The sequence below is a fragment of the Pelodiscus sinensis genome, chromosome 7 (assembly GCF_052426305.1).
Source record: "Pelodiscus sinensis isolate ZL-2025 chromosome 7, ASM5242630v1, whole genome shotgun sequence".
In the NCBI taxonomy this organism is placed as follows: domain Eukaryota; kingdom Metazoa; phylum Chordata; order Testudines; family Trionychidae; genus Pelodiscus; species Pelodiscus sinensis.
The window spans coordinates 55,646,053-56,188,447 of NC_143058.1; the positions used below are offsets into that span (position 1 = coordinate 55,646,053).

The 542,395-nt window shown below is 42.5% G+C and overlaps 2 protein-coding genes across 2 annotated transcripts; one reads left to right on the top strand and one right to left on the bottom strand.

Annotated features, from left to right (window-relative positions):
• The first annotated feature begins 61,005 nt into the window (after positions 1–61,005).
• Positions 61,006–135,423, top strand: COL3A1 (collagen type III alpha 1 chain). Its single transcript, XM_075933792.2, has 51 exons — positions 61,006–61,217; positions 81,165–81,367; positions 83,497–83,547; positions 84,165–84,269; positions 87,093–87,167; positions 92,985–93,047; positions 93,943–93,996; positions 95,337–95,390; positions 96,492–96,545; positions 96,702–96,755; positions 97,423–97,476; positions 98,028–98,072; positions 98,335–98,388; positions 100,928–100,972; positions 104,067–104,120; positions 105,010–105,108; positions 105,269–105,313; positions 105,434–105,532; positions 106,375–106,428; positions 106,584–106,691; positions 107,952–108,005; positions 108,106–108,204; positions 109,573–109,626; positions 110,028–110,126; positions 110,333–110,386; positions 110,503–110,556; positions 112,114–112,167; positions 112,620–112,673; positions 113,419–113,463; positions 113,582–113,680; positions 113,783–113,890; positions 114,380–114,433; positions 115,435–115,488; positions 115,601–115,654; positions 116,381–116,434; positions 116,918–117,025; positions 117,172–117,225; positions 118,185–118,238; positions 120,474–120,635; positions 120,773–120,880; positions 123,067–123,174; positions 123,995–124,048; positions 124,241–124,348; positions 125,863–125,916; positions 126,012–126,119; positions 127,955–128,008; positions 128,225–128,332; positions 131,064–131,355; positions 132,026–132,213; positions 132,363–132,605; positions 134,311–135,423. Exons 1-51 carry the CDS (start codon positions 61,139–61,141, stop codon positions 134,455–134,457), a joined length of 4,389 nt encoding a protein of 1,462 aa, XP_075789907.2. The 5' UTR covers positions 61,006–61,138; the 3' UTR covers positions 134,458–135,423.
• Positions 135,424–147,824: 12,401 nt separating this feature from the next.
• On the bottom strand, positions 147,825–350,783 carry COL5A2 (collagen type V alpha 2 chain). Its single transcript, XM_006115382.5, has 54 exons — positions 350,467–350,783; positions 242,901–243,128; positions 240,608–240,621; positions 238,586–238,618; positions 237,535–237,567; positions 235,703–235,756; positions 227,962–228,072; positions 224,778–224,855; positions 222,163–222,207; positions 220,870–220,923; positions 219,261–219,314; positions 217,447–217,500; positions 210,776–210,829; positions 210,012–210,065; positions 207,553–207,597; positions 206,076–206,129; positions 205,094–205,138; positions 200,413–200,466; positions 196,325–196,423; positions 195,821–195,865; positions 195,620–195,718; positions 194,107–194,160; positions 192,065–192,172; positions 191,637–191,690; positions 190,849–190,947; positions 189,361–189,414; positions 186,328–186,426; positions 186,192–186,245; positions 186,039–186,092; positions 184,166–184,219; positions 183,573–183,626; positions 183,140–183,184; positions 182,579–182,677; positions 181,122–181,229; positions 180,954–181,007; positions 175,897–175,950; positions 175,715–175,768; positions 174,561–174,614; positions 172,879–172,986; positions 172,721–172,774; positions 172,449–172,502; positions 170,617–170,778; positions 170,093–170,200; positions 168,293–168,400; positions 168,071–168,124; positions 167,198–167,305; positions 167,004–167,057; positions 165,745–165,852; positions 164,558–164,611; positions 163,439–163,546; positions 159,335–159,626; positions 157,978–158,165; positions 153,656–153,895; positions 147,825–149,503 (listed from the first exon to the last, which is right to left on the bottom strand). The coding sequence occupies exons 1-54, from the start codon at positions 350,573–350,575 to the stop codon at positions 149,357–149,359; spliced, it is 4,515 nt and encodes a 1,504-aa protein (XP_006115444.2). The 5' UTR covers positions 350,576–350,783; the 3' UTR covers positions 147,825–149,356.
• Between the last annotated feature and the right edge of the window lie 191,612 nt (positions 350,784–542,395).

Genomic DNA, 542,395 nt, shown 5'->3' on the forward strand with positions numbered 1-542,395 from the left:
AGGAGACACCTAGGTAAACTCCTCCCAGCCAGTGCCTTCCTCTGGCACCCCAACCCCTCCTGCACCCCAACTCCCTTCCCCATGTCACCATGCAAACCCTCTTCACCCCCCGGACCCAGGTCACAACTCCCTCCCAGACCTGTACCCCCTCCAAAACCCTTCCCCTAGGCCAGAATCCTCTCCTGCACCCACACTCCCTCCCTGACCCTACATCCCAATTCCCTGACCCTGTCACAACCCCTTCCTCCACCCAAACACCCCCTCAGACCCCACACCATCTCCTGAACCATGGTCCCGTGCCCCATGGGCCCTTCTGCACCCAACCTTGACCCCGCACTCCCTCCACAGAAAAGTGCATCCCTTGGCCACTTACCAAATCTTGGAGAGGCCCCCACATCAAAAATTATTGCCCACTCTGGTTTATAAGGTGCCACAGGATTTCTTGTTGTTTATCCTGTTTTAAAGTGTCCGCAGCTCTATTCAGATTGTGCACTGAGGGATAGATTCACATTCTGGGTTGCTGCAAACTAAATGAGGACAAATCCTTAATTGACATATTAGTCAGCTCTCTATAATATAATCAAATATTGTAAACTTGTAAGTAAGCTTTCCAAGTAACATGCTTGATTTACTGCTTTTTTGATAACACAGGAAGAAGTAGAAAGATTAGGATTTGTTTCTTGAATCCTATTACATAGAGATGAAGACTAGGGACAAAAATAGTCTTAATTAATTGAAGTTCATTTTCTCCTTCCAACATCTTTTGATTCTGAATCTGAGTTTATTTCAGTGTGTGTGTGTGCAGTAATTTTAATATTTTAGTAATATGTGCAGGCATTGGATAACACCATCAGTCTCATATCACCATATATCAAGGGAAATGTATGAGTCACTGGAAAAAAAACTTTGAGGCCCAAGTGTTGAAGTTTTATGTTCCAAACTTTAATAGACTCTCAGATGAGTAAGTCAAACCAGATGTTGGTTAGACACAAACTTTTTATTCATCACAGAAGCTGGAGAGAGATCTATTTCTATGGATTCCTATATGTCCCATTCTACTGATATCAGTGGGACTTACCAGGGTGGACACAAGGCTCCATCGAAGCCCTGGGAGCCATGCAAGATTCCCTCATTTTTCTAGAGAAACTGGTTTAAGATGGCTGTTTACCTCCTGTAACTTTTGCATTACATTGTTTAATCCTTCAACTGCAGACTGTTCACAATCCCACAGATGGCACTGTGACTGGACTAACTCATGCACTTCTTTGTCTGTGCTAAAGACCTCAAATCCTAGATTGGGTGATGGGTAAAAATGAGTTTGTTCATCTTATCCTGGTTTCCATCAGTGTTTCGTCCTCACACCACCACACAGTTTAGTGAAGCTCTGCATAGTTTCTTATCTCCCCTTAGGAGAGGTCTAGCACTCCCATAACTGTGTGGTTTAGCCAGGTTGAGACTGAGCTGTGTTGACAAAGCCACATGAGGACAGCTTCACATCATTTAACCTTCCCATAGGGTATCTGGCACAAACCATTGCTATTAGACTCTCATTTTCATAAGTCCTCGATTCACTCATACATTGTATACATTATTAAAAAGGTGTTTACTACCCAAGATGGGATCTTTATATAGTCCATACTCACTTGTTCACTACATGAGAAGTAATGTGTGTGGTGTTATTCCACAATGTCATTATTCCAAGGAAGTAGAGAACTCTATCTTTGTAAGTATTTTTCCTTCTCTTCTCTTATTATTCTCTTCTCTATTGCTCTCTTGGTGCCTGACCCTACACTCACACTGTGTAGTAACTGGTTGTCTCCGTTTCTCTCTTCCCCCCCCCCCCCCCCGACAACTACTCTTAAATATGTTTGAAGGCGAGAGGAGCTTGTGAAGTGTTCACACTTCCCTTACACCTTCTTTGGCTCTCTTGTCATTAATGCTTTTTTTCTTTAGATTTTTTCCAACCTCTAAAATCTCTGCCTTTCTAAATGTGGAGAGGATCAATTCTGAGGCTAAGTCTACAGTCCCATTTTAATGTGCAATTTTGAGGCTCATGGATGTGGGAAAATACCCCCTACATGTAGCAAGTTTCAGTGCTGTAAAGTACCAGGAGAAAGGCATGTCATCACTAGGAAATAATTTCAAAATAACTAAATTCGACTTATTAACTCCCAATTTTAGCGTGTCCCCGCTATGGGGAAGCCTTGAAATTAGTCTGAGGCAGGTTCCCTTAATGTGGACACACTACCTCGACTTAGGGCCACAGGAAGCACTGGGGAGTAATTCATTTGAATTACTCTGGGGAGTAGTTATTTTGAAATAGTGGCGCCAGAGCGTCCATACTACCGCTGTTTTGAAATAACTATTTCGAAACTAGCATTATTCCCTGAGGAAAGCAGGAATACAGAATTCAAAATAAGTGGCCTGTTATTTCAAAATAACAAGCTTGGTAGTATGAATGCTTATAAATTCAATCTAAGGGGGGGGGGGGTTATTGAAATAATGCCCTAGTGTAGACCAGGGCTCAATGGGCTCCCAGCACTATTAGGGTATGTCTACACTACAGCGCTAATTCGAACTAACTTAGTTCGAATTAGTTAATTCGAACTAAGCTAATTTGAACTAACGCGTCTAGAACTAAAAACTAGTTCGAATTAGCGTTTTGCTAATTCGAACTAGCATGTCCACATTAAGTGGACCCTGAACAGGGCTTAAGGATGGCCGGAAGCAGTGCCGGCAGGGCATCAGAGGAGGACTTAGAGCGTGGAGATGCTGTCTCAGGCTAGCCGAGGGCTGTGCTTAAAGAGTCCCGACCCCCACCCCAGACAGACAGTTCTAAGGGGTGCCCCGCTTGCAAAGCAGTCCTGGCTTGGAGTGCCCGGAGTGCCCACACTGGGCACATCACACCACTTGGCCATCAGCCCGGCTGCACTTGCCGCAGGCTGCCATCTGGGGAGAGGGGGTAATTGGGGGGCTGCAGGAGAGCTTCCACACCCAGAAGCCCGCAGAGCCAGCCCAGTCCTCCCCATCGGGGGCTCGTGCCCCATTCCTCCCTCACCTCCTTCCACTTACCCTTCCCTAGCCCCTTTTCTTGATGTACAAAATAAAGGACAAGTGTGTTCAAAAATGGAATCTGTCTTTATTGAACAAAACTGTGGGAGACTGGGAAAAGGAGGTGGGAGAGGGGAAGAGAGAGGCTGGGAGAGGGGAGGGCAACTAAAATGATCAGGGGTTGGGAACAGGTCCCATATGAAGAGAGGCTAAAGAGACTGGGACTTCTCAGCTTAGAAAAGAGGAGACGGAGGGGGGACAGGATAGAGGTCTCTAAAAGCAGGAGTTGGGTGGAGAGGGTGCATACAGAAAAGTTCTTCATTAGTTCCCATAAAGAAGGACTAGAGGACACCAAAGGAAAGGAATGGGTAGCAGGCTTCAAACTAGTAACAAAAAGTTGTTCTTCACAAAGCAAAGAGTCAACCTGTGGAACTCCTTGCTGCAGGAGGCTGTGAAGGCTAAAACTAGAATAGAGTTTAAAGAGAAGTGAGATAAAGTGATGGAGGTTGGGTCCATGGAATGGTATTAGCCAGGGGGTAGGAGTGATGTCCCTGCCCAAAGTTTGTGGAAGGCTGGAGAGGGATGGCACGAGACAAATGGCTTGGTCACTGTCTTCGGTCCATCCCCTCCAGGGTCCCTAGGGTTGGCCGCTGTCGGCAGACAGGCTACTGGGCTAGATGGACCTTTGGTCTGACCCAGTACGGCCATTGTAAGCTCAGGGCTCAGGGTCGGGGGTCTCAGTGGACCCCCTTGATTTTCATGCACTCCTGCTCCTGGGTGGCCAGGCTGGCAGCTCTCCTGCCCTAGACGGCCACCTTCCTGTGCCTAGTGCGGAGATCGTGGACAAGGTCCACGATGTCCGCACTAGCCCAGGCGGGTGCCCACCTCTTGCGGTCCCGGGCAAGCTCCCGGGAGCCGCCAGCCTGGTCCTGGGAAGAGGGGGAGGGCTGGGGGGCATCGGGTGGCTGGCTCGATCCGTGCCAGGTTCAGGGTCTGCTGGCTGGGTGCTGGCAGGCTTGCACCTGGCACGGGCACCGTAGCCAGCCCGTGCCCCTTTAAAGGGTCCGGGGCCGGGAGGGGGCATAGAGTTTCCCTGGTGTTGGCCAGAGTGGCCACCAGGGAAACCTGGGAAGCCTTAGCCTCCCACTAGTTCGAATTAAGGGTCTACACAGCCCTTAATTCGAACTAGCTAGTTCGAACTAGGCTTAATCCTCGTAAAATGAGGTTTACCTAGTTCGAACTAAGCGCTCCGCTAGTTCGAATTAAATTCGAACTAGCGGAGCGCTAGTGTAGCGCCTATTAAAGTTAGTTCGAACTAACGTCTGTTAGTTCGAACTAACTCTGTAGTGTAGACATACCCTTAATTATTCCCCTCATGGAGGTGCTTTACATAGAGAGCTGAGAGAGCTCTCTTCCAGTGCTCCTATCATGGCTACACTTTCACTTTAAAATGTTTCCATGGCTGAGCTTTAATTTAGAAGTGCAGACAAGGCCTGTGGCTAATACTTAAAAGAATAAATATCAGACTTTGCCTGCACTAAGTTACAGCATTCTTTATAGGGTTCTTTATCCTGGATAAAAGCAACAGGAGGAGAAGGCAGATTTCCAACACTCATCCTTTTCAAAGGAGTGACAAGGCGGGTGAGGTAATATCTCTTATTGGGTCAACTCCTTTTGGTGAGAGAGACAAGCTTGTGAGCTTCTACAGAGCTCATTTCAGGTCCAGGAAAGGTACAGAGAGTGTCAAAGCCTACTACAAGATGGAACAGGTTGTTTAGTGTAAGTACAGGTTGGACCTGCCTGATCTGGCACCCTCTGGACCTGAGTGGTCCTGGACCGGAGGAGGTCAAATCTCTCCAGCTAGCAGTCAGCCCTGCTGTGGGCTCTGCCCCTGTCTGGCAGAGCTAAAAAGCTGCTGGCTCCCACTCTCATCACTGGGGTTGCAGCTTCCCACCTATCTGGGGCTCCCGGCTGAAGCTTCCCAGCCCTGGCTCCCCAGCCGCTGTCCTGACCAAGGCTCCCCTGCAGCTGATTCGTACAGGGTCTTCCTTGCTGCTGCTGCCCTCTCCGTAGCTTGCTCAGCTTGAGCCAACCCCTCTACAGCCAGTCTGATCAAAGGCTTCCTGTCTGCCCCAGACCCTCTGAAGTCAGCTCGGCCTGGGGCTTCCTGGCTGGCCTTGGCATTGGCCCCGCTGCAGCAGACCCATCTGCCCTCCTGCTGCTAGGCTCAGCTCCTGGGACTCTCTGGCTAGCAACATCTGTGGTCCTTGAAGGATCACGGATGTTGCTGGACCAGAGAGTCCCAGATTTTTCAGGTGCAACTTGTAGTTAATGTATATCAAAGGATGATTCAAGGTAAAGTGATTCAGTGCTAGGGAAGAAATTAAAGCAGGGAGAAAGACCACATGGGATAGTTGTGAGTGGACAGAGATTGGTTGTAGTAAGTCATTAAACCAGTGTCTCAGTTCAGTCCATGATTTTTAATGTCTACACAGTTTTTAATTTAAGCTCTCAGGCTCAGCTTTGAAAGTGCTCTGCAGCTTGAAAGTGTGTCTGCATCACCAACAATGCCCCACTGCTATATATATTGAACAAACTGGACAATCTCTGCAGGAAAGAATCAATGGACACAAATCAGATATACGTAAAGGTAACAGAGAAAATTCTGTGGGGGAACATTTCAATCTTCCTAATTACGGTTTAAAAGATCTTCAAGTGGCCATCTTGTCACAAACCAATTCTACTAGCCTGATATACAGAGAAGCATTGGAATTAGAGTTCATTCGCAAATTCAATTTGCATGCTAATGTACTCAATGGTGATGAAGGATGGTCCCCTCATTTCAACAAATACAAAGTATTCCTGGAGATCAAACCATCAGCACAAATAGCTCAGCTGGATAAACTAAACCTGAGGGTGGGTTTTTTATAGCGCTAGTAGAGAGAACTGAGCATTTCTTAACATTGAATGCTCAAAGAGAGAGGTGCTTAATATTCTGAAATTCATTATTTTTTTTATTTATTCATGATAGTATTTACACATCTGAACACTGTGAAATAGTCAGCCAGGTATATCAATTCTTCATAAAAAAATAATTTACATCATTTTATAGTATTACTGAATCTATAGCTATATCTTATGTCTGCAAAACTAGTGAGAGAGATTTTGTAGAGTAGAAATGTATCGCTCGTTCCAGGAATAAGTCTCTAGACTGATTATAACTGAGCAGACCTGAAAATCTGCAAGACCTGCATTTAGCTGAGGGTCTGGAAATTTTTAGTATTTTTCCAAAAACTTATAGTGGCTGCTTTAAGGTAATGAACTTGCATATTTTTTCTTTTTTATTGTCTTGTCTATAATTTCCTGTCTGCACTATATGGCTTTTCCACTCCTCATCCTTTTGATTTCAGAGTCTTTCAAGTAAATTCAGCCTTTGGGATTTATACCAAAAATTTGGGACCCTCCTTTCTTTGATCTATATAGTTTCCTAATAATAATAATATGTTCTAAATGACTGGTGACAGTAAATATGCCTGTGAGTTCATGGAATTCTTGCAGTTAGGTAGGGTCTTGTGTGTGTGAAGGTTTTTGCAGCAGTGAAAAATGTTATCAGGGTTGGGCTGATTTGATTGCTCAGTCTGGGTTTCTGTGAAAACTTCGGAGGAGCATTCTACAAATATTTCTAATTTTGAGTTGAGCTGGGATCTGTCAGATGATGGAAGCCACAAGATATCTCTGATAGTCCCGTAATTAGTTGATCTCATGTGCTTGAGAGTCTATGAAAGCCTTTTTGATCCATGCCCTAAGGAAGTGTCTGTTCTCTGCATGATGTTTTCAAACGAGTGCAGGAAAATAAATAAATAAATAAAAATCCCAGGCTTTTGAGCCTTGGTGTTTTCCTCAAAGTCACTAGGATGGATTTCTGCAGGACGTCTCAATCTCACATCCCTAGCTGCTGATTCATACTGCACCAGCACTTCTCACTATGGCAGTGCAGTTAGGAGATCTGCTTCCCCTTTAAGGCCAAGCCTGCCATCCTCTAAGATGTCAGTCATCCTGCTCTGTCACCATTTGCATAATTCATTGTTCTTACTGCCCTACCCCTGCAAAAAGATACAACCAGGTAAGAATAAGAGAGGGCCTGCAAAGGGAAAGTGATTTTATAAAGTAAAAGGAAGTTGAGGAAGCTCAAAGAGATTTTGACATGGTTGACTATTTCACCCATATATTAAGATATTTAGCTAAGCTCACCTGTTACACCCTTCCCCCTTCAATGTAGTTTCACTGTAATATGGTTGGTTTACTCTTGTATGGTGAAGGTGGATTTTGTTTTATGAACAATGCGAACCTTCTTCCCTTCACAATGTAGATGGGCACAATTAAGCCCTATGTCGGTTCTTGCACCAAAAATTCTTAAGGGGAGCTTCAGGAATACCCGCTCTCAGTTCTTTCCCAAAGTCTTTAAGAAATAACGTGAAGGAAAATCTATAGCGCTTATGTAACTGAAAAAACAAAAACAAAAAACCCTCCAGTAACTCAAAATGAATTTTGCACCTAATTTCATCTGGAAAATGCCAGTCCCTGCTGCATGCTTTTAAGCACCATTGTGTCTTTGCCTTTTCAAAGTGTTCCTAGAAAGCAGTAGACTGGGCAAAAGGAGACATAGGATCTATTTTGGTTTCTGCCAATGATTTCCTGTTTTACCTCGCACCAGTCACTTACATTTGTCTGAGCCTTTTTCTCATCTGTAAAATGGCATAATAGGGCCCTCTCTGACTGACAGAGCTATTGAGATTTTGCTCATTGACATTTGTAAAGCATTTTGAGATCCTGAAATAGATGGTGCCATAGAAAGGCAAAGTATGATCATTATGAGGTCTGAGCTCTCACAATTGTATAGTTTGGTTTTTACAGCGTGTTGGGGGGCCTCCCGTCCCTTGGGGCAGGCCACCCACCTCCGGGGCATAGTTCAGACTTCTCCAGTCTAGTTTCAAAGTACGCTGCTCCTCTAATAGAGGAACTATGGCCCACTGGCCTAGTCTGGAAGTATGAAAGCCCTGAGGCCTATTCCTTTAGGCAAACTCCTTCTTGCCAGGGTCCAGGGCAGGAGGGGTAGGGGGCCCCTGACTCAGGGCCCTATCAGTGGCGGGGGCTCCCACCACTGGCTCGACAGGGGTTCCTCCCTGCAACACGCTGAGCCCTCCGGGGCCTTTCCAGCTCCCTGCCCTGGGTCCCTTCCTACCCCTTCCCCCAGCCTGTCCCACCTGCTGGCACTAGCCTAACGTCTGTAGCACCTTCCGACTCGGCATCTGGGGTTGCAGAGGCAGGGCCGGCGCCTGGGTCCCATGTGGCTGGCGGCTCCGACGTTGGGGCCGAGCCTGGCTTGGGCCTTGCAGCAGCGGGCCTGGTGACTCCCTCTCAGGCTGACGGGTCGGCGACTCTGGAGGTTGGGCCCTAGCTCCTGCTCCATCGGCTGTCCGCCCCAACTGACTAGGACTGCTGTCCTTTATACCTGCGTGGGCACATCCCTCTCCGCCCCCTGAGCCAGGTGGTTTCCTGGGGCCAGAGAGCAGGGCGGGGCCGCCCCGTCACACAGCACAAAGAACTAAATATAGCGTTCCAATTTTTATTACATTATTCAATAAAAACTATTTACTGTTGAGATTTTCATTTGTTTCCTAGGTTTTCAATGGGTGGAAGTCATATGAAGTAGTGGGGGAGAGAGGTGTATAGGCCAATATCTTCTTGATGACTACCATCTTGATGACTAGAACATTCCATCTCTAATAAAAAGCCTTACAGTTCTGTTTGAAGAAACCCATAATGGGCTCCTTACTTTTCCACTATATACTGAATGGTTTTATTCAGTAAAAAAAAAAAAAAAAAAAAAAAAGATTTCTCTGGTTTTGGCCATATCTTTTTCCCTGGCTCAGCTATTGCAAAGCAGAATGCTAATGTAGGACACACAAGTTCCTGGATACAGCTACCACAGAACTGCAGTTCACAATTTTGGCAAACCTATCCCAACCCCTGCAGAGCCAAAATGTATGGAAGGTAGCCATACAGATGAAACTGGGTTGATTTAATAGTGTGTGGTCACAGGAAGCAGAGCAACACTATGTACAGAGAGAAGAGGGCTTTCAGAAGAGAACATCTACCTTTTAGATTAGTGAGCTTAAAATGGACTCCTTGCTGGTCGCTGTTAACAACAATCCTGGTGTTTACAAAACACATTTCCAATAAAACTTGGACTATGAGCACAAGAAAGATAACTTGCCTGATGCAGTCAAATGTTTTACTCCTACATGCTCATCACTAATCCTTGTTCAGAGCAAGCCAGATTTAAATTAATCTTCATTTTTATCCTTTGCTGCAATTTTTGCAAAGCCTACAAGTACTTAACAAGCTGAGGGAGTGTTATTTTATTCCATTAATAAAAAAACCCTTCAAAAACCTAATGTCACTTTATGCACCATCCTTCACTGAGTTACTATATTGATAATTGCCCCTTTACTACTTCCCACAATACTCTCATTATTCTGTTATTTTACTCATAATATAGTTTGTCTGTTATGAGCCTGTGAGGGTATGTCTACACTACCACCCTAGTTCGAACTAGCAGGGTAATGTAGGCATACCGCACTTGCAAATGAAGCCCGGGATTTGAATTTCCCGGGCTTCATTTGCATAAGCCGGCCGGCGCCATTTTTAAATGCCGGCTTGTTCGAACCCCGTGCCGCGCGGCTACACGCGGCACGGGCTAGATAGTTCGAACTAGCAAGCCATTCCGCACTATCTGTACACCTTGTTCCACAAGGCGTACAGATAGTGCGGAATGGCTTGCTAGTTCGAACTATCTAGCCCGTGCCGCGTGTAGCCGCGCGGCACGGGGTTCGAACAAGCCGGCATTTAAAAATGGCGCCGGCCGGCTTATGCAAATGAAGCCCGGGAAATTCAAATCCCGGGCTTCATTTGCAAGTGCGGTATGCCTACATTACCCTGCTAGTTCGAACTAGCGGGGTAGTGTAGACATACCCTAAGCTCTTTGAGGCCAGGATCATAGTCTTTCATCTGTTTTAAGAGGCACTTAAAGTATTTGCCCCAATAGTAAATAAATAATGGTAATGTGAAAGGATACTGTTTACTGCTCGGATTATGTCCTTACATTATGCTTATTGTCTGGGTGATACTGTAGGAACAACTGTTGGATAAACACCAGAATATTGCCTGTCAAGGAACTGCATACACCACAGTTAGCAATACATTCCTTTGGATAGAGCCCTGCATGGATACAAAAATATGGATCTGCATCCTATCTGCAACCTTTAGGCTCAACTGCTCATCCAACCTGTAATCCGCGATCTGGATTTTACTTGCATCAGCACAACAAATCAGGAGGGGAGGGTTGAGGGAGCACAGATGAGGAGTGGGGAGAGGGAGGGCAGGGTTATGTAGAGAAGAGGCAGGCACCAGGAACTGGAGGTAAGAGGTAGCAGGGACTCAGGGCCGAGGCTCCATAGCTCAGTGCTCATCAGACAGGGGAATAGAGGGATCAGGAAAGGTTGGCAATTGGCCCCTTCTACAGGGAGATTTAGGACACAGCTTCTTGCATCCTTTCCCTGCTGATAGTGCAAGCTCCCTTTCCCCCACCCTTCTGGCCAGGCGGTGCAGTGGGGTGAGGAGCCCTGCGTGGGTAGCCATTCCACTATCCATGAACATGAAGCAGATATCCATAGATATGCAGGACTCTACCTATGCGCCAAGGTGTTGTCATCAGATGCAGTATGTCACAGGCATTTTTTCTCAAAAAGTTTAATCATAAATATTTGATTCTGTAAGAAATCAAATTGTATTTGTAACACGCTGTAAATGTATTAATGAAAACCCAGTATGCTCAAGAAAATCTAACTAGAGTAGCACAATGATGGTGGAATCTCATGTCGATATCACCAAAAAAGGATTCAGCAGTATAATGTCCTAAGCAGGTTAGGTGGCAATTGAAAAAGTAGACTATTTCGGCTGTGTTCTAAGAAAGCATGTAAGCTGCCCCATCGCTACCCCAATGGGATAACTTATGTTTAAAGTTAAGTATGTGCTTAAAGGCTTTTCTGGCTTTAGTGGGAAAAATACCTTTCTTCTTGCTTGTAAATATTTAACACTATGTAACAACACTGAACCAAGATATTATGTAAATGCACTTGATTGAATTTTAAGTAAATATGCATGAACTTTGAAATTAGATATAATATTCTTACACAAAATAACTCCAAACAAATTTTACTCAACTGTATATAAATATTTGTAAAATTATAAGTATAACAAAAAAGAGAAAAGGGATGAGAGTGTATGAGAAATATGGGGAAATATGAGTACAGTCTTTTTTTAGCAGGTGAGAGGAATAAAGAGAGGTTTAGAGTTTATTTAGATCAGGAGAATTTTCCCAATCACTCGTATATATTAACAGAACACTGGGGTCTGCCATTAAAAATGAAGGGCAGGTTTAAGTTTCTCTGAGGAGTTCTGGTGTTGTGGTCTCCTGAAAGGCACTACACTGTTACATATACTATTTCTGAATCTCTCGATTAAAAATGGACTGCGTAATTTGTTCCCTGCTGCAGCATGCTTTTGACTCTGAATCACAATTAGGGCCCAAGACTTCTCGGGGACCTATACATCTTTTATTTACAATCTCAGATGCCCAGGTCCTGCAATGCAGCAGACTCCCATAGCATCATCTTTTTATCTGAGATACATATAACCATCTATTTTATTCTTCAGTTATTATAACGACAAGGATAGTTTTCTTATTTATCATGAATAATTTCCAATTCAGAGGCTAGTGCACTGGCCCATATAAACAACTTTGTACCTTTGTCAGTCTTGGGAGAACAACTAATCATGCTACTCATGTTCATGTTTCATAGGGTATGTCTACACTAGCTCATTAATTTGAGCTAGGCAGGCAAATCAGGCAACCGGAGTTGCAAATGAAGCCCGGGGTTTATTTGCATGTTCCCATCTGGCCACCATTTTTAAATCCCCCTTAGTTCGAACTTAGCCTTGTTTCGAATTAACTTTAAACTTTCGCGTGTAGCCGCAGGCAGTTCGTTCGAACTAAGGGGGATTTAAAAATCGCGGCCAGACAGGACCATGCAAATAAAGACCAGGATATTTAAATCCTGGGCTTCATTTGCAACTCTGGTTGCCTGATTTGCCTACCTAACTCGAATTAACAAGCTAGTGTAGACATACCCTTAGACATTTTACATGTATGTTTAAAATCCTATGGATGAGCAAGTACCTGCGCCTGCTAGCCAGTCATGTATTTGGAAGTACTGACACTTTCTGAACTTGTTTTTCATTTTCATCTGACAGACAGAATAATGTTATTATCTATGGCAAAGATGACTGCCTAGTAACCTTTGGGCATGAAGAGAGATTAAAAAGACTTAGAAAAGAGGAGACTAAGGGGGGATATGATAGAGGTCTATAAAATCATGACTGGTATGGAAAAAGGGAATAAGAAAAAGTTAGGGTATGTCTACACTACAGCACTAATTCGAACTAACTTAATTCGAATTAGTTAATTTGAACTAAGCTAATTTGAATTAGCGCATCTAGACCAAAAAACTCATTCGAATTAGCGTTTTGCTAATTCGAACTAGCACATCCACACTGATTGGACGCTGGGTCGCATTTAAGGGCAGCTGGAACCGGTTCCGGCAGGGCATCAGGTCAGTGTCCGGCAGGGCATCAGGTCAGGTTTGTGTGGCTGCTGTCTGAGGCTCTCTTTATTGTACATAACTGGGGTGGGGGAGGGAGAAGGGAGGGTGGGAGAGTGGAGGGGGAAACCTGGGAGGAGGGAGCTGGAAGGAGGTGGAAGGGGAGGAAGGGAAGGGAAGGGAAAGCTCAGGGTTGGGGGTCCTGCTGGCTCTCCTGTCTCGCAGCACTGTGGGTGCAGGCAGGGGCAGATGATGACTGTTTTGTGGGGCCCCGGGTAGTGTAACTCCGCGGGGCCCCCCCTTTGCCATGGCGCATGTGTGGGGCTTTTTTAAGCACAGGGCCCGGGGCGGCCTGCCCTATATCCACCCCTGAGTGCGGGGGCATCAGGAGGAAGTGGGTGTGGAGGGTGGGGCAGGAGGGATAGGGGGTGTGGAGGAAGTGGGAGGGGGAACAGGGCAGGAGGGGTAGGGGGAGTGAGAGTTGGGGCGGCCACAGGGGCTGGAGCAGGAGGAGGCAGGAACCTGTACCCAAGGGTCTGGAGGTGATCTCTGAGGGCACGGCTCTGCTCCTCCAGCACCTCCAAGCTCCGCTGCCGCAGCCTCAGGTCCTCCCGGACCCAGTGCTCCTGGATGCGGATCTGGTGCTCCAGTAGTCGCAGGTGCCGCCGGTGGTAGTCCTCCAGGTTCCTGGTGCTCCTGCTGGCCCGGGTGCAGGTGGCTGTTGCAGGCAGGGTGGTGCACCCTAAAGTCCCAGGTGCTGTGGCTGTGGTGAAACAAGAGCAGTGATCAGTTCTCCCTGGGGACACGGTGGGTGAAACCCAGCCCCCCTCTGCAAGGCAAGGTCGGCGTGTGGGGAACGGGCCAGGGCCCCTGCATGACACCCAGCTGCTGCTCCATGGTGGGCAAGGCCCAGGCGCACGGTCCCTGGGCTCCCTCTCCCCCCACACCCCTCATACACATAAGGGGAGCATGATGGCACTCACATGTGGAGCCCTTCCCGGCCTCTGACGACGCAGCTGATGTGCTCTGTGGGGTGCCTCAGGGGTCCTGGGTTCTGGGCAGGCTTCCTGCAGGCTCCTGGCTCTCGGCGTCCTCCTCCTCCATGTCCGGGACAGGTTCCTCTGCCCCAGGGTCGATCACCACCCGGGGGACATGCACTGCATGAGCCCCCAGGATGCGGTCCAGGGCCTCATAATGGGGGCATGCCTCCAGGTCGGCCCCTGGCTGGGAGGCCCTGGAGTAGGCCTGCCACAGGTCCTTAATTTTGCAGCGGACCTGCTCCCGGGTCCGCATGTGGCCTCTGGTGGCCAGGCTGGCAGCTATCCTGCCCTAGACGGCCACATTCCTGTGCCTAGTGAGGAGATCGTGGACGTTGGAGGACTCCCCCCAAGCCTCGATGAGGTCCACGATCTCCGCACTAGACCAGGCGGGCGCCTGCCTCTTGCAGCCCCGGGCAGGCTCCTGGGAGCCACCAGGCTGGTCCTGGGAAGAGGCGGAGGGCTGGGTGGCAGTGGGTGGCTGGCTAATCCCGTGCCAGGTGCTGGGTCTGCTGGCTGGGTGCTGGCAGGCTTGCCCCTTTAAGGGCCCTGGGGCCGGGAGGGGGGCAGAAGAGTTTCCCTGGTTGTGCCCAGAGTGGCTACCAGGGCAAGCTGGGAAGGGCTAGCCTCCAACTCGTTCGAATTAAGTGGCTACACAGCCCTTAATTCAAACTACTTAATTCAAACTGGGCATTAGTCCTCGTAGAATGAGGTTTACCTAGTTCGACTTAAGCGCTCCGCTAGTTCGAATTAAGTTTGAACTAGCGGTTTGCATGTATAGACACTATGAAAGTTAATTCGAACTAACGGCCGTTAGTTCGAATTAACTTTGTAGTGTAGACATACCCTTATTTACTTAGTCTCACAATATAAGAACTAGGGGTCACTACGTGAAATTAATAGGCAGCAGGTTTAAAACAAACAAAAGGAAGTTTTTCTTTACTCAGTGCACAGTCAACCTGTGGAACTCCTTGCCAGAGGATGTGGTAAAGGCTAGAACTTTAACTGGGTTCAAAAAAGAGCTAGATAGATTCATGGAAGCTATTAGCCAGGATGGGTAGGAATGGTGTTCCTAACCTCTTTTTCTCTGGAGGTGGGTGACTGGGGAGGGATAATGTGAGGATTACCTGTTGTGATCCCTCCCTCTGGGGCATCTGGTATTGGCCACTGTCGGCAGACAGGATACTGGGCTGGATGGACCTTTGGTCTGACCCAATATGGCCATTCTTATTTTCTTATGTTTTTATGTTTTGCAGCCTGTGGTGATCTCGCCTTTCTGTAACACCTGTGCTTGTCACTCTTTTGCATCGGTGCTATGCTTTGGTATCACACTCCCCTGCAAGTCTGGAATGCAGCACAGTCTGGAATGCAGCACTAGGACAGAATTCGTGGGACTGGGATTTGAAATGTTCTATTGTAAACCCAGGACTTCAAAGTGGAGGTGCACACATATCCGACATGGCTATTTAGAACATAGACACAGGACCGAATCCAAAGCCCATTAAGTCATGACTGAAAAAAGGCTCTCTGACAAAAGGGGCAGTTGCCCTGGGGCCCAGCAATTCAAAGGAGCCCAGAGCTCCTGGCCACCTTTGCTGCTGCAGTATCAAAGGCAGCAACTAGGAGCCCTGAGCCCCTTTAAATTGCCACCGGAGAGCTGAGCTGAATACATCACGCAGCTCTGAGGGCTGGGGCTGGGGTCCAGTGACACGCTCTGGGTAGCGTTGAGGGCTGGATGCCCTGCCCCGCCCCTTTTGGGCTATGGAGCCAGAGACTCCTCCCATAGCTTGTCCGGGGGTCCATGGATGCTGTTGACTCCCATGGCTGAAAGCAGCCATGGACAAAGACAAAGAAAGGGCAGTTTCAAACCATTGATGGGAACCCTAGAAAAAGGAGAATGCGCTAATGTACCCTTGAACGCTGGGCGCTCAGTTTAGAATCTCTTGAAAAACTAATTTTAAAAAACCCATGAAAGATGGTAAATATGCTCTGGAGCTGTATAAGCTGCTCTGCCCCTCCTTTCTCAGAGCAAATCCATCAAGATAAGAAATACAAAAGAGAAGAGTGGTTGCCCTTACATTTATTCCAGGTATCCAAGATAACTAATTTAAGTATTTGCGATTATTCCACATCAGTATCTGTAGTATCCAAGATATTTCCTAAAAGGACCATCCTCAGCATAAAAGTAGTAAAAAGGAATTGTAGAGACAGGACTGAACTAATGGCTATTAAACCTTTGGATTAAACCCTTGGGAAAGTAGCCATATCTATTTATCTTAGATTTTAAAAGCATATCCAATTTTAGCTATCGTCCAATTGCCTTCCACATTTTGTAATGTGAAATCTGGAACATTTGGAGCATTACAGTATTTTTTTTTATATTCCTTTTAGATTTTTTATAACTGTCAGCTCTCCTCATACTTCCTCAGCAAGAACAAACCACAAGTTGTTGGAAGATAGTGAGTTTTGTATTATTTTATGTCTTGATGTCTTTGGACTCTGTGTCAGGTGTTCCCTTTTCAGATCAATTATTTTTGACAGCTTATAACCAAAAGAGCTGACTTTTGCAAGAATGTTTTCTCATGCATTACGGTTTCCAGTAGCAATTGTCTATAATTATAGTACATGCTCACACTGTTTATTAAAGTTCTGAAACTTTTGTGCAGTTAATATACATGAAAAATACAGGCTTGTCTTTTCGGTTGCAAGGCTCATTTCTGTCCCAACTTGTGCTGAATTGATCTTGTTTGTTCAAATGAGTTGAAAGATCTTTTTATGAAAGTCATAAAATGATGTTTATTCCATTCATGATACAAGATAATTGATTTTAGTCCTGGGCGCAGTCTCTGCCTCCAGAATGGAAACCATAAAGAATGACAGTCGTGGGGTATGTCTACATTTCAGAGTTTTTTTCAGAAAAACAGTTGTTTTTCAGAAAAAATGTCACTTTCGTGCACATTGCAATTGCATTATTTCAGAAAAAAATTGAAAGAACAGAGTGTTTTTTCGGAAAAAGGTATGTGTGGAGTATGTGGGAAGAGGGAGTTCTTTTGAAAGAAGAGGAAAGAGGAAAAAGCACAGGTGCTCTGGTGGCCACTCTGTTCATAGTAATCACAGCTTACATGCAAGATAGTGTCCATTCAGTTTGGAAGCTATCTTTTGAAAAAGCAGATCACTTTTTCGATGTGCTTTTGCTGTGTAGACGTACTCTTTCAGAAGAAGTTTTTTCGGAAGATCTCTTCCAGAAAAGTTTCTTCCAAAAGAAGCCTGCAGTCTAGATGTAGCCTCAGTTGTGTTGGAAGAAGAGTCAGGAGAGTTGCTCTTCTACTGTTTGGGCCTTTTCTGCCAGATCACAGCAGTAACATTACCCTCCTCTCTCTCCCTTGCTGTGTGTAATAATACTGCTATGTGATATGGTGGCTTTTTAGACTGACTTTTTAGACCATGTATCAAAATCACTAAATTGCAAAAATAAACTTGGGGGAGAGAGTGATAAAATTCAATTTTAAAGCAACTGAATATAACTACTTATACCACACACACCACATTTTGACAAGCTGTAGAGAATTGTCATGATACTGAATGCTAGCTAGTCTTGTAAAATGAACATAGCTTTCTGAATTAGTGGTTTTAATTCTGACACTATTTTACAGAACAAACATCTTATCCAGGAAATAAAAGTGTTAATTTGTCTTACTTGTGACCATATGCATTCCCTGCCTTGTTTGTGTTTCACTGTGGTACTTAAAGTCTCACGTGTCATTCTTTATCTGCTTGTATTATAGAGCTGGAATATTTCTCTCTTAGGTGATTTCTGTTTTAGATCCCAAACATTTACAATTTATTGTCCGTCTCAGAAAAAGAATGCAAATGTTAATAAATTCATCTCTGTCAGGCTTTTGGACCATGTGGCGGGGTCCTCCCTGCCCCGTTCCCTTCTCCCCGAGATTTAAGCAGTTACAACAGGCCTAGCCTGCAGTCACAACAGGCCCAGAGGCCTATGCCGCAGTCTGAGGGGTTGGGGTAGGGGGGTCCGGGCCCTCCCTCTCCATCGGAGGGTCCGAGCCCTCCCTCTCCACCGGATCCCAACCCAGGGCCCTATTAGTGGTGGAAAGTTCCCACCACTGGCTCAGCGGGGGTTCCTCCCCGAAACGCGCCGAGCCCACTGGGAGGGTCCCTGCCTCTTGCCCTGGGTTGCTTCCTACCCCAGCCTTGCAGCCAGCGGCGGTCCCACCTGTCGATGCCGGGCTGGCAGCGGCAACGTCAGCCAGTCCCGTCTCTGGGGCAGCAGCGCAAGGGTTGTCCACTGTAGTGGGGTGGGCTGTCCCCCGGAGTCAGTTTTGGGGCCGTGCTCGGCCCAGGGATGGTAGCAGCCGTAGCGGCGGTCCCCCCGGCTCTAAATCTGGCGGCAGGTCCGGCTGCGGGCCTGTAGCTGGGACCAGAGCTCCTTTCTCCCTACTGGTCTGCCCCAACTGAGCAGCCCGGCAGCCTTTTATAGTGAGGCTGCACTTCGAGCATGCCCAGTAGGGCTGTGGGGGAGGGGCGTACTCTACCCAATAAACGGGCTCCTCTCCCTCCTGCTCAGTGCAGGGCAGGTTAGCCCCGTCACAGACCGCTTTACTATGGAATTCACAAACAATACCATTTTACCTCTAGAAATCTCAATATCTGATTGTATTTGATTGGTTTTTCATGCCCATAATATGCTCATAACTACCATTGATGTCAAAATACTCATTATACATGCAAGGTAAAGGAACTGATATGATCCATGGTTATTCAATCTCTAGCAATCCAAAGATCTCATCAATCCTGGGAGTCATTCAGCTCTGGTTTCCTAACTGTGTGATGTTGCCAAATATTTTGGTAAACATATGTCAAAGAATGGTTGGTTTTGTCTTTGGTCAGAAGCAAAAATCAAACATTTTAAAATGTCAACATATTTGAGTGGATTGGTCATTGTATATGAAATCATAAAGAATTTACAATAATTCATTGCTAACACCTATAGTAGATTTCCAGAATAACTGTAAGGATGGTTATTAATTAAAACTGTGTGTTAATTAAAAGATTAAATTTAATAAGAACAGTTCATTATTTAAGAAGTTGGGTTGCATGATGCCCCGAGATATGATATGATAATCACTTAGCATGTTCTTTTTTGCTGGGAACATATTCCATGAATGCATTTGTTAGCGATTATTTAACGGAAATCAGGTTTTAAAAGAATTCATCTGAACGGGGAAAAGCGCCTTTGTTTAACACAACTTAACTGTAACTTGGTTCTCTAAACAACTTATTTTGCATGTTTTCATTGTTGTATTTCCCAGAGTAAGAAGACCTAATAGGTATAACTGATCTAACAAGATATTGCAGAGTTATATATAAGCACTGTTAATTTCTTTTTACTGATTAGAAAGAAAACGCACTTATGTGTAGCTTTGTTCTGTATTGAAACATGTTGAAATTACATATGGAAGAGCTTGAACTTACTGTGAGCATTTGAATAATTATATCTCTACAAGGAATGTTTCTGTCATCTTAAAGTTTTTTTTAAATTTTATGTAAAAACAAAAAGCAAAGCTCATGTATGAGAGACAAAGGGAAGGGTGTGGATACAATTTCATCATTTCTTTCACAAAACTGTCATACAATCTTCTGATTTTAGGGATCAAATTATACAATTTCACTGTGAAAGGGCATTGAACATTCCTAAAATGACAAAATTTCATCCTTTGAATATGTTTGGGAAAGGACTCGATAATATCGATTTTCACCCTCCTCCAAGCTGGAGAAAAGCTTGGTGTTTGCAAGAGCATTCATAAGAACATAAGAACATAAGAACGGCTGTACTGGGTCAGACCAAAGGTCCATCTAGCCCAGTATCCTGTCTACCGACAGTGGCCAGCACCAGGTGCCCCAGAGAGGGTGGACCGAAGATGATGATCAAGCGATTTGTCTCCTGCCATCCCTCTCCAGCCTCTGACAAACAGAGGCCAAGGACACCATTTTATCCCCTGGCTAATAGCCTTTTATGGACCTAACCTCCATGAATTTATCCAGCTTCTCTTTAAACTCTATTATAGTCCTAGCCTTCACAGCCTCCTCTGGCAAGGAGTTCCACAGGTTGACTACACGCTGTGTGAAGAAGAACTTTCTTTTATTCGTTTTAAACCTGCTACCCATTAATTTCATTTAGTGTTCTCTAGTTCTTCTATTATGGGAACTAATAAATAACTTTTCTTTATCAGCCCTCTCCACACCACTCATGATTTTATAGACCTCTATCATATCCCCCCCCTCAGTCTCCTCTTTTCTAAACTGAAAAGTCCCAGTCGCTTTAACCTCTCCTCATATGGGACCCGTTCCAAACCCCTAATCATTTTAGTTGCCCTTTTCTGAACCCTTTCCAAGGCCAAAATATCTTTTTTGAGGTGAGGAGACCACATCTGTACACAGTATTCAAGATGTGGGCGTACCATAGTTTTATACAGGGGCAGTAAGATATTCTGGGTCTTATTTTCTATCCCTTTCCTAATAATTCCTAGCATCCTATTTGCCTTTTTGACCACCGATGCACTCTGTGTGGAAGTTTTCAGAGAACTGTCCATGATAACTCCAAGATCTCTTTCCTGATTTGTCGTAGCCAAATTAGCCCCATCATATTGTACATATAGTTGGGGTTATTTTTCCCGATGTGCATTACTTTACACTTATCTACATTAAATTTCATTTGCCATTTTGTTGCCCAATCACTCAGTTTGGTGAGATCTTCTTGGAGTCCCTCACAGTCTGCTTCTGTCTTGACTATCCTAAACAATTTGGTATCATCTGCAAACTTTACTACCTCACTGCTTACCCCTTTCTCCAGATCATTTATGAATAAGTTGAAAAGGATTGCTCCCAGGACTGACCCTTGGGGTACACCACTAGTTACCCCTCTCCAATCTGAAAATTTACAATTTATTCCTACCCTTTGTTTCCTGTCTTTTAACCAGTTCTCAATCCAAGAAACGACCTTCCCTCTTATCCCATGATCATGTAATTTACACAAGAGCCTTTGGTGAGGGACCTTGTTAAAGGCTTTCTGAAAATCCAAGTATACTATATCTACTGGATCCCCCTTGTCCGCATGTTTGTTAACCCCTTCAAAGAACTTTAAGGGTATGTCTACACTACAGCGCTAGTTCGAACTAACTTAGTTCGAATTAGTTAATTCGAACTAAGCTAATTCGAACTAACGCGTCTAGAACTAGAAACTAGTTCGAATTAGCGTTTTGCTAATTCGAACTAGCAAGTCCACATTGAGTGGACCCTGAACAGGGCTTAAGGATGGCCGGAAGCAGTGCCGGCAGGGCATCAGAGGAGGACTTAGAGCGTGGAGATGCTGTCTCAGGCTAGCCGAGGACTGTGCTTAAAGGGTCCCGACCCCCACCCCGGACAGACAGTTCTAAGGGGTGCCCCGCTTGCAAAGCAGTCCTGGCTTGGATTGCCCGGAGTGCCCACACTGGGCGCATCACACCACTCGGCCATCAGCCCGGCTGCACTTGCCGCAGGCTGCCATCTGGGGAGAGGGGGCCAATCGGGGGGCTGCAGGAGAGCTTCCACCCCCAGAAGCCCGCAGAGCCAGCCCAGTCCTCCCCATCGGGGGCTCGTACCCCATTCCTCCCTCACCTCCTTCCACTTACCCTTCCCTAGCCCCCCTTCTTATTGATGTACAAAATAAAGATAATGTTTCTTCCAACATTGACTCTGTCTTTATTGAACAAAACTGGGGGAGACTGGGAAAAGGAGGTGGGAGAGGGGAAGAGAAAGGCTGGGAGATGAGAGGGCAACTAACATGATCAGGGGTTGGGAACAGGTCCCATATGAAGAGAGGCTACAGAGACCGGGACTGTTCAGCTTAGAAAAGAGGAGATGGAGCGGGGACAGGATAGAGGTCTCTAAAAGCAGGGGTTGGGTGGAGAGGGTGCATTCAGAAAAGTTCTTCATGAGTTCCCATAAAGAAGGACTAGAGGACACCAAAGGAAAGGAATGGGTAGCAGGCTTCAAACTAGTAAGAGAAAGTTGTTCTTCACAAAGCAAATAGTTAACCTATGGAACTCCTTGCTATAGGAGGCTGTTAAGGCTACAACTAGAACAGAGTTTAAAGGGAAGTGAGATCAAGTCATGGAGGTTGGGTCCATGGAGTAGTCTTAGCCAGGGGGTAGGAGTGGTGTCCCTACCCAAAGTTTGTGGAAGGCTGGAGAGGGATGGCACGAGACAAATGGCTTGGTCACTGTCTTCGGTCCATCCCCTCCAGGGTCCCTAGGGTTGGCCGCTGTTGGCAGACAGGCTACTGGGCTAGATGGACCTTTGGTCTGACCCAGGACGGCCGTTGTAAGCTCAGGGCTCAGGGTCGGGGGTCTCAGTGGACCCCCTTGATTTTCATGCACACCTGCTCCTGGGTGGCCAGGCTGGCAGATCTCCTGCCCTAGACGGCCTCTTTCCTGTGCCTAGTGCGGAGATCGTGGACGAGGTCCACGATGTCCGCACTAGCCCAGGAAGGTGCCCGCCTCTTGCGGTCCAGGGCAAGCTCCCGGGAGCTGCCAGCCTGGTCCCGGGAAGAGGGGGTGGGCTGGGGGACATCGGGTGGGTGGCTCGATCCGTGCCAGGTGCACGGTCTGCTGGCTGGGTGCTGGCAGGCTTGCACCTGGCACGGGCACCGTAGCCAGCCCGTGCCCCTTTAAGGGGTCCGGGGCCGGGAGGGGGGCATAGAGTTTCCCTGGTGTTGGCCAGAGTGGCCACCAGGGAAAGCTGGGGAGGGTTAGCCTCCCACTAGTTCGAATTAAGGGGCTACACACCCCTTAATTTGAACTAGCTAGTTCGAACTAGGCTTAATCCTCGTAAAATGACGATTACCTAGTTCGAACTAAGCGCTCCGCTAGTTCGATTCAAATTCGAACTAGCGGAGCGCTAGTGTAGCGGCTATGAATGTTAGTTCGAACTAACGTCCGTTAGTTCGAACTAACATTGTTGTGTGGACATACCCTCATAGTATTCAAACATTTCAGAATCTCAGAAAAGTGTGACACAGGATTGATTCTACAAATGATTTGATTGTTTTACCTAAAGTGGTTCACTGTTGAAAACTGCTGCATTACTTCTGGGTGTTTCTGTGTAGCCCCTAAGAGTCTCAGCACATAAGTTCACTTAGTCTGCTAAATAATCCTTTTGTAATTTAACTGATTAAGTGTCCAGTTGTACCTCTCATGTGATGGATGGAATCAGAACTATTCATCTCTATAACATAGGTCCTATCATAGAATCATAGAATCATAGAATAATAGGACTGGAAGGGACCTCAAGAGGTCATCAAGTCCAGCCCCCCGCCCTCAAGGCAGGACCAAGCTCCGTCTACACCATCCCTGTCAGATGTCTATCTAACCTGTTCTTAAATATCTCGAGAGAGGGAGATTCTACCACCTCCCTTGGCAATTTATTCCAATATTTGACCACCCTGACAGTTAGGAATTTTTTTAATGTCCAATCTAAACCTCCCTTGCTGCACTTTAAGCCCATTACTCCTTGTCCTGTCCTCAGAAACCAAGAGGAACAAATTTTCTCCTTCCTCCTTGTGACACCCTTTTAGATATTTGAAAACCGCTATCATGTCCCCCCTTAATCTTCTTTCTTCCAAACTAAACAAGCCCAGTTCATGAAGCCTGGCTTCATAGGTCATGTTCTCTAAACCTTTAATCATTCTTTTCGCTCTTCTCTGTATACCCTTTCCAATTTCTCCACATCTTTCTTGAAATGTGGCGCCCAGAACTGGACACAGTACTCCAGCTGAGGCCTAACTAGTGCAGAGTAGAGCGGCAGAATGACTTCACGAGTTTTGCTTACAACACACCTGTTCATACAACCTAGAATCATATTTGCTTTTTTTGCAACAGCATCACACTGTTGACTCATATTCAACTTGTGGTCCACTATGACCCCTAGATCCCTTTCCGCTATGCTCCTTCCTAGACAGTCGCTTCTCATCTTGTATGTATGGAACTGATTGTTCCTTCCTAAGTGGAGCACTTTGCATTTCTCTTTATTAAACTTCATCCTGTTTACCTCTGACCATTTCTCTAACTTGCTAAGGTCATTTTGAATTATGTCCCTATCCTCCAAAGAAGTTGCAACCCCACCCAGTTTGGTATCATCTGCAAACTTAATAAGCGTACTCTCTATCCCAATATCTTCATCATTGATGAAGATATTGAACAGTACGGGTCCCAAAACAGACCCTTGAGGAACTCCACTTGTTATCCCTTTCCAGCAGGATTTAGAACCGTTAACAACAACTCTCTGACTACGGTTATCCAGCCAATTATGCACCCACCTTATCGTGGCCCTATCTAAGTTATATTTGCCTAGTTTATCAATAAGAATATCATGTGAGACCTATCATCATATTGCTCTCTGATAATGGAAATGGAGTAAAATCCCAGTCCTATAGATGTGCAGGTGTGTTTTGTCATTTTTGCCAAAGGGACCCGAATTTCACCTAACATTCTTTAGTTCCAATGGCTTGTGTTTTGGAGGAGGGTCTTAAATATAGCCCTCCAGCTGTTAGACTTGAGTTGCAATAATGACATAAATATAGCCTTATTTGGCTCAAGATAATGAATAACTGTGCTCTGTTGCTAAGGTGTGAAATAGCTTGACATCCCACTAATGTTTTCCACGTCTATGTTTATGAGAGATTAGAGTATAAGTGGAAGATCTAAAACTAGTAGCAAAAAGATGAGAGCAGTGCCAATAGGTAAATGCTGTTTCATATTCCTTTACATCATTGGCTTAGGAAGCAAATAAGCAATTTGTCTCAAAGAAGCCAATAATCAATGAGATTTAGAATGTTTTATGAAATGAGCTGAACAATAACATCCTACAATACAATGCTCGCCAGTGGAGCAATCTTCAGTGAAGCAGCCCAGGCAGATATGTACAATAGATTGTGATTCATCTGAGAGGATATGAATGGAAGATTAGTTTGTTATTTCAGCTGGGTCTGAAGATTGTTAGGAACTATCCTTCTGGACCCAATTTTCTTTGTTATGTTTAAATGTGAAGTGCTAACAAGAGTTTGTTGCATTCGGCTTGCCTCCTAGGGTCTATCTACACAGCAGCGCTGGTTTGAAATAAGCTAGACAGCACCAGCTTTCAAAATAGACCACTATTCAGACAAGTCCCTTAATCCTCGTGGAACAAGGTTTACTGGGATGTTGGAAAGCAAGCTAATTATTTCAATTGCATTTTGAAATAATGGGTGTGCTGTTAAGACGCAAATTACATGAAAATGCAATTTCATGATACTGAACCTAACCTGAAATAGCGCCTCTGTGTAGAGTACCCTTAAAGTCAGGTGAAAGGGTCTGCACCTGAGAATATAGGAGAGTTCAGAGTTAGAATTCAATAGCTTGCCTTTTCCACAGTAGTCTATTGCAGTGCCAGAACAACTAACAGTGAGGTTACACGCACAGCTTTTCTCTCCTTAAAAATGCCCTAATGTGGTTAGTTCATGAACATTCTTCCTGTGGGCAACTGCTTGATAAGCTATATATTTTACACTTTGAACAGAGTTATTCTTTCTTTCAGTGTCTGACAAGCTTTACACTGGAGACACTACCTTCTGCATTGGCTTTCTCTTCTATATGGACATGTGGTTAAAATGGTTTAAATCATCCACGATTAAACAAGCATCCTAAATAACCAAAACTGAACACAGGAGTGAGATGATAGCTACTTTTTTAGAGGGAGAGTGTCAAAGACATTACATAAGTTTTATGACGATATGAATTTAACGTAACTGGAGTATTGAATCATAGAATCCTAGGGCTGGAAGAGACCCCAGGAGGTCATCAAGTCCAGCCCCCTGCCCAAGGCAGGACCAATCCCAACTAAATCATCCCAGCCAGGGCTTTGTCAGGCCGAGACTTAAAAACCTCTAGACATGGAGATTCCACTGCCTCCCTATGTAACCCATTCCAGTACTTTACCACCCTCCTAGGGAAATAGTTTTTCCTAATATCCAACATAGACCTCTCCCACTGTAACTTAAGACCATTGTTCCTTGTTCTGCCATCCATCACTACTGAGAACAGCCTCTCTCCATCTTCTTTGGAACCTCCCTTCAGGAAGTTGAAGGCTGCTATCAAATCCCCCCTCACTCTTCTCTTCTGCAGACTAAACAAGTCCAAATCCCTCAGCCTCTCTTCATAGGTCATGTGCTTCAGAACCCTAATAATTTTGGTTGCCCTCCGCTGGACCCTCTCCAATGCGTCCACATCCTTTCTATAGTGGGGGGCCCAGAACTGGACACAATACTCCAGATGTGGTCTCAACAGAACGGAAAAAGGGGAATAATCACTTCTCTAGATCTGCTGGCAATGCTCCTCCTAATAAAACCTAATATTCCATTAGCCTTGTTGGCTACAAGGGCACACTGTTGACTCATATCCAGCTTCTCATCCACTGTAATCCCCAGGTCCTTTTCTACTGAATTGCTACTTAGTCAGTCGGTCTCCAGCCTGTAACAATGCTTGGGATTCTTCTGTCCCAAGTGCAGGACTCTACACTTGTCCTTCTTGAACCTCATCAGATTTCTTTTGGCCCAATCCTCTAATCTGTCTAGGTCACTCTGGACCTTATCCCTGCCCTCCACCGTATCTACCTCTCCCTTTAGCTTAGTGTCATTCGCAATATGCTTTATGCAAAACGTCTCATTTAATTGTGTCATGTAAAGTATCTTTGTAAAGCTTGTAATCTACTGAATATGGTTATTCTATTTGTATGCATATGATGACTGTTCTTGTATTTGAAGTTAGAAATATGGAATATAAATCTCTGTTATAATCTAGTTAAGCTAGGTGAGGGCCATTAATGGCACTTCAGGGTCTTGATGGCCCATTGGCAATGAAATGTAAATGGACTTGTTTTTCCTGTAAACTTGGGAGGAGGGCTATGATTGGCCCTACCAAGACACATGGTCATATCACCTGATGCTACGACCCATTTTCAGTGCTGTATTTTTCTATTGGCAGTGAGAAAAAGTTTAAACTGAGCACAAGAGATTCCCACCTTTGACAAAATCTATATAAAGATGGGGAGCCAAACAATGGGGGCTACTGCCAGTCATCAGGACACTGCTGCTAACTACCCCAAGATGACTAGAAACATGTAAGACTGAAAGCAGATGGGGGTTGACTAAGCCAAGATTGGAAGGCTTTCTGCTTATCAGAATAACTCTCAGGGTGAGAGGTTACATGTATCTAGTTTCTTAGGTTATGTCTACACAGCGAAATTATTTCGGAAGAATGGCCATTATTCCAAAATAACTATGCGAGTGTCTACACAGCCATTCCGTTATTTTGAAATAGGTTCAAATAATGGGCGGCATATTCTGAAATCTGTAAACCTCATTCTATGAAGAATAATGCCCAATCCAAAATAGCTATTTTGAAATAAGGTGTGTGTAGAGACTCCACTTTCACTATTTTGAAATAGCCCCTCACAAGTGCAATTCTAAGTTATTCTTTCCTTGTGCCTCCTGTGGCTCTAAATTGAGATAGCACATCTACATTAGGGAAACCTGCCTTGGACTAATTTTGAGGCTTCCCTGCAGTGTAGGGAAATAAACTATTTTGGAATAACTATTCCAATAGAACTTATTGTGAAATAAATATGCAGCGTAGTTGTAGCCTTAGTGTATTAAGCTTAGCTTGTGTATTCTGTTTTATTTTGTTTAGTAAACAACATTGTTCTGTCTGCTATCTCTTATGAGCACTTAAATCCAACCTCTTATACTTAATACAAACACTTTTGTTTATTAATAAATCCAGTGTAAGTTGCTGTCAGTGGTGATGTGTGACAGGTACTTTGGGGGTACACATGCAAAACCAGAGCAGAAGTGGGAGCGCCAGCAGGCCGTACCCTCCCTCCCTACTTCACTCACTGGTGGGTAAGGTGCAGGCCGGGTGGCTTCAGGATGCATGACACTGCTTCTCACTGCTTTGGAGAATGCTGGGAAAAGGCGAGTGGACAGGGGTGGAGCAAGGGCGAGCAGAGGGAAGAGAAAGGGAGCAAGGAGAAATGGAGCCTGTGCCCCCTCTCCATCCTGGCCCATGCATTGCCACTGTTAATTAAGGTGCATCTCTCTTAGGAAGATGACAAACAGGCAAACAACATGAGCTTAACTGGTATAAAACTTTGTACAGAGTAAGATGGATTTACCTAAGGTCATTGAGACTATTAATTTAGGTGCTGAGGCAAGTCCCAGAGTTGATCTGATCTCATTCTCTGTATTATACTCCAAAGGGCTGTAATCCCTCCTCTGTGTCTATGCTGGAGGAGTCTGGAGCGCGGCTCAGCAGGCTAGAGTTGAGGAGCACTCAGGAGGGCAAGAAAGTAGACCCAGTGATATTTCAGTGACAATTACAAGGGGGTCTCTGTGACCGAAACCCAGGGGCGGATGTGAGTTTTGCAGGGCCCAGGGTGCGGGGCCTATTGAAGTGCAGGGCCCGGGGCAGCACTATTTCGTGCATGCACCATGGCGACAGATGACAGGTAGTAGCGTGTGCATGGGGCCTTTTGAAGTGCGGGGCCTGGGGCAGCTGGCCCGCTCACTCTGCCCTATATCCGCTGCTGACTGAACCTATCACAGAGAGGTTCTTGAAGAATCAACTGCTTTCTACTATATAATTTCCCTTCTGTCATCCTCAAGCCCTTTATCACTGCAACCCTCACTCTGAAGATTGTCTCCCCTCAGAAATAATCAGCTTTTACTTCAATATTGTGAGGGACCAGGACTCAGAAGGAACACAAGGTTCTTCTGCCATCACCTGCCATACTCTGCATCCTGAATCACAGTGTAGGGCTTTTGCAGTGCTCCCCATTATCCAAGTAATACACTTTTGACTACATAATTGTGTAGCTCTCCTTTGAATACCTGTGGTTCTGTTTGCTCATTTAATTACTAAATATTGAGATGGGATCTGCCATACAAGTTGTATTTATGAAAGCATTGTGGCTTAAATATTTTCATACTTTACAGAGAATCACTAACTAACAAAAAACATCAGCCAGGTAGATCCAATACTATCCAGTGACATTCACTAAGATTTGAACCAAATATGTGTGTAATTAGATTATCTACAAATAAAATGGTATGGAAGCTTCAAGAGAAAGTCCAGTGCTACCCACACTATCAGGAAATATATTTTTCATTTAGGTGCCATCTCAGATGTACTGAGACTGCATGTGGGAGGAGTCACAATCCTTTAGGAATATTTCATAATCCTTTAAATTCATGAAGGGCAAACTTAAGTTAACCACTTCTCTTGATGGTTGTAATATACTGCAGCTTTTTCAGAAAACAGTTACTGAAACCTTTCAGTCTTGAAGTCTAGAACATCTTTTAAAGTTGCAGAATATCCACAAAAAGAATTGTGATATGTTTAATAACAAGCTCATGATGACTTAATGACCCTTCTGATTGTATCCTTATGGCCCGCAAACTTACAAGTTATGCGTAAAAGCTTCCAATTCCCTTTGACGTAGGTGCCAGACAGTACATCCGTAGGTTTAGCCAGGCCATATCTTGAACTTAGTGGTAGACACTATTTGTGAATCAGAATACAAGCAAAGTTTGAATATATTTCCTTCCGAGAACAACTTCAAAATCCCTTTTTTCAAACAAAAATAATTATATGTTACTTATTCACAATGTGTGTCCAGGAAAATTATCCAAACTAAACAAAAGCCAAGATTCCAGTTCTAACAAAAAACATTACCAAAAAACCCTCAAACACCTTTCCTTTTTGGGGCAGAATATATGCTAATGTGTATATATATGCTAACGCAAAAAAAACCCAATGACTTTACTTCCATATTATACTGATTTAAATGTAAACTAGTCAATTAGCAGAACAGTGACTACATGAACCAAGCACTGATTCAGAATTGTACATGACTGGTTAAGATTATCAATGAAACAAAAATTGAATTTCCTCTAACTTTAGTCCATTCATACCCTATCTTGAAAGTTATTCAGTAAACCTTCTTAAGGGAGTGTTTCTGAGACATGAATCTTCTTCATTTTCTTAAGGTTGTGTTTTTAAAAGCCTGAGAGTTAGCTAACTAGGAAGAAAATAAAAATAGACCTTTAAATAGACTGGACTCCATTTTCAGACCAGTTGTTCCTCAACTCTGGCTAGTATAGTATACTGAAAGCCTAGTTTTGAAGATGGTGTCACCAGGAGGACTTTGGCTTGATTGACCACAGGATGCTGTTTCAGAAAGGACTACTAAGCAGAGATTTGGATACAGACTGGTTAACCTAGTGAGTAGGGATTTAAACTAGATTTGATGGGGGAAGAAGTTGAAATGCTAGTAAATAAACAGAACTATAATATAGTTGGTATCACTCAGACTTGTTGTGGTTATACACTGATTGGAATAGAAGGATACAGCTTGTTTCAGGAAGGATAGGCAGGGAAAAAAAGGAAAGAAGTTTTGCCTTATATATGAAAAATGTATATATCTGAACTGAGAGTAAGATGGAAATACGAGACAGACTTTCTGAGAGTCACTGGGTAAGGATAAAAGAAGAAAAAAACAGGGTGATATCATGGAAGGGATCTACTACGGACCACTGAACTAGGAAGAAGAGGTGGAGGAGGCTTTTTTAAACAACTAACTAAAGCATCCAAAGTACAGGAATTGGTGGTTATGGGGGAATTCATCTATCCAGACATCTGTTGGGAAACTTACATAGCAGGGCACAGATTATCAAACAAGTAATTGTAATGCATTGGAGACATTTTTTAATTTCAGAAGGTGAAGAAAGCTGCTGGGGGGAAGCCTGTTCTAGATTTGATTTTAACAAATAGGAACTGATTGGGAGTGTGAAAGCTTGGGTGAAAGTGAACATGAAATCATAGAGTTCATGATTCCAAGGAATGGTAGAAGGGAGAACAGCAAAATAAACACAATGGATTTCAAGAAGGGAGACTTCACCAAACTCAGGGATCTGGTAGGTGAAGTTCCATAGGAAATACTGCTAAGGGTTCATCTACACCGCTGCGTTATTTTGGAATAACGGCCATTATTCTAGAATAAAAATGTGAGTGTCTGCGCGGCAATTCTGTTATTTTGAAATAAAATCAAAATAATGGATGGCTTATTCCAACTTCTGTATACCTCATTCCACAAGGAATAACGCCTATTCCAAAATAACTATTTCAAAATAGCTGTAGTGTAGACACTATTTCAGAATAGCTCTTCCTCAGGGCCTCCTGGAGCTCTAAATCAATATAGCATATCTACATTAAGGAAGCCTGCCTTGGACTAATTTTGAGGTTTCCCTGCAGTGTAGATTCACTATTTCAAAATAAGCTATTTTGGAGTATTTCTTCTTGATAACTTATGCCAAAGTGAGGCTGGGTCTAGAATACACTTCTCTATCGACAGAGAGATGTAGACCACATTTTTTGAGGAATACAGGATCTGTCGAAAAAGGGTTTATTTTTCGACAGATCCCCGTCTAGACTGCCGGGTTTTTTTTCGAAAAATCTCCATGTTGAATAAAAGCAGCGGCCATGTTTATGCTAATGAAGCGTGGGATATTTAAATCCCTGCTTCATTAGCAATTTTGACGTGCCTAATCTACATCTCTGTGTCAACAGAGAGGTGTAGCCTAGACGTACCCTAAGTGTGCAGTGTAGACGTACCCTACGAGGAAAAACAATTGAAGATAGCTGGAAGTTTTCCAAAGGAACGTTATTAAGGGTGCAAGAGGAAACTATTCCACTGTAGGAAAGATATGTCCTGGCTTAACCAAGAGACCATGAATGATCTAAAAATAAAAATTCAGTCCTATATAAAGTGGAAACTAGGTCAAAGTACAAAGGATGAATATAAACAAATAACACAAGAATGTAGGGGCAAAATTAGAAAGCACAAGGCACAAAATGAGCTCAATCTAGGTAAAGACATAAAAGGGAACAAGAAAGCATTCTATAAATATATTAGGAGCAAGCAGAAGACCAAGGGCAGAGTAGGCCCATTGCTCAATGAAGAGAGAGAAACAGTAACAGGAAATGTGGAAATGCCAGGGGTGCTTAACAACATCTTTGTTTCACTAAGACGTTTGGTGACTGGATGCTTAACACAGTGAATGTTAGCAAGAATGGGGTAGTTTCAGAAATTAAAATAGAAAAAGAAGTTAAAATTACTTAGAAAAGTTAGATATCTTTGAGTCACTAAGGCCTGATGAAATGCATCCTAGAATACTCAAAGAGCTGATTGAGGAGGTATCTGAGCCATTAGCGATCATCTTTGAAAAGTAATGGAAAATGAGAGAGATTCCAGAAGACTGGAAAAGAGCAAATAAATTGATGATCTATAAGGACAATCCAGTCAACTTAACTTCATCTGCTAACATCTGGAATATAATAAGGTGATAAGAAAAAATTATGTCAAACCAATCTGATAGCTTTCTTTTATCGGATAACAGGATTTGTGGATAAGGGGGAACCAGAAGATGTGCTATACCTAGACTTTGGTAAAGCTTTTGATATGGTCTTGCATGACCTACTTATCAATAATCTAAGGAAATACAACCTAGATGGGGCTATTATAAGGTGGGTGCATAATTGGTTGGATAAACATTCTCAGAGAGCAGTTGTCAGTGGTTCACAGGCATGCTGGAAGGGCATAACAAGTGCGGTTCTGCAGAGGTCTGTTTTGGGACCGGTTCTGTTCAGTATCTTCATCAACTATTTAGATATTGGCATAGAGCATATGCTTATTAAGATGATAATAAGATATCAAGCTCAGAGGAATTGCAAGTTCTTTGGAGGATAAGGTCATAATTTAATATGACCTGGACAAACTGGAGACATTTCTGAGGTAAATGGGATGAAGTTTAATAAGGACAAATGCAAAATACTCCTCTTAGGGAGGAACAATCAGTTCCACACATAGGAAATGGGGAGCGACTGTGTATGAATGAGTACTGCAGAAAGGGATGTAGGGATTATAGTGGACCACAAGCTAAATATGAGTAAATAGTTTGACACTGTTGCAAAAAAACCCACCACCAACAACAATTATTCTGGGAGCAAGACAAATAAAGTAATTGTTCCACTCTACTCTGCACTAATTAGGCCCAAACTGGAGTATTGTGTCCAGTTCTGGGCACCACATTTCAGGAAAGATGTGGAGAAATTGGAGAAGGTCCAGAGAAGAGCAACAAAAATGATTAAAGGTCTAGAAAACATGATCTGTGAAGGAAGACTGAAAGAACTGGGTTTTTTTAATTTGGAAAAGAGAATAGTGAGAGGGGACATGATATCTGCTTTTAAGTACCTGAAAGCGTGTTACAAGGAGAAGGGGGAGGGGAGATATTCTCCTTAACATCTGATAATAGGACAAGAAGGAATGGGCAGCAAGGGAGGTTTAGGTAGGACATTAGGAAAAACTTCCTAATCATCAAGATGGTTAAGCATTGGAATAAATGCCAAGGGAGGTTATGGAATCTCCATCATTGGGATATTCAGCAAATTAGATATACATCTGTTTATCTCGATGGATGATCTCGGTGATGCTTGGTCCTTCCATGAGAGCAGGGAACTGAACTTGATGGCCTCTTGAGATGTCTTCCAGTTCTAGTATTTTATGATTCTATGATTCAATAACTAGTTTATAATGTACGCTAGTTATTCTTAATGGAACCACGTAATTTTGGGGACCATTTTAGGTCAAATGAGAATGGAAACTTCACTAAAAAGATTAACCAACATTTTTAAGAAGATTGAAAAAGTTTGGTAAATGAAAAAAATCAATAAGAAGTTCTACTAACCCAAAAGACCCTTTTCCTCCAGAACCTCCTCTTTCTATCACCTGCAAATAGGGAAGGATTCTCTACCAAGTTTGCCAAATGTTATTGTCCACAAAACTCTCTGGGATGCTCTACCCAAAGAAATTACTTCTCACAGCTCCAGGAACTCCTATGTCAACATTTTGTACGTTGGACTGAATAAAATGGGTAGTTGTCCAACACACATTTCACATGGCTTACATTTACAATTATAACTCCCTGAAGTATAATCATGTAATCATGGAAACTGCAGTTGAAAAGGACCTGTTATGTCATCCAGTTCACTCTCTGTCAGTGTGTGATTGTTCTCTATAGTATGTTTTTTAGTATTTTGGACAATCTAGATTTAAATATCCTGTGAGATGCTCCTTGTATCGCTTTAGCAATCCCTGCTAACAAGTCTGTTTCACATGTGCCTTCTTTTGACTCTGGCTTGTTTGTCAAAGGGAAAGTATTTGGAAGGGTTCTTTTGAAATTCATAATATATCCAATATCTTTGGGATAAAGCATGATTAAAACTGTTTAACTCCTGAAAGATCTGGTTCATGTGGCTCTCATGAACTAGGCCCAGAGTGGCTTGGTCTTAGGGCTGGTAATAGAATAACCTTTGCAGAATCATTTAGAGAGTCTAAGAAATGTATAGACTCCCTATATTTTCTTATGCAGTCAGCCCTGCCCTTCTGAACATAACAGTGTCTTCAGGGGGTGGTAAAAGCTGGGGAAGGAGAGTAACATTTAGTGAAGAAACTCTGCTCTGATATCAAAATGCTTACACCAGGCCTGGTGTTTATCACTTACAAGAGAACCTAACATTAATGACATTCTATCCCTGATTTGGACTTGATTTAGTGTATGGCCATCACCAGTCTCATCAGATATTAGACAAGTAAGAATTCTTGGAAGAGACTTATGTCATTGAAGGGTATGCTTGTGTTCATTTTAAACAAAATGTGATTTAAAAGGTATGTATGTATAAAGAAGAATGCTGTGGCTCACCACTCTAGGAACAGTCTAGAAAAGGCCAAGGGGAGGAGGGTGAACTCAACATGTGGAGTGGAGAAGTACAAACATGTGACAAACATATCCATATATGGAAAGGTTAAATCTGATTGGTTTAGAGGTTTGTGTTACGTAACCTGTTGTGTAACTGCCATGTGCTATAAAAAAGCAAGGGGAGGGACTCCTCGCTCGAGGGGCTTTGGCTGATTTTTGTACCAGGGGCTCTCCCTTTGTGCACACTGAATAAAGTCTTGTTGAATTGAATTGAATTGAATTGAATTGAATTGAAGTATTGAAGTATTGAAGACCCTTGATTCTGCCCAGCATCTGACTCATTTGTTTGGGAACCACAAAATCCCAACAGTCACCAAGATCCCAACAGTCACCAAAATCCCAACAGTAGGCAGTTTGCTTTCCTATTCTCTTTTCTCTGGGGAATAATCTTCTTGAACAGGAGGATATGGCTGTAGCCCTTCCAGGCTGGGTGCACACAGTCAGTGCAAATTGGGAGTTGTTATTAAAGGTGTCACACCGCTACGTTACAGAAAATAGATGGCAGAAAACTAAAGATCTTGCTCACTGGCTTTGCCTCCAATGCAGAGGAGTGTCTATTCCACCTTGTGGATATGGGAGGTGTCAAATATTCCCTATTTAGGTAGTTGTCTATTGGTTCCTTGTGAATTGCTGGGTAGAGACCCAGAAAAACCAGTCTAGGTGTCTATCATTGACCTTTCCATGGAGCTTGAAATGGGAGAAGACCCTCACATTAAGCTATGTCAAAAGTTTGTGTGTATGATCAAATGGAAAAAAAAGTCAAGACTGAATAATAACAAGTAGGTGTTCCTTTTAGTTTTTCAAGAAGTCTGAATGGCACATTCACCTTCAGAGTCAGATAGGGTATGTCTACACTACTCCACTAGTTCGAACTAGCGGGGTAATGTAGGCATACCGCACTTGCAAATGAAGCCCGGGATTTGAATTTCCCGGGCTTCATTTGCATAAGACGGGTGCCGCCATTTTTAAATCCTGGCTGGTTCGAATCCCGTGCCGCGCGGCTACATGCGGCACGAACTAGGTAGTTTGAACTAGGAAGCCTAGTGCCGCGCGGATACACGTGGCACGAACTAGGTAGTTCGAACTAGGCTTCCTAGTTCGAACTACCGTTACTCATCGTAACAGTAATCCACGAGTAGCCTAGTTCGAACTACCTAGTTCGTGCCACGTATAGCCGCGCGGCACGGGATTCAAACCAGCTGGGATTTAAAAATGGCGGCACCCGGCTTATGCAAATGAAGCCCGGGAAATTCAAATCCCGGGCTTCATTTGCAAGTGCGGTATGCCTACATTACCCCGCTAGTTCGAACTAGCGGGGTAGTGTAGACATACCCATGCTGACAGGAAAGCTAATTCTGAAGGAAACACGAACTTCTCCATGTGGCTTTACATCATTCAATGTCAGATGAAGAATCATAACTTTCTTGAACCTTCAGGAAGTAGCCGAGTTAGTCTATTCAGGAAAAAACAGCAAATGGTCTGGTAGCACTTTATAGTCTAACAAAACATGTAGATGGTATCATGACCTTTCGTGGGCACAGCCCACTTCTTCAGATGACCAGAGTTTTGAGTTTAGGATGTGCAGACCCAAATTAAATAGGGAGGGGGGAAATGAAGAGGGTGGGAGACAGGGAGCAGAGTGTATGGAAAATCAAAGGGGAAAACAGGAAGGTAGAGCTGGGAATCAGTAAGTATCTGAAGACTGGGTAGTTAAAATGAAGCAGATAAGAATCAAAGTCAATAGATGGTATCCTTCCTAACATAGGAATCTACACAAAGAACTGTTTGCACCTTCATTGAATGTTAGGTTGATAAAGTCCCAACCATCCTTCATCACGATTGAGTCAATTAGCATGAGAATTGAATTTACAGATTAATTTTAATTCCTATGCTTCTCTGTGTATCTGGCTAGTAGAATTGGTTTGTGACAAGACAGCCACTTAAAGATCTTTTAAACAGTGATTAGGAAGATTAAAGTGTTCCCCCGCAGGTTTCTTTATGTTCCCTTTACATATATCTGATTTGTATCCATTGATTCTTTCCTGCAGAGACTGTCCAGTTTGTTCAATATACATAACAGTGGGGCACTGCTGGCATTTGATGGCATTGATCAAATTACTGGATGTGCAGTCAAATGACCTTTTGATTTGATAGCTTATGTTGTTGGCTCCAGTGAGGAATTCGCTAGTATAGATATGTGGGCAGAGTTGGCATAATGTTTGGTTGCAGGACTGGGTTCCTGGATGCTTATGATGTAGTTGTGTGGCATGGTTACCAGAAAGAACTCGTTTCAGGTTGGGGGGTTGTCTGTAAGCAAAAATGAGCTTTTTTCCCACAGCCTCGGAGAGTGAGGGATCATTTTCCAAGATGGGTTGTAGATTCTTATCTGCTTCAGTTTAACGACCCAATCTTCAGATACTTACTGATTCCTTGCTCTACCTTCCTGTTTTTCCCTTTGATTTTCTATACACTCTGCTACCTGTCTCCCACCCCTCTGCTTTTTTTCCTCCTCCCACCCCTTCTCTCCTATTTATTTTGGGTCTGCACATCCTAAACTCAAAACTCTGGTCATCTGAAGAAGTGTGCTGTGCCCACGAAAGCTCATGATACCATCTACATGTTTTGTTAGTCTATAAAATGCTACCAGACCATTTTCTGTAACTTTCTTAAGATAGACTCTTAGGGTATGTCTACACTCACTCGTTAATTTGAGCTAGATAGGCAAATCAGGCAACCGGAGTTGCAAATGAAGCCCGGGATTTAAATATCCTGGGCTTTATTTGCATGTTTCCATCCAGCCGCCATTTTAAAATCCCCCTTAGTTCGAACGAACTGCCCACGGCTACACGCGGCAGTTTAAAGTTAATCCAAAGTTCTTAGTTTGGATTAACTGTTATTCCTCGTGGAAGACTTCAACCTTTGGGTATGAGGAGTTCTATGACTCTCATCCAGTGTTACTCTGATGCCAGAATATATACGTGACTAACAGTAGAAGAATGTGACATTATTTCTACAGTGTGTAAAAATATTGTTGAGAAAGGGTTCAGTCTCAAGCTTTCAGAGCAATAAGAGGAAGTTCTCCATTTATATCATAGCTGTTAACAAATAAGGTCATGTAAATGTCTTTGGAATTTGCTGTTTAAAATATTTTTATTTCAATAGAGCTTATTTAACTCTCTCTGAGTTTGACCCTGCTGAGAGATGGAACTTCTCAGGAATTTCTTGACAGAATACTTTTTGCTGATTCATCAAAGCAAAACATTTTTGCAGAAACTTCAGTTTCGATTAAACTTTGGTCAGGAATGTTACCGAGGTCTGGGATAGAACTGCTGGTTTGGGAGGAGGGGACACAGGAGAAAGAGACATTTATGCCAGAACAGTAGATAGTTCACGGCACTGAAGTGGGATACCCAGGTTCAAGTCCCTGTTGTGCCTATATTGGATCAGGGATTTGAAACTGAATCTCCTACTTTGCAGGTTAGTACCCTGACCAGCTGGCTGTATTGGGTATTTTGGGGTGGGTTTCTTTCTCTCTTTTTTTTTCCTATGAAAATTTTAAGAAACTCTTGATTTGTGCACAATACCATAATCTCAACATAGTTTGCAGAACAGAATTTCTGTTTTCTGCTAGTTTTATTGAGTGGCTTCAATGGCCACTATACATTCCTATCTGTCTTTCTCCCCCACAAATAAGGAATCCCATCAATATATGGGATGAAAGAACAAGCTTACTATATAATTTTTGAAATCTTTATCTCCTGCATGCATTTTAAATATATGGTTATTTCTCATTTCAATGTAGAATATAATTACAAATATAAGGAATTTGCGATAGTAAGCAGTAATCTTCCCCCTCAACCCCCCCCCCCCCACCCCCAGGTTTTTTCAAAACATTCTGCTATCTAATGTCCACAAATATATTATGAACATAGACTGACACAGCCCAAACTTCCAAACCCTAAAATCAACTAGCCATAACACTAAAGATTCAAGTTTCTTTCTACATAAATCTTCTGAGCCTCATTCACAGAAAAGCATCCATACATGCCATTTTCCTTTGGACTTTATACATTTTAAATTGTTTTATTCAATTAAGTTTGAAATTTCTCTGGGTAAAATGGAATCTTGAAGAGTGTCACATGTTTCCAAGCAACCAACATTCAACAAAGGTCAGATTTTTTTAGAAACAACAATGAAATGTGGAACAAAGTACAAGGGGAAGGGGACAAATAGACATTTTTCTTTTGCTGCAAGAAGAAAAGTTTATGGAAATTGCACGGAAGTGGGAATACAAACTTTTTGATCTGTGCCAACAATATTTTTGTAATTTTTTCTTTTACTCTGATAGGACTTGAATATTTCATGTGAATAATTGAGAATATTTTTGTAGATATTTCGGTAAGATTTTCTAAACATGATTTTTCATTTCATTTGGTAGAGTCTAAGAAAAATAAGCATGGAAGAGCTTTTTAATGGACTGCCCAGGATTTATTATTAAGCCTTTTGGGATTTAACAGTTTGGAGGAAGGAGATTAATAGATTGGTAGCAAAAATTTGCTAATGTCAAGTTTATTTAGTTTAGCCAAGACTGTGTAGGAAATTTGGCAAAACAATCAGTGATGACCAGTGTTGAGAACACCAAAATAAGAAGAAACAATGAGAAGAAACAATTTAAACCACTCACACATACTAATCGGGTGTGAATTCATTGTATCCTTTCTGAACAAAGAGATGGACATCTCAGTCAATGATAGGGCTCTAATAAATATTAGAAAGTAAGTTTGAAAAAAAGTAATTGTTCACCTAACTGCCTATATTCATATGCAAATATAGATTTTGCAAGTCTAACAGATACACAAACTAATCTGGTTTTTAAAATTAGTCCAGAAATCTCAGAAGATCATAGTCCATTTTGAACAGAAAAATGCTACCGCATATTTTCATTTTACATCATCACAGGAAATGTGTTTGTGACGGCGCGTTGGGGGTCCCCTGTCTACTGCACTGAAATGACATGAACCGACTCTGCCAGCCAGTAGAATAGAGGTGGTTTATTGCTTCTCCAGTATATAGCACAGCACAGATGTCATCAGGTTACAGGGCAGGATGCCTCAGCCCCCCTTGATATGGGGCAGGGGTCTCGGCTTCTAAACCCCCAGCCTGTTGCTGAGGCTGCTTCCTCCATGCTCCCAGACAGAAACTAACTCAACTCTCCTCCAGCCCTGCCCCCCAGCCAGGGCAGCATTCACCTTCCTTTATTCCTCTCCATGGGGGTTAGCTGGTCGGACCGGTTGAGAGGGCCTCTTTGCATAATAACCCAATCCCTGGCAGCCAGTGGGGTTACCACAGACCCATAGAAACCAGCAAGTTCCCCCCCACTACGTCACAGTGTTCTATCAGGATTTTTGTATAAAGTAATCTGGGGATGTTCTGTGCTTGTGATATTTGAATAGAAAATGTAAAATAGGAGTCTCAAAGGAATTGAAGAGAAAAAGAGGGGAAAGCTGAAAAGAGATGTGCTGCCTGGATTTTCACAAGGTGGAAAGAATAGACATGGCCAGGGGCTGAATAATGCATCCTAGATTCCTCAAGGAACTGACTAAGGTAATATCTGAGCCATTAGTGATCATCTTTGAAAAGTCATGGAAGATGTGGAGATTCCAGAAGTCTGGAAAAGGGCAAATCTAGTGCCCATCTATATATATATATAAAAAGGACAAGTCAAGGAAATACAGATGAGTCAGTTTAACTTCTGTACCCAGTAGGGTAATGGATCACATACTTAAGGAATAAATTTGCAAACATCTAGAAAGATAAAAAGGTGATAAATAATAGTCAGCATGGATTTGTGAAGAACAATTCATGTCAAAGCTATCAGGTTGTCTTGACAGAGTATGAAGCATTGTGGATACTGGAGAGGCAATATATGTGGTATATCTAGACATTAGTAAGGTGTTTGATGCAGTCTTACACGACCTTCTTATTAACAAAGTAGGGAAATACAACCAAGATGGAGTTACTATAAGGTGGGTGCATAATTTGTTCAATAACTATTCCAGAGAATAGTCAGCAATGGTTCACAGTCATGCTAGAAGGACATTACAAGTGGGGTTCCACTGGTACCAGTTCTCGGTCCAATTCTGTTCAAATAACTTCATCAGTTATTTAGATAATGGCATAGGGTAGTGTAGCGGGGTGGAATGGCCACCCACTGAGCCGGAGGCGGAGGAACCCCTCTGGTGGCCATTTTGGGCCCGGCCTAGCCCCGCCCCCTCACCTGACCGGAAGTCAAGGGGTGGGACTAGGACTATAAGAAGGCTGCCTGGGAGCTCAGTCAGGGCCCAGCCTCCAAAGGAGGCTGGGGCTACAGGTACTGGGGAAGGGGGGGGGGGAGACGAGAAGTGGCCCAGGGGGTAGCAGGGGCTGAGAACAGCCCTAGGCCAGCACGTTGCGGGCTGGAGCCCCTGCTGAGCCCGTAGCAGCTGAACGGCTGCATCCAGGGCCCCTGGGCCGGGGCGCAGTGGAGTGGGTGGGCCTGCGCCCCCTGCCACCCACCAACTGGGTGGCAGTCTCCCACCCCCTTGCCACTGCTGCAGCTGCACTGCCTGCCCCGCTCTTGAACTAGGAGCTCCTACAGACCTGTGGGTTTGTTTGCGGCCCGCCTTGCGTTGGGGCCTGGCCGCCAGTTGCTGCCCTGCCCTGCTCGAGGGCCTGGGCGTCCGTATGAGGGGTTTGGCACCCAGCCACGATCCGGATCGGACCTTTAAAGGGCCAGGACTCGGACTACTTTAAGGCCCAGTAGGGCCATAGGACGGACTAGCCATCCACTGTACCAGGGCGGAGGATCCGCCTCCTAAAGGCCTGCCGGCCTACAACGAACCATCCCCCGGAAGGGGACAGCTTAGAGGCTATGGTTGTCACTGCTGGAGGGCAGTGACCAAAAGGGCGACGAGAGCCACACGCTACAGGTAGTGTTTCTGAAAGTGTTCTGCGGAATCACTTTGAGAAATGCATTAACTGGCCACCCCGGTTTGTTTATTTACAGGCACCACAGCCACAGAGCCTCGTGGCTCCCATTGGCTCTGTTTCACTCTTTGCAGCCAAGCAGAGCAGCAGGAAGCAAGGGGAAAGTGCACTTTGCTGCATTCTTCACTCTGGATGGGGAGTGCTGGAGGCAGATGAACCTAGACATCCCCTAGCCAGGGGACATGGCTCCCTCCCCTTGCTGTGCATACTGAAGCAGCAGTGGCCATGGAGACACACTTCTCACTTGGCTCCAAGCTGCCACAGTGAGAAAGAGCTGAGGGTACTCCTCTCTCCTGAGGCCAGCCTGTATACTAAACTCTTCATCTCCAGCCCCACCCCAGAGCAATAATTTAAAGCACGTACATTTTCTTTTTATTTTCCAAAAAAAACAAAAATAAATTGAGCTAAGGACTCGAGCGATGCCAGCTAAATTTAGTCTACTGTATATTTTAGAGCAGGGGTAACTCTCGACCAGGGCTTCTTAACATGTGGATTGCAGGCCGCAAACATTATGCATCTCATTTGCTTGCGGCCCACGGTGCAGTTTGATTTTACAGCTCAACACGTGGGAGCTAAAACAAAAATGTTGCCAATATATTAGTCTTCTGTTGATATGCATTTTAGTAGTTAAATTACTGGACTGTTATTGTTCATTAAAAGTGCTGTCATATGGGTGGAGATCAAGTAAATATTGCATTTTAATAATATCAGCAGAATGGACTTAAATGGGACCTGCATGTAGTGTAGTCTTGCCTTAGTCTTTGTATTCATGCTTGTGAGTGTGAAAAATATTTGCATATATTTGCATGTACATGCAACCACACTTAACTTGCAGCCCTTGGCAAGTGATGTGAGTATTATTGTGGCCCCCAGAACTTCCAACGTTAAGTAGTCCTGCTCTAGACCAAACAATGTAGTAAACAACATAATTTCTCCATGGGAGGGGTAAAAAGACCAAAACTAGGTCCCTAATTTTAAAACAAATACAAATATTGTATGGTATTAGGAGTGAAAGCACTAAGAAACTCCATTTTATGCTCATTATTGAATATTGACGAGGGTAGCATGTTTTCCTGAGAGGCACTGGTATCTGATCTCAAGATAGAGTTAACAAGGTTTACATTTTGTGTAGTTTTTGCTGGAACAAACTATGTGTGTGTAAACAATGCCACTGGAATGCACAGTAGCAGCTGATGGCTTTCTCAGGGCAATAGAACTCAGGCTATGTAGCTACTGCTGGAAAATAAAATAATGTGACAGACTGGAAATGTACATGTTGTAAAACTATTAGAATTACAGAAATATACTAGAGTCTCTTGGCAACGGTCGTGTCTGGAATAGCTGTATGGAAGGGACAGGGAAAGGGTTTATAATAAGTGACCTGAGAGGAAAATTATAATATCTTAAGTATATCATAAGTGGAGAACAGTTTTGCCCCAGATTTTGCTTTGTGACAGGTTCAATAAGAATTGAGTTGGAAATAGTTTCAGAACATATATTCACACCATGTAAGTGAATTTCTAAAATTCAGCATCCTTTATTGAACTTTGTTGGTATTTTGCACATTTTCCATGAAATTTAATTATCATTCATTCATATCAAAGTCATGCATTTGTGGAGTTTCTTTTATAGGAACAATTGTGTGTCTTGTTAATTCTTAGCTTCCCACCTTTCTTAGTAGACTGTTTTTTCTTTATGTTTCCCTTGATTTTCTTAATTATTTTATTTCCTTATTTTCGTTCAGTTGCTTTTGGAAGGGCAGGTGAGCCCCTTTATCTCCTTCTGTCCACTACTACTCCAGGTTAAGCTGCAAACCCCGTGCAATAAGCCTTGCCAGACCAGATACATGTCTTTTCCCCATTCAAGCAAGCTCTCATACCTTGAGAAAACCTATTTTCTGTCTACATGTAAGGCCTGTATGGGACCTAAAGTCAGAGAGCTACATAGAAGCTTCTTCTCATGCAGTGTTCACTAGCACCAGTAGAGTCTGCTTTCCCCGCATAACCTTGTACATCAGCCTCTAAATCCTATGCCACCTGGGTGATGGTAGCATCTTTGCCAACTAGGGCATCTGAAAAGAAGCGCCTCGTCCCTTTTAGAGAATTTAAGAGAAGCAGGTTACCACTAAATCTCACTCTGACAAGATCTCATGTCCCTCAAGGGGTACAGTTGAGGCTCTATTTGAGCACAATATAAATCCATAAGTACCACACAAAAAGCAGCAGGTGGGGTAGACAAGTCTAGTACACAGCACAGGGAGCAGTCTACCTGGGTACCAACTGACACTTTCAGGCACTGAGGTACACACAGGTTTCCTGTGCATTCTGTAGTCCCGTGATCTACCGGTAGATCTCAGGGGCTCTAAGAGTAGCTCTTGAGCCCTCTCTGAACTGTGCACCTGCGCAGTACATTTACATTAGATTTCCTCATGTAATGTAGGCGGGGCTTCAAGGAAGGGGCGGGGCAGTAGATCTTCACCTGTTCTGAGACTTAAAAAGTGATCTTGGGTGTAAAAAGGTTGGAGACCACTGCTGTAGTCCTTCCTTACACCAAGGCTACAAGATTCACTGGTACCATGCTCACCATCTTAGCAACACGAGGCCCCAGTACCAGCTCAATCTTCTGGATACCATAGCTTCCCAGCATTGTCTAGATTTCTGACTTCCGAGGACCTGTTTATACTGAACTCTCTCCTGCGGTGGTCGTCTTTCCCAGTACTGCTCAGGAAGATTGAACTCCTCTCAGATTGAACTCCAGACTTTGGCACTTGCAGGCCCCCTTCAGTCCTGATTCTTCTCCAGACTTTGAGCAGTGCTGGACCGAGCCATACTTGTGCCCCAGGTAGCGTGCGTGCGGTACATGCATGGCCCTGCCCCCTGGCGCACGGTGCCTGATTGACATACGGGGCGCCACACCACCCGGTGTTCAGCGCATGCGCGGCCCCACCCCAAGGCGCCAACCTATGGGGGGTGCCTGATTGAAGTGGTAAGGGGTGCCACGTGCCCGGGTGAGCAGCGTATGCGCGGCCCGTCCCCAGGCGCACAGCGCCCCTTGCCATTTCAATCAGGCGCCCCCCCCATAGATTGGCACCCTGGGCAGCTGCCCAGCTAGCCCCCTCCACCCTTAAGCTGGCCCTGACTTTGAGGACTCTATACAGGGATTTTTCTGGCACCTTACCATTGCATTCTGCTTAGCCAGTATTCTCTAGAAGCTCTTTTTGATTGAAGCAGATGCCCTTAGATCCAGGGGATATTACTATTTATGGGACTTTTTCCCAATTCTCCCCCTCAAAGGTCCCCATAAGAGACATTTCATTTCCTGGATGGGGCTTCACTTCCAAAGGGCCACAGCTCAGGGCAAGTAGTCCATGCAAGAGCTCATATTCCATATAAATGTTCTGGAGTTGAGAACAGTTTGTTATATTTGACAATACTTCCTTCACACCATATATGGCAGCTCTATAAGGGTAATGCTGAAGAACAGGCCAATATTGATATATCAATTGACAGGGAAGAGCAAAGATCCCAGTCCTTATTTCTAGAGCCAGTAAGGCTGTGGAATTGACGTATTTCCAATCAGATAGAAATCTCGGCTATATATCTTCCAGGACTTCAGATGGCAACTACAGACTCCCTGAGAAAACACGTCCTTCAGGATCATGAATGGGAGCTGAGTGATTATTTCATAGGTGCTGACTCCAGGGGTGCTCTGAGCACCCACGGCAGAATATTAGTAGGTGCTGAGCACCACTGGCACCACTTCCCTTCATGCCTTTCACATGCCAGCAGCCCCATGCTTACCAATTCCTTCCCCTTCCTCCTAGAACTTCCAGAGCGCTGCAAACAGCTGATTCATAGCGTTCAAACTCCAGGAAGGAGGGAAAGAAGAGAGGATGGGGCACGTTTGGGGAAGAAAGCGGGGAAGAGGCAGGGCAGGAGTGCAGCAGGAGTGGGAAGAGGTGAGGTGGGACTTTGGGGGAAGAGATGGAGAGGGGGTGGGAACAGATTGGCAAGGGGGAGTTTATTTTTATGAAACTCCCCCCCAAAAAGTGAAATCCTTTTCTGCTCCAAGGGAGAATAGAATCAAAACTTGTTGGGAGGTGACTCATAATAGCACGTACCATGGAGCATGCTTACCTGCCTTTACATCTAATCCTCAAGGCCTTCCTGAAACTGAATCAGAAAAGAGTGAGTGCTATCCTCCAAGCATGATTCTGGCCAACATGAAAGTGGTGCTTGAAACTTCTCCAGCTCTCTGTGGTGTGTTACCCTAGAAAAGGGGGCTGTATTATAGTTTAGTTCAGTGGGCTCCATTTTGAAAGAGACAGTTTCTTTTCTCTACATGATGGAGGTCTTTCCCGCTCAGACTGTTGATTTGCACACGGTACTACCTTGTGCACCCCTCTCAAGCAGGCTGTGCACCCGTTACTATCTGGTGCACTCAGCTCCAAAACCACTGCACACAGCCCCTAGGAAGCTGCACTCAACCCCTGAGTTCATTGGCATACTTACCTAAGTTCATTAGCATATTTTTCCTGCCTCTGGGCCAATAAGAGCCCTGAGGTATCAGGGGCTTGGGTCCTTGGATATTCCCCAGCCTTGGATTTTTTGTTGTTGTTGTTGTTGTTGCTCCTTGTACTGTTTGCCTGAAGCTTGGATACCATCTATGTAATCAGAGGCCTGGACTTTTGAACTGTGCAATCCTTGTGTGGTAAATACCCACAAGGTTTTCCTGTCTGCACTGGTCACTGGAACTGGGACTCTCTTTTCCTGTCATCTTTATTGGATTACTCACCTACTGGAGCAGACGGTGTTGTCGAAGGACAGATCAGACTGTGTCCAGAGGGAATTCCTTTCCAGATCGAGGATCCATATCGGGGTCGTCTCTTCACAGAGGACTCACTACCGTGGGATCTCCCTGCTTGTCCTCCCCAGAGGCTTACAAATAGCCCGAGGGTTGAAGGTCGCAGGCATCGATCACCTCAGGCTTTGTATATACCTTATGTATCTAGGGAACTGTCCTATCTCCTTTCTTCGGGTTAGGGAGGGTTGGTTTGTTGAAAATTACTGTTAACTGTATATCTGTTCCATTATTTACTCAAAAATACATGGTTTTGCCCTAAATTGTGTATGCCTGATTTGTGGCTAAAGATCCACCGGTGATTAGATATGGCTCTCAGGACGGATCTTTCTTCTGTGTAGGGACTCCTTCTCCCCGTTTTATATCCACTCCGTCGGCCATTTTGATTTAATTGTTTGTCCACGTCCCTAGGGCAACAGGTGATACCTTTCCAAGTTTCCCTCAGAAAGGATCTTCTGTAAGGGTATGTCTACCCTAGCCCCCTAGTTCGAACTAGGGAGGCTAATGAGGGCGACAGAAATTGCAAATGAAGTCTGGGATTTAAGTATCCCGTGCTTCATTAGCATGTTCCCGGCCGGTCGCCATTTTGGAAATTGACTAGCCCGGAAGAAGTGCCCGTGTCTACACGCGGCAGAGAAGGGCGATTCTGGAATAAACCCCTTACTTTGAATTACCAGTTAAACCAAAATGGCGACCGGCCGGGAACATGCTAATGAAGCACGGGATATTTAAATCCCACGCTTCATTTGCAATTTCGGTCGCCCTCATTATCCTCCCTAGTTCGAACAAGGGGGCTCGTGTAGACATACCCTAAGAGATCTCTGAGATTCTGACCTCCAACAGTTGAACCTCCTTGTTGAACCAGAAAGCAATGTCCCTAGTTGGTTCTCAAGCACAGAACTATCCTGTTCAGATGAGATCCAGTCAGTTCTCATATCTAGAAAGAAACCTCACAAAACTTACTTCTAAAGTGGAAACACAAGATCTATCTAAGATCTAGTTGAGAGTTTAGTCAGAATACATTTGATCACTATAACTGCCTCATCAAAAGATTTGCAGCCTTTGCACATCCTTCTACAACTAGATTCCTGAAGAGTTTATACAATTTATTTCCTCCAAATGGCCACCCAGTGGAATCTCAGTTTGATTCCTATTGCCCCAAGGATACATACATTTGAACCTATGGCTACCTGTTCTCTACTCTTCCTCTTCCTAAAGATCTTTTTCCTCACAACCCTGACCTCTGCTAGACAAATGGGAGAGTTCATTATTCTCATGCCTGGCCTGCCATAAATAGATATAAAACAAGGTTACATTGTGGCCCTATCTTTGCTTCTTCCCAAAGGAAATCCTTGGAAAATCCACAATGCTCTGCCCAAAACCTTGTGCATCTAAAGAGGGAGACCAGCCTACATACATTAGGTATAAGAAGAGCCCTCGCCTTATAAGTTGACAGGACTAACACTTTCCTAGGTTGTTTGTGTAATTTTATTGGAAGATGAAGGGTCAACCTATTTCCACTCAAAAACTCAAAATGGGCTTCAGGTTACATCTTAACCTGCTATGAAACTGCTGTGAAATAGCTCCTCTCACAGAGTGATAGCACATTCTGCTATAGTTCAGTCCACAGCTATAGTTCTACTGAAGGATGTTACAAATACCACAGTTTTCTAGGGCTGCATCTTGGTTTATCATTCATAGTGTGACCAAGTGTGTATGGCCCTACAGCAGTAATTAGAAGGTCCAACTTCTGTTTACAGTTTTGCTGGGTTCTTGGAAAATATCTTCATTTCTCTGATTTAGTTTCCTGTCTTGCCCTCCTTGTAAAGCGCTTTGAGCTCTAGGGGTGACATATGTAATACTATGTCTTTGAATTCTCAGAGTGATGGATTATATGAAAGAGGGCTGGAAAATAACACCACAAAGTGGGTTTATTCACAATGACAAAACACACAAAATCTCATCAGCTTATGGGAAAAATACAGTCCACTGCAATAACAATACTGCCCGTCTGACTTTCACAACTAGGAAGTGCCTGTAATAGCACCAAAAGCTCTGGGAATGAGAACAAACTGAATTATCTATTATGCAAGAAGCCCATGGTTTCTCATAACAATGGTCAAATCTTCAGCCCTGTCTGTATTTTTCTGTGAAATTCTTAAGTTCCAGACAGCTGTACACTCCCCTGATGGATCTTGAGGGAAAGGATGAGCCAGAGCAATTGGAGGTTGCAATAGAATGTGGTTACAGATCTGCAGCTATCCCATCACTATAATGTGTGAAGCTGCTCATATTGTGGAGGACTGGGGCTCTGCAAATCAGAGAATTCCCCATCCTTTTGGAATCCCTTTGCAATCCAGCTACTTTTGCCTTCTCCTTTAGGACCACAGAGGTAACTCTAGACCAGAGATGGCCAACCCATTTAACAAAGAGAGCCAAAACAGTAGCTGAAAAAATGTGAAGAGCCATGCCAGAATTGTCAAACGAAAAAAAAATATTTTTTTTAAAAGGAGGCTGCCGCTTTAAGACAGCCACCACCTTGGATGACATTTTTAAAACCCTGCAGCTCCGACCTGGTAAACTCCTCTTCTGAAAGAGGAGATTTTTCCAAAATTTGGCCCCATGACTCTTCCAACAGAAAAGTGGAAAAAGATACAAGTGCAATTTGGGTATCTTTTTCAAACTTTTCTTTGCAGTCTAGGCATATCCATTGTCTTCTCATTATTGTATATTGGTGAGGGTGTCCTTCTGACAGTCACTGGCATCTGACTGATCTCAAGATAGGGCTAACAAACTTTACATTTTGTGTGGTTGTTTTTGCTGGAACAAAATCTGTGTGTGCAGCCAATTCCACCAGAATTAACAGCAGTGTGATTCTGAAAGCAGTAGAGAATACCCTCTGTTCTCAGTAAAATCACTGGGGAAAGGATGAGACCATAAAGAGTATCTAAAAGAGCAAGTTGGAACTCAGAAATCAAGAATAAAAACTAAACACTCTTGAATGCATCAGGATGATAATGATTGATAAAAGTCTGGGGGACATTCATAGTATGCAACATTTGCAGGCACCCAGATTGTAGTTTTCCCAAGTCATTGAAGCTAAGGCCAGGTCTATAATACACCTGGAAGGATGGCTTAAGATACTCAACTCCAGCTACATTAATAACGTAGCTGGAGTCAATGTACCTTATGCCGAGCTTGGCACCATCTCCATGGGGAGAGGTTCATGGGAGCAAATGCTCTCAATGACTTCCCTTACCCCCTCATGAATCAAGAAGTACTGGTGTTGACTGGGAGTGCTCTCAGTGTTCGATTTAGCAGGTCCTTACTAGACTCTCTAAATCGAATGCTAAAGATCAATCTACAATGCAATAATTGTAGACGTGGCCTAACCCCAGCCATTACTGCAATTAACAAGATCAGCATTTGCCAACAGTTAGCAAACTGTTACCCTTATGTAGAATCTGGTAATAATATGGTATCAGTTGGCAAATGCCTCCTTTTTGTGGTATCTGTGGAACTCTTGTGAAAGTGATGCTATGGCTTATGGGTAATAAAGGTACAAGACTTGTCAGGAGCAGGTGTACGACTTCATTCTTTATCTGGATCATGTGACCTATGGAGATGTGTTAGGGTGAGAAGTACAGACTGTGCAGAGTGAAGAGATTGTGACCAGCAGAAATGCCCCACTCAGATGATGTCATGAGGGTCTCTTTACTCATTCCTCCAACTACAATAATAGCAGCAAGGCTCACTGGGTTGATGTTGGTGTTTGTTTTGGGATAGCACCTGTGCCCTGTATCTCCTCTATGATTGCAAATGCCATGTGTCAATCTCACACCAAGAAAGAGTTACATTGCTGAGAAAATGTCATACTTTCCAGGAATCAGTGGCTAGTAAGAGTCTCAGAGGGGTAGCTGGATTATTCTGTATCTGCAGAAACAACAAGGAGTCTTGTGGCACCTTAAGGCATGTTTACACTAGGAAATTATTTCAAAATTGAAATAATAACATCAGTTATTCTGAAATACACTGCAATGTAGATATACTCTTAGAGTCCCAGGAAGCCCCAGGGAATAATTACTTTGAATGACTCCAGGGACTAGATATTTAGAAATAGCAGCAGTGGAGCATCCACACTACTGCTATTTCGAAATAACTATTTCAAAATAAGCGTTATTCCTAGTGGAAATCAGAAGTTATTATTTCAGAATAACCAGACCCTTATTTTGAAATAACGGTAGTGGTAGTGTGGATTTTCCGCTTGTTATTTCAATATAAGGGGAGTTATTTCAAAATAACTCTCTAGTGTAGACCATGGCTTAGAGACTGAGGATATGTCTACACAGCGGGGCTATTTTAGGATACTGGAAGTATTCTGAAATAGCTACTCTGCGTCTTTTGAACCTGTCCACTATTTTGAGATAGGTCTCGAAATAGTAGATGCGCTATTTCAGCATCCCTGTAACCCTCATTCCCCAAGGGATAAGGGATGTCTTGAAAAAGCGCATTATTTCAAAATTTGATGCTGTGTAGGCATGCCAAATTTTGAAATACGCTATTTTGAAATTCAATCAAAATAAGATACACAATTAGCACCCATTGTGTGTATTATTTTAAGTTTAGTGTGCTGTGGTAGACTTACCCTAAGACTGTGTCTAGACTGGCCAGTTTTTCCGGAAAAGCAGATGCTTTTCCGGAAAAACTTGCCAGCTGTCAACACTGGCTGCTTGAATTTCCACAAAAGCACTGACGGTCTCATGTAAGATTGTCAGTCCTTTTGCGGAAATACTATGCTGCTCCCGTTCGGGCAAAAGTCTTTTTCCGAAAAACTTTTGTGCAAAAGGGCCAGTGTAGACAGCAGAGATTTGTTTTCCTCAAAAAAGCCCCGATCGCGAAAATGGTGATCAGGGCTTTTTTGCGGAAAAGCGTGTCTAGATTGGCCACGGACACTTTTCCGCAAAAAGTGCTTTTGAGGAAAAGCGTCCTGCCAATCTAGACGCGCTTTTCCGAAAATGCTTTTAACGGAAAACTTTTCTGTTAAAAACATTTCCGGAAAATCATGCCAGTGTAGACATAGCCTAACAGATTTTTTTGAGTTTAAGCTTTCATGGGTAAAACTCTCTTCATCTGATGAATTGGCGCAGAAGTTACAGAAGCAGTATGTATATAAGGAAGAAGTTGCTTGTGTTAATGAAGCTAATCAAGACATGGTGTAAATGGGTCATTCACACAAGTTGGTGTGGAGGTGTGAGCCATTTAAAAGATTTTAAAATCTCAGAGCATAGAAAAACATTAATCAATACTCTCTTTAAGGCCCGCTTTTCATACATCACTTTTTAGTCATACAGCATTGTTAAGTCAATTTGGTGATTATGAAAAGTGTTTGCTTGGTAATTCTCAAAGCTATTTATGCCTCTTAGGATCAAGTCTTCGGGTATGTCTACACTACCACACTAGTTCGAACTAGGGTGGTAATGTAGGCATACCGCACTTGCAAATGAAGCCCGGGATTTGAATTTCCCGAGCTTCATTTGCATAAGCCGGCCGGCACCATTTTTAAATGCCGGCTTGTTCGAACCCCGTGCCGCGCGGCTACACGCGGCACGGGCTAGATAGTTCGAACTAGCAAGCCATTCCGAACTATCTGTACGTCTCGTGGAATGAGGTGTACAGATAGTTCAGAATGGCTTACTAGTTCGAACTATCTAGCCCGTGCCGCGTGTAGCCGCGCGGCACGGGGTTCGAACAAGCTGGCATTTAAAAATGGCGCCGGCCGGCTTATGCAAATGAAGCCCGGGAAATTCAAATCCCAGGCTTCATTTGCAAGTGCGGTATGCCTACATTACCCCGCTAGTTCGAACTAGCAGGGTAGTATAGACATACCCTTCTATATTACAGCACTAGCTGCTGCTCCTGCTTGCCCCAACCCATGCTGCCAGCCCATTCCCAAAAGTGGCCAGTGTGGTCCCATTGCTCCATGTATGGAGAGGGGCAGTGTGCTGCTGCTTCCTATAAGCACTGTCCCCTGAAGCTCCCATTGGCTGAGCTGGGGAACTGTGGCCAATGGGAGCTGAGAGGGTGGTGCTGGCAGTGTGTAGAGACACATACCCCTAACCCCACATCCCTGGTGACACAGGGGCATATTGGCCCCTTCTGGGAGCAGTATTGGCCTGGGGCAGGCAGAGAGCCCACCTGAACCTCAATGTGTCACCAACTGGGGATTACCTGCAATAAGTGCTGCCTGGCATGAGGTTGCATTCCCAACACTCATCATCTGTTGTAGCCAGCACCCCAACCTCCTCATGAACATCCTACCCCAAACCCTGATCCTCTCCCACAGCCAATACCCCATGACCCCTTCTGCAACTGGAACCCCTTCCTCTACCCCAAGCTCCTGGCCCAGCCCTGACCCCCCCCTTTCAGAGACCGCACCCCACACCCTCTCCTGCACCTAAATTTCTTCCCAGAGTTTATAAATATCATCCCCTCCTGTACCCCAAACTCCTGCCACAGACTCAGCCCACAGCCCTTCTCCCATACTGCGAACCACTCAGCCCCAATGCAGAGCCCACACCCCCTTCTAAACTCCAAACCCCTGCCCAGCTCAATGACAGTGAGTGAGGTTCAGAGAGAGGAGTGTGGGAAAGAGGTGGATGGAGTGAACAGGGTGGGGCTTCAGGGAAAGGGCAGGGTAGATCTTGGATTGCCCTTAATTTCAGAAAGTGATCTTGGACATTAAAAGATTGGAGACCACTGCTTTCGTCCCTGTGCTCATTTAATTTCTAGCTGCTCTGCTGAGGTTGCCATCAAGGAAGCTAATGGTAGTGGTGTTTTGGCTTCTTTTTTGTTTGCTTTTGGGGGATTTGGTCACTACTAATTGGGCTGAAGCAACCAATTACTGAATCTTGTTTTATTAGAATCATGTATTTCCCCAGTCTCCTTTGGACATCCACATATCCATTACCAGATTTAGAGAGCTAAAACTTTTATGAAACAACCATTCCACAAACATTCCTATGTCCCAGCAATTTTCTAATAATTGGGAAAGTATATGACACTCCATACAGATTTGTAAAATGTTTTCATAGTGATTCTTTTGGAAAAGCTTTCTTCCCTATGGATAGAATGAAAATCCATGAAAATATATCTAAACACATCTGGTTTATAAGAGAGAGATCAAATAATAGAAAGCATATCTTGTAAGGCAAAGCCAACTCCTCAATTAAAGAGAAAATCGTCCCCTTGTAAATATCTTCAGAAACAATTTGGACCGGTGTTCCAAATTACCCGACTCATCATTGGCTAGCACTGTCAGTGAATGTATGTTCCAAAAAACCCACCCAACATACAGATCTCCAATTCCCCAGGATCAGGTACACCCAAAGTTCACTGAAGTCATTTGGACTGCGTTTGCAATGTTATGCAGAGAAAATTCTGTGGGTGCTTTTTCCTTAACCCATATACAGGCATTCTGTTGGCTCTGGTTTTAGAGCTGTTGCAGCTGTGCTGGACACCACAGCAAGTTCCCAACATGACTCAGATGAAGCATTGCTTTTAATCTTATCTAACACTACATTTTATGCTGAAACTGAAGTTTCAGTTATGGGAACCACTGCGTTTATTTAGACTTTAATGTAGAGTTCTTATGATCAAAATGACACACATCAGAAATACATTTCCCTAATGAATAACTACAAGTTGAAAGGAAAATTGACAGACAAGTTGAACAACTTAATTTTGGTCAGCACATTAATTCTCTGAATCTGTTCTTTGAAGTAAATCTCTACTGCTTGCATAGTAACTGTCTTGTAATATACCCTGTGCTCCGATCATAATTGCTAAAATTGTAATGCATGCAATAACATAATACTTATAGACTACGTTTCCATTGCAGGCTTCTTGCTCAAGAAGCCTTTAGCGCAAGAGTTTTAGTGCAAAACTTCTTGCACAAGAGCACGTCCACACCTCAAAGCGCATCGCAAAAGCAATGTGCTTTTGCACAAGAGAGCATCCACACTGCATGGGCGCTCTTGTACAAGAAAGCTCTGATGGCCATTCATAGAAGGAGAGCACCTGTACTTTTTCCCATACAGGTTTCTTGCACAAGAAACTCCTCTGGAGCTTCCATACTTGTCTTTTTGCACAATAGCTGTAGCGCAAAAGAGAGTTATGCCTCGTAGAAGGAGGTTTACCTACACCGGCAAAAGCCCTCTGTTCTGCCATTTTACTGCTGATTTCCTTGTGCAAAAGCACATTTGAGGTGTGGATGCACTGCAGGTTTTTGCGCAAAAACCTTACAGTGTAGACATAGCCATAGCGCTTTCCATTTTAAGAATGTTAGACACATTATATAATTAAAATTGATTGAAATAAATTCAAGAAATTGCATATAGACAAAAAAAATTTCCATAGCACCAAGGGAGTTTCTTCAGCATAGTGAAGAATTTGCAACTATTGTCCTAATCCTGTGACTTTTATTTACAACACATATTCCTGATTCACAGAAGTCAATCAGACTATTCACATAAATGTCGGCATGCCATTGAGCGCTATCTTGTAATATATTGCATAATAATAATTTGAACCACCAGGAAAACTGAAGAAGATGAATATTGGGGTATCTAATTGTATATTAACTAAAAATTGGAATGATGTTTTTCTTCTCATGACTTTTTGATGACCACAGAACTTTGATCTGGTGGGTTTAAATAGACAATCTCCATTCTCAAATTACAAGACCAAAGAAGACCTAAATATTTTCCTTTCATCCTCAAAACCCTTTTGGCTGCATGATTACAATTTATTTATTTATCCTAGATGATGTAAGGAAGGTTTTTCCCCATATGTAGCACCTCATCCCACTGTCCATGAAGTCAAAAGATAGACTGCTAGGTCATTTCATGGTCATTTCAGGAGGTTCATGGTCCATAGAAATGTTATAGATACAGGCACACAGAGATGTCATGGACATCCGAATGTGAGGTGAGGGGTTTTTGCAAAGGCAAATGGGAAGGAGAACACTTCAGAGCCCCCCTTGCCTGCTGTACTGCCAACTTGCAGAAGTGATTAAGTGACTCTGAAAACACTTTCAGGTATTGCAGTCAAAATGCCTTTGCATTGTTGTACTCCCATTGGAATTCTGAAAATGTTCCTAGAACAACCATTATTTGGAGACTTCTGGGCCTTTAAAAGCACAGCTGATTATTATTATTTGTAGTGTGTCATCTCTCTGTCTTGGTTCTCTACAGAACTTAGTGTTAGCCAGAAACCGTGTCTTCTTTTCATAAATGGGAAATATCTATAGGCAGATAGTCATATTTTTCTACTTAAAAACCTAAACAAAATCCAAGTGCTAGTATTGGAACATCTATATAAAACCTGGATATCACGCGAAGAAAACCTACCCCTAACTCAAGATAACAAGTTGAGATGGGACTTAAGACTGGATGAAGTCAGAGATGTTATTCATGTGAATAACTGCTCACCAATGTGTGTGTGGGGGGGGGGGGAGGGCACGTGTTGTACTCGGGGCCTTGATTAACATTATTTCATATTGACATATTGCTTGTCTTATACCCAACTTTGCTTTACCTTTTTTTGTCAATATGGAATTTGCTCCCATGTAGAGTGCTTGACCATGACTCCATGTGCTACTTAGGGTTCACTGAAGACCTCAACATAGGTCTTCAATGGAGCTTGAGTTGTGCATAGATCCATATATACCCCTCTGCACCAGGATAAATTTTACCTATCACACACAGGCCTGGATCTTTCAAGAGAAATGTACCATATTGATTTATCAGTATTAACAAGATGTAATGTATTTTAAATTGTATTTTACAGCTAGTCAAAAAAATTTTAATTGTGATTTCTGAGCTGTAAAATAACCATAACAATTGGAAAAAACTTTAGGGTTAAGAATTTGTGCTTTATTTTAATGTGGTTTTTCTAGCTTTAGCTTCCTGCCATTGGATTTGCAAATCTTTACCTGAAGAAAATCTCTGTAATATTAGTTTCTTCCTTCAGTGTAGGTCCTTTTAGATCATAACCCCATATACTTCTCTAAGATTAGCCAAATAGAATAAGATTTATAGTGTTAAACATAGATCTGAGTCGTCACATGTGGAACTGAACCACTGAAAGCTAAGAAGGGTTTGGATCACATCAGTCTTAAAGAATCTTGGATCCAAGCTTACACAGAATTCAATCTAGTAGCCTGATCTAGCACCATATATAAAAAGGATAAGAAATATACAAAAATGATAGTAATTAACTGATATTGGTTCTGTTACACCATGTTCTCCAAGAGGCAGAAATAATAACTGACTGTATTTTTATTCGATCTCAATCTCTGTATACAGTGTCTTCAACTGTATTTGCAGAGAGCTGACATTCACTCATTTATTAAGTTAATCACAGTTATGTTGTTTTATAGCTATAACAAGTCTTGTTTCCTACCCATTGAAGGGATCCGAATCCTTAACAGATGTCAGACATTGCTATACTTTTGCACATTTCTATTTCTTGCCCAAGAAGAGCCCGATAAATCAATACAGCAGTTAGTGCAAGAGTTCTTGTTCTGATGAAGTTCCTGTGTTCAATTTTGAAAGGACAATGGGATCTTGTGCATGTGGATAATGACAGATATCTGAGTCATTTTCTGTTGAAAATTCAATGGAACTGATAGATGTGCATGTTCTATTGTAACTAGTTTCAATGAACAAATCAAATAACCTAGTGTGGGTCAAAATATGCAATTTAGAAACTGGTAACGTAATCCTAAAATGGTATGAAAACTCAATACATTTTGTGTCATTTTAATGCACTATGGATAAATAGGAAAGATTAGGAGTACACAATTCATGCAAAAATCAGTCATGAAATTGATCTACCAACATCCACTGCATATTATTTAATATACTACAATTTCCTCCATGCAGCATCACACATTGTCTCTCAGAATGTATTGAAAGTGAATCCACTCTGCTACATCAAAAAGTTCAAGGGAATTTCATTGCTTGCTTTCACCTACATCGCCCTATTGGATATAGTCAGCTGAGGAACTTCTGCTTTAAGCGAAAATGCATTTCACGTGCTCAGGAAATCATGATCCAACACTGTGTATGAGCTGAAGAGATAATAGCAGACATTTGATTACTTTTGTATACATGCACACCAAGGTTCCCTCTGTTTTTCCATTCTTAGGCAAAATAAATTTTGTTATGTGTACTGAGGAATGTGCAGATGTGCACCACCATGCACACATGCTGTCCACTGTGAGCAGCTGTGGGCACTGTGCTAATCAGATGGGCAGCACCTGAATCTCTGCTGGGCAGTTGCCTAAGTGTTCAGCTTACAAGGAACACTGATGCACACACAAAAATCTTTTTAAGTTTGCCCTTTTCCTAGGTTAACTCTCTGTACTCTGACATGAACACCCTATTGATATGAATGATGCTCCTGCTGTATTTGTAAATGAGTCCGTCCATTCCATACTCTCCACATACACAACATGGGTCCAAATTCATCTGTTTAAATTAATTCGGTTTCAGCAGAAATCGTAGAACCATAGAAATGTAAGGCTGAACAAGACTTCAAGAAATCATCAAGTCCAGCCCTCTGTTGAGGCAGAACCAAGGAAACCTAGACCATTCCTTCCCACTCCTATCTACACTATTCTTAAAATATTCCAGGGATAGAAATTGTACAACCTCCTTATGAAGCCTGTTCTAGTTCTTAAATAGCCTTGCAGTTAGAGTTTCCTAATATCTAAGCTAAAGCTCTGTTGCTGCAGATTAAGCCCATTATTTGTTATCCTTCCTTCACTGGACATGGAGAGCAATTGATTACCATCTTTCTTACAACAGCCCTTACCATATCCCAAGACTGTTATAAGGGTCCCCTCCCCCAAGTTATCTTTCTTTGAGCCTATACATGCTCAGTTTTTTTAACCTTTCTTCATAGGTCTGGTTTTCTAAACCTTTGATCGTTGTTGCTGCTTTCCTCTGGTGTCTTTCCAACTTGTCCATCCTTCCTAAAGCGCAGCATTCAGAATTAGACACAGTCCTCCAAGTAAGGCTTCACCATTGTACAGTTTACCAGTTACCCCTCATGTCTTACTAAAAAACAACAAACGGTTTAGTAGCACTTTATAGACTAACAAAACATGTAGATGGTATCATGAGCTTTCGTGGGCACAGCCCACTTCTTCAGATGACCAGAGTTATGAGTTTAGGATGTGCAGACCTAAAATAAATAGGAGAGAAGGGGGGGTGGAGAGGAAATAAGGAGTAGAGGGAATGAAAATATCAAAGGGAAAAACAAGTAGGCAGAGCCGGTGCCTATTAGCACCTGAAGATTGGATAGTTAAAAAGAAGCAGATAAGGCTCAAAGGCAACTAACACTCCTGTTAATGAACTCCACAATTATTTTAGCCTTTTGTACAACTGCATAACATGGACTCATCTTTGTATCAGTTTGTAATATACTATAACCGCCACTTCCTTTTCAGCAGTACACTGCTTAGCCAGTTATTTACCATTCTGTAGTTGTACATTTGATTTTAATTTCCTAAGTGCAATGCTTTGCACTTGCCTTTTATGAATTTCATTTTGTTGATTTCAGACCAATTCTCCAATATGTTTAATCCTGTCTTCCAAGTACTTGAACTCCCATCCCTCTCAGCATAGTGTTAGCCACAAATTTTATAAACATATTCTTCACTCCATTAGCCAAGTCATTAATGAAAATACTGCATGATACCAGACTCAGGGACTGACCGGTGAGGAACTCCACTTGATGTGCCTTGCTTTTCAGAGTGGACTATCAATAGTTACCCTTTGAGCTTGTTCTTTCAGCCAGTCTTGCATCCACTGCTTAAGCATTTCATGTAGATCATATTTCTCTAGTTTGCTTATGAGAATGGCACACAGGACCAGGTCTACTGATCAGGGTGGGGAAGGAATAAAGGAACAACTGCCTCAGTGCCTGGTGATACAAAAGGGCCCTGAGCTTCCAGGCTCTTTGGATTGATGTCGGATCACTGTGTGGTCTGCTCCATGCAGCATGCGCAACATTCCCTGGATGGTGCTGAGGGCTGTCTAGTCTCAGCCCTGCCCCTTCTGCACAAGGTCCTGCACCTTCTGGGGGTACAAAGCAGCTGCTTTGCTCCCCTGCCTTACCTAGTGGCCCAGCGAGACTGTCAGCGCCACTGCATGACTGTGTCAAAAGCCTTACTAAAATCAAGATATATTATGACCACTACTTGTCCCTATCCACTATGCCACTAACCCTGTCAAAGGAGAAAATTAATTTTGTTCATACCTTTATTTGACCAATGATAGAATGATTTCCTCAAGCCTATAAGCTTTCCACACTACTCTCTACATTAATTTTGGAATCTCCCAAATCCTAAAATGAAGGTCACATATATAGCAAATTTTCTTTATGAAGCAATAGTCTCTCAGGTGATCTGATTTTGAATGCAATATACCTGCTTGAACCTTTGATGCTCAATAAAGCAATATGTAATGAGACATACGAAGGAATTTGAGTTACCATGATGTGAATGCAACAGACTCCGGCTTTTTTCTGAGAGGAAGTAATGTCTTGGTGGGGCGGGTGGACTGAAGCAAAGGTAGCTGTTCTGCATTCCTTTTGTCTAGTGAAATTAAGGTGAACTCTTTGAAAAGTTTTAGTCCTAGGCCATTGCCCATTTTTGGAATATATTGTTTCTATCATGAAATCTTCCATGTGTTATTACTACTTAGAGCAGTACAAAACTGCATCCATCACAAGAAGATGGCAGAATGGCACCGTACCAGCTCTGAAATTTAGTTGCCATATTCAGGGCCCCACTTTCATTTAGTCTCACTTGTACCCCTAAGGATGAAACGTGCACTTTTTTAACTTCAAGAACTTCTTTGTTTTCTGTGGTCTATTTATTTCCATTATATTGTTGCAGCATTGCTCTTTACTGAAGCATCAAGTATTATACATCTTGGCTGAATCATAATTAACAGGGAAAAATGCTTTACCACATAGAAACCCACTATAACTTCTTTCCCACATCACATACATTCAGTACAAACACATACACACTCTGTGCATACATTATGTAGTCTAGTATACATTTGTGTGTGGGTGTGTATGTGCAACATACACATACAAAAGTTCTAGATGTGCTATTTATCTAGTTTAGTAGTCTGTTTCTTCTGCAAAGCCAAAAAAATTAAATAATTTCTTTTACTGTTAAGGGGATTGGTCTTACTCTCATATTTCAGAAAGGGGCTGGAAAGGAAAGGAAGCCAAACTTTTTTCCTATTTAAGGCCATAGCAAAGGAATGTCTGTGGCTCAGTTCTGTGCAGGGCCCGGTGCTGAAAGGGCAGGGAACAATTGATGGTGCTATTTTGAATTGATTTTTCTTTTCCCCCCATTTTTATTTTTGCACATAGAGTCTCATGTCTAATATTTAGACATGATGAGCTTTGTGCAAAAAGTAACTTGGCTCATTCTTGCCGTGTTTCAACCCTCAATTATTTTGGCACAACAAGATGGTGAGTAATTCAAACTTCTTAAAAGTTTTTTTTAATTTCATCAATTCATCTTAATAACACATAAGAAAACAATATTCACAAATCTCTCCAGGATACTTTTCCTTCACTAAGTCAGCATTACCAGATAGATAGCTAATGTTTTTAGCTGGATACTGGAATATGTGTATTACTAACCAAGAGGTTCCTAAATGTAAGAAATGTTTTGCTTTTCCTGTGTACATTTTTCTCTCTTTAAGTTATATTTGTTCTTTCTGGTGTTCATATTATAGTCTCTGGAAAGTTATGAGGGTTTTTTAAATGTTTTTGTAGTCTGGAAGTTATTTGTCTCATGTAATAAGCCTATGTTTCCAGCTGTTTGCTACATTGCTGTTCTGAATCATAGAGTAAGTGCTCCTTTGACATTATAAGAATATATTTTAAAGATTTTAGCCAATAGGCAAAACTTTAAATTTTAACCAAGGTTGCTGATACCATTTTTCTAAAACCGTGCAAGGAAATGAATCTGTCAGCTTGAAGAGCTTTAATTTTTCACCCAAATCAAATGGGTGAATGCAGTCATTCTGCTAAAAACTTCTTTATCTCCCATATGCAGGCTACTCCAAACTTTTAGAAAATCAGTTAACAGCCAACTGATTTTCTAAGAGGGACTTACAGCGCAACAGATCACTTGCAGAAAATGAACTTGGAATATAGTGAAAAATTACACTCACATTCAATTTAGAGTGAAGTTAATCATGATAGTTAACAGATGAGATTCCATAAGAACTTTGGGGATCTGTACTGTTTCCTAGAGATTTTAACCAATGTATTTCAGAACCTTTTACTCTTCAGGTATGAAATACTACTTATGTCCTCTCAATATGAAAGAGATATGTTCATGCATGAAAGAAACTAATAAAGTAATTGGATAAATGGCATCAAATAAATATAAAATGTAGAGCAGTCAATTACAGCCAAACTTTTTAAACCCACATCCAGCCCCAAAAAGGAAACTATTAGAAATTATTACTTTACCAAATTGATGGCCAGCCTGTCTGTGAAAGTATAGCTAGACAGCAACCTGTGTATCAGGGTTTACTATGTTTCTAACAGGATGTTTGAGCAATGGAACAATTGGTTCATAGGGTGAATGTTCATTTTATGAGCAAATCGGGTGCAAATCTGCACCAAAGAAGTGCCCAAATGAGTGCCAAATGGCAATGTTCCTCGCATCAAAAAATAGGTAGAGGTTTACATTTCTGAATATCTTTTAAAATATGGATTGCAGGAGATCCGTTCCACATTTTCATGTATTTAAGTTATGTTTGCTGTGACTTGTCATTTTAAATCTATGCTTTCTCAGTTCACCCTACAGTTGTTTCACTTAAAAGCATGTTGCGAAGCCAGAGGAAATGTATGCAGTGGGGGCTCTTATCTGCTTTCGAAACAATATAAATTAACATGTTTTTCACTGTAGATAATGGAGTCCTTAGCCACCAGCCACCCACAGTGAAAATCACTCTCAGTTTGATCTCCCTTTTCAACAAAGCCTTCCTGCACGTCATCCCCTGACAAGACCCTTCCCCTCCCTTTGGTTGTCCCCAGACTATACTGTGTTATAAAACACATTTATTCTAGTAATGGTCAATTTTGGGCATAGAAAGGAACAGTTATGTTGAAGAAGTGTGAGGGAGGACTCTTAAGTACTCATTTGTTTGGCACATTCAAGGTGCATGGTATGACAACATTTCCTTATTGGGCTAGTTTCCATATGGGTTAGAGAGAGAGATGGTTAGCTTGATGGCATTGGTAAAACATCAGTCAATCAATTTTTAAATGCTACTGAAATTGAATATTACTTTTTGGTTTGCCCAGAATACAGAATACTTACAATGGAAAGTTCTATTCCACAAAATTCAAAAATATTTTCTCTCCTTTGAAGCTGCTTTTCTTACTTCTCTCATTCCCACTCCCATCTCAATGGACATACTCAGAAAATGACTACTAGAAAGATAATTCAGAGAATTCACTGTGAATATCGTTAATAAATCTACAACACATTGAGGAGTATGAGAGCTAATGTTTCCATGTCCAAAAAGAGAATTTCCAGACATGCTAAATTGCTCTCTCAAGAAAAATGTTTATATGGTTTGTATCAAAAGTTAAGTCAATATAAAATTTTCCTTGGAAAGTCTTGTCAGCAGACAAGCCTTGGCAAGATATTAATGAAGCTGCTGAGTATATAGAATGTTCAGAATAGTCAGATGTAGCTCTGGGCCATGAGTTCCTTAGTTTTTCTGTAATAACTAGAAAGGGAATTTTAAATACAGTCTTACACATAACCTCTGTTCAGATCACATTACAAATATTTTGGAATATGAAATGTTCACTCACTGCCACTAATCCAGGCTATAAAATGTCTTGGTAATCTAGCTAGAGTTCTTTATCTTGTGGGGAAATTTAGTTAACTTGAGATGGCCTGAACTTAGATTTTCAGGTGTGTGTTAAATTTTCATCAGTTTAAGGCATTTGGGCAAACCTTTTCATAATGAAGTGCCACCTAGTGGCTGGTAGTTCTGCTTCACCTGTGACAAATGAAGATTCAGAGTCAAGAAATAAATATTTAATACTCACCTGTATCACATGATTGAATCAATGATTTGGAAACTATTAAATTATTCAAGGGCAAGTTCTGCCACCTTTCTATTGGGTAACATTTACTAGCTCTTAAATGATATTAATACATTATTTTTGTTTGTTTGTTTTATTTTTATAAAACAGAAGTGTTGCTTTCTGGCCCACTCTCCCAGGGTATGTCTACACTACCCTGCTAGTTCGAACTAGCGGGGTAATGTATGCATACCGAACTTGCTAATGAAGCCCAGGATTTGAATTTCCCGGGCTTCATTAGCATAAAGCCGGCGCCGCCATTTTTAAAAGCCGGCTAGTGCGAACCCCGTGCCGCGCGGCTACACGCGGCACGGGCTAGATAGTTCGAACTACGTAGCCATTCTGAACTATCTGTACTCCTCGTTCCACGCGGGATTCAATCATGCGATACAGGTGAGTATCCTACTTTGAAGTAGGAATAAGAGATCCTCCGGAATAGGGCTTTATTCCGGAGGATCAAGCCAGTCTAGACGCTCTTTTCCGGCTTTTCTACAAGCCGGAAAAAAGCGGCGGACATCTTTATTTAAATTCCACGGGGGATATTTAAATCCCCCGCAGATTTCCCTATTACGAAGTTTAAAATTAGCATGCCCCTTTCGGGAAAGGGGCCAGTGTAGACGTAGCCAGAGTGTGTCTACATAGCAACATTATTTTGAAATAACTAGCGTTATTTCAAAATAACAGCTTGCATCTACACAGCAGGAAGTTACTTCAAAATAATGTCAAAATACTGTCAAGCTGAAGGACATTTTACTCTGACTCCTGTAACCCTCATTATACCCTCCATAAGGGACAATGGAGGAAGAGTGCTCTTTTTCGGAATAAGTGCTGTGTAGACGCTCCCAATTTTTAAATAAGCTATTTTGAAATAAGCTACACAAATGATGTAGATCACTTTGCATAGCTTATTTCTAGTTAAGGCCTGCTGTGTAGATGCACCCCTATAAACCTTGTTGTTAGAACAGAAGTAACACACACATGGTATGGCAGTGAGTAAGAATGTTTTTCTCTGTGTTCCTATAATGAAACCTGTTTTAAGAAACTGCAGCTAACATACTGGACTACATCTATATGAAGGCTCCTTTATACTGCCAGAATGGTGTAAAAGGTCTTTCTGTCTTTAAGAATCAGGGTCAAGAAGTGAATACAGTTCTGCTTCACTGTTATTAGACCTTGTGCAGTAAAGTACTATTGATTGCTATCATTCCTCTGAGTGGTTCCTTAAGTTGGATTGGCTGTTACCATAAGTGCACAGCCACAGATTTCTGTACTATATACAGTGGCATATTTGGTATTCAAATGCTACAGTACAGGTGTTTAGTAGCCAAAGAAAATATACTAAAAATAGCTTATCCAATGTGCAGAGAACTTGAAAGAAATGATCACCAAAACATACCAAAAAGGAAAGAAAAGTGCAAGTAAGAGTCTGGTTTCTTTACTTAGCTGGGCAAGTGAAAGAGAAGGCCAATAGTATGTAAGAAAATTAGTCTAGTGATCTTCATTAAGTAGCAATAACATTCTGCCTTGTGGGACACAATCAATCTGAGCATACTACAAAGCCACCCTTCATCCATTACCTAGTTTACATGCTATTTTGGTTCTGTTAACTAATGTCTCAACTAGATCCAGCTCCCAAAACATTGTGGATAAAGAAAAAGGCACCTTGACATGCTGCAGAGTGTGCTGAGTAGAACACATAGTAACATGCATCTGGCACCTGGATGTTCGAGACTGTGCTTATTGGCTACCCAATTTTAAATTAATGCATGGTTAAAACGTAGGGTTTGAAATTAAGGTTTAGCAATGTGTGCCTCTCAGACGGTGTTTTGGAAAAGCAACATATGACCTTCTATGTTGGGAAAATCAGAGCTTACATTAAAGTTGGGGTATCCAGCCCTTCAGCCAAGTGTGCATGTTTTTGCAAATGTGACAGATTTCATAAACACCATGTAAATCACACAGATATTAGCCGTAAGGGAGAGAAAACATTTGGTCTCTCATAATTTTCCCTGTTTTGTTTTTGAGTTGAAACCAAGGCTAAGCAGACTGATTTTTTTTTTTTTTTTTTTTTTTTTTGTAAAGGCAGCAGAGTTGGCAACATTCATTGCTTCATTACAAAGGGTGGAGGCAGAGGTGCAGGATGTCCATTGGCAGAGAATATTGTTAGCAGATTCAGTACTTGAGTAAGAGCTATTAAAGCCACCCTTCTCACAGAGTTCCAAATCACATGCAGCTCCTCTGTTATTTTCCAGTTGTGGTGAAGTTTTGGGTCTTGAATCAGATAAATGTTACCACCTCTTGCCAGACATTAGTTGTTGCCAGCCTTACTCAGTTCTTGGCTATTGTCTTTAAACAGTTTGCTTGGTGGAGGAGGGAAAAAAAGCAAGAACTAGCATCCTTTTTTTCCCTCCTGTGCTATGCTGACATGGCTACCTTACCTCATGTTAACATAGGATCAAAGTTTGCTATGGCTCACTATTTAATCACAAATACAATAAATAACTTGGAACACATCTGTTTTAATAATCTGGAGAACATGCTATGTAATCACAGTTGGAGGGTGATGTAGATTGTAACTAGCATTGTGGTATCACCTACTAATGCGTGCTTTTGAACACTTTAGTTCTTTCTATCTCTAACACTGCATTGTGGTTTAACAGCATCTACTCAGAGAAGACCGAGGCTCAGGCTGCCACTAGTGGTATCTAAAAGTGTGGCATGTTTTCACAGGCTGTTAGGAAACATGAACACTGTTGTTCTTGGATCTCACCTTATGATTGAGCATTAACCTACTGACACAACAACTGTAGCAGCCAATGAAATGATTGCATCCCAACACCCCCCTCCCCAAATCAGCTTGGGAAAATTACTCTTCCAACCTTATGATGAATAGATGTGTCCATATGACCACATAGACCAATATACTCAAACCTAGGGGCTGTTCCAGACTTTAAACATAGGAAAGGGAAGACATGGGTGACTAGAAGTTCAATGGCAATGCTGAATTGTCAGATAGGTTGTGGCGGTACTTGAGGTAACTCGACTGAATTTCCACAATTAACTCAGAATCGAATGTGATATAGCCAAGTAAAATGTGTCATCAGTGGTCCCTAGAAACTGCAAATGGATTTTAAAGATGTGAAGACCTCACAGAGTAACATCAATGTTTGTCCTGTCCGGTCTGAAACTTGCTCCATGGCATCTCTGTGGCCCTGACCTCATTACCATTCATTATCCTTCTGGTGGTGGCTTACTAAATTATATCTTACAAGATGTTAGGTGACTGAGGCTTCAATCAAGAACCTGGTCTCAGCTAAGAGGATTATTAAACATAATCTAATGCCTACTTATCCAAAGCTTCTATGAAAGTTTATAAACCTATAATCTGACAAGCATCTAAATGGATACCACATTCAAATGAAAAACATATTTAGTTCTGTCATATTCAAAAGCACTTCAATTCTAGCTGGCAAAATGTTCTGTTTGACAGCGTCTATTTCTTAAGTAGTGCCTTAAAAGAGCATTTAAAAACTGATTCTGGTCTTCCTGATTTTGATCTTTGGCAGCTAACATGATTTAGGTAACCTAGTTTATTTTTTTAAAATGCAAGATTTTTAATGACAATATTTACCTTAAACTAGTTGCAAAAGGACTACATCAATCTATCCCTCATTCCCGACATTCATCATCATAATATGTCTTCTATTCCTGACAATCAGATATGCAGTTGAATTATACAGTTTGTACAGGGCCATTGCGGAGTGGGGTGGGGAAAAGAGGCAGCTTCCCTGGGGCCTGGTGATTTAAAAGGGCTTGGGGCTCCGGGCTGCTGCTGCTGCTACCATGGCCAGAACTTCAGACGCTTTTCAGTCACTGCTGGAGCACCTGTCGCGTGTTTCAGGCATCACAGAACGGCTGGTAGGGTTAGGTTAGCTCCCAGCCCATCCCTTGGTCCCAAGGCATGCATCTTTCTGGGAGGGCCCAGAACCAGCCCCCTCACCTTTTCAATGGGCTTGGCATTTCTGTTCTCAGCCCAATGATTGTATCATCCATATAATCCCTTCCATTGACACAAATGAAGAGGGCTTAACATACGTGAAATCCTTTTCAGAGAGTGGAGGAGATACTATTTCTCTGATATTGTGCCCATTCCCAGAACTACACTGAAATACTTAGGTTGGCTCTTTGTGCAAGAGTTCTAAAGAGTTTAGTGTGCAAGATTATTGTAAGGCAAGGGGACCACTGTCATTCTTCGCTACTCTGTTCCATGCTTAACTCAGGATTTCCACCCACAATTCGCACTGGAATTAATGCTACTTAAGACCTCAATAATCCCCAGGGTTTCTTCTCTCTATCCTGCTACAGAGCAGTCCCAAGGTAACAGACCACACCTCTCCTTCAGGAACTGTGCTAGTAGGGGGGATAGGAGCAAGGCAGAATAGGGATGGGTCAGCTGTCCCTGCAAAACAGCATCTTCTCCAGTGATGTTGTATTTCTCTTCCCCTGCCTATGGATTTTTTTTTAATCTGTAGTGTTTGGAGATCTCCCTTTTTTCCCTCTCCACATAGAGCTCCTGTAAACACTTGTAAACTGCTGTAAACTGCTTTCCTGTAAACACTGAGGGGGGATCTTCACAGAGTTTTCTAACTGACTCTTCCTGTGTTCCCGGATCTGAAACTGCATAGTTTAGGAGTGGGAGTTTTTAATTATTTTTCCCTTGGTACATGTCTCATTTGGGTCACTGATGTTATAAAGGGAATGGAAGTTGTTCCCAGAAGAGCTAATAGTTACTCCTTGATCTGCATCATCTTGGCTGCTGGATGATGCATAGGGGGAGACTGCTGCAAGAACATAAATTAGAGCAGTCCTTAGGCTACAGTACATGAGACTAAACATTAATTTATCTTTTAGAACAAATATTATTTTCCCATAGTGTTTCATAAGAGCAGCTATCTTCACTTCATAATTCTTCTCACTTAAAACAAAATCCAACCTCTTTCTTTCCCATCCACCCTCATGTTCTTTTTCTACTTCAGTACTAATCCTGCTGGCTCTAAGTTTCCAGAGGTGGAAACTTTGCCAGTTTCATGTCAAAATGACAATGGAAAACATGATATAATGAGTGAAACAACAATCATTTGTTAAGTTTAGTTAGGGTAAACTTCACACACTGGAGACTTCTGGCTGTGTTTAGTGAAAATACATCAGAGGAGATTCTTTTCAGATTAGCTAAGAAACCACTTCCATTTTCCATGATTTTTCTCAAGCACTGTAGTTTTGTAAAAGAAATAGAAGAATGAGACTAAAAACAACATGCAATGTAATACCAGCTGCATTTTCTCTTTCTTTCACACATAAATACTCTATAAAGAGAGGTTTTCCAGTAAATGAATCACACGTGAGTCCTTAAAAAATCTCAGCATATCACCTGAAGGTAATTATGTTTATTTTAAGGTAAAATTCACCCTCTTTCTGCACTGTGGCCTAAATCCTTAGTTATTTCCAAAGGGGCACAGAAAAGTGGGCTGCTAATGTAGCTTTACGGCCTGAGTAGGCTGTGTGCCAGGATGGTCTCCAAGCATACATTAGAGCAAGTTAAGGGCTACTCTCATTTGCATCCAGCTGCCAGCAGCCCAAAGAAGCCTGTCCTGCAGTTGGAAACCACCTGCCATGCTGCCGTTCCCCATCAGTGTCCCCTATATCAGCAACTGGAGGATGTTGTTGATGCTTTGACTCTCAGAGGAGTCTGTCTTCCTTAAAGTGATATTTCCATGGCCAGCTAATCCAGGTTTAGATACTGTGCTATGTGGTATCACAGGGGACAATGTATGCCTCTTTTCACCAATAGATATTAAGGGCTGATCTGTGGCTGGAAGCCATGTTCTCTGGTAATGTACTGTTGCTCCTAGCAACACAGGGCTTTTAGCTTCCACTCTGGGACATAATTTGTTCCCACTGAGTCAAAGTCTCATTGACAAGAGGGTGCATTATTGGTCCTTCTCTTGTGACTATCTCTTGATTTTCCTCTTCCATTTTTTTTCTGACGTTTTCTCTTTGATAGAAATGTGAACAAAATTGTGGCTCTTTGTTCAAAAAAACATAGGAACAGTTGTTCACATGCACACAGTTAATTAGAAAAATGGGAGGGATGCCTATTTGTTATTTTGCTGTTTGGCGTAGCTATTACATTGAACATCAAAGAAACAATGAATCACTCCACCAGTGTTTTCCTTGAACTATATGCATGTGAACTCAGCAGTTATGCCCTGGGGAGATCATGTTGATGTTAATGAGAGGTTCTCTTTAACTGTTTGTCTAGTGATCTGTGTTAGGATGTCCTGCTTGGTTCTGTACTGCCTCAATGTGATTTCAGTTGTTTCATGGAAGGATACTCACCTGAAAGGCAACAAGAAGATTATTATTTTAGGCATTACCGATCTTTGAGCATAGTAATTGCAATTAGCTCACATGTTTGTAAAATCTATGCACAGTACTTTAACCAACCTGTCCTTTTGATGCTGCCAGTTTGGTCCTCTGCATATTAACCTCCTCTTTAGGAAGAATCAAATAATCAATACCAACAAATTCAAATCCAGCTGTATCATTTTATGTTAGATTGGCTAAAGAAAGCAAAGTTGCTATAGGCTTGTTTCTATGCCAATCTTCACTTATCCAGTTTTCACTAGTCTAGCCTTTGAATTCACATTTTTCTAACATCCTTAATTGTAGAGGAACTGAAGTCAGCAGCAATGCTTATGTCCTCTCAGAACTTACTAGGAATACCAGGCTTTCTGCAAAGTACTCTTTTAGTAGTATTAGGACAAGTATTAGTTAAGAAAAATAATTTGAATTACTTAGAAGACAGCAGCTGAAATACAATGTTGCAAATGAATAGTTAACTGATGGTCCCAAACTTGGAAATGTCTTTGCCAACTATAATAAACAGCAACAATGGTCTGTTCACTTAATCATTTTGGCATGATAGTGTTGTGAACCAAAACATAGTTTTATGGCTAGCTATTTAATTCTGACTAAAAAAGATTCAAGAGAAAATTTTAAACACTGCCATACATATTCACTAAGACTGTAAAATATGCATAGCGGCAGGTTAATGAACACAAATTGTTATACAAATGAGGATAGAATGACACTGTCCTATGTGTGCAGAATCACATCTTTGACTAACCTTCTGACATTTCTGAAGACTTACAAATACTTGCAATATATTCGCAATCACGGATTTCATTTCTTTCTATAGATAGTGTGCTGGATCTCTTTTGAATACATCATTTGAATATAAAGTATGAGGGCCAAATTGTCAACTGACTTACAACCCTTGAAAATTCATTGAATCCAATGAAATGGTACAGATAATTATGTTTAATTATTATCTGTACCATTATCTGTACCTTCTAATTTATTCATCTCCGACATACTTCACTGAAGTTGGTAGAATTATACTATGACTGAATTTGCCCATTGTAGCTGAAATTGTAAATTGTGTTACCATATGTACAATGCAGCACTGGAACATTTCCCACTTGCTGACATCTCCAGAGAGAAGCATTAAACCAAGCTAGGTTCTTCCAGGCAGAGCTTAGCTACAGACACTAAATAAAATATTTAGTCCTGTTATTTGGTGAGAAAAAGTATTTTTTATGTCTGAGTTGGGATTTTAATTATCTTATAGAAATTGCTTAATTACAACCAGCAAAACTAATCAACAAAAAAGGAAGCAATATTTCTCTTTCACAAGTTCAGTTTTAAGCTTTTAAACCTCTCCATCTCGCAGAACAAGGAGTACTGGACATTGACAGGGGCTACCCTCAGGTTTCGATTTAGAGCTCTACATTAGACCTGCTAAATCGAAAGCTAGAAGATCCATCTCTGGAGGGTTGATTTTCTCTGTAGTGTAGACATGCCCTTAGTATGCCTTGAAATTAGAGGGAACTAAGGCTCTCTCTCTCCAATTCACAAGAAAAATGTCCTGTTGTAAAATCTTTCCAGAATTTCCTACTTCTTGACAGGTCAGAAAAATACAAGAACAGACGTCCTTGCAGTATTAGGGCCTATCCATTTCTGGCATCATAATAAAATACATTTTTAAAGTTACTGGAGCTTTTTTAAATGTCCCAGATGGGTAGTTTTGATTTTGAAGATAATATTTTTTTTTTTGGATGGGTGAAATTCTGATCAAGTTTAATTATTCTTAGTAACTATGTGCACCTTCCCATTGTTCATCAATATAAAGGCTTTCTACTAGACTAATACATATTAAGAGGTAAAACTGAGGATTATTTTAGGGCCTGTTTTGTTAAGGACTCTGAATGTTTACTTTCATTAACTTTAAAGTTCAGTGCATGGAGAAGATACATAAGAGGGATGGTATGGAAAAATGGATTTTGGAAACTGATGGTAGGTAATCTAGTAGTCCTCACTCGCAAAACTTCCATTCAAGTGTTCAGGATTTGGCCAACAATTAATATCAAATCTGCATATATGTACTATAAGCAGGACTCTAGAATGATCTTTCTAGTAGCAGAGTGAAAAGAAGATTAGTATATTTCCTCCTTCCTTTTTGCCATCCCTCATATTACATATTACAATAATAAAAAATCCTTCACCGGACTACGAAAGTGTATTGTCACTATTAGCATAATCTTGTTTTTAACTAGCACTGTATAGTAGGCCAAACACTGATCTATAAAATCAGTTGCCATCACATCAGTTTTAGGCCTGACCTTTAGATCAATCCCAATATTCACACCAGTCCCTTGGTGAATGATGTTCCATTCTGGGGGTTATATAAAGGATAAGAAATTAGGGGATATATGTAGTGCTTGTCTGGAATCTGGCCTATTGCTGCTATAAAGACAGGAACATTACTATTAATACCTGTCCTAAATCCATTCAGACAGGAATCTGAAGAAGAAAGCTCTACAAAATCACCCTTGGTTAGCTCCTCCAGAACACCTTCCACGCCTTCTCCCCAGTAACAGCCAGGCGTTAGAAGTATCACTTTTTAGCTCTTAATGATGATCAGAGAGAGTCATTAGCATATCTTATGATAAAGTCCAGCAAATCCCTGTGTCCATTAATTAATTTCATCACATTGGATTAGGGAATTCAGAAGAATGGATAAAATAATTCTGTGAGCAACCTAGTAAAAATTGATTTGCTGCATGCAACCAGTATAAAAATCAGTAGCTTTTTATTAAATAAGTTTTTGCTTGAAATGCTCACTTTGTGAATTAAGGCATAATATGGTCATTTCTCTGTGATTACCCCATAATCAGATGAGAAGTGAGTGGAATATTTGAAACTAGTGAGAGGGTTGTGTTAAAATGACAGGCAGAATGTGGTCCTTTCTTCAAAATGATGTCTTGCCTCGCATACATAGCTGAGTGAGCATCAGAAGTTTTATTATGAACATCATCCATGGATGTTAAAATGCAAGAAAGACTGGAACAGGTGATGGCATTAAAAAGTCTAGATTAAATATAATGATATGAACACAATTGTTTTAGACCACATTACCAGTGAGTCAAGTGATATCATTAGTCTAGTTAATATAAAGAACAAGATTTATTGTTCTTAATCCAAGGACTACTGAAAAGGGTAATGAAAGTGCCAATAATCTGAGAGTAGGAATGAAGGCGTTCTAAAACTTTACTGAGCAACAAATTGCAATCTGGTGATTATAACACATATCTTGAATTTCTAACAAACAAAAGGAGGACCACAGCCCTTTGAGACCCATCAGCAAAGAGAAAAGAGAATAGCTTTAATTGACAACATTTCCATGGTTAAGGGCCTGATTCTTCCATCAAGTCATGTGAAAGGGAGGAAAGACAGATGGGAGGGAACTGAACATAAGGGAGAACTGTAGCTCCATGAAATGCAATTCTTCCCACGGAAGAAATAGATGCCCTTTAGTCTCAACTGTGCATGGGCATAGAAGTGGGATGCTATGTACCTGTTTTCACTGGCCTGTGGTCCTGTCTCCAACTCATGCGGGTATAGCAGCATTATTAGCACTATTTTGCACCATTCCCCCTCTTCACTTTGCATATATGTGTGAGGTGAGAGACTAGGACAGCACATGGTAGGGTATCCGTCAACAAAGGTCTACACTGAACTATTTTGGAAGATCCACAAGAGTAATAAGAAGGCACTGGCCCTCCATCCAAAAGTCCAGTCTTTGTGTCAGTGCTCTAAGATACTCCCCCTCCTCCAAACCCATGAGTCTCAAGACAACTGTATGCTTACAAGTTTAGCCTCCTTCCCACTCTGTGGAGCGGCTAACACCCTCCCTCCTATTCCAATCGGATTCTCTAAGGAAAGAACACAGTATAAGCCTCATTGACTTTCCTGGTGGGTGTGTTTGAGGTTCTCCCATATGCGGATGACCTGGCCCTAAATCAACTAATAATGTTGACTAGTAAGTTGCACTAAAGAGGACATCAGAACATATTGCTCTGGAAATGATGATTATGTTGTAAAAAGATTATTATTTCTTTAGATGTGGAATAATGGTCAGGCACAGATGGACTCTAGTCATCAAACAGATGTCTTTTTGATGTAATTACTCTTAGTAGCTGAGAGAAAGGGAGGAAAAATACCAGTTGTAGGCCTAGTCCTGTAGTCTTCCTACAGGCTAGATGTTCATAGGATCACTATTAAGAGAATTGGTTATAAATAGCAACTTTCAATATTGTGGAGGTTGGGTTTTTCACTATATACTATTCTAGCTCATTATTAATCTAGGACCAGATTCTGCCTCTCTTACTCTTATTAAGTTGTACCTTACTCTATGAAAACTCCAACTGCAATAAGCAGCACTGCTTACAGAATTATGATGTTGCTCAGGTTGTAAGAGGGTGGAAGAGTCTGATCCCAAATTACTGAGGAACTGGTACAGTATGGAGACAATGGAAACATTATTATTAATATCATCTACTTAGATCAGTTTTCTGAAAACATCTGTTTTGCACTCTCAGAAATTGTTCCTCTAATTTAACTGTCTTACAATTTTAAGCACTTTGCTATCTAAAAGACTGAAAGTGGCCTAAACCTGGACCTCACTGGTAGGAAGAATCTTCCTTGGTCAGTAGGAAGGAGGGAAAAAGCTGTCAAGTAAGCAAACATATTTTTGCTCTTCTCCAATCCCAACCTTCTGTCTCACCTGTTTCTCTGTGCTGGAATAGTGTATTGAAGGATAAAAAAATATATAACTTCTACTCACAGGGTACATCTAGACTGCAGGGTTTTCTCAGGATACTAGAGAAAACTTTTCCATGTCCAAGAAACACGTTTGCGCTTCCATTTTTTTTACAGAAGAGCAGACACACTTTTTCGGAAGCCCTGTCTTCCTCATTCCTCAAGGAAGAAGGGATCTTCCAAAAATGGGTTTTTTTCCCAAAATTTGGCCCACAGTAGATGGCCAAATTTCATAAAAGCCTCTTCCAAAAAAAAAAAAAAAGCGGAAACAAGGTGCAATCAAGGTGCCCACATGACTTAGTCAGGGATATATGCTGTCTCCTGTCTATAGATGGTTTGCAGATTTTCTTCTTATTCTTCCCTACTGGGATGATTCCCTTTAGGGCTGCTTAATGGACTGAATAGGCAATTTAAGCAATATGCTTGGACTTACTTGCAAAGGATTAAGCGTTCCATTCTTTGTTCTTCTCACAACAAAAACTGATTTATGTGAACTCTGTTATGTGAACTCTCAGAAGGTCTATATTTACTATTGCAGATATAAAAATGTATCTATGTGCTACACATCCTACAGAATTGAAAGACATGCTAACATCTTAGATGCTTCAAAATTCCAGCCCAAATTGCTCCAGGTCACACAGTTTGTGGCAGAATCTACAATGCCTAATTCCCAAGACTATGCTTTAAACATTTCCCCTCTATGAAGTCAGTCCCCACTGCAACTGTATAATTGGGAGAAATATGGCTTATGCAAAATGGATTAAATTAATTACAGAAGACCAGTTGAAATAATGTCTGTAGGTCTTTTTTAAAAATCCCATCAGTTAAAACATCTCACCTTATTTCTCCATCTGTAGTTATAAGCCCTGCAACGCAGAAAGTATTTCAAACACTTCACACTTATCTAATTCCACAAAGTTCAGAACAGCTAAAAAAAAACAGCACACAAGCCAATGACTTCATTATGAAAGCCCATTTGTTTCCATTACTGATCTTAGTATGGAATGAGCATGTTTGCTTTTCTTATAAACATGATCATCATCACAGTCAAAGAGCCCATACCATTTGCTGCAAGGTAGGCATTTTGGCATTCTGCTTTTTTAATTCAGTAAGAGGAAAGAAATGTTGTTTCAAAAGCTAGGATGGTAAACCTTATTAATGTTCCCATAAATCTGTTCCAGAACCCGGAGGAGCTACACAATCTTTCCTCTATATTAAACCACTTCTATCCTTTCTACTTTATCCACATTTCCAATCAACATTGGATTACATTGATTAAAAACCTAATACATAGAGTATTTTAAAAGAATAAAAGAACTCTTAGAATAAGCTACTTTATGTAGTGTGTACATTTAATCATAATGTGTAGATTTTAGGGTAAGTGTCACCAAATAGGCAAGAAATAAGAAAAGAGAGATTACACTCAAAGAGATATTTCAGAAGCACCACAGGGCCCTGATGCAAAATCCATTGAAGTCATTGGAGAGATTATCTTTAATTTCTGTGTGGTTTGGATCAGACTCAGGGAATTTTGGAGCAAAAAGTCCCATTGAAATCAAAGGGGCTTGTACTCCTAAATCCTTGAGGTGCTATGTAAATCTTCCCTCACTCACTTAATGGGTTCTGTCTCTCCCCGTAAGGCACTAGGAAAGGCTTCTGTTGATTTCTGGGAGCTTTGGCTAACAGAATAGACTTTTTACATTTAGTTTCCCCACCCCCATTGAAATCCCTTATGTAAGGTAATGGCTTTGTGTACATAGGTGATTGGCCTCCACAGGTATGTGTTCACTACCAAAAAAAAAAAAAATGTGTCCCCGTATCTGGGGTTTGCTGATCCTCCTTAAATAACTCAGATTAAAACAGCTGCGGTTATACAGCGACTCAGCTTTTCACTCAGGTCAGCGCTTGTGTTAAAGAGTATAGGGGAACCTGGGGTTGAACTTTACCTGTTAATCCGAGATGCTGGGTAATTGTGGTCCTTTAAAACCAAGTTGAGTAGGTGCTGACTTCCCCTCTAGTTGGAGAGAGCTCAGCCCCTCCCCCTGCTTTGCTACAGGGCCTGTCCTCACTCCATCCCTTCCCCCAAGTCTCTGCCCCCATCTGTACCCCGCCCAACCTTTTTCTCCCTCTCTTCCACCCCCACCTGGACCTCATTCAGTTTCTTCTCAGCCTCCTTCCATCTTCTCCCTGAACACAACCCTTCCCCACTCCTCCCTCTCACTCCTTGAGCCTTTTGCACATCACAAAATAGCTGTTTGTGGTGCATGGGTGCTACTGGGAAGGACAGGGTAGAATTGATCAGCAGGGATGCTGGTGAGCAAAAGGAACTGGGAGAAGTGAGGGGCACTTGGCTGCTGGTGGGTGCTGAAAACCTGCTACTTTTTCTGCATGGATGCTCAGGCCCCAGAGCACCCACAGAGCAGGTGCCTATGCCAAATTGCCTAAAGCATAGATCAGATAACCCATGTTTAGAACATGCTGTGTTTTTTGCATTGAAGATGGATGGAATCACACCTGCTCAGTTTTTCCAGATTTACTCACCCTCTACTAACTTATCTACTTGAAAACAAGTAGAAAACCCCACTAGTAATGCAGTTACTGTAGATTTCACTTATCCAAAGAGGAGGAAGTCCATGCTTTTGAAGACTAAATGTAGATTTTTCCCCTCTTTCATATATATATATATATATGTGTGTGTGTGTAACCCAGAGGCACTGACAAGAGATAGTGAGTCTGCTCTAAAGTCTTAGCTAAGTGCTAGTCAGCTTTTAGCTCATGTGATAGAGGCTCATGGCTTTAGCCCTGAAGATTTCCAGTTCAATCCCCCCTGCCGACAACCCAGGTCTGCAGGTTAACATGTGGTTAGCTAATGATCATGGTGTCTGAACACACATAAAGCCAAAAATAACAATATGGCAGGCCAGTTCTGAGGCTGTTGAATTCAATAGCAGAATTCCCCATTCCCCTCAGTGAAATCAGGATTACATCCCATGTCACAGCTCTCCTTTCACAATGGGATGTCCATGTTATACTTTCCCAGTGCGGTTGTCCGAACACATCCATATATCATCCACATTGAGTCTTTCAGAGACACATGAAATATTTCCTGTCAACACTGTCTGTTCTGCCTGAACCCTACTGCTAAACTGGTTAGCCAATAGGAATTTTGGACTCCAACTCAGAACCAATGCATGAGACAGGAAAACATGTTGTTTGGTTTCAGTTCTGGGAGAAATCCTACCTACTGCAAAGTATAGAAATTGTTAAGATCCAAACATATAGGAAATATTGTACAAAAACTCTAAAGGTACATACATTTTCAAGCAGAAAACCATTTATATTTTGTAAAGTGTCTTGCAGATGTTCAATGACTTATTATTTATTTACACAATTGCTGGCAAGCCATCACAGTCATTCTCAAAGAACACAAGATGTTTAAAGCTGTTACAACTAGTGCTTTGAAAACTGAGATCATGTTTGATACTGGCTATTCATTCCCAATACTTAATAAAATCTTAGTCTTATATGGACAAGTAGGAGCCAGCAAGAATATCTGGTTAAGGCAAATACTTATTTTAGCCACAAGCTTAGAACTAAATGAGTCAGCCTTTTTTATATCCCTATTATTTGTGTGCATCACTTGTAAATGTTTTAATACAGTTCAGCTTTCCAGAGTATCTGGAGCTGTCTTTTAGTCTTTATGTATATGGGTGATGCATTATGTCATAACATGCTGACACACAGATCTACATCTGAGTATCGAGGGGGTGTCTTGAACAGGCTAAATCAACCCAGATGTAATTTTCCCCTGGAAAACCTATTTAATGCTTTCATTCTGCCAAAAGCCTCAAAGATTTGTTCTGCAGGTCTTTCAGCTTATTTCTTAACTGGTTTAATGAAATTCAGAATGTTAGACTCAAGTATTAAAGTCCTTCTAGCCAGATGTCAGTGTATTTTCTTCTTCTTTCTGTTAAATTATGCCATCTACTGTAAAATAAAAGAATGGCAGTGCTACAAGACTGTTTAGTGAAATCAGGTGTATTTATTGCCATGTAGCAATGTCGGTCATTTTATAAGACAATTGGAATTTCTTTCATTTTCATGGATGCAATTTAATTTTATGTTGGAACAAATGAAAGCCGTGTTTTAATAATTATGAAAAATAGTGTTTTGAGACAAGGCCCTATTTTGTAACAGCTGTTGAGAATAATTGACTTGAAAAATGGACTTGTCCCACAAGCAGTGGTAGGACATGCTTGCTACATTTCATGAGGCATACGGAGAGGTCGACAAAGGCTTCCCTTGTCAACCACAGCAAATCTAGACTGCGTCGGATCAGCTGAACGTCGGCACAGTGTGGCGGCCATTTTTATTTTAATGAAGTGGGCATTATTTAAATCCCCGCTTCTTTGACTGTGCCAAATAAACTATTTTACATGGCTCCGTTGACAGAGCCATGTAGTCTAGACATAGCCAAAGAGACTAGGGGTGTGTCTACACTACATGCCTCCTTCGACGGAGGCATGTAGATTAGCCAGATCGGAAGAGGGAAATGAAGCCGCGATTAAAATAATCGCGGCTTCATTTAAATTTAAATGGCTGCCCCGATCTGCCGATCAGCTGTTTGTCGGCAGATCGGGGGAGTCTGGACGCGATGCGCCGACAAAGAAGCCTTTCTTCATCGGCACAGGTAAGCCTCGTGAAACCAGGTTTACCTGTGCCGATGAAGAAAGGCTTCTTTGTCGGCGCATCGCGTCCAGACTCCCCCGATCTGCCGACAAACAGCTGATCGGCAGATCGGGGCAGCCATTTAAATTTAAATGAAGCCGCGATTATTTTAATCGCGGCTTCATTTCCCTCTTCCGATCTGGCTAATCTACATGCCTCCGTCGAAGGAGGCATGTAGTCTAGACACACCCTAGGAGCTCCTACTCAACCACAAGGCAGTGCTCTTCTACTGGGCACAGGAGCACCACTAATGCTCTGACTGAAAAATTTGCCAGGCACATAAGGCAGGATTCAGGTGATAGCTCCCCATTCAACAAGCCCAGAAGATTTTGGTTCCCACCTATACACCCCATCCTGTGAAGTTAGCAGCACAGCCTGTAAGTGACATTGTGTACCTGAAAAACAGTGTACTCACTCCTTTGGGTATTAGAGCCGACAAGATGGAAGCAAGAGGAGAGGAACTTCATGGCTGACAGAAATGAGAGATCAGGACAGAAGTAAGGAAGAACAAGGGAGTGAACTCTAGCAAAGTTATATGTACACACACATCTTATTTTATAGATGAAAATTTAAAATGGTAATGTGGGGTTAGTTTGGATTTATGAAAATTGGAGGGATAAGTTAGTATGGAAAAATGTTATTGAAAATAGGGATTCCAAGATGGATAGTTAATTTATTTTTGTATCTGTGAAATATTTAGGAGCAAATTGCTTGTTGTGTTGAAATTACACCTTATTTGAAATTATTCAGTGAATACTTTTCCATATGCAAATTTTCCTGGAACTAAATAAATTTTCACTTATTTGCTGCAGTAGACATGGATATTCATTTTAAAAACTATCCTGAACCAAGTGAGTTAAACCAGTCTGTGTAATTTTTATCATGCATGAAGACTTGTTTTTTTTTTTCTTTTTACTGTAAATCTTTGTGTATGCATCTGTACATGCAGGCCTTACAGTGACTAGCTTAACACATTGGATACATTCTCCTATCAATGGTACTGTGGACTTCTATAGCAGTTTACACAGTTCTGCCTGTGGGACCTGATCCAATGTCTACTGAAATCAATAGACTCTGAATGATTTCAGGTGTCTTTGGATTGGCTCCAGAGAGCTTCCTCTGATACCAGTGGGACTATCACCTAGATATCCAGTTCAGACATTACAGTTCCCAAGCAGAATTTTATGGTGGCCGAAGATGAGAATTTTGTCCCTTGTCATCAATGAGACATGTTTGAAATAAAGCCTTCAGTTTTCAGTTTCATTTTTAACATCTCATTTTAATTTTTTTTTACTGAGCATTGGGCTGATGAGTGCTACATATCTTCAATTTTTTTCATTTCTTTTCCAGTTTTAGGATGTACACATCTTGGGCAAATGTACGCTGACAGGGATGTTTGGAAACCAGAGCCATGCCAAATCTGTGTATGTGACTCAGGGGCTGTGCTCTGTGATGACATCATCTGTGATGGTGAGGATTTAGAGTGTCCCAACCCAGAGATTCCGTTTGGAGAATGTTGCCCTATTTGTCCACAGACAGCACCTACTGTCAAAGTAAGTGTGAACGGTTTCTTTGTAAACACAAATTGTCCTTGATCCACATTTCCCCAAATCATTTGTCCATCCATACAATTGTTTGTTAACTACTCTTGATTCAATTTAAAAGCCTTTCATATCTGATAAGTGTTAAGGGGGAGGTAGCAAGCTACTTTGAATGAAATCAGAACTAAGCTGAACCTTTGTTAAAATTTAACCAACCTTTTAATGAAGTTCAAAAAAAAATCCTTTCTCCCTGTTACTTTTCATTTTCTTATATTTTTGTACTTCCTGATTTAGCAGAGGATTAGAACCAGAAATAATGATAAACTACCGTGGAAATATATGTTCTTTCCATATATTCATCTGATGAAAGCAAGACATCTCAGTTACCTCATAAGAAAGGCTTTTTTCATGAGAATATTTTGTTTAATTTTATAAATGTAGGAGATTCTGCTCAAAAAAGCAATGAGCAGTCAGTACTCATAAATCATAGCTCAAAATCACAGACTTTGGGCTGTAACTGTCCCAAAGCTCAGTGTTGCTGGGATCCAGAATTCAGCTTCAACACTTGCCAGATATAAAGTTCAGGTGCAGATTTCGATCCAGACTGAAATCTTCAGAGCATGTGGTGGTAATCAGATGCATAGCAGTGATTCAGGTCCATTTCTTTATCATTAGTGTTTACTCAAATCAAACAGGACTTCAGATTCTTTTGAGAGCACAGATGTTTTCCAAAAATTCATTTCTGACATAACGTGCAGTTTACATGCATGAAATCAAACACAGCCTACATTTTCAAGCTAACTAAGCCAAGCCTGTTTAAAGCACCATATAAATATTATATGCCTAATTTGCGTCACATGCCAATTTTATACCATTGTACAGCTTTCTCATTTTCTTTAGAGCTGCTGTCACTGATTTACTGGTGCAAATGAGAGGTGAATCAGGGCTTACCTATTCAATTTATCAATAATTCATACTTAGAAGATAATATTATAACCTACACAGTTTCTGTCTCAAAAAAAATTCTTGCTGAATGCAATCAAGTGTTTCCTGAGTAGGAATTAAAGCAACCTGCCCTTATGTTAGTAAAATGAATTATTGAGGGTTCATTATACATAACATTTGGATGATCATTATAGATTAGTGAGTTTAGATTAAATTAGGGAGATTAAAATATTTTAATATCTAGGGACATATTGTGTCTTTGGTCACAACTCATGTAACTCAATGAAAATAAGTGGGTTTGCTCAAGGGTGAGGAAAGAAAATGTCTAATGCAAAAATGTCATTGAACTTTATCATGAGATTTCAAACTGCCTCTAAACTTGGGCCCTCTTAAAAAGTCTAAAGAATGCCTGGCTCCAGCAATTGCACATCTTTCCATTTTCTTACCATGAGTTCTTTCTAGGCTCCAATAGTGGAAACTTGCAGTTTTGCGGTAACGCTCCTAAGTTTGTACCCTATTTGATTAGCTCCATTGCTTCAGACCATCAGGGATCTATATTGGCAGATCCCATTAGCCCTCTTTCTGTGCTATGCATAAGTCTAGCCAGAAGAATGGGAACCAGACTACTGTGGGTCAAGTTGAGGCATAATGAAATTTCTCTCGTAATGTCTAAGATTTATCTCAACATCCATAATACAATTAGCAGTAGTACTACCAGAGAGACCTAGTCTACAATCTTTAATCACCATTGGAGGATATTGAGGGTCATTGATAATTATGTGTTGAAAATCAAATAAGTAACTTTTTAAAGAGAAATGAGACTCAAAAGATTTGCCTCAGTCATTAATATTTTTAATTTAATGGATTGGAAAAGAAATAAGAATTGTATTCCCTCTGCATCTCACAGTGAAAGCACACAGGATGAAATCCTGGCCCTGCTGCAGTCAATATATTATTGACTTCAATAGGTCAGTATTTCACCCAAAGCTCTTGTGTCAAGAATGACCACTGGGAATGCTTCATGGCAGTGCAACTCAGTGTTTTTATTTGGTAGTTGATTTGTAAATGCTCAATTTAGCACAATACTGCCATAATTCCACTGTTGTTTAAACATTTCTTCCTTCTTGTCAAATATGCTGAACTTTATTGCTACTTTTGGTTTGATTCCTTAGTGATTTTTTGTTTCGTTATTCTAGCCCACTTCTAATTCCAATGGACTTACCAGCCAAGGTCCCAAAGGCGATCCTGTAAGTACTATCAGATTCTTAAAAAAAAAATTAAAATTACAAAAGGGCCTAGTCCTGCCAAGTGCTGAATGTCACAGGCAAGCTGGCGAGGAACCTCAACTCACTTTGATGTCTTCATAATGCAGGATTGGGCTTAATGTTTATTGGACTCTGTTGTTCAAAATCTGCTGATAATGTAAAATCAGGATAATCCCATTAGATTCAGTGGATTTCTGTATATACATTTGCAATCTTTTTGAAAAAGTTTCTGCACCGTAGGAAGAATTCATCTGTACCTTAATAACTGTGTTACTTTTTATACTGAGCTGTCGATCTAATTTTGAATATTAGAAGCATGCACACACCAAAGTGACATACAGTCAGGTTTGACAGACAACGATTTTTATCCTTGTATGTATTTTAGTACTTCATCTTCTCTTCCTACTAATTTGAATTGAATTTGTTTAAATGTCATAGAAAAAATCACTTTTACATTGTGAAGTATCTATTCATGTACCCATCCAGACTTTACACCTGTTAACTTCAGCAAGGGCATGATTTGGTCCATAGTGTGCCAGAGAGTAACACATTGAATGACAAATACCATTGTTAACTATTGTTTATTTTGAACTTCATAGGGGCCTCCTGGCAGAAATGGTTCACCTGGTCCCCCTGGACAACCAGGCAGTCCTGGCTCTCCTGGCCTGCCAGGGATCTGTCAGTCCTGTCCCTCTTCTGAAGGAGTAAGTCATAATTATTCCATCTAACTCTGAAAGTGTTGTGTATACTCATTGAGGGTGAAATTTTCACACACTGAACATGTCCTTACATGTCCACACAGGTAGGGAAATATACTTATTAAACTGTGCACCCTCCCTGTATCATGGGTCACTGAACAGCAGGAAGGATAGCTCTGGGTAGGCTGATACTTCTACTCAGACATAGATAGGCTGTACAGATGGTGGGGATGGGAGTGGAAAAATCTTGATGCTTCCTCCCACCCTCAAAACACCAGCCAACATAATGCAACTGGCACAGCCTGAAAAGCAATCTGCTACTCAGAAAGACTCACTCTAGAGGTGAAATTCTGGCCCCAGTGCAGCCAATAGCAAAACTTCTATTGTCTTTAGTAATTTCATCCCAGGATTTGATTATTTAACTTGGGATTGGGAAGGAGGGCGAACCAGGATCCATATAGCGGCACTCTGAACCTCAGTACTGTTCCACTTCAACTATTTGCTGACCCTCACTTGGAGAACATTATAAGATCTTTCCTTAAAATAACAATAGTTCCTAAATAATATAAATACGGATGAGGATTTGAACCCCTGACTGCCATTTGTGTCTTTCAAAATCACCACCCTCGTTCACTGCTTTTGTTCATGAAGTAGTATGGAAGTGTAACTAAAACAAGTGAGCTTAGAAGCCTGTCCCCTAAAATGTAGTCTTTAGTTACAATCAGCTCTACCAGATATGATTAGCCAGATATGATTAGCATGATAATTGAATAAAGCCTCCAAAGAGAGCTATTTCACAGAGTTTATTAATTTACCCACATTATTGTCGTGTTTTTCACCTACAGTACTATTTTCTGACATAGCAGAAATGGTTTGTTCATATTGTATCATAGAAGGATTTATCTAAAAGGTTTGCACAGCCAATTTTGTTGCAGAAGTTGAAGTAAAGTAAAAAAAAATATAGAAAGGTTATATTCAATCTTTTCATGAAATTTGGCATATCCAGATTTACAAAGATTGCTATATATTAGTTTTATTAGTAGTAAAATATTCAAAACTGTGTTATATAACAATAGTAGCCTTTGAATTGCCTGCCCAGCTTTTCGAAGGCAACTCCGTACACGTTACTCCTTTTCAGGCAAACCAAAGATCAGAGAAGGCACCTTAGCTTTAATTAGCTTTTAAAGGAACTGCTTTGATAAGTCAGAATTTCTGAGACATGCATCAATTTTATCAATTTTAGTAGACACTATGGCTACCGCTAAACTGTAGTGCTATTTCGGGATACCTCTGATATCCCAAAATAGCTATTTTGCATCTTTTGAGCACACCCATTATTTTGAAATATAACAGGCCGATGTCTCTGTAAACCTTATTCTGCAAGCAGTAAGGGATGTTTTGGAATAGCGATTTATTTCAAAATGAGTGTTGTGTAGACAGTACCAAATTTTGAAATAAGGTATGCAATTTGAAGCTACAAGTGCAGTGTAGACTCACTATGACATTACAGTCTATTAAAAAATGCTACCTTCAGTGCTGAAATGTCCACATATAAGTTAACAATATAGGTAGGATTTGTCATCCAGTCATCTAGTAAATAGATCCATAAGAGTTGACTCTTGTGCTCACATTAAAAATATCAGTTGCACTGATCCAAATGCACGATCTGGGTCTGGGCTGTGCTGGATTGTCAATTACTGGATGCACCCACCTCTTGCAAACTTTTCCTTTTGATCACAAGTAAAAATATTTACTCTGCATTCATTCTGAGTTAATCAAGCCATTTTACTAAATATCTTCAGAAGTTGCATTAAGAGGTTTCTGGAAAGCTGAATGTAATGTTGAATCCAGGGTATTTACGTTAACCCAGAGCCTATGGGCCATGTTCTAGCCTTCTGCTTCTTCAGAATTTCCACTCATGTCAATGTTAGTGTGTCCCAAACATGTTAATATTATTTCCCTGGCTCAAAACTGATGAATATATTTGAGTGGTGTAGCATTATATGCTTAAAACGGAACCAGAGGGACGGAGAATAGCAATATACCAGTGTAACCGCCTGCAGGTGGGACTGAGCATGGCATCTTTAGAGCTTAGGGTAGGAGCTGCTACAGCTGGCACTATAGAGCCAGCTGGCTAGCAGCTTAGGCTGTAAAGCTCAGTAATTCTCATCTCTCACTGTAAGTGGTCTAAGTGCCACTACATGGTATTGTGGACTACATGCCCTGACTGTGTGGGTTACACCAGTTGTCATATTTATGACCCATTTTATGAGAATTACCAATTCCTGGTTTTGAGGTGTGTGAAAACCTTTCATTTTACAATTGTGTGGTGTTCGAAGAGATGAAAGAAAGGACAAGGATATTTTCCAGTTCATATTACTCTGAAATGTGTGGATTAGTAACAGCTAAACACTAATATGCAGCAAGTTGAATGCATGGGACCTATTGGTTCCAGGAGAAAACCCAGGAAGAAACTCAAAAGGAGTGACCCATGTTCCTGGTAAGATGTTACCTGATAACTCATCTGAGGATAAGAGCAGAGAGGATAAAGAAGGGCAGTTAGTTTACTCACATCAGGCAGATCTATATTACAGTATAGGATCAGCTGTACAGCCAGTTATAGTTATTCTGACCAACAGGCTGGGTGCAAAAACTAATGCTATTTAAGCTTTCATTTGAGATAACTTTTGAAACATGTACAGAATTGTATGTTTTAGAACATTGCTAAACAGCTTCCCTAAATGAGCAGTTTCTCTTACAGCATGCCATATGAAGTGTATGTGTTGCCTGATGTCATTTATAATGGAGTTTCTCACTTTGATCTCCCAGATACCGAATTATTCTCCTCAGTATGAAGCCTATGATTCCAAGGCTGGTGGCATATCACAACCGTATCCAATTTCTGTAAGAAAGCAATCTTTTCTTTTTTCCTTTTTTAAGAGCACTTTTTTCCTTTTGTAGAGTGTATCTTGGATATTTATACCTTTCCCATTGAACAAATATGAGTGTTTATCAAATTACTGATAGCGTTTATACTGGAAATATCATTCTAGGTTGACTCCCTGCACCTGTTGTTTCATTCTATACTAACGAGGTCTTGTGGATCAGGGAGCCATCTCTTTGGGAATGTGTCATGGTACCTGTTCTAGATGGGATTACACCCCCCTGAAAGAACAGATATGCAGCTTGGGATTCCTCCTGGACCCTTTTTTAACATTTAAGAATCAAATTTCTTCTGTGGCCAGGAATGCTTTTGGGCAGCTTTGGCTGATTCGCTAGTTGAGACCCTTCCTGAATTAGCATGATTTGGCCACAGTGTTCCATGCTCTTGTTACATCCCAGTTGGATTATTGCAATGCACTTTCTGTGGGGCTGCCTCTGCAGAGCATTCAGAAACTTCAACTGGTCCAGAAGATGGCTGCTTGAGTTTTAACTAACACTCGATATATGGAGCACTTTATACCTGTGCTCCAGCAGCTGCACTGGCTTTCGGTATGTTTTGAGCACGATTTAAGGTTTTGGTTATGACCTAAAAGCCCTAAACAGATTGGATCTGGAGTAGCTGAAGGACCATCTTCTCCCATATGAACCTGCCTGGGGATTGAGGTCAGCTGGGGAGGCTCTGCTCCATTTTCCTCCTTTTGTGGAGATAAAATTAATATTCATGCAGAGCATGGCCTTGTCAGCTTTTGCTCCTAGGCTGTGGAATTCTCTCCCCCGGGATATTTGCCTGGTGCCAACATTGGCTTAAAGCCACCCTTTTACTTGTGCTTTTATTGGTGTTTGAGTATGCACGCGTGTGTATGTGTGTGCGCACACACGCATGTGTATGCACATGCGTGTCCTTCCTCTCTAGATGTCTTATCTGGTTTTATGTCCCCCTGGGGTCTCGTATTTTAATTTTTAATATATATTTATATTGTGTTTTAAAAATCTTGTAAGCCGCCTCGAATATTTTAAAGAGAGAGGCAGGGTAAAAAATATTTTAAATAAATAAATAACGTGTCTCTTCATCGCTGTCCTATTTCTGCATCTTCATTCTTTCTTCCTTCCAACTGATGCTCACACACACAATATCTCTTTCCTTACTTTCAGCTCTTTTCACCTTTGCTCCCTGCCTCTTTCAATCTCTATCTTTTATTCTTCTTCTACCAACTGCTTTTCTGTCTTCCACCCTGTCACAGGATTCAACCAACCACCTCAGCACCTCCTGCCAACCATGCTGGGAATTAACTCTATCAACACCCTCTGCTACCTGTGTCCTGCCATCATCATTTCTATGCCACTCCCTGTCCAGACCCACATTGTTCCCAGTTCATGGTATCCACTTTGGGGCATATCCCTCAGCCTGAGCTCCAGTGCCATTGGGACTCCCTCGTCCTGGGGGTCCAGCAACTCACTGTCTTCTCACTCATCTTAGAGGCCCACTGCAGTCCTCAGTCTGCCCTCTCACTCCGGAAGAAAACTACAATGTATCCTGGCCACCCTCACCTCTGGCGAATGTAGGGGGTGAAGTGGGGAGGGGAGAGGAGCCCAGCCCAGCCCACTGCCCTGGGCCCCAACCCAGGGATACTTTAGCAGCAGCATCTCACTGTCTCTCTACTCGCTACTCTCAACTCTAACAACACCTGCTTCCCTGGGTCACTTTCTCACAGCCACAGCACCTTTGGTTCCCTCCCCAAGCTCTCTACTCCCTGGACGTAGAGACTGCCTGATCTATCAAGGCCATTCCTAGTGTTAGATGTGCAGTCCTCTAAGAAGCCAGCCTTCCCCCTCAGATTCCTTACAACGGACTCCCCCTCCCTGAACAGCGGCTTCCTTTTTATCAGGGTCAGCTGTGCTCTAATTATCTGAGTGGCTGCCTATCATCAACCTTCCTAGAATGATTTTTATCCTTGTAGGGCCACTGTATGGCAAACGCCTTGTCACACACTCCTAAATAATTTTCTCTCTCCCTTCATTTCTTCCTCTCCCTTCTTCTTTCTGACAGAATTCAAGACCACTGATGCTCACAAAAAATCCTCTATCCCAGTTTGTCACAGTTCAAATATTTTTCTATGGCAAATCAATATAATCCTTTCATTGTCTTCCTGCCATCCCTGAAGTAGCCAAAGCATCCCATACATTCTTTGTTACACACAGCTCTTCAGACAGAGGATTCTAAATATGCTGACTAGGCCTGGCACAAATTTTCTAATTTTTTACATACTTTGGATGGAAGACACACATGCATGCGTTACTTCTTCCTTAAAGGTTATCTAAAAAAATCTGCTTAATTTTCTCTAGATGCCCTAGGTTTGTAAGGTCATTCATCACAGCTAACATGGAGTGTCCTTGCAATAGTGATATTCCATTGATAGGTACGAATGTCTCTTGACAAAGCCATGGAATACCGTACATTGTGAAGTATTATTTCATCATTATTTCTTAGTCCACATGAAAGGATTATGTGTCACATTCCATATGTACACAGCCCCAAACAAACATATTATTTCTCTGTGTTCCATCAGATTATCATGTTGAATGAATGGCAAACTTCTGTTTGTTAAACTGTAGTTCATTATTTTCTCAGTTTTGTTTTCTTTCATTTGTTTCTACCTCTCTCATTTGTTAATAAGTTCATTCATTCATTTTCAGTCCTTATAGTTTTTACTCACAATTTGTCATATCATCTACATTTTGCTGCTTGGCTTCCTAACATGAGTAGTTACCCTAACCATAGAGATAACAGAGATACCCTTCAGATCAGCAAACGTGGTTGCTACACTATATTTTTGCATTTATATGAAAGACATTTAGATTTCTTATACATGGTTCTTTGGATAAGTTCATTTTAACTTGTCTGAATAGCATAAAACAGGTTGTGTTTTTGCTATATTGTGTCCTGTCACAAATAATTTACATAGCATCATAAAATAAACCGATATGATTTAAAAAACAGAAACGCCTAGATGTGCTACTCTGATATATTATGAATCTCAACAGCATTTAATTTTTGTTTGATTAAATTCTTGCAATTAATTCAGATAAATACCTAATCCAAACATTTGGAAAAAGTAATGGACTTACCTTTAGGTCAAATACATTTTCTTTACAGGTGGCTAACCATGACTGGTATTTCATTATCTCCACATCTCTCCACTGTTGTTATTGTGTTCTTGCACTGCATGTTTGTTGATCTTTTAACTTTACATGTTAATTTCTCCTCCTTGGCTTTCATTTCCTTTACATAATAACCCTTCTCTTGCTGTTTCTCCCAAGCAACCATACTTTACAACTAAACAATTTCCATTTATTCACAGGTTGGAGACAATGCTAATAAACAAATGTCATTTCCTCACCGTGTATTTTGAAAAATAACACGTTTTGTTCAGTTTATAGCCACACATGGATACATCATCAGTCCAATTTCCTTTCATGTTAAATTAGTTCTACTAATCACACCTATGATGATACAAGAAAGTAGCCTGACATAGATCTAAGCTGCTATGCCAGTTGGTATACTTTCTGTCTGAGACACAGCTATTACTGTGATTTTCTTTATTAAATCTGGACAAATGCATGAAATAAATTAATGGGATTAATCTAGAGTAGTGAAACGAAATCGATGTAAACTATATTTCCTGTGTTGTAAATTATGTAATATTAACTGTTCTATGAAATATATTATCTATATTCGTAAGTCATGGAACATATTTCCTCTGCTATATAATATAGAATATATTTCCTATGTTGTGGAATATATTACTTCTGCTGTAACTCAGATACATCTACTGTATTGAGTCTACAATGAAATGATCAATGAAAGCTTACTTGAAGACATTTTGTATTTTAAACAACTGACTGCAGCTCTAACAAATCATAAGCAAAACTTGTAGTTTTTCCTTGAAGCAATTGTTATATTGCTTCATGTTTCCCTCCTTGTTCTTACTTAACTTATAAGTATTTAACATGTACTATTGACATGACAGTAAATCATACAATTTTCTGGGACACATTTTGCTGCCACCTGCACCAGTTTAAATCTGGAATATCTTCACTGAGTTCCCAAAAATGAGCAGAATGTCATCCACTATGTTCTTTGATTTGTCCAGATATCATAGAATTGCATGGTATAGTGTTCTACCACTTTAGAAAATCAATGCATTTTCTAATATTTGTGAGACCCTGCCAAGTACCAGAAATATAAAATGAAACAAATAGAAGTCCTAAGAGTTATACAGGGGAAAAACCTTTTCATAGCATGAAGATTATGTTGCCAATGCACATTGTGTCCATACCCTTCAGATCAGCAAACGTGGTTGCTACACTATATTTTGGCATTTATATGAAAGTCATTTAGATTTCTTATACATGTGCATGTGCATGTAACACTAAGCATATATAGTGAAGAAAATAGCATCTAATACTTGCTGAATTTACTCTCAAATTAATTATAGAAATCCAACAATGGTGCAGATAAAGTAACCTCCAGGTCTATTGCCACCATTTGGCTCCACCATACTGGAGATCTGGATTTAGGTACAATCTTGGACATAACTCTTCAACACAGAATACATTTGTATTGAGGAGATGAGGTGCTTGGGTCCATTTAGAAGTTGATGGTCTTTTACCCTAGAAATATTCCTGGTAGCAGATTTATGAAATGTCCTTGGTATTTGCCTTAGTGCAAGTGTCTATTTTTCATATTAGCTGGACAAAAGGCAATAGAACAATATCCTTTGGGGTTTGAATGTTTAGAGGTAACAAATATTAACTGGGAGTAAAGGGATAGAATCAAAACAACCCCCCTCTGAATCAGTTCAGTCAGAGCTTGTATGACTGCAGTCTGCTACTGCAAAACCCTGCACCAATTTGACTCCAACCAATTTGACTCCAGTCTCTCCTGGAGAGATTGTAAATACAGTAGATTGAGCCATCATATATATATATATATATATTAGAAGCAAGAGGAAGACCAAGGACAGGGTAAGCCCATTGCTCAGTGAGGAGGGGGAAACAGAAACAGGAAAATTGGAAGTGGCAGAGAAATTGGAGAGGGTCCAGAGAAGAGCAACAAGAATGATTAAAGGTCTAGAGAACATGACCTATGAAAAAAGACTGAAAGAATTGGGCTTGTTTAGTTTGCAAAAGAGAAGATTGAGAGGGGACATGATAGGAGTTTTCAGGTATCTAAAAGGGTGTCACAAGGAGGAGGGAGAAAACTTGTTCTTCCTGGCCTCTGAGGATAGAACAAGAAGCAATGGGCTTAAACTTCAGTAAAGGAAGTTTAGGTTGGACATTAGGAAAAAATTCCTAATTGTCAGGGTGGTTTAACACTGGAATAAATTGCCTAGGGTGGTTGTTGAGTCTCCATCTCTGGAGATATTTAAGCATAGGTTAGATAAATGTCTATCAGGGATGGTCTAGATAATGCTGGGTCCTGCCATGAGGGCAGGGGACTGGACTCAATGACCTCTCGAGGTCCCTTCCAGTCCTAGTATTTGTGATTCTCTTTGTGCTGGGTTTCTCTATGATACTAAGGTTTATTTGTTACATTTCTCTCATTATTGATAAGATATTTTCTACACTCTCTACCATATTTAATTGCAGACTTCTGTTCTACAGCAATAGGCAACCATATTGAACTGTCTTTGCTGTCATTCCAGTCCCTGGTTCTGATCCTAATGAGGGTTTTAAATACATTTTGATGTAGTGACTATTTTTATATCAACACTTTAGGGCGGTATGGGAGCTCCTGGCCCACCTGGTGCTCCTGGCCCCATTGGTCAACCAGGCCCACCTGTAAGTAACATTCCTTCTTGTTATGTATCTATTATCCTCTGCACTATACATTCTGTTCTCTCTCCTTGAATTTGGGAATGTTTTCAATCAACAAATCTAGATGTTTTGAATTTTATTAATACATTGTGTTCTTTTATTGGTCTGTATTATTACCTGGGGAGCAAATAAGTCAATATCAGATTCTGCCCTTATTTAGATGCCATGCATTTCCACAGGAGTGGAATTATATGGTATGTAAGCTGACATAGACTATCACCCTTAAAGATGCTTAAATTCTGATTTTAGGGTGTGTCTAAACAGCACTGTAGCTCGAAATAAGATACACAATTTGAGCTATGCAAATTGCGTGTCTTATTTCGATGCTATTTCAAAATTGCTTTTTTTGTCATTTAGTGCTATCTACACAGCGCCAAATTTTGAACTAAAGTGGTATTCCAAAATGTCCTGTACTCCTCGTAGAATGAGGTTTACAAGGACGTTAGAATAGTGAGCCCAAAATAACAGGCTTGCTATGAATACTCAGGATGGCTATTTTGGGATACTCTGGAATCCCAAAATAGCATTGCAGTGTAGACATACCATTACATATTATCCCCAGACTTTTGATTCATACATAAATACAATAGTCCTCCAAAATGAATCTGGAAATTCCAATGCATATATAGCAATATGTTATGGGCTTTGGGTTTTTTAATGTAAATCTCTATGTAATGAAGTAGTTTCAATCAATATTGCACAGGGGCTTATTTTAATTAATTTTTATCATATTTTCTTCTCTCTGATTATTCAGCAATTGTTGTGGGTAGTTATTTATCATGATTGTCAGAGTATTGCAATAAGTAGCAACCTCTTGGGGAAAATAGTGTTTGTTCAACTGTCTTCTTCTACATGTTAGGGTTCTCATGGATATCAAGGTTCCCCTGGTGAGCCTGGACAGCCTGGCCCTGCTGTAAGTATCACTTTATATTACTATACACTTAAAATCATCTTATTGCAGGCTTTCCAGAGGTATATGACCACCCTGCCTGATGAAGGATGTTAGGATTGATGCCTTAAAAAATAAATTGGTACAAGGAATATAGTGCATCTTTATTAGTAAAGTCTGTACAACTCTATTTGTTCAATCTTTTTAAAAAAGAAACAAGTCACATCAGACTTCTCAGGAGAATGGTAATAATCCATAACAAATACATGCAGAAAAAACACTTTGTTTCTGATCCAAATCCATTGAAGCCAATGAGAATCCTTCTATTGACTTCAATAGGTTTTGGATCAGGCTTTGTGAAAAGAAGACCCACAGAGAAACAATTTTTCTGCAAATATTCAGTATGGACCAAACTCAGTTATTTGATGCATTAATCATTAGGGATGAGCAGTATGTCATGCAAATAGTTTTTGTTCATAAAAATAGAGAAAATTTTGGAAACAGAAAAATTGAATCCATTGCAGATTCCCCTTTTCATTGCTGATGAAATCTCTCCCCTATTTACCTGAGGTTTATCTGTTAATTCACACATTCAGATACAAATCAACATGTGGCCTTTAACTGGTTACTGCATTTCATAGGCCTATCACAAATAATAATGGGAAGAACTTATCTAAGATGGATTTAACATTTATGTAATAGTTGAAACCCCGTCAGCTGAATACTAGATAAGACAAACACATAGGTGGGATTGAACAGAAGTATGAAAACAATGATTTCATACAGGGTGGTACTGGTAAATGGCCCTCTCGCTGTGTTGAGTCCCGTGGAAATATTTACACTTAAGGATCTGGCCCAATAATATTTTTAATTCTCAAAAGTGAAATCCAGTTCCAGTGAGATTAGATATTAAGCATTAAACTATTTGAAGGTTTAGAGTGGAAATGCCCCAATATCTCTAGGTTGCCTGTGTAGCTGCAATGCATTTCCTCCTTGGCTACTGTTCCAACTCATGGGCAGCAAGTTTCTGGTTCCTGGATCAACATAGTTACAAATGTACGGCCTTTTAAGTACAATTCTATGGACTATGACCCTCTAGTCCTGCTTTTAAACCTTCTGACTAATTTGGAGCCAAGGAAAGGTGCAGTCCAAAGAGTGCAGTTTAGTGCAAATGCCCCCTTGACCAATACAGTCATGAGATGCAGCATGCCTTGGGCCAGACCTCTATACTAGGTGGATTTAACCCTAAATGACTACCCACTGTATTTACCAAGCCTATGTATTCAGCAGTGTGACTATTTCAATTTTAATACAATATTTGTTTGTAAAGGATGGAAGGAAATTCATCTGTATTTTGGTTTCAGGGACCTCCCGGACCTTCAGGATTAGTAGGCCCAGCTGGTCCCCCAGGAAAAGATGTAAGTTTAGTATTACAGTATGTGATGAGGGAGGATCAAAATTACTGCACAGTTTTATTAAAGCACTGTCCATTAGTAACATTCTAGTTAATTCTTTCAGGCTATCACCAGTAAAGTCTGAATTTTTCATGCAAAAATTTGCTCTCTTAAGACTCAATGTGATATGTCTCTGTTCCAAAGGAATTGTAATAATCTCAGGCTCCTTATACATCACAAAAAAGTGAGGCCAGGGCTGAGTTGCTGACTTGACAGTTGTTCTGAATTTCTTTGCATTCGCCAGTTTTACTTGTGAACTGTAGATCCTTTTATCATTTGTGTGTTAACAGTTCAGAGCATCTGTCCTTCAATTATAGTTCCAAAAATATGTGTTTGTTTGGGGGTTGATCATTTCCCTCTGAGAATGCTAATGAGATAAATTATGTTGTTTTTCTAGATCCTAGAAGGAAGTGTTTCATATTTGTCACCTCTATTTTATTTATAGATCTTACCAACTTGGCACCTGGTGCCGAACTCATTAAGCCCAGTGCAGTCAATTGAAGACTCCCATTAAGTTTAATAGGTTTTGGATCAAGTCATAAATAGGCTCAAGTGATAAATATAAGATGGAGCTTACTTTTGATATGTAGCTAATATCTTGTTCTGAGCCACATTCAATTTGAATCTTTGGGTCCTATGGTCATGAATGACCAAATACTGGCTCATAAAACTCAATAGGCTATTGTACAGAGAGTCACATTCAGTCAATACAATTTTGGGGCCTTTGACTGTTTCTCCATGTTTAGTAAATATTAAAGACATCATGATGCTTTTGTGATGCTCCCATTTGCTCCAAGATTAGCCTGGCTAATGCTGGAAGTTACTCTATGTTCACCAAAACATTTGATGAGAATGGATCAGGAGCTGTGAAGTGCTTCTAATGTTAAGACAAATGTGTGCTGTGAGAAAATGTTCACTCTGGCATAAACTGATGTGACCCCCTCTACCTATTGACTTCAATAAGAGTTGCACTAGCTTAGTCCAAGGTCTGTTTAGTCCTGTATTGCTAGCTCTTTGCCATGAACTGAAGCAGCAACAGAGCAAAACCATATATTCTATCCACAGGGAGAATCTGGAAGACCAGGCAGACCTGGTGAGCGTGGATTACCTGGGGCACAGGTAAGACAGATCTCTTCTTGAATGAAAAACAAACTTGTTATTGATTTTGCATTTTGTTAACTATACCACTAGACTGACTATGCTATTTAATGTATATTAGATTATGTGCTTCATTATGTTTGTAATTTACATATTATTTTATGCTTACATGTTTAGGGCCTCAAAGGACCCCCTGGTATGCCTGGATTCAATGGAATGAAAGGTCACAGAGTAAGTATTGTTGTAAGAGTATTTTGGGGTGAATTTCTCTGACTCATTATACAATTGGCACAAGCAATCTGCTTTGCAGAACTGAATGTCACAATTGGCTCTTATCTCAGTAATGGGCCTTTTGAGAAGCTAAGCTCCTGGCCATAAACATCCTGCATTCTGGGAAAGTTCTGATCTCAATTCAAAATGTGTCCCTTTGTCCCAACTCTACTTTTCTCTGTTTGTTTCACCATTGAATTACCACTAATCCCGACAAAAAGAAATAACCTGGAATTTATTCTTAGCTAAGAGCCAAATTTTGATCCCAATATTTACCTTGTTGAGCGGTTACCCTCATGAACAGATCTGCTGAAATCAATAGGCCCGCTCATGGCACTAAACTCTCACCAGTGTGATAAGGAGTTCACCATCTCTTCCTAAGTAGGCACTGATCATCTTACACAGTATTATGTTTCTGTAATATCTTAAAACAGGATTTGTTAATGCTATTTTGATTTTCTATTGTATCATTATTTGAACAAATATAAGCCATGACCATATAATGTAAGATATGATATGAGCTTTTCAGGTTATTAAAAAAAGGATGCACTTGAAGTTTAATAATGATCAAAGCTAATCAGGTTTTCAAGAGTGCAAATGAGATGTATGTTATTTTTGTATTCCCTAGGGCTTCGATGGACGAGATGGTGCCAAAGGTGATGCTGGTGCTCCTGGTCCAAAGGTAAAGTAACTTTGTTGAAGTCTCTATAAAATATGTAATTTTATTCTGAATCCATTGTATAACTGTATGTTGTGTATTTACTTCTATTAAACCACTTAAACTCTTTGATTCCTAGATGATCATGTCCTTATAAGTAATCAGTTACTCTTGGCAAGTTTGTTGTTTGCAATTGCAGCACATTTCTTCTGATTTTATAACAGTAACTGACAGAAAAGATGGAAAGTCCCATGACTGAAGACTGTGTGCAACTTTATTACTTTAAAAAGATGCCGTAGTGATACACTTCAGACCTAATTCACCTCTGTGTTATCCTCTTTAATGCCAGAATAACTCAGTTGATTTTAATGAAATGACAGCCATGTAAAACTGAACACAATAATAGATCTGGCCCAAGTCTTTCTGTTTTAATATTTTGTGTCTGAAATTCTTAATATTTCTCAGTCCCCATTGGCTTAAGTAGGAGTCCAAGACATTCAGTACCTAACAGGTGTTTAGCAGTTCAAAGGCCACTAATGCACTAATCAAAATCTGATACTCTCTTTATATCACAGGGTGAAAATGGTCTTCCTGGGGAAAATGGAACACCCGGGGCAATGGTAATTGTTTACTATCATTTAATTACAAGTTACTATAATTGATACTTTTTCTGCTTAGTATTTCCGACTATCTTAAGCTGCCTTCTGACTTTATTCTCTAAGAGTTTGATTCTACCACTCTTCACACATATGTTGCATACTACTTACCCATGCAGAGAGTCCCACTGAAACATTTCTAAGCAAAATAGTTTTTCTTCTTGTTGTTTGTTACATGGTGTCTTTGCAAGTTCATCTCCCAAATTAATAATACTTTTTTCTTTAGGGTCCAAGAGGTCCATCAGGTGAAAGAGGGAGACCTGGATCTCCGGGTACTTCTGTAAGTAATTGGTACAAAATTACACAATTGTTACTGTATCTGTTGCATGATACAGCAGGCATTCATCATGCTTTGTAGAAAAGCTCGCTGAGCTTATGGTGTAAGTTCACAGCAAATAGTGCATAGGAAGATATGGCAAAATATAGAGTGTTTGCAAATTCATGAAAATTTAGTAGCCAAAGACCAAAGATTGTACTAAAGGTCATATAGATTCATTACATACTATTTGTCCTTGATGTGTCCTTTATTCTATATGCTAATATATTAAACTTTGGGGGCATAAGTTCATGTACTGCATGACATCAACTGCTGTCTTAGGGTATGTCTATACTACAAAGTTAGTTGGAACTAACGGACGTTAGTTCGAACTAACTTTCATAGGCGCTACACTAGCGCTCCATTAGTTCGAATTTAATTCGAACTAACGGAGCGCTTAGTTCGAACTAGGTAATCCTCATTCCAAAAGGATTAAGCCTAGTTCGAACTAGCTAGTTCAAATTAAGGGGTGTGTAGCCCCCTAATTCGAACTAGTGGGAGGCTAGCCCTCCCCAGGTTTCCCTGGTGGCCACTCTGGCCAACACCAGGGAAACTCTATGCCTCCCTCCCGGCCCCGGACCCCTTAAAGGGGCACGGGCTGGCTACGGTGCCCGTGCCAGGTGCAAGCCTGCCAGCACCCAGCCAGCAGACCCTGCACCTGGCACAGATCGAGCCACCCACCCGATGCCCCCCAGCCCTCCCCCTCTTCCCGGGACCAGGCTGGCGGCTCCCGGGAGCTTGCCCGGGACCACAAGAGGCGGGCACCTGCCTGGGCTAGTGTGGAGATCGTGGACCTTGTCCACGATCTCCGCACTAGGCACAGGAAAGCTGCCAGCCTGGCCACCCAGGAGCAGGTGTGCAAGAGAATCAAGGGGGTCCACTGAGACCCCCGACCCTGAGCCCTGAGCTTACAACGGCCGTCCTGGGTCAGACCAAAGGTCCATCTAGCCCAGTAGCCTGTCTGCCGACAGCGGCCAACCCTAGGGACCCTGGAGGGGATGGACCGAAGACAGTGACCAAGCCATTTGTCTCGTGCCATCCCTCTCCAGCCTTCCACAAACCTTGGGCAGGGACACCACTCCTATCCCCTGGCTAATAGCACTCCATGGACCCAACCTCCATGACTTGATCTCACTTCCCTTTAAACTCTGTTCCAGTTCTAGCCTTCACAGCCTCCTGCAGCAAGGAGTTCCACAGGTTGACTCTTTGCTTTGTGAAGAACAACTTTCTGTTACTAGTTTGAAGCCTGCTACCCATTCCTTTCCTTTGGTGTCCTCTAGTCCTTCTTTATGGGAACTAATGAAGAACTTTTCTGTATGCACCGTCTCCACCCAACTCCTGCTTTTAGAGGCCTCTATCCTGTCCCCCCTCTGTCTCCTCTTTTCTAAGCTGAAAAGTCCCAGTCTCTTTAGCCTCTCTTCATATGGGACCTGTTCCCAACCCCTGATCATTTTAGTTGCCCTCCCCTCTCCCAGCCTCTCTCTTCCCCTCTCCCACATCCTTTTCCCAGTCTTCCCCAGTTTTGTTCAATAAAGACAGATTCCATTTTGGAAGACATGTTCTCTTTATTTTGTACATCAGGAAGGGGGGCTAGGGAAGGGTAAGTGGAAGGAGGTGAGGGAGGAATGGGTCACAAGCCCCCGATGGGGAGGACTGGGCTGGCTCTGCGGGCTTCTGGGGGTGGAACCTCTCCTGCAGCCCCCCAATTGCCCCTCTCCCCAGATGGCAGCCTGCGGCAAATGCAGCCGTGCTGATGGCCGAGTTCTGTGATGTGCCCAGTGTAGGCACTTAGGGCACTCCAAGCCAGGACTGCTTTGCAAACGGGGCACCCATGAGAACTGTCTGTCCGGGGTGAGGGTCGGGACCCTTTAAGCACAGCCCTCGGCTAGCCTGAGACAGCATCTCCACGCTCTAAGTCCTCCTCTGATGCCCTGCCGGCACTGCTTCCGGCCATCCTTAAGCCCGGTTCAGGGTCCACTTAATGTGGACATGCTAGTTCGAATTAGCAAAACGCTAATTCAAACTAGTTTTTAGTTCTAGACGCGTTAGTTCGAATTAGCTTAGTTCGAATTAACTAATTCGAACTAAGTTAGTTTGAATTAGCGATGTAGTGTAGACATACCCTAATTTATTTAATCCGAAGTACAGATCACATACATTATGTAGTGCTTTATTAAGCATGATTACTATGCATTAAAGCATTGTTGGTGTCTTTTATATACCACTATCTTTATCATTACAGTAGAGTGCATGCATAATTGATAGACACCTTTTGAATATTATATAAATTCACTGAGATCCATTATATAAATCCATATATATATATATATATATATAGGCATCCATAGTTGAGAAATTGTCTGTGTCTTAATGAAATATATTGGAATGTATAGTGACACAGAAAAATGGTTTGAAATCATTACCATTGTCCAGAATCAAAGTGCTTGGCTTTTCAGTCTCAAAGAGAATATTTGGTATGTGATATGTTGTATTCTTTTGGTAGGGTGCCCGTGGTAATGATGGTACTCCGGGAACAGCTGGACAACCTGTAAGAAACTTAATTATTGTTTTCCTTTGGCTATTGTGTTGCTTAACTATTTTTCTTTTGCCCACATGCCTGATGTACTACAACACCCATTAATTGGACTAGAGATGTTAAATTTAGGTTAATCAACTAATAGACCCCAGGAGCTAACCCCACTACAGCTCTGCCTTTTAAATGTATTAAGAACCTGCTGGCTCTTAATACACTGCACCATTTTTTCAAGATAATTAATATTATTTCAAATTACAAGATGAGCATCTACATAGTCATTCCACTATTTTGAAATAATTTTAAAATAACAGTTGGCTTATTCCAAAATCTGTAAACCTCATTCTACGAGGAATAATGCCTATTCCAAAATAACTACTTTGAAATAAGGTGTGTGTAGACACTCCATTGCTGCTATTTCAAAATAGGCTCTCACCAAGGCCATTTTAAATTATTCCTCCCCAGTGCCTCCTGGGGATCTAAATTGAGATAGCACGTCTACATTCAGGAAGCCTGCCTCAGGCTAATTTTGAGGCTTCCCTGCGGTATAGATGTGCTATTTTGAAATAAGCTATTTCAGAATAATTATTCCAGAATAGTTTATTTTGAAATAAGTGTGCAGTTTAGACATACCCTAAAAAGGCTGGGGCACTGCGGGTGAAACCCAGCATGAGCCAGGAATCAGCTGTCCCAGGTCGCGTGCTAGGTCTCCCTCCCTCCCACCCCGCACTACACTTCTCCTTTTTAAATGTATTAAGAGCTGGCAGGCTCTTAATAAATTTTAAAAGCAGACGTGCAGCAACTGGTACCGGGCGCGAGCCAGGAATCACTGATTCCCAGTTCGTGCCCGATCCCCACTACTCCCCTGACTCCCCTGCTTCCCGCAGAGATGGTGCTGGGGGGAACCAGCTTTAAAGATGGCTCCCCCCATCACCTGCTCTTTCTCCCCTCCTTTGCTGCCTCTGTTATAGACAGCAAGGAGGGAGGAAGTGACCAGTCAAGGGGCTAGTCAATTAGTCAGCTACATTCCTAAATTGGACATGGTTTTTTTTACAAGTTGGTGTTTTATGCAGTTACACTTTTCAATAACTTTGTGCTAGTTGTTATGATTGAAACATAAAACACTTATTTTGATGAAGAATAAAAAGAAAATAAGAGAAACCGTGGTCCTGTGAATCCAAAGGGTGTGTATTTTCAAACTTTTCTCTAATTATTTACACATGAAGACAATGGAAACTCTTTATATAGGTCAGATATTTAATGATTTCATCATATAAGTCACTCAGCTATAGGGCTAGACCTTGATGTCAAGCTGTCTAGAGTTGCTCATGAGTAAGCATGCCAACGTTAGGACTATCGAGGTACAGGCACAAATCCCAAACTGACTGTGTGTTCTATAATTAGATTTCATCACCCAAGTAACAAGTGTGAACTCTGCTCTATCTTGCCTTTGTAATAAATTATCCTGACACCAAAAATCACAACAATATTCAGGTTACTTCCAGTCCCAAAGGATCAATCACTTACTTCAGGTCAATTGTACCTCAGATCTCAAACCAAAGACAATGCTTGTAGCCTATAATACTAACTAAAGAGTTATTCACTAAGAAAAGAAATCAGATCATTATTTACAAGGTTAAAGCAGGTAAACTGACACACACAAATGAGATAGAGTCATAGGGTATGTCTAGACTACCGGGTTTTGTCGACAGAAGTTTTGTCGACAGTATCTGCCGACAAAGGGTGTGTCTAGACTACTGAGTTTTGTCGACAAAAGTCCACTTTTGTCGACAAAACTATACCAGCGTCTACACTACCGCTGAGTTCTGTCGACATAACGTCGACAGAACTCAGCAGTTTTGTCGACACTGGTATACCTCATTTTACGAGGCATAACACCATCTGTCGACAGAGTTCTGTCAACAGAAGGTGTTATTGCCTGTAGGGTTGCGTCTAGACTACAGGGTTCTGTCGACAAAGCAGCTTGCTTTGTCAACAGAACTCAATGTGTCTGGACGCTCTTTGTCGACAGAAGTTTTGTCGACAGATACTGTCGACAAAACTTCTGTCGACAAAACCCGGTAGTCTAGACGTACCCAAAGAGCATCCAGACACATTGAGTTCTGTCGACAAAGCAAGCTGCTTTGTCGACAGAACCCTGTAGTCTAGACGCAACCCTACAGGCAATAACCCCTTCTGTCGACAGAACTCTGTCGACAGAAGGTGTTATGCCTCGTAAAATGAGGTATACCAGTGTCGACAAAACTTCTGAGTTCTGTCGACGTTATGTAGACAGAACTCAGCGGTAGTGTAGACGCTGGTATAGTTTTGTCGACAAAAGTCCATTTTTGTCGACAAAACTCAGTAGTCTAGACACACCCATAGATTCCAAAAGATAATAGTGGCTACTAAAACATGCAAGCTTTGCGTGTCCTTTAGGGCTAGCCCAAGTCAAGCAGTTGGGGATCCCTCACTTATGCTTAGAAATATTGCCTTCTCCAAATTCCAGCTAGCATCATGATATAGTTCTTTCTTGTCAAGCATTTTTATTCCCTTCCCCTCAAGATGATAGGATGAATTCACATGCAAGCCCCTTTTCATCAATGAGGGGGAGAGCAATCAACGAAGTCTTTGTCCTTTCCTGTTTCCCAATGGATTCTTTTTTTTCAATGGGGCAAATAAACTATGAGGTTGCCCAAGTCATAAAAATGATAAGGTAGCCCAACATTTTTATTTTTCTACTTAGAAATTGTAGTAGTCCTCTTTTCCCTCTCACGTGCTTTCATTCAGTCATCTGTTAAAATATTTTATGCTATTTCATCTCCATAGTCATATTTTTCAAATTGATTTTTTTCAGTTACAAAAACATCCACATCGGATTGACTCTGTACATTGAACAGGGATGGCTAAAGTATAGGTGTGATATTATAAAAGCAGCCATGTTCCATCTTCTAGAGTCTGACTCATATGTCTTGATATTTTGCCAGATGTTTCTTTGTTCTCAACAGGGAAAAAAAAACCCTCTTACAGTCGGGTTTATTTTCAAATTAAGATTTATTCCATATGGCCTTCACCTTTTGTAATAATAACTTTGCCTTCTTTATTTAAGGGTCCCCCTGGCCCTCCCGGAACTGCAGGATTTCCAGGCTCTCCAGGTGCTAAGGTATCTATTTGAAGATCTATTTTACCATATAACATATGCCAACATAAAAACCTAAGATATACTGATGTATGTTTTTCAATAAATGATTTCTCACTGTCTGGCTGCTGTCCCATTTTCATACACAGAATTAGGCAAATCATGCTCAGGTCACTCTCCCAAGCACTCCCATTGCAACCAGTGCATGGGAAAGCAGTGAGGATTTGGCGTAAGGCCTGTAATAACTCTCACTTCTGCATAGGTTTTGGAAGTTTCTCCGCGATGACTCCTCCTTAAGTTTCATGGCAGATTGTCATCCAGCAGCACTACTTAATTTGTGTGTCACTCACTGTAACTTGAAGCCCACACCTGTGCATGCCATTGTTCTTGTTTGTTTACCCTTCTCCTTTTTCATTTGGCTCTCCTTCTCAGCACTGTCTCTCTGCTCTTCCATGTCAGATATGACAATTGGGTGGTCTTTGTTTATTTCCTTTCCTACATTAAAAGGATTAAATTTCAGTCTTGTTCCTGTAAGGAACAGTGTAAGGTGCAGGACAATGGGGCTTTGGCAGCTTGGTAAAGGGACTCTGAGGCATTCTGCTTGCACAGGAAAAAGGCAGACACAATGCCTTATAGAGCATGAGGAGGAATGTATTTCCTGGTATTCTTTGTATTGTCTAGTATATCAGCATGTGCTCCCCAGCACATATTGCGAAGCCCTAGTTAGCTGTGTTCCCCTGCGTCAGTGACCTGCCCCCTTTTTTGCTCAGGATATGCTAGTGTCAGCATTCTGGCTGGGTCCAGCAATGGTTCACTGACTGAGGAAGAGATAATAAGGCTAAAATATTAATATTATCCATTGAGAGAAATACTCAAATGCATTCAATTTGCTCTTATTCTGTCATCTTTATAGGGTGAAGCAGGTGCTTCTGGTTCCCCAGGCTCTGATGGTACCCCTGGACAAAGAGGAGAACCTGGTCCAGCAGGTCATGCTGGTGCAGCTGGTACTCCTGTAAGTAAGCAACACCATATAAGTCCTTGGAAATAGTGTGCTGGTTTATACAAAAATATTGTTATTACTACTGCCATACAAACTGATGTTTGCACAGTGCTATGGAAATTTTGGATTTAAGGGCCTGTACTAGCACAGATTAATCATTTATTCTTTTCAGGGCAATCCTGGAAGAGATGGAAACCCAGGAAGTAAAGGTGAAACGGTAAGAATCCCACTAAATTGGCATTTTTTCCTATGTTACTGATTGGGGTGACAGTTCAGATTATGCAGCGTTCAGCAATAACATATTTTGTTCATATTAGTGTCCTTCCATCCCAAACAGGGCCCTTCTGGCATTCCTGGTGCTCCTGGATTGAGTGGAGCCCGTGGCCCTCCTGGTCCCCCAGGGACTAATGGAATTCCTGGACAAAGAGGCGGATCAGTGAGTCACCAACATTATTCTTTTTATTACTACAAGCAAACAAGGGAATACATTTCCCCTGTCACCAGTACAAATGCTTTAACACCTGTGGGGTTGCAAAGGTATATATAATAGAAAAATATGGCTATGGGGGTTCTCTTAGAAACCTTCAGATGTTTCCTATGTATTTCCCTATGCTATTGTCTATTATAATTAGCCAACCAAAAATATGAAAAAGCACACCAAAGCAAACATTTTGGTAATAGTATAATACTGCAAAGCCATGACCCATACTAAAATAGCAGGTTTTGTCTACCAGAAATATTCCAAGTATTGAAACTTATTGACCTAGTTATTTCTCATTTTGGGTTGTAGGAGGATGTGTCTAGATGGTAGCTTGAATTTGGAGTCACACCGTTCATCCATTTCTAAGTGTTACAGATCAACATTTTCATCTTTTTTTTTAATTTCTAAATTACCTTGGGCCTGCTTCTTTGAAACCCATCAATGTATCTGGTAGAATTACTCCATAATTCTTTAAACATTAATCAGGGGAAATCCCATTGACATCAATCAAACTGACATTAAATTTGTGGAGTTCCAAAAACAGAATATAACCTAAGAGCTGTCCTAAGGGAAGCACCCATTGGAATAAGGGTGTACAGGGTCATGTCTTGTCTCTTTTATAGGACCAGCTCCAGCAGCAGACTGCAACCTCTGTTTGATGCCTCTAAACAGATAAACCATCAAAATGAGCTGATAACTGAAATACTGATAGATACATTTTTTATTATTATGTAATAAACTCTACTGCAATATTCTGTTGTTATGTGGAAGTGGTAATGGAAGTGTGTTCTGTTTAGGGTGAACCTGGTAAGAATGGTGCAAAGGGAGAGCCAGGCCCACGAGGAGAACGTGTAAGTGATTTTCTAAATATTCTAATTTCTTTAATGTATCGTCATGTTTTATAAGATTATTAATAACAGGCCAAATGCCGTCCTCATCCCAGGCAAAACCGATCCACTGAGCATAATACACAATATGTTTTGACTTGTTCCTGCTTTGTCACTAGGGTGAAAATGGAACTCCGGGTGCTGCTGGACCTCCTGGTGAAGAAGGCAAAAAGGGTGCTAATGGTGAGCCAGGCACAAATGGTGTCCCTGGAACACCAGGAGAAAGGGTGAGCCTCTCCAAGACACTACACTGGATCATTCAGACACATTTTGCATACCATTTACCAAACCCTGGGATTCAAACTTTAAGAGAAGATTGAATTTAAAAGATATAGAATCAAACTTGCAGTATGTGAACATCCCACATACTAGAAAAATTTAGACCCAGATCCTAATCTAGATCTGCTATGCACGGCTTGGGTCTTTCTTTACTTTAAAATACATTCATGCTATTCTCCTTTTGAGAACTAAAGAGTTATTAATCTTGAAAAACTGATGTTCTTACCAAGATTTTGAATGGAATAAGAACACAAGATAACAGAAAAGTATAATATATATTAATGACTCCAAATACAATCCATCTGCAACTTGTGAAATGATATTCCATCAGTTAAATTGATGTCCAGGGGATCAAATGATCATGACAAAGTTTCAGTTCTTTAAAAGTGAAATTAAAGCTAATTCATCCATATTCAGGATAATTAGCTAAGTCTTCTGTCAACAGTCTTTTAACAATTAGATGCTACTGCTTTGCATAGAGTTTTATCATGGATTAATTATTGAAATAAATTGTTCCAGCATAATCAACAATAACAGCCTGCTGTTAATTTTAATTTCCTGTTCTTGCCTAAAACAAATTAGAATTGAGATTGATTCAATTCAGAATCACTTTAGAAAATTGTGATGAAACCAAAGATGCACAGTAAACAAAATAGGATGATGTTGAATGCATGAGTGAACTGCAAATGGAAAGTTTCTTAAAACAATGCAGATAATAGTAACTAATGTCATCAAAACATTGCAATCTTGCGGTTGTTTTAATGATACAGAGGAAAATAATTTTTCAAAGCTGAAAATATGTTAGATAATTTTTAACATGAATTTAAGAAAATCCTAGAAAATAGGGCCCAAATCAATATCTTGTGAAGTCATTTGAAGAACTCCCTTTGACTTCGGTGGACATTGGATGAGACCCAAAGTGTGCTCTGCTTATAGAAAAAAGATATTGAATCTGTAGAGTCAGAATGTAATGTCATGTCCATGGATCTCCTTCCCCAAATATCACTAAAATATGGGTAAATGTGACTGGTTGCGTAGCATCAAAGTTCATTGTTACAACATTTTAAAATATTTGGATCTATTTCTGTGAACAAAATGTTGCATGTGTTCTTTCAAAAAAACAGCAGATGTTTTTGAGAGCCTCTGTTACATAAGTAGACTTGTTATTTGACCCACAGGACTAAAATGTCTACTCTCTTGGTTGGCAGGGTCTGCCAGGTTTCCGTGGCCCAGCTGGCAGTAATGGACTTCCAGGAGAAAAGGTACATGTTTTCCTAATGTCATAAAATGCATTATAATAATGATAATTGTTATAGCTGTATTTACTTATTTTGAATTTTCAATGCCCTTTAAAAAATTAAGGGTGTTCCAGGGGAACGTGGTGGTCCAGGCATTTCAGGTCCAAGAGGAGCTCCGGGAGAACCTGGACGTGATGGTGGCCCTGGTCTTCCAGGAATGAGAGTAAGAGAATTATTTTCATGTGGTATTAAGATAATTTGACTTGAGAGTACAGGTGACTGAGCTGGTTTGATACAGCAACCAGAGCCAAGGTTCCAATAAGACCATACCTTTATGGAGCTTTTCAATCCATGTCAATATATATTTTATGTATTTCATTAATTATATTTAATTTTACATCCTGTGTGCTTTGTGGCTGAGGTAAAAAAAAATAGAACTTTACTAGACGTGCAAAATTATTTTAAGGAAGCTCCTTTCTGTGGGATTTCAATGCCAAGTGTTCAAGTCCAAGAGAATTAAACTGACTGAATCAGTTTTGGATCACTATTCAGACTTCCGCATGCTTAGCTAACCGTTTGACTCTTCAACTGTTTGTCCACCATATCTGAATTTCTATTAGCTCAAAATTGTATCAGTGCATTTTGGTGATTTTCAAAGCAACGAGTCAAAACCTCTACTCAGTGCATTAGGGAGGGTCTGAAGCTCTATATTACATACTTAGGGTTGTAGTAGCCTCCAAAGTTGTTGTGGAGCCCTTCCACAGAAGTATATTTGATCAGTGGAACATATAATACCATATCAGCCAGCACTGACCACCCCCATTCACACAACATATCTCCATAGTTGGGAGCAGGAATACTATACAAAGCTATACTGTGTATGATTGTGGAGGTACCAAGTGCTCAGGTTCTACCATGGTTTTTATAGGATTTGGCTCTATATAAACTTTTTCCATTGGATAATTTTATTTTAATTTTATATAAAATACATAATTTGAAAATTTTTTCTATTATGAAGCCTTAGCATTTGAGGGTGGGAGCAAATGTGCTATTTGGCATTGAGCATATAATATTTGATGCCTGTAAACTCAAAGAGAAGCTGTAATAAATTAGGCTTAAAATGCAGAAAAGTGTAAGTTCTATACTGAGAATTAGTGGGTAAAGTCAGCAACCACTTATGCATTATTACATTTTACGCACAGGAAAGTAGTTTTTATTGGAAATCAATGTGGCTTTCAGACAAACAATGTGACAAACACATGTCATATTTTCTGGTAGCTTAAATGAAGAGCAAAGCCCAAGTTCCTAAGAAGGCACTATTAAATGTAGTTATTTGTAAACAATTGGGGACTTAATGAAAATGCTTATATTACCTACTTTAGAGTATAATCATTTGCTTTCTGGTGCCTTCCTTCCCATTATTGAATCCCACAGAATGAGCTGAATCCTTATTAAATGGATTATTGATCAGCTTGTCCCTTGTAAATCCAATGGATTTCTTTAGTAAGCCTGAAATGGGTTTGTAAAACTAACCATAGATAATGGTGCTGCTAGACAATAAAAATTGACTCATCTTTTTCTGCATATCCAGGGTTTGACAGGAAGTCCAGGAAGTCCAGGAAATGACGGAAAACCCGGCCCTTCAGTATGTACATTGCACAAATATTATATGAGGGAACATGCCCTGGACTGGGCTTTGATCTCGTTTTAACATTGTTCTCACTCCATGGGAGTTCTGGTGTGAAATGTAGATGAGATCAGAAACAAGCTGCATTCTGGGCAGATTATTTCATATGTTTTTCATTGTAATAGCACTGTCCAAATCTTGTTATTTAATATTACTATAAACACAGACTCTTCTTCTACAGGAGTTTAAGCGCATTTAAAAAAAAATAAAAGTATATTTCTAATGAAAAGTCAGCCAAAATAATATTGTCTTTATTCACCTTTTAACTTGGCCATTTGATTTTTTTTCAACATGTCTCTGTTGTTTACATAATCATTTGTTTCTTCTAATGGCTGATATCTTTCTCCTGCCTATATCAGGGTAATCAGGGAGAATCCGGCCGACCTGGTCCTCCAGGCCAAACAGGTCCAAGAGGTCAGCCAGGTGTGATGGGTTTCCCTGGTCCTAAGGGTAATGAGGTTAGTGACATTTCTTGACTTAAAATATGTAATACTTAATGGGACAGATTCTCTGTAGTTATAGATCAGTTTAGTTCCATTGACTCTGATGGTGTTGCTTTGATCTAATTCTGCAGAAGATCGTGTCCTGTACATATGAACATTTTAGCTAGAGGTTGCATTAGAAACTTATATTTTAAATATATCTGGTCTTTTCCTTTTTAAAGGGTGCACCAGGAAAGAATGGAGAAAGAGGTGCCCCTGGACCACCTGGCGCACAGGTCAGTTTTATTTATCAGCTTCTCTTTGGTAATATTTCACAGTGTTCTCCAATTTTTTTAATCCTTCTAAAAATTGTACTGATGGATAATAACTGTAAAATGTTGTCATTTGATAGGGTCTTCCTGGAAAGAGTGGTGACGTTGGTGCCCCGGGTCCTTCAGGGGCTGCTGTAAGTGCAGTGTCTCAAAAAAGAAAAATCTTGGAAAAACTGATATATTTTCTGTAAAAAAATCAAACCCTCACATCGAATTAATGTTTCCCAAACACTCTTCAGCTTCTTCGTTCTCCTGGTCAGCAAAGAGCATGTGAATCTTGAGAGAACATTTTCTTATCTGATGGAGAGAGAAATTTCCTATTGGCTTTGAGGATAGAGACACCCATGCTGGACTCAGTTGTCTTTGTTCAGTTTGTTAATATGAACTCAGTAGATCTCTAAAGATAACCAAAAGTTCTACTGATACAAACTAAGGTGACTAGAGCTTTGCCAATGTAAACCAACTCAGGATTACTGGAGAAATTTACAATTTTCTTTGGTACTTCACTGGTGAAAGAGCTAAGTTACGTGGGTGCTGTATCAGGCATGTATACTAAGGTGGTATTTCTATGGAAATTTTAGCCCATGATAACAATGAGGAAAGAGGGAGGCAATCTTAGCATGAGCTCCCAGAGTTACAGGCCTCTAGAATTCACAATGCCTCCTTGAGCACAACAAGATGAGCAAGGATTACCTTGACAAGATTACTTCCCTCTGTAAAAGTGGGACACAGTACCTACCTGCTCCTTCTGTGGAAGAGCTAGCCAAGAGCAAAAATGTGATGTAGGAGAGCACAAGGAGTGCCATTATATGATCTGTTCCTCCATCTCCCAGTGCAATTATTCACATAGGCTGTGTCTACACTGCACCCCTTTTCCGGAAAAGGGATGCAGATTAGACACTTTGGAATAGCAAAATCCACGGGAGATTTAAATATCCCCCGTGGTATTTGCATTAACATGGCTGCCGCTTTTTTCCGGCTTGGGTTGAGTCTAAACGTGATTCTCCGGAAAATAAGCCCTTTTCCGGAGGATCTTTTATTCCTACTTCAAAGTCTAGACTGACGCTTTATTCAAAGTAGGAATAAAAGATCCTCCAGAAAAAGGCTTATTTTCCGGAGAATCACGTCTAGACTGGCGCTTTTCTCTGGCTTATCCCCAAGCTGGAAAAAAGCGGCAGCCATGTTAATGCAAATACCGCGGGGGATATTTAAATCCCCCGTGGATTTTGCTATTCCAAGTGTCTAATCTGCATCCCTTTTCCAGAAAAGGGGTGCAGTGTAGACACAGCCACCGTGCTTGGCACTGTTGAGTCCTTTGTGTATTGGAAAGACACCCATAAAGCAATTTGTGAATGGTGGGTGTCTTGAGAAGTGTTAATATTTTTTATTTTATAACATTTTCACAGTAGGCTTAATGCTGCATCTCTTATTCACCGTAAAAAAACAAACCCAAACCCTTGACTTTAATACTTCTATGTGAGTACAGTCAGCAGGATCAGAAGAGCATAATAGTCACAAGACAAAAACTCAGTGATGCTAATGGTTCACTGTTGGGGGGAGGGGTATGTTTCATCTAATTTGAAGGCTTAGAATATTGGTGGAATTTTAACAACAATAGGCATGTGTTAAGTATTCTTTTATATGTTAGAATGATGTTGTTGAATTTTGTGTTGCTTTTTGTTTCCTTCCAGGGTCCTCCAGGTGAAAAAGGAGAGGCGGGAGCTCCAGGTCCATCTGGCTTCCAGGTGCTGTTTATTTCTATTTTATTGCTTCCAATGAATTTAAAAAAAAAACTAAAAAGAACAACACAAATATTTCAGTTAGGGCTTGTCTTATCATGTGTTGCAATGAGAAAGGTCATCCAAGATCTTCATTTAAGTTAGCTGGTCTGACTACAGAGAATAGTGGAGGATCAGGTGGTTATTTATAACTTAATCTCTGGCTTTCGAGTTAAACTGTCCTCTTTTGCAAAGTATTAGATAAGATTATGAAATTGTTTTCACTGAATTACTTCTGTGTCAAAGTTTTCTGTGACTTTGGAGAATGTATAGTTTAGGTTGTAGAACATAGTTTTTCAGACACTTTTTCAGATTTTGCTTTTCTCTAAATCACCATGAAATAGCAATTGTATACATCTCTTTCTATCTAAGTAGATATAAAATTTGTATTTACTAAATGGTATTTTCAATTTAAACAGGGATTACCTGGTACTTCAGGACCACCTGGAGAGAGTGGAAAGCCCGGAGAACCCGTAAGTTGTCCTTTCTTTTTTGGAAATCGAGAAATCAAAAGACAATTATAAAAATTGCAATCCCTATTAGACCTCATTTTCAGATGCAGAATTCCTCATACATAGAGGAATTCACTTTCTTGTGTCTTGGGAAACTATGATGAATGCCAGGGTCTTTGCGCATCAGCACAGAAGGCATTACTGAAGATGGGTGGGGGAAGCCAGGAGAGAAATCGGAAATTGATCTGTATATCCATAATAGCAGATCTAATGGCCAGAGTACTCCTCCAGAGTACAAAAGGAAAGGAGCAGATACTCAAGTCTTGATGATCTGGTGGACAATCATTTTGTTCTGAAGGCTTTTCCTTTCCAAGTACCAGAAAGTGATAAGTGATCCTAACTTTTACATCAGTCTTAGTGTGGGCAAATGAGGGCTAATGGTGCTGATCCAATTGCCTCATCTCCCTATTCATCTCCCTATTCCCAGAGATCGGAGATGCCACTTAAAAACATACCCATAGTCAGCACTCTTCAACTTGAGGAGGCTACTATTTTTTTAATATCCATCTCTAGAAGTATCCTCCTCTTGAAAATGGTATTTGCAAAACTAGATCATAAAAGGATCCAAATAGAAGTTGTTTACATTATCCCAGTCATGGATAAAATGTGAAGGAAATGAGATGCCACACATCAGTATTTTTGAGAGACAGTTACTGTGTAAAACGTTAAGTGTATGGGTTAGTAACATATTTTCCATTGTAAACAGGGACAAAGAGGTGAAAATGGAGCCCCTGGAGCCCCAGGCAATAAGGTACGCATTGCAATAATATTTCTGTGATTAAATATGAGAAGGAGAGGAGGTAAATAAATGTGAAACCATGATACCAGCCTTGGAAACAACAAAAAGCTATTGCACTTTTTTATGGCAGGGTGAAAATGGCCTTCCAGGTGAACGTGGTGGACAAGGTCCTCCAGGTCCTACAGGAGCAAGAGGTGGAACAGGTCCCCCTGGCCCAGAAGGTGGCAAGGTATCTGCTTAATCCCCAAACCATTCCCTATATTATGTGCTTTTTTCAGGTTCATTCAGCTTCACCTTCAATGTTTATCACATTTCCCTATTATACCTGTAGGGTCCTGCTGGTGCACCTGGTTCCCCTGGTGGTGCAGGGCCACCTGGTTTGCAAGGAATGCCAGGAGAGAGAGGAGGTAATGGAAATCCTGGACCCAAAGGAGAAAAGGTAACAACTCCTTTTATCCTACAATTTTTGTGAAATTACTATTTTAGCTTCATGAAAAAGAGCAGGGTTTTCAAGTGTTCACTTCTGGCCTGATTTCAAAGGTGCTGAGTACCTGCTGTCTCTACTGACTTCAGTGAGAGCTAAAGGTTCACAGAATGTATGCAAATCAGAACATATATTTATAAAAGACTACGGTATATGAAAATGCTGTGGGAGATTCTCAGCTCATGTAAATTTGCTCCATTGAAGCCAATGAAGTGATGCCAATTCACATCAAAGGAGAATCTGGCCCATTCTGTCTACCCCTTTGCGGGTAAATGGATTTTGAGTTTTATAACTGAGTTCCATGCCTGCTTGTGTATGCTGAGGCAGAATGTTATACTGAATATGAGATTTGCATTCCCACAGTCGAACAATCCAGTTATCACAATACCCTTGTGACACTTTCCTCAGTAATTTTGTAAATGTCTTTTGATTTGTGTTTGACAGGGAGAACCTGGTGGCAGAGGTAGTGATGGCTTCCCTGGTAAAGATGGACCAAGGGTAAGTATTAACCTTTCATACTTTATGAGCTTTCTAATTACATATGACTCAACTTCAAAAGCTATTGAAGAGTCATTTAAAATGTAAGTGAGGTTCTAAAAAATGACCACCATTGTGATATGAACAGCAGACCTGATTTTGGCCATGGAAAAAGGTTTTGTTAGTGCAAGTCTACATTTATAAATCAAATTAGTTTTAATGCTTGTTTTCATAACTTAAGTTTTTAATTGGACAGGAAGCTTTTATTAACTTGATGTGTACAGATAAATGGGTTTAGTTATATGGGGGATACATCACAATGAAAATAGGAAGGGAAGCTGCTCGCTTTTCCAGTTAGCTATATAAAGAGGACAAGACTGAAGTGTGAGAGAGAGAAGTATATGAAGACTTTCATGAAAAATACTTCTAAACAATGTTATCTATGGTATGAAACCAACACATGAAACCACTTATGGTGCATCAACATAATGAGTCACAATAAATATAAAAAAACTACTTTATGTGAAAGTTATAGTTGCAAAAGTAGGTTAGATTTTCAGTTTTAATAATGTAGTTATTTGATTGTTCCTTTCTTACTTGGTGCCTCATCATATGCTCACTGAACTCAATTTCTACCCTCCTACTGACTTCAGTGGTGTAGAACTAGTCCTCTACCAAGAGTATAAAAATGGATCAGGTACTATGGAATCAAGAGAAATTTAGTAAATTGTCTGGAGATAAAGGTAGGAGAACAGATGACTTCCAGTGAGTACCAATGGAAAGATTCACATTAATTGCAATGGGCATTGAATCAGACCATATTCTAGTGAAATAAATTCAAAATGTGTAAACAATCCCTCAAAGTGCTCATGTAATATAGAAGTAGATTTTCTGCTATTAAAGTAACTAAAAAGTCATATATATAATGAGGGTGAGATTCAAATTTTCAATGATGACAATACATGAAAATAAATCTGTTTGTATTTCTGTACTAAGTACACATTGTTTTCTAATTGTTGTAGGGTTCTGCAGGTCCCATTGGGCCCCCAGGTCCAGCTGGCCCACATGGAGATAAGGTACTTTATAACTTTTATAACCTTGTGTTGAAATGAGGGTTTATGTACATATGTCTGAGATGTTCTCCTTAGCTGGAGGTATATTTCTTAAAACAACTTTCTGTCTTTTCAGGGAGAACCTGGTGCAGCTGGCCCTCCTGGTCCAGTAGGAGCCCGTGGTGGTCCTGTAAGTGACTATTCTTTTTGTTCAGTTGTAAGGCTACTGTAGATTCCATTGCTTGGGACAGATTCAGCCCTACAATTAAGTGATGTCTTTGGGAATAGATAGGGCCTGATTTCAAAAGTTGTTGAACATCTGCAGCTCCCACTGACTTCAGAGAAATTTGTTGAAACTCAGAACTTTTAAAAAACAAACCAACTATTTTTTTTAAAAGCGATGATACACACCAGAGAGATGCCAGAGAAATGGGGGTAAGTCTGAGATGCACAGTTTCCTGGTATTTAAATCTCTGGTAGAAGTTATCGTTCAACAAACAAATTAAGATTAAATTTTCAAAATTCTATTAGTTTGTTAAATGGCCTAATTTGCATTTTATAGTTTTCCGTACTAAAGTAAACTTTTCAGAATTCACTTGTTTTTGGTGTTCCTTTTCGTTTTGATAAAATGGGCCAGATTTTGATTTCCGATACCACAGGCTGAAACTAGAGTAACACCACTGAGGACTTACATGGATGTTACTGAAAACAAGATTTGGCACAATGGTGATCATTATCAAGGGACAATTTAAGCAGTTTGAAAGTATAAAGTTTAGTAACCGTAACCACATTTAAATTGTATTTCAGGTAGTGATGGTAGACTAATATGAACCCTGTTCACCAAAGAATTCTCACATATGAGGTTTGAAAAATATTTTTCTCATTTTTACACCTATGATCTGTTTCCTTTCTACAGGGTGAGAGAGGTGAACAAGGTCCCCCTGGGCCTGCTGGCTTCCCTGGTGCTCCTGTAAGTATAAATACCAAACAAATTTGATACTCAATTTATATTGTTAATTCATGTTAAGTAATAACTGACCATATTCCTGTCCATCGTAGAATGATCTACCAAGCTCAGCATAATAAACTTATGACCTCTGTATTCCATTCGGACAATTAATATGTATTTTTTGTTTATTCCCCTTTGTTTACTTATTCAGCCATACTTCAAGATACCCATCCCCCTAGCCTATCACATTCACTTTAGTGAGATATCGAGAAAGCAACACGTAACAATACAAACTGCAAACAGAGTTCAGATTCCAAATTGTGTTTCGGCTCCTTAGTTGAGAGTATCTGGTTCTTGGATCTGATATCACATTGGATTTATCTTGTCTTCAGTGGATTTATAACTTATAGACATGTATTCTTACTTAACAAGTAGATACATCTAAGGAAAGTCATCATAACCAGTTTAACAAAACAGAATTTATAAGAATTTCTTTGAATACAGGGACAAAATGGAGAACCTGGTGGAAAAGGGGAGAGAGGCCCTGGTGGTGAAAGAGGTGAGACTGGTCCCCCAGGAGCTGCAGGTCCTCAAGGAGGCCCTGGCGCACCAGTAAGTATTCATTTTTACCCAAATTCAAATTTCTCTCCGTTATGAGATCACTCTGAGCTGTTTGAAATGCATAATGCGTCGACACCATCTTATAATCTTGTCTGTTGGCTGTTTTTCATGCCAAGTTGCATTTTTTTTCACTATAGGGTCCAGCTGGTCCCCAAGGAGGAAAAGGAGAGCGTGGTGCTCCAGGCGGCCCTGTGAGTATTATCCTTTTCTATCAGTGGGTAGACAACACCACTGATTTTTACTGGGACAATAATTCCAGCATAATCTCCAACAAACTCAGGGCACTGAGAGTTCTGGACTGTCTTTAATGTAATAAACTTCTCTGGAACACTAGTAAGGTGCAGTAACTAAGCCAAACCATCTATGACCTACTGCAGATCACCTGCTATTTTGATCTAAAAAAATCTCATTGGCAATTTTTTCTTCGACCATAAGTTAGATATTGAGAGATAGCTGAGATCTTCCAGTGCCAAAAGTTAACATTGGGACTGTATATTTAGTTGTTGTGGAAATGTATTCTGCCCTAGTACAAAATGGCAATATATCTGTTCTTTCCATAACACCTTTGCCATAATTTTGAAACCATTGCAGAGGTGTATTATGTTAGGAAAGTTAGGTACCAGTCAAACTTTGGATAGTCCCTCATCCTTTCTCATGGGCTACGTCTACACTGGCCCCTTTTCCTAAAGAGGCATGCTAATTTGACAGGTCGTAATAGGGAAATCCGCGGGGGATTTAAATATCCCCCGCGGCATTTAAATAAAAATGTCCGCCGCTTTTTTCCGGCTTTTAGAAAAGCCAGAAAAGAGCGTCTACACTGGCCCCGACCCTCCGGAAAAAAGCCCTTTTCCGGAGGATCTCTTATTCCTACTTTGAAGTAGGAATAAGAGATCCTCCGGAAAAGGGCTTTTTTCCGGAGGATCGGGGCCAGTGTAGACGCTCTTTTCCGGCTTTTCCCCAAGCCGGAAAAAAAGTGGCGGACATTTTTATTTAAATGCCGCGGGGGATATTTAAATCCCCCGCGGATTTCCCTATTACGACCTGTGAAATTAACATGCCCCTTTCGGAAAAGGGGCCAGTGTAGACGAGCCCTTCATGTTTTGTTACCACTGTTTTAAAATTGATCACTAAACTTATTAATACATTCCAGGGTTCATCTGGTTTCCCTGGCGCAAGAGGCCTGCCTGGTCCTCCTGGTAATAATGTAAGTGTATACTTACCTTGCTGTTTTATCTAAGTCTTATCACTATTTACAGTACATGAATATAAATAATACACAAGGAGAAGTATACTGAAATTAAAGTTTCATTTTTTGCTTCATTTTAACTTCACAGAAGTGGGCTTATCTCCCTCTCACTATGTTTCATTTATTGTATTGATAACCGTCATCTTTCGGTGTTTGCTTCCCCCAAATCCTACTAAACTCAATGAGTCTCCATTAACAACAGTGGGGGTATTTCTATACTACATCCCTCCATCACCAGAGGGATGTAAATTAGACATACCGACATTGCAAATGAAGCGGGAATTTAAATCTCCCACGCTTCATTTGAATAAAAATGGCCACCGCATTTTGCCAAGTCAGCAGTATGTCGACAAATAGCAGCTGTCAAGACAGGGATTGGGTGACAAAGAAAGCCTTTGTCGCCCGATACCCATCTTGACAGCAGCTTTTTTCCGACAAATTGCTGACTCCGCAAAATGAAGCAGCCATTTTTATTCAAATGAAGCGTGGGAGATTTAAATTCCTGCTTCATTTGCAATGTCGGTATGTCTAATTTACATCCCTCTGACAACAGAGGGATGTAGTCTAGACATACTCTGGGATCTGGATTATTTATCTGTTTATGGTGGTCATAAATGTCCTATTCACTGTTGATCTTTATGATGTAAGAAGTGTACAGTTTAGGATTTTGACTAATAGGCTGTGTCTAGACTGGCAAGTTTTTCCGCAAAATCATCTGCTTTTGCGGAAAAACTTGCCAGCTATCTACACTAGCCGCTTGAATTTCCAGAAAAGCACTGTCGATCTCATGTAAAATCATCAGTGCTTTTCCGGAAAAACTTCGCTGCTCCCGTTCGGGCAAAAGTGTTTTTCCGAAAAACTTTTGCGCAAAAGGGCCAGTGTAGACAGCATAGTACTGTTTTCCGCACAAAAAAGCCCAGATTGTGAAAAAGGAGATCGGAGCTTTTTTGCGGAAAACCGCATCTAGATTGGCCATGGACACTTTTCCGCAAAAAGTGCTTTTGCGGAAAAGCATCCTGCCAATCTAGACACGCTTTTCCGAAAATGCTTTTAACGGAAAACTTTTCCGTTAAAAGCATTTTTGGAAATTCATGCCAGTGTAGATGTAGCCGTAGTGTATTCATTTCATTCAAAGTCTTCTTTATTTCTATCAGCGATTTTACGTTGTGCTCCATAGTTCAAAGTAGATCCTTTGGGCCTTTTTTTAGTTGCCTGCAAAATGAAGTAATTTTAAAGCAAGATGGTCCATGGGAGCATCATTCCCCTACAGAGTTGGCCCATAGTATGCAGATCAAATGACTGCAAATCTATACTATTCCATTATCATCTCTATTTTCTGCTTAATTTTCTCAAATTTTTGTACATCATTTCTGCCCAAGAAAAGCTATTCTATATTACACTTGGTCACACCATATGTGCTTTCTTTCTTGCTTCTACCATAAATACTAGACTATGACTTTGAATTCTTTTCTTTTACAAGTTAGAAAAAATGGTCATGGCAAAAATTGTATGAATAAACTAAATTCCATTTTAAAAATTAGCATTTTCCCACAGTTATCATATACTTTTAAGTGAGAAATGACAAGAAAATTCCCTGCTTCCAGTCAGACTGTGATTTTTAAAAATAGATTTTTATGTCTTTTCAATATCCCTTAGTTTCAGCCAGACTTATATCAGAGTTCGGCTTCACAGTTAGAAAATCATGACCATGAGAAGAATATATATGTAATCAATCCCCAGTAAATACTGGATGGTAGAATTTAACATTTTTGGCCTGATCTAAAGTCCTGTAAAGTCCACAGGAGTATTTCCATGAATTTCAGTGGGGTTTGGATCTGACTTTTTACTGAAAAGATTTTATAGCATACATGTCCAGTCTCTTTGCTATCAGGCACCTCATCCCACAGCTATGATAGTAGAATATTTTCTGGGTGATTCCCGAAATCAACCAGTACCATCAGTATGCAAGCCAGCCTTTTGAAATGCAGCTGCCTACAGTTAAGCATCTAAGCCAACATTTAGCCACCAAAGCAAGTGATTTAATTTGCATTGCTATGAGCTCTCACAGCTCCCATTTCCTTTAATGGCAAATGGTCTCTCAAACTGATCATGATAAAATAGTACATAATGTTGACTCATCTGTCATATCTTATACTGTATTTGAATCTTCTCTCTGTAAACGTTCATTCATAGGGCAATCCAGGACCACCTGGTAATTCTGGAGCTCCAGGAAAGGATGGCCTACCTGGTCCAGCAGGTAACACTGGTCCAGCTGGCAGTCCTGGAGGTGCTGGTCCTAAAGGTGAGCCTGGCCAACCAGGTGAAAAAGGTTCACCAGGTGCACGAGGAGAAATGGTAAGTAAATTATTTGTCAGTGTTCATTATACCTGTGAATAGAATTTCATAAGAGAGACTGAATATAAAAGATAATGATTCAAAGCCATGTTTTAACTGAGTACTTATCATTTATTTATTTGCAATATTGTTGACAGGGTTCACCAGGTAGTCCAGGTCCCTCAGGTCTAGTTGGTGCACGCGGTATTGTGGGACCACCAGGCCTTTCTGGCAGACCAGGTGCTCCTGGCTTATCTGGTCCAAAGGTAAATGCAGGTTTATTGATGTAATTTACCTTCAATCATATCATGAAGTAAATCTCTAACAGAGTTTCAGGATTTTAAAGAATAATAGAAATATAGAGCCAGAAGGAACCTTGAGATATCTTCAACTCCATTCCTCTGTTCTGAGGCGGGACCACGTAAACCTAGACCATTCCTAACAAGTGTTTGTCTAACCTGTTCTTAAAACCTTCACATACATTTTTGGAAGCCTATTTCAGAGCATAACTACCTTTTCAATAAAAAGGGTTTTTTTCTAATAGCTGAGCCAGTGGTTCCCAACTTTTTTTATACCATGGACCGGCAAACCCATTCACAAACTTTTGTCACTCTGGTAACGTTTTATTTGCATATTCATTATGTGAATATTGTCATCAGTCTGCCAAAAGTTTGTGAATGGGTTTGCCAGTCTGTTGTATAAAAATCCCGGCCTTCAGAGTCCTCCCCTGCACAGGGCCAGACCTAACCCTTAGAACACCCCACCCCTCCACTACTACCCAGTGCCAGCCACTGACCCCAGCATCCCCTGCACTCAAACCCCTAGTGCCAGCCTTCTGCCCTCAGAGTCCCCCATGCCAGCCCCCCAATCCAAATGCCTCAATGCCAGCACCCCGCTCCTTACAGCTCCCCATCACCAGACCTCGTGTTTGCAGTGCCAGCCTCCTGTTTGCAGAGCCCACTGCACCAACCACCCAGGACTCCCCCCAGATTCTCCCAGTTCCCAATATTAGTCCCATCCCCAGTGCCAGCCCTGCCCCCATGGTCCTCTCACTACTAGCCCTACCCCCAGAGCTTGCTCCCCACACTGGATGCCCCAATGTCCCCTAGGGTCAGCCTCTTAGAGCCCCTCGCCCCTTGGAGCTCCCCAGTAGTAGCCCTACCCCCAGACTCCCCCAGTGCCAGCCCCCCACTTCTTAGAGCCCCTACTATCCCCAGAAGTCCCCAGCACTAGCCCTGCCCCTTGAGCACCCTGTGCCTGCCCCCCCCCTCCCCTTCACCTAGCCCTGTGCTGCCTCCCAGTCACCAGCTGCGCCCTGCTGCCCAGGTCATGGCAACTTTAAGGCTGCATGCAAGGCTCTGTGTGGCCCTCCTACAGTGCAGCAAAATGCTTTTCTGCAGCTGGTAGGAGACCCCTCTCCTGCCTGGCGCTGGGTGATGCAGCCGAGGCCTGGCCCCCAGAGCTGCCATGGCCCAGCAGCCAGCCATTTGCAGCTTGGTGCTAGTCCATGGCCTGGTGGTTGTGAATCATTGATCTAACCTACATTTCGCTGGTTAAAGATTAAGCACATTACTTTTTGTCCTACTTCCAGGGACATAGAGAACATTGATCACAGTCTTCTTTATAAGAGACTGTAACACATCTGAACACTGTTGTAAGGTCCCCCATCAGTCTTCTTTTTTCCAAACTAAAGATGCCAGTTATTTTTAAACTTTACACTTTTCTTCATAGGTCATTTAAACTTTTCTAAACATTTTAATTTTTTTGTGGCTATTATCTGGAATCTCATCAGTTTGTCCACATCTCTCGGAATGAGTGACCCCAGAATTAGAATGAGACACAAAATGTAATGACAATCCTGAATTTCACATGTAATGACTGCGACATACTTTCTTGATAATAGATTCAATGATGAAGTTCTTATGTAGTTTGTACTCAGGCAAATTCAAGTGATGTCAAAGCTAAGTGAAAACTAAGTAGGGACTTTGTGCCATTCTCTACCTACGGGAGCAAATCTAGAACTATAAAGTTAGAATGCAGAGTAAACTTTCCCTATGTGGAGTGGGACTTGAATCCGGGGTTGTCTTTGATTCTCTATTACTATTATTTTTTGATTGTTCTGAGGATTACCAAAAAGTATACAAACAAACTCACACACTTGAAAAAACAGAATAATTCAATCATTAAATACATCAAAACTTCTGATACATCATGTCTTCAGTTGTACCATACATCTTTCTTCTCTTCACATCATTAGAATAGAAAGGTTCATGCAGTTTATGAGTGTTAATGTCACCCGTTACCAGCTATTCATTTGCTTAATTCTCATTATTCATCTTGCTCAAAAAATATAAAACAAACAGAATAGAACAAAAGAGAGTCCAACAACTTCATAATTTTATGACATTACAAAAACCAGCGTGTAATGAACCCATTTCATTTTTTTATGCAGGGTGAAGATGGCAAACCAGGCAGCAATGGCAACCCAGGAGAACGAGGTGCTCCAGGTCTACAAGGTCCTCCCGGTCTAAGTGGCTCACCTGGAGAATCTGGCAGAGATGTAAGAAGATGTTTCCAATTTTAATGCGAGACTGTGAACTATATACGGGCCTATCTAAGGGGGAAGTATCATAGAATTAGACTCCCTTCCTGAGAAACCTGGTGCATAGAGAAACTATGTCAATACCATTCTCATTTAGAAGGATGCATCCCATTGTCCCTAGTTCAGCCTACTGTCTGCATGCCATTGTCCTGTCCTAAGTAATGTTGATCAAAGGAACACTCCCTTCATTGTTACAAGTTCTGGGACTACAGGTGTACACATGGGAACAATATGAATCTCCTGACCTGCTGTCTTTCTGAAAACCTGCAGAATGGCTACCTACAATCTGGTCCTCTATGTCGGTATATCTAGACCACAGGTTTTTTTTCCGAAAGGAGATATGCAAATTTGGTGCTAATTTGTATATCTTCTTCCAATCACTTTTTCTAAAGAGAAAGTAGTCTGGATGCAGTTTTTTCAGGAAAAAAATTTTGTTTTGAAAAAAGGCGTAAACCTCCTTTTTTTTAAGAGGAGCGGGTTTTTTTAAAAAAGGTGTGTGTGTGGGGGGGGGGGGAGAGTTTCAAAAAATCCCGCATCCAGTCTACTTTGACTTTCGAAAAATCTGCTTTCGGAAAAAGCAATCGGAAGAAGATATGCAACTTAGCACCAAATTTGCATATCTCCTTTCAAAAAGAAAACGTAGTCTACACATGCCATGTGAGAGTTACATTCAAACCATCTCTGTCTCTTTTCAAGGAACAGTATCTTGATTAATTAAAAAATGTTGTCTAAGCCATAATCCTGCAAATATTTCAACGTTTACCTCTGTGTTTTTCAGGGCAGCCCTGGATCAGATGGCTTGCCAGGTCGTGATGGATCCCCAGGACCAAAGGTAGGAGACGTTAAGTATCTAAATCTATCCATGCCATGTATAAATTGCCAATTCCTGAGGTACCTAGGCACTGATCTTTAGTGTTCCTGCTATTTCTCAGCATCGGGGGGGGGGGGGGTATTGATTACATATGCACTATATTGTAGCAAATAGATATGTTCTTAATGCTAACTGTTGTGAATATCACTGCAGGGCGATCGTGGTGAAAATGGTGGTCCAGGTGCTCCTGGTGCCCCTGGTCATCCTGGACCCGCAGGGAACATTGGTCCAGCTGGAAAGGCAGGTGAAAGAGGAAGTCCGGTAAGTGCAAATGCCACAGAAAGCAACTAGTGCTCATTTTGTGTTGTTTTACCAGTTACAAGCTGTGTTATATACTGAAAACAGGAATATGGAAGAGTCAAACTGCAGATTTCTTGGCCTATTATTATTGGCCTAGTATTATTGCACTGGGACATCATTACAGGTCTACCAAGGAGAAAAAGGGTGGATGGTTGGATGAATGTGGCAGTGAAAGGCTCTGCCTGGGGAGAGGCAGTGTGGAAAGGCTTCAAGAGTGGGGAGCTGCCAGAGCCTTTTCCTACTGCTTGAGTGTGTCACTGCAGTAGGAAAAGGTTCCAGAAGCACAACACAAAATATCATAATAGACAAGGGGAAGCATTGCTTGGACATACAGAGAGAGCCAGCTAGAGAATATATCCCAGGCATCGGGGTTCAAGGGCACTCTGTTCCCTTAAGCACTGCCTCACTGTCTATGCTTTTGTTTATACCTGGGGGCTACGTCTACATTGGCCCCTTCTCCGGAAGAGGCATGTTAATTTCCAACTTCAGAATAGGGAAATCCGCGGGGGATTTAAATATCCCCCGCGGGATTTAAATAAACATGGCCGCCGCTTTTTTTCCGGCTTGGGGAAAAGCCGGAAAAAAGCGTCTAGACTGGCGCGATCCTCCGGAATAAAGACCTTTTCCAGAGGATCTCTTATTCCTACTTCGAAGTAGGAATAAGAGATCCTCCGGAAAAGGTCTTTATTCCGGAGGATCGCGCCAGTCTAGACGCTTTTTTCCGGCTTTTCCCCAAGCCGGAAAAAAAGCGGCGGCCATGTTTATTTAAATCCCGCGGGGGATATTTAAATCCCCCGCGGATTTCCCTATTCTGAAGTTGGAAATTAACATGCCTCTTCCGGAGAAGGGGCCAATGTAGACGTAGCCGGGGTGTGCAGTGTTCTCTACACAATGCTGACACCCACCTAAATCATAAATAGCTATGCATTACTTATGCTCAATCCCGTACAGTGCTTTTCGATTCTGCAAAGTAAATAACCCAACCAGGCTGTCTTCATTTACAAGAACAACGAGAAGTCCTGTGGCACCTTATAGACTAACAGATATATTGGAGCATAAGCTTTCGTGGGCAAAGACCCACTTTTTGTCAGATGCATGTCGTTTATAAGCTATTCTGTGCCTGTACAGCACTAGCAATGTGATAATAGCTGAGGAAGTTGGGTGCTTTGGAAAAGCCCAACGCTAACCTCTCAGTAAATGTTGAGTCTAATCCTAAGAGGAGCCACATTCACTTTGACTCAACACTTCACACATGAGGATTGTTCAAGTGGAGGTGGCTGTCAAGTAGATTTTGGAGTCTTTGACACTTAATCAGTTGAAATGTATCATTGAAAAGCTAAGCTGAATGACTAAGTTTATGGACTTTCCCCCCTCGTTTGTGACCTGCACTACTCTTTGCACATACTGTCTGTCTAGAGAAAAGATGGTGGTAATTGCATCTTATCATGAACTCTCTCATTTCTATTTTCCCCCAGGGTCCTTCTGGTCCTGTTGGCCCTGCTGGTCCTGCTGGTACTCGTGGAGCTACAGTAAGTCCCCGCTTTAAAGCACTCGGAATATCATCTCTGCCGTTTTCTGGTTTTGACAATTACTCCTACTTATTATCACTTGTCTATTTCTAAAGGGTCCCCAAGGTCCTCGTGGTGACAAAGGTGAAACTGGCGAGCGTGGCACCAATGGCATTAAGGGTCATAGAGGATTTCCTGGTCTCCCAGGTCCCTCTGGACCTCCTGTAAGTATCATGCTGAATTTTACATTAAAGCTATACTTCAGTTTTCAATTACAGTGATTACAGATTAAAAAAAGATATCAGCTTTATGTATTTTGCTAAAGAACTGTTTTAAAAGTTAAATTCAATCAGTAGTCTTGATCAATGTTCCCTCTAACCCTTTCTGTGCATGTATGGATTTTTTCCATCTATGTGTGGCATAAATGTTTATGTGCACCATGGCATGTGCAAATGTGCACCACCAGTAATAACAAAACCTAGCTATGGGTGCTCTGCTAATCAGATGGGTGGCATTTGAATCCCTTCTGAATGGCTGCACAAGCGTGTAGCTTGCAAGGAACATTGGTCTTTATTCCCATGCTACACCAGGTGGGGACAAGGATGAATAAAGATCCCCATGGAGTCATGAGGTTCCTAGGTCACAAAAGCTGGTTTGAGACAACTTCTTTGAATGAGACCCCTTGTTTTGTTTAGGATAAATACATTTTCACATTTAGGGCATGTCTGCACTAGGACATTATTTCAAAATAACTAAATTCAAAATAATAGCTCCTGAAATAACAAAATCAAAATAGCAGGTCACCACTAAAAGGGAGCCTCGAAATTAGGAAATTAGTCCAGGGCAGGCTCCCTTGATGTGGATGTACTACCTCAACTTAGAGCACCAGGAAGCACTGGGGAGAAATTACTTCGAATTACTCTGGGGAGTAGTTATTTTGAAATAGCAGCACCAGAGCATCCACACTACCTCTATTATTCCCCAAAGAAAGCAGGAGTACAGATTTCAGAATAATGGTCTTGGTAGTGAGGACACTCAGCTTATTATTTTGAAATAAGAGGGTTTATTTTGAAATAATGCCCTAGTGTAGCCCTAGTGTAGACCGTGACTTTGAAAATCTCAAGAACAAAACACTAGGATTCTGACAAAGAGGCCTGTGGAATTTGACTACCCAGTTTTAGTGAGAAATTAATGGTAACTGGATAGCCAAATCCTTAATTTGTCTTTGAAAAATACCACCTTTAGAGTCTGAAGGTTGAATTGTTTGTTTCTGTGTAGTCATTTATACTAGGCAAAGTGAGTATTTTACATAACTGTGCACTCATGTTGTATAGATATTAATAACTATACACAGCAAAAATAATCCAAGCTTAAATATTTATAATGATCTTCATGTCAGTCACATAACTTTGCATGAGAAAGATTTATATTTGAAGGAATTTTAAGTCTACAACTTCCACTGCCTCTAATGAGGATCTAAGCACCAAATCCCATGCAATGCTCTAAAAGCTAATAGTTGTATAATGTCCTATCAATGCCACAACAGTAGTGCAGATATGTAAAATCTAAATGTATACAGGCCATAATTAAAAAGCCATTTTCCAAAATCTTGACAGAGTTCCCATTACTTACATTTTTCAATAGGAAGCAATTAGCCCCATGTGGTTTATTCCTTGGCATTTCCTCAGTAAGTAATGGTCACTTACTCTTAGTTTAGTTAAAATAAGTGATGTTTGCAGAATCCTTAAAAGAAACCTTGCAAATGCCATCATCAGCTCTGCAGTGATATGAATCTATAGCTGTGTATTCGAAAGGAATTAGGGTATTATGCAAAGCCAAAATAAGTCAGTGTGAAGATTCCCATCAACATTCTTGGCCACTGGACGAGGCCTTATACTTTTCTGCTTAGAGAATGACATAGCTGAGCTTGAAAAATCTTTTTTCAATTACTTGCTTTATATATTTGTTAAAGTTATCTATTAAAATGATTATACAAGGAGTACCACAGAGATCCCTGCTGCTGCCAGGAGAATATTGCTAACCCATCTTCTTTCGACAGGGTGCTATGGGTCCACAAGGTGCAAATGGAAGTCCAGGAAGTATGGGTGCAAGAGTAAGTAACTTTTCCTGAATAAGCAGATCTATCTGTGTTAGAAAGAATGTTTTTAACTAGAAATATGGCAGCTGCCAAATGGCAAACACTAAAGGATCAAGAAGCGCATGATCATTCATAAGAATGAAATGCTTTAAAATACTTTCTAACGTTTGACATAATTTGCAAATAACATACATGATTTTTGACATTTAATCATGCTTGTCATTGCACTAGGGTCCCCCTGGCCCATCCGGTCCTCCCGGAAAGGATGGTTCGAGTGGTTACCCAGGTCCGATAGGTCCTCCAGGTCCTCGTGGTAATCGAGGTGAAACTGGGTCTGAGGTAAGTGGACAGCAAGTACAACTTTACTTAAACGAATGACTCTTTATTGATACATCTAGCATTAAAAGATGAACTTTTCTAACGCTGTGCATGCTGCAACTACAGTTAATGAGGAATGTATCTAGCCACTTAGGGCTGCTTGCGGTGTACCAGGGGCTTGATCTCAATGGAGACATTGCATTCATGAGGCTTTGACTCAGGTCCCAGATATGCACCACCATTTTCTATTTAATGTGGGAAAGCAAAATCTCCTCTTCTCTTTCTCTTGACAACTCTGCTGGCTAGTATGAACCAGTGACAGGATTACAGCGTGCTTTCCCCATCATCTGGGCAATAGCTGAGGGTATGTCTACACTACAGCACTAATTCGAACTAACATAATTCGAATTAGTTAATTCGAACTAAGCTAATTCGAACTAGTGCATCTAGACCTCAAATCTAATTCGAATTAGCATTTTGGTAATTTGAACTAGCATGTCCACATTGAGTGGACCCTGATCCGAGGTTAAGGCTGGCCGGAAGCAGTGCCAGCAGGGCATCAGGTTAGGACTTAGACCGTGGAGCTGCTGTCTCAGGTTAGCCGAGGGCTGTGTTTAAAGGGACCCCCACCCCTGACAGACAGTTCTCAGGGTTCCCCGCTTACTTGTCTACCTCGATGAGGGACAGCAAAGCAGTCCTGGCTTGGAGTGCCCTGAATGCTGACACTCGGCACATCACAGCACTCGGCCATCAGCCCGGCGGCACTTGCCACAGGCTGCCATCCGGGGGGGGGGGGCAATCGGGGGGCTGCAGGAGAGCTTCCACCCCAAGGAGCCCGCAGAGCCACCCCAGTCCTCTCCATTGGGGGCTCGTATGCCATTCCTCCCTCACCTCCTTCCACTTACCCCTTCCTGACATAAAAAATAAAGGACACGTGTGTTCAAAAATAGAAACTCTCTGTATTGAACAAAACTCGGGGTGGGGGGGGGATTAACCTCTGGGGAGACTGGGAAAAGGAAGTGGGAGAGGTTGGGAAAGGGGAGGGGAAACCTGGGAGGAGGGAGCTGGAAGGGAGAAGCCAAGGGGAAGAAGGAGGAGGGGAAGTATCAAACTATGGTAAGCCATATCTTCAGTACTGTGTACAGATGTGATCTCCTTGCCCCAGAAAAGATATTTTGGCCTTGGAAAGGGTTCAGAAAAGGGCAACTAAAATGATCAGGGGTTTGGAACAGGTCCCATATGAAGAGAGGCTAAAGAGACTGGGACTTTTCAGCTTAGAAAAGAGGAAACTGAGGGGGGATATGATAGAGGTCTATAAAATCATGAGTGGCGTGGAGAGGGTGCATAAAGAAAAGTTCTTCATTAGTTCCCTTAATAGAAGTACTAGAGGACACCAAATGAAATGAATGGGTAGCAGGCTTCAGACTAGTAACAGAAAGTTCTTCTTCACAAAGCAAATAGTCAACCTGTGGAACTCCTTGCTGCAGGAGGCTGTGAAGGCTAGAACTATAAAGAGTTTAAAGAGAAGTTAGATAAAGTCATGGAGGTTGGGTCCATGGAGTAGTATTAGCTAGGGGGTAGAAATGGTGTCCCTGGCCTCTGTTTGTGGAAGGCTGGAGATGGATGGCACGAGACAAATGGCTTGGTCATTGTCTTCGGTCCATCCCCTCCAGGTACCTAGTGTGGGCCATTGTCAGCAGACAGGCTAATGGGCTAGATGGACCTTTGGTCTGACCCAGTATGGCAATTCTTATGTTCTTATGTTCTAAGCTCAGGGCTCAGGGTCGGGGTCTCACTGGACCACCTTGATTTTCATGCAAACCTGCTCCTGGGTTTACATGTGGCCTTTGGTGGCCAGGTTGGCAGCTATCCTGCCCTAGACAGCCACTTTCCTGTGCCTAGTGCGGCAGTCGTGGACGTTGGAGGCTTCCCCCCAAACCTCGATGAGGTCCACGAACTCCGCACTAGACCAGGCAGGCGCCCGCCTCTTGCGGCCCCGAGCAGGCTCTTGGGAGCCGCCAGCCTGGTCCCTGGAAGAGGCGAAGGGCTGGGTGGCAGCGGGTGGCTGGCTCGTGTCATGCCAGATGCAGGGTCTGCTGGCTGGGTGCTGGTGGCTTGCACCTGGCACGGGCACCCTAGCCAGACCGTACCCCTTTAAGGGCTCCGGGGCCGGGAAGGGGGCAGATGAGTTTCCCTGGTGGTGCCCAGAGTGGCCACCAGGGCAAGCTGGGAAGGGCTAGCCTCCCACTAGTTCGAATTAAGTGGCTACACAGCCCTTAATTCGAACTACTTAATTCGAACTAGGCATTAGTCCTCGTAGAATGAGGTTTACCTAGTTCGAATTAAGTGCTCCGCTAGTTCGAATTAAGTTCAAACTAGCGGTTTGCCTGTGTAGCGCCTATGAAAGTTAATTCGAACTAACGGCTGTTAGTTCGAATTAACTTTGTAGTGTAGACATACCCTTAGTTCTTTGGTCATATTGTAGCTGCTCCATGTACTTGAATGCAAGGGCTCCCAGCATCTTCTTCAGCTTGACAACTCAACTTGAGAAAGGGTTCCCACAATTTGACACAGAAGAAGATGGGCCAAACCAGTCCCAGAAAGGCTAGCAGTTGAGCTAAGTGAAAACAATGAAGTTTTTTTCTGGAACTAGCATTTTCCTGATCTTTATATTTATGGTCCTTACTGTACTTGTACGGACATAAGTCTGAGCCTGCAACCCTTATTCATCCTTTTGTTCTTTATTTCTTAGGGTTCTCCTGGCCACCCAGGTTCTCCAGGTCCCCCTGGTCCTCCTGGTGCTCCTGGTCCATGCTGTGGGGGAGGTGACTACTCTGGGGGGGTAGGTACTCTAACTGGTGAAAAAGGACCATCGTTCTATGGAGACCAGCCATCTGAAAACAAGGTCAATATGAATGACATCTTATCTTCAATGAAATCGATTAACAGCCAAATAGAAAACATCATTAGCCCTGATGGGTCCCGCAAGAACCCAGCTCGTAACTGCAGAGACCTGAAATTCTGCCACCCCGAACTTAAGAGCGGTATGTTCCATTTTTTGTTTGCCATGTTGGTAACTCCACCAGGCTCTTCTGTTGTTCTTTTGCAATGTGATTGTACTCTGAATGTACTCTGTACATTGTCATGGCTGGGCTTCTCCTATGTCAATAAAAGACTGGCTTTCTAATGGCCAGCACCACAAAGCAAAGCTGAAATCTGAACATCCATCCTGGTTCTCTTTCTTGTACATCATCATTAGTAACTAAGGGCCTCAGAAATCTGTGGAAAGATTCCTATTGGTTTCAGTGGAATTTGCTCAGGCCCAAAGCCACAGCAGGGCAAATCAGGCCCTGAATGAGAACAAAGTAATTAGTATAAATCTAATATTTAAATAAGTCCATTGACTTCAAGGAGACTTCTCAGATGCTTAAATATCTGTTTAAACCTTTTGCTGGCTGTGGACCATAAATAACACACTTTAAAGAAAGCTAGGAGTTGTCTAGCTTATTTCTCTCCTCATTTTAGAGCATTTGAATGAAATCAGTCTCTCTTTGTGCCATATTAATTCTTCTTCTGGCTTGTCTTAATTCAAAATTCTATACCTTTTTCTCAATGCCAGTATTTGAGACTCACATGAGCTGTAGAACATATGGGTAAAATAATCAAACTCCTCTCCTGATCCTCTGGCCCTTCTGCTATTTTATGTTCCTTTAGGAGAGTACTGGATTGATCCTAACCAAGGTTGCAAGATGGATGCTGTAAAAGTATACTGTAATATGGAAAGTGGTGAGACGTGCATCAATGCTAATCCCAGGAGTGTGCCACATAAAAATTGGTGGACAAGTTCAGGAGATGAAAAGAAACACATCTGGTTTGGAGAATCTATGAATGGTGGCTTCCAGGTAAGACAAATTAGATCTTCTCAATGAATAGCCTAGAAAGAAATTATTATATTTCATTCACATCAGCAGATTAAATCAGTTCCATATATTACTTAATTAATAAATATATCAGCAGTTAAAAAAAGATTGTTTTATGTGTTGTACTACAGTTCAGCTATGGAGATCCAGAGCTCCCGGAAGATGTTTCAGATGTGCAGATGGCATTCCTTAGAATGCTCTCTAGCCGGGCCTCTCAGAATATCACTTATCACTGCAAGAACAGCATTGCTTACATGGATCAGGCCAGTGGCAATGTTAAGAAGGCTCTGAAACTGATGAGCTCCACTGAGACTGAGTTCAAGGCTGAAGGAAATAGCAAATTCACATATGCCGTTCTGGAAGATGGTTGTACGGTAAGTGAACAGAACCAGATGGGATCCTAGCCATGCAGGACACAGGAACGGGGCAAGAGTCCCTCACCCATTGCAAGGGATGGACACAGTTGCAGCTCTGATGCTCAGATATCTCAGACAATGCATTCCAGAACCTTGAGTGCAATTGAGCAGAAAGCGAGTGAGGTTGGACGAGGAACAGATGGAACGTGTGCTGGTGCATAGGTATAGGAAGAGCTAATTGAGTTAATTCATTTGTTCAGCCTCTCACAGGTATAACATACGCTTTGCCAGAACAACTAAGGAATAGGCACTATGCCACCTTCTCGGACAGTGCCCTCTGCACTGCCCCAGGCTACAGGCCACCTGCTAAAAACTGCTTTACAGCAGGACTGTTTGTGGAGTAATTGTGCTATTACAAATTGTGCTTTACAAAGGTCTTCCTTTAGAGGCTCCCTTTTTGGAACCTACATCAAAGGCAGGGTGCTGAAATTCTGAGCTCAGCCCATACTTAATTCTATTCAATCTGAAGTGGAGCTGTTGGTGAATTAAGAATTGAATATTAAGGTAGATTGTCACAACCATGCAAAAATTCACATAGAAGGAAAGCTACACACTGAAGTGCACTAAGATAGTGATGATCTATAGACCATTTCACCTCCCTTTTTGGCCTAAGTTTCTAGGTAGCACTTTTCTATCACCCCCATATAGCTGGAGGACACTGAGGCCATGAAGTCTACTCACTGACGGCTTCACTTGAGGCAGGACTGACATCATTCAGTATAATGTCACAATGAAGGGAATCCCACTATCTTTTGGCAGGATGCTCAGTGCTGGCAGGTCCTAGGATAGCAACATTCAGGCACCTGGTGACAGCAAGTGGTGAATGGCAGCTATGATCAAGCATGCCAGCTCATGTGAAATAACACAAGTGTGTTTAGACAGCAGAAACTAATGCACATCATCTTACACCGGAGAAGGACCACCTAGGCTAGTGAATGGGCTGCATGAATGGCCCTCCTTCATCTCAGTGTGCTGCAAGATTGTCCTAACCAAAACATTCTCCCAGGATAGGGTTGTTTTGCTAACTGCTTGCTTACGGATACGGAAGGAGCACATGGTTCTCCCAGTTAGTTTTGTGTGCAATTAGTCTGCACCTCACTTCACATGCTCTTGCTTTACATGCGTGTCAGTATTGTAATACCAGTGGGAAAAAACTATGTGGATGGAAACCAGCAGAATCTGACAATTCTTTACATGGGCCACTATCAACAAAATGTCTCGAGGGCCACACTAGAACCCCAATGGGCTGCATGGTAGCCCTCAGACTGCAGGTTGCCCACCACTGTGCTAATTAGGCAAAGCTGGGGAGCATTTCTCACTGCTAATCTGGTGCACTGCAGTGGCCCTGACTGCTCTATGCTACACAGACATCAAGTGTGCCAGAGACATGGTGTGAGTATCAGGGAGCTGTAACCATCTCCTGATTTCCCCCTCCATGGCCTACCAGAAAATCTAGGCCAGAATTTGAACACCAATTAAGAGCTATTGTAAACATACACTTTTCCAAGAAGAGACTGATTAGGGAAATGCAGGGTTTTGAATAGTGCAGGTATGGAACATGGACATGAGGAACAACAGATGTGAAATTAAGTAAAATAATCTCCTTTTATATTAACTCTATCCTAGATTGTGCTAAATGAATTTTTGTCTTTCATTTTTGCAGAGTCACACTGGAGAATGGGGTAAAACAGTCTTTGAATACAGAACACGCAAGCCAATGCGGTTGCCTGTGGTGGATATCGCTCCCATGGATATTGGTGGCCCTGATCAGGAATTTGGTGTGGACATTGGCCCAGTCTGTTTCTTGTAAAAATCAAGGATACTGCTTTTTCTAAACTCCCAGCAAGTAAATCCACACTCTCCTCTTGTTTTAACCTTGTCAACTGGTATAGGTGATCAACTGTATCCCAGTTATTTATTTCCAAAATTTCTGGAGGGAAAAAATGCAATTTGACCAAGGGTTAATAGTTTCTAATTGCACAAAGTACAATAAAAATGCTTTTTGCTTTTTAAACCAAATTCCATCTTCTAAACATGGTTCTGTGGTGCTATAATAAAACTTCAACACTCAACAAAACAATACTGTCTTCCATTAGTTGAATAAAAGTCAATTTACACGGCACTGATTGCTCCCAGCATCAAGGTTTACCCTAAGACGCAGTCCATAAAGCTAGAAAGACTTCCCCGTTTCAACTACCTCAACATGGACAGAAACTGGGATGAGTTTAATGAGTCATAGCAAAAAGTTTAAAAAAAAAACCAAAACACCAGCCAAACCAAAATACATTGGAACCATTAATTAAATAAAGGGAATTATTAGGTATACAATTGTCTTTCTCTGTACTGATTAGCTTGAACACCCTACTGTTACAATCCAACAATAAAATTATGGTATTCTGTTTTCAAGCGTACTTCTATAATTTCCTGTCATTGCTGGTCGAGACCACTACAATTAGGGAAGTGTAAAAGACTAATGTGATGGTGCTAATGTATTTTTCACATCTAAATCTGCAAGCCAGGTTTATTGACTTGCTTTAAATGATTAAAAACAATTGTAAATGTCTCCTGTCAGAGATTAGGATGGGCACACTATTTTTGAGGTCATTCTCCCTTCACTCTGTAAAAGTCAATAAAGATGCAGAATTGAGAGCCTCTATCAAACACATTTGTAGTGTTGAAGGTTAACCATCTTTGTAAGCTTTTATCTGGTTGTTGGTCTTTTCCTTACAGAGACACATAATAAATATCTTAATAAAACTCCTCATTTTTCCAAAAATTTGCTTTTTCTCCTATTTTACTATTCTTATCTTTCCCCCCCAACTTTAACAACAGGGAAGCAATGTTGTAACTCAGCATTTTGTCACAGTAATCATTTTTCAATCAAAATTCTCATGGAAGATTGTAGGATTTCACACAGAATTTAGTACTAAGAAATGCTACTTCCTGCACTAAGGGTGTTTGTTTGTTTTTTACATAGCTTTAACTTTAAACTTCTGTCTCTGATCAGCTCTCATTCCATGGGGTCAGCACTTAAAATCTGTAGACAGACAGTAGTGTCCTGTACTGTGGAAAATGATTTCTTTGTGTCATAAATCCCTCAAGCGTACTTCTACTGTGAAATTTCCCACAGTAGAAGAGTGGAGGAAGGGCTTAAATGAATGCAGAAAGCAACTGTAGCGGTGGTAATATAGATGACTGACACTACAATTTTGACTTTCTATCACACATCTTAGTAGAGTCAGCAATGATGATCATTTGAATATAGCACATGCTAGCAAAATGACTGTCAATCTGATGCATCGTAGGCTACGTCTAGACTGCAAGCCTCTTTCGAAAGTATCTTTCGAAAAAGCCTCTTTAGAAAAAGAGCGTCTAGAATACAACCAGTACTTTTGAAAAAGCAAGTTGCTTTTTCGAAAGAGAGCACCCAGGCAGCCTCTCAGTTTGCATTACATACCGCCTTTTTTCAAAAGAGCACTTTCGAAAAAAGACATTCTTCCTTGTAAAACGAGGTTTTCTGCGGTCGAAAAATCTGCCACGTTCTTTCGATTTCCTTTTGAAAGAATGCAACAGCAGACTAGACGCAGGGGAAGTTTTTTCAAAAAAAGGCCACTTTTTTGGGAAAAACCCTGTAGTCGAGACATACCCAAAGTAATTTGTGCTATTGAAGATAACTAACACTTGCTAGTAATCTGGCAAGAGGACATGTCTGCAGCCCATTTCTTTTCTGTGTATTCTTACACAAACAAGGGGGAGGGGTAGTTCAGTGGTTTGAGCATTGGCCTGCTAAACCCCTGGTGGTGAGTTCAGTCCTTGAGGGGGGGAGGGCATTTGGGGCTCTGGGGCAAATCTGTCAAGGATGGTACTTGAAGGCAGGGAACTGGACTTGATGACCTCTCAAGGTCCCTTCCAGCTCCATGAGATAGATATATTGATTTTTTTAACTATTCATATTAATATGTTAATTATCATGCCTTTAACCTACAGCATTAAAATAAAAAATAAATGGTCAGCTAGACTGTGACTTGATTAGGTGCCCCTGCAAGGGAATTAAGAACAGCTTAGAAGCTGCTACTCTTAGGGCCAAGTGTAAGTGAGGTACTCACCTGCTTATAGCTTCTATGGAGCAAGTGCTAGGGTGACTCCACCTTCTCCCAGGCAGAAGAACTGAACCAGAACAGACTGGGTGGTAATACGGTTTCTGGTATAGGTCAGCAGCAGTAAGTTACTTCAGTAAAACTTCAATAGTCTGGCATTCCCGCTAGTCCGGCATCAAAATGGCAAGAGCCTAGTGAGTGAGGTGTGGCAAAAAATGAGTCACAAGGCAGCAGCGGCAGCAACTGAACCAAGCAAAAAGGGTAAAAAAGGGTTAAAAAACTAAAACATTACAGTATACTATATACAGTATGTACAATAAAAGGGTTAAAACACTTTATATACAGACTATACTGTATATATAACCAGTTTATAGTACCTCCTGATAGTCCTGCATATCCGATAATCCGACACCATTACGTCACAAAGATTCTGGATTATCGGAAGCCTAGTGTACTCTCCTTCACTAGTAAAAGAGAAAGCAAAGGAGGAAATGTGACATACAACTAGGTCTCTGCAGCACCATAGTGCTTGGCACTGCTACTGGGAAGAGGTAACACCCTTTGCTCATGGCTGTGCCCAAAGGCTCAAATCCATACAGGGTGGACTTTTTGCATGTTGCACATGAGCCCCCTATAGTGGGCACAGAACTGAGGCAATGCTGGGTGCTTGTGAAATGCCCATATTATAGGGTATTTGTATCGTTTCCTGAAAAGGGAGCCAACTTCTGCTCTGGGAAATTACATCAGAGGGGTTCTACTGATATAACTGAGGGCAGTACTTGGAATATTACTATTAATAATTAGTTTGCCACTATGAAATGACCAATTCCATTTAAAAGGACAGCTGATTTTGAATTAAATGAATGAGACACTTCAAAGGTGTATATTTTATCATTTTAAAATATTTGCATGACTAGTCCAAGTATCTATTATTCGCTACTAAATTCATTTAGGCTTCTAACACTGCCTGGCTCCTTCAAGCAAAATGCAGGACAATGTAGCACTTTAAAGACTAACAAGATGGTTTATTAGATGATGAGCTTTCATGGGCCAGACCCACTTCCTCAGATCAAATAGTGGAAGAAAGTAGTCACAACCGTATATACCAAAGGATACAATTAAAAAAAATGAACAAATATGAAAAGGACAAATCACATTGCAGAACAGAAGGGGGATGCGGGGGGGTGGGAAGGGGGAGGAAGGAAGGTAAGTGTCTGTGAATTGCTGATATTAAAGGTAGGGAGAGTGGGATGTTTGTGAGTTAATGGTATTACAGGTGATAATTGGGGAAACTGTCTTGGTAATGGGTGAGAAAGTTCAAAGTCTTGTTAAGTCCTCCCCCTTCCCACCCCCCCGCATCCCCCTTCTGTTCTGCAATGTGATTTGTCCTTTTCATATTTGTTCATTTTTTTTAATTGTATCCTTTGGTATATATGGTTGTGACTACTTTCTTCCACTATTTGATCTGAGGAAGTGGGTCTGGCCCACGAAAGCTCATCATCTAATAAACCATCTTGTTAGTCTTTAAAGTGCTACATTGTCCTGCATTTTGCTTCAACTACCCCAGACTAACACGGCTACATTTCTGGCTCCTTCAAGGCAGCCGTCCAGCATTCGTGTAACCCTATGTAGGGTTGGCACAACACCAGGAAGGGCAAACCCTAAAAAACAAGACTAGCAGTACCGTGAGTAACAGCAAATATAGGACTCTCGGGAAAGCTGTATTGATTTAGATTTGCCATTTGTGAAACTTAAAAGGCTCCATCACATTTGTTATACCATTAGCTTGGCCTAAAACACTAGTGTGCTAAGTCTAGTCATGTTAGCTTACTGCTGTGGATCTCAACTGGTGGTCCAGGGTGACTTTTTCAGTGGTCCACAGGAACATTGTCCAAAGTCACACGGCGTGGGCAGGCACCAAAAATCTGTTAGTAAGAAATAAATTTCAAACCAAAATGTTCCTTGTCTGCTCTTTAGTATCATGGCTCAAAAAGGCGGTGGTCCATGAAAAATTTTTGATTGGTCTGGTGGTCCGTGGACTGAAACGAGTTGAGAACCACTGGATTATTGGAAAGGAACATAGCGTTGCTGTGCTGGAATCTTGTGAAGCTGGCTGGCAAGCATATTGCCAGTAGGCCCGTGGCCTTCATCGTCACTGCAGCCTGGCTTTATTTAGCTGGTTGCTGTGCCTATATTGACTGTTAGTATGGCTCTAAGAAGACAGAATCAGTTAGAAGAATTAAGCAGCACAGTGAATCAAAATATAAAGTGGGACGGGGGAAAAGGCTAGTCCCTTGCTAGGGTGAAAACTCTGTTGTTGTTGTTGTTTTAATTGAAGTTGTATGGCTCAATCCTGGCCTCTGCTAAGGACTCTGTGCATGGGGGGAGCCTCTTGCTGTGTGCTATCAATCTCACGGTCCCCAACACGGGGGCTCAGCTTGTAGGGGACAGGATTCACATGCATTCTTTGATAACCTGGGACCAGCCTTTTGGGTATGCACACATGTATAACCCACTCACCTGGGGTGTGTCTAGACTACATGCCTCCTTCGACGGAGGCATGTAGATTAGCCAGATCGGAAGAGGGAAATGAAGCCGCGATTAAAATAATCGCGACTTCATTTAAATTTAAATAGCTGCCCCGATCTGCCGATCAGCTGTTTGTCAGCAGATCGGGGGAGTCTGGACGCGATGCCCCGACAAAGAAGCCTTTCTTCATCGACACAGGTAAGCCTCGTGAAACCAGGTTTACCTGTGTCGATGAAGAAAGGCTTCTTTGTCGGGGCATCGCGTCCAGACTCCCCCGATCTGCCGACAAACAGCTGATCGGCAGATCGGGGCAGCCATTTAAATTTAAATGAAGCCGCGATTATTTTAATCGCGGCTTCATTTCCCTCTTCCGATCTGGCTAATCTACATGCCTCCGTCGAAGGAGGCATGTAGTCTAGACACACCCCTGGTGGGTGTGGTTCACTGTCCCATGCAATGGCACTAAGACCTTGTATAGCAAGCGATAAGAACAAGTGAGCGCTACAGCTGAAGCTATACAGTAATGCCTTGCTTAACACGTGCCCACTTAACACGTTTTCGCAATAGCATGATTTTTTTTAAGGGAACATTTTTTGAACAACTCGACCCATCACCGCAAAAACACAGCTTCCCCTTACAGCCAGCAGGTTGCCGGCAGCTGTGGGGGCTTCCCCTGCCTCCTGAAAAACGGCAGAAGTTCGCTGCTCACCATGCCATTCCCCGGTGACCTCCTCTGGCCGGATGCTTTGCTCCCTCTCCTCCACCCCCCTCTTGCAGCCAGCAGCTGGGTTTCCCCAGCTGGCTGGTCATCAGCAGCTGCGCGGGGCTTCCCCCTGCCTCCGGAGGTTTGCCACTTGCCACACCATTCCCTGGTGACCCCCTCTGGGGATGCTTCATGTCCTCTCCTCTGCCCGCCCCCCCCCCCACTTGCAGCCAGTGGCTGGGTTTCCCCAGCTGGCCGGTCACCTGCCTCCCTGCAAAGCAGCAGAGGTTCGCCGCTCGCCACGCCATTCCCTGGTGACCCCCTCTGGCCAGATGCCTCACGTCCGGTGAGGAGGGGTTGCCGGAGAATGGCGCGGTGAGCGGTGAACCTCTGCCGCTTTGTAAGGAGGCAGGAAAAGCCCCCGCAGCTGCCGGCAACTGACCAGCTAGGGAAACCCAGCCGCCGTCTACAAGGCCCCTCCCCCTGTCCTTCCCTTCCCTTCTCCAGAGACAAACACCTCCCCTCCCTGCTATAACCCAGTCCCCATTCTCCCCCAACCTTATGTCCTGGTCCCAGCTGCTAACAAGTGCAGTCTGGAGCTGCAAGCACAAGTGGGCTTGAAACGCAACTCCCACATTTTCTATTATTTTCAATGGGAAAATTAACCCCACATAACATGTTTTCACTTAGCACAATCATTTTCCAAAACCAATCTACCATGTTAAATGAGGAATTACTGTACACCAGCTAGCTTTATAGCTTAAGCTGTATAGAGGCTCCTCCATAGTGCTTCAGAAGTCCCGGGGTCAAATCTGCTTGGTTGCAGTTACACATGCACACACACAGAAACTTCTAGAACTAATAAATTTCAGGCAGCATCAAGGCTGAGTGAAAAACTGGCAACAAACACATATTTGCATGAACTGAAAATTGTAGCTGTGTGCCTATTTGTGCATGTGATTTAAAAAAAATTCCACCAGCACTTGTGCCAGCAAAACTAGATTATTAAAGTCCCTGGAGGGACACAAAAGAGGGATCAGATTGTTGGAAAGTACTTCGTTTTTTTTTAAAAAAGTGTTTGCAGATGTTTACCTAGCTCTGGTAGACCAGTTTTTCCTTTTGGTGAGTGTGTGGTTTACAGAAAGGCCTTCAAAATTGGAAATAATAATATAATTATGCAGCCACCGCCTGGGCTAGATTTAACCCTGTCCATGGTATTTTCTGGTGATTTAATGCTCAGTTCTGAGCCCAATTAATAGATTAATGCGCAAGGGTCAGAGCATTATCATAGGTCAGCACCCTCACGTTACCATTTGTCAGTGCTTTGTGGATGTGGGTTGGTTTGGTTTTGGGCTCCTAGATGCAAATTACAGCATAAAAATAATGATGCTTCCTGAGAACATTATAGCAACTGTATGCTGGGTTAAAATTCCAAAGCTAAGGATATCCTCTTTACTTATTCTACGGTAGATCAAAAACCCTGGAGACCAGAGCCGCAGCGCATGGAACTTCAACAGCTTTGTATCAGCTGATGATCTTGGCATTTAATATATACCCTGGCCAAAAAAAATAACAAAAAACACACCAAAAATCCACCACCACCACCTTGGAAATAAGGTTGAAAGGCCTGAGCCTTTGTGTCACCTAAATACCATTTTAGCCAACAATGTAATTTCCTCCCTCTTTATGGCCTCACACAATGAACCCTAGAATTACCATGTGCATTGTCTTGTGAATAGCCACAATTCTATGACAGCCTAATGACAAAATATGCTTGAAAAACTTTCTACTCTGTGAGAATTCTGATATTTCAAAAGTGGGGGAGAGGTTGGCTCTGTTTTTAATTTAGAAATTTCCCCTAGACTGAAAAACCCAAAATAATTTTGTTCCTGAATCAAAGCATTTTGTGTTGGTATTATTAAACAATTAAAGATAACCTATTGGCTAAGAGATGTATTACTAAACATGACAAATCCAATTGTACAAATGAAAAAAGGAACACAAAATTTTGGCCATTTCCATACCATACAATGCCAAGAAAGTAGACATACCAAGTAGCACAGCTATATCCAACTGCAAAAAAACCAAAGCAAGAGCAAGACTTCAAACAAATTCTGAAATGAAACCCATTGGATGTATGCAGTTCACTCCTGGGAGAATTCTGTGCCACTGCACATGCACAGATTTCATGTACTTCCACAGAAAACGACAGGGAAGCCATTGGGATGGGGAACTGGAATGGGCATGCCCATGGGCATGGTTTGGGGGAGGCATTGCCCTCCCAGAGGTGAGGTGTGGAGTGAGCATGTGGAAGTCACATGCCACTGATCTGTCCCTCTCTCCCCCCCCTCATTTTTGCACAAACAGAGCTACCCAGCTAGAGGAGCGTGCCTCTCAGATATCACCTTCTGCATGCCCGGAGCCATCTGGTTTTCTGTTCACTCATATGTAACCACAGTGGGACAGGGCAATGAAGAAAGTGGGAGGGAAGAGGCAGTGGGAATAGAGCCCTGTGTGGATACAAAATGTGTATAGGCATCCCCTCAACATCAGCTGAGACAACCCTGATGAACAGGGGCATTGACTGCCCACTCCGATTAACCCTCTCCCCCGCCCAGTCTGGGCCACACCAATGAACCCCTGCATCTGGACACCCACCCCACATAATACCACTCCCCCCAGCATGCAAACCCCACCACTGAGCTCCTTGCACCTAGACCTCCCCACCAAATCCCATCCCCCAAACCCAGACTCCTCCTGCTGAGGGTCACCCATCTGGAGCCCTCTGATGAGTCCCATTGTCCCTTGACCCAGAACACCCGCCATGAGCCTCTGTGCATCCAGATCCCCCATTGAGCTGCCTATATCCAGATTGCCCCCACACCACCATCTTATTCCACAGCTGGAGCTCACAAACTGAGCCCCTTTACTCTTGGATCTTGTTGTGCTGAGCCTGCCTATGCCTACAGTGCCTGGCCCAAAGAAGGAAAGTGGCAGGGGTGTTTCTGAGGCAGGTCCACCCCTTGCATTGGGTCAGGCCGAGAGCAGCCTCATCTCCTAATCCTGGGGGTGGAGGGGTGAGGGAGAGAGTGCAGGATGATTGCTCCCCATGTTGTAGCCAGTAGCCTGTGATCCTCACTGCCATGGTAGAGTCTCCACATTTATTTACTGCAACATTTGAAGAATTTTAAAAACATTACACTCAGCATGTTTAATTTTGTTGGCACCGGTTTCCCTCAGCAGGAGGCATGTGAGCAAAGGCCTTGGCAGTGTTAGCTGCAGATGAGTCTTTGTAGTAGAACCAATCTGAGCCAGTGCGACTCAACCTTGGCTTTCTTAAGCCACTAAGGTGAAGACCTTTACCTCTAGTTGAACAACTCAGCTAACTGACACTAGTTAAAGTCAGACCCATTAGAACTCAGTCCGGCGAGGTACAAAGCAGTCTGTGATTGACAGCTGAGAAACTAAATATGTGCACTAGCTGAATGCTGCAACACTGATCCCTTGTATCTATTGAAATGGGTTCCAGCCCATCAGCCCTTATACCCTAAGAAATGGCCTTTGAGGTACCACAGGACTCCTCATTGTTTTTGCTGAAACAGACTAACATGGCTATCCCTCTGACACTAATCTCTAGCTTTCTGGATGCTACTTCCCCAGTTGCTCTCACTTCTAATACATGGCCAAGCTTGTACCTCAAAGCTGAGCCAGTGTGGGGGTGGAGGTTGCATCTCATGGATACGAAGGGCTGGAAGGGTGCCCAAGAGGACTATTCCCTCCACCACATGCTGAGGCAGGATGAAATAAACCTGTACACACAGCACCATTTTCCATGAACTGCATCATCATGAAGGTTTTTGTTGTTGTTTTGCTTTAGGTGTTGGTCTGTATTTCTGTAAGCCCTAAGGGTGTGTCTAGACTACATGCCTCTGTCGGCAGAGGCATGTAGATTAGACAGATAGGCAAAGGCAAATGAAGCCACGATTTAAATGATCGCGGCTTCATTTACATTTACATGGCTGCCGCGCTGAGCCGACAAACAGCTGATCAGCTGTTGTTGGCTCGCGCACTAGTCTAGACGTTCCCCCTGTCGACATCAAAGCCCTTTGTCCGCAGCCCCATTATTCCTCGTGGAATGAGGTTTACCGGGGCTGCCGACAAAGGGCTTTGATGTTGACAGGGGGAACGTCCAGACTAGCGCGCGAGCCGACAAACAGCTGACCAGCTGTTTGTCGGCTCAGCGTGGCAGCCATGTAAATGTAAATGAAATCGCGGCTTCATTTGCCTTTGCTGAACAAACAAATCTACATGCCTCTGCCGACAGAGGCATGTAGTTTAGACGTACCCTCAGTGTCTCTGACATCAGGATGCAACACAGGCAGTCTCAGTGTCACGTGAGTGAAGTGTCATCAAGTGACAGTGCAAGCTGGTCTCATTCTGCAGTTTAACAGTGCTAACTATAGCCCAGAGCTTGACTCCCTTTGGCAAATTCTAAAGCGATGTCAAGGGTTAATTCTAGGCCTTGCAGTAGTATTTCAGCTTTATCTCAGATCCCACTCTGGATCAGATCTCCTATCAAGAACTGAGTGACCTCTGCCAAGGTAAAAGATTGGCTTCACTTTCCTTTTTTGATTCCAGTTTCAAGCAACTCTCCTCCATGTGTCAATTTCAGGTGGGGTGCAGTACTTCTCATATTTCTGACCTACCATTTCATAGGCTCTTCTGCTGGTCTCAGCTAAAAAGCTAACATACACCAAGGCTACATCTAGACTGGCCCCTATTACGAAATAGCCATGCTAATTTCCAACTTTGGAATAGGGAAATCTGCAGGGGATTTAAATATCCCCTGCGGGATTTAAATAAACATGTCCGCCGCTTTTTTTCCAGCTTGGGGAAAAGCCGGAAAAAAGCGTCTAGACTGGCATGATCCTCCGGAATAAAGCCCTTTTCCGGAGGATCTCTTATTCCTACTTTCAAGTGTTGGTCTGTATTTCTGTAAGCCCTCAGGAATCAAGTAGGAATAAGAGATCCTCCGGAAAAGGGCTTTATTCCGGAGGATTGCGCCAGTCTAGATGCTTTTTTCCGGCTTTTCCCCAAGCCAGAAAAAAAGCGGCGGACATGTTTATTTAAATCCCGCGGGGGATATTTAAATCCCCCACGGATTTCCCTATTCCAAAGTTGGAAATTAGCATGGCTATTTCATAATAGGGGCCAGTCTAGACGTAGCCCAAATGCTTCACAGCTAGCTGTTGCCAGAAATAAAGCTACTATGTGAAGGTCTTGCTTTTGTTGGAACCCATTCATCGCAGATAAGGAGTGAAATGCTACTTCACTCTTTGCCTCTTGTCTTCCACACTGCCAGAGTATTTCAACCCTGGTGGGGCTTTAATTACTCCATTCAAGTTGCATTCTCAGTTCTTTTAGTGCTGGTGACATTGGCTGGGGGGTGGGAGAGTCTCAGCAATCATGCACTACTTAAGATCTTTATCCAGAGTCTCATTTCTAACTCTGCTATGTTCCATAACATAAGATCCAACTCCAAAGTGACTCCTGGTGGAGTGTTAGAAATGTACAGCTCCCCACAGCAGAACAAATGCCAGGAATGTGGCAGTAGTTACACACTTGCTTCCTCCCCCGGCCAGCTAGAATGCATGTCCAAAGCGCTGCAAATCTGCGGATATTGGATTGATATCCGTGGATATCCGCAGATGTGGATGCAGATATCTGTGGCTCATTTTTGCAGATACCAACGCGGATACAAATTTTGTATCTGCACAGGGCTCTACTCGTGTTGGTACTCCAAAGGCTGAGCTAGTGCCATGCAGGCCTTTAACTCAGGAAAACAAGCGTTGCTGTGACTGCTTACTTACCTCCCCATGCAGCTTGCAGGGTACGGCATCCGCTTGTACCTGGGCTCCTGGCACATATTGTTGAAAGTCCCTTTGCTTTAATGTAGAGCCAGGGTTGTGGGGGGAGGGGAGAGGGAGGACAGGAGAGAGACCCCACTGTCTTTTAGTCACTGAGCCCTTTTCCTGGCAGGGCCAGGGTCTGTGGGTTGAAAACTAAACACAACTGCCCTCCCCACGTCACTGTTGCTAGAGTCAGCAGACCCAGCTAGGCCTCACTCCTCACAGGCCCTGCAAGGCTGCACTCACTCCTTAACCAGCTTCTCTGCCTGCAAGGGAGGGGAAGGGCACGGAGCTTGAACTGACACAGCAGGTTTGCTCATTAAAATTCAGTTAGCTGCCTAGGAAGGGACTTGCTTTTGTCTTTGCAAGATGAAGCCCTTAGGGGATTGGGAGGTTCTTCTGGCTTTGGGAATGCCTAGGCTCTTGGATGGGCATCCCGCTCCCACAGCCAAGTCACGGCCTCAAGTGGGGTTTGAGGGCCTGCATGCCTGTGTGACTCTCAGCCCAGCCCTTGGCAGACCGCAGGGATTGGAAACTTGTGTTGGCAAAGTACAGCTCGCCCTCTCAGGCCCATGCCCGGCAGCATCTGAGGCCAGTGGTTTGTGTGGTCATTAGGCACAGCTCGTCCTCTAAAACTCCATGCTCTGGCAAAGCTCACGGGGCAGATGGACTCTGATTCTGCAGTTGGATCCAGACCCTTGCACTTGTACAGAGCCCCATATCTGGGTAGAAGAGGGAGACATAGGTTGGACCTATATTATCAGCCTTTTATGTATATATGTTTAATTGGGTATATATCAGTATCTTCAGACCAGATTTAAAAGATTCATCCTTAGTTTACTTTCTCTTTATTTTAAGTCTCTGCCTGTAGTATATAAGAAATTATTACAGATAGCAGTATCTGCATTTGTGATAAAGCATTATGTACTAACCACTCTTGATCACAGTCATTCTGCTGTGATTAGATTGCCCATCCACCTGGAAGAATCCAATTCTGTAGACCTTACTCTAACCAGAGGAAGTGGGTCTGGACCACGAAAGCTCATCACCTAATAAGCCATCTTGTTAGTCTTTAAAGTGCTGCATAGTCCTGTCTTTTGTTTTGGATTTTAATAGTTTTCCCTAGTGAAAATCAGAGAACTGAGCTTCTGTCATGTAAGCAGAATAGACTATCCCCATGGCTACGTCTATATGACAAGTTCTTGGCAAAAAAATGCTCCTTTTTTGAGGCATAAGGATCTTGCAGAAAAAGGGGTTCTTGTGCAAAAAGAAAACATTCACACTGCTTGTTTTTGTGCAAAAACCCCAGCGCAAAAACGGATTGGCAGAAAATATGCTAATGAGATCATGACTCGTGCATATTTTTTTGCTGAGAAAACTTGTAGTGTAGAGGTAGCCCATGTGAAGCTCTGAACATTGTTGGGATTCACTGCATATATCTATTGTACAGAGATGTGCACATACAAACTTAAAATTTACAGCACTAAAACTATTACAGTTTTGAAATGACTGATTATTTGAACAATATTTTTGATTATTTTGATCTTTGCAAACAGAATTTGTAAATGGTCTAGGAATTACATTTTGTATCATCAGAGATCATGTAAACTGACATACTGATTTGATCATTATATTTTATTCAGTCATAAATAAAAATTCTGATATCCTGGCATTCCAAAGAGTATTAGCTGGGCAACTTTAGTAGGCTAGGTGAGGAAAATCTGGTGCAATTTGACTTCCACCTTGTGAAATTTGCAACAAAAAAGATGTCACACAAAATTTCTTCTATAATCCACTATAAAATATTTTAGGCACACATTCTACAAACACATAAGTCATTTAAAACAGTAATAAAAATTATAAAATAGTTCTTTTTTCCCCCAGCAATGAACTGATCATATAGGATACAGTGAAAGGAATTCTACAAAAAGGAAACTGCTGGCATAATAAGAAGCATGTATTTAATAAATGCTTTGCAAAGATACATGAATAAAGCTATGTGCATGGCTTTTCTTTTGGAATATCCTCAGCTGTTTATTTTTTATTTAAGGAGACAAACAAAACATTAGAGAGCACAAATGCAACAAAGAAACAGAAAAAAACCCTCAAATTACGTTTGTACCCACATGCTTTAGGTAATAAAACATGGTGGCATAACAAAACATTCCATATAGTGTATGACCAACAGATAAAATGCAAGGTAACATTGTTCTTTCAAACACTGGAAATCTAACAGCTTTACACTTCAAAACAAAGTTGATGGTATCTTTATTTTGTCAGGCTTTTACAGAAGTCATTTTAGCACCATTACTTAAAAAAATATTATTTTTGCCCTGCCTATCTCCATACTTGGAATAATAACAGAAGCATATAGCACCTTTTAGTATCTAAAATAAAAACAAAAATATTAAATGCATCCCAGCTTTTAGAGATGAGGTAGCTCATGCTAAGAAATGGTGGATCATTTTTTTTGTCCTGAAAATTCAGGGCCAATAGGTCAAAATTACTGGGGATACATGACTGGTTGTTGACTAAAAAGTCATCTCTGCAACAGTGAGTCTCCGAACCCTTGTACTGGTACACATGCAAGTGACTGACGACACACATAAGCTGACAACAAACATATGACATTGTCTATAAAATGTTATAGGTAATGGCTTATTAGATTACACAAGTACTAAAAGAAATCAATTGTGTTTAGACATTTTTCAGGGTGCATGCTCCTCCAAGTGAAAACCTCATTAATAGCAATGGAGTTATTGTCAGGAGGGAGAAGGACAGACCCTTAAAATTCAAATGTAGACCTGAAACATGTACTCCTGAATTTTCTTATTTCATAAAGGTTTATGATGCTGAAGGGATTTCTTCTAAGTCACATAAAATGCAAGGCCAGTCTCTTCTGTGTAGACTATTACATTTACACAGATAGGTTACACATTTCACTAAGGACAATGCCAAATAAGATGACCTCACTTTAAAAAAGTGTGATTATTATTATTATTATTTTGTGACTGATTGGGGAAAGAAACACATTGGTTTCATTTAAACAGGTTGATGAGAAAGCATATTTGGTTGCAAATGTTATAAACAAGAGTTCACAAAAGTGCTCTACTTTTCTGTTATTCAATCTACATCCAAGCAAAAGTATATAAACTACCTATAAATTTTGAATTACTCTCAAAGAAGGGGAGCAAAAAAGCCCTACAATTATCACACAGATATTTTTTTTAAAAGGGTAATCATTGGTCCTTTTGAAATTGTACTGCTGCACTGAATAGGTGGTTTCAATCTTTTAAAACTGAAGATGTTGTAAGTAAAATAAATATTCTGAAGGAGGCCAGGCATTTAAAAAGAACTCTATATACAATGCTGATCCAGTATCAGCCATTACTTCAAGAGTCTCAGGATTAACTTCCATCAGTCTAAGTTCTTGGGTTTAGTTGGTGGTGGTGGTGTTAATATATTGCTCTTTTACACAAAACAAACAGGCCCAATCTCAACGCCAAATTCTTGATCTGTAGTACCAATGTCCACCGGGGCGATATCTATGATAGGTAAGCGCGCCACATTCTGTGTTCTGTATTCAAAGACAGTCTTGCCCACATTCCCATTACGTTTCTGAAAAACAAGTGAGGGAAATGTTATGTCATCATTTAAGCTCATTTGAAAATTACCTCGAGTGCCAGTAGGTACACTATTAGAGTCAGTCATGATGGAGCCTACTAGACCACACGTTGCTTATCCTCTTATATTGCACATAGCTTATTGACGCTTTTTCATGAAAAAAAAATTGCCCACTTGAGTCATCAGCTTCAATCTTGAATCTTAAATAGCAATATTGCTGCCATAAAATTAGATTACTTTTGAAAATATAATATTATAATAATTAATCATGTACTGCTATATGTAATAAACACTCAGGCTAAGCTTCTGTACAAAAACAAATGGAAGGTGAAGTTGGACATGGTGGGGAGGTGTATTGTCATTCATTCCAAAATAAAAACCCATTTATATTACAAAAAATTATATAGAATTCCAGGTTTTGGGCACATAGGCTGAAAAGATTATGGTACAGGGGAAATTTAGAGCAGTACAAATATGGTTCTAAGGAAAGGAAGGAATGAGAACAGAAGAATAAGGACAATGAAGGTCAAAAATGCACACAAACACAGAAAACTGGCAGGTAAGGGTTCAAAGGAAGAAAATTTAAAGGGAAAAAATCAATTCAGAAGAGATGGTAGTTTCTCAAGAAAATAATATTAAAGACACAACTGTAAATTAACCCAGTGAGAAGGAAAGATAGAAAGATTAGTAAAAGCCTCATATAGCTCCCTCTGAAAAACAAAAAGAAATCCTACAAAAAGTGAAAACAAAGTCAATTGCTCAAAAGGAATACCAAAAACAAACAAACAAACAACCAAAAAACCAACCAGCCCAAGCATATAGGGACAAAATCAAAAAGACTGAGGCACGTAAGGAGTTACACCCAGCAATGGACCTAAAAGGCAGTAAAATGAGTTTCTTTAAATGCATTAGAAGCAAGAGAAAGAGGAAGGAAAGTGCAGGTCTCATGGGAATTGAGAGCTAGTAATTAATAACATCTGAAGACTGAGGTGTTTAATGCCAATTTTGTTTCATTTTTCACAAAAAAAATTAGCTCCTCAATACTATTGACACCAAAGGGGAAATGAATGTATGCTGAAATAGAGAAAGAATATCTTGATAAATTGATAGGACCTGATTAAATTCCTCCTAGAATATTAAGAAAATCCAAAGCCCAAGATTTGGTGGTGATGGGGGACTTCAACTATCCAGACATATGTTGGGAAACTAACACAGCGAGGCACAGGCTATCCAATAAGTTTCTGGACTGCATTGGAGACAACTTGCTGTTTCAGAAGGTTGAAAAAGCTACCAGAGGAGAAGCTGTTCTGGATTTGGTTTTAACAAATAGGGAGGAACTAGTTGAGAACTTGAAAGTGGAAGACAGTATAGGGGACAGTGATCACGAAATAATAGAATTCATGATCTTAAGGAAAGGTAGAAGGGAGACCAGCACAATTGAGGTAATGGATTTCAGGAAGGCAGATTTTGATAAGCTCAGAGAACTTGTAGGTAAGGTCCCATGGGAAGCAAGACTGAAGGGAAAAACAACTGAGGAGAGTTGGAAGTATTTCAAAGAGACGTTGTTAAGGGCCCAAAAGCAAACAATTCCGCTGTGTAGGAAAGATAGAAAATATGGCAAAAGACCAGCTTGGCTTAACAAGGAGATCTTGCACGATCTCAAAATAAAAAAGGAGTCATATAAAAAATGGAAACTAGGACAACTAACAAAGGATAAATATAGGCAAGCAACACGGGAATGCAGGGGCAAGATTAGAAAGGCAAAGGCACAAAATGAGATCAAACTAGCTACAGGCATAAAGGGAAACAAGAAGACTTTTTATAAATACATTAAAAGCAAGAGGAAGACCAAGGACAGGGTAGGCCCACTGCTTAGTGAGGAGGGAGAAGCAGTAACAGGAAACTTGGAAATGGCGGAGATTCTCAATGACTTCTTTGTTTCGGTCTTCACCGAGAAGTCTGGAGGTGTGCCTAACGTAGTGAATACAAGCAGAGAGAGGGTAAGTTTAGAAGATAGGATACACAAAGAACAAGTTAAAAATCACTTAGGAAAGTTAGATGTCAGCAAGTCACCAGGTCCTGATGAAATGCATCCCAGGATACTCAAGGAGCTGATAGAGGAGGTATCTGAGCCTTTAGCTATGATCTTTGAAAAATCATGGCAGACAGGGGAGATTCCAGAAGACTGGAAAAGGGCAAATATTGTGCCCATCTATAAAAAGGGGAATAAGAACAACCCAGGAAACTATACACCGGTCAGTTTAACGTCTGTCCCAGGGAAGATAATGGAGCAGGTAATTAAGGAAATCCTATGCAAACACTTGGAAGGTAATAAAGTGATAGGGAATAGCCAGCATGGGTTTGTGAAGAACAAGTCATGCCAAACTAATCTGATAGCTTTGTGGATAACGAGCCTTGTGGATAAGGGAGAAGCGGTGGATGTCATATACCTAGACTTTAGTAAGGCATTTGATACGGTCTCGCATGATATTCTTATTGATAAACTAGGCAAATATAACTTAGATAGGGCCACGATAAGGTGGGTGCATAATTGGCTGGATAACCGTAGTCAGAGAGTTGTTGTTAACGGTTCTAAATCCTGCTGGAAAGGGATAACAAGTGGAGTTCCTCAAGGGTCTGTTTTGGGACCCGTACTGTTCAATATCTTCATCAATGACGTAGATATTGGGATAGAGAGTACGCTTATTAAGTTTGCAGATGATACCAAACTGGGTGGGGTTGCAACTTCTTTGGAGGATAGGGACATAATTCAAAATGACCTTAGCAAGTTAGAGAAATGGTCAGAGGTAAACAGGATGAGGTTTAATAAAGAGAAATGCAAAGTGCTCCACTTAGGAAGGAACAATCAGTTCCATACATACAAGATGGGAAGCGACTGTCTAGGAAGGAGCATGGCGGAAAGGGATCTAGGGGTCATAGTGGACCACAAGTTGAATATGAGTCAACAGTGTGATACTGTTGCAAAAAAAGCAAATATGATTCTAGGTTGTATCAACAGGTGTGTTGTAAGCAAAACTCGTGAAGTCATTCTGCCGCTCTACTCTGCACTAGTTAGGCCTCAGCTGGAGTACTGTGTCCAGTTCTGGGCGCCACATTTCAAGAAAGATGTGGAGAAATTGGAAAGGGTACAGAGAAGAGCAACAAGAATGATTAAAGGTTTAGAGAACATGACCTATGAAGCCAGGCTTCATTAACTGGGCTTGTTTAGTTTGGAAAAAAGAAGATTAAGGGGGGACATGATAGCGGTTTTCAAATATCTAAAAGGGTGTCACAAGGAGGAAGGAGAAAATTTGTTCCTCTTGGTTTCTGAGGACAGGACAAGGAGTAATGGGCTTAAAGTACAGCAGGGGAGGTTTAGATTGGACATTAGGAAAAAATTCCTAACTGTCAGGGTGGTCAAATATTGGAATAAATTGCCAAGGGAGGTGGTGGAATCTCCCTCTCTGGAGATATTTAAGAACAGGTTAGCTAGACATCTGTCAGGGATGGTGTAGACGGAGCTTGGTCCTGCCTTGAGGGCGGGGGGCTGGACTCGATGACCTCTCGAGGTCCCTTCCAGTCCTATTATTCTATGATTCTATGATTCTATGAAACTAGCTGATAATCTCAGAACTTTCTAGCCCTAAATGTCTATGTTCTATGCTATTTCTTATATGTTCCACGCACTTTCTCTCTAGCAGATCCCTCCTTGTCTACTGAATCTAAGTAGAGGTACCAAGCAAATGTACACAGTATCTATGATCCTACTTAACAGAAACATTTGATTTTGGACTTATCTATATTTTTTGAGTGTTCACACACAGAAGCATACAGGGATGGAGAGTACAAGGAGGGAAGAAGAGACAGAGACCAAATAATAATATCTAGTAATTAATAATTCCTCTAAATTTTACAGAGTTCAATTGTGTGCATCCAGGGCTGAAAATCTAGAACAAAATGCCTTTTCCAATTGTAAATCCCATTATTCTTACACCTGGGAAGAATTTTGGAAGTATGATTACATTAGAAATGTCAACTTCTATGGATTTTTTCCAACTTCTGAAAGACCTGAAAATACTAAAGAACAAAAAAAATTTTTTTCTCCATAACACATGATGAAATTAGTGTTGAAAAGTTAGAACTTACAGAGCAGCTGTCTTGAAGAACAGTATATCTAAATCGGTTGTTTCCTTCTGCTTTGATCTCAAGGTCATTAGCCCCTTTAAGAATTACGGCTTTCTTCAGGTTCTTAGACTGGTCATCCATATATCCTATACTGTTCTTACAATGATATGTGATATTCTGAGAGGCTTCCTTTGACAAAAGGCGCAAGAAGGTCATTTGGGTGATAGCTGTATTGGGTGACTCACTGTCTCCATAGGCAAACTGCAAAGACATGAGATGGATTATAGGAGTTCATATAAAGTCCATGGGATGTCGGTAATATTCATAGTTTCCAGCCACATCAAGTCCAAGAATCAGAATTCTTTAGTAATTTGCTACAAGCTGGGCATCTACACCACTCTGGAAAATGTTGGCCATAATGCATAGTACAGGTTGAACCTCTGTGGTTGAACTGCTGGACCACATATGTTGCTGGACCAGAGAGCTCCAGCCACTGAGATTGCCAGCAGCTAGGAACTCAGCCAGTCTCTGAGCCTTGCTGGTCGGGGCAGGGGGCCACTGCTGCCGGGAGCACGGAGCCGCTGCTGGTTAGGAATGTAGAGCTGCCAGTGGCCGAAGGCAGGAAGCCCTGACAGCCCGAGTGGAAGGCGACTCTGACTGAAGCCCCGCCAATGGGCCAGCAGCAGCACATTGGCTGGGCCAGAGGCCCGGAGGGGAGCCCAGGGAGGCCTAAGGGGAGCCCAGGGAGGCCTAAGGCCTGACCTCCCCTGGTTTGGCAAATTCCTTCCTTCAGGGCCACTCAGGTCTCGAGGGTGCTGGACTAGGGACATCCAACCTGCACCTTTTTAGCTAAGATCCTGATCCTGCACTGAGAATCACATGCACATTCCAATAGATTCCTATCAAAATTAACAGGATTCTGAATGGGCACAAAAGGTCCAACAGGGGAAACTCAAAGCAGGGTCAGTGCCTCAAGTATTAAATGTAATAGCTCACTGCAGCCATCAAAAATTGCATAATAAATGTCAACCACTGAACATATTTTTAAAACGTAACTGTTTTTTATAAGTTACATAAATTTTATTCAGTAATGTAGTAATTTGAATATATTAAACTAACTACATGTTTTATCAGTGCAAATTACTTCAGCTGGAGCTAGAATGAATGCTTCTGTCTGATGACCTTTAGTATTTGCACTTTTCGCTATGAATAATCAGAAATGAAATCATACATTTTGCTAGTATTCTGCATTTTTCCCATTCCTATATCTTTTTTGTTTTATTCATATCATTTGTGGGGCTAAACTGTATAAAATATAATGTAGTATTGGCTGGAAAATGTATACTATTTACAAACCAGAATATGAGGAAAATCTTCTCTATCTGTAGTGTCTTTTTATAACATATGTTAACTATTGTCAAACAAGTCTGGGAATTTCTTTTCAGCTACTAGCCTCTAGAGCACGCTTGGGCAAAAAAACCTCTGCAGGCCAGATTTGGCCCACCAAGCCACCAGATCCAGCCCATGGACACAGTGGGGAGCCTCAGGCCGACTGCCTGCCTGGCCCCTGCACGCTGCTGAGAGAAGCTTCTGCCAGGTTCTGTCTGAACAGCTGTGAGCTTTCACACACTGCTCCCATCCCCAGCACAATCCCATTGGCCCATCTTCATCCAATGGGAGTTGCCTGTTGTCAACAGACAGCTCACAAAGCACCCTCCCACCTCCTCTCAGGCTCCTAGCTGTTCAAAAACCATATGGTCCATGCAGCCAGTGTGATGATGGGGCAGGCAGGCAGGCAGTCTGTCCATCTGCTTGAGAAGGTTGCTAGCTGAAAGTCAAGCAGGTAAGGCTTCCAGCCAGAGCCTGCCTCTGGCACCCAAACCCTTGCACTCCTAACCCACATAAATCAAACTCTCTGCCCCCATCCCCCTCCCAGATCCTCTATCCCAATACCCTGCCCCAGGTCACTAACCAAATCCTCTGCCCCCTCTCTTGCTCCCATATCCCCTCCTATATCCTGAACCCTAATCCTCTGCCCCAGGTCACAACCCAAAGCCCTGCACCCCAGTCTCCTGCCCTAAGTCACAACCCCCTCCCTGCCCTAGGTCACAGCCCAAACCCCTCCACCCTCTCCTTCACCTTAGTCCCCTGCCTCAGATCACAACCCCCTCTTGTCCAAGGTCACAACCCAAACCTGTGCACCCTAGTCCCCTAACCCAGGTCACAACAGCCTCCTTCATCCAAACTCCCTCCTAGACCCTACACTCTCTCCTACACTCAAATCATTTACTGTAAGTTTCCTTCTGCACTCAACCTCCATCCCAGACCCCACACCCACTCCACTGATATGGAAAAGTGCAGACCTTAACCACTTTCCAAATTCTTGGAGTGATCCTCCCATCAAAAATTATTGCCCATCCCTGCTCTAGAATCTGCAAGTGAATATTGTGAAGGTTATATTGGGTACCTAGCAGGTTTGACTATATCATCAACATATTAAATACTCATAATTTTTCTTGGAGGTGAAATTTACCTCACCTCCAGCATCAAATCATAGATTAAATATTCTCAAGTCTGAGATGCTAGTAAATGCTGCCTTTAATGCCCCTCCCCACCCCCAGAAATACCTCAGCATGATCCAGAGTGGCCTAGAAGTAAGACTTCTGAAGCTCATCCTGGAAGCCTGGTATTTTGCATGGCAATGTTATGTTAACATAATCGTCAGGAGTTTTGTCTGCAGAGGGACTGCATGATTAGGCATTTTTACTTCAATATTTTGTTTGTGAAGCCAGATTTGTGGGAAATAAGTTAGGGATACAGAAGGAAGTTTTATATTTGAGAAGAGTGAACAATATTGTTGAATCAGGTAAGTAAGAACTTGAATGTCAGCCAGTCTATCAGTAGCTCTGCGTAGTAGGCACTATTCACAAACAGAGAGAATCTGGTGAAAACCTCTCTCACAGGGCAGATTTATTTAAATAAAAGTAATTTCAGGCAGCAAGCAGGAAACTTTTACTTAAATAATCAATTTTTCTCAAAATTTGCTGGTAAACACTAAAACACATTAATTTGCAACTCAACATACCCTTCACACTGAATTTGGTGCTGCTTTTTGCTAATAACCAGAGGGACATGCTATCTGTACACATTCATTTAAGCAAGTGTGTAGTTTAATTTACATTTATATTCTTAATTTTTACATTTTATTTTGTTAGAAAGTGGTGAATGATACACATATTTATTGTATGGTGATTGTTTTTTTCACTTGTGATTTATGGATGGAAATGAAATTAAATTGCACAAAACCAGATGTGAAGCATACTGTAAAAGAAAAGTTTATCAAAACGTTAATCAGAATATGTTTTGCATTAAAAGCTAACTGGTTTATTACACAAAGCAAGTATCTATAGTTAGTGAATTAAATTGGTTGGTTTGGGTCATTATGTCCTATAAGATTTAAAACTAATAGGTAGATCTCGTCTTTTCACACCTAGTTTTTAATTAATATGCTTTTTCGACTACCAGTTTTTTAACTCTGAATGAATAAGTCATTGAAGTGTTATAGCTGAATAAGCTTAAAAATATATATTCTCTGCATCTACAGAGAGGCTACTGCTATCAAAACCTGGTTTAGCACTTGAATAAACTGTTTCCAGGTGCTTAGCCAGTGACTTCCACCAGCTCAGTGCTTTCACTTCCTTTAAAACAGGGGTGGGGAAACTAAGCCCTGGGAGCCGGATGCCTAGGTCTTGGCCATGAGGCACAGGACTTCCCCCCCAGCATTGGGGAGCCCAGGCTGGTGCTCCAGCCTGCCCCATTGCTGCTCCACCACAGGGCTAGAGAACACAAAATCTACTAGCTCTAGGCTCTGGTGAGAGGGGAATGTGGACAATGCTTCTCCCTTCTGTGCAGCCCCCAAATGATTTTTCTGTGCGTCAGTGGCTCCTGACACAAAAAAGGTTCCCTGCTCCTGCTTTAGAACTTGGCAGGAAGTAGATACGACATACTATTTGCTGTAGTTAATTTAAATAATGTTAATTTATTATCATACATTTTGGCTTTAACACAGTCTTTCAATTTCAAATTTAATTTTAAATACTTGTTTTAAAATCATGTATTTAATTTAAATAAAAGTATCTTACTTACATTTTTTTAAATCTATTTTTTTAAATGAAACAAAAGACAGGATTATGCAGCACTTTAAAGACTAACAAAATGTCTTTAAAGTGCTGCATAGTCCTGTCTTTTGTTTCAGCTAGACCACACTAACATGGCTGCATCTCTAGCACTATTTTTAAAAATGTTATCACTTGTTTTTATCCAAATTAAATATATTTAATTACCTGTGAACCCCTGTTCATGTCCAGGCCATACCATACTGGTTTGAAGTCAGGTGATCTACTAGTCCACCATGTTTTGCGTGGTATGCCAGATGGGTTTGCAGAAATACAAGTCTCTCCAGTTTCCATATTGCAGTAGACTTTTACAGCATCTTCAACACAACCCTGGTTAGGGTCAATCCAATATTCTCCTGCAAACAAAAGATGTAATCTCTTATATAAATCATGAGATTCCTAAATTAATCAGAGAGTTACAGTTAAGAATCTCTCTAGATATTACAAAACACAAGATCAGCATTTACCTAATGTATTTTTTTTGACATCTCAATGGCTAATCAGTTTGGCTTGTCAACAAACAACTAGTGTAAATATATTGGATATGATGTAACAACCTTCTACTTGTTTTAATATACCCCTAGACAGAAATTCAAGCACAGTAATTGCAAAGTATTTTAAGTACTTCAAAATTGTGGGTAGTTAGATTGGAATTTTGCTTAAGACCAGTTCTTAATTTGTAATGAAAGAAGTGCTCAGGCTTAAGCAATTTTTAAAAAAATTTTCATAACTGACCCACCAAGCCTAGAGCCCTGGCAAGACGTGACACAAATTAAGCACTGGTTGATCCCATAATATAGCCTCTTGACACTATTCTGGTGAAACAAAGCCTAGCAAAGGAAATAAACTGGGCAGCCTCTCTTCCCAGCTGATCCTTAGCTGCCAAACAATTCTTATGGGATTCTGGAAGCAAGCATCAGTTAGAATAATTCCAACCCACTTCTCAAAGGACAATGAGGTATACAAAATCATGCTGGGTCAAACACACCCAGGTTTGTTTTAGCAACTAAATGTGTTATGCGTGCAAGGGCAGCCTTTAGCAGGAAATACTTAATTATTATTAGCTCATGCATGCAATGTACCAGCTTGTTACTGCGATCATACATGCAGGAGTGGCACTCCAGTGTGTTCACATTTATAGGGATTGCACTCCAGTGAAGTATGCAAGTGACCTACACAATAAAATACTTAAGAAGAAACAACATTTTTGCAAGAGATATTTGAGCTCAAGTCAAAAGATTGCAATAGACCTGGTATGAACTACAACTGTTATCACAGCAAACTCTCTCAGGGGTATTCAGAGTTGGGTCACAGGCCTGCCCGAGTAAGCTGCTGGCAGGCTGAGAGATGCTTTTTTATCTAAGCATCCATAGGCACGGAAACTCACAGCTCCATTTGGCGGCAGTTCTGTTTCCAGCCCAGGGGAGCTGTGGTTTTCCCAGATATCCTAAGAACAGAATGGCAATACACCCAGGCCATGCTGTGTGTAGATACTGCATTATTAATTGCTGCATTTCATACACACCGCTTTTCTTGGATGGATGACAGAGTTTTAGATCATCACATGTGCGTGCTGGGTGTTTCTTGGAGCCATCAGGGCTGCGCATGGTTTCAATCTGGCTACTCAGTGACTTCAGTGTGGCATGGACTCCTGGATCCGTTTTATTGTTGCCATCGGGGGCTGCTTCATCTTCAGTGAACTCTGGCAGTGGATCTGACATACTGTCATCAAAGTGGCCCATAATGTCACCAATGGCAGCTGTGAGGTGGCCTGGGGGGCCAGGGGGACCTGGAGGACCAGGATCACCTGGAGGACCCTAAAAGTAGAAGCAGTAATGGAGATACATGAGTTCCTTTTACTAGACAGAGTGTGGTATGTGACAGTATAGTCACTGACAAGCGCAAGCCAAAAACTCAGCTCCAATCATCCTCAAACTTAGGGAGAGTTCAGATCCAGAGCAACTCTTCACAGCTGCCTCCTGCTTCCTAAGTATAGACATAAGAGAGTAGGCCAATACATCTCAGGGCCTGGACTGTCTCTAACTTTGTTATCTATTGCTCTGAGCACTTTGGCCTGAAATTCAGAAAAGCTTTTTACCATACACCTAGGGATATTGAGCTAAATGAGAGCCTTTGTTGGTGCTAAACAATGAATTCTACAATGTGCCAAACCAAAACCTTGATCTAAAGAGCTCTGAGATTTAGTATCTGAATTTTGTGTCTTCTAATTCTAAATCTTACATTGTTATACTCCCAGTGTTCCCTGTAAGCTGTTTGGTGTGTAGGCCTGCCGACAGAAAAGGTGGGGGGGAGTAAAAGGGGCAACTTCCCCAGGGCAGCTGCAGTGGTGGCCAGAGCCCCATCCCCTTTAAATCACTGCTGGAGTGCTGTACTGCAAGCTCCAGGCAGCTCTAAGGACTGGGAGGAAGTGATGTGATGTGCTCCAGATGGCACAGAGGGCTGGCTGCCCAGGCCCGTTCCATTTCTGCGTGAGGCTCCTCCCTTTCCTGGAGTGCAGGACCCACACACCTGCCCCCACACTTTCCCCTGGGTCCCGTGAAGCTGTTGGCTTGTGCAGCCATTCAAGAGAGATTTAAACGCTGCCCAGCTAATCAGCAGAGCACCATAACTAGTTGTTTTGTTTCTACTATCTGTGCATATGTACACATGCCTCAGTGCACATACAAAATGTATTCCACACATGGATGGAAAAAATCCACACATGGATGGAAAAGATTAGAGGAAATATTGTACCACACCATTAATCAGAGTTCAAAACAAATGGGAGAATTGTCCAATCAGGAGCATGCCTGTGAATCCGTATGGTCACCTTTTTGTTGTTACTTTTTGTATCTAGGAAATATGGTAAGAAATTATTTCTTAAAATGATATAGTGAATTTGTAACTGAGGGTATGTCTACACTACCCCGCTAGTTTGAACTAGCGGAGTAATGTAGGCATACCGCACTTGCAAATGAAGCCCGGGATTTGAATTTCCCGGGCTTCATTTGCATAAGCGGGTCTCTGCCATTTTTAAATCCCCGCTCGTTCGAACCCTGTGCCGCGCAGCTACACGCGGCACGAACTAGATAGTTCGAACTAGGCTTCCTAGTTCGAACTACCGTTACTCCTCATTCCGCGCGGCACAGGATTCGAACGAGCGGGGATTTAAAAATGGCGGAGCCCCGCTTATGCAAATGAAGCCCGGGAAATTCAAATCCTGGGCTTCATTTGTAAGTGCGGTATGCCTACATTACCCTCCTAGTTCGAACTAGGAGGGTAGTGTAGACATACCCTGAGGCAACTATTGAGATAAAGTAACACTAGAAATGATAGTATGAGATATCCCACCTTTCTGTCTCAGCCACACATCTGGTCTGTTTTAGATTCAAGCTGTTACAAATACTCAACATTCCGAACTCTGCATTCTGTTTGTGGCACCTTAGTAGTAGTTGAAATATATTGAAAATTTCAAAGGAATTCAGATAATAGAAACAAAAATTAAAAAGGATATGAACTGATTCAGACATGAGACACAGGAACTGCCAAGAATACTTGGGTTATGAGACAGTGGGTCCCAATCTAAAAGTATGACTAAAGATATTTTTATCAGATCTCCTCTCATTCATCTCTTCTCCAATGTAAACAATACCAATCTTCTAAATTTCTCATCATATGAAGAGGTTTTTTTTAAGTCTTTGATTGCCACTCTCTTCTGAACCCCTTCCATTCCCTAAGCATCCCATTGCCTACACGTCCTGACATCTTATTTGATTTTTTTTACCAAGGCTCCATATTGAACAGAAGTTTTCATTTAACAGTCTACAATGACAATCATGTCCCTTTCTTTATTTGATACAGTTAATCTAGAATCCAATTAGGTATATGTGTAGTTTCAATGTTTCCCTCCAATTAACATTACTTTGTATTTATCAACATTGAATTTCATTTGCCATCATGTTGTCCATTCACGTAGCTTGTTTACACCCCTCTAAAGTTCCTCGCTATTCTAGACCTGAGTAACCCTCAGAACTTTGTATAATCTCCACATTTTACCTCTCTGGTTACTGTCTTCATAAACCATTAACAAATATATTCAATGACAACATCCTGTCTTCTGAAATTGGGCACCAGTGAGGTTGGAACAATTTTTAGGGTGAGGGTGAAGAGCTGTGCCTCTCCCTTACTCTCTCCTCTCCCTTCACCACTCCAGGCTGGGATTACAGCTTTGGGTAAGCTGAGTCTTGGGTCCAGCAGCTAGGATCCAGATGACAGAGGGGCCAGCAACAGAACCCCTGGGTATGGGGCTGGGCCCCTGGGTGGCAGTGGGGCCACTGTGTGTGGGCTGGTAGCTGGAACCCTGGCACATATCCACACTGATTGCAAAGCCTGGAGATGCTACAACAACACCCACTTCTCTACTTCCTGTGTTTACGTTGGCCACCACTGAAAGAAGGATACTGGGCTAGATAGACCTTTCTTCTGATCCAGTATGTCCATTCTTATGGCACAAAACCTTGTATGGAGACTTGATATACACTGCGCTGTTACCATTTTGCCATAATAAAAGTTTACCATTTAATCTTAATCTTTATTTTTTCTGTCTCAAAGCCAGTTTTTGATTCCACAACAATAATTTACCTCTCACTCAAGGATTATTTAACTGTATTAATAGCCTTTGGTGCAAAATCTCGTCAGCATCTTTAGGAAGTCTCCATAAATCATATCCACCTATTTTCCTTTATCCACTAATTTGTTATTACTCCAAGAATTCTAAAAGATTAGGGAGACAAGTTTTTCCTTTGCCATTCTAGTTAGATCCTATGATAACATATTCTTCTTTTGGCTGGTTTATTATTCTGTTTCTTATATTTCAACCAATTTATCAGATCTGCAGCTCTGGATCACCTTTTTTTAAAAATACAGATACAGCATTTGCAACGGTCATAAGAAATATTTTTAAAAAATTAAGACCATGCTAGTATAAAACTGAAGTAATTCAGTTGACCTACATTTACATCTACATAACTGAGCAGAACTTGGCCTTTAAATATCTATACCATTCCTGATCACTAAGCAAGAATGTACACACACAATTCTTTCAGGCATTTGTAGTGTCTGAACTTCAGGCAGCAAGAGGAATTGTTTAGGATGGATTAAGGGGCTATAACTAGGCATCATTGAAATTCAAAATAAGAACTATTAAAGTCAATATCAGCAGAAATTCTCTAACAGGATTTATGAAGGTGTAGAAGGCTCCCCAAGGAAGTGATAACAGTTGCATCTCTGGAATCATTCAGAACTAGACAGCAGAGCATTCTGAAAAATGGATTATAGAAAACAATCCTGCGCTAGGAATTCAGACACATTTAATTGAGACATCTTCTTTTTCTCTAGCTTCCCGAATGACTTTTGATGGAAACATTTAAATATTAAATTTCAGTTCAAGGATGTAATGGCTAAAATCCTATCTTCTAGGTTATTTGTGGAGTTATAAGTAGTTAAGAAGCACTGATCTGTCAGTAGGCATTACTCATAAATCTAAGATCAATTTTAGAAAGTGCTCCTATGAGTTGTAACATCAACATTCCAGAAGGAAGCTTATTTCCCTAAATTCCCATGAACTTACTTCAGGACCTGCTTCTCCCAGACTTCCTCTTACACCTGGAGGCCCCAGTGGCCCAAGTGGCCCAGGATTTCCATCTTTTCCTGAAGGACCAACTGGACCTGGAGGTCCCTGAATAAAATTAAAGAATTAAAGATGGGTTTTCATATTTAACAACAATCACATTAAAAACAAGTGGTCCTGTGACACCCACTAGCTTATTTAATAAAATACTTTTTTTATACTAAATAATATCTCCTCCTGAAGCAATCCACGGCTTTTTGAAAAGTATTGAATTTAAAAGTAGTTACTTTTTTTTTCTCCGAAGCGAAGAAAGCAGCTGAATTTTACCATATACTGGTACTTCTGAATTTCCTCAGCCTTATGTCATAGACCCATATGAAGGCCAGAGAACAGCAGAGGGAGTTACATGCTGACTTCAAAGATGAAGGGCCATAGCTAAGGGACAGAAACAGCTGAAGGCAGGGGACCCATGGAGGGGTCCCTACTGATTGCTCCTTGTTGGAGGGTTGGACTCTGGGGAAGAGTGTGAGAGCTAGTGGGAGTGAGGGATGCTTTTTTGGTGAGGATGATCATTAAGCAGAGAGGTTATGGATGTTCTTGGTAGGAAAAGTGGAGCTGCTCTCCATCTGTGATGTGAGCAGCGGCTATGTAGAAAGAAGATGACTAACAAGGCATTTAGGGGTGGCAGAAGGCGTTGGAGTGTGGTACGTACTATGTCAGTGGATGACTGGATATGAAGTTTGAAGGACTGCATGCACAGGGTTTGAGAAATGGACTGTGGTTCAGGGCATTTGTTATGGCTTATGTAGACTGTGTTTTGGTAATAAAAGGACACAAAGGCAAAAGAGCCTGGAACGGAGGTACTGCAGCTATTGAAGGGAAAACTGAGGCAGGCACTCCAGGCATGCCATAGCCTGACACAGTATATGTCTGTGCAAGCTTTTGTGATAATTATTAAGCACTAGAAGTTACCTGAATGAATAAGATAACCGTTGTATGAAGTTATCTGCGGCTGAGATCAACATGCTTCATCTGCCTAATAGCAAATTGTGAACCAATGTTTGTTTCTATATATATATATATATATATATATATATATATATATCACAATATACTTACTCTAGGACCAAAGGGTCCTGGAATCCCAGAACTTCCCTGTTCACCAATGGGACCCTAAGCAGAAAACAAATAATAATGTTGTTATATTTTAGATGGAACATCATGTTATCTTTAAATAAATAAATGGAGATATACCTATCTCATAGAACTAGAAGGGACCTTGAAAGATCATCAAGTCCAATCCCCACCCTCACCACAGGACCAAGTACCGTTCCTGATAGATTTGCCCCAGATGGCCCCCTCAAGGATTGAGCTCACAACCCTTGGTTTAGCAGGCCAATGCTCAAACTACTGAGCCTGTAAACCTAAAAAAGCTATAAACCAAAGTGAGCGTGGAAGTGCCCAGGAAACATATGAAGCAATTTCCCTCAGACTTCTCAATGGTCGTGCACATCCAATTCTCAATATATCATCCTCTTTTGCCACAGCAACACAAAAACAATGATCACCCTTAAGGTAAGTAAACTTTTTAACACTAGTACACATCTACATATAAAATTATGCCTGCATAATTTGCATAGAAAGTCCTTAGTTCGGTATTACCCAATATGGATAGCAAAACAAAGGAAGAGGTCCCAGGCAAAATCTTTATCCAAAGCTAAAATCAACCAATGTGATTCTGAAATGGGAAGAAGTTTCAGTTTGGTTGTTTTAGCTGTTTGTTTTATTTTTGCCTTTGGGTAGGACCCAGGCATAAATACTATCCCATAGATTAAAGTAGAAAGTACTGCAAGTCCCATATGAACAATGTTTAATGAGAAAGAGACTTTTATTATGATTCCTGGACTTAAAGAGTTCAAATAGGCTCCTTCTTGTACAAAAGCTCCTTGTGCAAAAATGGCATTTCATTAGGTATACAAATGAGGCATGGCGATATTCCTCACCGCACCTCATTTGCAAATCTTATTGCACAAGAATGCACAATGTGGACGTAGTCTATATGTTCGTACACTGCCCAGCATATTTTCTATGCTAACATCTATATTGCAACCAATGGTAATAGCAGAAACTAAATGCAGACTGCTCAGGTTGAATAACATAAAATTATAATTTGGATAAATATACTTGATAGATGGGGAACAAGAAATGAATATGACAATTTATTGAATTGATATTAGCAAAGTTTGGTTCAAGTTTAAACAGATGTGTTATTGTTCATTTCTTGATAATTAAAGAAAACAACTTACAGGAGGACCAGGAAGACCTTGAAGACCAGTGAAACCTCTGTGACCCTTCTGGCCCCTGTCACCACGGTCTCCATTGTCACCTTTGTCACCACGAGGGCCTTGGGGACCCTAAAGGTACAAAAAGAGTCAAATACAAGATTCTAAACTAAGAACAAACCTCACTTTGCTCTGGACACTAATGTCGGACACTGTTCACTTTTAAAGGCAGAAAGCAGCAGGTCATCTTTACACAAAAACTTTTCCGTTAAAAGTATTTGCACAAAATCATGCCAGTCTAGACGCAGACAAGGTGTATAAATTATACACCTGCAATCTTCATGATGGTAAAATTACATTTGAAACTTTAATGGGATTTTTGCCTGAATATAGACTACAGCATTTGGACTCAAAAGCTCAAATGAACTTGTTCTTATAATTGTTTAACTCCATGGTCTTGAAATTTTAAAACTTTTTATATTGGTTAAAATCACTCAAAATACTCCTTTGTCTTACACTTTTAATAATACATTTTCCAGACCAAAGCATATGCTAGCCTAAGAGTGGTGTTTGAAATGTATAACAATTTCAATAAGGTTTTGATACTGAATAATCTACATCTTGAAACCAAGGTGAATTTTTAGAAAAAGTAAAGCCTTCTCTGATTTTCCTGCTTCACCTGATCTTCTTATTAGAAATGTCAAAACTGGATTCTCTTATTTGAACTCTTTGAATTTCTGGGGGTGAAAACTTGAATCTGGGTTCCATGCCTGAATTCCTAAACAACTCTGCATATAATCAAAAATAGGAAAACATATATTTTGGTTTCAGTTCAGCTGTAGCAAAATTTCACGAGAACAACTATTTTGCAATATTTATGCCATTTTCGTCTGAAATCTCATGAGAACAGCACAGGATATTTCAGCATCATTACATTTTAACCTGAATTCAAATCCTGATTTGGTCTCGCTCTGTACAACACCAATTCTAGACCAAAGCTAATTCAGTTCCAAATACCACCTGTTTGGTCACACTGTTGCATCATGCGAGTAAAGAAAACAGTTTGTTCATCTTTACAGGCAAAGCACTGTTGTAGTCAACCACTAGACAAATCTAAAAGGATTATATAACTCAGGAAGGATTCACTAGTCAATAGGAGTCAGTTCTCTAAAGCTCAAGTCATTATTCAGTCTTCTAGCCCTATATTTCTTGCTCTTTTGGTAACATTTCATGTAAAAACAATTTGGTTTGGGTAACAGTAAAGAAAACCACATGGAACTTACAGGCAAGCCTCGTTTTCCAGCACGACCAGGTGGACCCATTGGTCCTCGAGAGCCCTACATGGAAATGCATAGACATGTTACAGGAAGCAATACAGCATACACTTATCGCACATCTGTTCATGTTATATGTCCAAAATCATAGTACAGTCACACATAAAGCTTGCAAAAGCATTTGAAATAAAGTCCCTACTTACTGGTTCACCTCTTTGCCCTGCTTCTCCTGTAGGGCCCACTGGTCCTGGAGTTCCTGGACCACCCTGTGCACCTGGCAACCCGACAGGTCCTGGCTCACCACGATCACCCTACAAATAAACACAATTTATTTACCGCATGTTTAAAAGATGGAACCAAATGACATGCATAGGATTTTCTATCTCTACACTTTAGTCTAACCATTGGAATTAGTTGGAATATTCTTGCTGGCAGCTCTCAAGAGTGAGCTCCATGGGTATGTCTACACTTGCTCCCTATCTCGAGATAGGGATGCAAATGTAGCCAACCGAAATTGCTAATGAAGCGGAGATTTAAATATTCTGCGCTTCATTAGCATAATCTTGTCCATGCGCTATTCTGATCTCCAGCTGATTCAAACCAGGAAGTGCACTCCAGGCTGCATTAGTTTGAATCAAACCCCTTGGTTTGAACTAATGTTACTCCTCAAAAAATTAGGAGTACCATTAGTTTGAACCAAGAGGTTTGATTTGAACTAACATAGCCCAGAGCGCACTTTCACTTTCAAATCAAATGGCATTCAGAATAGCACACAGGAGAGATTATGCTAATGAAGTGCGGGATATTTAAATCCCTGCTTCATTGACTATTTCGAATGCCTACATTTGCATCCCTATCTCAAGATAGGGAAGGAGGCTTTTAGCTAGGGTTCCCCAGCTTTGAAATCTGCAGTCTTTTGCAGCCCATCAGAGTCCTGGTTTGGGGTTGGAATGTGAATTCTTCACAGGCTCTCTGTAGGGAGACCCTAGGATCCATGCAAGAGAAAGAATCTGCCACACACTCAGAATAGAATGGAGATTTACAGCAATGGTTTAGCAGTAGAAACACATTCTTACACGTTCTCCAACAGCTCCATCTCGTCCAGGAGTACCATCATTACCAGCAGGCCCCTGCAAATGTGAAAGGAAAAAATAAGACTATGCTTAGTTAACAGTGTGAGTTGCAGGGAACAATATTATATTTTCCCAATAATGGACTGGGAAGTTCAAGCTCTTTTTTTCCTTAAATAATTACAGTAAGCCTGATACTTTTGCCTGTTACTAAGCCACGGTACTTACTTCTGGACCAGGTTCACCTACTGGACCAGTGGGACCTGAATGGCCAACAGGTCCTGAGGGTCCTTTATCTCCAGGTGGCCCTGTTGGACCCTGTTTTCCTGGGGTGCCCTAAAAAAAAAAGAAATACCTTATCACCTATAGAAAGTAATGAAATGCAAAGACAGCTCAATAGAAAATATCACCAATTGTTAAACTTCATGATTATGAATCCAGTCTGAAGCACTAGCAACATTTGTAGCTTTTAAAACTTCAGGATGGAAGAATGTGTATGAACAGATTTTGTTATCCTTTTCATTTGTTGTATAGTACTAAGCAATTTAATCGTGCTTTTAAAATTAATTAACCAATCTAGGGGAGTACTCTTTTATCAACTAAGAACTGTGGTTTGAAGTCAGCATTCTGATTGGAGCTTTAAAAGGACCATATCCTTTATTATGGAAGATTCTTGGTGCACTAATGCTTACTTGATTGTTGGACCAACTTGGAGCCTCGCAAGCCTCCAGAGTAACTTAACACAGACTAAACATAATTTTTGGCTTGAACTTTTATTGAGCCCAACCATCCATCTCCAGACCAACATCACTTCTGATTAGCAACCTTGAAATAAGCTCTGGCTGAGACGGTAAACTATTTGTATAACTGTATAAACAAGTTTCTCAAGAATGTCATCCCTTTCAAGAATCACTACACTAAAAGAGATAATTTTTTCCACTCATTGAGCTTTCAAATGGGATGAATGATACAAGGAAAAAACCAGAATTTTTGGAAGCTGAAAAGTTCATTGACAATTGTAACTACTAATTACAAGATATGAGTCCCACTCATGTGTCTCCAAGGGTATGTCTACACTTGTACCCTCTTTCGAGAGAGAGATGGAAAGGAAGACATTTGAAATTGCAAATGAAGCTGGGATTTAAATATCCTGTGCTTCATTTGCATAATCACGTTATGGCGCTATTTTGAAATAGTGCTATTTCTAAATACAAAACGCAGTGTAGATGCGGTTATTTCGAGAGAACACCTTTCTTCCGAAATAACCCTTATTCCTCATAAAATGAGGTTTAACGGTTATTTTGGAAGAAGGGTGTTCTCCCAAAATAACTGCATCTACACCGTATTTTGTATTTCAAAATAGCGCCATAATGTGATTATGCAAATGAAGTGTGGATATTTAAATCCCAGCTTCATTTGCAATTTCAAATGTCTTCATTTGCATCCCTCTCTCAAAAGAGAGTGCAAATATAGACATACCCCAACAGAATTTCATTCTGCTCAAGTGACTTTGTTAGCCTGCTAAAAACTAAAAGTCATAATGTGGGCTAAAAAACTAAAAGTCATAAAGGTCAGACTTGAGTTCTTATGTAGGCATATAAGTGGTTGGTTTGATTTCTAAAATTGCTTAATGAAACATCCCAGGTGAAAGCCCTATCTGCTAAGCCATTCCAAGTCCCACCCCACCTCCCTATTTCCCATGTGTCACTTATCCTGCCATCCTAATGCCGGAGCTGGCTCCATTTCCAGATTTGGAACATTGTGAAACACTGTGATTAAAGATTTTCCTTTAGCTCATTTGGACAAGGTGTATGTCTGGTGGATTCCATTCTTCATCCCATAGATGTGTCATTTAGTTATTAACCATACCCATAGACACAATGCCACTAATTCTTTACACAATTAGAATCCTCCAAGATGGTCCTGTTTCTATATAAGAGCTAGAAGGAGGGTGCATGATCTCACAAAGGTGAGTAAAACACTTCAAACAGTGTTGCCAGGTGAAATATTGATAGAGTTGCTACTCACACCAGGACCAGGTAGGCCAGGCATGCCTCTCTCACCTCGCTGACCTGGCATACCAACAATACCTCTCTGACCAGTAGTTCCAGCAGGTCCTGGGGGGCCATCTGGACCCTGACATTGATAAAGAATGCAAAAGGGTTATCATAATTTTTGAATCAATTACAATGAGGCAGAATCTCTAGAAATTAAATTAATCTAGAAGGAATTACTACCATCAAAACCTCTTTTTTACATAAAGCAATATTATGACAATGTGCACTATGAGTTGTTCCTTTTACTTATCAAATATGCACTGAGTATTTGCAGAATCTGCAAAAGGGGACATGAAGCAGAGTGTGGAATATCAGAAAATGCTATAGAAAGGTAAAGTGCATTTAAAAATACATTCTCTATAGAACACATAATATTGTGAATTTGTATAGAGGCTATTCTTATTTTCAAGAAGACACACAGATTGGGCATTTCAATAAATAACTCATTAAAAAGCTCTACGGCTAAAAAGCAAATATACAGACAAAAGCACTTACAGGTTGCCCATCTTCCCCTGAGTCTCCTTTGTCTCCAGGGCCACCAGGTGGCCCAGCTGGTCCTCGATCTCCCACTCGACCATGAGCACCTGGATCACCACGAAGACCTGGAGGGCCTTCTTTTCCTGGGTCACCAATAGGCCCAGCAGGCCCTGGAGCTCCCTAGCAACATTAAAAGACCGCAATTACAATAGAAATTAGGACTGTGTTGTGATTAATTAAAAATAAATAACTACAGAGGAAGGGCCAGCATGTGAGCATATTATGATACAGCAACTGACACCGAGATTTCTTTTAATAATGTGTGACAGACTCCCAAGACTTGCAAATGATCTCTAAGTTTTATGCCATTTTGGATTCCCTCCTCAAGAAAAGGAATCTTTCTATTTAAAGCTGGGGAATTAGTGCCATAAAATTCCACAAATATTCATTCAAAATTTCTCCACTCATACCAGCGACAACATTGTGTATCCATTTTCACTTTCCACATAAATTATTTTGATGCTTTTGAACAGAACCAGTTCTCATTCTTTTAATTTCTTATTTATGTCATGCCCAATGTGACATATATACTATAGAAATCACATCGGTCATGGGAATTGCCCTCTTTAAGAAGAAATTCCGAAATGGCAGTCATGTAATGGGAGGTCTCTGAAGACTCAGAGTAACATAAAATACTCTATGGGCTCGTCTACATTGGCCCCTTTACCGAAAGGGGCATGCTAATTTGACAGGTCGTAATAGGGAAATCCGCGGGGGTTTTAAATATCCCCCGCGGCATTTAAATAAAAATGTCCGCCGCTTTTTTCCGGCTTTTAGAAAAGCCGGAAAAGAGCGTCTACACTGGCCCCGATCCTCCGGAAAAAAGCCCTTTTCCGGAGGATCTCTTTATCCTACTTCAAAGTAGGAATACTTCAAAGTAGGAATAAGAGATCCTCCGGAAAAGGGCTTTTTTCCGGAGGATCGGGGCCAGTGTAGACGCTCTTTTCCGGCTTTTCTAAAAGCCGGAAAAAAGCGGCGGACATTTTTATTTAAATGCCGCGGGGGATATTTAAATCCCCCGCGGATTTCCCTATTACGACCTGTCAAATTAGCATGCCCCTTTCGGAAAAGGGGCCAATGTAGACGTAGCCTATATGTGCATGGATTCCCTACATTTCTTCAAAGAATGGCAATGTACATTCCTGTTTATTCAGAGCATGTGTTGTATTAACAAATGTGCTCTGACATCACTTCACTTGTTATATAGCATATGACCACCACAAATTGAACTTGAGCAATGTTGTTATGTGTAATTAATAAACACAGACAGGAATGGATCTTAACTTGTCAAGCCAAATATGAGGAAATTAAATCACAGTGTAACTGAGAAAAGTTTAAACAGAAAATGTGCTTTTTCCCTTGTCTGGTTTTTTTTTTAATTACACTGTGTGAGCAGTTTCACTGATGAGCTAGCACAAGAAAGGGCCTGTTGCTTGTACAGAAAATTTGCCCCACATCAATAATTATAAGACAGGAAACTTTGCATGACCTGGGATTTTTTTTTCAACTGTTCAGCTGTCTCAGGGCCTGACCCAAAGTGTGCTGAAAGAAACTGAAAGACTTCCACTGATGTCAACAGGCATTGGATCAGGCCCACAATTATGAGGCTTTGTTTGATTTCACACCAAATCCTGCATACACTGAAGTCAAGGCAAGCCTGGGCACAAAGATCAGTTATGAATACTGTCAAACTTTTCAAATTCCAATATCTATGATTCTCTGATGTGTTCAGGTTTCTAACTACCATTTTATAAAATGTACCTCTAAGAATATGTCTTGAATTGACTTACAGTAGGTCCAGGAGGTCCAACTCTTCCAGCAGATCCTGGGAATCCTGTAGCACCCTAGAAGTACATTTTGACATTAGCACTAGAAAGAAATCTGGCACTGGTTATACAAAATTTTCTAGGGTCACTGATATAATGGATGTAAGTACTAAATATGCAATACAGCACAGATTAAAAAAGATGTAAACATATCCACCAAAATAATACCCATATCCCTAGTGTAAAATGGTTATATTGCATTAATCAACCTAATCAGAAAAATAAAAAGTACTTACAGGTGGACCCTGAGTACCTCGACCACCTTTTAGACCAGGAACACCATGAGGGCCCTAAAAATGAGAAACAGATGGATCATAATGAACAGCAAAGAACATTTAAAATTAACAAAATTGACACTGGTCATTGTTTTTCTTCAGTTTATTCTTTTACTTACTGGAGGGCCAGGAGACCCAGAAAGGCCCTGGGGTCCCGGGGATCCAGCATCTCCTTTCTGTCCAGGTTCCCCAGGTTCACCTTTCACACCTGGTTGACCATCAGGACCCTATGAAAAAGTAACATAAAAAAGTCAGTTCAGGTTGGAGATCACCAAACCTTTCCAGTTGGAAAGGCAATATACACTACAGGAACCTTTGAGGGCATTAAAAAGAGGTGAACTAATCAGTCCAGCACATAGACTGATATGTAAGCTCAATGGGACAGCAACAGTAAATTGTAATAGTTTGCCACTATCTTACTGGATCAAAAGTGTTTTATGTGAAATTCTGTGTAATCAGTTAACCATATTCTATAAAAAATGTTTATTAGTTTATATTTCCCTTTTCTTAAAATCTTAGAATTTCTTTTCATTCTTCATCTCCATATCTCACATGTCTAATCTTAAAGGGATTAAATTCTCACTACCTGTCTTACTGTCTCTTCTCCAAAGGACGTAGATGCCTACCTCTCCATCCCAGAAGTTCAGGGAGGAAATTATTAGGGAGGAAAGAGGCCATTTTCAAGGTGCCCTGAAACTCTGCAGGATCCCAAGTTAGACTTGTGGGAAAGGTTTCTGCACTCGCAGGTCTCCCAGTTATTTTCAGTAGCCAAGCCCTGCCTCATGAATGCAGTGCAACTGACTGAGGGGTGGCAGAGATGGGAGAATGTGGCAGCGAGGTGGGACGAAGGAACAGACAACACGGGGGGCAGGCAAGGGGGAGGGCAGGGTGTGGGAAGACATGGGGGCCACTGGCACAGGGGGACGAGGGAGGGATGGCTGTGATGGGCAGGAACCTACTGCTAGTCCCACCACTTGCAGCATCTCCTGCTTCTCTTCGTCCTTGGGCCCGATGTGCCACTCGGAGAAGTCATTGTGCTGTGGCAGCAGCTGCCTGCTGGACTGTGAGGTGCTGCCCCCACTGTGCTCTGCTACCCCCATGGCACAGGAACAGTGCAGAACCCTGGGCCATGAGCCACCCACCCTAGCAGGCACAGGTCTACATGGTACTACAACCACCACCAACTCCCCGCCACACCTGCCGGCTACTTGCTGGAGAGGCACCGAGCCCTACCCCAAACCCCTGCCAATGGCAGCCTGGGGGGAGAGGCCCTGGCAGTGTCCCACCTAACCTGGCCTGCTGAGCCACCCACCACAGAGCAGGGTTCCCCTCAACTCATCATTTCTCACTCACTCTGGCATTTTCTAGAAACTGCTCAAATCTTCCAGTGTATTCTCAAATGTTCTCTACGGCAGACGGTGTGATAGGCACCTCTCCTTTTATAATAGTATTGATGAAGACCCTTGCCAGTTTCCTCGTGTATTCCAAACACCACTGCTAGTCTTTGCTACCTTTCAGTGGATGACACTTGGTAGTTTCCCTTATTTAATTTAAAAGGAAACATTTTCATATATTTAAAATATGTAATCTAGTTAATCTTGTCAGCAAAATTATTTTGCAGTGCCTGCACTATTTTACATGGAATAATCAGGAAAAAAGGAAAAGTGGTTTTTGAAACAGAGAAATCTATGATCCAGAAATACTTCAAAATGGCTTAGACTCCATTAAACATAAATGGTTAAAGAGCTTTTAAAATTAGTTTGTGATTAAAGGAAATGGTCAAGAATCATAAGACACTTACCGGAGGACCAGCAAAACCAACAGCACCAGTTGGGCCATTTTCACCACGGGAACCCTGGTCAAGAAATTAAGAATGGTTATGCTTCATGTGGTATAAAAGGCTTGTCGTATTCAGTAAAAACTACACAACAAGGTAGAAAAAAGGATCTAAACATTTCCATTTATAATTATAATGATATGTGTGCTATACTAACTATAATTGCATAGCTGGCTTTTTAAGTAGTGTCATGTGGTATAACCAAGAAGGCTAAAACTTCTAAAACTAACCAACTAGCCATTTGAGGTACATCCAACTAAATAACTCTGTAGGCCAAATGCTGAATTTGCCTTATGTATTCATTTTTGGTGATATTATTACATTCTGCTGGACTGAGATAAAAATATATGTTGGTTTCACTAACCATATGATTCTACAATTATGGGACCAAAAGGAACTGTAAAGTTACCATAAGTGCACAGCTGAGGGTTCCTCACTGTGTGTAGCTACGGGAGATGGGGAGAGCCTGAATGCTGCTGCACTACAGCACTGCCCAGCTGGTGTTACGATTGCTCCTATTTACACTTTTAAGGACAAGCTCTAATTCGTGATGGGGGCAGAATAAAGCCCCAGCCGGTTCAGGGATTAGGGAATGCAAAGACGGGTTGTCTTTGCCCTGGTGCCAGACCTTGGGATTGCTACTGTAGTGCCCAAATCATCATAAATAATCCCAGCTCTGAAATACATTGAAAAGGATAATACAACATAATTGGAATTATTATACTTCTTTCCACCCCTCTTGCTTCTCAACATACATAAACATAGTACATGTTAGGGGCATGCTTTTAAAAAAGGCTCTTGTCATTAAGATAAGGAGCATATGGCACAAGGTTTTCAACTGTGAGGAAAGTCCTAGAAGCCTTATAGTCAGGTTACCTGACATCTATGACCCGATGAATAAGATCTGAATGCCTGCTGCTGCAGTCAGTTTTATGGGTTCACAGCAGCAAAGCAAGAACTGCAGGTTATATCTGAAGAGCCACTTGGTGTAGGGGAGGGTACAAGGAAAAGAGGAGGAGATGATAAAAGAACAAAAGCAGGAAAGAGAAATAACTGGACACTGATGAATGGTGTTCAATATGAGCTCCATAATAAATAACACAGATATGTTTACTCACAGGATTTCCACGGGAGCCCGGGGGGCCAACTAAACCTCGAGGACCAGGTTCACCCTTTAAATAAAGTGAACAGGATGTTATTTCCAAAGTCACTTAACAGAAGAGCAGCAAACACGAAAATAACATGGGGTTTTTTTTAGAATTCAATAGGAAAATGTCAACTAGCTCTGTATAAAAATTACCTTTTCACCAGTGGGACCTGCTGGACCTGTTGGACCTATTGGACCTGGAAGACCCTGTTGAACAACACAATAGGAGATGTTTCAGTGAGAAGAGTAAAGATTCAGAATTCCTGGGATCCAGACTTATTTTCTGTTTCCATCTGCATTTTTGCTTTCTTGAAATTCCTTGAAATACTGTTTGGATTTTATTTTAATTTAGTACTTACAGCCTAAGTAACCCTGTTCATTGAAACTTGCCTACTAATTTGCTTCTCATAGCAATACAGTCTGCACTTAAAAACTCTGCTCTCTTTGGACTATTTTTTTCTTTTACACATGATTTATGAAAAACACCAAATGTTCAAAAAGTCCTTTATTTTCCCTTTTCAGGACATGAAAAAATACTTTTCCTTTCATTCTCACAAAGTCCCTTCAGACCTCTGCACTTCCTTGCTATCAAGTGCTTACCTCTTTAAAAAAAATAACGAATAAATTACTTATGAAGACTCATTTATTGCTACCATGCAACCTCTCCTGAAAAGTATTCTTGTTCCCTTTTGTATGACATTTAGGATAGTCAATTCCAATCTATTTCTCCACCCAGACATATCTATTACAACATTTAGTCAGTCTGCAACAATAGCCAGATAGCCTGTAAGTGGAGCATTGAAAATGATAGAATAGCTTTTCATTTTTTAAATTTCAGTGTATTTATGTAACACATGGCACAGATAGCACTGCAGCATTGTGAATAGGGAGTTTTTATTATAGACAAATAATTTGACATTCTGCTTCCAGTGAAGGAAAATCATAATTAGTATATCTAAATAGTCATCAGGGCTATCTGCAAGTGTGTTTCTGCAGAAGGATCTAAAAAGTAGTTCATTATACTCACACTCACTTGACCACTACCTCACAAAGGCATACAGCAATTCTCAAAAGGGACCATATTTTTGGAGTTTAATTAACACTCAGACAATGAAATGTTTTCACTCTGCATTTTCTTAATTGTCAAAGTAGCTCACAAGAATAATGGGTTTTTTTTTTTTCAACTGAAATTTGCTGACCAGATCAGTCTCACACTCGAGGCTGGGCATCATAGCACTAGATTGCATGCCCATAGCTAATACTACCTAGTGAATGGATATCAAATGTATGTGAATTCCTAATGTAAAGATTTTCTAGTTGTATGCTTTTATACATCCAATGCATCATCTCATCTGCCTGGTGTGTAATTGCCTATGTGCGCAGTACTAGTCTTTGAAATATTCTAGAACAGATTCTGTAAAAAGTAGCTTTCTAAACAAAATTACAATTTTGGTACTAATTGATGTTTAATTTAGCACAATATGTATACATGTGCAAAATGAAAAATGGTGACAATGGTAATACTAACAATTCAGTTTGGCAATGTTACCCTACTGGGAAGTTAAAGTACATGATGACATGGTGGATACAAGGCCTTTAATGCTTACATCATGGAGAAAAAAGGCTCTCGGCAAACTCAGAAAAAAATGGTATTTGTCAAGAAAATCAAAACAATGCAAAACTGTGAGAAGCAACTCGTGTTGGAAGAATTTATCACTTTCAACCAGAGTTGTACTGAACCCATTATGAAAGAAATTGGACTCTACATCTGATCAGAGTATCATGTTCATCTGCTTCCATAGCAACCAAAGCAAACACGCCCTCCAATGATTGGTCCTGTTGCATTGTTTGCTTGAGAAAAATACAGGAGAAAGACAACATCATAAAACAGAAATATTTGAGAGCACAACCAGTATAAGGGAGGCAGCACGTCAAAAAAGGAGCTGATGACATGTTGAGCAGAATTTTAGGGTAGGACTTGATTGCCAAAGATGCGGCTTTCCACTCAACATGCCTTTCTTCCTACTTGAGTAGAACAAATCTTAAAGCAAAGCAATCTAGTTACACTACCCTGAAGACAGCGATTTATCAATGGATCATATGTACAAGAAGGTTCTTCTCCTGTCCAAGCTGCTTCAAAAAGATGTACAGCCTTACTTCCCTTCTGCAGAAATTGCAGGCTACTCCAATAGCAAATTTCAGGCAAGATTAGAAAACACCATGGTTCTGTAATTTAATTCCATGCACGCCAGAGACAAGGCAAGTCTGCCTTTGTTCTATGAAGTAAAATAACATTACTTATTGAAGCTAATAATGTGAAGCAGAAACTTAAGTCATCCAAGAATTTTTGTAGATGCTCTTGTGGAGAGTGAGCCTAATGAACATCTTTCATATGAACAAATGGTTTTGTATAATGTCGCTCACATTCTTTGGTCTGAAATAGCCACAGTGAACTCCTTGGAATATATTATCCAAAGCCAGGTGACTGTGGTTTAGAGAGGTCAGCTCTTTGTGTGCCCCAGTTGATGCAGATTAATAGATAAAGAGGCATATAATTCAGCAAACAACCGTTATTATCCTTGAGAAGACATTCAAAGAAAGGGTCTTTCAAATGAGGAGCACATAGTATTAGAAGTTCCAAAATTATCATGCCTCTGCACACAAGCCTTCCTCCACACTTGTATCATAAATCTGTACCATAAGTCTTGCAATTTAATTGACACACTACACCCACAAGCTTGCAACAAATAAGATCATCTACATGACAGTTCCATATGTACCTCTTTCAAACTAGCGGACATAGCCACAGCTATACTACAGTGACCAAGTACAAGGAAATAACAGCAGTTCTAGGACAGCAGCATCCCACTCTGACCAAGGATCAGTGGCTTTATGCTGTTGCTTTGCAAGTGAAATGGATTCTCCCAAATGAACCTGGTACCAATATAATTCATGTACATGTTTTTCACACTCTGTGCAGTTTTGTTGCACATATCAGGAAATTTTACAGAGATTCAGGTCTGCTAGACCTTGTTGAATCTCATGTCTATGAAGTTTGTACTGTAGATCAAATGCTTGCATTCAAGCACCTCAACTGTAATTGACTATCATACAAATGATGGCTGGAGACAAATTCCACACATTCAGTGAATCAGTTGTTGACTACTTGAGACAGATCTTAAAAGGATTTGGCCTGCAATTAAATTCTTTGACAGTAACTCTGTGAAAACGGAAAGCCAACACTGGACAAAATCCATAAATGGATGCAAGAAATACCAGAAAACTGGTGGATGCCCTGTGCCTCTATGGAAAACGTTTTTAAATGTAGGCTCCAATATGACATCACTTGTAAAATTCATCTATGAATATATTGTTCAAATTGCACTTGGGGAGTACACCAAATACTCCTCTTTGTGGAGGTTTTTTCCAATGAAGAAGTAGCAAAGTCCATCTCCAGTAGGAGTGTTGGAGAAGCCCAAGACTTATATATTACTCAAGAGGAAGTAGACACAAGAATTCTTCTGAATGCTGCATGTGCCAATACAGTTTTTGGGTCTCTTGGTGTCAAAAGATCCATAGCAATTAAGTCACCCAGCACAAATGTGTGGGTCTTGCTGTGCAGTATTTTCTAAAAAGTGGAATACACAGAAACGTGGATTGAAACAAGCTTCATTTCCAACACGACAAATGTCACATTACACCTCTGCATGCAATTTGTGACATGCTTGCTCCTGACTTCCACAACATACCTCCTCCTGTGTATTCACTAACAGGGAGTAACTCTGTGTCATCCCTGTTAATGGTACTGGGGAGGAAACTGTATTTCATGTCAAAACAAAGGGAACTTACCATTTCAGAGACCTTGCCAAACTGAGAGAAAGTGATGGACAAGCCACAATTTCTGCAATAAGGAAGTTGGCAGCAGTATTGTGTGACCAGAGCAAGAAGAAAAGACCCATAGTGACCTGACTTGCTTGCACCTCCAGCTAGTCATCTAAAAGGACAAGTCATTGGCCAAACGCCAGCCATGCAAGGAGAGTTGCCTTGCAATGCAAGGCAAACAAAAATTTGAAAGTCTGCAGATAGATAAATAGAACATGGCTCACCACTGAAATATGGTGGAAAAATTGAATGATAAACCACTCCCTGTATTCTTCAAGTGCCCATGGAATCTGAGTTTCTACAAGATCTTATTTGTGCCTGAAGAGGTTGCTGCACAGTCAACAGAGTCTGGGTATCTTTCCTGCACATGCTTGGCTCACGTAACCCACATACTTGGCACAAAGATCATACTGATGAACAATACTGACAGTACTTATGTTGACTAGCATCCTTAATGCTATTACACTCAAATGAACTTGTACACATTCATTATTAGATTTTGTTTTGGCCTAACTTGCTGTTGTGATGCTTTGAGGTCCAATTTTATGTCTTGAAATAGTTCTTATAGTCATCAAACTAACAGACAATAATGCAAATATTTCAAAGTGGCCATTTAAACATTTTGACAGTATCATTGTTTATCCCCATTTCTATGCTAACACCACCACTTGAGAGCTACCTCATTTAAAGCAGGCATAATAAGCTTTCAGATGATGTCTGGGTAAGAGTGTATGTATACAGTTGGTACATTAAGTCAGCCACATCAGTGGTATCTAACACTTGCTTAAAACTGCATGATTGCCTTTTTCAAAATTACATATTATTATCTACATAAGGACCTTAATTACTTTTTCTATGACCTGCACCTACATCGTCCTTCTGATCTCAAAACATTCAGACTGCATGATGCAATTAGTCTGCACTCGCTATTTTCCACTGAATCTCAATTCTGAAATGTACTCATGTGTAAATACTGTGCTTTTTTGTACTGTGAAAATAATAGCTCTCTTTCTATGTGCAAATATTTTAATGAGCAAAAGTAGTTAAAGATGGGAATGCACTAGGTATTGCCAAGGGTAATAATGGGTCTCTAGTCTTTCCAACTTGCATCTTGCCTTTCTGCATTATCTTTCAATGGGGAGTACACTCCTGATGAGATAAGACTTGTTCTCACCTCTCCATTCCCAACATAATCTCTGAATTCCTGGAACTAATGGATAACCTATATAATCAACATACTGAATATATTTTGTTTTTGGAGCTGAGAAACACTGTGTTGCTTAGCAGCTCCATTACTATTTCGAAGAGAGAGAAATAGGTTCTCTTACCCTTGCACCATCGTTGCCAGCTGTACCTTCAGAACCTTTCTCCCCTACGCCACCCTGTGGAGAGTATCCAGAAAGTGCAAGTCATTTATATACCAGAGCAACTACAAAATTATCAAGAAAGATGTACTTCTGTTTAGTAATTAAAGGAGCAATAATAAACAGACTTACTCTGTCACCTTTGGGGCCAGGAGTTCCAGCAATACCTCTTTCTCCAGGCATACCCTGAAGACCTGGAGGGCCTGGATCACCAGGAGTCCCAGTGGGGCCTGGACTACCCTGAAATGAATAAAAAACAAATTACTTCCTATTAAGTTGAGGTTTCTTGGTCATTAGAGGGAAGAACCATCTGTGCCTATGAGTATGCCTCAGGAGGACACTTACAAGTACTAATTTGCTCTTAAACATCTTTCTTGTTCATATCCAAACATTTTTCAGGAAACAAAGTTGCAGAGCTGAATTATTAATTAATTACATTATTGTTTTAGAATTTATCACCAATGCTTTGAAAAAAATAGCCATGAATCTTGGGTGCATGAATGAAGGGGGGGGGGGGGGCGCAGAGATGGAGGAGGGAAGCTAAAGTGGCTCTTGGCCAGTGATGGGCAACTTAGGCTAGTGAGTGGGCCACATGAGTGGCCCTCTTTCAACTCAGTGAGCCATAAGATTGTCATAATCAAGATCATCTCCTGAGATAGGGTAGTATTGGTAACTGCGCATACATATCTAGTACTTGCAAGGTATGCTGATTGAACCATACCGGTGTTTTGATTGGAGGTAGAAGAAGTACACAGTGTACTGTGCAATCAGCATGCACATCACTTCACGTGTCCTGTTTTACATACATGTCACTTTTGTAATACTAGCAGGAAAAAAGCTATGCAGACAGAAACCAGGAATCTGGCAACCTTGTGCATAAGCAACAGCGAACAAAATGTCTCATGGTACACACATAGAACCTCAATGGACCACATACTGCCCATGGGCCACAGGTTGCCCACCACAACTATGTGCAACCTTCTAAGACAGACTCATTGGATGTTGGACAGGTTCCCTGGAGTAAGTAAGATCAGCCTTCATTACACCAGTTGCCCATGGCCCATTGTGGCACATTGTGATTGTCCAGGGAAGGGATGTCCTGGCTTTTTCTCTCTTTCCTCCAAACTGTGTCCTCTGAAAAGGACATAGTGGCACAGGACCTACTGTGGCAACTCTGTACCACCAAGGGATCCCACTTCATTTAGGTGTATTCTCTCCTGGCCAACTGCACCAACCTTAGTGCTCCTATGTGCTGGTGGAGCACTAAGGATCCAGACACCAGAAAGGGACTGTCCCATACACTGTAAATGGGCTAGATTCTCCAAACAAAGGCAACATCACTCAGTGTACTATATTCAATAAATGTCTTAATACTGTTCTCATTAAATTGTTGTGATTTCTCAACAATATTCTTAGTATTCTTCATTATATTGCTGTTATTCTACTGAAATGTCTTTGATTAAAATTGCTAGAGTGTTGTCCACCTGGAGCCTTCAGGAAAACAAGATGACTCTCCCAGGAGAATATTGCAACGGAACAGAATATTAAATACAATTACTAAATCAACACACATTTCTTCTGTAATTTACCTTTGGACCATCAGGACCATGACCTCCAGCCATACCCTTTTCACCCTGAAGTCCTGCTGACCCTGGTTCTCCTCTCTCTCCTGGATTGCCACGTTCTCCCTATAAAACAGTTATATGTAAAATATCTGGTAATACGCAGATCCATTATACATTAAACATGGAGTACTAGAATGCTTCTTCTAAGGAATGGTTTATGCCAAGATGAACAAACAACAAAGTATGTGCTTTTGGCCACAATAAAAATCTCTTGTGAGGTGCATGAAATGGTACAGTACTATCGTAATATTATTCACTCATGCTATGCAACATAAAGTGCCTTCCATCCAAAGATCTTAACCTGCAGTATAAACATTAATTAGCAGAGTTTCACAGAGAACCCAGAGGACTCTGAGTGCATTGTTCTTGATTAGCTGCATAAAAGGTATATACTTTTATAATCATGTTACTAACAGGTAAACTAAGGCATAAATGTGTTACATTGCGTGTTTCAAGGTTGCAAAGTGTCATAATAGTATCAAGGAGACTTGATAGGAATGTCTAGTACTTGAGGAAAATACTTACCCTTGGACCTAATGGACCACCAGCTCCAGGATCTCCAGGAACACCCTGGTGAGAAAAAAAAACACAAGTTGGAAGGAAAATGTTACACATTACATGCTGGTAGATATAGGAACAGGGAATAATATTTTCATTCAGTAGCTCTTAGTGGTTTCAATGTAGATAAGTGGTTCTGAATGCAGTGTTTCCATGCTGAACAGAGATAATCCAATCCAGTCAGAACACCAGATTCTGCTACTTTTACTCATGTTCAGTAGTATCTTACTCAATACACAGTCATTATAGGGTTCTGTGGATATTACTTGGTGTATGTCAGCATGGGAGAATCTAGCCCCTGGAGGACTGGAAAGAGAACAAATCAAATGGAAGAAGGTAAAACCATTGAATTAAGCACACAAAACTTGTCACACACACATTAAGTTACAAAAGAAGTTACCTGATCGCCTGGTTTTCCTCCTTCCCCTGGAGGACCTGGTGGCCCAGGCAAGCCCTGAAAGAAAATAAATGGAAATGTCACTGTGTATGCCAAAAAATTTAAACAGGACACCAAGAATATGTGCTTTCACATATATGCCGGATCATGTCTTCCAAGATCCCAAGAGAAGTAATTAGACAAGTAGTGATACATAATAAAAGGAGATGATAGGAGTAATAGGAGTATACAGTGCAGATGAATAAGACTTTTCTATACAAAGGGGTGGTACTTTGACAATATCAAAGCCACTGATTTGTTCAGCTCTGGGATATCTATTGGCTTTGAAAATCTTAAATTCTGATAAACCTAGATACTCTGCTTGGGCTCAGCCAATCCTAAAATGTTATCATGACCTACAGAAATTGTATTTTAAACATTTTAAAGAAAAATATTGTTAACATGTGGCTGCTGAAATGACTGTACTAATTAGTTTGAACAACATGCTCTTTGTTCTAGAGACCCTTGTTTAACATCATGCTATCAAATTTCTGTAGATTACAAAGAAAGAAAGGAAGTATGAATTATTTATGTAAACGAACACTTGGTGCACATACCTGAAAGCCTGTGGGACCTGGAGGGCCTTGTTCTCCTCTTTCTCCTGCTAAACCCTAGGAAAAAAATGAACTGTATAATGTAGGGGAATGGCTGGATTCCACCTTCATGTTCTCTGCCTGATTGTGCTCATGGGATCACATTTCCTACTTTATTAGTATTAGTATTATTACTTACCCACTCCATTTCAGCTGAAAAATAAAATTTAGTCAAGAACAGATTGTACCTCTTTAAGATCCTGAGCTGAATTAACTGCTGCTATAAACAAACTTAGCTCCACTATCCTCAAGACAGATGCACCTATTTGCATTAGCAGAGAATTTTGCCTCTTACAATTTTTAACATTAATAGTAGAAGGGCTTTTATTATAGAACTATACCTTTTTTAGCATTTCTAATAGAAATTTGATTCTTGAAATGTCTTTCATAAATGTATGTGCTGGAATCACCAACTGGTGCTATACAGGATCACTGGAAACTTATGCAGATGTATACTGATGAAGGGATAGAAAAATACATATTTTCCACATCTACTTGGAAAGTACAATACATTTTACTTTACTAATGACACTCATTCATCAACATTTCAATAACAGAAAAACAGCTGTGGAACACACAGAGAATTCAATTTTATTATGATGTATGCATACTTCTTTCTAGCAATGAAGAAAATAGCAGCACATTGAAATATATATTCCTTACTCAGGAGATTAAAATCTGAAGTGTTAACATACAAAAAAAATCAAAAACTTTCTTAGTTCCCTTTCACACATTCAGCTAAAAAGCTGGATAGGTTATTTGAATTATGTTTCATCCAGAATTTGAAATCTAATGGTGCATTGTTATTCAATTATTTTTATTTGATAAAGCAATTAAATATCAAAATTAAGTTAATCCAGGGCCTGATTCTACCACTCTTACTCACAGCAAACATTACCTTATTGAACAGGTAGCCCCATTAAAAACAACAGGACTAGCTGAGTGGTAACTTATCATTAGTACAGAACAAGGAGTAAGGGTTGCACAATCAATCTCTGTGGGTATGTGTACACTACCCTCCTAATTCGAATTAGGAGGGTAATGTAGGCATACCGCAATTGCAAATGAAGCCCGGGATTTGAATTTCCCGGGCTTCATTTGCATAAGCGGGGTGCTGCCATTTTTAAATCCTCGCTCGTTCGAACTAGGCTTCCTAGGCTTCCTAGTTCGAACTACCGTTACTCCTCGTGGAATGAGGAGTAACGGTAGTTCGAACTAGGAAGCCTAGTTCGAACTACCTAGTTTGTGCCCCATGTAGCCGCGCTGCATGGGGTTCGAACAAGCGGGGATTTAAAAATGGCGGCGCCCCGCTTATGCAAATGAAGGCCGGGAAATTCAAATCCCGGGCTTCATTTGCAATTGCGGTATGCCTACATTATCCCGCTAGTTCGAACTAGCGGGGTAGTGTAGACATACCCTGTAAGCCTTAGTTCTCCAAAACAGAGCATAGAGTGAGGAGAGGAGAAGCACAACATGAGTTCATGTTCTCTACATACAACTCTTTGCAATGGATATTTAAGAAATCTGTAAGAGGCAAAAGGGAGAGAATATGTAAATGTTCCTAACCACTTATATTTTTTGAGAGATAATGTTAAGTTCATTTGGCCTTAATAAAACTAAAATTAAAATGAGTCAACATATTACAAATTGTGTTCAAGAGCAATTGCATTAAATTTGATTTAATTTGGCAAAAATTGGTGCAGAACAGGAATGATCTCTATATCGGTAAAGAAAGCCATTGCTTTGTTGTGACTTCTACTCTTGGGAGCTGCTCAGATAGTACAATGATGGGAGCCAATATAAGACAACAAGTCAGTATATTGCAAAGCTAACTTACAGGTGGACCAACAGGACCAGAAGGACCGATTTCTCCATCTTTGCCAGGAGCACCCTACAGTGACACCAAATGAAGAGGCATTGTAAAATGCACATACATGACAGATAAATACATTTTGTTTTAATCAGCATAAAGAATAACAATGATACTCACTCTTTGCCCAGGGACTCCAGCATTACCTGCTTCTCCAGGTTTTCCAAGGTCACCCTAATTTGTGGGAAAACATAGTTAGCTTTGAAAATAAGGCAAGCTACCTAATTAGAATCCAATTAGTGGACATTGTACTCACACTGCTGCCTTTTGGCCCAGGAAGGCCCATGCTGCCTGGCTGACCTCTAATTCCTATGGAACCCGCTGGGCCTGGACGTCCATCTTCTCCTGGTGCACCCTAGACATATAAATCCTTTATTACAGGCAGTCCCCGGGTTACATACAAGATAGGGACTGTAGGTTTGTACTTAAGTCGAATTTGTACTTAAGTCGGAACTGGCATCCAGATTCAGCCGCTGCTGAAACTGACCAGCGGCTGACTACAGGAAGCCCGAGGCAAAGTTTCTCTGCCCTGAGCTTCCTGGAATCAGCTGCTGATCAGTTTCAACAGGATGCCTGGGACAGAGTAGCTGGGGCGCTGCCGGGTAGGTCTCCGCAGCGCCGCACCTCAGTGGTGCAGGGACCAACCCAGCAGCACCCCAGCTGCTCTACCCCAGGTGTCCGCAAGTCAGCTGCTGCTGAAACTGATCAGTGGCTGATTCCAGGAAGCCGGGGGCAGAGCAACTCTGCCTCGGGCTTCCTGTAGTCAGCCGCTGGTCAGTTTCAGCAGCGGCTGACTTGGGGACGCCTGGGGCAGAGCAGCTGGGGTGCTGCTGGGTTGGTCCAGTAGCACCGAGGAGCGGCGCTACTGGACCAACCCAGCAGCACCCCAGCTGCTCTGCCCCAGGCGTCCTGATTCAGCCATGGCGCGGCGCTGTGGGACCAACCGGCAGCGCCCCAGCTGTTTTGCCCCAGGCGTCCCGAGAAAAGCCTGGTCTGCTGGGGGGGAGCAGCAGACCAGGTAGACGTGGAGCAAAGCCGCCGAGGACCCGGGCGGGACAGCGGCGCGTCTGGGCGCTCCCGCTGCATGGGTCCTCCGCGGCTCCCTGGTCTGCTGGGCTCCCCCCTCCCAGCAGACCAGGGAGACGCGGAGCAACTTTTCTTGCCCCGGAGGATGAGGGCGGTGGGATCTCAGCACGTCTGGGTGGTCCCGCCGGCCACATCCTCTGGGGCGAGAAAAGCCCCGTTTGTAAGTGCGGATCCGACATAAGTCGGATCCGCGTAACTCGGGGACTGCCTGTACATCACATTACTGATATTCTTCCCTGAGTTTCCATAAGGCTTTTCATCAGTAAAAATCTAACTCCTAATTCTATCAGGGCCTGATCCAGTGCCTAATGAAGGCAACCAAAGTCTTTCTATTGGTTTTAATAGGAGCTGGAATAGACCCTTAGGCTACTTTAAGGGAATGAGTGCCTTAAAATGGTACCACAGTACTGGATAGGCCTATTCAGTTAGAGCTCAATATTTGGTTCTGTGCTGCTAGCCTGATAATCATATGTAAAAAGGTAGGAACAGATAAGAAAAGGGACTTGCACAAGTGTATAAAAATAGTTTATTTGAACACTAGCATATCCAACAGGGAAATTTAGTGCTAGAATTCTTTTGTTTTCAGGTTGGTTAATCCAATATTAACCTACCCTTTCAAATACAAAAACTTTCTAACCTTTAGCATTGTTATTGTTATATACTTACCCTCTTAATAGTACTTGTATAAAGTTTATGTATTTCTATTTCATTTCTGCTTTCTTTTATTATTTCTATTGTAGCTGTTCCATTAAAATGTCTTTAAAATATATGCCAGAGAGACAATTCTGCCTTTCAATCATCTTCAATGCAATTATAGACAGGCTTGATGAAGCTAGCTGGGAATTATGTAAAAATAAGTCTTTTCAACAGAGCTGAGAAAACACTGAGCTCACAAGAGTTTAAATCCCTTAGGATAGCCACACACAGCATATACCGTGGTATTCATAAAACCTAAGAGAACTAATTTGCACTGACTCATTTAGTGTTAAATGACTTCCTTTTGCTGGCATTTAGAAGGAATGCCATCTTGAGCAGGGGTGGGCAATAATTTTTAATGGGAGACCATTCCAAAATTTTGGTAAGTGGTCAAGGGCTGCAGTTTTATGAGAGGGGGGAGTCTGGGATGGCAGGGTGTGTGTGTAGAAGGGAGCTTGGGATAGAGGACTGGGGTGCAGGAGGGAGTGTGGGGTCGGAAAGAGAATTTGGGTGAAGGGGGATTATGATCTGAAGCAGGGGAATGAGGTGCAGAGTCAGAGAGGAGTATGTGTACAGGAAAGGATTCTGGAGTGCTAATTTCTAGGAAAGTGGTATTTCAAATGAGTGAGGGATAGCTCAGTGGTATGTAGGAGGGAGTATGTAGGAGGTATGTAGGAGGGGGTGCAGGGTCTGGGAGAGAATTGTGATCAGGAGGAGATGGGGAAATGGGATACAGAGGGTTTGGGTGGTAGCCTGGGACAAGTAGTTAGGGGTAAAGTGGGGGTGGGGTGCTAGAGGCAGGCTCTAGTTGGGAGGTGCTCACCTAGGCTCCCAGCCAGCAGGAACCTGAGACACGATCCCTGCCTATGTGCTGGGAGAGCTGCTCCACATGCCTTTACTCCAACATACGGAGGGAAGGGGGGAGGAGAGGAGAATGAGGAGGCTTAATTCACTGCTCCAGTCCCCAGCAAAATTTCTCAGATCCTATTGGACAGAAACTGGCCAATAGGAACTGAGGGATTTTGCTTGTGGGAAGGTACAGTGCATGAAGCTTTCTCCTCCCTGCCTCAGACTGCATACCAATTAGCAGCCTGCTGTTTAAAGTGGCTGCAGCTACTCTGTAGTGAGAATGCTGGTGAGGCGGCTGTAGGCCGGATCCAGTGGATTGGTGGGCTGGATCTGGCCTACTAGCCACCACTTGCCCACTTCTGATCTTGAAAGATTATGAATGCTAATTTCTAAGAAAGTGGTATTTCAAAGGAGTGAGGGATAGCTCAGTGGTTGGTGCATTAGCCTGCTAAACCGAGGGTTGTGAGTTCAATCCTTGAGGGGGCCACTTAAGGATCTTGGGAAAATCTGTCAGAAATGGTACTTGATCCTGCCATGAAGGCAGCAGACTGGATTTGATAACCTTTCAAGGTCCCTTCCAGCTCCATGAGAGACATATGTATAATGTCAGGTGAAGTGACCAATAATCATGCCCAACTCATGGTCATATACTACTTACCAAAGGGCCAAGTTTTCCTTCAGGACCCTGAACACCTGGATTTCCTGTGAGACCCTAAAAAAATAAAGGATAACATAACAATGGATATAAATGAATGAGTGTATGTGATCCTAAAATATTGCAAGGACTGTAAAAGAGCACAACAAATGTAGTGAGTTACTCAACTCACTAGGGGAGAGGGATAGTTCAGTGGTTTGCACATTGGCCTGCTAAACCTGGGGTTGTGAATTCAGCCCTTGAGAGGGTCATTTAGGGATCTTGGGCAAATCTGTCATGGATGGGACTCTGTCCTGCCATGAGGGCAGGGGACTGGACTGAATGACCTCTCAAGGTCCCTTCCAGTTCTATGAGATAGGCATATCTCCATATATATTTATAAACATCACACTGAAATATTTTTCACTCAAGTGGCATGACCAGTGAAAAGCCATTAACTCAAGTACGTTACTCCCCTCTCTGAGTCTCTCCAGGGGCTTCCTCTCACCTACTGCATGGTCAAAGTCAAACTCCTCAGGCTCACCTTCAAAATTCAACACAACTTTATTCCTAATTGCATCTCTGCTCTTATTTCCTCCTATTTACTCTCCCATTTGTTGTCTACTCTTCTCTCAAGCCTCCCAACATCTCACTCCTCTTTATTTCTCCCACTCTCAACCATTTTTTCCATGCTACTCCTTATGCTTAGAATTTTCTCTCTCTTCTTGCATGGGATATTCCAACCCTCCCCCCCCCCAAACATTTATTCTGCAGGAACTTTCAATGCCAGCTCACCCTGCACAGCACAAATATATTAAAAACAATTAACACATTTAACAAAGGTTGGACCTTCAACCTATGTTTTCTGAATACCTCATGTTTCACATACCTACATTCCTGCGGAATGCATTGTCTATATTTAATTTAAATAGAATTGGCTCCCTTTGAAATTAATGGGAGACTTGCCTTTGATTTCAAGGGAAAGAGAATCAGGCCCTTAGTCCTGATCCTGAAAACACTTATGTGCTTCACTTTCATCATCATCATCATCATCAACAACAACCATGGGCTCAATGCCCATTGGTGTCCAATGCCTCCCTCACTATTTCCTTTTATCTTTCCCTGTCCAGTGCAGAGTGGCTTAGTTTTTGTAGACTAGCTCCGCACCAACCAACTAAATCATCTGCCCATTCTCTGTGGGGTCTGCCTCCCCTATTCGGATCATCAATTATGCCAAATACCAGGGCCTTAACTTTTCACTTGTAATTCATTCTGCAGATATGCCCGAATAGCTGTAACTTCAAAAGTAATCCCGTTGAACTCAAGGTTGGGTTCGTTTTTTACTCGCAAAGCTGAAGACATTAAAGTGGTGGAAGAAGTGACCCCTCTACATAGCTTGTATAAACAGAACTTGTATAGCAGTTTGCTAAGCGTATAAAGTACCCTGCCTTCCTCAGGAATGTAAGATGTTATGCAAATTAATGACATGACTTTTTTTTATAATTTCCTTACCCTAGCACCTGGGAGGCCAGGCTCACCAGTGCGCCCAGGATCCCCCTGACTTCCTTTTGGGCCTGAAGAACCTACTGGACCACGTTCCCCTTGAGCTCCCTAGAAACGATATCAAAGCACCATTAGTCAGACTCTAGATGGAGCAAGCATGGGAAGAAGAAGCAAATGTAAAATACACATCTTCCATCCACAGTTTCTATCGATGTTTTTGTAAATGGGAATTACCAAATATTCTGAACCAAATCCTTAACATTATGTACAGATGGTCCCTTGTATAGAATTAATTAGCATAATACTATAAAGATATTAATTAATATTGAGAAGATAATACTGTGGAACTAAGAGACAAAAACATCTTTGAGTCACTTGTCCATAAGAGAAATACTTGTTAGGCTTCTCAGTGGAGAGGTCAAGAAAGAGCTATTGTACAAGAAATACTTCCTCTCCAAATACTCATTTAATAGACACTCCAAAATGCAATGTAAGTAGTTACTGGTCAGTGGCTTTTGCAAATCATGGTGCAAGTATGAGAGCATCAAGATGGAGATATAAAAGGAGAATGAAAAGCCATGAGACACATAGGACAAGCAATGTTTTTCACTTAGAATCCTAGTCCCAGCATGGTTGGAAGACCTGACCCACTGTCATACTGCAGTTCCTTTTAGCTAAGCCTCCAAACATTAAGTGGATGGGCTCGGTTCTCACAGCAGTCTGTCTTTTCAGTTACTATCTTCTTTTATGTGAATATATGTATGCATGAAGAGGAGGAAAAGGGCCCAATCGCTTACCTTTGGTCCAGGCAAGCCATCAGAACCTGGAAAGCCACGATTACCTGGAGCACCCTATATAAAAATACCATAAATTGTTGTTAATCATCTGATGTGCAATTGGGGATTATAGTTCAGTTTATTTTCTTATAAAATTGTCGTCCTCATACTGGCTACTTTGCCAATAAACTACTCTTTTGTGGTGATGAATAACTAAAGGCCTGATTCTGTGTATTACAAAAGACAGCAACCTATCACTTCAGAGATACCAGGTCATAAAATCACTATTGTAAGAAACAATGTTAGACCAGCATTGTCAATATATTATCATTACAGAAAAGTTTGACTCTGCTCACCACAGACTTCAAGGGAGCTCGGATTCAAGTCCAGGTCAGCGATGATTTTCACTAGGAGCACCTCTAATATAAGTATTTTTCTGGCTTCCTTACCCTTTCTCCAATGGGGCCTTGTGGACCTACTGACCCAGGGTCACCTCGAGGGCCTCTTTTCCCTTCTTCACCAACAGGGCCAATGGGACCCTGAGGGCCATGTGGACCCTATTGAAAATATTGACTTGTTTAGAAGAAAGCAAATGAATCATTTTTAAGGCTCAGTCAAACACTCTTCCAACATAAACTATAAACATTTTTCCAAACAAAAAAGGACAAAGTTGGGTGGTCACGTTTTTTTAAAATCTCTTTTGAGTTAGTTATAACATGCAATTATTCTCATTCAGATTTTCCTTTGCTGATGTTTATCAACTAGTACTTCAGCACAAAATGATGCATAAATGAAAGGTAATTTTGAAATTTGGCTCTACATTGTAACTTGCAATCATTGACTTGCTTGCACAGGAATCAACTACTTGTAATGTGTGGTGTTTATTAATCATTTGGCAAGGAGCATTAAGGAAATTAGTATTTAATAATTTAAATAACTTATGGATTCCATCACCATATATTAAAAAAGCAAACTTAAGGCAACATTTTTCTGTCTGATTCACACTGTAGATTTTTTCTCAGTGATGCATCTCTTTGGGCATGTCTAGACTACATGTCTCTGTCGCCAGAGGCATGTAAATTAGACTACCCAACATAGTCAATGAAGTGGGGATTTAAATATCCCCCGCTTCATTAAAATAAACATGGCCGCTGTACTATACCAGCTCAGACGCGGATTGGTCAGCAAGGAAAGCCTTTGCCAACTGATCCTGTAAACCTCGTTTCAGGAGGCATAAGGGATCGGTCGGCAAAGGCTTTCTTTGTCGACCGATCCATGTCTTGACTGCCGTGTTATGCCGATGATCATCTGAACCGGCACAACGTGGTGGCCATTTTTATTTTAATGAAGCAGGAGATATTTAAATCCCTGCTTCAGTGACTATGTCAGGTAGTCTAATTTACATGCTTCTGGCGACAGAGGCATGTAGTCTAGACATACCCTTTGATGTAAATTTTGCAATGCTTCTGCTAATGGAACCTTCATGCCATCATCCCTGATGAACTTTGGCTTAATGACACAAAGGATCTGAAATGGACACTTTTCATTCTTGATAGATGGAATTGAAATTTACTGGTCCCACAGTTGACAAAAATTGTCAGTGTCTCTTTCTGGAAGGACATTCTTCCCAACACCCTTAAGTCTAACCAAGGTTCAAGAAATCATTTGTCAGCATTGTCAGTTTTGCTATTATCCCCTCTCTAATAATTTAATCGAGCAAGAATAGTAAAAAGGCATTGCCAAATCGACTACAACTGATCCCAACTCTGCTAAAGCTAATAATCTTTTCATTCATAGCCTTCATTCAAACTTTGGGATGGCTCTGGTCATGTTGATAGATTGTCTTCTCATAGCTATGAACACAGATGAAACATCCATGCTAACACTATCGTGTCTATCAGCATCATATTGCTGAACAAAAAGTGCTGCTGACTCACCAATGAACCTCTGATGGGTGGACAGAGTTGAATTAAGCTAAAGTTCATTTCTCTTGGCCATGGCCCAGAGTTTGGGCAACTGCCAGTAGTCTCCTAGTGTTCTCATGTGTAGAGTCCATTGGGGACCTGTCTATATTACAACCTTGAAGTACATTATGAGATGCTGTAGTCTACATTGCTACCAACCTACACTATCTTCAGTTCTGTTCGTCATATTTTCTCATATGAAATCAAAGCATGTTGTCAAAGGAGTATTTGTGATCAGTGATTTCCTCACCAGATCAAGAAGTTGGACCAGATCCATCCATGGCTGCTAATAAAGCATAAAGGGTAACTGGCTGAAAGGTTTACCTTGTCATGGATTCAAAGGACCCATCCTGCCACACACGCACAGCACAATGTGACCAAGGTGTTCCGTGGCCACTAGTTGCAGTTCAAAACCAATAATGAGAGGTAGATAGGTCTCAATGAATATAGTATTGTGCACCACACAATAATGTTTGTATTGTTCTTTGTTTAAATTTCATCTGATTAAACAAAATACAAAGACTTACAGGTTCCCCTTTTGGACCTGCTTCTCCTTTGAAACCTGGCACACCAGGGTCTCCCTGAAAAGAAATAAATTAATACCAACCATGAGCAGCAATGTGCACAAACCATACAACCAGCTTTATCTGAGTTATCTATGTACAGTGGTTTCAAATGAAAATTGCAACAGTGCTTCTGCCAATCCAATATACAGATAGGTTGTTCACACATGGTAACTCCAAATAGCACCTGATCCTGATGTTCTTAGTCAGTCCTCACTCAGATATAAGGTCCATTGACTTCAGTAAGACTTTTGTCTGAATAAAAACCTTAGAACTTGATCTAATCACTGTAACTTCTTTTCTTGTCCAGTTTAGTAACCAACAGCTGACATACAAAAGCCCAAAGGGCCAGTCCCATATACTGCAGATTTCTCACATTTTGTAAATGACTATCTGTTCCACTCTGTAACTGTACTCAGAGGGGTTACAGTTGGTTTATAGCAAAATTGCTCAACTGATAATACTGTGAAAGTATATATATTTAACATTAAACAAACCAGATTGCTAATGGTTAATTTGCAGAAGACTTCAATAAGCATTTAAGCACAATTTAAGCACAATTACTTCTTCAATAATTCTGGACAATGTTTGTCATCAGAAATCTACTCCCATCTATGAGACCAACTATAACAACATTTTAGTGCATTTATGATAGTTTATGCTTTCTGTAAATATGTCTGTTTCTCTGTAATTATATATTCAAAATACTAATTAAGGCTCTGATTCAGTGGCACAGGTCTGTTTGGACTCCAAACAGACCTGTGCCACTGAAGCCAGTAAGACATTGTGTACAGGTCTCTGCAGTCAAATTTGGAATTGGGACCTAAGAAAGTAAATTCTCTATTTCAGAATATACATAAGGAGTTATTGAGAACCAAGTCTCGGTATGTTTACTCCTATTTTGTGGTCTACTGATTTCATCTCATTGCTAGGAAATGAAGAAGTGGCATTACTAATAACTGCATTAGCTTCCCTTAGTTACATCATAGCTAAATACAGAAATTCCTCATTTAACACTATAAATGTGTTTCTGAAAATGTTTGTGCTAAGCAAAAACGTGCTATGCAGGGTCAATTTTCCAATTAAAAATAATGGAAAAGGTGGGGGTTGCATTTCAGATGGTGGTGGCAAAGTCAATTTTTTGTTGGTGCTGGGTCATCAACATCAACATTAGATATCTAGCAAGTCAAGTCACCGTGGTTTGTCAAAACACGAAGATAAACACGTGAGTAAGCAGAGGAGCACTGTGACCATGTGTATTCATCCACTCATGCGTATTACCACTGTTTTCACCAATTTATACTGCCGTTTGATGTAGTCTGCCACTTGATTATTTTTGTGTTATTTTGGGGACAGTCGTGTTATTCGAAAAATTTTCCCTAAAAAAAATTGTACTATTGAGAAAACATGTTAAGAGGGTATTGTTAAACAAGTAATTACTGTATTATCATTATCATGGTGACAAAGAAATTATTACCACTTGTCCTCGGATGCCAGGAGGACCGGTACTGCCTTGAGGTCCTGGAGAACCAAGTGGACCTGCTAAACCAGGTGGGCCAGAAGTTCCTGGAGATCCCTACAAAAGAAATCAGTGCATAAGAGATGCAGCATGACATGCTGTCATTAAAAAAAGGAATCCAGCATCAAAAATCCTTATACAGTTGATTTGATTACTTACTGTTGGACCTTTAGCACCAGGGGAACCGTCTGTCCCTATAGTCCCCTAAAAACAGAATACAAATCATTATAACATTGCATATGGATGGAGGATTAAAAACATATTGTTAGACGTGTATATGTGCCTTCTCTCAGGAGCAGATAATAAAGGCTAATATGTAGACTGTGCAAAAGCTCACTGTTTGATCCCAATTCTACACACACACACACACACACACACGTGTTAAACTTTAAGCATGAAAGTCAATATCACTTATTCACCTGCTTAAAAGGTCACAGTTTCTATCAGCATGTGTAACATTTAATTTGCAAGTGTTTTTCATCACTTATCTAAAAGGTATTTGTAATAAAAACAATGGAAAGACATGAATGATGTCTTTCATTTCTCAAAATGCTTTGGGGGGGGGGGTGAATTAACTGCTCACAATTGTAAGGTACCACTAGATTTGGGTAGACAATGTGCAGGCCATCAGTAGAATTAGTATCCAAAATCTGATGAACTTACAGGAAGGCCTTGTGACCCTGCTGGACCTGGTTGTCCTGTTTCACCCCTTTGTCCCTGCGGACCTTCTGGGCCACGTGCACCTGTTGGACCTGCTTCCCCCTAATATTACACAAGAGAAAATTATCAGTTGTGGAATTATTTTAAAAGCAGCACATAATAATTAATAGGGAATAATGCTTGGAACGGATAGCAGTAGAACCAACATTTCCATATATTTTAATATTAGGAAAAGGTATAGCACATATAAGAATCCAAATCTCCCCTAAATCTGTCTGGATTTATCCCATTGAAACTGAAACCACAATCAGCCCCATATACAAAGCACCTTTGTTTTAGAGGATAAACAGCATGGCAGCCAGTATAGCTTATCCAAACCACACCACCATTAGAGTTACTATATTATAGAAGGAAGAAACACACACAAAAAATCAACATGCCAATACAGGTTGATTCTTTAGCCTTTGTTTGCATAGTTTGCAGCTGAGATTTGAAACTATATAAATTATAATTGATAAGAAGAAATGTTTCTTCTCGCAGTATATATTAAGCTGTTGAGCTCACTGCCACAGGATTTTATTGATAAAAGCACTTAATATTGAAAATATTTAAACACAGGAACATGGTAGGCATTTGTTGTGCTTTCTATAGTCAAAAGTCATGAGATGTACCATGCAGTAATGACCTCTGTCAGAAAAAGGCTATGAGATTAGCTGGACCACTGAACTATTCTGGTATGCAAGTCACTCTGGTAGGTCCTCACTTTTCTCCATATGGCTATGTCTACAGTTCCGCGTCCAGGGAATGCATCTACTCTTCTGAATTCTTTTTCAGAAAAGCAGATACGCTTTTTCGGCAACCCTGTAAACCTCGTTTTACAAGGAAGAAGGAATGTTCCGAAAAAGGTGGTTTTTTTCTGACATTTGGCCCAGTGTATATGGGCCAAATGTCAGAAAAGCCTTTTCCGAAAAGCCTCTTCCAAATTGCAAAAGATTCACAATTTGCATAGCTTTTTCCAGAAGAACAGTGTAGTGTAGACATAGCCTATGTGGTCCAATTGCTTTTTTAACTGATGCTACTATATAATTGTATCTTCAGGACTGAGGGGCAGTGCCTCAGCAAGTGTAAATCTGCACAGCTTCACTGAGTGCAGCTATACCTGTTTCCACAACCTGAGGAGAGAATCCTGGAAGAAGTTCCACCCTTTAAAAAAAATTTCATTGCTTCTTCCCTTGTCAGCTCCTTCAAACATTTATGTAGAAGTTTTGTTTTGTTTCCCCATTGCTCTATTTTTTCTGCCAGGCATTAAAAAGATAATAAATTAGTCCAATATGTTATACAGATGTCATCTTGTTTCCAGAGAATTTTTTTATGAATGTTGCCAACTGTACAAACAACATCCAACATCTGTTGAGCTTGGCTACCTGGCTAATAGAGAGAGATGTTTTTACTGTATAATAATTTTCGTACCAGTTGTGGGGATTCAGCATAGAGGAGGGGAGCATTTCTGGGGGGGGAAGAAGGATGGGCAGATTGCATGACTCTGGGTCTTTAAAGTTCATGGCAGATATGTTTTCCTGGCTATGGGCAAACTATTGAGCTATTCTTGAATGCTGCCAAAGCATGTTCACATGCAGGGCTGGAGGCTCAGACAGTTATCCACTAACCCAAATCTCTCTTCTCAGGTCAGCCATCGAAGTAAATGCAGCCCAGCCCCACAAAAACTACAATGATCATTTTGAGAAGCATGACAATAACTAAGATAGGAAGAAAACAAATCCAAAAAGAGTAAAAAAAAATCTTAAATCAATGAAGAAAATTCAAGAAGATGCAAGCATGGAATAGAAGAAAGAAAGAAAGAAAGAAAGAAAGAAAGAAAGAAAGAAAGAAAGAAAGAAAGAAAGAAAGAAAGAAAGAAAGAAAGAAAGAAAGAAAGAAAGAAACTGATCAGGAAAAAAACAAGTGAGATGGTAGCAACTGTGTCAGAGCAGGGAGCGAATTTCCACTGGAGCATGAGATCAACTCTATGCAAAGGCTGAGAGGGAGATTTCAACACAGAATACCTGGAGCATCTTGGCCCACCAAAATATTTATTATGGTTTTTGTTTTACTATATTTTTGCTAGAATTTTAATATGTGAATTATAGAGGTTTACACGGCCTTTCAGTTTTCCATGACACAATGTTTTAGCACTTCATACAGGAGGATTTAAATGCCAATCAGCCAGTATACATAACAAATCAAATATACTTTGCTGTTCCTTGAAGCTATAATTAGAGCAGTTTCATAAAAAATGGTGGGGTTCAAGCTGTTAAGGTCTTGAACTGCGTTATTACTTTGTAATTAATGGACAGATTTTCTGTTCATGTACAGGATTAATTTCTAGTAGTCACGGATCATGAGATATCAGACCTTAAAATGAATTAGTCATTTTGAGATCCCATGTTTATTGCCTCTCAGTGATTTTCATATCAAATGTACCTAATTTACATGTCAAAAAGGGTTTTTTTCCTGACAGTCCCTTAAACTTAGCCTGAGATCTGACAGCCAAGTTGTATTATTTCTTGCTTAGGCATCATCACCAGCTATTATATGCCGACTATATTCTTCTCTCAGTTATAGCTGCAGAACTCCACTATAAGAAAACATCTCAGCTATCCCTTTCACCATACCCTGCCTGTCCCCAAAACTCACAAAGTAGATGGAAGAAATTGGAATAGATAGAATAAATTCTCAGATAAATACAGGATTTCATACCCCCTCCTAAAGAATTCATGACCCAACTTTGTTTTGGGCCGTATTATTCAGTCATTATTCTGTCTCTAAAGAGCTCTCTGAGTATGGAAACTGAGTCTCCCATTTCCATGTAGGCAGAACTGGAGGAATATAGGGCATTCTGCATTTCCTTCTATTGCAGCAAGATTTTCTTTTCCACCCACCCTCTGCAGATGATGGGGTTTGGAGAGTTATTGAGTCTTTTCCCTGGGATACTGCAGTTCAGTTGCTGATTGTAGGTGTAACAATTTGCCATCAATCTGCGTTTGTAGCAACACTACAATACTGCACCCTTCAACCTGGCTAATGGCAAAATTATGAGTTAGTTCTAAATTACTAATTTCTTTCCTAAATATTCCTTTTAAAATGTTCACATGCAAGACTTATTGAAAGGGAAAGTAGCAACTCCTTGTATCTTTAGGTCACCAGTCAGAGCTGAGTCATGCCTGGAATATTAAAATGTCTACTGTATCTAAATGCAATGTTGTCGGAAAACAGACCAATCACCACTTGAATAAGAAAGGTACAATCAAAAATTAAGTTAAAAACCCTAAACAATCTAAATGCTGATTTTAATTGTTACATTTATGCTGTGATGATAACCTAAATATCTTTGTAATTCAGGCTTGTGTATGCCATCCAAAATATAAAGATTACCAGAAAATCATCACTCTTAACAAATGGAATAAGAAAAGTTTTAATTTGTTCCCATTCTTTGAGCCAAATAACTTCTTTTATAGAGGTTTAAAGGACGCTTGGGGTGGGGTGTGGGAAGACGAGATAAGGCCAACCTTGCATGAGTGCACAATTGTTTTACAATTCTTTTGTTTAGTTCATTCATTGACCTATGGCACAGTAACCTAGTGCATTGCCAGATCTCATTAAAGCTTTTATTTCCTGCAGCTGTATCAGTTTCCTGGGGGATGCATCTACAGAGCTAACTCCATCAAGACAGTTGATTTTACAACTTTATGGTATAACATAATATTTGAATTAAGAGCTCTGTGTAGCTCAAAAGCTTGTCTCTTTCACCAACGGAAATTGGTCAAATAAAAGATATTGCCTCACCCACTTAGTCTCTATTAAGAGTTGCTTCAGTATGACCATGGCCATGTTCTGTCAAAACCTACTGCTTCATCACAGCTGTTGTTTACAGCTTCTATCTCCAGGTGTTTAATTAAAAGTGAAATGCACAGTCACTTATTAAGGACCTTTTTGTTTGTGAAGATGAATTCCACATGTGGTCTCTTTAACTGTAGGTATATGAGGATCTAGTTAATAGGTCAAACAGACAATAAAAAATCAGTATTTCCTACCTTTACACCAGGATTACCCGGAAAACCAGGAGAACCAATTATACCAAGTGGTCCCTAAAAAAGACAGATACAGTATATGAGGCAATATTTCCAACGTCAGTATCACAAAACTAGTAGCCTAAACACTGATGAAGGCCCATGCAAGGAGAGCTTCTTGGTTTAAATGCAATGTCCAGTCCCAAAATATACATAAGAAAAATGAAGCCAGTTCTATAAATAGTGTAAATGAACAGGTGGTACCGAATACCACTTATAAATGTAATGTTTTAAGAAAGTCAGTGACACTGAGACTGAGGTTGACGAGTCACAAATGGCTCTTTAGTGGGTCTCTTGCAGCTTTCCAGCATATGACATTAAAACTCTGGGCGATTTAATTATAAATCAGTCTAAGGTTTTAACCAATCTTTCGTTATCTAGCTTTTATTAGGTAGCTGGCATGATAATATTGAAAAAGTCTCTAAGGGGTAGCTGTGTTAGTCTATATCTTTAAAAAGTAGTAGTCCTGTGGCACCATAGAGACTAAGAAATATAACACAATATATATTTTTGTTGGTTTCTATGGTGCCACAGGACTACTCATTGTTTATATAATAATATTTAGTCAGTCATTTTGCTATGAGAATTTTGAATAGTAAATGAAACAATGAATTCACCTGCTGTGGCTCTTTTGGGAAATGTTGATTGCTAATTTGGCTCCTGAACCACTGAGGCCTGAGAACCACTGAACAAAGCACTTTTTTACTGTCATTATCAATGTTACTGCTGGTTCATCTGCCAACTTCCAAGCAATAATCAGGATAGCTTTTAATTACCGTAACATATTTTTTAGTTTCAGTTTTCATTACAAATCTGCTGTTTCCCCTTCTTTATGCTCAAACTAATGTTAATAGACACTAAAGGATAAGATAATCAAAAAGAATGAGACTATTTTTCCACTCATAAATTTTCTATCTGTAAAATCTCTGCATATTGTGATACAGATGATGTTCTATCAGCCACGATTATAAATATCTAAACAAAAATTAGATTATATTATATCAATGCATCTCCATCAGATAGCTCAACAAAATTGTACAGCCAGTGAAATTCAGATATTGTTAAATATCATTCAGAAAGCTCTGTCTTAATTATATAGGCATTCCAATTTAGTAATAACAGTGTCAGAATCCCTGTCAATCATGATTAAGGATACGATTTGATCACAGTGGTCACTGATTCTGTGACTTTACCTGATCTCCATGACTTCTTCAACTTCAGCTCCAGCCTCACATATGGGCTATGTCTAGACTGGCCAGTTTTTCCGGAAAATCAGCCGCTTTTCCGGAAAAACTTGCCAGCTGTCTACACTGGCCACTTGAATTTCTGCAAAAGCTTGACTTCCTACTGTAAGAAATCAGTGCTTCTTGCGGAAATACTATTCTACTCCCATTCAGGCAAAAGTCCCTTTTGCGCAAAGCTTTTGTGCAAAAGGGCCAGTGTAGACAGCTCAGATTTGTTTTCCACAAAAAAGCCCCGATCGCGAAAACGGTGATCAGGGCTTTTTTGCGGAAAAGAATCCTTGCCAATCTAGACGTGCTTTTCCGCAAAAAGTGCTTTTGCAGAAAAGCGTCCATGCCAATCTAGACGCTCTGTTCCGAAAATGCTTCTAACGGAAAACTTTTCCATTAAAAGCATTTCTGGAAAATCATGCCAATCTAGATGCAGCCCTCGTGTGGCTCCTGGTATCAGCCTTATGCATGGCAGGAATTGGGCTTCTGTGATTTATTGTTTATTGCCCACTTCCTGGCCAGGATTTTTAATAAAAACACCTGTGACAAAATCTTAGCCTTAATCATGATACCCATATCACTCAAATCACATGACCTTTAGGATCAATAACTTCAATAGTCCTGCATTTTCTACTTAGAGAAAAACCCCATTAAAACTCAGATTGTGTAGATTGAGACTTATATTGTTCATGATATATTCATGAAAATATAAATGTTGTCAAAAGTATCCTAATTATGTTAATAAGCATCAAAACACTGAAGAAATAGCTCTCTTGCCTGTGAGAGTTCTGTGTATGAAGAACAACAGAGTTATCTGGTCCAGATTAAATAAGATAGCTGACACAGGTGCATCCAAAAATAACAAGTACAAGTTTCATGGTTGTCAAGTATAATTTAGAGTCAATCAAGTGTAGGCTAATGCTATTTTTTCATTGCCATGGTGCGGGGTGGGCTGAACAGATGTTGCATACGCTTCCTTCTATATTATATAGTCTTTGAATTTGTGGTATATAGTGGTCTTAAATATTGAGTACAGCTGTATATCCCCAAATGATTTCCCGTTCTTTGTCTTTGGCTGGATTTATACCCTCGTTGGGGAACATGATGTAAACTGAGAAAGAACGTTTTATATAATGAAGCTTCTGCTGACAAACTCAGTAAGAACAATCTGTTCCAAAGACTATTAATTATGAAGAATATTTCTACCAAAAAACTTGTAGTTAATTGCTAAAGCACTGCTGTAACAGTTCATTTAATGTATTTATGAAAAAGCCATATCCCAGTTTATTGAGTCAAGAGACACTTGTCTGCCAAATCTTTCTCGTTTTAATGATAATTTTAGCATTACAACATATTTCTTTGCACTTATCCAATTTATCATCTATTTGGATAGCACTTTCTCTAGAGAGATCATGTTTAATCATCATGCATCTCCCTATGAGATTTCTAGGGAATGTACCAGATAGGCTAGCCAACCAGATGTCATGCCCAGTGGGTTTGAGCTCATGTTGGAAGTCCTCTAAAGTATTTATACTTCATCAGGAATTTCAGAGTTGCTTTGACATTCAATTTTTAAATTAGAGATTTGTTTTAAAATTATGAAACATCTTTAAAAATAAAACATGTAAAAGTATTTTAATAGCTGTGGTCACCCTTCTCTATAGGATGCACTAGATAACTGAACATGGCACCTATATATACTCTCAGCTTGAACTTCTATTATAGTCAGTAATAAGTTATAGAAGTTTACAACGGTACAGTCTACTGTGTAACACATGGAAAATACTGTTTCCTCACTGTATTCTCTCCAAGACTTTTTCCACTTGGTATATCCAAGTCCAGTGAGAACATCTTATTCAGTTCACATGAATTAAAAAACTTGGGTCAAACCTGGATTTGTCACTGAAGTTTCTGTATTACATTTCACAAAGCTACATCTGAGGTGAACAGACGCAGATGTCGTGGAATTGGTTAGGACTCACCATATCTCCAACATATTTAATTACACTCAGTTCAGTTTATGTACATACTCAAACGTAACATTATTGGTAAATATGTTGTATAATACACTTTTATGATTGGCCTTACAATCCGTTGTACATATCAAACTGTCCATGGGCTGTAAGCAATGCTGTAGCCGCAAACTCATTACAGGTTACTTTTTTTCTATTTCTTAATCTACTAATTCAATATTATTAACAAAGTCACTTGTGAGTTTATGCTTTGTCCATTGCTAATCTCAGTTTCCTTACTTCTGTCCCTTACTTCTTGCATTGTTCATGCAAGGCCTACTCAATATCATTCATGAAGAAAAACTATGTATTCAAACAATGAAAATTTTTACTTTAGATTAGTATGCCTCATATTAAATGAAGAAACAGCATACAGGAATATCACATTTTGAATCAATGGGCAATAACTTTGACAGATTTTTTTGTCAAGTGACATTCACAAAAAATAAAGTTACTTTTGATGGAAATCTGTCAAACATTCATAGTGAAGAAGAAGAATTGAGTAAATAGTACTATAGGCCTTAAACCAGCAAACACTTAAGCATGTGCTTAATTTTACACATATGAATAATCCCACTGAGTTCTAGATATTCTTCAGTGAAGTACTCATATGAATTAAGTTAAATATTTATGCATGTTTGTAGGACTGGAACCAGAATCACTTTTTATATGAAAATCCTTAGTTTTAACTGCCATACTATATTTTCTTTATTTGAAAATATTTTATAATACCTGTTCTGTATTACAAAACTACTTGTAAAACTTGTATTGAAAAGCACTATTGTTTTAATTTTGAAAACTTTTATATAAATGATGTATTTTTTAATAGATTATTCTCTCAAGGATGCAGTTTATTAGCTTGCAATGCATTTGTACATATGTTCCTGTTTCATCAGCTCAGTGCATGACCTCTTCTAAAAAAAGTTTCATAAGTTTTGAAAATAGGTAGCAAATTCACATCTTTCTGTTATTAGTGAAATTCATTTCTTCTTACTGAAAATTGGTTTAACTTCCCCTGACATCTTTGTTTGCAAAGACAGCTAGCTTTTTATTAGTTATTCTTTATAATAATACATATTTCTAAAATGCTTACCCTTTCTGCATCTAGGTTCCATTTATTAAAGTAACAGTAAATCAGCAGTATAACAAAAGCACCACCCTATTACCCAAACAGATTAAAATCACTTACTTGTGGTGAAGCAAAATCTTATTTCCCAGAGTACAGAACTTCACGGTTGTGATTAATTATTTTGTGTCAGTGTCAAGAATTATGCAAAGATATTCAGGATTTGTCTCCCATTACCAGACTAACAAATGGCAACAGTTCCTCCTGGTTCTGATGAAAGAATGCCTGGGAGGCAAAGGGAAACCACAACACTGGGAACAAGGAAGGAAACTTACCACTGGCCCAGGCTTTCCAGGCATACCATGTGAACCACGTCCGCCCTTGATATAAAGACAGAAAAGATACAGCACATTTGCAGGAACTCTCATTAAAGTCTAATCTTTTTAATGACTGTGAAGGAGCCAGTTTACAACTGTCTTTAAATTATACCCATTCTTAAGACCATTAGAGAATGGACATGGAAAATGTTTAGACTGAAATCACAACCTGTTGAATTCAAGGGGTTTTGTGAGTGGTTTTAATAGGCTCAGGAGTTCACATTTGTTACAGTGGAAAGTGGCACAAAATGACTTGTAAATGCCATGAAATATGAAAAAAGAATTGAAACAAAATTTAAAACCACAGAAATGAAGCATTTGCTTTTCTTTTCATAGATGGTACCTTATCATGAAATGCTCATGAAAATTCACCTTTTTTTGTTGGGAAAAAAATAGGACCATTTTTAGAGAGATTGGGGGGGAGGTTGTTCTATTTTGAATTAAAATAATGTTACTTCTTCATTTTAAGGGTTTCTTTCAGATGAAAATTAATTCATATCAGAAACATATACAATTTCAGACTTTGCAAGTTTTTGTTAAAATGGCTTTTTTACAGACATTTTAAAGACAAAAATATAATTTCTTGGTCACAAAACTGATGAAAAATGTTGTGAACATATTTATCAATTTTGTACAGCTCTGCTTATAATCACCCTCATGCATCTACTTTATTCTTGGCGTCTATATTAATGAAAATGTAGTACAATGCCATTGCTTTTTAAAATTTAAATTAATACTCTGATCCTGCAAATCTCTATTTAGTCCTTGCAAACTACTTGTGGGGAGCAGGGGTTAAATGTGAGCATAAAAGTGAATAAGTTACTCATTCCTTAGTCAATTTTTGCAAGCTCACATCTTGAAAGAAGAAATAAATTGGATAAAACAAATAAAGCACAGCTTTAGGGCTAACATACTTCAACAAACCCACAAATCCACTTACAGGAGCACCTTGTGGTCCTATTCGTCCTCTTTCACCTGACATTCCCCGAGGACCCTATAAAGAAAGAATAAAAAAAACCTTTAATAGAGTACTCATTGTGTGAGGATAATAAGAAGTGGAATGTAGTAGTTTATCGGTTATTTTTTGTTTGTTTGTTTGTTTGTTTCAGAATAACCACAGTATAGAGCATTTTTTCAATTTTGTTTTGAACACCTCTTATTTTTCTTCCCGCCCCCGTCACACTCTCCCCACTAACTTTTCATGGCAGAACTGATAGAGTTTTGAAGTCTGATCTCACAAGCCTTACTCACAAAAGGATTCCCCTTGGGTACAGTCTTGCTCCCACTGATGACATTTGTATTCCACAGATTTCAAAGATAGCCTGCTTGTACTCGCTATTTTTAATGAGAATACAAGAATGAATCAGAACTAATCATATGTCAAAACCTTACAGGATCATACCATTGTTTGTTTGTTGGTTTGTTTGTTTGTTTGTTTGTTTGTTTGGCAAGTGATTACCATGGTCTATAATGCCCGTAAAGTAGAAGTAAATCTATATCCTTGGCCAGTCTAATAAGTTTTGCCCCAGGGAATTGAACTGTTCTGCAATTTCTCTTTTTCCATTTTTAACTGTATTTCAAAACTCAGCCCTGCAATAAGTAAATTCCCTACATAGCTATTGAGGGTCAAAGTAACTCAATCCCATTTATTATGGCTGATTCACTAATTAAGATACATTTCAAGGTTATTACAATTCTGCATGACAGAGGATAATGCATCAAAACCAGATGGCTTTATCTCCTGCCCTACTGGTGTTTGTGCCTGTATTATTACTGCTGGACATCAATAATATTACAATTTAACAGATGCTCCAAATACCATCTAAATAACAGCATTGTGAGACTGCTAGAGAGAAAAGACTCCTCATCCCATATGTTTATTTAGACACAAACTGAAAAATCCTCTATCTGTAGTTTCCTTGGCTAATATTTTTCTTAGATAAATAATTTAAATTATTGACTCAAAGTGATCTAGTTTGAGACTTTCATTATATTCAAATCTCTTCTTATAAAGAATCAGGATAGGCCTACTGGATATAAAGGGGTTAATCACCCTAAACCACAATGGGAAAGAGACCATATCAAAATCTAATTCAGATTTGTGTTAATTTCCTGATTTATTGAAAATACTTACATGACCTCAGTGAGTTCTGGGGAACAACAGAACAAGATGAGCCAGATTCTTTACTGGTATAAAACTAGCATAGCTCCATTGACTACAATGAAGTTTCACCCATCTATACCAGCACAGAACTGCAAAATGTAGCTCTCAGAGACATGGTTTCCAACAAATCTTAACTCCTAGATGCATTACTAGCGCCTTCTGTCAAAAAACAAGGGATCCGTGTTTGCAGCCTCACAGTCATGTATTTGACAGAACAGAAAATCCAATGGCAAACATTGCAAATGACACTCACCAGAGGGCCTGTTTGACCCAATGGGCCAGTTGGACCAGCTTCACCCTAGAAATGCACAAAAAGCATGTTAGAGGAACATGAAACTCTCGCTCTTTTCACCACCACTTATGGTTAACTTGTAGAATGTGTGGGGTGTTACATAATTCACTCCCATTGCTGATGGGAAGAGCCATATTACTGAGTTCTCAGAGAAACTCATCTCTAAGAGAGTTGTTGAATCACTCACAAGTTTCCAGATATAGCTAGGGGATGGTAATTTCCACATGTTCTCCCTCTCCCAGATATTTTCATGTCTGACCCACCAAGTTGCTACAATTATGATGATTTATTAGTGTCCCTGTGTTTAACTGCCGGCAACCAGACTATGGTCAACTCTTGCATTGGCAAGGTTGGGGTGGGTGGGGAAATGCAAGACGACAAGGGCTGACCACAACATCCGTGTGGATGGGCAAGAACTGTTTGCATCCTCCTCCCTAAGGCAGGGAGAGCAATATAATCTATCGAATGCATGGCTAAAATGCCCACCGACACATGTTCTCTACACTGGTGTATTTCCATAGTTGCTGACAATGGAAACAGTGGGAAATTTTAGCAAAAATGGTTTCATCTATATTAGACAAACCAATCTGTGATGCTTTGATGTAATTCATTAAAAGGTTCAACTTGTTCGATTTTTTTTTATGGTTTTTGATTCTGGAAAGTAACCAAAATCAGTTCTTCTATAGCCATTTCATCCACAGTTTGCTTATTCCCAGGTAACAGTTCCAAGCCATCTATATTTTCTACCGTCTACAAGCTAAAATAGTTTCAATACCATTTGTGTGTGGCCTGCAGTGCAGTTTGGGTTTATACAGGGCACAATACATGGCTCGCAGGTAGGATCCTTTGAACATGGCTTCCACTGGGAACACGCTCCACAATGGTGAGTCAATAGAATGGTCTTCTGTTGATATGCATTTTAGTAGTTAAATTCCTGGATGGTCATTGCTCATTAAAAGTGCTGTCATATGGGTGGAAATTGGGTAAATGTTGCATTTTATTAATATCAGCAGAACTGACTTAAATGGGGCCTGCATGTTGTGTAGTCTTGCCTTAAATCTTTGTATTCATGACCAACAGTGTGAAAGAATCTATTTGCATATATTTTATATATATTTGCATATATACACAGCCACACTTAAGTTGCAGCTCTCTGCATGTGCTATGAGTCATTGTGGCCCCCAGGGTTTCCAAAGTTGAGTAGCCCTGGTCTAAATCATCCCTGATAGATGTCTATCCATCTTTTCTGTTTATTAAGTTTTACATATATCTAATTTGGAAAGATTTGATCTTTATCAGTCAGTGTCGGTAAATTAGAGAGACTACATACAATAATGTTGGTAAATGTCAATTTCAGTTAACACTGAAATTGAAGAAAAAATATTTTCATCCATGTCTTCAGATAGCCACAGTAAAAAAATGTTGCTGAAGAATATATTAGAGCCGGATTTCAGGATATTTTCTTTATTAATGTAATGTTGAAAAATGGTATTTTATGTTTTCCATGCTTCAGCATTTTGAATTTCAGTGTGTAGTATCATGAAATAATTATATTCTGGCTTCCCTGTAACTTCCTTCAATTGTGAACATTTAAATATATAATAATGTAAAAACCTTAAAACACTTAAAACCTCACCATGCAAGTGAGAAAATTTAAATTACTATAAATTGAAAAATGCTTAAAATAAATATTGATCTTATCTGTTGAAATTATAAAAAAACTAAAATTCTGCCAAGCCTAATTATAGATGCAGGACCTTTCCAAGTTCCCAAAATAGTATAAAGTGGATGCACAAATCATCCATGCACCATAGGAAGTGTCTCCTTCACAGCTCCCTATGAGCCATTGAGCAGTGGAAAAGCAGCCTAAGATCTCACTAGAAAAGGAATAATGGGATCTAGTTTAACGTAGATCCACTTGCACAGGATACAAACAATCCATGGCCATTATTATGAAATGCAGACTACAGATCCAAGCTGGGGTGAGAATTTCATCTCAGCCCACTGGAATTCCTACATAAAGCCCAAATTCTTGATCTTTGGACAAGTGAGATTACACAGACAGGGAAATTCCATCCGGTTCTGTTTGGGGACAATAAAAATCTCACACAAGTACCATTCCCAAAACAGATCAATCACTCCTATGGAGCTATTTAATAAGTAAATAAATAATCACAGAAGTTGGTAACCAGTGGAGGAAGCAATTTTTTGTTGATTTTATAACTATTATCTTCAGCTGTTTTTAGTATAGCAGAAAGCATGACTAATCAATGTTCTTCCCCAGGTTTTAGTCTTTGGGCTTTAGGATACTTTTGGATGAAAGACATTAAGACATAAACTTGAATCATGATGACAGTCCAAGAGCTAAACACTACAACTCCTTTGAAAACCAAAGCCAAATTTCCTAATGAAGATATTACCTTGGATCCAGTTGCTCCGACTTCACCCTTAGGACCTTCAAGACCTTTGTGTCCCTATGGAGGGAAATATATAAGTATAAAGGGATAACAGAAACAGTTATTTGTAATTTTTAGTAATAAAATAATCTTTTATTAAAATATCATCAGGGTGGATCTGAGCTGGGGAGAAAGGGTACACACAAGAAAACAAATGGGGAAACAGTTTTAACATACTTTTCAAATGAAACAGCTGTTTGCAAGAGATACACTTCCTTTGGTTTGTCCTCTCTGAGAACAAGAATTTTGCAAATATATATAAAGGATCTAAAAGCAATTAGGAGACAGTAACCCTATTTATTGCTCCCTATAACTCTGGTTATTGGTCCCTAAAGTGGAAACCTGGCCACAAACCTTAATAATTTATTACTGTTCTGTTCCATAAACATGTCCACCCCTAGAGATCCCTTTTCTAGTGCTAGATCTGCCAGCATGGTGGGAGAATAGTTAATCGAAGGTCAATTTGGCCCTGCTTGAGTTTAATACAAGTATCTGCTCACATTATTTCTTCCCAGGGCCTGAGACATTTGAAACTAGAATGGACAAAACACTAGCGATTAAACCACACTTACAGGAGGCTGGACTAGGATTTCTGGGAGGTCTTTTCCAACTCTAACTCATGATTTTGCTATTATTTATAGAACTAAATAGTCAAATAGTCTACAAAAATCCAATAGGCAATCCAGCTGTTGCAAAAGATTATCTGCAAGACAGAGGTTAATGCTTACCCTGTGGCCCTTTAGACCTGGGAGACCTGGAGCACCAGGAAAACCTCGAGCTCCCTAAAAAAAACCACAAACACAGATAAAGCGACATAGACCTATACACTTGAATACTCTCCTAACACCACCAAGTAGATACCCTATTTACTATTTGTACAGCTAAGATAGGTAAGGGAACACAGAGCAAAGTACAAGGACCTTAGTATATCCTCTTAATTGATACATAGCTAATATGCCTTCACTTTGGAGATATAGAATTGCAAGACACACCGAATGTTACAATGAGGTGAAATGGACTCTTTGAAATGGGCTCATTACAAGGTGAGGTAGAATGTCACTGTAATGTCTTACCAAAATGTAAAGGACTCCCAGTAAATATCATTAAAAGTTTCCCATTGACATTAGTGGGAAGGTTTGGCTCAAGCCCCAAATCAATAACAGAAGAAATAGAATAAAAATCAACAGTGGAACCAGGTATTTTTTTATGTAAGGAGAAGGGAAATAAATAAGTTAAGTGGGGGTTCAGAAGATGGCTATAATTTAAATTAAAATAAAATCAGTGACCGAACTTTAACCTGTCTTTTTCACACATTTCAAATCTCATTTCAAATCACAAAAAATGACTGATGCAGCCTAATTAGCAAGCTTTTTCTTAAATTAAACCACTGACAGCATATTGTGGTACTGTGTTGCCATACTGTACACATATGATTGAAACTTGGAATATCTTCTGCTCTTGGGCCTCAATTGAGAAAATTACTTAAGCCCATACCCAACTAATTATTCAGTCACACTAATCACATGCTGAAAATGTGGCATATGCTTTCAAGTACCTTGCTGAATGAGGCCTTGAACATTACATTGGGGCTGTAAACATTTCAAAGATTACATTTTCTGCATTTACAGGACCAAGGTGCTCGGTTTCCTCAAATAGGCAATTAAGGGTATAATTGCTGTCCCAAAGGCAAAGCTCCAGGCCTCTCACCCATAAATAGCTCTGCGTGCTCCAATGAGGCCTAAGAACATGTTTGGAAAAAGGGCATTTAATAAGGTAAACTGGCGTGCAGAAGAATTGAAAGGGTGAAATCTCTATACTCCTTACTTGGATGCAGTGTAAAAATCATCAGCATTAGAAAACTGGGATCTCCTTCAACACAAACTAGTTGGGATTAGATGGCATAGGGAAGCCCATTTCTGAATACCTGTGATTTCCACCCTCATGAATAAAATGACACTTCCATTGACTGGAATTCCTGTTTAACTGCTGACTACATTGTAGATCACAAATTGCTAAAATGAACTATTTAATGCAAGGAATAACGTTTTCTTTAGCAGCGCCATATCATGTCACAGAATTTGCAATGTCATGTAATGACATATACCACATCCAATCTAAGAAAACACCATCAACCCCAGTTCTCCCCTTTGTTTGAGTTGCACCCCAAAATAGTGGATAGCACCGGCTGCAGAGAGATGTTCGCAGATCCCTGAGCCCCAGCTACTTTCCTGCAGTGGAATTTGGAGCATCAAGGGAACATAGGGAATAACTTTTGCTGCTCACATAAGCTCTAAAACAGACCTTTCAGCCAGGATCAGATTCACTGATCACCTGCTGCACAACGCCCTCCTATATTCAACATGCCACCAGCATATACATCGCTTCCACTAAGCTTGAGATGGGAAGGGCATGTCACCAACTTGATTTCAGCCAAAGTTTCCCCTAAATAGTGGAAGTCTCCAGGGAGAGGGGCCCTCTGGCTGTTTTAAGGTCCCTTTGGGTATGCCTACACTACCCCGCTAGTTGGAACTAGCGGGGGTAATGTAGTCATCCGCAGTTGCAAATGAAGCCTGGGATTTGAATTTCCCGGGCTTCATTTGCATGAAGCCGGCCGGCACCATTTTTAAATGCCGGCTAGTTCGAACCCCGTGCCGCGCGGCTACACGCGTCACGGAGTAGCTAGTTGGGATTAGGCTTCCTAATCCGAACTAGCTGTACTCCTCGTTCCACAAGTACAGCTAGTTGGGATTAGAAGCCTAATCCGAACTAGCTGCTCCGTGCCACGTGTAGCCGCGCGGCACGGGGTTTGAACTAGCCGGCATTTAAAAATGGCACCAGCCGGCTTCATGCAAATGAAGCCCGGGAAATTCAAATCCCGGGCTTCATTTGCAACTGCGGATGACTACATTACCCCCGCTAGTTCGAACTAGCGGGGTAGTGTAGACATACCCTTTGTGAGCTTAGTGAACCAAATAAACCAGTTCAGTGAGGATCATATATCAGTCATACAACATATCACAAAGTCATCATATTAAAATAATTTTCCCCATCATTTATTTCATTAAGTATCTGATTTAAATACTAACAGTTATTTTATTAAAAAGTCAAAATATAGGAACTGTAAATAAGCTTGAGAACCTAAGAGAAGAGAATTCAAATGATAAAGAAAGTAATTTTCTGCACTGAATGTGTTTGACTGAACTAAGTGGAAGTACCATGACAGAACTTCACAGGAGAAGATGCTCTTAGCCCCCAGTACAAAGTTTTCACCTGTATTCACATTCCAATTACACAAGATAGATATTTTGCCATCCCATCAGTTTAACCCAGGAGAAAAAGGGAGTTTAGTTTAGCTAGCTGAAGGATAGTGTGTATCTCTGTAAGGGACAGAGAGGGGCACAGTGTGAGTCTGAAGTAATTACAGAGTCCATCAGGATTTAAGTAATCCCCGCTTCATTAAAATAAAAATGGATGGCGCGCTGTGCCAACGATCAGCTGATCCGGCACAGCACAGCAGTCTAGACACGGCGCAGTCGACAAAGGTCTAGACTGATGCACTGTGCCAGATCAGCTGATCGTTGGCACAGCGCAGTGGCCATTTTTATTTTAACAAAGTGGAGATTATTTAAATCCCCGCATCTTTAACTATGCCGAATAAACTATTTTACATGGAGCCATGTAGTCTAGATGTAGCCTCAGTGTGAGGACACTGATACATCTCCCTCAGCAGAGCAGAAGAGAGGGGAGATTACATAGGTTCATATCGAGTAGGACTGATCCTCTTTTACTGGAACCTGGCAAAAGTGAGGCTTCTTTCTATAGTTATACTCATTAGAAGGCATTCACATGCAAATAGGAAAACATCTTCATATACAGGTTGAACCTCTATGGTCTGGCACTCTCTGGTCCAGCAACATCTGTGGTCCAGTATGATTTTAGTTACATGGATGTCCACTTATCGTGGGTGTGGCCAAGTTTCTCATAGTCCCATAAGGTTTGTTTACAGCCACCAGTCCTGGCTCTCAGTGTTCTGTGCTGTTATTCAGCTCTAATTTACGCCTAAATGTCTTCTAAGAGTCCAATAGACAGTGGAAGTGTTGATAATGCTGCTAGACCATATTGATCTCCTGTGATTTGGCAAATTCTGTGGTTTGGCACCGGTCAGGTCCCAGGTATACCAGATTAGAGAGGTTCAACCTGGTCAGTACATCCCTCCCTTGTTTCTTCAAAGCACATACACACCTGCTGTACTGGTTTTATCACAAGCTGAGAGAGAGATATTCTCAGTCTACACCTGTATTTTCTATTGTACAAATGCTCACATTTTCTCAGGCTGAGTGCACATCTGACCTTTTTATTACAGGCTTTGAGAAATTATTTTCAAGAATTTTCAATCACTCTCAAATTATGGGAAAAATTAAAGGTTTCATTAAGCAGAACAACTTGATGGAAGCATAATATCAGTGCTTCTCAGTCTGCATTAGCATCTTTGGATATGTCCACACTGCAGCTGGCAGAGGCTCTCCTAGAGCAGGTAAACAAATTAATTCATTAAAAATACTACTGTGGACATCGTGCTTTGGGTTGTCAAGGCCACATGATCTGAGCTCAGGTGGCGAGCCTGAGTCTCTGCCAGCATCACAGTATCCACACTGCTCAAGCTGGACTAGTGCTGAAGGGCCAGTCAGCATTGCCCTAGCCTTCCTGGCCCCAGAAAGAGGGAAGCCAGGCAGCCAACCATGGGAGAGCCGGAAGCAGAAGAGAAATGGGAGCGGAGTTTGGGCAGGCCACACCTGGATGTTTGGGAAGGCTCAACTTACTTCTTTGAATGAACATGGAGTTTCCTGAACTGTACACTTTTATCTGCTGGGTAGTCCCAGATATCTAATAATAAAGTTTCAGCCTAATTAAATCCATATCAAGTGTCATCTGTCCTTCTTCTGGTATAGCCAGGCAATGACCAATTTGTTGACCATTGTGTTCCATGGGTCAGGGCTGTTTTAAGCTGCATTTACAAGTAGTATGAATTATGTATTTTAGAGTTAGGTTAAAGCACCTATAAATGTACAATAGCTGTTGCTCTCTATAAAATAATATGTTGATCCAATCTTCTCTCCTGTCTCCTATTTAATTTAAGAGCAATTTAACGTAAGAAGTGTCTTCTAAAGTCATGTGACTGTAGACCTACACATATATATAGATATGCATACATAAAGGTCTGGAAAGACTATGCTCCCTCAAAGTTATTCTTACATTCCAAACACATTGCCTCTTCTGTGGGGGGAGGGGAGGTTAGTAATGTTAGAAATATTTCATTTCATCCCTGCAAGTGGGGTCATGTTAAGGTCATGCACAGAACATGGGAATGCAAGAGAAAGTACTGATGAGCCTGAACTGTACAAGTTTGATTTGGATCTAGAGCCAGATATTCCTAAAGTATGTAAGCATTCTACTTTGTGCTTTTGGTTAGCATCATATTTATTAAATAAAGCATTGATGGATAGTCGCTTCTGCTTACAACATATATGTGCACTAATGACCAAAGGTTAATGTATTTGGTCCTTCAACTGGATTTAGTACTTTTAAAAGGGGGCAATAAAATATTGAAACCTGTAACAGATGTAATTATTAGTGCACATTAGAACCAGGGGAAGACTGAAGCTTCATTTTGCCCAAATATGTTCCAGAAATCCTATTAATGAACGTGGAATTTCTAGAAGAGACAGAGGAGATGCTTCATGCAGCACATATTACTGCTTTCTGGGGAGTGTGAATAGGTATGCCCCCTACACTGGCACTAAAGAGCTGAATTAAGCCTGGTGGGCCCACACAGCTAATGAGGCTGCAAAGAGGAGGGGCTTTAGGCTGGAGAGAAGTTCACCTATGAGGAACAGGTAGGGCTCTATAAAAAAAAAAGATGAGACATTTGAAGCAGGGGGGCAGCAGGGAGAGAGAACTGCAGTATTTGCAGGGCTGCAGAGACAAGTTGTCCTAAAGTCTTGGGAGGAGGGAGCGAAGGAAGTGGCAAACCCACCGGAGTGGGGACTGCCAGGAGGCATGGAAGTGGCTCAGGGAAAGGCAGCAAGGTGCAGGGAACAGACTTCACCTGATGTGTAGGGGGTCCCTGAGTATGGTGACCTGGAGTAAAGGATGGGCACACAAGCCCCTGCCAGCAACTGTGGGAGTAGCACTGAGATAGTGAAGCAGAAGAAGCTCGAGGCTTCTTGATACAAACTCTTGCCCAGATGGGGAAATCAGAATAGTGACCTGGCCATAGGGCTGAGTCACAAAGAGGACAACTGCCACTCCTGGGAGTGAGAGGCTACAGAGGAGAAACCACCAACTAGCACCTTCCGCAGTATTTAGGATCCCTTTGACTCACCAACCATGTCCCCTTGGAAACATAGGAACTGATCCTAAAAAGTAACACCTAGGGCACTGAAACATGAGAACTGAGCCTAAAAAATACCTTCTAGGGGCCTGAGTGCCAAACATTTTCAGTAACTTCAGTAACCTTCTGGAATTGCTCAGCACCATACAGGATTGTCTGGTGAGTAAGACACAGCTTTAGCTGAGCACCTTTTGTAATACTGGTATGAGTCCAGGGAAGGAATTCTATCTTTTTGCTTGTGCTGAGACAAAAGTGACAATAATTCTTTCATGAAATTTCATATTAAAGCTGTCACTTCATTTCAAGCAATTTTGTACTCGTGAAATCCAGCATCCTACAACAGTTTTCTGAAGTAAATTGTGCACATTGAAACTATGTGGAAATGTAAGTTTGTACATGCTTGTGATGGCAAATGAAATACTAAGTACTACATATGGGACTACGAATATAAAAGGCTCAAGACTGTTACCTAATCAAATAGGACAAACATAGACAATTAAGAGTCTTGGGGTGGGGAGGTTTCCTAACATTTTTTTTCCTTTTGTGTTCTGTTTAAACTGTTCATTGACAGTGACTGAAATATCCAAAATTTGAGAAACTTTTTGGGTAAAAAATGCCTTCCCTGGCAAATACATGGAGCACATACAACCATTCAAATAACCAAAAGAAATACCATGTGAGTAGGACAAACCATGCGACTTCCCCCTTATGACCAAACCTGTTTGTAACCTTAAATGTATTCTAACAAGAAGATAGTTTGGCCCCAATCTTAGATCTGGTCTCCCCTGTAGTCCTTTAGATGCCTTATGGGCCTGTAAAAGAACACTCAGAGACAATCCAAGATAATCATTGCTAAAATATAGCACTGTATTAGTTTATTAAAGGAAACTACAAGTGTATTGAAATAGTAAATGTCACTATATTGCACCACTTTACTAAAAACGAAAAATATATGTATTAATGACACAAAAAATATGTCTGTTAAATTATAGGTTATCATGGTCTTACTGGAGATCCTGGGAATCCTGTCTCGCCTGGTTGTCCTGATCTTCCGGACTCACCCTAAAAAACAAAAAAAGTGAAGATATAAATAATTAAAAAATAAATTACCATATTATCTCTGTCCAAACTTCATGTCCCCATTCAACAAATCACCTGCATCAATTTTTTCTCCAGCAACATAAATTAACTACACTCATGTTCTGTAATATATATTTAATTGTGCTGACTACAATAGTAAACTTGATTTCTACATCTATAACAAACAAAATTTGTATGAAATTTGACATAAAATTTGTATGAAAACTCTGGAGGATTGGGTTTAAAGAGTACTTCAGTGTCACTAGATGGCACTGCAGAATAGGTTTGCTCTAGATAAGTAAAAATGTAACCCTTTGTAATGATAATTTAACTTTGTTCATGACCTAAATTTTTTCTGCGGTAACGTTAACCTACAAGAAAAAAAGCAAGCAAATGGTCTGGTAGCACTTTATAGATTAACAAAACATGTCGATGGTATCATGAGCTTTCTTGGGCACAATCGACTTCTTCAGATACCATCGACATGTTTTGTTAGCTTTATAATTAATCCATGCAAATAAAGGGTTGCTTGGTTGGTAGCTCTGGCCAACTGTAAACAGTCCTCTTTAAAGTTCACTTACTCAATTCACATGAGATTTCCTTCACCTTCCAATTGCACAGAAAATACTTTCATTGAATTATGCTTAATTATTCAGACTTCTGCACAGGAACAATGTAAAACAGGATACCAATCTAAAACCCAAACCTTGTAGGTTAACGAGCTTCAGGAGGTAGCTGAATTAGTCTGCTACAGAAAAAACAGCAAGCAAATGGTCTTTGCTTTATAGTCTAACAAAACACGTCGATGGTTTCAGACTTAAAGTAGTAAAGAGGATTCAGGAAAAGGAAAATTCTGGACATAGGTGGGATGACATGACACATTATAAAGGAAACTAATGGACTTCTTGGAGTCTGAAAACTGAAGCAATATGGACTCTATTGGCTTGACTGGATTAAGAGCTGATCCTTTTAGAATATTCCTATTGCTGGAAATATTAGTACTGTATAATAAAGGAGTTTATTATATCTTCACAAAATAATGATGTATTTCCCTAACTGATTTTTACTTGTAGCTCTTTTCCACATGTTAAAATTCAATTTAAGGTGCAATAATCCTGCTTTTACAAGCACAGGATGCATGTGCACTATCAGAAAATTCTTCATCTAGTAGTATGAGGTTACAAATTGGTGGCAGAGGGATATGTTATTATAGTATAACTAATGGTTATGCCTTCCCTTGCAGATATGGTTAAATTTGAGGAACAAATCAAATAGCTTAAAAATAACAATACAGAATGTCATAGATCCTAATAAATAATATTGTGGGCCTGTTTTCTCCCTAATTGATCATAGTGCTCCAAAGTTTTTCCTTAGAAGAGCATTCAGGGGGTGGCTCATGTTCACTATTTCAGGGAAATTCTGGCTTTGATTTCAAACTATTGGGTAGCAGGGCAAGGAATATTAGGTAGATGCTCTATTTAGCCCAGGGGGAGGGGAAGTAAGAGCCTTATGAGACATACCACTGGTCCCACAAGATAAGAAAAGGATTATTGCCGACAAGACAGCAGTCTTGTCCTCTTCATCAGGAAGTTAGTAGCTAAGACAACAGAGGTGAACAGTGAGGTCACAGTGAAAAGGAAATGGACAGAAATCAGAATGCACATTTGCATTCACAAGCATCTATACATGATAAACCTACATGTTTTATTGAAAGTAAAACAAAGTACAAAACAAAATCATACATCTTCTCCGGGTTTGCCTGGAGGTCCTTCAGGGCCCCGAGCTCCAGCTGGACCCTAGTAAATAAATATATCATACATTAATTAATCCACAAAACAGTCTTTCAGAAAATAAATATATTTCATTCTCAAAGGTAATTTTATAACAACAACATACAGTTGTGAAGATTGTTTTAATTTTCAGCACCATCATAATTTTTAGCTTTTCTCAACCATTCTATTCCATAATGCCCTAGCAAAGACACATTAGACGTTGAACAAAATGTGGGATGAATTCTATGAGAGCAAAAGTGTATATTAATTATTCCAAAGACTTAGTCAGGATCATGAGCAGGAACCTTTAAGAGACATTACACACTACAGTCAAGTTAAACTAATAGCAATATCCACTCCCCTTGCAGGCACTGAGGGCTAGTGATTATAGCAGAGTTCTTGGAGCCTGAGTTCAAGTCCTGACATTGCCCATGACTTGCTGTGTGACATTGTGACCTCATTCTAACCTCTCTCTGTTTAAATCGTCCCACCAGCCATGTTGGGATACTAATGCTTACTCACCTTCAAGTATTTTGAGGTCAGTGGATGAAGGGCACTAATCATAAGATCATACAACCATCACAAGAGTCACACAACCATCGAGTTAGAAGGGTCTGCAAGGGTCGTCTAGCCTAACTCCTGGCCTACATATTGGATTTGTTGTACTTAAACCATCCAAGATTGATGGCTATCCAGCCTCTTTTTGAAAACCTCCACTGAATTGTTTTTATGGCAGCTTTTTAAGTATTTGAAGATCACTATCATGTCTCCCTTTAATTTCTTATTTTCAATACTCGACATACCTAGTTCCCTCAGCCTTTTCTCACATGGCTTGCATTCTATCCCTTTGATCATCTTTTCTTACACCTCTAGCTGAAGCCTAGACAGCACCAAGTAAAGCACTACTACTGCTTTCTGTGCCTGGGTTCATAGATGTGCTTTTTGTTTTGCAACAGCATTGGACTGTTGATTTCTAGTGAGGCTGTGATCCACCATAACTCCCAGCTCCTTTTCTACCATGCTGCTGACAAGCCAGTCCCCCCCCATTATGTATATGCGTGTTTGTTTTTTCTTCCCTAAGGACATCCCATTACATTTGTCTTTGTCGAATTTCATTTTGTGGTCTATAGCCCAGTTCTCCAATTTGTCAATATCCCATTGAATTTTAGCTCTATCCTTCAAAGAGTTTGCAGCCCCTCCTAGCTTTGTGTCATCTGCAAATCTGATCAGTATATTCTCTAGTCCTACATCCGGGTCATTAACAAAGATGTTAAAGAACACTGGACCCAGAATAGATTCCTCTGGAACCTTACTGGAGATCTCCCTCCAGTCTGAGATTGGAATGTTATTAAAATAGGACACTCTTTTCATGTGGACCATCATTGTCATTCAAAACAATTAAAACCTAATTAGGTGGCAAAAAAATATCACCACCAGTCCTGACTGTATCTCTTGTCACAAGGCCACTTCGGTGCATGCAGCATGAGAGGAGCCTATGGTATAGTGAGAATTTAGAAAAGTCTCTACTGCCACAGTTTACAATTTTACACTGGGAAGTTGCACATATATTTGACCTTACCATTGATCCTGGTTCCCCAGGTTCACCTGGCGGACCAGTGGGGCCAACACCTCCCTAAAATTAATCCAAAAAAAGATAAATATAGAGCAGATTAGAACCAAAGATGGTGGTCTGAAAAAACTGGTACATAGATACAGGCACTGATTAGCAACCCAGATCCAAATGATGACTATTCTTTATACTGTTTGGATCCACATTTGGGATCATGTTACTATAATGAAACGTTTTGGATCTTAGCACATCTTTAGCTCATCTAAAGTCAACTCAATGCTGATACTGAAGTCAGAAAAAGTTAATAGTCCACATTTTCTATTAACCAGCTAATTGAGCCCTTTGGATTTATATAACTGTCTTCTACAGCCTGCTACACCACTACCGCAATTATGCGGGCACCAAACTTCTAGGTTTTTCAGTAACAAAGGTAACTTTGAGGAATGCAGTGTTTTACTTTAAATAGATTTCTCCTTTGCACATCAAATATCAAGATAAACACTTCTCCACCACAGAACAACAACAAAGACCCACAAACCAGTGAGACGATGGGAGGAGTAATGTACTATTCAAAGTTCATAAGAGTGGCAGAATCTGGCCAATAAATGTGAAACAAAGCTCGTTCATTGATAACTGAAGTCAATTTAAAAAACAGGAAGTAAATTCTGACAAGCAGAAACTTCACATGCATCTAAGATCATGATTATCCAGATGCCTGTGGTGTAAGACTGAAAAATGATAATGAAATAAAATAAGTCATGTTATTGTTCTCTAGATACAGTGCTTGGTAGTGACTTGCATAAATTATATGGTGCTTTAATTGCACTGCTTAGACCTTGTAAAAATTAGGGATGGGCTAAGATGTTGAAGGCTACTTGTTCTATAAACATGTACACAATTTGGGAAAATTGTAAAATGCATTGCTGCTATTATGTGATCTCTGAAAAGCTATAACATTAGCAAGGATCATCACTGTAAGCATTGACAAAAAGACAATTAAAGACCTAATACACTCCAGGTGTAACTTCATCCAAGCTAATAGGATAGATTTTTGGATAGAAGATCACTTAATACTTTTTTAGGATGGAATTTCTGTGTGTGCACTAACTTTTTATGGCTTCAAATCAGGAAAGCTGTTAACTACATGTTTAAGTCCATCCCTAACAAAAAGGACCTACACTTCAGAAGCAGGATACTTTCTAGAAACAGGACCCGTATGAACACTTTAGACACCATGCACTCTGCCTAGTCTTACTTCTTTTGTATACATCTGTATTACATACCATAGAACAAATCACTTACTTGTTGTCCTTGTAGACCCTGAGGACCTCTTGGACCTATTGGACCCTATTAAAAACACAAGGGCTTTGTTAAACTACCTTAAAATAAATGAAATGAAATCCTTTCATAAGCAAAAGGGCATGTCTTACAGTGACCTTCAGGCTAACACTTCTATGGTCAAAGCCCTTGGAAGCATAAGCTGATACTCAGTTGGCACTGGGCTGTTAGGTGCAGAAGGGCATCAAAGAAGAAAGGAAAAGGAGTCGAAGAAGAATTAAAAAAAAGAGAGAGATGTAATTCAGAAGGGGCTGAAAACCTGGGATTCCTTTTTCTCTGTAGTGTCACTAAATAGACAGAAATTCTCCTCCTAGTTATGCCACAAGCTTGGAAAGTGTGGTAAAGCCTTAGGTCCCATGAAGCTTTGAGGCCTACATCACTCTACAACAAAAATGCAACAATCAGAGCTAAACTTTTTTAAGTACACTGTAGCCAAATTTCATGTTTAACTAATTCAGAGCCCAAACTCCTATCTCTGCCTCATTATTCAAATAAATAAAAAAATGGGACCAGTATTGTATTGTGTTTATCCTGCTACATGAAGGCTACGTCTAGACTGGCATGATTTTCCAGAAATGCTTTTAATCGAAAAGTTTTCCATTAAAAGCATTTTCGGAACAGAGCGTCTAGATTAGCATGGACGCTTTTCCGCAAAAGCACTTTTTGCGGAAAAGCGTCCGTGCCGATCTAGATGCGCTTTTCTGCAAAAGAGCCCCGATCGCCATTTTCGCGAATGGGGCTTTTTTGCGGAAAACAAATCTGAGCTGTCTACACTGGCCCTTTTGTGCAAAAGTGTTGCGCAAAAGGACTTTTGCCTGAACGGGAGCAGCATAGTATTTCTGCAAGAACACTGACAATCTTACATGAGATCGTCAGTGCTTTTGTGGAAATTCAAGCAGCTGTGTAGACAGCTGGCAAGTTTTTCCAGAAAAGCGGCTGATTTTCCGGAAAAACTGGCCAGTCTAGACACAGCCAAAATGTATGGGAGAGGATTTCAGTAGTGTTCTGAGTTTGTGAAACCTTGACAACTATTTTTATAGGATCAAGATTCACAATACATTTTTTTTCAGAATTTAATGAAAATTTATTCCATAAAAAAGAGAGAAACTTAAGAAAAGTAACTTGTTGAATTGAAACCTGAACTCTGAGAGCAATAACAATTTTGTTTGAAAGCAAACCTATTTCTAGGAATATTCGAGAATACAAGAGAATGCTACAGGAGAGAAGAACTTGCATTTTGACAGAGTCACAAAGAACTCTCATCCTACAAGTTTCGTCTTCTGTCTTAAACACAGAGAACCCCTGGTTTTCAAATAGGTTCCACATTACATTTACCAAGGAGTGGCAAAAAGAAGGAAACAGCAACAGAATAATAAATAATATTAATTTAACAACAAGAACAAACCAGGGCACCACTTCTGAGAATTGAATTTTAGGTTGAAAAGAAAAAAAAGGGGGGGGGAGATGCAAAAGTTCCAATATCCAATCAAAAGCCCAGTAAAGCCAGTGTTAAGGCTCCAATTAACTCCCTCTGATTTTAAATCAAACCATAGATGAAGCGGCACCTATAAATAAGAAAAAGAGGGGGTTTCAAATAGGATTTAAAATTTTGTAAAGGACCAGAAAACTAAAGCAAGGGGAGCTGTAAAAAGCTTGCTCTAGAAAGGAAAAAGCATCACATTTAGAAAAGGAAATGAGAGAAAAGCAGAGGTGAAAGACAGCCAGTACAGAGTGCCCATATGAACTGGCTCATACACAGCTGATGTTAGATTTTAACGTCACTGCCCATTTTGCTCTTCCCCTGTTGACGGCCTTAGGTCCAGCAGCACTGCTGACCAGGGGAAGGGGGGATTTCCAAGAGGCAGCTGCCCCAGGGCACCGCGATTTAAAAGGACCTGGGGCTTCAGGTCACAGCTGCTGCAGCAGAAGTAACTAGAAGCCCCAGGCCCTTGAAATCATTTCCAGAACACAAGGGCTCTTGGCTTCCACCGCTACAGCCCTGACGCTTCCAGCTTGCTAGGAGATTGTGCCCCCAAACTCCGCCCCTACTATTCATGGACCCACCCCTATGAAGGACACTGGCAAGTTGTTATGTTGTCTTTCACTCCGACAAAAAAGGCAATATCTGTGATGAGTGAAGGGAATAAAGGGAGCACAGAGAGCAACATACTAAGGAGGACAGATTAGGGCAACAAAATTGTTAAATGTAAGAGTAACGATTTCAAAGCAATAGCACAGCCTAATAATTAGGAATTTATTTATTTTGTTACCTTTCAGAGACATTGCAAACACACAAGCAGTGAGAAAAGCAGAGGCCTGTTTTATACCACATTGCATGATAATAGCTAATATACTGAGAGCAAGAGAAAGAGACACAAGAGCTCTCAGCAAACACAATACTTTTTTCATCTCTTTTACATAAACATTTAAAACAACACTACAGCATTCTGTGATTGGTGCATTTAGATAAAAGGAACATATGGCATTTGGATGGATGTCTTTGCTATTCATTCATTTTGTGCATACATATTCCACTTCAGATCTGTTTTGTCATATAGAGGTACTCAATGTGTTCTCACCACTGCACCAGGCATGAATCCCATTTGACTACTGAGTCCAGATTTCTCATCTAGTCCTGCCATCTGAGCTGCGAAGGGCTGCAAAAGTGAAAAGCCCAATTTTAGCTTGCAACTGCATTCATGATGCAAAAGTCAGACAACTGCACAACTCACTCTTCATTATTTACATTGGCTTTTCAGCGCTGAGGAGGAAAATCCTATGTTTATAATTAAAATAAAAATCTTCATTCACTTCCACAGAAGTTAGAGCAGGTCCTCAAAGAGCAGCTGAGTTAGGTAACTCACAATTTGCATGTTTGCTTTTCAAACCATACTGCACTTTAATATTAAAATAATTTTTATTGTTATTAAAGGAAAGATCTTCCTAGAAAGGAGATTAAATTCTTTTTCCCTGACTTTTAAGTTATACCCACCTTAATCTTGCCTGCAGAAACTTTTCAACATTTTCTGAGCCTCTCATTTTTTATTTTGTTTTTACATAAATGTCCTTAATTCAGAAATATATAAAGCTAAATGGAAAACTAGCTGATTTTTTTTCTTTCATCTTAAATTATAGCTTTGACTGTATTTCCCTTAGTCAGCAAAGTCAGAGAGCAACTGCTGTTCTTGTAATCCTGTGCCAATCCACAAAACAAATTAATTAAAGCAGTGAGGGTTCTCAACACACATGTACTCCTCCGTTGCCTACCTACTTGTTGATGTGGTTGAAAAAAAAAGCCTTTTAATTGTATTTAGTTAGGGCCAACTCTTCAGCTGTGGCTGCGGAGCACTCATCATCCTTTCCTCTCCTCTCATCCTATGGGTCCATAATCAGCTAGGTCCCCTCCCACAGTGCCCAGGTGCCTGAAGGCTGCCCTACCCTGTTCCTTCCACAAGCCAGGAATCTCTTGGAAGCAGGCGAGCTCTGGCCATGCCACTTCCTGCCACACTTTCTAAGCCTATTGCCAAAAAAAGATGGGTGGTTTATCAACCTCTACAGCAGTTCTGTACTGCTATGCCGGGGTTATCCTCTGAGGACTGGATCAGCTGGGTATAGGGTCACTTAGCATAACATAAAGATCCAAAGTGCTACCTAGAATTATCAGGGCTTGATTCACCACTAAATTCCTTCAATTTTACATCAATCATCAGCATAACACCCTTGATTTCAATAGAGTTACAGTGCTATAAAGCCAGTAATGAAGTGAGGAATCAAGACACATCACTTTAAAACAGCAACAAATGATGTAAACTAAATATAATTTATGAAGCATGGAAAGGGACAGTTTCATTTTACCCTGAGATCAATCCAACACCTCATACAATTTTGGCAAATAAATGTTTATCTGATCCACATCCATGCTACTATGCAGGACTGCTCCCTAGAAAGCATCCCTGAGTGATTCATCTAGCTCTAGATCTGAATATTTCCAGTCAGAGCCATCAACAGGGAAAGGCAAATGGGGCAGTTGCCCTGGGGCCTACCAATGTAAAAGGGCTCCAGGATGCCAGCACCACTAACGTGGCAGTAAGGGTGGCTGGAACCTCAACCCCTTTAAATTGCTGCAGGAGCCCCACATGTCACAGACCACATGGTGCTGAGGGCTGGCTGTCCCAAGCCCAAGCCTGGCCAAAATACAGCCTGCAGGCCAGATGCGGTCTGCCAAGCCACCAGATCCGGCTCGCAAATGCTGAGGGGAGCCCCAGACAGGCTCCCTGCTTGCCTTGCCCCACCTGTATGCCGCTTAAAAATGTGGCTGTGGGGCTGTTTCATACCCCCTCCCAGATCTGGAACCCCAATCCCTGCCCCAGAACCCAATCCTCTCCTGCCCTAGCTCACAACCCAAATCCCTGCATCTCCTCCTGTACCCCAATTCCCAGCCCTAGGACACAATCCAACCCACTGCACCTCAGTCCAGTGCCCCAGGTTACAACTGCCTCCTTCACCCAAACTTCCTCCCTTATCCCAAGTTCCCTTCTGCACCCAGTCTCCATTCCAGACCCCGCACCTCCTCTATTAATATCATGGAAGAATGCAGCCCTCAACCACTTTCCATATTCTTGGAGTGGCACCCTGTCAGAAATTATTGCCCAACCCTGCCCTAGCCCCACCCTTTCCAACCAAAGCCCCACCCTTTCTGGGTGGCCCAGTGCCAAACCCCTTCCACACACTCACACTGCCCAAGGCCCAGTGAAGTCTGTCACCATCCCTGGTTTCAGCTAAGGGAAGACGTAGGCCCCATCATACTTTAATTAACTTAGTAACAAACTGACTCAATATGTAGCCTACATTTCCCTTTGCCAAATTCCATCTGATCGTTTCTCTTCATTCCTCCATGAAACATCACACGATTTTTCTTCAGGGCCTGATCCAAAATCTATTGGAATGGAAGGGCTCCTATTGACTCCAATGCACTTCAAATTTGGATTTTTTTTTAACTGCTGAAATATAAGTACTAAATACTTTCAGCCCTCCCTCAAAAGTCAACCCTTCCAAGTAATTAATCTTCTTTCTTGCCCCCATTTGCCCTTTAATCAGATACTTTTCACCCTTCCTGTTGGCTTCAGGTTTGATCAGTTTGTTTCCAAAATTTGGTTTGTCTTAATTAAAAAGAAAGGATTTCATTTTCTCTCCCTCCTCTAGTCATTTAGGATAATGAAGAAGTATTTTGGGAGGTTGATTAAATTATCTTGATGGTCTTTTCTGAGCCTACTATGAGCACATGATAGTAGTAGATTAACATTCCCATCATCTCACAGATGCATCAGAAACCAAAAAAAAAAAAAAAAAAGAATCATCTTAACTGTTCAGAAAAAGTATCCATTCACTAATTAAACCTGTGTTGGTTAGAAAACAAAGTTAAAAGAGGTTGAAGTAAATGTCAACATATGTAAACAGTTAAATCCTGATTTACTGCATATACAAAACATGGTCATCTTGTCACTTCCTACTGATCACATACCATTGGCTGGCACCTCACTCACTGTTTTTTCACCCACGGCCACAGCTATCAAAATTCAAATCATTTATTTTAATCACAATAGGTAGCAGAGATTAATGTCTGCATAGGAATTACATCCACAACACCTCAACCTTAAGGTGTCTTTCTATGGCATCTCTAAAAGGCAGATCCTGGGGTGAATGGCAGATGGTGGACAACTGTCACATTGCTAGGTCCCTTACCTATACATCTATCAAACTTACCGCACTCCTCCCATCTGGTCCTGAGTGAGTTGGATGTCCTGGGGGTCCGGGATCACCAGGCTGCCCAGGGATACCAGGTTCCCCATCAATCCCTTGAGGACCACGAGGACCCTGGAAAGAAAGTCAGCAGAAATTAGTATAGATATACCCAAATATATTAATTAAGAGATTCATTAGAATTTACAAATGCTTGACTTGCTTTTTATAAACCCAAGGAGCTTGGTAACATTTCTGCTGCAAAGGTCCTCAATCAGACAGCATCCTGTATGGCTAATCAAGATAGTTAGGTCCAAAGCTGGATTTCAAAAAACTAAATACAACAGGAGATGAAATATAGTGTTGATAAGTGCAAAGTAACGCTCCTTGAGAGACAATCCCAATTATACATACAAAATGTCAAAGTCTAATTTATTGTTACCACTTAAAAAAGAGATCTTGGAGTCATCGTAGATATTTCTCTGAAACATCAGCTCAATGTTCAGTGATAGTCAAAAGAGTTAACAGAAGGAGAAGAACCATTTGGAACGGGTAAATAATAAGAAAGAAAATATCATAAGGCCATTACGTAAATCCATCATATGTGAACACCGTGAATACTGGGAGCAGTGCTGGTTGCCCCATCTCAAAAAAAGATATACAGGCAGTCCCCGGGTTACGTACAAGATAGGGACTGTAGGTTTGTACTTAAGTTGAATTTGTACTTAAGACGGAACTGGCGTCCAGATTCAGCCGCTGCTGAAACTGACCAGCGGCTGACTACAGGAAGCCCGAGGCAGAGTTGCTCTGCCCCGGGCTTCCTGGAATCAGCCGCTGATCAGTTTCAACAGCAGCTGAATCTGGATGCATGGGACAGAGCAGCTGGGGCGCTGCCGGGTAGGTCCCCGCAGCGCCGCACCTCGGCGCTGCAGGGACCAACCCGGCAGCACCCCAGCTGCTCTACCCCAGGTGTCCCCAAGTCAGCTGCTGCTGAAACTGATCAGCGGCTGATTCCAGGAAGCCCGGGGCAGAGCAACTCTGCCTTGGGCTTCCTGTAGTCAGCCGCTGGTCAGTTTCAGCAGCGGCTGACTTGGGGACGCCTGGGGCAGAGCAGCTGGGGTGCTGAGGGGTTGGTCCAGTAGCGCCGAGGAGCGGCGCTGCGGGACCAACCGGCAGCACCCCAGCTGCTCTACCACAGGTGTCCGCGAGAAAAGCCTGGTCTGCTGGGGGGGGGGCGCACTAGCTGCGCCTCCCCCCCACCAGACCATGGAGATGCAGGCGTCGGGACTGCGGCGCGTCTGGGCAGTCCCACTGCCTGGGTCCTCAGCGGCTTTGCTCCGTGTCTCCCTGGTCTGCTGGGGGGACTCCCCCAGCAGACCAGGGAGACGAGGAGCAAAGCCGCTGAGGACCCGGGCGGAGGGACCGCCCAGACACGCCACGGTCCCGCCTGGGTTGGCGGCGGCTTTGCTCCGCCTCTCCCTGGTCTGCAGACAAGGGAGACACAAAGCAAAGCCGCCAAGGACCCAGGCGGTGGGACCATGGCACATCTGTGCGGTCCCGCCACCCGGGTCCTCCGCGGCTTTGCTCCGCGTCTCCCTGGTCTGCTGGGGAGTCCCCCCCAGCAGACCAGGGAGATGCAGAGCAGCTTTTCTCGCCCTGGAGGATGCGGGCGGCGGGACCGCGGCGCATCTGGGCTGTCCCGCCGCCCGCGTCTTTCGGGGCAAGAAAAGCCCCGTTCGTAAGTAGGGATCCGACATAAGTCGGATCCGCGTAACTCGGGGACTGCCTGTATTAGAAATGAAAGATATATGGAAAAGCACAACAAAAACAATAACAGGCATGAAACACCTTGCATGTGAGAAGAAAATAAAAAGACTAGGTCTGTTCAGCTTGGAAAAGAGGTGACTAAGAAAACATGATAAAGGTCTATAAAACCATAAGTGGTGTGAAGAAAATGAATAGGGAAGAATTACTTACTCCTTCATGTAATACAAGAACTAAGGGTCACAGCATGGTATTAATAGGCAGCAGGTTTAAAACTAACAAAAGGAAGTATATCTTCACACAACTCATAGTCAAACTGTGGAACTCATTGCCATGGGATGTTGTGAAGGCCAAAAGTATAACCAGGATCAGAAAAGAATTAGATAAATTAATGTAGGATAAGTCCATCAATGGCTATTAGTCAAGATGGTCAGAGATGCAACCCCATGTTCTGAGTGTTCCTAAAACTCTGACTGCCAGAAGGTGGTACTTGTCAATAGAGGATGGATCACTCAACAATTGTCCTGTACTGTTCATTCCCTTTTAAGCATCCGGCACTGGCCAGTGTTAGAAGACAGGATACTGAGCTAGATTATCCATTAGTCTGACCCAATATGGCCATTCTTATGATCATTCCTGATCCTCAAACTAGTTACACTAGCTGGAAATAACAGCAGCCATGAAATATGGAGATAAATTAGACTGTCTTCTTTAAAATGTCCCTTTAGAGGCCCAGGAATAGTTCACATCATTCCCAAAATGTTTATCATAGCTTTAGAAATATTTTTCTAAAAACAGATATTTGATTAGAACATAAACAAAGTAGGTTTTAATTAAACTGAAAGTTTGCAGACTCCTATAAGAAACAGTCCTGCTAACTATCATGAATTTGTTGCTCAAATGCTACAGAAGGCTTGCCTCTACCTGAAATGCTACAGCAGAACAGCTGCATCGCTATAGCACTTCAGTGTGGTGGACATGACTTTTGCTTCTTCTATCAGCATAGGCAATCCACTTCCCTGAGGGTTGGTAGCTTGGTCAATTTTTCTGTCAGTCTAGTACTGTATCAGTCACTTTTTACACCTCGGAGCACCATATTTAAGCTGACTTTAATTTTTTAGTATATGCCTGGCCTCAGAATGTGATCTATACAAGTGCCAATATGTTATTAATTCCACTAATGCAGTGGTCCCCAATGCGGTGCCCATGGGCGCCATGGCGCCCGCCGGGGCATTTTTGTGCACCAGCTGACAACCTGGGCCGGCCCCGCCCGTGGCGCACGGGAGGCGCCGGTCCAGGCGCGCGACACGCACCGGCGCCAGGTGCGCAGCACTCGGGCGGCCCCAACCCCAGGACACATGCGGGCACACGGGCGCGCGGCACTCGAGCGGCGCCAGTGCTGGCCCCAGGTGCGTGGCTCGGGCGGCAGCGCCGGCCCCGGGCCCACGGCACAAGGCACTCGGGCGGCCCCAGCCCCGGCCCTAGAGCACATGCCGGCGCCGGCACCGGGTGCAAGGGCATCCCAGTCCCCTGGCGTGCCCCCGGAAGCACAACCCCGCCCCCGGGTGCCCGGCGTGTGAGTGGCCCCACCTCCTGGGCACCCGGGAGCCTCTAAAGGTTGGGGACCACTGCACTAATGCCAAATCGTTAGCTCAGACTAGTAGTGACATAAATTAGATCAAAATCCATCCCACAACTTCTCTGAGTAACTACTGCCACATGGTATTCTAGCCTAGTGAATATCTTATTGTCCCCATTTCCCTGCATCCAGCTTGTATGAGAAAAGAACAAAATGAGCAAGACACGAGAAGTAATTCTTCCGCTCAACTCTGAGCTGATTAGGCCTCAGTTGGAGTACAGGCTGAAACTCTTAATCAGGATTCTCTGGTCCAGCAACATCCATGGTCTGGCACGGATGCTGCAGGACCAGAAAGTCTTGGTGGAGGGCCAGTGACAAGGTTCCCTGTGGGGCCAGCAGGGCAGTTGGCTGCCCATAGTGAGCTGATGGCAGGGCCATCCAGTGCATGGTAGCAAGTCTGCCCAGCTGGGTTGGGAGACATGCATGTGTCTGCCCAGAAGGGCTAGGAGCTGCAGTAGCTCAGCAGGAGAAGGATCCATGGCATGCGGCTGCCCAAGAGATCCAAGCATGGTGCGCACAGCTGCCTGCGGGACCTGGAGCCCCAGCGTAGCACATGTGGCTGCCTGGTAGATCCTGGGGCCATGGCAGCAATGGCTACCCAGCGGGGTCGTCAGGGCAGTAGGGCCAGCAGGATGTGAGGCACCATCCAGGAGGCCAGCGGAGTGGGGGGGGCAGCAGCAGGGGGTCCAGAAATCACCTCCCCTGGTCCAGCAAAATCCCTTATCCGGGACTGGTCAGGTCTGGAGGGTGTCAGATCAAGGAGATCCAACCTGTATTGTGTCCAGTTCTGGGCACCACATTTCAAGAAAGATCTGGAGAAATTAGAGAGGGTCCAGAGAAGAGCAACAAAAATGATTAAAGATATAGAAAAGACTGAAAGAATGATTAAAGATCTGTGAGGGAGGACTGAAAGAACTGGGTTTGTTTAATTTGGAAAAGAGAAGACAGAGGGGACAGCAGTTTTCAAGTTCCTAAAAGGTGTTACAAGGAGGAGGGAGAAAAATTGTTCTCACTGATCTCTGATAATAGGACAAGAAGCAATGGGCTTAAATTGCAGGAAGGGAGGTTTAGGTTGGACATTAGGAGAAACTTCCTAGCTGTCAGGGTGGTTAAACCATCATTAGAGATATTTAAGAGCAGATTAGATAGACACCTATCAAGGAGGATCTAGATGGTGATTGGTCCTGCCATGAGTGTAGGGGACTGGACTTGATGACCTCTTGAGGTCCCTTCCAGTTTTAGTGTTCTATGATTCTATGAAGATAAAGAAGCAGATGGTAAAGAAGCATCAATGGAGTTAAATCACCAAAATCAATAGAAATATTTCATGGACACATTAACATCCATTTTTAAACAAGTAAATATTTTAAACTGTCTGCTCCCATCACCACTTTCACGTCTGCGCGTGTGCGCGCACACACACGCACACACACACAGAGAAATGTCTAATTATAGTGAAGTAGACATTTTATAGCCTTTGTACCTTAATAAATCTCTGTAGAGATCCTGCAAACATAAATCTTATAAAGACTTCCTTAATGAGCCATCATTAGAGACACACATGCTGCATTACTATAACCATCTGGCTTGCATGTATTTCTGTTTGATAAGGACTGTAATTATCCAAGGTTTTCTATGCACTGGAATGAGCCCCCTAGAATCTTAGGACTTCATTAGGATAGTCCATGTCTACAGTTTCTTTTTGTAGGTAATACCATTTCATTAGTAAGAAAGTTCCCATTGTGTGTGGGGAGGGGGGTTGAGGTGTGGGGGAAGGGAGTGCAAATCCATGAGGATATTAGTGATTGTAGGAGCATATCAGCTACTAAAGGACTCCTGAAAATTCCCAGTGGATGAGTTAATGCTTTCTTTCATAATTCTATGGTCAGAAGTCATGTGACCCCAGCAACATGTGAGAAAAGCAACCTTTTCACTTAACATGGACATATACACTGACTGAACTTCAGTTCCAGAGTTGACCGGGCAGGAGATATGAACCAGAATGAGCCCATTCCTGCAGGATGGATGAGCACGGACAGTAAGTCTATTAGAGTCTCCTCAAGTACCCAAAAATTGCAGCAAATTCTTCATTATTTAATATGTAAATTACAGAAACATCCACAGGCCCCAGTCAATATTGATATCAATTACATATTAGGTCTTATACAAACAGTGGTAGACAGAATGCCAACCTCAAAAATCTTACACTCTAAAAACAGGAACAGTATGTTTTACTATTGGCTTTTCTTTCTTCTGAAATGAAACAAACAGAATTGACTCATAGAAAGGAAAACATGTGACAAACAGTGAAGCAAGATTTTCTAAAGTGACAATAGATTTGGGATGTCCAACTTGAGACACTTTAAAGGTTTAAGAGAAAGTGAGGAATGCCGGCCACCTGAGAATCAAACCTCTTTAAAATGCCTCAGATTGAGCACCCACAAGAATGAAGGCACCCAAAATTACTCATCACTTTTGAAAATCATGGCCAATTATATTTGTCCGATGTCTCCAGATGTTTTAACTTATTTTAGCTGGCTCATAAGCCCTGAACTACCCTCCATGCTAAATGGAGTTTGAGGACAACAATGCACTAGACACATACTTTGTGGTAGGGAAAAAATGTAACATGAAGCATTTTTTTAACCTCCAGATCTTCATCAGCTGCAACATCAACACTGTGGAATGAAAACTAGCAGATTGTGTGTTTATATTTATTTGGAGAGAATAACACAACAGCTGGAGTTAGCTCAGATTCAATTTAGTTTCGTAAAGCCATTTTGTTCCTCCCTGTTCATCTTTCAGTAATTCATCGAAAATGGGGAGGTTTTAAGTAAGAGATATTCCATATAGACCACAAGGTGGCACCCTTTGAACATGCACGCAGTTTACTGCAAATACTCTAACACTGGTTATTTGTCTCTGACATTTGAAAAACAAAAGACTAAAGTTTTGTCTTTGATATTACAGTGAAAGAAAATAGTCCAGGCTAAAATAGTTTCAAACTACTGTTTGCCATACAATTATTGGCTTAATACCTACTTTACCAGTACACTAAGAGAAACTAGAGCTTCTGAACAAGATTTAGTTCAATCATGTAAAAATGACATGTAAAGGTAAGAAGAATAATGTTTGAATTCAACAAAGTAACCGGTTCAGTCCCTAGAAACTAAGGCTGCTGCTGCTAAACAGACATACTGTGTCTTATTTCAAAATTCCTCCTCCCAGACTTCAATGTATTTTATAAACGTACAGTTGCTAAACCCAACCCCAAGTGGCTCTTCATCACATTATGATTAACAAATAATCTAAATAGAAGTAAAAAATGTGACACTACCTCATTGGCAACTTACTGTTTTGTTTTTCTTAAGTGAAGGTCCATAAGGAACTAGAAAATCAATTTCAGCATATAGGCCCCCTTTCCAAAAGTAGCCTCAAATTTGTGGATGAGAGAAATGGGGGGGGGGGGGGGACAATAAATTACTTTTTTGGGCCTAAGAAGTCTGGCCTTTTGTCAGGGCCAAAGGCAGTCAATGAGAACTTCCTCTGTATTAAGTAATGAGGGAGTATCTGATATAAGTTGAAATAATGTCAGTTTAACATCCGAAAATCCATGTATATCATCTTCTGTACTTTGCTGTGGTTTTGTTCCAATAAGGTACATGTTGCAGAAACAATCTATTTCAAAGCTTCCATGTTGGAAAATTATGGAGCAGAGAAACAAATTTTGAGATAGAAAAGATCCTTTTTACACCTGCTTGAAAGAACCTCAACTCCTTTGATACCATCACCATTCTCTTTTCACCTTTCTGTGATTCATACAATCATCAATCATGCAGATGCTGAAGTTCCTCTATTAAGCATTTATTTCTGCACTGTAGTCTTAAAAATATTAATCACTAGCATACTGCCATATTCCACCCACACCTTGATTCCTATTTATTTCTCGAGGGCTCCCTTCCATTTTGAAATACTCTGAGCCGTTAATACCACCTTTGACACAAAGTTGTCTTCATTAAAAAGTCAACATTTCCCTTTAGTTCCCATATGTAGAAGATACTTCAGGTCTGATTTTGGATATCATTTTGGGTAAGTGTTGGCTAATGATGATGTGTCAGTGGCAATTCCTATAGACATTGGCTGGTTGGTTTCAAAGCTAAAATTTGTGCTGCAAACTATTCAGAGAACCATGGATATAAAACCTTCTGGCTTTGATATCTCTGTTTTGGGAGGTGGGTAGAAAGGAGCAGGAATGTTTATAAGGCACTAGACTTTAGAGCAGATATAATGCTCACTTTGAGGTCAGCCCTTCATATGAACTCTGAATAAGTGAACTTCTAGGAACAACATTTAGGAACTTACAGGTCTCCCCTTGGGTCCTCGTTCACCTCTTGGTCCTTGTGAGCCTGGAGGCCCCTAAAGGAATGATGAAATCCATTAAGTACATTAAGCTAATGATTTGCATAATTTTGAAAATATAAAAAGAGATCGTTATTAGAAAATGTATTTTATAAAAACAGCCCTTTTCAGGAAAGGTCAATGTGGCATCATTACTTGTTTGCCTTTTAAAAAGGTGGAATCACTTCAAAACAGCAATTCTTACAGATTCAGGAGAGCAATAATAGTCAGCAATATCATAAATATCTCTAAAAGCTTTAAATGATCCCCATTTTTCACCAAACTTACGGGTCCCCAGAGAGACGAGAACTAGTGATAACCACTGCAGACAGGTTACAGGATTTGGGCAGTCTACAAAAGTGGTGCTCTGCAATTCAGACTCCCAGAACCCAAAAAATCTGCAGATCTGAGCTACTGATGAGACTGGAGGATCCATCACTACGTGTTGCCCTCCAACCCTTCCACCCTCTGAAGACATGGCAGTAGGAACGCTGGAGGCCACTTTGGCCATGAGGCAGGAATCAGTGACCCCAGAGTGGTTCCTCCATCAAAAGAGAATTCTCCATTCTGTCATATTGATGGTTGCATTTTTATATCCACTTCATGCAAGTGGAAGGAAGTTCACTGTCACGGAAGTTCAGAGATTTGCCCCTTTATTAATTATTATTATCCATTCATTAATATGTATTATTTGTACAGGTTGAACCTCCCTGGTCTGCCGTCTTCGAGACCTGACTGGTCCTGAGCCAGTGAATTTTCCAGACTAGAGGAGGTCATTGCCGGTCCCTCTGTTCCTAGCTGCCAGAGCTCTACTCCTGGCTGCCAGGGCTCTACACTCCACTCCCAGCCATTGGTCCCCAGGATTCTAGGACTCCGTTCACAGCCAGCAGCCCCAGCACATCGGGGCTCTGCTACTCTGGGGAGCTGGCCGCTGGGGCTCTGGACTGAAAGCACCGGGGGTCTGGGGCTCCAATCCTGGCCACCAGACTCCTGGGTGCTGGGGCTCTGCCATCCTGAGGGAGCCAGCCACTGGTGCTCTGGGGTGCCAGACAATGGGGAGCCATGGCTCTACTCCCAGCGGCCGGCTTTCAGGCTCCGCTCTTCCCTAGTCCAGCAACACTTCTGGCCCCAGCCCATGAGCGCTCCAGCCCCAGGGCACCCATAGGATCACTGATGATGCTGGACTGGAGCATTGCCAGACTAGGGAAATCTGGATTTAAGAAGTCCAGCTTGTATTATTGTAGTGCCTAAAAGTCCCAGTCACACACCAGGACCCCATTTTGATAGATGCTGTACCAACTCCAATCAGAACAACAACCCTTGCCCCAAAAGCTTAAGGTCAGTTACTAACCACTGTCCGAATGCTGATACTGAACCCAGATCCTTGAGCAGCGCTCTCACTGGGCACTTGAACTATATAACAGTCCCAATAGGAAAGGGAAACTCTCTGAGCTACTGGCCATTGCCTGCTGTTTGCTGCCTAAAATGCCTTGCCTTGCTGTTTCACATGACTATACTTTGTTGCCTTGCCACCCATTTGACCTTGCCTCTTCAGCCTACTGTCCCAGTCCCCCTCTCCCAGCTACCAACCTCTGCCAGAACTCAGACCATTTTCCTGGACTGCCCCTGATACCAGTGAACCTCCTGGCTGCCCGACCACCTGCACACACTTGACTACTGCTCTGGACTCCCCCCAGTTCAATTCAGCCACTGGGCATTACAGTCATTTTAGCAGTAAAAACTGGAGAGACTAGAAATAACACAGTCAGAGATAGAGAAACTCAGATGCTACTTACTGCTGGTCCAGAGCGGCCTCGTATTCCTGTAACCTAAGCAAAGAGAAGACATGTGCTAAAGCTTTCACAACACAATAGAAATGCATTTGTCACGGCTACTCTAAGGAGAACTGCTGTGGCCTCTACACTGCTCAATGACCGATGAAGATGTGTATAGTGAATTTAGCGGTCTGACACCTTTTAGGACTTTATAATCCCTTTTAAATTTTAGTACCTTTGTCTTGATAACATCAGAAGAATCTGGAAATATGATGATAATTTTATGTGAACTTTTTTCTACTAAAAAGTGTGAGTAAAAATTTTAAAAATTAGGGTAATATTTTGTCACTTTTTAGCCTTTCCCTACTTTTCCACTAGAAAAAATGTAAATGTGGAAGAAAGTGGTTTTTTTTACCACTTTTCTCTTTTTACCAGAAATTTTATTGTCAGCTTTTTCAGGGGATGAAAGAGAAATTGACTTATTCTCATTTTCTCCAATGTTTTTACCTTTCCCCATATTTTTTTGTGTAGAGGGGAGAGGGGGAAAATAAATAATCGAGACAAAGTTGCAACTGTCATACAACTTTTAAAATTAAATGTCAAAAAACAAATGCTTTTCAATTTAAAAAAATTGCTGATTTTTTACCAGCTCTACTTGCGGGTTCTAATCCCTGCTAATATTAACCTGTTACCCATTACACTATCCACAAGTTTCTAACTATGATGAAGAAGCTTACTATGTACAGGTTTAATTCTGCAGATTTTTTTTCCAAAAATGCAATTGACAATAGTTTTCAATGGTACATATGTGAAATATTAGCTATCAAAAACTACCATTGGGTATATTTTAGGAAGAAATTCTCCTTACACTGAGGTCTATTCCTCCCGAATAAATGTAGTTATTAAAAATCTTGTTGGGATATTTGCTGTTGTTAAATAATATATATATTTTCACTGGAGAAATGCAGCAATTCAGTTATATGGGTGATTAATTTTCTTAAATCTCTTAAATCACAGCACAGACAAGTATAATTACATAAAGCACTGATAAATGAAGAAGAAATTAACTTACAACTGGCACCAATCCAGGCTCTCCTTTTTGACCCTGCATGATGAAATGACAAAAACAGCTCAGATAGCAGAACATTAATGAATAACAGTATGTATTTTAACAACATTTTTTGACATTATTACCGATATACGATGTGCACTGTAATATTTTCATTATCACAGGAGACACGGGAAACTTATATGGCTGTAACAGCTAACTCATAAAATTTTTAATGATTATGGACATCGTGGTTTTTATGAGAAACGGTTTTTCTACTATTATATATTTTATTGGCTCAAGCTGCACTAATGCTGAAAAGTGAAAAGGCTAGCTTGCCTACTTTCCTATGTACAGTACCAACCACTTGCAGAGTTTTTACTGTCTGATCTTTCTCAAACCATAATGTAGCTCTCTACTGTAGGATGTTTTTTATAGCTAGTTACCCTCTTAATAGGTTATTTATTTGAGGTGGGTATTTTAATTTTCTCTATGCTTATCCTCACACAATGTGGTATGTTACACTGACAGAGGATAAAGGTATTTTACCACGAAAGAGGATCTTCCATCTATAATAACTGATCATTCAGACAGTTCAAGAATGGGTCAAAATGAACCTCCAGAGCCAAACACTCTTGATCTCTGGAAGGCTCAAATGATTTTTTTTCTTGTTCAGGCCTTTCTTCCCTTAGAACTAGCATGCTATTGCAATGTACATTCATGTGTACTTGGATAAGGGTTGCTAATCCCAGGGGAGAAATTTCAAGTTGCAGTATTTCTCTGAGATTTAGTGTTGAATAAATTAGTGCTGTTACCTGAGCTCTCTTGTGTCAGCTGAACTATTACAACAAGTGAAGGTAGAAGGAATGCTGAAAAGAGGCTTATATTTTTAAAATATGTATTCATGGCATCCAGTGACCAGATCTTCCTATCTATTTTAGAAATATGCATCTGTCTGTGTGTCTGTCTGTGAATCTGTTTGTCCATGAACCCCTCCTAAACAGTAAGAGCGAGGACCACCAAATTTGGAATGCAGCTTTCTCTTATCATAACTTGAAGCAAGGTCAGAGTTTGTTTGTGCCACAATAATGGGATATGTGTGGAGCATGATTGTCCCGTATGGAACAGAAAGGAAGGGGTGTGACAGCAGAGACAGTTATACTCACATATATAAGAAGGCAGCAAGTATGGGGGATATTATTCTCATGAATAACTGGGGGGGGGGGTAAAGCAAGCACCCCAGTGAGGAGTTGCTGGCCTGCAGAACAGCCCCTGCCATCCTGGCCTGCACCAGGGGACAGTGCCGGTGGGTGGCCTGCTTGGCCCCTGTGATCAGTGGATCACCCTGGGGAGAAGATGGCGTGTGGCCTGCGTGATCTCCCTATTCCTGAGATGGACCCAGGAAATGCCGGGTAAGTTTTCTAGTAAGTACATAACTGAAATAATGCAAAAGAATACTTGCATATTGGCTATTGTATGCAATCTCTAGTGGTTAATGGAAAGTTCTAAATTCATCCATGATCAACACCATGAATTAATTTGTGGGTGGAATACAAGGTGCTGGTTTACGGGTGGGATTTTTAGGGACATAAGGAAATCAGGAATCATAGGGCACTTAACTTATTTACAAAATCCCAGCATAAGTCTTAAATGGCTCTGGACCTCTTTCAGCCGTGTGCAATGCTGCTAGAATTGAAACCAGCTGAGGAGATACAGCTAGAACTTCCTTCACAAAAGGGTGACGGTTTCTTGGAGAGTGTTCTCCATAAAATCTAGGTTGTTGGCTCCCAGACTCCAAGATGTGTACCCTTTCAGACATGCTACAACATCCCGAGACAGCAGGAAGATTCAGTGAGAACAGAGGTTTCATTATTAAGATGCCTACTAAAGAGGGTTAATTATTTTATGATGTCTGCTGAGACATGTTGATTTATCAACTAACCAGAGTGAGATGAGCAGTGGATGTGATATTTTATTGTAAAATTAAAATTGTAGGTGCTGGAAATAAGGGCTTTGATACACTTAAAAAGATAAAATAGAACTTACCTTCCTTCCTCTACCTATAAAGGGAGCAAAAAAGAAAATGAATTAGCTTACTGAGAGAGGCAAAACATTCTAAGAAGTGAATGGATATCTGTACAGCCAATATAGTGCAACGTGGAGGCACAGGAAAAGGTCAGATTTCTAGTGCGGACCAGCTACACATGCCCTACCTTCCTGAATGGGTATGGTAAGGTTTGGAAGAGTTCCCTATATGTCCAGGCTCTTTGAGGGCATGTCTACATGAGGAACTTATTTCAAAATAACTTATTTCAAAATAATAATTCCTAAAATAATTATTTTGAAATAGTGTGTCCACACTACAGGGAAGCCTCAAAATTAGTCCGAGACAAGTTCCCTTAATGCGGACAAACACTACCTCGACTTAGAGCCACAGGAAGCACTGTGGAGTAATTACTTTGAATAATTCTGGGGAGTAATTATTTCAAAATAGCAGCAGTGTAACATCCACACTACCGCTATTTTGAAATAACTATTTTGAAATAGCATTATTCCTCATGGAAAGCAGGAGTTATTATTTTGAAATAACCATCCCTTTATTTCAAAATAATGGGCGTGTTAATGTGGACACTCTGTGAGTGCTGGATAGAAGAGGCAACAACATGTTTAACACGATAACCTCAGACTAGCAAGTGAGATTTTAATTGCATCCCACTGTATATCCATACCAATTTCCCCTTCTCTGGGCATTTTTCTGGATGTAAGTATATCTAGCTCCAAGATCTTTAAGAATATTTAATAGTATGGTAAGATTTTCAACAGCACTAAACACAACTTAACTCTGGTCTGAATCAAGTCTACAGTGAAATTCCCATCAATTTTAATGGGAATAAATAAACTAGCACTTTTGAAAATCCTACCATATATTATTGTCATACCTGATACTGAATTTTTTCAAAAGCTACAGATGATTGAATGATCTTGAGATTTTTTATCATGCATTTGCAATACTTATATATAGTCCTCATTTGCAGTGAATTCACAGCTCTTATATCAAGCTCATACCAAAATTTTTTAGGAGGGATATTTATTAATATATTTAATAGCATCAACACATTCCAGAATGTCTCCATAACACTCTTCTGCCTCTTGGGTGGTTGAAGTTACTCATCTATAGCCTGATGCCTCTTAATGCACAGCAAGTATGCACCATCTGCTTATAAATGCATGTTATTTCTTGTCTTTTTGCTTAATTATACAACTCCCCACTATGTGTCCTTTATCATTGTTCCACATTATTTACGCTAATATAATCAGTGATAATTATTTCCCTTTCAAAATACCTTTAGATGATTATTTATTGAATATGCTTCAAAACATAATACATGGTATTAAGGACTGCAGAATGAAAAGTTAAGAGATTTTTATTCAGAAAGTCACCCAATCAATTTTGGATGATTTATCTAAACTTTATCCCAGTCTCAAGAGTCTGAAAAAATTGGACTTGAAATGTCACAAAAACAGTCTTTAATATTAAATTACTAGTATTTCCTGTTTCTACAACTAGAAACAAGCAGAAAATGCAGACAGGAAATAAAATAAAATAAAATAAAATAAAATAAAATAAAATAAAATAAAATAAAATATTAAGTAAACCATTTTATCTATCTTTTATGAAGTTTAGTTTGGCTTTGACTGAAGATGCCAAGAAGGTCTCTTTTTTCCATCACATGTTTTCCCATTCGGAAAATTCTTTAAATTGCATTAAACAATTTGTATATATATGCATTTAAGAAATTAGAAGGGAAATAGGAGATGCACATGGAATGTAATGATCACATTTATAACTTTTTCCCAAAGATAGACCTGAACAAGAACATGAAATCCAAACCTCATCAAGATTAGAAAAGGGTGGTTGTGATCAAATATCTGGCTATGAAGTCATTGTAGCGGTACTGAGTGTGTAGAAGAATTGCAGGCAGACAGGAATTATCTTTCAGATCCAGTTCAGATACAACCCAAGGCAGTAAAACTCTCATTGGAACAACCATCCTCTTGAGATTTGAGTCTCAGGCTGTGGAAATCTCATGCAAACAGCTGATCTCACAAGTTTTCTGCCTCTTTCAGCTGAAATTTTATGAGGACAGCTTGTAAGAGTTTGCTAAACCTTATCTTTAGTCCTAGTTTTGAAGCACACCCAAATGTCAAATCCTGGACAGATCAGGATCTGAATGCCATCTCCTTTGCTCCTTTCAAATTACCACATCAGAGGTGACATCATTCAAAACATCAGTGTAATCAGGCTTTAAGTAAAATATGGAATCCAAAGCAGTCTTACCAATATTGCTATCAAAACCCACACGTGGGTTGTTGGGGCACACAGGACAGCATTCTCCTGGGGGAACCTGAGGGCTTTCACATTCTAGCACATCCTGACACTGAATCTCATCACAGAGAATGGCTCCGTTGTCACAGACGCAAATCTGGCATGGTGAGGGCTTCCAAATATCCCTGTTCAGATACATCTGACCATTCTGAGTACAGGCTTTTTCTTCAATATCCTCTTCTACAAAAGAACAGAAAACACTTCTTAGGAACTTTGAAACTGTTAAACCATAGATGAGTGTTAATTGAAAACTGTGTTTTATGGGTCCAAAACACACATCAGAGCTGAAGACAACAGCCCAACAATGGAATAGAAACCAATCACTCTGGGACTTTAAAATGCTCTTTAACCTCTTTGATTCATAAATTTCAAGGCCAGAAGGGACAATTAGTGTAACAGAGAAGTCAAAACTTCCCTTAACTAATCCTTATAATGTATCTTTTAGAAAATCTTGATTTAAAAATTATCACTGATGGACTCAATGATTAGTAACTCTCACAGATAAAAACTTACAACTTATTTCTAGCCTGAATTTAAATGAGCTTCAACAGCCACTCTTGGTTCACATCATACCTTGTCTCTCAAAAAGAAAATTGTTAAATATTGCTTGTTTGCACCCAGTTACTAAGAAACCCATACCACTTGCATAGTGCTAACATGGCTTCATCATTATTTTCCACTTCCCCAATTTTGTATCTTCTGTAAATATTATCAGTCATGATGTTATGTTTTCTTCCAGATCATTAATAAAATATTAAATAGTGTAGGACCAAGAACGGATACCCAAGGGAACCCACTAAGAACACAGCCATTTGACGATTATTCCCTATGGGCAATTATATTTTGAGATCTATCATCTAGCCAGTGATTAATATACTTAATGCCATGTTAATCATATATCTTTCTAGTTTTTTAATCCAAATATCAGGCAGTACCAACTCAAATGATCTCAAGAAATCTAGGTATGTTAAATCAGCATTATTACTAGTATCAGCCAAATTGCAACTTCATCAGAAAAGATATCAAGTTAGTTTGACACACACTATTTTCCACAAACATGTTGATTGGCACAATTTATATTATTGTCCTTTAATTCTTTACTGTGTCCTGTATTGTTGACATGTTGCTATTTTACTACTTTATTTCTTAATCAGGAAAAGAGGGGTGATAGTCATTGTGGATGCCACAAGTCAACTTTAGCTAATAGGCTTAACTCACATCTACCTTACCCTGTCATTCTCAAGCTGTTGCTATAAAAGGGCTGTAAATCTGCTATAACCCTCACTGGGGAATTGTACTGAGTAGAGTTGGAGGATTTCTGGGACTATTACTAGGGAAAGAAGCCAGTGTAACAATATGCTGCAGCTATTCCCTGCTTCTGGGACCACAGGCAACTAGATTAAAGTTAGGGTTGCCACAGAGACTGCTGTAACTTTGCTGAGGGGGTGAAACCTCAGAATGGGATGTTATGAAAGTGTTATGAATCTACATTAGTCTCTCCAATCAGATCTACTACCAAGCTCAAGTTGAGTGTCAGGATGAATCAAGCCTAGTCTTTAAAATACTAGCCAATCAGCCCATCATAAGACGGGATTTTCAGGTCTCTCTTCCATGTCAGTCTTCTCTCCTGAGCCTCTGGTCTCTCACTCCGTCTCTCTCGCTCTCTCTCTCTCCCCTCTTCCTATTGCCTCCCCCCCTCTCAGCTTTCCTCCGCCTCCTGTCTCTCTCTCTGTCTCTCTCTTTCTCTTCTCCTCCCCCTCCTGCCTCTCATTCGGGGAACCGGGGAGCCCAAATGGCCGTTTGGGCACTGCACTCCCCCTGCTGCATGAGGGGTGTGGAGCCCAAACAGTCGCTTGCACCACTTGCTCCCATGCGGCGGCCCGGCTTAGCGGTGCAGAAGTCAGCCGAGCACCACAGCAGGAGATGAAAGGGGGTGGGGCAGTGACGTTCACGGCCAGGGGGCAGAGCCTGGAGCCGCTGTCACACCGCACGTCACCGCCCTGCTCCCAGGCTGCAGCGTGGTAGCAAGTGGCACAAGCAGCCGTTTGGGCCCCGCACTCCCCATGCAGCACGGGTCGTCCAGAGCGAACAGCCAGCATTTCAGCATTACAGACTCACAGACATTGGGCTACTATCTTTCAAACTAGCCAATTAGCCCATCATAAGACAGGATTTTCAGGTCTCTTCTCCACATCGGTCTTCTTTCCTGAGCCTCCGGTCTCTTACTTCATCTCTCTCTCTTCTCCTCCTACTGCCTCCCCCTCTCTCTCGCTCTCTCAGATCTCCTCCGCCTCCTGCCTCTCTTTCTCCTCTCCTTCCCCTCCTGCCTCTCACTAGGGGGACCACAGAGCCCAAACAGCCGTTTGGGCTCCACACTCCCAGTGCTGCATGGGGAGTGTGGAGTTCAAACAGTCACTTGCGCCACTTGCTCCCATGCGGCGGCCTGGCTGAGTGGCGCAGAAGTCAGCCGAGCACCATGGCAGGAGGCAAAGGGGGGGCGGGGTGATGACATTCATGGCCAGGGGGCGGGGCCTGGAGCGGTTGTCACACCGCACATCACTGCCCCGACCCTCTTCCCCTCCCACCATGACTTCTGTGCCACTCAGCCGGGCCACCACGGGGGAGCAAGCGGCACAAGCAGCCGTTTGGGTCCTGCACTTCCTATGCAGCATGGACCACCCAGAGGGAACAGCCAGCATTTCAGGCAACAGCACCTCCCAGAGGGAACAGCCAGCATTTCAGTGTTACAGACTCTCAGACACTGGGCTACTATATATATGATATAAGAAATGAAAGGGTCAAAATATTTGGAAAAATGTTAAAAGCAGACAAGTATACAGGAAATTGTAAGACTTTCATAATAGAATAGAATAGAATAGAATAGAATAGAATAGAATAGAATAATGCATAAATGCATGTTATGACATTATTTTGAGGGAAATGCAAAACATGCAAAAATATATATAAAATCATAACATGTATGTGCAGTATTGTTATGGCTATGTTGGTCCTTGGATATTACAAAGTATTAGAAAGACAATGTGGGTGAGGCAATATCTTTTATTGGGATAACTTCAAAAGATACTACCTCACCTACCCTGTCTCTAAGTCATATGCATACATTTCTTTCATGTTAGACATGATTTTAATCTTATCCACCAAGTCAATTACTGGCCTACCTCCCTTTTTCTCTCTCACTTTTAAAATCATCCAATGTGCCATTTATAGTGAGCACCCTTTCAGCTCCATCCAGAATCCTATCCAGGCTGGTTTCCAAATTCACTCCACTGAAACTATTCTCACTAAGGTCTAAAAACTTGTCTTGGCAAAATATCAGGGCTTCTGCTCCATCCCAACCCTCCTTGATGTTACTTTTGATATCCCTGATTATTCTTTCTTTGATATTTTATATTCCCTGGACCCACTTCTGTTGTGATGATAACAGGCAGCAACAATCATGTAACATGGGATTATTCATACATCATGGAAATATTACAACTTTATATTAACATTAAGTGACATCACCAGATGAGCACTCTACTAATTCAGTGTTCTCCATTCTACGTCTAGACTGGCATGATTTTCTGTTAAAAGCATTTGCGGAAAAGAGTGTCTAGATTGGCATGGACGCTTTTCCGCAAAAGCTCTTTTCGCGGAAAAGCATCCGTGCCAATCTAGACACGGTTTTGTGCAAGAAAGCCCCAATTGGGGCTTTTTTGCGCAAAACAAATCTGAGCTGCCTACACTGGCCCTTTTGTGCAAAAGCTTTGTGCAAAAGGACTTTTGCCCGAACGGGAGCAGCATAGTATTTCTGCAAGAAGCACTGATTTCAGACAGTAGGAAGTCAGTGTTCTTGCAGAAATTCAAGCAGCCAGTGTAGACAGCTGGCAAGTTTTTCCACAAAAGCAGATGCTTTTGTGGAAAAACTTGCCAGTCTAAACACAGCCCATGAGTATATTTACTAAACTATGGGTAAAATTCTGACCCTATTGACTTCAACAGGAGTTTAGCCACAATCTTCAATGGAGCCCGGTTTCTACTTTACGTATCTAAAATAGTCAAGAAGACAAAGAGACTGAACTAAGAGAGAAGGAAAAATATAAAAATAAAATTGAATTCAGACACTAACATGCAACCTTGTGTGCCGATATTTTTTAAATTATTATTATTATTACTATTATTGCGTGAATGTAAAAATAAGCAGCACAAATTTCAGTCAAACTGTTCTCTGCTTTTCTTTCTTAACTTAAGCCAGATGTAAAGAGAGAAACACAAAATAATACATGAGAGAGACTTGGAGATTTAAAGTTTGAGCCCTTACTCAAGTCAGTTTATCATTGTCAAAGCTAGGAAACATGGAACAGATGTGTTATTAACTGCTACCCACCAGCACTGACTTTTGCACCCTGCTAACAGAAACTGAAATACTAATTTATGCAAAGATCAAACAGTATTTTGAACTGGTTCGTCACATTGGCTGACAAAATGACTCAAACTGTTAGTGCAAATACTAAGGAGGAAATGTTGTCACTGTGAAATAAACACATCACTGATGTGTGCTGTACAGTCCATTTCTGATACTGTGAAAACCATTTTCCAAGCTATAGAGTGTACTCTGGATAGCATTCTTTTCACTTCTCCCTTGTGAGCATGACATAATGCACTGACATATTCAGCCTTTTTCCGCAGATGTCTGGCACATGAACCATATCTTCCTTAATGTGTCACAGTCAGAACTGGTGGTCTTGTTCAAATGTAAGGCAGTTAGGATAAATGACATTTCTAAGACATTGAACCCAAAGTTAGCATACTGTCACAGCTTCAAATAAACCACATAGCAAATGCTTTGGCATGTCAGAGTAGGGCCAGACTGTTACCAGCAAAAGCAGGAGTTTCTCTTTTTCACTCATACTAATCTCTCTGTCTCTTTCACACACACAACTATTGTTCTGGAAAATATAAAGTGAAACACCAGGGCTACGTCTACACTGGCCCCTCTTCTGGAAGGGGCATGTAAATTTCAGCAGTCGTCGTAGGGAAATCCGCGGGGGATTTAAATATCCCCCGCGGCATTTAAATAAAAATGTCCGCCGCTTTTTTCCGGCTTTTAAAAAAGCCGGAAAAGAGCGTCTAGACTGGCCCCGATCCTCCGGAAAAAGTGCCCTTTTCCGGAGGCTCTTATTCCTACTTCAAAGTAGGAATTAGACCCTCCGGAAAAGGGCACTTTTTCCGGAGGACCGGGGCCAGTCTAGACGCTCTTTTCCGGCTTTTTTAAAAGCCGGAAAAAAGCGGCGGACATTTTTATTTAAATGCCGCGGGGGATATTTAAATCCCCCGCGGATTTCCCTACGACGACTGGTGAAATTTACATGCCCCTTCCGGAAAAGGGGCCAGTGTAGACGAGCCCCAGGTCTGTTACTCTATACTTCTGCAGATTTGCTAGAAAGAAAAAGTCCAAGCCATTAGTTAGCACCATTTCATTGTGTTTTCCGTTCTCCCTTTTCTTTTCTCATATTTGGCCTTCATCTTGTGACATTGGTACTATATACAAATACCACCAGTCTAGCATATAAGATTTGATATAACTTTAGTGGCTGACTGATGGGAAAAGGAGAAACCTAAAAGAAGTAGCCATTCATCTCTGCTTCTAAACATCACGTATACATTTTGCCATAATTCATCATTATGCAGTATTTTACTATCAGGCCTAAATTATAGTCACTTTATCCATTCATTTCCAAACTGAGGGGTAATGAGCATTGCTATTGTTTGTCTATTCCCTAGCTTGGAAATTAACACAGGGGCTGTGTCTACACTGGGCCACTTATTCTGGAAAATCAGCCGCTTTTCCGGAATAAGCTGCGAGCTGTCTACACTGGCCCTTGAATTTCCGGAAAAGCAACGACGCTCTACTGTACAAAATCAGCCGCTATTCTGGAAAAACTTTTCTGCTCCCGCTCGGGCATAAATCCTTATTCCGGAACACTGTTCTGGAAAAGGGCCAGTGTAGACAGTCCAGTAGTCTTTTCCGGAAAAGCGCGTCTACATTGGCCACAGACGCTTTTCCGGAAAAAGGGCTTTTCCAGAAAGCAGCCTGCCAATGTAGACGCTCCTTTTCCGGAAAAACTGAAAACGGAATAGTATTCCGTTTTAAGCAGTTCCGGAAATTCATGCCAGTGTAGACACAGCCACGGTGTTTGTTTATACGGCATAAGTCATGCATTGTTTGGGTGATTTGGCCTTTTTACTTTAGTGACTAGAACAAAGTGTGCTGATACTTGAAAAACAGCTTTGGAAAGTCTAGAAATGACAAAGTGATGAAATAACAGATTAATTGCATCCTCTCAAACTGATCCAAATCTGATACTGGCTCTGATTCTTTTCTCATGTACACTGGGTAAATCAATAGTAACACCATTTATACTGGGGATGCAGTCCAAAGCATTTTGTTGGCATAACAGATAAATGTACCACAGACACAGTGTGTTGTGTTTTTTGGTAATCAACTCCTATGGGAGTTCCCCTTTTGTCTTAAAACATTATCAAAACAAAAGCTAAATAACCTACAATGGTTTATATATTAAAATACCACTTTCAGATATTGCTTGCTGTTTCAAAACAATAACCAAACTCATTAAATAAATGCACTGATATAGCTTAATAGATTTCTAAATGACTTTGTCTAATATCTGCCCTGAACATTTTGTTAGCTAAATTCCCCTTCTACTGAAGTCAGTGGGACTTTTGTCGCGAAACTTCAGGATTAATGCCGATGTTAACAAAAAATAATTCTTCAGCCACTAGGCGGCAACCAAAACCCATCACTTACTGGCAGTAATCGTCATTATGAAGATCTGTGCATAGCAAACAAGCACAGGCCGCGCCCAGTGTCAGTCATTTTATACTTGGGTTTTGAGTTTCCTCCAAATGGATTTCTGTCAAGCTTTTTATGATCACATTTCTCCTCCACATCTCAGCAACAGGACAAAAGTTTTAAAAGAGATAATGTGACAACACTTCACACTAGACTAGAGCTACCTAATTACCTGCATTTTGGAAGGCAACATCTAAAAACTCAGCTGCCCATTTGCACTCTTCACCCACATTTGGAGGATGCTCTGCTCCTCCTTCCAAGGGATCCTATTACAATGGAGAACAGCAGAGCCAGGAAAGGAGGTAGCTGGGCACAGGAAGTACCTGTGCCAATTTTACAACAGCAGCGTGTTCTCTTGTTGCAAAGACATATCCTGCTGCCAAACTTTAGCCAGAATCCAACCCCTTTTATAGCACAAAAAGGCCAGATTAGCAGGACAGCTTGAAAGTGATTTACTTGGAATTGGATTTACAGCAATTAGAAGTTACGGCCTCTGCAAGCTGCTCCTCCACCTATCTTTTTGTGTCTTGTGGCTAGTTTATGAAAGGGCTGACACAATCTTAGCATAGCTAGCAGATAAAATAAATACTCTGTAGACTCATTACAATAATAAAGGCTACCAATATACATGGTTAGTTTGGTTGTCTTCAATACCATATTTGTTGTATTGCAGTTATAACAACAAAAGCTTCCAAGGTAAGAACAGAATGGCCATGCACAATTACATTAGCACGAGATCTGTTAAAAATACAAATATGGAAACTGCAAAAGTCTTGACATCACAATAAATGAATGTGCTAAATTGCTGATATGGTAGGGGAATGTAATAGAGTCAAAGAGGTTACAGATGGGGAAAATATTCCAGTTTAATGGGAATTTCCTGAAACTGGTAAATGCCCAGCACATCACTAAGTACCATATGGGCATAACTACCAAAATTCACATTCCCTGGAGGGCAGAGAATGTATTTTTCAACTGCATTAATTCATTCTCTATCTATTTGCCATCTTTCCCTTAACAAAACTGAAATTTTCCTGAGTTTTATGTTATGCAGGGACTTAATGCTTATGATTCACAAAGCAGAGATGCAAAAATGAATCATAGTGAAAAGTGATGTGCAGATGTACAATCTACGCATATATACTAAAACGCAACAGGTACACAGTAGTAGCTTAGTGCACACTTGATAATAACTGTTGTCAGTCTACTACAATAGGCCTGCTCCAGTTCTCATTGAATTCAATGGAAAGCATCTCATTCACTTAGGAGTTATATTGAAGCATGGCTATGTAGTTATCAAGGAGCAGATAGTTCAGTAGTATCCTTGTGACAGGGGTGTCTCCCCCACCCTGGCCCTTTAAGGGTTAAAGCCCTTGGTGAGGGCTGGAGCTGTAGGACCATCAGCTGAGGCAAGAATTAGCCAATTAGGGTCCAGTTGAGGGCAGTATAAATAAAGTTACCTGGAGGGATGGACAGCTGTAGAGCAAAAGTGACTTAGCTGCCAGGGAAGCTAGAGGTGCCTAACTTAGAACAGGCTGGGGAAAGGCAGGCAGGACTGGGGAAGCTCTGGCCAGGCAAACTCCCAGGCTGCAGTGCCTGAAGCAAGGCCTGAGACTACTAGAGGCAGCCAGGTTAGGCAAAAGCAGCAGGTCCACATCCCCTTCCCAGTGAAGAGTGGCCATTTCAGACTGCAGTTTGCCCGTGGCAGAGGCTAGATGAAGACTGGCAGTGGGTCACTGAGGCAAGATGGGCATAAAGGGTTGGGGGCTCCCAGAGGAGACGGACACCATTAAGGGCAGTACCTAAAGGAGAGGATGCCATGGTTTGAGAGGGATGTGGGTCCCCATACACAGAGGTGGAGGAAAACAGGTAATAGCAGGTGTGACACCAGTCGAAAGGGGGCAATCCAGAGCTGAAAAGCTAATTCCCAGAGTGTCCAGCAGGAGGTGTCCACTGTGGTGAGTCCCACCCTGTTACAATTCTGAATTCATTTTACATGGAATCTCTTGACTGTCACCTTACTTTTCCATTTTCAGTTTAGTTTAGGGTTCAGTTCAAGTGATGTCTTGGTTGATCTCAGATGTTGTGACCTGATATTTATGACAGAAGGATACTGATGAAATCCAACAACCTGGCTAGAATTTCATTATAGCTGCTATCATCACACTTTATCATTTTGTTACATATTAGGCATTATGAGAACCAGTGCAGTCACTGGCAGGAAGAGAAGGTTGGTCAGAGATAGGGAGCGCAGCCTCTTAAATTAACAGTTACAAATACAGAGATATTTTTATTCTTCCCTCATCCCCTTTTTCCTAAACCCATTTACCATCACAGGGTATGGCTTTTTCCATTTTCTCTATTGCAAAAGCCAAGATGTTCCTCATTGACTTAGATGCACAGTTGTGATAGAACCAAATTAGAGTCAATCAGCCTGACACTTTGGACATTTGATACCCAAAGCCACATTCCTAAACATTCCCTTGTTTCAGGTGGTAACTAATTATCTCCTGATTCATCTGCCAGAATAGCTGGTATGTTATAATTTTTCATCACTCACTCATGGGATGGAAGGCTTTGGTGACTGCCTTGTAAAGAGCAGAAAAATTTGTCCAATCCTTTTAATAATATTTGGGCCTGTGTAGTGTGACAACAATTCCTGTCACCTTTTCTCACCATACTATGATAAGGACACAACTCAATAATCAAGGAATGATGTAGACTAAGGCTTGTTCAACTGCTTATGTAAATAGTTCCAGATGATAACAGGACCAAAGACTCATATTTACAAAATTGAAAATGGTATGATAAAATTATTTTTGAATATGTGACAGTATGTTTCAGGTAGGGGATGTTTACTGTTCAGAGAAGTGCATATTGTACCATTTAATTTCCTCTCAGAAGAGTTTGATCATTTAGTTAACTCTGGAATTAAATGAAATGTGTGAGAAAATACAAGACTCATAGAACCAGCAATTTAGCAGGGAACATAGAGAGACTGGAATAAACATTAGGATGAGTTTAGTGTTAGCCTAACTGCTTCCACTGAGAGCAAAATTAGGCCAATACCCAGTGCTCCTGAAAATCCCATCCTTAATTTTTATAGGGCAACTATTGTAATATAGTGTAATATATTCTTTCAAATGAAAAATGGTTCTTATTAGGACTAAAAACATTAACTAGTTTTAAGATGTCAAGTTATATTTAGTTTTAGAATCACTACTGATGTGATACAATACAACTGCAGAATGTTCTTAAGATTCTTGCTTCTAATTTGTATTTATTAAAAAAATTACCACTGAAACTAGATGGGTAAACAGAAAGGAGTTTTAGCAAGTCAAATTCATAAAAAAATAGCCTACCGAAAGTGTAATATTCTCTTTCACTCTTTAAACATACATATAAAGGTCTAAAGGCAACAGTGAGGGTAAGTGACTGTCAAACACCAGAAGATAGGGTGCATTGGTCTTCATTTGGCTGTTTTGTTTGACTACAAGCCAGTTCCAATCCATTTTATGCATCAATACATTATCTTCCTCACTGAAAGATCATTTCATTTTATAAAAATAATCAGGATATGAAGTGGAAGGAATGAAAAATGTTAAATGACAAAAATACTGAAAGCAAGTGTGTCTCAAGTGCTATAAAGTGTTCCTTAGGACCTTTTCTGTACAGTGCAATCTTACCTTATATTTTGTGTGTCACATCTTTTTCTGCTTAAAATCGTCTGTCTGCTTTGCAGTTCAACATTCTATGAGATCCACGACATTTTTCAATTTTCTGAGCACAGCTATCATTCTTTCAGACACCACAAGTCAACAGTGCACTACAGTAAAGAATTATCTTACTGAGAAATCAGAACAATATGGGAAAATATCCCATTTTTCTGATAAGAAGGAAAACTAAGTCCATTCAGCATGACTGTCCTTTCCGATGATGGGTTACATGGATTCCCAAATTATTTGGTTTATTGCATCAACTAAACAATAGAGAAATGATTGAGGGAACTTGTGTTCTGCTTCATTCTGAAAGCCAAAACTCCAGAACATAGTGTTATTGGGGATTCTGTCCATACTGCTGCTAAGAAGTCTTATTAATCTTACCAGGTCCCTAAGGAAACTTGCCTGACATGTTCAAAGCTGCAAAGTTTAAAATAGTAACCTTATATAGTAAATATGTAATGCTCTTCTACTGTCTGTTTTGGCATACCAGTCTTAACAAATTTGATTTTGGTTTCTCCAAAGACCAATCTTAGATTGCTGTGTATCTGCAAAAAAGATACATGCTGGCTGTGAAAAAAAGTTCTCTATACAAGGATGCCTGTGCCAGTATCAGTGAGACATAGTTTCCATTCACAGTCCATTTGGATGCCTGTATTAAATCTTCCAGTAATCTGCAAACAGCCAGCTTGCTCTTCCATTCGGTAATTTGCAAACTTGGCCTCACCCGCAACATGCTGGATGGTCTGAGTTACATTATTTCACTGGAGTGACAAACCTTTACACCACCACAACTGGGCTGCATATTCTAAAGTAGTGCAGACATCTCATGCTGTTTTAAATTTTTTCACCTTTTGTCAAAATACAAAATGTGATTCTAATTTCTTATCAACATCCTTCATGCTTGTTTGTGTCTTCTCCCTAGCTCCACTCAACACAGAACAAGTAGTATCAGGGTTTAGGAGTTAATACATGTGAGTATAATGCCATATAATCTTATTGCTATATTTGTATAATCAGCAATAATTGTCTACATCAATTAAACCAGACAAAAAGGAGCATCCTGAATTCCCATCTTAAGATACACTATTGAGTAAAGGATCAAGGGCATTTTAAGAGGCGAGCTGTTTATTCTAATCTCACCATCATTTCACTCTAATGCTCTTAGAAATCTGAGTGGCTACATCACAATGTTCACTTCCCCATTAACATTTTCAAGTATTTGCTTAATAAAAACAAAACAAAACACATTTCCTGAATATCTAAGGCGGCTCTAAAACCTATTGAGTACTCTTCCAAAGCATGGGTGAGAAGGAAGATTCATGCAACAGCTCCATTGTGACTCTGTCTCCTGTATACTCTGCCCATCCCATCTGCACTGCCACCATAATGTGCCATCCTTTGGTGCTGCGGGACCAACCTGGCAGCACTCCAGCTGCTCTGCCCCAGGCGTCCCCAAGAGCAGCTGGGGTGCTGCCGGGTTGGTCCCGCAGCCCCGAGGGGCAGTGCTACAGGACCAACCGGGCAGTACCCCAGCTGCTCTGTCCCAGGAGTCCCCAAGAGCAGCTGGAGGGCTGCTGGGTTGGTGCCGTAGTGCCGCCCCTTGGCACTGCGGGACCAACCCGAGCAGCACCCCAGCTGCTCTATTGCAGGCATCCCCGATTCAGCTGCTGCTGAAACTGACCAGCAGCAGCTGAATCACGGTCGCCTGGGGCAGAGCCGGACTATTGTAAGGGGGGGCTATGAGGGGTCTGGGGTGGCATCCCCTCCCAACCCACCCCAGACCCCTCAAAGCCCCCCCTTCTGATAGTCCAGCATATCTGATAATCCGGCACCCCCTGGGTCCTAGAGGTGCCGGATTATCGGAAGTTTACTGTATTATTTTTTTTCACTTCCCCTTTGCCCCCCCCCCCTTTGATGGAGTGTGTGCTGTGATTGGCTATGATTGGTAGGTGCTATGATTGGCAGATGGAAACTGTTGGCTTCTAATTAAACTTTGAATTCTAGAAGCTTCTGCTGATTGGCTGAGCTTTGGTAGGGGGAGGGACTTTCAGGCACTCCAGGGCTTTATAAGGCAGTGGGCAAGCCACCAAGGAGCTTGTGAACAGGTGAGTGCTAACAGGGAGTTTAGAGAGGGAGTTCTCCAGGTAAAGGAGAAGCAGATACAGGACTCTTGAGGGAAGTGTGTGTTGTCTTTGGGGCTTTCTTGCTGTGTGCTGAGCTTGTGTTTGTGAGTGAGGGTTGGTGTGTGTTCTTTTGTTTTTGTTTGTTTTTTCCCCTGTGTTTGAGAGTGAGGCTTGCTTATTTTTTTTCCTCTCGCTTCCCCTTTGTCCTCCCCCCTCTCCTTGATGGAGTGTGTGCTGTGATTGGCTATGATTGGCAGGTGGAAATTGTTGGCTTCTAATTAAAGTTTGAATTCTAGAAGCCTCTGCTGATTGGCTGAGCCTTGGTAGGGGGAGGGACTTTCAGGCACTCCAGGGCTTTATAAGGCAGTGGGCAAGTGACCAAGGAGCTTGCGAACAGGTGAGTGCTAACAAGGAGTTTAGAAAGGGAGTTGGGAAGGGCGTGAGGTTCTCTTGCCTTTCTTTTTAAATCCCTTCTCTAGGACAGCAGCAATGGATGGTGATGGGTCTGCTGCTGTTACCTGCACAGCGTGTGCCATGTTTGTCTTCCTCCCAGAAGAAAGAAAAGATTTCATCTGCACGAAGTGAAAGCTGGTCGACATTTTGGAAGAAAAAATTAGAGGACTGGAGGCCCAAGTGTCGACCCTATGCTCGATCAGAGAGGATGAAGACTTCCTCGATAGAAGGCAGTGTTTAATCCTTCAAGTACGGCAGGCAGAGGAGCCAGAGAGGGCAGTACGGGACCAAGAAAAGAACTGGCAGCATGTAACTTCTAGAAGGGGAAAAAGGCCAACATGGGAATCCCGCAGTGCTATAGAGGTAAGTAATCGCTTTCAAGCTCTCTCCACAGGCTCTGAAGTGCTGAAAGCTTTGGAAGGGACCTCACGAGGAAGAAACCAGAAGGTAACACCATCTACTGGAAGGCATGGGATGTGTAGTCCTAGGGATGGGGGTTCCACGGCCACCACCCCCAAAAGAAAATGACGGGTGGTAGTGGTCAGGGACTCCCTCCTAAGAGGGACTGATGAGCCATACCTCTTCCATCCGGACCTGGAATCTCGAGAGGTGTGCTGCTTACCGGCAGCTCTCATTCAGGATGTCACTAAGGGTATGTCTACACTACCCTCCTAGTTCGAACTAGGAGGGTAATGTAGGCATACCACACTTGCAAATGAAGCCCGGGATTTGAATTTCCCGGGCTTCATTTGCATAAGCGGGGAGCCGCCATTTTTAAAACCCCGCTGGTTCGAACCCCGTGCAGCGCGGCTACATGGGGCTCGAACTAGGTAGTTCGGACTAGGATTCCTATTCCTTGTGGTGTACCGGTAGTTCGGAATAGGAGTCCTAGTCCGAACTACCTAGTTCGAGCCCCGTGTAGCCGCGCTGCACGGGGTTCGAACCAGCGGGGTTTTAAAAATGGCGGCTCCCCGCTTATGCAAATGAAGCCCGGGAAATTCAAATCCCGGGCTTCATTTGCAAGTGCAGTATGCCTACATTACCCTCCTAGTTCGAACTAGGAGGGTAGTGTAGACATACCCTAAGAGGCTTACCAAGCTGATCAAACCTTCGGATCGCTACCCCTTCCTGCTTCTCCACGTGGGAACTAATGATACGGCCAAGAATGACCTTGAGCGGGTTACTGTGGATTATGTAGCGCTGGGAAGAAGGATCCTAGAATTCGGAGTGCAAGCAGTGTTCTCGTCCATCCTCCCTGTTGAAGGGAAAGGACTGGGCAGGGATCGTCGAATTGAGGACGTAAATGCGTGGTTGCACAGGTGGTGTCGCAGAGAGGACTTTGGTTTCTTCAACCATGGGACTCTGTTCCGGGCACAAGGATTGTTAGGAAGAGATGGGATCCACCTAACGAAGACAGGAAGGAGCATCTTCGCGGGCAGGCTTGCAAACCCAATAAGGAGGGCTTTAAACTAGGTTCATCGGGGGACGGTGACCAAAACCCTGAGGGGAGTGGGAAAGTTGGATACTGGGAAGAAATGCAGAGAGGAAGGAGCAAGAAAGGAGGACCCCTGTTTCGAATGGAGAAGATAGGGCAATCAACTGGTTACCTGAAGTGTTTGTACGCTAATGCAAGAAGCCTGGGCAACAAACAGGAAGAACTGGAGGCCTTGGCCCAGTCCAAGAAATATGATTTAATTGGATAACAGAGACTTGGTGGGATGACTCGCATGACTGGAGCGCTGTCATGGAAGGGTATAGAATGTTCAGGAAGAACAGGCAGGGGAGAAAAGGAGGAGGAGTTGCACTATATGTAGGAGAGCACTATGATTGCTCTGAACTCCAGTATAAAGAGGGAGAAAAACCTGTTGAGAGTCTATGGGTTAAGTTTAAAGGAGCAAACAACAGCAGTGATGTTGTGGTTGGTGTCTGCTACAGGCCACTGAATCAGGTGGATGAGGTAGATGAGGCTTTCTTCGGACAACTGAGCGAAGCTTCCAGATTGCAGGCCCTGGTACTCGTGGGGTGCTTTAACCATCCTGACATCTGTTGGGAAACCAATACGGCAGTACACAGGCAATCCAGGAAGTTTTTGGAGAATGTCGGGGATATGTTTTGGGGAATGTTGACACAAGTGCTGAAGGATCCGACCAGGGGCCGTGCGCAGCTTGACCTTCTGCTCACAAACAGGGAGGAACTAATAGGGGAAGTGGAGGTGGGTGACAACCTGGGAAGCAGGGATCATGAGATGGTAGATTTCAGGATCCTGACCAAAAGAAGAAAAGAGAGTAGTAAAATACACACCTTGGACTTCAAAAAAGCAGATTTTGACTCCCTCTGAGATCTGATGGCAGAATCCCCTGGGATGTTAACATGAAGGGGAAAGGAGTCCAGGACAGCTGGCAGTATTTTAAAGAAGCCTTACTGAAGGCACAGAAAGAAACCATCCCAACGCGTAGCAAGAGAGGCAAACATGGTAGGAGACCGGATTGGTTTACAGGGGAAATACTTGGTGAACTTAAGCACAATAAGGAAGCTCACAAAAAGTGGAAACTTGGACAAATGACCAGAGAGGAGTTTAAATGTATAGCTCGAGAATTCCGGGTTGGGGGGGTTATCAAGAAGGTGAAAGCGCAAGTGGAATTGCAACTGGCTAAGATTGTGAAGGATAACAAGAAAGGTTTCTACAGGCATGTTAACAAGAAGAAGGTGATCAGAGAGAATGTGCAGCCCCTAATGGATGAAGGAGGTAACCTAGTGACAGATGATGTGGGGAAAGCTGAAGTACTCAATGCTTTCTTTGCCTCTGTATTCACGGACAAGGTCGGCTCCTGGACTTCTGCGCTAAGTGACGCAAGATGGGATGAAGATGGACATCCCGTGGTGGGTAAAGAACAGGTTAGGAACTATTTAGAAAAGCTAAACGTACACAAATCCATGGGTCCAGACTTAATGCATCCGAGGGTACTGAGGAAGTTGGCAAATGTCATTGAGGAGCCTTTGGCTATTATCTTTGAAAAGTCGTGGAGATCGAGAGAAATCCCGGATGATTGGACAAAGGCAAATGTAGTGCCCATCTTCAAAAAAGGGAAGAAGGATGATCCAGGGAACTATAGGCCGCTCAGTCTTACCTCGGTTTCTGGAAAAATCATGGAAGGTATCCTTAAGGAATCCATTTTGAGACACTTGGAAGAGAGGAAAGTGATCAGGAATAGTCAGCATGGATTCACAAAGGGCAAATCATGCCTGACCAATCTGATTAGCTTCTATGATGAGGTAACTGGCTCGGTGGACATGGGAAAGTCAGTGGATGTTATATACCTTGACTTTAGCAAGGCTTTTGATATGGTCTCCCACAATATTCTTACCAGCAAGTTTAGGGAATGAGGATTGGATAAATGGATGGTAAGATGGATAGAAAGATGGCTAGAAAGATGGGCCCAGCGGGTAGTGATCAATGGCTCGATGTCAGGATGGCGGTCGGTTTCTAGCGGAGTGCCCCAAGGTTCGGTTCTAGGACCGGTTTTGTTCAATATCTTTATTAACGACTGGGATGAAGGGATGGATTGCACCCTCAGCAGGTTTGCAGATGACACTAAGCTGGGGGAGAGGTAGATACACTTAACGGCAGAGATATGGTCCAGAATGACTTAGACAAATTAGAGGATTGGGCCACAAGAAATCTGATGAGGTTCAACAAGGACAAGTGTAGAGTCCTGCACTTGGGACGGAAGAATCCCAAGCATAGGGTATGTCTACACTACCCTCCTAGTTCAAACTAGGAGGGTAATGTAGGCATACCGCACTTGCAAATGAAGCCCGGGATTTGAATTTCCCGGGCTTCATTTGCATAAGCGGGAGCCGCCATTTTTAAAACCCCTCTGGTTCGAACCCCGTGCAGCACGGCTACACGGGGCTCGAACTAGGTAATTCGAACTAGGCTTCCTATTCCGAACTACTGGTACACCTCGTGGAACGTGTACCGGTAGTTCGGAATAGGAAGCCTAGTTCGAACTACCTAGTTCGAGCCCCATGTAGCCATGCTGCACGGGGTTCGAACCAGCGGGGTTTTAAAAATGGCGGCCCCCCGCTTATGCAAATGAAGCCCGGGAAATTCAAATCCCGGGCTTCATTTGCAAGTGCGGTATGCCTACATTACCCCGCTAGTTCAAACTAGCGGGGTAGTGTAGACATACCCATAGTTACAAGCTGGGGACCAACCAGTTAAGTAGTAGTTCTGCAGAAAAGGACCTGGGGGTTACAGTGGATGAGAAGCTGGATATGAGTTAACAGTGTGCCCTTGTAGCCAAGAAGGCTAATGGCATATTAGGTTGCATTAAGAGGAGCATTGCCAGCAGATCCAGAGATGTCATTATTCCCCTTTATTTGGCTTTGGTGAGGCCACATCTGGAGTACTGTGTCCAGTTCTGGGCCCTCCATTACAAAAAGGATGTGGACGCATTGGAGAGGGTCCAGTGGAGGGCAACCAAAATGATTAGGGGGCTGGAGCATATGACTTATGAGTAGAGGCTGAGGGACTTGGGTCTGTTTAGTCTGCAGAAGTGAAGAGCGAGGGGGGATTTGATAGCAGCCTTCAACTTCCTGAAGGGAGGTTCCAAAGAGGATGGGGAGAGGCTGTTCTCAGTAGTGACAGATGGTAGAACAAGGAGCAATGGTCTCAAGTTGTGGTGGGAGAGGTCCAGGTTGGATATTGGGAAAAACTATTTCTCTAGGAGGGTAGTGAAGCACTGGAATCGGTTACCTAGGGATATAGTGGAGTCTTCATCCTTAGAGGTGTTTAAGTCTCGGCTTGACAAAGCCCTGGCCGGGTTGATTTAGTTGGGATTGGTCCTGCCTAGAGCAGGGGGCTGGACTTGATGACCTTCTGAGGTCTCTTCCAGTTCTATGGTTCTATGATTCTATTTGGGGATGTACAGTCCCCTCCCCCCAAATCCCTCTGATAATTCTCCCTGCACTTACGAAGCCGAACCTCTTAAGATTCACTGCCAAGGGCATGTCCACTGCCATGGCTGTAGAGGCAGAATAAGCCCCTAGGGATGAAGGGGAAGTTTCCACTGTTTCTTGAGATCACATGAATACAGCTTGTTACAATCAGTATGTGCAGAAAAACAGTAACACTTATATCATGGTTGGTAGCTGCATATGAGTAAGCTGGATTGTTTGAAGTTGCTGAGGATTTTGTGCCTTATTGTTTTGTAAAATGTCTTTGTATAAAGTCACTGGACCAGCTCCTCATCTGAAGTCAGTGGAATTATGCCAATTTACAGCAACTAGGGAACTAGCCCACTATTTTTTCTGGGTTTCTTGTACTTTACATTTCCAATAAATCTGTGCATGCAATAGCTGCAGTAGCTGTAGCATCCTAATTCAGCCTCATTTTTCAAAGGTCACATAATCTCTACAGACTCATTAAGGCTATAGTTGTCATCTATCAATTGGACTAGTTTAGAGCTTGTTTGCACCCTGCCATATCTTCTCTCTCATTTCATACTTTATAGCGACAGAAAAAGTGGATGGTGCCTTTTATCTCCATTCACTGGGAATCATAGAACACTAGAACTGGAAGGGACCTCAAGAAGTCATCAAGTCCAGTTCCCTGCTTTCACGGAAGGACCAAGTACCACCTAGATCATCCCTGATAGATATCTATCTAACATGCTCTTGAATTATCTCCAGAGATGGAGATTCCACAACCTCCCTAGGCAATTTAGTCAAGTGTTTAACAACCTTGACAGTTAAGCAGTTTCTTCTAATGTCCAACCTAAACATCCCTTGCTGCAATTTAAGCCCATTGCTTCTTGTCCTATCATAAACCAAGGAGAACAATTTTTCTCACTCCTCCTTATAACACCCTTTTAGGTACTTGAAAACTGCTATCGTGTCCCCTCAGTCTTCTCTTTTCCAAACTAAACAAGCCCAATTCCTTCAGTCTTCCCTCATAGCTTGTTTTCTAGACCTTTAATCATTTTTGTTGCCCTTCTCTGGACCTCCTCCAATTTCCTCACATCTGTCTTGAAATGTGGTGCTCAGAACTAGACACAATACTCCAACTGAGGCCTAATCAGTACAGAGTAGAGCGGAAGAATGTCTTCTCGTGTCTTGCTCACAACATTCCTGTTAATGCATCCCAGAATTGTGTTTGCGTTTTTTGGTCCACTATGGTCCCTGGATCCATTTCTGCTGTACTCCTTCCTAAACAGTCGCTTCCCATTCAGTATCTGTGAAACTGATTGTTCCTTCCTAAGTGGAGCACTTTGCATTTGTCCTTAGGATGAAATTTAGTATTTACTTCAGACCTTTTCTTCAGTTTGTCCAGATAATTCAAAATGAGGACCTGTCCTCCAGTCATATCTTTCAAGGTACCTTCCAGTTCCTCCATAATGTCAGCTGGGATCCCATCACTGCTTCTAACCTGGTCCTGAGTAACCAGTGCTGATTCCTTCCTTTCTAAGTATATACTTTGGTGACATAACTACATACTCATTACATTTATGTACTTCCCTTTGGCTCTTTTGCACACAGGCCTCTGGGATCTCCTGATGACACCTCTGGCTCCATGCCATGCCCTCTCATGGTTTAGGAAAGTTCCAGAGTTTCACTGAAGGAACCAAGGACACCCACTGTCCACTGTGTAAAGGAGCAGGCTACAAAGAGCTGTGGCATGCCAATACAAAAGAGAACTTCACAGTAGCAAACTCAGAAAATCTTATTTTATCTGCTAAACTTATAGCAAACATGACAGAACACAGAGAACAGTCCTGGCAAACGACTAAGGTTTCAGCACACGTGTCTCATCTTCAGATCCAAAGATCTCCATTAACTTGAGATGGCAAAACCTTTTGTTTCATGCACAGGAAATAAACCACAACACAGTCATCACTAACAGCAATAAGTATCAAGCATGCAAATAATTGCTGTCAAGCAACTGATGAATAACAAAGCAAGCAGTTGAATAAAAAATCAAGCACAGAGACAAATTTGCAGCTACGCTGGGAAAGGTTTACACCACTGCACAGACACCAATCTGTCCTAAAGCTGCTTTCACTGCCCATTCCTTTCTCTCTTTCCAGTGTTCTCCCTAGAGTTGCACTTCCTTGCTTCAGCTCCCTCTGCAGCTGATACGGAGCTTCCCTGTGCCCCTGTAATTGCTTCCTCCCCTATGGGCCATCAGCAGCTAATGCTGCTCAGAATTGCTGTCATGCCTAGTGCAGGGCAGAGCCAACCCTGCATTCTACCTCCTAAGATGGAGAGGATGCTTCTCAGCCACAGGTCAGGATCTGGCCCATGGTATTTTAAAAGAACCATCGCCTTTGAACCAAATACATAACCAGTTGCATTTGAACTGCTTTTTGAACATTTCTTGCTTCATGCCCATCATAATTTAATCAGTCCATAGAGAGGAATTAAAAGGTTGGTTTATAAGCCACTTTTGTGACTTGCTGCTTTCTATCTGCAGCAGCACATGGCTTTTTTAGGATTCTGGTTGAGGAGCACCCATGTTAAAGTTATAAATATTTTTGCATAGGTGTTAGATATATTTGGAAGACAGAAATTTATATTTGCCTAATGCCAATTATCCATTCACTTTCTCTTAGGACACATGTGAGCATGTGTTTTGGTTGAGAGCTCCATTTTTTTTAAAGAATTATCAGCAGATTGCTTCAGTCAAAGCAAAAAAGCCTACATTAAAGTACAATGGCACTAACTGAGCTCAATATCCTCAAGGTATTTCAGGCAAAACATTTAAAGTACACATGATTCAAAATATTTCAAATGACAGAAGCTAGGCCTGCTCCTGTCTACAAGCTCATTCATTCCAGGATTCTAAATGGCTAAACTATGCTCATGCATGCACACATTGGGGGGGGGGGGGGGAGGAGGGGAGGGTGACTTTTGCCAATATCTGAGGCATAAGGAGATTTTTAGATCTTGCAAGTGTCTGACAATGGATCTGTATAAACAGAGCTGTTCATTTACATTACATGGTAATGATACACATGACAAGGAACGATAAGCTCACCCAATTATCCTGCTTAAATGCAAAATGCTCCAGATGAGGTTAAATTCCTAACTAAGCAACATTAAACACTTTTTTTTGCCAGTGTAAATCAATACAGCTGCATTGATTTCAAAAGAGCTATGCTGACAGCAGCTGAGGATCTGCCCTCTCGTTCTCATATCTTTTACGTTGCTCCTTGAAAGCCGTTTGTTAAAAATACCGTATATACTCGAGTATAAGCTGAGTTTTTCAGCACAGTTTTTGTGCTGAAAAATGCCCCCCTCGGCTTATACTCGAGTCAGCCTCCTGCTCGCGGGCGGGCTCAGCGCGTCTCTGCCACCGGCCGGGTCTAGACGCGTGAGCCCGGAGCTCCAGCCCCCCAGCCCCTGCCCTCCTGACCCTCTCAGCCCCCCTGTCCCCTTGTCCCCCTCAGCCCCTGTCTCCTCGTCCCCCCCGAGCCTCTGCCCTCCTGGCCCACCCAGTCCCTGACCCCTCGGCCCCCCAGCCCCTGCCCTCCTGGCCCCCCAGCCCCTGCCTGCCCGGCACCATGGGCCCTTGCCACGTGGGAGGAAGGGCGTTTGGGGCCGTTCGCCATGACGCTTGGGTGCAGCGCTGAGCTCGGGAACAGCTGGGCCAGGAGCCGACTCAGCACCGTGGGCGTCTGTTCTGGAAGCGCCCGGGAGCCCTGATCACGAGCTTGGGCCCGATTCTGGGGCAGGTGCACAAGGACCAGCCGCTGCTCCCTGCTCCCCCTCCCCTCCCCTCCCCTCCCGTGGTAAAATCCAGCCAGCACCGGCACCCGCTCCCCCCGCTGGCTCACTGGCCCATCGACGCCCGGCCCGGGTCTCGCACAGCCTCCCCCCCCCCCCGCTGGCTCATTGGCCCATTGACGCCTGGCCAGGGTCTCGCACAGCCCCCCCCCCCCCGCTGGCTCATTGGCCCATCGATGCCCGGCTCTGGTCTCTCACAGCCCCCCCCCCTGCTGTCTCGTTTAGAGGGGGCTCGTTGGCAGGCGAGGGGGCCGGAACGTGGGGGCTGCGGGGTGGGGGCGGGGGCAGCGGGGGCTGAGCTGTGGCCGTGCCTGCAGAACCATATTGTTTTTGTTGACCCCCTTTTCCACTTACAGAGCTAGGTTATTGTTTTTCTTTGAAATAAATATTCATGTAATTTTATTGGTATCTATCTTCATTTTTTACATTTACCAGTAGCTGCCTCATTTCCTACCCTAGGCTTATATTCGAGTCAATATTTTTTCCCAGTTCTTTGTGGTAAAATTAGGTGCCTCGGCTTATATTCGGGTCGGCTTATGCTCGAGTATATACGGTAATACTTTGCACTATAAAAAAAACCAGAATGTTCCTCCCTTCTTTTGCTTTGAAGACAGGGACATGGTTTTTCAGGAGTTTTAAGAGGATCTGATAAAGAAAATCTGTTTGCTGCTTCTCTAGTACCTTTATTCTGTACACATCAAAGTACAACAAAAGCCCACCATTACACACAGCCTTTTCAAGAAGGCATTTCCACATAGTGGTTTACAAAGTAGGTTCATGTAATCTTAATGCAGCCTCCTTTGACTAAGATTTTCCCCCTTAAAAATGACTCATAACTATAAAAAAACTAAAATTCCATAATTAGAAAGCCTTTGATTCTAACATTTTCATCATTCCAGGCTGAAGTGAAAATCTCCCAGATGTTTGGGAGGAGTAGGAAGACATTGCTTTGGCTTTAGTGGAAAAGTTCAACCCAAATATGCAGTCTGTAGAGCAAAACTACTTTTGGGTGAAATTCTGTGCCTCTAGGAAATGGGGGGTGGGGAGAGAGAACAACAAGCATGAAACTCTGCAACAATGCCAGCAGTATAAATTCAGTCTTTTTTCCCCCCTCTACTGCAATCTGCCTTTACCATATTTAGATGAATCAATGGGCAAGTTATGGTCTCAAGATAACTTGGAGGAATGCTTTTGGCAGCGTATGTGTGTGTCAGAGAAAGAGAGAGAGAGAGAAGGCCTGAGGAGTACTTCTTAACATGATTAATTACCTTGAACAAGCTACTTTCTGTCTTGTAAAATAGATAATTTCTTGCCACTGTAAGGAACTTAGAGACCTAGGTAAATGTAAGATATTAATACATTATTATTACAGGCAGTCCCCGGGTTACGTACAAGATAGGGACTGTAGGTTTGTTCTTAAGTTGAATTTGTATGTAAGTCGGAACTGGTACATATTATAGGGGAAACTCTAGCCAAACATTTCTCCAGAGCTCAGTTTTATTCTCCCATACCTCACTTCCCTCAGTCCTTTATTCTCAAGCTGAGGTGTCTGCTGAGAAAAGCCGCTCTGCGTCTCCCTGGTCTGCTGGGGGGGGTGCTAGCTTCGCGTCTCCCTGGTTTCCTGGGGGGAAGCAGTTAGTGAGGGGTTGCCTCACCCCGTTCGTAAGTAGGGATCCGATGTAAGTCGGATCCATGTAACCCGGGGACTGCCTGTACTTGTTGATGGAAAAAACTGCAAGCCTTCTATGAGCGTCAACCAGTTTTCCCTCAGAGAGAGGATAAATACGGAAAAGAGGAATCTCTTCGTTTTATGTGATTGAAGGTGAAAGTAGCCCAGTCTAAAAATCTTGCAGCTGGAAATGTAATTTCAGCCCTAAAAAAGCAGGAATAAGACCAACTTGCAGGATGCATATTCTTCTTCTCCTCTCCTCCCCCCCCCCCCCCCCATCGAGCAGTGCGTGACACCAAAAAGCAATCAAACACATTTACACACTTTCCCACTAAGCTTAGGGAAACAGCTGATACTAGATTTCTTATTTCGCTTGTCTGTACTCTCCTGAACAAGGTATCATTATTGTTATACTGTTGATTCTATTTGAAGCCAAGGCGAGGCATTGTAAGAAATTGATTGGGAACACAGTAACTCCAGGAAATTTACAGAATCTCCAGATATGCAATGCTCAATTTGAGGGATGTCATTATCATTTTAATTTGCTTTCTGGTATTCTCTCATCATGCCTAGAGCCCACTGAAATGGACACTTAATTCCTATTGAAATGGGCACCTCGCTCTCTTAAGCCAGTCTACACTTAGGGTACGACTAGACTACAGGCTTTTGTCGACAGAAGTTTTGTCGACAGATACTGTCGACAAAACTTCTGTCAACAAAGAGCGTCTACGCTACATTCAGTTCTGTCAACAAAGCAAGCTGCTTTGTCGACATGGTAGTGCAGACGCAAAGGACAGTTTACATGCAATAACACCTTCTGTTGACAGAAACTGTCGACAGAAGGCGTTATACCTCGTAAAATGAGGTTTACCAGCGTCGACAAAACTGCTGAGTTCTGTCGACGTTATGTCGACAGAACTCAGCGGTAGTGTAGACGCAGGTATAGTTTTGTCGACAAAAGTCCACTTTTGTTGACAAAACTCTGTAGTCTAGACACACCCTTAGGGAGAAAGTTGAATTAAGATACACAACTCTAGTTACAAGAATAGCATAGCTGAGTCAATGTACCTTAAGTTGAATTTCTGCAGCGTCCCCATTGCGGGAGGTTGATGGAAGAAATTCTCCTGTCAGCTTCCCTTACTCTTCATGACCATATGGAGTACCAGGGTCAACAAGGGTGCCATCAGCATTCGAGCTAGTGGGTCCTTACTAGAACCACTGAATCGAAATCTGCAATATTGATCTTTGGAGTTCAATCTCTGGATAAGTATGTACAAGGCCTTAGATTTGCTCCTTTAAAGATCCCAGCCCTTGAATTTAGTTAAGTACCAACAGGACAATATTTCTCCAAGGAACAGGCTAGACTAAAAAGGAATATCTAAGTCAATCCAATGTAAGAAGTAGTGATGAGTATAAAACCAGGACAGTGAATAAAAGCAGTCAGCAAGCAAGGAATCTGATTTGTTCCCTCTCCTCACCCACCAAGTTATTCAAACACACAAGATTGACAAATGTTCCTCAACAAACACATACCAATCATTATTTTGCTCTCCTTCAGGATTACAATTTCAGGGACAACAGGAAATTAAAGGCTTTTCTGCAGACTACCCACCTCTTAAACTTTGGATGTCACTATGTACTTTGGGGGTGGGACATTATGAACTTCTACACTATTTCAAGCATATAGTCCACACTAAAAAGGCTTTGTATGAAAATTCAAGGAAAGATAGGTCCTTTAACAATCCAGCAGTCATTACCTCCAGCTATTGTCTGCTTTGAACCAGAGTTTTTCCTCTAAAGACTACATAATCTCTTTCAATATGGTTAATTTTCAACTGGCATTTTTTCTTTGCCTCAAGCCTTTTAAAACCGTAAGAATCATGCAGCTAAACTGAAAGAACGTTGCTTCTTCACTGGCTAAGTCATACAAATGTTCTTTGTGTAAGCTGTGAAACTTGTCTCTTTCACCAACAGAAGCTGGTCCAATAAAAGATGTGCCTGTGTCTGCCTTGTTTCTCATAGCTATAACAACACTGCAAACATAATTTTCAAAAATTAACTTTGCCCACTTCCCCACAAGTGGAGTTATGAACAGCAGCCAGGTGTTCACAGGCAAAACAAAGACTATAAAATTCCACTATTTTTGTAAGAAAATGAAAGAGAATATGACCACCTCCTGTACATGGGGAAAAGGTCAGATGCAGAAGCTGGATGTCAGGGTTCCCAGGTTCTACTCCATGTTCAGTCAGTAGGTCACAGTGTAACACCGGGCAAAAATCGGTGCCTCAGTTTAGCGCTATCTAAAATTGCACATCGCAGGTCCCTGGGGGAGTTCTGCAGGATTCTGTGCTCATGGAAAACACTCCCCTCCTCCGCAGAATTCCTGTGCATTCCTACAGAAAATGGCAGGGTAGCTACACAAAGTGGGGCAATTATGGGCACAATTTGGGGGTTGGATAAGTGGGGGGATAGGAAAATGAGGGAAAGAAAGTGGACTACGCTAGGGTGAGGGAGGATATGGGAGTCAGGAAAATGGGGGATGAGATGGGAAAGAAAAGGGGATAGGAGAATCACAGGTCCTATTTGGAATGCAGCCCTGTAATATTTTGTTATGATGAATGCATTTTTCTATAATGAAATATTCGATTTGACAAACAATGTCCTACAGGAAATAAAAAACTAATCCTTCAGAAGCTGAGGCTATTTGAAGCCACTTCTTTATCTTGCCTCCAGCATAACTGCCTTTTAGACAACAAGAATCTAAAGTAAATTACTGACATACCAATACTGCTTGGTACAGTACTTTCTAGCTTGGCTTGTTTACAAAGAAATGAAAGATTGAGAACTTTTAGTATATTACAAAACATGCTGGAGAGCCATAATAAACCTCTTTTATTTCATGCTTTTAGAACACCACAATAGACATTTTCCCCTACATATCTGTCAAGTCTCTAGAACTGAATGCAAGCACTTTGTGAATTCATTCTTTCTAGTTTCCATATAACTGCTTTTTTAAAGGAATTAGCATTTGCAAAGGAAATTCTTCATAGCCTAGAGTCTGTCACTCGCAAGGGACAGGGAAATATCACCTATTTGACAAACTATGAACAATTGATAGAATCTGATTCTCTGGACAAAACTAATGTCAAGTGACTATACAGTCAATCACCACATCATCAGCTACACTATTCTGCAATAAAATGTGCAATATATGGCAACTGCTATAGGTGCATATATGGGACTCTGCTTGCTTTTCAAGCTTGCTACCTCTAAAGAACTTCCATGACTGAAGTGATTAATTGGGGCAGCATAAGGAGAGCAAGCTTTCTGCCCCTGAAGAATGCACAAGATCAAATGAATATCTATTTAACATCAATAGTGGCTATCTTTCATAATGGCCATTCTTGCCACTCCCATGACCAGACATCTGTAAGTTACACACACAGAAAGATGGAGAATAATATTTTCATAGAGATAAGTAGACAAAAAAAGATAACCACAATCATATAGAAAACAGATGCCTTGTGCTGCTATGCTGTAGATAAAGCTGGGTCAGCTACTTTGCAATAAACCTCCTTGTTTTCAGTGTTTTTCAAGCTGGCAATAGAAATTCCTACCACTCATCTAAAAACACTCTCTGTAAATATTATCCAGTTTGGAATATGGTAAAATAAAAGGCCTGGGGAGTGTGTTGAGTCACAGTAGGATCATATTAAGGGTGTGGATGAAAAACCAGACAATATTTATTATTTTAGAATGTTTGGATTAAATGATAATCTCAGTGTATAATGATTTGTGTAGAAAAACAATATAAAAACCAGCACCAAGAGAGGTTAGAAACATAGTTGCTATTTGGATGATCCAGATTTATTTTATACTATGAAAAATGTCTCCTGTAGACATTAGTGATTTTAGCTGCCACTACAGATGCCAGACTATGCTATAGTAACTGTTTGTGTGTGTGTTGATATTATTCAACACACTAAGCTCCTAACTGAATTTGAAATGAAGGAGTCTACTAGATCAGTGTTTCTGAAAGTGTTCCTTGGAATACTTTGAGAAACACTTTAACTGGCCTCCCTGGTTTGTTTATGTACCAGCGCCGTGGCCATGGAGCCTCGCGGCTCCCATTGGCTCCATTTCGCTCTTTGCAGCCAAGGGGAGTGGCGGAAAGTGGCATGGGCTGGGCCACCGCTTCCCACTGCTCCCCTTGGCTGCAAAGAACGAAATGGAGCCAATGGGAGCCACAAGGCTCCCTGGCCACAACGCCAGTACATAAAGGCTACGTCTACACTGGCCCCTTTTCCGGAAGGGGCATGTAAATTTCATGAGTCGTCGTAGGGAAATCCGCGGGGGATTTAAATATCCCCCGCGGCATTTAAATAAAAATGTCCGCCGCTTTTTTCCAGCTTTTAAAAAAGCCGGAAAAGAGCGTCTAGACTGGCCCCGATCCTCCGGAAAAAGTGCCCTTTTCCGGAGGCTCTTATTCCTACTTCAAAGTATAAGTAGGAATAAGAGCCTCCGGAAAAGGGCACTTTTTCCGGAGGATCGGGGCCAGTCTAGACGCTCTTTTCCGGCTTTTTTAAAAGCCGGAAAAAAGCGGCGGACATTTTTATTTAAATGCCGCGGGGGATATTTAAATCCCCCGCGGATTTCCCTACGACGACTCATGAAATTTACATGCCCCTTCCGGAAAAGGGGCCAGTGTAGACGTAGCCGATGTGTTTGATCTTGTAGTAAGGAACAGTGGCCTCCCACTGAGCCAACAGGGAGGTACTACACTGTGTGGAGCCAGATGTGTGGAGCCAGGCTGGGCCTATATCTCCCAACAGAAGTGAAAGGAGGGGGGGAATAGAAAGTACGTGTATAATAACTAAACTAAGCAATGAGCTATGGTGGTGTGTAAGCATGGGTGAGGCTTCCTCCCAAACAGAAAGTATGAGATCAAGATATAAATGTGATTCTGTGCTTTGATTAAAATGACGAGGAGTCCTGTGGCACCTTATAGACTAACTGAAGTGTAGGAGCATGCTCCTACACTTCAGTTAGTCTATAAGGTGCCACAGGACTCCTCGTCGCTTTTGCAGATTCAGACTAACACGGCTACCCCTCTGATACTTGATTAAAATGGTATCTGCTGGTCACTAAGTTGAGTATTTCCCATTTAAAACACTCTGGCTATGTCTAGATTGCATCCCTTTTTCGGAAAAGGGATGCAAATTAGACGTAGCCTCTAGGAAGAGTGAAAACAGCCCTTATTCTTTGTTGCATAACTGCTGGGAGACTGCAATATACATTTCTTTCTGTTGTGCAAACTGGCTTGTTAGTTTGGTTTCTGACCAGCTTTGTTTTATGTACATCATATTGATGTAATATTTTCTACAGTGAAATTTTATACCTGGAACAAATTTCACAATTCACATGACAAAAAAACAGCATACATTTTCCCTGCCAATTAATGTTCTTAATTACAGCGGATTTACTGGAAAAAGTTTAAACAAGAGAAGTAATATACTGTGTGTTTATTGAGCATATGTCATGAGTGAGTTTGGTTTTAGTAAAATACTTAATAATCCAGGAATTTAGCAATATTGTGGAAAATATTTTCATAATATTTCTCCAAGGATTAATTATTTTTAGCAATTTTCAAATGCATTATGCTCAATTATACTTTTAGGAGTGCAGTCTCAGTCCAATTTCTTTCCACCTGTTTCACTGAAAAAAAATAGTCATAATCTGTAGATTTTGCAGCTCATTGGACTGGTTGAAATGGCAAGTTCAATAGGCTTGGATTGCTGACATCAATAGGCTTTGGATGAGAACCATCATCTATTTTTATGTGAATGCTTTCTGTGCATCCTTTTTGTAATAGTATATCATAATGATGCAATACAGGTATTCTGGATCAAGTTTTTGTATCGACTTCCAATACTCCAATGATACTGAAACACAGAGACTACATCTAGACTGGCATGATTTTCCACAAATGCTTTTAACGGAAAAGATTTTCTGTTAAAAGCTTTTGCGGAAAAGAGCATCTAGATTGGCACGGACACTTTTCTGCAAAAGCACTTTTTGCGGAAAAGCGTCTGTGCCAATCTAGACGTGGTTTTGCGCAAGAAAGCCCCGGTCGCCATTTTCGCAATTGGGGCTTTTTTGTGCAAAACAATACCGCGTTGTCTACACTGGCAAATGCTTTTGCGCAAGAGGGCTTTTGCCCAAACGGGAGCAGCAAAGCATTTCCACAAGAACACAACAATCTTACATGAGCTCATCAGTGTTCTTGCGGAAATTCAAGTGGCCAGTGTAGACAGCTGGCAAGTTTTTCCGCAAAAGCAGCTGCTTTTGCGGAAAAACTTGCCAGTCTAGACGCAGCCAGAGAGTTTACTGGCCCTCTTAACTGTAATGTCAACTGATTCTTCTTAATCTTACCCAATGAAATCCTTTTGCCACTTCATCGGGATATGTGGAGAGGAGCCAGAACTACAGGTTGTGGAGATTAATTAAAGACTTCAGAAGAAGGTCAGGATTACAGACAGGAGTAGACTGTTGCATGACAATCTTGAATTTCCCTCTGCTTTATCCATTTCCTTTTTTACTATGCACTAAGACTGTGGCTTTGTCCTATCTGCCAATAAAAGGGCTCTTCTGCCGTAGGATAACTTGCAAATTAATTATCCCACAGTAAGGCAGGGGTAACGCATGGCATGTGCCCCCCAAAGGTGTGGGCGGGAGGGGCAATGGGACAGACAGCAGCTGGCAGGGTCAGGGCCTCTGGACAGCCCAGGGGTTAGTCTGGGACCCTGGCAACAGCAGCGGGGGCCCAACCCCCCACATTCACCAGCAGTGGCAGAGAAAGCAGGGCAACACAGCCCCATCTTTCTCCGCTCTCCTAGTGTGTCGCTAGGAGGATGGATGGGACCACCCCTGCACTCACTGCCAGGAAGCAGAGCAATATGGTCAGGGGAGCAGAGAGACCTGGGGTGTGATACACCATTTCCCTTGCCGCTGCTGATGAATGTGGGGGGGAGGGAGACTGGGTCCCTGCTATTCCCACAGGCCACCTTTTGGAGGAAGAGGTGGGGCAGCATGGAACAAGGGTAGGGAAGAATGACAAGACTGCAAAGCAAGGGCAGGAAGAGGGTGGAGCAGGGGCAGGAGAGGCAGGGCCTGAGGCAGAGGGGGGTTGCTTTTGCACTTCCCCAGTCTTGGGGGGAGGAGGGTCACATGGCCACTAGTCCCCACGTCTCAGCTCACCAATCATTCCTGCTGTAAGTTATTTTAGGAGACATCAGCCACAGGTGGGGGTAATATTGACCTTTCGAAGCTATCTCACAAAACAGCTGATATGTTTTAGTTATTCTGCAGAGAAGAGAACCACCTGATTTGCAGTGAAGACAGCCTGTAGCAGTGAGGTGAAATAAGATACGAAGTTAATAGAAGATATTAGGTTTTATACATTTCTCTCATACAATTAGTAAAAGAGGAATCCATAGGCTAAAACCTGGTATGCAAAATTAAATATTTGGGAGTGGGAACATGGCACAGGAACACTTAATGGCAACTATGCTGAACTTTGTGGCTAGAACATGAACAATAATTTCGTTGGATTTGTCAGTCACTATCAAATACATTTTCAGTCACGTTGCATTCACTCCACAGTTGTACAAAGTACTACAGCACATGCTCTTACTCTAAATATGAGAGTGGTCCCATTTACGCAGCTGTATGACTTCAATGGAACCATTAACATGTGCTGAATCAAGGCCTCCGATGCCAGGGTTAACACTTTTTATGTCTGTGGCCAACAAAGAGAAATCAACAAATATGAATATAATATACTGAAGTAAATGGAGCTATTAACCATTTATACCGGCTGAGAGCCTGCCCTTCCTCACTATGCACAACTTACTGATTCATTTCGTTATTTATGTTCACACACACTGATTCAGGAGTCTATGCCTGTTTGTATCAAAAAGATGTATGCTTGAGTTTAAAATGTTTCATTCAACGTAGCAGTTTATTAAATTTAATTAATTAATTTAAATAGTTAACACTAAGTAATTACAGGACAACCACTAGCCAACATTTAATCAAGTTGTACTATCTTTGAATCTTCATGGTAACTGGAACTCAGTCACAAATAATTGCAACTTGTATCCAGAAGTTAGCCCTTTGTTCTAAGGCATTTCTTGGATGTCGACACCTGGAGAAAATAAGGAATCTGATTGCTTCAGGGCTCAGAATGTTCTTGATATTATACACAGCAGGGTAATTTACAGACGAGGTCTTATTTAAATGTAGTACCGTACAAAAACATCTAGGTCAGAGGTCTTTCTTTGTGCTCCATAACTACTTTCCATCTCTATGAGAGGTGCTTGTTGAGTGATAGGTAATTATGGTATTAAAAAAAAGTAGTTCTGAATTAATGAGTAGGTCCCTGCCAAATTTACAGCCATGAAAAACATGTCATACACCATCAGGTTTCCCACTGTGAAATCTGGTCTTTTGTGTGCTTTTACCCTATACTTCACAAATTTCGCTGGGGAGAACAGTGTTTCTCAAACTGGGGGTCCTGACCCAAAAGGGAGCTGTAGGGGGGTTGTAAAGTTACTTTACGGGAGTCACAGTATTGCCACCCTTGCTTCCATGCTGTATTCATAGCTGGTCAGCCAGAAAATGGCAGCTATTGGCCAGGTGCCCAGCTCTAAAGCAGTGCCCAGACAGCAGCAGCACAGAAGTAAGGGTGACAATTCCACACCATGCCACCTTTAATTCTACACCACTGCCCAATTCTGCAGGCAGCAGTGCAGAAATAAGGATGGCTTGGTATGGTATTGCCATCTTTATTTCTGCACTGCTGCAGGAAGTTACTCTGTGTTTATAGCTGGGATCCCAGCCAGCAGCTGCTGCTCTCCAGCTGCTCAGCACTGAAGACAGGGCCACCACCTGCAGCAGTACAGAAGTAAAAGTGGCAGTTTCACAATACTTCCCCACAATCACCTTGGGACCACCACACCACTCTTTTTGGGGCCAGGACCTCTATAATTACACCACAATGAAATTTCAGATTTAAATGGTTGAAATCATTAAATTTACTATTTTTAAAATCCTATGTCCATGAAATTGACCAAAATGAACCTTGAATTTGATAGGGCCCTACTAATGAATCACCCTTTACTTACCATTATAACATTTTTATTAAAACCAGTTGCGCAAATCTCCTTCATTCTCCAAGTATCTGATTAATAGAGTAGTTAGAAAATCTTGAAACTTTTGAAATGTTGATGTTCAAACCAGAAATATTTCAAAAAGTTTGTTTCTATTTTTGAAAGTTATCTCAACCAATAATACACATATCATCATAATATACAATAGATATTCTTTAATGAAACTATAAAAAGAATGACCAGAAATTGCATTGCACACACTAACCACACTTCTTGGCTACTGGTTTAATTGTTCTTTGTTTTTCAGTTACATTATACATGAGCTAAAATATTCAGCTTTATATGTGTGAGTAATGCACGCTATTGGTGCACACATAAAGGGGGCTCTATGCCCTTTCTGAAAACATAGCTTTTGACTTAGATATGCAAAATATTAAAAGAAACCTCTCTCATTCTCTGAAAAATATTATCAATTTTAATCCAGCACATAGGGTTTCATCTTTGTAATTAAGGATAGAATTTAGTCCATTGTTTCTAGGAGTTACTCAACTTACTGTTCAGCAAAAATAGAAAGATAATTTATTCTAAGACAATGCTTACATTATAATTTCCCACTGCTAAAACATTTGCATTAGTATCACAAGTTACTGTTCAATGTGTATCAAAATTTGCTACACTAGACCTGGAAGGTTGGCTTAAGGTACACAACTCCAGCTACATAGAACACGTAGCTAGAATCGACTTATCTAAAGCTGAGATTGGCACTGTCCCCACAGCAGGAGGCTGATGGCAGCAAACACTCCCGTTGGCTTCCCTTACTCCTTGCAACAGCGAGGAGTACAGACGCCGGCCAGAGCTGCCCTTTGCATTCGATTTACGGGTCTGTACTAGACCCTCTAAATCGAACACCAGAACTTCAGTCTCTGGCATGGCAAGTGAAGACTTCCCCTAAGAGCTGCTGCCTTACTTACTCCCTTACGAGGCTGAACATCATTGTTGTGTGAAGTGATTCTGAAATACCATAGATGTCAGAGTGAAAAGCATTTCAGAAACTATTAGAGCATAGATATTTGTATATTGCAGATTTCTGACCAATACTTTGTAGCAACCAAAAAAATAGATCTCACTCAGAGAATTCTTCCATAGTTTTATGCTGAGACCAATAAAGGCTGAGACCGGGCTGTAGAAGATTAATCAGTGTGACTACTGATAAGATATAATGATCAAAAAACTTTTATTTAGCTCACTACTGTATTTCAGTACTTTGTTTAATGAGTTTTCAGGAAACTGCAACACAACAGTGCAATATAAAAATATCGTCATCATTACAATGCTACAATTAATTTTAATAGTAAAAATAGAACATGTTATGAAACCCTTGGTTGTCACAATTATTGTCAAATAGAAATGAGAAATAATAACATTCTTCTTTTCTTTATAATAGAGATATAAAATCCCATTTAATCAGTTAACCGGTTAAAAGTTGTGTTTAACCAGCTAGCCACTTAAATAGAGATTGCTGGGGGGGGGGGGCACTCAGGCTGGGCAGGAGTGCCCCTGCTCTAGTCCATCCAGACCTGGTTAACCATTCACATTCCTACTTTATAATGAACTAAATCCTAAAGTCCCTATTCAGTTTTCTCCCTCACTCACACAAATTTCCCACTATAGTTAAAGTACTTAAGAATTTGTCTCAAAGACATTTTACTCCATGTTGTACAATAAGTTTGTGGTAGAAACATGTTAAGTCGCCTTTCATACAAGCATACATTCAAAGAGATAAGATATGTTTGACTCTCCTAAGGGGCTTTTAAAAAGCTACTGAAGAGCCATATGTACAAATGAACATAAACCATGCGTCTGTGCAACTGTACACAAAGGAAAATATTTCCCCAATTAGGAAGTAGAGCTAGTAAAGATAAGTTACTGGACCCAAAGAAAGAAACTGGGTGAAATTTAATGGCCTGTGATATACAAGAGTTCAAACTAGATAGTTTCTCTGTCCTTAAACTCCATAAATCTATGAAAAGATCATCTACAAACTTATCAGGGTTCTATGGACACTTTTATACTAAATAGACTTTAATACAGAATATCCTTGTATAAGATTACATACTAGCCTAAAGAACTCTATCGAGAATTCCTCTATAAAATTCTATTAGTTAAAAAAAAATCCTGTAGGCAAGCTATTCTCCATTAATGACAGTAAAAATTCTCTCTGTTATCTGACATTCTATTAACCAGAAAGCTCAATTAACTAGCATTTTTTATCTCTCCCAAAACAAATCTTCCATCTAATTACTGGGGCTAATACACACCCACCCCATTATGCAATTGCATATGCTGCACTCTGCTTTTATGCAAAAGAGGAAGAAGACAAGTAAGCAAGATGAAATCAGGGATTTATTCAAAAAAGCAGTTTCTAGGGTATGTCATAGGGTCATTACAGATTCAGCGCAATCTCCTACATCCTCTACATCTACAATAATAATTGGATGTTAATAATGATAACCCTGAGGTACTGCAAGATTCTGAAATGCCTTCTGAATCATAAAAGAAAGATTAAATTGTGTTTAGTATAATTTTTTAGAGATCTGGGTATATACCATGTGCTGCCCATACTCATATGTAGCATCATAATGTAACCTGTATAGGAAAATATCTGTATAAACCTAAGTCCTTCAAGAAACCAACCACTTTGACGTGCAGTAATGTTACTGGATCAGTGAGTATCTCTATACTATTTTATATTTTATTCATTTTATTGTATTTTAATTCTTTGGTATTCCATTGCTAAAATATCACTCTCATGTAACCAGCACCCCACACTAATCCAATATGCCAGATAACAGAGTTTTGATGACTTATGGGAATTTTCCATAAAGTTAATCTTGTTCATGGTGAAATCCCCCACCCCTCACCTACCTCTAATGAAGAAAAGCAACATACTGCCCTTTCACATGGGTACAATTCCTCCTGAAAGGCAGAAAGCCTGCACAAGACATATGTTAATGGTTCAGTGGAATATATGTGATGCAAAGAATCTTGTCCAGCTCTCCCCAGTGAGATGAACAATGAGTGTACATTAGTATCCAGGATATAACTGAGTAAAGGACTATCTCTAATATTTTTCCTATAATTTTACTCCTGTTTCAACTTGACCTTTTATATGTAACACAAACCTTGATATTAAACAATCCTTCCGGTAGCTATGATTTCAACCTTACTTGACAACTTCTGCCTACATCCATGGTAGAAAATTCTCTCTCAATATCTAATTTCTCCTATCCATGCAAATGGAAAACAACATCCCAACTCCATGCCTCTTGACATCCCAGTGGACATCCCAACTCCATGCCTGCTGACAATGATAAGGGTTGATTATTTACAAACCCATGCTGCACTAAGACTTTAATTCAATAGCCTCTGAAAATAAAAGACATAATTTCTAGTTCAGAAGCTTGCTTCAAGTTTAACATGTAAAACCCTTTTCATAAATCAAATATTACACTTCAACAAAATGGCATTTCCTAGATCAACTACCAATTGAATACCAACAAAGGCAAAAGGGTTAAGTATTGAAAATGCAAATCACAAAAATCCATGAAAATAGAATGCAGAAACACATAATTATAAAGCCCAACCAGGAAATACAGCTCCTGAAACAGGCTCTCTTAGGCCTGACAGAAATAAGACACATGCAAGTGACTGGCTACTTAAGGATCAATAAATATTTTTTACCTCAGCACAGGTGGGATGGAATAGATGACCTCTTGAGGTCACTTCCAGCCCTACTTTTTTACATGTAGCTATTCTCCCAAGATGCAACTCATACCCCCTTCCTGGTGCTTGCTACTTTCCTCTCTCCTAATATGTGTTGGGCCCTGGGTTTTCTTTTGTGAAGCCTGGTCCCTCTACCCAAGGTGATTCTACACTGTTCCTGAGGAACAGCAGCACTGTACCTTGGAAAATGTCCAGCTCTACACCACTCCTAAAAGCAGTTGGTGTGGCCCTGTGGCCTTGAGGGGGTGGCAGGTGGCTCTGCAAGCTGCCCTCTCCCTCCGCACCAACTCTAAATTTCCCATTGGCCGGGAGTAGGGAAATGTGGACAGTGGGACCTGCAGAAGCAGTGCCTGAAAAAAGATAACAGAGCATGGATCTGGGGAATGGGGGAAAAGGGGGTGGAAGGCATGCCTTAGTTCCACTGAATCACCGACCAGGAGCCACCTGAGATAATCACCACCAATCTGAATCCCATGCCCCTCACCTCTTCCCATAACCAAACACCTGCTCCTGCCCTGATCCCTCTCCCACAAACTCCCTCCCAGAGCTTACACCCTGCATGCCCTCCTCAGTCCTAACACCACTGCCCGGCTACGTCTACACTGGCCCCTTTTTCGGAAGGGGCATGCTAATTTTGAAAGTGGGAATAGGGAAATCTGCAGGGGATTTAAATATCCCCCGCGGATTTAAATAAACATGTCCGCCGCTTTTTTTCCGGCTTGGGGAAAAACCGGAAAAAAAGCGTCTAGACTGGCCCGATCCTCCGGAATAAAGCCCTACTTTGAAGTAGGAATAAGAGATCCTCCGGAATAGGGCTTTATTCCGGAGGATTGGGCTAGTCTAGACACTTTTTTCCCAGCTTTTCCCCAAGCCAGAAAAAAAGCGGCGGACATGTTTATTTAAATCTGCGGGGAATATTTAAATCCCCCGCGGATTTCCCTATTCCCACTTTCAAAATTAGCATGCCCCTTCCGAAAAAGGGGCCAGTGTAGACGTAGCCCCCTAGTCTAGTAAAAGTGGGTAAAAGTGGGGGAGAGTGAGCAATGGGAGGGAAGGGAGGATGAGTAAGCAGGATCAGGGCCTTGGGGAAAGCATGGGGCTGGTCAAAGTTGTTAGGTTTGTGTGATTAGAAAGTTGGCAACTCTAGGTTCAGTCTAGACCAGTGTTTCTCAAAGTGGTTCATGAAACCACTTTGAGAAACATACTAACTGCTTCCCGCGGCTCCCCTTGGTTGCAAATGGTGATCTGGAGCCAATGGGAGCCATGATATTCTGTGACCACGATGCTGGTAAGTAAATAAACCAGCACAACAAGTTAGCATGTTTCTCAAAGTGGTTTCATGGACCACTTTGAGAAACACTAGTCTAGAGTTCCAGCAACTGGCAAACTCCAGATATGGGTTACATATGATTCTATGATGTCCCATATAAAACTTACATACTTTGCTCAAATTTTGTGCACTATAGCTCTGATTTCCTGGGCTAGTGTACAAAATTTGCACACTCCAACCCCCCATTGCCTAGTAAATGCTGGCCTAATACATTAATTCCAAAAATTAAGAAATAAAATACATAATAAATAATAAAATACAAAATTAAAAATCTCCTGAAAATTATTTTTCAAGGCCTTGAAAAGACTTATTGTAATTGTCTCTAAGTATTACTAATAAGCAACTGAGCTAGTTAAAATAGCATAATTGTGCCTTTCAATAAGGGGAAAGAATAGTTAAGGGTACGTCAACACTACAGCGCTAATTCGAACTAACTTAGTTCGAATTAGTTAATTCGAACTAAGCTAATTCGAACTAACGTGTCTAGAACAAAAACTAGTTCGAATTAGCATTTTGCTAATTCGAACTAGCATGTCCACATTAAGTGGACCTTGAACCGGGCTTAAGGATGGCCGGAAGCAGTGCCGGCAGGGCATCAGAGGAGGACTTAGAGCGTGGAGATGCTGTCTCAGGCTAGCCGAGGGCTGCGCTTAAAGGGACCCGACCTCCACCCCGGACAGACAGTTCTCAGGGGTGCCCTGCTTGCAAACTAGTCCTGGCTTGGAGTGCTCGGAGTGCCCACACTGGGCACATCACACCACTCGGCCATCAGCCCGGCTGCACTTGCCGCAGGCTGCCATCTGGGGAGAGGGGGCAATTGGGGGGCTGCAGGAGAGCTTCCACCCCCAGAAGCCTGCAGAGCCAGCCCAGTCCTCCCCATCGGGGGCTCGTACCCCATTCCTCCCTCACCTCCTTCCACTTACCCTTCCCTAGCCCCTTTTCTTGATGTACAAAATAAAAGGACAATTGTGTTCAAAAATGGAATCTGTCTTTATTGAACAAAACTGGGGGAGACTGGGAAAAGGAGGTGGGAGAGGGGAAGAGAGAGGGTGGGAGAGGGGAGGGTAACTACAATGATCAGGGGTTGGGAACAGGTCCCATATGAAGAAAGGCTAAAGAGACTGGGACTTTTCAGCTTAGAAAAGAGGAGACGGAGGGGGGACAGGATAGAGGTCTCTAAAAGCAGGAGTTGGGTGGAGAGGGTGCATACAGAAAAGTTCTTCATTAGTTCCCATAAAGAAGGACTAGAGGACACCAAAGGAAAGGAATGGGTAGCAGGCTTCAAACTAGTAACAGAAAGTTGTTCTTCACAAAGCAAAGAGTCAACCTGTAGAACTCCTTGCTGTAGGAGGCTGTGAAGGCTAGAACTAGAACAGAGTTTAAAGGGAAGTGAGATCAAGTCATGGAGCTTGGGTCCATGGAGTGGTATTAGCCAGGGGGTAGGAGTGGTGTCCCTGCCCAAGGTTTGTGGAAGGCTGGAGAGGGATGGCACGAGACAAGTGGCTTCGTCACTGTCTTCGGTCCATCCCCTCCAGGGTCCCTAGGGTTGGCCGCTGTCGGCAGACAGGCTACTGGGCTATATGGACCTTTGGTCTGACCCAGGACGGCCATTGTAAGCTCAGGGCTCAGGGTCGGGGGGTCTCACTGGACCCCCTTGATTCTCTTGCACACCTGCTCCTGGGTGGCCAGGCTGGCAGCTCTCCTGCCCTAGACGGCCACTTTCCTGTGCCTAGTGCGGAGATCATGGACGAGGTCCACGATGTTCACACTAGCCCAGGCGGGTGCCCGCCTCTTGCGGTCTCGGGCAAGCCTCCGGGAGCCGCCAGCTTGGTCCCAGGAAGAGGGGGAGGGCTGGAGGGCATCGGGTGGCTGGCTGTGTGCCGTGCCAGGTGCAGGGTCTGCTGGCTGGGTGCTGGCAGGCTTGCACCTGGCACGGGCACTGTAGCCAGCCCGTGCCCCTTTAAGGGGTCCGGGGCCGGGAGGGGGGCAGACGAGTTTCCCTGGTGTTGGCCAGAGTGGCCACCAGGGAAACCTGGGGAGGGCTAGCCTCCCACTAGTTCGAATTAAGGGGCTACACACCCCTTAATTTGAACTAGTAAGTTCGAACTAGGCTTAATCCTCGTAAAATGAGGTTTCCCTAGTTCGAACTAAGCGCTCTGCTAGTTCGAATTAAGTTCGAACTAGCGGAGCGCTAGTGTAGCGCCTATGAAAGTTAGTTCAAACTAACGCCCGTTAGTTCGAACTAACTCTGTAGTGTAGACATACCCTAATATACTATTCTACTGAATTTCGGTCTAATAATTGCAGATGTGTTTTTGCTCCAAAAGACACTGTAGATATAATGCTTTGGTTTCCCTTTCAGTGAATAGCTGGTGTATCTCCAATCAATACCTTTAATGAACTCTTCCATCTTCAAGGCAATCCTTGAACAAAGATCATAGCCCATAGGCTGCGAAAGCTATTGATCTAATAGCTTTTGATACGGCATTTGATACGGTCTCGCATGATATTCTTATTGATAAACTAGGCAAATATAACTTAGATAGGGCCACGATAAGGTGGGTGCATAATTGGCTGGATAACCGTAGTCAGAGAGTTGTTGTTAACGGTTCTAAATCCTGCTGGAAAGGGATAACAAGTGGAGTTCCTCAAGGGTCTGTTTTGGGACCCGTACTATTCAATATCTTCATCAATGATGTAGATATTGGGATAGAGAGTACGCTTATTAAGTTTGCAGATGATACCAAACTGGGTGGGGTTGCGACTTCTTTGGAGGATAGGGACATAATTCAAAATGACCTTAGCAAGTTAGAGAAATGGTCAGAGGTAAACAGGATGAGGTTTAATAAAGAGAAATGCAAAGTGCTCCACTTAGGAAGGAACAATCAGTTCCATACATACAAGATGGGAAGCGACTGTCTAGGAAGGAGCATGGCGGAAAGGGATCTAGGGGTCATAGTGGACCACAAGTTGAATATGAGTCAACAGTGTGATGCTGTTGCAAAAAAAGCAAATATGATTCTAGGTTGTATCAACAGGTGTGTTGTAAGCAAAACTCGTGAAGTCATTCTGCCGCTCTATTCTGCACTAGTTAGGCCTCAGCTGGAGTACTGTGTCCAGTTCTGGGCGCCACATTTCAAGAAAGATGTGGAGAAATTGGAAAAGGTACAGAGAAGAGCGACAAGAATGATTAAAGGTTTAGAGAACATGATCTATGAAGCCAGGCTTCATGAACTGGGCTTGTTTAGTTTGGAAAAAAGAAGATTAAGGGGGGACATGATAGCGGTTTTCAAATATCTAAAAGGGTGTCACAAGGAGGAAGGCGAAAATTTGTTCCTCTTGGTTTCTGAGGACAGGACAAGGAGTAATGGGCTTAAAGTGCAGCAGGGGAGGTTTAGATTGGACATTAGGAAAAAATTCCTAACTGTCAGGGTGGTCAAATATTGGAATAAATTGCCAAGGGAGGTGGTGGAATCTCCCTCTCTGGAGATATTTAAGAACAGGTTAGATAGACATCTGTCAGGGATGGTGTAGACGGAGCTTGATCCTGCCTTGAGGGCGGGGGGCTGGACTCGATGACCTCTCGAGGTCCCTTCCAGTCCTATTATTCTATGATTCTATGATTCTAACTATTCTAAGACTTTTCTAATCTAGCATTATAGTACTCAGCACATTGTCTTTTTCAAAATGAGTTGTTCAGATCAACGTACACGACAGGGGACTTCTATGGATTATTTTAGCTAACACCATCATTTTAGCTGAGCTTGAGTGGCCCTCGTGCCCTCTTCACATTTTACAAGTTATTGTCATTTTGCAAGTAAAGAGAAATTAGCACCATAGTAATATATTGGCATTCTGCCAGTTGCAACTGGCAAGAATCAGATGAGAAAGAGGGAAAACTTTTAGGGTATGTCTACACTAGCCCTCTAGTTCAAACTAGGAAGGCTAATGTAGGCATTCAAAGTTGCACATCAAGCCCGGGATTTAAATATCCCACACTTGATTTGCATCTTCCCAGCCGGTCGCCATTTTTGAAATTTACAAGTCCGGACTAACTGCCTGTGTCTATACATGGCAAGGACCCGGTAGTTTGAAATAAAGCCCTAGTTCAAACTACCTGTTATTTGTCCTGGAATGAGGTTTAACAGGTAGTTCGAACTAGGGCTTTATTTTGAACTACCGGGTCCCTGCTGCGTGTAGACGCAGGCAATTATTCCGGACTTGTAAATTTCAAAAATGGTGACCGGCTGGGAAGATGCAAATCAAGTGCTGGATATTTAAATCCCGGGCTTGATTTGCAACTTCAGATACCTACATTAGCCTCCCTAGTTCAAACTAGGGGGCTAGTGTAGACATACCCTTAGATAGCACTGGTTTCTGAACAGCATTAAATTCAAAATCACATACTTATAAGCTATCTAGTTTAAAAATTAAAAGTATGTGAAAGTCCATTCTGGTTTATGAAAATATAAAACCAAAAAAGTACGACTTACGCTATAGGCCAGACAGTATTTTCTTCTGTGATGTCTGCTTTATTATTGCTAGGGAAAGATTTCTATGCACCATACATTTTTTTTAAGATTTAGTGCATTGGGTGATTTATTTTTCTTGATTTTTTCCTTGTAAAGCCATGCAAATGTTTGGCATCAAAATTGAGAATACTCAGAATTTAAGTATTTTTTACATTTCACTGCAGAAGAGAAATTTATTTCTGTATATTCCAGGAAACTAGAGGCCCTAATCGACACATTGTAAAACAAGTATATGTCTTGAAAAGCTTGCTCTATTGGCACAAAAAATGTGTCTTTCATTCCGTTTTTTATTTATTGGAAAATTAAGTGTCAATGGACCCATTTTTGAGTCAATAATAATGAAATGTCACTTGGAAAAATAGATTTTTAAAGAGTAAGACTAAGCCCATTTACAAGCAATGATGGATTTATAACAACAATATGGGGAAATTAAACAGCAAACATTTTTGCACGTTTCCCCCCACAATTTAATACAACTTTTAGGGCTGATCCTACATTTCTTATTCTGAGAAAATGCAACTTATGCAGTGGAAATTATTAAGAGTGTGACAAGTAGGATGTGATTTGCACAAAATATACTCCTCTCCCTCTGTAAGGCAGAGAAAGATACAAAAAACCCATAACTTGGACAATGTGGAAAGAAAGGGAAGATAACTGTGCAATATCTACTTCCCATTGTGTATTCTGATTTAAGTCTCTCTACCTCCTTTGATGCCATGCTGGGACAGGGGTTCCTGATATCCACCTGAACAAAAGGAGCAGCTACAAAGAAGACTTTGGGAACAGCTGCTTATGCATCATAAGTAGCTCTGAGCTGAATTATCTTCACCTCCCCAATTTTAAACCACCACAAGGATGGCAACAACAGAGGGCCAGCCAATGCCAGAATACTGGGAGACTACCAAGAGGGATGGGAGATATTCATGATAGCTTAACTTATTGTTCCTAAGGCCCAGACCAGAGCCCCCAAACCATATGTCTCTAGGTATAATTGTGAAGAAAATCTTGTAGTTAAGAACAAACTTTTCAGCAGGAAAGCAAATTCATTGAAGGCCATGTATCCTACCAAAAATGGTGCTCATAACCAAAGATGTTATTAAGGGTGATGGACACTAATGACAAGCATGCGCCAAGACAAACTGATTTTTCCTGCATTTTTGAGTAATGTATCATTTTCAAAATGTGTCTGTCTGTAATACATCTTCCTCTAACTGCAATCAACTAAAAGAGTAAAACAAATATTAGGTTATCGTACCATATGAATCAGGCACATTAAGAGGTCTCTCTAGGGGAAAAATCACCACAAATTGATTAGAATTAGCCAACATACAGCAGATAGGAGACAATTGGGAATTCTGAAAATTGAATATCTTATTTTCTGGCTTCGATTTCATAACAACTATGGCTAACAAATCAACAATAGTCTTTTGCAGTGTTGGTCCAGCCATACGTGTGAACTAAACAGCCGTTGAGAGGTTTGGAGGCAGGTGCACCGATCGCGGGTTTTGCCTAGAGTGCCAGTTGCCAGCAGCTCATCTAGGGCTGCTCCTGGTATTTTGAACACAGTTCTTGTATTAAACATGTTCATTTTTCCACTTAGCTTTTCATATGGATTTTTATAGTCACTAGAAAACTTCCTATCAAACTTGTCTTCAGAAAAATGTGTGTTTAATATTGCAAACTAAATACGAACAAATAATCTGACAAACTGATTTTAAATTAATTAGGAAGATAAAATTAATATAAACGTGTTTTGAAAAATAGACTATTTATATTTGTCTCTTAAAAATACAGTTCCAAATGGTTCCTTTTTCTCCCCTGCTCATATAGCACCCCAGATCAATGCCAAAGCTTATTGTATAACACACATGACTTAACAACTGGCCACTCCTAATCACTCCAGCCTGCCTCAGAAGAGGCAATGCAACAACATCCTGGCCCCTTCCTCAGAACTTGTGACAAAGACACAATTGAGCTCATAAGCAAGTTAGATCTACATGAACACATATGCTGTTATCAAAATATATGAATCCTGGTGGACTATTTGTGTGCATAAAGTTAAGCATATGAATGTTGCAGGGTCAGGACCTCATATATTATCTCATACGCCTGTCTTTTATACCACACAATGACATACTATTGTTCCTACATATGTAGCTGATTTAAATCTTCCAAGAATTTTGCAGTTTTTCCACAGCAAATTCAGGATTCTTCCAATATGGAAAATAAATGTCCTCTTTCCTTGCCCTTATTGAAAAAGCCAGGTATAGACACAGCAACTGACTGTAAATGGTGTTAACGAAAAAGATGTAGTACTCACTGCAGATCACATAATTTTTTAAAGTATCATTTTATAAATATCTCCCTCCCCAACGCAACCCAGCATTAATTTCACAAACAAGAGAGATTCAGTTAATTATGAACAGACATTTTAAGACATCAGCTTAATGCCAAAATGCCTCCATATGTCTGAAATACGGACAAACATTTGTTTCTAATTTTCTAATATGGCAGTAGATGCAAGAGATATTCCGAGACTCACAATCAATGTGTTTTGATATCTTCAATGAAATCAAATCTTTTCAGGACATCCTCTGTTCTTCAAGCAAACAACATATTAGCTCAGTGCCTGCATATGTGAGAGCTTATAAAGCATCAGGAAATTTTTTGGTGTATGTGATACTTACAGAACATAATGACCAAACTTACATTAACTGAATAAACAATCTTGCATCATCTCATCATGCAGAGAATACCTAGCTGCCATCCTTCAGTATTTTTCCTCTTCCTTTATGCATACCATGTTACATCTGCTAGATCTGGACCCAGAGATTCAGAGCTAATGCTTGTTTATATAGCTGCTGTGTTGTTTCTTGCTTTGCCAGAGTATGCTGCTCCATTAATTGAGATCTTAATACATATAGATGCTCTGTAGTCATTGAGCATGGGTCATACTTAATCACATACATTATACATTACTCCCCCATTAATTATAGATTACCATTTGCTGGCTGTTTGTTTATTTATTTAGCAATGGGGTATTTAGCTCTCCCTATGTTCACATATCTAGTGCAGGCTCTAATGTTTCAGATGCCCTACACCAATCAGGTAAGATCCACTCTTCAACTCCACCAGTCTATAGTTATCTCATCCACACAGAGAGTTACCAAATATTTTGCAGCTCCAAATTACCTGGTTGGGAGAGCTGTGCTTGACTCCCATGCATGTCAATAGGAGCTAGCTGCATAGTCAGAAGAGATCGAGTAGAACAGAATCCTGCCAATGATGGTTTCTGAACTAGTGAGTGGAAGAAGAGAACTAGGCTTCATTTGCCTCATTAATGCAGACTACTATGAAACGGAAGCCCTCATTCCAATACGGGGAGGGGTGCTAAGGAATTCAAGATATAGCCTTACTAGTATTTCAAAAAGCAACAGCATTGGTCCTCCAGGACTTGAGAAAATAATTTCTTTTCTTAGGGTATATGGAAAAAATAACACCTTAAGTTTAAGAGCACTGCTTAAATTCAAACAAAAATATGTGAAATAAAGAGCTTTGAAGGCCCTGGGCTATTGGGATTTAAGAAATTGGGTGCACAAAGCCTAAAACTTTCAAAGGCAATTCTCAAGACTCAAGTAGAACTCATTTTTTCTTATTGATACTCAACAAATCACCCTTCCTTTTTTTTCTCCTTCACTTTATTATTTTTTCTGGCTCCATCAAAATAAATCAAAAGTTCTGATTCAAGTAATAGCACTTGAAATTGGATCTGAGTCATATAACGCAAAGGTCTAACAGAAGCACTCATTATTCGGCTATAACAGCTGCCTGGCTGTCACTTTTCTTTCTTACTCTCAAATGCTTCAACCAATTAGAGTTTATGGTCCACTACAGGTTATGGTCTGCCAAACAGGTGGTGACAGGACACCACTTTTGTTGATATATGGGGCTTTTTATGACACAATTTAAAGAGCAAATTACTCCTGCATCACAGGAATATAGCCCAAAGGTGTAGATGTCTGCAGAAACCTACTCTGGAACATAACAGCAGCTGGCTTTACAGCAAGGGAATCCAATGAGCTACTAATAAGTTATGTTTCAGTATTTCCTAAGTGTGTTGCATATAGTATTTGGAAAATGGAAGACTGTCACCCGTGAAGATTTTTCCTTTGGATAAAATGATGCCCCACAAGTTGCTAGCAGTTAAATTTCCACTGCTTCAGCTTTTCAAAAGGACAGGCCTGCCAACAGTGGGGGGCAAAGGAAATAGTTTCCCTGGGACCCAGTGATTCAAAACAACACAGGGATACCAGATGCTGCTACCACAGGAGGGGGAATGGCTGGAGCCTCAGGCCCTTTAAATCACTGCTGGAGCGCCTCACTGTGCACTCTGAGTGGCTGTCATGGCTGCCTACTGGTGGAGGGCCTGCACAGTATGTGCCAGGTGATACTGAGGGCTGGATGCCTCAGCCCTGCCCCTTCAGCCCTGCCTAAATCTTTAAACACTGTAGTTTACAACACCACATGTCGTTCTTAGATGGTTTATAAGACTGGCCACATTTACTCTTTAAGGTTGTATTGAATATAACCATAAAGATTTTATTCGGTCTCTTGATACGTATGAGGCATACTAACGAAGAAATGTATGAGCCATTACCCACATACCTCCCACTGACTTAAAAGGATGTTATATGGGAAAATTCCAAAAAAATATTTTAGAACTAATTGGAGTTTGGTATATTGTACAAAAAAGTCCGTTCCCTGGACCTGAATAGGGATAACTGAAGATCACTGTAGCTTCCCATCACAGCTACAGGGCTCAATACTATTAATAAGTATATGCCTAACTTCCAGATTTATCAATTGTTAATGCTATGGAAATCAAATTGCAAATTAAAGTGACACTCCCTCCCCGAATTATGCTGCACAGGGCTGACCCAAGCTGTCTGGCACCTTTCCCACTTCTCCTCCCTCAAATGTATACCAGAGATTTTCAAACTGTGAGAAATGTCCCCATAATGTTTGTGAGATAAGTGTCAACAGACATTTGTGTCTGTCTTTAAAGATACATCTGTTATATATCCTGAAATCCCCAGCACTGCTGATTATACCCCCTTTGCAGAGTTGGAATGTAGTTCTGGTACTTCATTAAAACATAGTTTAAAATTTGGTTGTATGGTCCCCAATCTGTGCTGCCCATTTCTAAATATCATATTTAAAAACAATTAAAACTAACTACCATGGACAAGGCACATGAATAATGTTGGCGACACTACCATTCTGCATGGGTTGATTTGAGTATTAGATGTTATAAATAGAAGGTATTTTATACTAATGACTGTGATATTCTCAGTAGGAACTAACTTGGGGTATGTCTAAACTACAAAGTTAGTTCAAACTAACAGACGTTAGTTCGAACTAACTTTCATAGGCGCTATGCTAGCGCTCCGTTAGTTCAAATTTAATATGAACTAACGGAGCGCTTAGTTCGAACTAGGAAAACCTCATTTTACAAGGATTAAGCCTAGTTCGAACTAGCTAGTTCGAATTAAGGGGTGTGTAGACCCTTAATTCGAACTAGTGGGAGGCTAGCCCTCCCCAGGTTTCCCTGGTGGCCACTCTGGCCAACACCAGGGAAACTCTTCTGCCCCCCTCCCGGCTCCGGACGCCTTAAAGGGGCATGGGCTGGCTACGGTGCCCGTGCCAGGTGCAAGCCTGCCAGCACCCAGCCAGCAGACCCTGCACCTGGCACGGATCGAGCCACCCACCCAATGCCCCCCAGCCCTCTCCCTCTTCCCGGGACCAAGCTGGCGGCTTCCAGGAGCTTGCCCGGGACTGCAAGAGGCGGGCACCCGCCTGGGCTAGTGCGGACATTGTGGACCTTGTCCACGATCTCTGCACTAGGCACAGGAAAGTGGCCGTCTAGGGCAGGAGAGCTGCCAGCCTGGCCACCCAGGAGCAGGTGTGCAAGAGAATCAAGGGGGTCCATTGAGACCCCCGACCCTGAGCCCTGAGCTTACAATGGCCGTCCTGGGTCAGACCAAAGGTCCATCTAGCCCAGTAGCCTGTCTGCCGACAGCGGCCAACCCTAGGGACCCTGGAGGGGATGGACCGAAGACAGTGACCAAGCCATTTGTCTCGTGCCATCCCTCTCCAGCCTTCCACAAACCTTGAGCAGGGACACCACTCCTACCCCCTGGCTAACACCACTCCATGGACCCAAGCTCTATGACTTGATCTCACTTCCCTTTAAACTCTGTTCCAGTTCTAGCCTTCACAGCCTCCTGCAGCAAGGAGTTCCACAGGTTGACTCTTTGCTTTGTGAAGAACAACTTTCTGTTACTAGTTTGAAGCCTGCTACCCATTCCTTTCCTTTGGTGTCCTCTAGTCCTTCTTTATGGGAACTAATGAAGAACTTTTCTGTATGTACCCTCTCCACCCAACTCCTGCTTTTAGAGACCTCTATCCTGTCCCCCCTCCGTCTCCTCTTTTCTAAGCTGAAAAGTCCCAGTCTCTTTAGCCTTTCTTCATATGGGACCTGTTCCCAACCCCTGATCATTTTAGTTGCTCTCCCCTCTCCCAGTCTCTCTCTTCCCCTCTCCTTTTCCCAGTCTCCCCCAGTTTTGTTCAATAAAGACAGATTCCATTTTTTTAACACAATTGTCCTTTATTTTGTACATCAAGAAGAGGGGCTAGGGAAGCGTAAGTGGAAGGAGGTGAGGGAGGAATGGGGTATGAGCCCCCGATGGGGAGGACTGGGCTGGCTCTGCGGGCTTCTGAGGGGGGAACTCTCCTGCAGCCCCCCAATTGCCCCCTCTCCCCAGATGGCAGCCTGCGGCAAGTGCAGCCAGTCTGATGGCCGAGTGGTGTGATGTGCCCAGTGTGGGTACTCTGGGCAATCCAAGCCAGGACTGCTTTGCAAACGGGGCACCCCTGAGAACTGTCTGTCCAAGGTGGGGTTGGGTCCCTTTAAGCACAGCCCTCGGTAAGCCTGAGACAGCATCTCCACGCTCTAAGTCCTCCTCTGATGCACTGCCGGCACTGCTTCCGGCCATCCTTAAACCTGGTTCAGGATCCACTTAATGTGGACATGCTAGTTCAATTAGCAAAAAGCTAATTTGAACTAGTTTTTTAGTCTGGATCTGTTAGTTCGTATTAGCTTAGTTTGAATTAACTAATTCGAACTAAGTTAGTTCGAATTAACATTGTAGTGTAGACGTACCCTTGGACACCAGTAACCGCCTCTGTCAGTCTTTCTGAAAGCCAAGAAATGATGGTTGTGACTCAAGAAATAATGTTTGTAACTGAATTTCCATTATAATTGCAACTTTGGCCCCCACTCTGACCTCTACCAATAAATCATCTTGACCTCAGAATTGGTTAGCTAGTTTGGCAAATGTATTTTGCAAAAAATCGAGGTGATCGGACATGGGGGGATTGTGCACCGTCAACATGACTAAGCATTTTCTATGCTTCTAATAATTAAATGGTTTCATTTGATTTTTGTATTAATCTTTGCCATTACTGAAAGATAATAGGCACTCAAACCCCTATTATGTCCTTGCAACCTTCATCTACATGAATTTCTGTATGCGTATGAAAATGTATATCAGGAAGACGGTAACTACAGGTTGGACCGCCCTGGTCTGGCACCTTGAGGACCTAAATGGTCCCAGATGAGGGATTCTGCTGGACCTGGGAAGGGCATTTTTGGACCTCTGCCACCAGCCCCGCTGGCCCAACTGCTGACCTACCAGTTGGCTCCCTAACTCCTGCTGACCTGCTTGGGCAGCCATCACTGCTGTGGCTCCACTAGGCAACCTGGTGCTGGGTCTCTAAGCAGCCTCACGTGCCAGGGCTCCCTGGGCAGCACTGTGCTCTGGGGCATCCTGAGCAGCTGTGCACACCACGCCAGTGCTCCCTGGGTAACCACATGTGTGCCATATGCTGGGGCAGACAGCCCTGCTGGGCAGCGACACGCTGAGTCTCCCAGCCCCGCTGGGCAGCCTCACCATCACCTCCCTGCACACAGCCCACTGCCCTGCCGGCCCCACAGGGAACCTTACTGCTGGCCCTCCACTGGGACTTTCTGGTCATGCAACATCCATCCTGGACCATGGATGTTGCTGGAGCAGTGAATCCCAATTAAGAGAGTTTAACCTGTAGTTTAATCCAATATTTTCTTATTCACTCTAGATATTTCTAATCCATCCTGTCTCTATGTGGCCTCACTGATTAAACCAGCAAGTATGATAGGCCAGTGGTTCTGAACCAAGAGTCTGGGGGCCCCTTGAAAGCTGTAAGCAGGTTTCAGGGGGTCCACCAAGAAGAGTGAGCATTCAACTTTCTGGGACCCAAGGCAGTAAACCAAAGCCCCACTGCATGGACTGAAACCCGGGGCCCCAAGACCAGCCACCCAGATCTGAAGTTGACCCCTAGCTTCATAAGGTTCCCTGTGGGGTGGTCTTGTTTGGTCAGTTGTGGCACATATGGACCATGGAATATTTATAGCATATTGTGGGGGCCTCAAAGAAAAAGGCAGAGAACCTCTGTGCTAGGGCATATTTTCAAGTCCCAGTACAAAATAAGAAAGTTTGAAATAAATCCTGGTTACTACAGAGTGCAATTAAAATACTGTTCCTAGTTACCATGAATATGAAAACCACTTACTGTCATTCATCAGAACCTAAAGACACTTATTACAACCATGTCAAATTTGCAAGACTAACAACAGGTATCAAAGAGCTATTGCTTTTTGCTTGTGTCCCAGAATCCCTGGGACATGAGAGAACATCTTCTGTTTCACTTCTGGAAGATGGCCCCTGAATAAAGCACAATATTCATCGTATTCTCCAAAACTATTTTCTCTCCCAGCTCAGTCTCTTTTTTCATTTTGAAATGTTTTATTCTATCCATGCTGCTATGGACTCAGTCATTATTTAACTAACACGATCCACGGTTTTCTCCCATGTTTATGTTCCCACATTGTATGATCACAGAAAGTAAGGACAGAGGCCAGCGAAGAGTGTCCATCAGATCAGAGATAGCAATCGCTGCACACAGAACACTAACCAATCTGTTTCTCTCAACTACAATCACTTCAGCTAGAGAATTCATTACACATAATTTGATCACTATCATAGCTTCTAGAGAAGTGTTCAGACAAAGAATAATGAAGAACATACGCACACACCTTCCAGATATTGTAAATTATGTTGCCTTTGGTTAGATGATGTCATTGGAAATAAAATGCAACAAGTTAAGTATGGTGTGCAAGGCGTAACCTTGATTTTCTTCTCTCTTGAGATTTAAGTCAAACACTTAGATCAGGTCCATGTACAACTTTTGTGCCAGTGTATAACTATTTTGGTTTTAGCGTGTGCTTTTTTGTTTTTTAACCAAAATAGTTCTATCAGCTTAACCCTTGTTCTGGATGCTGTATACTAGTAGAAATACAGGCCCACATTAAGTTTGGGGAAGCTATGGTTTAAAACGGATTTGGGATACTGCCATGAGCAATAGGTCAAAGCATGTGACCAAAAAGAATGAGATCAAAGCAAGATTTACTGTGTTGAACTTGCAGTGATACTTCATTCCTATAAGATTGATATTATCTTATTTAAGATTTGGGTGGAAGTCACAGAAATAAAACACAGTTAACTGGATATCAGGTGCCATAAATAATAGACTACATTGGAAACTGCTTCATCTGGCCATAGCTAAGGTCCAAGAATTGGCAATGGTATCAATGGTTTTTTATATCTTTTAAAGTAAACTCTGAGGCCATGTCTTTACTTTGGGGAAGATTGATGCTGCCATGATCAATCTTCCAGAGTTCAATTTAGTATATCCAGTAAATACTTACAAAATTGAACTCAGAGGGTGCTCTGTCAACCTCCAGTGCTCCTGTTCCTGCAAGGCGTAAGGGAAACCAATGGGAGCTTTTGCATCTGTCTGCTTCCTGCTTTGAGGAGGGCAGGAAAATTGAAATAAAGGTAGTGATAGAGATGTAGCCGTGTTAGTCTGGTCTAAATGAAACAAAAGACAGGACTATGCAGCACTTTAAAGACTAACAAGATGGTTTATTAGGCGATGAGCTTAATTATTAGGTGATGAACTACATAATTAATGTAGCTGGAGTTGTGTATCTTTATTCGACTTTTCCTCTTTAGTGTAGACCTAGCCTCAAAGAGTTGGTTGCTTGTACCTGTCTTTCATCAACTTAGAGATGACCAATATGGGTCTAAGAACCCAGATTTAGCCAGTATATAAGTATCTTAATTAAGTGCTTGTATATGTTTTGTTACTGTGTGGATGTAGTGAAGTGCTTGTTATTTAGGCTTTTTAGGAATGTTGAGACCAATTGTATAAATACCATTAAGCCTTTGGATGTAATGAAGCAATTTATGGGTAAATTAGTGTGGAGGTAATACCCCACACAAATAAAAATATTTCCACCAGTACCTTAACCCAGTATGTTATTTCTCTTCCCGTATAGGACTAAGCTATGCTAGTATAAGGCATCTTTATACAGATATAATTGTATCCACACTAGAGCTACAGCTACACTGCAACTCTGTCTCAGGATACCAGCAGTATACCAAAATAGCTATTCCGCGTGCCTGGGCTTTTGAGCATGCCCATTATTTCAAAATATAACAGGCTCGCTATTCCAATGTCCCTGTAAACCTTATTACATGAGGAGTGAGACATTTCGAATAACAATTTATTTTGAAATAAACGCTGTGCACTCTGTGCCAAATTTCAAAATGAGCTATTTTGAAATTGACTCAAAATAAGCTACGCAATTTGTGTAGCTCAAATTGTATCGCTCATTTTGAGCTATGCGTGCAGTGTAGATGCACTATAAGGTATGTCTACACTGCATTCCTCTTTCGAGAGAGGAATACAAATGCAGCTGAGCAAAATTGCAAATGAAGCACAGATTACTCCTTATAAAATGAGGTTTAAGGGTAATTTCAAAAGAAGGGTTTTCTTTCAAAATAACCGCGTTTAGACAGCATTTCTTTTTTCGAAATAGGGCATTTTGATATAGCACCCGGATGTGATTATGCAAATGAAGTGTGGGAAATTCAAATTCATGCTTCATTTGCAATTTCAGTCAGCTGCATTTGCATTCCTCTCTCAAAAGAGGAATGCAGTATAGATATACCCTAGGAGTGTTGTTATTAAACAACTTTTGTGTGAAGACAAGGCCTTAGAGAACATTTTCAGACGGAATATCTACATCAGGGATACTCAACTTTGGAAGCCCTGGGAGCCACAATGGGTATGTCTACACTACAAAGTTAGTTCGAACTAACGGACGTTAGTTCGAACTAACTTTCATAGGCGCTACACTAGCGCTCCGTTAGTTCGAACTTAATTCGAACTAACGGAGCGCTTAGTTCGAACTAGGTAATCCTCATTCCACGAGGATTAAGCCTAGTTCGAATTTACTAGATCGAATTAAGGGCTGTGTAGACCCTTAATTCGAACTAGTGGGAGGCTAGCCCTCCCCAGGTTTCCCTAGTGGCCACTCTGGCCAACACCAGGGAAACTCGTCTGCCCCCCTCCTGGCCCCGGACCCCTTAAAGGGGCACGAGCTGACTACGGTGCCCGTGCCAGGTGCAAGCCTGCCAGCACCCAGCCAGCAGACCCTGCACCTGGCACGGATCGAGCCACCCACCCGATGCCCCCCAGCCCTCCCCCTCTTCCCGGGACCAGGCTGGCGGCTCCCGGGAGCTTGCCCGGGACCGCAAAAGGCGGGCACCCACCTGGGCTAGTGCGGACATCGTGGACCTCGTCCACGATCTCCGCAATAGGCACAGGAAAGTGGCCGTCTAGGGCAGGAGAGCTGCCAGCCTGGCCACCCAGGAGCAGGTGTGCATGAAAATCAAGGGGGTCCACTGAGACCCCTGAACCTGAGCCCTGAGCTTACAGTGGCCGTCCTGGGTCAGACCAAAGGTCCATCTAGCCCAGTAGCCTGTCTGCCGACAGCGGCCAACACTAGGGACCCTGGAGGGGATGGACCGAAGATAGTGACCAAGCCATTTGTCTCATGCCATCCCTCTCCAGCCTTCCACAAACCTTGGGCAGGGACACCACTCCTACCCCCTGGCTAATAGCACTCCATGGACCCAAATGACTTGATCTCACATCCTCCATGACTTGATCTCACGTCCCTTTAAACTCTGTTCTAGTTCTAGCCTTCATAGCCTCCTGCATCAAGGAGTTCCACAGGTTGACTATTTGCTTTGTGAAGAACAACTTTCTGTTACTAGTTTGAAGCCTGCTACCCATTCCTTTCCTTTGGTGTCCTCTAGCCCTTCTTTATGGGAACTAATGAAGAACTTTTCTGTATGCGCCCTCTCCACCCAACTCCTGCTTTTAGAGACCTCTATCCTGTCCCCCCTCCGTCTCCTCTTTTCTAAGCTGAAAAGTCCCAGTTTCTTTAGCCTCTCTTCATATGGGACCTGTTCCCAACCCCTGATCATTGTAATTGCCCTTCCCTCTCCCAGACTCTCTCTTCCCATCTCCCACCTCCTTTTCCCAGTCTCCCCCAGTTTTGTTCAATAAAGACAGATTCCATTTTTGAACACATTTTTGTCCTTTATTTTCATAGACTTTATGACTCATAGACTTTAAGGTCAGAAGGGACCATTATGATCATCTAGTCTGACCCCCTGCACAGTGCAGGCCACAGAATCTTGCCCACCCCTCTTAGAATAATCCTCTCACCTATGTCTCAGATATTGAAGCCTTCAGGTACTTTGAAGGCCCCAACATGCAGAGAGTCCTTCAGCTGTGATCTGTGCCCAATGCTACAGAGGAAGGCGAAAAACCTCCAGGGCCTCTGCCAATCTACCCTGGAGTAAAATTCCTTCCTGACCCCAAATATGGCGATCAGCTAAACCCTGAGCATATGGGCAAGACTCACCAGCCAGACACCCAGAAAGTTCCCTATAACAACTCCTATCATCCCTCCATTGACCTATTTCCAACTGATAATGAATGGTCAATTAGTTACCAAGATCATGTTATTTCATCCAACCATCCCCTTATCATAGAATCATAGAACTGGAAGAGACCTCAGAAGGTCGTCATGTCCAGCCCCCCGCTCTAGGCAGGACCAATCCCATCTAAATCAACCCGTGTACATCAAGAAAAGGGGCTAGGGAAGGAGGTGAGGGAGGAATGGGGTACGAGCCCCCGATGGGGAGGACTGGGCTGGCTCTGCGGGCTTCTGGGGGTGGAAGCTCTCCGGCAGCCCCCCAATTGTCCCCTCTCCCCAGATGGCAGCCTGCGGCAAGTGCAGCCGGTCTGATGGCCGAGTGGTGTGATGTGCCGAGTGTGGGCACTCCGGGCACTCCAAGCCAGGACTGGTTTGCAAGCGGGGCACCCCTGAGGACTGTCTGTCCGGGGTGGGGGTCGGGTCCCTTTAAGCGCAGCCCTCGGCTAGCCTGAGACAGCATCTCCACGCTCTAAGTCCTCCTCTGATGCCCTGCCGGCACTGCTTCCGGCCATCCTTAAGTCCGGTTCAGGGTCCACTTAATGTGGACATGCTAGTTCAAATTAGCAAAACGCTAATTCGAACTAGTTTTTTGTTCTAGACGCGTTAGTTCGAATTAGCTTAGTTCGAATTAAGTTAGTTCGAACTAGCGCTGTAGTGTAGACGTACCCAATGATACCCACAGCACATGCTGAGGGCCACAACTTAAGTGTGGTTGAATAAATATGTAAATATTTATGCAAATATATGCAAATAGCTTCTTTCACACTGACGGGCATTAATGCAAAACTATACAACACACAGGCCCCATTTAAGTCTGTTCTGCTAATATTAATAAAATGCAATATGTACCTGATTTCCATCCATATGACAGCACTTTTAACGTATATCAACAAAAGATCATTATATTGACTACTTTTTTGTTTTGGCTTCAGAATTTTAACAAATCAAACAAAAACTGCCAATACAATATTGATTGAAACACAGTACAATCATTGTGAAGTTAAAGGCATCGAGGAGAGAAGTGGCATGCCCAGAAAAGGAACCAAGGAATCCTGCTTCCCAGAATCCCTTCCTTTCCCCTGCCTGCCCCAGCAGCTTCCACAGTCCTCACAGAGTGGAGACTGGAACCCCCAAATCTAAACAACAGACCCACTGCCTACCTACAGGAAAGGAAAGAAGCCAGAAGTTTTGATGCCCAGTTCTCTCCCCGCGCCTCCCGCTCCAACCCAATGCCCTTCCCCTCCCCAGGAGCAGCCCTAGACGAGCTGCTAGCAACTGATGCCTTAGGTGAAACACGCAATCGGTGCCCCCGCCTCCAAAGCCCTCAACAGCCATTTATCTTGGCGCCCTAGGCAACCGCTTAGTTTGCCTGTATTGATGGGCTGCCACTCCTCCTCCCCCCTACCTCCAGAGCCAGGTACCCCCCAGCCTCCCTGCTCTAACCCAATGCCCCACCCCTCCCTTAGAGTCAGGCAACCTCAGTCCCCCTGCTCTAACCCAATGACCTTTGCCTCCCGCAGAGCCGGGGCAGAGGGTAATGCCCTGGGTCTCGCAGGAACCACACACTTTTCCTTCCAGGCACTGGGGTCCATGCACAGAGTGGCTGCGAATGGTCTGGGCACCATTGGGTGACTCTTAATGTTTCATTGAAGTCATGTGCCACCACCTCTTCCCCAATCCTCTTTGCAGGGCAAAAAATCCCAGACATTTTTTGCCTTTTAAAAAACCTGTCCAGATGGAGATTTAACATGTGAAAACAATGACTTGTCTGGGAAAAACTGGATGTTACTTGGGTAACCCTACCCAAGCCCCAGTGCAGACCTTTCTCACCCCAGCCTTATTGCCTGGCTCTGCCTCTGCCTCATTCTCTCACTGCCCAGCTTCCTTGCTGCCTCCTGCCACCTGTGGCAGCTCCTATGCACATGTCGATGTGGCCTGGCTCAGCGTGGCGCCATGCAGCTCTGCTCGTGGGGAGGCACTGCTGCTGTGGCCGTGTTGTGCCACCACCTCTTGCTGTCCTCCTGCCAGCCAGCAGCTCCTGAGTATGCAGTTTGGCTTGTGGGGAGGCGCTGCTGCCGGAGCCCACAGTGATGAGGCAGGCAGGCAGCCTGGAAAGCAGCTCAAGGCACCCCGGGCTGCATACCAACGGGCCGCGTGATGAGTAGCTCTGCTCTGCATTTTCCTCTGCAAACTTGCACATACACCTGCTTGTTGTACACAAAACCCTCATTTGTGCATGGGAATGAAAATTAATATGTAAAGATCATAATTGTTTCTGTCTGAATTGCTTTGCAAAATGTGCATCTCACACCTATAATAGGCTGTGCATGCAAAACTTTCTGAGCAAATGTAGAGGCCAATTTGTAATAGATTGGAGCATTTACTACAATGTGTGAGTCAAAGGTATACTGCATATTTAAGGGTGCCTGTTTCCAAATAATTATCAGTAGCAAAAGGGCAATACACGATAAACATTAGGGTTCATTTTCTTCTCCTTACTTGCACTTAACTCTCATGTTTGCTTCGTGTGCCCATAGCAAGAGAACAACCTCCCCCACTTTGACTGGATTTAATCTAGCCTGTTCCTAGGAATTTAAATGTACAAATATATTAAAATATGGTCTCAATAATACTCATTCTTTGGCATATGCTGCCTTAGCCAGATGTGCTTCTGACTTTATAACAGCTGTCATAAAACTGATATCTGATTTTTCATAAAAATACCTTAACTTAAATCTTTCATTAGTGACTGAACATCAATTGCATTTCATTTATAGTACATCAAACCTCTGGGGCTATCATCAACATTAAATTGTTTCTTCTTTTTGTTTAGTCCAAGATTACACTGTCCCTTTAAAATCTCTCATATTGGTACTAACCTTTAATTAAATGCATATGTTTCTCCATAGTTACCAAACAGCTAATGATATCACGGCTGTATGTGTATCAGCACTTGGTAAATGGTTTCCAAGTCTCATTTTTTTGTCCCTCATCCTTCCCAAAAATCGTTAGGAAATTATATCTGAGTTATTTCACAGTAAATTTCTATACACTTGGTTTTCTAAAATAATAATATATTTAATTGTATTCAAAAATGTTTAAAAAGATAGAAAGTTGATGTTCCTTTGGAATTTTTCAAGCATTTTTGTCTGGTCTTTGAAAATATGTGTGGCTGAAGGAACTCACAATGAGATCTTTCACATCTAGATAATCGAAACAGACATAATGCACATTACAGAGAAAAAGACCCTTATTCTCTCACCCAATCTCTGGAGTTTGAATTAGGCAAGATGGAATTTCTGGGCATGGCAGAATACAGGAGGCCCCTGCTTTATGATGGCCCAATTTACGACCCCCCCGCACTTACGACCTTTTCCGTAAGTGCGGAAGGGGCCGAAATCCCCTGAATTACGTCCTCAGCCCACATTTACGATGGTGCACGATGCCTGTCGTAAATGCAGGCTTGAGTTACGACACCCCCAACTTGTGACGCTATCCCCGGAGCCGATCGCATCGCAAGTCGGAGGCAGCCTGTATTCATTGTTTTTCCTATGCCTTATCTTCTATTATGTAGTAGTAGCTGCACCATAGTTATCAATCATGTGATAAATTTGGGTTTGACCTGTAAATAAAATGCATGCTATAGTCAAGCAATTTCTGAACGTTTTAGGTTTTTAATTATTGGTAAAGTGAGCTGATGTCCCATTTTAAAGGGACCATCCTGTATTTAAGCCCACCTACAGGTGTCCCAGCTTTTTCTGTCCGCCCCTCAAAAGTACTGGGGGGTTCTGCTACTGGCTAGATCCTCTGCTCGCTAGTCACCTGTCCCCACCAACAGGGAGGAGAGGGGATAGGTCCTGTGGCCGACAATCGTGGTGAGTGCGCAAAGTTGGTGGTGGGGTAAAGATGAAGTGCACAGAGCTGGCTGCTTCTCTTGTTGGTCAATTAGCACAGCCTCTGCTGTGTGCCTATCTGCCAGCAGGGTCCCGCTCCCCATATGTTTCTGGCATTGGCTGCAGTGATCTGTGAGTGAGACCTGTCACCTGGAAGTGTCTGGTGACATGTTACCCCTGCTATTCACCTATCAGCCCTTTATGTGCTTTCCCCTCTTGCTGTCCTCTGACTTCTTTGGCATTTCAGGCTCTGCCCCCAAGCTCTGCTGCTCTTCCATATGCCCTCCCAGCAGTGTGCATCCTGCTCCCAGTGCTGCGCAGAAAACCAGTCCCTAATCGGAGCACTGAGCTCACCCACAGCCTGGCCAGCAGGCTCCTTCCTTCTCCCACTGCCTCAGGCTGGGCCGGCGTCCTAAGAAAGCTCAAGACCGTCCAGTATAGGGTGTTGGCCAGAAAGAGCTGAGCCCTGCATGTGACAAAGCCCCACATAGCACTGGCATGTGGAAGCCTCTCTGCTTCTGTTAAGCTCTGAAGTGGCAAGGAAATCGATCTCCAGTCTGTAGGTTTGGGCTCCTGCTGTGGAGCCCAAACCTACAGGCTGCAGAGCAGCCCCAGGGCAGAGTCTTAGCTCCCTCTTCACCTCCCCCAATTCCCACCCCTCAGCCTTGGGCACTGGGCACTGGTGCACAATAAATCCATAGGGCTTATCCCTTTCCTGCCCGTGCTATAGCCAGGTAGCAAGAAGTGGCCAGACTATATTCGTGGCCAACAGCAACCTGGAGGTATTTCACTGCTTTTTGACACTGTGAGGACAAGAAGGAGATGCTGCTGCTAGCTACACAGGAGTGAGGGGGAGGGAAGAGATGAGCTCTGAAATAACATCCCTTGCCCTCCGCCCCTTCTTCCCTGCATTTAGAATCAGCACCAGTGCCTTCCCTCCCACAGAGGGCCAAAAGGCTGCTGCTGGCCACATTTTGGTGTGAACCCTGTCAGAAATCTGGGGAGGAGAGCATGTGACCCTGCATGCTGCCCTAAAAAAATGCTGTGCCAGACACCAGAAGAGGCAGATTTGTTTGGGGGCCCAGCCAGGCATAGAGGCCAAAGAGCACTAGAGGAAGGTAAATACAAAGAATCCAGCTACGTAATATTTCTTTTTAAGATGGGCTCAGTCAACTTGATGTTAATTTGAACATTTGTATGATTTATTGCCGTTGAGCTCACTTGAACAGGAGTAATTTTACCAGGTGTCCTATATTCAGCACAGGGAAACATGGTCACCCTAATTATTTTGTAAAATGAAGCAGTAACATAAATGATGGTGTAAGACTAAGTTCCACCTCAGAAATTTGTTAAGCAGTAGAATGGGATATAAGGATGGACTGAATATAATTGTAAATACAAGATGGCCACAAGAGATGTAAATGCCACATAAATGTAATCTACACAAATCTGGCATTCATTTTCTGTGTTATGACCCAGAACCAGCAAAGCATCTTATTAATGTTAACCATTGCAGTAAGAATTTGTCTGTGTCAAATCAAAATGAGTAACTTACACTTATTTTGTATTCTTTTTAAATTGAATTCAGCACTGGCATCCTTGGGACATCTGAAGTAAATAGGAGTTATGCCAACATACAGCAGGACCAAATTTGTCTCAGCATGTGGTGAATGGTGCATGTGTATAGTAAACTAGAAGCAGAGGCTATTTTATTTTATGCACTCGTGTCATTTTTTTTACCTCGGTATTCAACTTACACTCATTTTGCACACCGACTGAAAGCCAAACTGGTGCAAGTTACATCTTTTGCTGTTTACAATATATCCATCTGATAACATTCATACCTGGGACTAATTCTCTACATGCTTTCATTAGTGTAGGTCAGGAATAGCTTCACTGAAGCCTACAAAATTACAATGGTATAAAACAAGTATAAATGAGTATAGAAACATATAGTTTACGTAACCACAGAATGTGACCAAGATTTTGCAGTAAATTTAGCACCAGTTCAACTCAAATTGCATTTAACTGACACTGGGTCATTGTTTTGATCTGTGGAACTGAGTTTCTTATGATTCTTCACTTTACATAGAAGTGAGTGTCTCTAAAGAGCTAAGAACACTGAAATACATTTCTATTTCAAAATAATTGTAGTGGTTATCAGTTGCATGCTTTGTCACATTGCTTTGTTTAGGGTCTGCACTAATTTGTAGATTATATTTCTCTTTAGATAGCATATGTCCTGGTTCATTTTGATTCTTTAATTTTCTATTCCTATGTGTTTGTTTTCACAAAATCCTATAATCTGGATACAGATGAATCTTCTGTGAGTTCTACCAAGACTGAAAATTATTCAGAACCTCAAGTCTGGATTTATCTTCTCTTGTTCTTATCAGAAATTGGATAATAATTTATCTTCAGGTGCTTAATTGCATATGAACATGGACCATTTGCTGCAAATTTCACCATAACAAAAATACTGAAAATATTTTACAAATACTAATGACCTACTGCCTAAATATCACAAAAGCTCTTAAGTATGTTTTAGAATGTAAAACCTCTGAGATAGATTGTAATCACTAGTAGAAATGAAACCACTCTAATAGAATACTAATGTTGATAAATTCACATATGCCTTCTCAAATATGTTTAAATTTTGGCTGTTTTTCTCTATTCATTTAGTGAATTTAAGATAAAATGAGTTATGTACTCATTAAGTATTGATGCTAATTATTAATAACGGGATTAACCTATTTTAGGTTTGTATGATACATGCCGTAATTAAATTTTCATGCTAATATAAAAAATGCAAAAAAAATGTCAGAAAAGATCCAGAAGATTTTTCCTTTATAAAAAGGGCAATGTAATGAATATCTTAAAATGACATTTTATCTGTTTACATATGTAGAATGAAACAATACAACTTTGCAGGTATGTACTATCGCTTGTTAGAGGATATCAAAAGGTTGTACAAAGTTACACAGAAGGCTTGCGAGAAAACTAGAATTATTGTTCCTACTTTACAGTTAAGGAAATTGAATCAATAGAGATTAAGAAGCATTTTCAAACTGGTCATTGTGACTGTTCAGCTGGAGACACCTTGATCTTGATTTTTTTAGAAATGCTGAATCATCACTGTACAAACACAGGTGAATGTGAGAAATAAGTGCACAGTGCTTCTGAGGACATGTCTACAGTAGGGGTACATCTACACTATGGCCCTATTTCGGGATACTTGCAGTATCCCAAAATAGCATATTCCATGTCTTGACAGCACGCCCATTATTTCTAAATATCTTTTGAAATAATGGCCATGCTATATCGACGTCCCTGTAAACTTTGTTCCATGAGGATTAAAGGATGTTTGAGAATTTGGTGCTGTAAATTTCAAAATAAGCTATTTTGAAATACACTCAAAAGAAGTTATGCAATTTACGTGAGTCATTGTGTAGACACACCCTAGGAAATTATTTCAAAATAAAAACACCCAAAATAACTATTTCGAAATAGCATGTCCGCACTACAGTGAAGCCTCAGAATTAGTCTGAGACAGGCTCCCTTAATGTGGATGTGCTACCTTGACTTAGAACCCCAGTAAGTACTCGGGAGTATTTACTTTGAATGACTCTGGAGAGTAGTTATTTCAAAATAGCAACAATGCAGTGTCCACACTACTGCTATTTCGAAATAAGCAATATTCCTCAGGGAAAACAGGAGTTATTATTTCGAAACAACCAGCTCCTTATCATATATATTGTAGCCCAGTGTCTGAGAGTCTGTAGCACCGAAATGCTGGCTGTTCCCTCTGGGGGGGCGCTGTTGCCTGAAATGCTGGCTGATCCCTTTGGGCCGCACTGTTGCTGAAATGCTGGCTGTTCCCTCTGGGCAGCCCGTGCTGCATGGGGAGTGTGGGGCCCAAATGGCTGCTTGCACCACTTGCTCCCTTGCGGCAGCCCAGCTGAGTGGCGCAGAAGTCAGCCGAGCACCACGGTGGGAGGCGAACGGGGGCAGTGTGGTGACGTACATGGCCAGGCCCCACCCCCTGGCCATGTACGTCACCACACTGCCCCCCTTCGCCTCCTACTGTGGCACTTGGCTGACTTCTGTGCCGCTCAGCCAGGCCACTGTGTTGGAGCAAGTGGAACAAGCGACCGTTTGGGCTCCACGCCCCCTATGCAGCACTGGGAGTGTGGAGCCCAAATGGCCATTTGGGCTCCGCGGTCCCCCGAGGGAGAGGCAGGAGGAAGAGGAGAAAAGAAAGAGGAATAAGGGATCTTTCGGAAAAGGCTTTATTTTCCGAAAGATCCCCGTCTAGACTGGCACTTTTTTCCGGCAAAGCCCCGAGCCAGAAAAAAATGGCAGCCATGTTTATACAAATTTAAATCACCGCTTCATTTGCAATTCCGACTTGTCTCATCTGCATCCCTTTTCCGGAAAAGGGGTGCAGTGTAGACACAGCCAGAGAGAGGCAGGAGGCAGAGGAGAGCTGAGAGAGAGAGGGGGGAGGCAGTAGGAGGAGAAGAGAGAGAGTGAAAAAGAGAGATACAGAGCAAGAGACCGGAGGCTCAGGAGAGAAGACCGACATTGAGGAGAGACCTGGAAATCCCATCTTATGACAGGCTAATTGGCTAGTTTCAAAATAACGGCCGTGGTGGTGTGGACACTCCTCCTGCTATTTCAAAATAACTTCCTAGTGTAGACAAGGACTAAAAGTCAGGTCCAAAGTATCTCAATTTATTTAACTAAAAATAGAGCCACTTTGAAAATGTTGGCCTACACAAATTTGCCAAAGAACATGCAATCAAGCCAAATTTTGGAAAGTGCACAGTGATACACATCTAAAATAACTACCCAATGAGATCTCCTTACATTTTTCCAGCTGGGCAGCCAACATTTGCGATACAAAATACAAAAGGCAATTTTTCAAAATCTTGAACTTATTCTATAGTACAACTAGGAACAGAATCCACATCTAAGTCACTCTTCGTCTTCAACCTAGTTTCCATTTGACACCTGAGCTTTGTTAATTAACACCTCTGTTTATATGAAAGTACTTCTAAGTAGCTGTTCAAGAACACATTATTTGACTTTATCTAATCCCTTTTTTATTGTAATGTAGCTTTAAGTGTTAAGAACATTTCAAACTTTCTAGTAATCATCTAATCAATTTTGTTCCATGCAAACAAGTCAGTTCTCAGAATTTCCCATGGACAAGCTGCTATTTCATCTTTCCCTGGCACAATTTCTCTTTGTTTCTGGTTCCTCAGATTTCTTTTAAACTAGCGTACACATTTCTTCAGTTATTGCAATATCAGCATCTATTAAATTTAGCTTAACATATCATCACAATTTATTTTTCCAGATCTCTATAATAGTTTTCTGTTCAATTTTTACCTCTGTATTTATTCCTGCTGTACAAAAGCAATAAACACTTGCCTTTTCCTGGTATGTGTATCCATCCAGAAGCGAATAATTAACTGTGTTTTTCCTATCATGACCATGAGGAATGCATTGCCTAGACTGCTTTAATTTTTTTGCTCTTCACTATATTTGCCTTTATGTGTTTTGAATGAAGCCACGTTATATTCATATCTCTATTCACACACTGGTTAACACTTGGGTGCCGTAACAGTATGTCATTCTAAGGGTGCCAACTATGGCTGATCACAATATTGACAGCGGAGGAGATAGCTAGCCCCTCTCTCAGTCCCCTTTTGTCCTTTGACATGCTACTTCTCCCCAGTACATCCTGCTGAAATGCTTGGGGGATGAGGGAGCAGAGTTTTTCAGACATACCAAGTTTTTCTCTCATTCACCACTGGCCCTGATAGCATGTGTCCATCTATACTAGTGTACTGAACTAAGCCCACTCATATGCTACTGAAAAAGCTTTTTGTCAACTAGTGGAGAGGGCTTCTTTAGGCAGGCAGGGGATTCAAAGCACAACAGAACAAAAAAAACCCTAGTATCATCAGAAGCTTGAAGAAGAAACTGTCACCTTTAAAAGAAATAGTATTTCTGGGTAACTTGGATGCACATAACAGAGAAGGGACACCAAAATTTCTGCAACAAGAAAACTGGAGTTATCTCTCAAGGGACAAACACTTGACGATCCAAGTACAGAATGCAGCCATCATGAGAGAGCTCTTGTTTTGGGCCCAACATTGGCTATTTCTCACACATAGTTAATATCTACTGACTGTCATTTGGGAGAGTTATTTATATCAGGCATGCAGAACAGTATCTCTCACATTAAAGAAGGGGTTTTTTACACAAAAGGAATTAACCTGACAGAAACGTAAATGTCCTGAATGACTTTGTGCCCCTCATAGGGTATGTCTACACTACCCTCCTAGTTCGAACTTGCAAATGAAGCCCGGGATTTGAATTTCCCGGGCTTCATTTGCATAAGCGGGGAGCCGCCATTTTTAAATCCCCGCTGGTTCGAACCCCGTGTAGCGCGGCTACACGGGGCTCGAACTAGGTCGTTCGGACTAGGTGTACCGGTAATTCGGAATAGGAATCCTAGTCCGAACTACCTAGTTCGAGCTCCGTGTAGCCGCGCTACACGGGTTTCGAACCAGCGGGGATTTAAAAATGGCAGCTCCCCACTTATGCAAATGAAGCCCGGGAAATTCAAATCCCGGGCTTCATTTGCAAGTGCGGTATGCCTACATTACCCCGCTAGTTCGAACTAGCAGGGTAGTGTAGACATACCCATATTTAGTAAGATTTAAAATAAAAATACCTCTCTCTAGACTCAGATTCTAACAATTAATAATCCAATACATACAATTCAATTAAATTTAGCAACATTAATATAATCAGTTCCATGGGAATTCATTCAACTAGTCACCCTTTAACAATAATAATAAAAAAAGCATACCAGCAGCCTTCTCCAAAAACTTGTGAAAACAGGTGTCTTTTCCAGCATGCCTGGAAATTCACCAAATTCCAGCTATTGTGCAGTAAGTGTTTTTGGCATAGATAGTACAGCATAGATAGCACAATGGTCGAGAGATGTGAAATTGGGTTTGTCAACAGTGAGCTACAAAACAAGCTAATAAGTTTTATTTGTGATTGCCCTATCAACTGGAACTGTATTTCCACACCCCAATAATTCATGCAGTTCTTGGTCTCACATTTATGTAGTAGAACTGTTCCTGCAGTGACACTAGTTACATATCATAGAATCATAGAATCATAGAATCATAGGACTGGAAGGGACCTCGAGAGGTAATCGAGTCCAGCCCCCCGCCCTCAAGGCAGGACCAAGCTCCGTCTACACCATCCCTGACAGATGTCTATCTAACCTGTTCTTAAATATCTCCAGAGAGGGAGATTCCACCACCTCCCTTGGCAATTTATTCCAATATTTGACCACCCTGACAGTTAGGAATTTTTTCCTAATGTCCAATCTAAACCTCCCTTGCTGCACTTTAAGCCCATTACTCCTTGTCCTGTCCTCAGAAACCAAGAGGAACAAATTTTCTCCTTCCTCCTTGTGACACCCTTTTAGATATTTGAAAACTGCTATCATGTCCCCCCTTAATCTTCTTTTTTCCAAACTAAACAAGCCCAGTTCATGAAGCCTGGCTTCATAGGTCATGTTCTCTAGACCTTTAATCATTCTTGTTGCTCTTCTCTGTACCCTTTCCAATTTCTCCACATCTTTCTTGAAATGTGGCGCCCAGAACTGGACACAGTACTCCAGCTGAGGCCTAACTAGTGCAGAGTAGAGCAGCAGAATGACTTCACGAGTTTTGCTTACAACACACCTGTTGATACAACCTAGAATCATATTTGCTTTTTTTGCAACAGCATCACACTGTTGACTCATATTCAACTTGTAGTCCACTATGACCCCTAGATCCCTTTCCACCATGCTCCTTCTTAGACAGTCGCTTCCCATCTTGTATGTATGGAACTGACTGTTCCTTCCTAAGTGGAGCACTTTGCATTTCTCTTTATTAAACTTCATCCTGTTTACCTCTGACCATTTCTCTAACTTGCTAAGGTCATTTTGAATTATGTCCCTATCCTCCAAAGAAGTTGCAACCCCACCCAGTTTGGTATCATCTGCAAACTTAATAAGCGTACTCTCTATCCCAATATCTACATCATTGATGAAGATATTGAACAGTACGGGTCCCAAAACAGACCCTTGAGGAACTCCACTTGTTATCCCTTTCCAGCAGGATTTAGCACCATTAACAACAACTCTCTGACTACGGTTATCCAGCCAATTATGCACCCACCTTATCGTGGCCCTATCTAAGTTATATTTGCCTAGTTTATCAATAAGAATATCATGCGAGACCGGATCAAATGCCTTACTAAAGTCTAGGTATATGACATCCACCTCTATCCATGAGTCTATCCATGAGTCTTAGTCTCTTCTATCATGTTTATTTCCACTGAATTTACATTTAAGTGTGGTTTCTTAGTATCTCAGTGTAGTTCACTGAGTGAAGACTTACCCCAAATTCCCATCTCTTTTTATGCACTACTGTTTTATAGCTGGTTTTGCTTGGCTGGTGTATATTTTTTGTGAATAGACTTTACAGTACTATATTACTCGTAGTTTTAGCTTGCCTTCTACACTTTCATATATCTAATAAAGTTTTGTAGGATTATCCTACATCCTGATACAAAACTCCTTAAGATAGTTAAGTTCAAAACAGATTTTGAAGAGATTCAAAAAGTTTTCACAAAGCTAGGTGACTAGGAAACAAAATGGCAGATAAAGTTCAGGGTTAATAAATTCAAAGTGTTGCATATTGGAAAACATAATCCCAACTATACAGAAAAAATGTTGAGAACTAAATTAGCAGTTACCTCTCAAGAGAGGGATCTTGGAGTCATTGTGGATAGTTCTCTGAAAATATTCACTCAATGTGCAGCAGCAGTCAAAAAAGCTATCAAAATGTTAGGAATCATTAAGAAAGGGATAGAGAATAAGACAGAGAATATTTTAAGGTCTCTATAAATTCATGGTATGCCCATATCTTGAATACTTCAATTAGATGTGGTCACCTCATCTCAAAAAAGATATCATGATATTGGAAAAAATTCAGAAAAGTACAATAAAAATGATTAGGGTACAGAATGGCTGCCATATGAGGAGAGATTAATAAAACTGGGACTTTTCAGCTTGGAAAAGAGATGACTAAGGGAGAATATAATAGAAGTCTGGTGTGGAAAAAATGAATAAAGAAGAGTTATTTACCCTTTCATATAACACAAGAAATAGGGGTCATCAAATGAAGGTAGAAAGCTTAAAACAAACAAAAGGAAGTACTTCTTCACAGAGCACACAGTCAGCCTTAGCCAGAGTATGTTGTGAAGTCCAAGACTATAACAGGTTTCAAAAAAGAGCTAGGTACATTCATGGAGGATGGGTATATCAATGGCTATTAGACAGGATGTACAGGAATGGAGTCCCTAGTCTCTGTCAGAGGCTGGGAATGGGTGACAAGAGAAGGATCACTTGATTACCTTTTCTGTCCATTCCTTCTGGTGTATCTGGTACTAACCACTGTCAGAAGACAGGACACTAGGCTATATAGACCACCGGTCTGAGCCAGTATGGCCATTCTTGTGTTCTTATCCATGCTCACAAGAGAAGTGTGAGTTTAATTCACATTTATGTCAATAGAGTTCACCTTATGCTTACCAGTATGCTTATCAGTTAATAATTTAATATCCCTAAGTCCTAGCATTCCTGGACCTTATTTTTCATGATTAGAACAACTGAATAGTAACATTTGATTCTTGTGGAACAGACACTTGAGATTTTGCTACCTGCTACACAGCCTGTTGGTGTTTGTGAGCAGAGTTTCTATGAATTTAGTCTTCATTGTTCCTGAAATCAGTACAAAACCAAACTGTCATTTATTTGTTTCAGCTTAAACAATAAAGAAGATGCCTATTCTAGTGTTTAGGTGTTCTGCCATGAATTGTATACGTGGCTCATAACAATAACAACAAAACAGCAACAGACTATGCCCATGCTAACCAACTAAATAGCAGAAACATCAAAATTACCCCTTTTCTCAGATTCCCGCAGCCCTTTCAACAAAGCCCTCCCTCAGATGCTTGTACCAATGATAGGCTCTGACTATTGTAGGAGGAAAGTTGTGCATGTCAGTATGTTCCTGCAGATCATGAAATCTCTTATCCTAAAAGGCTGACTATGCCAAGCTCCTATTATGTAAACTGTAATTTCCTTTCTGAAGAGAGAAGAAGCATCTGGTCCGACTCAGACCCAACTGTGGTATCCTTCCTTCACATCAGCAGGGCAAGACTCCAGCTTGACTGCCTGGAATTTTTTTTGTATACAAACCAGAAAGACTGGACTTGAACCAAAACTCCAGACCTGAGCACTCTCAAACATTAAGAAATTCTCATCCTTATCTGAATGCTGCTGCTCAGCACCAAATCTGCATACCAGGAACTATCTCCCCTATACGGTAATTCTAAGAATTAGAACAAAAGCTCTGTTAGCCTCTAATCATTAATAGCATGTCTACACAGCAGGGCTAAAGCCGAAATAAACTATGCAACGTGAGCTATGCCTATTACATAGCTTAAGTTGAAATCATTTATTTCAGCTTTTGGCACGGTCTACACAGCAGGAAGTCTAAGAAAAGAGTGCTTGTTCTTCTGACTTCCCTTACTCCTTGAATGATGAGCAGGAGCAACTCGAGGAGAGCTGCCAGCAACTGGCGCCCTAGGTGGAATGCACGATCAGCGTCCCTGCCTCCGTAGCCCTCAGTGGCATGATGTCATCATTGGGCGCTGCGTTAAACGCAGCACCCTAGGCATCTGCCAAGGTTGCCTACCTCCACGGGCCACCTTTGATGATGAGGGTTACAGGTACTGGAGTAAGAAGTCCTCTAGCTCAACATTATGTCAAAATAACTGCTTGTAGTTGTTGTATATTGGGTTGTAGATATAGATCTTGTTGTTATGGTAACTGAGTAGGTCACTAGGGTCAGCCCAACTAGTCTGGGCTTGTTCTAGTGAGTTCTGTGCTATGCAATAAAATGGACACTTGCACCTACTCCAGCTCTCTGCCTTTCCACTGATTTCTTCCTATGCTCTGAAACTCCCCATGACATAACAAGTGGCGACGAGGATGGGATCCCTGTGCTGCCTCCAGCAACAAAAGAAGTAGAAGTCAATGTAAGAAAAGAAACTCTTTCTGGCTGTTCTGGAAGGTGGGGGTAAGAACTGACTGCTACCCTGTGCAAACTGAAACTAAGATCAAGGAGCCCAGAGACTGGAAAAGAAAAAAAAGGGGGGAGTGCAGCAGCCATGGCTACACTTACAGGGCCACTGGGACCTTTTGAGGAGACTGTAGAGCAATGGCACATATATACTGAGCGTTTTGAACTTTTTGTTATTGCAAATGACACTAAAGAAGAGAAGAAGGTGCCAATATTTTTAAGTGTTGTAGGGGCTAAGACCTATTCTCTGCTACGCAGTTTGCTGCTCCCTGTTAAGCCAGAGACCAAATCTTACAGTGACGTTGTGGAAATCCTGGGGTCACATTATGCTCCAAAACCACTGGTAATTGCAGAAAGGTACAGGTTCCATAGCAGAGACCAAAAAGAAAGTGAAACCATTGTACAATTTGTAGCCAATTTGAAAAAGCTTGCTGAACACTGTGAATTTAAGGAGATGTTAAATGATGCCATACGTGACAGGTTAGTGTGTGGCCTGCACAGTGAAGCTATATGGAGGTGTCTGTTAACAGAAGCTCAGCTCACCTTACAGAAGGCCATTGATATTGCGGTCTCCCTGGAACTGGCCACACAGGAGGCACAATACCTTAGTGCACCCCCTGGGGTGCATAAAATGTCCCAAGAACCTACTCACAAAATAGTGGGGACCCAGGAATGTTACCGCTGTGGTAAGACAGGTCACCATGCCGCAGAATGCTGGTGTAAGAACCTAGTGTGTCGACAGTGTGGAAAAAAAGGACACATTGAGCGTGCCTGTAAACAAAAGAAAAAGAGGCCTGTGGCCTGGCAGAACAAAAAGGAAAATCTGCATACCATCGAGCAGATGCCTGATGATCAAAGCGACACCTTGTCTGAAGAAGAAGTGCCCTGCTATGTTTTGTCTTTGAAAGGGGGCTCCCATGAATACTGGGTAACCCCACTGTTGGATGGCAAACCGGTACGCATGGAAGTGGACACTGGTGCAGCAGTTTCATTGGTCTCAGACTCGGTGTATAAGGAAAAGTTGAAGCATCTTCCACTTAAGGCAACAAAGATCATTCTGAAGACATATACGGGAGAAGCAGTACCCCTATTGGGCACTACTGATGTTAAGGTGGAACTAAATGGACGGACTGCAGAATTGCCACTGTTTGTGGTGAAAGGCCATTACCCAGCCTTAATGGGGAGATCATGGCTTAGGAAGATCCCACTGGACTGGGCAGAAGTGCACCGGATGACTAAAGAAGAAACAGGTCTGACTGATATATTAAAGAGACATGCTGCTGTTTTTGGAGAGGATCTGGGAAGTATGAGGGGAATCACCGTGAAACTGAACATTAAACCTGGTAGCCAACCAAAATATCTGAAGGCCAGAACTGTGCCATATGCTATCAGACCAAAAGTTGAAGCAGACCTGGAGCGCCTAGTCAAAAGTGGAGTCCTAATACCAGTTACCCATAGTCCATGGACAACTCCAATAGTTCAAATATTGAAGAAAGATGGTTCTATTCGGATTTGTGGGGATTTTAAGGTCACTGTTAACCCTGTTTTATGTGCAGAGCATTACCCCCTTCCTCGCATAGATGACATCTTTGCGGGCCTGGCTGGGGGACAAAGGTTCAGCAAGATTGATCTGAGTCAAGCATATTTACAGATGCAAGTTGAGGAGGAATCCCAAGAGCTGTTGACTATTGTGACTCATAAAGGGCTTTATCGTTACTGTCGCTTACCCTTTGGAATAACTTCTGCTCCAGCCTTGTTCCAGAGAGCTATGGACCAGATCTTGTGTGGCTTGCCAGGAGTTCAGTGCTATCTTGACGACATCCTGGTCACGGGTGGGAATGAGGAGGATCACCTTAAGAACTTAGAGGCTACCCTACAAAGACTGGAAGAGTATGGCCTACGAGTCCGTAAAGATAAGTGTGCATTCTTTCAGCCCTCTGTTGAATATTTGGGACACATCATTGATACTACTGGTCTTCATAAGTCCCCTTCAAAAGTTAAGGCTATTGTGGAAGCTCCACCCCCTCAAAATGTTAGTCAACTTCGCTCATTTCTAGGACTATTGAACTATTATGGAAGGTTTATTTCACAGCTAGCCACACTATTAAAACCACTTCACGAGCTCCTTGGCCAGAACAAGGTCTGGAAGTGGACTGACGCCTGTGATGTTGCATTTAACAAGGCTAAACGTGCATTGCTAAATGCAGAGGTCCTGACGCATTTTGATCCATCCTTACCTTTACAGTTGGCTTGTGATGCCTCCCCATATGGAGTGGGCGCAGTCTTGTCACATGTTATGCCCTCAGGAGAGGAGAAACCAATTGCTTTTGCTTCACGCACCTTAAGCACAGCTGAAACTAACTGAACGCACAAATTGAACGTGAAGCATTGGGAATCGTTTTTGGAATTCGGAAATTTCACCAGTACCTGTTTGGACGGAAGTTTACACTTCTCACTGACCATCGACCTCTGACGGCAATTTTTGGTCCACACTCAGGTATTCCACCAATGGCTGCTAGTCATATGCAACGATGGGCATTGTGGCTTTCGGGACACACATATGAGATCAGATATCGGAAAGCCACTCTACATGGCAATGCAGATGGTCTCTCTAGGCTGCCTTTGCCAGTCAAACATCAAGATAGTGGCCAGAAGGAAATCTTTTACTTTGAGCAGGTAGAGAACAGGCCCATCCCTGCTGCACAAGTTAAGAGAGCAACTCGTGTTGACCCAGTACTCTCCCAAGTAATAGAACTAGTGATGCGTGGAACATCTCTATGGAACTCTCAGGTCTCATCTGACCTTGTCCCTTACATGTCCAGGAGAACGGAGTTATCAACCCATTCGGGGTGCTTGTTGTGGGGAATGCGTGTAATTATTCCAAAAATACTGAGACAACAGATGTTAGAGCAACTGCATTCAGGTCACTGTGGAATGGTGCGCATGAAAGAAATTGCATGAAGCTATTTTTGGTGGCCTGGTTTGGACAGTGACATTGAAAAGAAGGCAAGAGCTTGTATTTCTTGCCAGGGTGTGAGGAATGCACCTCAATTGGCACCTCTGCACCCATGGGACTGGCCTGAAAAACCATGGCAACGTATTCATGTTGATTTTGCTGGCCCATTTGAAGGTAACATGTTTTTGGTGGTGGTAGATGCTCATTCCAAATGGCCAGAAGTCTGTATAATGCCTTCCACTACTGCTGAGAGTACTATCCAAAAATTACGGGGAATCTTCTGTCATTTGGGTATTCCTCAACAACTTGTGAGTGACAACGGTCCACAGTTTGTGTCTCAGGAGTTTGGAAATTTTATGAAAGCAAACGGGATCCATCACATCACTTCAGCACCGTATCACCCGGCCACAAATGGATTGGCTGAAAGATTTGTCCAGACAATGAAACAAGCTTTGAAATCGGTTAGAGAACATTCACACGTACAAAAGAGTCTGGACACCTTCTTACTATCCTACAGAAACACTCCTCACGCTACAACCAAAGTGTCCCCGGCTTTTCTAATGATGGGACGTCAGCTACGCACGTGCTTTGATTTGCTGAAACCTTCAGAACCACGACAAATTGTGCAACGTCAGCAGGAAGGTCAAGTTATCAGGCGTGCATCCAGAGCAAAAGACCGAACCTTTAGTCCAGGACAAACAGTTTTGGCTCGGAACTATGTTCCTGGAGCTAAATGGGTCCCTGCCACTATTATTGCTCAAACAGGACCTGTTTCCTATACTGTCCGGACTGCGAAAGATCTCATCTGGTGGCGGCATGTAGATCAGTTATTGACAGGTTATTCCTGCCCCCGAGGCACATCTCCAGTTGAGTTGCCCGTCCTTCCCACTGCTGGTGAGCTACCATGTCAAGAATCACCTGCTCCTGACTCTCCTCCTCCATCACCACCAGCAGCGAACAATAACCTCCTCCCTGAGCAGGCTGATCCAACAGCCTCACCTGTTCCCACTTCAAGTTCCCTGCCCAGTGGCAGGCCTGTACCCATAACATCTTCGGGTGCGAGAACGCCGGATGTCCGCCGTAATCCACCTAGAGAAAGGAGGCCTCCTCAACGGCTGGACCTTTAGTTGAGATTAACTCACAGCTGGGAACTTGAGGCGTTCTACCCTCATTTCATAGTTAGTTTTTGTTTTCTTAAAGGGACATTTTTATTAAGGGGGGAGGAATATGTTGTATATTGGGTTGTAGATATAGATCTTGTTGTTATGGTAACTGAGTAGGTCACTAGGGTCAGCCCAGCTAGTCTGGGCTTGTTCTAGTGAGTTCTGTGCTATGCAATAAAATGGGCACTTGCACCTACTCCAGCTCTCTGCCTTTCCACTGATTTCTTCCTATGGTCTGAAACTCCCCACGACATAACAGTAATGTAGATGCAGACTTTGTTATTTCGAAATAATGTCAGTCATTCCAAAATAACGCAGTTGTGTAGACATAGCCTCTGATGCCACAGGACTACTCACTGCCTTTGGAACAAAAGTAGTGATAACAAATCTCAATAAATCAAAGTAACTTTACCTCTCAAGCTTTTTACCTACAGTGAGGGGTGGGATGAGGGCTGCTTTTTACTTAATGAGATAAGAACTGAATGGATAGCCCTCACTAATAACAAATTCTAGACTATAACCATTTATTTCCTTTTCACTAAAACTGGGATTATCCATGCTGGATCTTTTAAAGTAATTACAATAAAGGAATTGGTAGAATTTCTGGCAAAAGTCACCCAATAAATGGAGTGACATGTTCCCCAGAAACTGATGATCTCATTGGGGAAAAAACAGATTTTTTTTTTTTTATTGTTGGGAGGAAGAAAGTGGGTGAGAGGCTTTTCCCCCCATCTCCAGATATAACATGGGGGAATCTTCTCAATCTCAAGGACAGACATGATATTACTAATGTTTTCACTAAATTAACTCAGGGACTCAAGCAAAGGGCCTACTGTCTGATTGTTGATAACTAGGGCCCTACCAATTTCGTAGTCCATTTAAGTCAATTTCATGGTCACAGAATTTCAATTTGTCAAAAAATCATAAATTTAATGATTTCATGTATTTGAATCTGAAATGTCACAGTGCTGTAACTATAGGGTCCTGTGGGGAGGCTGCAAGGTTATTGCAGAGGGTGTGGTGGTGCTGCTACCCTTATGTCTGCTTGTGGCAGCACTGCCTTCAGAGCTTGGCAGCTATAGAACAGCGACTTCTAGCTGGGAGCCCAGCTCTCAGAGGCACTGAGGGGTGTGAAGAGGCCCCCGCTGCAAAAACTCTTCCAGTGTCACTGAGACGTAATATAGAAGGGAGGAAGTGGGCATGTGGCCAGTGAGTTCACACACCATGAAACTGAAGAGAGAGTCAAATCCTATTTTGGAGAAATCATCCAAGTTGTGTCCCTACTTCATTTCTTATCTTGTAGTGCCACAGACCAGCAGTGGGCAAAGAAACTCTGAAAGACATGGGAATCAGTAATCATTTCCTTTAGCCAAAACATATTTATTGAAGCTAATTCCCTTCACTCAAAATTTTCTTAGGTGCTTTTTTCCCCCCAGAATTTGGCTCATAAAACATATCATTTTAAGGCAGCCTTATCTCTGAGGCCACAATATTCACTATCATAGATGGTTGTAAAGTACATTTTATTGATTTTTTTTCATACAAAGTGAAACATCCAGTGTTGCAAAGAAAAATACAATATGCCCCATACACATGCAGATTAATTAAGCAGTATACTGGAATTTTTGCAGTTAGCAACTGAGTGCCATAGCAAAACAAAAGGTGAAATCAATCCCTGGTGAAAATGTTTTGTGTATTAAGGATCTGATCAACATAGTTCCAGTACTGACTGTCTATGGCTGTCAATGCTTCTCAATATGTTGCTATCCAAGTGAGTTTCTCAGGCTGTCAGATTGCAAACTCCTGTAATATAATTTCCTCATAACCACAAAGTTCAGTAGACATAGTTGCCATACTTGGTTAATCTCTTCTTTCTGACTGTGACCTAATTAACTTGCATTGGATAATTCCCAGGAAAATGACAGCGATGTTAAGAACTTATTACATATGTACTTGGTCTCTCTTATCCAATTTACAGGCTTAACAATAAAAAGAAATAACAGTTATTCCCATTAAACAGAAGTGTGACCTAGTGCATGAACTTTCCAAAATCCTTTGCAGTTCCCACAGGCTTCGGCTGCTCAGGACTTTCTCTAGTTGTACTAGGTTTTGAAATGAATGAAACAAAAGGAGTGAGTGGCAGATGTATGGGGGCAGGAACAATTGGTTCTGATCAATTAAAGCCCAGCCTGTAGCTTTGCTCCACCTTCATTATGCACCTACTCCTTTGACAGTGGGGTCATTTCCTCCCCTTTTGTGCTTGGCTGCATTTGCCAACTTTTTCTGAAACAAGAAGTAGAAACAATGAGCTACTATGAACCTTTATGCAGATAAGCACCTTATCTGCCCTCCCCTCTCTTCCCAGTGTCACAGAGGTTTCTGTCCCTGAGGGTATGTCTAGACTAAAAAGTTAGTTCGAACTAACGGACGTTCGTTCGAACTAACTTTCATAGGCGCTACACTAGCGCTCCGCTAGTTCGAATTTAATTCGAACTAACGGAGCGCTTAGTTCGAACTAGGAAAACCTCATTTTACGAGGATTAAGCCTAGTTCGAACTAGCTAGTTCGAATTAAGGGGTGTGTAGGCCCTTAATTCAAACTAGTGGGAGGCTAACCCTCCCCAGGTTTCCCCGGTGGCTACTCTGGCCAACACCAGAGAAACTCGTCTGCCCCCCTCCCGGCCCCGGACCCCTTAAAGGGGCATGGGCTGGCTACGGTGCCCGTGCCAGGTGCAAGCCTGCCAGCACCCAACCAGCAGACCCTGAACCTGGCACGGATCGAGCCACCCATCCGATGCCCCCCAGCCCTCCCCCTCTTCCCGGGACCAGGCTGGCAGCTCCTGGGAGCTTGCTTGGGACCGCAAGAGGCGGGCAACCACCTGGGCTAGTGCAGAGATCGTGGACCTCGTCCACGATCTCCGCACTAGGCACAGGAAAGTGGCCGTCTAGGGCAGGAGAGCTGCCAGCCTGGCCACCCAGGAGCAGGTGTGCAAGAGAATCAAGGGGGTCCAGTGAGACCCCCGACCCTGAGCCCTGAGCTTACAGTGGCCGTCCTGGGTCAGACCAAAGGTCCATCTAGCCCAGTAGCCTGTCTGCCGACAGCGGCCAACCGTAGGGATCCCGGAGGGGATGGACCGAAGACAGTGACCAAGCCATTTGTCTCGTGCCATCCCTCTCCAGCCTTCCACAAACCTTGGGCAGGGATACCACTCCTACCCCCTGGCTAATACCACTCCATGGACCCAAGCTCCATGACTTGATCTCACTTCCCTTTAAACTCTGTTCTAGTTCTAGCCTTCACAGCCTCCTACAGCAAGGAGTTCCACAGGTTGACTCTTTGCTTTGTGAAGAACAACTTTCTGTTACTAGTTTGAAGCCTGCTACCCATTCCTTTCCTTTGGTGTCCACTAGTCCTTCTTTATGGGAACTAATGAAGAACTTTTCTGTATGCACCCTCTCCACCCAACTCCTGCTTTTAGAGACCTCTATCCTGTCCCCCCTCCATCTCCTCTTTTCTAAGCTGAAAAGTCCCAGTCTCTTTAGCCTCTCTTCATATGGAACCTGTTCCCAAACCCTGATCATTTTAGTTGCCCTCCCCTCTCCCAGCCTCTCTCTTCCCATCTCCCACCTCCTTTTCCCAGTCTCCCCCAGTTTTGTTCAATAAAGACGGATTCCATTTTGGAAGACACGTTATCTTTATTTTGTACATCAAGAAGAGGGGATAGGGAAGGATAAGTGGAAGGAGGTGAGGGAGGAATGGGGCACTAGCCCCCGATGGGGAGGACTGGGCTGGCTCTGCGGGCTTCTAGGGGTGGAAGCTCTCCTGCAGCCCCCCAATTGCTCCCTCTCCCCAGATGGCAGCCTGCGGCAAGTGCAGCCGGGCTGATGGCCGAGTAGTGTGATGTGCCCAGTGTGGGTAGTCCGGGCAATCCAAGCCAGGACTGCCTTATAAGCGGGGCACCCCTGAGAACTGTCTGTCCGGGGTGGGGGTCAGGACCCTTTAAGCACAGCCCTCGCCTAGCCTGAGACAGCATCTCCACGCTTTAAGTCCTCCTCTGATGCCCTGCCGGCACTGCTTCCGGCAATCCTTAAGCCCGGTTCAGGGTCCACTTAATGTGGACATGCTAGTTCGAATTAGCAAAACGCTAATTCAAACTAGTTTTTTAGTCTGCATCCGTTAGTTCGAATTAACGTTGTAGTGTAGACATACCCTTACAGAGGCAAGAACTCCTGCTAACCTCCACTCTTGATTGAAAGGCATAGAGGAGATATAGGAAGACTGTTTGAAGGACATCAATACTTTCAAGGGAAATGGAGTAACTCTTTCTGGCCAGAATGTGTTCTCCATCCTGCCTCCTGGAGCAATTCTGCAATGGAGCTCTGAGTTAGAACAGAACCACATGGGTCAATTGATCTGTTCATCCTCCCTGGGTGTCACTCAACTAGAAAGTAATTCCTTTCCCCTTTCAGATACTGTGGAGGCACTGCCTTCTCTGAAATCATCCCCTGGTGTCCTGACCGCCAGTTACTGCCATCAGGAAAATGGAGGGCAAAGAAAAGGTTCAGCCCTTAGTTTGGGGCTGGAGAATAATATAGTAAACTAAGACTTTCATTAGCCTTGCTCAATTATGTAGCTCCACTGCTCTCTGTGTTAAAGATACACAGAGGCTATGGATTGGGCCTAAAAAATATTACAGTTTAAGATGGCCTTTACACATCCAAAAAAGATATGCCAAAAAAAGAAAAGTAACCTTAAAACAGATGAAGACACAGAATGAGTTTTTTTTCTTATTTTGCATTAAATCATAACATATACAAAATATCATATAAAGGATTTCTGGGTTTGTATTCTAGTCTATAACTATTCACTAGCTGAACAAAGACATCATTGTTACACAAGACTGTTGTTCATAATCAGGACATTCTAAAGTCTAACTTCACAGCACTGCTTACTAAGGCAGAGTTTTTGTCAGTGTTCACTTTGTAGAACTTGTGGGAGGCTTAACACAGGGCATACTTTTTCCATACATATTATAGGAATTTAACTACATGGCAAACTCTTTATAATCTCCCTGAGAAGAATACTTTATTTTATATATATATAATTGTCATGTTTGGTCTACAATTATGAATTGTATGAGTTCAATACAGAAAAAAACCTCTTTCATTACTGAAAAGCTTCTTCCACAAAGCATACAACTTAAGAAAGTCAGTGATTGTGCATTGGGACATAACAGCCAATTGTTCAGGTGCACTTTTGTGATTTTTTTATTTTGTCATAAGTGTGTCTACAGAGCAGGGCTTATTTTGAAATAAGCTACGCAAATTGAGTTAAGTCAATAGCGTAGCTTATTTCAAAATAGCTCATTTCAAAATTGGGAGCGTGTACACAGCACTTATTTTAAAATAGAGCACTCTTCCTGCAACTTCCCTTACTCTTCATACAATGAGGGTTACAGGAGTCGGAGTAAGAAGTCCTCCAGCTTGACAGTATTTCAACATTATTTTGAAATAACTGCCTACAGTGTAGATGCAGACTAAGGGTATGTCTACACTACAACGTTAATTCGAACTAGGGTTGGCCGCTGTCGGCAGACAGGCTACTGGGTTAGATGGACCTTTGGTCTGACCCAGGATGGCCATTGTAAGCTCAAGGCTCAGGGTCGGGGGTCTCTTGCACACCTGCTCCTGGGTGGCCAGGCTGGCGGCTCTCCTGCCCTAGACGGCCACTTTCCTGTGCCTAGTGCGGAGATCATGGACAAGGTCCACGATCTCCGCACTAGCCCACGTGGGTGCCTGCCTCTTGCGGTCCCGGGCAAGCTCCCGGGAGCCGCCAGCCTGGTCCCGGGAAGAGGGGGAGGGTTGGGGGGCATCGGATGGGTGGCTCGATCCGTGCCAGGTGCAGGGTCTGCTGGCACCGTAGCCAGCCCGTGCCCCTTTAAGGGCTCCGGGGCCGGGAGGGGGGCAGTAGAGTTTCCCTGGTGTTGGCCAGACATACCCTAAGTTATTTCGAAATAACAGTAGTTATTCCAAAATAATGTTGTTGTGTAGACATACCCTAAATGAGCACTGTGTTTTACCCCAAGTGCACATCCATTAGCAATCAATAAAAAATGAAATAGTTCCCATATTAATCATCATACTTCAATGCACATAAGTGTCTTCTTTCAAAAAACATAAGATTTGGGGAAGGGGAGAGGGTTCGAGGATTATGGTATACAAATATTCTCAGATTACATAGAAAGCAACTGTGGTCCGCAGCATTCTGCAGAACCTACTTCTTAATAAATGCCAGATTATCCATTAGGCACAGTGCCTAGGGTTTATGAAATATTTAGGGCCTAAAAAATTCATAATTGACTCAAAAATAAGAAAACTGCTAAATAGTCACACTTAATTGAAAGGCTATTTTGTGTTAGAATACATGTGCAGATGTTGAAGATCAATTAATGTGTTTGGAGAGGGGCATTGAGGCAAGATCTTTTTTACATGGTAGAGTTCTGGCTCTTATGAGTCAATGGGTGTACTAGGTGTGGGTATGTCTACACTACCCCGCTAGTGCGAACTAGCGGGGTAATGTATGCATACCGAACGTGCAAATGAAGCCCGGGATTTGAATTTCCCGGGCTTTATTTGCATAAGCCGGCCGGCGCCATTTTTAAATGCCGGCTTGTTCGAACCCCGTGCCGCGCGGCTACACGCGGCACGGGCTAGATAGTTCGGACTAGCAAGCTATTCCGAACTATCTGTACGCCTCGTACAGCGGGGTAGTGTAGACATACCCTGTGATATTAGCTGTGTTGTAGGATGAAGACTATATTTGCAAGCTCTCTAAAACTGGATCTGTCTACAAACTCTGAAGTCATTTGTTAAAGTGCTGCTCTGGAGCTTCTACTCTTTCAGTTAGCGATACACACAGTGTGAAAGTTTCAGACAAGGATAACTTTTATCTGTGTTTATAGGTCTCTGTTTCACTTCCATGGTGACCTTAAACATTAATTTAAAATATCCATCACCAATCACCCGATGTTTTATTTCCCTTTTTTACATTTGTGTCTTTATTTCGATTTCTGTGTTGCTTTGTTACTTATTTTTATGATTCTGTTTGCGTGCTATTACTCAAATTAAGAGTTGATATCCCAGAGAAACTGTATAAGCCTGAATGCATGCCTTTTTCTCTCCTTTACAGTGTAAGTAAATATTGTATTAATATTTGGAAGGAGAGCATGACTGTTTCAAGATGACTCATAGATTGTTTTAGCAACTTAAAGCTGAGCTATGTGTGGATAATATCCATGTTGGTATGTTTACTAGATTGACTTGTTAGAAAGAATGATAAAATACATGTTAATTTTCTTTTTATTTAATATTAAATAAATATCATATGCATTGCTCTTTGCTAATTATCCCTTGTTTTAAAATTTTGGTCATCCATACCTACAAGCTGTTAAAAATAAGAGCATAAGAACAGCCATACTGGGTCAGACCAATGGTCCATCTAGTCCAGTATCCTGTCTGATGACAGTGGCCAATACCAGATGCCCCAGAGGGAGGGAACACAAAAGGTAATCCGCACGTAATCCCTCTTCTGTCACATTTACAGACAAACAGAGGCTAGGGACACCATTCCTACCCATCCTGGCTAATATCCACTGATGGATCTAACCACCATGAATCTATCTAGCTCTTTTTTGAGCCCTGTTAAAGTCCTAGTGTTCACAAAATCTTCTGGCAAAGAGTTCCACAGGTTAACTTTACACTGAGTGAAGAAAATCTTCCATTTGTTTGTTTTGAACCAGCTGCCTATTAATTTCATTTGGTGACTCTTAGTTCTTATATTATGGGAATAAGTAAATAACAATTCCTTATTCACTTTTTCCACACCTGTCATAATTTTATCGACCTTTATCATATCCCCCCTTAGTCTCCTCTTTTCTAAGATGAAATGTCCAAGTCTTTTTAATCTCTCTTCATATGGGACCTGTTCCAAACCCCTAATCATTTTTGTTACCTTTCTCTGAACCTTTTCCAATGCCAATATAACTTTTTTTGCGATGAGGAGACCACATCTGCATGCAGTATTCAAGATGTGGGCGTGCCATGGTTTTATATAGAGGCAATAAGGTATTTTCTGTCTTATTCTTTATCCCTTTTTTAATGATTCCTAACATTCTATTTGCTTTTTTGACTGCCACTGTACACTGAGTGGATGTTTTCAGAGAACTATCCACAATGACTCCAAGATCTCATTCTAGAGTAGTTGTAGCCAGATTAGTCCCCATTATATTGTATGTATAGCTGGGATTATTTTTCCCAATGTGCATTACTTTACATTTATCAACATTAAATTTCATTTGCCATTTTGTTGCCCAATCACTTTGTTTGGTGAGATCTTTTTGAAGCTCTTCAGAGTCTGCTTTGGTTTTAACTATCTTGAGCAGTTTGGTATCATCTGCAAATTTTGCCACTTCATTGTTTACCCCTTTCTCTAGATCATTTAATAAATAAGTTGAATAGGACTGGTCCCAGGACAGATCCTTGGGGGACCCCCCTAGTTACCTCTCTCCACTCTGAAAACTTACCATTGATTCCTACCCTTTGTTTCCTGTCTTCTAACCATATATTCATATCTAGGTTTTTTGTTTGTACTGGTGGTGCACATAAGAAAACTCAACCCATCCAAGGATGGAAAATGTTAGAGGGAACACTGCTTATTACTACAGTGTTTGCATTTCACAGTTGTGTTTCAGAAGCCTTAGGCTACTACTAAACCTTGGAGGAAATATATGGCCAGCATCAGCCAACGTACTGTTATTTCATAAATGACACTGAACGATCTTGAGACACAATGCTGCCAAGTTATCAGCTCCATGACACAATGAATTGCTCTGTGGATTTTACAGTCATAGTGGCGGCAACATCACCTTACTTTTCTCCTCATCAACCAATTAACTTTCAGATGAATCCTAGGTGTAATTATAGAATGCAACAAAACGGCTGTTATTTTAGAATGAAATACAATAAATTTCTCACATGGTGAGCCAGTTTCAGAGCAAAAATTAAAGTGGATGATATTAGGTGTATAGGTGTATATAAGGGAGAAATGCTCTATCTAGTCTAATTTAAGGGTCTGCAATTATGAGAGGCCCTGGGACCTACAAAGCACTTAATCCAGCCCTGTTGTGGATAAAGCACTAGGAAAAGAGGCAGGAGAGCTAGGTGTGGACTCCCAGTTCGCTACATACTTCCCTTGTGACTGAAGTGAATCATTAAGGTTTCCTTTTTCAAAACAGTCATCCACTTATCTGGGGTATTTTAGCTTTCAGGTGGTCACAGTAGTCATCTTGAGAGGGGCACCCCAAATCAACAAGCACTTTGAAAATATATGCCAACACCTCATTCTGCTTTAGTGGTTGTTACCATGATTAAAATCACTATATTTCAACAAAATACCCTGGAGTAAAAAAATATTTTAGAGGCAGTACAATACACAGTGGAGAAGCTAGCGTATTTCTTTAAGATGTATTTGAAATACACTTTCAAATTTTATTCCATTAGGATCAGATCAAAAATGCTTCCCCTTGAGGCACATTTTTGTATGGGGGAAACAAAATGTCATTTATTTATTTAAAACTGTTGGAGGACCCTGTACAGACTACAAAATCACATATAGAATTCAAATGAGTCAAAATTCAAAGAGCATCTTCTTTATCCAATAGTGAAATCCTTCTTTTGCTATCGACTTTTATGCAAACCAACCTACTTCCTCAGGGTAATCCTGGTATAATATAAAGAATGCCCTAAAAGTCACCATATTCAAGTTTTTTCTGATGAAAGAGGGACAAGCATGTTCCAGAGTCTAAGCTTTCTGTTGGGAGACATGTGTGGGGAGGGGGGAGGGTCTATATATTTTATCCAGATTAAACATGAATCACAAGAAGTTACAATGTGTTTGATTTTTGTCTTAGCTGTTTGGCCTAACACATGCAGGCATGTTTGAGTTTGAAACAGATCCCTCCCCTTGGACATGGTAGCAGGCAAATAGCAAATGCTTCCATGTAGACTGCACAGCATATGCTCGTGACATCTCTTTCTGAAGGAAGTTCCTCTGGTGTATCAGTGCCTAGTGGCACCACACACTACCTTACATTTAATCATCTGCTATGCCAGAAAATAAAGGCAATGAAAACATGGACTTTGCAAGCAGTTTTGGCTGCTGATAATGCAACACAGATCGTGTTACCACAGGCCCTGGAAAATCCATTATGTTTACTCTGTGTGTCAAAGTGAGTGAAAGAAAAACATTGCCCCACAGGCAGGCTATGTGATGACAATTCCATCTTCAAGAATGAAGATGTGTGGAAACGGGCCTCTACATGCTTTCCATGTGGGAGGAAGGCCAAAGAGGAATGACCCCTTTCAAAGTATCATCTTTAGATGGAAGAAGGCCTTGTGATAAAGTAGAGGACTGAGACTCAGGGTATCTAAATTCTAATTCCAGCTTTGCTACAAACTTCCTCTGGAATCTTGGGCACATCTGTTCGACTGAAGTTCCCAAAAGTGGCTTTTAAGTTTGGGTTCCCAAAAAGGACGGTGTGCAATTTTACTTAGCTAAAATGTTGAGCACCCCAAAAAAGTGTAATACCCAAAATTAGAGTTAATTTTTATAACCTCCCTGCTTGTGATGTAACTAGATATCAGTGTCCTTCTTGAGACAAACTCATTAGTATCTTATGACTTATGCCCATCATTTCTAGAGTCATTGCACACACAGAGACACATCAGAACATCTGGCCAACTTTCTTTACACCAGTCAAAAGAGATGTATCGAAGTCCACTTATAATGTATACCTGTTAGTACAAAAACAAAGTTTTTGACTCGAAGCAGGGGCTGACAGAATCCAGTCCAAAGATGCCCTATGTCCAAAACCACACAACCACACAGGTGTCAGCAGAACTCATAATTATGAGCAATTTGTTTTGCCAGAGAGGTGACAAATGTCCTTAGGGAACTACCAGCAGTTCCTTAAACAAACAATTGCAAAACCCAATGTTATCTGCAAACGTAGGAGCACCAGATTTCTGGTGTTTACATTACATCCGGAGCTGTGTTCTAGTGTTTAAACAAATGACTTAGAAAATAATAAATTTTACATCATTCAGGAAGGATTTTCAGGCTTTAAGCTCCAGAAAGAAAAATAAAAAAGAACAGAAAGCAAGATAAAGACAACTTTAAATGAAACAAAACTCCACAAAAGTAACTCCAATATCTATTCCCTGTTCCAGAACTATGAATTGGCAGCACTGTTCCAACAAAAAATTGTTGGAAACCAGTTTCAGCAAAAGTGTGCCTTTAGGCTAAACAAGCTCCAAACCTTGATTCCATTTTAAATGAATAACTGAAAATCAAGAAATGAGTCTCTTCATGAACTTTCAGTAATTTTATTTTGTTTTGCTGAGGGAATAAAAAAGATGCAACAAATCCATGTTCTCCTCCTCTGCTGATAGTAGAAAGAACAGGATACACTAGAAAACAGATTTTACGTAAGATTCCAAGATGACCAATATTTATGCTGGAATACATTTTAATAAGTCCAACTGCCACAGCAGTGTTTCGTAATTCTCTTTAAACAACAAAGTCCAGAATAATTCCTTTTGTGTGCAATCAAGTATTATCACAAAATGTTGACAGAATGATTTACCATGAGATGAGGCTGCAAAATCCTGGAACTTAATTGTTGTTTAGAAAATTCATTGGGCCCAGATAGCAAACCCAGATAACACAGTTGTTAACAGAGTGGGCCTCCATCCTTATGCAATAGCCACAACACAAGGGCACCTGCCTCTGTTTCCCTTTTCAGGGGCCCCAGTAACACCATGAAAGCTTGTCTTCTAGTCCACCAATGTGGATTTTACTAACAAAGTTCAAAATAGTTTGTAATAAAAGTCCCAATATAAATTCCATTGGTCATCCTCAGTGCATATAATCATTAAGATCACCCTACGTCTTGTCAGGTGACATCCCACATGCCCCATACGGACACCTTCAGCCATGCCCTGACCCTCTGGCAGTCCTTCCCATCCTTGTACCAGAACAGCCACCTCACCCCTTTTAACTGACGTGAAAACATGCTCTTTCCAGCAGGAATCCCCACACCTCTCTCTCTTATTCTTTCTGGCCCTCACACAGCTCCTGAGTCGAACTCTCCAAGTCTGTGAAATGTCAGTGAATAAGCACACTCACTGATCCCCTGTCTTCAGCCCTCTACAACCTTTGTTCCAACTCTTCAGCTTAGAATCAGTAAAGCAATTCCTTCTGCTGCTCCTTCTGCGGTCAGCGTTCTCCAGCCCTGGATCTCTGGCTTGGGAGTGTTACCTTTTAGCGGTTGACCACTTTACTCATTCCTGGCAGCCCTCACCTGACCTTCCCAACTGAACCAGTGTTCTCTGATTCACAGGGACATCTGCTCATCAGGGTTCTTTTTACTGGGTTTGTTTTTCTCTCTCTCTCACTGGGTCTCTTCCTCAGATGCTGCCCCCTAAGTGCTGGCACAAGTGAGCTGGCTCTGCTTCATTCATAGGGGCCACCCACTTGTGACAATATGCTTATACCTTAGTTAACACAATTAACTTTTTGCCTTACAGGCACACCATGTCTTTAGGCAAGATGAGCAGGCCTATCAGAGTATGACTTTTAACATATCGAGTCACGTTGGGAAAGAGTTTAGTAGCCTGAGCCAGACTCTGCTATCTGTACTCATGTTTGTAGTATCATACTGTCCAAGTACTCTCAGTAAAATAAATGAGGCTTCTCATATAGCAAACACAAGTAAGGGAGGCAGACTCTATCCCTCTATATCAGACTGTATTTGGAGATTTGAGCTGTGTAAGCAGGATCTGATGGAATGTGTCCTTAGAGCTAGCTGGAAGTGGAGACACACCCTGGCTGTGTCTAAATACAGTTTGTTCCTGCTTTGCTGACATTTGTTAGATGTTCAGCAGATGGAGTGGTATTTTGTTCACTGTAATCAACTAAAGTTGTGACCCAACACCAGCTAAGTTTGTATTAAACGCAGGGATAGCTATATGGTTACCAAATTGTTCCAAAGGAAACGGCTCACAGTTAGCAGAAAGAGCCTTGCTACACAGGAGCTCGACTTTCAGAGAAGTAAGGTAAGGTTATTCTGATGAGGAGTCTATATGGCAGGGGTGGGAAACCTCAGCCTCGGGGCTGGATGTAGCTCCCGGCTTGTCTGGATCTGGCTCCCTGAGGCTCATGGCCCCCTCTTGCATTGGAGAGCCCAGCTGGCACTCCACCCCACTGCTGCCCCTCTGTGGGGCTGAAGCACACAAAATCTGCTAGGTTGGGCCCTCCAGGCTCTGTGTGTGAGGGGAATGTAGGGACTGTCTTTGCTCAGTCTAAGGCCATATCAATGTCAGTGAGGGTTTTGTGCTTCTCACTTGTGTGCGGCCCTGCCTGATTTTTCTGTGGATTAGTGGTCCTCAACCCAAAAAAGGTTCCCCATCCCTGCTATATGGCTTCCCCTGCCTGGACTGGTTTGACCTGTCCCTCTCCCCAAGCCCTCCTTCAAAGAATATTGCTAAATGGGTATCATTAGGTGCCTCTTTTCTTATGTTAATTGTATTGGAGTTGTACTTCTACCCTGCTTGCTGAGAGCTGAAATCACCAGTGGCTGATGGACAGATGTCATAGCCAAAGAGTGGATGGCAGCAAATGGGTGGGGTGGAGAGACATAATGAACACCCAGCGCGGTGATGGCAGAGAGGTGACCCAAGCCACATGGCCAGCAGACTGAGTAAGATGCCTCTTTACTTTTCCCCACCCAAGATGGGAGGTGAATTTTGAGGATGCAATTCTGGACTTGGGAACCTATAAAACAAAAGGACCTTCACCCAACCTATTTGGGATGGGACTTTCATTCATATTTTGTTCATGGACTTTGCAATGTTTCACCAAATTAATGCCAAGTTATTTCTCCCCCCCCCCCCCTTTTATTAAAAATGTATTTTCTATGCTCAGACTGTATGCTCATAAGTGGGGAAGCATTGCCTCCCGGAGGCTCCCAAGGGTGGTGTGAGAATTTCCCCAATTATGAGCTGGGGGCTCAAGCTAGTTCTGGATGGATGGAGAGGACTCCTCGATGCTGAACCTGGCCCTAGCTGCTATGAGCTCCACCTGGCAGATGGGTTACAGTTACAACCCCATATAATGATACTTGTTTCATAAATTCATCCTTGTGAGATTCCTGCCCTAGAAGGTGGATAGGCAGGAGAATGCTTGTCACATCAGAAAAGGCTTTTTCTTTCAAAGGCCAATGCAAGCCCACTGTGGTCAGTGCTCCAATAGGAGGCCTAGAGAAGACAGTGCTCTGAGGTATATCTGCACTGCACACTAAGCCAGGTTTGAGCCCAAGCCCCGCTTCTATCCACATAGTCTGATACTACTGAGACTCGGGCCTATGCCTTTTTGCAGAGTGGACACAGGTCAAGTCAAAACCCAAGTCAGAAGGGGTGAGTAGAGCTGTAAAGATGCATTAGTGTTGCCGGGATACCAAGTCCAACAGCTGTCAACCCCATGTGGATACTCACGCATGGACTTAGAAACCCCAAGTCCAAAAGCTCAGGCCCCACAGATCCAGGTCTACAATGCAGCACAGACATACCCTAAGTGGACAGTATCTTTCCCAATGCAGCCAACACTCTCCTGCTCTCTGCACTCCAGGAATGGGCTCATAAAACTCTGGTACTTCTGGGTGCCACTACAACTGTGGATGATGAATGTTTCAAACAGCTCATTGCAATTGCATTGCAGGTACCTCTGGCTTTCGCTAGAACCTCAGCTTTCCCTAGGTAGGCACTTTTAGTGTTTTTCAACTGGTTCATCTCCAGTATTCAGTACATATCTGTTCTTTCATACTCAGCAAATCGTCACTCACTTTTGATACTTTCACTTTTAAATTTGAATGAACTACAAAACTCAAAGTGCAACTCAGTCAGTTAGTGGGCCCTGCTTCATTCAAAATCACATAAACTTCAACCAAGTTTTTTATTTCTAACAAAATTCACAACCAGGATCGTGTTGCCTTGTTTGGGGTTTCATTATTAAAATTGTGCAAACTTTCCATATTCAAAAATAATGTACATTTAACATTCTTCCCATATGCAATAGTAGTTGGAAATCATCTCTGCCTATACTTGTATTCTGTTATTCCAGCATGGTTAGTAGGAATATCACAACACAATTAATACTATCTACCCTATTGTAACTAAATTAACACATTGCTCTGCCATTTTCCTAACCAAATACATTTCCCACAAGAATAACCTCCTGAATGTTCAATATTATATTGAAAAAAATAAAAAGCCACAAGAAGAAAAATCACACTGAGTATCCATTTAGAAAGGTAGTTAAGAATATGTGTGAATTTAGGTATGTGTATTCCCACTGAAGTCAGTGGAATTATTCATGTGCATGAAGTACAGCTCTTAAGTACTTTGCTGAACTGGGGCCTAAATCATTAAGCATTTACTTTCTCAGTGCATCATATTCAAGCATGTATGGCACAAACTATTTATGTCTCAGACAGCATCTGTAAAACAGACAAATTCCATGCTGCAGCTGTTTCCTAGGAAACCAACACATAGCCTCAAAGAAACAGACCGAACACAGTGGAACAAAACTACAAAGAAAGTAACAGCTTATCCCCACTTTTAAAATATTTCAAAGTTTTAAAAACAGTAAAACATATTAATAATGAAAACTTCTGTAGTATGAACAATTTACAATTGGATGCTACATGATCCTTCCTTACTTGCTTACCCACAGGGCTTAAAAATCCTCCATGAAAATGTTTTACATTACAGTTCTCAACAGGGGCAAATATGAGAAATCTGAAGAGAGAGAGTGTCAGACATTACTAGAAGAAAAAAATCTACAGGATTTTATGTAACCGTGGTATGGATATGAAGGACAAAAGTTTTAGATTTTCAAAGCAGCACTGCATTGAAAGCTCAACAAAGAGAGATCCTTATGGATTTCAAAGGAAACCTCTCAGTAATCAAAGAAGTGGCTCTTTGGTATACACAGGAACTGGACCCAGGTTTAAATCTTAATTGAGCAGTCTAAACTAGTGAGATTTCTTGAACTGTAGAAAACAATCATGGATTGGCAGGGAAATTAACTGAATAACTTAATAGAACTTTTCTTCAAGTTCTGCAATTCAATGTGTTCCTAATTTTTACTGTATACACATCTTTAGGCCTTCATGAACTATTTGATTCGCCTACCTCACTTATGAACATTCTAGTGTACCTTTCATTCATTATATATTGCACATGTATAACTTCAGTGTTTTATGCAGGTATCAAAATTCTGATTCTTAACTATAATATATTGAAAAAAACAACAAATGGTCTGGTAGCACTTTATAGACTGACAAAACATGTAGATGGTATCATGAGCTTTTGTGGGCATAGCCCACTTCTACAGATGACCAGAGTTATGAGTTTAAATGTGCACACCCAAAATAAATAGGAGAGGGGAAGGGGAGGGAGGAGAGAAAAAAGGAAGGATGTAAGAGACAGAGAGCAGAGGGAATCAGTAAGTATCCGAAGACAGGGTAGTTAAAACGAAGCAGATAAGAATCAAGGTCAATGGATAGTATCCTTCCTGACATGGGAGTCCACACAAAGAGCTATTTGCACCTTCAGTGGCTAAGTTGGTAGTGTCCCAACCAATAATAATAATATATTGTTCTGCGTCACACTGATTCCATTTAAAAACTTCCCATTTGATAAGGTAATTTTACTCAACTTCTACTGCAAGACTGTAATGTCTACACTAGCCCCCTAGTTCAAACTAGGGAGGCTAATGTAGGCATTCGAAGTTGCAAATCAAGTCCAGGATTTAAATATCCCACGCTTGATTTGCATCTTCCCAGCTGGTCACCATTTTAGAAATTTACAAGTCCGGACTAACTGCCCGCATCTACACGTGGCAGGGACCCGGTACTTAGAAATAAAGCCCTAGTCCGAACTACCTGTTAAACCTCATTCCAGGAGGAATAACAGGTAGTTTGAACTAGGACTTTATTTCGAACTACTGGGTCCCTGCCGCATGTAGACACGGGCAGTTAGTCCAGACTTGTAAATTTCTAAAATGGTGACCGGCCGGGAAGATGCAAATCAAGCGCGGGATATTTAAATCCCGGGCTTGATTTGCAACTTCGAATGCCTACATTAGCCTCCCTCGTTCAAACTAAGAGGCTAATGTAGACATACCTTAAGGGACCTCAGTGCAGTAGACAGCTAATTGTGGTGATCGTGAAGCCCCAAATTAAACATTACATGGGATTTTTACCTCCTTTTTAATAATTCTGAAGACATTTTTGTTTGTTTGTCAAATTACAGAAAATGCCTTTTTTTTAGATTTGTGATTTAGATTTAGATTTAGATTTATGGAATAAATAGCAGCTATTTATAGCTGGATTATTTGTGTACAATCCCTAACGGTTTGGTCTGCATTTCTAAAAATAATGTAAAAACCAGCAGGTTGGATTTTCCATAATTCCAAAGTGAAAAACAAGCCAGCAAGCTCACAAATTTCCAAGGCTCTCATACTTCCACTCAATCAATAGAGCTTAATGCAGTGATCTTCAGTCTGACTCCTAATTGCAGATAGACCTGGCAGATTTTTAACCATTATATACATTAAACATAAAATCTGGTTCATTTTTTCCATCTTTGAAAAAGCCATTAATAAATAAGGAATTACTATAGCTCGCAACAATTTCTCCCCTTCCTTTTTTTGCTACTTTATACTTCTGCTCTAATTCTCACCCTCATACTTTATATTTTAGAATACAATGATGAACACAAGAATTCTGGAAATTACAATCTGAGAGTCCAGTATAGAAGTTAAGCATGTTTAAATGCTGTGCTGGAACAGAACTTCATATCTCAGTCTAACTCCACACAGAAGTTAACCGGAGTCTGTTTCACTGGGATTCAGACTGGGTCTTCCATTACCAAGTAGATCTCTCAGCTGTCTATAAGAATTGGGTTCTGATAATCAAACAGATCACTACATTTGAGAGCAAGACAAAAGGTGATGTATGCTGAAATATTCTTGGCAATCAACAGAAAGCACTATTACAGACAGTCATGCATTTTGTTTGGCTGTGTGTGTAGGCAGTTAGATCTTGGAAAGTGTATGTTTCTTGTGAACTGTGCCTCTCCTCAGTAAAAGCTGATATACTACAGTAAACTCAGAGGGTGTGTCTACACTGCACCCATAGCTTGAAATAAGTACACAATTTGCAAATTGCATATCTTATTTCGAGTTAATTTCAAAAGAGCTTATTTCGAAATTTGGCACTGTCTACACAGTGCCACATTTTGAAATAGAGCACTATTTTGAAACATCCTGTACTCCTCGAAGAACGGGGTTTACAGGAACGTTGGAATATGAGCCCGTTATATATCGAAATAATGGGCTTGCTGAAAAGAGGCAGAATAGCTATTTCAGGATATTTCCGGTATCCCAAAGTAGTTCCTCGGTGTGGACGTAGACAGACTGAATTATTTTTGAGGTTTAGCTGCTGCCTGCAGGCTATACCCACAGCAGTATTACATCATTACTGTTACTTCTTAATACATGTAACACTATATCACACAAAAACTTCAGTCAGAATCATTGATACATTGTGTTAGGCATCATACAAACTCATGCAAAAAGATATTATCACGTACTCCAAGGGTATAAAATCAAACCATAGCAAAACATCACATATAATACCTACAACATGCAAATTTAACTTAAATTTTTAAACCTCTACATCCACCTTTTCACTTGAAAGTGTGAAAAAAATTGTCACAAGAAAATACACTGATAATCACACTAGCGATTTTAAAGTTTTCACAGTATGATGCTTTAAATTATAAAATAGTTTTAATATTCAGTGTTATCAGAATACCCATACTAATTTGTTGGCTCTTCCTTCTCCCACATGTCTCCATTTTCCATGTTCTGTATGCTTTGCCTGTCTCAATGCTTGGTGTCTCTTACATCAATGCTTCACTTCCTTTCTTCCTTTTTTTGCCAGCACATGTTTCCATATTCTGTGACTTTTGCCAAAACAAGCATTTAAACATCTGGAAATCATCCTCTATCATTTTCACCAGTGAGATGCATTTGTTTTAAAAAGTAGTTCCCAGGCAAACCTCATTAAAACACTGTATTAGCTTTAAAAAATCTTTCCACATACTCCCTGGCTATAGAATATTGTATTCCTTGGAGAATTCAGGGTCTTTATCCTTCCATTTAAAACCAAACTTTAATACACTGATCTAAGTTTTACTATCCAGCAAGTAATCAGCAGGTAATATTTCTGATTACCTCTGAAGAATTTAAAGTAGCCATGTTGGTGACTTGGAAGCTCAAGCTAAAAGGCACTGATGATGTTAGGAAATTATAAATTAAGCATATTTGAAATGGATTTGGGAGGTTACATACAGCTTTATATCTTTTTAATATGTGCAACGTAAAGTTAAAATCACATCATTATAGTTTTAATATATTTCAATTTCTTTAAAACAAAACATTTTAGCAAGTAAAATATTTATACGGGACTTCCATGGCAAAAATGTGAGACTATACTGTACTTAATGCCATAATACAAAACATGGTAATACTATCATTTAATATTAGGACTATTAAAGCATCAGCCATAATGGCTCTAGAATTTTTTTTGAGAACTATCATCACTCCAATATCAGTCATCAACCAATGCAAGTAGTAGTTTAAAGAGTATTTAATCCAGTATATCGTAGCCAACAAATCAGTAAGCATTTGTCTCATGAGATGTGAAGTATGTGCATTATGCTTTAATTTCATTATATCAGAGACCCAGCAGAAATATTATTTTAAGGCCTTACATTCCTAAATGGACACTGTCAAGAGTAGTCGGCCCCAAGTAAGACTTAATATATATTATCAGTTTGGTTTGGCTTTCCTTCCATTCGGCATGCCTGCTCTGTGGATGTGAGAGCTGTAGGAATAGACTGAACTTTATGCAACTCTTACTCTTGGGGTGCCTTGGCTCATTTATAAGAGTGATACTTAGTTGAAAAGCATCAACATATATTTCAGCCTTTCCTTTAGAATATTGATACATTTTTCTGTGTGGCACAGACAACTGAAATGTTGGAAAGTCTCAGAGGAGTAACCGAGTTAGTGCGTAACTTTAAAAACAAGTAGTCCTGTGGCACCTTACAGTGTGTCTACACTGCACCAATACCTCAAAGTAATCTACACAATACGCGCTATGCAAATTGTGTATCTTATTTTGAGGTAATTTCAAAATAGCTTATTTTGAAATGTCCCTTAAGCCTCATGGAATGAGGGTTACAGAGATGCTGGAATAGTGCACCCGTTATTTCAAAATATATTTTGAAGTAACTGATACGCTCAAAAGACACGAAATAGCTATTTCAGGATACTTCCGATATCCCAAAATAGCTCCACAGTGTAGACATAGCCTTAGAGGTTAACAAAAATAAATACACGGTGTGTGTGTATTATAGTCTAAGGTGCCACAGGACTACTCATTTTTTAAATGTTGAAGTTTTTATTTATTATTATTTCAAAGTGTTGGTTTACCCACTTTCATGGAAATAAATAGAAGAATAAAAACCAATACACCATGCCTATGGCTTTTTTTAAAAAAAACAATGGAAAATACAAACTATTATAACTCTTAAGTGCCCCAGAGTTGTCATCCTCCCAATCACACAGACACTGAGGATCCTTCGGAATCCCTATCTCACATCCTACACATCCATAACAATTTCTTGTCTGTTGTGCTCTGATGCACCTCAAAACAGCATTAAACCATTAGAAAATCTAAGCACGATATGCATGTAGGTGGCAAATCAACACATGTAATAACCAGGATCAAATCAGTTAAATCAGCAACAGTCGAAACAAAACATCACTGTCCAAATAGCAGGTATATAGCTGTTGGCCCTGCAGAACTGCACAGGAACAGGAACACTGCATTCAGAGAGCAGAAACCAGGAAAACAGGAAAAAGTACAGGAAGCAAAAGCAGGAAGACTACATATACACACCAGTCATCACATTACCCTTCCATGTTTTCTTGTGGCTCCTCCTCCCAGATCTGCTCTAGTACTCAGCTGGGAAAATATGTGCATGTGTAGGATAGCATGAATAGCAATGTAATGCTGCAAAATCCATGGCTGGCTAGGATAGTATTCATACATGTTTCTCCAGTTTCACCAGGCCATGTCCCCAAAATTTCCACATACTCTGTGGGCAGGAGGGCTTCTGCTGATTCAAGGCCAGATAAAAGACTCAGCTCCTCTACCCTATTATTTTCTGTCCATCCTGAACATGTTAATAATATTTGTCTTCACTCTGTGCCATGTAGCAGAGAGCAGGATAGCAGCCATAGTTTTACTTTCTTTTGCTTCTGTATTGCACTGCAAACTCTGCTCTAATTTTCTGTCCAATAGCATGCTCAAGTATCTTTCAGCACTTCACAAGCTGACACATGTTTCAGGTTATTTTTCCCCAGCTGAATTATGACAGCTTGCATTTTTCTGAACTGACTCTGATCTTATTTTCTGCCCATACTTCAATCTTTTCCAACAACTCTTTTTGTAACATCTATGAATTGCATTAACGTGCTGTTTCTCTCTTCTTCCAGGCCATTACTGAAGCTCTCTACAAAATTAGAACCTAAGAGAGATCCCTCTGATGTTACACACACAGGACTCCTCTTCCATCTAAATAGAAGACTTTCATCTTTAATCTCATTGCTTAGCCAGCTCACAACCCATGCAGAGTTCATATTCAAGCCAACATTAATCAGTCTTGAGTCTAAAATTTCATGGGCTTTTGTCAAATGCTTAATTAACAATATTATTGTAGGTTAAAGCTCTCTTGTCCAGCACCCTTGGACCTGAACCAGGGAATTTACCAGACATGGGGTGTTTCGTGCCAGCCTCTCCACTTCTAGCCTTGCCCCCCTTCCTCTCAGGGTTCTGTTGTTCTTGAACTGTGGCTCCTGCTCCAGCTACCAGCCCCTCCAGAGCTCCACTGCTACAGACCAGGGGTGTCACACCTCCGCTGCTCCAGCTGCAGGCTGCTCCAGTCACCAGGACTCCATTGCTTCATCCAGCCAGAGAGTAGGAGCTCCATTCTTCCCGGCTACGTCTACACTGGCACCCTTTTCTGGAAATGCTTAAAACGGAACAGTTTTCCGTTATAAGTATTTCTGGGAAAAGTGTGTCTACATTGGCAGGATGCTTTTCTGGAAAAGCACTTTTTCCGGAAAAGAGTCCGTGCCAATGTAGATGCGCTTTTCCGCAAAAAAGCCCCGATTGTCATTTTCGCGATCGGGGCTTTTTTGCGGAAAAGAAATCTGTGCTGTCTACACTGGCCCTTTTCCGGAACAGTTTTCCGGAAAAGGACTTTTGCCCGAACGGGAGCAGCATAGTTTTTCTGGAAAAGCACTGATGATTTTACAGTAGATCGTCAGTGCTTTTCAGAAATTCAAGGGGCCAGTGTAGACAGCTGGCAAGTTATTCCGGAAAAGCGGCTGATTTTCTGGAATAAGTGGCCAGTGTAGACACAGCCCCCTAGTCCAGCAATGCTCCTGGTTCCAGCCTGCCATTTTTTCTCTGAGTGCTCCAGCCCTGGTGCACCTGTGAGGTCACTGACAATGCTGGACCAGTGGTGTTGCTGGACTAGGAAAATCTCAATTAGAGAAGTTCAACCTGTACTACATATACCATATTCCCGTCATACACTGATTTTGTAAATCTGAAGGTGGGGGAGGGGAAATGAAGTTTGCAGTTTCTTTCCCCTAAAATAGTGGTAGAAATGTAGCCGTGTTAGTCTGGTGTAGCTGAAACAAAATACAGGTCTATGTAGCACTTTAAAGACTAACAAGATGGTTTATTAGATGATGAGCTTTCGTGGGCCAGACCCACTTCCTCAGATCAAATAATGGAAGAAAATAGTCACAACCATATATACCAAAGGATACAATTTTAAAAAAGTGAACACACATGAAAAGGACAAATCACATTACAGAACAGAAGGGAGATGTAGGGGGGAGGAAGGAGTTGAACTCCTTGCCCCCCCCCCCCCACATCCCCCTTCTGTTCTGTAATGTGATTTGTCCTTTTCATGTGTGTTCACTTTTTTTTAAATTGTATCCTTTGGTAGATATGGTTGTGACTATTTTCTTCCATTATTTGATCTGAGAAAGTGGGTCTGGCCCACGAAAGCTCATCATCTAATAAACCATCTTGTTAGTCTTTAAAGTGCTACATAGACCTGTATTTTGTTTCCCCTAAAATGACTTCACTGTAATTTGTAATCTCACCACACAAACACCATTGCACTCTGTGACTGAAGACAAGGGTTACAATCTCTTTCAGAGAGTGCAAAGGAGTTGTAGCCCAGTTTATTAGTCTAGATCTATGGGGCATTTCCACACTGCGATAACACACCTGCGGTTGGCCTGTGTCAGCTGACTTGGGCTCCTGGGGCTCAGACTACAGAGCCAAAAAACTGTAGTGTAGACATTCAGGTTCAGGTTGGGGCCTAGGCTCTCGGATCCTCCTCGCTCACGTACCCTCACGATTTTTGGACAGATCCACAATCACTTCCAAAAGCTTACATCTTAGATTTCCCAGGTGACACACATGGTAACAGTTTATAAAAATAATAAACTATCCTTCTATGTAGATGAGTATCTTTCCAGGTAGGAGTCTAATCTTTTAGAACCTTTAAATTTGGTTCATCCAGTGCTTTTCAGCACATTTGGCTACCCACATTCTCCAAGTTTGTTTATCAACTGCCATGTGACCAAAGTTTCCCCATTTCAAATTATATTTTTCTATGCCATTGATATTGTACACTTCCAAGTCAGTGTACTCTCTCTCTTGTTGGATTTTCTGGCTTCCAACTCAGAGCCATAATCTATAGTTATGATCCATTGATGTCTTCTCTCACAAATTATTAACAATAGAGACCTTGCTTTAGCCATTTTTTGAAATCATTGCTCATTTTTCTTTCCTCAGAGCTTACTCCTAATATCCCCCACAATCACTTACTATGAAACACATCTAACTTCTGAGCATTTGTTTTCTGAAGCTGCTAGGTTTAGAAAGCAAGGCTAAATAGAAAGGCGTAGAAAGAGCACATAATAAGTTAGTGAAAGGAGCACACTGGGATTGATTTTGATTTCACTTGAGCATAAGTCAGTGTAAATTTCTTTCCTTAAATTAGCAATGAACATTAAAGGCCAGCTATACTGTACCTGATAATCCTTAATTATATATCATAACCTACAGGAGGTAGTAATGTTTCTGTTCCTTCTTTCAACACCACTTACTATGCCCCAGGTTACTGTTAACCAGGAGTCTAACCAGGAGTGAACAGCAAGATTTGACAATTTTAATACTCACTGTAAGCAAAGGAAACAACATCTTGAGATAGAAATAATTGTCACCGGAAAGCAATTACTATCCTTATTTCAGCTAATCTCTATCTCAACTTTTCTCATATTTAAAGATTTGATAGACTGAAGTAGAGAAATAATTTGTGAAAAACCAGGTAAATGTCTTAACTCAAATTGCCTAACAGATTTATGTCTAAATTTCTACACTTTAGTTCATAACCTGACCTACTTGGATATTTAATGCCTGAGGCATTAAAACACAAAATAGAAAGTGGAAGTGACAAGTATTCCAAGCAATCTCTTCCAGAATCTCTTAGGAAACATATTTAATTTGATTAACCACAGGCAGTTAGTTTGTGTCTACTCAAAATATCTTCTGAAATTCACAATAATAGCAAATGTGCCCAGGAAAAAGGAAAAGAAGTTCCATTAAAAGGAAGGATCACCTGATGATTACCGGGTCTCTTCATTCCCTCTGAAGCCACTGTCAAAAGACAGGATACTGGTAAGACAGACTTTTGGATGTCCCTATATGGGCATTCTGACGTTCTTAAGGAAAGTTTCCTAATCACTTTTAGCTTGTGTTTCACTATTTCACCAGAAGTAAATATTTGGATTTTGGGTCTATTTTACCCCAACTAGACTCCTGGAAGAAATATTCTAAGTGAATTATATACAAGTGTATGGGTTATAACCAACAGTACTACAGGAATAGTCTTTGTTACACTGAAAGCCAAACACCATGATAACATCAAGAGAACATAAGCACAGCATTAAAACTCTGACACCTATCCATGTTACTATAATTATGAAGAGTAGAAACCAAATACTGTGAGGTTACTTACATTCCATTAAAGGAGACAGGAACTATTGTAAAAATTTCTCCAAATAAGATAGACAACTTTGTTAGATCAATTTTTTTACCTAAAATATTTTGCAGGTAGCTACTAGAAAAAAAAACCCATACAATTTCTGAAGTAACTGCAGCAAAGCTCCAGTTATTATCCAGCATTTCTCCTCTCTAGGGACCAAACCCAATCCTTGCCTCTCCCAAGCTTCACCATCCAATAGAGAACCTTATAACTGAATATGAGTCTCATCCATAAGAGATCAACCACATCACTGGCCCTCTGATAGTCATTCTTAATCTTCAGGCTTATCTAACACATGGACTTTCAGCAGCATGAGGTGGTGGGATGATGGAATGCAGAAGTTGTCTCTAACTAGGGGTATGTCAAGACTACAGGGTTTTTTTTTTTTTTAAGAAAGTGGCCTTTTTTGAAAAAACTTAACCTGCGTCTAGACTTTTGCCGTGTTCTTTCAAAATTAAATCGAAAGAACGCGGCAGTTTTTTCGATCACTGAAAACCTCATTTTACGAGGAATAACGCCTTTTTTTGAAAGTGCTCTCTCAAAAAAAGGCGTTATTGAACGCAAACAGTGCTTTTTTGAAAGAGAACATCCAGACTGCCTGGGTGCTCTCTTTCGAAAAAGTGGCTCTCTTTTTCAAAAATACTGGCTGCTGTCTAGACCGCTCTCTTTCGAAAGAGGCTTGTAGTCTAGACGTAGCTGAGGAGAGCAGCAGCACAGCAGGCAATGGAAATGTGTTTTACTTAGAAAAGATCATGATAAGTAACAGTGTGGACATTTGTTCTTAATTCCCATAAGTGCCAATGGTTTATCACATCCAAAGCTTCCCATATTTATTGTTTTCATAACTACAAATCAGCCTATTAAACAAAAATTCCACATTCCCAAATCCAAAAGGAAGGCTCTCCACACCACTGAAAGCACATATTAAAGACTTCGGTGAGGCTGAACAGGGGGCGAATCTGACTCAAAATTACACACACCACATTATATCCTGGTTTTTAAGGAACAAGTTGACATTGAGGACCTCAACATATACCTTCTATTAAAGTTGTACACTGTAAGTACAATTCTATGCTAAAATATAACAGATGGGTTAATGACCTACACAAAACCATTTTCATAGCAATGGATATTGGTTTCTCCCATGAAATATCATTTTTTACAGAAACAAACAAAGAATTTAACTCCCTAACAGAGATATTTTGGAAGAGTCACATCTGTTCTTCATGGTTTTTGTCTGGACTTAAAGCTTCAGGTCTGTGAGTGCCACAGCTGAAACATATTGGCCCAGAGCTAGGGAGTAAAGCACATACTCATATTTACATATTTTTTTCTCCATAGGCTTTTGAGAAGTTATCTAAAGTGTGCTCCTAACATTCCTTGCATTCCTGGTAAATACAATGACTGGCTCAATTTGGTTTAGAACAGAATACTGGGAAAGGACTAAATGGGCAACAGCAGGCATTCTTATTTTCAGAAACACAGAATAAGAAAGGTGTTTTAAAATGAGTACTATAAGTATAATGGTTAAACTTAGATGTGATTAGGGGACCAGTAATACAGATATTAAAGAATCTGTTCTCCTTTCCATGTGTCTGTATACTTCCCAATTACATTAATAAGAGTTATGTTGGAAAGAAGACTAGTGTGAGTCAATCTATAGAAAACAATCTGTATACTTTTATTTGTTGAACAATCCATATGAAACAGAGTTCTTTTTTTGCTGTTTCATGCTGTTAAAGTAATGTCACCTTTTATTAACTTAAAGTAAGAGAATAATACAGTCAAAGAATAATGCACAGTAACAATCTTGAACTTTTTAAAGATTCTGAAGTTCTTTTCCAGATTTCAGAACTGAGTGTACAAAAATGAGCAAGTTCTAAGCTTCAGAGTCACAAAGACAGAATCTTAACTGAAAATATCTGAACTCATATATATATAAGGACTGATCACATGTTTGTAGCTGGAATTTGCTCTGCTTTTTATTCCTTGAAACACAGTTCATTGCCTCTATATATACTGAGAAAAGTTACATAAAAGAACTGTCACATTATAATCACTCTTATCTACCCTCAGAATCATTAGTGTCCCTCTTCCCCCCTCGTCTACACTAACCCACTGTATCTTTTCTCTCACAAAATGCTGTGTGGTCTAATTGTCTACACAAAGCACAGGGGAAAACAGACCGTGCCTGGGTTCTAATCCTGATCATAGGCAAATCATTTCACTTTCCATGGCTCAGGGATGCCAGATGTAAATCTGGGTGGACCACACTGAAAAAAGATGCTGTTCCTAAGCTGAATTTTCATGTGTAAGTATATAATAAAATCACTGCAGTTTGGCAGACATTTTATTTTTCCCATTTTTGTAAAGAGAAGAATGTAAGAAGGGAAAAGTAGGTTCTTGACAAGTTAACATAATGGCCCTTGCAATTTATGTTAATAAACAATATTAATGGACTTGATCCTGCAATCTTATATGAGCGAAGATTTCAAGATCCATTCTAACTGTGCTAATATTAAAATACATTAACACTTAAGAAAGTTAATTCAACGCAACATTCAACAGGAAATGATGCATGTGAGAAGGAGCAAGAGGTGAGATGATGATAGGTTTCTATGGTAATAATCTGTATTTATAAACACTATGGTGAAAATTCCAATACTAAAAGGACACAATTATTTTTAAATTCCTCAGTAGCTATGATCTTGTACAAGTATTCAGCAAATGTGCAACTCTTGTATGAACCACGTTCTGTCTCTCTCTCTTTCTTCCAAGTGGATTTCATAACTTTGAACTAGACTGTCCTCTCCCATGATAGGAAGAAATCTCCGGGAGAGTCCCCTTGCAGAATTTTCTCTGCATAGTTCCACATGTGGGGGGAGCAGCAATGCCAATTACAATTGTTCATAAATCATGAGCCAGATCCCAAAATAACATGAGATTTTTTTAAATACATTTCCAATCTTTATTCAATTTCTGATTTTTCACAGATTCCATTTAAACCCATTAATTCTTGTTCTACCTTCAATATATATATGAAGTACAATTGAACACCTCTTTCTAACAGCACTGAACATATTGGACCAGGTCTACACTCGACCCAGCAGCTCAGTTTGAGGTATGCAACTTCAGCTACATAGATTACATAGCCGGAGCCGTCTTACCAAACACCAAACATGGCGGTGTCCTCACAGCAGAAGGCAGATGGGAGCAAATGCTCCCATTGGCTTCCCTTACTCTTTCACAAAAGCAGGAGCACTTGACACCAGCAGGAGCATTCTTTGAGTTTGATTTAGTGAGTCTTAACTAAATTCACTAAATCGAGCCCAGAAAAATCAATCTCAGCAGCAACGATCTTCCTTTTAGTGTAGATAAGGCCTTAAGACTAGTATCAAGTTCACCCTCAGTCTTCTTTTCTTGAGACTAAATATGACCAATGATTTTACCTTACCTGAAAGTCCAGAAGACAGAAACAAAAATGATTAAAGCTTTGCAAACCTGACCTGTCTCCAATTATCAACATCTTTTTTAAAGTGTGGCACCCAAAATTAAATACTGTTATTCAAACTGAGGCCTCATCAGTGCTGTATACAGCAGGAGAATTATTTCCCATGACTTAGATTTGACAGTCTTCTTAGTACACCTCAGAACTATATTTGCCTTTTTTGTAATGTCTTTGCACTGTTGACTCATTTTCAGTTTGTGATCTACTATAATTCCTAGATCCTTTTCATCCTTCATGGCACTGATGAGGCCTTAGCTTGAATAATAGTGTTCTCCATTTTTATTTGTGTACCGATTTTTCCTTCTTAAGTATAGTACTTTGCAATTGTTTTATTGAATTTCATCTTGCTGATTTAATCCTGTCCTCCAAAGTGCTTCAGTAACCCACAAACGTGCTATAGTGGCAGATAGTGCCATGTAGTGGCACATAGACCACCCAGAGAGAAAAAGAATGAGTTTCTTCATCAGCTTTAACTGAGAGCAAGCCGGCTTTTAGGTCAAGTTGTAGAGGCTCATGCACAAAGCTTCAGAGGTCCCAGGTTGAGTTTCACCTGTCAGCATTACACCTGCAGCCTCTTCCCAGCTTGTTGTCTTTCACAAATATTATAGGTACGTTCTGCACTCCATTATCCAAGTTCTTAATGAAAAACACTGAACAATAACAGACTCAGGATTGCCTCCTGTGAGACTGATTAGAATCATCAGCCCAGTTCAACAGTGAGCCATTGTTAAATATTCTTTCAGCATAGTCTTTCAACCAGTTTTGCACCCATCTTATAGTGATTTTATCTAGAATATATATATATCCTTACTTTGCTTATGTGAATGTGTCGTGGTACTGTATCAGAAGCCTTATTAAAATCAAGATGCACTGCTTCCCTGCAGCCACTAAGCCAATAACTCTGCCAAAGGTTAAATTAGATTGGTTTCATGTAATTTGTTCTTGACAGAGCCACAGCCCTTAGGGGTCATATTTTCCAACTGTCCTTTGCCACCATAAAATCCAGATATCTCTGTTTTTGTAAAAAATGGAAGCAGAGATTCCCATGTAATCAGATGACTCCAGGAGCTGAGATTTTAAGAAAAACATCAGAAGAGCTCTGTAAGGCCAGAGTGGGAACACTGTGTGTATCTTCCAGCACTTCACACAGTGCTGTTTATTCCTGCCTCTATGCATGGGCTATGTATGGCCCATAACCGTAATTCCAGCCATCATGTGGGATCCATTTGGCCTTCCTGTACTCCTTAACTAGCCTGGACCAATACACAGAATTTAGACTGACAACCAGTATTATTCTTTCTACTGAGACATGCATAGCACACTTATCACCTTAGTATCAAACTGCACTCCCAAATGACACTTTAAGGTGGGTAGTCCCATAAGTAGGCCTACCATTATTTTATCATATGTCTGAAATCTCTTATTTTTAATGTTCATTTAACAGGTGTTTGCCATATATAACTACAGCCACACAAGTAATCTTGTCAAGAGCAACCTTCCCAAAACAAAATGATTTGCACTGGCCCCACGGAAGAAAGATTCTGTAGGGAAAGAGATTTCATTGCAAAGCTATTGTAAGCATCACAGAGAATAGGTACATGAGGTGGTTGTTTCTGAAGTCCATTAGTGCACCTACTTCGTCATCCTTTGAAGTTGATTCAGGAATTTTCTACCGGCTATACTACTTTCAATCTAGCTGTCCTTCCACACGTTCATTCTGAGCCCCTTATCAATTTTGTTATATATATTAGCAAAGATTGTATGTTTTTCTTCATTCCTCCCTGTTGGTAGCAGTTTTATTTATTTTATATTTTTAGTGTAGGAATGCTATGTCAATGCAGAGAGTTCTCCATTTTTTCCAAAGGCAGCAAGACTGGTAGTCACTCTAATCTACGATTTCCAAAATGCCTCCCCCACTTCTCCAGATACATCTGTAATTTAGGAACTATAGCACACACCTGCTGTCATTCGTCTCCTATTACTCCTAGTCAGTTTTGAGGCGAGGAAAGGGAGAAAGGAAAAGGTGGAAGGAGACCTGTACCAAATCTTTTACAGTACACAACCCTAAGCACCATTCTCAGATCCTTGCAGTAACCAGCATGACAACAAGGTGAATTAAGGACAAACTAAACTGTGACTTGCATGCTTGGGCCCTAAATCAAGCTCTGAATCAGAATTCAGTGTCATTTTTCATACATAATAAGTGCCCCATCCTAAGATACGAACAAACTATAGGGATGAATTTCCTTCCCCATTTCAATTCAAACACATTTTCTTTCCAAATAACCAAATAGTTCTTTTTTACACTGAGCATGGCAGGAGAAATTACCTCATGTAATTAAGCTAAATTCAAGCCATTGCATTCTTAAGCAGAAAGAACAGTAACTGAAAATGATGCAAGAGAGAAGTTAATTTATGATAATACAGTTCACATTCTGGCCTATCAAAGGCATCTTACTGTTTCCTGAAAGTTCAGTATATATAAAATGCATTTGAATAGATGTTGTTACATCAAGGGCTTAGCCCACAGTTCTCATAATAGCAACAAGCAAATAAACAGCATGTGTTATCCCTGCAAAAATCTCATTTAAAATTTGCCTTTATTTTTAAGTTACAAGAAGGTCATAAATTACATTAAAAGTTTTATCTTCTTCATTTAATAGTCTGATAGTCTTCATCTAGGTTTTTATAAGGGGTTCTTCCTTTATAGTAACCATTATATCTGAAAAATGTCCCAGTTTATGGCAATCATGTGAAATATACTCCGAAGATTACACGAAGTGCCCCCTCTATAGGGCTTCTTATACAACATACAGAATTATAAACTTCTCATTTTCCCTCGCAGGACTGCAAACATTTACAAACCAGTTTCACTGTTTTATTCATCAGGATTTGGATTCCCCCTCACTTATACAGTGCACTGTGTTGCAGATTCACAAAACGTACCAAAAACAAACAGGAAACTGCATGATAGGATGCAATAAAATCATTGTAATTTGCCTTGAATTTTAGCCTGTGCATCACTTCTACTTCTTTTCCCATTAACCTCTGCAATGATATATTGTGAGAAACCCAGCCCAGAGCACTACACTTACCAGATCAAATATAACTACTCTTTACACTTTTCAAAGAAACATAATACACCAATGCATCTGTATTTGGCAAAATAGTAGAAAATGCCACTACAAAGTTTCCTGACTATCCATCACCTTCTTGCTGTTCCATGATGTTAAAAATAAAGACACATAAAACATGCTATGCCACTTCAGTCAAATACCAAGTTTGCTTCCTGCCTTCAAATATCCTAAAGAACACTATCGCTGTCCAGATAAGAAGTCAAAAGGGTGGGGAAGTACCATGCAAGAAAAGACTGAGTTGCATGAAATCCTATCACTGGGAAGGAAAGAGGGAGAGGATTTTTATGTATTCCCCCAAAAGAAAGAATGCAATAAAGCAGACGCAGCTCAGTGCAAAGAGACTCCACCCTGCAAGGCTTCTGTTTTTACTTCTCTCAACTCAGATTGTTCAGCCTAGTCTCCAACCCCAGAGACTGCATTTAGTCTCATCCCAAGCACTTTCTTTTGTTGAAACTTTCCAGTCTCCACAGCCTCACACGGAGTTAATGCTAGGCAACAGGGTTTATTCCTAAATGCTCCGCAGAAACAGTTTGCCTTTAATTGTTCTCCCCCGTGTGCAACACAATGCATTGAAGGCAAAGAGACTTGGGAACCGTGCAAAAGCTCCAGCTTTTAAAAAATCTCAGTTGTCTTCCGATCGGATTCCCAATGTGCAAACCTCTCAGCCTCCTTCTCAGCATTTAAAACAAAAAGTCTCACAATTACTGTATCCCAGATGTTTCCTATTGCACTTATTGTCCAAACTAAGCAACAAGCACACTGCACACAAAGAAAAAAGGAAACTCACCACCCTCAAATTCTTCTTGAAATTCTTCTTGTGCTTTTATTGTTACAAATTGCCCTAATAAAGCAGCAAGAATGAAAAAAGTTCTTGTTTGCACCCAGATTGCCATCATGTCTAAATATTAGACATGTGTATCCTCCTGGGCAGCGAAAAGTGCAAAAATGTAAGGTTATTTTAGCACCATGGAGTCAGCTGTGGGATCTTTTCCTTTCAGCAATAGCTCCAGGACAAATCTGCAAGCCCCTTTTTTTCAGCACCAGCTCCGTCACAGTCTGCAAACACTTTTTTGAAGTGATGCAGCTTTAAATAGGAAGAATGCTGCCTCCACTTCTTTTCCTGCCCCTTTTCAGCTTGTTCAGGCTCATAGTCATCCAGTCCCTGCCAAGCAAGAGTCTGATTGATGGTAAACAACCGAATCAGAACTAGCTTTGCTTTTCCTTGAACTTTCCCTTTTACATATATATTTTCAGGAGCTTTTCCTGCTGCTGTACAGTAAAGATAATGAATCGGATCAATTTATTAAGAGACACGAATGTATTTGAACAAAAGGCTGCTGAGAAGTGAGTGGTCTGCTCTTTACACACATTTCCTGGCTGCTGAAAGGGGCTGGGCATAGGACGATATATACCCTATCTTTATCCACTGATAGGGGACTCTTCCCCTTCCAAGTTGTGGGGAACAGCCTTTCTCTCCTTCCCTTTTAACCACTGAGTAGGAGTTAAACTATCCATCTCCCTCTGAGGCTGCTGCAGTATCGACCCCCACCCCAGCCCCTTGGGACACCGAAAGAGCGACCAACCCCCACTAGCTGTAAGGAGGATTACCCTGCTCCCACTGCCTTAAAGGGGCTTTTGCCTATGTGTCCCCAAGTTACTTGGGCTGTTTTTATCTGCTGTCTTACCTATTTGGAGGAAACACCCAGGATACTGCAAACTTCTGGAAGAAACCCTACTGGCAGCCAGAATGGTGATCTACCTACTTACCTTTCCCCAGTCCATGTGTCTCAGCCCTCTGGTAACTGGAAGAGGATCTACATAAATCTTCACCTCCCATTCAGCCAGCTGGAGACTGCTCTACTTAGCATCTTGATCCTGAGACAGAACCATCTGAAACCGCTACACCCAACTAGAAACTGGAAGTAGACTCTATCCTCAGGGCCCCTGAGCTGTGTGGGAAGAATGAGGTAAAGAAGGGTAGAGTCTACTTCCGGTTTCTAGGTAGCCCCCTAACTTCATGTGCCCCTGACTTGTGGGATGGGATCACCCATTCCTGCTATCCATCTTGGCCATTTGACAGTGAAAAGATCATGCTCAGCACCACCGGCCATTGAGTCACAGTCTGGAGCAGCCACAGCAAGTCTATACCCTGCTCCCAGTGGCTGTAGCAAAAGGTGGACTTTCTTGACAGGATTTGGGTGCAAAGGGGGGAAGGTGACAAAGGGTGCTTCCGCTCCTCCCCCGGTCAGCAGTCCCGAGGCACTTTAGAATCACCGGGCCACATGGCAACTGTCCCCTTTGCCCGTCTCCCCATCAGTTGGCCTGCTGTTGGCCCACATCTGCACTCTAGCTCATCTCAGGCTGCCAAGTGTGGAAACAAGGGGTGGGGCATACTAACCACTTCTCCTGTTCCTTCTCCACCACAAATCAAAGAAGAACCAAAGCAGAGGAGAAGGAAGATAGGTAGTGGAAATCAGAGAGGGATCCCGCATCTCAAATAACCACTAGTTACTATAAAGTAAAGTAACTTTATTTTCTTCTTCCAATGTGAAGCCCTAAGTATAATTCTACTGTGGGTGACTGACAAGCAGCTCTCAGACAGGAAGCAGGCGTGAGGTTGTAGATGACAGAGCTGAATGAAGGATTTACATTCCAAAAGATGAATCAGCAGAGGAGTCCTGTACCAAGGCATAACGACACATACGTATGGGGAATGTAACTCCATGTAGTTTCCTTGCAGATATCAAAGAGAAGCACTTCATAAAGTGACACTACTTTAACACAAGAACACAGTGGGCCAGAAGTGGGACCTGAATGTTTGGCACACCAGGCAGATCACCCTGAGCTCTTTTAGGATTCTGTGTAGCGCTTGGTCCTCCATGGATCTTGAGTTCTCCTGTCCCCTAAATGAGCTCCTCACCCCTGGTCTGAGGCACCTGGCATTAGAGTCAGTGAGGGCCGTGAAACTGTGAAGGGTAAACCTGAACATACTTGTTCTTGGTTGAGCCACCAAAGGACAAAGCCCAACACGGTCAACAGTAGGATTGCTAGCCTGTCCAGTCTATCCCTGGAGGGTCGTGCAAAGGTTGTAGAGATGTAGAGGCTCAGTCTGAGTCATGAAAAGCATACTATGTACATGTGTGATGCCGAGTCTGTTGGCACATGATTTAGTTGAGGTCTAATAGCTGCCCCTATTAAAAGGACCTTCAAATGCTCATCCCTATCTTTTAATGTATTGGGCTTGAAGGTCTTGCAGACGGGGTAGTGATCCTTCTGATGCCCTTTTCCCAAATACTTTCAAGAAGTGTGATGGTCACTTCTAGGCATACTTGCCACAAGATCCACACACTTTAAAGCCTGGTGACCCAGGCATGTCCTGGTGCCAAAGCACACAGTCAAGAGAAAACCTCCTTCTTAACCATTATACATTTTTAAACTAATAAACTAATTAACTAACTATAACAATAACTATATGAACTATGAGAAGAAGAAGAAATGAGCTGCTACACTTGGTAACAAGAGTAATGGGAAGTTCCTGCTAATTGTCACTGGTGGAAAGAGGGAACTGAAGGGGATGTGGGTTGGCAGGGGCCATAAGATGCTCTCTCACTGCCACTCCAGGTGGCACCTAAGCTGACCCTACATCTAGCTGCCAGGAAGGAGAAAAATTGTGCTAATTCCCTTTAGCATTTCCAGAAACCTAATGGGAATGCACATGAACAAACACTCAGGCTGCGTCTGGACTGGCATGATTTTGCGCAAATAGTTTTACCGGAAAAGTTTTTCCATTAAAAGTATTTGCGCAAGAGAGCGTCTATACTGGCATGTGCCTTTGCACAAAGTATCCGTGCCAGTGTAGGCGCTCTCTTGCGCAAGAAAGCTCCAGTGGCCATTTTAGCCATCGGGCTTTCTTGTGCAAGAAATTAACGTGGCTGTCTACACTGGCCCTCTTGCGCAAGAATACTTGTGCAAGGGGCTTATCCCTGAGTGGGAGCGTCGGATTATTTGTGCAAGAACCACTGATTTTGTACATTACAAAGTCAGTGTTCTTGCGCAAATACTCACGGCCAGTGTAGATAGGCGGCAAGATTTTGCGTAAAAGCGGTCTCTTTTGTGAAAAATCATTCCAGTCTAGACGCAGCCTCTAGGAAGAAATAACATTTAGTTGAGGACTGGTATGATGAACCTGATGTGCAAGTGGGGTTTTTGAAACCTCTTTTTTTATGGGGTGGCTCAGAAGGTCTCTGATGGTCGAATTGTCGAGCCCTCAGTCTAGGCTTGTAAAACTGCCTATGTAATTTTCAGAGCAGGAATATATATATCCAAGGAGAAAAGCATGGTCATGGAGTCCTTAAGTGTATGTAAAAACTTGTCCATCTAATGATTGAACAGATGAGTCTCTTTGAAGAGAAAGTCCACATCAGCCTACTGAACCTCCCTTGGTAATTCCAAAGCATGAAGCCATGTCTCCATGTATAATCCATTGGCAATAGCCATAACCCTGAAATATCAGCTGCACCTACCACTGATTGATGAGAAGTCTTAGCATCCATTAGCCTTCCTCTAGGAGTGTTCTAGGACAGCTCTGTCCTGCTGTACAAGTTTGTCAGTAAAATCTGCAAATTTTGATTAGTTCAAGTTATCATAGGGTATGTCTACACTACCACCCTAGTTCGAACTAGGGTGGTAATATAGGCAACTGGAGTTGCAAATGAAGCCCGGGATTTGAATTTCCCGGGCTTCATTTGCATGAAGCCGGGTGCCGCCATTTTTAAATGTCCGCTAGTGCGGACTCCGTGCCGTGCGGCTACACACGGCACGGAGTCCACACTAGCGGACATTTAAAAATGGCGGTGCCCAGCTTTATGCAAATGAAGCCCACGAAATTCAAATCCCGGGCTTCATTTGCAACTCCGGTTGCCTATATTACCACCCTAGTTCGAACTAGGGTGGTAGTGTAGACATACCCATGGTGCTTGATAGTTGGCTTCTGAACTGGAGAGTAAGGCTATGTCTAGACTACACTCTATTTTCGAAAGAGGATATGCAAATTCTACAGGAATCTGCATTTCTTTTTCCAATCTCACTTTCGAAAGTGGATATTTCAAAAGTGAAAGTAGTCTGGACGCATTTTTTTCAGGAAAAGAAAACCCTTTTTCAAAAAACCACTCTTCTTAAAAAATGAGGTTTACACATTTTTTTCAAAAAAAAGGGGGGGTTTTCCAAAAAAACCTCATCCAGACTACTTTCACTTTTGAAAGCTCGGCTGGAATTTGCATATCCTCTTTCAAAAATGGAGCATAGTTTAGATGTGCCCTAAAAGTCCTTCCTCTCCAATGAGTTGAGATGCTTACCCTCCTTATCAGGCCGGGAAGATTGGTGGTGGTGTTGCCTAGATTTCTTCATGGTAACCTTGACTACAAGAGTTAGGAGCAAGGTGAGGAAACAGAAATCCATCCTTTTTGGCTGAGACATAATAACATTACTCTACCTTCTTATAGGCAAGGACACAGATAGCTAGGGTATACCAGATTTCTCTAACTGGCTCCAAAAATTAAAGTTCCAAATAAAGCCAAAGAAAACAAGCAATTCTTGGTTTAATATTTTTCAAGAGTATGCACATATTTGAGTCATTAAAATTCCAGTACTCACCTGAGGGCTTCTTTTAAACATAGCATTAAGAGTTTTCACTTTGTGTTACATATATAGAAACAGTTCTGAGTTAACTTGTACTAAAGCTGGCAAAAACATGCATTCACACATATTGCTAAATAATTGTTCAAAATATGAGGTGATGCCAGTTTTTAATGTGTTGTAACTGATTTTAAAGATTACAAAATGAGATTGATGAAAAGTTTTTATAGCTTTAAATGTGGAAAACATTTATTAATAGGTTATGCCTCTATAGCAGCTTCCATTTGATCTGAAAGCGCTTTATGAGCATGAATGAATTTAGCTTCAAAATACCTCTATCGAGCAGGGACATTGTCAAATGAGGTAACTAAGATGCTGAGAAATAACAGGCTAATCCTGGGGCTTTCTATCATGTGAGTCAACCTATTTGATATAAAATAGAGAAATAGGCTTTTAATGACTGGAACTCTATGGAAAAGCTGGCAATAGAATCCATATCTGTTAAGATCCAGCAATCTGCTTCATCCACAAGACCATCTTTCCCCTCAATTGCACCTATTGATTTTATGTAGTATAAGGAATTAAGACTGTTCTTGTTCCTGTTGCATTAAAAGGCCAATCTGCGATTGTTTTCAATTAAACCAAAACAGGTCTTTATCTAATATGCTTGAGTCCATTTCTTACACTTTCAGTGAAACTAAGTTGATACAAATTCTAAGGCTCTTTTAATGATGTTACCTATAAATGAAGTTTAGATAACATACTCTTTTCCACCCCCCAAAAAATTGACAAGAGGGCTCTAACTCATTTTTAATTTAAACAATCTTATGGCCCAGATTTAAATATAACACTTTAATAGGGGGTCTGGGAATAACTGAATGATATTCGGATAGTATTTCTCTGACTGAAGAAAAAAAAGAAATACTCACTTATTTCAGTTTGGATACCTTGCCAGACATATAGTTAACCAAAGTGAAGAATAATTAAAGCAGCAGATTGATGCATAGGAATTCTATCTTTTGTGCTTACATAGCATTTTACTTTCTTAAAGCCCTATATAAACATTCATGAATCAGTCACTTTTTCCCAAACCTGTACTTCTGGAGCATTCATCATAAGAAGATTCATCTTACTGAAATGACTGCTTTCCTGATCCAGAATTTAAAAAAACCTCAGTTGTACCCATGCAACAAAGTAGATAGACTGTTTTCTCCCCAAACAGAATGTTGAAACTTTAGAATCTCCATATGCAGTAATCCCTTCTTCATGCTGATAAAATTCAAGGTGTTCAGAACTTTTGACTCCTGAAATTTTAGATGTATTTTTTGTTTGCAGAGTCTTTAATTCCCTCCTCACCTTTTCCCTTACACCTCCTCTCCTCTTCCAGCTCATTTTGGCAGCACATTAGGCCATCGAGCCTTAGCTTTGGATTCATTAGCCCTTGGAGAATTGTTTTCCTGATCTGCTGTCCAATTAATATATTTCAGTGTATCTTCTGTTAAATACATCTCCTTAGAAAACAATACTGTTTTTAAGGGATCATTATTTCAATTTGTCCTCTGTTGTCAAGGGATAAAGTGTACTCTTATTAAAAACCTCAAAATACTAAAACACCTTTAACAAAGTGTTATGCCGAAAGATTTATCTTTTCAGCCCAATCATATGTTCCTCATTCACCCCAAGAGCCTCACTGAATTCAACAGGAGTTTAGCCTGCAAAGACAAATGCCAGATGGAGACCTTTACTGGCTTTATCTAATGCCTGTTGATGGCAATGAGAGCCCTTCTTTTGAGTTCAATGAGCACAGCTCAGACACTAGGAATGCAAATTTTAAAAGCATAGCTCTTTGGTTGACCCCTATCCACATTGCAGTGAATGCAAGTTTCATAACTGATTTCCGTGGAAGCAATAAGCCAATGCTGAGGGCTTTTGAATATTCTGGCCTATATAATAGTTCTTTGGCCACCATCATCTTAGCAGCTCAGAGATCACTGAATTCACTTGCAACTGAATTTTTCACTGAGGAACAGGGTCAACCTGAAAAATGAATCACACTTCCGTCATTAGAATTTTCTCAGTAACTTAAGATCTTTATGTTTCACTAAATAACTTTGACTCTTTGTGTAAAAAGGGAGAACAGATCTCTCTTTAGTTACTTTTGCATTGGAGGGGGAATTACAGAGAGGTATGGTCAATGCTATTTCACAATCACAGTCAGTTTTAGTTTCTGAAGTAGCATTATTCTTTGTTTCTAAATTGTTAGTGTGGGATTTTGGAGTACTTCAGTCATTAAAAATCTGTTTTCATTGGGGATGAGTCCAAGCCTAAAAAAGCTATGCAAAGTTGTTAGAGTTGGCACAGTTCACTTCAGACTGCTTCACCTCCAAATGAGCAGAGAAATCTTCAAACTCAAATGGAAATGCTCACAATAGAATAAGCAATAGGACAAGAATAATTAGGGGGAAACTTCTGCACAATCCTGCTAAAGAACTATGTTATTTTTCTATTCAGTTTTCCCCGCCCCAGGATAGGGACTGAAACGTGAGTCTTTCAAGTGCCCCAACCAGTGGGTAGAAGGCTATGAGAATGGAGGCATAGTCACAAAGATTGCTGGCCCACAGCTGACTTTTCCAATTTGTTTACAAAGTCCAATATGTTCAAAACCAAACCAAATATTTTTCCTGATTTTGTTGGCAAAGTGAGAAATCAATTCTTCAGCCAGATCAGCAACTAGCACTTACACAAATAACACTCCAGTTTCTTTCTCTGAGAGGGATGTGGTTAGTTTAAAAAGCATGTCCAAGGGTAAAAGTACGCAGCCAAAAGAAAATCAAGGCAACGAGGCTCATGAGGCTAAAAATAGCAGTGGAGCTGTTCCAGCTCGGGCTGGAGTCCGAACTCTGAGACCCAGTGAGGAGAGTGGGTCTCAGAGCCAAATGAGAACGTCCAGACTGCTAATTTTAGCCCCACAACATGAACCCTGCAAGTTGACGTGGGCTCTGAGGGTACGTCTACACAGCAAAACAACAAACAAAAGAAGGCAGCAGCAAGTCTCAGAGCCTGTTTAAAATGGTTTGGGCTCACCAGGCTTGCACCACAGACCTAAAAATACTATAGAGATGCTCAGGCTTGAGCTGGAGTCCAGCCCTCGAGATCGTCTACCCTGGGCCCCAGCTTTCATCTAAATGCCTAGCACTGCTAGATTTAGCCCCATGGCACAAGCCCCAATGTGACCTGGGTCCTCAGACTTGCTGCTGGAGCCCTTTTTTGTCTGTGTAGATGTACCTTGAAACTCTCTGCGACAGAGTCATTTTGCAGTGTAGGTGTACTACAGAAACAAATTCCTTTACTTTCATTATTGATAAGAACATAGTTTATTTTTACTGAAGGAATTATTTGAAGTTAGTGAGCTTATTGCTGTTAGTGTTTTGCATTACTGGCTAAGTATTTACATGCCTACGTTCACCATCAGACTTGAATGTCTCAAAAACACTAATGGACTGTGTCTAGACTGGCAAGTTTTTCCGCAAAAGCAGCTGCTTTTGCGGAAAAACTTGCCAGCTGTCTACACTGGCCGCTTGAATTTCCGCAAGAACACTGACTTCCTACTATCTGAAATCAGTGCTTCTTGTGGAAATACTATGCTGCTCCCGTTCGGGCAAAAGTCCTAAGCGAAAATGGCGATCGGGCTTTTTTGCACAAAAGTGCATCTAGATTGGCCACGGACGCTTTTCCGCAAAAAGTGCTTTTGTGGAGAAGCATCCGTGCCAATCTAGGCACTCTTTTCCACAAATGCTTTTAACGGAAAACTTTTCCGTTAAAAGCATTTGCGGAAAATCATGCCAGTCTAGACGTAGCCATGGTGTTTATCCTCATAACCTCTCTGGGAAGAAGGGAAGTGTTATTGTCCCATTTACAATACAAGGGTCTGAGGCAGAGAGAAATTTAGCCCTCTCACCCCACCCCAAGCTGCATTCAAATAAAACCCTGCATCTCCAAGTAGATATGGATCAGGGCTGAAGATCATATAAGAAGTTTGTTGCAGAACCTGGAACTGAAGACCAGGTCTGCCTGAGCTCCAATACCAATGGCTTAATCCCCATAGTATACTATCAGTTTAAACAAGAAACTAGAGTAGCTGGTTTTAGTTTCTGTTTTCCATGGCACAATCATAGAATCATAGGACTGGAAGGAACTTGAGAAGCCATCAAGTCCAGTCCCCTGCACTCATGGCAGGACCAAGCACCATCTAATAATTCTCTGAATTATTGCTATTAGATTTTAACTAACCCTAAAATCTGGTCCAAATTGGACCTGCAAAGGTTTCTTAAGTAATAAAACTCTCTCTGTGTGTTTGACTGTTAATAGGGTATGATGAATTTCACCAAATTTAGTCTCCACTAATACAACCCTAAGTTGACAGGAAACAATTATAATGACAGTTCACCTATGATCTGATCCTGTAGTATGTGGCACATCCTGAACTCCTGTTCAAGTCAATCGGAGGTTAAGCAATCAGCATACAGCAGAATCAAACTTCTGTTTTCTCTCAGGGTACGTCTAGACTACATGGCTCTGTCGACGGAGCCATGTAGATTTGTTGTTTTGGAAAAGGGAAATGAAGCTGCGATTTAAATGATCGCGGCTTCATTTACATTTACATGGCTGCCGCGCTGAGCCGACAAACAGCTGAGGAATAACGGGGCTGCTGACAAAGGGTTTTGATGTTGACAGGGGGAATGTCCAGACTAGCGCGCGAGCTGACAAACAGCTGATCAGCTGTTTGTTGGCTCAGCGCAGCAGCCATGTAAATGTAAATGAAGCCGCGATCATTTAAATCGCGGCTTCATTTCCCTTTGCCTATGTGTCTAATCTACATGCCTCTGCCGACAGAGGCATGTAGTCTAGACACAGCCTCACAGAGCTAGATAAAAAAGTATCCTTACAAGCTGGCCTAATTTATACTGAAATATTAATTGCATATATTGGTGATCTAACCATCTTTGCCAAATATTGTGGGTTTTTCCCCCTGAAATCCTTGGATCTCATTCTGTAGTCTTAAAGGGGTAGCCACGGTAATATGTACCTTAAAAAAACTTCAGAAAATATGTGTGATCCTATATAGCACCTTAGAGACACACTCACTCTCACTCATATATATCATGAGTTTTTGTGGGTACAACCTTAGATGATCTGAAGGTGACAAGTTCATTTACCTGAGGCCCAATTCAGCAATGAGTTTGTATTTATATATTAAACACCTTCCATATCCATGTTCATTATTGCCTAAAAACTACATTTTCATTTGAAACCAAGTGCTGTGACTTTATATGTATGCTTTATACTAAAAACTGATGGGATCCAATTGCACATGATATTACTTCCAATGAAAAAAAAACCTTTTGCAAATGTTTTAAAATGCTCAATACCAAACATCATATGTACAATTTGTTAGGGAGGAAAATATCAGTTTTTAATCATACTTACGTGCACAGGATGTTCAAAGAGAATTCATCCTTCTTTAGTATAGGTCTCAGCAAATGCTGAGGCCCTCCATTTCCCACAGGAAGAGTTAAGGATGCTTAGAGTCGCACCGGAGGTGTTCAGTTTCTTTCTGGAGAAAGCATTACATATTTCAGCAAAGGAAGAAAGAAAAATTAAAAATCAGGGGAAAAGCTAAATTCTGTGCTAGTATCCAAGCAAAATAAGACGGTGAACCATAAAATAGAAGGCAGGAGGGTTTTGCTAGATCCGTGGTCCCCAACACGGTGCCCGCGGGCACCATGGCGCCTGCGGGGGCACTTGCATGCGCCCGCCAGGTGCTCGGGGCTGACCTAGCCCCGGGCACATAGCGCGGCGCTTTCGGGGAGCGTCGGCCCCGGGCGCGCGGCGCTTGCAGGGGGGAGGGGGAAGCGCCGGCTCCGGCCCCGGGCACGCAGCGCTTGCAGGGGGGAGGGGGAAGCGCCGGCTCCGGCCCCGGGCACGCAGCGCTTGAAGGGGGGAGGGGGAAGCGCCGGTCCCGGCCCGGGGCGCGCGGCGGTGCAGGGGGGAGGGGGAAGCGCCGGCCCCGGATGCGGGGTGCTTGCAGGGGGGCACCGGCCCCGGACACGTGGCTATGGGGGGGCCCCGGGCAAGCAGCTATGGGGGGGCCGCCCCTGGGCAAACGGCTATGGGGGGGGCCGCCCCCGGGCCCGCAAGTGTCCCCGCCCCCTGGCGCCCGGCAGGCGAACGGCCACGCCCCCTGGCGCCCCACAACCTCAAAAGATTGGGGACCACTGTGCTAGATGAACCTGCAGCAAGCTAACAGGGAGACCTGACATCTTGAGGCAGAGAAGAAATACCTGCTCACTTGGAGAATACCTTATTCTGTTGTGTCCATGTAAAGAAATGCCTCTTCTTGGCTAAGTAACATTTTCTGGTAGTGTCCTTCCATATGTTAGCAAGCATAGTTTGAACAGCCTCCAAATATGAACATTCTAGGTTTGATGACCATCTAAACACCAAGATGTGAGAGGAAGGAAGTTTGAATTAGGAAGACTGATCTGGATTTTCCTGAGTTAGTAGGTCTGGGAAGGCCTGAGGGTATGTCTACACTACAGCGCTAATTCGAACTAACTTAGTTCGAATTAGTTAATTAGAACTAAGCTAATTCGAACTAACGCATCTAGAACTAAAAACTAGTTGGAATTAGCGTTTTGCTAATTCGAACTAGCGCGTCCACACTGATTGGATGCCGGGGCGCATTTAAGGGTGGCTGAAACCGGTTCTGGCAGGGCATCAGGTCAGTAGTTGCTTTGTGTGGCTGCTGTCTGAGGCTATCTGAGGCTTGTGCTTAAAGGGACCCCCGGACAGCCGGTTCTCAGCTTTTCCTGCTTGCTTGCCAACCTCGCCGAGGGACAGCAAAGCGTTGATCTCTGCGCCCGTGTGTGTCAGTGCTTCCGTTCGGGGACGCCGCCACAGGTGGCAACATGGAGCCAGAGCTCGCCCTGCACCTTCTGGTGCACTTTCTGGACTTGCTGCTGCAAGCCTGCCAGCAATGGCTCGAGGCTGCCTGGCACCTCCTGGTGCACGTCAGCCTCCTGCCTCTCCACCTGGCCACCCCGGGGGCCGTGGAGGAGCCGTGGCGGCGCCCCGGCACCGGCGTGCCCCGCCGCATCTAGCGTCTGGACACCAGCAGCGACTGGTGGGACTGCATCGTCCTGGAGCACTGGGAAGACCGATAGTGGACCCAGAACTTCAGGATGAGGAGGGACACCTTCCTGGAGCTCTGCGAGTGGCTCGCCCCTGCTCTGCGCAGAAGGGACACTCGCATGAGGCCCGCCATCCCCCTCCAGAAGCGGGTGGCCATCGCCCTCTGGAAGCTCTCCACGCCAGACAGCTACCGATCCGTCAGGAACCAGTTCGGTGTGGGGAGATCCACCGTCAGAGCGGTGCTCATGCAGGTATGGCACTCGTCGGCCACTGCGCCGGAGGAGAAGGGGGCTGCAAGGAGGGGATGGGCCGCCCCAGGGACAAAGGGGGGGAGGGAGGAGGTGAAAGCGCCCCACACCGGAGGGGTCGGTCTGTCCCGACCGTACTACACGCCGCCAGGGGGGTTGCTTCTGGGAGTGGGGCGCGGGGCACTGCCAGGGCACGAATGCTCCCAGCCACCCTGGCACCCCACTGATTGGCGCTGTGCTGTGTCTCTCTCCGCAGGTGGTCCAGGCCATCAACCGGGTGCTCCTCCGCAGGGTGGTCCGCCTCGCCGACCCGGATGCCATCATCCGGGGATTCGGCGCCCTCGGCTTCCCCAACTGCGGGGGGGGGGCCCATCGACGGGACGCACATCCCTATCCGTGCCCCGGAACACCAGGCGTCCTGGTACATCAACCGCAAGGGGTACTTCTCCGTGATCGTGCAGGCCGTGTGTGACCACCGGGGACAGTTCACGGACATTAATGTGGGCTGGTCCGGCAAAGCACACGACGCCCAGGTGTACCGCAACTCCTCCGTGTGCCAGCGGCTGCAGGATGGGACCTTCTTCCCCAACCGCCACATCAGGGTCGGGGACGTGGACATGCCCATGTGCCTGGTGGGGGATGCCGCCTACCCACTGCAGCCCTGGCTCATGAAGCCCTACATGGGGCACCTCAATCCCTCCCATCAGGCCTTCAATGCAGGCTGACCAGGACCCGCATCGTGGTGGAGGGGGCCTTCGGGCGACTGAAAGCCCGCTTTCGATGCCTCCTCACCCGTCTGGACCTGGCCGAGCACAACATCCCTCCCATGGTGGCAGCATGTTGTGTGCTCCAAAATTTATGTGAGAGAAAGGGGGAGGCTTTCCTGCCAGCCTGGATGGCTGAGGCTGACTGCATGGCTGGCCACTACGCTCAGCCCCGCACCGCTGCTGTCCGGGAAGCCCAGCAGGGGGCCGTCTGGATCCGGGAAGCCCTGCGGGAGAGCTTCCTGGTGGAGGAGGAGGACTGACCTCTCCCTGCATGCCCCACTGGGGCCTTCTTCCACCTACCCCCTTCCGCTTTCCCCTCCCTACTTACTGTCAAATAAAGACACCTGTTTTTCAAAAAAAACGTCTTTTTATTTAACATAACTGGGGTGGGGGGAGGGAGGAAGGATGGTCGGAGAGGGGAGGGGGAAACCTGGGATGAGGGAGCTGGAAGGGAGGGAGGGAGGGAATGGAAAGCTCAGGGGTGGGGGTCTGGCTGCCTCTCCTGTCTCGCAACACTGCGGGTCCGGGGGGGTTGGTGGGGAATGATTGTGGAGGGTGGGGCAGGAGGGACGGGGGTGTGGAAGAAGCAGGAGCGGGAGCAGGAGGGGGAGCAGGGAGATCAGGAGGGGGAGCAGGGGAAGGAGAAGGGGGAGCAGGAGGAATTGGGAAACTGTCGAGCAGGCTCTGGAGGTGGCCTCACAGGGAACGGCCCTGCTCCTCCAGTGGCTCCAAGCTCCTCCGGCACAGCCTCAGGTCCTCCTGGACCCAGTGGTCCTGGATACGGAGCTGTTGCTCCAGGAACCGGAGCTGTCGCCTCTGGTACTCCTCCTGGTTCCTGGCTCTCCTGCTGGCCCGGGTGCGGACGGCTGCTGCAGGGGGGTGGTGCGCCCTGCAGTCCCAGGTGCTGCGGCTGTGGTGAAACAAGAACAGCGGTCAATTACCCCAGGGGCAATTGTGAAACCCAGCTCCCCTCTTTAAGGCCAGGGCCCCTGCAGGATCCCCAGCTGCTGCTCCGTGGTGGGCAAGGCCCAGGCGCACGGTCCCTGGGCTCCCTCTCGCCCCAGCCCCCCGTACACATAAGGGGAGCACAATGGTACTCACATGTGGATGCCTCCCCGGCCTCGGATGACACAGGCGAGAGGCTCTGTGGGGTGCCTCGGGGGTCCTGGGTCCTGGGCAGGCTGCTGGCAGGCTCGTGGCTCTCGGAGCCCTCCTCCGCCTCCTCCTCCTCCTCCTTCTCTGTCTCTGGGAGCGGTCCCTCTGCCCCGGGGTCTATCACGTCCCAGGGGGCAGGGATGGCATGAGCCCCCAGGAGGCGGTCCAGAGCCTGGAAGTGGGGGCACGCCTCCGGGTCGGCCCCTGGCAGGCAGGCCCAGGAGTAGGACTGCCGCAGGTCCTTGATTTTCCAGCACACCTGCTCCCAGCTGCACTGGTGGCCCCTGGCGGCCAGGCTGGCAGCCATGCAGCCGTAGACTGCCGTGTTCCTGTGGCTAGTGCGGAGATCGTGGACATTGGAGGCTTCCCCCCAAACCTCAATGAGGTCCACGATCTCCGCACTAGACCACACGAGCGCCCGCCTCTTGTGGCCCCGGGCAGGGTCCTGAGAGCTGCCAGGCTGGTCTCAGGAAGAGGGGGAGGGGCTGGGTGTCATCGGGTGGCTGGCTCATGGGGTGTCAGCTGCTGGGTGTGCTGGCACGGGTGCTGGCAGCCTTGCAACTGGCACCAACTGTGTAGCTAGCCCATGGCCCTTTAAGGGCTCCGGGGCTGGGAGAGGGGCAGTAGAGTTTCCCTGATGTTGGCCAGAGTGGTCACCAGGGCAAGCTGGGAAGGGCTAGCCTCCCACTAGTTCGAATTAAGGGTCTACACAGCCCTTAATTCGAACTAGTAAATTCAAACTAGGCTTAATCCTTGTGGAATGAGGATTACCTAGTTCAAACTAAGGGCTCCGTTAGTTCGAATTTAATTCGAACTAACGGAGCGCTAATGTAGCGCCTATGAAAGTTAGTTCGAACTAACGTCCGTTAGTTCAAACTAACTTTGTAGTGTAGACATACCCTGAATGCAGATGGGTTGACAGAATTGTGTGGGCCAGCTGAGTGCAAAGAGAATGATTCATGTTTTCTCATAGAATCATAGAACACTAGAACTGAAAGGGACCTTGAGAGGTCATCGAGTCCAGTCACCTGGCCTCACAGCAGGGCTAAGGTTTATGATGAACCTTCCATAGAACCTGCCATGGTAGCAAGATGGGAGGAAAAGTGTACCTCAAATTAGGGATGTTAAAATTAATCAACTAATCAAATAGTCGATGGAATTTCCATCGGGTAAGGATGCTTCTGCTTTGAAATGTAGCAAGAGCCCACCCAGCTGTAGTTACATTTTAAAGGTGGAACACCGTCACTGCGCTCCTGCCGCCTCCCATGGAGTCGGCTCCCCCCCAGCACTTCCTCCTTTTCCCCTCCCGCCTCCCTCCCCGCAGCCTCTTTTTAATAGATGCAGCAAGGGGAGGGAAAGCGACTAGTTGACTAGTGTGTCGATTATCTGATTTTCTTGTTGTTTAGTCACTTACATCCCTTCCTCAAATGACCAGGTCAGGATAGTAAGAATCATCACCTTGGGAATCCTGACCTGGCACTCTCTGGAACAATCTAAGTTGAATTTCTTTGTCATCTGGGGGTCCCAAGATACTGAATCCTACTAAGTGAAGATGCTGGTCAGCACTGCTGCAAACCAAAGGACATTTCTTGTAAGAGTCTCCTACTCATCTGTGTGGTAGTTATGTGTACTCGCATTTGTAATATACATAAGGACCAGTACTCAAAGAATCATAAATACCTTTTGTTTGTGGGAGGGATGTCAGGGAACAAAAAAAAAACCCGATAACTACATATATAGCTGCATACTGCAAAATGATCAAACTCCCATCAATGTATCAGGAACATGGCTAACCTCCCACACCAAATATTATTTGTCTGGCTTGTTGGGGTCCAATACTCTTAGTCATACAACAGTCCCCTCCTCACTAAAACCTTATTCACAGGTCCAGTTAGATTCAGAGTCTGTCTACACTGCTGCTAGAAACATGCTTCCCAATGCAGGTAAAGAAAAGACACACTAGCTCTGCTCAAGATAATGTGCCAAAATTAGCAGTGTAGCTGAGGGTAGTACGAGTAGGAGCTTGAATTAAGTACCCAGATGGGTTTATAGCCCAGCACTAGCCCAAACTACTACCTGTGCTACTGTCAGGTACATTACTGTTTTTAGCATTCTAGCTTGGGCAGAGATAATGTATCTGTGTGTGCCCACATGGGGAAGCACCTTTTCAGCTGCAATGCCAATAAACACACAAAGAGGTGTCTCTCCTCTGCCTGCCTTAGTTCAGGGAAGTGTGCACCACCGGTGTGTCTCTGACAAGCAGCTACCTGTTTCCAGCTCTGAAAGATCTGCTCAGTACTACTGCTAGTTCAGTTTAACCTGCTCTTAACCATTGCTGCCACTGGCTTGGTTGGGCTTTCCTTCATGCAGTTGACTCTGTAGCAGCGTCACCAAACCACAGTCCACTACCTGAAAAAGGTGACCCAGGGTATAGCTTGCCCCAGTTCTGTACCCTTCCAGGAGTACAGGTATAATGTAAATCTGATGCCATTTATACAATCAGAACATGGACATACTCCAGCTAAAGCAACTACACACAGTATGTGGAACTATGGGTAAGCCGCATCATAACTCCAATACATGAGACTATCCAGAACTGGCTAATCCTCTACAGAGGGAGCAGAGAGTTCCATCCATCTAAATCTTCCAGCTCTGGGATTTACACAGGATTGGGTCCATTTTCTTTACTGAGTATGATATAATGGAACACAATAAGAACCATCCCAATCAGAATGGTTTTTATTCAGATGTGATAGATCCCTATTGGGGACTCAAGACAAGACACATGAATTTTCCCCCAAAATTAGTCAGCACCTAGAACTTTTCTGTCTTTCTGCAAGACTGGGAAATTTCCTTGCAGTGTAGTTGAATTTAAAATAATACTTTCCTTTCTGCACAGCTCCCTATTAAGTTCTAACCATAACTAAATTATCATAAACAGCCCCAATGATAATATGCAATTAAGCATATCATTACAAACACATACACATGCACACACGTGCTAAATTCAACACACTGGATATTTTTCAAATTCAAAAAAATAAATTATGAGGTATAATTTTTTAGAACAGACATATTTGCACGGAAGAGGTGGCTCAAAAGTTTGTTTTTCTCTGACCAAACAGAAATTTGTCCAATAAAAAAATATTACTTCACCCACCTTGTGTGTCTAATATTTTCCCTTAGAAGAAATTCCCCCCAGTCTTATGGGGGAACGCACCCATTTTTGAGCCAACAGTTAACAGAGTGAAGCAAATTTTATGGATTAAAAAACATAAAACCCCTCACGTTTTGTACATTACACTTTTGATGTCACTATTTCACACATATCTAGAAGCAGCAGCACATACGGGCAATATGTGTGATAGGAGGCAAGTGTAGAAGGACAAGGCTAGGGGAAGCAGAAGTAACAGGGAAAAGGGAAAGGCAGTAAGAAACAGCATGTGAAGGAAATTAGGGAGAAAAGAAGTCAAGAAAAAAAATCAGAACTTGTGCAGGACAGGGATAACTATATGAAGTATAGAAAAAATTAAAGCAGCGAAGTTTGACTAGCACAGCTATAATACCATCTTCTGCCATGGAGCTTGTGATGTCACCGATGAAGTTACAGCCCAATGTAACATTATATAACTGTGAACACAGTTGCCTAGTTACTTTTTCTATAATCAAATACACAATGCAAAACAGATTTATTCAAAAGAAAACTCTTTTCTGCCTTCTCTTTATTTTTCCATTTCCTTTTCGTGTTGTCTTCTTTCCAATATTTTAAAGCTTTCTATGAGCTTTATGTCCAATGTGGATTGAATACATATGTGAAGCAGTTTCCTCCCTCCACCCTGCTTTTTAAAAATCTCAGTAAAACACTGCTTGAAAAGCACTATCACCCCAAAAAACCAACTTGTCAACTCTATAGCTATCTTCTGCTGTGAAAAGCCGTGAACGGAGAGGTTTTGAACTCTATGAAGAATCTTCTTCTCTGCAAAACTTAATCTCAGAAGTTTTACTGTTACACAAACAAGTGAACTCTCATCTGGGCAACACATTAGAATAGTTTCTCTGGGGGCAATACATGCACTGGGTATTCTTTGGAATATTTAAATTTTGTCTCAACTTACAAATTGATCTTGTGAACAAAAGCCCCGTGTTTAACAGAATCCATTTTTTAGCATTTTTCAAGAACAAAAGTCAACTTGCAAATGAGTCTGAATTGGTTTATTATTGTTTATTGTTACTTGATGCTTAAAGATGTCTTTGATATCCACTTTTATTCAGTTTTCATCATATATCTTCTAATGGCCACATGTTTGAGTCACCTTTTAGAAACTTAAAATCAGTAGTGGTAAGATTCATAAAGCATCCTCTTATCTCAAACATTAGCTAAGTATTTCTCACTGCAGCTCAAGTAAATAACTTCGTTAGCATAGCAATTTTATGTTATGTGAATACAAAGTTAACCATGTAATCCAAGACATGCCACATCACAAATGGTTTGGCTTAGAGAGAGACAGAGAGAAATACTCCCCACATCAGATGACTTGAATCCTTTTCTTTCTGAATTTTTGAAGTAGCAGACATATGGTCAACTGGGAATGAATTGGAGATCTTGTTGGACACCTCTCTGAAATGGAATTATAGTATGACTGAGCACTTTAAAATACTAAATTGTATCACATACACTGCTCTTCAAAATCTCAGACTTCTTGTTTACATCACTGTCAGTTCATGGGCTTTACTCTGTACAATACTTTGTGTAGGTCCTTGAGATGCATGAACAGATAGTCCTGTGCTAAAATATTACAGACCAAGAAATGCTCCAATCATCCAGCAAATGCCAGCTGATAGGCCATGAGGAGATGTGGCACAGGCTGCTGGCCCCCTCAATTTGAGTTTTTATGCCAATTGATCTGTTACACATGTGGACCTACCAGTGAGCCCCTGGCCTGTTCATATGTGGAGTCCAGCAAAAATACCTTACATAGTACTTTATTCCATGGTACACAGGAAGAATAAAGTCTGCCTGCCTGGGCTTTCAAAATTTTGGACCCAAAATGTAATATATAGAATGGAATAGGTACTACTGTTCATCAATAAAAAGACTGAAATTTTCTGCAGCTTTGTACAACAGAAAAAAGCTTCAGACACTAAGAGTTTGAAGTACATGTATTTGAATAGGATAACAGAATTATTTTCTTACATGTGGGAATTGATATGTCCTTGAAATGACATCAAAGTGGAGATTTTTTTCTGTACATAAACTTTTAATTTCGGTCTCCTTTAAAAAAACATATTTAATTAATTCTGACCCAGCAGGAGTCGAGTGCATGTGGTAAAGTCCTGGCCACACTAAAGTCAATGGGCTCTTTGACTTAAGTGGGGCCAGGATTCCACTCCTAAAATATAACCAAATTTTAATACCGTACTTATGATATGTAAGCATTACATATATCTGTATAGCCAATATTATAAACATGGAACCCACAAATACAAAAGTTTGTCTTGATTTTAAACAAGAAGATGTTTTCTGAATATTTTCAATGTCCACAAATAACATTTAGCTTGAGTAACAGTCCACAAAACATGGACACATCAAGAGTTACTGTCCCAGTTGTCGATAAAAGAAAACTTTAATATAAATTACTTTGACTTCCAAAAGTCAGAGGCAGAGGCAGTGGAGCTGATAGCCTGCATGGGCCACAGGACAATTGGGGAGCTGCTCTGTATTCCTGGAAGGCGCAGAGCCTGGAACACACCTCCTTCCAGCCCTCGCAGCTACACAGAGCACACGGTACTCTGGCGACAATTTAAAGGGCCTGAGGCTCTAGCCACCGCTGCTGCCACAGTAGCAGCAGCGGTGCCTGAGAGCCCCGGCACCTTTGAATTGCCAAGTCCTGGGTTCTCTCAAAAGTTTCTTACTACAATTGTTTTAAATATCTGAGACGCAAAAAAATGTACAAACTCTGACAAACACTCGTTCTTTTGTTTTGTTCCTAGTCCTGTCCAGTCAGGCTTTTTGCTACATAATACCCTGAGAAACTTCAAATGCTGTTTAAAAAAAAAAAAACCATGATAGGGGTTGGTATGCAGGAATAAGATGCAGATGTGGAACAGTGCATTTATTTAGAAAAGTAATGAATGCCACATTACTAATCCCAGAATGTCGGGGGGAGGTGGGGGATGTGTGCAATGTTGGGCTGCTTCCAGGATATTAGAGAGACAAGGTGCATGAGGTAATATCTTTTATTGGAACAACTTCCTCTCTAACTCTGGTGACTATTAGGCGTGCTAAAAAACTTAACAAACCTTTGGCTGATGGCTCTGCTACAATATCCATGTATATACATTTCCAAATACAGCCAACTCTGCAAAAGGTGGTCACCCTTGTTGAAGTTGACGCCTTGCCCAGGTACCTGCCACTCTGTATATTAACACAGCTTCTCACAGGTTTTTCTTATCACTTTTTCTGTTATGCTTTTATCTTGCTAGAGTCTTTAAATAAACCTCCTTTGAAGTATCTAGACAAGCTACAGTGTAACTAGGACACGGGGAGAAGAGGAATGAGGAGAAAAAAAATGCAACCATCTGAAATGTCCTTGGCATCTTTTCAGCATCTCCAGTGCTTGAGTCCTGTTATCTGTAGGTTCCTGGGAGGCTTGTTCATACCTCTCATCCCTTGAGAAGCCGATAGCTACCTCTACACCTGCAAGCCCATGGTATGTTTTTAGCTGTGGTGAGGAACTGCTGTGCTGTAAACCAGAATTCCAGTATGATGGAAATTATAAAGTAGACAGAATGTGTTACACTCCAGTTTGACTAGGTCGGCTCTCAGAAAAAAATAACAATTTTCCCTCTGGTAAAGCATGCATGCTACAATAATTTCTGCAGTAGCACAGGAAGGAACAAACAGGCAAAAACCAGGACAAGCAGGAACCAGGCAAAAAATTGGTGCAAAGGCACCGTTTAAATAATGCAGATCAAATTGTATAATGGTGAAATAATGAAAGTCAAGTGTTGAATTAAAAAAAATAAGGCAGATTAAAAGGATGCCTCGTGCTTATGATGGGCTTGTAATGCCTTGTTCCAGGGTTAATTTCTAAACCTAAAACAAGTCTTTAAAAAAAAAACCCACAGTCTTCCATTTAAATATATCCTAGAACAGATCATCAGAAGACCAAGCTGAAAATAATACACCCTGTATAACTACAGGATGAACTTTGTGAGGGTGGCAGAATTAAAGAGAAGCAAATGACTGTTTTCTTTGGCAAAAACCGACCTTGTACAAACAAGAATACAGCTTTATTCTAGGCATTCTACTGCATCTGAATTACAAAACTGGATACCCTAAATTATAATGTAGAGGAAAGAAGAGAATGCATGCAGAATTTGAGGTATTGCCTTTATTTTTATGGAACAAATTATTGTTCAGTAGCATATTCTTTTTTCCTACGCCTTTAGTAATTTATATGAAAATTGCATTTGTCTGTTCTTCTACCTACATCAAGGGGGATGGACACCACACACATCTATCTGAAAGGTTGTCTGTGGTTGACTGTTTCCAGGTTTTAGTGATGCATTTTTGTATTATTGGACAATATCACTAGAATGACATACTATAAATAAATTGAAGGGATGCGCAGATGTGGAAAAAATAAAAAGCCGTGTTAGAGCTTTAAGGTGGTGAGAAACAAACTCAGCACACATCTTGCTACTTGCTGTTCACATGGAATAGGGATCTAATAAACATTTTACCACATTTTTATTTGATTTTAAGTTTTCCTTGTTATTTGAGACAATCTGTGGGGGCAATAGAGAGGGAAAGTTTTTCTCTTTTCCTGATACTCTGAACACAATCCTGGTGTACTGAGTTTACTGCTGCTGTAAATTCTCTACTCTGGCCTATGAAGCATTAAACTTAGCTATCCTCCCTGCATATGGACCTTTGAGGGACTTACATCTCAATTAGTTTCTTGCTTAGGACAAAAGTGAGTTATTATAGCAAAGGATAATATAGGTCAGATCCTCAGCTAGTGTAAATTGAAATAGCTCCATTGAAATCTGTGGAACATCACTAACATACATCAGTGAAGAATCTAGTGCCAGTTAATAGCCTTTCCTATGCTTATATTACCCTTGAAAAACCAGAAGTACTTTAAAAATAAGTGCTAGCAAGGAATACTGGTTAACTTTACTTTTTAACTTTTCAGTAATTATTTTTGATGATTTTAATGGAAGTTATGTATACTTCAGGACTCGGGAGCTATATTTCAAAGACTGAGTATTAAACAGCCTGCACTGTTCTGCCATCTCAGCTTCATGCGAGTTCTGCATGTCAGGAGAGCAGAATATCAGAATTCTGTCATGGGCCTCAGTGAGGCAGATGTTACTTTTTGAGCCATATTTTCTAAGCATGCCATAAATATTGTGAAAATACCCAGATTTGCTGTAAAAAAATTATATATGCCTACCCAAACAAATTTTGCACATGCAATTCCCCAATACCAATGTGAAAATTAGGGACTGAAAGAGTTAACTGAGATTTTTTGTTTGTCTGGAACACCTGGTATCCTGGGCTTTACAGATTTGGTCCCTAACGTCTAAACAAACCATAAAATGTTTCAAAAGAGCAAGCTCACCAATGCACCTGCAAAATTCCCATTAAACTTAATAGGCATTACGTATATATATTGAAAGAGGAACAGAGTGTTGCAACCCTTATGCAACAGAAATGCCCCATTTTGAAAGATCCTGTACTCCAAAAAATGAGTACAGGATCTTTCAAAATGGAGCATTCGTCAAAAATGTCACATCTAAACTGCCAGAGTTTTTTTCAAAAAAGCCCCATTTTGAAAAAAAGCAATGGCTACCATTATGCAAATAAAGCACGGGAAATTAATATCCCAGCTTCATTTGCAATATCAGCATGCTTAACTTACATCCCTTTACCGAAAAAGGGATGTAGTCTAGACACGGCCTGAATGAGCAGGCTGTATGCCCTCCACACGTGAGCTGTAAGACTGGTTTAATCTATTTTTCCTCACTCTTTCAATGGCAGAGCTAAAGAAAGACTTCATAAGGAGTCTCTTTATTATTTAACTAGCTGGACTTACCCGGCATTGCCTGGCAAACCAGAGGAACAAAATTTAGAAAAACAGAAGCTGGTCCTGACAGCCTCCAGCTACACCGCAGCTGCCAGTACCTGACAACTGGCCATTATGGCAGACCCCCATGTTTTTCTCCTGCTGCATAAAGCAAAATCTCTGACTCAAAAAAAGAGACATTGCAATGTTGAGAATCAGAGCTATTTGACTTGGCAAACTTAGATACACTATAGAAACTATGTCTCTGTTTCCTTCCCATGTCATGAGTCTTGGAGCCATTAAAAGCACAGTGGAAGGGAGAGCCCCCAAATCACCATGGCTTGTTTCCCCACCATTGTTGGAAGCATATAGAGCCCCTCTTCAACAGTGCAATGTTTTGCTTCCTATCAGATGATATTTTTGCTAATTATTCTTGTAGAAGCTAATTTTTTTTGGTAGGGAAGTAGGGGATAGGCATGCTGGGTCTGCAACTTCCCTGACCATCCCGGCTTCTTGGCTAATAGCTATCGATGGACATTTCTCCCATGAACTTATCTCATTCTCTTTGTAACCTGGGTATACGTTTGGCCTTCACAATATCCCATGGGAATGGAGTTCCACAGTTTGACTGTGCATTGTATGAAGTACTTCATTTTGTTTGTTTTAAGCCTGATGCCTATTAATTTCATTGACTGACCTCTGGTTTTTGTGTTATGTGAAGGGGCATATAGCACTTCTTTATTCACTTTTCCCAGACCATTCATGATTTTATGGACTGCTATCATAGCCCCACTTAGGTTCACCGAATGTTGCCTCCAGGACAAGTTTTAGATTGGCAAAGCTGATTGGTTTAATTATGAACCTCAATTAATAATCTATGAGCAGAAATCATATATAAAGGCAATAACTAGCAGGGTAAAACCGCATCAGGAAGCAGGACCTGAAGCAGAATGGAAGACTGCAGGACACCTGGAAGAAAGAAGATGCTCACAGTGCTGCAGCAAACCACACCAAGACAGCCCTGCTGGGTAAGAAAGCTAACTCAGCTGTCCACACTTACAAGGATTGACAGCACTCGCTAACAACAATCACTAGTGGCTGTTGATCTCAAAGTAGCTACTAAGGCAGCAGCAGCATCATATGCCAACAGCAATGGCTTTTGTAAGCTTTTCTACCCAATCAGCAGTATTTCAGTCCATGCTCGCTAACATCATTCCCAAGCAACTACAACATGGCAGCCCACACCCATGAGCATTGTTCCCAAGCAGCTACAGCACTGCAACCCATGCTTGTCAGCATCGTTCTCAAGAAGCTACTGTGTAGGGGAAGAAAGTCTTTTGTTTAATATTAACATGTGCACCAGCTTGAATTCCTGGGGAAGACAATCCAGCTTGGATGCCCTTTTTCCTACTCCCCAGAGGTGATTTCCCACCGTTTTAGAAAGAAACAGGAAACTTAGGGTGACAATAACCTGTAGACTGCCTAACAACCACAGACCATACAAGGGCTGTCATGTCAGCAGAACAGGGCTGCCCATCTGAGTGGCAGAGTGCTGAGACAGCATAAAGCCTCAGGGTGGTGGAAGGATGGAACTTACCTATATGTGGAGGTGAGCTGTCAGCCACCTGAGTGTTCCTCTTCTCCCCTGCACTGTCTTGGTTGTAAGTTTCAGTTCCATTGAGCAGATTCTGCACCTACCTGCCACTGAGGTCTCCTCTTCAACTGTCTGCTGTGTCACTGGATGGTTTTGGACGTGATCCATGTTGTGAGGCTGTGAGCTCCAGAAGCAAGCTGCAGGACATGATAGACCTTTTGAGTCCTCTATTTCACTTTTCTGAAATCAGTCAGGATCCTTTCTGTTTGCAGTCAGTGCACCCTGTTATCACCTTTTACCTTGTAATTGTTTTGGGAATGCTCTTAGTACACCTAGTTTATCTCCATGTTGACAGGTTTAATAAAACACCCATGTTTGCACCTATACCACCTTGGTAGTCTTCTTTTGGGGAGGATAAACTTAAACCCCAATGACAGATATAGGTAAGAAAACAAATCTCTTGACTGGCCAACAGAATTTCAGTCAACAACAGCATAGCAACCCACACTCACTAGCATCAGTCTCTAGCAGCTCTTTCAACAACAGTTAACTCACCTAGGGTATGTCTACACTACAGCGCTAATTCGAACTAACTTAGTTCGAATTAGCTTAGTTCGAATTAACTAACGCATCTAGAACTAAAAACTAGATCGAATTAGCGTTTTGCTAATTCGAACTAGCATGTCCACATTAAGTGGACCCTGAAGTGGGGTTAAGGATGGCCGGAAGCAGTGCCGGCAGGGCATCAGAGGAGGACTTAGAGCATGGAGATGCTGTCTCGGGATAGCCGAGGGCTGTGCTTAAAGGGACGTGACCCCCACCCCGGACAGACAGTTCTCAGGGGTGCCCCGCTTGCAAAGCAGTCCTGGCTTGGAGTGCCCGGACTACCCACACTGGGCACATCACAGCACTCGGCCATCAGACCGGCTGCACTTGCCACAGGCTGCCATCTGGGGAGAGGGGGCAATTGGGGGGCTGCAGGAGAACTTCCACCCCCAGAAGCCCGCAGAGCCAGCCCAGTCCTCCCCACCGGGGGCGCATACCCCATTCCTCCCTCACCTCCTTCCACTTATCCTTCCCTAGCCCCTCTTCTTGATGTACAAAATAAAGATAACGTGTCTTCCAAAATGGAATCTGTCTTTATTGAACAAAACTGGGGGAGACTGGGAAAAGGAGGTGGGAGAGGGGAAAAGAGAGGCTAGGAGAGGGGAGGGCAACTAAAATGATCAGGGGTTGGGAACAGGTCCCATATGAAGAGAGGCTAAAGAGACTGGGACTTTTCAGCTTAGAAAAGAGGAGACGGAGGAGGGACAGGATAGAGGTCTCTAAAAGCAGGAGTTGGGTGGAGATGGTGCATACAGAAAAGTTCTTCATGAGTTCCCATAAAGAAGGACTAGAGGACACCAAAGGAAAGGAATGGGTAGCAGGCTTCAAACTAGTAACAGAAAGTTGTTCTTCACAAAGCAAAGAGTCATCCTGTGGAACTCCTTGCTGCAGGAGGCTGTGAAGGCTAGAACTGGAACAGAGTTTAAAGGGAAGTGAGATCAAGTCATGGAGGTTGGGTCCATGGAGTGCTATTAGCCAGGGGGTAGGAGTGGTGTCCCTGCCCAAGGTTTGCGGAAGGCTGGAGAGGGATGGCACGAGACAAATGGCTTGGTCACTGTCTTCAGTCCATCCCCTCCAGGGTCCCTAGGGTTGGCCGCTGTTGGCAGACAGGCTACTGGGCTAGATGGACCTTTGGTCTGACCCAGGACGGCCATTGTAAGCTCAGGGCTCAGGGTCGGGGGTCGCAGTGGACCCCCTTGATTCTCTTACACACCTGCTCCTGGGTGGCCAGGCTGGCAGCTCTCCTGCCCAAGCCAGCCTTTTTCCTGTGCCTAGTGTGGAGATCGTGGATGAGGTCCACGATGTCCGCACTAGCCCAGGCGGGTGCCCGCCTCTTGTGGTCCCGGGCAAGCTCCCGGGAGCCGCCAGCCTGGTCTCGGGAAGAGGGGGAGGGCTGGAGGGCATCGGGTGGGTGGTTCGATCCGTGCCAGGTGCAGGGTCTGCTGGCTGGGTGCTGTCAGGCTTGCACCTCGCACGGGAACCGTAGCCAGCCTGTGCCCCTTTAAGGGGTCCGGGGCCGGGAGGGGGGCAGACAAGTTTCCCTGGTGTTGGCCAGAGTGGCCACCAGGGAAAACTGGGGAGGGCTAGCCTCCCACTAGTTCGAATTAAGGGCCTACACACCCCTTAATTCGAACTAGCTTGTTCAAACTAGGCTTAATCCTCGTGGAATGAGGATTACCTAGTTCGAACTAAGCGCTCCATTAGTTCGAATTTAATTCGAACTAACGGAGCGCTAGTGTAGCGCCTATGAAAGTTAATTCGAACTAACATCCGTTAGTTCGAACTAACTTTGTAGTGTAGACATACCCCTAGAGTCCCGAGACTGCCCTCTGAGTACCACTTCTGCTACCCAGCTAAAGGCCACTATAGTAGCCACCTCAACAGCCAGCACAGCAGCTACCAACAGGCTTCTGCTTCTCCTACGTGAAGCGCAGCTGTACCTCAGCGTCAGCAGGCAGTCATTTAATGTAACCTTTACAGCAGCCAATAACTTATCACCAGACAATGCTCCCTAACATTGCTAACAAGGTACAAAGAATGAGCAGAAAGCTACAGGATGGAGCAGAGAGATTTTGAGAATGCTTCCGTAAGTTTAATTCTCTTCTATCTTAATGTGCCACAGTGTATGGGTTTCGAGTGTAAATAAAACTGGATGTTTGTGGTCTAAGTGAGATCTTCCCTTATTAATCTGATAATTGCCTGAGTAGCTTTTATTAGATGCTTAGTGTTAAGTATTTAGTATTGCATGTTTAATTGATATGTTGTCATATGGTATATTGTTATAAGGCACAGAGCATAAGTAAATGATTATATTGTTATGGTTATATAATACTGAGTTAAGTGAAATTGTTATTGAAGTGTGGAGTTTTTATTTGCCACGTCACTTCAATCCCTTTTTTCTGTAACCCTATTTTATCTCTCTCTACTTTTTAAAATATTTTGTTTTTGAGGAATTTACTTCTTGTCTGCCTGTTCTTGATTGAAGGGCTGTACTTGTGTCCGTCAAGGAGAAATTAGCTAGCTGCAGCTTTCCCTGAAAGCTCCTATAGGGTAGGCCACAATCTTGACTACTAGAATCAGTAAATTAAAGAAAAAAATATTTTAAATTAACAAAGTAGTGACTTTGGCAAACTCACCGGTTCAGCATAAATAATTTCAAGTCTTCTGTAGCAGGGTCAGGGCTAGGACACAATCAGACAGAGAATCGGGCAGCCATAATCAGCTCCCTAATAGCCCCTCCTCACTTTTGTACCTCACAGATGTCAGATACAGCTGCAAATCTGGCCTAGAAATTGGGAAATGAGTTGTCAAGAAAACCAGCCAGTTTTCTGCTGTTACGTGCCCTCCTCTGGGGGTCTGGAGCTAGTAGACTTGGTGAAGCCCCCTAGGCTCAGGATGGGACCAAAATGAGAGGTTTGGGAGGGGACTGTAAGCAAGTTTTAATGGAAGGAATCAGGAGGGGACCCTGGAACATCAGCTTTGTGGTAGTTTGTGGAAGATGCCTTTAATCACTATTTGCATGTTCTCACTCACTCACTCTTACCACTCACTCTTCCTTATGCTCTGTCCTCTGCTCCTATTTGCAGGTACCTCCTGGCTATGAAGCTGGGAGAGCAGCAAAAAGGAAGGCAGAGGGCTATCATGGGCACCTACCTGCTAAATAATCTAGGGACAATGTGAGAGGATGAAACATGCCATCCTAGCTTACAGTCTTATCATAGCAGGATATATAGTTTTGCAGCTTTCCAGTGTCCCTGGGCTGTCCTCTTCTTTTCCCCGTCACAGCTATTCCCCCAGAATTACACTGGCTGGATCCTTTTCATAACTTTGCTTGATGCTTTTCCCCACCCCACCCAAGCACATCTGGGCATGCCTTACAATGGGGAATCAGATGCTGTATAATTATGTAGTTTTGTAATTACCCCCAATAAATCCTGCCTACGCTTCCCACCCACAAACAAAAATATAATTAACACTCTTTTCCTCAGCAAGGCCAACAAAACAAAGCAAATGTAGACCAAAACATTTTGAGATATTAGAAGCAACAACAATTATTTTCAAAAGTGAGCTTTAGCTAAATTTTCCAAACAATATAATTGGAAAATGATCTCTAATTATTCCCAGAGTTCTCAAAAACTATGTTGGGATGAGGGCCAGCTGGGGAAATTTCTAGAAGATTATTTTCTTATGGGGGAAGTTAGGGAAGTGAAGTTAAAAATTGGGTTTATAATTATTGGAAGCTAACAAATTTCAATGTGAATTACGGAGTAACCATTGCTGCCCAGTCATCTGCTATGAATCCCACTTTATAAAGCATGCAAGCTGCAGATGTGTTCTGAAACTCCAGGTTTTTCAGTCATGTTTATAATGTTGTTGACTAGCCAATCAGGTCAAAAAGGGGCAAAGTTTCCAGTTGGAAGTGGAAACTAATGGGCTACGTCTACACTGGCCCCTTTTCCGGAAGGGGCATGTTAATTTCACCTATCGTCGTAGGGAAATCCGCGGGGGATTTAAATATCCCCCGCGGCATTTAAATAAAAATGTCCGCCGCTTTTTTCCGGCTTTTAAAAAAGCCGGAAAAGAGCGTCTAGACTGGCCCCGATCCTCCGGAAAAAGTGCCCTTTTCCGGAGGCTCTTATTCCTACTTTGAAGTAGGAATAAGAGCCTCCGGAAAAGGGCACTTTTTCCGGAGGATCAGAGCCAGTGTAGACGCTCTTTTCCGGCTTTTTTAAAAGCCGGAAAAAAGCGGCGGACATTTTTATTTAAATGCCGCGGGGGATATTTAAATCCCCAGTGGATTTCCCTACGACGATAGGTGAAATTAACATGCCCCTTCCGGAAAAGGGGCCAGTGTAGACGAGCCCATGGAGTGTGGTATTTTCTTTGATGCAATCATTTTGTATGTACATGCACAGAGGCCTGTGTCTTTCAATGCAGAACAAACCAAGAAAAGGGGCAATTTTTTAACTTATAACGCCCAAAATCCTTTAATCAAAACACCAGACCAAAAGCTTTTTCTCTAGGATCTTCTGGATATCACTGTTCTCAAAAGCTCATATTTAGTTTCTTTGCCTCTTCCTCCTCCCTCCCCTACACCTCACTGTGTCTTATGATAACTGAAGGCTGAGTTCACATCTATCAATCTCAACAGAGTTTTCACTCAACCCATAATAAGGTTTGACCCACCTTATAATAGTACTGATAGATTATGAAGGTCCATGCAATGCTATAGTGCTTACATACTCTAGGGATATGTCTGCAGCACAGCTGGGAATGTGGTTCCCAACACGGATAGACATAAACACCCTATCTTTGTTCAAGCTAGTGTGTTAAAAATAGCAGTGTGGCCATAACAGCAAAGGCAGAGGCTCAGGTACATATTTAGGGGTCAGGCTGATTGCACTCAGGTGGCTAGCCCAAGTCACCACCTGTGCTGCCAGCCCTACACCCCAGCTGTGATCACACTACTATTTTTATCACACTAGCTTGAACAGAGCTAGTTTGTGTCTAACTCCCAGCTGCTATGCAGGCCTGTGTTAAAGTAACTATGCAGGAAATAACATGAAGCGTCTGAAGAATTCATGAAATAAGAGGGGAAGGTATTTGTGTGAAATGACAGGACTGAAACACAACTCACGTTAATATTTTCCAAACTATTTTTAAAGGACGTTAAGAACTATTTGTTTTAGCTGAACAGAAACACAGTATCATCTTAGATTCATTATAACTCTTGCAGTGTTTTTGGCTGTAGAACCTAAAATGACATCACCAAACCAATCCCTAGACTAGTGGGATGAGTCACATTTCAGTCTGTTTTCACTTGATTAAAATATTTTACATTTATGGAGTTTGACTAACACAGAGACAACCATTGAAAGTGGAAAATTAAAAGCCATATATGGCAAGGTTCTGACTCATTGGCTAGGTATCTTTAATTTCAAGGAAGGTCTGAGAAAACTGTGTGCCCCAATATGCAGAAATCTGTGACACAGACCATAAGAAAGTACGACCAATAGATTTCTGTAAGTGAAAACCAATTATATAATATGAGCCAGAAAGTTGCCTGAGGGAGTATATTTTGCTACATTAGAGATCTCTTAAATTGGAGAGAAGGAAAGAGAGAGAGAGAGAAATGGCTCTGCATTATATTTCAGAAAGGGTCTATATAAGCTGCTGATGACAGCAGATCCTTTTCTTTAAGAAGGAAACACAGAGGCAAAAGCAGAAGCAGATTTTAATAAGAATTAATAAGGAGACTCCGACAAAGTGTATTCTGCTTTGTGAGAATAGATGTCAGATTGTCTGCAACATGCTGGCAAATGCAATCTAACAGAAGAACTGGGGGCTGATCATTGATCTCATAATACCCATGAAAATTCTTGGGCAGCAAAATCATTGACTTTCCTAGGGGCTTTCCTCTGAAAGGAATAACCCTAACTATTTATGTTGTCTTATTTCAGAAGTCTTTTTAAATACCCTGAAGTAAGTGTCATTTTGGGTGTCTCATTGTCACTTCCCAGTAAGTGGTTTATTGGCTGTGCATTTTAGGCATCCGCAACAGGATGCTTCAAGACACAATGTGTCAAGTAGAAAAAGTGACACCAGGTGGCCTAAATACACAGATAATAGTGCTGTTGAGGGAAGAAACTATAAACCAGGTGGGCCCTGGATTTTTCCATTATCCATTGGCTTTTGCAAATGGTGCACAACCCTCCGAACTCAATGAGGGGTTTGGAAAAACCCCACCCAAATCCACCACTGTAGGTTCTGTGGATCCCAAAGACATTTAGAAAGTGATTTGATCATTCAATGAGACAGTGATTTACCCTCACAACAGCATATAGGAGAATAAGGAGACATAAATGTTGCACCCTACCCATTTTATTGCATTGCTGCTCTGTGCATTCAAAGGCTCTGCCAGAGCATTTTGTCTCCCACCTAGGGCAGAGGGCAGTAGACCAGGAGAGCTGGAGGGTGAGTGGAGCTTTGTTCTGTTCAGCACAGGTGAGATGGGATTTGGCAAAGTAAATTAATCTGTTACTTGTGAGGTGAACAGAATGAGGAAGTCTGACCCTCTTCCCTAAGTTGCTGCATCCGGCCTCAACTCAGGATGAGACATACAGTCTCGCTCTTGCCCATACAGATGGCATAAGCACTGAAACATACCACTGCACTCTTAAAAAAAAAAATCAACCAAAGCATTATTACACAGCTGAAGTCAATAGCATGACTGGTAGGCTCTCGAAGTAACTTTTACTTGTCAAACTGACTTTTTTCCTAATTTTTTCAGAGCTGAGAGCAAACTAAAAAAATCAGTTATTCACTCTAATCCCATTTGTCCCTTCTTGCTTCATAATTCGTTAATCTTGTTGAGCAATAACAGTTTACTCTCCCTCAGTGTTTCCATTTTTCTCTTTGAGTTCTTAATCACACTTCACTCTTCTCAGCTTGCCCTAATGGGAACAAACTATAAAAAAAAAAAAAGCATCACTGAAGATTTCTTTTCAAAGCCCAAAGCTGCTTTGGAATCAAAAGGTTTTCCAGAGATAGACACAAACATAGGTATGTGCAGTCCAATTATCAACATCCAAGGTAATATTCCCCCTTTTCAATTTGAGCAGCTACTCAGAATTTGGGGCCCTGGAAATGTTTATGTGGAATATACAAAATCTGATTTCTCTGAACACCGCAGGAATCAAATAACAGGAAACAGTTATATTTGTTCACAGCCCCATGAAAACTCCTTTCCGTTTTCATCTCTGAACCAAAACTTCTTCCCCAGGTTTCTTCCAGGGTCAAACAGCATTTTTCAGCTGCTTCTTTAGACTGTTTTCTTTCCCTGTTTTCTCACCTACACCCCTCATTCAAAATAATACTCAGCAAAAGCCCCCATGCATTCAGTCCAAACTCCTAAGTAGGTTTTAGGAGGGAGGGGGCTTCTGATTAACTCATCCAGACACTTATGTTAATTGAAGGGATCAGCTGCATCCAGTCTCAATGAGGGTTTAACTCAGCCCATAACCACATTTCACCCAGCTCATAACAGTACTGTATGACTCAGTCCCGTGAGAGCCATCTTTTCCCTAGTGCTACCCAACCTTTCAAAATCAATTTACTTAAAAATTTGAGCAATTCTCCTCCCTAATTATAAACACTGATTCCTTGACATCTGGGATACAGTACATGAATTGGCAAACAGTGAAATTAACTAAAGAGAAATGAATAATACTGAATTAACTTAACTAAGAATCACCGGGGATTTATTTTAAAGGGTCAGTTTAAAAACCAGAGGACAATGATTATTCCAAACTGTATTATGAGATCATACTACAGATCACAACAACACAATGAGACTATCTGGCAATCTTATGAAGGAAGACTGACAATATTGGGAGATGGCAGGAGAATTATTCATCAAAGTACCTGTCTACGCAATCTCTTGGTAAATGCAACTGAAAGTCCCCACATAAATGAAAATAGTTACAGGTGAAAGTGAGCAATGTTTCAAAAAAACTGAAATAGTCAAAAATCCTGAAGTCTGTGTCTATGCATGAAAGGCAAAGCAGAGAATAAAAGTTGATCCAATAGTTACACAATCATTCTGCATTTATATGGCCAAATTCTGGGAAAACAACTTCTCCAGCCTACTAAGAACTATCGATCATACAATACTTTAAAAAGAAAGGGGAAAAACAATAGATTCCTGGCCTTCACCTTTAATAGCCTGGAGAAGCACTTTTATAATAGCACTAAATGATTCCTGTTATCTGGCTAGTGGTGTGAGAAACAGAGTAAGAGTGGAGATTTCCCAAGTTCTCATTCCATTTCTGACACCAAGTAGGAGCTTTGGGCAAGTTACTTAGGTAGAGACCTAGGTTTTATTGAGTGACTATGATGCAAAAAGAAGCACAGCCAACCTATTTGAGGAGGATACAAACTTTGCACATCCCTGTCAGTATACAAAATACAAACTTCTTAAACCTGAGATTGACTGTCTTGTACACACAGATGACTCCATTTGCACACACATGAGGGCTGTGTCTACATTGGCAAGATTTTGCGCAAAAGCATTTGCTTTTGTGAAAAATCTTGCCACCTGTCTACACTGGCCACGAGTATTTGCGCAAGAACACTGATGTTCTACTGTATGAAATCAGTGCTTCTTGTGCAAATACTATGATGCTCCTGCTCAGGGATAAGTCCTCTTGCACAAGTGTTCTTGCGCAAGAGGCCAGTGTAGACGGGTAACATCAATTTCTTGCGCAAAAAAGCCTGATGGCTAAAATGGCTATCGGAGCTTTCTTGCACAAGAGGGCGTCTACACTGGCACAGATGCTTTTGCACAAAAGCAAAAACTATTCCGTTAAAAGTATTTGCACAAAATCATGCCAGTGTAGACACAGCCTTGGAGTTTTTCCCTAATGTACTGACATATGAAGCAATAGTGTTAATAGCACAGAGTTTCCTCATTCTGAGTAAATAACACACATAGTAAATACATACAATGCTACTTTATCACAGTCATTGAACAATATTATTGCATCCTGTTTTAGTGCAAAAAATGTTATAAAATAAACAAAAATGCATTTGCAGTATGGTTGATTTACCTCTTTTGAGTGTCACTTCATGAAAACTATCCATCAGATTTCCTGCTTACATTTTCTGAATATATTGCCAATCCTTAGCAAACAGTAATGCTTCTCAAACAGACTATTATCTCAGTCTGTCTACTTGTGATCGGGAAACCTGAATGGCTTTTTTAAATAGGCCTGATGGCCCTGACCTTAAAGCCAAAGTACCCTATGTTCACCAGCCAAAATGGTATCAAACTATCCTGGAAGAATTTTGCCTTTAATGTAAATCAATGAGGACTGTGGTCAGCTGATGGAACTTCCTTCAGCCATACTAGTAGCAGAGACATCTCTTCATGTTTGCACTCATGTGTAATGAAAGGAAACATCTGTGTGACATATAGTGCAAGAGCAGAAATCATCAGGTGATTTAACTTCTGTGCCAACTGCAGGCCAGTCCTCTGGGACCATAGATTGGTGCAATTGAAAAATCATTTGTGGAGTTGAAACTGTACCATATAAGATATGGCTTGGAACCAATGCAAACCTGTATGCTTTCATGCTCTGGAGGGGCAGCTGTATTTTCAATTCAGGGAAGATAATAACCTCCTCATGGAAGGTCTGCCAAAAATGTTGATTGTAAAGCTATGAGAGATGCAGGACTCCATACAATAGATGAGAACCAGACAGTTCAGTGAATCAGAAATGATGCATCATTACTTCTATGTAATGCTTTCAAACTGTTTAGCTTCCAGCTGTATATACTGTCTGGATGTTGGGTTTTTCAAGTTCAAATTAACTTTTTTGTTGTAAATTTTCTACTGCTGCTGTCACATCTGAGCCATACCTTGACTGGGTTTACTAAAATATATACGTATCACATCTAGGGAACAAAAAAAGAACAGAGTTCAATGAAGCTATGCTAATTTACACCAGCAGAAGATGGGTTTTGATCAGTTTTTATTTCAAACTTCTCTTTCTGTAATTGGCTCAAAGAACACACTTTCAGAAAATTAGATTTTCATCCTGATTTTTGATTCCCTAGTTATGGTTCCATTTGCCCACTTACAATCAAGCACCTCTGCTTAATCACACTGCCCAGTGGATAAAGGAGTGAAGTGAGACTCAGAAAACTAGTGCTCTATTCTGGGCTCTGCTACTGACTTACTGGGTGTTGACCTTGGGCAATATCAATCTCTAACTACTTTCAGAGGAGTGGTATCTGTATAGGTAGCAAATTTCTACAAGTCAGACAAATCAATAAAAGCAAATCATTTAGAACTGCCATGGTATCTTAGACTAACATATTGCAGATGTTATGGCATTGGAGGCTCTCTACCATTCCAAAATACCTAATAACGCAAGGTGAGTTAATGCCATTTCCTCAGAGAAAAGCCAAAACTAAGAGAAACAAGTTGTCTTCCATCTCCTAATAGGCAAACAAGTTTATATATTTTCCTTAGTTAAAAATAGGAAAATCAGTCTGAAAACATGCAGTAAAGTTTCAGATTTTGATTAAATAATGAAACTCAGTGTTTGACACCTCAGCCTAGAGTCTCATCGCATAAAACCCTAGTTTCATTTTCTCTCCCAGAGCCACAAAAAGCTTTGAAAATATTTTTAGTTCTTTTTTATATTTTAGTACCATTTAGTTTAACAACCAAATTGAGAAGGCTAGCACTATTGGAGCTGGGAGAATTCAGTGTTTACTATTGTTTGTGAGCCAATATTCACTTGGAGCTGGGGAACAGAACAAACCCAAAGCTCAGAGCACATACAGCCAAGGTTGGCTGTTGCTATCATCGAAGACACTGGCATACTAAAAGAACCTGATCCAAGACTAACTGAAATCAATGGGAGATTTTCCATTTACATAAATAGCTTTTGGATTAAATAGCAAAAATAGATCTAATAAATATCATAAAGTTAGTTTCAAGTAAAAAACATGTTAGGCCACCAAGTTTCCCCACTACTTCCATCCAGAACCATAAGTCAATTAGAAGTCTATTTCTGCTCTTACTTTTATTCAACTTTGCTGCAGAGACATACCTAAATGGAAATCCTGTATGCAATCAAAAATTCAGAGATAGATCCAGATTTTGTATAATTATAATAGGCATAACAGAAATTTCAGACCCAAACACTCCCATACTTGTCAGGCTGCAAATCAAATGTTCTAAAAGTTCAGAGCATTTAGATTTTATTTTTTTCTGGTATTTGTACAGGTACTATAGTAATAGAAAAAAAATAGCAATTTAAGGCTCAAGTCTCTGCCACTGACTTTGGATAGGTTTGAGCTGAAAACTAAAATGATCTCCCATGAATATAAACCAGCACAACTGGCCAAAACCTGACATTTTTGGTCCATGGGAAATTCCAATTTTTTTAAAAAAAAATCATCCCACAACAGAACAAAAACTGCAAGTTCAACCTTTTCCAAAGAACAGAAATTCTAACGTTTCATTCAGATACAATTAAATTATCATTCATTTTAATCTTTTTGAGTAATTTTGAGGCATCCCAACTTACACATAACCATAGCAGCCCTTGAAGTAGTGAGTCAGAGCTTGCAGCAGCACAGAACCCTGAAAAGCCCAGCTTTTTGTCAGCCTCCCTGGAATGATTTTCCAACTGAAAATTTCCATTTTCTCACAAAACTGAAAGTTTTCTGTGGAAATTTCAGTGTTGCAGGAAGTGAATTTTCCGTTGAAAAATACCCAGACAGCTCTAAAAACCAGCAAACCTGCACTAAAATTAGTAGAGCGGTACAGATTTACACCAGTTGAGAATCTGGCCCCAGTAACTAGGTCCTCTGTTCATAGAATCACACAATATTAGAACTGAAAGGAACTTTGAGAGGTCATCCAGACCAGACACCTGTACTCGCGGCAGGGCATGGCAGATGATCATACACGTGTCCATTTTATTGAATCATTTTAACATCACAATACATATTTCTGTAAGCTGAATAAAACTTCAGGTTTGTACAAAACTGGCTTCTATCACTTGTAACAGAAGTGTGCATGAAATAGGCATGTCAGTACCATCTTGTTGCATTCATTTTATGCTCAAGTAATCTGAGACAACTGCAGGATTTAATAACCTGAAAAAGTAACCAGGAAGTTTTAAGTGCTCACAACTTAAAATGTGTCAAATTCTAAAAAACAACCTGACAGTACAGGAACTTATATTCTCTGGAACAATGAAGCTGTCAAACAATAACGGAATGCTCGCTTGTGAGTGGATGTAGATCTGAAACTCACTCCTTCATAAGGGCTACGTCTAGATTGGCATGATTTTCCGGAAATGCTTTTAACTGAAAAGTTTTCCGTTAAAAGCATTTTCAGAACAGAGCATCTACATTGGCACGGATGCTTTTCCGCAAAAGCACTTTCTGCGGAAAAGCGTCCGTGCCAATCTAGACGCGCTTTTCCGCAAAAAAGCCCCGATCGACATTTTCGCGATAGGGACTTTTTTGCGGAAAACAAATCTGAGCTGTCTACACTGGCCCTTTTGTGCAAAAGGGACTTTTGCCTGAACAGGAGCAGAATAGTATTTCCATAAGAAGCACTGATTTCTTACAGTAGGAAGTCAGTGCTTTTGCGGAAATTCAAGTGGCCAGTGTAGACAGCTGGCAAGTTTTTCCAGAAAAGCGGCTGATTTTCTGGAAAACCTGGCCAGTCTAGACACAGCCTAGATGAAAATGTCCACTTTAAGAAGTAAGGGCAAAACTCATTTCTTTTACTTTCTTCTCCTTTCGCCATTCTTCACATATGCACAACACAGCTATTCGCTTACACAAGTATACATAAACAAAACAAAAACCCAATAAACCAATCAAGCTATTTCTACTACAGGCTGAGAATGCAGGAAATAGACTGTTTGTCATATGACTACTTCTAAATACTTAGAGCTTGTCTATATTACAAAGTTTTTATCAACAACACTAATGTCAACATGAAAAAATATCGACAAAAGCCAAGCTGTCAAAGTGTGTTCACACTCGCTCCCACTGTCAACAGATCATGCTCACATTGGGGGCACCATGGAGATGACGGTGTCTCGGTGGCAGGCTAGGCCTTCCTGGGGAAAATACTCCAGTAGTCATAGCTGCATGCTGCACTTTACATAATCTAAATTGTGACTCTAAGGGTGAAATATTTGCTCTGGGGTGGTGCACCGAGGCACACAGAGCAGTTGGCTGCAGAGTATAGCAGCCAGATACTAGGGCTGTGAGAGGAGCCCAGAGGACTGCTATTAACATCATTGAGGCTTTGAGGAAGCACACTGACAAGGAGGGGCACTAACCTATATCTGTTTTAGATTTATTTCTCTGTTGCATTCCATGTAAAATTTCAGGGCCACATACTCATAGAAGAAAATGCTCAAATCCTATACCTGGAACCAAAGTGATTGCTATGTGAATTTGTGGGTCACAAAATAAAAAAAAAATCTCATCATAAAACTGACTTTATTTATCCAAAGAAAGAACAGTGAAACCCATTAAAACACACATTTGCTGCTAATGGAGGGGCTTGGAAAGGGTAAAAGCTCACAACTACGTGTAGGTCCAGCTATCACTGTCGGAGTTGTGAGAAAGGATAGAAAGAACAGGAAGCTGAGGAGTCCCACAAAGGAATGTCTGGGTAGAGGAGGGGTTGCTTGTCAAAGAATTCTGCATGTGAGGCCGTGGAGGTCAACCCCGGATCTGCTCATTCTGCAGCATCATTAAAGACAGCATCTCTGTCTGCTCCTCCATTACTTTCATCACCTGCTCAGTCACATCACTAGCAAATGCTTGATTCTCTTTTCTGTCCAGCCTTCTGACTTCCCGGCCACTCCTTTCGTTCCTTTTTCTCTTGGGAGGAATGCAGTTGCCCCTCCCTACACATATCTTCTTTGCTGCGTCTTGGCCTCTTCCTTACTTGCCAGAGACATTTGGCTGGGGTGAGCGGAGTAAACCTCAAGCTCTCTGCTGCTGTGGATGATGCACAAAAGAGGGATTATTAAATTTCATCTCGGCATTGAAACATTTCACTTACAAGCATCTTTTGCCACATACCGATCACTTTTTCATTGGCCATTGCCAGGCACACGTCCCTGCAAGCACCCTAAGCATGGTGAGGTTTGGGGGGAGAGGAGGAAGGGGCTGTGCATATGGACAAAAGAAAATAGTCTTTGTAGGGCTCACAGTGCAGCTTTGCAGTGGACTCATTCTAACACAATCCCACACTTTTCCACAGGTGGGCATAATTCTAGCAGGCATCTCACTGCTGAGGGTAAGCAGGGAAACCAGGACACAATTACTGCGTGCTTACAGCTTTCCTCCTGCTCCATATTCAGCTAAACAATGCGCTGCTTTGTTCCCTGCACACGTGATTGCAGACTAGCATGAGACAGTGTCCTACAAAGGGGAAAGGAATGAAGCTGCACTGCCATGGAACTTGTGGAAGAAGATTAAGAAGTAACTCTGGGAAACTTTCCAGAACATCTCTATGGAGGAGTCCTTTGAGATCTCAGTGTCCATCAACATATGTAAATCCCTGACTAATGCTATGTCAACATCAGAGAGCCCATAGCTACCATAGTATCATAGGGGTAGCCGTGTTAGTCTGAATATGTAAAAGCGGCGAGGAGTCCTGTGGCACTTTACAGACTAACTGAAGTGTTGGAGCATAAGCTTCCGTGGGCAAAGACCCACTTCGTCAGATGAATATTAGATTGACAGAGCCAGACGTGTACCCAGAAGCTATGGGACAAGCCTGCTATGGGACAAGCCCAAGAAAGAAACCAACAGAACACCACTGGCCATCACCTACAGTCCTCAGCTAAAACCTCTCCAACACATCATTAGTGATCTACAACCCATCCTGGACAATGATCCCTCGCTTTCACAGGCCTTGGGAGGCAGGCCAGAACTTTCCCACAGACAACCCGCCAACCTGAAGCATATTCTCACCACCAACTACACACCGCACCATAATAACTCTAACTCAGGAACCAATCCATGCAACAAACCTCGGTGCCAACTCTGCCCACATATATATACCAGCAACACCATCACAGGACCTAACCAGATCAGCCATATTGTCACTGATTCATTCTCCTGCACAGCTACTAACATAATATATGCCATCATGTGCCAACAATGCCCCACTGCTATATACATCGGCCAAACTGGACAGTCCCTACGTAAAAGAATCAATGGACACAAATCAGATATTAGGAATGGCAACATACAAAAACTTGTAGGGGAACACTTCAATCTCCCTGGACACACAATTGCAGATCTAAAGGTAGCCATCCTGCAGCAAAAAAACTTCAGGACCAGACTTCAAAGAGAAACTGCTGAGCTACAGTTCATCTTCAAGTTTGACACAATCGACTCTGGATTAAACAAAGACTGTGAATGGCTAGCTAACTACAAAAGCAGCTTCTCCTCTCTTGGTATTCATACCTCCAGATCAGCTACTAGAAGTGGGCCTCATCCTCCCTGATTGGATCCACCTCGTCATCTCCAGCCTGATTCTGGCCTGCATATTTATACCTGCCTCTGGAAATTTCCACTACATGCATCTGACGAAGTGGGTCTTTGCCCACGAAAGCTTATGCTCCAGCACTTCAGTTAGTGTATAAGATGCCACAGGACTCCTCGCTGCCATAGTTACCATAGCGATGGTGGCATAGCTCCCCAGCATATAGATGGGCTATACTGACAAAAGTTTGTCTGTCTGTGTGGGAACATCAGTTGCCCATAAGATGTTAACTACATTACTGAGGGTACGTCTACACTACAGCGCTAGTTCGAACTAACTTAGTTCGAATTAGTTAATTCGAACTAAGCTAGTTCGAACTAACGCATCTAGAACTAAAAACTAGTTCGAATTAGCGTTTTGCTAATTTGAACTAGCAAGTCCACATTGAGTGGACTCTGAACAGGGCTTAAGGATGGCCGGAAGCAGTGCCGGCAGGGCATCAGAGAAGGACTTAGAGCGTGGAGATGCTGTCTCAGGCTAGCCGAGGGCTGCACTTAAAGGGTCCCGACCCCCACCCCGGACAGATAGTTCTCAGGGGTGCCCCGCTTACAAACCAGTCCTGGCTTGGAGTGCCCGAAGTACCCACACTGGGCACATCACACCACTCGGCCATCAGACCGGCTGCACTTGCCGCAGGCTGCCATCTGGGGAGAGGGGGCAATCGGGGGGCTGCAGGAGAGCTTCCACCCCCAGAAGCCCACAGAGCCAGCCCAGTCCTCCCCATCGGGGGCTCGTGCCCCATTCCTCCCTCACCTCCTTCCACTTACCCTTCCCTAGCCCCCCTTCTTATTGATGTACAAAATAAAGGACACGTGTGTTCAAAAATAGAAACTCTGTCTTTATTGAACAAAACTGGGGGAAACTGGGAAAAGGAGGTGGGAGAGGGGAAGAGAGAGGCTGGGAGAGGGGAGGGGGAAAACTGGGAGGAGGGAGCTGAAAGGGGGAAGCAAGGGAAAGGAGGGGGTGGGGAAACTGAACGATCAGGGGTGGGGGTCTCGCCGGGCCGACCGCCTCCCAGTACGGCGAGGGAGGGGGCCTCGGCATCCCCGGGGGGATGGGGGGAGGGTGCGGAGGTTGAGGTGGGGGGTGTGGACATTGAGGAAGAGGTTGTGGGGGTTGAGGAGGGAGAGGTGGGAGGGGGAGCAGGAGTGGGAGGAGGGACAGCAGTTGGGGGGACAGCTGGTGCAGGATCAGCACGGGGCACCATGCTCTGCAGCAGGAGCTGCAGGTTGGTGCTCAGCCCTCGGAGCTCAGACAGCAGCTCGTGGCGGACCTGCAGGTCTTCCTGCATCCACAACCGTAGTGTGCGGTGCACGGCTTGCAGGGCCCCAAGGTGCTGGTCCCAGTATTCCTGCTCCATGCTGGCAGTCCAGAGCAGGCCGCGGGTGCGGGAGCATGTCCCGGGCGGGGTGGTGCGCCCTGCACGAGCAGCTGGTGCAGCTGTAGAGAAAGAAGAGAAGGGGTCAGTTCTCCCTGGGGACGCAGAGGATGATGCCCAGCCCCCTCCCCAACTCCGCAACGTGAGGGTGACCATATCCTGCACCGTCACAGCCGCTGTGCTTGTACAGAGGCCATGGTCAGGATGTCTGGCTCTCCCCGGGACTGGGAGCTGCCCCAAGACCGCACCCATGTCCCTGGGTGCCATGTATAGTGTGGCCGGGGCGGCGGGGGGGAAGGGGAGATGTCCCCTGCCTCCGTGTAGAGGGGACATGTGAAGGGAAATCATCCTGCTGGGTCCTGCCCCGGGATCGGGAGCATGTCACGTCTCTTTGCACAAGCATGTGCCTATTGGGCAATGGCCCCTGGGTGTCACGCAGCTGGAGCCACCTGCCCAAGGGTGGCATGGCACGTGCTCGCACGTGCACAGGTGTCTGCGTGATCCGTGGAAGGCATGGCCCACGCGCGCGGTCCCTGGTCTCCCTCCCACCTCCCCCCCCCCGAACTACTTAATTCAAACTACTTACCTGGTACGGTCTCCCTGGACGACGCTGCTGGCGGTGACCCTTCTGGTGTGCCCAGGTCAGGGCCCTCTGGTCCCGGCTCGATGTCCCCCGGGCTGGCACGGACCGCCCTGCCCCCCAAGACTTGGTGGAGGGCAGTGAAGTAGGGGCAGGTGGCAGCCCCTGCAGTGGCGCCGCCTCTTGTGGCCCTGGCGTACGCCTGGTGCAGCTTTTTAATTTTAATGCGCACCTGCTCCTGGGTGCGCCTGTGTCCCCTGGTGGCCATGGCGGCTGCTATGCGCCCATAGACGGCCGCATTCCTCCTCCTAGTGCAGAGATCATGGACGTTGGGGGCCTGCCCCCAAACCTCAATGAGGTCCATGACCTCCGCACTAGTCCAGGAGGCCGCGCGCAGTCTACGGCCCCTGGCTGGCCCCTGGGTGCTAGGGGACTGGGCAGGGCACGTGTCACTCGCACTGGCTGCCTGGCTCATGGTGGGGCCACTGGTTCGGGGCAGAGACTCCTGGCAGGGCTGGCTGACTCTAGTGCCGTCTGGCCAGAGTCTACCCCTTTAAGGGCCCGGGGCTGGGGGAGAGGAGAAGAGTTTTCCTGGTTGTGCCCAGAGAGGCCACCAGGGGGAACCTGGGAAGGGCTAGCCTCCCACTAGTTCGAACTAAAGGGCTACACAGTCCTTAGTTCGAACTAGCTAGTTCGAACTAGGCGTTAGTCCTCGTAAAATGAGGTTTACCTAGTTCGAACTAAGCGCTCGGCTAGTTCGATTCAAATTCGAACTAGCGGAGCGCTAGTGTAGCACCTATTAAAGTTAGTTCGAACTAACGTCTGTTAGTTCGAACTAACTTTGTAGTGTAGACATACCCTGAGGGTTTAGCTACACTGGGGCTTTTGTCAGCATAGCTACATTGATCAGGGACATAGTTTTTATGCCAACATAACTTTTCATAAAAGATTTTGCTTATATTCAGAATACCAGGCCTTTGTACATTATTAAATCACACATGTATTTTTTCAATCACAACTACTTTATATGCCACAGCTTTAGTAAAAATTACTCTGGGTGATCATGAGGCTTCAGCTGCCCAAGAGGTCCTACCACCTGGCAGCCCCTGGGGAGAGTAGGAGGAAAAGCCATGGGGAGGGTGGGGAAGTGGTTGGTGGCCCGCTCTATGCATGACACTGGAGGGGGGGATGTTGGGGGAGGTTTGTGTGAGCATGCCACTTGACAGATAGTGCTACTGCATTCCCCTCCTCTTTCTCCCCCTGGCAGGCTCCCATGCACATGATCAGTCTCCTCCTCATCACCACGCTTGACCAGGAGTGGATGCTGTCTGAGGGCAGGCATGACACTGTGTGGCACTGCTGTGTGGTTCCATGAGCCCAACCTCCTTAGTGGTGGCTTGTTGTGGAAAGATGTCCCACTACGGAGGCTGGAATAAGACCCCTCTGGGAACCTTGTGAGAAGGACTGAGGGTTTCCTGTATGACAGCATCATGGGGCTGAGTGCTCTGGACTGGCACTCCATGTCCCGAAGCCAGGTGGACCAAAAGGAGCACACAGCCCCTTGCAGCCCACTGCCTGCACCAACATGAAGATAGGGAAAGTTCCAGAACTCACCTGAAGTGCCCTCTTTGGGTTTCTCCAAAGTCTGGGAGACATCCTGGGAGGGGTGAACCAGCTCCAGGGTGAAGAGCAGCTCCTGGCTGGCAAGCATGGACACTTGGCTGGCCTGCTCCTCCTCTTCCACCTCCTCTTTCTCAGCCTCCACCCCGCCCTCCTGCAGGCTGATGCTGGGTTTGTCCTGGCTGGAATTGATGACAATGGTGGGGGAAATGACTAGCCCACCCCTCCTAGGATGGCATCCAGCTAGTTGTGGTAATGGCAGCTGTTCAGTGCCATCCCAGAGCATCTGCTCTGTTCCTGGCCTTTTGGAAGACCTGCCAGAGCTCTTTTAATTTCATCTGACACTGGCAGAATGCCCTTTGTAAGCCAGGCTGGCGGTGATCTGGCTGTACACTTCTGCATTTCTCTTCCAGGTGTGGAGATCCTGGAGGTTTGTTTCCTCCTTCCAGACCTCAGTGAGGTCCAGGATCTCTGCACCAGTCCAGACCAGAGTTCTCCTGCGTTCCTGGTCAATGGTAGCGGAGGGTATGTCTACACTACAAAGTTAGTTCGAACTAACGGACGTTAGTTCGAACTAACTTTAATAGGTGCTACACTAGCGCTCCGCTAGTTCGAATTTGAATCGAACTAGCGGAGCGCTTAGTTCGAACTAGGTAAACCTCATTTTACGAGGACTAACGCCTAGTTCGAACTAGCTAGTTCGAACTAAGGGCTGTGTAGCCCTTTAGTTCGAACTAGTGGGAGGCTAGCCCTCCCCAGGTTTCCCTGGTGGCCACTCTGGCCAACACCAGGGAAACTCTATGCCCCCCTCCCGGCCCCGGACCCCTTAAAGGGGCACGGGCTGGCTACGGTGCCCGTGCCAGGTGCAAGCCTGCCAGCACCCAGCTAGCAGACCCTGCATCTGGCACGGCACAGAGCCACCCACCCGATGCCCCCCAGCCCACCCCCTCTTGCCGGGACCAGGCTGGCGGCTCCCGGGAGCTTGCCCTGGACCGCAAGAGGCGGGCACCTTCCTGGGCTAGTGCGGACATCGTGGACCTCGTCCACGATCTCCGCACTAGGCACAGGAAAGTGGCTGTCTAGGGCAGGAGAGCTGCCAGCCTGGCCACCCAGGACCAGGTGTGCATGAAAATCAAGGGGGTCCACTGAGACCCCCGACACTGAGCCCTGAGCTTACAATGGCCGTACTGGGTCAGACCAAAGGTCCATCTAGCCCAGTAGCCTGTCTGCCAACAGCGGCCAACCCTAGGGACCCTGGAGGGGATGGACCGAAGATAATGACCAAGCCATTTGTCTCGTGCCATCCCTCTCCAGCCTTCCACAAACTTTGGGCAGGGACACCACTCCTACCCTCTGGCTAATAGGACTCCATGGACCCAACCTCCATCACTTTATCTCACTTCCCTTTAAACTCTGTTCTAGTTGTAGCCTTCACAGCCTCCTGCAGCAAGGAGTTCCACAGGTTAACTATTTGCTTTGTCAAGAACAACAACTTTCTCTTACTAGTTTCAAGCCTGCTACCCATTCCTTTCCTTTGGTGTCCTCTAGTCCTTCTTTATGGGAACTCAGGAAGAACTTTTCTGAATGCACCCTCTCCACCCAACTCCTGCTTTTAGAGACCTCTATCCTGTCCCCCCTCCGTCTCCTCTTTTCTAAGCTGAACAGTCCCAGTCTCTGTAGCCTTTCTTCATCTGGGACCTGTTCCCAACCCCTGATCATGTTAGTTGCCCTCCCCTCTCCCAGCCTTTCTCTTCCCCTCTCCCACCTCCTTTTCCCAGTCTCCCCCAGTTTTTTTCAATAAAGACAGAGTCAATGTTGGAAGAAACGTTATCTTTATTTTGTACATCAATAAGAAGAGGGGCTAGGGAAGGGTAAGTGGAAGGAGGTGAGGGAGGAATGGGGTACGAGCCCCCGATGGGGAGGACTGGGCTGGCTCTGCGGGCTTCTGGGGGTGGAAGCTCGCCTGCAGCCCCCCAATTACTCCCTCTCCCCAGATGGCAGCCTGCGGCAAGTGCAGCCGGGCTGATGGCCGAGTGGTGTGATGTGCCCAGTGTGGGCACTCAGGGCACTCCAAGCCAGAACTTCTTTGCAAGCGGGGCACCCCTGAGAACTGTGTGTCCGGGGTGGGGGTCGGGACCCTTTAAGCGCAGCCCTCGGCTAGCCTGAGACAGCATCTCCATGCTCTAAGTCCTCCTTTTATGCCCTGCCGGCACTGCTTCCGGCCATCCTTAAGCCCTGTTCAGAGTCCACTCAATGTGGACTTACTAGTTCGAACTAGCAAAACGCTAGTTCGAACTAGTTTTTAGTTCTAGACGCGTTAGTTCGAACTAGCTTAGTTCGAATTAACTAATTCGAACTAAGTTAGTTCGAACTAGCGCTGTAGTGTAGACGTACCCGGAAAGAGCAGCAGGAGTGCTGGCAGTCATGGGAGAGTCTGCTGGAGTGTTGGGGTCACTCATGGGTCCCTCGGTTGCTGCTGTATTGCATAGGGCTTTCACAGCTCTCCATGTGGGACAAGCCCTTCTCCTTCTGCCAGGACTTTTAAGGTCCACAGGTGGAGGGGAGCAGTGATGATGCCAGGTGCCCAGAGTGGTCAAAGCAGCAGCTGCAAGAGGCTTCCAGAGGCCCATCTCCAGACGAGTGAGCAAACAACGGAACCGGGCTTTCAGACGCCCAAAAGCGCACTCCACTTGGTTGCAAGCCCGGTTGAGGTGGTCGTTGAATGGGGTCTGGTTGTGGTCCGGCCATCCCGTGTAGGGCCGCATTAGCCAGGGCAGCAGGGGGTAGGCCACGTACTCCACAACACATGCGAGCATGGGCTCGTCCTCGACAGTAAATTCCCACTGGGGAAAGTAAGTGCCCGCCTCCAGCCTGCCAAACAGGCCAAAGTTGCAGAGGATGCAAGCATCATGTGCCCAGCTGGACCAGCCCGCATAAATGTCCAGGAGGGCCTGAAGTGCAATTGAGAAGTACCCCTTTCTGTTTATAAAATGGGCTGCTCAATGCTCTAGGGCACGGACGGGGATGTGGGTTGCATGCAGGGCTCCCCCTCAGTTGGGGAACCCGAGGGCAGTGAAGCCGGCTACCGTAGCATCCACGTTGCGCAGGCGGATGACTCTTGGGAGCAGGACGTCATTGATGGCATGAACGACCTGCAGAAGGGTGCAGAGAAACACAGGGGAACACATCACAAGGCAGGGTGAGTGCATGCTCCTTTGGCACCCCCCACCCATGATGTCCTCTATCCTCACACACACGCACACACACGCACCAGGGCCCCATTGCCCCATGGCCCACTCCCTCCCCACTAGCAGGCCTGTTCAAGGGATGGATGGCCCAAACCCCTGGGTGACCCAGCCTGGAGTCTTGCCTGCCCCTGGATATGGAGTGCAGCACCCTTCCCCTCTCCCCACCTCCCTCCCGCTCCCCCTGGGACTTACCTGCATGACGACAGCACCGACGGTTGATCTGCCCACCCCGAACTGGTGTGCCACTGATCGGTAGCTGTCCGGAGTGGCCAGCTTCCATAGTGCGATGGTGACCCTCTTGTCGACTGGGATCGGTGCCCACAGCTGGGTGGTGGTTCTCTGGAGCGCAGGGGCAAGCCAGGCACACAGCTCCAGGAATGTCTGTTTTTGCATGCAAAAGTTCCGGAGCCATTGCTGATTATCCCATTGCCTCTGGACCAGCCAGTCCCACCGGTCGGTACTGATGTCCAGTCTCCACAATAGCCTCTCCACACTGGTGAGGGAGTCCAGAGCGACCTGCGCCTCCAGGTCCTGGATGAGGAGTGCAGCAGCTTGGAGCAGCAGCTGCAGGCACTCCAAAATGGCTGGAAGGGGCCAGAACAGGCACATGGCCACCCCTGGCTCCACAGCACAAGAAACAAGCTGAGCTACAAAAATCAGCCAAAGGTACTAAAAGGCACAAGGCAGTGGTGTCAAAAAGCCAGAGGGCAACCACAAATAGAACTGCTATGGCTGTCAGTCCCTGCAAGAGGTCCTATAGCACGCAGTAGGAGAGAAACAGCTGTCCAGCGAGATCCCTTGAAGCATGTGTCTCAAAGGAGCTCCAGCCCCCACCCCCAGAAAGGGGTGGTGCCCTTTTGCCCTCTTCAAAATGGTTCTGGGCTTCTGCTTTTCCGCAAAAGCATCCCGCCAATGTAGACGCATTTTTGCTCAAAAGCGCATCATTCTTACGATGAGTCCCGAACCAATATAGACGCTCTCTTGGCAAATACTTTTAACGCAAAAACTCTTGCGTTAAAAGTATTTGTGCAAAATCATGCCAGTGTAGAGTTTCCAAGTGCTTTAGTAGCTCCTGGAAAGAGCCGATGTGTGTGAGGGAGGGGGAAGATAAAAAGAGTCAAACCACCTCCACCTCCTCCATTCCCAATTTGCTGCTTAGCTTGTACTGACAATTCTAGGGGGAAGAATCTAGGAAGGAAGACATTGTCAGATTTTAACAACCACAGTCATACTTTATTATTATTTTGATTCTATAATAAATAGCGAATAGGGGATGCTTGCTTGTTCTGTTCAACTCCTCAATCACCTGGCACTGGCCACTGTCGAAAGACAGTATACTGGATTACATAGACCAGTATGGCTGTTCTTTTTTCCCTTTGAATGCTTTTGGAAATCTGAAGTGTTTTAGGCTTAGAATTTACCATTATTGCATCATAATATTAGTATTTCTTGACCTTAGAGAGTGGAATTGTGGTAGATCTTGTATCAGCCTAGACTGTAACTTTGCAATCTGATATGCATAAAGTGGTGGCACATAAAAAGAACTATATCAGCAGGGCCAGATTAAGAAGGGGGCTTTAATGGCTGGAGCTCAGAGCCCTGAGCTAAGGGGGACTTGCAAAACAGATCTCCTGCTGCCAAAAGTGGAGCCCCCTTAGCCCAGATTGCAGCCTGTAAAGCCCCAGCACACTGAGCAAAGCAGGAAACTGACAGACAAACATTTCGAACTAAAACAAAAGGGAACACGGTAACAAGACACTAGGGGAGAGGGAGGAAAAAGGTGGCTCACCAGGTGAACCCCGCTAGGGATCCTTACACACTCCAAACCCCTTGTCCCCAGCCTGGACCCCCTCCTGAATTCCAAACACCTCATTCCAGTCCCACTCCAAAGCCTGCAAACCCAGTCAGAGCCCTGAAGCTCTCCTGCAGCCACCCTCCTACTACAGCCCACAGCATCCTACCACTCTCTGAACTCCTCATTTTGGCACCACCCAAAAGCCCAGCATGTCCTATCAAAATCTAATAGCCCTGGGTCCCCAGAAGAGTTAATCTGGGCCTACATCCCAGAACCAAGGAGTGCACAAATTGTGACTTACCTCCCCTGCTCTAGGCACAGAGTAAGTTATATCACCCCTTTTCAAGTGGTTTATTCCCTTCTCCAATCCCGTACATTTGGGCAGCTACTTGGGCCAGCAAACAAAGATGGAGTGAGGGCTAAGCCCAATACAACAGTCTCTTGCTCACAAGGAGGGAAGTATCAGACACACTGTCCCTCTGCTCTGCTGCAGGAAGCTTCAAAATTTAAACATGGCAGAAAAGACTTCCAGCATAACCCAGTAAGGGCTGTGAGAATCTTGCCCATAAGAAATGTCACTGACAGAAGCTTGAACAAATTGAATATCCCAGTATTATGGCTACGGGAAAGAGAGTCATTGCACAGAGAAGCAAGTTCATAATAATTTAATTACAATATAAACAACAATAATAGCAGTTTATAGGCACCACTTCTCCAGTGGTCTCTGTGCCTTTGCAGCTAGCTTATACAATGTGAGCACTATGGAGTTTTTAACATATAGGTCACCACTTCAAACGTCACAGCCCTATAAGTATCCAGTCATTCTGGGCTTTACATTTATTATTTCTGATTGTGTTACAGCTGCCCCTGCAAATAAAACCATCTGAGAAATTAAAATTCAGGCAACAAGAATTTTTGAACTTTCAATGATACAATCAATGCAAGTCTGATCAAGTATATTCTCAATATAAACCATTTAATACTGTGGTTTGAGAATGCAAGCAAAACAATCTGACATTTCATGGTGAGGAAGAAGCAGCAATGAATGACCATAAGTCAACTATGAAGTGTAAAATAAATCAAGTGAAAATTATTATACCAATGGCCTTCCTGTAATAATTTGAGACTGGCAACTAACACATACTAATTAACTATGGCAAAATGCAGGACAATGTAGCACTTTAAAGACTAACAAGATGGTTTATTAGATGATGAGCTTTCGTGAGCCAGACCCACTTAACTATGAGTATTCCTGACACCTTAGAGACTGACAAAAATATAGAGAGTTCCATGAGCTTTCATGGGCAAAAAACCCCCACTTCTTCAGATGAGCTTGCCTAAAGAAGTGGGTTTTACCCACAAAATCTCATGATACTATATGTTTTTGTTAGTTTTGAAGGTGCCACAGGGTTACTTGTTGTTTTTAAAGTTACAGACTAACACTGCTACCCCTCTGATACCAATTCACTATTTTTATTTGCCTGGTCAGATGTTTCCATCCAAATAAAATAATTTCATATCAACAGTGCCATGTCCAAAATTGTCAAATAATCCTAAATCACTTAAACAGTGTAACACTGTTTGCATTTCAGAAAATTGGTCTAAACTAATTTATCTCTGTCAAAGATCTTTTTTCTACCTCAAGAAATGTTTTTCTACTTGCACATTTATTAAGTAAAATATGGCAAACTGACTTGACAGTTGAGCTAAGGGCTCAGATTCTGTGGGATACCGGACTTCCTGTGATGTGTGGAGTGCCCTTGTCTTCCAGGGTTAAATACAGCCCAGTCTCAGTTGAACAGTTGGACATGTTCATCGCAGTATAAAAAAGTTCCACTATTTCTAATCTGAGAACCATGTGTTTTCGCAATGACATGGATTAGTAGTTTTCATTCCCAACAAATAGTTGCATCTGTCATCATTTATGTTCCTACCAAGCAAGTCTGGTATTTCATAGTGGTTATCCTTCTCCACAGCTATTTCCATGTGAAGGAGTTGAAGAAGAAACAGATGTGCAATGAAGAAATATATTTTGAGTTGTTTCAAAAACACTTGGAAGTGCCCCAATAGCATAAAATGGGGGCTGAGAGAATGGAGAAAAAATCTTTCTAAAACTGGTCATTTTGTTTTTGAGTGTTTGGGGAGAAAATAATTAGAGGGGGAAAGAAAAATTTGCTTTGATAGGTAGGGGCAACAAATCAACTTGAAATCATCCTAGACTTCACTATGAATTGTTATTTTTTCTTTGTCTTTGTTAGGATTCAACTTTTTCACATCTGTCTTTTTAAGCAACATAATGTTTGGGGGAGGTGTTCCAGGATTGAAGAGAAATTTTACATTTCTTCATTTCAGTATTTTGTTACATATAGGCAGACTACTAATTTATTACATCATCCCATTTTTTCCTTTCAACAGGAATTCTATCTGCATTGTATCATGTCTAAGAATTAGCTTGTTGGTGACAGCATTAACAATAAGCTAACTCACACTTATATAGCAGTCCCCTAGATATAGACCTGTGCAAGGAATCAAGACTATTATCACTGTCGGTCTTTCTTCATTTTCCACAGTGCATGCTTTGTGGGTGCTATTTATTAATATGGTTTTGTTTTAACTTTCATTTCAAATCTAAACCATGTGGGGATAATCCCAACCATCACTCCTAAAGACAGTTACAAAAAAATCAACTTGAAATTACTTCAGTTAAGAGATTATACCCTTATGACCAAAAATTTTCCTGCCACAAGAAACCCTGCTTGGCTGCTGAGCTCCCTCTACAAGGAAATGTCACATGCTGATTGGAAAGAAGTTTGAGAGTTATCCAGGCTCAGAACAGACTCGTGAGAAGTGAAGATTTCTTTCTTTCAGTAAAATTGACACAGCCACTTTCACTAACTTCTCCTGGTGCCTCTTTAACTTCCCCCATATAATATTCTTCTGCTGAAATCTTTGCCCTATGCTCCTTTTACATTGGGAGTCCTGGTTATCCAACAGTGATCTGAATAAAAGGAGAACTTCTCCCCACATGCTAAAAGGCATGGTCATTTTATTTGTCCTGAACATCTTAATCCCCTCATTTTTCCTTCACAGATCTGCTTTTCAGAAAACTCCATCCATTTCTGTGGGCCTGCCAGGCAGGTGACACAATGAACAGCTCCCTAGAGCTTCAGGGGTAGCCGAATTAGTCTGTACAGAAAAAAACAACAAATGGTCTGGTAGCACTTTATAGACTAACAAAACATAGATGGTATCATGAGCTTTCATGGGCACAGCCCACTTCTTCAGATGACCAGAGTTTTGAGTTTAGGATGTACAGACCCAAAATAATAAATAGGAGAGAAGGGGCGGGGGAGGAGGAAAAAAGAGGGGGTGGGAGACAGCGACAGGAGGGTATAGAAAATTCAGGAAAGATAGAGGGAATCAGTAAGTATCTGAAGATTGGGTAGTTAAAACAAAGCAGATAAGAATCAAAGTAAATTGATAGTATCCTTCCTGACATAGGAATCTACACAAAGAGCTGTTTGCACCTTCATAGACTATTAGGTAGATAATGTCCTAACCATCCTTCATCACATGACTGAGTCCATTAGCATGAGAATTGAATTTGCAGATGAACTCTAATTCCAATGCTTCTCTGTGTATCTGGCTAGTAGAATTGGTCTGTGACAAGACAGCCACTTGAAGATCTTTTAAACAGTGATTAGGAAGATTAAAGTGATCCCCCGATAGCTTTCTGTATGTTTCCTTTACATATGTCTGATTTGTGTCCATTCATTCTTTCCCACAGAGACTGTCCAGTTTGTCCAATATATATAGCAATGGGGCATTGCTGTCATAGATCAGATTACTGGATGTGCAGTTAAATGACCTTTTGATTTGGTAGCTTATGTTGCTGGCTCCAGTGATAAATTCGCTAGTATAGATATGTGGGCAGAGTTGGCATCGTGTTTGGTTGCAGGGCTGGGTTCCTGGATGCTTATGATGTGATTATGTGGCATGGTTACTGGAAAGAATTCGTTTCAGGTTGGGGATTTGTCTTTAAGCAGGAATAGGCTTTTCTCCCAAGGCCTCAGAGTGAGGGATCATTTTCCAAGATGGGTTGTAGATTGTGTATAATGTGCTGGAGGGGTCTGAGTTGTGAACTATAGGTAATAACAAGTGGAGTTCTGTTATTTTCTCTTTTGGGTCTGTCTTGAAGTAGCTCATGGCTGGGTACTTTTTTGGCTCTGTCAATTTGTTTTTTCACTCCTCCAGGTGGGTTCAATATCTTAGGGGCCCCTTTTCATCCATCTCACACAGAACTAGCTAGAGCTCCCACCCAGTAGCCTGGGAAATTCACACAACCCTGGGTGCCTCTGAGAGGCAACACTTCCCTACTCGCAAGCACAGAGTCTGAGTGTAGAAAATAAACTTTTAATGAAAGAGGGAGAGAGGTCACATGGCATTAGCTGGGGAAAATACCATGAACAGAATTCATAACCCCACACAAATAACCGTCCTAGCTCAAATGGATTGAGCAATGTCCTTTGCCTCTCAGGTTCACTAGTTCAACAATGTAAGGGTTCCATTTGGCCTGAATTTACAATGAAAATTCTTGCTTTCCCCCAGAATCTGTTGCTGTCCCACATGAAGGATTGGAATTAAACTCACAGAAAATGAAAGACTAAGGTCTCACAAAGATTCTGCTCTCCCTTTCACCAGCATAAATCAGGAGTAACTCCCTTTAAATCAAAATGCAGGACAATGTAGCACTTTAAAGACTAACAAGATGGTTTATTAGATGATGAGCTTTCGTGGGCCAGACCCACTTCCTCAGATCAAATAATGGAAGAAAACAGTCACAACCATATATACCAAAGGATACAATTTTAAAAAAATGAACACACATGAAAAGGACAAATCACATTACAGAACAGAAGGGGAATGTGGGGGGGAGGGGAAGGAAGGTGAATGCCAGTGAGTTAATGATATTAGAGGTGGGGAAGGGGAAATGTCTGTGAGTTAATAGTATTAGAGGTGATAATTGGGAAAGCTATCTTTGTAATGTGTAAGATAGTTGGGGTCTTTATTAAGTCCGGTGCGGAGGGTGTCGAATTTTAGCTGCTCTGCCCCAGCTTCCTGGAATCAGCCACTGGTCAATTTCAGCAGCAGCTGACTTGGGTACACCTGGGACAGAGCAGCTGGGGTGCTGCTGTGTTGGTCCCCGCAGTGCCGAGGTTTGGCGCTACCAGAGCAACCCAGCTGCGCCCCAGCTGCTCTGTCCCAGGCGTCCCGATTCAGCCGCTGCTGAAACTGACCAGGGCTGACTTCAGGAAGCCCGGGGCAGAGCAGCTCTGCCTCTGGCTTTCTGGAGTCAGCCGCTGATCAGTATCAGCAGCGGCTGACTTGGGGACACCTGGGGCAGAGCAGCTGGGGTGCTGCTGGGTTGGTCCAGTAGCGCCGAGGAGCGGCACTGTGGAACCAACCTGTCAGCACCACAGCTGCTCTGCCCCAGGCGTCCCCAAGAGCAGCTGGGGTGCTGACGGGTTGGTCTCGCGGTGCCAAGGGTTGGCGCTACCGGACCAACCCAGCAGCACCCCAGCTGCTCTGCTGCAGGCGCCCCCGATTCAGCCGCTGCTGAAACTGACCAGCAGCGGCTGAATTGGGGACTCCTGGGGCAGAGCTGGACTATCAGAAGCGAGGGCTATGAGGAGGTCTGGGGTAGCATCCCCCGCCCCCATCCCAGACCCCTCATAGCCCCCCCTTCTGATAGTTTGGCATATCTGATAATCCGGCACTCCCTGGGTCCTAAAGGTGCCGGATTATCAGAAGTTTACTGTACTGTGTTTATTCATTACTCAAAGAACTGCCATTGTCATACTCTATGTGATGCTAAACAAGAAATCCCATTCCGAAACCTGACAGCCACCCAAAATTGTTTCATGTCAGATTCCTGCCATATCAGCATGCACCTCATAAGTCAGTTGTTCCTTTTAAAATCATGATAGCCAATCTACTTCCAGATTCAAATAATAATGTGCAAAAAGAATATGAATTGCAACATTTTTAGATGTATAGTTTTTTTAAAAAAAATAGCATGGAGGTTCAACACACACCTATGTACATTATTAATCTATCCAAATAGTGACACAGATACCATATCCACATACAGTAGCAAATTCCCAGGGTAAATATCATGTAACCAATTTCTACATATACAATAGAAACACCATAAAATTGATATGGGAAATTCCATCCTCTATGTGATGCAGCTGGCAGAGGATAAACTGCATTGAGATGAGCATATCTTCTGGTTACAGGATACAAAGACCCCAGACAGGTTGAGACTGCCTCTCTTTCATGCAGCAGAGTTGTGCTTCACAGGGCTCCCACCACAGCAGCAGAAAGAAGGATATTTTGAGGTTAAGGAAGTAACAGGACATAGTGGATCAATGCCTAAGCAAATCCACCAGTCAAACCTCTTTCACTGGTCTCCAGCACCAAGAGAGGCTCCTAGATCCTTGAAGATACTGGACATAGAACAACTCAGCTGGTGCTCCATAGATTCCTTCCCCACTGGATCAGCCCTTTTGGAAGTCCACATGACCTGGTTTTGTGCAGTGGAAAGGATTCCATCTACAACAGGTACCTATTCTTGTAGTTCAGAAGGCAACTCTCTTTGGCTTTCCACTGTCAAACAATGCAAAGATTGTTTTTCCCCACCCTAAAATTTTTAACTCTCCAGATAATTACTGTTTGTAATTACTGAAACTCATTTAAAAAGACATTTTTCTGGGAGAAACAGACATTTATGGTCCTGAATTTACATGCTATTCTCTACACACACACACTGTTGAACATACAGCAATGTGCCTGCAGACATCTACAGTGGTTACTAGCACAAAACTAAAATGGAATGATACTAAAAAGTCTGAGTATCATTTGCAGAAAGCACCATTTTCCCTGTGAGGCTGAAATTCTTTGTTGTGTAAATACTATAATTTTGGCATTGCTTTTGATAATTGTTGCCATTCATATGCATCTAACTAGCAGTTATACCATTCCACACAAGGCTAGTCTTTTCTTTTAAAATGCCTCACAGCCATCCATTAAGTTTTCCATTGCATAATATACAAATAGCTCTGCCCAGTCAGGAGAAAGGAAATTTGTGACTCTGCCTAGTACATTTTTAAAAGTACTAGAAGCAACTGAGAGTTTCATCCATTTTAAAGGGCCGCTCTAGTTTTATACTCATGGAGCTCCACTCAAAGCGGAAGTGGTGAGGTGAAAGTGGTGAATCAGCTAGTCTTCTTACTTGGTAACAGTGACCCCAATCTGCATATTTAAACTTGATAGAAAGTTTAAAAGCTCATATTTTTCACTTTTGTGGTGTTTGTTTCTAAGCTTCAGTCAATGTAGACCTGTCAGTTTTCATTTTCTTTTTATAGTCCATTTGACTTTCTATGACCTAGCAATGTAACAAGGAAATTTTATTTGCAAGGATGAAGAAACTTAACCATTTTTAAAAACATAAAATCTCACTTTGCAAAGACCAGGTCACTCTGAAGATTAACAACTGAATACAAATATTTCCTCAACAGGTTGCCAGTCCAAATCCAGAAAAAAATCAAACAGGGACTGAAAATCAGTATGATAGGATGACTATTAAATATTTGATGTGAAATCAAGCAGTAGTTCCAGACTAATCTCTAGTGCACAAGCATCCCTGAACACATAAACCACTTCAACAACATGCTCTCTCTGTTGAGAGGCCAAAGAAACTGAAATACACTTTTACAGCTACACCCCTGAATGGAGAGACTGGGGAACGTGACTCAAAAGGTGTGCGCTTTACCCAGGGGAGGCCCTAGACTAGCTGCCAGCAACTGGCACTCTAGGCAAACCATGCAATTGGCGACCCCACCTCTAAACCCCTCAATGATATTGCGCCACCATTTGGTGCCCCATTTAACTTGGCACCCTAGGCGACTGCCTAGTTTGCCTATATGGACGAGCCGCCCCTGGCTTTACCTAGTCTGTAAAAGATAAACATTTACCCGCCTTATCAATCCTGCTCAAGCTTTCAAAAGCTCTACAGCCCCAGTTTGAATCTTCATTAGGGATGTAAAATTTCCATTAGTCGATAAAGTCACTTTGGCCTTTGAAGGCCACCACTTCCTCCTCACCACTTCCATTTTGAGTGTGGGTGTAAAACTAGAGCAGCCCTTTAAAATGGATGAAACTCTCAGTTGCTTCTAGTACTTTTAAAAACACCCAGGGCTGTTGCTACACTTCAAAAGCAAAAGGTCTGTGGGGAACACGAGCCCAGTAGGGGACTCGCTAGCCCCATGTTCTCGGCGGCATTTCACATTTAGAAGTGGCAGCACCACAAGGAGCCTGGAGTCTGCTGGGGACTCCCCTGCTAACCCTGGGCTCTGCACAGCTCTGCCACTTCGAAATGCCATGTGCCGCCTAGGCCACCTGGAAACTCCCAGCTGGACCAGGTTGCACACAGCATTTCAAAGCAGCAACACTGGATGGAGCCCTGGGTCTGGACCCAGGCTCCATGCAGCACTGCTGCTTTGAAGCACCTCCCTCTTCCCCCCCTTGCTGCCTCTTTCTGATAAAGGCAGTGGGGGGAAGGGAGAGGGAGCAACTAGTCGACTAGTCTGTTGATTATCCAATAAGCATTTGCATCCCTAATCCTAATCAGCGTGACAACATATCTTTAATATCACACATTTATGCTACAGGTGCCAAAATAGAATTCATTATTTACATCACTGGTAACATTTTGCACTCACTTTTCCAGGATACCTCTCTGCCATGTATGACAATTTATATCAAACCTATAGCCTATGCTGTACTAAATAAATAGCTGCATCATTCTGTTCCTCCGGCTGTACCTATTGCTACCTTTGGCAGCTACACAATCTCACAGCTACACCAGAGTTCAGAGTTGTGCTATGGCTTGGGCTGGCATCATCCTCAAAATGGAATTATGCCCTACTTCTAACACTGCTCTTTCTTTGATTTCTCAAAAATGCATTGCAGATTTTCAGATGCAAACTCCTGGAAATGTACCAGTTATCAACAGGTATTCTCATGATTCTATGAAGTCATTTTGATCATCCTTCTGCCAATACCTGCAGTATACATCTGCGAATGTTCCACAGTATGTGTTCTATTTTACTGCCAAAACCAATTTTAAATGTACCAAATGATAAATTTTCAACAGCCTCTTTTGGAACACTGTATGGTATATCTCAATGTTAGAAGACTGAATTGATATTCATCATAAGTTTTCCTTTTTTAAATTTCATTCCTTTATACCTATCTCAAGGATAATCCTTTGAACTCTCTTTCCCTCCCCACAAAACTGTTTAAGATACAAGGTATCAAATGCAGATTACTTCCCTCCTCCCAGCTACATTACTAACTACTTAGAGGGAAAACCATTCATCCTAATCATCTGATCTCCTACTGAATTACAAAAAAGGGTCAACAAAAGGTCTGACAAAATGTTGACAAATGGAATCAAAGCTCACAAATGCAATAATGAAACGGAAGCACAGTTCACTTAAGAAACGAGACATTTTGATTTTTTGGTGCAAAAATTTAAAAAGCTGGTCAGTTTTGCTTTTAAATTTGCACACAGCACAATGCAGATGTTAGTCTGTCTCTGATTAATACACAATTTATTAAAAAATAATTGAGAACAGGAGATCTGATTTTGCTCTCACTTATACTTTTTTATATTTGTGTTACTCCATTGACTTAAGGAAGTTTAGCCCTGATTAGGGAAACAAGTCCTAAGTTATCATGTAATCTTAACTAAATTGTTACCAAATACTATAGTCATTATTCTGAATTGGTTTATTTATTTTCCTATAAGAGAAAGGTGATAGTAGGTCAGTGCATTCATCTTAAATGTGCTGTAGATTCCATTTTCCATTCCCCTAGTGATATAAAGTGTGTGGTCCTTTGACTACAAGTCGGGATGTGATAGTGTAAATTTGTAAACAGTAGGGCTGTCAAGCGATTAAAACATTTAATCACGTGCACCTCCCCTTTGAAACGCCATGGCAGTGTTTCAATGGGGCAGCGCTGCATGGAGTCCAGGATCAGCTGGAGTCCCCAACTGACCCCAGGCTCCATGCAGCACTGCCCCTTTGAAGCGCTGTCCCCGCACTTCAAAGTGGCAGTGCAAGGCAGAGCCTGGGATCGGCTGGAGTCCTCAGCTGACCGCCGTCTCCGTGCAGCTCTGCCCTTTTGAAGCACCAGCTGATCCCGGATCTGCCTTCCACTGTCCCTTAGAAACGCTGCCTCAGCGCCTCAAAGGGGCAGCACATTAGGAGCCTGGGATCAACTGGAGTGCCCAGCTGATCCCCAGCTCCATGTTGCACTGCCCCTTTGAAGTGCCGCTCCAGCGCTTCAAAGGAGTATTGCTGCACGGAGTCTGGGGCCATCTGGGAACTCCAGCTGATCCCAGGCACTTAATGCACTGCTTTTTTGAAATGCACTGGTGGCCTTTCAAAGGGGCAGTGCAGCATTAATGCCTGTGATTAATGCATTAAAAAAATTAACACGTTAATCCTGCCCTGTGTTAATCACAGGCATTAACGCACATCAGTTGAGAGCCCTAGTAAACAGTTAACCAATGAGCCTGGGCTCATCAGTTAACCTTCACAATTACATGCAGGCTCCCCTCTCCCACACTGTTGCCTCTATACAAGAGGCAGTAACGCAGGGAGGGGGGAAAGCCAGCTCTATAGGAGCCAGTGCATGGGGGAAACTGGCATAAAAGCCAGCTCCCTGCAATATTGGCTCCTGCCTCCCCCCTGCCTCCCTCCCTCCACACACACACACACTGCCCCCTAGTTAAACGTTTACCTTAAACACATTTTAACATCTCTAATTACAAGTTTGCAAACATATATCAATTAAAATCAATTTAATGACAACTTCAAGATTAGCTAAAAGTGTGTGAAGAAATAGATAAGAAACAGGTATTGCAAATGTCAAAGAAACTTCAAACAGATTACTGTTTAATCGTATATCACACATGATAGTACTAATCCTTCCTTTTGGCCACATATTTTGAAGCTGGATACTGAACAATAAAGGTAGCTCTCAAGACTGGTAATTTATCACAGGCTCAATTCTTAATTGAAAGTGATTTTAGACTTACCTATTCTGTGTGCATGCAACGGGGAGTGCATACCCCCACACTGAAGGGGGAGCCTAAGACTCTGTGGGCAGAGAAAGTCCCACCCCTTAGCCCAGACTGGCCATGCTCAGAGTGCTGGAATAGTAAAGGCAGCAGAGCAGCTCCATCTGAGCTGACCAGCGAAGAAGAAGGACCTCCTGCCAGAGCTCCTGAACTAAGGACTACCATTTACTAACCCTGGCCAGTAGGCCCTACTGTCCTGGACTAAGAGTTATTTATTGACTCTAGCCAGTAGCTCATATCACCCTGGACTGACAGCTATGTATTGACTCTAACCAGTAAGCCATACTGCCCTGAACTGAAGCATATATATTGATTCTGGCCTTTGGGCCTCGCTGCCTGGCGAGCCAGCTGCTTCTGGACTTGGGGTTACTCAGAGACTGGTGAATTGTTCCAGATTATAATGACGGCCAACCCTCTTGTGGCCAAGGGGTGGCGTCTGCACTCCGGAAGGTGGTCACCCCATTGACTAGGAATGCATACGCCACCACAATGCACCTAAAAGATTCTGACATAGATCTAAAATGATGTGTCATTTCATACAAAGTTCTGACCATTTCAGAGGCAGAGGGAGTTTTCCATTGACTTCCATGGCACCAGGATTTCATTCTAGAAATCCATTGCAGTAAGACCCATCGAAGATTTCACAGCTAAGAAGCATCTCTGACAGATTTAAGGACTCCATTCCAGGGGAGACCACCTGGAGATTTCAGAACAACAATCTGAGCAAATTGCCTAAATTGTTGTTAGTACTGGGAGTGAACTTTGAAAATAAACACATACTACACAACTGAAGAAGACGGCACAATTGGAATAGTCAAAGGGATATGGTAGTGGTTCTCAAACTTCATTGCACTGTGACCCCCATCTGACAACATTAATTACTACATGATTCCAGGAGGGGGGGGAAGTGAAGCTTGAGTGGGTGAGGGGAAAGAGGAAAGAGAGCAAAGCCAAAGCCCAAGGCCTCAAATCGAAGTGGGAGGCCTTTTATCTGAACCCCACCGCACAGGGCTGAAGTGGCTGGGTTTCATCTTCAGCTCTGGGTAGTGGGGATCAGGCTTCAGCTTTAGTCCCTGGCCATGGATTTTGGACTTCAGCTTTGGCCCTGGACCCTATTAAAAGAGAGTCATAGCCCAGTATTTGAGAACTGCTGGGATAAAGACTGATGAGCTTACATCTCTGGCTTATAAAATGTATGATATTAATACAAGGCTGTAGCAACAAAATAATGACACTATGGACATCTTAAGCCAAATCCTGTGCTAATTTTCATCTCATATAACCCACTAAATACAGCACTAAATTTAGCCCATTGTCATAAAGATTGGTGTAAATTATATGACGCAGTTTGTGCATTTTCTGAAATCAAAGAAGTAAAAAAGAGCTTCCTTTGATAGCTAACAGCAGAACCATTGTTATGCTCCTTTAATCTATGATCAGTCACCAAGCAGTGAACAGGTATTTTATCAGACAATAAATGTGACACTGTACCTCACTCAGTTTATCTGTGGGCCTCGAAAGTCTATGAAGTCAACTATTTTGAATGAACATTCATAACTTTAGCAATCCAGAGGTTCTGCCTTTCATGATTTTGAGAGGTGGCTGTTTCACCACAAGGAGAGAGAAATGATTGTTTAATTCTGGATTTTCTCTGTTTTGATGTAAAAATCAGTCATTGATCATTAAAAATAAAAATGAAAACTGAGTTACTAAATGGAACATATTAAATTATGGCATTTGTTCTTTTTTCAGGAAGAACAGCTCTTGCACAAGAGAAGGCTTTTGCTCAAAAAGGGGCTGTGTAGACAGCATCTTTTTGCACAAAAGCCTCTAGTGCAAAAACAGCTCCTAATTAATTATGAAAATGAAATGGGGCAATATGCTAATCCATGCTTCATTTGTGTAGGCTTTTGCACAAGAGGGATGAAATGTAGACATAGCCCAAGGTGTATGAGGTAATATCTTTCACTGGGCCAATTTCTATTGATGAGACAAGATTTGCACTTATGAGCTCTTCTTCAAGAAGAAGCTTTTAGTTAAAGGTGAGGGTTTCAGAAACTGGGGTTATAAAGAAGAAATTGTGAAGTTTCACTGTTCATATACATTTTAAACATGGTATCTAAACCTTTTATTTTACAAAGATGAAGATTTTAAAATATTGTAAAGAAAAAACTCCAAACAAGTTTATTGAAGATGATAATTTGGAGTTTTTGTCTAAAGTGATCTAGAAAATGCCCAAAAATAATTTGCTCCTGAGAAAGAGCTTTGTTTAAGCTCAAAAACTTCTCTCTCTTACCAACAGAAGTTGGTCCAATGAAATATATTACTTTACTCACCTGAATTATTATTGTTATTTAAGTGTTTTAGAGTTTGATTAAAAGACTGATGGAGTGTCCTGTAGCTATAAATACCTCAAAACTCCATGTTCATGTTATTATTTCTTCCCTGCTTATTACATTATCTGTCTGTGTCCTGCTTTGTCCAAAGGAACCAACTTAGCAGAAGAGAAGCAAAAGATGAGACTTACTCAAATGGAGTTGCATACCCATTGGCTCTTTGGAGAGCACATATACATTTTATATGGATAAATTACAAGAGTGCCTTTTAAAAACATGCCTAGGGCAGTGTTTCTTAAACTGTGTTCCGAGGCACACCTGTGTGGCCATGGAGAACAGAATATGGAGAACAGAAATTAAAATGGCCGCCCTTAAAGGCTCAATAACTTCCCCCGACCCTTCCCCCCACCCCATAATGCTCCTACCTCTTCCACCTCCCAGCCTTTTTTTTCTCCCCTTCCTTTTTTTTCACCCTCAACAAAAAATCTTTGGTGTTCCTCATAAAAAAAATATTGTTTGGTGTTCCTTGGTCTTAAAAAGTTCAAGAAACACTTCCTTAGGGAGTCTGCTTTTTCTGAAAATCTCATCCACCAATACCAAATCCTACTGTGGAGGCTCTCTCAGGAAAAGACAGACATTGCTCCTCCTCCATCTCCACCACTACACTACTGACTCTTCCTTTTTGTGAGAGCACAAGGCCTGCATGCTCATGGAAAGCAAAGTCTTTATACATTTGTCCCAATACATCTCTCCTACACAACAGGACAAAAAGAATTCTCTATTCATTCTCTCATCAGTGTTGTATTTGAGACTAAACCAAGATTCCCATGCTACCAAAATATGTGTTGACTCATCAGTAAGTAACTAAATTAAAATTAGCATTACTCATGTGTGGGAAAATTTAGAATTCAGTGCAAAGTCCAGCTGCTACTAGTCACTGACATTTAAGTATTAACATCTTTCTATAAAGACAAGAAAATCTCACCCACGCAGTGCTTCTAAAAGTGAGATGAAAAGGGATCATGCAGACCAATTAAATATTTCAAGGCAATGTAAATGATAAATCTACCAATTATATGCCATGTCCCCAGCAGAGCTGCAACGAGCTATTCACAAAAGATTCCAAGACTGTTCACAAATTAGTGTCCCATTTGGCTCATAGTAAAGGACAAAAAAAAGTTACAACACCGAGCTGTGTTTTGGCTCCAAAACAGTTTAAATTGCTCAAACAGCAACCTAAAGCAACATGTAAAATGAGATCTTTATAACTGCAGTTGTTAAGATACCAAGTTAGAGTCAGGGCTTCAGTTTGAGCTAAGGTGACATTCACAGAGTCACCTTAGCTTCATAATGACACTATGATATGATAAGAACATAATTATGATGTATTTTGTGCAAGATGGGTCATGTAAGAGGTCATTGGAAAAGTTATGGCTTGCTTAATAAGATTATCCTATTTGTACACATGTATCATTGTTGTATCTGAATTATGAATATTAACTATGTATTTATATGTTAGATGTAGTTACATCTGGGTAATGCCTAGTAGGCAAGATGCTTTCAGTTAGAATAGCTGGTTGGGAAGGACCTATTCAGGGTAATAAGCCATTGTGGAAAATAATAGGGATTAAGAGACACTTATCTCCCATCAGGTGAACCTTCCTAAGAATGCTCCAGACAGCCTGTAAGGAAGGGTGCTATGACTCTACAAGGTGATATGATCAGGCCACATGACTCTGAACTCCACCTTGGGATGTCTGTATTTTTCCACAAATTAGTCTGTGAACCAAGTTTTTAAACAAAGGGTTATAGCTAATACTTTTGTAAGACAGGGAGTGACATCATCATTTACTCTTCATTCCCCACACAAGGAGACATCTAGAGACACCTGAGGAACAAAGACTGAACTGGGGAAAGCACTAGACCCGTGCTAATCTAGCCTTTGTAGGAAAAATCCATGGATTCCAAGCTGCAAATTGCAGCTTCTACCTTAGGAATTTGCAAGCTGCTTGTACCATCACTCAGGGTGAGAAACCACTAATTCAGGGAGTTTCAAACTTTGGTTCACAGCTTGTAAGGGTAAACCACTAGCTAGCTGTGAGATGCCTTGTTTCCCTGGGCATCTGCAGGCATGGCTACTCATAGTTCCTAGGAGCCATAGTACACCATTCCTAGGCAATGGGAACTGCAGGAAGCAGTGGCCCAGCCATTACCATTTCCCACAGCTCCCATTGGCTGGGAATGGTGTACCATGGCCATTCGGAGCTACAAGCAGACATGCCTATGGACGCTCAGGTAAATAAAGTGTCTTATGGCCAAGCTAGCAGCATACCCTTACAAACTACAACCCAGAGTACTTTGAAAACCCCTGTAGTAATTCCTATCCAATCTATCTGGTATGTTAAACTTAGTTTGCTTTCTTGTTTATTTGCTAGGTAATCTGCTTTGATCTGTTTGCTATTCCTTATCATCACTGATAATCTATCTGTTATAGTTAATAAACTTGTTTGAGGTTTCAGTTTAAACCCAGTGTGCCCTTACATGAAGTATGAGTAAAAAGATCAGCTTGATTTCAGACAGGCTTGTTGCATTTCCTCTGCACATTGAGGGGCAAGTGAGCTGAATAATAAATTACTATTGGTTGGGGTTTGGACCAGGTCAGGATGTTACAGCTCTGGGGTCCTAGGCTAGGAAGTTGGTGGTTATTTTGGCTGCTGACTCTCTTTTGTTGGCGCTTATGCAGGGGCTAGAAATGAGTAAGTTTACAGGATGAAGCCCTTATTTAGAGCTCAATTGCTTTACCTGTGGGCACTGTAGGGTGGATTTAAATAGCTGGAATGCAATTAGTCCAGTTGGAATTTGATCCTGGCACTAGAATTAGCAACTCTACTGTTTTCATAAGTGCTGGCAGGCTTTAATGATTTTAATAATATATAATCAATATCTCAACAATTAGGGCCTGATTCTCCACTGCATTGTACCTTTATGCCTACCATTCTGAACTGTCAGAATCTTAAAGCCACTTTCTAGAAGTGTAAATGACTGAACAAGATACAATGCAGTTGAAATTCAGACATTGTAGCACAAATAATTTGTTCCTAGCTCACAATGAATCTCTTTACTATGTTCAAGAAAGAAAAACATTGTAGTATGACTTTTTCCTTAATATTAGGGCTGACTAATGAAAAAAAACAAAAAGCAGGAATATAAAATGGATTTAAATGAGCCATCCTTTTGACAGATAAATTGAAATCTGGCATACTATTCAAAAGAATGCCAGCTGCAGACTCCAATAACCATTAACAGATAAGAAACTAAGCCATTATAATTTGATACCAAAAAAGATAAAATATGATTGTCCAATATTGGCAGCTTTTCAAGGGGTCTTATATCAGAATACGTAAACAGGACGATCACCTTCCAGTTAAATTTCTTCCTTCCCAAAGTGTCTCAGAATTATGCAAATAGAAGACAGTTAGCAGCCATACATTACTTGAAATACATAAGTCCAGAATGATAGAAAAGCTCATTCAAATGCACATTTAATGCTCTGCTCTTTAGGAGTTGCATGTACATGTTTTTAACTGGAGGATACATGCTGCATGGTCTGAGACTACATATACTTCCTATTAATCTGCCTTTTTCAGTTATTTGCATCTCAAAAGGAAGGGTGTGTACATAGGATTTGGGGCATGGAGCACTTTACAACACAATTCAGTAATAACCATGGTGTAACAAACACTGTTTATCATCCAAGGTGAATGCGTACACACGCACTCCTATCCAGCTTAAACATACGCTTACTCACTGACATATGGATATACACCAAAGGAAGGACCAAAGCAGAACTATTCTTGTAACCTGTTGCCTGTTTTGGCTGCATCCAGGCAGGTATTTGAAAGAAGCCATAAAGGTAGAAAGTACAAGACTAGTACACTTATATTTTCATTCCTTGGATATGAAACACAAACCTTGACATGTCTTTGGAACCCAAGTGTGAAACTGAATAAGAAAAATAGCTGTACAATACAGACAGGTTATTACAATGCTTTTTTGACAAGTATTAAAAGTACTCTGAAAATAAAACTGTAAGAATACAGAGTTGTTTCATGAGTTCCCTCCAAGAAGAATGAAAAGTGTGTAATGAGATGACACGCTAAAGGCTTGGAGAAGGAACCTATCCTCTCACTTCACCCACCCACCAGCTACTGGGAAATGCTTGAAGATAATTTTTTATGGGCATGGACGTGTTTCCCATGGTGCATGTATTGTAATCATCTGATTTGGTTCCTCAGGTGGAGTACACCTTGTTTTCCTTCATTCTGCTTTCCCCATAGGAACAGGCAATGCATCTGCTCAAGAAGTAAACAATAGTTTTTATGGTGAAAAATTTCATTCCAAGAGCAAAAATTTCTTTGAATGTGATTGAGGTCCACAATTCATCTTTTTCACTAGTACAAAGAAAATTGTACTTAAGTCCTTGGAGTGAAATCGGAGTAAAATATATTTTTTAAAAAATAAAATGACATCTGTGGAAATACAGTGATACTTGTGATAAGTTTGTGGGAGTGGGCAGCCCTAAATCCTCCCGCTGTGGTTAGTTCTGCCTTCTGGCAACAACAGAGTGTCTCTCTACCAGGCTTTCTGTCCCAGTGCCCAGGCTGCTTGCTGCTCAGTCTTTCGTCCGCCCATCCCCAATTATGATTTCAGCCCATCCCCAATTATGAGTCTTTGTTGACTAGAGTAGTAGACAGGAATAGCACACAATAGCTCGTCACAAAAGCACACCAACTGTGTGGCCTTCTTTGCATTCTTAATTCTTGGGAATTCACCTCAGGTGCAAACTTGCAGTTTACACAGAAATACTTTGCTACTTTATCAAGAGAACAATTTGTTTGCTGACTGAAATTACCTTCAATTTCTGGGGAAAATTCAAAGCAAAAATTTTTTGCATTTTCAATGAACCACAACATCAGGACTCTTTTTTTGCACTTACAATGGCAATCTTTTCCACACAAATATTGCTCTTTATTTATTTCCTTGAAACAATGGTTCAGCAGAGTTTCATGTGAATGTAATAATTTTAAAATCTTTCATCTTATATAAAAGCCTGTTATTTTAATTGCATCTTGGCTTCCTTGTGTGTATGTGCTTTTAAACAAGAATCCAGAAGTGTATGCCATATAATATAACTAACCCTCAAAATGCTGACATTTACTAAACTGAAAACCCTATTAAAGTGTTAAGAATATATCCAAACAATGAAAATGTTCTCTCTGCTTCATAAACACACACTACATATATGTCATTAATACATACATTTTAAATATAAATATAAATATGTACAATAGAGCTTTTCAATTTCAAAGTGCCATACAAAAATTAAACTTCACAACACGCATATAATTTTCTTTACAATTTACACAGGTGGAAATAAAGCTTGAGGTTAAATTATCCCTCCATGATACCAGTGTCTGTAATAATTCGTATGTCTGCAAACTCCAGAAAGTTAAACCATATTTTCCTGGTGGGACTATTAGGCAGTTTTGAGACCAGAACGTCTTTCCTGGTGTGCTGTACAAGTGGCAAGGCCTTTCCAAATTGTTTCCAGACACTGTGCTATTTTTATAATTCAGTCACATAAGCAAATCCTGTTCAGCATATTCTCCACCTAATCACAGCTTTAGATGAAAGTTTCACCTCTCATAAATGACAAGCCATGGGCTGCCCAAATTCTATAGAAAACCCAAATGGAACAGGCTCAAGTTCTAGTATTAAGGAGTTGTTGAAAATAAACTAAGCTCCCAGTCATAGCCCATGTAGTCATCAAACAGAATGGCTGCATGCTTTTGAAAGCTAACTGAATAAATTAGGGGAAACACACTAGATTATTTCATCACCATCTCATTGTGCAGCGGGTAAGCTCCTTTTAATGCAGCATTTTGAAAGGACATTCAAGCAGTCAAACCTTATTACTTGAGCGGTGTTACATTCCGCTGTTTGGTTTGCGTTTTGTAAACACCAGGGCTACGTCTACACTGGCCCCTTTTCCGAAAGGGGCATGTTAATTTCAGAGATCGTAATAGGGAAATCCGTGGGGGATTTAAATATCCCCCGCAGCATTTAAATAAAAATGTCCGCCGCTTTTTTCCGGCTTTTAGAAAAGCAGGAAAAGAGCATCTACACTGGCCCCGATCCTCCGGAAAAAGCGCCCTTTTCCGGAGGATCTTATTCCTACTTTGAAGGTCCTCCGGAAAAGGGCGCTTTCCGGAGGATCGGGGCCAGTGTAGACGCTCTTTTCCGGCTTTTCTAAAAGCCGGAAAAAAGCGGTGGACATTTTTATTTAAATGCCGCGGGGAATATTTAAATCCCCCGCGGATTTCCCTATTACGATCTCTGAAATTAACATGCCCCTTTCGGAAAAGGGGCCAATGTAGACGAGCCCCAGAGGATTAGTGTAGTCTCCTTTCTCCTGCTCTTTTTCTATCAGTGTTTGAATCTAAAGTCTGAACACACTGCTGGCAGGCCAGGAAATCAAAATTCTCTCCTACTGACTTGAGGGAAGTGGTCATAATTTGACTGCATTCATTAGACTTGAGCTGGAATAGCAGTTCTGCTGATATTGTCACTGAGGCAGAATGAAAAGACTTGCTACCTAAACTCAGCAGGGCTCACAGAATGGCACCAGAAACTCAGCAGGACTGGTGCAGAAAAGCAGCAAATTGCTAAGCAGGCAGAAATCTAGAGCTAACGTTAGGTTTCTGTCTCTTTCTTTGTCTGAAGTGGGGATTGAATTTTCTTCCTTCTTATGTAAAGTGATACTCCGGCGTCTCCTAATGGTCTTAAAATTATCCCTTCACCACATCTCATAAAGCTTATAAGAACCCTGTAATAACAGCAGTCAGCATTATCATGGAGTGATCTGGGATGTGCAAGAACAGTATAATAAAACTAGTGCTGAGAGTGGGTATTACAGGAACACTCACAATATTAATTTCCTTCCTTGTATAATTTCCTCTGAAAAACAAGATTGCTTTTGGCTTAACATACCAAAGTGATTCTTCCCCCTTTTCCTAGCAGCAGGGAAGAGACAATTAATCTTCCCATATGCAATTCTACTCCAACTGTTCTTTCATCTCTAGAGTGTATTTTGTAATCTGAGCAAGAGCAATGCACCACGAACATTGAACGTCATAGCAATCAAAGCTCACTACTAACCACTCATATGGGATTTTAATGTATTACATCAAAGGAACAGTCTTCATTTACAATTTTATGCAGGTCCTGATCAACCAGACTGTTATATCAGCCCTTGGGCCTTCATCAAGACTTGACAATGGAATGAAATGAATGTGTTCTGATATTTGTACAGAGATTATTGCTACTCTTTTAATTTTCTCTTTATAGAGGGCCTGATCCAAAGTCTGTTGACGTTAATGGGCTTTGGATCATGTCGAAAACTCCCAGTGATTTCAACAACGTACATTTGTAAAAGAAAAGGGACCCAGATATTAATCATTTGATACTATACACACACACACAAAACTCTGTTGTACCCAAATTTTAATGCCTCACATTTTTAATCTATACTATTATCAGGCTACCATAGAACTTTAATATTTTTCACTTCTCCAGCACTTTCTAAAGCTTTCTGATCGCTCTACAAATATCAGCCCATTAAACCTCATAACATGGAGATATTATTTATTATTACTATTATTATTTTGACTATTATTCCCAAACAGGGCACAAATTTGAAATAATTGCTCCAGGGTCATATTAAAAATCAATGACAGAGACATAAATACAATTCAGGTGTGACCTCCTAATACTTTAATTTGGGAAATAAAAGCATAAAAATGCCATGCCTGGTAAGGCCAGAAGTCCAACTAGTCCAATATTTTAACAGTGGCCAGTACCAAATGCTTCAGAAAAAGGATCAAGGCACCACAAAGTGATCAGCTTGGTATCATCTGCAAACTTAATAAGCATACTCTCTATGCCATTATCTAAATTGTTGATGAAGATATTGAACGTACCAGTCCCAAAACAGACCTCTGCCAAACCCCACTTGTAATGCCCTTCCAGCATGACTGTGATCCATTAATAACTACTCTCTGAGAACAGTTATCCAACCAGTTATGTATCCACATTATAGTTGCCCCATCTACACTGTATTTCCTAGTTTATTAATAAGAAGGTTGTGCAAAATGTATCAAATGCTTTACTAAAGTGTAGGTATACCACGTCCACCACTTCCTCCTTATCCACAAAGCTTGTTGTCCTATCAAGAAAACTATCAGGTTGGTTTGACATGATTTGTTCTTGACAAATCCATACTGGTTATGACCTGTCACTTTATTATCTTCCAGATGTTTGCAGATGGATTCCTTAATTATTTGCTCTATTATCTTTCCTGGCACAGAAAGTAAGCTGTCTGGTCTGTGGTTTTCTGGATTGTCTACAACCCATCCTGGACAATGATCCCTCACTTTCACAGGCCTTGGGAGGCAGGCCAGTCCTCGCCTACAGACAACCCGCCAACCTGAAGCAAATTCTTACCAGCAACTATACACCACTCCACAGTAACTCTAACTCAGAAACCAATACTTGCCACAAACCTCGGTGCCAACGCTGCCCACATATCTACACCAGCAACACCCTCACAGGATCTAACCAGATCAGACACACCATCACGGGTTCATTCACCTGCACATCTACCAATGTAATATACACCATCATGTGCCAGCAATGCCCCTCTGCTATATACATCGGCCAAACTAGACAGTCCCTACGTAAAAGAATAAATGGACACAAATCAGATATCAGGAATGGTAATATACAAAAACCTGTAGGAGAACACTTCAATCTCACTGGACACACAATAGCAGATTTAAAGGTAGCCATCCTGCAACAAAAAATTCAAGAACAGACTTCAAAGAGAAACTGCTGAGCTACAGTTCATCTGCAAATTTGACAACATCAGTTTAGGATTAAACAAAGACTGTGAGATAGCCAACTACAAAAGCAGTTTCTCCTCTCTTGGTGTTCACACCTCCACATCAGCTGCTGGAAGTGGGCCTCATCCTCCCTGACTGAATTGACCTCGTTATCTCTAGCCTTACTCTTGATTGGTAGGTACTCTTTTCTTATGCCTGTATATTTATACCTGCCTCTGGAGTTTCCACTACATGCATGTGACGAAGTGGATCTTTGCCCATGAAAGCTTATGCTCCAATAAATCTATTAGTCTATAAGGTGCCACAGGACTCCTCATCGCCTTTGCAGATTCAGACTAACATGGCTACCCCTCTGATACTTGAATTGTCCTTATTTCCCTTTTTATACATGGGCACTATGTTTGCCCTTTTCTAGTCTTCTGAAATCTCTCCCACCTTCCATGACTTTTCAAAGATGATAGCTAATGGCTCAGATACCTCTTCTATTAGCTCCTTGAGTATTCTAGGATGCATTTAATCAAGCCCCTCGTGACTTTCCTAATATATCATAGCAGTCCTAGAGTACATGCCATGCACTTTAACCTGTGAGTATATTGCACTTTCTGGGCACGTCTACACTGCACCCTTACCTCAAAATAGCTTATTTGGATATTTGGTGCTATCTACACAGCACCAAATTTTGAAATAAAGCTCTATTCCGAAATGTCCCTTAACCCTCATGGAACAAGGGTTACAAAGACACCGGAATAACGCACTCTAAATCTATTTCAAAATAACGGGCACACTCAAAAGATGCGGAATAGCTATTTCAGGATATTTTTAGTATCCCAAAATAGTGCTACAGTGTAGACATAGCCCCTGTGTTTTCTGTACCTGAAGAAGGAAATCTCATAAATGCATCTCTTTCTTTGTCACTTAGAGCCCTGGAAACTGAAGTGCATGGTATAATCTGTATTAAACAGAGAAGTGAGAGCATTGATTATGATCTAGATGTTCAAACTGAACTTAAAACATTACTTTATTTAAAAGCTAAATGGTTTTGCAAACTAAACTCAATGGCATTTGTGAGTGAATCAGGATGGTATCCAGTAAATACGTAATAAATCCATAGAGATTCATTGCCTTCTTTTGTCTATTGAAGGTTAAATGGGATCTGAATAGAGAACTGGGGAACCTGAACTGGTTTTTAAAGTGACATCAGATTTTCTGATGGCTGGAAAGTTTGTAACCTGAGCATTGGAGTCTCAAAATGCCTGTTCATCACACCACATATAATTCCTGTCTGATTACCACATGCCTTTTTTTTTGTTAGAATTGCTTCTTCATGACTCACAAAATTATGTTTAACTCACTTGTGGGCACCACGATGAACAGTTCAGCATTTGAAAACCCTTTCATTCAGCAGAAGTTGGTTATTTCTTAAACTTTCCCATTTCCATAATGTTTCAGCATGTCAGAAGTAAATCCATTCTTTCATTTCATTTCAGAAGTACACCCCTCTGTGAACGTATATGTAAACATGTTATGGCCTTGTCTTCCATAAGGTCAGAACCCTAAACATGCTGCATGGAGGGAAGTGGTTTCTCTATCTCTTGAAATCTTCTAGTGAAGACTAGATGCCTTTCTAAAATGTGCTTTGGTTTACAACTCGCTACTGTGCCATACAAGAGGCCTGTGATATGCAGGGGGGTCAGTTAGATGATTAAGAAAGAGATCTTGGAATCATCGTGGATAGTTCTCTGAAGATGTCCACGCAGTGTGCAGCAGCAGTCAAAAAAGCAAACAGGATGTTAGGAATCATTAAAAAAAGGATAGAGAATAGGACGGAGAATATCTTATTGCCCTTATATAAATCCATGGTACGCCCACATCTTGAATACTGCATACAGATGTGGTCATCTCATCTCAAAAAAGATATCCTAGCATTAGAAAAGGTTCAGAGTACAGCAACTAAAATGATTAGGGATTTGGAACAGGTCCCATACGAGGAGAGATTAAAGAGACTAGGACTTTACAGCTTGGAAAAGAAGAGACTAACGGAGGATATGATAGAGATATATAAAATCATGAGTGTTGTGAAGAAAGTGAATAAGGAAAAGTTATTTACTTGTTCCCATAATATAAAAACTGGGGGGCAGCAAATGAAATTAATGGGTAGCAGGTTTAAAACAAATAAAAGGAAGTTCTTCACACAGCACACAGTCAACCTGTGGAACTCCTTCCCTGAGGAGGTTGTGAAGGCTAGGACTATAACACAGTTAAAAAGAGAACTAGATAAATTCAGGGCAGTTAAGTCCATTAATGGCTATTAGTTAGGATGGGTAAGGAATGGTATCCCTAGCCTCTGTTTGTCAGAAAGTGGAGATGGATGGCAGGAAAGAGATTGCATGATCATTACCTGTTCAGTTCACTCCCTCTGGTGCACCTGGCATTGGCCACTGTTGGCAGACAGAATACTGGGCTGGATGGACCTTTGGTCTGACCCAGTATGGCCATTCTATCTTTTGACCCTGGCCAGGCCCTTTGCATGTTTGAGATGCTCTCCCTAATTTGTGTTACCCCTGCCCCCACTTTATTGTTAGTTTTGGGGATCAAGCAGGCTACACATGGAAACATCAGAGGCCTTGCATTGATTGTGTCACACTCTGTTTTGCATAGCTTAGCAGCCTTTACAAAATGGTGTCCTTGGTCTCTGTTTGTCAGAGGCTGGGGAGGGATGGCAGGAGACAAATCACTTGATCATTGTCTTCGATCCACCCTCTCTGGGGCACCTGGTGCTGGCCACTGTTGGCAGACAGGATACTGGGCTGGATGGACCTTTGGTCTGACCCAGGGGCAATCTCAGAGACCCCCAGGGCTTTGCCATAGGGAGTCTCCTTTCTGAGGTCTGCCCTTCAGGACTAAGAGAATCAGGGTCACGTACATGAGCATGAGGAGCAGCCTCTTTGGAGTTCTTTCCTTACCCACTACTAATTGAGCTAGATAACAGATGATCCTGTGAAAAAGGTAAGAGCCTCTGAGAGGTTTGGTACCTATGTAGCATGATCCACCTGGTGCTGACCAGATTGAACACCCAGAAAACATTAGGTTAAGGTTAGTAAATATTTTTCCCACATAGGTCTTTGCCCCTTCGAGTCAGTGTGGTCATTGGATTTGACGTCTTTGTTTTCCTTTTTCCTTGCTTCCCTCCCTCCAATTGTGGGGTTAGAGGCTGCTCTTTAGCCTTCCTGGTGGGAAGCCCTCACCAAGAGATGGGACAGGAAGAGTCCTCTGAGAGTGATCCCCACTGGTGACCTGAGCCATGCCTAGGACATCTAGGGGGAGGGGAGCAGGACTTAGTGGCAAAGGGGGTACAAGATGGAAATACACCCAGGGGCAACAAAGGGGCACAATGCCCACAGTGGTGCCAAAATACAAGTTTGCTCAGGGTGCCATTTTCCTTAATGCCAGCCCTGATTCTTCAGAAGCCTTTGTAAATATTTTCCCTAAACACATCAGTCGTATCCCAAATTCTGGAATAGGAACCATCTTTGGATTACTCAGGTCCCTCACTGAACAGAGATTGTACCATCTACTAATATAAATATTAAAAATAACATGCATTGGTGTAATAAAATAGTTTTTGAGAATGTCTGCACAACTGCATTGGTTTCATACCTATCAAAGTTCTATAGAATAATCAAGCACTTGAAGCAGAGGAAAGTGATCAGAAACAGTCAAAAGAGATTCACCAAGGGCAAGTCATGCTTGACTGACCTGATTGCCTTCTATGATGCGATGCTGGCTGTGCAGATATGGGGAAAGTAGTGAATGTGGTGCATCTGGACTTCAGCAAAGCTTTAGATACAGTCTCCCATAGTATTTTTGCCAGCAAGTTAAAGAATTATGGTTTGAATGAATGGACTATCAGTGGATAGAAAGCTGGATAGATCATCAACAGGTAGTGATCAACAGCTCGCTGTCTAGCTGGCATCCGATGTCCAGCAGAGTGCCCCTGGTGTTGGTCCTGGGACCAGTTTTGCTCAACATCTTTGTTAATGATCTGGGTGATGGGATATATTGCACCCTCAGCAACTTTGCAGATGACACTAAGCTGGGGGAAGAGGTAGATACACTGAAGTGTAGGAACAGGGTCCAAAGAGACCTAGACAAATTGGAGGATGGGACTAAATGAAATCTGATGACGTTCAAGAAGGATGAGTGCAGAGTCCCAAGCAGAAGAATTCCAAACACTGCTACAGGCTGGAAACTGATTGCCTAAGTGGCTGTTCTGCAGAAAAGGACCTAGGGTACGTCTACACTACAACATTAATTCGAACTAACTTAGTTTGAATTAGTTAATTCGAACTAAGCTAATTCGAACTAACGGATCCAGACTAAAAAACTAGTTCGAATTAGCATTTTGCTAATTCGAACTAGCATGTCCACATTAAGTGGACCCTGAACCGGACTTAAGGATGGCCGGAAGCAGTGCCGGCAGGGCATCAGAGGAGGACTTAGAGCGTGGAGATGCTGTCTCAGGCTAGCCGAGGGCTGTGCTTAAAGGGACCCGACACTCACCCCGGACAGACAGTTCTCAGGGGTGCCCCGCTTGCAAAGCAGTCCTGTCTTGGAGTGCCCTGAGTGCCCACACTCGGCACATCACAGCACTCGGACATCAGCCCGGCTGCACTTGCCACAGGCTGCCATCTGGGGAGAGGGGCAATCGGGGGGCTGCAGGAGAGCTTCCACCCCGAGGAGCCTGCAGAGCCAGCCCAGTCCTCCCCATCGGGGGCTCGTACCCCATTCCACCCTCACCTCCTTCCACTTACCCTTCCCTAGCTCCCCTTCCTAATGTACAAAATAAAGGACACGTGTGGTCAAAAATAGAAACTCTCTTTACTGAACAAAACTGGGGAAAACTGGGAAAAGGAAGTGGGAGAGGGGAAGAGAGAGGCTGGGAGATGGGAGGGGGAAAACTGGGAGGAGGGAGCTGGAAGGGGGAAGCAAGGGAAAGGAGGGGGTGGGGAAACTCAAGGATCAGGGGTGGGGGTCTCGCAGGGCCAACCACCTCCCAGCACGGCTAGGGAGGGGGCCTCGGCGTTCCCGGGGGGATGGGGTGGAGGGTGCGGAGGTTGAGGTGGGGGGTGTGGACATTGAGGAAGAGGGTGTGGGGGTTGAGGAGGAAGAGGTGGGAGGGGGGCAGGAGTGGGAGGAGGGACAGCAGTTGGGGGGGCAGCAGGCGCAGAACCAGCACGGGGCACCATGCTCTGCAGCAGGAGCTGCAGGTTTGTGCTCAGCCCTCGGACCTCAGCCAGCAGCTCGTGGCGGAGCTGCAGGTCTTCCCGCATCCAGGCCTGCAGCGTGCAGTGCATGGCTCGCAGGGCCCCCAGGTGCTGGTCCCAATACTCCTGCTCTGTGGTGGTGGTCCGGAGCAGGCCACAGGTGCGGGAGCATGTCCCGAGCGGGGTGGTGCGCCCTGCACAAGCAGCTGATGCAGCTGTAGAGAAAGAAGAGAAGTGGTCAGTTCTCCCTGGGGACGCAGAGGATGATGCCCAGTCCCCCTCCCCCATCCCGCAACGTGAGGGTGACCATGTCCTGCACCGTCAGAGCTGATGTGCTTGTACAGAGGCCATGGTCAGGATGTCTGGCTCTCCCCGGGACTGGGAGCTGCCCCAAGACCACACCCATGTCCCTGTGCCATGTATAGTGTGGCCAGAGCGGCGGGGGGGGAGGGGGAACATCTCCCCGCCTCTGTGTAGAGGGGACATGTGAAGGGAAAGCATCCTGCTGGGTCCCGCCCCGGGGTTGGGAGCATGTCAGGTCTCTTTGCACAAGCATGTGCCTATTGGGCCATGGCCCCTGGGTGTCACGCAGCTGGAGCCACCTGCCCAAGGGTGGCATGGCACGTGCTCGCACGTGCACAGGTGTCTGCGTGATCCATGGAAGGCATGGCCCATGCGTGTGGTCTCTGGTCTCCCTCCCGCCTCCCCCCCCAAACTACTTAATTCGAACTACTTACCCGGTACGGTCTCCCTGGACGCTGGGACATCCTGCGGTGGCCCCTCCGGTGTGCCCAGGTCAGGGCCCTCTGGTCCCGGCTCGCTGCCTCCTGGGCTGGTGTGGACCGCCCTGCCCCCCAAGAGTTGGTGGAGGGCGGGGAAGTAGGGGCAGGTGTCATCCCCTGCAGCGGCGCCGCCCCTGGCATACCCCTGCCGCAGCTGCTTAACTTTAATGCGCACCTGCTCCCAGGAGCGCCTGTGTCCCTTGCGGGCCATGGCAGTCACTATGCATCTGTAGACGGCAGCGTTCCTCCTCCTAGTGCGGAGATCTTGGAGATTGGGGGCCTGCCCCCAAATCTCAATGAGGTCCATGACCTCCACACTAGTCCAGGGGGCCGCGCACCGTCTACGGCCCCTGGCTGGCCCCTGGGTGCTCGGGGACTGGGCAGGGGATGGCTCGCTGCCACTGGCTGCCTGGCTCATGGTGGGGCCACTCGGTCAGGGGCAGACACTGTTGGCAGGGCTGTCTGTCTCCAGTGCCGTCTGGCCAGAGTCTACCCCTTTAAGGTCCTGGGGCTGGGGGAGAGGAGAAGAGTTTTCCTGGTTGTGCCCAGAGAGGCCACCAGGGGGAACCTGGGAAGGGCTAGCCTCCCACTAGTTCGAATTAAGGGTCTACACAGCCCTTATTTCGAACTAGTAAATTCGAACTAGGCTTAATCCTCGTGGAATGAGGATTACCTAGTTCGAACTAAGCGCTCCGTTAGTTCGAATTAAATTCGAACTAACGGAGCGCTAGTGTAGCACCTATGAAAGTTAGTTCGCACTAACGGATGTTAGTTCAAACTAACTTTGTAGTGTAGACATACCCCTAGGGATTACAATGGATGAGAAGCTGGATATGAGTTAACAGTGTGTTCCCCATTGCCAAGAAAGCCAATGGCATATTAGGCTGCATTACTAAGAGCATGGCCAGCAGATTGAGGGAAGTGATTATTCCTAGAGTCCTTCGTGGATACAAAATTGGTATCTGCATCAGCAAAAACGTTCTGCAGCTATCCGCAGCCACATCCATAAATGTTGATACCCATGGATATAAAGTGGATATCCACAGATTTGCAGGGTTCTAAATACAAAATCTGTATATTCATCTGCAAAAATGAGCTGAAGATGCAGATCCCCATGAAAATAAAGCAGACAGTCGTGGATATAAAGCGGGTATCCACAGATTTGCAGGACTCTAATTATTCCCCTCTATTCTGTATTGGTGAGGCCACATCTGGAGTATTGCATTCAGTCTTGGGGCCCCTCCTCCAGAAAGGATGTGAACAAACTGGAGACAGTCCTTCCAAGGGCAATGAAAATGATCAGGGGTCTGAGGTACATGACTTATGAAGAGAGTCTGAGTGAATTGGGCTTATTTTGTCTGCAGAAGAGTGGAGTGAGGGGCAATTTTATAGCAACTTTCAATTACCAGAAAGGGGGGAGAGGGTAGAAAGAGGTCCAAAGAGGATGGAGCTAAGTTGTTCTGAATGGTGGCAGATGGCAGAACAAGGAACAACAGCTTCAAGTTGCAGAGAGGGAGGTTGGGTAATAGGAAAAGCTATTTCACGAGGAGGGTGGAGAAGCACTGGAATAGGTTACCTAGGGAAGTGGTAGAATCTCAATCCTTAGAGGTTTTTAAGGCCCTGCTTGTCAAAACCCTGGCTGGGATGATTGGAGTTGGTCCTGCTTTGATGGTAGAGGACTTCCTGAGGCCTCTTTGAACCCTAATCTTCTACGATTCTGCTGTGATTTTAGTATTACTTCAATGTCCCTTGTCTTAAGCCACTACCATCCCTTGCAAAAATCATACAGAATTCATTACAGATTAAATCAATATGGTTCTCTAGTCATTACTATTGTTTTTAAACCAACTTCTAATTTTATTTAATATTTCTATTACTATCCAGTTAGAACTTTCTCCTCATTGTGTAAGAGACTACACAAACACCTGTGGGGACACTGACCCTTTGTCAAAGAACTTAGGGGCATAGGAAGATTTTCAAAGACAAAAGTAAGAATTGTGTCTCAGCTATTTATACTCAATGGGAGATGGGCACTTAGGTGCTGTTCATGCAATTGAAAGTCTCCCCCATAATTCTCTATTAAATTCTATCAATTGGCTTAGAAATTTTAAAGAAAATTTATCATCTCTATTCAAATATGTAGGTCATTAGAGGAATTTCCACAGACTCCTATTATTACATTTACACAAAACCCTATGGCTGTGTCTAGACTGGCAAGTTTTTTCCGGAAAATCAGCCGCTTTTCCGGAAAAACTTGCCAGCTGTCTACACTGGCTGCTTGAATTTCCGCAAAAGCACTGACGATTTCATGTAAGATTGTCAGTGCTTTTCCGGAAATACTATGCTGCTCCCATTCAGGCAAAAGTCTTTTTCTGAAAGACTTTTGCGCAAAAGGGCCAGTGTAGACAGCACAGTACTGTTTTCCGCAAAAAAGCCCCGATTGTGAAAATGGAGATCGGGGCTTTTTTGTGGAAAACCGCGTCTAGATTGGCCACCGACGCTTTTCTGCAAAAAGTGCTTTTGCGGAAAAGCATCCTGCCAATCTAGATGCGCTTTTCCGAAAATGCTTTTGACGGAAAACTTTTCCATTAAAAGCATTTTTGGAAAATCATGCCAGTGTAGACGCAGCCTATGGGTTTCAGGACATTCATCCCATTTCATTCTACACAACTTTCCTATAAAACATATTTACTATTTTATGGCAAAAGAACTTATATCAATGGTGGCACTGCTAAGTAATAAGATGCACTCACCATGTATAAATATTGTAAAGCTATTTAAAGATTCTGAGCGGATCAAGGCTTAATATTTGCACTGTTGTTCTTCCTCCCTATTCACTTATTATTCTTCAAACTCAACTGATCTTTATTTTTCCTCAGTGGGCATTCTGTTGATCAGAACCAATAGGTCGTCCAAAACAGCTGACTTGGCAATAGTCAGAACAGAGAGGAAAATGCCTGCTCTGGGCACAAACACTTTGAAGCAGAGATAGGGTTGCCAACTGTCTATTCACACAAAACTAAACACCCTTGCCCCATCCTCCTTCTGAGGCCCCACTCATGCTCTGACCCTTCTCTAAGGCCCCAACCCCACTCATTCCATCTCCCCATCACTCACTCACTTGCTCATTTTCACCAGGCTGGCTCAGCAGCCTTGGGTGTGAGCGGTTTATATAGAGCTACTCTCATAAGCATCATGGGCTTGACCCTGCAAGATGCTGAGTGCCCTTCACTCCCATTGTCTTTAGTAGAAAGGGTTTCTCAGCACCTCACAGAACTGGGCCCCATCTTGCTAGTTTAGTACTTGCTGAACATGTGTCTGCATCATAAACCCACCATCATAGCTGGCAGTAACAGACATCTCTGTTGAGAAACCTCAGAAGAGATTGAAGATTGAGCTACCATCTTACCCTTATTATTACTGACCATTTGTAATACAGTAGCACCCAAAGTTGGTTCCGCTATACCATACTACACATATTAGAGAAGCCATCTGCAAAGCACTTGGGGATCATTTTAGATGAAAATCGCTATATATATTTAAGAGATTATTTTTCCACTTCAAGAATTCTTATTCTTCCAGGAATGCAACAGACCCAAAGCCTACAGAGAATAAGATTTCAATATGTAGTATTGTCAGAGTCTTTCTGCAAGTTCTCTCCTTTAAGTTCTCTCCTGTATAGCAACAGCTGAAGTCAATGCTGTGACTTAGATTCTCAGACCTTTTTCCCATTTTCCTACTGACTTTATAGAGCGCTAATATTTCCCATTTTTAAAAACAAATAAATAACTTTCTTGGAAGAACTTTCCAAAAATGTAGCTAGCATTTTCCCCAAGGTTGCACAACTACTTTGTAAAAATAAGCTTCAATGTTCCACAAACAAGAGACCTGGAGAGTTGCCCTTTTCCAATAGCTTTTGTTGATTCAGCATAATTACAGACCGATCCTATTTCCCAGACCAGGCATTTTCAGCCATAATATCTACACCAATGATAGCAACACCTGCATTACTAAAAGTGTCTAAGCCCCAGTACTACCAGCAGTTTTTACAACTCATTGCAGTCCTAAGATCAGGTAGAGAAGAAATCACAAAAAGAGCTAGAATATTGCAAAAATATAGAAAGGAACTGCTTTGGGGTTTGGTTTTGTTGTATCTCTGGACCATTGAATATGAGCTGTCCTGCCATTTTTTGCAGGAGCTATTGCCAATCTAATATTAAGAAATGTAGAAGTCATCTTACCCAAAATAAAACAAATATAGATTGGACATCCCTGGTCTGGCACCCTGGGGAACTAACTGATCCCAAAGGAGGCAGTTTTCCAGATCAGAGAAGGTCAGCCACTCTGGGCTCTCCTGATGTCTGTCAGCAGGTCACAAAGCTTCCCTGCCCCAGGTCACTGGGCTGCTGGACTCCACTGCCCTGGGGTCACCGAAGCTCTGCTGTCCACTGCCCCAAGCCAGGGCTCTCTGGTCCAGCAACATCCGTGGTCCGACAGCCAGACCATGGATGTTGCCGGACCAGAGAGGTTCAATCTGTAATACTCATGTAATACTCATGTAAGGCTTTCCTTTCAGAGCCTTATTCTGTCACAACTGTTCACTGTACAATGGTGATGGATTCGTGTGTGTAGATATAGATATGCTTAATATTAAGAAATATATGAAAACACTGAAGTTGGTTTAGAGGCTCTCTTGGGCAAAACCAGATCATTTTTTGTATTCTCTTAAACTGGCCCGATCTATTCCGACAGCAGGGTTCCCTATAAGGTGCACACCTGCATGGGCGCACACCAAAAATTTCAGTCCTGCCTGCCCCCTTAGCAGAACCACACAGCCATGGCCCAGTTGCTCCCGGGAGTGGGGCCATGGCTGCAGCCACATGGCAGGTAGTTGCCCTTCCCCAGAAGCATCTGGGCAGCCACCATGCAACCCATGTGGCAGCTGCCAGGGCTAGAGCATGGGCTGTGGTACTAAAAATAGCTACGGTCCTGGTACATGGGGCAGATGTTCGCCACACATCCCCACCTCCCAGGAGCAGCTGGGGCCATGGCTGCTGGTGCCAGGACCATAGCACTAAAAATAGCACCGTGGCCCCAGCTTGAGGTGGGTGGCTGCCCAGTGTGACAAGACTGAAGTCGGGCTGTGGTGCAGCTGCTCCTGGGTTGAGGCCAAGGTACTAAAAATAGCTCCATTTGCCATGCTGCCCCACCCCAACTCAAGGGGGTTGAGGGGTGCAGATGTCAGGAAGGCAAAAGATGAGGGAAGAGACAAGAGAAAAACTAAGGGGAAGGTGGGGGTGAGTAGAGGAAGGGACTTGTGTTAAGGGGAGAGGAGAGGTCCAAGGCAGAAGAAGAAAGAGGAAGGCACCAAGGGGCAGGTGGAGGGGAGACAAATGCCAGGGGGCCAAGAGGAGACAATGAGGGAAAGAACAAGGGGATGTGTGAGGGCACAGAGGGGCATGAGGGCGGTGAGTGGGTGGGCACCAGGCAGGAAGAGAGCAAGGGGGCAGGTGTTGGGAAGGCAGGGTCAGTGACAGAAGGGAGAGGCACCAGGAAGGTGCAGGTGTCAGAGGAATTTTGGGGGTGAAGCAGAAAGGCAGACATGGGAAGTGGAGGGAAGGGATGGGAACTAGAGGGCAGAGAAGAGAGGTAGGGCAATAAGAAAGGTGTTAGGGGAGGGAGGCTAAAGGGGGTGGGTACAGAGGGAAGGGAAGGGTAGGTGCAGTAGTCAGAGAGGATGTGGAGAAGAGCAGGTCCCAGGGGTGAGGGGAGTGAGAAGGGCAGGAGCCAGAACAGCAAAGGAGGGTGGGGGGCAGCAGCAGACACCAGGGGAGCAGATGGGGTGAGAGGAGGGTTGGAAACGTGGCAGCAGGGGGGAAAAGGGAGAGGTTTATAACTTGAGTGCCATGGTGGCACACATCCGAACAAACGCACATGACCTCAGTATTGGTGCACAAGACAAAACTCACTCTGCTCACGGATGAAAAATCTTAGAGGGAAACTGTCAGACACCTTTAATTCTCTGTCTCTTCCAACATGCTCTTTGCAGATCAAGAAATTCAAGATTTGCACAGTTGGGAATCTATATCAAAGCTACACATTTAAGAATTATTTACTGCTCTCCTTTTGCAATCTCTTTTCTCAAGTCCTGGACAAAAGCCTAGACTTCCTAAAATGAATCTCCAACTGAGATGGCTGGACTCCTCTTCAGAAATCTGCCATTTCTAGCTGGCCATCTGGTATTGTGGTTGAGCTCCTTCAAGGCCTGAAGATCATCTTTTCCACTCCACAAAGCCTCTGCTGGGTTTTAGATTAACAGTCCAAGTATGCAATACTAAACTCATTCAAGTCATTGGGACTATCTGTACAAATAATTAATCATCAGCATGAATGAAAGTAACACAATGAGACCTAAATATCTGCCATCCAAAACACAGGTATGCTTTTATGTTACTAGGCTGACATCATACACATTTACTTTATCCTTTACACAATGTTCATCTACTAGTCAACACGATTGCAGAAATGTAATTTAACTGTAGAAGTGCAGTTTCATTTTGAATTAATTTTAAAAGAAATTGTGTTCATAATGCACTGGGTTTTTTTAAAAATCTTTACACTTTTTGTTCCCAGGAGTGCCTTATATACAAATTACATATTAACTGGCACATTAAACTTTTTCATTTCCAGCTGGGACAAGAACTGACAACATTTAGTTCCGTGTTTTAGGGAACAAACTTCAACAGGACGGGTGAGACTTTAGAAATACAAGCTCCATATTAATAATGGAGCATGTACAACTGAATCCAGACTTTGCCTCAATGTCCAGACAATTGTTTTTAAAAATAGTTTTTTTGGGAGGGAGGGTTGGAGTTTGGGGCGGTTAGGACCGTCTTTAAGGATTGTTCTTGCTTATGGTTGCCACAGATCTGTGACTCCTCTTCTTGGAATTAAAAGGAAAAAATATATTGCTTTCCACAGCAAAGCACTGGTCTCTGATTTACTCTTCCAAAATATATCGTTCATGCAAGTAACACACATTGTTACTCTGGTTAAAATATACTATTCAAGTTTATAATGAAAAAAACAAACTCCAACTTCATTTTAACAAATTAAGACAGGCCAATCTCCACAGAAATGCAATTATAGCCACCCAGAAGTTGACAGTGCACCAGCAGTAGACACAATTTTCTACACTCTGGGTCCTAGTGGCAAACCCCCCATAGTCTGGTACCTGAGGTGGCCGCCTCGGTTTACCACATAGTAAGGCCATCCCTGTCTGGCACCACCAACCCTTTTCTTGTTACAGTGTTTTATTAAACTGAACAAAATTGTGTACAACTTACTTTCTTTTATGAAGATGTAAAAGATCAAATATGTTAGGGGATTTCATAGAGCTGAAGTGACATAGCTTATGTATATGTCAGCCAAAGCTTTGAGGTCTGAGAAGATCTGGTTAACTTTTGTCCCATTATTTTTCAAAGAGGACCAGAAGTGCAATTATGGAAATGCCCCCTACACAGGTGGTTTTCATAGCACTGCTGGCCTGACTAAAAGCAGGTCCATCAGTGAGCTTTCTACTTTGATTTCCCAAATGAAGTTCAAAAAGAGCCCAACTCTTAGACTCCCGCTTAAGTAATTTCAAACTGAAGTCAAGAAGTGTTGACAACACTTAGTAATGCTTAGGATTAGTAATGCTTAGGATCAGATTGAAATAAACATGAAAATCTTGCATGCTTTCTGAGCCTATCTAAAAATCCAGTCTTTTTGAGGTTTGCCCATTACTTAATATCCCAGGGTACATATACACTAGCCCCCTAGATTGATCTAGGGAGGCTAATGAGGGCGATCGAAATTGCAAATCAAGCCCGGGATTTAAATATCCCGCGCTTGATTTGCATGTTTCTGACCGGTTGCCATTTTAGAAATTGACTAGCCCAAAGTAACTGCCCGCGTCTACATGTGGCAGTGAAACGGGATTCCGATTTAAAGCCCCTAAATCGAATTAGCTGGTATTCCTCCTGCAATGAGGTTTACCAGCTAATTCGATTTAGGGGCTTTAATTCGGAATCCCATTTCATTGCCGCATGTAGACGCGGGCAGTTACTTTGGGCTAGTCAATTTCTAAAATGGCGACCGGCCAGAAACATGCAAATCAAGCGTGGGATATTTAAATCCCGGGCTTGATTTGCAATTTTGGTTGCCCTCATTAGCCTCCCTAGATCAATCTAGGGGGCTAATGTAGACGTACCCCCCAACCCTGTAGAAAAAGGGCTGCTCTGAGCAGAGGGCCAGTAATAACAATAACAAAAACATAAATTCTATTCCCAGATTTGAGTGACCCTCCTCTGTGTGAAAACACCCCACTTCAGATTTCCTACATGTAAAATGGCACTAACACTTACTTTAGTCACAGCAAGAACCGATTTGTATTTGTAAAACCCTTTGAAACTAAAAAAAAGACCAAAATATTCATTATCATTATTAAAATGAATTTAAAAATCTGTCCCCAACTCCCAGAGTCCTAGTTATTAGTCCCTGTTAATGTACTCAGGGCTCATGTGCCACAGAATACACAAGATTTCCCAAATTTTCCAAACCCATCAAATTCAGTTTTACTTTTTATAAACTATCGCATTCTTTGCTAACCCAAATACTATGTAGTTAAAATAAATATGGAGTCTATTCAAGTTAATTTCCTGAAGAATGATGGTAAAGGCAGTTACAATAAACTTTTTAGGCCTGAGCAGAAATAAGAAACAATTCTAATTTTCTTATCACCAAATTGGCTATTCTTCTTTCAAATTCTCAAAGGCCCTGGAAAAGATGTAACTCAGCTGCCAACCCTTTTTTTATTGATATAAATTCAAATTTTTACTTTAATCTTGCCTCTGGAAATCCAAGTTTATCATTTTCCCTGTCAGCACAAATGTGGTTTGCATATGGAGATCGTATGTTGAGCAGATAGAACAAGCATTGGATCTCTTTTATAATTCCGCAGTACTCCAAAACTTCATCATACACACACTCTAAGAATACTTCAGGACAAAAATGTTATACTGGGTGTTGCAAGCTTTAGTAGTTTACAAAAGTATAACACTGGAATCTATTACTTCCCTGGGACAGATATATATTAATGGAGAAAAATCATTAGGTAACAAGTTATTTTGTCTAGGGAAAATTTTCCTAAATTACCATTACAGGCAGTCCCCAGGTTACAAACAAGATAGGGACTGTAGGTTTGTTCTTAAGTTGAATTTGTATGTAAGTCATGCATCTGACGAAGTGGGTCTTTGCCCACGAAAGCTTATGCTCCTACACTTCAGTTAGTCTATAAGGTGCCACAGGACTCCTCGTCGCTTTTGTATGTAAGTCAGAACTGGTACATATTGTAGGGGAAACTCTAGTCAAACATTTCTCCAGAGCTCAGTTTTATTCTCCCACACCTCACTTCCCTCAGTCCTTTATTCTCAAGCTGAGGTGTCTGCTGAGAAAAGCCGCTCCGTGTCTCCCTGGTCTGCTGGGGGGAAGCAGCTAGTGCGGGGTTGCCTCACCCCGTTTGTAAGTAGGGATCCGATGTAAGTCGGATCTATGTAACCCGGGGACTGCCTGTAGTTACATGTTGTTTGATGCTATGAATCTTGAGAATTTGTATCCCAGCCCTTGGGTTTTTTGAAGGTAGGAAGTTATTTATTTTGTTCTTTATCATAACACCAGATATTTTTGTTATCCATATAAATGTCCAATCCTTTTTATGATTTCTGATAAGCTCTTGGCTTCAATAATATCATGTACCAATAAGTTCCACAGACTACTGGCGCACTATGTGAAAAAGTGTTTCTTTTTATCGGTTTTAAATTTCCTGTCTTTCTATTTAATTTGCTTGTAGAGACAAGATTAAAAATCATTTGGAAGACTTGTGAGAAACTCAACTCCTGCCGGTTTCTCAGTTCAAAGAGGATTAGAAAGCATCATTCCATGACAGAGATTTTAAGGATTTTCCTTGGTCTGAATTAAAACCCTCTACTTGTCACCATTGTGCCCTGATTCAGGAATAGATTTTTAAAGGTATTTAGGTACCTAAAGATGTAGATTGGAAGTTAGTGAAATTTCAAACTTGAAATCAACGGGAATTAAGCATGTACGTGCTTTTGAAAATCACACTAGGCATTTTTCTGCATCTTTATGTACCTTAATATCTTTAAAAATCTGACCCCTTATTGCCAATGAGTCAAATTCTGGATAAATATCCAGTCATCTGAGGAAGAGCGAAGGGGAATATAAAGACGAATTTTCAGAATATTTTAATAACTTTGTTTTGACTTGAGTTGGTTGTATCTTTTGCCACAGACCACTTGCCTCTTAGATCATGTGAATAATGTACTAACTGCATTCTGCATACCGGATGCTTCATCCATTTGCAGGCCTTGCTTCCAGCAGGTACCCTGCAGGCTACAAGTAGTGGAGACAAGTTCTTGTCCTTTCTAGCATAGTCCCTTTTGTCTTTCCAATCCTGCAGCTTTCTCTCGCTCTCTCTCTAAATTCTAGTATAACTGATTTTTTGGTCTGGTTTGCTCCTTTATAATCATTGCATAACATAAGACAATATAGGTGGTGAGTATAAAAATATATAGCTTTCAGTACATTATGCCAACCTACTTTACATTGTTTTGTATCAATTTTGCTACATAACTATGAATCTAACACTGATCTTTTCCAATAAAAGCACTGAACTTGGACTCAAGAGGCTGCAGGCCTGCAGAATGACCTAAAGCAAGTCATGTCACTGCTCTGTGCCTCACTTTCCCCATATAAAATGGGGACAGTGATACTGACCTGAGTTGCAAAGTGTTTTGAGATCTATTAATGAAAAATGCTTTGTAAGAGCTAGACACTATGCTGTTACCTCTTATGCCCTGTATATTTTCCATGGTTTACGAAATTTCAGTTTCATTTTTAAAAGTCAAGCTCATGCCCTTGCTATATAATGCTAGTTCTACCTTGCCCTGTTCTGTGTGTAGATAACACGTCCATTGTATACCCATGAAGAAAATGTTATGATTAAATGGCTCCGCTTATAGGGTGGCCTGATTTTTTTCTCCACAATGAAACTTGGACATGCTGATCAATACCATTAGGAGGAACATGGAAGAGATAACTGAATGGTACCTATGCTTTAATGAGTGATAGCCAAGCAATTTTTAGCTCTGTTTGCTAGCTGCCTGCTTGAAATGCTAAGCTTGCCAAGCAGAAATTCATAGCTAGAAAGAGAAGTATAACTGCCACACAGAAAACATCACAAGGAACAGAGATTTGTTTAAATGTATTTAGCCCATTTCTTTTAAGCAGAATTCCCTGATGTTCTAACATACAAGGCATTGAAAATCATTATTCTGCAACTAATACAAAATAACTTGCAGTGAATGGAAAATGTTAGGAAAGCCAGGGCTGGACAATCCTTTATGACTCACGGTAGAGCTATCTAAAGGGATATGGAGGTCATCCACTCAGAGTGTGGGCTGAAATATTCATTGGTTTATTTTCCAAGAATTTCAGTGGGAGGCTCTTTGAGGGGAACACAACAGAAGAGCTTTAGCCATGATTGCACAAAGATAACTGAAATACTGGCAAAACAGTAGTAAAGCAGTTCTTTACTGAACATTTGGCTACAAGTGTTAGTACTTATCTAGAAGCAAGCTGTGTTACAATGTTGACGCAGTCATGGATTTGCAAAATGAGGCTACAAGATTGAATTTTCTAGCCAAAATGCAACAGGCATGGGAATAGCTGAACTGATTAATAATTGGGAAGCAACAGAATCCAATGGACAGACAAGGCTGGAAATGTGGGAATGTGGGGATGCATCTATACAAAGAGTTAGTGCAGATCAAGGAGGATGTAAATCTACAATGCTCTAGCCTGCCAGGCACTAACTGGCCATGTGGACACTGTCACTGCACACTAAAAGTTCCATAGCCAGTGGGTCAAAGCACACTTTTGAAATTCTTAGTGCATGGGACTTGGGGCCACACAATCATTTTGTGTACAGCAGGCTTGAATGCTGTAGATTTACAATACAATTTTTTACACTTTCTATACAAAAAAAGCCCTTGGTATATCTAGCTGTCCACAGATTTTGTAACATTGGCAAATCACTTACTTTTTCTATACCTCAGTTTCCCCCAAATTAAAATAGGATCATGGTATGTAACTACACATTAGAAAATCTTTAAATTCAATTGTAGCATGTAAGTGTTAAGTGTTATTGTAAATCTCCCTTTCATCTGTAGATGTTAAATCAAATCTGGACTACTTTAGTTACCAAAGTCACTGGCATTTTATTCATTAAGATTTAAATAATAAAAAGACATCTCAGGTGCTAAGCATTCCAACATAATTAGTTATGCAATGAATTAGATCTCTACAGCCTTAAAATTAATTGCTCAGAAACTCAGCCAGACACCTTGTCATCTAGGATGCACACCTTTAGCTTTCTCCAGAGACTCTATTAGACAGGTGCTTTTTGCAGCATGCCCAGAAGTCACCAATTTCAGGCTAGTTCAGAAAAGAGAGTAAATTCTAGAGCACTGTTTCTTAAACTTTTTAAGACTGAGGAACACCAAGAATTTTTTTGTTGAGCAAAAAAAGAAAAGCCAGTGGGGAAAAGGGTCAGGGAGAAAGATACTGAGGAAAAAAAGATCGCCTGCCCCTTTAAGGGTGGCCATTTTTAATTCTCTCGTTCGCCACGGCACATATCTGACTGTCTCACAGCACACCAGTGTGCCGCGAAACACGGTTTGAGAAACACTGTTCTAAAGGCTCAGAGAAAGCTGTGCCTGCTGCCCTCTCTCTTATTATGAGGGAGGATTTAAGTCAGACACCTCACTGACCTCACCCACGGCCGTATGGCACATGGAGAGAGGTGATCCTTCAGGTAATCCAATCTCAGGCCATTTAAGGATTTATAGGTCACAGCAAACACCTTAAATTCCAATTGGAAACAAACAGGCAGCCAAGACAGATCACAGAGCAACAGAGCAACGTGCTCCCAGCAAGATACATCGCTGAGAAAGTCAACCACTATCCTCTGCACCATGTTTCATTGCCAATGTTTTCAAGGCCTAGCCTCAGGTAGCACACTTTGCAATAGTTTAATCCTGAGGTAACTAAGGTCTGAGTACAGTACTTGCACCCAAAAAGAAAGGCAGCAACTACAGCTGGTCATAAAAATGCTGATGAAACATTTCTTGGCTAGAATTTGCCAATTCATTGAAATGAGAAAGTTTTTGTGGAGATATTTGGGGTTTTTTCCAATCCTGACAAAATCTCAAAGATCCCTGCTTGCTTCTATCAGAAACCTGCATAGTTTCCTGGCAGCCTGCCTGGCTCCTTAACAGGACACCTGGCAAGCTGGCAGGGAGCCAAGAGCCTGGGTGCCCTAAGAGACATTGCTCCCAGTCTCAAAGCTTCTGAGCAGGCTTACCAGGGTCAGGGGCTCCAAGGGTTCTCAGCACTAGGGCAGCTTTCCAAGAAGACTGCCCCAGAGCCAGAGCTCCATCCCCTTTTGCAGAGAATTTCCATACATGAGTTTGCATGCTGAATTTGAACGAAATCTAATTTTGAAATATAGAAATCCTCCACAAAACAGACCTGACTTTCTCTGCCCATCTTTAATTGCAACCTCCTAGTCAGATGCTGTAATATAATTGTCAAACAGCTGCTGGAGAAGCAAGGTCACCCACAGATTGGGAACAATTTAAACGAATGGCTGACAAACTTCTTGTCGAAGGAGCTGATGTTCAACCACCATCTCCTCAAGATGCTTCCCCAATCCACCATCATCACCACAGTTTTATTTGGGTTGAGCCTCAGCCAGCTTGAAGACCTTCTCTTGACTAAACATTGCTTGAGGTACTGAAAAACATCAGAAGAGTTGGATGAGATAGATACATATAGCAGGGTGTCACCAGCCTACTGAAGATTGCACTCCATAGCTCCTTATTAGTCCTCTTAATAGTCTCCAACACAGGAGAAACAGAAAGTGACAAAGGCACTGTGGCATCCCACACCACAGAGTTTTTCAAGAAGAGGAATACTGATTCTGTATGGCTGTGTCTAGATTGGCAAGTTTTTCTGCAAAATCATCTGATTTTGCGGAAAAACTTGCCAGCTTTCTACACTGGCCGCTTGAATTTCCAGAAAAGCACTGATGATCTCATGTAAAATCATAAGTGCTTTTCCGGAAATACTATGCTGCTCCCGTTCGGGCAAGTCTTTTTCCGAAAGACTTTTTCGCAAAAGGGCCAGTGTAGACAGCACAGTACTGTTTTCCGCAAAAAAGCCCCGATCGCAAAAATGGTGATCGGGGCTTTTTTGCGGAAAACCGCGTCTAGATTGGCCATGGACGCTTTTCCGCAAAAAGTGCTTTTGCAGAAAAGCATCCTGCCAATCTAGACGCCATTTTTCCAAAAATGCTTTTAACAGAAAACTTTTCCGTTAAAAGCATTTTCGGAAAATCATGCCAGTGTAGACGTAGCCTATATGTTATGGTGGAGGAAAAGAAATTTCATATTTGTCACCTGCAGAATTGCAAAAAAAGAAAAAAAGAAAAAAAAAGAAATCTTACTGCAACTGAACAACCTTGCCACATAACTTCCACCACTGGTGCTTTTGCCATCTTCCCTCTCATTTTATTTATTAAAGATGATGTGAAAATGCAGTTGAAGAAGGGAGGTCACAGTTCCAGGTAATTGCAACTATATCTCGCTTCAGTGGTTCGGCAAGCACACCCAACCTCAGTTTCCAGTGCCCTACGCATTACCTCTCATAGGTAGACACCCACATCCACTCCTTTTTGACCAGGGTTTGTTCATTATGAGAGTTCCCTGCTTTCATCACATATCTCCTTGCAAAAATAGCCTGCTTGCATTCTCTTCAAAGCGATTGCTAATATATATAAGCTACCACACAGCTCTTTTTAGGCAAGCCTACTTTATTCTTTAGGGAAAAAACATTGTAGAGTTTAAAAAAAGTATTATTAAACAGAAATTAATCTGTCTCAGTCACTGGGAGAAGTAATTCTCAAAATTAGTATGGAGAACAGGTATGGAACTGCCTAAGTCAATATTTCATACTTCTTTTCCTCAACTTGGACAGGACTCATGGAATGCAGATGCTGTAGTGCAGGTCCATTCTTCCTGTATCTGCTGCTTGTGACACCTATCAAACTAATTGTGATTTTGCAGTTACCACCAATTTCAGGGTTTGTTCTGAGATCAGGCTATTGAAATGGGTCTTTCTGGGCTTAATGAAAATCCATGGTGGGTGTGGGAGAAAGATGCACCTCTGTTTCTTAGAAACTGGTGGATATTTACCAAGGTACCAGATATATTCTTCCCTTTACCTGCACACACAGCTCCTGGGAACATGTCTATATCAATGCTGAAAGTCTATCCTTAAAAGTCTGGGACACTATGGAGTCCTAATGAAAGATGAAGAGATTAACTCATCAGAAAGGGGGAAATGTACATATTGAATTTTTGCCAACACATTTTTTATGAATAAGATTTAACACTTATATCTATTGTTGTTTATAAGTTCTCACTCTTTTTCAGGCCTGCTGATGGGGGAGAGAAGGCTACAAGAGGCAGGTGCCCTGGGGCCTGGCAATTCTAAAGGGCTGAGGGTTCCAGGCCACTGCCACTACTAACACAAGAGCAGAAACAGCCAGAGCGCTGGACCCTTTAAATCACCAGCGGAGAATTGTGTGGCGCTGTCAGGGCAACTCTGAGAGCTGGGGGAGCCCAACGAGGCTGGCTTCAAGCAGCACTGAGGGCTGGGTGCTCCCCTCCCTGCCCCTTCATCCCAAGGCCCCATCTCTTCTGGGAGCACGGAGCCTGGCCTCCAGCCCCCGTCTTGCCCAGGGGCCCAGCAAGTCTGTGGGCCCCTCTGCTCTCTTTACACCAGATAGCTATCCAGAACCATTCCTTCCTGAACACTTAGCAAATTATAGACACAGGGATCTTACTAACTCATCACTGAAATAATGAGTTCTGGATTGAAGGCTGGCTCCTTTAAGCAACACACAGTAAAAGTACAGGCTAGAATGTCAATTTGAAATAACCAAGGAACTAGAATACATTCACTGCACTGGAAATTAACAAGAACACCAGAGCAAACGCTCAGACAAGGGATTTAATGACGGCATCTGGCCTTACCTCAGTTTTGAATCCCATCCAAAAGATGGCGCCTGCAGCAACAGAGCAACTACTAGCATGTTGAAATGTTCATTTCCTAGTAAAAATGTTTTACAGTGTATATTCAGCGCATTGGATAATTATTAAATTATAGTTACAACATTCTGCGAGCTAGAATAGTCTTACAATCCTGTTAGGGTACGTCTACACTACAACGTTAATTCGAACTAACTTAGTTCGAATTAGTTAATTCTAGACCTAAAAACTAGTTCGAGTTAGTGTTTTGCTAATTCGAACTAGCATGTCCACACTGATTGGACGCTGGGGCGCACTTAAGGGCAGCTGAAACTGGTTCTGGCAGGGCATCAGGTCACTAGTTGCTTTGTGTGGCTGCTGTCTGAGGCTATCTGAGGCTCGAGCTTAAAGGGACCCCCCTGGACAGCCGGTTCTCAGCTTTTCCGCTTGCTTGCCAACCTCGCCGAGGGACAGCAAAGCGTTGGTCTCTGTGCCCATCTGTGTCGGTGCTTCCCTTCGGGGACGCCACCGCAGGTGGCAACATGGAGCCAGAGCTCGCCCTGCACCTTCTGGTGCACTTTCTGGACTTGTTGCTGCAAGCCTGCCACCAATGGCTCGAGGCTGCCTGGCACCACCTGGTACACGTCAGCCCCCTGCTTCTCCACCTGGCCACCCTGGGGGCCATGGAGCAGCCACGGCGGCGCCCCTGCACCGGCGTGCCCCGCCGCGTCTGGCGTCTGGACACCAGCACCGACTGGTGGGACCGCATCATCCTGGAGCGCTGGGAGGACCGACACTGGACCCAGAACATCAGGATGAGGAAGGACACCTTCCTGGAGCTCTGCGAGTGGCTCGCCCCTGCTCTGCGCAGAAGGGACACTCGCATGAGGCCCTCCATCCCCCTCCAGAAGCGGGTGGCCATCGCCCTCTGGAAGCTCTCCACGCCGGACAGCTACCGATCCGTCGGGAACCAGTTCGGCGTAGGGAGATCCACCGTCGGGGCGGTGCTCATGCAGGTATGGCACTCGTCGGCCACTGCGCCGGGAGGGGCGGGGGGCTGCAAGGAGGGGATGGGCCGCCCCAGGGACAAAGGGAGGGTGGGAGCAGGCGAAAGTGCCCCACACCGGAGAGGTCGGTCTTTCCCAGCCGTACTACACGCCGCCAGTGGGGTTGCTTCTGGGAGTGGGGGCGGGGCACTGCCAGGGCATGAACGCTCCCAGCCACCCGGGGCCCCACTGATTGGCGCTGTGCTGTGTCTCTCCGCAGGTGGTCAAGGCCATCAACCGGGTGCTGCTCCGCAGGGTGGTCCGCCTTGCCGACACGGACGCCGTCATCTGGGGATTCGGCGCCCTTGGCTTCCCCAACTGCGAGGGGGCCATTGATGGGACGCACATCCCCATCCATGCCCCGGAACACCAGGCGTCCCATTACGTGAACCGCAAAGGGTACTTCTCCATCCTCCTGCAGGCCGTGTGTGACCACCGGGGACAGATCACGGACATTAATGTGGGCTGGTCCGGCAAAGCACACGACACCCGGGTGTACCGCAACTCCTCCGTGTGCCAGCGGCTGCAGGATGGGACCTTCTTCCCCGACCGCCACATCAGGGTCGGGTACGTGGACATGCCCATGTGCCTGGTGGGGGATGCTGCCTACCCACTGCAGCCGTGGCTGATGAAGCCCTACACGAGGCACCTCAATCCCTCCCGCCAGGCCTTCAATGCCAGGCTGACCAGGGCCCGCATCGTGGTGGAGGGGGCCTTCGGGCGACTGAAAGCCCGCTTTCAATGCCTCCTCACCTGTCTGGACCTGGCCAAGCACAACATCCCTCCTGTGGTGGCAGCATGTTGTGTGCTCCACAATTTGTGTGAGCGAAAGGGAGAGGCTTTCCTGCCAGCCTGGATGGCTGAGGCTGACCACATGGCTGGCCACTACGCTCAGCCCCGCACCACCGCCGTCCGGGAAGCCCAGCGGGAGGCAGTCCGGATCCGGGAAGCCCTGCGGGAGAGCTTCCTGATGGAGGAGGAGGACTGACCTCTCCCTTGCATGCCCCACTGGGGCCTTCTTCCACCCTACCCCTCTTCCGCTTTCCCCTCCCTACTTACTGTCAAAACAAGACACCTGTTTTTCAAACAAAAATGTCTGTTTATTTCACATAACTGGGGTGGGGGGCAGGGAGGAATGAGGGAGGGAGAGGGGAGGGGGAAACCTGGGACGAGGGAGCTGGATGGGGAGGGAAGGGAAGAAGGGAAAGGAAAGCTCAGGGGTGGGGGTCCGTCTGCCTCTCCTGTCTCGCAACACTGCGGGTCCGGGGCATCGGTGGGGAATGGTTGTGGAGGGTGGGGCAGGAGGGATGGGAGGTGTGGAGGAAGCAGGAGCGGGAGCAGGAGGGAGAGCAGGGGAGCAGGGGGAGGAGGAGGAGGAGGAGCAGGGGGACCAGAGGGAGTAGCAGGGAGAGCAGGGGGAGCAGGAGGAATTGGGAAGCGGTCGAGCAGGCTCTGGAGGTGGCCTCGCAGGGCACGGCCCTGCTCCTCCAGTGCCTCCAAGCTCCTCCAGCACAGCCTCAGGTCCTCCTGGACCCAGTGCTCCTGGATGCGGAGCTGTTGCTCCAGGAACCGGAGGTGCCACCACTGGTACTCCTCCTGGTTCCTGGCTCTCCTGCTTGCCTGGGTGCGGGCGGCTGCTGCAGGCGGGGTGGTGCGCCCTGCAGTCCCAGGTGCTGCGGCTGTGGTGAAACAAGAACAGCGGTCAATTACCCCAGGGGCAATTGTGAAACCCAGCTCCCCTCTGCAAGGCCAGGGCCCCTGCAGGATCCCCAGCTGCTGCTCCGTGGTGGCCAAGGCCCAGGCGCACGGTCCCTGGGCTCCCTCTCGCCCCAGCCCCCCGTACACATAAGGGGAGCACGATGGTACTCACATGTGGACGCTTCCCCGGCCTCGGATGACACAGGCAAGCAGCTCTGTGGGGTACCTCAGGGGTCCCGGGTCCTGGGCAGGCTGCCAGCAAGTTCCTGGCTCTTGGAGCCCTCCTCCTCCTCCTCCTCCTCCTTCTCCGTCTCCTGGAGCGGTCCCTCTGCCCCAGGGTCTATCACGTCCCGGGGGGCAGGGACGACATGAGCCCCCAGGAGGCGGTCCAGAGCCAAAAACTGGGGGCACGCCTCCGGGTCAACCCCTGGCAGGCAGGCCCGGGAGTAGGACTGCCGCAGATCCTTTATTTTCCAGCGCACCTGCTCCCGGCTGTGCTGGTGGCCCCTGGCGGCCAGGCTGGCAGCCATGCAGCCGTAGACTGCCGCGTTCCTGTGGCTAGTGCGGAGATCGTGGACATTGGAGGCTTCCCCCCAAACCTCGATGAGGTCCACGATCTCCGCACTAGGCCACGCGGGCGTCCACCTCTTGTGGCTCTGGGCAGGGTCCTGGGAGCCGCCAGGCTGGTCCCGGGAAGAGGGGGAGGGCTGGGTGTCATCGGGTGGCTGGCTCATGGGTGTCAGGTGCAGGGTGTGCTGGCACGGGTGCTGGCAGCCTTGCAACTGGCACAAACTGTGTAGCCAGCCCGTGGCCCTTTAAGGGCTCCGGGGCCGGGAGGGGGGCAGTAGAGTTTGCCTGGTGTTGGCAGGGCAAGCTGGGAAGGGCTAGCCTCCCACTACTTCGAATTAAGGGTCTACACAGCCCTTAATTCGAACTAGCAAGTTCGAACTAGGCTTAATCCTCGTGGAATGTTGATTTCCTAGTTCGAACTAAGCACTCCGTTAGTTCGAATTTAATTCGAACTAACGGAGCGCTAGTGTAGCGCCTATGAAAGTTAGTTCGAACTAACTTTGTAGTGTAGAAATACCCCATTAGACTAAATAGAAAGAATAAGGGCCAATTTTTGCCATCAGTACTCTTTACAACCCCCTCTCAAATTAAAGAAGTTTAATAGGATTTAGGGGTTTTGCTGAAGGCCGATCTTGAACAGAATTGACCTGCTAAATGTCCTCTTCCAAAGTATTAAAAATGCTTGTGACACATAGTGACCCATTTACACAGCACCACATTTCAAAATGAAGTGCTATTCCAAAATGGCCCTTAACCCTTGTGGAATGAGGTTTACAGGGATGCCGGAATAGCGAGCCCGTTATATTTTGAAATAACAGATGCAATTGAAAGACTTCACAGTATAGACATAGCCTCAGCATTACTAACCACTGTGGAGCTGAACCAGCGATAGCTTTGGTTAAGGGTCCTTGGTTTGACTTCAGGCCACCAGCTCTTCCATCTAGCTATTAATTTCCCCAATGATGCCCATTTTATCAGCTGTCATTTATTGATTCAGATAAAAGCCACACAGAAAAAGTCAAACTTAAGGCTGGGCCTCTCTCACTTCCCAATATTAAAGCTTGTTTTTGCCTGCAAAATTCCATCTCAGCTTCAACTGTGGTTTTCCATTCCATGAATAATGTGTGCCACAAACTTTTTAAAACTTTTACAATGTTTACATGGGTAATCACAGGAGCACATTAAGTCATTATGCCAGATGTTGAACTGGTAGAACAGGAATCCCAAAGAAATAATATACTGTAGTTGGAACCACCATTCTTCCAGGAAGATAACCTGGAAAACTTGAGCAATACTATGGAATCCAGACGTCTGTCTTTTTTTCCCCGCCAGAAAGCTAGAAATTTTTAGAGCCACATACATTCATGGTGTGTGCTTCTGAAATTTGCTGATAGGTTGTGTGTGTTATTTTATGTCTGATTTAAGTGATCAACACTTGAAAGGACACATGGTTCTTTATGGGTATGTCTACACTACCTCGCTAGTTCGAACTAGCGGGGTAATGTAGGCATACCGCACTTGCAAATGAAGCCCGGGATTTGAATTTCCCGGGCTTCATTTGCATAAGCGGGGAGCCGCCATTTTTAAAATCCCGCTGGTTCGAACCCCGTGCAGCGCGGCTACACGGGGCACGAAGTAAGTAGTTCGAACTAGGCTTCCTAGTTCGAACTACCGTTACTCCTCATTTCCAGAGGAGTAACGGTAGTTCGAACTAGGAAGCCTAGTTCGAACTACCTAGTTCGTGCCCCGTGTAGCCATGCTGCACGGGGTTCGAACCAGCGGGGTTTTAAAAATGGCGGCTCCCCGCTTATGAAAATGAAGCCTGGGAAATTCAAATCCCGGGCTTCATTTGCAAGTGCGGTATGCCTACATTACCCCGCTAGTTCGAACTAGCAGGGTAGTGTAGACATACCCTAGGCTCTTGTCATTTTGATGCCGGACTATCAGGAGTGCCGGACTATTGGATGCCGGACTATTGGAGTTTTACTGTATATTAAACAAGTGGAATACGGAGAACAAAAGAGCAGTCAATACTTTCAGCTTTAAAGTTTGGTGACACAGTTTAAGAAAATGCCCAAAGTGGAAACTACAAAGGAACAATTTTATAAACATGCAAAAGATCAGGAATTACCCAAGTCTTTCATCAGAGTGCCTCTGAGATACTCATAAGTGAGGTAAGCAGGCCAGCAGAACTCCACTGTGAACCTGTTTACCAAGTCTGCTATCTCAAACGTAAAATCCTCTCTATACAAAAATATTTGATATTTTAGAATTTGAGCTATATCCAGGAGATTTATTATAGGAACTAAGAATAATTAGATTAATTCTTAAAACAGCGAGAAGATTTGTACTAGTCTTCTTTCCAGATAAAGCCAAAAATACAGCACAGTAATAAAGCTGTAATGACCTAAAACTTGAGGTCTCACTGCACTATACAGTATGGCCAGAAGCAACAGAACTCATATCTGCCAGCTCTAGAAGCACTGGTCTCTGCCACTGGAGCTAAAGTAGACTCTCCATTATTTCATCGTAGCGTACCATAAGGCCCATGACACAGTGGTATGAAGTTGTTGTGCCGCCTCTATCATGCATATATACAAACAATATTCAGTTCATTCAAGTATTCTATTAAAGAAAATATGGTAGGCAACCAGCTTGGCTTAGCAGTGAAATCCTTAGTGAGCTTAAACACAAAAAGAAGCTTACAAGAAGTGGAAATGTGGACAGATGACTGGGGAGGAGTATAAATATATTGTTAGAGATACAATATATTGCAGGGGTGTAATCAGGAAGGCCAAAGAACAATTGGAATCGCATCTAGGAAGGGATGTGAAAGGTAACAAGAAAGGTTTCTACAGGCATGATAGCAATAAGAGGGTGATTAGGGAGCATGTGGGAACCTTACTGGATGAGGGAGGTAACCTATTGACAGATGATGTAGGAAAAGCTGAAGTACTCAATGATTTTTTGCCTCTGTCTTCACAGACAAGGTCAGCTCTCAGACTACTGCACTAGGCAACACGGTATTGGAAGGAGGTGGGCAACTCTCAGTGGAGAAAGAACAGGTTAAGAACTATTTAGAAAAGTTAGGCATACACAAATCCATGGGTCCAGATTTAATGCATCCAAGTTGGCAGATATTATTGCAGAATCTTTGGCTATTATCTTTGAAAATTCATGGAGATTGGGCGAGGTCGCAGATGACTGGAAAATGGCAAGTGTAATGCCCATCTTTTAAAGAGGAAAGAAAGACAATACAGGGAACAACAGGCCTGTCAGCCTCACCTCAATCCCCAGAAAAATCATGGAGGGGATCCTCAAGGAATCCATTTTGAAGCAGTTGGAAGAGAGGAAAGTGATCAGGAAGATTCAACATGGATAGATCAAGGGCAAGTTATGCCTGACCAACCTAATTGCCTTCTATGATGAGGTAACTGGCTCTTTTGATATGGGGAAGTCAGTGGCTGTGATATACCTTGACTTTAGCAAAGCTTTTGATTCGGTCTCCCACAAAATTCTTGCCAGCAAGTTAAGGAAGTATGGATTAGATAAATGGACTGTAAGGTAGTTAGAAAGCTGGCTAGATTGTTGAGCTCAATGGGCAGTGATCAATGGTTCGATGTCTAGCTGGTGGTCAGTTTCAAGCGGGGTGTCCCAAGGATCGGTTCGAAGGCCGGTATTGTTCAACATCTTTATTAATGTCCTGGATGAAGGGATGGATTGTACCCTCAGCAAGTTTGCAGATGATACTCTGCTATGGGGAGAGGTAGATACGCAGGAGGGCAGGGATAAGGTGACAGAGACAAATTGAAATTTGGGCCAAAAGAAATCTGATGAGATTCAACAAAGACAAGTGCAGAATCCCCCAAGTGTACTTGGGACAGAAGAATCCCCAAGCACTGTTACAGGCTGGGGCCCGACTGGCTAATCAGCAGTTCGGCAGAAGAGGACCTGGAGATTACAGTGGATGAGAAGCTGGATATCAGTCAAGAGTGTGCACTTGTAGCCAAGAAGGTTAATGGCATATTAGGGTGTATTAGGAGGAACATTTCCAGCAGATCTAGAGAAATGATTATTCCCCTTTATTCGGCACTGGTGAGACCACATCTGGAATATTGTGTCCAGTTATGGGCCCTCCACTATTCGGCACTGGTGAGACCACATCTGGAATATTGTGTCCAGTTATGGGCCCTCCACTATGCATTGGAGCGGGTCCAGCAGAGGGCAACCAAAATGATTAGGGGGCTGGAGCGCATGACGTATGAGTAGAGACTGAGGGTATGTCTACACTACCCCGCTAGTTCGAACTAGCGGGGTAATGTAGGCATACCGCACTTGCAAATGAAGCCCGGGATTTGAATTTCCCGGGCTTCATTTTCATAAGTGGGGCGCCGCCATTTTTAAAACCCCGCTGGTTCGAACCCCGTGCAGCGCGGCTACATGGGGCACGAACTAGGTAGTTTGAACTAGGCTTCCTAGTTCGAACTACCGTTACTCCTCGTGAAATGAGGAGTAACGGTAGTTCGAACTAGGAAGCCTAGTTCGAACTACCTAGTTCATGCCCCATGTAGCCGCGCTGCACGGGGTTCGAACGAGCGGGGATTTAAAAATGGCGGCGCCCCGCTTATGCAAATGAAGCCCGGGAAATTCAAATCCCCAGCTTCATTTGCAAGTGCGGTATGCCTACATTACCCTCCTAGTTCGAACTAGGAGGGTAGTGTAGACATACCCTGAGGGATTTGTGTTTGTTTAGTCTTCAGAAGAGAAGAGTGAGGGGGGATTTGATAGCAGCCTTCAACTTCCTGAAGGGAGGTTCCAAAGAGGATGGAGAAAGGCTGTTCTCAGTAGTGACTGATGGCAGAACAAGTAGCAATGGTCTCAGGTTACAGTGGGGAAGGTCTAGGTTGGATATTAGGAAAAACTATTTCATTTGGAGGATGGTGAAGTACTGGAATGGGTTACCTAGGGAGGTTGTGGAATCTCCATCCTTAGAGGTTTTTAAGTCCCGGCTTAACAAAGGCCTGGCTGGGATGGTTTAGTTGGGGTTGCTCCTGCTTTTGACAGGAGGGCCTGACTCAATGACCTCTGGAGATCTCTTCCAGCCCTATGCTTCTTCGATTCTATGATTCTGACTGCTTCCTGATGTACTTTACCTCCTAGACATGCTGATGGTAAGTGGTGAATCATAAACAGTAATTTGTTTAGATATTCTTCTAGTAAATTAAATTACTGCATCAGGCTAAGTTAACAGGACAAGTTAAAAGAGGATTTAAAGCTAGACGCTCACCCTGCTGTTATCTCTACTAAGCTATTCAGAGTGGAGTAAAGTACCTTCCTTTTGTCAGAACCAGTTTACCCTAAAATAAGTAAAAATTAAATACTCTTAACATCTTAGATCAAAACATCTTCAGTAACATTGGATTTTCACAAGTATGTAGGCATTATATTCTCTGTCATCATTATATTCTCTGTCATAATTACTAATACAAGTGAACAGCTCCACAGCCTAGTTCTTCAAGACATATACCTCAAGCCTACCAACTCTTTTCATCAGCTACTCACCTCAGCTTCCAAGGCAGTCTTGTTTGATTAGAAAAAGGTTCAATCCTAACTCGTGTTATATTTCATTGGCATCACCAGATTGAGGTCCAGATTCTTGTCTATGCAATAAATGAAGAGAGTATGTATCAATCTGATGAAAAAATTCCTCCCATTCCATTGGCACATAATCAAGATGTTATTCTTGAACGACGCAGCTTTAAGAGCCTTAGAGGTGCTACAGATTTGTATCCCAAGTTAGGTCTCTGGAGTTCTGATGATATACTAATTATCATACTTCAATTTTTCATATTCTGTTTTTCTGCCTTTTTTTCCAAAGAGGTTATTTTTGACCCAGTCTCCTGAAAGAACTTGTTTTTATCTCTTTCATATGTAGACTCCACCCTTATAGTATTTGTCCAAGGATACATTGATTTCACAATTGTGAAAGAACTCCCTAAAAGATAAACTCAGCAATTATCCAAGAGTTTAATGGGAATGATGAACTGGCACTCGAAGAAGGCAAGACAGGAAATGTATTTGTGAATGGATATAGTACGTTGCTGTCAGAAATACATACATTCTAGATGTAAAGGGCCAGTCTCAACCACACTCTTATTCCCTTTCTGCTCCCTTCTTGCCACCAAAATGTCACGAACTGCCTATAACTCCCAAACTGAGGATTCGTCCATCCCTCACTCTACCCCATCTGCCTATGGTGTATGCAAGCCTCCCCACTAGTATCAGTGTATGGGACATGCTGAGGCCATAGCATATACCACAATGGCATTAAGGGCAATGTCACCTCCTACAGGCAAAGTAAGACAGGTTGTCATAGTGTAGAGTAGCCCCCTGAACTGAGGAAGTCCTGCCAGAAGATATTTCAGCCAATGGACCAGTCTGGGATCAACCACAACCATGAGCTTGTGAGTTCTTTTTTCTTTTTTCTTTTTTCTGGCTTCTCGAACTGTTTTTCTTATACCAGTTTTAATTAGGTTATTACTTTGATTATTCTTTGTTGTTTATTACAGAGGACTAACTCAAAATATTGACAACTGCACAACTGAAAGGAACTATCCAAACATATTTGACAGAATTATTTACTACGTCAGTTGTTCTCCTTCAGTTAGATGAAAACCATATGTATCTACTTTTTTCACCCTCCTAAACTTTCTAACAGCTGCTTAGAACTTAACTATACAATTTCCCATCATAGCAAATTCAATGTAATTATTTCTAAAGGTAGATAGAGATATTTGAGGTTATCCTTGCTGGTGCCTTTTTAAACAATTCTGTTTGGATATGAAAATTATTTTTCAATAACGCAATTTTGATCTAAGATTATATAAAGCAAATAAAGTTTTGTTTGTGTATTTACCACTGTGTAGTCATTTTCTTGAGGTTTATTTGCTAAGGCAAGCTCTGAGACCAGCTTTATAGAGGGAGCCATGTGGAAAGAATTTACTGTAAGTTTCCCTGCATCTTCTGAACAGTGTTTGGGTTCTGTCCCTTCTGACAAGAAGGAAAATCTTTACATTATCACAGCAATAAATCTAGATAAAGTAGGCTCTGCCAAACCCCCTCTCCCATTTCATTCCAAGAAAACTTACTTGCATTCTTAAAAACTTGCAGGAGAAACATATAGTTGGAGATGTTTTGAATTTTTCATTTCTCAAATGTTGAAATGACAAATACTTTTGTGGAATGCAGACTTATGAATAAGTTAGCACTAAATTCATAGCTCCTGAAATCATTGCTATGAAAATGGAATATAATGACTTAGTTTAACTAGTCTAAAAAGCTATTTAAATATATAGAATGCTAGAAGACTTACCCAGTGTTGCTTGGATCCATAACTTTTTTATTTTGGGGAAATAAAATGAAAATGTACATGTTTCATTTGACTCATTGTTGGCTGCCCTCGAAAGAGAGGACTACCCCAACCCTTTCTCACTGAAACACATTAGGACCAGGTGAGGAGTGCCTTTTCATCATCACTGCAGCTCCAGCAGGCACATCTGGAGGACCAGTGCATGTCCCCAATCTGGGATAGTTCCAGATTTGTCAGCTCCCTGTGCTCCCAAGCCAGAGTGAGGAATGCCACCAACTGAGCATTTTCTCCTTGCTCCCTGAATAAGGGGAACATCCAGCAATGTTCCAATGCAAATCAGGGGAGAAGCATCTTCCTTACTCCCTGCCCTCCTTAAAGAGTGTCTGGGGGCTAGGAGGCTTGGGATTGGAACAGTCCCAGAAAAGGGCATGCCCCAAACGTGCCCTTTCACCTGCTTGGTGATTCTGTCTATTTTCTGTATGGTTTTATGAGAAGTAATCCCATTCCAGGCATATCCCATTTTCCTGGCACAACCAAAGCTTACCTTGCTTTAAGTTCTGATAAGAGGAAGCTGCATTCCAAATTTGGTGGTCCTCGCTCTTACCATTTAAGGAGGAATTCTTGAACCAACAGAAACAAAGACACAGATTCAGGCAGACAGAGAAACTCTCTAAGATATATAGGGGTATGTCTACACTACAAAGTTAGTTCGAACCAGCGGACGTTAGTTCAAACTAACTTTCATAGGCGCTACACTAGCGCTCCGTTAGTTCGAACTTAATTCGAACTAACGGAGAGCTTAGTTCGAACTAGATAAACCACATTTTACGAGGATTAAGCCTAGTTCAAACTAGCTAGTTCGAATTAAGGGCTGTGTAGACCCTTAATTCGAACTAGTGGGAGGTGAGCCCTTCCCAGCTTGCCCTGGTGGCCACTCTGGCCAACAGCAGGCAAACTCTATTGCCCCCCTCCCGGCCCCGGAGTCCTTAAAGGGCCACGGGCTGCCTACACAGTTTGTGCCAGTTGCAAGGCTGCCAGCACCCGTGCCAGCAGACCCTGCACCTGCCACACCATGAGCCAGCCACCCGAGGACACCCAGCCCTCCACTGCTCCCCAGGACCAGCCTGGCGGCTCCCAGGAGCCTGCCCGGGGACGCAAGAGGCGGGCACCCGCTTGGTCAAGTGCGGAGATCGTGGACCTCATCGAGGTTTGGGGGGAAGCCTCCAATGTCCACGATCTCCGCACTAGCAACAGGAACGCAGCCGTCTACAGCCGCATGGCTGCCAGCCTGGCCGCCAGGGGCCACCAGCGCAGCCGGGAGCAGGTGCGCTGCAAGATTAAAGACCTGCGGCAGACCTACTCCCGGGCCTGTCAGCCAGGGGCCGACCCAAAGGCCTGCCCCCACTTCCACGCCCTGGACTGCCTCCTGGGGGCTCATGCCGTCCCTGCCCCCGAGGACATGATAGACCCCGGGGCAGAAGGACCGTTCCAGGAGACGGAGGAGGAAGAGGAGGGCTCCGAGAGCCAGGAACTTGCCGGCAGCCTGCCCAGGACCCGGGATCCCCGAGGTGCCCCACAGAGCCGCTCGCCTGTGTCGTCCGAGGCCGGGGAGGTGTCCACCTGTGAGTACCATCGTGCTCCCCTTATGTGTACGGGGGGCTGAGGCGAGAGGGAGCCCTGGGACCGTGCGCCTGGGCATTGCCCACCATGGAGCAGCAGCTGGGGATCCTGCAGGGGCCCTGGCCTTGCAGAGGGGAGCTGGGTTTCACACACCCGGGCCCCTGGGGTAATTGACCGCTGTTCTTGTTGCACCACAGCTGCAGCACCTGGGTCTGCAGGGTGCACCACCCTGCCTGCAGCAGCTGCCCGCGCTCAGGAGCACTGGGTCCAGGAGGACCTGAGGCTGCGCCGGAGGAGTTTGGAGGCCCTGGAGGAGCAGGGCCGTGCCCTGTGAGGCCACCTCCAGAGCTTGCTGGACCGCTTCCCAATTCCTCCTGCTCCCCCTGCTCCTCCTCCTGCTCCTGCTCCTGCTTCCTCCACACCCCCCATCCCTCCTGCCCCACCCTCCACAACCATTCCCCACCAACGCCCCCGGACCCGCAGTGTGGCGAGACAGGAGAGGCAGCCGGACCCCCACCCCTGAGCTTTCCTTTCCGTTCCTCCCTTCCCTCCCCTTCCAGATCCCTCATCCCAGGTTTCCCCCTCCACTCTCCCACCCTCATTCCTCCCTTTCCCCACCCCAGTTATGTGAAATAAACATATGTTTTTGTTTGAAAAACAGGTGTCTTTATTTTACAGTAGGTAGGGAGGGGAAAGCAGAAGGGGGGTAGGTTGGAAGAAGGCCCCAGTGGGGCATGCAAGGGAGAGGTCAGTCCTCCTCCTCCACCTGGAAGCTCTCCCGCAGGGCTTCCCCAGGGTGGCCAGGCAGTGAGGCAGGGGGCTGACGTGCACCAGGAGGTGCCAGGCAGCCTCGAGCCATTGGTGGCAGGCTTGCAGCAGCAAGTCCAGAAAGTGCACCAGGGCAGGGCGAGCTGTGGCTCCATGTTGCCACCTGCGGCGGCCCCCCCGAAGGGAAGCACCGACACAGACGGGCACAGAGACCAACGCTTTGCTGTCCCTCGGCGAGGTTGGCAAGCAAGCAGGAAAAGCTGAGAAGCGGCTGTCCGGGGGGGTCCCTTTAAGCTCGAGCCTCAGATAGCCTCAGACAGCAGCCACACAAAGCAACTACTGACCTGATGCTCTGCCAGAACCAGTTTCACCTGCCCTTAAATGCCCCCCTGCGTCCAATCAGTGTGGACGCACTAGTTCGAATTAGCAAAACTAGTTAGTTCGAATTAGCGCTGTAGTGTAGACATACCCTAGGAGATTTATTTTAATAGGTGATTATTTACTGACAGTGCACAAGGAAACCCTCAGTAGAAAAGGATCCACTGAGGATGTTCACATCAGCAATAAATAATACTACATCATGAGCTATCTTGCAAACAGATGATGACTTTGAGGACATTGCAAGGCATTTTCTCCAAGAACATTCTATGCCACTAGCATTGGAAGACAGAAGGCAAAAGATTATGGAAGAGAATCACTGGCTAGATAAGTAGTGTAGGTTGAAGAGATTTGGTTTTGTAACATTGCTCCACCTCTCATAGGGAGATGGAACTGTATAGTTTGGGATCCCCTCTACCTCCATAGAAGAGGAATCAATCTTCTTGGGGATAAGCTAGCTAGAGAAAGGTGTTAAACAAATAACTAAAGGGGAAAGTAAAAAGAGAGAGAATATGAACCTTCAGCATGATATGGGTTTATGATAGAAGGGAAAACAGCATAATAAAGATAATAGGTTTCAAGAAGGCAGACTTTAAAAAACTTGAATCAACAGAAAGTAAGTAAGATCCCACGGAAAGCAAGTCTAAGGGGAAAAACAGTTCAAGAGAGTTGGCAGTTTTTCAAAGAGACATTATTAAGGGCAAAAGAGCAAATTATCCCACTGACTAGGAAAGATGGGAAATACAGCAAGAGACCATGCTGGATTAACCAGGATATCTTCTATGATGTGAAACTCAAAAAGGAGTCATAGAAAAAGGGGCAACTAAATTAAATTACAAATGATAAACTAATAACACAAGTATGTAGAGAAAAAATTAGAAAGGCCAAGGCATAAAACAAGATTAAACAGGCTAGAGAAATAAATGGCAATCAGAAAACTATCTACAAGTACATTAGAAGCAGAAGGAAGAGCAAGTATGGGATAAGCCCATTAGAGAAAGAGGGGGGGAATTGGGAAATTTGGAACGTGCTAAACGACTTTTTATCACAGGGCATGCCAGTGAAAATGAGGTAGGATCAGAGTCTGAAATATGGAAACAATAAGTTAAAATTACTTTAAAAAGTTAGATTCTAGAATATTCAGGGAGCTAAGGAGATAGCTAAGCCACTATCTTTTAAAAGTAATAGAGGTCAGGCGAGCTTCAAGAAGACTAGAAAAAAAATCAAATATAGTGCCAATCTATAAAAAGGAGAATAAGGATAACCCAGGGAATTACAGACCAGTCATCTTAACTTCAGTTCCCAGAAAGATAATAGAGGAAATATTGTTGCAATCAATTTGTGAATACCTAGAAGATAATATTGTGACAACTAACGGTAAACATGGATTTTTCAAAAACAAATCATTTAAAACTAACTTAACAGCTTTTTTTTGACAGGGTAACAAGCCTCCTGGATAGGGGAAAGCAGTAGATATAGTATATTTTGACTTCAGTAAGGCTTTTGATACTATGTTGCATGACTTTATAAACAAACTAGGAAAATATAACTTAGATTTAGCTACTATAAACTGAGTGCATAACTGATTGGAAAATTATTCCCAGAGAATAGGTGCTCTGCTTCCTGTTGTCATGGTGAAATGGGACATGCTGTGCTGGGAAAGGGCAGCAGAGTGGGGAAGAGCAGGCTGCAGGGCTACTGTGGCTCTCATCAACATGGTGAACGTGAAAGGAGATGACCCCTTCTGCTGCCCTGCACCAGGCCCCCAGTAATCCTCTGGCTTGTGTCAAGTACGGAGATGGGAAAAGTGGGTGTAGAGGGAGTAAAGAGGTGGAACAGAGGTGAGGTTTGAGAAAGTCTTGGGGCAAGGATGGAGAAGAGGCAGGCTAGGGGCTGCAGTGGGGAACAGATTTCCCTGGGCCCCACACCTGAGGTACTGGGGGGTGCCCCAGACCCTGCACCCCTCTAGGAACAGCCCTGAGCACAGTGAATATAGCTTTCTGCTATCACAAGTTTAGAGAAGTCAATAACTCTTCAAGAAGACATACACAATCCTGACCTCAGAACAGACTAGGGATGTTAAATTTGTTTAATTTAGCAAACGTGTATTGGCTGAAATTTTCAGTGAGTACACATTTACACATGGCAGGGGGGTCTCCTGTTGAGCCACCTCCCCTCACCCTGAATTGCTGCATCTTTATCAGTGGCAGTGTGTGTGATGGGGGAAGGGAGGACAGGTGGCTTCTGCCTATGACTTCCTCTCCTCCGCCCCTCCCTACTTCCACACCTGCTGCTGCCTCTATATCAGAGGCAGCAGCATGGGTGGGGGTGGCTGTGTGTAACTGTGAAGGTGAACTGATGAGCCCAGGTTCATTGGTTAACCATTTACATTGGTTTACCATGTCACATCCCTAGGACAGACTCTTACTCAAGTCTTCAGAAGTCAATGCTTGCTTCCCTTTGACTTCAGTGATCTCCAGACCAAGTCCTTAGCTTTTTAGTTCATCTCTAATTTTACATCTCATTGTACTAAAAACAGCTCGGCAAGTAGACCTTATCAGTCTATAGTCTACTCACTTAACATACAGTGCTATTTTTGCCACTGCATTTTCTCAAGTGGGTGGTCTAGGATATTTTTAAAACTGCTATATGTCCCTTTACTAAGGGGGTCAATTCTGCAGCTGTTACCCCTACTTAGCAGTACATACTTCACTGAGTTTTGTCAGTATATATTGCAAGATTAGACCTAAGAAATATCTATTACAAATACACAGTAATCATCATCCACATCAAAGGATAACTCCTGCTTCAGTAGTGGGTATGTAATTATAGTCATCCAAGAAGTTGCAGGGGTGGCAAATGTTCCCTTGACCATACACTTCCACTATACATGGTCTGGCCTAGCCATGCAAGCCAATCAGGGCCACTTTTAGCATTTTTTGGACAGCCAAATAGTCCAACATAATCAGGGCATGAGCAGCTGGCAGGGGCTTTAGAAATCCTCCCTGCATGGCACAAACAAGCACATTCTGGCCTGGAGAAATGGACTGAATAGATTAAAAATAATCCTGTTGAGGAAGTATTAACAGGGTTTATTACCATTCAAGGTCTTAATTCATATTATTTGATTTGCTCACACCTTTCTTTTAATCAGAGGATTCAAAATGTCTTACCTCATTTTGGCAAGCTGAAATTCATTTAGCACTTTATAATCAATCTAAAAGCCTATCCTCTTTAGGAGATTTGTAATATGAATTTTCTTTAATGATAGAGAACATATTAATTAGCAACCCCCGAAAAGCCATTTAATGTTTGGAGTGTAGTCAAAAAGTGGACATTTGGGGCCCATTGGCATATCATGGATGTGCAACAATTTAGACTTCACTGGGAGAGGTATACATTACAAATCTCATTTGTGCAAGCCATCCAGCATTGGGTAACTTTCCAAAGGGGGATATTTTGACTGATTTCCCTATATGGGGGAAAGGGGGAATCCTAAAGAGATTTCTAAGAAACCTCAGTGAATACTTTAAGTCTTCACTTCCTATTCAAGACACAAGGACCTAAACAGGGTACAGATTTGTAGGTCTAAGATTATTGTATCAACCAGCCACTTATCTCTGAATCTCTGTGATGCTCTTGATAAGCTTTTTGAGCACATCCTCAGATATGTAAAACACCGCTACTCCATTGAAGTAATTGTGTTGGATGCCATAAAGATATGGGGGTTGTAACATATATACATCACTCTCATACACATTATATGTTAACAGGCCTGGCATACCCACTTATTAAATATACAGCGAATAATAAATTTAACAAAATGACACCAATTTATACTGGCTGAAGAGCCTATCATGGATCAGTGTCTACAGCCCAGCACTCATAAGTAACCCTATAAAAACAAATCAGCATGAGTACAAGGATACAAACATATATTTTACTAAAATATTTCAATTTTGAATTATAATGCATTGTTTTGTGGCAAAGAAACTGAGAAGGTAAAGGACTTTAAAATTATGAAAGTTGAGTCCTCTTAATACTATGTGGCATGAGAGGCCCAGGGGTTAGAAGTAAATACCACTTTAAAAGAAAATAATCCAAAGGACAATGGGTTTTGGCATGTAGTAAATATGCCCTTTTGATTGTTTGTGCTAAATATCATATATTGTAATTGTTTGCCAGAAGACTTCCTGCCTTCTCTCAGATCATAGACAGAAACCAAATGATCGGTTTTCTTTTTAGAACTTCAAGATTCCATTGATAATTAATACATTAACATGGTAACATGTATATTAAAGAAAATGTTTCAAATAGTTTCTAAAATAATATTTCCAAAGTAAGTTTAAAATGTTAGTGTTTACATTGGCTGCATCAGGAACAAGATTACATGTGCAAAAGATTATAATAATTTTGGCAGATGGAAGGACATTATGGGTCGGTCTTAACATCATAGTTTCCTATTCTATAATAGTCATGTTCAACAAATTAAAAATTAAGTGGACTAATTATAAATGATCAGAGGGGGAGCCATGTTAGTCTGAATCTGCAAAAGAAATGCGGGATTTAAATAAACATGGCCGCCGCTTTTTTCCCGGCTTGGGGAAAAGCCGGAAAAGAGCGTCCAGACTGGTGCGATCCTCCAGAATAAAGCCCTATTCTGGAGGATCTCTTATTCCTAGCGGCCATGTTTATTTAAATCCCGCGGGGGATATTTAAATCCCTGCGCATTTCCCTATTCCAACGTTCTAAATTAGCATGGCTATTCCGAAGAAGGGGCCAGTGTAGACACAGCCATGGTGTCAAATTTGCAGATGAATTGTAGCTCAGCAGTTTCTCTGTGAAGTCTGTTCTTGAAGGTATTTTCATAGTTTCATAGTTTCATAGACTTTAAGGTCAAAAGGGACCATTATGATCATCTAGTCTGACTCCCTGCACAGTGCAGGCCACAGAATCTCACCCACCCCTCTTACAATAATCCTCTCACCTATGTCTCAGAGGGTATGTCTACACTACAGCGCTAATTCGAACTAACTTAGTTCGAATTAGTTAATTCGAACTAAGCTAATTCGAACTAACGCATCCAGACTAAAAAACTAGTTCGAATTAGCATTTTGCTAATTCGAACTACCATGTCCACATTAAGTGGACCCTGAACCGGGGTTAAGGATGGCCGGAAGCAGTGCCGGCAGGGCATCAGATGACGACTTAGAGCATGGAGCTGCTGCCTCAGGCTAGCCGAGGGCTGTGCTTAAAGGGACCCGACCCCCACCCCGGACAGTCAGTTCTCAGGGGTGCCCCGCTTGCAAAGCAGTCCTGGCTTGGATTGCCCGGAGTACCCACACTGGGCGCATCACAGCACTCGGCCATCAGACCGGCTGCACTTGCCGCAGGCTGCCATCTGGGGAGAGGAGGCAATTGGGGGGTTGCAGGAGAGCTTCCACCCCCAGAAGCCCACAGAGCCAGCCCAGTCCTCCCCATCGGGGGCTCGTACCCCATTCCTTCCTCGCCTCCTTCCACTTACCCCTCCCTAGCCCCCCTTCCTGATGTACAAAATAAAGGACAATTGTGTTCAAAAATAGAATCTCTCTTTATTGAACAAAACTGGGGGAGACTGGGAAAAGGAGGTGGGAGAGGGGAAGAGAGAGGGTGGGAGAGGGGAGGGCAACTACAATGATGAGGGTTTGGAACAGGTGCCATATGAAGAGAGGCTAAAGAGACTGGGAATTTTCAGCTTAGAAAAGAGGAGATGGAGGGGGGATAGGATAGAGGTCTATAAAAGCATGAGTGGGGTGGAGAGGGTGCATACAGAAAAGTTCTTCATTAGTTCCCATAATAGAAGGACTAGAGGACACCAAAGGAAAGGAATGGGTAGCAGGCTTCAAACTAATAACAGAAAGTTCTTCTTCACAAAGCAAATAGTCAACCTGTGGAACTCCTTGCTGCAGGAGGCTGTGAACGCTAGAACTAGAACAGAGTTTAAAGAGAAGTGAGATCAATTCATGGAGGTTGGGTCCATGGAGTGGTATAAGCCAGGGGGTAGGAGTGGTGTCCCTGCCCAAAGTTTGTGGAAGGCTGGAGAGGGATGGCATGAGACAAATGGCTTGGTCACTGTCTTTGGTTCATCCCCTCCAGGGTCCCTAGGGTTGGCCGCTGTCAGCAGACAGGCTACTGGGCTAGATGGACCTTTGGTCTGACCCAGTACGGCCATTCTAAGCTCAGGGTCGGGGGTCTCAGTGGACCACCTTGATTTTCATGCAAACCTGCTCCTGGGTGGCCAGGCTGGCAGCCCTCCTGCCCTAGACAGCCGCTTTCCTGTGCCTAGTGCGGAGGTCGTGGACAAGGTCCACGATGTCTGCACTGGACCAGGCGGGTGCCCGCTTCTTGCGGTCCTGGGCAAGCTCCCAGGAGCCGCCAGCCTGGTCCCGGGAAGAGGCGAAGGTCTGGGGGTCATCAGGTGGCTGGCTCAAGCCGTGCCAGGTGCAGGGTCTGCTGGCTGGGTGCTGGCAGGCTTGCACCTGGGATGGGCACCGTAGCCAGCCCGTGCCCCTTTAAGGGGTCCGGGGCTGGGAGGGGGGCATTAGAGTTTCCCTGGTGTTGGCAAGAGTGGCCACCAGGGAAAGCTGGGAAGGGCTAGCCTCCCACTAGTTTGAATTAAGGGGCTACACAGCCCTTAATTCGAACTAGTAAGTTTGAACTAGGCTTAGTCCTCGTACAATGAGGTTTACCTAGTTCGAAATAAGCGCTCCGCTAGTTCAAATTAAGTTCGAACTAGCAGAGCGCTAGTGTAGCGCCTATCAAAGTCCGTTAGTTCGAATTAACTTTGCAGTGTAGACATACCCAGATATTGAAGCCTTCAAATACTTTGAAGGCCCCAAGATGCAGAGAATCCTCCAGCTGTGATCTGTGCCCCATGCTACAGAGGAAGGCGAAAAACCTCCAGGGTCTCTGCCAATCTACCCTGGAGGAAAATTCCTTCCCGACCCCAAATATGGTGATCAGCTAAACCCTGAGCATGTGGGCAAGACTCACCAGCCAGACACCCAGAAAGTTCTCTATAGTAACTCTTATCATCCCTCCATTGACCTATTTCCCACTGATAATGAATTGTCAATTAGTTACCAAGATCATGTTCTCAAACCATCCCCTTAGCATAGAATCATAGAACGGGAAGAAAAATGCAGGACATTTTTCAGCTACCCCAGACTAACACGGCTACATCTCTAGAACTGGAAGAGACATCAAGTCCAGCCCCCTGCTCTAGGCAGGACCAATCCCATCTAAATCAACCCGTCCAGGGCTTTGTCAAGCCGGGACTTAAACACCTCTAAGGATGGAGACTCCCCTACTTCCCTAGGTAACCCATTCCAGTGCTTCACTACCCTCCTAGTGAAATAGTTTTTCCTAATATCCAACCTGGACCTCTCCCACCATAACTTGAGACCATTGCTCCTTGTTCTGCCATCTGTCACTACCGAGAACAACCTTTCTCCATCCTCTTTGAAACCTTCCTTCAGGAAGTTGAAGGCTGCTATCATATCCCCCCTCACTCTTCGCTTCTCCAGACTAAACAGACCCAACTCCCTCAGCCTCTCCTCATAGGTCATATGCTCCAGCCCCCTAATCATTTTGGTTGCCCTCCGCTGGACCCTCTCCAATGAGTCCACATCCTTTTTGTAGTGGGGGACCCAGAACTGGACACAATACTCCAGATGTCACCTCACCAATGCCGAATAAAGGGGAATAATGACATCTCTGGATCTGCTGGCAATGCTCCTCTTCATGCAACCTAATATGCCATTAGCCTTCTTGGCTACTTGGGCACACTGTTGACTCATATCCAGCTTCTCATCCACTGTAAACCCCAGGTCCTTTTCTGCAGAACTACTACTTAACTGGTTGGTCCCCAGCTTGTAACTATGCTTGGGATTCTTCCGTCCTAAGTGCAGGACTCTATACTTGTCCTTGTTGAACCTCATTAGATTTCTTGTGGCCCAATCCTCCAATTTGTCTAAGTCACTCTGGACCCTATCTCTGCCCTCCAGCGTATCTACCTCTCCCCCTAGCTTAGTGTCATCTGCAAACTTGCTGAGGGTGCAATCCATCCCCTCATCCAGGTCATTAATAAAGATATTAAACAAAACCGGTCCTAGAACTGAACCTTGGGGCACTCCGCTAGAAACCGACTGCCATCCTGACATCGAGCCGTTGATCACTACCCGCTGGGCCCGGCCTTCTAGCCAGCTTTCTTTCCATCTTACCGTCCATTTATCCAATCCACATTCCCTTAACTTGCTGGCAAGAATATTGTGGGAGACCGTATCAAAAGCCTTGCTAAAGTCAAGGTATATAACATCCACTGACTTTCCCATGTCCACCGAGCCAGTTACCTCATCATAGAAGCTAATCAGATTGGTCAGGCATGACTTGCTCTTTGTGAATCCATGCTGACTATTCCTAATCACTTTCCTCTCATCCAAGTGTCTCAAAATGGATTCCTTAAGGATCCCTTCCATGATTTTTCCAGGAACCGAGGTAAGACTGACCGGCCTATAGTTCCCTGGATCGTCCTTCTTCCCTTTTTTGAAGATGGGCACTACATTTGCCTTTTTCCAATCATCCGGGATTTCTCCTGATCGCCACGACTTTTCAAAGATAATGGCCAAAGGTTCCTCAATGACAGTTGCCAACTCCCTCAGTACCCTCGGATGCATTAAGTCCAGACCCATGGATTTGTGTACGTTTAGCTTTTCTAAGTAGTTCCTAACCTGTTCTTTACCCACCACGGGCTGTCCATCTTCATCCCATCTTGCATCACTTAGCGCAGAAGTCCAGGAGCCGACCTTGTCCATGAATACAGAAGCAAAGAACGCACTGAGTACTTCAGCTTTCCCCACATCATCTGTCACAAGGTATTTGTTGTAGGATGGCTACCTTTAGATCTGCCACAGTGTGTCCAGGGAGATTGAAGTGTTCTCCTACAGGTTTTTGTATATTACTATTCCTGATATCTGATTTGTGTCTGTTTATTCTTTTATGTAGGGACTGTCCAGTTTGGCCGATGTATATAGCAGAGGTGCATTGCTGGCACATGATGGCGTATATTACATTGGTAGATGTGCAGGTGAAAGAACCCGTGATGGTGGGGCTGATCTGATTAGGTCCTGTGATGGTGTCACTGGTGTAGACATGTGGGCAGAGCTGGCACTGAGGTTTATTGTCATATAAATTAGGTAACTATAAACAACATTTTTTCAGGTTAAGTAATTAAATATAGAGTCCCCTAAGTAAAAAAAAACTCAGTGCCTTAATTCAAAACTTTTATGAATTAAGTGGACATCTGAATGCTATTCTGGGTAGTGGCATGCAGATGAGCACAGAAAATAGTCCATTTTGCTTCTAAAAATCATATGTTCAATGCAGCCAAAAGAAAGAGTTTTCTGTAAGAGAGCCTGATTTCCTAATAATATTTATTATTGAGTCAGGGTTTTTCATCCATATCGTTCTCTTAAGTAAGATGAACACAAATGGATGGGCTCAGTTATGGGCTGAGAAATGATCATATGGTTTGTTATAGAAATGCCATTTAAATTTTGTTAGTGTGGATCAACACTGACATCTGGTGCCAGCAAATCCATTGTCAGTAGGGGCAATGCTTCAATTTCACAGCTCACTGAAAATCACTAGTTTTCAGCTAGGAAAAATCAGTATCTTCTATTTGGCACTAGAGTATTTGGGATAGTGACTATAAGGGACAAGAGAAACAAAACCGTAAAATTGGCAAGAGAGACACTTTAAGAAGTGAAAAGAGAAAGCAAGAGTTTTCACAATATTGCCTCATGGCACATTTTTTCTAAAGTGATGTTCTTGGATATGGTATCTTGAGTCGTGTACGTGGGCAGCACGGAAGGGATGGCCATCTTTTGTAACAACAGGAATCATGTGTCTTTTGCCAGATTCAGTTATTTGAAGGTACAGAATTTGCTGTTCATTTACCAAGCCATTAAAGTGTCAAATAAGTAAGAGAGGATATGCTGAGATTTTTCCTGTGATTATTGTTTCTTCGAGAAACACTCCCTTGTCACCTAATTGTTGGCACATACATGAACAGTGGGATAATATGCCAGGAAAGGCTAAATTTCCTCATCCAGGATGCAGTGCACCTCAGCCATTTCTGCCATTGCAGAAAGCACACCTAAGCCGTGATCCTACCCATGCTCCACTCCAAGATCCCCTTCCCACATCCTGCTCTTCCCCTGTGGCACCACCATGCTGCTCTTCTTCCCGTCCTCCCTCTGCCTCTCCCTCAAAGTCAGAAGGGACTCAGGTAAGCCTGTGGACCAGAATAGCTCAGTGGACCAGGACTCCTCCTGATCCAGCAGGCGAGGGTGAAACAGAAGGGGTAGGGCAGGGAGCTAGCCTCCCCAAATGGCAAGTTCATGCACTGTCCATGGATATGCAACTCTAACTTTGGTAGGAACCATCTCCCACACCCTCTCTCAGTCTCATGTGAGCCAAAACCGGACCAGGATTTCAACAAAAATGTCACAGTTTCATGCAGAGCACCAACAGTGTTGTAAGACTGATACCAGACCAGACCACTAGCTGTTGTAAATCATTGTAGCTATCTTAAATCAATGGAATTGTAATAGACTGCAGCAGCTGAGGATCTAACCAGTTATGAATAAATATTAGCCATTAAATACTAGCAACCTCACTTTGGGACAAAACTCTATTTTTTAAATTGATCAAACCTCCTTTTCAACTATCTGAAGGAGTTCAGACCTCAGGTGTATTAGAGTAATATATTCATATGAAAAGAAGTGAACCATGCTTTCTACTACTTTCAACAATGGTATTGCTACTTATCCCTGTGAATCTCCCCAGCCTGAGAGACCCTAGCTAGGTCAGTCTCAGCTACAAGATTCTTTAGTTTGTAGAGTATTGTTCATATAGAAGTATTACACAATGCTTCCTCCACAAACTTGAGCTGCACACAAAGGGTATGTCTACACTACATGGTTCCGTCGACGGAGCCATGTAGATTACCTTTGTAGACATAGGAAAATGAAGCAGCAATTTAAATAATCACCGCTTCAATATGGCTGCCATGCTGTGCCGATCAGCTGTTTGTCGGTAGACTGGATGCTCTGTGGTCAACATCAAAGACATTTGTCGACTTCCCCAGTAAACCTCATCCCACGAGGCATACCGGGGAGGTCGACAAATGCCTTTGATGTCGAGCATGGAGATTCCAGACCACAGTGCTGTGCCAACAAATAGCTGATCGGCACAGTGCAGCAGCCATTTTAATTTAAATGAAGCAGCGATTATTTAAATTGCCACTTCATTTTTCTATGTCTACAAAGGTAACCTACATGGCTCCATCAATGGAGCCATATAATGTAGACATACCCAAAGACAGAGCATTGCATAAAGACTGAAGAGACTTGGGTTACATTTCTTGTTCAGCCATGGATTTTCTGTATGAATTGAGGCAAGTCACTTAATCTACCCTATGACTCAGTTTCCATCTGTAAAATGGAAATAGCACTTTTGCTCATACAAGTGGTGTAAGGATAAGTTCTATTAATTACAGTATAAGAGAAATGTAGAGCTGAAAGGGACCTCAAGAAATATCCATTCCAGCCTCCTTTGCTGAAGAAGAACCAAATAAACTTAGACAGGAAATAGACCATAGGTGGACTGTGGTCCAAATCCAGACTGCTAGATGCTTTACAGCAGACCGTGAAATTACTTACTTATTATTTTATCCTCTCATTCCCTTACAGTGAGATCTCCAATACATTAATGATTGATTTATTCTCCATAATTCCTTATTTAATTAACTTAATTGAACTATTACCTTCTTGGGGATTTTTTTAAGGTTTTTAAGTGGTTTGCTTTTATTTTTCATTTAATACACTAAATAATATAGGCAATTATTTATGCATAGAATTGCATGTGTTAATTCTACTGAGGCACCTGCCATGTGAAAATGTTTCTCTGGAGTCTGGAACTTGACTCTATCTTGCCCAGGAAATTTGGACTTGAACAAAAAACAATTAACTGTGCCTGGCCATTTAGTTCAATCTGTTCTTCAAAACCTCCAGTGATGGGAATTCTAAACCTCCTTTGCAAACCTAAATTTTCTTAAAGTTAGAAAAATTTTCCCTCATATCTAACCTAAATATCCCCTACTGCAGATTAAACCCATTATTTCTTATCCTACTTTCAGCAGACTAGGAGGAGAAATGACCACAGACCTCTCTATAGCAGCCTTGAACACATTTGAAAACCTTTTTCAAGGCCCCCTCAGTCTTCTTGCAAGACTAAATGGTTTTCTAAGCTTCTTACTATGCTTTCCTCTGAACTCTTTCCAACTTGTCCACATCTTTCCAAACGTGTGGTGCCCAGACCTGGTCACAGTACTCTAGCTGAGGCCTCACTAGTGCTGAGTCGAGTGGGACAACTCCCTCCCATACCTTACATACAACAGTCCTGGCTATGAGATTTTTTTTCTTCCACACTTCATCATGCTTTCTAAGATACAGCTAATAGTTATCTCATCCAGTGAGAACTAGTACTTACTGTACTGTACTTTCTTCATAACAACAACTATTGCTAGTTCAAACAATTTTGTGAAAGATTCATGAGTTGGTTACAATCACAAGCCAATTTGGCTGTTCCTACATTCAACTAGCCAAAGGAGAGTTTCCAAATGTAATTGTTCTGGGCATCAAGATTCTTTACAACATGTTCCGTTCCCATAAGCTGCTCCATAGCCAGCAGACTGTTGTAATAATATTATTCACTAGAATAAAGCCTTGGATAATTATCAGCTTTATTATTGCATCTTTGTGCCAGTGCAGACAGAGTCTGAATCCTAACTTACCAGCTGTTTCTTATTTCTCTCCCTTCTCAGCTACACTTTGGATTTTTGGTGTTCAAATGGTTCGGACAAAAAGAGTTTTGTCTTAAGAAATGTATAGAAATTAAAAATTCCCTTTTGGGGCTAGGAGTCAAGCTTGCTCTTCAGCTTCTGAGCCAGCTGCGCTTTCTAGGGCAGTCTCTCTCAAACAGGGATCTGCGGACAAGGGAACTCCAGGACATCCACTGGTCCTGCTGATTAACTCCTCCCCCTTCTTCCTAGCCCCTTCTGCATGCCAGGGAACAGCATTCAGGAGGAGCTAGAAGGAAGGAAAAGGAATGGGGATGAGACACTCGGGGCGGGGAGAAGGAGGCAGGGAAGAGGAGAGACAGAGGAGGAGCAAGAGCAGGATGAGGTGGTGCAGGGTGGAACCTGGGGCAGAGCAGAGATCTGGGGGATCTGAAAATTTTTAAATCCAATTGGGGGTCCCCATGTTGTTAATGTTTGAGAACTGCACGAGGGTGACAAAACTCATTAGAACAACAAGGGGAGCACTTTGACTAACTCTCTAATAATGCCAGCAGAAAAACTCGTGGAATGAGGAGTACAGCTAGTTCGGATTAGGAAATCTAATCCGAACTAGCTACTCCGTGCCGCGTGTAGCCGCGCGGCACGGGGTTCGAACTGCCGGCATTTAAAAATGGCGCTGGCCGGCTTCATGCAAATGAAGCCCAGGAAATTCAAATCCCGGGCTTCATTTGCAAGTGCGGTATGCCTACATTACCCTCCTAGTTCGAATTAGGAAGGTAGTGTAGACATACCCTTCTTGCCTCTAGGCATTTTCCATCCAAGACAAGGGTTGAAGCATGTGACACGGAGAAATGTTTACAGTCCTTGCTTATGTTGGAGTAATTTTGTGAGTCAGAGAAGATTTAAGTCTCCACTACTATGATTTTGGCACAAAATACTATAAAAGAAAAGATATTCCTCACTCGTTATAGATTCTCAGTCTGAATGACAGATTCTGAATGAAAATCCATCAAAACAACAAAATCTGTTTTGGTATTCACAACACCATCAGTGAGAATACATGTTCCTTGCATTGAGAGTTTAATACTTCATAGAGTGTGAATTCACTTAACCCAGCAAACCTTACTATCTGTCATAATTAAATGAGTACTATGTATCTAATTATACTGGCTTCATTTTGATGTGAATGGCAAGGCTTATTTGGACTTCACCTTTATAATTATCACCCTGAACATCTGCCTTTATAAAATGTCCAGCATCTCGTATACAGCCTGATGAATAGACTTGCAGCTGATTTTTGCAACAGTGTGACAATGATACCTAGAAACTAGCAAATTATCTTCTAAGTATGTACTTTTTGGGGATGTCCTGAGCAAATGTCCCCCTCCCAGGAGCATAGGCAGAATGCAGTCTTGCATCAACAGGGGAGAGGACCCGATCTACTCATTTTGTTTATTCTCAACACACTCAATTTCCAGTTACTGTCATCTGTTCCTCCTGTTTTATTCTCAAACACTTGGCACCAACATAACAGAGGGCTGGGTTAGTGAGGTATCTGCTGCAGATTTTAAAGATTTTGTAAACAATGAATGTTTTCTTTATTTAAACCATGTGCGTTCTAGCTGGTAATTTATGTGGAATGTACTCTTCTCAATACAGACACGTAGTTCCCGTTTGTACTAATGAGAGTTATGCTCACAAAGGCAGATTAGTATTGGGTGGATAGGCGCAAGCTTATGTTTAAATAAAAATGAGCACAAGCTTTTAACCTGTCATTCGCAGTAAAAAAAACTAAGGATCACATTCTGGTATTGATGCAGCTCTAAAACACCCATCGATCCTTCAGGAGAGTTCTGCACTTCGGTCGTAAGACAGAATGATACAAGTCCTTTTTCTCCAGGTCTACAAAGAAGAGATGGTTCCACTTTTGTCCAGTTACTTGCTACTTCTTGCTACTTTCTATTGTGCTGATTTAATTCCTTCCTCTCATTTCACTTTAGCGTTTGAAAGATGTAATTTAATTTTTCTAATTTTAATAGGAAATATACTATAATGTTAATGGCAACAAAGGAGGTTATTTAAAAGGAGGAAGAAGCCTTCATTTGAACCAAATAAAAGGAAAAGATTCTTGCACATGTATAGATTTGGTCATCTTCATTTAAATTCCATAAGAAGGTTAAAAGGGAACTTAGGTTAGAAAATGGGGCTAGATTCTTGTAAAGCTCTTGTAAGATTTATATCAGTTCTTTTCTGTGTTCCAAAACTGAACCATAGGTAGAGCTGGTCAGAAAGTGATATTCTTCCTCATGCCAAATTTTCACAAATTCTGTTAATTTGTCAAATCTTTTCAAGTTTTTATTTTTAAAAAAATTTGAACTATTTTCCACTGGAAAAAATGTATCAATAGAAAGTTTTCTACCAGCTTTATTTTAAAACAGTTCCTTTCCAATTTGTGTGTCTGCTTTTTTATAATCTCCTCCCTCCAGACCCTGATTTTACTAGAAAGAGGCCCATAGCTTTGGGGAAGTCTGGCTCTTGATCTGCACTTCATTGGAAGAGTCTTTCTCTGCAGCTGACACTCATCTCTATTGAAGAATCCAGTGTCCAGAAGAACGCAGGTCCAGGCCAATCAGAAACCCAAAATACATCTCCGAAAATGGACATGCTTTAAAAACATGTGTTTGTTGGGGCATCATAACACAAATTACTTTTTTGTGATTTATCCAGATTGATGCTACTCAATGTGTGACATCAAAATGTTATGGGATCAACATCCAGTTCACAAATAAGTTCAATATTTTCCTTTCTTTGAACACAGTTTTGTATCTAGTTTGTCTATTAAATGCAATGTCAGATTTCAGATGGTAAAAACAACAACTCCTCACTTGAACTATAGTAGACAGAAAGGACTGTTATATGGGAGATGAGTAAAATTAAAATCAAGTCTTACTTCAATTCCATATTTGAGTTGCCATGAGTAATATTAGAACAAGTCACAAAACTATTTCAGTGATCTTCAACCAGAAAAGCTTTAAAGAAACATGTCTTTCTGATATATAAATCTGCTTAATAGATCAATATATAAAACTAAATTAAGTTTTATGTCATCACTGCTAGATACTCAGGAGATTTAACTGAAAAATTAATCAAAATTTCAAAGGTAAACTAGATAAATAAAAAAGTTACCCAGAAAGGGGAAACTGTTCTATAAAAATTGTCTTTACACTAAAAATGATGTGTTGACTGATTTTTAAAAGTACAAAACTTCAAAAAGATAGACATGTGGTTTGCAGACCAGACAGCTTTCAGCATTTTTTTAAAAGAAACTTATTCTGATTTACATTTTGTATACTGCATTGACTAGTATGGCATAGATTTAACTATCTGGTGTAGCAGAGCACAAATCTAGCTTTCATAAGGCCTAGATGTGAGGTGATTTCTCAAGCTGAAGTCCTAGAAGGAGTTCTGTTTGCACAGCAGAAGTAAGAGGAGAATACAGTTTCCAAACTACAGGATCTCTTTTGTCAATTTCTCCCATTCTTATATTTGCTCAAATCCTATACTAAAGAGTGTAGTGTGTTCATCACTAAGAAGTGGATTCTACCTTCTCACATTCACAGGAGGGCAGATTCTCAGCTAGAGTGAACTGTCACAACTCCCCTAATTTCAAATGGAGGTCTTTGAAGTCTCTGAGAACTGGGCATGCATATGTAATGGAAGAAACTGGCCCAGTGTTCTTATGAATGTATGTGAAGTACAAGTTCTTTTATTCACTTTTTTTGCAAAATAGACTCATGTCCTCTCCGTGATTTTCAGTCAACTATTGAGATACGTAAAGTGCAACACACGCATATGTTTCAAAGAATGTTTTCCAGTCATTGCTTCTGCAGATGGTCAGAAAGTTTCCAATTTTTTTTCAACAGACTCTACTGACTTGACTATACTGTATTGTATATATTTGTACATAAAAATCTAGTATCGAAAATATCTTCAGGAGTTTTTACTAGCTACCACAGTTCCTAAAATGGCTAACACATTAAGGCGTGACTATCATAAGCATTCAGCTAATGCCAAATGTAATGATTTCACATGTTGGGGAAACCCAACTAGTATTTCAAGGTGGAAGGGGGAATGAAATCCTTTTTTATATGACACTCTTGGCTTTACCCCAAAGTATGTTCGTTCCTAGCTTTGCTGGGTTATCTTGTGGCATAAACCTCTCAAAGCTTAACTCACTTTAGATTTCAAAACCTTGTTTCTTCTCTAAGGACCAATTCTTCTGTTCAACTCAGGCAGTTGTTAACATCTTAGAAGGGAAAATATTATATCTGTCTGAGTCGTCCATTTCCTGTTTGACATACACTAATGACTCCAGTGGTTAAAGACATGTAATTCCAAATGTGTCTATGCAGGTTATGCCACAAGACAACCCTGTCAATTAGACAAGCTGAGGTTGCATATTAGTTTGTTGCCAAAAAAAATACTAAGTGTAACCAGATGGCCAGATTTGTTACAGACATTTTCTATGAGGATTGTTCTCTCTTTATATGTGTTTGGCATTTAGTTATACAAACTCTGGAAATACCACTCTGGCAAGGGAACAGACCTGATGACCAAGGAGGTCTTTTCTAGGCCAAATGTCTTGCTGCCATAGAATGAGGTTTACAAAAGCCTAGTTCTGCTCCCCTTGAAGTTGATGGGAGTTTTATCATTGACACTGATGGGAGCACGGTTAGGTCAACACTGAGTGTGTTAGAAAACCCCTCTACACAGCAAGCTGTATAAGTCATGGACAAAGCTATTTGAATAAGCAATTATAGCCATGGAGATGTTACAGAAGGGACAGCTGATAAATAGCGGCGTGAAGGGATGATAGCGGAAGCATCCTTATGAAGCTGTTGACAGCATAAAGGTTGAAAGCAAAGAGGAGATTTTGAAACCATTGAACATCCCTTATGAAAATGTGAGGGGAAAGAAGGTAACAGGATTCTGCAGAGCACAGGCTAGAATTTGCGCAGCAGAAGAAGCGAGTGGGGTAGACTACAGAAATGAGATTGTAGAGGTGCCTTTGATTATTCGATTTCTTTATCTATCAAAAGGAGGTAACCCAAAAGGAGAATAAATGGGCTACAAGAAATGTGTATTGATCAAAGATGCTGTGTGGTAGCAGCAGTCTGTAATATAGGCAATGTTGCCTAGTACAAAGGGGTTACATGCAGCTCAGAGGAAAATATTGAATGCCAAGGTACTTTTCTTTGACTGCAAGGAGCTTTATGATGGTCTTATATTTCTTTTTCTGGGACCAAACCCAGTTGCATACAATGTCTGGAATCCCTATAAGTAGTTGTTCTCCAGTTCTATCCCCCCCTTCTATAGTTTTATGGACACCATTAGAAAGAAACTTTCCATTCCCTCACAATAAATCTTTTCCAAATCTGTCCTGCTGTGTTTGAAGTCCTTAACCCTGGTGATTTATGAGACAGCTTTGAAATGAACTAAAAAAACCTACCTGTCTTTCAGTGCAAAGCTATTGGTGCTACTAATATGGTAAAATAACTAATTTGAAACTGTGTTGAGAGAGAAATAGAACACACTGGCTGAATAATTTAAAGCAATCTCTTGACGAGATGGACACAGAATATTGCATTTCAGTGATACCATGTAGGTATCTAGAGGTTGCATCTCCCTAAAATGAGACTCTTTGGTCCATCTGCCAGACCATAGATGTTCCCAGGCCAGAGAGCCTCGGGGACCAGGAGTCAGACAGCAGAAGAGCCAGAAGCTGGAGCCCTGCTAGACTGGGAGCCCATCAGGGCTGGCAGCAGCTCATCAGTGGAGCCAGGAGCAGGGCTGCAGCAACCCATCTGCCCAGCAGGATAGCTGGGACCATGACAGCCCAACATGGGGATCGGGGCCGTGGCATCCAGGTGAGTTGGAGCCAGGGGCAGTCTGCCTGGCAGGAGCTGGCGGCAGGACGACCAGCCAGGGCTGTTATCAGAGCTGGTGGCAGGCTGGTGGGGGGCAGTGGCAGAGGATCTCCCTTGGTCCAACAAAACCTCTTGTTTGGAACTAGTCAGATCCTGAGGACTAGGGAGATCCAACCTGAATTTGTAATTTAAATGAAGGTACCCTGTAGGAGGTGAACAATTATATCAGTTTCTGGGAAACAAAGATTCTGAACATAATGGATCCTATATGTTCAATAAGTACAACTGCTTTATTGCCTATTTCAAGATCATCAATTGAGAGAAGGTTCTTGTATTGGGCCAAAGTTGTGAACTAACCTCATACTTATTACAAGACAAGTAAATACTTAATACGAGACAATATTAATCCTCTGACCAACCTGACTTAAAGGGCAGATAAGGATTTAAAGCCACCCTTTTCTAACCATGCTAATTATGAATATCCCAAATGTATCAGACAGTATGTTATGTTAATGCTTGTTCAAACTTTTTATGTAGTGAGCATTCTACAGAATACTGCTCACCATTTAAGTGAGCACAACTGTTTGCTCCAAGTAGCCCTCAAGACTCCTTTATACTAGGAGCCTGGTTGCTAACTGAAAGCCTTCCATCTTAAATTCAGGAGTCCCAGCTTCTTCCTTGGCCATGTAATAATTTCAAGTATGTTTTATCATCTGGATCTACAACAGTCCCACTTCTCCCCTCCTGAGGCTTGTGGCTCTGATGTAGCTCATTAGGGTAAGTTGCTAGCCTGCTAAACTATATAACATGCTTCTCTCTTAGGTTGACTTATACTAACTTGTTATTCTATCCTGTTGTCATTGAATCGTATTTTCAGAGGCTGTGTTTTATTCATTATAGCAAGAAACCTATAGACCTGTATCCTGTACAATTAGCAAAAGTCAGACTAGATGTTTGTAACATTTGGTATTATGGCAGGGTCAGTGCCACTCCTGGGTCCCCAACCCCTGTTCAGTCCACAATCTCAACTGCGTCATGGGCCACGCTTCAGTTTGGGCTTCAGTTCCTCGACTAAAAAGGACATTGAAGCAGGCACCCTCTGGTCAGCCTGGGCTGGGTAAATAGTGCTCCCCAGCTACCAGCTGCACTCTCAGGCTACCTGGGGGAAGGGAGCCCAAAACACTCTTTGTTGGAGCTCCTCACCCCTCGCTGTCTCTGGCAATACTGTCATTCCCTTTCTTAATTTTTCTGATTCTCTGTTTATCTGTTACAGTCTCCCCCTCATTCCAACCACCTTTCCCACTCTCTGGCAGGGAAAGATTTTTAAAAGGCCTCATGGCAGCTTGAACTGTGATCAGCTGGCCCTAACTGATTTATAGCAGCCCCATCTCTACTGCTCCCACTCGTGATAACTCCAGGTAGGCTGTGCCTGGCTGCCCTAAAATAACCCTTTCCTAATTAGCTAGGGCCACTTCTGCTTTTTAGAGCTTCCTCTCCCCCCTTCTAATTTAGCCCTCTGGCCTAACCCTGTCACAGTATAGATAAAATGGCCTACCAGTTGCCCCTTGACTTTGAGGAACTGAATGGGAGAACTGAACATAGAACTGAATCTGTTTATCTGGTGTCAAGAACCAATTGACTCATAGGGCATACTGCATAACATCGACGTTACAAGCAAGGGCTGAGGTAATGATTTTGGGAGTGAAATAATCCTTATTAATATGTAGGAATTTTATCATAGAGTATCATACGTGTACCTCTAGATTTATTAGGATGAAGAAGTAAGATTTGGGCATGATAGGCTGGACCTGAATTAAGCATGCTAGGGCTTCATCTACCTTCTACCAAGCTATTAGCTCAACTTTGCAATATATCTTAGCCACTCAACACTTTGTCTTAGCCATTGAATTCATCGAATATAACAGGAGCAGGGCTTGTTCTCCACCTCTCACCACCAGATCTTGAGGGAAGGGTGCAAGTATGGTAAACTAAGTAATTCTTTATCACAGAAATATTACCACATGAAGTCATAGAATTGAATATTGTCTTGTAGCCCTTTGTTTCATAAAATAAAAGAACAAATGTATTTGAATAAAAGTTTTAACAATTTGGTATTGTCCTCAGTTTAAGTGTCCTTGCAACGCGCGCTGAGAATTCTCTTCTGAGCTAGAATTCTGTGTTCTCTCATTTTCTGTAGCCTGATTTGGGAGAAGAACCAAAATACCTTCTGGTCAAATGCGACCAGTGACAAGCCATAATCCTTAGCCCATACATTTAGGTCAACACTGGGTGTTCCTGTTGCTCAGAGTCTTCTTTCTCTAGGAACATCCACTCCTTTCAACTGAGCTCTGTAGCCTCTTATCAGGTCCAGATTCTGGTCAATTTCTTGCCAACCAGCCACCTAATCATATAATTACGTCCCGGTGTGCCATGTACTACACCACAGGTACTTTGAAGCCTGACTTCCCTGCAGGCCTCAGCCACCCCATGACAAGGCAGTGGTCAGGCACCCAATTTTGATTGAATGTATTCCCGGAGACTTCATCACAACTTTAATTCCTAGAGACTCCAACCAATCCTGGGGGGTTGGCAACCCTAGGGAGTGAAGAGGACTGGGTAGAAAACTCATAAGGATTACCCTGATGGAATAGTCCCTCTCCATGAGGCAGGAGAGTGGGATTGCTTCCAGAGAAGCGGTTAGCTGTTCTAATCCCAGAATTCATAGAAATCCGCAGCCAGCCACCCTTGCTCAATGGTGTTGTATCTCTATGCCAGATCCAGGATCCCTTTGTTTCCATTCTCACTCCTGAGAGTTCAATAGTATTGGAAAAACCTGTTAATACTGTCCCCAGGCTCACCCATCTGTAGGATTCCAACTTTTAAAGGCTGTTTCGTGTAGACAGAGGATTGCAGACAAGCTAGACTGTGTCTACACTGCACCACAGTGCAGAGTACAGGCCTGTGAACTGCAGAGCTCAAAGTGTTGCATAGTAACAGCCCTGAGCAGACACTGCTGCTGGCCTGATCTTAAAGGTACTGAGGTCACATTAACATAGCCCTGTTAGAAAGAGGACTGTGTTAACATGAACTAGGTATCTTCATTCATGCCAGTAGCATCCACCCAGGGCAGTCAGCATGAAGCTCTTTGGTGAGCTCTACGGGTATGTCTACACTACAGCGCTAATTCGAACTAAGCTAATTCGAACTAACGGATCCAGACTAAAAAACTAGTTCGAATTACCATTTTGCTAATTTGAACTACCATGTCCACATTAAGTGGACCCTGAACCGGGGTTAAGGATAGCCGGAAGCAGTGCCGACAGGGCATCAGATGAGGACTTAGAGCATGGAGCTGCTGCCTCAGGCTAGCCGAGGGCTGTGCTTAAAGGGACCCGACCCCCACCCCGGACAGACAGTTCTCAGGGGTGCCCCGCTTGCAAAGCAGTCCTGGCTTGGAGTGCCCTGAGTGCCCACACTGGGCACATCACAGCACTCGGCCACCAGACCGGCTGCACTTGCCGCAGGCTGCCATCTGGCGAGAGGGAGCAATTGGGGGGTTGCAGGAGAGCTTCCACCCCCAGAAGCCCACAGAGCCAGCCCAGTCTTCCCCATCGGGGGCTCGTACCCCATTCCTCCCTCACCTCCTTCTACTTACCCTTCCCTAGCCCCCCTTCCTGATGTACAAAATAAAGAAAACGTGTGGTCAAAAATAGAATCTCTCTTTATTGAACAAAACTGGGGGAGACTGGGAAAAGGAGGTGGGAGAGGGGAAGAGAGAGGCTAGGAGAGGGGAGGCCAACTAAAATGATCAGAGGTTTGGAAGAGGTCCCATATGAAGAGAGGCTAAAGAGACTGGGACTTTTCAGTTTAGAAAAGAGGAGACTGAGGGGGGATAGGATAGTGGTCTATAAAAGCATGAGTGGGGTGGAGAGGGTGCATACAGAAAAGTTCTTCATTAGTTCCCATAATAGAAGGACTAGAGGACACCAAAGGAAAGGAATGGGTAGCAGGCTTCAAACTAGTAACAGAAAGTTGTTCTTCACAAAGCAAAGAGTCAACCTGTGGAACTCCTTGCTGCAGGAGGCTGTGAAGGCTAGAACTAGATCAGAGTTTAAAGAGAAGTGATGGAGGTTGGGTCCACGGAGTGGTATTAGCCAGGGGGTAGGAGTGGTGTCCCTGCCCAAGGTTTGTGAAAGGCTGGAGAGGGATGGCACGAGACAAATGGACCACCTTGATTTTCATGCACACCTGCTCCTGGGTGGCCAGGCTGGCAGCTCTCCTGCCCTAGACGGCCACTTTCCTGTGCCTAGTGCGGAGGTCGTGGATAAGGCGGGTGCCCGCCTCTTGTGGTCCCGGGCAAGCTCCCGGGAACCGCCAGCCTGGTCCCGGGAAGAGGCGGAGGGCTGGTTGGTATCGGGTGGCTGGCTCGAGCCGTGCCAAGTGCAGGGTTTCCTGGCTGGGTGCTGGCAGGCTTGCACCTGGCTAGGGCACCGTAGCCAGCCCGTGCCCCTTTAAGGAGTCGGGGGACGGGAGGGGGGCAGTAGAGTTTCCCTGGTGTTGGCCAGAGTGGCCACCAGGGAAAGCTGGGGAGGGCTAGCCTCCCACTAGTTTGAATTAAGGGGCTGCACAGCCCTTAATTCGAACTAGTAAGGCTTAGTCCTCGTAAACTAGTAAGGCTTAGTCCTCGTAAAATGAGGTTTACCTAGTTCGAACTAAGCGTTCCGCTAGTTCGAATTAAGTTCAAACTAGCGGAGCGCTAGTGTAGCGCCTATGAAAGTTAATTCGAACTAACGTCCGTTAGTTCGAATTAACTTTGTAGTGTAGACATACCCTCCAATTCATACCACTGCAGTCTGCACTGTAGCCAAGCATACACAAGCTCTCAGAGCACCTTGTGTTGTAATCATTCCCCCTTTGGCCATTCCATAGGGATTTATGAGGGGTGCCAGTTTCTCCTTGACCTGTAGTGGATACCACATCACTATAGTGAGTGCGGAGGGACCTGACTGGTGCTACTGCCCCACACCAGCTTCTCTCTCCCCCCGGGTAGATAACCTGTGAGCCATGAGTTTGACAGCCCTGTCTTAAGTCAAGTCTCAAAGGATTCTCTTATCACTTACTGACTGCAAGAATAAACACCGAAGTTACAACAGTGCAGAATTAAAGTGAGAGGAAAATCAGGCCCAGATTACTGCTTCTTGTTTACAGTACCATACCTAATCCAAGTCAGATCAATGAAGCAGAGGATCATAACACTTCAGACATACCATAAACATGACAAAACACTCTTCAAAAATATTTTGATCTTTTAAATTATTATAAGCAATGGGTTAAAGAAATTTTAGTCAAAATGTTGGTTCCAAGCCAAAAACCCAGATCTAGAAGTTATTTCACTTGGCTCTTCCCTATTCTGCTGCACAGATTTTGACATTTTTACTCTCTCTCTCGGAACCTGCCTGTTCCATGTGAGCATTTTCCAGTGTCTATGTAATGCTACTTTGGGTTTATGTCATTGCTGAAGTCGTACCAAACCCTTTTTAAAAAAACAAAACACCCACAACTCTGGTACGTAAGCTGTTACCAAACCAGACGGATGCAATTGTTATATCATACGGCACCAATTTTATTGTAAATGGACTTAACTGCATAACAGCTATTTACTAAGGAATGCTGTAACTGCTTAATAACTAAAACTGCATAAAGAGGCTCACAAATTGAATCCTGAAATTTAATTGGAGGAGCTGGACACAAATCAGCTGCTGAAGGATTGCTGGAAGGTTGAGTACCCTTGCCTCTACTGTCACAGCTTGGCATCTCCTTTTAATCTTCCCTATGAAAAATCTAGAATGATATCCTTTTATATTTCAGTGCATGATTCTCTATTCAACTCCACAGGTTAGTTTAAAAGAATTAATTAGTTATTATTTTCAATTATGGGCTCTAGAATTTTCCATAAAGCCTCAGACCCCAGGATTTGCTGGGCAGAAAGAGTTCCCCATTCTCTCATCTGAGCAAACAGTCTCACCACCCTACGATCACCAGTTTTCTTTGACGCTGGGCTGAGGTATATTGAATGCATTAAAACATGAATCCAAGACTAGGTTCATGTAGGTTTGAGGGTTACTGCAGATTTTTTGCAGATGTTAGTTAATACTGCATAATATTCAGGATAAGCTTCCATTTTTTTCATAGTATTTGATTAGTTACAAAAAATATGCAAGATCTGAAAGTGTCTGGATTGACTCAATACCTGTACATCAGTATTTTTAAAGAAAAGTAAATAGACAAAAGCTAGATGTTTTCATCTTCTCTTTTCCATGTACATCAAGCCACAATATTATAGAATATAACTCAATTTCATATAGCCTTGTACATTTTCTCCCTGTAGAAGTAGTGTTGCCAACTCATGCCTGAAAAGTCTTGTTATATTTGTTTCATAAAGCGCTCTGGAGGTGTGTGATCAGATGAGACACTCAGCTTTTAAAAAAAAAGATTTGAGCCTTCAGGTTGCAAAGAACAACCTAAAACATAACCAAGTACACCTTATTGTCTCAGAAATCATAAGGTAATTATGGATTCAGTAGCTCACACCAACAAAATATAAATATGTTGTGATTTTATGTGCTTGTTTTGGAAATACTATAATGGACTTATCTTTAAAAACAGGAGTCTGGTCACCTATACAAAAAGGGCAATTTCATATTTAAGCCCTCCTGCAGGTGTCCTGACTTTTTTTAAAAACAGGCAAATTGTCCCATATTTTTTGTTCCCTGCCAATACTGGTGGGTCCTGCTGCAGGCCAGATCCCTGCTTGCCACCCACCCTCCCACCAGTGGCGAGAGGGGGATCCTGTAGTCAGTGATGGGAATGGGTGTCTAAAGCTAGTGGCAAGGTAAAGATGTAAGGGATGGAGTCCGCTGCTCCCCCTGCTGGTCCATCAGCAGAGCTCCCACTGCGAGCCAGTAGCCCCCATCCTGTTTCGGGCTGGCATTGGCTGAGCGTTGTGCAGCGGCTGGTGAGTGGACAGGCACCAGGCTGTGGCCAATCATGTCACATCTGCTGCCCACCCAGGGCCGGCCTGATCCCTTTTGGTGCCTTGGGCCCGGGAGCATGGCGCTGCCCCCGGCGCACGGCGCATGTGCTGCCCAGCCTGGTCCGGCTAGCACTGCTGGTGCGCACACAGGGCTGTGCAGGGCCCTGCAGCCATGGGAGAAAGGGCGCTGCTGGCCAGCACCACGAGGCCAGCACTGCGGGAGCCGGGTGTGTGGCTCCTGATGGCAGCTGTAAGGGACTCTGTGCGCCCCTTACAGCTGCCATCAGGCGCCCCTCATCGGTTGGCGCCCTGGGCAGCTGCCCAGCTCGCCCATGCCTCCGTCTGGCCCTGTGCCCACCAATCAGCTGTTTACATGCTCATCCTTTCGCTGTCCTCCCCCTGCTTTGTCCCCTCACTCGGACCCCCTCAGTCCTGCTGCTCCTCCATATCCCCACTGGCAGGGCAAGTCCTGCTATCAGTGCTATGGGGAAAACAAGCCCCCGATTGGAGTGCTCAGCTCACCAGCAACCTGACTGCTAGGCTTCTTTCTTCCCCCACTGCCTCTGGCTGGGACAGCATCCCGGGAAAGTCCCAAGACCCTCTGGCCCAGGGTACTGCCCAGGAGGAGCCAAGTCCTGCATGTGCCAAAGCCCTGCGCAGCACTGGGACAGGGAAGCCTCTCTGCCCCTCAGCTAAACTCCAGACTGATGATAGGGGGGAATAACTTCCAGCCTGCTCACACCGGAACCTTCAGACTCTGCAGCAGTTCCCAGAGCAGGGGTTTAGCAGACCTCTAACTCCCTCCAGGAACCTGCCCCCAGAGAGAGCAGGCCTGTTCCATCCCTAGGCATCCTGCTCTGGTAAGCTACATGTCCGGCATAGTTCACTGAAGACCCTGCAGTCAGGCTCTCTGGGCCCTGGTGTACAATGAATCCTTAGGGTTTAACCCTTTTCTACCTGAGTGGTAGGCAGCGGGACAAGAGGCGGCTAGGTTGTCGTTGGCCAGCTGCAGCCAGGAGGTGTTAGCTGCTTTTCCACACTGTGTGGGCAAAAAATAACAAACTGCTTCCAACTGGGGTGGGGGAAAATAAGAAGAGAGGCATTCTGCAAAGATACTGGCCAGGTCACCTGTCCTCCTCCTCCCCACAGGACCCTAGAAGCATCTCCCATCCCTTCCCTCCTGCACAGTTCTGAAAGACTGCTGCTGGCCACATTCTGGTGTGCATCCTGGTACAAATTGGTGTGGGGGGACATGTGGTTGTGACTATTTTCTTCCACTATTTGATCTGAGGAAGTGGGTCTGGCCCACGAAAGCTCATCATCTAATAAACCATTTGTTAGTCTTTAAAGTGCTACATAGACCTGTATTTTGGTTAAACTCCAGAGAACCTCTATGGCTCTGCATTGCATAGTAGTATAGAAATCAGATTTTTCAGACGTATGTCTCACTTTTCATGCAGTTTTTCCCTTCTTCCAGTGTTACTATATCTATTAAAACAATGCAAAAATCATAAGCAGCATTCTGTTATTAGTACAATAATTCTCTCTGGTGGCAGCAATTTTACCTAGTTATATAACAAAGATTATACAATAAAAGGGGAAGACAACATGGCTGCTTGACTACAGCACAGTGTCAGGGTATGTCTACACTACCCCAATAGTTCGAATTAGCGGGATAATGTAGGCATACCGCACTTGCAAATGAAGCCCGGGATTTGAATTTCCTGGGCTTCATTTGCATAAGCGGGGATTTAAAAATGGCGGCTCCCCGCTTATGCAAATGAAGCCCGGGAATTCAAATCCCGGGCTTCATTTACAAGTGCGGTATGCCTACATTACCCTCCTAGTTCGAACTAGGAGGGTAGTGTAGACATACCCTCAGATTGGGACTAAAACTCAAGCAAAAGAACTGAACTCTTCATCAAAGCTAATGCTCAAGGAAATGTTGCTGGACAAATAGAAGATAAATCAGAAATTATTTGATTTGATAGTTTTATTTAGAAGAGAAGCCTTAAAAACTTTCAAATATCAGTGTCCATGCATGGGGCATGGAAAGCAGCGCTTGTATTTCATAACACATTTATCTTTGAAAAGGAGATGGGGGGAAGTAATCAAATTACATGGTTTGGGAAAAACACACCTTTATGAAAGACAGAATTGCTGCCACCAGCAAACTGCATGACCAGACAACAAATGATCACATAACAGAGCTTAAAACTGGCAGCTGAACTTGTGAGTTGGAGAACTTATACATTTTCTAATAAAAAACCCAAACTTTGTGGCACTAATAAACCCACATCAAGAAGAGATTGCCAAGAATTCTAGACTTAACTTTTAAGTAAAGAGCTAGACATCATTAGCAGCTAGTAAATCACCATTAAGAATACTGAAAAAAAGAATCACTCAGCCCATGCAAAGAGCTGGGAGAAGGAAAGACAAAAGTAACAAATAAAATATAGTTTGTTACATATGAATTTTGGTACATCACATGTGTCTGACCCATCTCCAGTTGCTATTTAAAACACCAATTAACGTGTCCTAGAAATGTTTTTGTATTTTCTAAAATCTTACCATAAAAGTCCATTGTAGTGAATGGCCAGATTTCAAAAAGTAATTTTGAGATGCAGATAGTGCTCAAGTGGTCTTTTAAAAATACTCCTAAGCAGGGTAGGTGCCTAATTCTTGTAATTTCAATGGAAGTTAGGTGCATGACCTGTATAGACACTTTTCAAAATCCTACTGCTAGACTACATCTTAAGGCTCCTAAAAACATTTGACAATCTGTCCCTACATTGCTGAGGTTGTATCTACATTAGGGCTGTCAAGAGGTTTACAAAAGCTTAATTGAGCTGTTAAATAATAGAATGTGATACATTTAAATATTTCCGGGTGTTTTCTACATTTTCAAATATATTGATTTCAGTTACAACACAGAATAAAAAGTGCACAGAACTCCCTTCGTATTTTTACTTACAAATATTTGCAGTGTAAAAAAGACAGTATATTTCAATTCACGTCATACACATACAGTAGTGTAATCTCTACCATGAAAGTGTAATTTACAAATGTAGAATCGGGTACAAAAAGATGCATTCAAAAATAGAACAAAGGTGAAATTTTGGAGCCTACAGTCTACTCAGTCCTACTTATTGTTCAGCCAATCGCTCATACAGGTTTGTTTACATTTACAGGCGATACTGCTGTTACATGTCACCTGAAAGTGATAACAGGCATTCACATGGCCTTTTTGTAGCCAGAACTGCAAGATCCACATGCCCCTTCGTGTTTCAGCCACCATTCCAGAGAACATGCTTCCACACTGTTAAAGTAATCTCCAGCACATGTTCTTTTTTAGAACACGTTAGCTGCAGACCTGACAAAGCACAAAAAGGGTACCAATGTGAGATATTTAAAGTGAGGTACTGCACGCCACCCAAGATTTAAGAATCTGAAGTGTCTTCCAAAATCTGAGAGGGCTGAGGTGTGGAGCTTGCTTTCAGAAGTCTTAAAAAAGCAACACTCCAATGTGAAAATTACAGAACCCGATCTAACAAAAAAAATAACTTTCTGCTGGTGACTTCAGATTCAAATGATTAAAATGAACATGCATTGGTCTATGCTGCTTTGGATTATTATCAAGCAGAATCCATCATTAGTGTAAATGCAGGTCATTTGGAATGGTGGTTGAAGAAAGAAGGAATATATAAAACTTTAGCACATCTGGTATGTAAATAAATATCCTATGATGCCAGGTACTACAGTATCATGCAAACACCCTTGTTCTCAATTTCAAGTGACACTGTAAACAAGAAGCAGGGCAGCATTATCTCCTGCAAATGTAAACAAACATTACACTACAGTACTTGTATGAGGTGAATTGCAAAATACTGTTTATCATTATAAAGTGCAAATGTCTGTAATCAAAAATATAAAGTGAGCACTGTATACTCTAAATTCTGTATTGTGACTGAAATCAATATTTGATAATATAGAAACACATCCAAAAATATTTTAAATTTCAATCAGTATTCTATTGTTTAACGGTGAGATTAATCAAGAATTTCTTTTTGTTAATCATGTGAGTTAACTGTGATTAATGGACAATCCCAGTCTACATTACAAAGCATTGGCATGCTTGAACATAGTTATAAACAATCAGGTTAGATGAAATAATGCTAACCCCAAAGTCATAGTCAGCATGTTGCCAAACTGGACTGTTCACAACAAACGTCAAACACAATAAAATTATGCCGTGTGTGGACAGCTTTAGAATTATTGCGGAAAGAAAAGTTGTGTGGAAAGAAAAGTTGTTTGGAAAGAAGACCCTATAATATAGCGGAACAACCTAAGTAACTCTTAAAAAAGAGGTTGTGTTTAATTAATTTGAAAGTCTATTTTGATGCCTTAGGATGTAGTCCAAGAGCAACTTTATTACAAGTTGTGTTCCAATTGATTTTGCTTCTAGTGCGGATACTCAAAGTGGGAACACCTATTTTCAAATTCATAATAAATGAATAAATATTCTATATTGCATTTGAATATGAAAGGCTTTGTCCATAGTAAACAACCTGAGCTACAAACTCTCCTTGAATCCTTCAAAGTGTTCAGCTAGAAAAGCTCCCACTATACAATGACCATCATCTCAAGTACAAAGGTATTCGTTCAAAATTCTCCACAACCAAGGTATGCTCTTAATTGTGACAGATGCACCAACTACAGAACATTCTCCGAAAATTATAGCTAACATAAAACATTATATAGCAGGACAGATCTCAGGTTTGCTGAAAATCTATCCAGCTCTATTGATCCTTACGGGCAGTGGTACAAGAGCAACATGTGATGAAGAATCCTAAATCCTCCACGTTTGATTGCTGAAGGACATCCTGATTCAAAGAGAGTAGTTCCTTCGCTTAACAATACTAAACTGCTTATGACTGATAAAGTAATTCTTAAAGGATTAGCAGTTTCAAGTAGCATAGTTAGACTACTATGAAATGTTATATCATACTCCTTTGGGATTTCAGTGTATGGAATTATGCAAATGCATCCAGAAACATACAAGTGTTTTGCTGTTTAAGTGGGGAGAGAAGTAGTTCATAACTGCCCTAAAGCTTGATATTTTTCAAGGTATCTTTCTTGTACCTGCAACCCCATATGTAGGAAAGGCCATATTAGGAAGATGGTATTTTTTCAAACATTAGTGTCACTATGTGCTTTGGACTTTTACTTCGAAGCCTGTTGGAATATTTAATTCCCTTTGACATCATTAGAAGCCCATTCCCCTCTGGTTATTTCTAAATATGCTTTGGTTTGGGGTAGGGTAAGTGGTTTTACTTCCTGGTACCAGGTCATGTCTCCCCTGTCTTCTCTTTTCCAAATTAAACATACCCAATTCTTTCAGTCTTCCCTCACAGATCATGTTTTCAAGACCTTAATAATTTTTGTTGCTCCTTTCTGGACCTTTTCCAGTTTCTTCACCTCTTTCCTGAAATGTGGTGTCCAGAACTGGACAAAATATTCCAGTTGAGGCCAAATCAGCACAGAGTAAAGGGGGAAAATGACTTCTTGTGTCTTGCTCACCCCATTCCTGTTAATGCATCCCACGATATTATTTGCTTTTTTTGCAACAGTGTCACACTGTTGGCTCATATTTAGCTTGTGGTCCATTATGAACCCTAAATCCCTTCCTGCAGTACTTCTTCCTAATAAGTCACTTCTGTCTGCTTTGAGGATGTGGTGGTGATGATGCAATACTAAACAGCCTGAGTTGTCTATGGAAATATAGGCGAGTAGGGTTGTTTTAATAAGTAGGGGGTGCTGATCCTTTGAGGTAGGAATTCTGTGCAACTTTCAATATAAGTCGTAGGTTAATCTTTTCTTTCCAACACGCATGACTTGTGGTGCCCATCCCTTACCGCTTTCATGCAGAGTAGCAAATTTATACACAGAACACTGTTCCTGAAGAAACCCGAACAACAGAAACTGAGTGCAGAGCAGTAGGAGGAATTAAATGGCTGGCCACATACCTATTTATCCAGGCAAGAAGAGTCTAGACTGACCCTGCCCTTCTGTTTCTGGCAAGGACGCTTGTCAGTTCTGTTGACATCAGACAAGGAATGAATAGTTCCCTTCATTAAGCAACACAAACAGGACTGCTGCTCTGCTATCTCAGCAGGACAGCAAAATGTTGATCAGGCAGACTACAAACATGCATCCTATTGTTAAAAATCCATAGTCCCTTGGGACTTCGTGCCTGTCACACAGCAGCCCCGTCATGGACACAGCATGGAGAGACTGTAGACCTGCATGCTTCAACAACAAAACCTACCAACACACACACAAAAAGCCCCCTCCACACACACTACAGATGCTGCTTTGTTACTTTAGCTAATAGAAACTAGAATGCAGAGCTGAGCAGTTTGAGCCCATTAATAAAAGGCAGTGGACCATTAACACAATAGCCAGACTACTACCATATTATTACAGATGTATAGGATTCATTTTTAAAATGACTTCTTGCTCTTGGAAGTACTGCTATGATAAATCCTACAGGGGTGACATAGTAAGTATACTCATTTTCCTGTGAGCCAGGAACTCATGAAACTACCTCACTATTTCACACTTCTTTGCCTGTTATTTTTGGGGTGGGGGAGAGGATACAGGAGTATATTGCAGCAGTGCTAGTCACCTTGTTTTTCTGGGCCTCAGCACAACGATTGCATTAAACTATTTAAACAACAAACACCACACTCATATCAAATAAGAACCAAAGCCATAATAAGAATCATTACAAATAGATAAGTGTTGATTTTGTTTGATGTTTTACAGCAAGATTAGATGGGTTTCCTTTCCTGGAAATGTAAACAGCCCCAAAGATGGGAATGAACTTTGCACTATTACTTCAAGAAGCAAATTTCCATCAACACATTCAGCCTGCTCTTTGCCACGTGACACTTTCAGACAGCATAAAAGGAGTTTGTTTATAGTGGAATATAAATCCTTAATATTTGTAATGGTAATACTGTAATATTTTATGAGGAAAACATTTGTCAAAAAATAAATACTTCAGCATACAGAATGAGAGTAATTTATCAAAAACAAACAAGACTAAGGGAATTTAAAAATAATTCTTTTCCTTCTAACTTTGCACTTGACACTATGTGAAAGCAGATGGGCCAGAAATTAGTATTAGGAAGTATCTAAGGGTATGTCTACACTACAAAGTTAGTTCGAACTAACGGACATTAGTTCGAACTAACTTTCATAGGGTATGTCTACACTACAAAGTTAGTTCGAACTAACGGACGTTAGTTCAAACTAACTTTGATAAGCGCTACACTAGCACTCCGTTAGTTCGAACTTCATTCGAACTAACGGAGCGCTTAGTTCGAACTAGGTAATCCTCATTTTTCGAGGATTAAGCCTAGTTGGAACTAGCTAGTTCGAATTAAGGGCTGTGTAGACCCTTAATGCGAACTAGTGGGAGGCTAAAGCTTCCCAGGTTTCCCTGGTGGCCACTCTGGCCAACACCAGGGAAACTCTATTGCTCCCCTCCCGGCCCCGGAGCCCTTAAAGGGCCACGGGCTGGCTACACAGTTTGTGCCAGTTGCAAGGCTACCAGCACCCGTGCCAGCAGACCCTGCACCTGCCACACCATGAGCCAGCCACCCGAGGACACCCAGCCCTCCACTGCTCCCCAGGACCAGCCTGGCGGCTCCCAGGAGCCTGCCCAGGGGCGCAAAAGGCGGGTACCCGCTTGGTCAAGTGCGGAGATCGTGGACCTCATCGAGGTTTGGGGGGAAGCCTCCAATGTCCACGATCTCCGCACTAGCAACAGGAACGCAGCCGTCTACAGCCGCATGGCTGCCAGCCTGGAGGAGCAGGGCCGTGCCCTGCGAGGCCACCTCCAGAGCCTGCTCGACCGCTTCCCATTTCCTCCTCCTGCTGCTCCCCCTGCTCCTCCTGCTCCCCCTGCTCCCCCTCCTGCTCCCGCTCCTGCTTCCGCTCCTGCTTCCGCTCCTGCTTCCTCCACACCCCCCGTCCCTCCTGCCCCCCCCCACAACCATTTCCCACCGATGCCCCCGGACCCGCAGTGTGGCGAGACGGGAAAGGCAGCCGGACTCCCACCCCTGAGCTTTCCTTTCCCTTCCTCCCTTCCCTCCCCTTCCAGCTCCCTCGTCCCAGGTTTCCCCCTCCCCTCTCCCACCCTCATTCCTCCCTCCTCCCACCCCAGTTATGTGAAATAAACAGACATTTTTGTTTGAAAAACAGGTGTCTTTATTTTACAGTAGGTAGGGAGGGGAAAGGGGAAGCGGAGTAGGGTGGAAGAAGGCCCCAGTGGGGCATGCAGGGAGAGGTCAGTCCTCCTCCTCCACCAGGAAGCTCTCCCGCAGGGCTTCCCGGATCTGGACGGCCCCCCGCTGGGCTTCCCAGATGGCGGCGGTTTGGGGCTGACCGTAGTGTCCAGCCATGCGGTCAGCCTCAGCCATCCAGGCTGGCAGGAAAGCCTCCCCCTTTCGCTCACACAAATTGTGGAGCACACAACATGCTGCCACCACGGGAGGGATGTTGTGCTCGGCCAGGTCCAGATGGGTGAGGAGGCATCGAAAGCGGGCTTTCAGTCACCCGAAGGCCCCCTCCACCACGATGTGGGCCCTGGTCAGCCTGGCATTGAGGCCTGGTGGGAGGGATTGAGGTGCCCCATGTAGGGCTTCATCAGCCACGGCTGCAGTGGGTAGGCAGCATCCCACACCAGGCACACGGGCATGTCCACGTCCCGACCCTGATGTGGCGGTCGGGGAAGAAGGTCCCGGCCTGCAGCCGCTGGCACACAGAGGAGTTGTGGTACACCCGGGCGTTGTGTGCTTTGCCGGACCAGCCCACATTAATATCCGTGAACTGTCCCCGGTGGTCACACACGGCCTGCAGGATCACGGAGAAGTACCCCTTGCTGTTCAAGTAACGGGACGCCTGGTGTTCCGGGGCACGGATGGGGATGTGCGTCCCATCGATGGCCCCCCCGCAGTTGGGGAAGCCGATGGCGCCGAAGCCCCGGATGGCAGCGTCCGGGTCGGCGAGGCGGACCACCCTGCGGAGCAGCACCCGGTTGATGGCCTTGACCACCTGCGGAGAGAGACACAGCAAAGCGCCAATCAGTGGGGCGTTCCACGAGGTGTACCAGTAGTTCGGAATAGGAAGCCTAGTTCGAACTACCTAGTTCGAGCCCTGTGTAGCCGCGCTGCACGGGGTTCGAACCAGCGGGGTTTTAAAAATGGCGGCTCCCCGCTTATGCAAATGAAGCCCGGGAAATTCAAATCCCAGGCTTCATTTGCAAGTGCGGTATGCCTACATTACCCTGCTAGTTCGAACTAGCGGGGTAGTATAGACATACCCATATAGAATTAGATTTCACTGCACCAAGGAGGGTGCAGTGAAATCTCATGCATACCTTAGAACATGAGTGCACTTTTTATGGAGCAGGAGTGCACAGTAAGTGCACCATGGTAGCTGTTACTGTAGCTATTCAGTGTTTAAATACATATATCCCCACGGTGTATAGAGTATACAATACATTAATATATATTTGTACATCAAAGCTTCCTCAGAGCTTCCTAACATCCAAGCTGGGATAAAACAGCCTGAAACATCAATATGTATGCAGTACATGGTGCTCAGTGGAAATATTTGCACAAGCTGCATGCACCTTTGGCCTGCTTCCTCATCATCGCACTGCTTGTACAATGGCAGCTGCCCAGCAGGAGCAAGCAACTGACACTAATTGTACGTATTGCAATCTACTAAACTGAAATGGTTGGGGAGAGACACTCCAAGTACTTAACTCCAATAGGAATTTAAAACTGCACATTTTTCTTTTGAGATCACAGCATCAGGATTTCACAGGTAGACCAACAGATGTGGGCTTCAAGCTGAAGAGAGAAATCTCCAAATATTAGGCATGTGAAGTTGAACCAAGTGGACCAAACTAAAAAACAAAATATCACCACAAGACGGAGCAACTTGAAAGTTCTGCCTCTAAAATCCTGATTACATTTTTCATCAGAGGCCTTAGGAAAGAAACTACTAAAACTGGGACACTGTGGGGGCATCTCAGAATGTCACACTAAGGCAACTGAACATCATTAATTTGTAAAATGTTTACATCTTTAGATTCATTGAGGAGCGCCCATTCTCATAGAACCTCAGTACGTATCATTATGTTTATGATATGCTATAGCTTCCAACTATAAACTGAGTAGAGAGATCAATTTTTCAGCTGGGGAAAAGTTGATGCAGCAGCAAGTCAGATAATATTGTCACTAATTATCATAATTGTCAATACGCAAATGATGTGCTTAGCCTGCAGTTTTCTCTTTAGGGGGCCAATCCAAAGCCCAGAAAAGTCAATGCAAAGTCTCTCATTAACTTCAAAAGATTTTGTATCAGGCCCTCAAACCTCACACCTTATAGTACGTAAGAGCTACTGGATAATCAGTGCAGGATCACATTTCCCTAAACTGCCCTGCTCATCATTGGCAACCCCATGCAGGTTTTAGGTTCCCTCTAAGACCACTAACAGATAAACTGCACAGTACTTAAATACTTCAGTCCCTTTATCCCCCTTGAGGATAAAAGAACCCAGAAGAGCATGTGTGTGTTTATCACTCAAACTTCCCATTATTTTCTTAGGCGTCACTGCAAGCCAGATCACCAGCTTTTTCAAAAGCCGTCCTTAGCAAAAAGGTTAGGGCCATACTCTTGTTGATTACATTATTTTTCCAGCAGTTGCAGCAGTCCCAGAGACAGAGGTAATGCAACCTTTCTACTCGATATTCTTCTGTTTAAACCAGAATGTCAGTCTATAAGCACACCAACTCGCCATGCAACAATGCCCTATATCAGGGGAGGGCAACATACAGCCCATGGGCTGGATCGGGCCCACCACACCTTTTGATCCAGCCCATGGCCATCCCTGCAGCATGGAGCAGTGGCTAAACAAAGCAGCTGGCTGCTCCCTGTGGATCTCTGAGCTGGGTCGGGGGGGAGAGGGAAGAGGCTTCTCAAGCTGCCCTAGCAAAATCGCTCAGCTCCTAGGGTGTGTCTAGACTACAGGATTTTGTCGACAAAAGTAGACTTTTGTTGACAAAACTATACCTGCATCTACACTGCCTCTGAGTTCTGTCGACAAAACGTCGACAGAACACGGCAGTTTTGTCGACAGCCATAAACCTCATTCTACGAGGAATAATGCCTTTTGCTGACAGAGTTTTGCCGACAGAGTCCATCTACACTGTCCTTTGCGTCTACACTCTCATGTCAACAAAGCGGCTTGCTTTGTCGACAGAACTGGATGTAGTCTAGATGCTCTTTGTCGATAGCAGCTTTGTTGACAGTATCTGTCGACAAAACTTCTGTCGACAAAAGCCTGTAGTCAAGACGTACCCCTATTGGCTAGAAACTGGCCAATGGAAGCAGCGAGATTTTGCTGGGGGCAAAGGCAGTGCTACCCAATTTCTAAGCTCTCATTGGCCAATTTACAGCCAATAAGAGTTGATAAATTTTACTGGGCGCAGGGACAGCACAGGAAGCCTCCCCCTATAGTGCAGGGAGCCACATGGAGAAGCCAGCTGCTTTGAAGATGCTGGCAAGCAAGGAAGCCTGCCTGAGAGTGCTGCTGGCTAAGAGCTGCTTAGGTAAGAGCTTCATGGCCACAGCCTGCCTCTGGTACCTCCTCCCTTCCTCCCAGCTTCACATCCCAACTCCCTCCCAGACCCTGCTCCCCTCTCCCAGGCCAGAGTACTCTCCTGCACCATACCCCCCTCTCAGACCTTGCACCCTAATTCCCTGTCCTAGGTCACAACCCCCTCCTTCACCCAAACACCTTCTCAGATTCCGCACCCTCTCCTGCACCCCATTTCCCTACCCCATACTCCCTGCTACACCCACACTCCATCCCAGAACCTGCACCCTATTCCATAAAGTAGCCATGATACTTGGCAAAGGAAAACAATGAGTAGTCCTGTGGCACCCTAGAGACTAACAAAAATCTATAACGTTATCAGCTTGCTTGGGTAAAATCCACTTCATCTGATGAGCTGGAGTGGAAATAACAGATACAAAGATATTTATAACAGCAAAAAAATAGTATCTGTCAATTGTAGGACCGATGCTAATAAGGCTAATTAAGAGGGCTCAAAGTGTCCCATTCTTAGCTTTTGATGTAAAAATGCAGTTGTTTAAGGCAGGCAAGACTGGCTTTATAATGTCTTTGTTCAAGCCCAGGGAAACAATGTCAAATTTGTTGATGAATACCAATTCCTCACTCTCTCCCTGTAATTGGCTGGTGAAATTCCTTCATAGAAGAATGGCTACTTTTAAATCCATGATTGAGTGACCAGGGAGGTTAAAATATTTCCCTACAGGTTTGTATGTGATACCATTTCTGATGTCTGTAGCCAGACGTGAACCCCCATTTTAACATCCATCTTTGTCTGTTTGAAACCATTCAGGGCACATAAGAGCAGGAAAACAGCATATTCTTTGAAAACCTTGGAGCAGGAGGTTTAGATATGCTGGCTCAGTGACCGTGACCAACTATAAGCAGAGATAGAGGGTGGTCAAACTAAGATGCTGTACATTGTGCCCTTGACTTAACCCATATTGATATGAACACACAACCGTCCGTGGGGGGAGGAATCTCCCGCCCAACAAGAACATCCGGCAGTCCTAATTTAGCTATCTTCCTCTCTTACAAGTGTAAATGAACTTGAAACTTGCTTGTAAGAACTGGCGCCACAAAACGAACCAGTAAAATTTGGCCTCTTAAGATAAGAAAGAGAATACGGGGCCCCCAGGGGTATAAAGATGAGTCCAGCAGCACACTGACTTTGTGTGTCAATCTACCACCTATCTGCTGGTCGGGTGTGGTGTTTGACCTCCGGAGGTTCCAGAGGGGATGCCCACCTCGTATTCGTCTTTCCGAATTGAGGGACCGAGCCTGGCCTGACACGCTGGAGTCGAGAGGCACAGAAGGGGGTAAAAATTGTACCTGGATGTGGTCCTTTGTTTAAGTATATATACATAGTGTTAGAGCTCTTTAAAGATTAAGCTGTCATTTGGTACCATTATTTCTATTTTCTATCTTTATCTTTTTCCTGTAACCATTTTTAAGATCTATATTTTGCTAGCGTTTAAGAAATAGAGCAATAGCCATTGTAACCATATGATTTATAAGTTCCTTTAATAAACCTGTAACTGTTTAAGCTTTGACCTGACTCCTTCAGTTGCTGTAATAGAACCAAGCACAATTTAAAAGAACTTCAGCCAGTCATAAAGGGACAGACATAGGGAGAGCTTGGGTGTTTGGATCTGTGTCACTCCCAGGTGACAAGATCCGTTGGGGCACCTTTCCAGCCTTTCCCAGGCTGCCCGCTGCGAAGGAACTTTGTGTTCTAGCAGCTAAAATCTAAGGTGTAATAAGCTCTTCTTACACACCGGGGCGTCTGTTAGCCTGTTGGCTACCCTCTGCAAGGGACCGCGGTCCTAGCAGTAAAGTCACGGACGTTAAAAACTTTCAGGGCTCCCTTCAGCCTTCTGGCTGCCCGCTACGACGAGACTTCATGTCTTAGCAGTTGAAGACTTGGGAGACATACCCACACACTGTCCTGACCGTCGGCTGACAATGTCTGATTTGTGTCCATTTATCCTTTTTTGTAGAGACTGTCCAGTTTGGCCAATATACATGGCAAAGGGGCATTGCTGGCACCTGATGGCATTTACCACATCAAAAGATAAGCAGTTGAAAGAGCCCCTGATGTGGCTTATTTGGTTAGGTCCTGTGATGGTGTCACTTACATAGATGTGTGGACAGAGTTGGTGATGGTGTTTGTTGCAGGGGTCTATACCTGGGTAAATGTAACTCAGGCGTGACATATGGCTGCTGGAAAGTATTTGCTTCAGATTACAGATAGGTCTGTAGGTGAGGACTGGCCTGACTCCCACAGTCTATGAGAATTAGTGTTATTTTCCTTGTTGGGCCTCTCTTGGAGTAGGTGTCTTCTTGGTTCTTGTTTGGCTCTGTCAATCTGTTCCCTCTCTTTCCCAGGTGGGCATTTAAGTTTTTAAAATGCCTGAAAGATCTTTTAGGTGTTTGACTCCATTTGTGGTATTGGAACAAATCCAGTTGGATCTTAGGACTTGGCTATAGATAATCAATAGATATGTCTGGATGGAAGCTAGAGGCATGAAGATAAGAACAGTGGACAGTAGTTTCTGGTATAGGGTGGTATTAATGTGACCATCATTTAACTGTACTGTAGTGTCAAGGAAGTGGATCTCATGTGCACTGGTCCAGGCTAAGGTTTGTGGTAGAATGGAAATTGTTGGAATCCCTATGGAATTCAAGGGTCTTTTTCCATGGATCCATATGTCATCAATGTAACATAAGTAGAGGAAGGCTACTAGGGGACGGGAGCTGAGGGAATGTTGTTTGAGATCAGCCATAAATATGTTGCATATTGCAGGGCCATGCAGGTGCCCATAGCTGTGCTTCTGCTCTGAAAGTATATATTGTTGCCAAATTGGAAATAGTTGGGGGTGAAGACAAAGTCATTTAGCTAAGCCACCAGTTGTGCTGTGGCATTATCCAGGACAGTGTTCCTGGCAGCTTGTAGTCCATCTTGATGTGGAACATTATTGTAAAGAGCTTCTACACCCAAGATGGTCAGGATGGTATTTTCGTGAAGATTTTTTTAGTTTTTAAACTAATAGATGGGGGAAAGCCGATTGGTACAGAGGAGCACGTGGATCGGACTGAGACATCTCTTAGAGGAGAGTCTATTGATAGAGATTCTCTAGATTTTAGTCAGGAGGAGAGGATGGAAGAGGATAAAGTATGGGCCAGATCAGATGAAAAACATTCACATAAAAAAAGAATCTGACACATCAGAAAAGGGCAGACAAATAAACAGTGACAAGTTTTTAAAGTGTTTGTACACAAATGCTAGAAGTCTAAATAATAAGATGGGTGAACTAGAGTGCCTTGTGTTAAAGGAGGATACTGATATAATAGGCACCACAGAAACCTGGTGGAGTGAGGACAATCAATGGCACACAAACATTCTGGGGTACCAAATATATCGGAAGGACAGAACTGGTCATGCGGGTGGCGATGTGGTGCTAAATGTGAAAGAAAATTTAGAATCAAATGAAGTAAAAATCTTAAATGAATCAACATGTTCCATAGAATCTCTATGGATAGTAATTCCATGCTCGAATAAGAATATAACAATAGGGATCTATTATCGACCACATGACCAGGACAATGATAGTGACTATAAAATCCTAAGGGAGATTAGAGAGGCTATCAAAATAAAGAACTCAATAATAGTGGGGGATTTTAATTATCCCCTTATTGACTAGGTACATGTCACCTCAGGATGAATTGCAGAGACAAAATTTCTAGATACCTTAAATGACTGCTTCTTGGAGAAGCTGGTACTGGAACCCACAAGGGGAGAGGCAATTCTCGATTTAGTCCTGAGTGGAGCTCAGGATCTGGTCCCAAAGGACTGCCTGAAAATAGTGACCATAATAACAATTAACATTCCTATGGTGGGAAGAACACCTCAGCAGCCCAAGACTGTGGCATTTAATTTCAGAAAAGGAAACTATGCAAAAATGAAGAGGTTAGTTAAACAGAAATTAAAAGCTACAGTGACTAAAGTAAAATCCCTGCAAGCTGCATGGACACTTTTCAAAGACACCATAATAGAGGCCCAACTTAAATGTATACCCCAAATTAAAAAACAAAATAAAAACTAAAAAAGAGCCACTGTGGCTTAACAACCATGTAAAAGAAGTAGTGAGAGATAAAAAGACATCTTTTAAAAAGCGGAAGTCAAATCCTAGTGAGGTAAATAGAAAGGAGCATAAACACTGCCAAATTAAGTGTAAAAATGTAACAGGAAAAGCCAAAAAGTAGTTTGAAGAATAGCTAGCCAAAAAATCAAAAGGTAATAACAAAATGTTTTTTAAGTACACCAGAAGCCGGAAGCCTGCTAAACAACCAGTGGGGCCCCTGGTCGATTGAGATACAAAAGGAGCACTTAAAGATGATAAAGTCATTGTGGAGAAACTACATGAATTCTTTGCTTCAGTCTTCATGGCTGAGGATGTAAGGGAAATTCCCAAACCTGATTCGTCCTTTATAGGTGACAAATCTGAGGACTTGTCACAGATTGAAGTATCATTAGAGGAGAGTTTGGAATGAATTGATAAACTTAACAGTAACAAATCACCAGGACCAGATGGCATTCACCCAAGAGTTCTGGAAGAACTCATATGTGAAATTGATGAACTATTAGCTATGGTTTGTAACCTATCCTTTAAATCAGCTTCTGTACCCAATGACTGGAAGGTAGCTAATGTAACACCAATATTTAAAAAAAAGGGCTCTAGAGGTGATCCTGGCAATTACAGACTGGTAAGTCTAACGTCAGTACCAGACAAATTAGTTGAAACAATAGTAAAGAATGAAATTGTCAGACACGTAGAAAAACATAATTTGTTGCACAAAAGTCAACATGGTTTCTATAAAGGGAAATCTTGTCTTACTAATCCATTAGAGTTCTTTGAAGGGATCAACAAACATGTGGACAAGGGGGATCCAGTAGATCTAGTCTACTTAGATTTGCAGAAAGCCTTTGACAAGGTCCCTCACCAAAGGCTCTTACGTAAATTAAGTTGTCATGGGATAAGAGGGAAGATCCTTACATGGATTGAGAACTGATTAAAAGACTGGAAACAAAGGGTAGGAATAAATGGTAAATTTTCAAAATGGAGAGGGGTAACTAGTGGTGGTGCCCAAGGATCAGTCCTAAGACCAGTCCTATTCAACTTATTCATAAATGATCTGAAGAAAGGGGTAAACAGTGAGGTGACAAAGTTTGCAAACGATACTAAACTGCTCGAGGTAGTTAAGACCATAGCAGACTGTAAAGAACTTCTCACAGAACTAAGTAATTGGGCAACAAAATGGAAAATGAAATTGAATATGGATAAATATAAAGTAACGCACATTGGATAAAATAACCCCAACTATACATATAATATGATGGGGGCTAATTTAGCTACAACAAATCAGGAAAGAGATCTTGGAGTCATTGTAGATAGTTCTCTGAAAATGTCCACGCAGTGTGCAGCGGCAGTCAAAAAAAGAAACAGGATGTTAGGAATCCTTTAAAAAGGGATAGAGAATAAGACGGATAATATCATATTGCCTTATATAAATTGATGGTACGCCCACATCTTGAATACTACATACAGATGTAGTCTCATCTCAAAAAAGATATACTGGCATTAGAAAAGGTTCAGAGAAGGGCAACTAAAATGATTAGGGGTTTGGAACGGGTCCCATATGAGGACAGATTAAAGAGACTAGGACTTATCAGCTTGGAAGAGAGGAGACTAAGGGCGGGGATAAGATAGAGGTCTATAAAATCATGAGTGATGTGAAGAAAGTGAATAAGGAAAAGTTATTCACTTGTTTCCATAATATATGAACGAGGGGCCACCAAATGAAATTAATGGGCAACAGGCTGAAAACAAATAAGGAAGTTCTTCTTCACACAGCGCATAGTCAATCTGTGGAACTCCTTGCCTGATGAAGTTGTAAAGGATAGGACTATAAAAGGACTTAAAAGAGAACTAGATAAACTCATGGAGGTTAAGTCCATTAATGGCTATTAGCCAGTCTGGGTAAGAAATGGTGTCCCTAGCTTCTGTTTGTCAAAGGGTAAAGATGAATGGCAGGAGAGAGATCGCTTGATCATTACCTGTTTGGTTCACTCCCTCTGGGACAGCTGGAATTGGCCACTGTTGGCAGACAACATACTGGGCTGGATGGATCTTTGGTCTGACCCAGTATGGCAGTTCTTATGTTCTTAATTCTGATGCTCTGTAGTTTCCTCAGAAAGTCAGTGGTGTCTCAAAGAGAGCAAGGAGTGCTGGTAGCATACGGTCTGAGGAGAGAATCAACATACCCAGATAACCCTGCTGTAAGGGTGCTACTGCCTGAGATGATGGGATGTCTGAGATGTTCAAGGCTGTGGATGTTGGGTAGAAAATACTCCTGGTTGGGTATCGGGGGGATGGGTGTTTGTGACCATCAGGAGGGGTTCACACAGAGAACTTCTTCTTGTGCGGTAGGTAGGGGGAGATCCTGAAGGTCAGTGCAAAGTTCAGTGGTGTATTAGAAATATTCCTTTAGCTGGCAGCAGCAAAAATAGATAGAACTGCATCATATGTGTGGGTGTGGTGGGGCAGAGTCCCTGAGGTACCCCAGCAGAAGAGTCCATCCAAAGTATGTGGTTGGATACATTAACAGTGTTAGGTGAGTTGAGGATACTGGAGCTGTAGCACCCTGAGGCATATAGAAGTTTAGATATTTTATTGCCCTTTTCCTTCCATAGGGAAGGGACGTGAGCATTGTAAGTGGCTTGTCTAGTTTTTATAAAGTCCATCCACGTGGAAGTTTGTGTGGAAGCCTGGTTTTTTACAAGAGTCTCTAGTATTGAGCGCACCTTCTTGATTTTCTTCTGTTTATTGTATAGGATGCTGGGAGTCACTCATGGAGTCAGGCTATTCAGCATGAGCAAAGAGGGGAAGAGGAACAAATCACCCTAGAATAGACAGGTACCAGCCACTGTTTATGCTGTGTTAAAACTGCCAGCAAATTTCCTTGAAAGGATTCAAAATTGGCAGGAATAGGAAGAATATGATCAGGCCACTCTCTGTAGCAACCCACCTTTAGGGCTTTGGATGCTCTGGCGTGATGAAGATTTGCTTATGCTTATCATTATTATATAAAACTTGCCTTAAAAAGTGCTTACTGTCTCCAGAATATTTTCACCACTTTATTATGTTGTCTGTGAGGGGTGCCAGGAAAGCCATTTCTACTTGCTTAACAAGCGGAAGCAATTTTCAAGACTACATTATATCGTTCAGTTTTTTCAACCTATGATCCATGGACCACTGGGGTGGGGGGGTCCACAGGCCATGTTTGAGATTTCCAAAGAGATCCACTGATATTTTATGAGTCTGCATATGAAAAATAGGCTGAAAACCACTGATGTATTTTTTTATGTAAAGAGAATGTATTACTAGTGAAAGGTGCCTGTCAGCAGTGGCAATTAGAGTATTCTATTTAACCTGAGAACAGCAGCAGAGGCAGTGACACCATACATCCTGCTGTTACTGTCCTGCAGTTGTGCCTCAGCCTTGGCCTGGAGCCACCACCAGTAGGAGGGAGACGGTAATTCAGACTCCATGTTTCTACAGGCCTTGGTCCCTCTACTGAAACTGCTAACGGCTATACAAACGCTGCGGTTTTCTTGTAGCTCTCTTATACACCAGAAAATGATCTCAAGTCCTCTCACAAAGGATGACTTGTTCGTTATTAGAAGCTCTCTACACCTACATCCCACATGAAGACGGATTACAAGCAATTAGAAACACTATTCCAGAGGATACCACTGCCAGTCTGGTAGCAGACCTCTGTAACTTTGTTCTCACCAAGGCCTGTAGAAACATGAAGACTGAATTACCATCTCCCCCCCTACTGGTGGTGGCTCCAGGCTATTATTTCCAATTTGGTGACAACTTATACCTCCAGATCAGCAGCACAGCCATGGGTACCCACATGGCCCCACAGAATGCTAACATCTTTATGGCTGACTTAGAACAACGTTTCCTCAGATCCCATCTCCTTTTACCCTACTTACACTACATTGATGACATCTTTATGATCTGGACCCATGGCCAAGAAACACTGGATACATTCCACAGAGACTTTAACAACCTACACCCCACCATCAATCTCAGCCTGGACCATTCTACATGAGAGATCCATTTCCTGGACACCACAGTACATACCACCAATGGTAAATTAGACACCACTCTCTACAGAAAACCCACTGACTCCTACAGCTACCTACATGCCTCCAGCTCCGATCCAGGACACACCATACGATCCATCGTCTATAGCCAAGCCCTTAGATACAATTGCATCTGCTCTAATCCCACTGACAGAGACCAGAAACTTCAGGATCTCTACTAAGCATTTTTAAACCTCAATTACCCACCTGGAGAAATACAAAATCAAATTGAAAGAGCCAGACGAATACCCAGAAACCATCTACTTCAAGACAGACCCAAGAAAACCAACAATAGAACACCACTTGTCATCACCTATAGCCCCCAACGCGTTATCAATAAACTGTAACCTATACTGGAACAGGATACTACACTCCGAGAGGCTCTGGGAGACAGACCCACAGTCTTCTATAGACAACCACTTAACCTCAGGATGATTCTTACCAACAACCACAGGACATACCACACTAATACCAACCCTGGAACTTTCCCTTTCAACAAACCCCGGTGCCAGCTTTGTCCACATATTTACTCTGCTGACACCATTATTGAACCTAACCATGCCGCTTACAAGATCAAGAACACATATTCCTGTTCATCCAGAAATATAATTTATGCCATCCTATGCCTAAAGTGTCCGTCTGCTATGTACATTGGACAAACCTTTCAGACACTTCGCCAAAGAATCAATGCACACAAAACAGACATAAGACTCTCTCACAGAGAAAAAGCTGTTGCTTGCCATTTCAGCCAGACTGACCATTCCCTCAATGACCTTAAAACATGCATATTGCTTCAAAGAGACTTTAACTCCAGACTTCAACGAGAAGCTTCAGAATTGTCATTCATGCTTAAATTTGACACTTTATGTATGGGTTTAAACAATGACTCTAATTATTATCTCACCCATTACAAAGATAGCTTCCACAATTATCACCCTTAATGTCATTACCTCACAGAAACTTCCCCTATTATCACCCTATGTCATTACCTCACAGACACTAACCTTCCCCCCTTACCTTCACTCTGTTCTAAAATTTGATTTGTCAATTTCACATGCGTTCATTTTTTTTATTGTATCACTTTGGTATATATGGTTGTGCCGATTTTCTCCCACATATTGATCTGAGGAAGTGGGTCTGGCCCACGAAAGCTCATCACCTAATAAACCATCCTGTTAGTCTTTAAAGTGCTACATAGTTCTGCATAGTTCTGTCTTTTGTTTCAGCTAGACCAGACTAACACGGCTGCATCTCTATCCCTAACCATTGGTTACTGGTATCTGCAGGGAAGGGGACGAAGGAGGGGCACCAAAGAGGACGGAAGAGTATGAGGGGGCACATATAACAATTGTGGTTTTGGCAGGTGCACAGGAGGGAAGTGCCCCCCACAAGTCACCTATGCCGCTAACCATCCAGTCCCAGAACAGTTGGCTTTTTTAGCCTATTGTTACAGATTCGAGATTTCAGCTCTGCACATTGTTCTTTATCAGGTGATTCATCATTTTATTTTTAAGTATGCTGCGTCTGCCAGCTTGGAACACAGTCTTCTACTGTAGGCACTCGTGCAGGAACAATATTTGGAGTGATGGTGCTGAGCTGCCCCCACCTCTTACCTGTGTTCATGCTCCTCACCACCCTTTAGAGCTAGGGCTGGCAGCTGGGATGCTGCACGTGGGCAGGTGTCCAGGGCCCAGCAACTCAGCAGGACCCTATATGCAGGGCCTGATGGTGGGCCCAGCAGCCAAGTGGCACCCAGAGCTAGCTACTGAGACCCTTCACCTAGGGGCAGCAGCCACCCGGGGTTGGAGGCGAAGTCCTGGGGAACAGTTAGTCTGTTGGCCAAGATCCTGGACAACTGGTGCATGTGGCTAGGATGCCCAAAACATAGGGGTGCTGCAGCACCCCTCCCCCACACCCCTACTTCCTGCACCTATGACTGAGGAAGCTTTTAAAAAAAATCAGTAAACTGTCAGTTCAATCGATATAGATTCACTTCTGCATAATATGCTCAACTCTATTCACCGCTCATTGCCTTCTCCACATTGCCAACAGAAAGGAGCACCAGCATTTATCCTCTTCACAACCTCTCTGCTCCAGCTGGATCCTTCTTCTTTTCCCTCCATGTAGTTCCTCTGGCTGCCATGAAATCCAGGTTTTGTACAATTATCTAAAGAGTGAAATGAAAGGTTTTGTTATTGGCAGCTTCAGTGGAAAGTTCTACAACGTTTGCTTTTTTTCTTGGCAAGACAAAGCGTGTGAGCTTTTTTCTTGTGTACAGGAATACAGAAAAAACATGCCTTTTTGGCATCCAAGGTAAGGAAGACTCAGATTACCAGTGGGTATTCTTTCAGATTTAAATTCACACATCACTGAGGAACAAAATAAAGCTTTCTTGAATCCTGGGGAGATTATTTCATGCTTATTTCATTTCATTTGCAGGTGCCTGTGTTTTAGTATTCTGGGCTCTTTCAATAGGTCCTGCTGTAGAAAGCACCTGCAGATGCAATGAAATAATCTCACAAATATGTGAGCAAAGTTTATGTGTTTTCTTTTGGCTACCAGAAGGATGCACAGCCAAATTGCAACTGTACCATATGGAGTATTAGCGAGCTTCCCTTTGGAAACCTGATTTAGAAACACACAAACTAACTTCCCTGAAAAAAAGCTGACCCTGCTCTTATTTTGCACCACTTCTCATGACCAGATGGAGGTTTTGGGAGCAGTCTGGTTAATTTCAAATGGGAGTTTCAGAATAATAGTGTCAAAGTTTCCCTGATGTTTTAGCTTTTCTCCAAAGCAGGTTGGTCTCCACACTCCATGTTTGGCTCAATTTGTCAGACTTGCTAGAGAAAGATACTTTTTTTGTATTTTGTTTTTATTTGAGAGGGAAAAGCACAGGGTTATTGGGGGTGATTAGTGCATGGAATTACTAAGGTATAAAAAAATTAAGTATATAATACAAATAACTTTTAAAATATATAAACAATTAACTCCAAGCTGCGCTGTAGCAGCTGCTGGTCTGAATTAAAGTTGGAGAGTAGGAGATCAAGAGAAAAAATCCTGAGGGACAGGAATTGTGGAAAAGCTAAGTGGATAGATTATATAGAGAATAATGTATCTTTGTAGGTGTTTCATAATTAAAAATATTGGAAAACAACATCCAATTTAAATATAAATTGATGGAAATTTTGATGCATCTTGAAACATTCTTTGATGTAGTCAAACACATTTTGGCAATCCATAGTACAGTAGTGCAGATAGGTGAAAATATTAAGTTTAAATCTACTTTCAAGCAAGCTTTATGAATATTGCATGAAAAAGTGTCTGTCTTACAAGTGTGCTTTCTTTGGAGTCCCTGCGATTATCAATGGAAATTGCACTGCCATCAAGTTCAACTTGCCCATTTTCTCACCAAGCTTCATTCTGGCAAGCTATTGGAGCAAGACTTCATACCACAAAAAATGGGATGTACTCTCTCAACTTACATTCTTCAAATAAGAACAAATTAAAATAGTATTATCATTACCACTCATTTCTAAATTACTAACACTTGTCTAAAATAAACTAATGAACTTCACAAGTGAAGACATCTAACAGAACTCTGTAGCAGATGTTTTAATTTGTATACAATCAAAAAATATTATAATCCCAACAGTTAATGGTTGGATATTTCTGGAAGCCTGAGACACTTGCAGTTAAACAATACTCTGGCAGCAAGTTTCAGCATGAACAATATGGTGATGGAAGCCTAGTGTCCTAGGGATATATTTTAAGGCATTTTTGCTTTTGTTGTGTTTGGTAGCCTTGGGGGGAAGTCAGGTTGTCTTTTAGTTTCTTGGGGTGCATCACAAAATTCTCTCACCGCTAGCAGCCCATGTAGACAGCTGGCAAGTTTTTCCGCAAAAGCAACTGCTTTTGCGGAAAAACATGCAAGTCTAGATGCAGCCAAACGTGTTTGCTTACAAAGGGCTATGTGCTAACTTGTGACTCCTGGCAATTGCAAACATCCATAGCCTTGAGAGAGAGAGAGAGAGAGAGAGAGAGAGAGAGAGAGAGAACAAAGCACAGACATTGGCTTGTTTAGGCAGCCTGGTTTGCTGAGAATATCACAGTATAAGCAGGGAATTGTGAAGCCTAGAAAAAACCTGCCCAGGAAGTGAGAGGCAGGTCTTCACCCAAGCAAAGTGATGAATGAGAAGCTGGGAACATTTGTGAGCCTTGGTGAGCGGGGGAGTGAATACAAGTGCATTTTCCCTGAACTCAGACACTAAGATTTAGAAGCCATGTAATGTTTTCTCTGGCTTGCCTAGGTGTATCTTGCAGGCAGCAGCTCTATAGCTAAAACCCATTTTGGTCAGAAACACTAAGACAGTTAAAGTGATTTGTTGATAATATGCATAGCTTTTAAAAGGAACTGCACCACAACCAACAAGAAGCATATCTCATTATCTAATGCTTATGCAATAAGTTAAACAGTGTGAGCAAGACTAGTACAATAACTCCCAGGCATATTACAAAGTCTTTATGTATTGTATTTTCTTGTGGGACCAGCATTTGGCCCAAAGTCACTTCCAGACTAATAAGATATAGCTCTTACATAACAGTCTTGTTCAATAAATCTCAAAATGCTTTACAAAGTTTCATTATCCCCATTTTGCGGATTGGAAAACTGAAGCATGGAATGGACGTGATTTGCCAAAGGTTATCCAGAAAACCACTGGCAGGGCCAGGAACAGACTAAACGCCTCCCAAGTCCCACTCCATTGCACTATCCACAATGCCACATTGCCTCCCTTCTTGACACTAGATTTTCCTACAGTATCCTACACTTCTAGTTTTCTCAGGTCAGTCTAAAGAAGGCTGATAACTTTTGATAGATACTAACAACAGGAGAGTATTTAATCAGGCACTGGTGTATGATCTTGGCCCCTCTGATATCAATGAAAACCTGCCATTTACTTCAAAGGGAACAGACTTCACTCTGGTCTGATAGCCTTTAATAAATCTATTACTTATTTTACATTCTGTATAAGTTGAAAGATTAATAAGACCAAAGCATAAGTCTTCTATGTAAAATATAAAACTGACATTCCTGAGCATTGATTTATTCACACAAAGCAAGACATGCATCAAATACCAAATTGGGAATGCAGGAAGGGATGGAAGATTAAGGGTAAAGAAAGGAAACTGGAATAAATGAGCACAATTGTGATCAGGACCATATAGAAAAATTATTTAAAATGCCAGACTCTCAGGCAGAATTGCCCCTGACAGTTCTCTCTGTGATGAGTGACACATATGCAAAAACCAGATAATTCAGACTGACAGTGACTTTGCCGTAGTCATGGTGTCATGATTTCATTGGAACATACTGCCAATAAATGCAGTGAAACAGCTCTGAAGTGATCACTCAAGGGATTGACTAAAATTGGTTGCTTAATTTGGCTGGCCTTTCTAATACAGAACAAAACTGGACTCTGTACATTTATTAAGGAATACTTTGAAAAGCACCTCTTTACGTCAGCCCTCTGTTTTAAAATTGTCCTTGGGCTACATCTACACTACAGGCTTTTTGCACAAGAACGGCTGTTCTTGCACAAAAACTTGCAGAATGTCTACACTGCATGCGCGTTCTTGCGCAAGTAAATTTACAGTAAAGCATCGGAAAACAGGGCTTCTTCTGGAAGAGTTATTCCTCTCCCCACGAGGAATAAGCCCTCTTGCGTAAGAGCTCTCCACAAGAAGACAGGCAATATGAATTTCTTGTGCAAGAAACCTCTATAACTAATATGGCCATCCAAGCTTTCTTGTGCAAGAGAGTGTGCACACTGCCATGGATGCTCTTACGCAAAAGCACATCTCTTTTGCAAAAGCACATGGCAGTGTGGACGCTCTCTTGTGGAAGACTGTGACGGGGCGACCCCCGCCCGTCCCTCGGACGCGGCAGGGCAGGCCTTTTTAGCCGCAAGGGGGGGGGCCTACCAGGGGTGCGCGGCGTGCACCCACGCCGCGCCAGGACCGGGGAAGAGGGTCGCTCCGCCGGCAAGCGGCCGCGCGGCGGCAGACGGCGCGGGGGGAGGTAGCGCAGGCGGCGTTCCTCCGCCCAGATGGACAGGGCGGCCCGCCAATCAGGAGATAGCGGGGGCGGTGCCCTCCCGCCTTGATTGACGGGGCTGCCAGCCAATCAGGGGGCCGGACGGGCGGTGCTAACGCCCGCCCGATGCCGTGCAGGGGAAAGGGAAACCCGGCGGGAACTTTAAAAGTGGAGCCCCTTCCGCCCAAAGGGGAGAGGAAGGAGTGAGTGGTGGCGAACCCGGAGGGGAGGACAGCGGGGAGAGGAGAGGCGAGCGGTGGCTAAAACGCCCCTCCCCCTGGGAGCCCAGACCCGGTGGCCAGACAGGCTACAGGACCAGCCCCGGCGCGAAGGGGTGTGGGTGCGGAGCTCCGACCGCCAGCCTGTCGGACGAACCCAAGGTGACCGCCCCGAGGAGGAGGGCCACTTGGGGAGGGAAAGGAAGCAGCCCAGGGCAGAGCTCGTTCGAGTTTGCGGGCTGACAAGTTGCGGCAGGAGCCCTGTCAGCCGGACCGGTACTCGCTAGTTCCGTGTCCTTAGGGCCCTGGGCTGGGGCCCGTGAGTGAGGGTGGGCCCGGGCCCCCCTTTCCCTCTCCCTCAGTAGCGGAGGGAGTGCTCGGTCAGAAGACCGGCGGCATTGCGACAAAGTGGGTAACTGACTACTAGGACCCCCGCTCCCGCCGTGAAAGCGGGAAGACAGGTTACTGTGGGTCTCGAGCCCGCGCAGGACGAGGGCCCGAGGGCACAAATACCCGACGGGCACGGACCCCCGTAGTACAAAGACCTTTTGCACAAGAACTCTTGCACAAAACAGTTCTTGTGCAAGAAGCCTACAGTGTAGACGTACCCCTAGGAGAGCCCCCTGTAAGCTCTATGTTCCTCATCTGTATATCATTGGGATATTGTATAGAAGGCATGCCATATAAGGTATCATGGGAAAGATTATGATCTGCTGAAAGTCATTTTTCTATCTAAATATCTATATCTAGTGCAAGGATGAGCAAAATATGGTGGTGGTCCACCAGGGTTAGTCTCGCATTTGCCACCAGCACAATAGTTACCTGCACCTCTGCAAGCAGGGGTCATCAGAGTGCCCACTGGCCAAGGATGCCCATATTTGCTCTCTTCTGATCTAGTGCATATGAAGTTATGAGATGTGGTTGTATGGCTGTTACAAAAATATGCTGGAAGTTAGGGAATCAGCCAGATATTAGCTCCAGAGACAACAACAAGGACAGTAGCCAATGCTTAGGTGGGGTGTCAAACAACTATCAACAGCCATTGTCCAGCAAGGGAGCTACAATTCAATGACTCACCTGCATGTGGTCACCTCAGGGGAACTGCTCAACCTTGCCTGAGAACTCAACATTTCCCACCAGACATTCCTGGACTTGCATTCTCCAAGAACACAGGACTGAGGGTATAAAAGAGGCCACCTAGGGCCATGCCTGGCCCTTCTCCAATCTCACTTAAGTGAACAAGCAACAAGGATGCTGAGGAGAAGGCTGAAGACACCAACAGAGGGGACTGCCCAGGTTTCAACAGTAAAATCTGTATACTATGAACTGCAATATCCAGTGGAATGAGAAAAACTGCTTAAATCTAGTTGCCCAGTCTAATAGGGCTGAGAGTTCAGACTGCATGCTTATATTTTATTTCTTTTGGTAACTAATTCAGACTTTTTGCCTATCACTTCCAGTCACTTAAAATCTATCTTTTGTGGTTATTTTTTTTATTTTATTTTTTTTACTATTTATCTTTACCATTGACTTTATCCAAAGTGTTTGGTAAGGATGCTTGTTCAGGGTGCAAAAGGCATTTCCATTGAAGTGGTGAACTAATTAATACATTTGTACTACTCATGTTGTGCTGTGTAAGACCATACATTCCTGAGATACAGGGCTGGGACCTTTCTCAGTGGCTGCGTCTAGACTGGCATGATTTTGCGGAAATACTTTTAACGGAAAAGTTTTTCTGTTAAAAGTATTTCCGCAAAAGAGCGTCTAGATTGCATCTGTGTCCAGTATAGACGCGCTTTTGCCAAAGAAAGCTCCGACCGCCATTTTAGCCATCGGGCTTTCTTGCGCAAAAAATTAAGGTGCCTGTCTACACTGGCCCTCTTGTGAAAGTATTCTTGCGCAAGAGGGCTTATCCCTGAGTGGGATCATAAAAGTATTTGCACAGGAAGCACTGATTTTGTACATTACAAAGTCAGTGCTCTTGCGCAAATTCAAGCAACCAGTGTAGACAGCTGGCAAGTTTTTGTCATTACTTTATTGTTCACAACGGGTGTTAGACTTGCAAGGATGTGCGTAGAGTCTATAAAATGCTTATAAGTTGCTGCATGCATTATTCTTACTTGCAATATCTATATTCCATGCTATAGGGTACAATATGTTTGTTTTAGAAGTGTAAAAATGCCTGCTCTAAACTTGTGAACTCAGACTCAGACAGGAAAGAGTGGCTATCAAAATTAAGTTTTTTAGGACAAAAAGCATTGTTGATTGCCTCGTTCACCTTTGGAGAAGTGTGGGCAGAAGACCTCATCCCACTGGTTTGACTGCTGGAAGAGGGAAATAAAGCTGACATGACAATTTTTCATCTTTTTGCTGTTTAGAGCTGGAGCGAAGAAACAAAAAAGAGATCTCCAGGATCAACCTGGGTTAAGCCCTGAAAAGACATTCAGTGTTGACCAATTACTACATCTCTGTCATTTTTTGGAACCACAGACTGAACTAATTTGTGCATATATGGTGCCTGCTTTAAATAACTCATTTATTTTTCTTAGGGTACATCTACACAGCAGGCAGTTATTTCAAAACAATGTTGAAATATTGTCAAGCTGGAAGACTTCTTACTCCAGCTCTTGTAACCCTCATTGTACAAGGAGTAAGGAAGTCAGAGGTAGAGTGCTCTATTTCAAAACAAGTGCTGTGTAGATGCTCCCAAATTCTAAATAAGCTATGCAATTGATGTAGCTCAATTTGCATAGCTTAATTCGAGTTAAGCCCTGCTGTATAGATGTACCCTAACTTAATAAATCCTTTATTAATTTACTAAAAGATTGGCTAGCAGAGTTGTCTTTGGTGTGAGATGTAAGGTACAAATTGATCTGAGGTAAATGACTGGTCTCTAGGGGTGCAACTACACTGCATCTACACTGCACCTGTAGCTTGAAATAAGCTTCACAATTTAAGCTATGCAAATTGTGTAGCTTATTTCAAGTCAATTTCAAAACAGCTTATTCTGAAATTTGGCTAGATAAAGCTATAGTACAGTGTACAGATGTAGTCTCCTCACCTCAAAAAAGATATTTTGGCATTAGAAAAGGTTCAGAAAAGAGCAACTAAAATGATTATGAGTTTGGAACAGGTCCCATATAAGAAGAGGCTACTGAGACTGGGACTTTTCAATTTAGAAAAGAGGAGACTGAGGGGGGATATGAAAGAGCTCTATAAAATCATGAGTGGTGTGGAGAGGGTGAATAAAAAAAAGTTATTTACTTGTTCCCATAATAGAAGAACTAGAGGACACCAAAATGAAATTAATGGGTAGCAGGTTTTAAACTAATAAAAGAAAGTTCTTCTTCACACAGCGCATAGTCAACCTGTGGAACTCCTTGCCAGAGAAGGCTGTGAAGGCTAGGGCTATAACACAGTTTAAAAAAGAGCTAGATAAATTCAGGGAGGTTAGGTCCATAAAAGGCTATTAGCCAGGGGGTAAGGAATGGTGTCCCTGGCCTCTGTTTGTCAAAGACTGGAAAAGGATGACAGGAGACAAATTGCTTGATCATTGTCTTCGGTCCACCCCTGCTGGGGCACCTGGCACTGGCCACTGTCAGCAGACAGGATACTGGGCTAGATGGACCTTTGGTCTGACACAGTATGGCTGTTCTTATGTTCAAAATAAATCGCTATTCTGAAACGTTCCTTATGCCTTGTGGAATGAGATTTACAGGGACGTCGGAATAGCGAACCCATTATATTTCAAAATAACTGGTGTGCTCAAAAGACGCAGAATTGTTATTTGGGAATATGATGGTGTAAACGTAGTGCTGTGGTGTAGACATAGTATGCGGGTTTGGAAACAACTGAGATATTTTGTGATTTCTGGTGTAAGAAACCATTTATTAGTAAGTCCTGTTTGCCTGAATGGCAAAATAGCCTGGAGAACCCAAGGGGATTGTCTGTGACTCCATGGTAAGATTGTTAGAGTAACCCAGTTCATATTCCTTAATGGGTTGGTGAAATCTAATTATAGAACATAGCACCAGTTTGGGGTGCCTGCCTAGCTTTTGCTCTGAGGTTGGTACTCACAGTTGTGCACCACTTTACACTATGACAGCTCCAACATTTCAAAATGTTCCAGAGGACACTACAGCGCCCTCAGAAAATATGACCATGCACTTATGCACACTGAAGTAGTTCCCTCCTCTGTCATGAAAAGAATTTTTTTCTTCCTTAATTTGTCAATTATTGGCTTGATGGGTTGGTTCACAGAGATCCCCTTAAGATAGTCATGTGATGGGAAGATCATACCACTAAACGTGCTGCCTCCTCTCTGGGGCTCCCCATCATCCTATCCTACTAAGTCAGCAGTTCTAGTCTCCCCAGCAAGGCACAGATTTGGGGTTACAGCCGCCAGCAGAGTAACACAGACACTGAGAGCAGCTCAGCTCTGGGAAGGCTCAGTCACAGGGACTTGACACAGCACCTAGGGGTATGTCTACACTACAGGATAAGGTTGAATTAAGATATGTAACTTCAGCTAAGTAAATTGTGTCACTCAAGTCGAAGTACCTTAACTCTACTTTTGGTGCCATGCTAACTGCAGGAAGTCGAAGGGAGAGCACTCTCTCTTTGACTTCCTTACTCCTCGTGGAAGCAGGACTACTAGCATTGATCGGAGTGCCCCTTTCTGTTCTAATTAGCGTGTCTTCACTAGACCCACTAATTTGAACCCTGGAAGGTCAACAGTGGCAGCTTCAATCTTCTGTGTAGTGTATCCTTGGTGTGCAGCTCCAATAGGATAAAAATCCCAGATAAATCCATCTTACTCTACATAAAAGATTGGCACAGAGCAAGCTTATATATTTGCCTCCTTTATCAATGAAAGAGAAAAATGCATAGCTCTAGTTCCCCCCAACTAATAATTACTTACACTGGGTTTAAAAATAAACAACGATTATTTTATAAATTATAAAAATTAGGATGTAAGTGGTTGCAAGTGATAATAGGCAGATCAAAGTAAGTTACTAAGCAAAATAAAACAAAACAGAAGAAATTGTCACAAATCATAATTTCTCACCCTAGTTCTTATTTCAGGTAAAGTTCTTCTCAGGCCAGAGCTAATTTTTTTTTCTGACCTGGGTCTAGCAGCTTCTCTCCACATTTGTTTTTAGAGTTCTTTTGTTTCCAGGTGTTTTTGTGTATCCTCTCAGAAAAGGGAGCAGTTTGTGAAGCCAGATAAAGACAATCATTGTTTCCTTCTCATTCCTTATATAGAATTTCTCTAGGGCCAGGAAGTCTTTGTTCAATTTCCTCCCCTCCCCCCCTCCCCCCCCCCCCCCCCCCCGCCTATGGAAAAGTACAAAATTCAAGATGAATTCCAGCACTAGCTGGCATGATCATATGTCTTTGTAAGATGAACCATAATCCAGGCTTACCGGAAAACCAGGACTACTCACAGATCACTGTGTTGAGAACCAGGCCACTAAGTTCCTTGAATACTGCTAATGACCTTCATTAGCACATCTACATATATAAATGGGCTTAAGATTAAGAATTCTAGATGTACAAGAATGATACATGCACACAAATAGAATATACACATTCAAGAGATTACAAGCGCTCCAATGATAGGTCACATGCCCCATTTTACATAAAGCATGTTTGAGTTATGCATATTAAAAACACACTTCCATAAAAATATGGGGGTGTAGCATCACAATTAGTATTGTGGGAATGCCTAGGAGTCCGGTTGTGCTAGTATAACCAACAAACCTTCTGGGTGTGCTTTACTATCCCATGTAGAGGTGCTTAGACCACTTACACTAGCATTACACATGACACATAGACAGTCCCTGCCCCAAATACTAGGCCCAATTCTAGAGCACTTTACCCCATACCTGCCAAGTTTTATTAAGTTCCACGTGTGACAGGGTATGACCATAAAGCTTTGGTATCTAGTTAACACACCCTGTTTCAAGTAATTGTGAGGCCAGGATGTGCCCCTGTACAAAGCTTGGCAGCTGTGACTGAGTTAGGTACAAGGAACTCTGGAGGGTACAATATTTGATCAGCCATAGTTTAGTGACTAAATCCAGTCTTTCAGTGTACGTGTCCACATGGGTAATTAAAAGCTTTTTCTTCTGTTAGTTCATCTTTGTTAGCCTCATTCAGGGGTGCCAGAAAGGTGTCAGGAGGCCATGGTCCCAACACTTTTAAAAGTGGGAAGGCTACGCCATTCTACTTTTTATTTGACATAAGGGTAAGCAAAGGAAGTGAAAGAGCTGAGAGGAGGTTGTGTGGTCAGAGTTTTGGAAGGAAGGGGCAACATAACAGGTTTTAGGGAAAGGGGTGACATGAAGGCAGGAGCTCAGGAAGGAGAGGTGGTTTAGGAGTGGGGTCTCAGAAAGAGGTGCTGAAAAGGGTGGGACCACAGTTTGGGCATGGCCTCCCCACTTTTAGAGAACTTCCATCACTCCTTATCCCATTATGCTTTAAAATGGGAAGCTATTTTTGTAACTAGAGAGCTCAGAAATGTTCTAAATATTTGACTGTAGGTGCTGAGTTTGGGTTGATTTTCCTGTTGTCTGAGTAAGTGCTGTTTACCCAGAATAAATCAAGACACACGCTGATTAACACAATGTGATGCAGCTTTGCAACAAGCAAAACATTTGGATAAATTATGCTTTTTCCTCTTGTCTCTATCCCCCAGCATATTTCTTTGCAGACTTGCTCTGGAACTCATGGTGACAAATCTCTTGGCAACAAGACTGTTTTCCCTGGTATGAAACTCAGCCAATCCAGCTGCTCAGAAAATCGATCCTCCAGCCGATGTGGAAAAATTGCTGTAACAAAACTTACGAATCTTAACTCTACCAGCAGTTGAGTCACTGGAATTCAGATGGAAAAGTGTGTTTGAGTCATTGTTTAAATAAGTTATAAACTAGAGTTGTACTATACTGGAAGCATTTCTTTCAAAGAAGAGGCATGTGGAAAATGGAGGGATAAATATTTATTAGAGAGACAGCAGCAAAGAGTGTATCACAGGACAAAAGGCCTGACTTGAAAAACAAGCAGATGAAGACAGCAGATGAATAGTTTCTCATGAGAAATAAATGGGCTGTAGGAAAAGTGGGTGAAGAGTACTTCCTGCAACATCAAGATGGGGGAAGTGTGATACGCACTTATAGCCATCTTGTGCCATCTGTTCTCTCTATTTGTATTTTTGTATTCCCCTCTTAAAGCATAAAGTAATTGTCTCTTCCTAATGAGAGTTCCCCTCTGTCCCCATTCCTTGCAGGCATTTGAAAAGCTGAAATTATAATGAGATACAAAAAAGAACAACTTTGGCAAAGAAAGGACCTATGCTTACTTTCTGAATTATCCCAAGATAGCAGAGAAAAATGGGTCCAAATGCTTAGTACCAGCTTTCTGCAAAAATACCAGTGTTATTAAACTTGTTATTTTCACATAGAAACTAAAATTGACATCAAAACAAAGAACCACAAGAACTTTGGCTCGCTCCTTCCGACACACACAGTGCATGTGCAATTACCACCACAAAGTTTGTTCCTGCCAACTTCACTAGAAAGTGGATCAGGCCCACACTTTTCAGCATTCGCTGATAACAGGACTAATAAGGAAAAAAGGAACAAGTTAGAAAAGAAACAGTAAAGCTTAAAATCTCTTGCTTTGTGTCTGGCAACTTTAAAAGTTAGGAAACACTGTTTACAGAATTTAATGCATGGCTACAGCTGGTTTCTATCAGAGGAAAGGTCATGAACATTTGTTAAAACATGAGCATAGAATTTCCAAAAGCTTATGTGCCTAGTTTCCCTCTGCAAAATGTTGCTGTGACTGTTGAACTCCTTAGCCTTCCCTTTAGTTTGGCAAAGCTGGAACTATTTTATCAGTGCTAGATAAAAAAGTTTCTCGGGGGGGGGATTCAAGAGGCTCTATAGAGTCAACAGCTGTGCATGATTAATAATGTAAATATGCTCATTCAATCCCCACTGCACTAGTGCCTAAGCATTAGCTACTCACAGCAACTGTTCAAATATAATGTGATCTTGCGACCAGCAAAGAAGCTTCACAGAAAGCAGTAAATTCTCAAAGTAATATATTTAAAGTGGGTGGTGTCGTCTCCTTTTATAGCAGTCTCTTAAAATAGCTGTTTTGTAACAAAGCTAAAGACGCAGGCTCAGTTTTCCTTACTTGGAGTCTTTTGGAATATTCCACAGGCATTCTCTGGTTTTCATTTTCTTGGATGAGAAAAATATTGAGGTTGTCTTATCCAGTAAGAACAGCTTAGGTCTGGTTTACACAGTATCTTGTATTCAGTTAGGGTGCATCTACACAACACCATAGCTCGAAATAAGATATGCAATTTGAGCTATGCAAATTGTGTATCTTATTTCAATGCTACACAGCACCAAATTTAAAAATAAAGCATTGTTCCGAAACATCCCATACTCCTTGTAGAATGGTTTACAGGGATATCAGAATCATAGAATCATAGAATACTAGGACTGGAAGGGACCTCGAGTCCAGTCCCCTGCCCTCATGGCAGGACCAAATACTGTCTAGACCATCCCTGATAGACATTTATCTAACCTACTCTTAAATATCAACACAGATGGAGATTCTATAACCTCTCTGGGCAATTTATTCCAGTGTTCGACTACCCTGACAGTTAGCAACTTTTACTTTTTCCTAATGGCCAACCTAAACCTCCCTTGCTGCAGTTTAAGCCCATTGCTTCTTGTCCTATCCCCAGAGGCCAAGATGAACAAGTTTTTTCCCTCCTTCTTATGACACCCCTGAAATAATGGGCTTGCTATGAAGACCCAGGATAGCTGTTTCGGGATACTCTAGTATCCCGAAATAACGTTGCAGTGTAGACGTACCCTTAGTGACATGGCTGGCTCTACTATTTGGACCTTATTCTCATTCACTCTAAGGTCTCGTCACACTGCCAGAATGGAGTAAAGGGACATTAGTATAAATCAGAATCCACACACAGCATTATCAGTAACTGTCAGCTAATGATTATGGCAACCGACCATGTGTTGCCCTTACCAGCAGTCTAGACAACACAAGGTTTTCTTTCTATACTCAATTCATAACACTTATTTTGCCAGTTAGAACAGATCTCCTTGGCATAATACACTGCAATAAAAGAACCACGGCACAGCTGCAAATGGCCTGGGTTAGCTAACTCTGGGTCACGATCTAGGGCTTAAAAAGTGCAGCATACAAGTTTATGCTCAGGCTAGAGCCTGGGTTCTGAAACCCATCAAAGGGGGTTGTTCTCAGCATAAACCCCTCAAACCTGAGGCTATGTCTAGACTATGGATGTATCCTGGAAAAACTCCAGGGAACACGTCTGCTCTTCCAACATTTTTTGCAGAAGAGCAGACGCACTCTTTCGGAAGCCCTGTATTCCTCATTTTATGAGGAATAAGGTCTCTTCCGAAAGAGGAGGTTTTTCTGAAATTTGGCCCAATGCAAACAGGCCAAATTTCAGAAAAGCCTCTTCCAAAAAAACCATTGGAAAAAGGTACGCAAATTGCGGAGTGCAATTTGCGTACCTTTTTCTGAAAAAAAGCAGCAGTCTAGACGTAGCCTGAGTCATTTGATTCAAGTTCTGAGAAATGGTGCCATAGCTTTCTTATTGTAATGTAGATGTACCTACGTGTGCCAGCCTGTGCACCATATGGGATGAAATTTTTTGCACTGCAGAGAGAGCTGAGAAAAATCAGCATATATTGATAGCAATGCTCTTTTGCACTTTATCCCCCAGCCCAAATTTCCTCAAAATACACTGAACGCAGTACAACAAAATACAAACAAAACGCAGTACAGTAAGTGCAGACGCAACAAAAGCAAAGTGTTATTCAGATTAAAGAGTTCTACTAAAAGCAAAGCATGTTATCACACTACAGTTTTACCTTTGGTTGGTTAGAATCCAAGCCCCAAGTTAAAATTCTGTAATAATAAATATTATGATACCATTTGTTCTGTTCTTACCAGGACACTATGTCATAGTAAGTCTTTTAAATTAGAGATTAAATGTTCAGTAACTCCAATACTGAAGTTTTTCAACATTATTTAGTTCCTGAAAAGTGTTTTAAATGTTATAGATAGCAGAATGCCTTTTCTAAGGCAGTAGAAATAGTGATGCCATAGCCAGAGAAGCATAGTCTATTACTTCATATGTCCAAAATTTACTATATCCTACCTAAATGTACTGGGTCAGATCCTCAGCTGGTGTAAATGGGTGTAGCTCCATTAAACTGAGCAGGAGCTTCAGCAGTTTACACCAGCTGAAGAACTAGGCCAGAAAATTAGTGGACATAATACTTCAGCACATTTTTCCAAAGTGTTTTTAAAATAGTCCAATTCCCAAAGTCTGTGGGGAATCAACATTCCCATTTTGCAGAGGAAGAAAGGAGCACAATAAGCAGTTAATCCATTTGCTCAAGGCCACAGTAAGAGACAGGGTGAAATGCCTCTTACATGTCATGTGTTTCCTTAATTTAAAAGGGTAAAACCATTGTTTCAAATGTATGAAACTGTACAGTTCAAATAAAAATTATTAGTTAAAATACCATTCATATTTATCAGTTACTAATATTAAAATAATTGTAAAGGCATAATTCTTCCCTGTGATGTTCTCCTTCGATGAGATATTAATGTCTCAATGATGGAGAACATGATGATATTGCCTTGTCCTGAAACCTTACCTCCACCATCCCCATACCAGAAGAGGTCCAATTCTGCAATGTGCAGAGCAAATGACTGAAGATAATGAGTGCCCACAGCTCTGATAGATGCCAAGGCCTCCTGAAGTTGCTCAGCACCTCCCAGCATGAAGCCTGAGATCCCTACAATTTTTGTATGTATTCTGATTCTGGTAGGCACCGTAGCACAAAGAAGAATTACTCTTTAGGACACTTCATAAAGCGATTAGCTTAGGAACAAAGCTGAGAATCTTGAAAATGTGTGTATTTAGCAGCATGTTGTACGGATGTGAGACATGGGTGAAAGATTCGAAGAGAAGGATATTGGCATTCGAGAGGAGTTGTTATAGAAACATTCTGAGAATAGCATGGATGCAGTATACACCCGAAAGAGAACCTACTGTAGAAGATTATACAATGGAAGTTACAGCTATTTGGGCATATCTGCAGAATGAACAACGGGCAAAAAGTTAAGACCCTGGTATTCAGCATAAGGGATGGTCCGAATAGGAGAGGCAGACCTCACAGAGAATGGGTAGATGATATAGTAGATTGGTGTGGAGCTAATCTACAGAAACTAAGCCACTGAACAGGGGAAGATGGAAGGAAATAGTGAGGGAGGCATCAGACACTAACTGGCACTGATCTCATGGTTGTTGTTGATGATGATGATGATGATGATGATGGTGGTGGGTCTAAATCAAAACAGTTAACCTGGACACCCAGACTCTGGGGAAGTTAATGTGAATATCATGGTCCTGGCCATTTCCAGTGTTCAGTTCTTAAAACTATAACTGTTCTTTTAGCACCCTCTAGTGTTCACTGCAGCTCTGAATTATTATTTAGATACAGTACTAATGTGATATCATTATAATCCAACTCTCTATGAAAAAGTACTTTCACACTTTAGATAGAAGGCTAATGATGTACTCCATTGTAGAATCTTATTATTCCACATCTGTTCCTATGGAGGGAACTAATGATACAAGCTCAATTTTAATTTGACTAATTTTAAATCTTCCCCATTCAGTTAGGGAATGAGGGACTGCTTTTCATTTACCTGAAAAAGGAAATAGCCCTTTCCACGAGGAGTAACGGTAGTTCGAACTAGGAAGCCTAGTTTGAACTACCTAGTTCGTGCCCCGTGCTGCACGGGGTTCGAATGAGCAGGGATTTAAAAATGGCGGCGCCCCCCTTATGCAAATGAAGCCCGGGAAATTCAAGTCCCGGGCTTCATTTGCAAGTGCGGTATGCCTACATTACCCTCCTAATTCGAATTAGGAGGGTAGTGTAGACATACCCTTCCTTCCAAACATAATCTTCTTTTGAACAATGCTTTCCTACTAGTGAAAATTAAAATGTAAGTTAATGCCTCTTTCAAACAAAAAACCCAAATGAATGAATAATTCACCTACCATGTGTTAATGAGTTATTCTGTGTCAGTCACATATCTCCCTAAAGATGAGATTATTAAAATGAGAACCCTTTCTTGTTTCTTTCTTCACTTAATGCAGACGGCAAATTCTACAATTTTTACAGCACTCTTCACCCTTAAACCACAGAGTACTAGAAAATTAGAGATGGGAAACTTGGCTTTTATAGGTTGTTCATTCCACTGTTTATTATAACAAAAATAAAGGACTTTTAAGATCAATCAGAACAGTATACAAATAACAGATTTTAAGATAAAAGATTCATACCTGACATAAAAAGTGATGTCCATTTGTCTGATATGATTGAGAGATGCAGTAGGTAAACTACCCCCAGGTGGTTAAATTAACTTGAATTTTGCTTGTTCTATCAACATGCATGTTGTATCACTGGAATTAGCCTTTATGTTGGGCAGCCTTCAGCACATAAAGAAATATAACTAGGGAACAGTGTGAGAAGAAAGATTGATAGAAAGAAACTACATTTTAATTTGATAAAAAAATAATCTATTGAACTCTTAAAAACCAAAATAAAACATTATGGCTACATCTACATTTCACATTCTTGTGCAAGAAGATATGCAAATGAGGCACGGTGATGAATATTGCTGCACCTAATTTGTATACCTAATGAGCCGTCATTTTGTGCAATGGGCTTTTGAGCAAGAAGGAGCTGTCTATATTGCTCCTTCTTGTGCAAAAACCCCCCCTTGCACAGGAGCCATTCTGATGCTTATTTTCAAGAAGCATGGCTCCTGCGCAAGAGAAGGGTTTTACTCAAGAAGGAGCAGTGTACACTGCTCTTTTTTGCGCAAAAGCCCCTTACACAAAAATGGCAGCTCATTAGGTATGCAAATGAGGCGCAGCAAGAATGAGCAGTGTAGATGTAGCCTAAGCATTTTAAAGTAGACATATTGGGTCAAATTTTGTTCTCAATAATACAAAGGACTTCAACGGGGTTGCACTGATACATCTGCATCAGGCCAATTTCTTCCCTTAGGGTATGTCTACACTACAAAGCTGGTTCAAATTAACGGACGTTAGTTCAAACTAACTTTCATAGGCACTACACTAGCGCTCCGTTAGTCCGAATTTAATTCGAACTAATGGAGCGCTTAGTTCGAACTAGGAAAACCTCATTTTACTAGGATTAAGCCTAGTTCGAACTAGCTAGTTCAAATTAAGGGGTATGTAGCCCCTTAATTCGAACTAGTGGGAGGCTAGCCCTCCCCAGGTTTCCCTGGTGGCCACTCTGGCCAACACCAGGGAAACTCGTCTGCCCCCCTCCCGGCCCCGGTCCCCTTAAAGGGGCACGGGCTGGCTACGGTGCCCGTGGCAGGTGCAAGCCTGCCAGCACCCAGCCAGCAGACCCTGCACCTGGAACAGATCGAGCCACCCACCCGATGCCCCCCAGCACTCCCCCTCTTCCTGGGACCAGGCTGGCGGCTCCCGGGAGCTTGCCCAGGTCCGCAAGAGGTGGGCACCCGCCTGGGCTAGTGCAGACATCGTGGACTTCGTCCATGATCTCCGCACTAGGCACAGGAAAGTGGCTGTCTAGGACAGGAGAGCTGCCAGCCTGGCCACCCAGGAGCAGGTGTGCAAGAGAATCAAGGTGGTCCAGTAAGACCCCCCCCCCCCGACCCTGAGCCCTGAGCTTACAATGGTCGTCCTGGGTCAGACCAAAGGTCCATCTAGCCCAGTAGCCTGTCTGCCGACAGCGGCCAACCCTAGGGACCCTGGAGGGGATGGACCGAAGACAGTGACCAAGCCATTTGTCTCATGCCATCCCTCTCCAGCCTTCCACAAGCCTTGGGCAGGGACACCACTCCTACCCCTGGCTAATACCACTCCATGGACCCAGCCTCCATGACTTGATCTCACTTTCCTTTAAACTCTGTTCTAGTTCTAGCCTTCACAGCCTCCTGCAACAAGGAGTTCCACAGGTTGACTCTTTGCTTTGTGAAGAACAACTTTCTGTTACTACTTTGAAGCCTGTTATCCATTCCTTTCCTTTGGTGTCCTCTAGTCCTTCTTTATGGGAACTAATAAAGAACTTTTCTGTATGCACCCTCTCCACCCCACTCATGCTTTTAGAGACCTCTATCCTGTCCCCCCTCCGTCTCCTCTTTTCTAGCTGAAAAGTCCCAGTCTCTTTAGCCTCTCTTCATATGGGACCTGTACCCAACCCCTGATCATTTTAGTTGCCCTCCCCTCTCCCAGCCTCTCTCTTCCCCTCTCCCACCTCCTTTTCCCAGTCTCCCCCAGTTTTGTTCAATAAAGACAGATTCCATTTTGGAAGACACGTTATCTTTATTTTGCACATCAAGAAGAGAGGCTAGGGAAGGGTAAGTGGAAGGAGGTGAGGGAGGAATGGGGCACGAGCCCCCGATGGGGAGGACTGGGCTGGCTCTGTGGGCTTCTGAGGGTGGAAGCTCTCCTGCAACCCCCCAATTGCCCCCTCTCCCCAGATGGAAGCCTGCGGCAAGTGCAGCCGGTCTGATGGCCGAGTGCTGTGATGTGCCCAGTGTGGGTAGTCCGGGCAATCCAAGCCAGGACTGCTTTGCAAGCGGGACACCCCTGAGAACTGTCTGTCCGGGGTGGGGGTCGGGTCCCTTTAAGCACAGCCCTCGGCTAACCTGAGACAGCATCTCCACGCTCTAAGTCCTCCTCTGATGCCCTGCCGGCACTGCTTCCAGCCATCCTTAAGCCTGGTTCAGGGTCCACTTAATGTGGACATGCTAGTTCGAATTAGCAAAACGCTAATTCGAACTAGTTTTTTAGTCTGGATCCATTAGTTCGAATTAGCTTAGTCCAAATTAACTAATTCGAACTCAGTTAGTTCGAATTAACGTTGTAGTGTAGACATACCTCCAGATACTATGGGTCTTTAAAGTGCTACATAGTCCTGTTTTTTTGTTTCAGCTAGACTAGACTAACATGGCTACATCTCTATTAGGGTATGTCTACACTACCACCCTAGTTTGAACTAGGGTGGTAATGTAGGCAACCAGAGTTGCAAATGAAGCCCGGGATTTGAATTTCCTGGGCTTCATTTGCATTTTGCCGGGCGCCGCCATTTTTAAATGTCCACTAGTGCGGACTCCGTGCCGCACGGCTACACGCGGCACGGACTAGGTAGTTCGGACTAGGCTTCCTATTCCGAACCACCGTTTCACAAGGAGTAACGGTAGTTCGGAATAGGAAGCCTAGTCCGAACCATCTAGTCCGTGCCGCGTGTAGCCACGCAGCACGGAGTCTGCACTAGCGGACATTTAAAAATGGCGGCGCCCGGCAAGATGCAAATGAAGCCCGGGAAATTCAAATCCCGGGCTTCATTTGCAACTCCTGTTGCCTACATTACCACCCTAGTTCGAACTAGGGTGGTAGTGTAGACATACCCTCACTTTCTACAGTGAGTTTTAAAGAAACTGGAGTGAATTCCTTATGACCACAGAGCACCCTGAAAGCAACAAAGCCACCGTGTCTCTGCTCAAGTATGTAGCCATCATGGCTATAAGGCAGGAGATGGAAATAGAGATGCCAGACAAGGGGACCTAAGCTCAGTTATCTCTCTCTCCACATTAATGTTTTTGGTGAGGAAAGGCACTGCTAACATATCTGCAATCTGTGCAGTTGGCAACACAGTCCAAATGCTGTAGTATAGACTCCTGCCTCGCTGTATACCTGCTTCCAAGCTAGAAGGAAAGATTCAATCTCTTAACAACCCTCAGATTAGTCCTTTGCGCACAAAACCTATTTGACTATGAAAAAGATTTGGGATGGTAGTTAATCAGCTAAAAATGAGCTACACTGTGACCAAAATAGCTTATGAAATCCTGGGATACACAAAGAGGGGATTCTCAAATAGAAACAGAGAAGTTATTTTACTTCTGTATTTGGCACTGAGCAACCACTGCTCGAATACTGTGTCCATTTCTGGTGTTCACAATTCAAGTAGGACTTTATTAAACTTGAGAGAGTGCAGAGAAGAGCCATGAGAATGATTAAAGGATTAAAAACATGGCTTATAGAGACACTCAAGGACCTCGATTTATTTAGCTTAAATAAGGGTGACAATCAGTGTTCTCTGCAGGCTGAGTGCTTGGGCGGCCACACAGGAGAGCTTCCATGCTGTCCAGCTGATTTGCAGAATGGCCATAGCCAGCAACATGTGTTTCTGTTGGTGGTGCACATCTGCCCATGCCTCAGTGACCATAACAAAACTTATTTCACATATGGATGGAAAAAATGAGAGGGAACTTTGGTGACAATGACAGCCTCTCAGTATCTTCACAGGGAATGAACATTTAATAGCGGGCTCTTTAAACTAGCAGAAAGGTATAAGATGATGCTATGAAGCTGAAGCTAGACATATTTGCAGTGGAAATGAGGGGTAAAATTTTGACTGTAAGGGTAATTAACCACTGGAACAGTTTATCAAAGGATACGGTGGATTCTCCATAACTAACATTTTTTAAATCAAGATTGGAAGTCATTCTAAAAAGCAATCTATAAGAATTACTTTGGAGGAAGTTCTATGGCCCGTGTTACAGGCAGGCCACCAATGGGGGGCAGGGAAAGGAGGCTCAGTGAATCAGAAGGGCTGGCATTCCTGGCTGCCACTGCTGCTACTGTAGGAGCGGTGGCAACTGTAGCCTCGGGCCCTTTAAATTGTTGCCACAGCACCACACTTTGGGTGGCTCTGAAGGCTGCCTGGGCAGGGGGAGGACACAGTGCACTCCAGATGGCGCAGCTCCATCCCTTCCACCTGAGGCTCTTTCCCTTCTGGGAACAAGGAGCCACTCCTCACCACCTTGTCCAAGGGCCCAGCGAGTCTGTTGGTGCCCCTGGTTACATAGAAAGTCAGGCTAGATAATCACAAATGGTCCCTTCTTGCCTTGGAATCTATGAAAAATGTTATCTGAGCACAGGAAGCCAGAACATCCCTCTTTAAGAGAAATATAGTTTTTTTAAAAGCTATGGGCTCACATTGAATAGATTCTAATCCATGAGAGATGGTTGGGAGAGTATCCTGCATGGTAATAAATGGATACAAATCTAACTCTAGGCATTCGACTAGTATATTAGGGTACGTCTAGACTACCGTGTTTTGTCAATGGAAGTTTTGTCGACAGATACTGTCGACAAAACTTCCGTCGACAATTTGCGTCCAGACACATGGAGTTCTGTCGACAAAGCAAGCCGCTTTGTCGACAGAACTCCGTAGTCTGGATGCAACGTTACAGACAATAACAGAAGGTGTTTTGCCTCATAAAATGAGGTATACCAGCGTCGACAAAACCGCGGAGTTCTGTCGACGTTATGTCGACAGAACTCCGCGGTAGTGTAGACGCTGGTATTGTTTTGTCGACAAAAGTCCACTTTTGTCGACAAAACTAGGTAGTCTAGACACACCCTCTGATTACCTTCAACATGGTAACCAGGATCCATGTGTCTTTCTCATACCAACAAAGTACTTTAATATTTGGAAAGCAAATGGTAGCAAAATCAGCAAGGCACTATGGCAATGCGAGATATTAGTAACAAGAAAGAAAGGCTTTTGTGAGAATTCTTCTATAAGGTTAATGGCAAAGTCAGGTTTAGCTGCTGCAAAAGAGTAATTATTAAGGAAAAACATTGGCTATTATAATGAGCAAAGCAATGGAAGAAATGCACAAGGAGATAATATGGGTGTAACAATTGGGAAGTGTTAAATATTAGGTCATATACCTATTTGATAAGAATAAGTTAGGAATAATTAAGATGGCCACACAACAATGCAAGCAGATGGACTAAATAATAAAGAAATTATCATTTGCATTTATGTCAGGCCTTCATCTGCTTATCACAAAATATTTTAAAGTAACTAAACACCCAGAAGTGCTATTATCTACATTTCCCATAAATAAATTGATACGCAATCTAGTTGTATGTAGGTACTCATACAGCCCTAACAACTGAACAATCTGAACTCCTAATAACAGCTATGTTTTCCTGCCCTGCCTCTAGGAAAAATAGCTTTATGGGCAGATAAATGTGTGAATCCACATACACAGAAATAATAAGGGATTGTCATATCAAAGCCATGAGTGTTGGTTTTGCTCTGAAACAAGCTACTTCTATCATATCTTGTAACAGTAGCACCCCAGTCTATGTCTACACAGCAGTGTTATTCCAGAATAACTGACGTTATTCCGAAATAACGTAGTCCATGTCTATACTACAAGTAGTTATTTCGACGTAACATCAAAATAATGTCAAGCTGGAGGACTTCTTACTCTGACTCCTGTAACCCTCATTTTACGAGGAGTAAGGGAAGTCAGAGGAAAAGTGCTCTTTCTCAGACTTCCTGCTGTATAGATAGCGCCGAAAGCCAAAATAAGCTATTTCAACTTAAGTTATGCAATTGACATAGCTCAAGTTGCATAGCTTATTTCGGCTTTATCCCTGCTGTGTAGACGTGCCCTCTATGTCCAGCTACTGTGAAATTCTCTCCTGCACTCACAAACTTCTATTCTTTCTTTCTCTTCGTGGAGCAGAATGGTCACACAAAGTCATAGAAAGGAGCCATTCCTCACAGGGCTGGCCTTACCATGAGGCGAACTGAGGAGGCCACCTCAGGTGCCAGACTGTGGGGGGGTGCCACTAGGACCCAGAGTGTAGAAAATTGTGTCTGCTGCTGGTGCAGTGAGGGGTATGGGGGCATCATTTGAGCTCCTCACCTCAGGTGCCAAAATGTTGTGGGCCGGCCCTGATTCCTCAGTAACTAGGACCACTCCCGTGGAACTTTTCAGATAAGTGACTCCATTCTTAGATACAAAATAATCCAGTCTAGACTCTAAAACATGCATGTGATTAAATTTGTGTATGACTGTTGGAGTTTAATCTTATAGCAGCTCACAGAGATGGAAGCAAACAGTTTGACATCATTATTTTGGGATGTCTAGTGGCAATGAGAAATTTAAAAGGACCCAAACTAAGACAAACTAGATGTGGGGGGACAAGTACTTCCAACAGTGGAAAATTTACTGGGGGTATGTGTTTCCTGTTTAGCAAATTCAATCAACTTTTTCAAAGCACATCTTTTTTTTTTTTTTTTTTTTTTTTTTTTTTTTTTTTTGCCAGCATTGCCATTGTCTTGGGTGGGTTCATCATTGGACAATTGCTCATTGCAGGAACACTTTTTATAGTGGAGAGTGCTTATCCACCATTGAACCAAATGGGAAATCCTACATATGATGGAAACCACTTCAAAGCAGAGGTGCTGACACACCCCTGATCCCTTCCAAATCCCTAGTTCCAGCACCTAAGGCTTGCTGTCCAGATGTTAATTGACTGGCATACGTATGACTCTAAGACAGCAGGAGGAACAGAACCCATGTCTCTGGACTTCCATTGCTGAACCTTAACAGTACTCCCTCACTTCTAACCCAAATTATTATTTTCCATTCTCTTCAGATGTAAGTTGGGAATAGATTCCATCAACCCCAAGAGGGCTTCTGGGGCCAGGGCTAGGGCTAGGGCTCCACAAACTAGGATGGATGGTGGCAATGTACACTAGGTTAGGGTTCTCTGGTCTCAGCTTAGGGTTGCTTCTCTTAGGCTTAGGGTACCTTCAGGCTGCCCTGAAATAGAACCCAAAACAATTTTATTTTAAAATAAAACCTTCTTGGACTTGTGGGCATCTATTGGTGTGTGGTTTAAGTTATATATTGTAAATGTAATTGAAAGCAAGAAAATTGGAGCTAGGTATCAAAGTGTGTGTCTAGACTACTGAGTTTTGTCGACAAAAGTGGACTTTTGTTGACAAAACTATACCAGCATCTACACTACCACTGAGTTCTGTTGACATAACGTCGACAGAACTCAGCAGTTTTGTCGACGCTGGTATACCTCATTTTACGAGGCATAACACCTTCTGTCGACAGAGTTCTGTCGACAGAAGGTATTATTGCCTGTAGGGTTGCGTCTAGACTACAGGGTTCTGTCGACAAAGCAAGTTGCTTTGTCGACAGAACTCAATGTGTCTGGATGCTCTTTGTCAACAGCTGGAATCTGCGTAACCCTTATCCCATACAGTACTACCTATCAGAAGCCATTAGTTGGCACATGATGGCATATATATATGGCATATGCCATCATGTGCCAACAATGCCCCACTGCTATATACATCGGCCAAACAGGACAGTCCCTACGTAAAAGAATCAATGGACACAAATCTGATATTAGGAATGGCAACATACAAAAACCTGTAGGGGAACATTTCAATCTTCCTGGACACACAATTGCAGATCTAAAAGTAGCCATCCTGCAGCAAAAAAACTTCAGGACCAGACTTCAAAGAGAAACTGCTGAGCTACAGTTCATCTTCAAATTGGACACAATCAACTCTGGATTAAACAAAGACTGTGAATGGCTTGCTAACTACAAAAGCAGCTTCTGCTCTCTTGGAATTCACACCTCCAGATCAGCTGCTAGAAGTGGGCCTCATCCTCCTTGATTGGATCCACCTGGTCATCTCCAGTCTGATCCTGGCCTGCATATTTATTCCTGCCTCTGGAAATTTCCACTACATGCATCTGACGAAGTGGGTCTTTGCCCACGAAAGCTTATGCTCCTACACTTCAGTTAGTCTATAAGGTGCCACAGGACTCCTCGTCGCTTTTGCAGATTCAGAATAACACGGCTACCCCTCTGATACTTGACATTATACATAGCAGTTATTTTTTTAAATTTTATTTTGGCTCCCGGACAAGGCGAGGAGTTGGCACCGCCGCCAGGCTGCAGCACCCTGGATCCTTCAGGCTGCGCCCATGGGCCCCCGTGGCAGGTGGGGAGTGGAGAGTGAGCCGCAGAGCACGTGGTCCCCCGGGAATGGCAGGGCACGGGAGGAGAAAGCGGCGAGGCACTCTGCCGAGGGGCCGCCAACTGCCCTGGTCCGGGGTGTCCTGGCAGGCCATCCCCCTACTCTCGGCTGCAGCTGCCAATGATGGCTGGGTCCAGGCTGCAGGTCTGGCAGAGCCTCTGCTTGGAGAGGCTCTTGGAGGAGGTAGCTGCGCCCGGGGGCCCCCATGGCAGGCGCAAGCTCAGCACGGCGCACGGGTAGCCCAGGACCAGGTCCGGGAAGAGAGCGAGGCTGGGCTTGGTGCTAGTGAACCTGTTGGCAGGAGTGTAGATATATAGGTGCACATTATATAGAGGAGTTCCGTTTTTTCCATGATTCTGACATTGAAAAGGTAGGATGTGTATTATACATAGGTGCGCATTATACTCACGATTTTACGGTAAACAAATTTTCCCTTTTTGTTTCCCAGTCTCCTCTAAAGTAGTGTGTCATCACCCCTCTTAGGTCATGCCTACACTAGGAAACTACTGAAATTACTAAATTCGACTTAAGAACTCCCAATTTAACAAATTCAAACTAGCATGTCCTCACTATGGAAAAACATCAAAATTAGGCCCAGGCAGGCTTCATTAATGTGGACGCGCTACCTCGGACTTAGAAGCCAGGAAGCTCTCTGGGGAGCTTCAAGAAGCCTCCCAGAGGCCAATGAGTTTGAATTAGCTGCACCAGAGCATCCACACTAATATTATTTCAAAATGACTATTTCTGAATTAGTGTTACTCCTCGTGAAAAGCAGGAGTACAGAATTCAAATTCTGTGGCCCATTATTTCAAAATAATGGGCTTGGTAGTGTGGACGCACCACTTACAAATTCAAACTTGGGGGGGTTATTTTGGAATAAGGTCCTAGTGTAGACCAGGGCTTACTCTTTTCCCCAAAGTAGAGTTTTCTCTTTCCTAGCATTCTGAATTTTCATCCCTCTGGAACTTCACGGGCTTTTCCCAATTCAAAATCCCAGTGCATTAAAAAGAGAAAATAAATGAACAAACAATGAGTTCACCCATTCTTCAGAAAAGAGGTTCTCAAGCCATTTCAGGTCCCCCTAATTCTCCATCTGTTCTGAGGTGAAGGTGCTCTTTCTTCTCCCTGCTTTCTTAGCTGGACACATAAAATACAAACATAAGGGTCAGACCAAATGTCCCTCTAGCTCAATATACTGTCCTCCAACTATGGTCAATGCCTGTGCTCCAGAAGGAATGAACAGAACAGGTAATCATCAAATGATCCATCCCCTGTTGCCCATTTCCAGCTTCTGACAAATAGAAGCTAGGGACACCATTCCTGCCCATCCTGGCTAATCGCCATTAATGGACCTATCCTCCATTAATTTATTTAGCTCTTTTTTGAACCTTGCTCTAGTCTTGGGCTTCACAGCATCCTATGACAAGAAGTTCCACAGGTTGACTGCACATTGTGTGAAAAAGCACTTCCTTTGGATTGTTTTAAACCTGCTACCTATTAATTTTATTTGGTGGCCCCCTATCTCTTGAGTTATAGGATGGAGTAAATAATTTTTCCTTCTTTACTTTCCTTCTTTACTTTTCTTACTTTTTAGACACACTAAATCAATCCACAGAAGATCAACTTCCGGAGCATCAATCTTCTCAGAAGTATAGACAAGACTTGAGGATGCCTAACCTCTCATCACAGATGTAGTGGCAGAGAACCAAGAAGTCCATCATGAGTTGTATACTCCAAGCAAAACCAGTTTTACAGGGCACTTTGAGAGCACTGGGATGCATGGATTCTGCTTACTGGGATGTAGTGGGGGAACAGTTATAGTATTGTTGTCTGACATGTTACTGGGACAGACTCATCTAAAATAAATAAATTTCTCCAGTGCAGGAGATTCTGAGCAATCTTTGAAGATATGGTTCATGAAGGAAGCCATACAGCTGCACACCAGGCCACTGGAATATGGAGAAAATGAGCTTCTTCTTGTGCTGGCAACCTAACGTGAAGTGGTGGTGACAGTGGTGAAAATGCGCACACAAGGGAACAGGATAAGTGTGATGATGCATCAGAGGACAGAGCCTAGAAATATGAAGGAAATGAAGATTTCCATGTTCTTAAAAGCTGGGATGCAGAAAGAAGGCAGGCTTTGGACACTGGAGATGTCTGTTGACACTGCTCTACAGCCAAAATGCTTCTGAAATAAATGTAGTCAAACTTTACTAATTCTGGGTCACTGAGAACGAAAATGATGCTTAAAATTGTTGATTGGCTCTAGTTTTCAAGATATGCTATTGGGTCAGTATATACGACCCTTGACTTGCGAATGGCGGAGGATAAATGAGTTATAAAGGGAAGGGATCTCAATTTAAACCAGAAATGACTAAAATATATCTTTGACTGGATCTATGAATAAATCTATGACTGGGTTTGGACAGTACTTGCTTTTTAGGAAAAACAATGAATGATGCAATCTGAAGCTGGTATTGCGTCATACATGATATGAATTGCATCATGTTATTCCTAGAAGTCATGGATGTTTTGCTGCATAATGGCAATGTTTTGCCATCAATTCCAGTTGGTCATACAGTTCATATGAAGGAAACCTATGACAACATGAAACAACTTTTGAGATGCATAAACTATGACCAACATCAGTGGCAGCTTTCTGGCAATTTGAAGGTTGTTGCTCTCTTGCTTGGTCTGCAGACTGGATACACAAAGTACTGCTGTTTTCTCTGCGAATGGGATAGTCATGCAAGAGATTCCCACTACATCAAGATAGATTGGCCACTCTGACAGTTATTGGAGCCTGGGAGGAAAAGTGTTCAGCATCCACCACTTGTTGAATCAAGGAAGATTTTGTTACCACCCTTATACATCAAGCTGGGTCTGATGAAGAACTTTGTCAAGGCCATAGACAAAACACAAGCAGCTTTCAAGTACCTCTGTGGAAAATTTCCAAGGTTAAGTGAAGCTAAGATAAAGGAAGGTGTCTTTGTTGGTCCTCAGATTCGTGAACTTCTTCGAGATGATGCATTTGACCATGCATTGCGTGGCAAGGAAAAAACAGCATGGAAAGCCTTCCAGTTAGTGGCAATAAATTTTCTCAGAAACAACAAGGCAGACAACTACAGGTTGTTGGCGGAAAACCTCCTCAAGGCATACAAAAGCCTTGGTTGCAACATGTCACTAAAGATACATTTTTTGCACTCTCATCTAAATTTTTTTCCACCGAACTGCAGAGCAGTGAGCGACAAGCACGGCGAGCGATTTCACCAAGACATTGCAACAATGGAGAAACGCTATCAGGGCAAATGGAGCCCATCAATGCTTGCAGACTGTTGCTGGACAGTGACAAGAGATGCTCCATTTAATGAATACAAGAGACAAGCCAAGAAGCGCAGAGTAGACACTGAATAGGACTAAACTATGTACATAATAGTTTTTTGACTTTTGTTTCATAATAAATGTTATTTATATAACCCTTTTGCTGATTTTTAAAGTGTTACATAAACAGGACAGGTGAAATATGATCATGTAAAGCAGCCATAAACACATAAAAAGACCTAGGTTTACAATTTATGATTAAAACTCTACTATCTATACAATATACATAGACGTAAAATGTAAAAACTTAAATATCTTGGAAACAGTAGCCAATCAGTTGTTTTAACTGTCATATTTGAATTCAGCACATCAAAATACATAATAAATAGCACATTTTATCTCTGAAGCAGACGACTTCTAAAAAATTGTAGACCAGTGTGATCAGTCTGGACTCAGCTACCAAATCTGCAGTTTCCCCCATTATCCTCTGTGACTCATTCACATGCTGCCATAACATAGTTCAGTGGGATACCATGCAGAATCAGGCATTAGTCAATGTAAGTAAAGGCGGCAGAAACTGGACCCAAAATGAATTAGTTGAAGAATGCTGTCATGATGGAAAGAGCTGTAGAGGGTGGGCAGGGAGAGGAGAGTGCTTGGGGAAGGGTGGGTTCATATTGCATTTTTTTCAAGGTCTGTACTGCATAAATCAGGCCCAATGGTCAGCACAGGATGCAGGGCCTCTGTTGTGAGGGTCAAGTCTGTGATTCCAACCATGTCTCCCTCATGGGCTCAGAGAGCACTAAACCTTGGGTCTTACTTCCTCACTGACATAGAAGTGATCTCTACTGACTGAGCCAGAATCATACCCAGATTTCCTGCAGGGTAGCACAAAGCCCAAACCACCCCACTACGTGAAGAACCCACCTGCACAGCCACAACCATACCTGAACCCAAATTTCTTTCATGGCTACTCAGAGGGAAGATCCTGGAACCTCTCTAAGGGTATGTCTACACTACCACCTAGTTCGAACTAGGGTGGTAATGTAGGCAACAGGAGTTGCAAATGAAGCCCGGGATTTGAATTTCCCGGACTTCATTTGCATCTTGCCGGGCGCCGCCATTTTTAAATGTCCGCTAGTGCGGACTCCGTGCCGCGCGGCTACACGTGGCACGGACTAGGTAGTTCGGACTAGGCTTCCTATTCCGAACTACCGTTACTCCTCGTGGATAGGAGTAACGGTGAATAAGACGTACATAGACGTGAATAAGTCAAATCTCGGCACTCCACGTCTGAAAGGTTGCTGACCCCTGCCCTAACGCGTTGCCTGGGAGCCAGAGATACATGAACCCTTTCAACTGCTTCTATTTAAAGGGCTCGTGTTTGCTGGGCAGCTGCATTGCCTGGCAGCCACCCAGCAGGCACAAGCCCTTTAAAGAGAAACAATTGAAAGGGCTCACAGCTCTCGGTCCTACTAGCCTGTTGCCTGGGAGCTGCCCGGGAGGCAGCCCTTTCAACTGCTTCTATTCAAAGGCCTTGTGTCTGCCGGGCAGCTGCCAGGCAACAGGTTAGCAGCGGAGGTCAAGAGCTACCAGCCATGTTATGTGAAGTCTAAGCCTCCACCCCAGACAACTCTGGGGGGAGGCTAGTCCCCAGCACCCTCCCATCTGCTCCAGGTTCTTTCCATTGGCCAGAAGTCAGGGGGCAAAGAACCCAGGCCAAGCACAGCTCCTGGCAGGGTAGTTCTCAACCCCGCCTCTTCTGGGTCAGCCCACAGCCACTTCCAAAATTTGTAAAGTAGCCCCCCTTCAAAAATTATTGCCCACCCCTGGCTTAAAACATATGAGTTAAACTCAGTCCTCCTGCTTCCCTGATAAGTGCTCAAATCATCAGACTATGGGCTATTCCAGGGAGTGTCTCTCAGCCTTCCCTGGTGAAGCTTTTCCACTTTGGGTATGTTTAATGTAAATTAGGCAAATCAAAAGTGCAAATGAAGCGGGGATTTAAATATCCTGCACTTCATTTGCATAATGAGGTCCGAGCACTTTTACGAAAAAGGGTTTTTTTGAAAGTGAAAGCACTATCTAGATGTGGTTTTTTAAAAAAAACCCCTTTTTCAAAAGATTGCATACACCTCAAAAAATGAGGAGTATGGGATCTTTTGAAAAAGATTTTTATTTTTCCCCCCAGCGGACCAGGGAGTCGCGGAGTGGCTTTGCTCCCCGCGGCTTTACTCCGCATCTCCCTGGTCTGCTGGGGGAGCAGCAGACCGAGGGGGGGAAAAGGGGGGCCAGCAGACCAAGCAGATGCGGAGCAAAGGTAGGAGGTAGGGGCGGGTCCCAGGAGACAGGAGCAGGTCCGGAGCAGGTTGCAGGAGCAGGTCCGGAGCAGGTCTCAGGAGGTAGGAGCAAGTCTCAGGAGGCAGGAGCAGGATCCAGGAGCAGGGGGCAGGAGCAGGTCCAGAGCAGGTCCCAGGAAGCAGGAGGCAGGGGCAGGTCCAAAGGCAGCAGGAAGGTCCAGATCCAGATCCAGATCCAGATCCAGATCCAGCGGAGCAGATGCACAGCCCATAGCAGAGGATCCAGTGTAGCAAAAAGGAGACAGCAGCTGTTGCTTTAAGGCAGCAGAAGAGCCTCCGCCTATAGGCAGTCTCAAAAGACGTGCCTGGGCGGGGCCTGAACAGCTGATTGCAGATCAGCTGCAGAGCGGCCGGCAGAAAAAATGTGGTAGGAATGAGGAGTAGGAATGTGGAGTAACAGTAGTTCGAACTAGGAAGCCTAGTTCGAACTACCTAGTTCATGCCGCATGTAGCCGCGTGGCACGGGGTTCGAACCAGCCGGGATTTAAAAATGGCGGCCCCCGGGCTTCATTTGCAAGTGCGGTATGCCTACATTACCCCGCTAGTTCGAACTAGCAGGGTAGTGTAGACATACCCTCTGTTATTTGTGGGCGTAGTACTGACCTCTGAGGCTAACCCCAGGCCATAGTACCCCATTCCGCCAGGCTGTCTCCAGGCGCCAGGACGTGGTGTTCTGCCGGGCTGGGGCAGGTGCCAGAAACCCCTGCAAGCCAGGTGGACTTTGAGTCCAGTGCCTCGCAACCAAAAGTGGGGGGACCAGTGCGAGCAGGTGAATTCTTAATTCGGTGACTCGCAGAGCAAGCAGGCGGATTCTGATTCAGTGCCTCGCAGAGCAAGCAGACGGATTCTGATTCGGTGACTCGCAGAGCGAGCAGGCGGATTCTGATTTGGTGACTTGCAGAAGAAGGTGTAAGCAGGCGGACTTTTAGTTCGGTGCCTTACAGAACTAAGCGCACGCAGAAAATGGGGGTAGGTCAGTCTACAGGAATTCCAGTGCCTTTATGATAAGAGCCTTCTTGTATAGGATCCTAATGAAGTCTGATATTAAGTGCCGGATGTCTTAGGACAGCGCCACTTAATAGAAACACCCATGAGAATTGGACAATAAAAAAGATGCATCTAAATGTGAAAACTGTAGGAAAAATGTGAAAAAGGAGAAAAAAATTTTGTGAAAAAAAAATGTGTGTGAAAAATGAGTATAAATGTAATGAATGAAGAATGAATGCCTCTGCATAGGTCTAAGACTTGAGCTGATCCCAGCTGCACCAGGGCTCTCCCACGAGGGAGCTCTAAACGCAAGGAGGGGGGGTCAGCTAAACCTCAAGAATCAGCGGATATGTAAGGGAGTAACAACTCCCCTTATTTCATGAGCTGCTAAGGTCTGACACTCTAGACCCGGCAGACTCTTTCTTTGGAAAGTGTAAGTTAGTTTAGGTGGGGGTTAGTCTAAGCACCCCACACACACACACACACTCTGCCAAAAGGCACCCCCATGTACTACATGTACGTGCATAATGGTCCAAGGACCTGTAAGCATTTAACAGATTGGAAAAGAGGAAAAAGTAAAGCCCTGAGGAATAAAAGTAAAGCTCAGAAAAGCAAAAAATCCTCCCTGCAGTAAGATAGGTAACTTAAAAGTTGCTGCAGCACCTCTGTGCCAAAATAATGCACAAGAAGTGGGAAAAAAAAGATTTCTCAGTTGGCACACCCATATCAACCAAGCTTGGGGGGAAAATCTGGCATCACCCCCCTATCCCTCTTTATAACTCATACACAGGTAAAAAGAAAACATAAAAAATAACGAGCTCTTCCCTTTAAAAACACGGGCTCCTGTAACAAACTTGCCCGATCCAAAGCAAAACACAAAGTTTAAAATAAGTTTAACAGTTTAAGGAAAGTGTTCCTCCAAATCCTAAGGGGGAGGAAAAAAAAAACCTGCTTTAAGAAATAACTCCTTGTTTCTTGCAGCCTCTTTTAATCATCTTAGCAATAAAACAGTCAAGTTAAACATTTGGCTACAGACACTTTATTAAATCTATTAAAGAGAAAATAAGAAATTCTACTAAAACTTAATTGATTAACCGCATAAAAAAATAGAATCTATACATTGTAAATTTGTAAAACCTGCACCCTAAGGGTTAAATGTGTCTTCCAAGGAACCTAATTATTGTTTAAAAAATCCAAGCCCAGAAACTTCACAGTGTTTCTGTTCAAGGCTGAGCTAATAGCACTTTTGGCTACTTTCAGATCCAAGGTTGTGTATGTCTGCAAACTGCCTGTCTGTTCTGGAAGGGGGGGAGCACTGTCCCCCATAAGTAAGTCTGTAACATTGCATGTAATTCTTTTCAGGAAAGGAAAACCTTTTTGCTTGCTGGAATAGTAACTAGCAAGCACCTTGTTCTAAAAGTTTCTGTAGCAGTAAAAAAAAGCCTGGTCTGCAATACAAGAGGGAAACTAAGGCATGCCACCTTTAACTTAATAATTAAACAATAAAGTAATTTACTCAAACCCTCTGAAGCTAGTGTTCAAAATAAAAACATACCATTGGGTAACAGCAGGCTAATCAAAAAGTAGCAAAAATCTGTAAAAAAAAAAGTGTTCTAAAATATAATGCATCACCCCAATGAGGGTAGAAATGTTTTCTTTGTCTTTCAGATCATCAAAAAGCACTAATATCATCTAAAAATTAACTAAAAAAAAATCATGGTTCTGTGTCATAACATCATACGTTTGTGTTCTGTGTTCTGTCCAGATTTGTCTTGTGTGTGTCTTAATTGTAATACAGGCAGTCCCCGGGTTACATGGATCCGACTTACATCGGATCCCTACTTACAAACGAGGTGAGGCAACCCCGCACTAGCTGCTTCCCCCCAGCAGACCAGGGAGACGCGAAGCTAGCGCCCTCCTCCCCAACAGATGAGGGAGACACAGAGCGGCTTTTCTCAGCAGACACCTCAGCTTGAGAATAAAGGACTGAGGGAAGTGAGGTGTGGGAGAATAAAACTGAGCTCTGGAGAAATGTTTGGCTAGAGTTTCCCCTACAATATGTACCAGTTCCGACTTACATACAAATTCAACTTAAGAACAAACCTACAGTCCCTATCTTGTACGTAACCCGGGGACTGCCTGTATATGTATTTCTAACATTGTTGTGTGTACAACATTGTTGTTTTAATAAAAAAATAATTTAAGTCCCTTAAATAATTTTAACTTCATGCTTTACACAGATGGCTTTTTTGCTTTTATAATTTTAGTCGAGTTTTAGTAGCCGGCTATGCAGTTTGTGCTGTCTAATATGCTCCTCTACCTGCTATTTTTCCCTTCTCTCCTACCATCGCCAGCTCCTTTGCCATCTCTGTCAGAACTGGCCCTCCTGCAAGACCAAGCCCCAAAATCGAAAAAGCAGAAGTGAAGACTGGCAGGGCGCACCTTGCGCCCAGAACACTTGTGGTGCAGCTCTAGCAGCCACATTGTTGCCCCAGTGGTCTTGCTACTTCACCTTGCCTCCGTGCTCCATAAATTGTCGCACGTTGGCAAAGGGGGGGATGGTAGCAATCCTTAAAACAAAATTGGTTTGCTCCCAAATTCTCCCAAGCAGCCAAAGATTATTGTCTGGCTTGCCCTGTCTGCCAAGCCCACAATGTGGGTAAACCTGTAAAAACAGTTCCGGCAACCAAACCTCCGCCTTTGGAACCATTTCTAAATTTACAAATAAACTTTATTCAATTGCTTAAATGTCAATCTTTTAAATAATGTGCTGGTTATTGTTTGCTTCTTTTTAAAATAAGTAAAAGCTAATTCCTGCAGAAAAGCTAATGCCATCACAGTGGCAAAAAAACTTCTAAATCATTACATTCCATCACAAAAAATACACCTTGTAATCTTCAGTAATAAAGGAACCCACTTTACTGAACAAATTATTCAAAACTGAAAAAGTACTACTCTACCAGACAAGCACTGAACTGTGCACGACACCTGGAAAGCGCAGAAGCAATAAAAAAATAAAACAGGATTTTTAAAAACAAACTTGCTAAAATATGCAAAAACTCTGGCTTAACATAAGTAGTAGCACTTCCAATTGCCCTAATAAGCATAAAAGCCACTCCTAATCAAAAAACTGAACTCAGTCCACATGAAATTGCATGTGGCTAACCTATAAAACTGTTAAGCAGCCCAAAAATTAACCTGGCTGATGCCACACTTGTTAAAAAAAGCATAGTCAAAAATTGTCAGAAACTTATAAGGTGTGTACAGTCTTATCATTCACAGGTTAAGAACGCCTTCCAAAAGGCCCCAACTAAGCCGTGCCTTAAACTACAACCAGAAAACTGGGTTTGTGTAAAAATTCACCAGCAAAAAACTGCCCTGAAACCCAGGTAAAAGGGTCCCTACCAAGTCCTTCTTACCAGTCATACTGCTGTAAAGTGCAAAAAATTGCCCACTTGAATTCACGCCTCTCACTGCAAACTGGTTCCAGCGCCTACAAAGGTTGGCCCCAACAAGGAGCACCGCAAACCTGGTACCAAAAACCCAGGTCCAGAAGCAAACGGGAATCACTGCAAACCTGGTACCAAAAACCCAGGTCTAAAAGTAGTCGAGGATCAGCGCAGGCTTGGTACCAGCAATCCAGGCCCAGAAGCAGATGATCCTAAAAGGCCAAGGTACCAGCTGCGGCCCAAAAAAACCTGCCAGCAATAGGTAAAACAATCTACAAAGTCCTAAAAAACAGCCAGCATAAGGCTGAACAAACAATTCATGTTAAGCTTATGCTTAGTCTTGTTTTTAATACCTAGTAGTTATAACCTATATGGTTCAAATGTGTTTATGCTTTTAATAAACCAAGTTTCCCAAAAATTTAATTCCACAAGTTGCTGAATATGTGCTCACAGTCCTGTACATTCAAAAAAAGGCATCCCAATAATTCCAGTCCCACTAAACAACACTCAAATAAATGGCACACTGTTTAGTAAACTAAGCCAAATAATACTGGGCAGAATAAAAGGTTTACTAACCCAGGGTATATCCGCCTAGCCTTAACCCCAATTAAAAAGTACTGCTAAACATGTAATGGTTCAAAAGCCAGGGTAAAAAAAAGCCAAAACCAAATGGCCCTAAACTATGTCCTAGCGAGTAATGGCAGGGTTTGTGCATTAGTAAAAAAAAAATGCTGTGGGTATATTTCTAACACCAGCAA

Coding starts and splice junctions, on each gene's coding strand:
- COL3A1 (XM_075933792.2), top strand. CDS start 61,139: ATGATGAGCTTTGTGCAAAAAGTAACTTGGCTCATTCTTGCCGTGTTT. Junction 106,429..106,583: donor CAGGCCCACGAGGAGAACGT/GTAAGTGATTTT, acceptor CTTTGTCACTAG/GGTGAAAATGGAACTCCGGG. Junction 113,891..114,379: donor CTGGACCCAAAGGAGAAAAG/GTAACAACTCCT, acceptor TGTGTTTGACAG/GGAGAACCTGGTGGCAGAGG.
- COL5A2 (XM_006115382.5), bottom strand. CDS start 350,575: ATGATGGCAATCTGGGTGCAAACAAGAACTTTTTTCATTCTTGCTGCT. Junction 174,615..175,714: donor CGGGCTCCCGTGGAAATCCT/GTGAGTAAACAT, acceptor TTTCTTGACCAG/GGTTCCCGTGGTGAAAATGG. Junction 172,503..172,720: donor GAGGTACTCAGGGTCCACCT/GTAAGTACTTTT, acceptor ATGTACTTCTAG/GGTGCTACAGGATTCCCAGG.